We start from the raw sequence: 491,917 nt of genomic DNA on the forward strand, positions 1-491,917 counted from the left end.
AATGCAGGGTAGGGCACACCTCATCCTTCAAGTGGGTCACTTTCATACACACTGGAAACATAAAGTGGTAAAAAGTTTTCTCAAAGGTCGTTTGGGTAATAGGTATCAAAAGTCTTCCCAAAATGCATGCCATTTCCTAGTAATTCCATATATGGACAAAATCTAATTATGTGGAGAAGAGTAGCTTATAATATCTACTCTGGTTCTCAATCACTTGAAATACAGGGGCTAGGTTTTGTGATTTTCAAGGCCACAGCAAAGACATCATGGTCATAGAGACAGGATTCTATGCAGTTCAGTCAAGTAGCCGTGAGTGGGACAAGCAGAACAGATCTGAACTGAACCTGGCAGGATAAGCACATGACCTTTAACACATCAGTCATTCTCTCACTGCTCACCAGGCACTCAGCTCCATTTTCCAGTCAAGCCCCATATCTGTCTTCTCCTCTCTTTCCAAAGTTACTGATACTGCGTCACATTTGGGAAACCATGTTTTGGGGAATGAGAGCCTTTTTTCCTATATAAGCTTTTTCCAAAATGTGTTTAGCACAATGGTAGTAGGTGTTAATGGACATGAACAGGTACGACTGGAAAATGTTCCATAATCAATTACTTGTGGTGATGTAGTAGAACTTATCCAAGCATCTTGGCTGTAGAGCTTCTCAGAACTTTCATTATACATCAAGAAACTCCATGAGTGAGGCAATGCAGGCAGAAGAATGTTCCAGACTTATTTGACTATGGAGTTCTATTTTGTGCCTATTAACTTTCTACAAGTCAGGTGTGATAAGGAATGCAACCTTAGAAACTTCTACATTGGCCAGAATGCTAAGCCTTCCTAAGGTAGGACAACCTACTCCAGGTTAGCCTTTGTTACCATGACTTTAGGAGTGTGACCTCTGATCAGTGCCTTTCTCATCCACCCTGGTCAGAAACCACTCACTCACTGCTCAACGAAGAAACCAAACCTAGAATAAATCATGGCAGGACAAGGAACCATCAGCTCTGAAGAGCCATTGCCCTGAAGATCGTAGCCCCTTCTATAAACAACAAGTGTGCCCATGGCAAGAAGATCAGATGACAAGATTTCTGCACTAGTTGTCAGTCAAGAGAAGTCTGGGGAATTCTCAAGAGGATTTTTTTAAATGCCAGGCAGATGTGTGTCTGGAACACAATCCCACATCCCATTGTCACCCTGAATGTTGTCTTGAGGCAGAGGGCTACATATTTGAGAGGAAGGCAGGGTTCACCTTGTGCTGTCAACAGTAAATATGTCAATCACATTCAGAGAATACTTGACAACCTGTGATTCACATTTGCATCCAATCCAAAATAGCTGCCTTTGGCTGGGGGACGGTCGGTCTCAGGACCCGAGTGAGGGGCCTGTCACTACCACAGAGTCACTTCTCACTTCTCATCTAGAGGGTGGTGTGTTTTGCATCTACAACATTAAGACTTTAAACCTCAAGGTCTCTTCCCATGTCACAGTAGCACAGTGCAGGACACAGCACCCCAGCATGACAAGAAGGAAGAATAATAACATAAGTTGGCACAGCCTGTCCCTTCCCCAACTCTTAGCAAGCAAAGCTGCACAGACAGCTGACACAAAGATCACATGTCTATGCAGTGAGCGCCCATAGCCTCTCTGACTCACAGAAGCCAACTGAGTTGGATCTGAGTTTGTACAGTGACAGCAGTCTTTTAGGTGGACTGCAAAGTTGTATAAGAAGGTTCCTGTGGGTACCATTTCTGTCAAGGTAAGGTTTATAGGGAGTTAGAAAATAATGTTCCAGAGGAATATTGCTTGGATTTGAATCTTTGCTGCAACACCCGTGACCCTTGTCCCATGACTGTGTGTATTTCACCTGCTTGTGTCTCAGTTACCTCACCTGAAAGAAAAAAAAAGTGATAATCCTTAACCCTCATTTAGCTTTCTGTAAATTTTTTTTCTTGAGGAAAAAGATAAATATTTATTCATTTTCTGTGGGGTTTTTTTCTTTTATTTTTTTTATTGTGCTGGGTGGACGTACACTGTAGCATTTAAAAAGTTTCTTACAATGTATCAAATATATCATACTTCATTTTTTTTTTTTAGCAATACTGGGTTTCAAACTCAGGGCTTTGTGCTTATGTAGCAGGCATTGTTTGAGCCATGCATCCATCCCTCTTTCTTTGGGTAATTTCTCCCTTTTTTCCCTGACTGGCCTGGAACCCAATCTTATTTTATGGTCCCTGTCATAGCTGGGGTGACAGGTGCATGCTACCATACCAGCTTTTTTCCATTGAGATGGAGTCGTGCAAACATTTTTGTTCAGGCTGACCTAGAACTGAGATGCCCCCTACCTCACCCTCCCACATAGCTGGAATGACAGGCACATGCATTGTCCTTGGAGGAAAAATGTCCACTGAAGAGGCAAACTTTGTCCCAATTAGGACCTCAGAAAAGGTTGGAAAGAAAGTGCTACGATGTGGGATCAAGTGCTGCATTATAAGGAAGAACAGAAGAAATGAGTAGTCAAGTGGAATCGAAAGCAATAAGGCAATGCTGAGCGTGGAAGGAAACGCATGGGGTGGGAGGGGCATGGTTGCAGAGGTGCAGGCTCAGGGGAGGCCAGTGACAGATGAAGAAGGAAAGAGCACAGGAAAATGGAAAGTAGAAGTTCATTACAGGGAGAGGTACATCTGTGTATTGGGCAAATCCAGAGGGAGGTGAGAAGTCTCCTATACATACTTGAAGAGGAAAAAAAAGAAAAGAAACGCAAGGGCAAGAGGTCACAGGAGCTGGGCTGAAACCCTGTCCTAGAAAACAGTCTGCTTACAACCAGTAATTATGCTTAATTGTACTATTTGGTAATCTGGGCAATATTTACTTTATAGCACGTAATATATTATTTGAAAGAAATGATTTTTATTTACGAGTCACTTTTCAGTCCCTTTTGGAAATTTCCAGTTCAGAAACTGAAATAGGGCAAATGAATATGGGCCTTCCCCACCTGAGGAGCTGAAATGCCCACGTGGAGGAAAATGTTGCCTCTCTGTTCCGAGGCCTCTCTGGTGGGCAAAAGAGGAAGCTGGCAGTGACCCTGAAACAGGTGGATATACTTCCTGCCCAGTATTCTTTGGGTTATACAAGAAGATCAGCTGTTTTATCTCAGTTGTGAGGGAAAACTTGGGGCTCCTAGAGGAAAGGTAAAATCTAAGGATGTAGAAGGTGCTGAGAAAACCAAACTAGAATCCAGAGCTCTCAATCATTTTGTAAAAGGCCAATATTTAAATCGTGCCAATTTTAACAGCTAATTTCACAAACAAGTTGGGACTGGGAAATGAAAGGAACACCAGGTCTGAATGTGACTCTAATAGTACTTTTGACATCAGCAACTTCCCGGCTGTACTGAGGAGATGTTCAGTAACTGAAAACTTACACAAGGATGGTATGATACTAATAATAACATCTACCATTCATTGAGAACTTACCTCAGGCCAGGCATTGTTCTAAGCACTTTATATTAATCAATACAGTTAACACTCACAACGATGCTACAAAGCAGGTCTTATTATTATCTCCACTTTACAGTTCAATGTACACAGTCATCAAGAAGCTGGAGGTCACACAGTAATGAAGGTCAGAGCCAGCCAAAAACCTGATTGCAGAGCACATGGTCTTAACCATTATATTCTGCTGTGTGTTACATAAATACCGTTGCTTCCTTAAGCAGGATCTGAAAACTATAATAAATTCATTCACATTCAGAACCAAACCCTATAGTCTAAAACTCTTTGTATTTATGTGCCACTCATGCCATGTGGCCAAAACTTAGCCAATCCTCAAATAAAATAAAGACCCTGTGTTACTAAAAGATGGGGCACTTGAACTCCTTGTTTCTATGTGTTCACAGTCTGACAAAATGCCTGGCATAAAGCAGTTGCCCATTATTCGTCTGGCAAATGGATGAAATATATCTGTTGGTGAAAAACCAGACTACGCCATCAATAACTCTCATCTACCCAGGAAGATCCAGGTTCTACACTCAGCACAGTGAATTATAATTATTATCTGGAATGTTTTTCTCTCCTAGGAGGTATGCAAGCTCTATGAGTGCAGAGGCATTTTATTTTTTGTTTTATGCCAAGTGAAAGGGAAAGTACCCTGGGTATTGCTGCGTTCAATAATTTCAGGGGGATTAGTGAATTATGTTTGTAGAACCTCACACCTACCTGCAGAGAGAGCTAAATTCAATGCCACAGGTTACTAGATGAGTGTTGCTTGGGTCTCCAGGACACCGCTGTGATCTCATTCTGACTGTAGGGTGGGATTTGTTGTGTCAAGTCAACCAATACTCATTGAAATGACAAAAAGCTCCATTTTCTGAGCACTGGGCAATGCATGTGGCAGAAGAGGAGGGGTGACAAGAGCTGTTGAAATGGGAAGGATGCCCTGGGAGAAGGAGCTTAGACACTAATGAAACTACCAAGTGTTCATAGGGAAATTCTGCCCTGGGCATAGGTATATAGCTCAGAATGTTCACTGAATGTGCTGAGGAGTGGTGAAAATAAGTTGGAAAGAAACAGTGGGATCCTTTTATAGAAGCCATTAAACCAGGAAGATGTGGTGAATGATCAGGAGCCTTGGCTAAAAAAGAGGAGTAATGAAGGGAAGCAGCAGAATTTCAGGAAGAACTTTAGTAACAGAGAAGAGGTTATAGTAGTGACCCTTCTGTGTGGAGGTTTAGAATAGGATGGAATCTTTCAGACTAAAGGAATATTCAGCAGCAAAGTTAAGTAAAAAGGAATGTGATTTTGAACAAAGAAGGGCCTTCTCAGTGACATAAATCACATTTTTTCCTGGTAATAATGCCAACTCTAATATACAACTAAGATTTTAGAGATAGATTTGCCAGTTTTGCGTAAGGACTGAACGATTCATTCCCACAAGTACCAAAGCTATGGTATCAAACATAGATTATCGTAAGTGTATTCCTGAAAGCATTAATTGGCATTCTGAGAAAAATGGTTTAAAGGTCAAGTAAGATTAGGAATCATAGCTACAGTGGAAAGAACGCCAGTTGAGGAATCAGGAAATCTAAGTTCAAGTCCCTGCTTTGGCCATATGACCTTGAAAATTCACTTTGTCACTTTTAATTCTCAGTATTTGACATCTAAAGTACATAAATACGATTACTAATCAAATGAGATAATACATGTGAAAATCCGTTGGAAATATATAGTGAACTAAAGTCACATAAACCATGTAACAAGAATTCATTAGGAAACCTTAATTGCTTACCCTTGCTAGGGACAGAATTTTGCTACCCCCCTCAAATTTGTATGTTGAAGCTTCACTCATTGTGACTGTATTGTATGGACAGAAGGTTATAAAGAAATAATTAAAGTTAAATGAAGTCATAAGGGTGAAGTCCTAATCTAATGGGATTGGTGACCTTAAAAAAAGAAGAAAAAAGAGAAGTCTTTTGCTTTCTATGCACAGACTGAGGAAAGGCCATTTGAGGACATAGTAAGAAGGTGACTATCTGCAAGCAAGGAAGAGAAGACTTACCAGAACCTGACCACATGGGTTGGTTTTTTTTTTTTTTTTTTTTTTGCATAGTATGTGGTATGGATAGCTTTTGCTCTTTTTTAGCATATATTAATTGTATAAAATAATGGGTTTCATTGTGACATTTTCATACATGTATATAACTATTTTCTGTGCTTCTATTTATAGTTTTATAGTTGGTGTAAGGCATTCAAAAACAAAAGCTGGCATAAACATGAGAAGAAGCCCACTGTTGTTTCTTGTCAGAAAAAGTTCTCCATGGGAGAAAAACTGAATTTTTGAGACATAGGAAAGAAAATGAAATGCCTAGAATTTTAAAAAAGAAAAAAAAAACAGAAAAAGGCCATCAGTGACAGAGGTAACCCTGTGAGGAACTCAATGCAGGATTTCTGAAGTAAAAACTGAGGATGGAAAGAAGACAAGTGATTTCAGAAAGTCATTCAAAGAATGAGGTCCTTATTAATTAATTCCTAGTTCATTCATTCATTCATTTATTGGACAACTCATTGGTCCATTCATTGATTCATTTGTATGTTTTCAGCAAATACTTATTTACATTTATTTACTTATTATCATGTTATTATTGTACTGGGGGTACATTGTGACATTTACCAAAGTTCTTATATGATAGTTCAATTTACCTCCTCCATCATTCTCCTTTATCCCCTCCCCCCATTCCTGGAATAGTTTCAATATGGCTCATTTTTCCATTTTCATACATTAGTGCATAGTATTTCTACTACATTCACCCTTCTGCACCATTTTCTTATGTTTCACACACACACACACACACACACACACATCCCTAGTATCAGTCCCCAGACAGGACCTATTTTACCTTCCTGGTCCCTGTTTTTGAAAAAAAATATTTTGTTTGTTTAAGATAGCCATACAAGGAGTTTCATTGTGACATTTCCATGTATATATGTATTTTAACCCAAATTGGCTCAACCCCCTCTATTTTTCTCTTTTCTACCTTAGTCCCTTTCTCATGGGGATTTCAACAGTTTTAAAAATTCTATGTTAATTCTTGTATAGGAAGTATATCAACCATATTCACCTTCTTAACTTCCTTCTTTACCCTCCCATCCCATTATTGACCTACCCCCAGTATGAACTGTTTTCTATAATGTTGCTTGTATCAGCAAATAATTATCATTTGTACTAATACCAGGGAATTTCATGCAACTTATAATATAGAAAAGAAGGCTAAGAGTAAATAGATAATTTTAATACAATTATGATTATTATAACTGGAAGTCTAGGAAGGAAAAGGAGCAAGTACAGCCCCAGAAAGAGGCCTAGGTGTGTGTGATAAGACACAGGGAGATGACCAGGTGGTGAGAAGCCAGGAAAGACCAATGTGACCAAAGCATGAAGAGCAACAGGGAGCTTTGCCCAGAAGAAATGGGGTGCAGGAGACAAAGACCAGATGACCAAGACCTTGTGAATTTCCATGAGAAATGTATACTTTCAAGAATGGAAAGACTCCATTAGGTTAACATCTAAGGTTTAAGCTGGGAGCAGGATGATCATGAGGAAGGCTTTGTCTACTTCTTATAGCCTCTCTTGTCCTATCAAGGCTTTGTTCTTCAAAACAATCCAACCCTGGTTAAAGGGAAATGGAAAGTGCTATCTGGCTTTTGATGATGTCATTGTACTTGCCTAGCCATTTTTGGGAGTTTTGTTTTTTTCTAAACACAGTTAAATATTTAAAGCAGTGCTCTGGACAGCTATTGACTTTGACCAGAGATGAGTAATTAGTTAATGGCTGCAAAGTGTTTTGTGGGTGGAAAGTAAAGTGGAAAATAGTATTAAAATGAACTGCATGGGTAATGGCAGTGGAGAGAGCTTCAGGGCAGACTTTTTCTTCTGTTTTGTTGAGTCACATCAGGTCAGCTGGTCCTGCTGCCATAGATAATAAGCACAGTCTGTTCCCTGAGAGAGGAAATCTACAGCTGGACAAAGGCTTTGTTTGTTTCACTTTCATTTCAGATAAATGTTGTTGTCTTGAAGAGAGCTGTCAGAGTGGGCCTTGCTCCACTTCAACACACAGTCATTAGACACTGTGTAACTGGTTTGCCTTCTCATTTTCATTTCCTGGTCAGTAGAGGGTCCTGAGGGTTCTGAGACCACCACTAGCTAACTCTGTGAACTTAGAAATATGGCCTCAATGAATTTTTGTTAATTGCCCTTAATTAATTAAGCCAAGCTTTAGATGGCTCAAAGACAGATTGGTTCATTCATTCATTCATAGGTTCATTAAATAATTTGAAAACCATTTGCAGAAGGATAGACTAGACTTGGAGGCCTAGGAAGACTGAGTTCCTATCCTTAGGAGAGAGCTGCAAACTGTAGGGTAAGGTTCTGAAGAGGTAACAGCAGGTTCTGTAACAGCATATAAATAACTCTAATGCATTTAATATTGTAAACTTTTCATATGAAGTAATTGTAGACTCACAGGAAGTTTAAAAATAACCAGTATATCCTTGTCTCAACATCCCCCTAAGGGAATGTCTTATATAACTATGGTACAACGTGAAAGTCAGGACATTGATGTTGGTACAGAACTTATTCAGACTGAACTGAATTTTACATACGTGTGTGTGTGTGTATAATCTTATTTTATTGTATGTACAGATTCACCACCACATTCAAGATAAAGAATCATCCCAACAAAAAGGAAAATTCTCATACAATGTCTTTAGAATAATATAATTTTTAAAATATTTTATGTACATGTGTAGCAGATATTAAAGATGCTCAGAAAAAAAATTAAAGTTTTGCCATCAAGGAATTAGCCATGTGGTAATTTACATGACTGAGCACTTTTTGACTTTTTATTAGGTATATTGGGATTAAAGATGTTAATCCTGTCTCATCTGAGGCCATTATAGGAAAGGAAAGAGAGCTGGAATTTTGAAGATCCAGTGTGCACTAAGCCACTTGTTCCGAGCTTCACTCTGTTAACTTACATTATTCTAAAATCTCTCTTGATTCACCTCTTCAGTCCTGCCCATTGCTGGGTCTATGAATTGACTCAACCAGTTTTCAGCTAAAGGATTTTGTTCCCTATGCAATCACATTCTTAGTGAAGATCATGAAAATGCCAGTGAGTAGGGATGGGGCACTGAACTCTTTAACTGGAGAAGCAAGTTGTTGGGTCATTCCTAAGGACCACGTGATCTCAAACTTGCCCGTTACCGGTGGGAACTATTCCATGGATGTATTTATATTGTCAATGGCCAATAACCACCACATATCCCAACTGGGAAATGCCCGATATTCATTTGCTGTTCTCTCTGACCCTAGCAGTGATTGTCCGCTGGAACAGTAGAGTCAGTCTTTCACATTCAGTCACACACAGAGGGTCACATGAGATGGACCAATGAACTTTGCTGTGAATCTACTTTTCGCCAGGCAAGGCAGAGTCATTTCGTCACCTCATTGAATATATTATTATTTCTATTTTATTGAGGAAGGCATATTTGTGCAGAGAGATCAAAGAATCTATGCATCTGCTGAACAGCTTAGCTCCATTTGAACCCCAATGTCTGATAGCACAGCTCTATACTTCTATAGGGGAGCAATTCAGGGAAAAGAACACCTCCAACCCACTATTATTATCCAATGCCTAAACCTTAACACCTGAGATTCGATTCCTTTTGTTTCACACTATGAAAAGGCACAGTGAGACTCAATGCACTTTGACTTTATCTGTCATTTATACCCCCAAATAACTTACAAGCTTCTTTCATAAACACAGGTGAAAAACAGGTTGAAAAAAATAGAAAGCAGCTGAAAGATGGGTCCAAAATGGGCAAGCAGGATACTGAAGACCAGCTCCATCTGTGTCATAGGGTGGGTGGTCATTCTATAGAACCATCTCATGAGGGACTGACAGAACCGATTGTTCTTGCAAAGTCCTGATTTTGACCAGATCTTCATGGACCACTTAATCAATAAATTGTCCCTTAACCTAGAAATTTTATGCACAATTAGGTACGGTAAATGGATTGCAAAAATGTTTACAATTCTCCACCCCTTCCTAAACCCATGCTTTAAGCATGTGATTTTGAAGATTTTCCTATAACCAAAGTCTCAGTCACCCTCATGATTTGCTTCAGCCAATAGAATGTGGGAAAGGTAAAGACCTACTATTTCCATGCCTCAGCCTCCACAGCCCTTGAAGGCTGCACCTTGTTCTCTTAGACTCTGCCTCACCATGCAAGTGATCCTGGATTAGTTTGCTGGAGAATGAGAACCCTCATGGAGCAAAGCCAAGGCATTTGAGCTAAGGCCACCACAGACATGCAGCCCTTCAAGTACCTGACAGCTGACCACAGACACATGAGTGGGCCCAGATGAGGTCAGTCACACAGGACACACATTAGCAATGCTACCTCACCAGCCCATAGAAACACAAGCAAAACTAAACATTTATTCATATATGCCACTGAGGTTTGTGGTTGTTTTTTATGCAGAATGAACATGGCAATAGATAATTGATATAGCAAGAATCTCAATCCCTTTGCTATCTTGAGAATTTCATTTCCTCTGCCTAGATACAGGCTATCCAATCTGAATTATGCTGGATTTCTACCTTGTGAGAGCACGAAACACCCTCTGGTAGAAAGACAGTGATGTGTTTTGCTCCTGTGTACAATATAGTCCACAAATCTCTTGTAGGCTGCTCTCTGGCAGAGCTGGAGGCAGGCTTCTGGCATCATCCTTCAACCTGAAAGAAGTTAAATCGAACACTAGCTCCTGGGCCCAACAACTTCCCATCCAATCCCTGGCAAGAGTAAGAGCTGACTAGGGAACTTTGGGCTCTGGGTTTCTAGTTTGATAGACCAAGCCACAATATTTCCACATGCAGATATTTGTTACAAATATTTATAGGTCAGGGGGGATCACCTCACAGCATAGCCTGAACTGTGATATTCTCTATCGTCAGTAGATGTCATGTAACTCCATAGTTTCTCTGACCCTGATGGATTCTTTGTAAAAATGCTTCAAACAGAATATTGATCTTCCTAAATTTCTTTTCAAAGGCTGAAATTTTCTCCAATAGACAAGGAAAGAATGCATTATGATGATCTAATAACAAGTATTTTACCAATTAATTCTCATCCATTCTTTATGGCTAAATCTAGCAAGTCAACTAGCCCTGTGCACTCTAGTTACTGATTTCACATGCAAAGTCATCAAAGTTATTGATGACTTGCCTCCATTACCCAACCTCAAATAATCCAATAAAAAGCTTTCATTTCTAGGCAAGCCACAAATACAACACAACAACTCAATATTGCCATTGCTGCACATCAGCTGACTCAAGCTCGCCTTTAACTAATCAATATAAAGACCGAACTCTCTCCCGCCAATGAAAAACAGAGGCCAAAGACCCAGAAACAGCAAATCAGTCTGGGCTTGGATAAACCTAAGAATGCTTATTTGTCTGCTTGTCTCTTAAAAAAAAAAAAAATGAAAAGAAAACTAGCATTTTCCATGCTCAAAGTCAGACTATTTCAAGGCTCAAGTTTTTCTATGTGGGTTACACTTAATAAAAAATGCATGTCAATGAGATATTACTCTAGAGCTTGCAGACTAATAAGAACAGCTTCATCTATAAGGTGTCTGTAAGGTTACATAGACCCTTTCTAGGAATGGTCAATAGCCAATGACAGAATGATTCAAAAACACAAAAGTCTGGTCCCTTGCCTTAAGGTGAAGCAATTCTGTGGTGTCAGTCACCAGGGCTCCCTGTGTGGACAGGAGTAGAGCAGATCTTAGCAAAACTCTTGTCTGGACTTAACTTCTTCCCTGTACCCTCATTTCTTTATAGATTTCTCTGACAGCACTCTCTTAATAAATCCATTGCACAAGAATTGCCATCTTCAGCTCAAGTTGATAATGAAACCCCCTAAGATAATGAAAGGTGGATGAGTTAAAAAGTCCCTGGCATTTGTAACTGTGTACTTGCATCTTTCACCTAGAGTGAACTGGTTGTGGTGTAGGTAGAAGGGCGTGTACTGGCTTCTGTGTGGCATCACTGGCTTTTGAGAGCTATTGAGTGGTATTTGAGTTTGAGTGGTTATTATAAGGTTTTTAAATTGGGTTATTGCTTGTTAATGAGATCAAATGAAGATTTAGGTAAATTAATTGAGAGTTTAAAGTAAGATATGAATGTCAGAAAGCCTCTTCTGTGGTGCTTATAAAGAGCCCTCATTGCTGGACCCAGAGAGCCATAACCTAATTGCAAGAGCTGGAAAACTTTCAAGGGAAATGACCTCTTAGTTTTGACAAGACTCCTAGCCAAAAGTCAGATCACTGATAGGAAAAAGACTAGACCCTGATTCTGATAAAAAGCCTGAGAAAGGATCCTAGAGATGCTGTAAAGAGAGGTAAGCTAAAAAGCTAGATGAGAGATAATTTATTAATTCAGGATACCTCCCCTGACAAAGAGTTAACAACCTGGTAAAAGTGTGAAGACTGCTCCTGATATGCTGCTGGGATGCCTCTCAGTATCTTAAAGGAAGCAATGACAAAGATGGCAGAATTTCAGTAGCAGAGTATAGAGAAAAGATTCAAAAAACTCTGAAAAGTGAGTGCAATAATGGGCCTACTCTGTATAACCAAGAGCAATTTGTTTTTCCAAGTGTTGGTGATGGGACAGTAGAATCTTTGAGAAGATGATAGTGTTTATTCTCTATGGATCAGGAATTACATGAGGCAATAACGTTATAGAACTGGGCTCCCTGGTAGCAGGGTGGATGATGTGGAACCTGAATGGTAAAGGCCAGGTGGCAGCACTCAACCATCTAAAAGAAGGTGGGCGTGATTATCTTAATTGACACCCAGGCTGAAGTTGCTGCTATGTTGATTCCCCGAGGACTCCTATAGCAGCCGCTGTTTCCCTCTGTCTCAGCACTGACCCATCTGAACTGAAATGAGAGGCTTGTCTTTAGAAGTATTCCTACTACCCATGAAACTTAGACTCCATGCAACCTTGTATATTTCATGTAAACAAGGGTATGAAGTGACAAAAGGACATTTTAAGGAAAAACAATCCCTCACATGCTAAATATTATGACTAACTAGGCTACCACCAGATAACGTGAAAAGTGTACATTTTCATCAAACCAATACTTTGACATAACATATACACACATACTCAAATGAAAACAGGAGTTACTTGACAATGTCAGTGTGATGTGTCTCTTCACTCACTTAGGTTAAACTGTGTCTTGTTTATAAATACAACCTTGGGGGTGGGAGTCATCCTTCAGTTTGTTCCCATGGTTAAAGCAATGAGACCTGTCCTCAAAAGTCATCAGCTCTTTTGGAAAATACTTGATTTCAGACCTAGTCAGGGGAAGCTAAGCACTGTCATAAATATCTCCAAATCTTCACAGCCTATCAGGGTAACAATTTGTTTCTCATTCACATCACAGGCTAGTGAAGAACATGCATAGAAAAATTTCTATGGGTCAGATCAGGAAATGGCATCTTTTCCCCCTTTGTCTTTATTTTGTGGCTCAACCTAAATGCAAAGGTCTGGGAATATCATTTAGCTCTCTGGATAGGAAAAAAGGAAGAAACAAAAATATTGGTGAGTAACAGCTCTCTTTGCCAGTGTGAAATTTCCATTTTAGTGTTGTACTCTTTAGCATCCCCTGGGACATTCAAATAGGTTCTTCCAGAAAGGGCCTCTAAGGAAGTAGATGCTCCTTTCTTCTCTAAAAAACACAACTGTAAGCTTTTTGATAGTGGCAATGCTAAGCAGCTAGTTTACCACCCCTTCTTGAGACAAATAGATCTCAGCAGTAGGTATCTCTAATACACATTACTCTGGAAACTAAACACTACCTATTAACTGTTTAGGCACTCAAGTTTTCGTAGTACATCAGGTTTTTTATGCCACTAATCATAATAATTGTTTATGGGTTGATCAACTGATTTCCACTATGGAAAGTGTCTCTGTTGTACTAAACACTTATTTCAACACAGTGTACTACAAAACAAATTTCTATTGCTTGGGAACAGTCTATATAATTAGACTGTCATTTGGTTTTCTCTGCCTTTACATGTACCTGTCATGATCATGCTTGCTTCCTGATGTTTGTGCTCTCATTCCACACACCCCCACCTTGAGTGTTGGATAGGCTTTTGACTCACTTGTAGAGAAAAGAATATGGCAGAAATAATGGGATGTCAGCTCCAAGTTTAGATTCTAGAAAAGATTGTGGCTGCCATCGTGGGTGTATTCCTGAGTCGCTCACTAATTTTAAAAAAAGCCAGTTGCCATATTGTGAGCTGATTTATGGAAAAACCCGAGTGGCATCTGATGGAGATGTCCAGTCAACAACCAGTGAGGAACTGAGGTTCTCATTTCAATAACCCACAAGGAACTGAGCCCTGTTGGGAGTGAGCTGATAGATTATTCTCCAACTGTGCTTCCAGATGAGACCACAGCCCCCAGCTTCACTGAAAACTCATAAGAGACCCTGAACCAGAGGCAACTAACATTGTATATCTAATTTAATGGAGACTCTGAGCTCATAACTACTTTGCTTTGTTTTTATTTGCTTTTTACTTTGAAATATTTGTAGATTCACAGAAATAGCACAGGAAGTTTCAGGAACACTACAGAAATCTCATGTACACCTCACTTAATTTCTCCCAGTGGTTGCATCTTATAAAATGATAGTAAATGTCACTACCAAGAACATTTACTATTTATACTCTGTGTCATTTTACTAAGGGTGCACATTCATAGAATCAAGATGTAAAATTGTTCTGTCACAGTCAGATGTGGTGGTACATGCCACATGAATTGAATCATATAATATATGACCTTTCAAGACTTTTTCATTGAGAATAGTGCCCTTCATATCTACTTGTTTTTTGTTTTAAGCCTTCAATATTTGTAGAGATTTGTTATGAAGCAATAGATAACTAATACACCAATCTTGTGGGAAAAATTACTTGCTAATTAGAGTGTGAGTTGAAAACAGATTTATATTGGGCACAAAAGTATGAACATGGACTGAACACCTGGCATAATTGTCCAGATCCTAACATTCCTCCATCCACACAGTGGATGAATTAGAAATTACATGGAAATAAAGCAGCATTTCTTAAAATGTACCTTACCAAACAATAGTGCTATGACAGGTAGATCTTTGGAGACTACTCTCATCAGGTGAACATGGGGAATGAAGTCTCACGTCATACTTGATGGTTATGGTTGGTCCCTACATGAACATGAAAATTGCTTATATCCTTCAGCCTTACACCTAAGAATTTTGATTTTGATCCGTAGTCTAAAATTGGAAGACTTGGGAATCTTTTTCATTTTGAACGAGTTTGAGGATGATTCTGAGGTGTACATCCCAGCACCTTATTTGTAGTGCTTCCATTCTACAGCATTTTCCCTTTCCCTTGGATTTTTGCCAATCTTAAAGCACTTCTCCATTTTTTTAGCCTTGACAGCTTGGCTGCTCCATATGATTCTCCAGAGAACTTGCTCCTTCTTTATCAGCTGTTGGTGGCCTCATGCTCTGCCATTGTGTCGAGGACATTGATAACCAGAATGAATTTTGTTACTGCTCTTACTATTGTTGTTCATGCAACAGCTCAATGGCATGATGTTCCCCCCATATAAACACTTATTTGTGGGCCAACTGCCAATAAAAATAACCACAGGAAGAACTGAAAGGCTGATTTTGTTTTCTAATACATGTTTCCACTTTGTAAAAGACACTATTACTAAAACATTTTTAACAATTTCTGGACCCAGTTACCTCTTTACAAGAGTCTCTGGTTGGTAATGAAAGAATGAACATTAAATGCTTTTACATAAATGGCTGGGGGGGAATAGAAATAGTTGTATTAAGAACTGTTATTTAATTATGAACATTTTATGGTGCTGTTAAGGTATCAGAGCCCCACAACTTGCTTTGCTAACACTACATTTCTAAATCTATCTTGTGCCAGTTTCCTTCCATTTTCAACATTTTGCTTCTTGGGCAATTTGAAAACAGCAGGCCAGTTTGGGGATAAACATTAAAATATAAATACTTAAGCTCTAGCAATTTTGTAAAGCAGCCATACAAAGCACTTGCAGTTTTAAGCATATTTTTAAAAACACACATTTCTCGGGGGACTGCTGTGCCATAATATCTTACCCTGAATAGGTTGCTGATTCGTGGTGACACATTTAATGTCAGTGCTTTTATTACTTAACATAAAATTCAGGCAACAGGGCTGGTCCAGATTAAGAAGGAGGGAATGCTGACAAATTCATGTCTCATTGATGCATTGGTTCCCTTTATTGGAAAACCTGGGTTTGTAAAATACATTGGCCACTTCTGGAATCTTCCAAGGGAACTCCTTTTATGGAGTAAGTGCTATTTATATCATTATGGCTATTACTTTTCCAAATACAGTTATGACTAGGTATACTAATAAGCAGCTCTCATATAACACTTGCAGTTTACAAAGGGTTCTCGCTCATGTACTAGCTCAATTCTCAAAATAGCTCAGTGAGGTGAATATTACTACTTCCATCATCACATAGATGTGGAAGCTGAGGCTCAGGTGAGTGAAGCAACTTGTGCAGAGTTCCTAATTAGCAGACATTACCCTGCACTTTCATTATTTCAAAAGTAATTATAAAGTACTTTTGGGGGCTGAGGTGTGGTTCAGCGTAAGAGGCTTGGATTCAATCCCCAGTACCATAAAATAAAAAAGGAAGGAAGGAAGGAAGGAAAGGAGGACTTTTGTGCATGGAATTGGGCTAAGCATTGGAGACTTAGCAGAAGCAACATGGTCTTGGACTTCAGGAAGTTATTATCAAGTAAAGTGGGATAAGTATTAAACTGAAAATTTCTAAAAGTCTTGTCAAATTACAGTGATGCTAAAGTCTACAAAACATAGTTGGTAGCACGATCTAAACTATATAACCTGCATCCAGAGCCCACAGTCTTCGGCACTCTCCAAAAGTTTGCTTCTTCCTGGTTTGTCCAGTCTGGAGCCCACATGGCCTAGTAATATTCCATTTTCATGGTTTGCTACTGTATTTTACTGCTTAGTTTGAAAAAAAACTTTTCTATGGGTGTTCTACAAGACTCAGTGCATCCAAACATCATAACTTTATAGGGGTATTTATCTACTAAAAGAAGTTGCCATTGTCCTGACTCTATAGATGAAGAGACACCATGGGTTTATTTATTGTATTCCACCAGAACTGACCTATTACCATAATGGTAGACCTGCTGGCTGTTTGACTGAATAAGCTTCACAGCCAAACAGAGAGTTTCAATTAGTCAAGCAACTCCAAAGAAATCAGGACTATTCTCAGAGAGTTCAAATCTTCAACAAACCTTGATAACAACAAAGTATAATTGCCATTTTCTTTTCAGTTCTCTGGATTTTTTTTCCTCCATCATAAAGAAACCCTATGCAGACAGACTGGACTCTTTAGATTCAGCTTAGCTGCTCCCCACAGTGGTACATGTCTGCTCTCTAATGGACCCAGCCCATGGACATGGAAGAGTTTCACCTCTCCCCGACCAGGTCAGTGGTAGATTTTCCAAAATGAGAAACATAAAGACAAAAAAAATCTTTGGTTTGTACATTCATTCATTTCCTTGGAGGGCCATGGGTATTCACTCCTTCTAACATCATTTAAACTTTAACAGGCACCTTTCACTTTCACTTTATATACACACATACCAAGTCCATTTTCTTTTTCAGGTTGTTGCTCTATGTTGCTCAGATTTTCTCCTTGTAGGCTTTTCTTAGTTTCTTCTTTTCTCCTACTCAGCCTGCCATCCTTAGAGCATCTTGCTTCTCAAGCTATCGAGGCAGGCTAGAGTTAGGGAAAGTTTGGGACACATAGAAAATATATGACTTATATTGTATTTCAGATTGACTATGCCCTGGCTTGAAGACACTCAGACTGCACTCACCTGGCCAGGGAACCTCCCATGCCCCTTCCCACTCATTGATCATTGGTTGGGAATCACCAGGTTCTTCCCTTCCCATAGGTCAGCATAAGTTTTTTTTTCTTTTTATTTTTTTTTTTGTTTATTCGCATGTGCATACATTGTTTGGGTTATTTCTCCACCCTGCCCCCCTCCCCCACCCTTTCCCCCTCCCCTCCTCAGTTTCAGGCAGGTCCTGTTCTGCCATTATCACTGATTTTGTTGAAGAAAGTACATACGCATAATAAGAAAGACAAAGTGTTTTTGCTAGTTGAGTTAAAGTAGTTATACAGAAAGATTCCTATATTGCTTTCATATACCCATGTGTTACAACCCATGTTGATTCAACTCTAACTGATCTTTACCTTGGTCCCTGATCCCCTGATCATGATAACCTGTCGTTTAAGGTTTCTGTATTAGTTCCTCTGGAGTGGGGACATCAAACGCTTTCATGTTTTGGATTTTCTACCTATTCCTATATCTCCCGTATGTGCTCTCTCCTTTTCTTGTGACCCATGTCCAACCACATTACTGCATTTGCCCTAGATCTAAAATCCTCATATGAGGGAGAACATACGCGTTTTGGTCTTCTGAGCCTGGCTGATCTCGCTCAGAATGATGTTTTCCAGTTCTATCCATTTACCTGCAAATGATAAGATTTCATTCTTCTTCCTGGCTGAGTAAAATTCCATTGTGCACAAGTACCACATTTTCTTGATCCATTCATCAATAGTGGGGCATCTTGGCTGTTTCCATAACTTGGCTATTGTGAATAGTGCTGCAATAAACATGGGTGTGCAAGTGCCTCTGGAGTAACCTGAGTTGCATTCCTTTGGGTATATCCCCAGGAGTGGGATTGCTGGATCATATGGCAGTCTATGTTTAGATTTTTAAGAAGTCTCCAATTTTTTTTCCAGAGTAGTTGCACCAGCTTTTATTCCTACCAGCAATGGATTAAGGTTCCTTTCAGCATAAGTTTTAAAAGCACCTGGAGAAGAGAGGCACATTAACTTTGCTTCCAGCATCCACCTGGGCCCACTATGCTCCCTTTTGTAATTCCCTTCCCTAACTTTTAATAAACTCCATTAACACCCATGTGTCCTGCTATGGATTCTCCCAAGTGGCACAAAGAATTTGGAAGTCCTCTGATCACAGACTCCATTGCAGTTAACACTATAAATGCTGGGGAGTGCTGTGGCTTTCTTGTTAACGAGGTGGGGTTCTAGTCTGGGTTCTCCTCTGATTACTGAATGTAATCAGTCATACGATTACATTCATTCCCAAGCCCTCATCTTTTTCCAAGTATAAAATGGGGCCTGGGTAGTGACTTGATCATTGTAAAGTCCTTGCCAGTAGTAAATATTTTTTCTGCATCTATTTTTCTGGTTTTTGTAAAGTGCTTAATGTTATTTAAGGTAGAGTGAGTAGAAAAAGACCTGGGTATAAGGTGGCCAGGGGTTTCCTTATATCACTTAATCAAACTACACTAATATGTAGAGTGGAAGAAATTGTCATCCCCACTTCACAAAGGCATTGTTTAAGAAAGCACCCTTCCCTCTAAGATACCTTAAATGACAGAGCATTCAAGTGGCAAGGATAAACTGGAGCTTGACTTTTGCCATGACCACACTTGACCCTGTTGGTATGTCTTATCCAAATGGCTGTCGACCAAAAACAGGCAGGGGAAAAGTTATGTATGTGTCTGGATTTGGGTGGTTCTCCCTGATATTAATCACTTGTCAGCAGAATTGTCCCTGAGCCCAGAGCTGGCACTGTGCGTGGAATAAGAAACTAAAAGAACTGGTTTAGTTTATTTAATATTTCTAAAACTTTGCATATCTCCCTGCACAGTTATAACCCCTAAAGATCTGGAAGCAACCCTTTAGATACCCTTCCCCCCAGAAACTCCTAGGTTGTAATCTCTGACAGGCTTCCCAGTTCTTTCCATTTCTGACTGTCCAAAACATCCATCCTGTAGCTCAGGCAGAGACAGTGCATCACAAATAGACACTAATATCTCCACTTTTTGCTGCAGCCTTAGGCATCTGTTAGAGTAGCTGAAACTTCTCTTTCCAAGCCTTCCCAGTAATGTGAACTAGGAAAGACCATTTGGCCTTGGAGTTGACACCAAAGTTCAGACAAAATCCTCCAACAGCTAGTATATCCTCCCAATTAATACTCTTGACATGTCTTGAATAATACATTGTTGAAGTTTTAATTAAATATTAAAGAATTTTTGTGACACGACATGAGAGCCTGCTGCCAGATAATTTACACTATCATGTTACATTATTTTTTAAAGCATATCCTCTAGTATGCAAAATCCTTCAGACATGCCACCAACCAAAAGCACTAGGGTGTTCTATGAATTGAATTTTAAGAAAATATGCTTGTAAATTTGGTTAGTATTTCCCCTGCTAAAAGACTCCAGAGAAAAATATTTCCTTTGCACAGTTATTAATATTAAACAACTCAACATATTTTAGTCATTTTCTTCTTTATACAAACATTTATTGAGCAATTAAATGTTTTAATCCCCTATCTTATTTAGTCTTTATAAAAATCCTGTGGCATAATAGTTGCTTATTCCCCTCTAAGAAGTGAGAAAACTGAGGCCCAAGTAGCAGAATCGATGGTACCAGGTCACAAAGGAGAAATTGACGAAGCCAGGCTTCAAGCTGACTTCAACGCAGAATCTTTTCTCAACTTCTGGCCCCTGGCTTCTTCCTATTCAACCCATTAATACCTTTCTCTTCAGGTTTATGGGAATGACTGGTGACCCTCGCACATTTCTTCACAAATGAGGCTTTCTTTCTTCTTTCCATATTTATTGATCAACTATTTATTGTGTGCTATGTCAAGCACGCAAAGAAGAAGACACTACACCCATCTTGGAACACATTACAATGTGCCTTTCCACTTCTAAGATGGTCTATGTCATTTATCCAAGCATCCATTCATTCCTAGCTGAGATGTATTTATTGAGCACTTACTAATATATTACACTAAGCCCTGAGGATACAGCATATAATTCAAGCTTTGTTACTGAACTCATCCAGTTTATGCTCTGTGTCTCTACCTGGTTGTCTCTTCATTTTCTCTTTTCCTTTCATGTATTTATTCCACAAGGGCTTTGCTGATCAGGAGTTGTTGCCAAGCTCATGAGTTTATGGTGCACATTTTCAAGTAGGAACTGAGGTTTATGAGATGTCCTGTCAGCCACTCCTTTCTACTTATTTGATACTCAATTCTGGTCCTGAAAGATATTTCCATTTATTTTATTTCTTCTTGTCTTTATTTTATTTTTGTTTAACCTTTTATATATGTAGTTCACACCTCCTCCAACTTGTCTGTAAGCTCTTTGAGTCACTCCATGGAGACTCTACACCCAGTATAGACTATAAAAATATCCACTGAATAAATTCCAACTCCATTCCTCTGTCCCATGTTGTTGCTATGTGTCTATAAACATAGGTGGAAACTCTAAAGTCTTGTTATACCAGGCTGCCTGTAAATATGAATAAATAATACATACATCCCCAGCCCAGTCCCCATTCTAGGCAGCTGATACTACCAGTGGCTATAACTTCTTGAAAACTATAACAAGTGTTCTCCTAAAAGTTATACTCTCCTAAAAGCGAGATTCAGACTTTTCTATTCTTCTCAATAAAAATATTACAGAGCTTGATGGAATGGGAAGAGGCAGTAAAACCAAAGTTGTCACATTTGTGACATCTGTACCTTGGTTTCCTTATCTTGGATGTACTCACAAGAAAAGATACACTATCTATACCTCTATCATATGAAAGTGTTTTTAAAAGCAACAAGCATGTATTGATGTTGGATTTAAACCATGTATCATATTATAGACAAATTATAATTTTTATTCCTTCATTTCCCACTTCGTGCCTTTACTTTACCACTTTTGTGGTCAATTGCCTACTTTCTTAGTACAACCCAGCTCTGACAGCTAGTTGCACCAAAATATCAGTGATTGATAATGAGATCATTCTCATTATTAGCTCCCTCTAGACTATACTAATAAGGTGTGATCATTGGATATCATGACTTTCCCAAGAAGGGAAATGATAAAACAGAGAAAATTGTTTTATCACTATTCATCCTGAAACATATAGAGACATCCAATCTACTTGTCTTCTCAGAAGACAAACCTTGTTAGAAAATCTTACTTTGAAATACTGCAGAACATTTATGTGTGTTTGTAAGGGTTATTGTTTTTGTGCTTTTTAATACCTATGCCAAATACAATCCTAAATGTCTTACATGGGTGAATTAAATCTTCACTACAACCATGGGATGGAAACAATGTTATTCTTACTGTATAGATATGAAATTTATGCACAGAGAGGCCAGGTACAAACTGGCCAATGGTACTCTACTATCAAGAAGAAGAGAAAGGTTCCATCCCAGCAGTCTGACCTCTGAGTCCACTCAGTCAGTCACCCTGCCACACAGAACCACTGCAATGGTGGTGTAGAAGAGCAATTCCAAGTTTCACAACTCACAAAGAAAGTAAAGATCCCTACTATGAGTCTCAAGGTAACTGACAAGTCACACTCAGTTTCATTCTCCCCCCATCTCCATCTTTTCATGCCTTCTATGCCCTCTCATGACTTCATTTTTGTGCATTGTGTGCCTCTGTGTGGACTGCACTTTCATCTTTGACTGATACTTACCAATTTTCCAGACATTAGCTTATGATTCAGCACCTGCAGCAAATGTAAATAATTTCTGCTGAGTTCTCATTGCCCACCATGCATACTTTCATTGGTGCATTTATCTTCACATTCTGCAATCATCTGTTTACTTCCCTGTCCACTAGAGACTCTTTCTTTGAAAGTGAGATGAGCCTTTCCATCTCCATTTAACCAATATCAGGTATGCTGCCTGAGACAGGAAGCAAAATTTGTACAATTCCATCGTCTCTGAGTGGAACTTGAATAAAACTGATTTTATATTAATGAAAAACTACATTGAGAATTAGAATTCTGGAAAGCATTAAACATTTCTACTTTCTTTTGTGGTTTTCCAAATCAGGAAACTACCTTGAAAGGCATATTAAATGGTTTAAAAATTAAGTAATGAAATACTGAATTTCTATAATCATTTCTTATAATCAGGACTATGCCATGTATAACTGGAATAAGATTAGGAGTCTGTGTTTCCTGAATCCTTCCTTTCCACACTTTTCTACCTCCTTAAACAGAGTCTTTTCCAGCCAGTCATTAGAATATTGGACATAGAATTTGGAAAACGGTTGGAGAGAGGCAGGCCCAGAAAGAGAGTACAGGAGGAAGGATTAAACCAAACAACAAAATTAGTCCCCATGATAAAGAACAATGGTACAGGGATAAGGTGTAAGGCCAGAGAGAGGAAACTAAGCAGCCCATACTGGGGTGGATAATGTGGAAGGTTATGATGTTAACAGGTCTGGAAAAGTTGCATGAGAGGATTATGATGATTAATAGCAGCTGTAAGAAATAAGATAAGATGTGGATTCCTTCATTTTATAAGATGTTAGTTAAAAGTAATAATTTTTAAGCCATTTACAGTCAATCAACTGTAGTTCTTTACATATAACTGCTTTAAAAGCTGAGCCAGTTAGGTCTTCAGGATACTTAAGGCTATATGTATCACTTCATTACAGAATTTTTGCTATGACTGCATGGGTTGTTTATAAAAAAGTTTATGAAAATACTCAAAAGATGTATCAGTAATTTTTCAGTTTTTAATTTCACTTAAGGACAATGTCCTGCAGAGTGAGATGAATATACATTTTATCAACTCAGGACAATAATGTTTTGGTTTTCCTTACATAGAGCGCTCCAGGAAGCTGACTCTGCTTGGCCCTTTCCCTGGCTTTGGCTAAAGCTAGACATATCCTTGGTTTGGAGAGATCTAGGTCACTCACTATAGAATAGTATTTCCATAATTTTCTTTGTCTTTGATCCCTTTGATGCTCCAATGGAAAGTATGGCCATTCCTCAGAAAAATAAATGCACATAAAGAAAATACATATTGAATTTGCTTATGCTTTGAATAGACCCATGAATATCCTGAAATCTTTCCATGAACCTTGTAGACATTCATGTACCTAAATTATCAATCCTCACTGTTGTCAGATGGCTTCATTTGACTACTAAGTTCTACCATGTTGGAACATTTCATTTGATTTCTTCTCTCAAATAAGCAGACATTACCCTGGGAAATTTTGGACTTTTTCTTAATCTTGATATAATTCTAGTATCTAGAAGTTCCAAATTTAATCCTTTTACCTATAGCTGGAGGCCACAGAATTGCTCAGTCGGTTAACAAAGACAAATGTTGGTTTTTATCATTTCTGAGACAATTTAAAGTCACTGTCCTGCATTGAACATTCTTTAATAATTGTGACTAGTTTGTGATAAATAGCTGAAGTTTTTAGATGAGAAGGCTCACCTATGAAATAAGAGGTCAAAGATGACAGGTTTCTTCAAATGTCCTGGATCAAAGCCTTTGTGGGTACTCTGCTATTTTACAGGATAGTATCTGTAATTGATGAGTGGTTTTCAAAGCTGTCTCTAACTAAAGCATTTTGCAGTACTCCACTTACACCATATTTATTTGCTACCAATAAGTCCCATAATTCAGACTGCTACCTAAATCAGCCCTCAAGGAGCATAAGTAGAGACTTCTTCCTCTTCTCTACCTCCTTTCCCTCAATCATCTCTAGGGAAACAGCTGTCACTGCCAAAGGCCACTTATCCTCATCTCTAATCCAACTGTCAAGTGAAACATTAAAATTACCACTACCTCTGCGAAGAAACCTTCTATGATCAGGTGACATAACAATTCTAACCAAATGTCAAATACTTTTAGAGTACAATTTCTCATATCTTCTTCCTTCCACTAATCATTTTTTATGAGGAGAATTTATAAAAATAAAAATTATGTTCTTAAGAACTATATGATGCCTAGTAAGCATGAGGCCCTGATTTCAAACCTCAGTACCACCATAAATAAATAAATACTGTCATTTAGGGCTGGGCATGTGGCTTAGGTAGTAGAGCACTTGCTTAGCAAACAAAATGTCCTTAGTTCAAACCCCAATACCACCAAAAAAAAAGAACTATATGGCATTGCTGGTTTTTTCTTAACTAAGGTAGTGGGCTTCCTTTCCCAATAAGATATCAAGAGCACAAAAAATATTCTTAATGCTAAACTACAAACAACACCCACACTAGTGGGCCAGAATAAGACCTTGATATTATAGTCATAAATTTATTTATATTTTTATAGTAAAGTATGATTTGAATATGAAACAAAAGTAATGTACTAGAGCTGAGGGCTGGACTTTCTTCCTAACAGACATGAACTGAATATCTTCTGCAGCAAAAATGTCAATCAACCTTATGTAAAAAGAAATTTAAAAGGGGAAAAAAAATTTAAAGTGAGTGAAAGAGAACAGAGGAAACTATCAACATATCCAGAATAAGGGAATATTCAGTATAAAATCAATCCACCAAAAACCAAGGGTTCCCCTTTTCCATGTAATGTCAGAAGGTGATTAAACCACATTAAGGATAATTTCTTCCATATTAACTTCACTTTGAGTATATATGAGTATATATAGGTCCCAACATCTGTAAATAATTTATTGTTTTCAAGTTAAAGGAAACGCATTTTCTTCAGTCCTGTCTTCAGTGGAGCAATGGCCAGAGACCCACAGTATATTTTACATTGTAAGCACTGTCTGGCAAGAAACATTGTCATTCTTGTAAGACATGCAGTATGGGGAACCCATTTCACCTTGACAAAGCCCTATCTTTGTGGGCAATGCAGAACTCGTGTGTCACTGTAGAGACTGAAAACTACTCATACTCATTTATAAGCTTGCTATGAACCTAGGTGCAGACCCATGGCTTGGGCTCAATAAGTCTGATTCTTGCACTCTGGACTCTTAATTTAATGTGAAAAGCAGAGGTCCATGAGATCAGTGCCCAGAGTGGTGGTGGTTATAAAAAGATTACTCATCTGGAGCAATGACAGCACAGTACTGCAGATGATGGTGGGGACCAATGCCAGCCCAGCAGCGTAAACTATGATGTGCAGCTTGTCATGGAGGTCGTAGTGTTGCCCACAGTGGTCCATCTCCATGATGTGATTTGGAGTGTTTTTTCCTGTCCAGAAGTCTTTCAGCTTGGATCTCTTGCAATCTAGTCAGCTCTTAAGTTAGTTATTATCTTCCCCATCATCTTTGGAGATTAAAGCAAGTTGTTGGAACCAATGTAGCACTGCAATCCACCTTCTATCTCTTTGCATCATTAAACAATTTCTTTAAAATTTGAATGTAATTTAAACTTACACAAAAGTTTTGAGTAGTTCAAAGAATGCCTGGATATCCCTTCATCCAGATTCCTGTTGTTAATATTATTCTACACTACTTTCTCTTCCTTCTCCTCCTCCTCCTCCTTCCTCCCTCTCATGCCTCTCCCTCTTTCTCTCTCTCTCTCTCCCCTAAACTGTTTAATAGTAAATTGCAGACATGATGACTTTTCTCTAAAAGTCATTGTGTGTTTACTAAAAAGATTCTCTTACATAATCACAGCACCATTTTCATTATCATAAAATTAACATGATATAATACTATAGATACAACACTATTTGTTATCTGATCTATAGGCCTTACTTAGAATTTGCCAGTTGTTCCTATAATGTACTTTATATGAAAAAATATCAAAATCATTCTGAAGCTATTTAGAACATTTTTTTAAAAATGCTTTGTCTGTCAAAATCAGCCAGAGCCATTTTCTTTTGCTTGCAACCAATAACTCAAATCAAAGTTTAAAACAATGGGGCAGAAGTAGAGGGAAAAGAGGACTCCAGCGTGCTGGACTGGCAAGTTGTTGAACTGTTTCATGCTGAACCCTTGAGACCATCTATATGCCTAAGGAAGATATTCTATAAATGAAAATTGTAAGAATTGTTCAGGAGATTGGCAAATGCTATCAATTTCTTAAAGTCACCCATAGAATCCTGTAAGAAAGAGATGAAAAGAAAAATGACCATTCTTCCTCTGTAGACATAATCATATCTCAAGCTGATACCCTGCACTCTAAAAGCCATTTTGTAACCAGAAAGAGTAGAGTCTGAAGGCAAAGACAAGCCTTTGAGGAAAACATGGCATAGATGTAACAACAATGGAGCCTTCAGATCCAGATGGCTAGCATCCTGCCTCTGGACTTGTAGCTTTGTGAGATGTATTTTCTTATTATTTAAGTCGGTTTCTGCCATGATTTTCTGTTATACACAGCTAAACATACTCAGTTAAATGACTCCAGCTCTTGTGCTGATATTTTGTTTAATGGGTTACACATTCTCATATAAATCTAGAGGGGCTCAATATAGCTAGTTTCCTACATTCTCCTAACATTTCATCAGAAGTTGGATTAAAGTTTTTAAAACACTTAACAATATGCAAAATACCAATATGCAAATCAATATACAAAATCAACAATGAATAGGCCTCTTAAAATGAGCTTCCTATACAGTTAGATAGGGGAGAATATGGTGTCCAGTGACCCAGTTGAGTGAATACAACTAAGAGTAATGTATTATACATATCTGCAATTAGTTAAAAGGAAGGATATGGAGGACTGAGAGGTAGTGCAGTGATGGCACTGCAAAAAGGGAGAAGAAGTGGTGAAAAGGAGCAGGAAGAAGAGGAGAAGGAGGAGGAGGAAGAAAAGGTGGAAGGAGGAGGAAGCAGAGAAGATGGGACGTGAAGGGGAAGAGAAGAGGAAAAGAAGAAAGAGGAGGAGAAGAAAGAGAAGGAGGAGGAGGAGAAGAAGGAGAGAAGAAGAGTGAGAAGAAGAAGACTTTTGAATGTATTCACCATAAAGAAATGATGAAAGTTTGAGGTGATGGATATGCTAGTACTCAGAGTCAGACACAACCCAATATACACAGGAATCAAAACATCACACTGTGCCTTATAAATATGTACAAGTATTGGTATCAGTTAAAAAATGAAATATTATAAATACTTTTAACTGAGCTCTATGTCTTGCAACATTTATTAAGTTCCAGTCCTTTGTATAAATTAATTTATTAATCTACACAATATGCTATGCAGTGTGATTAGTCTCACTTTATAGATGATGAAACTGAGGTTAGAAAGATTAGGCAGTTTTTATCAATTTCGCAGACTTCGTAAATGAGGGAATCAAGATTCAAACTGAAGTAGTCTAGTTCTACTGGTTATGTACTACTTTTTTTTTCTTTTATTATTCATATGTGCATACAAGGCTTGGGTCATTTCTCCCCCCTGCCCCCACCCCCTCCCTTACCACCCACTCAGCCCCCTCCCTCTCCCCCCCACCCCCTCAATACCCAGCAGAAACTATTTTGCCCTTATTTCTAATTTTGTTGTAGAGAGAGTATAAGCAATAATAGGAAGGAACAAGGGTTTTTGCTGGTTGAGATAAGGATAGCTATACAGGGCATTGACTCACATTGATTTCCTGTGCGTGTGTGTTACTTCTAGGTTAATTCTTTTTGATCTAACCTTTTCTCTAGTTCCTGGTCCCCTTTTCCTATTGGCCTCAGTTGCTTTTAAGGTATCTGCTTTAGTTTCTCTGCGTTAAGGGCAACAAATGCTAGCTAGTTTTTTAGGTGTCTTACCTATCCTCACCCCTCCCTTGTGTGCTCTCGCTTTTATCATGTGCTCAAAGTCCAATCCCATTGTTGTGTTTGCCTTGATCTAATGTCCACATATGAGGGAGAAAATACGATTTTGGTCTTTTGGTCTTTTGGACCAGGCTAACCTCACTCTACTTTTGATAATTAGTCCAAACTAATAAATCCCCTTAAGGCAAAATTAATCTAAAGGGTCCATTTAAACTGAAGAGTGAGTATGTGTGTTGAGTGAGGCATATGGTGAGGATATCACTTCCAAACCTACATGTGCCTTTGAAGAGCCTGAGCCGTTAATTTGGAGGAACAGGATTAATACATTTTCCATCAGCAATGGAACCCAACCTAGAATAGTCACCTGACTTCCTATACAGTTGCAAGGAGGGACCGTAGGGGAATTGTAACATTTTCAAAAGAATTGTTATGTTTAACAAAAAAAACCTCTCAGAGAGCAGTAAGGCTAACAGCCTCATTTTCTGCAAAATGAATCTGAGACACTTTCTCAATTATATCCATGACCTACTCTCTTGTGCTTCAGAGGATAAGATAGCTTGTGAGCTGCCCAAAGGTGGAGAAATGCCTGCTTATTGTAACAGAGTTCATGACCCTCTCTCAGCTATACAGGGGCCCCTGTTTCCACCCTATCTGCTCACTGACAGCCGGATATTCCATTCTCAAAGACAAGCCTAGATAATTCTTCACCAGAAAGCACTGAAGCATGTTCCTATCACTTATGCCCTAAAACACTCCAGTTTCATAAATTCCAACTCTGAAAGAGATAAAACACTATATATGATTTGTAATGGTGTGTAGAGGCAACATTGAGGTATTTGTATGTTGAAAGCCTGTCTTCTATGTTACAGCAATGCTATGTGGACATTATCTATCCAACATACTTTCAAACAATCAACCAACTCATCTTTAGGTTTACTTGATAGTAATCCATTTTCAGAGTCATCCAATCAGAGTATAGGAAATAATAAAAGCCAACGTTTGTGATCTATTTACCTTTTGCCAGACAATGGCTTAGTGCTTTGATATGTTATTTTCTAATCCTCACAACAGACCAGTAATCTGAGTGTTGTCATCCCCAGATAACAAAGGGGGAAACAAAGGGTCTGAAAGATTAAGTAACCTTCCCACAATCTTGTAGCAATTGAGTGGTGGTGCTTTTCCTACTAGCAATGCCAGTGTTGAAGCACAGACCTAAGACCCTCCTGATTGATCAGATGTCACTTCTTTCAATTAATGTAACTAACTAAAAGAGAAAAATAATCAAATGACTACTGTTTTGCAACTTACCCTCCTTTCCAGTAGGATCAAATGCCAAGGAGAAAGGCATGGTATTATGGGAGTTTGGGTGAAATATAAGGCAGGAAATGGAATAAAACATAAATTAATTTAAGAATTTGACTTTCTTCTTGCAGAAATAGCTTCACTTGATTTTCAGAACTCTACTCAACCCTGATTTTCTTCAATCCTGATCTTGGCTCCTTCTTAGATTCCATTTCAGTTTCCTCCTCCTCTGCTAACCCTTAACTGTGTCCTCCACCCTCTTTTCAATCTAAATTCCTTCCCTAGGTGATCTCATTCCCTTCTACAGCTGAAAATAACATGTTTATACTGATGACTCATAAATCTCTTTCTCCAGCACTTAACACACCCCTGGGCTCTGGATTTATATAGCTAACTGCCTACTTGATCTCTCTTAGCTATCTAATAGACATCAAAAATTTAGTACGTCCAGAATAAAATTCTTGACTTACCCACAGCTGTATTCCTTATCTCAATTAATGGTATCACCACTACCACATTTCTTAGTAAAAAAGTAGAGTTGACCCTCATTTTCTCTCTTTCCCTAACATCTCTCACCAAGTCTATCTACACATATTGCCAACTCTTATTTTCAAAATATACTCAAGAGTCACCACTCATCTTCTCTGTTGCTACAATTCTAATCCAAGTGACTAGTACCTCACAACTGGGCTTCAGTGGGTTGTTTTCAGACCTCCCTTACCAGAGCTCCTTCTCCATCCAGCAGCCAGCCAAGGTGACCATTGTAAAGCATTAAACAGATTAAATCAATTAATTGTTTGAGACTTCAAGGGTTCATTGGATGTAGAGTAAAACAGAAACCCCTCAATATGGGGTATAACCACATACATCTCTCCCCAACCACTCTCCTGCTTCCCTGGTCCTCCTTCTATCCTTCCATCACACTGAGCTCATTTGTGTCCCTGACTTTGATCTGCTATTTTTCCTGCAAATAAAGCTCATTCCTTAGATTTTTATGATTGACCCCATTCCTCAGTTTCACTACGCACCATTATTCTGTTAAAAGCACTCACATTACTTTGTGTTCATTGCTTGTTACTTGTTTCTGTCCATAGAATGTAAGCTACAATAAAATAACCCTGTGTAAAAGAAAGTGTCCCCATCAACAAACAACTCAGTTCTATGGTGCCATAAGGGAGGTCAAGATTCTACAGAATGAATCATCCACCATGATGTCCACACACAATCAAGCAATGAATTAGCACTTGGTCATCAAGAAGCATTCAGAAGCAAACAAATATGGTGGTACACATCTATAATTGTACCAACCAAGAAGCAGTGGCAAGAAGATTAAGAATTCAAGTCCAGCCTGGGTTATATAGTGAGACACTGTTTCAAAGAAATTAATATACAAACAAAAAGAAGCATTCAGATTAAAATAATTAGCTTCTAAAATTCCTGGACTAGGGAATAAGTTACTGGCCAGGTGCAGTGCCTCACACCTGTAATCCCACCTACTTGAGAAGTAGAGTTCAAGATAATCACAATTGGAGACCACCCTGGGCAAAAAGTGAGACCCTATCTGAAAAAAAGTAATTAAAGGAAAAAAGACTGAGCACCCTTTTTGTGTAGAGCACTTGCATGGAGTTCAAACCCCAGTAACACCAAAAAAAAAAAAAAAGTACTAATATTCTAGTCACTTAAGTGTACTTTGAATTTTAAATTAAAAAAATAGCACTTTTATCTATAATGTTTTAGGAGTATGAATGTATATTCTAGTTGCCTAGGAGAAAATTATTTGCAACAGTCGAATTTCAGCAACCCATAAAACCAAAGACTAAATCTCATCTTGGTCAATACAAAAATAAGTACCTAGAATTGGAGTAACACAAAGTTTATGGTGGCATTAGCTCAGTGATCAGTGGCCAAGCAGCAAGGAATCTTTGGTTGTAACTGAAATACATGTTATGCATAAGTGATCTGTTTTGTAAAATTGTCACCTGTTAAAACTTAAAGGGAAGGTAATATATTTTATGAACTTACAGCTTTAAAGGAAATGATTGAAAAACAGAACTTTTCTAGCAAGTATTCATTGCTGTTGGCTGCATTTGACAAGCTTCTGCAATAAGAAAAGAGGTAATAGATTTGAAAGCAAGTATGGAAGCTGACAGACATGATCCAGAAAATGTGGAGACTTGCAAGTTTGGAAGAGGCTATTATTTCTTATTACCAATTGGTGAAAAATAGATTAGTACACAGCTTTGCACCAAGGAAGAAATCAAGAGTACAATTTTCACACCCATTGCTAAACTGCTAAATGAGTTCAGATGGAACCCAGTTAGCCTTTCAGTATAAAAAGACACAAAGAAAACAGTGACTGAACTTTTAGCTCTTCCACTGAAGCTCAATTGGCTTGAAATACCTACAGTTAATATGAAACAGAAAGAGGCATGTCTCAAAACACATGTGTACGTGGCTATTGGCACAAGGAGTTGACCAGAATCAAGCATCAAAAGAAGCTGAAAATTTTCTTGAGAAAGTTGTACAGCCAAAGAAATGATAAAGCTTTTAAAAATGTCTGCAATAATGTTGTAGTCAAAAGATAAAAACATCAATATTTGAGTTTATGAATTTCTGTAAAACTTGCCAGCAAAGAAAGATTCTCACGTCCGGCGGTGGGGGGTGCATTCTACAATCCATTCCTCAGATACAGCCAGGGCTAATAAAAGGAAAGGAAGGGCTTAGCAAAGTGGAATTAAAGCAGAACACCTGACTGAACAACTCCTTCCCAAGCTCCATAGCAGAACCTAAGAGGCTTTCCTTGCATCAGGGTATGGTGGCACATGCCTATAATCTTAGCACCGGGGAGATGAAGTCAGGAGGATCCTGAATTTCAGGTTAGTCTAGGCAATATAGAAAGTTCAAGGCTAGTCTGGGTCCACACAAGGAAAAAAGAAAAGAAGCGTCCATCACCCCCAGGGGATAGGAACTTGGAGAAAGATTTCAGAATTGATAGAATCTAGCTCTAGTTACTTCCCCTCTCCAAATGGAACCCCAATTCTATCATTCTGCACTAGATGAAGGGGTGAAGTGTTTGACATTGTCTCTCTAGTGACATGCTGAGGGAACAATTGCTAACCATTATGTAATATGCTTAGTGCTGCTCACACTAATTCTTTCCCAATTACATGGGAGGATTATAATTCCTTGCTCCTTTTGGGGTTTTTTGTTGTTGTTGTTGTTGTTTTTTATTTTGGTTTGTTTTTAGCTTTGTTTTAATTTTTTATTACTGTTGTGTTTGGGGTACATTGTGACATTTATAAAAGTTCTAACAATGTATCCTAGTTGAATTCACCCCCTCCATCATTCTCCTTAACACTCCCGCCCCCAATTCCTGGAATATTTTCAACAGGTCTCATTTTTCAATTGACATACACGCATACATAATATTTCCAGCATATTCACCCTCCTATAATCTCTTCCCACATCCTGCCCCACTCCCACTGGTACCAACCCCCTACCCAGACAGGACCTGTTCTGTCCTCTTCTCCATTTTTGTAAAAGAAAATGGCATTTTTGTTTGTTTAAGATAGCTATACAGAGTGTCTCATTGTGACATTTCTATGCATATTTGTATCATAACCTGAATTGGTTCATCCCCTCTATTTTTCTTCTTCTGACCTTAGTCCCTTTCTCATGGTGATTTCAGCAGGTTTAAAAATTCTGTATTCATTCTTGCATAAAAAGTGCATCAACCATATTCACCTTTTTAACTTCCTTCTTTTACCCTCTCTCTCTCATATGTGACCTCTCCTTAGCTTGACCTATTTTTCATAATATCCTTGCTCCCTTTTGGATGGATGAAACATGTCGCTAGATTGAACTCTTGAGTTCTGTGCGAAAGTTTGGCTTCCATGTTAAAGTATGTTCCAGTGTGAAACCTCCCAGAGCTCTTTTCCTTATGGCATGGTGACTGGCATTGGTTCTGATCAGCTTTTCATTCTGGGGTCCAGGTGAACTATACGGAGAGATCCTGTGACACCTCACAAGAGTCATACATGTAAGCCACTGAAGTTTCAGAGTTTTTCATTTGAATGTACCAGTGTATGAGCCTCTGGTGAACTCCTTTCTTTGACATCATTTTTAAAAATTCTTATTTTATTTTCTAATAATGAATTAATACACTATGCACTGTTTGTGACCTACTTCCTAAAACACCTCATGCATGTTTCCGTCATTTATGAATTTTCTGCAATGTCAGCACTCAGGGTTGCCTAATAATCCATTGTACAAATGTTATATAATTCTTACTCAATCACATATTGATAAATCTAAATGACCATTTCAAGCTTTTAGTATTGTGAATAATAATATAAGGTATGTTTTTACAGTTAATTATTCATAGTAGGTTTTTAATGATTACAATTTTTAGAACTTTTGCATCAAAGTATATGCAAAATTTTAAATATTTGGACATTTAGTCATTAACTCAGTTTGCATGCTAGACATTAGAGATAAAGTAGTAAACAAGATGTACTTCATGCCTTCATGAAGTGTTTTACCAGATTGCTTTCAAAGAGTCCCCCGATATCCTTTAGCACATCATACTACTGACAAAGCGTGAGTGCCTACTTCCACACTCTTAGCCACTTGCTTATGATACCATAAATGTCTTCCTCCCACCTATACCGTCATCTATCTGGAATGTCCAAGTCATATGTGAAGATGACCAGAGTGATAGTAACTCCATAAACTGCTTAATCCAAAATGCTTTTTATTTTCATAGGAGTGTACGTCACAAAGTAAGTAATTAACCTTCTCTATCAACTTTGTCAACGGGACAAATCTCAAATGTCCTTGGTGCTTTTTCAGTCCGCTTTATAGCACTTCTCCCATTGCAGAAGTTATTTTTGTCTCTTTTCCCCCATAGACTATCAAGTCCTTGAAAATGGACAAGGAAGAACGTTAAAAGAAGTGTTAAGATGGCAATTAGGAAAGGCAAACTGCAGGAGATAGGGCAGCACACATCCCTGCTTATACTGTCAGTTGCAGGAAACAATGAACGCCTAGGATTTCCCTCTGCTCATGTCATCCCCCTTCATTGAAATGCAAGTTAATTATGCAAATAAAGATAGGAATGGTCATGTAATTGGAAGAGTCTGGTCACAGTCTTGCAGACCAGTGAAAATGGAGTTGGAGATACAGTTGGAGATATAGTTTGGTATTGTTTATGTAGATAAAATATTCTACATATGATTATGCAGAAAAATCTAACATAATTGTATAGAAATAATTATAAGAAATAAGAAATAAAAGAAAGGAGAAGACTGTATTCTTTTTCCACACCAATTCCAAATTCTACACACACATGCACTGGAAATACCCAGTAGTGGGGGGAGAACAAAATTTGGTTCTCCAAATCCATGGAAGTTAAATATTCAAACCAAACACTCCTACTGGGAAAATTCACAGGCAAGTGTGCATGATGAGCCTTTAGGTGTGATTATTTTTTATGCTTCACCAGGGAGAATTTTGGAAAAAGCCTAAAAGGAATATGATTTCAATACCTTATAGGGAAAATGTTATTTTTCAATAAAATACAAAATATTTACTACCTGCCAGTTATGGTATTTTGAGTGATTTGTAGATACTACTGTGACAGTAAAGCACTTAAGGATGCATTTCACCCTACATTAGCAATAATTTGAGCTGTATATCAAAACCTTAAAATATCCAAACTCCAGTGGAATAAAAATGAACTATTTTTGAAAGTGAGTGCATGAATATTAATGTTATTAGTTCTTTGTTGGATTTTTCACAGATTCTCATTCAGATTTTCCCACCAAACTTGTAAATCTTGATCAAACATCAGAAAGTGGTGTGCAACAGAAACTTATGAAAAAGGAAGCATGATATACTTACTGCTATAATTTATTTAATCTTCCAGATGATTTTCTTTCTTTTGGAGCTCCTTTCTGGGTCCTTGAGGGATATTTTGTCTTTCTCTAGAGTACAGTGTATAAATCATCCCAAAATCTGGTCCACATTTAGTCTCTTAATAGAAAAAGATTTTTAGCAAGCATATAAGGTTCTTACACTAACTTCTCTCATCTCACTCATTCAACCTCACTCTTCCACCTACATAGACACCCTGCTCCCTCAGGAAATTCCCCACCACTTTTATAGCCCTTTTCTAACCTAATTGTCTCTCTTCTGTGTAATTTTCCTTCAAGTGAATTTTTTCTTTTGTTTGTCACACCCAGGAAGTCTTCTCCCTATCATGTATGATCCCAGGCTCTGTATTTCCTCTAAGTCCTGCTCCAGATGCACCTCTACCCTTAAACCTTCTTGCTCAGTGATGGGTATTCTTGGATGTCCCATAGGTCAGGCATATTCTATAATCCCAAACTTGCTTGTATGATGAATTTGATCATTCTGTAACTATTTAGGCAGATAAATCTGGTTTACCCAGTAAAGATCAATAATAATCTACTGGATTAGGAGGTAGTGCCCTGTGTTCCAATACAATTTTTGAATATTACCTTAAATAAATCACCTATCAACTCTTCCTTTATTTTGAACAGAGTATAGCATTACAAGGCCCTCATCTCTACAGTACCATCACATTTAGAGTTCTATGAGAATCTTCAAGGGTAAGAATTATCTTTTATTGCTCTAGTATCTGTTATGATGTCTGCTACAGAGATGAACAAATAGTTATATAATAAATGTAATAAATATAATAAGTGACTATTTGTAGATAGACAAGTGAGTGAATAGGTAGATAAGGAACAGATATAGCTCTGTGATATTATTGATTTTATAATCCCTCATTTCTTGGAACCAGTTTAAAATAAAATCCTCAAATATGTAATTTTTTTCTTTCCTATTGATCACATGTGTTACTAATAAATCTTATTCTTTTCTCTTGTTTGCTTCTCAAATCTGCTATAATAAAATTAAACTCTCTGCCTCCCTTCAGATAAAGCCTTTGGAATCTACCTGATCAAATCAGGATATCAAGTTGTTTTTGTGATTTTAATTACTAAGATGAAAAGATCTGACTCAATGCTGAGACATGTTATGATAAAAGAAAAGGCGAGTTCTTGTGAGATGAGATAGTGATGCATAATGGAGACTTGAAGTTTGGTTCTCATCTATGGTGAGATGAGGCTCTCTGGCTGCTTTAACATTATGAAATCATTTTCAATAACAATTTGACAAAGAAAAGCAAAAGAAAATGATCTTGTGTCTTCTAACAGCTGCAGATTTTTTGAGCAGAGAGTAAATGACAGGAGTATATTTGGATCAAAGTGTGAAGATGTACTTAATTCTCTTCCAACACTCATTCTCAGCTCCATTTTTAAGACAGAAGAATTAATTCTCATGTACACCAACCAGGTCCAGATTTCCATGTGAGTTCCTACTTTACATTTCCAGGAAAACATTTGCCTATAAAAAGCTTGGATGGAAAGAACCTAAAGGAAGTTATATCTCAGTATCCCTTTTGGAAAAGTGCATGCTATAAGAAGTAGAATATTGCTTTCTCAGGAGTCTCTTCTTGGCTGATCTTCTGTCTCCACCTCAATTCCTAGTTTTCAGATTCCATTCTATTCCATTTGAAAGCAACAGAACAGAGCTCCCTATCAGAAGGACTGCATGTAGGACAATGAAGATTTTATTCCAAATCCAAACCTGAGAGAATTCTCCTCCTCACTTATACAACACTCTATGCTGTCTCAGGCATAATTAAAATATCTTTCCTAGTCCAAAGTTAAGATATTCCATGGCAATGGCAGTGGGATCTACCCATTCTGGGGTCTTAAAGACAGGATCAACCTTAAATGGTGTGTATGAGTATTTATTATTCACGTATACAATGACTTGCCAAGTTGCATTTCAATTTTTTGTTTTGATCATATGTTCACCACAGCCCTAGGTTACAAACTAATTCTGATAATTCTGTGTTCATTCAACAAGCATAGGTTGGCAGTACCTTTATTCACCCATCAAATACCAGGTGCTTACTAGGGGTAAGGTACTGTGACATGATTTGGAAATAAAATGATGAATAAAAGACAAAATCAGTCTGGAAGTCAGCTAACTTTTCTACAAGGTGCCAAGTAGTATGTAGTTCAGGTTTTGGGGCCATATAATTTCATCCACACCTGTGCAGCTCTGCATTATATGGGTAAATCAACCATAGACATAAATGAATGAACCTTACTTGGCTACAATAAAATTTTATCTACCAAAACAATTGACAGGCCAGGTTTGGTGGCTAAATCCTGTAATCCTAGCTCCTTGAGAGGCAGAAATTGGGAAGATTATGGTCCAGGCCAGCCCAGGCAAAAAGTTCATGGGACCTTATCTCAACCAATGGCTGGGCTCGGTGGCAAGTGCTTATCATCCCAACTATGCAGGCAAGTGTAAATAGGAGGATTGCTGTATGAGCTGTCCCAAGCATAAAGTGAGACCCTCTCTCAAAAATAACTAATGCAAAAAAATGTAAAAAGGGCTGGGAGACTGGCTTAAGTGGCAGAGTGCCAGCCTAGCAAGCACGTGACCCTGAGTTCAACCCCAGTATTACAAAAGCTGGCCATAGTTGGGTGACGCTTGTTCTAGTCACTTAGGATCTAAGTTAGTATCATTCAACAAGAATATAATAAGACACACAAAGTTAAGCCATATATAAACTTTTAAATTTTCAAGCAGTCACATTTTAAAAAGTAAAAAGCAGTGAGCGAAGTTAATGGTAATATTTATTTGCCTTGATTTGTACAAAATTTATCATTCCAACATGCTTCAATGACTTAGGAAATATTTGACACTTTTTGTGCTAGGTCTACGCACATCATCTGAATCCATGCCTATGACATTGAAGGCACTTAGCAACTTCTGCCATGGTGAATGGCATTGTATGGAACAGAGCAAGTCCAGACAGATAAATGAACAGGAATTACTGGGGATAAGCCCAAGGTATTTAAAGAGAACTCACAGGAGGAAAAGTTAACCTTGTTTCCATGGTGACTGTGGTTGGTGGTCAGGGAGGCTTCATCAAAGAAGCATCCTGAGGGACGAACAGCATTTCCTGAATTGAGGACAGGGAGGAAGAGGGTTCCAGATGTATGGAGAGCTTGCATAATAACCTGGACAGAAGGAAAAGCACAGCTTCTTTAAGAGATGAAAAGCATCTCACCATGTGCAGAGTCAGAGTGGAGGTGCCATCCAAGAGCACAGGCAGCACCACCAGGAATGGAGCACCACCAGGATGGAATTTAGAAATTGACTGAACACAGAGAATGAGCAAGAAAGGAGAGGAAAGATGATGTGGGGGATTTGGCTCATACAGAATACAAGGTAGAGCTGTGATTTATCAGGAGGGGAGACTCATGAGCAGGGGCAGATTTGGAGAAAGATGAAGGGTTTAGCATGGAACACTTCTGAGGCATGGAGGAGGCATATGCAAAGATAAAGGGAGTTAAACAAGCAGTACAACTCACAGATAGACCTTCACAATGGAAAATCCTTTTATGTCAGCGTCTGCCTTAGTGTTGAGAGCAAAAGGTGCTTCCTTCCTCCCTCCGTTCAAACATTTTCCTAATGCTCTGCCACCTCATGGAGGGCACAATGCTAATTCTGCCTGCTTAGAATGCTTGCTTTTTGCCAGTTCTCCTTACCTGATTACCTCCTGTTCATTTTGGGGTGTCAATACTAACGTCAGTACTTGGAAAACCTTCCCAAATCCCCCCACATGAGGTCAGAGCCCCTTGCTGTACCCCAAGTGTCTTTCCTCAGTGACAATTTTCACCCTTGTAATTTCACATCTATTTGTGCAGCTATTTCATTAGTGACCTTCGACCTTGAAAATAATGATCCTTAACCAAGAACTGTCTATTCTTGCTTGACACTCTAAATGCTAGCCTCTGCCACCTACTTGGCACAGAGTAGAGGCTAAATAAATATTTGTTGAATGAATAAACAAAATATTATAAGTCTCTTTTAAACACAAAGTTTTCTGGAAAGGAGCATAAGCCTTAGTTTGAATCATGTAATGGATTCCAATATTCATTCACAAATGCAATCAGGCAGGAAGCATTAGCCTTCTTTATTTTTCTGAAGTTTAATTTAAATTTTATTTTCAATTCTTCATTCACAGCTGAGGTAGCAGAAATTTAGTCTCAGTTATTCTGTGTTTTTAATGTTGGCAGAGGCATTCCCTGCCGAGGATTCTATTTCCTACTGGGTTAGGGCAATAGGAAGACAGTCCTCACTTCTCACAAGTTGCATCTAAACTTGGGTTATGCCAGAGTCCTTTTCCTTACTTCAGTGGCATGGTCTTTTAGAAACCACAACAAGAGAGACCAACTCTATCCTCAGTTTGCTTCCCTATTGTATTCATTTTCTTAGGCAATGAATATTCTAATCTTCAGCTACATGGATGAAGGAAAAGAATGGATGGGGGTAACAATAGATAAATTCTGGGAGAACACTCAGTTAACAACTCTTTAAAATATGCTAATACATTAGCATATTTTAGAAAAGTAGAGATCACAGATGACTTTGAATGAATGGATTTCACATCAGAGAAACTTCAACTGCAGCAAGAAATATGTATAGCAGCGAGAAACATGAGGAAAAGAACTAGGCAAGGTATAGCTACTGGACAGAGCCACGACTTACTTTTAGGGTCCCTGGTCTGTAACATAGTTGAAGACAGAGTCAGTCCTCAGATCAAGGTTGCTCAATTGAACACCATCTTAAATTTCTCCTTCATGATTATGCATTCAGTGACCCTTGGGTTTCTGTCTCTACCTGTGAGTCATAAGATCCATGAAGGCAGGACACTCAATAACATTGTGCCCCTCTCTGCATTATCAGCCCTACCCCAATGCCTAGCACAAAATATTTATTAAATAAGTAAATGTGCAGAATAAGAAAAGGGTGGATGAGAATGTACAGAGCCCAAATCCCTCTATCCTTTGAGTCCCAAGTCAAGTTTTAAGCCATTCAGACAAAGTTTTCATTCCTGCTTCTCATCTCTCCTTCTGTTTATTCCTCTCTGAGCACTTTCTAAAGAACAGTATACGTAGCAGTTAAGGGTGCAAGTCCTGGAACCAGAATGCTTTGTTAAAATACCAGCTGAGAAATGGATGGAATTGGAGAACATCATTCTGAGTGAGGTTAGCCTGGCCCAAAAGACCAAAAATCATATGTTCTCCCTCATATGTGGACATTAGATTAGGGCAAACACAAGGGGATTGGACTATGAGCACATGATAAAAGCGAGAGCACACAAGGGAGGGGTAAGGATAGGTAAGACACCTAAAAACTTAGCTAGCATTTGTTGCCCTTAACACAGAGAAACTAAAGCAGATACCTTAAAAGCAACTGAGGCCAATAGGAAAAGGGGACCAGGAACTAGAGAAAAGGTTAGATCAAAAAGAATTAACCTAGAAGGTAACACCACACACAGGAAATCAATGTGAGTCAATGCCCTGTATAGCTATCCTTATCTCAACCAGCAAAAACCCTTGTTCCTTCCTATTATTGCTCATACTCTCTCTACAACAAAATTAGAAATAAGGGCAAAATAGTTTCTGCTGGGTATTGAGGGGGGGGAGCGGGAGGGGGCGGAGTGGGTGGTAAGGGAGGGGGTGGGGGCAGGGGGGAGAAATGAACCAAGCCTTGTATGCACATATGAATAATAAAAGAAAAAATAAAATAAAATAAAATAAAATAAAATACCAGCTGAGTATTTACAAGCTCTAGTACCTTGGGAAAATTAAGCTCCTGAGAACTGCTTCTTTATCTACAAAATGGAGACAATTGTAGGATCAATTTTATTAGGGATGGCAATGACAATTAAAGGAGGTAACAAATGAAAAACTTCTAATTTTATATATGTATTGATTAGACATTCCATCACTGTGACAAAATATCTGGCATAAACAAGAAAGGAATAGATTTATTTGGCTCATGGTTTCAGAGGTTTCAGTTCCACTAGGTGGGGAAGGCATGGCATAGTGGAGCAACTCACATTATGGTGGCCATGAAGGAGAGAGAGAGAGAGAGAGACAGAGAGAGAGACAGAGAGAGAGTAAATGCCTATGCTACATTCTCTTTTTATTCCATCTGGGCCCTCAGCCTATGGGCTGGGTGCTGGCCACATTCAGGGTGGATCTTACCCTCTTAGTTAATCTGCTCTAGAAACACACTCTTAAACACACCTAGAGATGTGCTTTACTAATCTAGACACTGTCCATCGAATCAAGTTCACAATCAAGATTAACCATCATAATTTCCAATGCTGTTAAGTACTCAAAAATTATCTATTTATCACTCTCCATTTTTATGATGAAAGTTTCAAGACTACTACATTTATTGAGCAAATACTTTATTTGGGGGACTGAGGAAAGCACTGTATGTGGATTTTAACAATGCAGCCATAGTTGATCCTCTGGGTTATTATTTTACCTCTCCACCATTATGAAACTGAGGATCAAGGGGTTACATAAATTGTCTGAGGTCTCATAAATAGTAATTAAATTTATTGTCATCTGAGCCCAGCTGATAATACAGCAGCCTTGTACACTGTCTCCAGAGACAAACACGTCTCATGTCTTGTACTAGGTTATAAATTCCATTCCAGGCAAGGATTTGATCTGATTTATCTTTGTATCCCCAAAGCATCTAGCTTAATGCCTTATATGCCAACTAAGAGTAAATATTTATTAAATGATTGAATACAGAGTGAAGAGACCCCAAAGTCAAACTCCATCAATGTCATAATTCTGTCCTGGAATTGACTCTGCTGAAGGTGCTCTCATGCATCATGAATGGAGGGAATCCTTTCCTTGTTTAAGCAGAACCCACACTGATACTCACATTGCAAAGGGTGGTATTCCCCTCACAGAAATGTCATGTAAATTGGTCCTTTGTGCCATCAAGTCTACCTGCATGCTGATTGGATTCACTTAGTACGTGGTATCTTCCAAGTTTTCATTTACATCATGTCAGCAGTAGGACAACACAACTCAGTGCAACCTGAACATCTGACAATTATAAAAATCACTTATGACTGATACAGTAATCTTTCTCAGAAAACACCATTATGCAGAAAAATGCATTGAGAATTTGTAGAGCTTCAAACATAGACAAGGAAGAGCTAGGCTGTGAGTTATGTGCTCAGAAGAGGAAAGGATTTAAATTAGAAAGAGTGTAAGAGTTCACAGGCCAGAAAAATCTAGAGAAGGGGCTGAGCATGGTGCGTGCCTGTAGTGTCAGCTACTTGGGAGATGGAGGTATCTCAATCTAAGGCCAACCCGAGCAAAAGCACAAGACCCTATCTGAAAAACAAACTTAAAGCCAAAGGACTGGAGGTGTAGTGTAAAACATTTGCCTAGCAAGTGAGGCCCTGAGTTCAATCCCAGAACTGCAAATAAAAGAAGTTAGAGCAGCAGCAATTACACTCTGGTCCCTGGACCATCAGCATCACCTGGGTGCTCAACAGTACTGTAAACTCTTGGGCTCCATCCTAACCTTCAGAATCAGGAGCTTTCACAGGAAGCTCAGTAATCTGTGTTTTAATAAGACCTCCTGGGTAATTCTATGAATTCTCAAGTTTGAGAACAATGAGTTAGAGTGTAGATCTTCACAATGCCAAGACATAGAACTAGTTAATGAAGACTAGAATTTCTATCTCCTGATTTTTTAGTAATAGAATTGAGAGAAGTAAAGGTAGATTAAAAAAGGACTTGGCATTCCTAGAGCCTAAGTCCCATTAATACCTAAGGATTATGAAAACATTTAGCTGCTGTTCCTGGTGGAAGATGGCAGGGACAGCTACTGACCATCACTGGATCCATGGATGGAAGAGCTGGAGTAAGCAGAGTTAAGCTAGTGCTCTTTACCACAGACATTTAGTATGATGACATAGAATACTAGCTTCGAGAGGATGACAGAAAGTGTAACAATTTCCAAACTCTTTTACCTCAAACTCTGTACAAGGAAATGTATTTTAGCAAGTAGGAATTCCCATGCCTCATGAGCAGTATACAGCTCAGCTTCTGCTTTTTAACTACAGAAGTTGCATTCTAAGGTAGCATGTGGAAAAACACAGGTAAGAAATTCTGTTCAACCCACAGAGTGGGAGAAAATATTTGCCAGCTACACATCAGACAAAGGACTGATAACCAAAATATATAGGGAACTTAAAAAACTAAATTCTCCCAAAACTAATGAACCAATAAAGAAATGGGCAAGTGAACTAAACAGAACTTTCTCAAAAGAAGAAATTCAAATGGCCAAAAGACACATGAAAAAATGCTCACCACCTCTAGCAATAAAGGAAATGCAAATTAAAACCACACTAAGATTCCACCTCACCCCTGTTAGAATAGCCATCATTAGCAACACCACAAACAACAGGTGTTGGCAAGGATGCGGGGGGGTGGGGGGGAAAGGAACCCTCTTACACTGTTGGTGGGAATGTAAACTGGTACAACCACTCTGGAAAAAAATTTGGAGGCTACTTAAAAAGCTAGACATTGATCTACCATTTGATCCAGCAATACCACTCTTGGGGATATACCCAAAAGACTGTGACACAGGTTACTCCAGAGGCACTTGCACACCCATGCTTATTGCGGCACTATTCACAATAGCCAAATTATGGAAACAGCCAAGATGCCCCACCACTGACGAATGGATTAAGAAAATGTGGTATCTATACACAATGGAATTTTATGCAGCCATGAAGAAGAATGAAATGTTATCATTCGCTGGTAGATGGATGGAATAGGAGAACATCATTCTGAGTGAGGTTAGCCTGGCCCAAAAGACAACAAAATCATATTTCTCCCTCATATGTGGACATTAGATCAAGGGCAAACACAACAATGGGATTGGATTTTGAGCACATAATAAAATCGAGAACACACAAGGGAGAGGTGAGGATAGGTAAGACACCTAAAAACTTAGCTAGCATTTGTTGCCCTTAACGCAGAGAAACTAAAGCAGATACCTTAAAAGCAACTGAGGCCAATAAGAAAAGGGGACCAGGAACTAGAGAAAAGGTTAGATCAAAAAGAATTAACCTGGAAGGTAACACCACACACAGGAAATCAATGTGAGTCAACTCCCTGTATAGCTATCCTTATCTCAACCAGCAAAACCCCTTGTTCCTTCCTATTATTGCTTATACTCTCTCTACAACAAAATTAGAAATAAGGGCAAAATAGTTTCTGCTGGGTATTGAGGGGGTATGGGGGAGAGGGAGGGGGTGGAGTGGGTGGTAAGGGAGGGGGTGGGGGTAGGGGGGAGAAATGACCCAAGCCTTGTATGCACATATGAATAATAAAAGAAAAAAAATTTCTTACTGTAAAAAAAAAAAAAAGAAATTCTGTTCAGCATTGTGCCACAATAGTAAGTGGTTTTTGTTATACCTGATTTATCCATTTTTTTAAAACTGCCAATTAATCAGTCTGAATCAAAGCTGCTAAACTTGTGGTACACAGGGTTCTACAGAGTCCCTGGTTCCCAGAAGCCTCGAAATCCCCTGAAATTACAACAGCATTTTAAGAGTATGTGTGAACTTGGTATTTGTCTGGAGGGTTTCTATGGATTTTTTTTTTTTTTAGTTTTCTAAGAGACCTATGGCTTAAGCAATGACTAGCTACTTTTGGCTCAGTGAGGGTGCAGCCAATGAAATCTAGGCAGTTCCTTGAGTTTTGACTGTCACAATTCCTTAGTTATGCCTCTAGAAAATTCTCCTGATTATTCATTCTACTTTCATTCCACTCTCTCTTCAGTCCATACTCTAATTTTTTTAAACTCCAAACCTGTTCATTCATATTTTAAAAGATGGCTCTACTATTGCTACAAATTCAGGTATGGATGTTTTAGACCTTCACAAGAAGTCTCTTATTACTTTGTCTTTTTTTTTTAATTCATATGTGCATACAATGTTTGGGTCATTTCTCCCCCCTTCTCTCCCCCTTCCCCCACCTGCCCCCTCCCTCTCCCCACCCCACTACGAGGCAGAAACTATTTTGCTCTTATCTCTAATTTTGTTGAAGAGAGAGTATAAGCAATAATAGGAAGTAACAAGGGTTTTTGCTAGTTGAGATAAGGATAGCTATACAGGGAGTTGATTCACATTGATTTCCTGTGCATGTGTGTCACCTTCTAAATTAATTCTTCTTGAACTAACCTTTTCTCTAATTCCTGGTTCCCTTCTCCTATTGGCCTCTGTCGCTTTAGAGTATCTGCATTAGTTTCTGTGCACTGAGGGCAACAAATGCTATCTAGTTTTTTGGGTGTCTTACCTATCCTCATACCTCCCAAGTGTGCTCTCACTTTATCATGTGAACGAAGTCCAATCCCCTTATTGTGTTTGCCCTTGATCTAATGTCTGCATATGAGGGAGAATACACGATTTTTGGTCTTTGAGCCAGGCTAATCTCACTCAGAATCATGTTCTCCAGTTCCATCCATTTACTTGTGAATGATAACATCTCATTCTTCTTCAGGGCTGCATAAAATTCCGTTGTGTATAGATACCACATTTTCTTAATCCAGTCATCAGTAGTGGGGCATCTTGGCTGTTTCCATAACTTGGCTATTGTGAATAGTGCTGCAATAAACATGGGTGTACAAGTGCCTCTGGAGTAACCTGTGTCACAGTCTTTTGTATCCCCAAGAATGGTATTGCTGGGTCATATGGTAGATCTATGTTTAGATTTTTAAGAAGCCTCCAAATTTTTTTCCAGAGTGGTTGTACTAGTTTACATTCCCACCAACAGTGTAAGAGGGTTCCTTTTTCCCCACATCCTCGCCAACACCTGCTGTTGGTGGTGTTGCTAATGATGGCTATTCTAACAGGGGTGAGGTGGATTCTTAGTGTGATTTTAATTTGCATTTCCTTTATTGCTAGAGATGGTGAGCATTTTTTCATGTGTTTTTTGACCATTTGAATTTCTTCTTTTGAGAAAGTTCTGTTTAGTTCACTTGCCCATTTCTTTATTGGTTCATTAGTTTTGGGAGAATTTAGTTTTTTGAGTTCCCTATATATTCTGGTTATCAGTCCTTTGTCTGATGTGTAGCTGGCATATATTTTCTGCCATTCTGTGGGTGGTCTCTTTATTTTAGAGATCATTTCATTTGTTGAGCAGAAGATTTTTAGTTTTATGAAGTCCCATTTATCTATGCTATCTCTTAGTTGCCGAGCTGCTGGGGTTCCATTGAGAAAGTCTTTGCCTATCCCTACTAACTCCAGAGTATTTCCTACTCTTTCCTGTACCAACTTTAGAGTTTGGGGTCTGATATTAAGATCCTTGATCCATTATCACTTTGTCTTAACTCTCTCTGTTTCATGTATCTGATAATCAAATAGTCAACTTGTTTTCTGGAAAGATATATTCACCTTTGCAACCCTATATATTTGAAACTACCTACCTCTACTTCCTTCTTTCAGCATTCTTTCACAACCTCCAGAAAAGCCTTCTCGCTCATGAAATCTTTTTGATTTCCCAAATACTCAGTATCTTCCTCTCCAGTTGTGTCCCACAAACATGTATATGTCAATCTCTTTCTGAAGCTAATCAGACTTGAGTCGATATAATCATTACTGATAGGCCAATCACCCCTGTGTGCTTGAATGCAGGAACTACTACTGCTTTTGTTTTTAATTTGTCACTGGATCCTATTGTCTCATCCCATTCAGGGCTGCCACCAAGTAAGCAATATTGACTTATCATGGCTTTTTCTGGAATACTCAAATTTTATTAGAAAGAAATTATTTTCCAGTTTGGAAACCAAGCTACAGAGAGCAATTTCTAAGCTTGGTTTCTCTCTAAGATGAAAGAGTATAATTAAGACAAATCAATAAAACAACAAAGATTTTCCCATTTCTCTTTGTTCTTTTTTGTGTGTGTTAAGGAGCCATCATACATATTTTCAGAAGTCATGAGCCAAAAAGAACCATTTTTAATATATTCATTGACATTCAGTATTCATTATTTCCTATTTCCACTGTCTTTTCTCCTTTAATAGAAATGCCTTTATTCAAAGAAAAAAAAGGAACAGGATAAAAACAAGGTGCAGGGCAAAAGAGGCCAAACAGACTTTTTTACATTGAGAGAAAATTCTAAAATATAAAATTCTGCCAAAGTTGAAGTTCCCCAGAAAGAAGTGCAGGAGCTTAGAGCACTCTTTGTAGGTTTTCTAGATTGACTCTCTTCACAGGGATTGGCAGACCCAGTCCGCAGAAAGAAACATACAAGTACCTCACTTGAACTCAGAGCCTGTATAATTCTGCTTCAGACAAACACAAGAGTAAAATCACAGTAGAGGTAGGGTTAGAATAGGGTAGTAGGCAACCATGACCACAGAAACAGCAGAGTTTGAAGTCAGTTCTGTTTATGCGAGGAGTACAGGGAGTTCCAGCTGGGAAGCTCAGATCCTCTGGTGTTCTAGAATCCCCTTATCTTTATTCCAGTCAGAAAAGCAGACTTAAAATAAGCCCATTGGCTCTGGGGCTGTTGACAAAACTAAAATGTTTTTTGAAATAAAACTTAGGCATAGAATTTTTAGTTTTTTACATTGAAAAAAATCTACCATATCCATCACTCTGCACATGTGTGAAAGATAATCTGGGTTCACTTTTTCCCTCTCCTGTCCCTCCTTCCTCTCACAGGCTAGACACTGATTGCCAAATGCAAACAAAATGATGGTGATGTAAATACAGGTGTTTAACTAGTAGTCCTCCAAGTGTTTATTCATAAGTACTCTAATTTCCATTCCAGATCCCAGGAATCAACTGTTCTTTCTCAATTCAGTTAATTTATTTCTGAAATACACTTCCCCAGCAAACTCAGCTTAGGTGTAAGTAAAAAGAGCAATCTACTAAAGATAACATCACTAGATCCTAATCTCTCATAATTTTCTCTCTGACACCAGGCAAATCTTTTCTTTACCTACCTGCCTTGGTTACTCTCTCTATAAAATGAAAGTAATTTCTTGTTTCCCTCATTAGGTCTTGTGTGTGCTCTAAGTTATGTGATGCTATAATTCAGTACATGTTAAATGATGCTTAAGTTTTGCATTGTATTCTTCAAAAACACCTTGAATGCTTAGGATGAATCCAATAAATAAACCAAAATAAATTTGATCCTTTGGAGAACAGCTTAATGGAAGAGCAACTGAGGAGCTACCAAGTTAATTATTACCATCTAGGGTGAGTGGGAGAGATGATTTGCTTTTTCCAACAGCAATTTGAGGGATTGGTTTTATGCCTTCTCAGGTCTGCTTCACTGTTGAAATTCTAAAAATAAATAAATAAATGAACAATCAAAGAAAAATGCACAATTGCAGAAGCCTGGGATACTGCTTCTTCCATCTTCCTATTTTTCCCCAAATTGGTGTTTTCATTGCAAACACCCTTCAAATTCTGTTATGATTCAAAATCTACATGCATCGCTTTCCTTTTCATAATACAAATGTGTGTGGGTAATGATACTCATTGTTGTGGCCTTTTACATGTGCTCTGCACTATCTGAAAACATTGGAAAATTCCATATTCAAATATTAAAATGAAAGATCTGCATGAAACATATACTTATTTTCATTTGAGCTTTTCTATTTAATAAGCCATTTGATCTAGGATCTTTTCATTACTATGTCTGAAATTTGACTCATTTGCTGCCTTAGGAACTGCTGTAAAGATTATGATATTATAAAAATCATATTTTATAAGTTTTATTTTATAATAATACAGGAAGTGTAGTCTGCACCACACAATGACTGAGTCGGTGATCTAGAATGATGCCTCATTTATCCAGGATGGCTGGGTAATGAGGTGACCTCAATTGTGATCTGTCCTGATAAACTGGGGCTTATTCCCTACACATGCCAAAAGGTTTTATTTGAACTGATTTTAATGGAAAGAGTTCTCCAATGTATTAGGCAGTTTCCAGCTTGATTAAATATATGCTGACGCTATTAACCTGTTCTTAATGATAAAGTTAGCACATGGCAGTCAGTCATTATATCAGGCCACATCATGGTCAGGGGTGCCTTGGGAAGGGAAAGTTCACCTGCCCTTTTGCTCAATGTTCCCAGCTTGTTCTGGTTTCTACATCATGAGTAAAGGTAGATGGGTACATAGATGATAGATAGATAGATAGATAGATAGATAGATAGATAGATAGATAGACAGATGGATAGATAGATAGATATGTGGAGGGGTTGCTGATTTTTGATATAGGTTCTCACTAAGTAGCCTAGACTTGCCTCACACTCAGGATTCTCCTAACTCTGCTTCCCAAGTGCTAAGATTGAAGGCATGTGCCACCACACCCAACCCTATAACAGTCTTTATATTTCCCTGCTCACTATTACTTGCTCTTTTATCAGTTTTCAATGCTCCTGATTCAAGTGATTTTTCATCCCTTTAAATTTGTTTTTAATTTGTAGAAAGTCCAATAACAAAGTCCTGTTATTACTCTATGGTAGACAGGAGCCATTCCAATTTTCACGTGAAAGCTCACAAGAGAGGCACAGTTAGGATTTAGTAAGAATGAAAGAATGTGCAGGGACATAGTCAGTGTTTAAACCACTCGGTTCTTCACCAGCACACAGAGAGCAAGGTAGCTGAGAAGCTTCCATCCAGCACATCCACTTCTTACTCTTCTTCTTTTTTTCTATCCCAGTGTTTCACTCTAATAGTGTGTCCATGACTAGATTATAAAGTCCTTGAGGACAGAAAACTTATCTTATTGTCCATTGATCTTGTTAAACTATTTAATACTCAGTGCTGAGTACATAAAATGTGTTTGTATGTTTTGGTATGCTATGCCGTCCAAGCCTATATTAACATTGAAGTATTAATAAACATGATACTTTAAATTTTTGTCATTTGACATTATTTGTACCAAACTTTTCTTGTAATAGACTTCACCAACTTGCCCCAGATATTGCAGTAAACAAATAAACAGATTTCTTATTTCAATTACAGAACTGAAACTGAAAACCATCTGGGTCAGTCTCTTTTCCAGATCCATAGTTCATTCATAGAGATTTTTCTCTAGTCTGTGTGAATTGTAAGCAGAATCTCCAACCTTATGCTGAAGCCTAATGGTAGCCATTATTTTTCTGACTTTTTCTAGTAACTTATCATATTTCCTAAGCTATGTGTCACATGTCAAACTTTTTTGAGCTATCAAATGACTTCTTTCCTTCTATCATGACAGTCAGTCTACAGAAATGAAATGCAAAGGTATGTTATATTGACTTAAATGACTCTGGTAGGTTTAACTATTTGTTCTGATTTCTCTTGTACTATCTTGTTATTGTGATTCTTCTCACCCTGCAAAACTGTCTTCAGATGATCTTCTTTCCTTTGACATTAATTTTTTTCAGCATCAGCTTCTTGATTTGCCCAGGGTGTGAAACTGCATGCTCTTCTGGCCACAATTCAAATATTTCCTTCCTCTATAATGCTTTGCTTTCTTTGGAAAACCTCCTCCAAATCTGTAATGTACACATGCCACTTGACTGTAGACACTTGGAAAATGGGGTCACCAATCTAAATACAGTGTGCTAACAGCAAGATTTGGTTAGCATTTTGCACCTATAGAGGGACTTACAGAATGGAACAACCTTAAATACATTACCAGAAGCCAAATCCTCCCAGGGACAGTAAGGTCTGTTCAGTGTTCAATGCTACTGCAATAATTCACTGGGTATCTCCTTTAACATGACCTTCTTTTCTCAAAGCTAACGTTAAAAAACACCATCTCATTTAGCTGTGAGAAAGCAGGTACAAAAGACATTCTGTGCTCATTGCAAACATTCATTTTTCTTTGTGACACTGTTGAAAATCCAGAATAACTACAGTCTATCCTTAAATTGTATTATCCATAAGAAGAACACAGGAAAATATGATATAGTCCCATAGCTGGATGAAAACATTTTATAGTAAAATACACGCATTAAGGAATGAGTCATATGCATGCATACATGTTCATCTTAGAAATAACAAAGTCCTCATGTACTTAAGAAAAATTAGAGACATTCAGCATTATGATCTCCTAGCACTTTTTTGGATCCCTTGCCAATCATGTTTGCCTTTTCCCTTCTAGATGTACTTATCCTGCACTTTTCTCTCTCTCTCTCTCTCTCTCTCTCTCTCTCTCTCTCTCTCTCTCTCTCTCTCTCTCCTTTCTGCCCCTCATTTTATGGTTTACCACCTTTGTATGATTTCTTAAGTAATGTTTTGCTTGAAACTTCCCTTTTAATTTGTACAAATGAAATGGCATGTGCAACTTTTGTGATAAGCTTGTTACATCCCATATTATAGTTATAAGATTCATCCATGTTGAATCAAACATCTATTTCGTTCTTTAGTATTCTAGTCTATGAATGTATCAAAACATGAATCCTTTCAACTATTCATAATTTGAGTAGTTTCCTGTTTTTGCTACCATGTACAATGCCACTGGAACAATCTTGTGTTTTCTGGTATACACAAACTAGAATTCCTCAGTAGTATATATCAAGGAGTAGAGTTATGGTTTAGGGAAGGTTTGTACACATTTCTACTGCATAAAGGCACACTGCTTTACGTTGTACTAGTTTATACTCTCACAGAAGACGAGAATTTCTATGTCACATATCCTTATCACACTTAATGTTAATCACCTTTTAATTTTTTTGGCAAGCTGGTAGGCATGAAATGATCTCATTGAGGTGTTAATTAACATTTTTCTGATTAATAATGAAGTTGAGTGTCTTGTCTCATGTTCGTGGATATATTTCAAGTTTTTCGTGGTGTTCGTCATTTTGTACACTATTTTAGTCTGCTTTCTGTTAGTATAATCAAATACCTGAGGTAGGGTAATTTATAAAGAATAGAAATATATTCAGTTCATAGTTATAGACACTGGGAAGTCCAAGAGTACATGTTTAGTTTCTGGTCATCATAACATGGTAGAGACAAAGCAAGTAGACAGGTTGGCCCTCTTTTCCTTTTCTAATAAAGCTTCCGACACCACCATATTGCCATCACCCTTATGACTTCATTTCATCTTAATCACCTTCAGCGACCCAACCTCACTAACATGAATTTGGGAATTTGGGAATGAAGTTTCCAACACATGAGCTTTTGGGGTACACATTTAAACCATATCAAGCACAAATTCATAGTTACTTATATGAATTGTAAATAACTTCTTTTAATGTAGGGCTTTCTTTTCACTCTCTGTATGGTGTTTTTATTCTATAGAGGCTTTAAATTTTAATGTCCATAAATATTGCCAGCAACTTTCTTTGGACTTTGTGTTTTGCTTAGGAAATAATTCTTCAAATCCATATGACTACTCTTCCAAAGATTATTCTAGAAGTTTTGAAATATTTTTGTTCACATTTATATCTTCCATCTTTTTGGAAGTAATAATAACTGTGGTGTAATGGATAGAACCAATTTTGGTGGTACTCAGGTTTGAACTCTGGGCCTCACACTTGCTAAGCAGGCTTTCTACCTTTTAAGCCAGTCCACTAGCTCACCGAACCAAGTTTTAAAACTTTTCCATTTGCATAACTAATTGTCCAACCACGATTTATCACCAAAAGCCCATCTTCTTCCTCACAGATTTGCAATGCTTGAACCACACAACTTAGGCTTCACATGTGTTGTGTGCTTGTTTCTGAAGTTTTGGCTTTTGTTCACTTAGTTTCTCTGTAGCAATAACACTGTCATAATTACAGTAGCTTCAAAATAAGATCAAATATAGTAGAGAAAGTCTCCTTCCTTATATGAAAGCATTCCTTTTTAGAAATGTTTGAACTAATTTTAAGTTGGCTTAATGATTGAGATTGTTCTTTTAGTGTGAAGTATTGATGGCTAAAATTTTCTTCTTATGTACTTCTATATCAAGAAAACAGTTAAGGTTTAAGGACATAAATTAGGTGAAAGTAAAATTATAGTTAAAGATTCACCATTAAACAGTAACCAAAAGAGAGATAGAGTAACTATAATACTATCAGACAAAACAGACTTTAAGACAAAAAGAATGCTACTATAAACAAAGGATATTTTATAATAATAAAATGAATCCACCAACAATATAAAACAATTATTAACATCTAGGCACTTTACAGAAGAGGCCAAGAAAACATGAAGCAAAAACTGAGAGAATTAAAGGGGAAAACAGATAATTCAACACTTTACTCACAATGCTGGATAGAACATCTAGACAGAAGACCAACAAGAAAACAGAAGACTTAAAAAGCACCATAAACTAACTGGAGATTTCCACTACCGATAGCACACTTCTGCAACAAGGAAAGAACAGCAGAATATATACTTCTGTTAAGTATGCACGGCATTCTCCAGTATAGATTATGCATCAGACCATAGAAAAAGCCTCAGAAAACATGACAACAGAAATCATATAAAGTATGCTTCTAGACCACTGTGAGATGAAATTAGAAATCAGTAACAGAAGGAAATTAGGACATTTATAAATATGTGGAAATTGAACAAACCAAAATGAAATGATTAGTGGTTCAAGGAAGAAATTAAAAAGGAAGTGAGAAAATACATACAGAATAATGAAAATGTTTTGGAAACTGGAGTTCTACATGCAAAAGAATGACGTTGGGCCCCTGAATTGTACCATGTATTAAAAAAATCCAAAATGATTGAAATACCTAAATTTAAAGGCCAAGACTATAGAACTTTTGGAAGAAAACAGGTACGAATATTTATGACTATGAATCAGGCAGTGGTTCTTAAATATGTCACCAAAAGCACAAGCAACTCAACAAAAAATACAGCAGTCCTCCTTTATGCATGAGGGATACATTCCAAGACCCTCAGTAGATGTCTGAAACCTCAGATATACTGAGCCCTTTAATTTAATACCTTTTGTATCTTAAGCATTCATACACTATGTCCATAATTTTTGCCACTATGTTAGCAAAACTAGTATGAATTTTTCCTTCATTTTACCATTTTTATTAGCATATATTCATTGTGCAAGGGGGATTTGTGATGATTTTGAATAGCCTTACCTTGTACATTGGTTAGATCACCCCCATGACCTCCCCCTCACAGACCCCTCCATATCCCACTTAAAGCAATTGCAAGAGGTTTCATTGTTCTATTTAATACAAGTATATGAAGTCTATCAACCATATTCCCTTCATCCCTACAGTCACCCTCCCCCTCCCACAAATAACCCCATACACGCTGTACCTAATTTATAGTCCTGTTCTTTTTTAATTTCACAGATAAAAGATTGATTCTTACTGTAGAGCCTAGCAAACTGCATATCTTTTTTGTTCTTTGGTAAGAAATTTTACCTTGAATATAGTACAAATACTGTGTACACATGAATGTAAATGGAACAATGATACCTGTTGAAACTATTCCAGGAATGGAGGAGGGGAGAGATAAAGGAGGATGGTGGAGGGAGTGAATTCAAGTATGATATATATTCGATATATTGTAAGAACTTTTGTAAATGCCACAATGTACCCCCCACCCAGCACAACAATAAAAAAATTCACCGTTACACTTTAGAAGCATTTTACAGCTTCTTTTTGCATATCTGAATTACCTGTGTTACTACTTTTGTACTGTGAGTCATTATTAAGAAAAATAAGGGTCACTTGAACACAAGCTCTCTGATACCAATCTGATAACCAAGAACACGACTAAGGGACTGGTGGGTGGATACTCGTCACAAAGGGAGATTCACTTCCCCAGGATTGCAGAACTAGGTGGCACAAGATCTCATCATACTACTCAAAGTCACATGCCATTTAAAATTTATGAATTGTTTATTTCTGGAATTTTCCATTTAATATTCTTGGACCACAGTTGACTGTGGGTAACTGAAACCATAGAAACTGAAAACACAGCTTAGGGAAGACTAATACAGATAGCTTAGAATTCATCACAATAAAAACTTTTATGCTGCCAATGATACCATCAATAACATAAAACAGAAGCCTGCAGAATGGGAGGAAATATTTGTAAATTATGTATTTCTTATAGGTCTAAATCCAGAATATATGAAGAAATCTTAAACCTCAATGATAGAAAAGACAACTGAATTTAAAAATGGACAAAAAAAATGAGGAGACATTTCCACAAAAGAAAGATGCAGAAAGGAAAAGATGCTCAACATAGTTCATCATTGGCAAAATGCAAAACTACAATGAGATACCACTTTACACCCACAAGGACGGCTGTAATAATATAAAAAAATCCAGAAAATACCAAGCATCAGTAAGGATGTGAAGAAAATAGAACTTTTATACAGTGCTGTGGGAGTGTAAAATGGTACAGCTGCTTTGGAAAAGTGGTTTGGCAGTTCCTCAAAAAGCTACACATACAATCACCATGAGACCCAGCAATTCTGCTTCTAGATATATACCCAAGGCAATTTAGTATATATAAGTACAGTATAAAGATATGCAAATGTCTATACCCATAATCACCCTTAGATAGAAGATGGATAGATAGATAGATACATAGATAGATAGATAGATGATAGAATCGTATGACCACACGAAACTTACATGTTAACTTTCACAAAAGCATTAATCTCAGTAGCCTAAAAGCTGGAACAATCAAATAACTATCAGTCAAGGATTGGGTGTATAAAAAGTGGTACATATGTACATGATGAATATTATTTGACCTTAAAAAAGAATGGAAGAAAAATAAATCTTGAAAATATTATGCTAAGAAGAGAAACCAGTTCTAAAGGCTACATATTGTGTAGTTCCATTTACAGGAAATTCCCAGAATAGGCAAACCCATAGAGACAGAAATGAGATTAGTAGTTTGCAGGAACAGAGGTAAAGGGGGATTGAGGCATGATTGTTAATAGGCACAGGGGTTTTTGGGGGGGAGATAAAATTTTTAAAAATTAAATAGGGATGATAACTGCAATATATTTGTGTAAATAGCAAAAGAACTAAATTATCCACTTTAAAATGGTGAATCTGTGGTACATAAATTATATATTTGAGTTTTAAAAAGTCAACTTTTGGATTATTGATCTTATAATATGTTTGTTATCTATTCATGAATTTATGCTGTGATCTTCATTCTGCCATTATTTTTCTAATTCCTTAAATTCAAAGTCTAATCCACTGTTTTTAAGTCCTCATTATTTTCTAGTGTTGACATTTAAGGTTATATGTTTTCCTGTAGATACTAAACCTATATACCTATACATCTTGGTAGTTAATATTTTACTTATCACACAACTATGTAAACACTCTAATTTTCTTCATTATTTATTCTTTCATCCATGAATGACTTAAAGTGAGTTTTTAAACTACCAAGCATATAGCTTTTCTCTCATTATTTATTCTTGATTTGTAACCTAATTGCAGGTTTGCCAGAGAATGAAGTTTGTGCAATATTGTTTTCATCAGCTATTTGGTATCATAAGCAGTGGCTTGTACTCGCAAAATGGTGTATTTAATACATGTGTATTTGCATACTTCCTGAGGGGCACTCCTCCAAGCAACAACTCAGGGATCCAAGAAACATCTATTTGGTAACTTTGTCCCATGGGGCCTCACAGAACACCCTGGCTTCAACCAGCTCATGTCAGATACTGTCAGAGACCATGCCTGAAGTGGCACATTCACTTTCATCTACCTACTTTCCTTTTACCAGAACTAATCCCATCTTCCCAACTCCATGCAAGGAAACTATACCATGCAGTTTGGCTGTGGAAAAAGAAAAGAAAGTACAATTTGGAAGTATGTAGCTAGTCATTGCCAGACAGCCATTCTTTGAAATCTGTTAAAACCAATTTTATAGCTTAGCCATGGGAAATTTCCATAAGTCTTTTATGTTTCTTTGAAACTTACATGTATTCTGCAACTGTTGAATACAGAAATCCATAAATGTCTATCAGATTCCATTTAAATCTTCAACACTCTTACTGTTTTCTGCATTTGATCCATCAACTGCAAGAAAAATGTTACAATCTCCTACTTTCATAGTGAAGTTGTCACATTCCCTTTGTGAACCTCTTGACTTTTGTTCTATTTATTTAATTCTAATAGGCACATACAAGTTTAGAATTATTATGTCTTCTTGGTAAATTCAACATTTTATCATTTAATGGTCATCTTTGTTAATAATAATATCTCTTTCTTTAAAGTCTATTATGTCAGATATTAACATATCATCTAGCTTAAATCATGTATATTTTCAACCCAAACTGTAAGCTTACTAAAGGATCCTTTTAAATTTGAGATACTAGTAGTTGATTACATTAATAACACAAATTTTGATAGTTTCATAAAGTACTTTTACATGTGGCCTTATTCTTCTTTCACTATGATATTTCAACTTCTCAGAATATTACTAGCATTGTGAGCAACTAGTCAACACGCAGTCATGTCTGTGTCATGAATTATGCCAAATGACATCAAAATACGTTAATTTAACATAATGCAAAGGATCTTCTTAAGTAATCAGCTGATATAATGAACAACTAAATTGCTTTAAAACTCAAGACTACATATTCATAAATCTAGGTTCAAATATTTTCCTTACTCTGTAACATGTAAAATGTGCCTTGACATAGACATCAAAATAAATCATCTGTTTTCAGATGATTTGCTCTAGACTTATATGTACTCTACACCATATAGGCTTTTTGTGTCAATAACATCAATCCACCCACTTATTTTTATCACTTTCTTCTTCATTGCCTGCTCTCATTGACCTGTGTTTCTTTTCCAATTTCAAGTACAGTGCATAACAACAATACCTTTCATCTCATATAGTTCTTTGAAGTAGGAAAAGTACTTATAGGCATACTAGTAGATGCTCAACAACTATCCATTGAATCGAATTATCCTGTTTAATGGAAGTTTAACAATGATGCAATCAAGAATTTGCTGTGTGTGGAATTGAATCCTCTGAAAGGTGAGTTTGTTTGGGGTTTTCAGTTCCATGCACTTGAAATGTCTGTTGTAATTTCCTTCTTTATTGTGTGCCAAAAATGCAGCCAAGAAAGACTGCTCACTTCTACGAGGTACAAAAAACAAAGCCAAGGACATTAAATTCTATCTTTACCATTGAATATAGATTCTAATGAAAAGGCCAATCCATTTTTAAAAGCTGAGTGAACGACCCTGAAAGTAATTTACAGTTGATTAATATTTAGGGACCTCCAAAAATCCAACACAAGATTATTTCCCAGATTTATTGAACATTACATTGATTGGGATTTTATAGGATTTTCATTTTTTTATTCATTCAGTTCTTACCTTTCTTGATTCTGAGCTAGTCAAAGGAGTGTCACTGGCCACGTAGAGCTCTGTAATTCTGCTACCCTTGTTGAAATGATCTATTTCTATGGCAAGACTTCCAGCTTGAGATAGTCTTTTGCCTGCTGAGCCATTCGTAGTGATGGATGATACAAGGAAAGTAACACTTTCCAATTTGGCTTCTTTTGGGCATTAACTGAGTCTTTTATTCCACATCTCTTCAGTCCTACCCTTATTTTTCTTTGAACTCATTGACTTCTAGACAACAAAACAGCACATTTCCTTAAGGAATCCCTCCCCACCACCAGCTAGGAGTTGGTACTATTTTTAAAGAACTTTTTAGAAAAGACAGAAATTATTCTTAAAAACCTGTTGTTCTTCCATTAGAAACAAGGGGGATATTTCATTAAAATATATAAACAAGGGTTTGTTTGCCTAATAATACAGTATATTATGTAGTAGGGAACACCTGAAGCTTAAACTAGTTCCTTTATGAAAATTAAGAGAGAATAATAGCTTACAACATTTACAGCAGTTTTAGATGTAAGCAATGATTATTACTGTTTGCCAATTTTTTTCCCTCCTTCTATGCATGACAGAAATGTACTCCTTGGCCCCCTAGTGAGTGGGCAATTGTAGGTAGCTTGTTTTACGCAAGGACTTGACTTAGGATATAAGTATATCACTTCTGAGTTCTATGACGCAATACATGATCCTCAAGAGTTGATAATTCCTTTGGCTGGCAATCGCCAAAGTTTGAGACAATGACTAACAGCAGTGGTTTGGATGAGTGTCCTTCAATGGTCCATGTGTTGAAGGATTGGCCTTCTTTAGGATGGCACTGTTGGGAGGTGGTAGAACCTTGAGAGGTGGGGTCACTGAGGGTCGGGACCTTAAAGGGGACTATGGGATCCCGGGTCTCAATCAATGCCTGCTTCCTGACTCAAGATGTTACCAGTTTGTTCCTCCACATGCAGTCATGATTTGCCACTCTTGCCAGAGGCCCAAAGTAGTCACCCAACCCAGTCTTAGGCTTGAATCTCCAGAACTATGAGCCAAGATAAAACTTCTATCTTCATAATTGCCTTGGTAGGTCATGAAGTTCACTAATCTAATCATCTCATCAATCTGAGTCTTATAGTAGACAGGAGGCATGAGCAAGAAATAATACTGTGTTACCTTAAACTTGGGGGTTATTTTGTTACTGCAGCGCAAGCTAGCATTATTTTAACAGCATGGTGGTACTTCCTATTGTCAATAGGTAAAAAGTTACAAATCATTTCAGGATACTATTTAGATAAATTTAGAGATGAACCATACATGACAGACTTTTATGAATTTTCTTTTACTTTTTGAGGTTTTTAAAAATAAGTTGTTTGAGTTTGAGGTTCTTGATAAGGACAAGCATATTTTCTTATAAAATTCTGCCTATTTTTGATAAACAGAATCATAAATTGGTCATTCCACATGTGAGTACCCTACTGATATTTATAACTTCTGAAAAGTAATGTAGTCAGAGATTGAAATTTAAAAACCATAGACTAAAGAACATTGATTATATTTCTGCCCACATTCTTCTTTTGCTCTTGCTGTCTAACATCTTAAAGCCTGTTTACTTATCTATAAATTAGAGGGGAGAATAATACTTCCCCTTGTGGTGGTTATGGGGAAATCACCAATGAGAACAGAATAACCAGGTTATGAAAGGGAGAAATGTTTGTTCCAGAACTGGACTCAGAGGAGGTACTCAATGTACCATGTCTTCTCTTCTATCATGAGGGAGAATGACACAGAGTTAGACCCCTTACCAATATTTTAGGGCCGTTACTCCACATTACCACCCACTTTTCCTCCCTTTTTGTTCTACTCAATTCTTTCTGTTTCTACTTCATTTTTCCCATGAGAAAAGTCAGCCTAGCTCACCATCATCCTATGGTATTTGAGCCATAAGCCATTGGTAAAAAGAGGATAGTGGTAATGACAGCCTTGTCTTGCATAGTGAGTACTCTTTTTGTGTACCTGGTGTTTTGCTCTAGACAATTTTCACACATTTTTCTCCTTATAATAGCCAAGTAAGGCAGACATTTTTACCCACATTTTGAAAATGAGATGGTTAAGGTTAGGTACATGTCTAAAGTTAAGAATCTATTAATTGATAATGCCAGAATTTGACCCAAGATTGTTTGAAGATTGAGCTCAAAATGAATGCATATATCTAGGTTTGCTTCAAACCATCTCTATGTCTTGGCATTCCATTTGTCCTAGTATATACTCAGATTTGTCATTTTTATGTGAAAAAGTAGTATTAGTAATAATCATACTAAAACATGCCAGGTTTATTAGGCTCCCACTTTTACCTGCAGTTTCTGCCACAGTTTTATCTAGGCTATGTGTGAAATGCATATGCCATAAACAGAATTCTCAGTTTAACACATGTTTATATTTGAAAAACATCGGAAATGGCCTTTCTTTCTTCTCTTAACCTGTACATTTTGAAATGTAACTAATGCCTCCTTTGGAGGAAATAAATTGATCTCACACACTAGGGGCTAGTAAAAGCTAGCTCATTCTGGTCCCTGGAGATGATGGTCATGGTGTAACTGTCCTACAGTGCACCCTGTAATGGTTTGAACATGAAGTATTCATATACCCCAAAAAAGCTCATGTGTTGAAGGCCTGGTCCCTACCTGGTGGTGCTACTGAGAAGTGTTTGGACCATGAAGGTGCCAACTTCATAGCTGAATGGGCTGTGAATGCAGGTGGGGCCTGGTTGGAGGAAGTAGATCACTGAAGTCATGACTTTGAAGGTTATACCTTACCCCCAGGCCCTCCCCGCCCTGCTCTCTCCTTTCCCCTTCTTAGCTGCCATGAATTAAACAGTTTTCCTCCACCACACCCTCTGCCATTTTTCTGCCTTGCCACAGGTCAAAAAGCAATGGAGCCAGGCAACCACAGATGGAAACTCTGAAAACCATGAGCCAAAATAAATCCTTCCTCCTTGAAATTGGTTTTCTTAGGAATTTTGCCACAATGATCACAGTGACAAAAAGCTAACACATACCCCTATCAAGAAAATAGCACCATGACCAGAGTTACAAGCTGCTAGAAGAATGAGGCCATCAAACAAGGAAGCCACACATTTTGAGGAATTTGGGAAGCTGAAGATTGTATGTATGTATAAAATGTGGGAGATTGTAAACTTGGAGTCCTTCCACAGAGCAGGTGGAGAATAGTTGCTAACACAATGATTTTATATTTTACTCTATGCTGTAAACCGACTACGTTTATTATGCTATTATTTGTTCACTTTCTTTAAAACTTCATGGTAACCCTTTTCAGAAGCAATGAATTCTAGAGGTATGGAAGAATAGGTTTAATAAAATTTTAAATATTGAATTTCTACTTCTTAAGAAAGATGGTGAACATGTGACTTGAACAAAATGTTTGCTGGTATTTGACATCCAACTTGTAGACCATAGAGATATTACTGCCATTTGAAAACACAGAGTGTAAGTCTGCTGAAGAAACATCAGCATCAATTTCAAAAGCTCATACCTACTTTGCACAGTTTTTCTTGAAAATAGTAACTTAATGTAACATTGCTAAACTTACAGTAATGCACCAAAGGAGGATGAGCCCTTGGGGAAAAGGTGCTGTGTACTATATTTAAATTTGAGTATCTCAACTTGTGATGCGACTTTGAAAAAACTCCTATATTAATCAGATAAATTTAAATTCTGCCCTGGAAGGGAGTGAAAATGAGAATGCCTATGACTTTGCAACATCTGAGTGTGGAAAAACAGTCACAAGAGTCAGAGACATTTAATTGAAATTTTTAATTAAAATGTGCAAAAGTAGATAAAAGAGTACATATGGAAATATTTGGGCTGACATATTTGGTCATTTTTACTTTAAAAATGGAGTTGAGGATGTTCTCCATGTAGCAGTGTTTTCTGTGGGTTTGCCAGTTATGTCAATATCTAAAGAGAGACTTTTTATTCAATTAAAAGTATCATATGTAGATAAGTTCAATTAAATATGCTAATAATTTATTAACCATAAATTACAGTTAGAGTAAGACTTCAGGCAATTTTATGACCAGAAAATTTAATAAGATCAGGTCGGAAAATATTTTTAAGAAAAAAAATCAGACAAATGGCATTAGAATAGATATGAGTATGAGATGCACTGGTGTGTGTGCAGTGTACTAAATGCAGTTACTCTGTGTTATTTTTAATGTTTCAGATAATCAGTGCAAGTAGTCACTATGAAGGTTTTTGTTTTGCTTAAATATAAATGGATATGTCTTATTTTTATGTTTAAAAAGAATTTTTATTTTTGAAAATGGATTTTCAATAGAACTATTTAATGTATACAACTGCACTTTATGAAAACAAATATGTTAACTGATAAATATTACAGGAAGCATAATTTTAATTTTTAAGTAACCCCTCTCCATTTAACATTATATGGCCACTCATCCCAGACATGAAACCCACATGACACCCAGAGAAGCAAAGCCCATGGGGTGTGGTGAGTGGTCCCTGTTTCTATTCCAACTCCCTGGACATGGTGGAGCAACTTGGTTGGACTATGGTATTGCAGTGAGTACTTTGTGCAGCGTTCAGTAACAATTGAACATAATCATCTTGCTGCCTCTCTTAATTTTAAAGGGAGATGTTTCTCTTCAGTTTTCTTTTTTATTTCACAGCATGAAAGATTCCAGGACACAGCAGTCACCTGAGCGTCGTGGCTGATGAATGTCTTCATTGCCTCAAAGAAATGTTCCAGGGCCATGGCACTCTCCAGCATTGCCTAAATTCCAAACGGAACTACATGCCTTTGTGACTTTGAAGATTAATCTCTGTCACTCACAGCTCGTTGGCTTCCCTTGCTCATTTCTGCTATGTCTGCAGATGGTGTGGAGTTCTGTGCCAGCGTTATTTATCCATGAGTTCCCTTCTCACATAGCTCCCTCTTTGAGCCATTCCAGAGAAAGTTAAATACTGAACAATTGCACAATCTTTTGTCAACCCGTATTTCTCACAACTCTGGTCCAAAACAACCTCCCTGCAATAATACCTGCTATTCCTGAAGGCTGTTGCTGATACCTCTCAAGGGAGGGCAACAAGGACACTACCTGCAAGAAGTCTCTCAAACCAAAGAGAAACATTTCCAAAGTACACATGAACAACAACCTTTTCATTTGTAGACGTTCCTTAGCACACTTACAATGCTGCCTGCTGCTTCATTGTATTTTTCTCTCAGAACCTGAGTTGTGGAATTCACCATCCTCTAGGTTTTTATGGATCTACAAGTAAGTAAACATTTTGGTGCTGAGGACCATAGCTTTTTAAAAAAGATATAAAGTAGAAAGGAAAGTTGTAAAGGAATAAGGAAAAACAGTAATTATAATAGGAAGGGTTTTTTTTACATCCATTATTAATTTTTCTATCAACACTATGAATGGCTTCATTACCTCATTTTACATATGAGGAAATTGAAACTCAAAGAGATTGAATAATTTACACAAAACCACATCCCTAATAATTGCAGAAATAGGATTTGAATCCGAGTGTTTGCATTTAAAATCTGCGATCATAATAGCCAAGCTATATCTCCTCAACACTTGGGAAAGTAGAAACAGAAGAAGAAAAAGGGAGGATAAGCAGGGGGAAAGAGGGGAAGACTAGTAGAAAGGAGAAAAATGAGAGATGGTAGTAAGAGGAACAAGGAAAGATAAAGGGGAAAACATTAAAAAGAAGAGAAAAAGAGGATAGTCCCACAACCATCTGGGGTTTATACCTTAGGTAATACACACCTTGAGAAATCTTGGGTAGATTTAACAATCCTTAAAATAGCTACCATCATTTTTCAACTCTTTTACCAACATTTTTTTCACACTGTAAGAGTCTTTTGCCACTGATTTGCTAGAGAAGCCCTTGAGCATCGGAAGAATACTGGTTTTCAAATCAGTGAGGTTCAATTTCCTTTTTGGGTATTGGGATTACATATCCAGCCACATCATATCCCATTATAAATAAATTCCATAGGCAAAGTCTTGCAAATTATGAATCAACTTCCTTTGATCCATCACTTTGATCATGGAACTAAGGTGCACAAGGGAAGAAATGGACAAAAGAAGAACAAAGTAGAAGAGGAAGAAATATTAACAAATAGCATTCACTGAGCACTTGTTATATGCCAAGGATTGTGTGTACTGCCATGATGCACACAGGAAGTTAAAGTTCTCTTCCTCTGTCCTCTCAAGAGAAAGCAAGCTCCAGCTGGTATATCTAGAACTAGAACTTCTAAACTATAGAAAAAGGGTGAACAGTGAGTAGAAGTTATAAGAGGCAACAACTGGCTTTAGTTGCTGCCTCATCATCAAGTTCACTATCCTTACTGGGCCCTAAGATACATTTTGTGCTTTTTGCTGAGCTCTGTGAACTGTTTTGCTTTTACCAGATCAATCACTGAGAGGCACAGGCTCTCTTCTCCAATTCCTCCCAGCCATCCAAGACATGGTTGGTTTGGGCAGAAAAGGACTCTCTCTTAAAGCCACAGCTCTTGTTAGAGAATCCTCTCACTCAGCAAGTTTTGGTGTTTCAGTATCACTGTGTCTATGTTTGGGAAAGAATTCCAATCATTGCTTATCTTGGAGGCTTAAGAGCTATCCCTTATTGGTTCCATTAATCCTGCCCTCATTTCTGTAAATAGTGCTTTTATTAAACTGTTTCATTTATCTTTTAGAATTTTCCATCTGTTTCCATCACAACTCTAACAAGTCTCACACAGACTCACACTATTTCTGTGATCTTAGACAAGTACCCTAACAACATAAGCCTCAGTTTCATCATCTATAAAATGGGGTGATATACTCAGAGGGAAGATACAAAGAGTGAAAGTTGCATGTGCTTTTATGCTTAACACCTCAGGCACATAAATGGTATATGTTATTACTGATAGCCTACTTAGGAAATGCAAATTCATGTAGGGTTGGATTTAAATGCAACTTTGTCCCTACACACACACACACACACACACACACACACACACACACACACACACACACACACACACTTCTTTTCCCCAGGAAGTTCCCTTAAGGATCCAAAATCTAAATGATTAACTCAGTTTCAAAGCCTCTGGTAGTTTCTGACTCATCCTACTTAAGGTGGGTCTAGAATCCTCAACATTTTCATTGAGTTTGCTAACTCAAAATATAAAAGAGGAAAGGAAATGGGTATATGCCAAATTAGGCTTCCTTCCTGGGACACTGAAGATTGGCCCTTTATACACTAGTTGAGGCCAGTCCAAGTTCTACTTTGTTCTTCCAGAACACAAGGATCCCCAAAGTCATTATTTTAATTGAAGGTATAAATCCCAACAGTATTTAATGGCCTTGTACCCAAAATTATCACATCTCTTAGATATACCAGATATAGGAACACTTCACCATTGCTCTGTCAGGGGGTTGCAATTAGGTTTCTTTTTTTGTTTGTTTGTTTTTGTTTTTTCTGAAAATGTATTTTATTTGATTCATGCAATTAAAAAAGTCTAAAATAATCTAAAACTTATCTGACCACATTAAAAAATAGAAAAAAAAGTCAATTTTTTAGCTTTTCCTTAAAAAAAAGAAAAAGACATTTTCTTGGTACTGGAGTTTGAACTCAGGACTTTTGCATTTGCTAGGCACCACATGAGCCACACCTCCAGCCCATTTTCTTTTCTTTTTTTTTTATTCATATGTGCATATAATGTTTGGGTCATTTCTTCCCTGTTCCCCCTCCCCTTCCCTTACCCCGCCCAGTCCCCTCTCTCTCCCCTCCACCCCCTCGATACCCGGCAGAAACTATTTTGCTCTTATCTCTAATTTTGTTGTAGAGAGAGTATAAGCAATAATAGGAAGGAACAAGGGTTTTTGCTGGTTGAGATAAGGATAGCTATACAGGGAGTTGATTCACATTAATTTCCTGTGTGCGTATGTTACCTTCTAGGTTAATTCTTTTGATCTAACCTTTTCTCTAGTTCCTGGTCCCCTACTCCTATTGGACTCAGTTTCTGTAAAGTATCTGCTTTAGTTTCTCTGTGTTAAGGGCAACAAATGCTATCTAGTTTTTAGGTATCTTACCTATCCTCATATCTCCCTGTGTGCTCTACTTTTAAAATGTGATCAAAGTCCAATCTCCTTGTTGTGTTTGCCCTTGATCTAATATCCACATATGAGGGAGAACATATACGATTTTTGATCTTTTGGGCCAGGCTAACCTCACTCAGAATGATGTTCTCCAATTCCATCCCCATTTACTAGTGAATGATAACATTTTGTTCTTCTTCATGGCTGCACAAAATTCCATTGTGTATAAATACCACATTTTCTTAATCCATTCGTCAATAGTGGGGCATCTTGGCTGTTTCCATAATTTGGCTATTGTGAATAGTGCTGCAATAAACATGGGTATGCAGGTGCCTCTCGAGTAACCTGTGTCACAGTCTTTTGGGTATATCCCCAAGAGTGGTATTGCTGGATCATATGGTAGATCAATGTTTAGCTTTTTTTTTTTTTTTCATTTTTCTTTTATTATTCATATGTGCATACAAGGCTTGGTTTATTTCTCCCCCCTGCCCCCACCCCCTCCCTTACCACCCACTCCACCCCCTCCCGCTCCCCCCCTCAATACCCAGCAGAAACTATTTTGCCCTTATCTCTAATTTTGTTGTAGAGAGAGTATAAGCAATAATAGGAAGGAACAAGGGGTTTTGCTGGTTGAGATAAGGATAGCTATACAGGGCATTGACTCACATTGATTTCCTGTGCGTGGGTGTTATCTTCTAGGTTAATTCTTTTTAATCTAACCTTTTCTCTAGTTCCTGGTCTCCTTTTCCTATTGGCCTCAGTTGCTTTAAGGTATCTGCTTTAGTTTCTCTGCATTAAGGGCAACAAATGCTAGCTAGTTTTTTAGGTGTCTTACCTATCCTCACCCCTCCCTTGTGTGCTCTCGCTTTTATCATGTGCTCATAGTCCAATCCCCTTGTTGTGTTTGCCCTTGATCTAATGTCCACATATGAGGGAGAACATACGATTTTTGGTCTTTTGAGCCAGGCTAACCTCACTCAGAATGATGTTCTCTAATTCCATCCATTTACCAGCGAATGGATAGCCTCCAAATTTTTTTCCAGAGTGGTTGTACTAGTTTACATTCCCACCAGCAGTGTAAGAGGGTTCCTTTTTCCCCACATCCTCGCCAACACCTGTTGTTCGTGGTGTTGCTGATGATGGCTATTCTAACAGGGGTGAGGTGGAATCTTAGTGTGGTTTTAATTTGCATTTCCTTTATTGCTAGAGATGGTGAGCATTTTTTCATGTGTTTTTTGGCCATTTGAATTTCTTCTTTTGAGAAAGTTCTGTTTAGTTCACTTGCCCATTTCTTTATTGGTTCATTAGTTTTGGGAGAATTTAGTTTTTTAAGTTCCCTATATATTCTGGTTATCAGTCCTTTGTCTGATGTGTAGCTGGCAAATACTTTCTCCCACTCTGTGGATGTTCTCTTCAGTTTAGAGACCATTTCTTTTGTTGAGCAGAAGCTTTTTAGTTTTATGAAGTCCCATTTATCTATGCTATCTCTTAGTTGCTGTGCTGCTGGGGTTCCATTGAGAATGTTCTTACCTATACCTACTAACTCCAGAGTATTTTCTACTCTTTCCTGTATCAACTTTAGAGTTTGGGGTCTGATGTTAAGATCCTTGATCCATTTTGAGTTAATATTGGTATAGGGTGATATACATGGATCTAGTTTCAGTTTTTTGCAGACTGCTAACCAGTTTTCCTAGCAGTTTTCTCTCGATTTGGGAAATTTTCTGCTATTATTTTGTTGAATATATTGCACATTCCCTTTGCTTGCACCTCTTCTCTTTCTTTGATGCCCATCATTCTCAAGTTTGGTCTTTTGATGGAGTCGGTGAGTTCTTGCATTTTCTTTTCACAGGTCTTGAGTTGTTTAATTAATAGTTCTTCGGTTTTTCCTTTAATTACCATTTCATTGTCAAGTTCTGAGGTTCTGTCTTCTGTTTGTTCTATTCTGCTGCATTGGCCTTCCGTTTTGTTTTGCAGTTCTGTTTCGTTCTTTTTTCTGAGGTTTTCCATATCCTCAGTCCCTTCCTCTTTAATGTTGTCTATTTTTGTCCTGAGTTCATTTATCTCTTTAGTAATCGTGTTCTTTGTTTCACTTTGGTGTGTATACATTGCTTCTATGGTTTCTTTTATTTCTTCTTGTGTTTTTTCAAATTCTCTATTTTTGTTGTCTTGGAATTTCTTGAGTGTCTCCTGTACATTTTGGTTGACCATATCCTGTATCATCTGCATAAAATTCTCATTGATTACTTGTAGTATTTCTTCTTTTAGATTATTTTTGTGGGCTCCATTGGGTTCTTTGGCATAGTTTATCTTCATTTTGTTGGAGTCTGGATCTGAGTATCTGTTTTCTTCATTTCCTCTGGTTCCTGTACTAATTTTTTGCTGTGGGGAAACTGGTTTCCCTGTTTTTTCTGTCTTCCCATCATTGCCCTTGGTGTTGTTATTGTACCTGTACTGTGTGCAATTAAGTATTTTCTAGCTTGTAATAATAACAATCGTGATGTTTAGAATGGAAGGGTGAGAGGAGATGGAAAGCAAAGAAGTTAAAGAAAAAGAGAAAAACAAATAAACAAAGAAGTAGAAAAAATAAAACAAACAACAAAAAAAGTTTCAAGGATATAAACAGGGAGAGATAGTGTACTAATCAACAGTAAGCTGAAGAGGCATTAGAGAGACAGAGAGAGGATTAAAACTAAAAAAAAAAATAAACTAATAACAATAAAAAATAAATAAAAATTAAAAATTAAAAAAATTAAAATTAAAAAATTAAAATTTCCAAGTTCAAATGCAATAAAGTTTCAGTCTTAATAATTTTGGTGTTCATCCCTCAGCCTCCAATCCTGGAGATGGTGTCTCAGAAGTGGTTCTGTCATTGTCTCATCAAAGGGGAAAAAAACTAAAACAAAACAGAACAACACAACACAAAACAAAAAAAAACCCCACAAAATGTCCCAAATTCAAATGCAATACAGTTTCAGTAAGTTTTTCAGCATGCAGGTGTAGTTTGGTTGTTGTCTCATCAAAGGTAGGAAGAAAAAAAAGAGTCTGGAGACAGTTCTGTGAATGGCTATCTGAGGCTGTGGCTCACTTGCCCATAGCTGTCAGCCTGCTGTTGATGGAGGCTTTATGAGGAGTGAGCTTAACACTCACCTGGCCCCACAGGCTTTGTTTACTTAGAGTTCACCTGGGCATGTCTGCCACTGCTGCAAGCTTTCCCTTTTCCAAGCACATTGGGGGAGGTGAAACTACACCTGCTTTCTCAGGCTGGCATGTTTATTTATAGTTCACATGGGAAGTGGGTCTTCCCCCCTCTCCTGTGGGGTTTTCCTCCCTCCACCACTTTTACAAGCTTTCCTGCTCCTTGTTGTTGGGCATGTGCCACTGCTCTTGCCTTTTCCAGCTAGCTGGCTTGTAAGGGATTTCCCCTCCTTCCTCTTTGGCACTCAGGGTGCCCTGCCCTCTTTGCTACATGTCTTTTTTGTTGTTATTTTTTATTATTCAGTTTCTTTTTTCTCTTTTTTCCCTGGGTGGAGGTCAGTCTGTCCAGGGGGCTATGCTGATCTGGCCCAGGATTGTCTGTGGGAGTACCACATACATCTTAGCTCACCTTGTGGTCTGCATCTTCCCAAGCTGTCTGGGCACTGTTGTCTCTAGGTTTCTTTTAAGGTATCAACTTGGATCGATTGGCAGTGGTTGCTTGCAGAAAAATTCTCAGGTCAAGTGCTGGCTCAGCAAGATAAGTAAAAGTTGTGATTGATTAGCAATCTGTGAAGGACTTGGGGATGGGGGACACTTCCACACTTGCTGCTTGCTTGATGACCAGACATTAAAATAGTAAGGGATTTTCTGGAAGACAGTAGGATAGTATGGTGGCCTTGTAATAACTTATACTGCTTCCTACCTAATGATACTCTCTCCTTTGCACCCTTCTCCAGTACAGCCTATTTCAAATAAAAGGTAATGACTGAGATTATAGACACATTTCCTCATTTACACCTCTCATTTTTGCGTGCATTTGCATTCAGCAATGAAATTATAACACATATTTGGTATCTGTTATAAGCATCTGGGAATGCTTTATATTATAAAGATTCAAGAAATAGAGCTCTCTACTGGACAGGGATTCAGCCAACAACATTCAGCATAGCTCACTGAGCTCATTGCATCAATGATATGTTCATGCAGCTAAAGGCAAATGTTTAAACATTTAGTTAATGTACCATATGTCTTAAATGTTTTAGTTCCATCTGACATTTAAAAAATCCATTTTGTGGAAACTCGCCAAGTAAATTTACTTCTCTGAAAAAAGATTATCCATTCATCCTAAACCCAATTCTCCTGGACCTCTCAGACACAATCAACTCTTTATTTGTAGTCTTCCAAGTCCAAACACAGTGCTGTCTTCATGTTCTTCCTCCTAAATATGGGGAAATGCCAGATTACAAAGCTCCATATGGTATAACATGTCCTGAGGGCCACACAGCTAGTTATAGGAACAGAAAGGTCCAGGAGGAACTGATCATCAACCCTGAGGCTCAGTGGAGCAAAGGGCAAAATGGAGAACCAATAAAACAAAAGGAATAAACAAGAGAAAATTGGAAAATCAGAAGAGGAAAAACCAATAACAGAGGACAAAGGCAAACAGAACACTTATAATATAATTCAGTTATAATTCTTGTTTTTATACCACATCCTCCTATGAATTAAAAGTAATACAGAAGGGGAGAATATTAATAATTTAACTATGATCTTCAGGGATAGTAGTTAGAAATACAAATTTTGATACCAAATAAGTTAAAATCTCAAGTCTTGAGTCTAGCAATTACTAACTGTGACCTTGGGCAAATAATTTCAACTCTCTGAACCTGGTTTCCTCACAGGTTGATTAAAATATTAAACATGTATAGTGGGTGAGTATAAAAACTGAAATTTATTTTTTTAAGTAAGTTAATTTTTTATAAGTGAATCTAACTTCCTGTATAAATTTCTCATCTTCCCATAGCAGATTATTTTATCACATTGTATTACACTCAATTTGTGTTCGGTGATTTTTATAATGCCAAATTAAAGTATCATTCTCTCAGTCAAATTGAAGACTTTTGTCTAAGAGTTTCTTATTTCTAAGGTTTACCCTACTAATTTCACCTTCTATGTAAGAGTAAAGAAGTTGGTGGAGAGGAGAGGAATCTTAGATAATATTCCACCTTTTAACTTTGTTACTTGAGGCATTTCATTCTTCTTGGCCTTTGGCCACTGGTCTCTGTCGGTACTCATCTGTCTGGTAAAGTTGCTCTCATTAAGCCTCGGGCATTCTGATATGGTTGCCATTCAGCTAAAGCTGGTTCTACCTAATCTTTGTGATGCCTGCTGGCACAACTAGCCAAAACTTCTAGTCAAAAGGCCTAGATTTCTACTACTTCTCTGTCCTGAAATCAAGCCTCTTCCTCTCCATCAGTCATTCTTTATTATTCTCTGGCTCCTCAAAAGTATGGAGAATGCTATACTACTTCATTCATGTGGTACTAGAGCACTTAAGACCCGGGGAGGTGACCTGCTGCTCAACATCCATGCCTGTCCCATCTCCTCGCCACTCTATTGGACATAGAATGAGGCAATAATGGAATTTCTCTGAGCAGACATCAATAAGAATTCTGGGATAATCACAAATCCTAGACTTGGCACTCCCCTATTGAGAAATGATGTACAGAGCCAACCAAGTGCAGAAAGAAAAGGATGGGAAGGAGAACCATCTTTGAAGTACATTTCTTATAATCTAAATCTGTGAAAGAACCAAAACCTTTTTTGGAAAAGGGAGGTCACTTGGACAGAATATGACAGTGAAGCATATGGAGGAGGAGAGCTGTGCACTTCACGGTGGACAGAAAGCAAAGAGTGAGACAGGAAGAGGCCAGGGTGTAAGATGCACCAAGGAGCTTCCCTTAATTACCTAATTCTTCAGCTAAGTCTCACCTCCTAAAGTTTCCAGAATCTCCCAAAATAGTGCAACCAGATGGAGACTAAGCATTCAAAACATGAACCAGTGGAAGTCATTACATATTCAAGCTATATGAGAATAAGGAAGAGAATACCAAGATGGATAGAGATGCACTGGGAGGAAGGGTTGGGAGAAAAGATTTCCTAAAGAAGAGTATAGCAAGAAGAATATCTTTGAAATAATTAATCAATCTGTTATCTTTTCTTTTAAACCCTTAATAATTATTTCTTATTTTCCTGTCACCCTTGACAGTGCTTGGGGCAGGATGGGTGGGGGCACTAGAACATCCTAGATCAAATAAATCATTACTTGTCTTTGAGTTGGAAAAAACAGATTTCTTGTTGGAGGTCCACAGACTAAAAACAAGAGCCTTTAGCTTTCATAATCCATGATTTTGATAAGGTATTTCCTTTTAATTCCTAATCAAGAACCAAGGCCAAAAACACTGGGACACAGTTTCTTTAATATACCTTGAGGTGGGGATTGGACTGAACAGCAGCTTTTTCACTGTACTTGGTATGGAAGACCCACAGATAGTGTCTGAGAAAGGCAAATGAAAAGACAGAGTACAGACAAGTGACTCTATTTTCCTGTCCCCTTAAGGTCAATGTTGGGGGAACAAGACATCTCTAGTTAGAGCAGGGGATGACAAAGCAGGATGCTTATCCCTTGCCTCATCAGAACTCACGCATGACAGATATGATGTAAGTCAGTATGACAGCAAGGCCAACATGGTATCTAGGTATTAGAGTAGAAGTGATCAAGAGAGGTGTTAGAGGGGAGAGAAATTTATTTTCCCTCAGCTCTTCAAAGTCAAGCTCAAGATGCTATAAAAGTTGGTTTCTGTACAATGTCTTCTTGCTATGTCCTTACCTGGCCTTTCCCTGTATTCACAGAAAGGGAGAAAGAGAGGGCTCTGGTGTCTCTTCCTCTTCTTGTAAAGACACCAGTCCTATTAGATTAAAGTCTGGCCTTTATGACCTAATTTAACCTTAATTACCTCCTTAAAGGGCTTATCTTCAAAAACCGAACAGTCACATTGTGGGTTAGGGTTTCAAAATGTTAATTTTGGGAGGACACAAATTCAGTACATAAGTAGATAAACTAAAAATGTAGCATAAAAATTGTTGTTGTATTGACTATGCAAAGTAAATACCTTAGTCCAGTATTTAAATTTAAGTGCTAAACAAGAAAAAACTATAATAACAATATTGCTATATTATATTAGTAAAACAAACTAATTTTTAATATGTGCCAGGAATTTTAAAGTGCTTTACATGTGCTGTTGTATTTTATATAACAATGATTTTATATACACCATCATTCTCTGACTTCACTCCTATCAGCTCTCCTGGAAAAATGATCCACACCACACTCAAATCTCAGTCCTACAGTTCTGATAATCCAGAGTGGGTGTCTTCCTTGGCGCTCTAGTCTAATCGGAGACCACAGTGTTCCAGCTCTCTTCCTCCCCAATTTTCCTGGCTTAGTAAGGTGATAAACTCTCAATATCAAAAATGTCAGTCTTACAATTGGTACCCATTGAATCCACCATGGCAAGTGCTTTTGTCTTGTGAAAACTCTGCTGCTGATGTTGCCACCACTGAGAATATAGAACAATAAGACCATTGGAGCAGCCACAAGTGTTGACCACAGCCATCCACATTTTGTCACTACCACTACCAATCTTATTTCTTATCTGAGCAATGCCATCTTGCTGTCTCCCAGGACAATGATCCTTTAGATCAGACCACTGCTAGGGATTCATTTACTGAGTATAACTGTGCTAGGCCATTATCACCTGTCATTTATAAACTTCTGCATCTTTTCTACCCTTGGATTTATCATCCTCAGTACTGATGTTGGCATTTCTGAATTTTATGAGTATGTTTTGGGCTCCACACAGTTAAGAAAGCAAATGGAGACATGGAAAATAGATTAAGAACAGTATCCAAAATGGATTAACAGTTAGTATTAAAACTAGAAGCACAAAACATAAAATGCAAAATAATTTAAAATAAATGATCTGCTATAGATGAAATCATCCAGGACCATGAATGCTTTTCTTGTAAGTTAATCCAATGTATATCATTGCTTTTGAACTCAGTAGTTGACTGGTAAGTGGTTAATACCTCTAGAGGTGTTCCCTGCCATTCTCACAGAAGATTTTCAAGAAAAATATACCTGAAATATTAAGTAAAAATGATCCTATGCACAAATTCTCTGACCTTTCTTTTTAGCCTGGTTTGATATGAAGCTGCCATTTTTTCTCTGAACATGCCAAAGCCCAGGGCTTAGAGAGAGAAATAAATCTGTAGCTCATCTTCCCACAGATGTTATTTTGGAACAACTCCATTTGATGCTTCCTAGATAAAGCAATCAACCTGGAGAGGAATGAGGAGCCCATATACTACAAAGTGACATATTATTACCACACCTATTAAGTGAATAAACCAGCCAGAGCCCAATTACATCGTTGCAACATACAATGAAATATCTCTTAAACAATTCCTCAACAAAGAAATAAACCTGTCAGGGAAGAAAAATTTGCTGTACATCAAGGCTATGTATCGAGGAAGTAATGTTGGTGTTAGGGTCGTGCTGGCTGTAACTCAATGTGCAATTAAAGAAAATTAGAAGCAGTCCTCATTACATACATTTTACACTTTGTTTATTGTGCTACAAATTCTGTAGTCGAACCACTGACTTGTAGCAACAATAGCTCATTTAATGGAAAATGAGAATGTTAACAAAGGATGTTTGATGGCTCAGGAGCACAGTACAGCAATTTACATTTTTGCCTTGTGTTCCTGTTCCAAAACTACATCTTTGGATTGAGTTGAGCATGAAGTAGCCATGGAAGAGCCAATATGACATAACTGAAATTCTACTTGTGAATCAGAAGACTAGAAAAGTAAATCGAAATAGGAAATAAAAGCATGTCAATGGCTTTAACTCAAAGAATAAATTTCAGTCATTTCGCAAAGAATCAGGATGAGAGCAAACTAAACTGGCTGAGACAGCCATGCTTGCTTCAAACTCATTAAAACAAAATGCTGGTCTATAAAAGATCATGTTTGAAATCTGCCAGTCCTCTCCAAGAATACTTACTGAAATTTTCCTAAATCTTGACATCAGTCTGAAAACTCCACTATTGCCCACAAAGCATTATTGACTTTCACCATTCAGTCACAGGCCAGAGGAGCTATGAAAGGATGAATTGCAGGGCAACAGTGTGCTATGCTGCGGTTGTCCTACCAAGAAACTTGGCTTTGGCGGGGCTGGAGGTGGTGGAAATTGGTCTCATGGAGTCACTATCAGGAAAGAATTCTAACCCAGTTCTTGAGTACTGGATCACTCTGTAAACCTCGGACCAAAAGTGAGTGTTAGATTTCCCAAGATAGAAATTATTCTCTTGTATTTTTATAATCTCACTGTGAGACTATAAGGGGAGCTCAGGGTTTGTGGCGGGAACAGCAACAGGACCAGCAGAGAAATGGAACCACATGGGCTTTGGAAAACCTCTTTCGAGAAATAAAGTCCATGACTATTTTTGATCAAAGATCAAAAGATCAAAATAAGAGATAGTACCCTGAGCTCCTGGAACAAACAAAGGTAGGCATCATGGCAGTCCCTGGAATAACAGCTTATCTAGGTCACAACACTAGGAAAGGAAGCCTGAGGTGAGGAAGAGATGGACTCCCAGTCAATCCTGATGTCATCCTTCACCTCCTTCCCTCTGCGTTCCACTGTTTTTCATTCATACTGCTTCTTTTAAGATCTTACAATCAGAATTTTCATAATCATTCTTTCAAAATGTTTTCTTTAAAAAGTATTCCAAGCATATCACTTTCGTCTTAATGTGCTTCGACTTGGAAACACAGTACCTTGTTGTTCTTCCCAAGTCCTTGTCCAGTGGACTGAAGTGAGGGAAGTCACAGGCACTACTGATTATTCCAGGTCCACTTCCACAGAGAGCACACAGCTAAGAGTAGATGCTCAGTGTTTGATGACTGAGTGCATGCTCAAGGCACAACTCTTTTCAAATTAATGTTGTCTTCCTGCCTCTACTCACCCAAGCCTCAATTTAGCCCAAAGCACTTCATAGAGGAAAGTACAAAAAGGAAGAGAGATTGTACTCTGCCAAGCCAGAATTTGGAGAATGCCCCTCTTTGGGATTATCTGTTGCTTCCAGGGAAGCCTTGGATAGTGCAGGGTGTAAGCAGTTGAGAACAGGGATCTGGTTGGGCCACAGCAGTCCTCTGGGAACTGCACTGCTGGAGCCCAGCTGTTGGCCAAAGAGCCAATTTCCTGACAGAGTGTGGACTGGGAGACCACTGTATTTCACAGCTGTACCCACCAGCTGTCCTTAGCCAGCTCTTTCCCTCTTGACAGGAAGCAGTTTGACTTCTGGTGGAAACGTGCAGACTTGATAAAGACAAGAGCTGGTCTGCTGTCTGTAACACATAAACAAAGCCTAGAGGATTCTTTGAGGTACATTTGCAAAGAGCTGAGACTGAATGATTAGTAGTAATTAGCCAGACTGAATAATTTGTGATAATTTACAGTATACCTAACAATCCTGAAATCCCCTCTCTCATTACCACTATTAACATGAAAAGGTTCTGATAACAAGGCAGCATTTGGACTGGAAGCATGGCTCAAGTGGTAGAGCACCTGCCTTGCAAGCTCAAAGCCCTCCATGCAAACTCCAGTCCCACCAAAAAAAAGAAGGCAGCATTTGTTCAGTACTATCCCTGTCTCTGTAGAAACAGCCTCGTCATTGCCCTGTATGCATTTGCATCATGCTCTTCATAAGATCCTCATGTTGATTAACAATCTGCAATTTACATAGTGGGAAAAAATGGAAGAATTTAATCAGTGTCCTTAATTTGTCCATTGTGAAGCCACGTGAGTTATAAGGGAGATGTTGGAGCCATGGAAGTATTGGCAAGAGCATATTCATTGTGTGTTCTTTCTGAAGTCTGGGGAGAGGTTAATGATACCATTTGTCTTGATCTACGTAGAAGCAGAACAGGTGCTTCTTATGTGATTGATCTAAAAGTAGAGTGACCAACCATCCGATTTGTCCAAGACGCTCCCCATATTAGCAATGAATGTCCCACATCGCAGGAAACCTCTGAGGCCCAGGCAATTCAAGACATTTGGTTATCTAAAAATCAGAAGACTCTCTCCACAGAAAAGGGTTCCCCCCCCCAGCTTGTTAATGGAAGAATCTAAGTTTCTGCCCTTTTCTATTGAAAGACAAAAATTCCTAAAAGGGAAAACATTACTATCTGAGTACTTATTACTTATCAAACCCGCACAATTTTATTCATCAATTCAACAAAGATTTACTGAGCATCTATTACTAGGGATAAGGTACTAGGATACGATATAAATAAGTTACCCTGCCAGACATTAAAGAACCTGCAGTTTAGTGGGAAAGACAAATGAACAGGCATAGAAGGCAGACCATGATAATAATCACACTCATGTTATATATACAATAATACTGAAGCACACACAGAAAGGCAGCCATCTGGCATTGGGGGACAGGGCAAGTGTCTGGATAGGAGGACATCAGAGACCTGAAAGCAGTCAGAAATTAATGAGGTGGAAAGCAGAGGTAAGGTAGAGATTAACCATGGAGATTGGATGGCAGGGACAACCACAGCCTCCAGTGGGGAAAAACAAGCATTGCTTTTCCATCCTAAGAACCATAAAGGAACAAGACTACAGGAAAGTCTGGTTTTCTTGGCCTGAGAAAAAATAAGAAAAGGACTAAGTGCTTTCCCACTTTGCCTTTCTGCTTATTTATTTTAAATTATAAAGATATTTTTTAATTTCCTTGAATTTGATTCCTTGCTTTTTCTCAGGGAAAAAGCCAATTCTGGAAGGGAAGAAGAGAGGGAGGAGAGAGTAAGCGAGGGAGGAAGGGATAGGAGAATGGAGGGAGAGAGAGAGAGAATGAACTTGCCACTCTGCCTTCCACCTTCCAATTTTTTTTTTTGTCCTGGTGACTAGAGAAGATGAACCCAAGCAGCAACTCCTCACCGCTACCCCTTCTCATGTTGACCTCCTTCCTCAGCATTTGGGAGCTGTTTCTGAGGTTAGGTCTCAAGTTGCATCTCTACTGAATGAATACAGGACTAATTTGTGTTTTGTTTTTCAAAGCTTTGGCATTTCTTAATTGATTTTTTCCAACCAGTACTCATAATTATGTTAAAAACATGATGATATAATAAAAATCAAAAATCAAAATTTTAACCAGTACTTAAAATTGAAAATACTAAAAATGAAACTTTTCTTAAGAGTGACCCATTTTGATGAAAAATTTAAGCAGAAAAGAATATTAATTAAATACTAAGTCTCTCTTCCCTGCATACCTTCATCCTCCAACCACTTCAGAGGTGCTCATTGTTGAAAGTTCTCTCTACATATTTTAAATATTTTCTGTACATCTAAAAGCAAAGATGGATGAATGGACAGCAGGTGGATTGATGGGTGAGGGACAGATGGATCAATAGTTTGACCATTGTTTGTTTTTTGTTTTGTTTTGAAACAAAGCCTCATCATGTAGCCCAGGCTAGCCTAGAACTCAATATGTAGCCCAGGTTGGCCTCCAACTAGCAATCCTCCTGCCTCAGTCTACTCAGTTCATCACCATGTTTGCCTTGAGAAATAGGTTTTTTTAATAACATCAACCATATCAATATTACTGTTACGTAACTTGCTTTATTCACCTTAGTATTCTCTCCTGACATTTTCTGTTTATGAAATGTATTTGTCAGGTTTGGCTGCAGTAATAGTATATAACAGGTAACCTCAAAATCTAAGTAGCTAGCCAGGTGTCAGTGGCTCACGCCTGTAATCCTAGCTATTAGGGAGGCAAAGATCAGGAGTATGGTAGTTCGAAGAGAGCCCTGTTTGTGAGACCTTATCTCAAAAATACCCTACACAAAAATGGGCAGGTGGAATGGCTCAAATAGCAGTGTCTGCCTGGCAAGCATGAGGCCCTGAGTTCAAATTCCAGTACCACCAAAAAAGAGTATTTTTTATTTATGTTATGTGAATGTTGCAGGACACATGTCATTCCACGATCTCGGTTTCATTGGGCTCATCCGTCTCTGCCTCAATAAGCTCTGTTCACTGTTTAACTCATTTTCTCATTTTGGAGCCCAAATGACATAAGGCTTATGGCTCACATGGTGTAAACGTAGACTAAAATGGTCCCCACCAAGTTAGGCAATCAAAATTTAGAATGTGCCAAATACCACACACGTTTTAAACTTCAAAAGCATCACTTATTATATAGTTAAGCATGAAGTCAGTAGGGCAGGGAAGCATAGGGAAAGAACTGAAAAATCATAAAGAAACAATGTCATCTTCCATCTTCGTATCTACCCCATTCTTCTGAATGCTTACATGGGATTCTATTGAGAGAGGCATAGATTGTGTCCTATATTATTTTTGCAATCAATGCTGTAATAGTTAATCTTGCAATACTTGTGGAAGTATACTTATAGTGGAATTACTGTAACTAATGGTATATACACTTAATTTGTTCAAACACTTCTACATTGTTCTCCAAAATGTTATCAATTTACTCTCTCCGAAGATATATATTTCCATAAATTTTCCTTGCTTTGTATTATCAAACTTTTAAAATACTGATGTCTTAAATTACATTTCTTTCATTAATGAAGCAGTATGTTTAAGCATCCTAAACTTGGAGATAATTCTATCATAGCCCCAGAATTCTGATCAGCCCACCTCTCCTGGAAAATACCTGAGCTATGTTAACAGTCAACCAGCTCACCCACACTTTATTTCTCTGTAACTTTGGTTTTATTCTCAAGGATAGCAGTGTAAGTCACCTTGTTCTAAACCAAGACTGGTAAGAGGTTTTCAACAGGAGAAGCGAGTCCTATAATTGAATTGTTGCTGTGTTTAGTGACATAGACTATGAAACTGAGAACAGGCCCAGCAGGGAAGAGTGATGTAATCCATTGGTGATGTCTGCCATGAAGTTGGGAATGGCAGGCAGCAACAGGTAGAATATTTTTTGCCTTCCCTACTGTTGAAGCTACTAGAAGATTCTCAGCATTTTAGCTTCTTCTGTACCATTTAATTCACATCAAGAACTAAAGGAAAGTATCAAGCAAATATTTAGTGAAATCATGATTTACACTCTGTCCCATGCCTGTCTTACCTCTCTGTATCACATGAAGCTTTTTTTAAAGGTCACAGCAAATGGTTTTAAAATGACACCCAGTAAATATTTTGATAATGTTCTGGTCTGGATTTTATTTCAGCTTCTTTATCTTTGCTGAGCTAAGTGGCTGAGGCTTTTAAAGATACTTTTACCATCAGAATAATATTGTTTTGATAACCCACTTCCTGGTGATGTTTGAGAGATGGTTAATTATTGTAGAGGATTTAAATACAGTGTCAAAGTAAATCATAACAGGATTCTTTGGTTGGGCTCAAGGTTAAAGGCATCCACGTTTCCCAACAACAGAGCAACATAATCTTTCATTTTCCCACAGATAACGATGGTCTTCCTGTCAGCCTACAGGAATCCTATCCCTTTCTCCCAGTGTACACTGACTCCTTGCCACAGCGAAGCGACACTTTCCTCCTTCACCTCACCACAGAATAATCAGTCATTGCTACACCAGGCCAGTCTCCAATGCTGCAGTAACCACAGAAACCACACAGAGCGTGGACCAAGCACGTGGTTGTGGACAGTCATCATTTTTAACCCAGAGAGATGAAGTCACTCAGTCTTTGCTCTGATGAAAATAAAATGTTGAAATGCAACATTAGAAACAAATGCTCTCTCAAAGGAGAAATAATATGTTGTAAAGACGAGACTCTATTCTAAGTCCCTAGATAAGGGAAGGGAAGCCCAATGACACAAGTTCTTAAGATCCCATTAAAAACTGGAGTGCTCCAGTCTCAGCCAAGGTAAGGGGGATGTGACACTACAGTGGTGAAGAACTTGTCATCCCCAGGAAAATGAGGCATGCTTTCCCAGAAGAGGAAAGATTGAGTAACCTCAGTTGCAAAAGTGTGGAACCCCAAAGAAAAAGAAATGGCAAACTTTAAAGCACCAAGAAATAACTAAGCACAGAGAATCTTGCCTTTAAAGTGGCTTTTTTTTTTTTCCTGGAGACTGAACAGTGATCTTCTAAGGAGAATAGCGAGAGACCCTACCAATAGACTTTTAAGCTTCAGCTGTAAAAAGACTATTCTTGGCTCACCAGCTCTGCAAATGTGTTCTCACCTTGAGGCAGCTCTGTAACCTTGGTTTCTACCTCAGCTTCCCAGTCAGCCAAGTGGGACATCCTACTTGCAATCTGCTTCATTTGCTAGGATGTCATGAAGATTAATTAACAACATTAATACACTAAGTGCTCTTTGGGATGGTTGGGGAGAAAGTGTGATTATGATCATTATTGCTATGGATTACTAAGTAGTTATTGTCAGAACTATTCAAAATGAAAAGGCTGCAGGAACTATATCTGGGAATAGAAAAACAAGCCAAATGGTGATCTTTGAATGATTTTAAGTTCCCCTGGCTCCAAAACACTTTTTTGGTATTCTTACCCAGGGTCTTACCATTTCCACAATTATGCTAATGTAGTAGAAAGTGAACACTCCATTCCATTCTATCTTTGCCAGTTAGCAGCTCTGTAATCTAGTGCAACCTATCAAATTTTCCTAGATATCAGCCTCTTCATCTAAAAAACAGACATGCATACCCTTCCCATGTCTATGTGCCTCTCAGTCCTACTAACAATCTAAATGAAATGTGAATATTTCTGGAAACAAAGCTGACTGTAAAAGACAAAACTTATCTTTAAGAAATAAAGCTTTAGCCATTGTAGACTATTTATCCCTTATTGCAGATTAGTTCATGAGACACAATCCATTAGCATAAATATATTTAAGAGAGAGACGCTGACTTTAGAAAGGGACTCTTTGACTTTAGAGAGAATCAGAAAGGGTGATGTGGAAGTACTGCACATAGTGGCACATGCTTGAAATTCCAGCTACTCTGGAGGCAGACGTATGAGGATGATGGTCTGAGGCCCACCCAGGCAAAGCATGAGTTTCTAGCTATAAAACAAACTGAGCATGGCTCAAGTAAGAGTACCTGCCTAGCAAGCATGAGGCCTTAAATTAAATCTCCAGTGTAAAAAGAAAAAGAGAGAGAGAGAGAGAGAGAAAGGAAGGGAGGAAGGAAAAAAGGAGAAAAGAAAAGGAATTGGTAATGTGGTTGTAAAACTCAGGGACTCAGTAACTAGGGATCTATTTGGAGTGCCTGGATGTCAGTGTGAAGTCAGGAAGACACTAAATACAAACTGTACCTTTTGCTCTTTCCTGACATGAGCCTTTCTCTACAGAGGGTGGAGAGAAAATTTGCAATGCTTTAAAGTCATTGTATCTTAAAATGTTAGGTCTGAAAAGGAAGTAGAGATCATTCTAGTTCAATTTATTTTATAGAATAGAAACTAAGCCCCAACATAACCCTGAATCCCCTTTCTTCCTGATGTTTAGACAAGGGTTATTTCCACTGTACACCATCTCCAGTATGCAACTGGTTATTAAGTGCTCCTAGTGCAGTTGTCCTGAGTTGTTACTCTTATACCATCCACTCCGGTCCCACAGTCCTGGTCCCGAGCCAAGTCCACCCTAACATTTAGGCATGGACTAGTACTACAGTCGCATATTCTACCTCCCTCTAATTTCTTTTCTGACCCCAATCTTCTCTGAATACTGCTATCAGATTAACCTTCTAAAAAAACATCCACTGAACAATGCTTTGTCTGTCCAACTACCCATTAATGGCCATCGTGTGCAGAAAAGTGACAGCAATGCCTGCCTACCCTACCTGAATTACACAGTACTCTCTATTACCCAGGGGGGTGATACTGTGTGCCTTCATCCCTAGTGCTCATGTTCTCGAAAGGGACTGACAAAAGTGATAAATGCACCACTTCCCTGGGTTTGCTGTTCATCTTAAAAAGAAATCCAATTACAGTTTGCAATTGCATTTTGGTGAGACATAATGAGCTCTCTTTGGAGTTGCTTTATTCAGATCAAATTACTTCTTGGTAATTTAAAGTACATTACATTTCCCAGATACCTTTCAATGCACCCACAGTGTTTGAGGTCCCATGTAACTATTAACAAACATTGGCCAGCCAACTCTGGATGAGTTCATAACCAAATGACCATTCAGTGGTTACCCACAAATAAGTCACTCTTCATTTCCCTCACACTGCAAGGTCAAAAGTCACTTAACTGCTTGAGAGCAAGTCATTGCTCAAGAAAATAAGAATTCAGGAATGTTTCCTTCCAAAAATCAACACTGCAAATAGGTCTAACCACTTCTGGATGAGTGATGAATATTATCAGTCAATAAAATATCCTGATCAATCATTCTCGAGTATTGTTATAAATTTCACAGAGCCACCTGATGACTACCAGAACTGACAAGCCTTCAGCTATCTACCACAACTGTCAAGGATAACATTTTTTAAAGCATTTTTAACTCCCTCCCCTTCTGGTGGAGGGTAGGGGGGAAGAATCAAGTTTAACAGTAACAGCAGAGTAGCAGAATTGAAACTACACTCGCATGTTATTCCCTGATTTCTCCAAGAAAGTTCAACACATAAAACATCAAGAGCTCTGACAATCATTAAAATTTTCTCCATTAATTCTGACAGGCAAGAAGGTCATCTAAGAGTTTTATAAGTGCAGCGTGACCTGATTTTTCTGCTACAGTATTGAGCCAAGAGTCTCACCAAAGTATGTTTATCCCCCATCTGTGCAATGAGAGCAAGAGCCCTCAAGATCTTTGTTCTTGACATTTTTATTTTCATTTATGAGTTTGTGTGCCATTGAACTGTATCAACACTTGCATTTATCTTTTGATTGTTCCTGTGCTACTTGTAAAGAAAGTCTAGAGTTTGGATTACTTTTGGAAAACAAAATTAACTTCCCCTCATCTGCTGGAATCAATACATACCATGACTAACAGATAACTGTTAGTGAAAACACTTTACTGTTAGTGAAAACACTTTACTGTTTTCAATGATGAGCTTCATCCATTGTTGTATAGTGATCTTTTAGACAAAAGATCCATTTGATTCCAAATTAAATGTATACTCTTTTCTGTCTTTGGGAAAGAAAGCAAACAAGTTAGCAGTATAAGAACTTGGAGAAGCATAATTAGGCTACTCTAAAAAACAGAAGAGTAGATTGCCTCTGAGAGTCAGAATGCAAAAGAAGAACTGTGGGTCAAAACACATATATAGAATTTCATGATGGAGACAGGATGGTTTCCAAGACAACAGAACTTTGCAGGAACCTATTTTAATATGTTGCCATATTTTTGAGATTATATCAGTCTTAGAATTGGAAGGGAGAAAGACAAAAAGTTGATCAATTATGAAAACACACAAACAATATGGTCACCAAGGCCAACATTACCAGTGCCCAGTCAAACACTGTCCAAGGAGAAGAAAGCTTTGGCTACTGCACTTAACATGTTCTCGTCTGTAGGGTAATGTAATTCCAATATAGTGCTAAATAGAAGATTTTAAGTGGATCTTGACTTCAATTTATTTATGATGAAATAGAGGACTACATTTAAAATAGCTTGATGACATGTGATATTTATGTTCCCTTGTTTCCTCAGCCAGGTCATCTCCATTTTACTATTGATTTTTTCACTCTCAGTTCTTCCCAACACACCTATTCTAGATTTCATAATTCTCCTATTCATTTACAAAACATCTTGCATTTCCTTTATACAACCCTTCTTATCCAGTATATCACTATCAATATTCAAATATCTCCTTAATGTCAAGGACCAGGTCTTTCTTTTGTCTCCTATAGCCTCAGAACCCAGCACAGTCCTAGCACATCATAGATACTCAATTTAAAAAACATTGAGCTGAAGTTTGACTGCAGAAAGAGAAAGGACTAGTCAGGCCAATGTTAATCATCTTGGCTGTGGGTTGCCTTACATTGCAGAGTGATTTAGTAGGTATAAGCCATTTTACTGGGCTTGGTCATCTCTTAGGCATTGACTAGAGTAAAACTCTTCTTGGCCTCTTAAGCAGAACTCATTCAACTGGCCTCTCCCTCAATGGCATCAATTTTACACATCTTATATTTTTTTTCTAATTTACTTTGTTGACTCCTGCATATATCAGAGACCCAACCTATATTTTCATCTGTCAGTTTTATCATTTCCATGATAAACAACTTGATTCTTCAGAATTGTGTTTGCAGGAATCATAGAGTGTCCTGGGAACCAGAGGAAAAAGGATAAGTGCTTGAAGCTAATAATTTAATTTGAACATCAAAATCATGACTATCAAAGAATTGGAAATTCGTGTTGAAGACATAACTGCATTTGCCATGTAATCTATTACAGAAGAAAGTGAATGAAAGCTGAAAAACATTCTCTCACCCTACCCTGTGGGAAGAATGATAGATTTTAAAGTGATATGATAGAGAGAATACAAACAGAGAGCAGAAGAAGAGTTTGTCCACTGGCAAGAAATAGAGAGATGAATGATGTCAATTAGGAGAGGAGCTGAATGGGATCCTGGAGGATAAATGAGGAAAGCACAACAGAGTTTCCTCTTGCAGGTGGATTTCAAACTTCCTGATGAAGGAGGACCACTGTAGACTGCTGCTAAGAAGAATTTACAAGTTCATACTTTTGGAAAACTGTTGGTACCTCAAAGAAGAGAAAGAAATTCACTGAGTTTCTTGTAAAGCTCTGGGGCTCAGACTTGACCAAGCAAAAGTGTAAGTTTGTGGCCTTAAAACATATATTCAAGATGTGACAGCCTAAGGAGGCTCAGCAAGCCCACGAATTGCTATTCACTTTTGATGATCAACTGTGGAAAAATGACAGTGTTGGGACAAAAAAAACTGAAATGGGCATCTAAAATTCTACAATTCTAGTTAAAAATCTAAAGGTGAGAATCTCCAGTGTTTTTGTCTCTCTTATCCTTCTGTTAAGGCTTAAATATAAAATGTCTCCCACAGACTCCTGTCAAATACTTGTTCCCATGCTGGTGGCACTATTTTGAGAGGTTTTGGAAATTTTAGGAGGTGAGGCCTAGCTACAGGAAGTAGGTCCTTTTAGGTGTGTCCTTACAGGATATATCTTATCTTAGGCTCTTCTCTCCTTTTCTCTGCCGCCAGGCCACAATGATGCAAACTGTTCTGCTTTGCTATAACCTCCCATCACGATAAACTGACAGCTCTGAAACCATGAACCAAAATAAATTTTTCCTCCTTTAAGTTGTTTTCTGAGGTATTTTGGTCACAGCTATGCAAAAGCAACTAACACACCCTCTGTATCTCTTCTTCCAGTTACTATTGTGATTGAAGAAAGAAAAGAAAACCTCAAAGTTTAGTCTACACAAGACAGCAACAATATCCATTTTTCTCATCGCTTTAACTCCTGAATCTGACATAGAACCTGGGAAATAAGTTCTCTGATCGAATTGATGTAGAAGGTGAAGGGATGGCTACATAGATTGTATTAAAGAAGGGTGAACTTATTTTCTGATATAAATATGGTTTAATTTTTTAATGTAGAAGGGTAAAATACACACAAGATAAAAATTACAAGTCAAGATATCAATGAATGCAGCTGGACACAGTGATACACACGTTTAATTCCTGCACTCGGGAGGCTAAGGCAGGAGGATCTTGATTTCAAAGCCTGGACTACATAGAAAGACTTCGTCTCACACAAAAAAAGATATCAATGAAGATGTAAGTTAAAAAGCACTTCATTTATTTAATGAGCTTTAATCAACAATGCAAAAGAAATTACCTTCCAGGATACTTAGGAAATTCACAGGTGCAATCCCGGAGATACTGCTGCTAATATTCAATGATCATGAAAAATGGGAAACTTCAAAAGTTTGCAGATCTGAAAACATTACTCAGAGTTTTATGAGGCAGGAAAGGTGGGTATTGAAAATGACAAACAGATTAACCTACTGCCAACTTATAACCAAATTAACCATTATCTCTGTTCTGTAGGCATTTAAAAAAAAGATGGTCTTACTCATGAGGAGCCATCAGGAAAGGTCTCCAAATAATTCTAAAGTTAACTTGAGAGAATATGAGTATCCCTATTAATAACTCTTCTTGATAAATGAACTATGAGAGAAAATTAAACTTGTGAACGCTATTCTAAAACTTATCAATAATGAAACCAGCATGGTAATATTTCAAATACAGAACAGTCAATCGATGAAACAGCAACTTAATACATGATTTTAAAATACTATAAAAATGGGAAAAGGAAACATCATATAATATACGGCATGACGATAATAATGTGAAGGAAAAACATCATAGATATGTTCCAGTTAAATCAAAGAAACTTATATGTAAATTTATAACATACCAAGTAAACACTTATACCATGATGGGGGAATCTGTCACTTTGGAGGATTTAAAGCACTCAAATGTATTGTATAAAATAAATATTACTAGCCATGGCAGACACTTTGTAGATACTGGGCGGTTAGTGGTAAACAGGACTGCCAGGTTCCATGCTGTCAACCCTACATATCAGAAAAGGAGATAGGCACCCAACAGATGAACAGATTAGGAAAGAAAATAATTCTGAGGAGAATTAACATGATAGAAAATCCATTATAAAATGAAAAAGAAATATATCTGAACAAGAAAATATTTGCATCAAAAATGACAGAAAAGAACAATTCCTTAGTGATCTCAGAATGTATAGATATATTTTTAGAAACTACCCTTAAGACTTCACTAGCCAAAAGATCAAGTCTCAAACTAACAAAATTTACACAGGAGAAAATACAAATAGGAAACAAATGTCTGGGAAAATGTTCAAACTAACTTGTAATCAAGAAATGCAAATTTAAGCAACTTTTTAACATCTGCTAAGTTGAAAAAATAAAAACCAGACTTGCAGGAAGGATGACAACATAAACATAGCCTCCACTCCCCTCCAGGAAAGTAACTGAAATTACCAAAGACGAGGGAGATGGAGTGGGGATGCAAACACCAGCAGTGAACCAGGGAATGGTGCCAACTACATATGAACCGCAAAGTGAAGGATTTCTGCCAGTTTGAGCACTAACTGTAGAAGAAATAACTACCTTTCCTCAATGGCCATTGCAGGAAGGAAGAATGGGAAATTATGACAAATCCCACAAGCAGGTCAAGAGCAGATGGAAGGTGGTCATACTTGGAGTCTGTTTCCTACAGCTCGGGACAATCCAAAACCCTCTTGGCAAGGGTGGAAGAGAAAGCATCAGGCCACTCCTAGTCATTTTCCTCATAGTTGGCAACTTGATGTAGCATTATGCAGTTTAACATGGACCTGGGGATGAGAGGGGCAGGGAATTTCTATAAGGTCTAAAAGCAGAGGCATCCTATGGGAGAGATGGGAATTAATGAAATATGAATAACAGAAGGAAAGGCAGGTGTTTGGGAGAATGTATTTACAGCCACATCAAACAGAAAGCCCACAGGCCAAATGGTTTTTCTCTTAAATGAATTATTTCTAACACAGTTCCTTTGCTCTAAGCCTGGGGCTTAGTGCAAAACTGTTAAGACCCTGCTCAAAGAACTGGATACTCCCCGAGGTCAGTAAAACCACCATTTCTGTAGTTAATTCAACAAGGAAAACTTATGCACAGCACCCAGGTCTTTAGTGCCCATGGCTCAAGGAGACTTTCTAACTTTTTTTTGGCTGAAAAAGACTTATTTGCTCCTATGATACTACTTCATTTAGCTCTCCGATTTCTTTCAATGGGAAGGAGTCCAATGTTTCCCAAATAACCATAGAAAGAAGCTTACCTGTTTGCATTACCTAGAGACAAGTAGTAAGTCTGGATAGAACTTTCCTCATTCAAACATGAGTAAGGAAAACAACCATAGTACGGATAAGACAGCAAAATAATGAAGGGATCATTTATTTGAGCTTATAGGCTCTAGTATCAGAATCCCAGCTCTACCATTTACTAGCTATGCAACCTTAGGCAAAGTAATTAACCTTTCTATGCCTCATTTATAAAAAGAGTATAATCCTTATGATGATTGAGATAAATATGTAAAGTACTTACCAAAATGTTCAACACATAATAAATGTTAGATATTGCTGTCACCATCCTTATTTTATTATCTTTAATCAAAAATTTTGTAGCAAATAAAAGACAAATAAACTTTGGTTACATAATTCATGCTTTTACCCAAGTGTTTCTGGCTGTTCTTTCAGACACATGTACTTTCCCACCACCTTTAGAGTTAAGCAGAATGGTGTGTGTGACATGCTTTGATCACTGAAATGTATAGAAGTCTTCTATATTGCTTCTGAGAGGCAACTTTAATGGTTAGTGTGTGAATTTGCTAAGCAATTTCTCCCTCAGTCACCGCTACCCTCCAAAGGGTTGTTACTTCATCTGCTTGAATCCTGGAATGTAGATAAGTTGAACTCACTGTTAGAGCATGACTGAGAAATAAAACCTGGTTTTACAGGTCACTAAGAAGTTCAGATTATTTGTTACTATAGTATAACATAGCCTATACTGACTAATTTAGAAGTGAAAGGAAAAGAGGAGAATGTTTCTGAAATCTATTTCCAAAAAAGAGTAATGAGTTTTAGATAAAAATTGCTTAATATGCCTAGAGAGAGTGAAGATAAAATAGAGCTAATAAACCAACAGTTAAAACATTGGATGCCAAGACATCCAAGTGAGATTAATAGTGTGGTAGCAAAGTCAAAGAAAGAAAACCAGGAAATAACTGTAGCTGAGCCAGAACTGAAAATGTCCTGTGCCCTTTGTGGTAGAGTTAAGCCCCACTGTGGAGTTTGAAAAGTAATCACAGATGTGCCCCAAGAATGCTACAAAATTGTTCATTGCAATATTATTTAGAATGTAAAACAGAAAAAAAAATAAGGAAAATCTAATATCCAAGAATATCAGATTTGTTCAATAAACCTGTGCAAACCTTTATAACTTTATAGTAGTGTCATCCGACAGACTTTCAACACTAACACAGTGTTCTGTGTATGTGTTGTACAGTACAGTAGCCTCTAGTCACAGGTAGCTATTGAGCATTTGAATGTGACTGATATGGCTAAGGAAACATAATTTTAATATTATTTAATTTGAATTAATTTAAATAGCCACATTGGCTAATAGCTTCTGAACTGGACAGTTCATATTTAAAGTGATGGTATAGACAGTACACCACTTTTTTTATTGTTTTATTATTCGTATGTGCACACAATGCTTGGGTCATTTCTCCCCCCTGCCCCCACCCCCTCCCTTACCACCCACTCCGCCCCCTCCCTCTTCCCCCCACCCCCTCAATACCCAGCAGAAACTATTTTGCCCTTATCTCTAATTTTGTTGTAGAGAGAGTATAAGCAATAATAGGACGGAACAAGGGTTTTTGCTGGTTGAGATAAGGATAGCTAAACAGGGAGTTGACTCACATTAATTTCCTGTGTGTGTGTGTGTTACCTTCTAGGTTAATTCTTTTTGATCTAACCTTTTCTCTAGTTCCTGGTCCCCTTTTCCTATTGCTTTTAAGGTATCTGTTTTAGTTTCTCTGCGTTAAGGGCAACAAGTGCTAGCTAATTCTTTAGGTGTCTTATCTATCCTCACACCTCCCAAGTGTGCTCTTCCTTTTATCATGTGCTCATAGTCCAATCCCATTGTTGTGTTTGCCCTTGATCTAATGTCCACATATGAGGGAGAACACATGATTTTTGGTCTTTTGGGCCAGGCTAACCTCACTCAGAATGATGTTCTCCAATTCCATCCATTTACCAGTGAATGATAACATTTCATTCTTCTTCATAGCTGCATAAAATTCCATTGTGTATAGATATCACATTTTCTTGATCCATTTGTCAGTAGTGGTGCATCTTGGCTGTTTCCATAACTTGGCTATTGCGAATAGTGCTGCAATAAACATGGGTGTGCAGGTGCCTCTGGAGTAACCTGTGTCACAGTCTTTTGGGTATATCCCCAAAAGTGGTATTGCTGGATCAAATGGTAGATCAATGTTTAGCTTTTTAAGTAGCCTCCAAATTTTTTTCCAGAGTGGTTGTACTAGTTTACATTCCCACCAGCAGTGTAAGAGGGTTCCTTTTTCCCCGCATCCTCGCCAACACCTGTTGGTGGTGGTGTTGCTAATGATGGCTATTCTAACAGGGGTGAGGTGGAATCTTAGGGTGGTTTTAATTTGCATTTCCTTTATCGCTAGAGATGGTGAGCATTTTTTCATGTGTTTTTTGGCCATTTGAATTTCTTCTTTTGAGAAAGTTCTGTTTAGTTCACTTGCCCATTTCTTTATTGGTTCATTAGTTTTGGGAGAATTTAGTTTTTTAAGTTCCCTATATATTGTGGTTATCAGTCCTTTGATGAGTACACCACTTTTTTAACATTAATAATATCCATAATTTAGCTGAGTGTAGTGGCACTGGCCTGCAATTGCAGTGCCTGAAACCTCAGCATTAGGCAGGAGGATAAAGAGTTCAAGGCCAACCTGGGCTACATAGTGAGATCCTGTTTCCCAATTACATATGTATATGTGTGTGTGCATATCCATTAATTTATCACCAAGGTAGTTTACATAGAGCATTTATAGTTAACTTCTTTGAGTGAGCACACACAAGTACGTGGACTTCATACCAAAATGTCATTATTGGGTCCTGGAGAGTGGCAATATGAATGAATTTTGCTTTCTTCTTTAAAACTTTGTGTGTTGTCTGAAGATTTCAAATGAGATTATGTATTTTTATAGACAGAAATGTAGAACTATATTTGTGTTAAAAAATAAAACTACTGCTTGTAATAGTGCAGGAAAACTGCTGACGGCATTTCAAATTGATATAACTATTTTGGAAAATATTAAATAGATTTATGCCTCAAGAGTGTATCCTAAAATATCTCTCAAAAGAAGGAAGAGTTATTCAAAAATTCTGTCTTGGGGGATAGATGCACATAAAATTCAAGGACTGACCCTTAAAACAGCTCTAATTGCACCTAACAGCCAGGAAAATCCTGGTGTGGCACAGCCAATAAGGTGTGTCTGTCCTGGGAAAAAGCCCCCTGGCCATTTCTCCCTTTTCTTTTTTTCTTCTTTTTTTTTCAAAAAAACAGAAGATAAGAGCATCAAATAGAATTAAACCCTGAAACATCCTGGACCCCTAGCCTATGGAAAGCTTACCTAAACCCTGCCACGCTGAACCCAGTCCCTGTGTCTAACTTGAGGAAAGCAGCACGTCATTTTTCTCCACCAGCCAGTTTTAAAGTTGCCTGCATGAATCTGCAGACCCAACAGGCAAGCAACATGCACCACATGTGAGCCTCCCCCTACACCAAAAAAACTGAACAGCATAAATAGTGAATTGACAGTGGGAGTTGGAAGGAATGCTGAACCAGCCTCAGAGAACAGGGGTGGGGCAAGGAGCTGAACTCTCAGAGAATGAAGGCAGGCAAGGAACCAAGGCTGAGAGTGGGGGTGGGGTGACAAGTCAGTCTCCCAAAGTGGGGGCACTGAGCTAGTCTGATGGGACTGAGGGTGGTAATCAAAACTGAATTACTCCACCTTGCTGGGGGAGGAGCTGACCAGACAGAGTTGCAGCAGTAGGACAACACAGCTGTTTCCTGGCGAAAACAACAACAGATTGGACCACCATGCACAAACTGGTGGTGAGTTACCTCAGATCCCATCTGCCTCCTGCCCAATGGCCAGAAGGAGCAAATACTGCTCACAAACCAGCTATCTGATGAGACTAGTTCAGAGTTCCCACTTGTAACAGACAGTCCATCAGACAAAAGAAAGCTGAAGACAAAGCTTTCCAGTTGTCTCCCTCCCCAAGCTGTCTGACAAGAGGGGCAGCACCCTTCCCCACAAAGCCCAGTACCAAGCACCAATACCAGATTTGGACACCAAAGGAGTAAGTCCAGAACTTTTGCTGAGCAAACTGAAATTTTGTTGTTGTTTTGCCTTTTCTTTTGTATTATTTACTTTACCATTGCTATTTTTTTTACCCATATTCTTACCTTCTTCACTTTCTCTCCTTTTCTTGTGCTACAATCAATTGTTCCACCCCCTCAACTATTCTTTCTGCCCCTTCTTGTCCACTCTCACCCCATCTTTTCCTCCCCCTCCTATTCTTTCTGAACCTGTCACCACATTACCCCCTCCCTCTTATGCATTCACAACCTGCTGGCTAGCCTACTATACCAACCATACATACCCCCAACCCCCTGAAATCCCTGACACAAGCACCCTCCACTACAACAGCACAAACAGACCCAAATACACACAAGGGCCACAAAACCCTGCAGCCCCCATACTTCTTCCCCCATGCTCCCCATCAGCACCCCATTTTAGGCACCACCTTTACTATCTAAACAACCATTAGCAACTCCAACTCCCACTATTTATAGATCTTATCACCTAGGGGTTTTCTATATAATATGTAAACAACTGGACTAACACTGAAGTTGTGAATTTGTTATTGCTAATATTTATACCCCCAGGCCAAGGACAAAACTGGCATATCAACCTAGCTAACAACTAAGCCAGTCACAACACAAAAATTAAATCAAAGGAAAGAAAACAAGTAATTAAAACTGCCAACTAGCCAGTCAAGAACTTAATTGCACAACACCAATTAGAACAATGGGAAGAGTAAGAAAGCAAGCAGAAGACATGCCTTAAAAAAAAAAAAAAAACTTCAATACAGGATTTAGTGGGAAATGAAGAAGTGAATACCCAGTTCCCGACCTTAAAAAACAATGGTAAATGAGCTCAGTAACACCCACAAAAAATCTCTCAAAGAGGAAATCATGGAAGATATCACTCAGAAATGCATGGAGAAGCTATAAGACATAATTAACCAGAAAGTACCAAGATGTACTCAAGAACTTTCAAGACACCACAAATAAAAAACTTGAGAAGACACAGAAACAACTAAATGAACTGAGAGAAGACTTCAACAAACACCAAAGTGAAACAAAGGAGACTATAAAAAAGAGATATGTGAAGTAGAAGACAACACAAGATATGAAAGAGGAATTGAACAAAGATATGGAAAACCTCAGAAAAGAATCAAACAGAAATCCTGGAAATAAAAAATCCCTTTAGTCAAACAAAAAACACACTGGAAAGCCAGTCCAGCAGACTAGAACAAGTGGAAGACAAAATCTCAGAGCACAAGGATAAAACAGATATTAAAGAAAAATCAGAAGAACTCTTAGTCAAACAAGTCAAGAGCTGTGAAAGGAATGTGCAAGAACTCAGCAACTTCATCAAAAGACCAAACCTGAGAATTATGGGCATTAAAGAAGGAGAAGAAGTGCAAGCCAAAGGGATACATAATATATTCAACAAAATAATAACAGAAAATTTCCCAAATCTTGAGAAAGAATTGCCCATTCAAGTACAGGAAGCCTCCAAGACACCAAATAGGCTTGACCAAAATAGAACCTCTCCATAGCCTATTATCATAAAACAATAAGCACAGAGAACAGGGAAACAATATTGAAACCTGTAAGAGATGAAAAAACAAGTAATGTATACAGGTAAACCCATCAAAATAACAGCATATTTCTCAACAGAATCTTTAAAAGCAATAAGGGCATGGAGTGAGGTATTTTGGTTGCTGAAAGAAAGTAATTTCATCTCTAGAATACTCTACCTAGCAAAACTAGCATTCAAAATTGATGGAGGAATAAATACCTTCCATGATAAACAGAAACTAAAACAGTATATGACCACCAAGCCACCACTAACAAAGATTCTATAAGGAATTCTGCACATTGAAGACAAAAGCAAACAAAACCACAAGAGGACAGGTAGGATTAAACTGCAGGAGAAGAAAAGACAAGGAATCAGAGACTAGCATTGATTTGGCTGCACAGACTCAAATCCTTAAACAAAAACAGCTAAATGACAAGAATCACCACATCGCTATCAATATTAACACTGAATGTCAATGGACTCAACTCTGCAATCAAAAGACAAGGTTTGGCAAACTGGATTAAAAAGGAAGATCTGACAATCTGTTGTTTACAAGAGACCCACCTTATTGACAGAAATAAACACTGACTTAGGGTGAAAGGTTGGAAGAAGGCTTATCAATCTAATAGCCCCTAAAAATAAGCAGGAGTAACAATACTTATATCAAACAAAGTAGACTTCAAACTTACATTAGTCAAATCAGACAAAGAAGTTCACTTCATACTAATAAAAGGGGCAAAACATCAAAAGTAAATAACAATTATCAACATAAATGCACCCAATGTCAGAGCTCCCAATTTCATCAAACATACACTAATGGACTTAAAAGCACATATAGACTCCAACACAGTGGTAGTGGGAGACTTTAATATCCCTCTATCATCAATAGATAGGTTATCCCAACAAAAAAAAAACAAAGAAATCCTAGAACTAAATGACACCATAGATCAAACGGACCTAACTGATGTCTACAGAATATTTCACATTGCAACAGCACACTATACATTCTTCTCAGCATCTCATGGAACATTCTCCAAAACAAACCATATCTTAGTGCACAAAGCAATCCTCAACAAATATAAGAAGATTGACATAACCCCCTGCAGAGAAACTAAAGCAGATACCTTAAAGCAACTGAGGCCAATAGGAAAAGGGGAACAGGTACTAGAGAAAAGGTTAGATCAAAAAGAATTAACCTAGAAGGTAACACCCACGCACAGGAAATCAATGTGAGTCAATGCCCTGTATAGCTATCCTTATCTCAACCAGCAAAAACCCTTGTTCCTTCCTATTATTGCTTATACTCTCTCTACAACAAAATTAGAAATAAGGGCAAAATAGTTTCTGCTGGGTATTGAGGGGGGTGGAGAGGGAGGGGGTGGAGTGGGTGGTAAGGGAGGGGGTGGGGGCAGGGGGGAGAAATGAACCAAGCCTTGTATGCACATATGAATAATAAAAGAAAAATGAAAAAAAAAAAAAACCCTGCATACTATCTGATCACAATGCAATAAAACTAGAACTCGTCAACAAAAGCAGCAGCAGAAAATATGCAAACAATTGGAGGTTGAACAACACATTGCTCAACCATCAGTAGGATATAAAAGAAATAAGGGAAGAAATACCAAAAAGTTCCTGGAACTTAACAAAAATGAAAACACAACCTATCAAACCTATGGGACACAGCAAAGGCAGGCTTAAGAGAAGAGTTTGTAGACATGAGTGCATATATTAAAAGGACAGAAAGACCTCAAATAAATGACCTAATGCTACATCTCAAACTCCTAGAAAAACAATAACAAGCTAAACCCAAAACAAGCAGGAAGAGAGAAATAATAAAAATAAGAAACTAGTGAACTAGAGACCAAAAAAAAAAAAAAAAAAAAAAAACTACTAAGAATCAATGAAACAAAAAGCTGGTTCTTTGAAAAAATAAACAAGATTGACAAGCTCCCAGAATTAACCTAGAAGGTAACACCCACGCACAGGAAATCAATGTGAGTCAATGCCCTGTATAGCTATCCTTATCTCAACCAGCAAAACCCCTTGTTCCTTCCTATTATTGCTTATACTCTCTCTACAACAAAACTAGAAATAAGGGCAAAATAGTTTCTGCTGGGTATTGAGTGGGGGGAGAAGAAGGGGGCGGAGTGGGTGGTAAGGGAGGGGGTGGGGGCAGGGGGGAGAAATGAACCAAGCCTTGTATGCACATATGAATAATAAAAGAAAAATGAAAAAAAATAAATAAATAAAGTGAAGAGGGAAAACACCCAAATTAGTAAAATCAGAAATGAGAAAGGGGAGATAACAACAAACACCAAGGAAATCCAGGGAATCATCAGAGACTACTTTGAGAACCTATATTCAAATAAGTTGAAAACTCTTGAAGAAATGAACAAATTTCTAGATACTTATGACCGCCCAAAACTGAATCAAAAGGATATTAACCACTTACACAGATCTATAATATGAAATGAAATTGAAGCAGCAATAGTCTCCCAAAATAGAAAAGTCTGGGATCTGACAGATTCTCCACTGAATTCTACCAGACCTTTAAAGAAGAACTAATATCAACACTCCTTAAACTTTTCCACAAAATAGAAAGAGAAGGAACACTGCCTAACTCATTTTATGAAGGCAGTATGACACTCATCTCAAAACCGACAAGGACACATCCAAAAAGGAGAACTACAGGCCAATCTCCTTAATGAACATTGATGCAAAAAAATACTCCATAAAATAATGGCAAGCCAAATTCAACAACATATCAGAATGATCTCATTCACCATGACCAAGTTGGCTTCATCCCAGGGATTCAGGTATGGTTCAACATACACAAATCATTAAATGTAATACAGCACATTAACAGAAGCAAAGACAAAAACCACTTGATCATCTCAATAGATGCATAAAAAGCCTTCAATAAGATTCAAAATCATTCTATGAAAAAGGACTGAGGAAACTAGGAATAGAAGGAATGAACCTCAACATTATAAAGGCTATGTATGACAAACCTATAGTCTATAGTCAACACCATACTTAATGGAGAAAAACTAAAATTATTTTCCCTAAAATCAGGAATGAGACAAGGGTGCCCACTCTTCCCATTCCTATTCAACATAGTCCTAGAGTTCCTAGCCAGAGCAATAAGGCAAGAAGAAGAAATAAAAGGAATACAAGTAGGTAAAGAAGTAGTCAAGCTATCCCTATTCACAGATGACATGATCTTGTACCATAAAGACACAAAAAACTCCATCCCAAAACTCCTAGACACCATAAACAGCTTCAGCAAAGTAGCAGGATACAAAATCAACTTACAAAAATCAGTAGCCCTTCTATACACCAACAATGAGCCTGAGAAAGAATACAGGAAAACAAGTACATTTAAAATAGCCTCAAAAAAATTGAAAACCTAGGATAAGCTTAACAAAATGTGTTAATGACCTCTACAAGGGAACTACAAACCATTGAAGAAAGAGATCCAAGAAGACTACAGGAGGAAAGACCACCCATGCTTATGGATCAGCAGAATCAACAGTGTAAAGGGCTATACTACCAAAAGCGATCTACATGTTCAACACAATTACCAGAAAATCCCCATAACATTCAACACAGAGATTGAAAAATCTACCCTAAACTTCATTTGGAAACACCAAAGACTGAGAATCGCCAAGGCAATACTGAGCAAAAAAAGCAACATTGGAGGAATCACAATACCTGACTTCAAACTACACTACAGAGATATAGCAATAAAAACAACGTGGTACTGGGGAAAAAAACAGACATGAAGACCAATGGAGCAGAAGAGAGGACCTAGATAGGATGCAGCTACACTCACCTAATTTTTTGACAAAGATGCCAAAAAAATGCAATAGAGAAAAGACAGTCTCTTCAATAAATATTGCTGAGAAGACTGGTTATCTGCCAACTCAATCCATGAATGTCACCCTGTACAAGTATCAACTCAAAGTGGATTAAGGACCTTAATATCAGACCTGAAACCTTGAAGGTAGTGCAGGAAAGAGCAGGAAATACACTGGAAGCAATAGGCATAGGCACAGACTTCCTCACTAGAATTCAAGTGGCTCAGCAACTAAGCGAAAGGATTGACAAATGGGACTGCATGAAATTAAAAGGCTTCTGCACAACAAATTGAAGAGACCACCCACAGAGTGTGAGAAAATCTTTTCTAGCTGTACATCAGATAAGGGATTGATAATCAGAATACACAGGGAGCTCAAAAAACTGAACTCCCCAAAAAGACACATTAAATAAATGGGCAACTGAATTAAACAGAACATTATTTTCAAAAGAAGTCCAAATGGCTAAAAAAAAAAAAATGAAATAATGCTCACCATCCCTGACCATAAAGGAAATGCAAATCAAAACCACACTAAGATTCCATCTCACCCCTGTTAGAATAGCCATCATCAAGAACAACACCAACAGCAAATGTTGGCGAGGATGTTGTTCTCACTGCTGGTGGGAATGTAAGCTAGTACAGTTACTATGGAAAACAATATGGAGGCTTTTTAAAAAGCTAAAAACACAACTGTTATACAATCCAGCAATACTAGTCCTAGGGATATACAGGAAGGAATGTGAGTCAGGTTACAATAAAGGCACCTGCACACCCATGTTTATTGCAGTACTATTCACAATAGCCAACCTATGGAAACAACCAAGGTGCCCCACAACCAACAAATGGATTAAGAAAATGTGGTATTTATACACAATGGAGTTTTATTCAGCAACAAAGAAGAATGAAATTTTGACATTCACGGGTAAATGGATGGAACTGGAGAAAATCGTCTATAGCAGAGTTAATGAGGCTCAGAAGGCCAAAAATCACATGTTCTCCCTCATATGCAGATTATACACCTAAAAATGCAGTAGTATTATTGGACACAGGTTACACACTAAGGGGAGACTGTGCACAGAAGGGATAAGGAAAGGGTAGGAAACCAAAAACTTAAATGTGCCAGGTGCCGGTGGTTCATGCCTGTAATCCTAGCTACTCAGGAGACAGAGATCAGGAGCATCATGGCTTGAAGCAACTCAGGGAAAATAGTTTGTGAGACCCTATCTCAAAAAAAAACCCATCACAAAAAAGAGCTGGTGAAGTGGCTTGAAGTGTAGGCCTTGAGTTCAAGCCTCTGTACCACACACACAAAAAAAAAATTGAATGTGTTCGGTATGCTCACTGTATAGGAACAAATACAGTAATCTTAAACTGGCAGGGGCCACTGTGGGAAAGGACTAGGAAGCAGTGAAGAAGTCTGGTAGAGATGAACCAGTCTGGATTGTAATACACCTATACATGGAAACAACACAAGGAATCTCCCTGTATACCTATCTTTATCTCAAACTAGCAAAAAATGCCATGTTTTTTCTTATCTTTTATGTTTTTTCTTCTACAAAATCAGAGAACAAGAGGATGGAACAAGTTTTGCCTGGAGGTAGGGGGACAGGGGATGTGGCCCAAATAATGTGTAACATATAAGTAAATGCAAAAACAATAAAATAAAATAGAAAATAACAATAAAAATTCTTTCTCTAGGGAATAGCTATTCCGAATTATTTTTCAACAAGCTGATTACAGCTCTTTTAAAATACATCTTTGGGAAGAGAAAAGAGGAAATATCGAAGGCTGATTTATAATAGTGGAATCCTATTTGTTTATTGCCTTTAATATTTTAATATTATTCACTCCATAAACAAATCTTTGTAGAAGAGCTAGTATATCAAAAGGATAAACAGCATTAACCATGAAAAATAATCCCCTGGTTCTTAGTGATTCAACACAAATTTTTTTTCCGTCATTCACATCACAATCTGATGCAGCTACCCTGGATGGCTGCCTTCTGAATGTAACTCTTCTCAGCTCTCATCCTCCACAGCCACCATGGAAGGTAGCAGAGAGAACAGAGGATAATCTGGGGAGTTTGGTGGCCAACTCTAGAATTGGCTTCTATAACCTGTGACCACACCCTATGGACCAGAATCCAGTCACATGGCCCAGAATTTCTGCAAGGAATGTTGGGAAATAAAATCTTCCTCTATGTACAAGAAGAACAGCATCAGGGAGCACCTAGCCAGGATCTGCTAAATTTTCCATGTCAAACCAAATTCATTTGCTTTCTTGATAAGTTTGTTAAGCAGGACAATGAAGTTGAAGGATGCTGCTATTGGAGTGTCTAATTCCATTATACAATGGAATTAGAAAAATATACAAATGGCCAATATGTTGTATTAAAGCATATTCAACAGCACTAATCATCAGGCATATGCATGTCAAAATCACAATGAAAGCTCATGTCACAGTTGTTAGGATAGCCATTAGTTAAAATAAAAGGTAACAAATGTTGGTGAGGGTTGGAGAAATTGGAACACTTCTACACAATTGGCAGAAATATAAAATGGTACATTTACAGTTACCATGTTATAGAGATTTCTCAGAAAATTAAAAATATAACTATAGTATGATCCAAATCTCACTTCTATTAAACTAAAAGAATTGAAATTAGGATCTCTAAGAGATATTTGCATTCTCAGGTTTGTTGCAGCACTATTCATAATACCCAAGGTGTGGCAACAAGCTAATTGTCCATCAAATGGATGAATGGCAAAAGAAAATGTGGTACATATGCACAACGACATGCTATTCATCCTCCAAGCAAAAGGAAATTTTGTCATTTGTGACAATATGGGTAAAACTTGAAGAGCTTATTCTAAGGAAAATAAGCTACTCACAGGACAAATACTACATAATTTTCACTTATATGAGATACCTAAAATAGTAAAAGTCATAGAAGCAGAAAGTAGAATGGCTGTTTCCAAGGACTTGAGAGAGAGAAACAAGGGGAGTTGGAGTCCAATGAGTATAAATTTTCAGTTGTACAAGATAAGTAAGTTCTAGAGATCTGCTGTACAAGATTGTGCTTATAATTAACAATATTGCATTTACACTCGAAAAATGGCTAGTAGAGTAGCTCTCATGTAGTTCTTACCACAATAAGAATGAAACTATATTTTTAAAAAATCCCCTCAGGGGTGGGGGCAGGGGGGAGAAATGAACCAAGCCTTGTATGCACATATGAATAATAAAAGAAAAATGAAAAAAAAAAATCCCCTCAGTTCATTCCTATTCAACATCATCTTAGAAGTCCCAGCTAGTACAATGAGACACTAAAAATACAGAAAATCACAAATGTGGTATAATAATTACTCATGTTTCTACCACCTAGAATTGACCATCTCTAACGTTTTATTAAATCGCATTGTTACAATATCATCTAGCACTGTACATGTATCAAACTGAACATTGTTTTTTCACCAATATGTTTTGAGAATAATCAGCATTCATAATTAGCATTCGAGTTCACTTCTTTTGACTGAGGTGATGAAGTTCATGGTATGAATAGACCACATGTTATTTATCTACTCACTTCTTAGTGGATATTGTGGTTAGTCTCATTTCTCTTTTAAAAAATACTATAAGGGGCATCCTTCAGCATGTCTCCTTATACAGATGTAACAAGATATATGCAAAAATGGGAAGTTACAAGATCAAAAAACACTCTGGTTTTTCCAGCATTTTAAACATGCATAACTTGTATACATGTATGAAGATATAAAATATATAAATATTAATTTTGCAGATGAAACAAACTCTGAAGGGTGAAATGATATGATCAGTGACAAAAATCAATGTTTAAACTGTTCATAAGTTAGAATACTGGGTCATAAACAAGATGAAATTTAAGAAAGATAAAAAATCTTTCATGCAGTTGCAAGTATTAAATGTCCATTGCAAAAAGGCAGAAATATAATTTGACAGCAATTTATTGGGAAAATATCTGGGATATTAATTAATCCCTACTTTTCTGTCAGCCAAGAAAGTGACAATATTTACACCCCAAATGTATATTTACATAGCTATATTCATGGAAGAAAACTGTTTTGGAGCCTACTAATCACTTTTTTGTACAAATTTGCAACCAAAAAAAAAAAAAAGAAAAAGAAAAAATAACATAACTCTACCAAGTTAGAAGTCTATGGCATTCAAAAAAAAATCAAGTTATATTAACATAAACAAAAAAGAGAAAGCAATGACTTTGCATACTAGATTGCAGAGAGAATGGTGTTGGATGGAGTAAGGCTAGGAGAATGAAAACCAGGGCTTCAAATGCTACTCAGACTCTTTCACTCTCTCCTCAATGCCTATCTTTGCCTGCTTGATTGATTCTTTAAGCTACCAACTGCACAAGGCTAGATATAGCCATAACCAGAACCAAAGTATCCTCATTTTCAGCTTCAATTTAAAAACTCACAGGGGAGGTCCTTGCTCAGTTCAACATGGGTCTTGTCTCCAGTCTTTGACAAATCAGGATGGGAGTCCTCTCTGGAATCAATGGTGGTAGCAGGAGAGGAACAACTCTATATACTCTTAGGAGGACTGTTGTTAACTAAGAAACCATCTCGGCTGGGTGCCAATAGCTCACGCCTGTAATCCAAGCTACTCAGGAGGCAGAGATCAGGAGGATCACAGTTTGAAGCCAGCCTGGGCAAATAGTTCACAAGACCCTGTCTCAAAAAAACCCATCACAAAAGATGGCTGGTGGAGTGGATCAAGGTGTAGGGCCTGATTTCAAGCCCCAGCACCACAAAAAAAAAAAAAAGAAAAGAAAAGAAACCTCCTCAATTTTTGTCTTCCAAAGTTATTGTCCTTCACTTTCTAGTCATTGGGCGTGTAGTTTTCTGCATACATGTTCATTTACTTTACTTACTTTCTTAGACTCCTCTCCTGATTCTGATGGTTTTACTTTGTTTGTGTGGTCAATGTCCCGTAAAGAGTGAATCCAGACATATAAGACACGTACACTAAAATATATGTATAGACTATTGTATAAACTATGTGATATTTTCCCCATTGGTTTTATATTTTTAAGATGCATAAAACTAGATTAGATACACATTCATCCTGGCAAGTATCAGGGAAATTCCTCACATCGGCTGAACGATGTAATGACTGCAGCAAGTATAGTCAGAATACTTGCTTGCACTATGTGTCTGGATCATTACCAGACTTGACATTTATTGAGTTCTCACTGTGTGCAACCCCAAAGGTGTGAGTCTACACTAAAGGACTTACAACTTCACAGGACCATCCAAACTAGGAACAACCAGGGAAAATTATCACACAGAAGAGAAAGACTTAATCAACTGCTGGTTTCTGAGCAGGGTCCTTATCGCCATCACATCTTGAGGGAATCTCAATAGACTCCAGACAAGAAAAAGGTATTTGGAAAAGTAAGATTTACAACAGAACATAAAGCAGTAAAAGCAATTTAGTTAAAGAGGGACAGATTGTCATTTATAATATTTTGCTGGGCAACTCTAACTTAAGGATGTAAAACCAAATCCAGAAGAAGAATCACCTAGAGACCCTAAAAAAAAGGGACCTGAGACACACCTTCAAATAGTCTCATCTAGTTCATCTGAGTAGAACTCGATGATTTATACTTTTAGTCATTTTTGTATCTGGTACTTTATAGCACCTACTATGTGGCAGACCTTCTCAGTATTTTCTGTATAATATAATCTCTCTAAATACTCATTTTAACCATATGAATTTGGAACTGTTATAAATTCTTAATGGTGAATCCCAGAGAGACCAAACATCTTGACCAAGGCCACACAGTGCTTGGGACTTGAACCCAAGCAATCAGACTTCAGAGTCATCTAATCATTTTGTTCTACAGATTCTCAAAAGAAGAAAATTAACTATGAAGCTCACTGGGTGATTCTGATGAGTTCAGTGTTGAACCAGCATTGAGAAACCACTGTACTGTAAATCACAAGAAAATTATCATGTACTGAGCATGACTTAGGGTGAAGTCGGCATTACTCAGTGCCCAGCACATAGCCAATAGAGGTTGTTGAATATATTCCAGGTGGTTCTTAGAAGAAGAGTTTACACAGGGAAATCTGCTGGGCCTGCTAGAGCAGGAAGAAAGTAGGGCAAACTGAATGACTCACCCGTTTCTTGTCCCCATTAAAGGAAAGTGCCAAGAATCAGAATGTCAGAGATGCCTCATTCTGACCATACTTTTCATGCCTACCTCACCCCTTAAATCTGTGGCTGTTTGACTAACTACTATCTGGTTTGGAGAAACGAGACTCTCAATTTTCCTCTTACAGTTCATCTTTTCTCTGGTTCTATTTCTTTTTTTAAAAACACTGTGGAAGATTGAGAGGGCGTAAAACTCTTTACAGGTGATTTCCCTGTTTGTTTACAGTGCACACACATTTTTTTGTATACAAGATATAGGTACTGGATGGATGGAAAAGTAGACAAAAGTAGATGCTTTATACTATACCACTTTTTTGTTTGTTTACTTGCTTCAGTGCTTCATAATCAATGGAGCACTTTGTAATTAGACAAAACGTAATTCTAGTCCTAGCTCCCATCTTTAATAATAGTTACATGGCTTTGGGCAAATTGCTAACAACTGTACACTGCAATTTCTTCATGTGTAAAGAGGTGCTGATGATGTTATCTTCTGCATCCACATGTTGGGATGATGAAATAAGGTCACGCATATAAATCAGTTGGTGTATGACCTGGCATGCAGTAAGCACTGAGTAAACCTTCTTATGGATATTATTTCCGTAATATTTCCTGTTCACTTCCTTAAAAGTGCACACAATACTCTTGGCACCAATACAAGCTTAGCATGATCTGTGGGTGGAGGGAGGATCCCAGGATTTTGCTGTGCTCAGAGAGTACCCAAAGCCCATCTGGCTGAACAAAGACATGATTTCATTCTTTTCTGCCAACTTAGTTTGTCACTTATTCCACACATTATGACTGGAATATTCTTTTATGTCTGTTTTACAAAATGCTGTTGGGCTTCCTTCCCTTCTGTCATACAAAAGTCCTTAAAACTTCCACCTTTCCCAGAAACCTTTGCCTCCAACTAACTGGAAGTGAAGAAAGATTCCCCTCCCTTCATCCAGCACTGATTTTTGACTTGTAATTCCATTTCAACAAAACCACTGGCACTAATGCTAATACACAATGTAAATAATTCATAAGAAATATGTATTTGTTTGATATTTATATACTTATAGAGTGTCTGCAAAGTCTTTTATATCAATCAAGGGAATAACAGGACTCTTTGTCACAGGAGTAGATGGAAAATTCCCTTCTTTAAATAGGTAAAAATTTTGGGAGCATGCAGATCAACCTTGGAAATACACAAATCTAATATAGCAGGGGACTTTAAAAATATTTTTTAAAACATTCTCAGTTTATAAACATGGAAAATAAGTCCCAGAGCCTTCTAACACAGTCACTGCAGGCCTTGCAGCATTGTGGAATTTAGAGCCTGGATGCTTAGAAGGAAAGAGAGTAGGAATGGCAAAGTCAGTGGCCAAAACCCAGGATATCATGTAGCGATCATTGTCATGATCACAACAGCAAAAACCAGTACTGTTACAACTTGTTAGCAATGGTTCTGGCACTGAGCAAAGGGCTTCACATCTATGTAGAAAGATAGCCAGAGATCAGACTGCATAGAACTAAATGACCCAGCCTTTGAGAATTACACCAGTGCCGGATGACTATATGATGTCTAGTCTGACCCTAGGTTATACCACACTGCTATGACAAAAGGTGGCATTTCTTCAGAAGAGAATGCATATTGCCACAACAGATCGTCCCAGGGGATGTTCTTCCTGGTCAAGAAATATCTAGACTTTAGTGACAAGTCCTAGACAAAGACATAGGGAAAGCTTCCTTTTCTTTTCTGGTGTCAAGAGCCATTTCATCAGTACTCAAACAATTGGAGATATCTAAATCTGTCCCATTGATTGTAGAAAGCTCCATTGGGCCATATGGTAGCAAAGCAGGAATAAGAATCATTTAGGAACTTCAAGTAGTAAAGTCATGTTCCATGTATAAGTTGTCCTCTCTATTTACTTCAGTTGCAGTGTCCTGGGCCTTCACAATGCCTACTTGTGATTGTTCCAGAGATAGCTAGGGAGGCACCTCTGCCCTTCCTTGGTAAGAAGCAACAAAGGCAGAGCATGCCTTTTATAACCCAAGGTTAGAGTGGAAGGAGCAAAATGTGCATTTCATAATGGAATGGCCAACTCAGGAGAGAACTTAAGTTTTATGATACCTGCTATTACTCTAAAACATTTATTATTTATAGGACTGCTCACACAAATGTCTTGTGCTCAGGGAAGTCTGAGAAAATGAAGCAAAAGAAGAGGAGATCCACTATAAAGTTGAGATAAAATACCAATCAAATAAGTAGAGAACTAGGTGGAATAGAACATTGGGCATACCAGGGAACTCAGGAAACATTTCTTATTTGCTGGCACTGGAGTTTGAACTCAGGACCTAGTGCTTGCTAGGCAAGTACCTTAGCACTTGAGACCTGCCAGTTCTCAGGGAATCCAAAGCAAGTAACAATCAGATATGTCTGTCCTATGAGCATTCCTGCAGGTAGAGGTGGCAAAAAAAAGTACTGAATTTCCCACCCTTCATGCAATAGTAAGTTGAGACCTTATCATTTGAACATTAAAAGACAGGGAGACTCCATAAATTTGAAAGATTTATGGCATATCATTGGACATTTGCAATACATGTGTGTTATCTCAACTAGTCCTTGCAATGACACTTGGTCTAGCAAGTATTTCCCTCATTAAAAATGAGGATGAAATTGAGATTTAGAGAACTTTCCCAAAGTTCATTGATTCTTCTTCCCTCTGAAGCTTGTGGCTTTTTGTTCAGATAAGGGTCTCAAATGTTTCTTAATACTCCACAAAGTCCTGGATAGTCCTTAAACAGTCAGAGCAAGTCACTTCATTGCCTTGTCCATCCTGACCAAGGATAAAACAAAAACTGGGAACTAGATATGAGAATTTCTTGATACTGGCGAGGAACTTGGTGGTGCATTCTCTAGTGAGTTTCTTCAGCAAGTTGGAATGCTGGTAGCATTGAGATCTGGGTTTCCCAGGCCCAGATCTCAAGCCCACGTCAGGTGTGACTGCACTTGGGGGTACAGTGTAAGTAATAGCATTATTACTCCATCATAATCTCAAAGCCTGGCCATTATATCAACCTCTAATTCTTGTAAATTTCTTGGAAATCCAGAAGAAAGTTCTATGTACATACCACAGTTTTTAGAGTATTTGCAGCCATACGGTGATCGAACTATAGTCCATGGGTGGAACACTGTAGAATGGAAGACGGAATGTCCTTATCCCTCTGGAAGAGGGATGCACAATATTTCCTGGGTCCAATAACTAAGGAAGTGTGATGTGAAAAGCCTAAGTTAGACAGTGCAGAGTGTCAATGGGTAAGTGGAGACTGTGGGGGAAAGGAAAGAAGAAAAATGAAAAGAAAGGAGACCCCCAGGTCTAAATGCCTTCATTGGAATGTCAGCAAACAAACAAAACCAAAGAAAGACATTTCAAGAAAAGGAAACTACAGAACAATAAGTATTTCCCTTGAAAATGAATACAAGAATTCTCAACAAAGTTTAGCAGCAAAAGTGTATGGTCCAACAGGGCTATTGATCCAAAAGGGACAGAGAATTAGGAAAGCCAAGTACAATGCAGCAAAATGGATATATAGAAAACTACAAAAGAACACTGGAAATAGATGATGTGTAGCATTGTGTGGAAGAATTTCCTGAGCATTTGATCCTAGTTGCCAGTGTTTTTCTAAAGGATCCCTGCAGCCATAGTTCATGAATATTTTTAGGTTGGGCTGCCTAGAAACAGAAGCTGAGACAAGAATTTTGGTGCACATGGTACGCTAAGGAGCAGAACTCCACGGAAAATAGGTAAGTGAGAGAGTGAGGAAAGAATGATAATAAAGATGCAGAAACATAGCAAAGATGCATTTCTCTATATACACTACCTTTGACCTGATCTACAGTGTGCAGTAGAGTATAAGTTGCACCACAAAACCTTGAGGCAAGGGTCTGATCATCATGCGTACTCTGCATCTTCCAGCCAATGGATGCCTCTGAAGAGTAAGAGGCATCAGCTCGTAGTATCCCTGGGTGAGATGGATCTCACAGGGAACTCTCTGCATAGGTCAGGGGTGTATTCGCCTGACTGTAGCACTTACTGCACATGGGGTAATGCGGACTTTATATGAGCACCACAGCATCTACAACAGAGGACTTCAGGCAGCCAAACCAACCCAGGATGGTTGAGGTCAGAAGTAAGCATGGTAGAGGAGGTAGTTATAGGAGGGATATGTTTAGGAACTATTTAGATGGTAGAATTGAGAGGACAACCAGCTAATTGGATATGGGAGGCAGGGTGCGTAAGACAGTTTGTTTCACACTGTTTCGTAGATTGAATTTCCATGTAAGATATTTTTTTAAGAAAAGAATTCTTATCTAGAAGAACAGAGCAGTCAATAGTCCTACAATCAAAAGTCCACAGCAGAAGACACTTTGAAAGAGTAGCTCTTGGCTCCTCTTATCTTACCTCCAATCCTCTAGGTAAAATTAATAATATACTCTGGGGACACCCTTCCCATTATCTAGTCTTGACAAAAAGGAACAATGGTAGAAGCAGGGTAATCTCTGCTATATCGATCTCCTGTGTGAGCTTCTCTGTGCCTCCAGGGAGCCCCCACCGCTCTCAATGCACATTAACCGCAGTGTCCCTTAACCTCCTGGTCAGCCCAGCAGTGTAAGTCCAGCAGAGGCTCCAGATCCAATTACTTTACCAGCACACAGCCTGGCTGGACTGGAGTTCACAGCTTCACATGCTAGAAATTGCAGTTTCCATCAGCACAGGGACAAGCAGAGAGTGGCAGTAAATAAAACCAAAGCTACAGTCCAGTGTGGCAAGGAAGTGGAAAGGACCCATACACGAATTAGCCAGTTGGCCGTGGCCATCAATCAACTGTGACCTGGGTGCTCAACATGTATGTCAAGCCTAGACCCTGCTACCAAAATCACACTGAAAATCTGTCCCCAGAGGAGGCATACAACAGCTGACCCTGCAAGTGGCAAAAGCTATCAGTCCATCAAAGTACTATAATCCCACAACCTAGAAAGGGAGGCCCGTACAACCAGCATGGCATTAAAAAATGTGCAGTACTTACTTACAGAAAATAGGTCTCTGCTTGCATTGGTATCTTGGAAACTTTTGGCAAAGATTTCTACCTTTCAAGTGACATTAGACTTGGAAATGACAATAAAGCATACTGATATTTATCACCTTTAGAAAAGGATAAGACAGAGATACCTTTCAATAGTTTAACATTTCTTTAGGCTGGCCTAACGCCCAAGGGGCCCTGTGATAATCTACCACTTGTTTGTGATTGGTAAATTTTTTACAATAGCAATTTAGCTCAGTCCTTATTGTATTCTTTGTATAGCAAGTAAGATCCTTGTTAGTTTGTGATTTGCTATTAACTTTCACCTTATCCACTGTTTCAGGTCCAGAAACACACTAAATATTGACTCTTCTGGACTTGTGTTTTAGCCATTCTACTGTGAATATTCATTAACTGTTCTGTGATATAATGCTTCAGAGCAGGATTTGGAGCCAAACTGCCTGGGTTTGTTTCCTGCTCTGCCATTTATTGACCATGTGACAGTGAGGACCTTAACCTCTCTGAGCCTCAGTCTTTATCATTTGTTAGATGAGGATAACATAGGATTTGTTGCAAGAGCAGTTAAAACCATGCTTGGCACAAGTATGAATTTTTATCTCTTCTTGCTGAGGCTGTTCTACATCTCAGCTCTTTTCTCCCATGAACTCTGGAGTTTAGAAGTATAGTTATAAAAGTGCTCTTGAATTCATTAAGACCTTGGAAGCTGTTCTATGAGTGGTTGTATACAGTAATTAGGTTATGTGTACAATGAAAAGAGTTAAGGTTTCTGGGATGCCAGAGGAAGATTAAGATATGCTTCAAAGTCCACAGATGTCCTCAGGGAAGGTGGCCCACAGCCCTCACCACACAATGCAGCAAATGAGCCCTTGATTCCAGAGGGAAGTAGTGTTAACAACAAAGGTAGCGAGCAAGACCATGGATCAGAGTTAGGAGGAACTCTGGCCAACTCAGACTACTCTTTGGAAACCAGTATTAGGTCTGGCAGTCACCTCAGTACCCAAGCTCTGCATGGTTCTCATTCTGCTTTTGCCAGATAGGATCACCCCAATTAGCCATGCTGCTCCTGGTCCTTATCACTGAGAAGGGCTTGGTGGAGCCCAGGATTTCTGCAGTCTGGGAAGAGAAGAGTCATTTCAGTGCTTAGACACATCCCCTTTCTTGACTCTGCATTTCCAGAAGAAAGTCTGATATTCACTCCTGAAAAGAGCTGATCATGTAAGGGAAATAATCACAGTCCAGCATGGACTAAGAAAATGCTTTAAAAAAGAATACTTGTAAGGTTCATAAAATGCAAAGGCACCTGTACGTTTTATGTTTGTTGGTTTGATTTTTCATATTTTGCCTAATGAGTGGTAGCAATTTTTATACTTTGGTAACCCAAAGTATAAAAATCACAAAACACAGGGCTGTTGAAGGTGAGTCTAGGCATCCTTGAGCTCCTGTGGAATCCTGAGACAACTCTGGGATGCCTTCAGGCCCAAGAAAACGCTATAGAGGAAAGGGGTTTTATGCATGGGGATGCACAGAAGATAAGGCTCGTGTCCTCAGGGGCCCTCTCTTGGACTGTTTCCCAGGGTTTCTATGGTGTCTCTCTTCTTTGACACCCTTATTTCATTCCATCTCCACTGGGGGAGAAGAAGAAAAGTCACAGCCACCACTAGAAACTGGGGCCAGAGGAAAAAGACTTAAAGGAAATTTGAGCCTGACTCCTAATATGGATTGAGGATGGACTAGGTGAAAAGAGGAAAGTATAGTGAAGAGGTGAAAAATAATACTGTTGGCAGAGAAATTACAAAATAACCAGATTAAGGCTGCCACAAGACTTTAAACACAGCAAGAGAACAGCACCTTGAAAAGGAAATTGACAAGGTAGCAGTAAACCTACTGTGCATGTGCCTAGGCAGCCTGGTGCTCAATAAGCTCAGGTTGCACTGCTAGAGCTCCCTGGTTATCCAGGCATGTGCTTCCCCATGCTCTTTTCAAACTAGTTATCCCCATCTTACTAGGCTACCAGATTCCTAGCAAAGACTGCTCCTTCTATTCTTGCTTCGGAGTTCTGCTGTTTCAGACACCTAATTACAGAGATGCAGAGTGTCCTGCCCCTGTCACAAAGAATCATGAGGCCTAGGAGAATATGATGCACAAAACCTGAGGAATCCAAAAACATGTCAGGGGACTCCTTCTCCATGACGTAAAAAAGCCTTTATAGTAGTTCACAGAATGTCTCCAACTGGAGGAAGAGATAAAAGTCATTATCAGGACTGACTTTGACAAACGCTGATGCCAGTGTGTACAACAAACTTTGTAAAGCGGAATGTCTGGAGTAAGAATCAAGAACCAATGTCCATGTACCACCAGGCTGCCACTCCCTGCTTTAGAAATTGTTAGAGGGATAGTATTTATTATATATACATGTGTGTGCATGCATGTACATTCACATATACACCCTCATAAAATGTGTATGTGTGGGTGTTTCTCTCTCTCTCTCTCTCTTTCTCTCTCTCTCTGTCTATACACCCACTCACACACACACACACACACACACACACACACACACACACACACTTTCTGGAGGGAAGAAGTGTAAGAGCTATAGAAAAGAAAATGCACCCACTATCCTTTTCGATGTCCTACAGCAACATCACTTCCCAGGCCCACTCAAATATTATTTAGTTACCTGGAGGAATATTCCTGTGTTTGACCTTTTCCTTGCTATCGATTAGAACTCAAACACCATTCCAAGTTAACCCATACATTTTTATGTGGTACACATGTAAATGATTTCTGTTCAGCAACAAAGAACACCCCTAAGTTTATGGTTATGTGGCCCTACAGGATATTATGCAGCTTTGTATCCTATCTAGCAATCTATTTCTAAGTTATCAATGTTAGTTTAACATTCTTTCTTTCATTGTCTATAAATACTTAGTTCTATTTTTCCTTGAATTATCTTTGCCATATTTTTGGTTCTCTCATTAATTAACTGAATACATTTTGACATGAATTCATTATATTTTCTATGAAAGTCTTTTTCTCTAACTTAATTTGAAAATTATACTTTGAAAGTAGGCAGACACTTACATACCCCTTAACTTGCTTCCAATGCCTGCTCTCCTCTACAAATGTTCATCAAATAGCTCTCCTGAAGCTGGAAGCTGCCATAATGGTAAGTGATTGCTGAGTTAAGTTTAAGTCTGCCATGTCATAACACCTTGGGTGAATGGTAAACCAGATGGCCCAGTCAGTCAACTCATCTGGGATCTATGAGAATAAGACTATGGAAGAGCATGTTTTAAAGAAGCAGCAGGACTCAAGAAAACTACACAATGTATGGGGAGAAAGGAAAAGGCAACCTCGGAAGAGCAAGGGAAAACATGATGGTCATAGCACATGAAGATGGAGGGGAGAAGCAGAAGGCTTCAACTGAAGAGGAAATAAGGGGAACATGAAAAATTAACTACCTACTTCACGATTTTAGCCCATAGTTAGCATAGCCTTAAGAAATATAGATGAATGAATGAAGGAGGGGATAGAATATATCGAAATGATTAGAGACTGGATCAAATAGGCTGTATCATCTTACCTAACCAACAAGAGTTGCATGACACATGGCTTCAGGAAAAATGCCTACAACCCTGTAGGTAAACCACTGATGTGCATGGACAAAACTGGACCCAAAGATCATTGACCCCATCTTTTCCATTGATCATGAGTTTATCAAGTCACATGTAGGCTGTTTCACAGGATCCATGACCTCTACTTGGAAATTCACCATCCTCTGACTACAGACCCTCTTAATTATTTCATGCTATAATTTACCATGGAAAGTCACCCTACTTTCTTCTTTATGATAAACAGCAGTCCTTCCTTCCTGTTACTAACTGAGCAAGCAAATTACAGGTTTGAAGTCAGGGATACATCCCACTCTCATCCCTGATGTGGGTCACATGCTAAACTAAAGTCAGCATTTTTCAGATAGTTCATCAGCAATACAATGAGACCTTCCCACCAAGGTCACTGCACCACTAAAGCAATCATGTGTGTGAGTGCCCCCAGTCAGACTGAGCTAATTTAACATGAAGTAATCAGAGATAAGAAAAAGCCACAGGAGTCATAAAAATATACACATCAGGGGTTCTATCCAGGAGGAAGGTGAAGTTTACTGGGCGGCAAAGGAAGTGTACAAAAATGATAAGAAAAGTGAAATAGAGAATGAAATGAAGATTTTATGAGAAGTTAAAATAAATAATAAAACAACCCTTTTTCTAGTATAAAAGGAAGGAGAAGTCAACTAAGGATTCAGCAGGGTTTTGCCAAGATAGGAAGGAAGGTCACTTGCTGGAGGAGTTCAACCTTACAAAAAAAATGGATGAATGTGTGTCTGTGATGTTCACTAGGGAGGAAACTACACTAGGAGCCAAGGCAGAAGTGCTTTCTTTAAGGAAGAAAATGCAGTTGCTGGGACAAGAGCATTGCCAGAAGGAAGGGAATCTAGAAGTCTATTTGGAAATAATCAAGATAGGAATTTCCAGCACTCTGGAGAAGCAAAGTATGACAAGCAGTTGTGAACAAGGGTCACTGAGAATATCTTCCATCTTCTCAGAGTCTCAGTTCTAGGAAGTTAAGGACCAGGTGCTGTCCTGAAAACAAACCCTCATCATATGAGGGTAGGACCCTGTTGATAGAGCTAAATGCCAGCACTGGATATAAATTCCCTCCTTATCACCAAGTTTCATCACTTCTTTCTCTATTACATGCTCATTCTGGGATTAAGTTTGGGTCAAACACTTGAGTTTGTGAAGAAGTTGGGAGTAAGAACTTTTGCCAAAAGTCTGAGTTCTCAACTTTTACACCAAACAGCAATTTCCTGTTTACTCTGACCCAATAAGGCCCCATATCACTATCTCAGTGATAGGTGTTGAGAAAACCCATTAGCCAGTGGGAAAAGATCATAGAGATGATGTTGATAATAGATAGATAGATGATAGATAGATGATAATAGATGATGATAGATAGATGATAGATAGATAGATAGATAGATAGATGATACCTAGTTACATAGATAGATACATACATAGATGATAGATCACATCATATAGAAAAACAATTTTCAGACACTATTAGAAGAAAATATGAGCAAAAATTGGAGGCCATTTTTTTCCCTGTGGGGTAAGTCTCAGAAAGAATGAAGCAAAAAGTCATGCTGCAGTTGCTGTGTGTGTGGTCCAAGTCCTTGGGATCATTTTTGTTCTTGGGAATGCAATATGCCATTTCTGCAGTTACTGCTTCATAGATCCTCTGGAAAATTGCCCTTTGACAGCTGAAGAATCCTGGGCTGGAAGTTCCTGTGATCTCCTCGTCTAGTCTCTTGAAGAGAGACTTCACACCCTACTTCTTCCCCCTCCACATCCCAATTCCCTTGCTTCACTTACAGTTTTCTCCAGACAGTATTTCCCAACAAGTCGCTTATACTCAAATCTCCAGGAAGCCTCTGTTTATATGAAACTCAACTATGCTACCCAACTTAACTAAATAAAAATGTAGTTATTATATGCAAGGAGAAAGACTTCAGTTGAAACCAGACCTTCTGGTACCTTGATCTTAGCCTTCTGGCCTCAAGAAGTGTGAGAAAATAAATTTCTGATGTTTAAGGTACCCAGTCTGTGTTTATTTTGTTATACCAGCCAAATTAATTATACATATACAATCTCTATATAAATAGATATCTTTATCTCTCCCTCATATACATATGAGAAAACATTTCAAAACAATCAAAATACACAAATAGCACCCGTAAGTCTTCAAGAAAAAAATGGAAACGTGGACAAGTGACTTAAAGTAGGTAAATCATAGAAGAATAAATCAAGTGCTAATAAATACATGCAATAAAGATGTTCAAGCCAGATGCCAGTGGCTCACCCCTGCAATCCTAGCTACTTGTGAGATCGAGATTTGAAATCAGGAGGAACATGGGGTGGGGAGTGGGGAGGTTGCAAGCAGGTTGTTGTGGCAGGTACCCATAATCCTAGCAATGGTGGGAAGCTTAAAATAGTAGAATTGCAGTAAAAGATAGCCTGGGCAAAAAAACACAAGACTGTATCTCCAAACTAACCAGAGCTAAAGGAGTTATAGGCATGGCTCAAACAGGAGAGAACCTGCCTTGCTAGTGCAGAGCCCTGAGATCAAACCCAGTCACCACCAAAAGTGTTCACCATTGTATCCCTTTTTGGGCTGCATTTGCTCCACTGACCACCCTCTCTTTCTTACCATCCTCTGTGTGGTATTGTCCATTCCAGTTCTCTCCAATCGCTCTGCCTACCAAGAGCATGGATAGTTCTGTGCATAAGGTAGACACTGAAGGTGAGCACTAACCATGTTCTGAGGTGGGCAGAAAACCATTTTTTAAGTGATTTAATTCATGATGTCATCATAATGGTTCTGAAAAATCACGAGAGGAAGAACAACTAGCTCTATGGAGTACAAGAGAAAACTATTCAACTCAAGTTAATGAAAGACATGCAAATTAAAAGGCAGATGTGGTTGCTAAGTTTTTGCAAGTTTGTATAACTTATCTCTTATAACTAGTACTTCTCCCCACCCTCCACCCCCACTGCAACACAACATATTCTAACTTTGCTGGTGGGGATTGTCAATTGGTAAGTATAATTTGGCAATACAGTAAGCCTGACTTATTCAAGGGTTTATTACACATAGTTTTGATGTAGCATGGTCAAAATAGTAAATAAAAAATCAAAAGAAATTGCCAAAACCAAAAATTTTTAATTCCCACACGTGCGCCACACAGCTCAGTTGATGCAGAGACCCTCAGTCATCCTACATAATTGTCAGCCATATTTAAATAATTGTGTGATCTCCTGAATACTTTCCTGCCCTTAATTTTGTGAAAGTCTGTCTCCCCCAAATCAAATGGTGTCCAAAACCAAGGTAAAAGTGAATGTACTTAATTGAAATGATAAAGTAAAAGTTTTAGATTTGTCAAAAGACAGCACGTCTTTTGTGGAATTTTGACAGCATGTTGGGAATAATGAATCAAGTATACTGTATGGTACTGAAACTCTAAGCATCCTGAGAATTTGTGGGTTTTCTTAAATGACAGTATCCTTGGAATCAAATACTAACAGTCTATTGTACATTCCTCGTCAAAAATCCTAAGGAATAAGTCCAAATATGGAAAACACAGTATAAAATTAGAAATACCTCTCCCATATAGCCAATGATAAAGGAATTGTCACATACATTTCAGAACATTTCAGGAGTCATATGCAGACACCAAAAATGCAGACACCAAAATATAAAAACCAACATAATATAAAAATTAACATAATGCACAAATTTGTGTATAAAAATTGCATAGGGATGGTAATTTTTGTTATGCAAGCACATGCAAATCCAGAAAGATTAGAAGAAATATATAAAAATTGTAACATTAGATTTTCTTTTCTTCCTTTTTCTGCATGTCAAACTCTCAAAATTTTTATGTTGTGTATTTCTTGAAAAACTAAAATTTTAGGGGGAAAACAAGACATTCCGAAGTATATAGACAAGTGAGGAACAGACAAGGCTACAATTCCAACATAGGAATCCCCAAATAAATGTGGCTTGAATATTAATAATGGCTGACAGACACCCTGAAGCCTTACCATGTACCCAATATTATGGTCAGTGCTTTGTAGGAGCTGTCCCATTTGGTCCTCCAACAGATCAGTGAGGTAGATATGATTATCTTCTTTAATTTATCATAAGAAAATAAGACATAGCAAGGTGAAGTAACCCATCCAAGGGCATGCAGTTGGCAAGTAGTTATCACAAAAATGGGCTAACTCCTCTCCCAAATACAAGCTTTCTCTCCCATAGTTCAGAATTATTTCTTGGAAGTAGTTACTAAGCCAGGGACATTTCCCAGCACAACTCTTCCTTTCTCCCCATCCTCCCTTTTGCATCCATCAGAAGCCATCTTACTAGAAAACAGCACAACCTCTGGTCTGTCTTCAGCAGAGCAAATGCTGGCCTATGGAAGAGAATCAGGTCTCTAAATTAACGACAATTCTGAAACTAAAGTGAGTTATTAATTTTATTCCTTTAGAAGATGGTGTTAAAAGATGGCAATACCATTCTTCATCCATTGACTACCAACATTTAAAAACTAATATATTAAACTTCCCAGAATTGAAGGGAGTGCCAGGAAATGGGAAATTTCCTATCCCTCTGGCAAAACGTAAATTGGTGCTACCTTTGTGTGGGACAATTTGTCCATGTGTATCAAGAGTTCAAAATTTTAGAATTCTGTAAAACTTTTTACCTGGCAATTCTTTTGAAAAGTTTCTTAATGAAATAATAAGGGATGTGAGTCAAGACGCATAGCAGTAGTAATAGATATGTACTAAAGATATACAGTATATGGGATATATAGATATATGTAGAGAGATTATACAATAGAGGATAATAGAAACCACTTAACTATCCACTAATGGGGAACTAGAAAAATTTTGTCTACACATAAGTTACTATGCAGCTATTTTAAATTATGCTGCAAAAGAATATTTAGCACTGTGGAATGATCATAATACATTATACAGTGTGATTTCACTCTCATTGTGTTTTAAAAAACACATCTATATCAGGCATGAATTTGCTCTTTCCATGCAGGTGCAAGAACTATCACATTTCTTCATTTTTCTAATTCAAATGAAATCTGGCTTAGAATCTCATCCTCTGTGGCTAAAAGGAAATGCCACATAAGGAACACTAACTCTTCCTATTCTCCACCCCCACCCCTGCACACATACACATCTTTATTTGTATCTTCCTCCTATCCCAGGGCTTATGTAGTCCTAAGAAAAGAAAGAGCTGTTTGTCTTTTGGCCATTAACTCCTTAAAATACAGCTTGATAATGACAAGAGTTGCAGTTCTGGAAGGAAGGTGGGAAGACAGGTGCCCCTCATAGCACTAGACTTATCGCAGACATGGTTCCTGGAGGCTTGTGACTGTTCTCACAGCAGTGGTGATTGGAGTTTTGTCCCTGGGTTTTTTTCACTCCTGGAGTGTTGCGGTGCTGGTCACAGGTCTTGACCCAAAGGGCACCTGCCATAATTTTCTCTTCTCATCCAAGAAAGTTTGCTCTTTTCTAGGGCCATGATAGCCTGTATATTTAAGATCCGGCTCATCTCTCTGCTCTCCTTGTAGGGAAATTTTGTTTTGATTCCATAATAAGCTTCACCTTCTAAATGAAATCCCGGGTGATTATTTATTTCATGACCCTGAAACAGAAATAAACTCTCAGTCTCCATTCCTCAAATGTAGTCCACATTTATGTATACACACAAAGATGCATGCCCCATACACAGATGAGCTTAAACCTAACAATTCAAAGACATGAGTGGCTTTTTGGTTTTTGGGGGTGAGGATTGTTTTGTTTTGTTTCACTTTGGTTTGGTTTTGGTTTTTCCAGAAAGATGTGTGCTTGTTGAAAGAGTAGAAATGGGAAAGGTATAATGAGAAAAGTAGAGGAATTATCTTTCACCTAAGCAGTAAGAACAAGTTATCAAACTTGCCATATATGTGTTCATTAAATAGCCTGAAAGATGTTACTAGTAGTTTTCTTTGAGTACTGGGTGATAGGAAATCTTATTTTCTTCTTTGTGTCTAAATTTTCTGCAAAAAAAAAAAAATGCATGTTTCTAAGATAACTTAAAAGAGTGAAGTTCTTAAAAAAAATTTTTTTTTCAGTACTTCAGCTGAACCCAGGGCTTCATGCATATTAGGTAGCACTGTACCACTGAGCTACCTCACCAACCCATGAGTAAAAATTGATGCTAAGAAATCAATTATATTTCTTCTTTTCTTTCTAATTTCCTTACTACATTTCTTAATATACAAACATATTTTTAAACAAAGAGTAATTAGAATGCAAATATAATTACTTTATTGAAGGGCATAGGCCATGACTGCAAAAGCATGTTGAAAAAAAAAATGAGAAAACCATTCCAAAAATACCATTTAAATGGTAGCTCTACAAGAATCAGTGTGAACTCTTTGATTGGTAACATTTGTTTGGGGCATAAGCACTTGAATTGCTTATCTTACTTGTCTTGATAATAATCTTTTTTCTCTTCTATACGTTTTCCAAACCTGGTGCTACTGTGAGACTGTGAATCCTTGTTCTGACTGAAGGCTTTATAATTAAAAGTAATGTTTAAGCATTTCTCTGACCTAAAACACAATCCTAACATTGGAACATGGGTTCATGGACTGTCCCAAACACAGAAGAAAAAAAAATTATTACCCAATATTTTCCTTCTTTCAGAATTAGAGTTTCTTGTGACAACTGTCAAGAACCCACCTAGCAACTAGTAATGGAGTTGATAATCATCCTGCAAAAAAGGCCAGCACCCCATGGAGTACTTGGAGTGATGAAACTCCCATGTGTGTTCCAGGTCACTTTCCTTTCTAGAGACATTCCGTTTCAATGCTCTCTCCCTCTTTTCATACTTTTTTTCCATCTGGGCACCCATCCAGACATTAAAATTCATATCTTACTTTAAGAAATCTCTATCGCAAAGCCATCATACTTGGCTCCAGCACTGATGTCTTAAATGTGTCATCAGAAGTTCCCTGGAGGAACAAGAGGTAGAGGGAAAACAAACAAGGGAATAAACAGAGGTATTCAGCAACATTTCCCCACATTAGGCTTATCTGATTCAGCAACGCCTTGTGCTCATTACCAACCCCAAGGATTATTTGACACAGATGTATCTAAGAGTTCTTGCCTTTTTCTCTGTTTCTCAAGTTGCCCTTAGTTACTCTGAAATCATGGCCAGGTTTTTTAGTAGAAAAAAGTCAACCCCTGCAGCAAGCTTGGCCAAGGAATGAGCTCATTTGGTAGTCAATGGCTCCAAGCTCAGGTCCTGCTACCTGCATGAGTTTTGCATATCCTTGATTTCAGAGCAGACTACTGACAGGACGCTCAGAGAAGGAGAATGTCTGTAAGTGCAAGCCATGGAGAGAGCAGAGCTGTGTCCGACAGTTCTTCCACACTCCACTACTTAAAGATAGGCTTGTGGCCAAGATAGCAAACAGTTTAGTCTTTCCCAAATTCACAATTCTGAACTGATTAACTGGGGTGTCCCTGAGGTCTAAATCTTTAATTAATTCAATATTTATTGAGTACTTCTAAATGCCAAGTATTATACTTATTTGTATTTGCAATAATAAAGGTCTTAGTCCAAATAAGCATATAATGAATCATCGTTTCAGTGGATGACTCATTCCCCAGCCTAGAATGTGAACCCTAAAAGGTCAGGAACTTGGGTCTAACAGATCCTAGGTGCTTAAAAACCTTTGTTAAAATTAAGTAATTAATTGGTGAGTCAATAAGGTGGTCAACTTACAACAAAAAAAGTTGTATGTCCCTGTGCCAGGAAGTAGTAAATTTGTACAATGGAGTTAGAACTGGATTCAAATTCATGCTTATCTTCCTATTTTTGATGTCCCATATATATAAAAGGAAATTAATGTTCATCTGATTGAGTCATAAGGATGTAATGAATTAATGAACATGAAATGCTTGGCATATTTAATGAATATAAAGTACCTGGCTCTTTTCTAAGGGGCTAAAAGTATTAACGTTTTACCTTTGTGTACTCTTTATAAATCTTAGTTCATTATTTCTATTGGTTCTGTTGTTTAATTGTTTAATTATGTCCTTCAAGTGTCCATGTGTTTGAGGCTTGGTTGTGAGGGTGGAGGCGTTGGGAGTGGCTGTACTTGTAAAAGATGGGGCTTAGTGGGAGGCCTTTAGGTCATTGGGGGTGTGCCCTCAAAGAGGAGTACAGAATGCTAATCTCTCCCTCTCTTTCTGTTCTGGTATGAGATATGAACATTCGCTCCTACACATACTCCTGCTGTGTGTGATATGCACTATTCACTGCTCTCGCCAGAGAGCAAGTCAATGGGGTCCCCTGCCTCCTATTGGACTTTGAACCTCCTAAACTGTGAGCTAACTCAACCATTCTTTAATTTATTAGGACCCTGTCTCAAGGATTTCACTTATTGACACGTAGCTGACTCATAAAAATGATCTTTAAAATGACAATAATACTGCTTATTTCATTATGGTGTTGTGAATGCACTTCTAGATTCTGCCTTTGTAGAGGAGGGGTGTGTATCCTCCTTTTATCTTTCCCAATCCCTGTGTCTGAGACTCAGTCATAGTGGCAAGCCCATTTTAGACAGCGTGGGCAAGGGCACTAACTTCTAGAAAGCAGACCACAATATAACAGTAGCTATCTCAGTCATTGCCACTGCTATAATAAAGCGCCTTACACTCAGTAATCTATAAGCAACAGAACTTTATTGCTCATGCTCTATATTGTAGAACGTGTAAGATCAAGGTGCTGCCTGGTGAATCCTCATTCTAGGATTCATAGATGGTGACTTCTTGTTGAAATCTCACATGGTGGGAGGGGTAGGGGAGCTCACTCCAGCCTTTTTATAAGGCTTTATGACCTAATCAATTCCCCAAATCCACACCAGTTATTACTATACACATTGGGTATTACATTCCAACATATGTTTGAGGGGACACCATCATTCACATCATAGCAAGTAACAAAATCCCTGAACCATGGAGAAACCTCTTCAATCCTGATTGCTTATATTCAGACACCTGAAAGAGAGTTAAATACCTCTCTTGCTTAAACTACAGATATTTTGAGTCTTCACTATTGCAGATAAAGGTAAATCTGATCAAATATATAAATATTAGTATATCTGTGCCTATCTAGGCTTCATTAATGACAAATTTTTACCTTAGGCATGTTTTCCAGGCTTTCCTGAATGACTCTCAGCTACCAGGAAAACAGAGCTGCTTGATTGGTGCTGCCTGCCCACTCTACTGGCTTGCCTTCCCACAGATTTTCAAGTTCCCAGGTGCATCACAGAGAACCAATCAGAATTCTATCTAGCCTGGAAAGCCCCATCCCAGGCCAATCTTGACTGTAAAGCCCTCCCTGCTGAAGTTCTCTGGGATATCTCCTTCATGTGAGGTCCATAGCATCTGACCATACCACCTGTCATTTGATTCCCATTTCACACTGTTTTCTAGTCCATGGGGTTTTCATTTGTTTTATGGCATGCTTCCCTTCTTATCTCAACAGCAAACTCATTAACAGCAAGAACCATGTTTTAGACATAGTTATCAGAGTTTTGTGCTTTAATCATTTTGGAAGTAATTTTGAAGTATCACGCTCCACACTCTGAAAACACTTCTGGTCTTTAATGGCTTGTTTATATCTTTTCCTAAATTATGATGTTCTTGAAGGCAAATGAGTGTGTCATAATAATTTCTGCATCCACAGCACCTGACTCCTGCATGTAACTTAGAAAATATTTATTGATAGATGGACAAGAGAGTCTTATTAGCACTCTAACATTAGAATAAGGACTCATACTTCATGCCCTAATGCCTCTAAACTAATGACTCAATGTGGGTATTGCTGGGAAGGGAATATTTTTGATCTCCGAGTTTGTCAATTATTTTCATTCAAAAACTTCGTTTTTGTAAACTTTATTAAATTTGTGATTCCGTCTTTTTAAGTGAAAATTTCAGTGAAATTCATTACATTCATAATTTTACACTACCATTACTACTATTTCTGAAAACAATTAGCATTCTAAATAGAAACTTGCCACTATGAATCTGCAACTCCAAATTTCCCTTTACTGAGTCTCTGGAAACCTCTAATGTACATTTTGTCTTGATGATTTTACAACTGGTGATATCTCATGCAATTGGAATCATAATATTTGTTTATTCATGTCTGAGTTATTTCAATTTCATAAGATCTCAGTTCTTCCATATTGTACTGTGTACAGAATTTCATTCTTTTGGAGTTTTTTTTTTTAATTGTAAGCTTGAAAAAACAGACTTATGTAAGCAAGTCTTAAGAAACAGGAAATTCTAGTGAGTGCATTAGCTATGGCTGGAAGCAGACATCCAAAAAGTCATCAGTGCTGTGTGTGTTTCTTTCTCCATGCCTTAGCCTATCTCCCTATGGTGTCTCTCTGGGAAAGCTTACCCAGGACTTATCCTATCAAAAGCAGCCTCCCAGCAAAGAACATATTCTCTGATGTCTATATCAAAAGGGATAGGGAGTATTTTGTCAATTAGTCCAGCCTGTACTTAAGTCCATATTTGAATCATTATGGCTAAAAGATTTGGGTATTTTAATGGACACATCTAAGTCACATTTCTACTCCTAAAGCTAAAGCTAGCTGCATTAGCTTTACATAAACCCCAGAAAAAGAAAGGGTTATATTCCAGAAGAGAAAAGATGTAAGATAGACCAAAATATGTCCATCACCCTCCTATAGCTAATAGTACCACCTAGATTCAGCCTGCTCAAAACTTTATTCCAGGAGCTACACCGTTATGCATTTCTTCTTTTCATATTCTTCCCAATGTGTTATCCTGTAGGCACCTTGAAGCCTTTGTTCAGCATTTCTCTTTGACTCAACCCCTCTCTGCACCAGTTAAGTGTAGTTGGTAGTCTACTAGACAGAAAGTGAATGAACATCCAGGATTTAGAGAGCAGTTTTACCTCCTTACCATCTCCAATCAAGGATGTGGGTACCTAGAATAAGTCCTAGAAGTTCCACATGGGAGGACTCTGTTTGGGGGCATGACTTTATGACAGAAAACAAGTTCATATTGACCTTATTGACTGGCCCATTCTGCCTGTCAAGAAAGCACTTGATAATTACTCAAACAATTTATTTTTTAATTGAGGTCAAGGTTATTTTCCAGATTTTCAAATGATACTCAACCATTGAAAAGATAGACTCCTTGAACAAATGGAAGAATTTTAAGGTTCCTGTGTTCTAGGTTTAATAAATTTTCCAGTACTTATTGAACTCTATTCGTTCCCAGTAAGAGACAAACTATTCATGATTGTCCATTGTGGGGTTCAAAACATGAATTCTGCTTGTTATTCAACCCTAGAATCACCTTACCCCATTTCCATGCACTTGTCTCCATCTACCAAACCACCCTCAAGACGTCTTAGAAATCTCAACTCAAGACAGACTTTGTGCAATGTTTCTTGGTGTACTCCGTCCTACCTGAGCACTCCCTGGCATCAGTGTCTTCTACTTTTCTCTCTAGCACTTTCTAGGATATCTTTAAAACTCCAAGGCTCTCACTGAGTTATTTACATGGCCTTAGAGCTTTATAGTTTGCAAATAATTTTCCCTAAACATCATCACGTGTCACAACAGCACTACCAGACAAATATAACCATTGTGCTCTAAGTGGTGACAAAACTGATATTCAAATAGGATTACGAAATAGCTCCGGATCACATGGCTACTAAGTGGCACAGCAGGTCTCAAATCCAAGTGCTCTCATTACAAATCTCTTGCTTTTCTTCCATAAGACACTGTCTTATTATATCCTGTGTTATGATCTTGATTCCTAGTATGTCTGCAATCTTGAGGATAAGAGGCAGGCCATTTAGTTTTTGGCTTGTACTTGCAGGAAGCCTAGCCCAGCTCTGTGGGATTGGTATGCCAAAATAATTTGTTGACTGAGGAAAAGGGCACTGGGTTGCTGTGCTCCTTATTAGCTGGGTGGTCTTGGGAATTCAGCCTTGCAGGCAGGGTCTTTTATTCATCTATAAGAAGCAGAGTATCTACATTCACTAGCATCTGGCAGCTGCAAAATGAACAAAACTTTATTTATTCATTAGAGTTGGACTTTTAATGCTTACAATCAAAGACAAGCAAACAAATAAAAACCTGAGAAACACAGGATAGTAACCTCTGGTTAGAGAAAAAGCCAAAATTAACCACCACCACCCTCAGAAACTAAACCCCAGAGTTGTGAACCTCTTAGTTCATTATTAGTCTTATAAAAAATAGAACAAATGGGCCACTGAAAATGTTCATCTGCCTCCAATCTCTCCATACTAACTTGAAGGGTCCTTTATATGCTGTGTTGGAATCCAGAGACAATCAGCCTAAGAATCTTAAGGCTGATTCTGTGATGGGTGATGGGATTAGTCTTAACCTTCAGAAACAACCGGTTAAATCTTGTGGCCAACTTTTTCTGAAGGATACCAGGTGTGCAATTTGCAAGCAAATGACAATCGACATGACTATTGATTGCTCCAACCAGCAATTATGAGCCTGTAATCCCCTGAGCACTGAGACTTCTCCCATATTGCCTGTACTGCAAGGCTCCCACAGGATCTCATTTGTTTGCCCTCAGATGATCTCCAGAGAGGACCTTCTCCTCTCAGCAGCCTTCCCTGTGTCCTTCTCCAGCCTGCTGGCCTCTCAATAGCTGTGTCACCAGATTTCAAAGGGGCTTTCAGCTTATTGCATAATCAGCTCTTCCTCTGAGACTGCCCCATTCCCATCATTACCTCAGCGTGTTGGAACCCTGCTGTGAGCTGCTGACAGATCATTAAAGATACCAGCTGTTTCTAGGCTGTAACAACCCCTTTCAACTGTGTCTCCTTCCAGGAACAGCTGCAAAAGCTCTAGAAAGGAAGGGAGGAGACACTTTTAGCATGATAACAAATCAGTGGGGAGTGGCCAGTTACCCAGAAAAGCTGTGATGCAGATGTATCTACCCAGAAACTGTACCCACCTCCCAGAAGAGAGGCAAATTTATGCTATCTCTGTGTGAGAATTCTTCATAACCAGTGGAAGAAATCAAGCATCATAGCCCCACCCTTGGTCCCAGAAGAGGAATCTGGAAAGACTTCTTGCTTTCTCCATAATGATTCACAAAAAGGCTGTCAGTGGTTAGAAAAAGATTATTATCTTGAACACACATGTGTAATATGTACATACTTATTTATTCAAAATTAACTATATGGAAGAAACACTAGTAGCTGATATCTGGTCACATGCAGGGCCCTGATAAAGTGTTCAATGTGTTATTTTTTAGGTATTCTTGCAGCAAGCTATGGATGGACGAGGAAACTAAAGCACAAAAAGGTTGAATAAATGTCCAAGTTTGCACAATTCAGAAGCAGTGGAGTTAAGATTTGAACTTTTCTGTCTCACTGGAGCCTCTACTCTAAGCTCTGACCCCATTCTGCTGCCTGCATGATAACCAATGTGAACTCTTCCAGAGCCCTACTTGGTGAGAGCCTGACATTAGTGGGCTTTCAACAGACGTGGGTTGAATGATATTTCTTTTTCATGAAGACCTATGCATACCACTATTCTTTTAAATGTATTGCCTTCTCTTCCTAAAATGCTCTTCATCCTAAACCGCATTACTCGGAAAACATCTAATGATTCTTCAAAATAATCAATCTAAAATAAACTGCTCAATATCCCAAATGAAAAACTCAATCGAAAGCTTGGTAAACAAAGTGGAGCAAGTTGAAAATAAAGTATCAGGAACAGAAAAACAAAGCAGAGGAATTAGATGAACAGTAAAATATCATGAAAAAATGTTAAGAAAATATGAATGGAACATGCAAGACATCTGGAATACCATGAAAAGACCAAACTTACAAATCATGGCTATAGAAGGAGAAGAGATTAAAAACTAAAGGCATTGACAACCTATTCAATAGAATAATAGCTGAAAACATCTCTAACCTCAAGAAAGAGAGTTATCCAGGTGCAGGAAGCAGACAGAACACCAAACCATCAGGACCAAAAAAGAAACACCCCAGACACATCATAATCAAAATACTCAGCACACATAGCAAAGCAAGAATACTGAAAGCTGCAAAAGAGAAAAGACAAGTCACATATAAAGGCAAACCCATTAGAATAACAACAGATTTCTCAACTCAAACTCTAAACACAAGAAGGTCATGGAAAGACATATTTCAGGCCCTGAAAGAAAACAACTGACAAACTAGACAAATCTATTCAACAAAACTATCCTTCCTAATTGAAGAAGTTAAAACCTTCCACAACAAGGAAAACTAATGGAATTCATGACTACCGAACCCAGCACTGCAGAAAATAGTGGAAGGACTCTTACACACAGAACAAGAAACTAGAGTGAGACAGGAAGATGCAAGAAAGAATAAGCCCATTTGACCATACAGACAAGCAAACAAGAAATAGGTAAAAAATAAGCAGCAGCAGAATAAAAATGGCTGGAAATCACTTCTCAATATTAATACTGAATATAAATATCCTCAATGCCCAAATCAAAAGACATAAAATAGCAAAGTGAGTTTAAAAAAAAAGAACCAAACATATGTTGCTTATAAGAAACTCATCTCACTGAAAAAAATAAATTATGGCTTAGAGTAAAAAAAAAGGTTTTCTAAGCAAATGGACTCCAAAAATAGGCAGGAGTAGTTATACTCATCTGAAAAAGTAGACTTTAGACTAAAATCAGTCAGAAGAGACAATGAAGGTCACTTTGTATTAAAGGGGCAATCTATCAAGAGGAGACATCTATTCTTAACATATATGCACTAAACATAGGGTCACCTTTCTACATTTAAAAAAAAAAAAAAAACCCTCTAATGGACCTAAGAGCATAGATAAACTCTAACAGTGATAGTGGGAAACCAGAACAATAGGTCATCCAGACAAAAGATCAACAAAGGAACTTCAGAGATTTTGATCATTATGACCAAATGGACATAATTGGCATCTACAGAGTATTTCACCCAACAACAAGGCAATGCACATTTTTTTCTGAACCTCATAGAACTGTCTCCAAATTAGATCATGTTTTAGGACACAAAGCAAGTCTCAACAAATTGAAGAAAATTGAAATAACCCCTGTATCATATCAGATCACAATGGAATAAAACTAGACTTCAACAACAAAAAGAAACCACAGATAATATTCAAACACATGGAGACTAAACAACACACCACTAAATGACCAATGGGTGACTGAAGAAATAAGGGAAGAAATCAAAAAGTTCCTAGATTCTAATGAAAATGAAAACACAATCCACCAGAATATGTGGGACACAGCAAAGATTCAGGGGAAAGTTTATCAGCATACGTGCCTACATTAAAAAAAACCAGAGACTTCTAAGTAAGCAACCTGAGGATGCACTGTAAGCTTCTAGTAAAACAAGAACAAACAAAACCCAAAATCAGCAGACAGAGAGAAATAATAAAGATCAGGATTGAGATCAATGAAATCAAAGCCAAAAAAAAAACTATACAAAGAATCAATGAAACAAAAGGTTGGTTCTTTGAAAAGATTAACATCATCAAACCCTTAGCCAACATGACAAAATAAAGGAGGGAAAAGACCCAAATTGATAAAATCAGAGATGAAAAAGGGTACATAACTACAAATACTAATGAAATCCAGAGGATCATTAGAATACTTTGAAGCCTTATATTCAAGTAAACTGGAAAATCTAGATGACATAGATAAATTTCTAGATGTAGATAACCAACCAAAATTGAACCAAGAAGATAATAACCACATAAATAGAACTATACAAGCAATGAAATTGAAATAGTAATAGAGTCTCTTTACAAAGAAGGGCCCAGGAACTGATGGATGTACAGCTGAGTTTTACCAAACCTTTAAACAAGAATTAATACCAAAACTCCTCAAACTTTTCCAGAAAATAGAAAGGAAAGAAACACAGTCAAAATCATTCTCTGAAACCAGTATTACACTTATTCCAAAACCAAAAAATGCAACCAAAAGAGAGAAACATAGACCAACACCTTTAATGAATATGATGCTAATAGTCTCAACAAAATACAGGCAAAGAGAATTCAGCCAAACATCAAAAAGATCATATACCATGATCAAGTTGGTTTCATTCCAGGGATGAAAGGATAGTTCAACATACATAAATCTAAAAATGTAATACAACATATAAACAGAAGCAAGGCCAAAAACCACATTATTCTCTCAATAGATGCAGAAAAATCCTTTGACAAAATTCAACACCCTTTCATGATAAAAGCTCTGAAAATAGGAATAGAAAATAAGGATAGAAGGAATGTTCCTCAACATAATAAAGGCTATATACAACAAACCTATAGCCAACATTATACTAAATGGAAAACAACTGAAACCATTCCCACTAATGTCAGGAATGAGACAGGGATGTCTGTATTCCCCATTTCTATTCAATATAGTTTAGGAATTCCTAGCCAGAGCAATAAGACAAGCCTAAGATATAAAAGGAATTCAAATGGGGAAGGAAGAAGTCAAACTATTCCTATTTGCAGATGACATGATCCTATACCTAAAAGACCCTAAAAATTCTACCAAAAACTACTAGAAATCATAAACTCTTCCAGAAAAGTAGCAGGATACAAAATTAACATAAAGAAATCAGTAGTCTTCCTATATACAAACAATGAACAGACTGAGAAAGAAATCAGGGAAACCATCCCATTTAAATAGTCTCAAAAACAACAAAGTACTATGGAATAAATTTAATTAAGGAAACCAAAGACCATTTCAGACCACCGAAAAAAGAAATCGAAGAAGATATCAGAAGATGGAATGATCTCCCATGTCTATGAACTAGTAGAATGAACATTGTGAAAATTACCATACTGCCAAAAACAATCAACATATTCAATGTAATCCCTATTAAAATTCCAATGACACTCTTCATGAAAATAGAAATATCAATCCTGAAATAGATATGGAAACACAAAAGATCTCAAATAGCCAAAGCAATTCTGAGCAAAAAGTCCAATGCTGGAGGTATCACAATACCCAACTTCAAACTATACTTCAGAGCCATATCAATAAAAACAGCATGGCATTGGCACAAAAACAGACAGGAAGACCAACAGATTAGAATAGAAAACCCAGACACATGCTCATGCATCTACAACCAACTGATATTCAACAAAGGAGCTGAAAACACACAATGAAGAAAAGACAAGTGAAACAGGAACACTTGTACACTGTTGATGGGAATGCGAATTAGTACAACTACATGGAAAGCAGTATGGGGATTCCTCAAAATGCTAAAGATAGAACAGTCATATGATCCAGTGATACTGCTCCTGACATCTACCCAAAGGAACGTAAGTCCAGATACAGTAGAAACACCTCTACACCGATGTTCATCACAGCACTATTCACAACAGCCAAGCTATGGAAACAACCTGAATGCCCTACAACTGACGAATGGATCAAAAAATTATGGTATATACACACAATGGAGTTTTACTCATCCATAAGAAATAATGACCTGTGGTTTCAAGGAAAATGGATACAATTGTAGGACATCATGCTAAGTGAAGTAAGCCAGGCTCAGAAAGACAAAAGTTGCATGTTTTCTCTCATATGTGGAAGAGAAATCCAAAAAGATAAACATATACACAAAACAAGCATGAACATATAGAAACTCATATGTAAAACATGCTTGTAACAGTGTAACTACTCTGTGGAACTTGGGGAAGGAGGGAAAGGAAAAGAGAATAATAGAATATCAGTAATACAGTAAAACACAACATCTGTGTAGGTAGAGTATAAGGATGTATATTGAAACTGCAGAAAAGGGAAAGAGGAGGTAAAGGGGAAAGAGAGAATAATGGAAGGGGTTGAATGGACCAAAATAAAGTACACCCTAGCAGAGATACATAGAGAAACCACTTTGAATATCAACTGAAATACTAGTAATGAAAGACAAGACTGTAAAATAGGTACAGTTTTTGAGGGGAGGAACTGGTGGGAGGGAGAAGAGTGAATGAAAGAGATGAAGGTGAGGGTATATGGTTTATGGACTTCACATACTTACATGAAACAAAACAAAGAAACCTCTTGCAAGTGCTGTAAGTGGGGCAGGGAGGGGATTGAGGGGGAGAGAAGATGGGGGTGATCTAACCAATGTACAATATAAGCCTAATTGGAATTGTAGCTATGAATCCCCCACATATAATGAATATATCCTAATAAAAATTTTTATAATAAAAAGTCAGATATGATTTTTAAAAATAAGATGATAAGCATAAAATTTATATCAGTAATTACATTAAATGTAAATTTTTTAAATCAAAATTAAAAGGCAAATATTGTCAGACTAGATTAAACAAAAATCACCTACATCCTTATTCAAGAGACAGAACTTGTGAAAAATGTTTTTCTAAAGAAAACTGACAGGGCTGGTGGAATAGTTCAAGTGGTAGAGTACCTGCCTAGAAAGTGTGAGGCTCTGAGTTCAAACCCCAGTACCATAAAAATGAAAACTGATATTGTAATACTTGTATCAGATAAAGTAAATTTTAATGCAAATGAAATGAATATCCTGATAATAAAAGGGGCAACTCAACAGAAATAACAGCAATCTGAAATGTATATGTAATTAACAAGCCAGCATCCAAATGTATAAAGTTGACAAAACTAAGAGAGAAATAAAAAAACATGAAATCAAAATCCAAGGTTCAAAGAAAAGTAAAAAAAAATTAAAAATTATTTCTTATTGAACTGAACAACAATAAGAATGCCACATATCAAAACTCATGATATAATGCAAAAACAATGTATATATTAGCAAAAGAATAAGAGGCTTCAAATCATTTTTCTAAGCTTTCATTTTAAGAAGTTAAAACATGAAAAAATTAAACTCAAAATTAGTAGAAAAAAGGAAATAATGATAAAAGTACACACTGAGAAATAAAAAACAGAAAGGCAATTGAGAAAAATCAATAAAAGCATAAAACTGTTTTGAATGCATCCACAAATTTAATAAACCCCAGACACTACTGATTAAGAGGGGAAAAGATAGAAAAAAAGAGCCACCACTACAGTTCCTAAAGAATTCAAAGGATAATGCACTATTTATATTCTGCAAAATTCATTTAGCAAGAATATATAAAGAAATCCTATTTAAAAAAAAAAACAGTTGCTGGTGGCTTATGTCTGAGGCCAGCCCAGCAAAAAACTTCAAGAGGACCCCCCTTCCCAACCATCTCAACAAATAGCCGGGAGCAGTGGCACACACTGTCATCTGAAGCTATGCAGGAGACTGAGATCAGAAGGATTTTGGTTTCAGGCCAGCCTAGGGGAAAAAAGGTTTGTAAGACCCTATCTCAACAGAAAAAAACTAGACTATTTTACCAGTGAAGGGCAGAAGCTTAAAACAGGAGGATCACAATTCAGGTCACCCAGGGATAAAGTAAGACCCTATTTCTAAAAAGCCAGAGCAAAAAAGTTAGGAGATAAGGCTCAAGTAGTAAGAATGCCTGCTTAGCACATGTGAAGGCCTGAGTTCAAATCCCAGTACCACCAGAAAAGGAAAAAAAGAAGCAAATAACCCAACTTTTAAAAAGCAAAAACCTTAATAGGCAGTTCACATAAGACAATATACAAATGTCAATAAAAAATTAAGTGCATTAGTCATTAAGAAATGCAATTAAAACCATAATAAGGTATTACTACACCTACATGAGGATGACAAAAATGTAAAGAACTAAAGAACAAAACCAAGTTTTGATGAGAATAGAGAACAGTTAAAATTCACAAACACAGCTGGAGTGAGTGTTTGTGAATTGATACTTTCTGAAGAGCTGTTTATTTAAGCCTACTAGAGAAAGCATACATGCTTGCTCGACACATCAATTCCAGTCCTGTGTATACAGCCCTTCAAAATGTGTGCTTATGGTCATCAAATGCATGTACAAGAATGTCAGTACAGCTCTGACTACCCCACAACTAGAGGTAACCAAATATCTAAAAGCAGGATGGGCAAATCTATAGCCACGCTCAGTGATATGAATGTCACAGATACTACTAGACAATAGAATCTATAGAGAGGGTCCTACTGTGTAAGTCCATTTTAATGAAATTCAAGAAACACAGAACAAAACTATAGTGTCAGAGCGGGCATGTTCTGGTTAATAGGAGGCATGCACAAGCCTCCTAGTGTACAGGAAATGCCCTGTGTCTTGATCTGAGTGATAATCTCATAGGTATATATGTGTATAAGAGCCTATTAGCACTCTACCTAAGAGCTGTGTGCTTCCTTGTGTGTGAAATATGGCATGGTTAAAAGGTAAAATGTAAGCATTCCTTAAATAAGCAAAAATAAGTTATCCATTAAGAACAAGTCACATAATAATAAATACTAGTACACCTATTTCTCTTCCACAAGCCTATACCCAGACCCAGCACAAAACTATAACATTTCATAATTATTCCCTTACTTCTTGGCACCTAATAGGTGTCCCATATGTAATTGTTGAGTTTACAGAACTATAATAATGGGAAGACATAATAGGGGCATGTTTCCCCTTTTAGAATGAATGCTCTTTCTGACTTGTCTGATGGCACACTCCAGATGGTAAATCTCTAGGAATCCATTGTTTCCAATGTGTTGGACCAATAAATCACACAAGCTACCACATGCAGATATTCAAGCTTCTGAAAGTAACAACCACAAATGAGCCCAGGAGTGGGCTGATACCTGCGGATGCTAAGATGTAAAAGAATGCTCAGTGATGTCAACTGACTTCAGTGAAGGCTTGGGGGATGCAAATTATAAACAGAATTCAAAACACAAGTGAAGTGACATTAAGAATAGTAATCTAAGAGAGTAAAACTACTAAAACCTATCTGTAAAAGATGACCCAAGCTATCTGTCAATGTTGACCAATTAATTCTTAAAGAATTTGGGGAAACACCCTAAATTCTAATCAAACTAATTAAGGAATAGCCTCAAGGAGACACAAGCTATAATAGGATATCTCAAACAGCATACACATAGCATCAACTTGGCATATAAGTGTAAGCCACCTTATCAGGAAAAAAAGAATTGATTGTTGGTGACTTGACCAAAGCTGACACCTCATCAACTTCTTTGAATCTTGTTTGAAGAAAAGATGTTCAAGCACACTAGGAGTGATGGGCAGGTCATGGATAAAAGGCTATCACCAAGAGGAGCAAATGTTAACCTTGCCCTTGTCTTGACTTTGAATCAGAAAGCAGAAGTATTGTGGTTAATAAAAAGGAATTTACTGGGGAGAGACAAGTGGAGTGTTCATGAGTTTTCTGTATTATTCTTGCCTCATTGAAATGGCTTTTTGGTTGAACCATCTCTCTCTTTGCTCTATTCCTTTACTCAGAAATAGTCTGAGAAGTATACAGAGGTCTTATTTTATTCCCCATGTGGAACCAGATACGGGGAGAGAAATACGGAGACATCAAGGTCTGACGTCTAATAATGGTTATTAACTAATGTTTGGTGATCATCCTGAGCAACAAGATACTGTGCAATATAACTCAGCATAGGCTAAAATTGCAGTTTCAGAAATGTAAGTCTCAGTGGCTTAACTCGATAAAGGTTTTGAAAAAACAACCCACAGTTGAGTGTGGGTCTTTGGTGGAAATGGGCAGGGAGGCTAAATACACTCATTCAGTCAAGAATGAGAGGCCTCATTGGCCTCTCTGTCATTGTCAGGTATGTGAGGGGAAGAGAAAGAACAAATATTGTATATGAGGAGAGAGGTGATTGGACATATCTGAACCTGACACACTTCTTTGTACTCACATTCCAGTGGCCAGAATGAGAAATTCTTCCAGAGTGATCAGAAAGGAGTGCCTAAAAGTTGTCATGCCCTAATAATCCCTGGCCTATGAACTAAGTGCTTTATATTAACTACATCATGTACTCCTTGTCCCATTTCTTAAAGGATCCTAATCTTAAAGGAGAAGAAACTATGCACAGCTGGGATATGTTACTTGCCCAAGAAAATTAACTGTGCATGAAACTGTCACAGTGAAACCCATTAATTTATTCAATTGATCTATGTTAATAATTATAATAAAAATATAGGCAACTATACCACAGAAAGGTTAGAACACATCTACAATATATAGTGATTGTATTTATTGTGGCAACTTGATAAATTGGTCTTCAGATTTACAAGTCTGTGAGTTCCAGCTTGTAAATGGAAGGCCAGATTCTAGAACATAGTGATCTACCAAGGCACTTCCTCCTATTAGGACAACTAAATCCTCAGGTGGCAGTACATCCTATCTGGACAAACTGAAGTAAAAGTAAAAGAGATATAGTTAATAGAAAATGTGCACTTGCTACCAACATAGACACTTTTTTAAGTGTCTTATATGAATTGAATTTTTTAAATCTCTGCAACGATTCTATGGACTAGGTACTATTCTGAAGATATTGCAACACAGAAATGTGAAGAATCTTGCCCAAGGCCACACATCCAGAAAGGACCAGAGGCATTTTTTTTTTAATCTAAGGCAGCTTTAGTTCTAGAATCCATGCTTTGAACCACTATGTTCAAGAACAATCCAACAAAAAATGGTACTAGCACTGTGGTTGATATATTCTTTCCAACCCATTGATTCTTGCAATCACCCATATAGAAAGAAAAGTCAATGTAACTCAGTTGTCACCTCCTCTTCCCAGAAAGACAGGGCACTTCCTCACTTAAATATATAGGAGATATTTACAAAGTTGAAATTATTTGAATTGTATTAAATTGAAGTTCCTAATATGTACCATTTTTCCACACTAACCTACACCCATAAAATAAATTTTGTATAAATGAAGCATTTATATAAATTATCTCACTTAATCTATATAAAAGTCTAGAAAAGATATAATTTTACTTCCATATAGAAGGTCATAACACCAAGTTTAAACACAAGGAAACAAAGTCTAATAATATCTAATATAGGTATGAGTTTAAACATCCTGGTAACCATTCCATAATGATTTCTGAATATCTCTATAAATGACAGGAAATATCCTACTCTAGCATTCCAAGAATATAGGCTGTTGAAAATTCAGGACTTTGCTTTCACAATTCTTTTTTACTTCCAGGGAAGTCATTTCTGTGAAGCATTGGTGTGAACAACAGTCATAAGTGGGAAGAGGAATGGGACATGAAGGAGGAGGAATGAAATGGTCCTATAATTTTAGAAAGAGTGAGAGAGGAAAAAACTTAGACTTCTACATTCTATTTCTGGCTCTGCATCTGTTTCAAGCCAGCATCCATCTCTCTACCTTTCTCTCCATTAATTACAAAAGGTGGAGAAGAATATAAAGTAGATGTGTACAAAGTACCTTGTGATGGTTGGATAAAAGATCTGGCATTATGGCAGGCACAAACCCAGAACTTGATCAAGTTTTAAAATCCACATTGGGTTGTAATATATTGGTTTCAAGTTCTGCAGGAATACTTTCATTTCAAATTGATAAGATCAGAGAAAGCAAAATTGCATTTGTAGGTAGGAACACCAAACATGAATGTTGCACATTGAAAACAAACACTGGTTTTAAGATAAGCAGCCCCAAAATAACTTGCAATGGTAGTGAAAATTGTATTCCATTCTACACTCTTTTCTTCCTGCATTCTTTCTTCCTCATTAACTGTCCCATCACCCGGAGTATTAGTTTTTATATATTATATCCTCAATATAAGTGACTTCATATGTCACCCCTCTCATGAGTATTTATTGTTAAAGGGGAAGGAATTCCAAGGAAGGAACAACTGTGTGCTGAGCACTGCAGCCCAGTAGATATCCCTCTATTCTGTTATTTACATGAACAATTTCCTGTTTGGGAAAGATGAAGAAAGTGCAGAGACAAAGCTTGTTGAGGTCCTTGTCAACACTGTGAGGTACTCTTAGTGGGTAGAGAATAGTTGTTGAAGTGTTTTCCCACCAATATCACTAGCAATCGTGAACCTAAATTGCACTGATTGCTTCAACCTGAAAACTCGGATTTCATGTAATACATCGAGAGCTTCCATGGAAGAAAGTGTGATGATAGTGACAGGCTTATTGTGAGCCCTGCTCTCTATTCTTGTTCTGAGGATGGAATCTTGACTATTGGCCAAGGTAGAGAATTCTGAGAATCTCAGATTTCTACTGAGCTCCTCCTTTTTCCAACTAAAACAAGTGGTCATGTCAATACTGAATAACACTGGGTTAATAAAATGTCTTTATGGATTTATGATGGCATCATAAGTAGAAAGATATTTCTTTATTGCAGTCTCTATCATACATTGTCCCACATTTTCCCCAAACAGGACTCAAGTCTCACAGGTAGAAATAGGTCCTCCATCTTCTTCCAGACCCCCTTCCTATCCCCACTCGGTGACAGCAGTATATATCTGTGGGTCTGGGTTCAGATACTCTGATATTCTCATGTTCCCCTGCTCTCTTCCCTTTCATGGACCCAACATCAATATCTTTTTTTAAGGAAGCCCTCTTGGCCAGGCATCAGTGTCTGAAGCTTCGAATCCTAGCTACTTGAGAAGCTGAGGTCAGGAGAGGAATGGTTTGATGGCAGTGCAGTCTAATAGTTTGTGAGATTCCATTTCCAAGATAACCAAAGCAAAACAGACTAAAGATGTAGCTCAAGTGGTAGAATACCTGCTTTGAAGTCCTGCATTAAAACCCCATTCCCACCAAAAAGTAAAATAAAATAATCCCTCTTAATATGAAGTAAATCACCCCAGAGAAGTCAATGGCTGAAGGCTATTGCCTTCTCCGCTTCATAGATAAACAGGGATATCCAGAATTTCTCTAAAGCTCATCTGATATTTTTGTTCTTCATCCTACATGCAAAAGTACTGATGCCTGGCTCACAAAGCCTGACAGCTTAGTGTCTTCCCAATGCTAAACTATTTATTTTCTAAAGTGTTATGATAAAGTAACAATCTGCAAAAAGTATCTAAGACTGAGATTCCTTTGTCGAGTGACTCAATATGTCTTCTCTTTCTCTTTCTTCTACATGTATGTGACTCTCATAACAGCCAAACTTCTATTAGAAATCTTTCTGCTGCAGTGTTTCATCTCAAGTCTGTTAATCATCTCCTGGTAACTTTAAATATCATGAAGAAAATATCCACAATTTTACTCCTACTTTAACATGTTTGGTCATGTCTTGGAAACTGACCCAGTTCCCTGATCATACAGCAAAGATACAACAAAGAGAAAAACATTGCTCTTAGTTTAAAACATATGTAGTTGTGTCAAATATCTGAATTCATCACTGGAGAGAAAGACACAGGCTTAAGCCCTGTGTCTTGTTAAGTAGTATAATAGTTCTTGGGCTAAATTAACTGTGTAACATCAAGTTCACACTGGTTCTATGATCTCATTATTTCTGAGTTTTCATTAAAAGCAGAGCACTAGTTATTATAAGTTTAATTGTCTCCCCATACTCTCACAGACCAAAACTTGGTTGAAAAAATAGAAAGCATAGTCTCAGACACAAATGAATTTAGTCACTTTGGTTCATTATTTGTAAATAAAAGAACAAGCCCCTGAGATTTTTTCATAAGTTTGAAAATTTATGTGAACTCTGCATGTATAGAATCATGATTGCCTGTTGTCTTTCCTTGGATGTTTTTGGGAGAAAAGAATATTGGCACATAGACACAGAGATTGATTAGGAAATTACAGTTTATAATGAACATGGACTAATTTTAAGATTCCAGAGGAGTAGGGAAATTACACAAATACTACGAAAGGCAAGGAGTCACCTTTAGCTCCTGACCATTTTTTCTTTTTCATACATATTCATTTAACAAACCTAGAGTATCTAAAATGTGTCAGATTCTCCATTGACCTGATGGTTATAACAATAAAATGTGGTTCCGCCAAAGCTAAAAACTGCTAGGAGACATTAATTCATAAAGAAATAATGACAGAAGAGGGAGGGTAAAAGAAGGAAGTTAAGAAGGTGAATATGGTTGATGTACTTTCTATACAAGAATGAGTATAGATTTTTTAAACCTGTTGAAATCACCATAAGAAGGTGGAAAAGAGAAAAATAAAGGAGATGAACCAATTCAGGTTACCATACATATATACATGGAAATGTCACAATGAAACTCCCTGTATATTAAACAAACAAAAATACCTTCTTTCAAAAACAGAGAACAGGAAGGTAAAACTTTCCAGAGGTTGGTACCAGTGGGAGAGGAAGAATATAAGGAAAGGGCATATGGGGGTAAATACAGTAGAAATACTATGCACTCATGTATGAAAATGGAAAAATGAGACCTGTTGAAACTATTCCAGGAATGGGGATAAAGGAGAATGATGGAAGGGGTGAATCCAACCATGATATATTGTAAGAACTTTTGTAAATGTCACAATGTACCCCCAATACAATAATAATATATTAATTAAAAAAGAAATAATGATCAAAAATGAAAGAATGTAGATGCAAAGTACAATAGGAAATCATTATAGTAATAGTTTAAAAGAGAAAATTATTAGGATCCCCTCCAAAGGTGCTAATCAGGCATGTAAAAGCATTCAATCATACAGACACAAGAAGAAAAACCTTATTTATTTCTTATTAACTGAGGACATATGACATATGAGTGAGAATGGACATATGAAAATGAGTACTTAGCTTGTTGTTCCAGCTGCAGGCTTACTGTCTCCCCAGCACAAGGGTAGTAGCCAGGCTAATTTATCAGTTGCTGTTATTTGAGGCCCTTCAAGGTGGCCTCTTGCTCCACTAGATAGGTATTTGGGCTCTTGGGCAAAGTGGGTTCTTCTTTCTTCTCTGCATAGGAAAGTCTCAACCACTATAAAGGATCTCTCTCTCTCTCTCTCTCTTTCTCCTCTCTCTCTCTCTCTCTCTCTCTCTCTCTCTCTCTCTCTCTCTCTCTCTCTCTCTCTTCCTCTCTCTCCCTCTCTTTCCCTTTCTCTTCCCCCCCACCATATCTCTTGCTTTCTCTGTCTCTCTCCAAATCTAATGTATTCCAGTGACTGAGTGTGAATAAAGTCCATGGTTCTGGGTGGTAAATCATTCATTCCAACAAATCACCAGGCGCTCTGAATTGTAGGAATATGGTACTCTTGCTCAGTAATATCGAGTAGATGCTTTGGCCCTATTTGGCAAGTAATTCTTGGATCTTTTCCCTATATTTTAGGAACCATAGAATAAAAAGGAAGAGTCTTAACTCTTCATCTCCAACCTTCCACACTGGCCCACCAAGCCAGTCTTCTCTTTTGAGCTTTCAAGCACACTTCAGTTCTCTTGCTACCTTTCACACTAGAAGTTAGCTATTATCAATAACATTCATTCGTTCACTTACTTGTTTATTCCATTAGTATTTGACCACTCAGTTTTTGTCCAGTTCTGTAACATGTCTTTAGGAATTCAGCACTCTATAAGGCAAATATTATCTCTGTCACAAAAAATACATAGCTTGGCCTGGGCAATACATCATAAATAATTACATGGATAATTGATAGCTATGCTTTTGATACATGCCTTGAAAAATGGGTGACTAATAGATTATGAATTGGACAATCTTAACCTGTGGGATAAAGGAAGGCTCCCTTAGGAAAAGTCACATTTAGAATGAAATATAAATTACTCATATTAGGCATGAAGAAAATAAAGACTTTTCATTAGAAAAGAATTTTAAGTGAGAAGCAAGGTGTAAACTGGAGAGTTACATCACAGAAGATCTTCTGGGTCTTTGAACTTGATCTTAAAAATAACACAAAATTACTGAAGGATTTTAAGAAGGGGATGGGGACAAGATTAGTTCTGTGTTTCCAAAGGTTCACCAAGGCTACGTTTTAATGGACAGATTGCAAAAAGACTGGTTCAGAGGCCTCTTCTCAGTCTATTGCGGGAACACTGTATGGAGAAATGAGGGTAGATTAGGAGATAGAATCAATAGCCCTAAAGAATTAAGGAGATGCAGAAGATAAGAGAAGTGCCTAATAAGATGATTTCCATGTTTCCAGCTTGAGCAACTGCGTGGATGGAGGTGCCCTTTTGAGAGATGGGAAACTCTGCAGAAGAAACACATCTGAGCCCCTGGAGAGTGATCAGGAGCTGCCTTCCAGATTTCAAGAGATATATACAGAAGCTGCTAGCAGTCTGTTGAATATCCAAGTCTGTGGCATGAAAAAAGATGACTGATATTATATAAATTTGGAATTTGTCAACTTATGGATGATATTTAAAGCCCAGTGAGTGGGGAGATCCCCTAGAGAGAATGAAAAGTTAGAAGAGAGAAGATTGAAGGAATAAAATTTGGTTACTGCTAGAATTAACTACAGTTAACTGTCGCTGGGGAAAGTTTGTCTTTGAGTCCATAAAGAATAATGGACAGATTTACTTTCAATTAAAATGATTTCAATTAGGATGCCAAGGAGGTTTTCTCTGACTTTTTTAGGCCACCCCAGTATTTGGCATCTCCTCCTTCTCCCAGGCCTGAAATTCATCTGCAAAAGTACAGCAGCACAGGACATAAGAGGTCTCATTAAGTGAGAATAGAGGAATACTGTCTTGAATGTGTGTTGTTTACTTCTGGGTGTTAGGATTTTTCCCCAAGACTACCATCTGCAAATTTGTAGTGTTAATGCTCTCACTAGCCCTGTTAACCAAGTGAAATCTCCATGTGAGAAGCCAGAAAGTAGCTATCAAATCCTGCCATTCAGACATTTTATGGAAATTCAGTGAGGAGATCATAAAAAGAACAGTCAAACAGCAGTCTGCATTCTTCCCATATCAGTTCCTAGTTGACATTTAGGCAACAGTCTGTGTCTTCATTTCAAAGACATCTGAGTCTACAAAGTTTCCTGAAAATTTTCAGAAATCTAGCCACGGTTACTTAAAACTGCCCATCAACAGTGGGTCTCTATCACTTGGCTTGTGTTTTGAGTGTGCCAACTTTAACATGCACCTCTTCCTGTTCTCTTTTTTTTTCTATTATTCTTATGAATGATGTCCAATGTACTACAGGGAGAAGCATAATGTCAAGCACAAGGAAAAGAGGTATCAAGTGTGAGAAGAAATATGTGATAGCTGGTGATGTAGGACCCCATCTAGGAAAGAAATAGACTAGGACCAATTTAAATTTTTCCTACAGTGTTTTGGAAAACATACCTTGTTAGACAAACTTGGATGTAATCATGGAAAGCACTTCATGTCACAGTATTATTATTTACCTACAAATACCAATGCAATTTATTCAAAGTTATAGTATAATAATCCATTTCTCATTTACTCTCCACTTTTATTTTTAATGACCCAAAGAAACAGGAACTGGGAGAAAATACACCCAAATTTTGCTCTCCATAGAGGCTAACACTAAAGTGTGCTCTATACCAGTGGTTCTAAAACTTTAAGATGTGTAAGAACTACCTGGGACATTTGTTAAAATAGTTTCAAGAGCCCCATCCTCAGAGATTCTGACTTAGCAGGTCAGAGTAAAGGGAATGGACATATATTTCTAACATGTCTACAGATGATGCAGATAATGCTGGTCCTACAACCATATTTTGAGAATTAGTTTTTACCCAGTTACTCAATCGTTCCCCACAGAATTAAGTCTCCATTGTAGAGAGTGATAATTTGCTCACTTCTCACTTCTTTCCCTTCCCATTTGATGTGATTTCTGGGATCATCTCATATGTACACTCAAATCTTAGGTTCATGAACTGCTTCTAGGATTAATTTAAAGCAAGATAAAGGCAGATTCAGGAACAGATTAGCAGAAAGGAAAGTGATCAGAAACATCTTGCCAAGATGATGACAGTGCTACTGGAGAGCCCTGGCAGTGACTCTGGGGAACAGACACACTTTGGCTGTGGATTACCTCTGCATGCCTCACTCTAGATTCGGTCTCAGGAGAGAGCATCACATGGTCCCAAGCCTGGTGCTCATGCCTCCTGTTTGGTTGCCTAAATGCCCAACTCCAAAATCTGGAAATAATCTTGAGTTCCTCACTCTCCATTTACCATTTGGTCATCATATCTCACCACTTCAGCCAACTCCCTTCAAAGATGTTTTGTTCATCCATATTGTCTACATCCAGTTCAGGTCTCATCCTTTTTACTTTAACAGAGGAGAGACAAGTGACTTATCTCTTTGGTTTCTGGGTTTTTTTTTTTTTAATCCTTTATGGTAAGCTTTGTAGAATGAAAACATGACCACTCCCTTAAAACCTTTTACCAGATTCTCGGACAAAGACCACAAGTCTTTCTATGATGGGGTACTTGCTTACATCTCCAGCATAGCCTCTCATTTCTTCAAAGCACAAACTCTACATTTAAGCTACATCAAATTACTTGCAATTCCCTAAACAGTTGCTCTTTCTCCTCCATGGTTCTTTCCACATGCTTGGAATTCATTTACTTAAAAACATTTATTGAACTCTAAGACTGTGCCAGACACTGCTTGAAAAACTACAAGGTATAAAGTTATAAACAAAACAGAGAAATTCTACCCTCATGGGACCTACCTGCCAAGGTAACATGTGCCAAGGAAAGAAACAAAGCAAGAAAGGGGATGGTGTGTGACAAAGCAAGAAGTTCAATTTTAAATTAATTTTGAATAGAGGACCTGGGAAAGTGGGGGACATTTGAGCAAAATCCTGCTGAAGAGAGGTAGTGAGTCATGCAGCTATCCAGGGAAGGTCACTCTTGCAAAGGGAACAGCAAGACCAACTAATCATCTTTGTCTCCCATGTTCTACTCAGCTTCACTTATCTAATTCATCCTTCAAGATTTTATTAGATCTCTCCTACTCCTCGAAGTCTTTCCTTGTCCCATTGTCTACTCTCTATTAAGAATTCAATCTCAATGCCCTTAGAGTTAACTGTACTCTTACAATAGAATTTAAAATATTGTGGACAATAAATCACAGTTAACTTGTTTAAAGTACTTACCGAATGCCAAATACTGTGTTGATGGATTACATGGATGATCTCATTTCAGTTCTTACCACCCGTGGAAGATGTATATTTTTATTATCTGATTTTAAAAAAGGAGAAATTGATACACAGAGAGGTTATATAACTTGTTCTGGTTATAGTGGATTCCAATTTTCATCCTGAGGACTAAGCTATTGGGTAACAGCAACTGTGTGGCTCTCAAATTGGTATGTTCCATAATGGTATAACAGGTCTCAAGCTCCATGTTTTAAAAATACTTTAACACATCCATATCATAAGATAGACCTGCTCTCTGCATGCATCTTACCAAACTGCAGAAATAGCCATGTGAGTTCATACATATTTGGTGATTATGTTTCTGATAGGCTGATTTAAAAGTGGAATTCATTTGGTGAGACTCTGGGATCACTTCACAAAGAAAGGTTGATAACTTTTAGAGAGGCTGATGTGGAAATTCAATATGAAGCTCATTTAGCTGCCAATTGAGAGAAACTCCACACACTGAGTGAAACAACAATAGTTTCAATTTTGAGTTCCAAATGGAAAGTCATTTGGTTAGATGTTCCGAATAACGTGTTGGTGTATCAACAAGTTGTTTCCCACATGATCAACTCTATGTTGCTCTCCAGGCAAATATTAAGTCCAAACATGAATAATTCTAAAGAGTTATTTATGTAATAATGGTCAATAATTCCCCCCAAGAAACCAAGCATCTCCATGTAAACCTATAAGTATCTAATTTTTTTAGCAGAGTGAGTGTTGAGATAGGATCTTGCTATGTAGCCCAGGCTGGCCTTGAATTCAAGACTCTCCTGCTTCAGCTTTTCAAGTCCTGGTATTATTGGTGTATACCACCATCCCTGGCTAAGTGTCTAATATTTTTCAAGTTCTACCAATACCCTTATTAATAGTTGGTTCAAAAAAAAATAGGCAGGAAGAACTGCCTATCTTTCTAGCCCAGCATTTCTCAAGTGTGTATGTGGGAGGGGGTAATTTTGTCTCTCAGAGGACATTGGAAATATCTGAAGCCATATTTTGGTGAAGGTAAAAGGGAGTGCCACAGAAATCTTGTGGGAAAAGGCCACAGATGCTACTAGATATCCTATAGTGCACAAGACAGTCTTACAACAGAGAATTATCCAGTCGAAATGTCAACAGGGACTTGATCCTGTTATGTTACCATGTATAAATCCTAGTATCTTTTTTATTCCCCTTCCAATGATATGTCAAAGGCATGTGTACCATCCTCTTTGATGTGGTTCATTAGGGAGAGTTCTTGTTGCATTACATAAACTTCCTGACTTCATATTGGGATGAATCATTACAGGATTCATCAATCAGGTTGATACTGGTTGCCTGGCATTAACAGGGAGAATACCCACTCCACTTCAAAGCCCAGAGGCATGGCTTTCAATAGCAAGACTCCTCTGACACCTTCAGGAAGAACTGGCTACTCCTTCCCTTGCACCCCAACTGTATTCTATGTACACTTCCGACATAGGAACCATATAACTTCATTACTATTATCGATTACATGCTGTCTCCTTTATGACTTCCCCATTAGCTCCTCATTAGCGCTCAGAAACCAAGTCTTGTTATCTTTAGCTTCCTGAGCACCTAGCACAGAACCTGGCCATTAGGAGGCATTTGAAGTGAATACATTCTCAAGCAGAAATCTGGTTCTAGCAGTTGTTCTATATTCAGCTACTCTAATTTTTACTGGAAAAATGACTCTTCCCTCTCCAGTTTTCAAACAGGACAGAAGCCAAGCAAACCACAGTGTCCATCCCTTTGCCCACACTACTGAGGTTCAAGTACACAGGCCATTCCTCCACTGCCCTCAAAACAATATGAACTCCTAGTAATGGTGGGAAAGGATGACAAAAATAGGCTGCCTAAAAACCAAGCACTTATGCACAGAAAAACAGCCGCTGGCACCTTCCTGTGAGTAACAGAAGTTTCTATTTTAAAAGAAAGGCAGTCAAATAAGAAGCAACTTTATCACAATGCTGCTTTCCCAGATTTCTTGGCCACAGCAGCATATCAGCCTGTACCAGGCTCTTGGTGTTCCATGATCAACCAGCTCCAGAAATGATTCATAGCAGACATGAGGAACAGGAACTTCCACACAAACTTGCCCCTTTAAAAAGAAAAATGAAGCCAGTGAAAGACCCAGCACTATCAATCATGCATGTAGCACTTGACTTCTTTCCCTGGCAAATAACAAGTTAAGTGATGAGCGTTGCCAAAGGCATAGCCTTTCAGAGGTTCTCCATCTTTCTGCTCTCAAGTAGCCAATGATGCACATTTCCTCTTTTGGCTCAGATGTTCAAATCTCCCCAAAGTTTCATGAACACAGTGGAGAAACTGTAGTTTTTCTTCCTCCTTAAACTTCCTTTAGTTTTGAGTGATCTATGTAGGTTTTGGGTGGCATTCAATCTAGCAATTTAAAAAAAATAAGTCTACTTACATCATTTTGACTTCCAGGTATTAAGTAGTTGGGATTTCTATGTTTGTTTATGTTTACATTCAGTTAAGGTTTCTGTCACCATCTGTTCATGATAGGCTCTGAGAAACAATGTGAACCACTTACAAATAAAACAGCACACAGTTCATCTGAAGGAAACAAAAAGGATGACTGTAGTTCGCAGTCTGAACTGAGTAGGTTATCATTCTTAACAAAATGTGGGCTTCAAGTTTTGCTGAGGCCATGCCAAAACAAGTACATGTACACAAAAGTCCACACAGAGGAACTGGAATGTTGAAGAGCGGGGAGACAGGTTTCAGCATCTCTCTGCTGAGAGCATTCATGAGCAGCAGAGAGCCTCCCACCCTGACAGTGTGAGCAGTCATGCCCTGCCAGCACAGAACCTCAAAATACCTATGAACTTTATGCAATTGATGTGATCAAGGGCACAGAGCCAAGAAAGAAGGTCTTGAATCCCCAAGCATATGACCATTGTGCTCTTTAGGTCTATTACACCTCACTTTTAATTTGTGGTCCATCATGGATTTCCTCAAATTCAGATAATTCCTTTATGTAGTGAAGCCCTAACATCCACAGGTGCTATTATCAACAACTTCATTTATTAAGCATTGCTTATAGGCCAGAAGCTTCACTTATTCAATCTTTAAAGTAACTCAGCAAGAAGAATAATGACATTTATTAAGAGCTTATGGGTACCAGACACTGCTCCATGCTACTTATATATTTTAGTGCATTAAATCCTCTCATCCATCCTATGGAGAAGATGCATGGTCTTAATTTTACTGTTAAGCAAATTGAATCACAGTGTTCCATAGTGGTGATACCAATACACAAATGCTGATAAGGAGAGTTCTGATGTGAACCCAGGCAAGAATTCTGCCTCCTAGGCCCTGTTGTTGTTTTGTTTTGTTTTTTACCAGCAGCATTACTTATTTATCTATCTATTTTTGTTAAGACAGGGTCTCACTATGAAACTCAGAAAGTTCTCAAATTTGCAATCCATCTGCTTCCACTTACTAAGTTCTGGGGTTTACAGGTCTGTGCTACCAAGGCCAGCTTAGTTGAGATGTAACAACAGTAGTTGAGATATAATTCATATACCATAAAATTCACCCTTTTAAAGTATATGACTCAATGATTCTTAGTATATTCAGAGTTGTGCAACCATCAGCATAATCAATTTTAGAACATCTGCATCACCTCAAAAATAGAACCCATATCCACTAGCAATCACTCACATACTCCACTCCATTTCCAGGTCTAGTCAACCATAATCTGCTTTCTGTCTCTATTGATTTGCCTTTTTATATAAACAAGACATTTGATATAAACAAGATTATACAATATCTGGTCTTTTATGACTGTCTTCTTTGGCTTAGCATAAGGCTTTCAAGGTTTACCCATGTTATAGCATACATTAGTAGTTCATTTTTTTGGTCAACTAAGTCACAGTCTCAACCACTGTACTGTACAAATTATCATCATTTTGTACATGAGAAAACTAAGTTTCTGCAAAATGAAGTAAATTTCCTAAGGTAACACACAGGTAGCCAAAGGCACATCCAGCATCTGCTGCTCTCAGAGTCCTAGTCTCAGAATTCTGCTTTCTTTCCTCCAACATCCATGGAAAATTAGCCTTGTGGGTCCTGATACCTTTCTTCCTTCTTGCATGAAAAGCAATAAAGTACTGGTTGAGAAAAATGGACTTAGAAGGCAAGCTCAGAACCAGCTGTGTGACTTTATAAAAGCTCTTCATCTCTCTAGGTCTTGGTTTCCTCACTTGTAACAGAAGTTGAAAGATACTATATGTAAACTGTGCATCCAGTCAGGCCACTGTAAGAGATCAATCAATAATACCATTCTGGGGCTGGGTGTGGTGAGCATGCCTATAAACCCAGCTATGCAGGACGCAGAGGTAGGAGGATTGTGGTCCAAGACAGGTCCTCAGCAAAAGTGGGACCCTAGCTAAAAAATAAACTAAAGCAAAAAGGACTGTCCAAAGGTGTGGGGAAGGAAGGGTGGCTCAAGTGGTAGAGCACTTGCCTAGCAAGCAGACCCTGAGTTCAAATCCCAGTACTATCAAAATAAGAATAATAATACCATTCTGTAGGTGAATATGTGTTGAGGCAGATCTAGAACAAAGAAAGATTTCAAGTGGAGAAAGAAAGGAGAAAGTAGAAATCAACAAGACTATTATGTCAGACTGCTGTGGTTGTTCGAATGCCTCTGTCTCTAGAAGGAATGAGCAACATGGAGAATTTGTAAGCACAGCTAATCAGCTGAAAGACATCTGGAGAGGACACCAATGGGAAACTGCTCCACCTTCCCTCCCTTCCACCTGCCTACGGGTGCCCTACATGTGGCCTCTGCATTTCCATCATGAAATCACTTGGTTTTGGTGGGTGTGGAGACTGAAGTGCATTCCCTGGGAGGCCTAAATAAGCTAAAACAGTAACCTCAGCACAGGTATGTCAATTACATATTCAACAAAATTTATTTCTGCATTCCCCTTCATGCAATTAGAGAAGATAAGTATTAGGTTTGGGATTCACAGTAGGTTTCTGTGCTTTGAAATGAAATCATTTATAATTAATTGAAAATTGTCTTTCTCAAAAGCAATGCAAGCCTATTTTTAAGATTTTACTAGTAGGCCATGTATCAATTTAGAAACTGCAGACATAAAACAGGAGATATGAAAAAGACAACAATTAAAACATCCTCATTTTAAAAGAAGAGAGAAAGGGTGAAGGTTAATTAATATTACAAGCTATAAAAGAGCAAGTTGTTTCAATCAGTAAGTGGATTTTTTTTCTTCTGCAAATAAAACCTTTTATTCATTTATTCAGGTAATATTCACCTATCAGTAAAATACAATGGTTCTGCTGCTGCTTTCAGACAATTCATTCCTCACCAATACATTTTTTTAAAAAGTTGTTCATGTAGAGGGAACAGAGGGAGAAAGCAGATCTAAAGACATTTTTAGATAGTTTAGCTCATACTCAAGAAAGCTGTACATATTAGACCTAGATCATTGATCCACCCAGCGTGGTCTTCTTGCACATTAATCTAAAACATTTGAGGGAAACAGCTCATTTGTAAAGGCCACTTGTCACCATCCAGAGCTATTTTAAAGACCATGTATGCATTGATTCAAAGAATAATTCATAAGCATCTATTATAATGAACACCAGAATCTGGTGGCCTGAGAATTTGTTCTAGTCTCACAGAATTCCAGTTGCAGTCAACTTCATTTTGGTGGCCATAAACAAACCATGCATGCTAGCATCCATGGCTTGTGTCATTCTCTACTTTGTCCCTTCCACTGATCTGGGCTTGACCATGGGATTACTTTTAGCCAACAGGACATTAGCTAGTATGATGTAAAGAGAGGCTTACATTCTTCCAATGCTTGCTTTAGGGACACACTCTCACAAAGCCCAGAAACCATGCTGTGAGAAGCCCAAATTAACTCAATGGTACAGAATTGAGGCCTTCACTGAGAGCCCCCTTGAGCTGTCTACCTATAGCCAACAGAAACTTGCCAACTTCAAGATCCTGCAGCCTCTGTTGAAACTTCCCTCATGAGCCACAACTAGCCAACACTACATGGAGTGGAGATGAGCCGACCTTGCTGAATCCTGTCCGAGTTGCAGAATAATGAATAAGTAAATAATGTTATTGCTTTAAGTGATTGGTTTGAGTAGTTTGTTTTGTAGCTTTAGATAACCAAAATAGTGATCCAAGTATAACACCAAGCATAACTGTGAAGTGAACCCTGTTTTTCAAGTCTAGCGTCTACTAGCGTCTACTTTTGTAAACCATCAAGAAGAAGGAAGCCTGCCTCTGACCCACACTGAGAGTTGGACTGGCCCATGCCCTGATAGTCCTAACAACGCTATCCTTTAATAATGACAGCAAAAGTGTCACTTATTCAGCTCTTTCTAAGTGCCAGTTCTTTCTCCTATGCTAAATGTTATATATGTATACATACACAGATTGTTATTCTGTCCATATAACGGTATTTTGAGTAAAGAAATACTGTACATTATAGAGAAGGAAAATGAGATCTAGAGAAGTTAAGTCTAGAGAAGGAAAATGAGATCTAGAGAAGTTAAGTCATTTGCACAGATTGTTCCAGTCAATGTTCCTGTAGAAGAGAGAGAGAGAGAGAGAGAGAAGGCAGGAAATGGTTTTAATTAAAAGGCTATTTTGGGAAGTCAGAGTCCAAGTCTACCAGCTCATCTTTGAGGTACAGACATGCACTTTAGTTTAAATACAGGAGGAATTGGGGCAGGAATAAGAGGTATGCATAACTAAGCAATCTTGGTCAGAGTGTGGTTTGGTTGATCATTATCTCAGTTCTGGTTCTACAGAGTAATCCCACAGAGTCCTTATCACTTGAAGGGATGGGACAATCCAGGTCCCATGAGATGAATGCTCCTGCTTTGGGGTGATCTCATCATGGGAAGATTTATCTGCAATACCCTGCTGCTCCAGGAATCCAAGTTGACTATAGGTTTAAGACAATGACTGGAGACTTTCAAGTGACTTTTGTGGGGGTCAGGTGGCTTTTGGGAGGTTTCTCCCTTTTGAAGAAGCCTGGTGCTCCTTAAGGTAGCTCTACCACCACTAGGGCATATCCTGCCCCTTTTTCTCTGGAGTTCGAATTCTGATCACTCCTCTCCTGCTAAAGCTGAATGCACTGTCCCCCACAAGGGAGGCACTGCTCGGCCTTCCACAGCCTGAGCTTTTCTTTTTTTTTTTTTTCTTTTATTATTCATATGTGTATACAAGGCTTGGTTCATTTCTCCCCACTGCCCCCACCCCCTCCCTTACAACCCACTCCACCCCCTCCTTCTCCCCCCCACCCCCTCAATACCCAGCAGAAACTATTTTGCCCTTATTTCTAATTTTGTTGTAGAGAGAGTATAAGCAATAACAGGAAGGAACAAGGGTTTTTGCTGGTTGAGATAAGGATAGCTATACAGGGTATTGACTCACATTGATTTCCTGTGCGTGGGTGTTACCTTCTAGGTTAATTCTTTTTGATCTAACCTTTTCTCTAGTACCTGTTCCCCTTTTCCTATTGGCCTCAGTTGCATTTAAGGTATCTGCTTTAGTTTCTCTGCGTTAAGGGCAACAAATGCTAGCTAGTTTTTTAGGTGTCTCACCTATCCTCACCCCTCCCCCGTGTGCTCTCGCTTTTATCATGTGCTCATAGTCCAATCCCATTGTTGTGTTTGCCCTTGATCTAATGTCCACATATGAGGGAGAACATACGATTTTTGGTCTTTTGGGCCAGGCTAACCTCACTCAGAATGATGTTCTCCAATTCCATCCATTTACCAGCGAATGATAACATTTCATTCTTCTTCATGGCTGCATAAAATTCCATTGTGTATAGATACCACATTTTCTTAATCCATTCGTCAATGGTGGGGCATCTTGGCTGTTTCTTATCTTTACCAACAGAGATAAAGGAGTTCTACTCATCTCACCACACTCTCCAGCTGTTGTCCTGTTGTGCGTGTGTGTGTGTGTGTGTGTGTGTGTGTGTAACATCAAGCAACTTCTGTCTTCTAGGAGGAAGGGGAATGAAATCCAGACTCTTCCATACTGCTACCTCACAGGAATTCTCAGGTACGGTTTATATCTAGCCACTGGCCACTTATCACAGCTCCATTAGAGAGCTTGAATCACTAATAAGACCGTCACAGTCTTACCCTTTGATGTTCTCTTGGGAGATATGCCTTTAGAGGACAGGGCCAAGAAAAAAGAGTGTTGTTAGTGGTTGAAGGTTGGTCCAGATGCCAACACTGCTTCTTGGTGAGCTGGTAGGTCACATGACACTTTAAGAACATGCCTTGATTATCAAAGCCTTTCATATCTCCTTTTCTCTTCTGCCCAATGTACTGGTACCTTGAAAGAAAAGAAATAATTCCAAGAAGAAGAGGCTGAAGGAAAGAGAAGCCCAGAGTGGGACTGGTCTTATTAGTTCACCAGGCTATAATGGCTTTTCAAGGTGGGAAAGCTTTGTACAGCAGTATCTATTTTTATTAAAATGTGTAATATGGTTTTTAAATGTTACTAATAATGATTATGAATGGACTAGAAAGGAAAAAACAGGAAGAAAAGGAGACTGGGGATTGGTTTCATGAAGGAGAAAGATAAGTTCTAGTGGTTCGGGTTCTCTCTTAACTCATTTTTTCAGCACTGCCCTCCTCCAGCTGATAATAACCATTCATTTGTAAGTCTGTCAGCCCTGCCAAATTGTCAGCTAACAAAAGCTATCCTGTCTTAGGTACATTTGCAACTCCATTTTATGCATGCTGACATGTACATTGTTTGAATGATTGAGAGTGAACGAGCAGTTTTCTTAATTTCTATGGTTCCTTACTTGCTGGCAACTTGGCCTTAGGTCCAAAACCCTTGTTCTACCTTTTCAGTTTCTGTGGGCCATAAATCATGATATGACAAGAGGGCACTAAGAAAATTGCTTTTGGCCAAGATACAAAATCCCAAATCCTTGAATTCTGCCCTCCCACAAACTCCCTTTTGAAGAAACTCAAGATGTATGCAGAAAAGTTCCATGAAACACAAACAAACATTTATTCATAAGAATTTTACTCCAACATCAGTCTCCATCTTTAGTCCCTAGTGAGCAAAGCTGGATGATGTGAAGGGCTCTGCCAGACTAACGGAGACTAAAATCAGCCACTCTTCTCCCTCTGGATCCACAGTCAAAATGAGGTAAATTGAGTCCACAAAAAATCATACCAAGCAAGTCAGACAGCATTGGTCTCTCTAGCTGGGCATTCCTAAAGCAGAGCAACTATCAAGCAGTGCCTTTTTCTGTACCTGTCATGGGAAAGAAAGAAAGGAAGAAAGAAAATCTTAGGAGTTGCTACAGGACTCTAGAGAAACTGCTGTTACCTGGGACCCAGGGTTAGTCCGTTTTCCTTGTTAGCAAAGTCGTTCTGACTTTTGGTATTGTGGCATTGTAAATAACAAGGACCTTAATCCCTTATCAGCATTTATCTTTCAAGATAAAATTTGGACCTAGGAGGATGAAAGGAGATTTCCCCAGAGGCCAGATGGCTCTGAAGCCATGGATACTGATGATCTGTTTGTCCTGAGACCAGCTACCTTTTTCTCATTTGTGACACTTTTGCTCTACTGCTTCCTGTTTTTCTGCCACATCTTTGGTCCCATCTGTCTTGATCTTGATACTTGGTACATATGCACCATCTCTCAACTCTGAGTGTTCTGTGGGTCTGGTCTTGTAAAAAGTGGACAGGACTTTTCTTCCAATCAATACTGGGATCTTCATATGCTATCTCTCTTTATCCTCCTGTTTTCTTTGCTAGAAGGTGGGAATCAATCAATCAATGCATATGTATATAAAAATATATATACATATATATAATATGTGTATATACCTGTAATATAATAATACATATACCGTATACTCACACAATCAAAACTCCACATATTCCTTTGCTTTCCATTGATGAATATGATTTTTTACACTCAAAGTACATTGCTCTCTTGGGCTTTACCTTTTCCTGATATTTTTTAAATCAATATAAAGTATCCTTTATATCACTTGAAAATTGTGACAGATTCAAGCCCTTAAGGAAAGATTCAGAGGGGCCTCCCCTATACTTCATGCTCCTCCCCATTTCAAGCACTTGAACAAAGATAGTCATCTAAAACCTTGCAATATAGTCTTCACTGTGAAGACATCCCACAAAGCTGCTTCAGTCTTCCACCTCCAGAGCACTGGCTGACAGCTCACAAGACTGAGCATGAGTTAATACCTAATGTTAAGCAAAGTCAAATCAAATACATCAATCGCTTAACTAAAAGCACACTTTAAAGGTGGACACAGCCAACTGAATAGCAACCTTTAGCAAAGCTTGCCCTGGCAGGTATCTGATGAAGATGCCTCTCTGTCATGCTTCCAAAGACCATCTAAGCAGACAGCTTGGCAGCCAGGGTCTCCACGGAGCAGTGCTGAAGAAGGGAAAAGTAGACCACACAGGCAATGACACTACTTCACACTTCCCTAAGGTCTCACAGCAGGATCTGCATCTTGGCTACAACTTTGCCAGAGCTGTATCAGGCTACCCAGGCCACAGCTGAGGAAACAGAAGCCCAGTTTCTGCGCAAGCTCAGTGGTTCAGTTAGGCCTGTGAACTCTCTCCCCTTGACCTCTAGGTCACCAGTGCACCCATGTCGCCACATCTAGGCATTGCTACCACTAGTCAATTAAGAGAAATTGCAGATCTTTGGGAAGGCAATGGAACTGTTGGACTTGCTAGGATTCCTTCCATCTAAACATCTGTATGTAGCATTTTATAGGCTGTGCTCTCACCAAATCTTCTGAAGGATGTCCTCATCCCAGGTTACCCAGGAACATCTGAGGCAGAGGGTAAATGAATGCTTTTCTGGAGGCCATGGGGCAAGCCCTTGGTGGTCCTGATTTGCTCCATCATTCCTAATTCTCAGATTGATGTTTGAATGAACAATTTGAGAAGTTGTAAAAGGCTCTCAAAAGAAAATGGTACCTTTTAAAAATAGTCCTTTGGAAAATATATACCTTTCACAAAAGGATATGCAAGTCTCCTACTTTTCACCAATTCCCACATATGAATTGGCTACAACTAGGAGGGTCACAACTATTAAATATGAAGTTCAATTCTTTTTTTTTTCTTCCCCTTTTATTTTATCATTTTTACATTTACTTACATGTGTATACATTTTGTGCCGCCTCCCCCCGCACCTCCCCTACTCTCCAACCCCTCTACCCCCCATTTCTAGGCAGATTTTGTTCTGCTTCTTTCTTCTTCAATTTTGTTAAAGAGAAGACACAAGAGATAATAAGAAAGACATATCATTTTTGCTAGTTTTGGATAGAGATAGCAATACAGAGAGTTTGCTAGCATTGCTTCCATTCAGTTGTATATTACAACCCAAATTGGTTCATTCTACCAGACTTCCTCACTACTTCCTGGTCCCCTTCCCATAGTGGCCTCTGCCAATTTAAGGTTAGTTTAGTCACTTCTTAAGAGGGAGCACTCCAGACACATTCACATTTAGATTCCTTTCCTTTCCCTATTTCTCCCTTGTGTGTTCTCCCCTTAGTGTGTGACCCATGTCCAATAATATTACTGCATTTATTTTAGGTCTATATTCCACATATGAGGGAGGACATGCAACTTTTGGCCTTCTCAGCCTAGCTAACTTCACTTAAGATGATGTTCTCTAGTTCCATACATTTACTTGCAAATGACAAATTTTCATTCTTTGTGGCTGAGTAAAATTCCGTTGTGTATAAATACCACATTTTCTTAATCCATTGGTCGGTAGTGGGGCATCTTGGCTGTTTCCATAGCATGGCTACTGTGAATAGTGCTGCAGTAAACATTGGTGTGCAGGTGCTTTTGTAATAATTTGAGTTGCATTCATTCAGGTGCATAGGAGTGGGATTGCTGGATCATATGGCAGATCTATGTTTAGATTTTTAAGGAGACTCCATAATGCTTTCCAAAGTGTTTGTAGTAGCTTACATTCCACAAGCAGTGTATGAGGGTTCCACATCCTCAACAACATTTGTTGTTGGTGGTGTTCTTGATGATAGCCACGCTAACAGGAGTTAGGTAGAATCTTTGTGTGGTTTTGATTTGCATTTCCTTTATGGCCAGGGATGGTGAGCATTTTTTCATGTGTTTTTTGGCCATTTGGATTTCTTCCTATAAAAAAGTTCTCTTTAGTTCAGTTATCCACTTTTTTATTGGTTCATTGATGTTGGGAGAGTTTAGTTTTTTGAGCTCCCTATATATTCTGGTTATCAGTCCTTTGTCTGATGTATAGATGGTAAATATTTTCTCCCACTCTGTGGGTGGTCTCTTCAATTTAGAGGCCATTTCTTTTGTTGTGCTGAAGCTTTTTAATTTCGTATAGTCCAATCTGTCCATCCTTTCTCTTAGTTGCTGGGCTGATGGAGTTCGATTGAGGAAGTTCTTGCCTATATCTATTGTTTCTAGGGTATTCCATGCTCTTTCATGTACTAACTGCAAGGTTTTGGGTCTGATATTAAGGTCCTTAATCCACTTTGAGTTGATACTAGTACAGGGTGACAGGCATGGATCCAGTTTCAGTTTTCTGCAGGCAGATAATCACTTTTCCCAGCAACCTTTGTTGAAGAGGCTGCCTTTTCTCCAGGGTATGTTTTTGGCACCTTTGTCAAAAATAAGGTAGGCATAGCTGTGTGGATTCATATTCAGGTCCTCTATTCTGTTCCACTGGTCTTCATATCTGTTTTTGTGCCAGTGACATGCTGTTTTTATTGCTATGGCTCTGTAGTATACTTTGAAGTTGGGTATTGTGATACCTCCAGCATTGCTCTTTTTATTCAGTATTGCCTTGGATATTCATGGTCTTTTGTGTTTCCAAATGAACTTTATGGTAGATTTTTCAATCTCTGCGATGAATGTCATTGAGATTTTGATGGGAATTGTGTTGAACATGTAGATTGCTTTTGGTAGTATAGCCATTTTTACTATGCTGATTCTACCAATCCATGAGCATGGGAGATCTTTCCATATTCTGTAGTCTTCCTTGATCTCTTTCTTCAGTTGTTTGTAGTTCTCCATGAAGAGGTCATTTATGTCCTTGGTTAAGTTTACTCCTAGGTATTTAATTTTTTTGAGGCTATTTTAAATGGAATTGCTTTCCTATATTCTTTCTCAATTTGTTCATTGTTGGTGTATAGAAAGGCTACTGATTTCTGTAAGTTGATTTTGTATCTGCTACATTGCTGAAGCTGTTTATGGTGTCTAGAAATTTTGGGGTGGAGATTTTTGGGTCTTTGAGGTATAGGATCATGTCATCTGCAAATACAGACATTTTGACTGTTTCTTTACCTATTCATATTCCTTTTTATTTCTTCTTCTTGCCTTATTGCTCTGGCTAGGAATTCCAGGATTATGTTGAAAAGGAGTGGGGAGAGTGGGCACTCTTGTCTTGTTCCTAAGTTTAGGGGAAATGGTTTCAGTTTTTCAGTTGGGTCCATTTGATTTATGGTGACATTTAGTTCTTTGTTGATTTTTTGTTTGGATGACCTATCTATTGGTAATAGAGGGGTATTAAAGTCTCCCACTATCACTATGTTGAAGTGTATATGTGCTTTTATGTTCTTTAGTATATGTTTGATGAAATTGGGTGCACTGACATTGGGTGCATATAGGTTGATAATTGTTTTTTCCTGTTGATGTATTCCACCTTTTATTAGTATGGAGTGTCCTTCTATATCTCATTTAGTCAATGTACATTGAAATCCACTTTGCTGCACCTGCCTTTTTGGGGGGCCATTGGCTTGCTAAATCCTCTTCCAGTATTTCACCCTAAGTCGGTATTTATTTCTGTCAATAAATGGGTCACTTGTAAACAACAGATTGCGGGATCTTCCCTTTTAATCCATTTGTCAAATGGTGTCTTTTGATGGGGAGTTGAGTCTGTTAACATTCAGTGATAATATTGATAGGTATGTGGTGATTCCTGCCATTTAGTTGGTTTTGTTTTTTAAGGACTTGATTGTGTGCAGTCAAATCAATGCTACCCTCTGATTACTTGTCTTTTCTTCTCCTGTGGTTTGATGCTTCCAGTCCTCTCATGGTTTTGTTTGCTTTCCTTTTCTGTGTGCAGAATTCCTTGTAGAATCTTCGGTAGTGGTGGCTTGGTGGTCACAGACTGTTTAACTTTCTGTTTATCATGGAAGATTTTTATTGCTCTGTCAAGTTTGAATGATAGTTTTGCTGGGTAGAGTATCCTAGGGCTGAAGTTATTTTCATTCAGTGCCTGAAATACCTCACTCCATGTCCTTCATGCTTTTAAGGTGTCCATTGAGAAATCTGCTGTTATTTTGATGGGTTTACCTTTATATTACAGCCTTCAGTATTCTTTCTCTGTTCTCTATGATTGTTGTTTGGATGATAACATGCCAAGGGAAGGTTCTATTTTGGTCAAGTCTATTTGCTGTCTTGGAGGCTTCCTGTACCTGAGTGGGCAAAACTTTCTCAGGATTTGGGAAATTTTCTATTATTATTTTATTGAATATGTTACATATTTCTTTGGTTTGCACTTCTTTGATGCCTGTGATTCTCAGGTTTGCTCTATTGATGGAGTCACTGAGTTCCTGCATGTTCTTTTCACAGCTCTTGAGTTGTCTGAATAAGATTTCTTCTGTTTTTTTCTTTAATTTCTGTTTTATCTTCAAGCTCTGAGATTCTGTCTTCAACTTGTTCTAGTCTTCTGGAATGGCCTTCTACTGTGTTTTTTGTTTTATAGGGACTTTTTATTTCCAGGATTTCTGTTTGATTCTTTCTTCTGAGGTTTTCCAAATCTTTGTTCAACTCTTCTTTTATATTTCATGTTGTTATCTTTAATTCATGTATCTCTCTTTTTATAATGTCCTTTGTTCCACTTGGTGTTTGTTGAAATCTTCTCTGAGATCCTTTATTTGTTTCTGTGTCATCTCATGTTCTTTATTTTTGGTGTCTTGAAATATCTTGAGTGCATCTTGTACATTCTGGTTAACCATGTCTAATATCTTCTTCATGAATTTCTCAGAGATTTCTTCCCAGATTTCTCCTTTGAGGTTTTTTTGTGGGCATTATTGAGTTCCTTAGTTACATTTATTGCTGTTTTGTTGAGGTCAGGAACTGAGTATCCATTTTCTTCATTTCCCACTACATTCTGTATTGAATTATTTTTTTGAGGACAGTGTTTTCCATCCCTTCTTCTTCTTCCCTTTGCTCCACTTGGTGCTGTGCCAGAATATTTTTGGTAGGCTAGTTGGTGGATTTGATTGCCTGACTTCTTTCCCTGATTTAATTTTTGTGTTGTGGCTGACTTGCTTGTTAGCTAGGTTGACCTGCTCCATCTGACCCTGGTCTGGGGTATAATTTAGCATTAACAAGTTCACAGGTTCAATGCCAGACCAGTTTTTAACATATTCTATATAAAACCCCTTGATAAGCAGTCAGAGTTGGGGAGGTAATGGTTTTTAGGCTAGCTCTATATTATGGAGAATTGGTAAAGGTGCCACTAAAAAAGGGAGGAGGTGGGAAAAGGAGTGCATGGGGGGGTTAAGAGTTATGGGGGTTGCTGGGTTTTGTCACCCTTGTGTGTGTTTGGGTGTATTTCTGTTGTTGTAGTGGGAGTGTTTGTGTCAGGGATTGCAGGGGGCTAGGGTTGTATAGTTGGTAGTGTAGGCTAGTCAGCAGGTGGTGAGTATGTTGAAGGGAGGGGTAGTATGGTAACAGGTTAGGGGAGGGTGAGAGGGGGAGGTGAAGGCAGGGGAAAGGGTGGATGAGAAGTGGCAGAAAGAGTAGTTTAGAGGGAGAACAGTGGATTGTAGTACAGGAGGAGGAGGGAGAGTGAAGAAGCTGAGAATAAGGATAAGAGAATATTGATGATGGAGTTAATAACATGGGATTGAAAAAAGAAAAAGAAAGAATAAAAAAGAAACACACACACACACACACACACACACACACACAAAACAGGTTCAGGAACATCAGAAAGTCCAGTCTATTAATACAAGTTCTGGAGTTATTCCTTAGGTGTCCAATCCTGGTATTGGTGTTCAAGCAGAAACTCTGATGTGGTCTCACCAGGTGACTGGCTTGTAAGTGATATTTAGACCTTCTGTCCACAAGGTTAGCTGGAGTTGTGAGGTGAGGTAAGATTGCCAGCTCATTCAGGGTGGTCAGAGCTGTCTTCAGCAGGCAGAAGATGTGTTGTTTTTCAGCTGCAGCTCTATTTAGTCGGGTCTTCCCCCAACAAGGTGGGGCAATTCAGTTTTGAATGCTGCCCTCTGTGCCAGAGATCAGCTCTGGGATCCACCTCCTGCCCTGCTTTGGGGGGTTAGTTTGTTGCTGTGCTCCCTCTCTCAGCCTTTATGCTTCTCCTGATCTCTGCTTGTTCCTGGTGGCTCTTCTAGGCCGCCTCTGCTCTCAGCCTTTGCTGCTTTGTAGCACATTACTGAGAGTTCACCACTGAGAGCTCAGTTCCTTGTCACCCCTCTGACCTTTCGGCAATGCTGAAAGAGATCAGCTCTTTGCCCCTCCCTCATTCTCCAGGTGGGATTGTTCTACTCCCAGCCCCCCTGCAATGTTGGTGTTAGATTACAGTTCTGTTTGTGGCTTTCAGTTTTGCTGGGGAGTTCTGTCCACCCAGGGGCTGCACTGATTATTTTCCTAGGGTGGGAGGACGGGTAGGGGAGCTGATGCTCACCTGTATCTTCTGCAGATTCATGCCGGCAGCTTTGGAGCCAGCTGTCAGGGAGAAACGGCATTGTTTTCAGTGTGGCAAGGCTTAGGGAGGCTTTCCACAGGCTAAGGTTCCATGATGTCACAGGGTTTGACTCTGATTAATGCTCAGTCTTCTGCTTTTTGGGAGAAGAAAGAAAGAAAAGAGAAGTGGCAGGGGGCTTTTTTCCCAGGGCTGGAGCTGGACACACTTTGCTGGCTGTGCAGGGCAGGATTTTCCCGGCTCTTAGGTGCAATTAAAGGCTGATTTAAGGGTCACTTTTTGAATCTTATCTGCATCTCATGTGCTGGTGTTTATTATTTTGACTAGGAGCAATCAGAATTAGTCAAGTGTGGCTCCAGCATCTCAAGGAGGTTTCTGAAGTCACGGAGCTTAAGAAATCTGATAACCTACCTTAACCACTATTTTTTTCCCATAAAACTCAATTCCTGGCAGCACTTTCTCTGTTCCAAACATAATACTGAATCCACCCAAGGGCCACTATCTTAGTCAAGTACAGTAAGGAAACAATCCTTTTCACAGAGGCCCACAGGATTGGCACCCATTGGCCAAGGACAAGTAGCAATGCAAACAGGCTGAGGAGGCCTCTTTGGGTAGAACCACTGCGTGAGCTCTGGGCAAGCCAGAGCTGCTCTGCCAGCCTTCTCAAAATGCCTCTCATAAATATAATTCCATAGACTTCAGGGACAGATGTTCCCCCAGCACTCAGAACTTCCAACTGTAGGATACACAATGGTCAGTATGCCAATCTCTATAAAATGCAGAATGATGACAACAGAGAAGAGACTTCTACAATCTTTATATAATCAGCAATGCTCACTCGGTATCTATTTTCCTATATTACTTACTCATCTTTTTCACATGCAATTATTCTTTTCCAAGGTAGAACATAAGTTGTATAAAGTCAGACACTATCTAGCTTTAGACAGCAACTTTAAGCCATTAACAGCAACCCCCTCAAAAACACATCATACTTCTTTTTGAAAATAAAAATTTTCAAAAAAATTTTTACATCATATTTCTTTTTGAAAATGCCTTAGTCCTAAATCGTTTCTCTAATTCATCTTATTTTTTTGCTTCCTGAATTATTTCCTGGATTTTAACCTTTTGGTCTGCCTTTTTTGCAGATAACCTCCCCTTGCTTTTTGCATTTAATCTTGAGCCCGAGACCTTCTTAAGTAGTTGGTAAAAGAAAATGTGTGAAATCAGTCTTCTTGAATCCAAAGTCTGGAATCATCATTTCTCAACAGTATAATCCCAGGCAAGTTATTTTAATTCTATCAACAATTTTCACAACCATAAATGGTGCTCGTAATATCACATACCTCCTTGAATTGTTGAGAAAATGAAATGGTTTATATGCAAAACAATCAGAGCAATGTCTGGCACTGTAGAATTGTTCAATAAATGGTACCAGTTGTGAGGCATTTTTCTGCCACCTCTTGGTCATGTGGATGGACACTTCAATCAACCTGGAAAAGTATCTAATCAACTCCTCTTCCAGGTACCCTGATAATCCATGCCAGGTTCATTTCAACAGGGGTGAATATATGTATTTCTATTACACAGACACATGTGCCTAACCCAGAGAAAGGTGCTATAGGAAGTGTTAAGATTTTCTTATCCAGTGATTGATTTCTTGTTGGTTCCAACTTCTTTAAATGGATATTCACTGTCTTAGTTAAATTAAATACAAAATGTTTTTCTTTCCCTTTTAAAATTGATTTCCTATCAAAGAAACACTTACCTTGATCTTCACTAGAGAATAAAACTCACAAATAACCCACTACGTGTCTTACGTGTCCATTTCTGGTCTCCACACTTAAGTGGGCAAGAAGAAAGCATTATTTATACAATCAACTCACATTTGTTTGCCATGAGCCTTGCCTTTTGGTAGTTATGTTCTGTTTATTAAGACAAGACAATACATAAAAAATTATCAAAAAACCAATAGAAAGTATATTAATAAGTGTTCAGCCAAGTAAATGGAGCTGATTATTAATACTATAGTTCTGAAATGATATATTAGGTAGAGGGTCATAGTAACGCACTTATTCACTCAACAAACAATTTTTGGGGAAGGGTATAACAGGCATGCATCATTACACCCAGCTATTGGTTGAAATGGAGTCTAGGAAACTTTTCCCTGGGCTGACATTGAACCACAATCCTCCCCGTCTCAGCCTCCTTATTGGCTAGGATTACAAGTGTGACCCACTAATACCTACCTAAAAAAACACTATTTGAGTACTAAATATGTGCCAGTTTCTGTGATATCTCAGAGATAAAAACAGTCTTCAAGGAAAAACTCCCAGACTGTGAGGGATGTAAGTGGAGAATATTGTGGTCTTTCTTCTCTGTTGTTCTCCATGGTATAACAACCAAGTAGCTAGGAAAACCCATTGATCAAAGTCAAGCTTGGTAATCTCATTCACCTTGCCAGTGATCAATTCTTAAATGATAATTGAGGTTGAGAAGAGTTGTTTGGGGCTTCTGGGAAAGTTCTGAGGCAGCCACCACAAGAAGACATGTCCCTTCTCTCTGGTGGTTGCCATGCATGGATGTGAACTTCATCACGACTGCTTACATTTTGCCACCAGCTTGAATACAGAAAAAATCAGAGCTTGCTTTACTTTAAGAAGTAAAGAAACAGAGAGAGTGTCATTAGATCTAGTCTTCCTTTCATAGTGTTCTACTTCCAGGCTTTCAGTGATGTAATCCAGTACATTGCCTACTGTTTACGTTAACTTGAGTTTTCTTTTGTCCTTTACAGGAAGCCCTATACAGTTTAACTCATAGAACTGATGAAGATGAATGAGATGTGAACATTCTCAGGGACTTCACATACTGGTATTAGCAAATGCAGAATGATATAGCATTGCAACTTATTAGTTAAGTATAATATAATAACATTCCAGGAATAAAAGCACATCAGGAAGAAGAAGAGACGGCAAAGATTTAAGGAAGCTTCATCAACTTCAATTAGTCCTGAAGGTCAGTAAGTGAATGATGGCAAAACAGTGAGTAATTTATAATGCCCTACTAAATCACTGCAGAAATTGACTTAATTCTGATTTCTTCATCAATTTCGTTGTTTTCCCCAAATCTTTAATAGAGGGATAAGAGCACACCTTCCTAGAATTAACAGCTAAAGTACTAAATGTGTTCCTTCATATTGATCCCTGTTGCTGGATACAGTCTGGGAGTTTTTCCTTGAAGACTGTTTTTATCTCTGAGATATCATAGAAATCTGTAGAATCATAGAAAATCAAAATGCAGTATCTACTATGCATAGGTCTTGGTAATTATGTGTACATAACAGAGAATCGTTTTCTGTTTGATTATCATAAGATGATTGAAACTACCCTTTCAGCTAACTTTATCTGCAGAAAGAGAACTTTTTCTTCCAGTTAAAAAAGCCAGATACCTATTAATTACAATTGTAATTATTTATTTTACATATGGTTTGGGCTCCATCATGTGACTCTGTCATTGGAAATTTCCAAGTGAGATTAGAAAACAACAGTAAAGTCTTTCTATGGTTGTGGTTGGGAAAAGCAATGGAATGGAAACTTTGCTTAGTTGAGGTAAAGATTCTCAAATTAATTTACAGACTTTTCCAGTTTTTATCAACAAAATCATTCCTTAGCAGCAATACTTTGGGGGGGCAGGGTTCTCTGATCAGTCAAGTCCCTAGAACTGTTTAGAGAGTTCCCTTTGTAGTATCTGATATGCTACAAATTTAATTTATAATCTTAAGAACCCAGATTTTAGAATTGCACTGACCTGGTTCAAATCCTGGTTCTGTAGATTGTTACTTTGTAACCTAAGATTGTTTGGAGGATTAAATGAAATAATATAGCCAAGATAAAACAGTGCCTGATATTCACTGACTTTCAACAAATTTATTCAACTGAAGACATAGACAAAACTACCTCCACAGAGCTTATATAATAAATAATAAATAACAGCCATTATTGTTTTTAATAATACCTGTTCCTCCCCCACCACACATCCATTCTCAAGTTCTCAGAGAGAAAAAACAAAGAATAATCCTAATTCCTATCCTGTCTCATGCTTCCCACCTCATATCCATCTCATCCTCAGTGCCATCTGGATCCACTGCCATGGTTTTAGGAAACATTTTCTCTAATTCTGCTCCTACCACAGCCCAGGCCACTATCATTATTTTCTTATGATCACCTTGGCCATCCATTCTCTTTACATCCATCCTACACATGTTGCTTGCTGATTTTCTTTCTTAAACATTTTTATTAGTGTATGCTAGTTATACAGGGGGTTTTGTTATGACATTTCTATATATATATACATGTATTGTACACTAGTTTGGTTCATCCCTTCCATAATTCTTCTTCCAGCACTCCCCCTTCTCAAAATGACTTTGACAGGTTTCAATGTTCCGTATTCATCATACATGTTTAGGAAGTACCTCAACCATATTCATCTCCCTTTACCTTGTTTATTTACTCTTTCCCTCCTGTTATTACCTTCCCCTTAAAGTGACCTGTTTTACATTCCTGTCCTTCATTGTTTAAGTAGCTATTCACACCAAAGCAATGGGTTTTGCCTTGGAATTTTGCCTGTAAATATATTGTACTTCAATCAGTCTAACTTCCTTCTTTACTCTTTCCCCCTATATTGTATTGTTCAATAGTTCTCAGTGCATGGTTGCTGATTTTCATACCATTAAAATCTGGTGTTATTTGTACAAACTCCTCAATTGACAAACCATGACACATAAAACTAAAATTAAAACTCTTCCCATTTCTTCATCTGGGCACTGCTTAGTTCTTCCAGCAATGTTCACTCTCCTTATCACTTCATGCTAGATACTCTGGTCTTTCTTCTGCTCCTTGTAAAGCAAAAAACTTTGGCTCTTGTCCTCTTTTTCATACATCTTCATATAGCTAATATCAGGTGATGATTCAAAAGTCAGCTCAAATAGACTTCCCCAGGCTGATTTGACTTCTATGATCTATCCCAAAATAATACTTAATTGTCTTCATAAAATAAAGAGTCCATCCACTTATTTGTCTTTCTATGGATTTTATTGCTTGGTGAGAGTGGGTACCTCATCTTCTCATTGGCTGCTGCCTCCTCTGTACCTTTAGAGAAGCACATTGCATGTAGTAAATTCATAACAACTATTTTTAGTAGTATATTACTAAGATTCCAAGTTTCCGAAGTCAATGTAATTCCTACTAGAGGGAAGTCTAGACCCTTATAGTCATGAGTTCAAGGAAAATATACCCATGGAAGCTATAAGCCTTTACAAAATTAGTGTCAGAGTCTAAGCAAGAACCCAGAGCTCCTAATGTCAAGACAAGTGCTCCTTACATGACCCCTGCCATAATATTTTCCTGCTGGCTCCATGTCTCCTCTTGCCTTCTAGATGAGCAAGAAGAAAGTGATGACATTTGAAATCACACCAACCATTTTCAGAGGAAGTAGACAGGGTCTGAGAAAGAGGTGAGAACTATGCTACTAAAGCAAATGAAATAAGGGACAATGGCAGAGGAAGCTCTTAAGTACAGAGTTTTCAAAAAGAATCACCTCTTCAATTACTGTGAGTGGGAGGGATCTCCGATTAGAAGCTACAAGTTGTTAAAATGGAAAAAATTTATTAAACTCTGTTCTGATTGACAGAATTATAGAACCTCAGCATGGGAAGATAGCTTCATGGTTTGTCAACATGTCCTTATATGTTTGACACCGTTCATGATCAGCCTTCCTAAAATCAGCCTTGATGTGGAAGTACTCATCAATAAATAAGGAGGCTCATTCTATCTTCCAACAATTCTTCCAAATACATTCTTTATTACACTGAACTAAGAGTCCCTCCTAGAAATTCTATTGATTATCAGTTTTGCTATTTTTGGGAATCTAAAGGCAGCTAGAAGGTCATCTTTGAGTTTTCCTTTTCCCAAGTCTTTCCCTTACTTTACATATGGAATGATCTTTCATGGACAAGAAGAGGACTTTCTTGCTGGTCTCTCCCTCTCCACATGGTTAAATATATCAACACTCCTCATAAAGTAGGACATTGGGAATAAAGTGAGCAGCTCAGAAGCCAGAACATTCCTTCATATGGAAATTATACTTACATAATGAAACTAAAGCTGCTTGTCCATATGAGTGCTCACAGCCACACCTACCCCTTCCCCAGTCAATTAAAAATAATCAATCCTGCTTTGATCATTCAGATCCTGCTCCTTCTCAAGCCTACTCAAAGGATGTCTGCTTATGGGAGAGCAGCTAATTTGACTTACAATAATAAAGTGATAGAAAGGTGGGGAGAAGGGAAGGAGAGATCATAAAACTTTGTAGCCTGGTTACAGAAACAGTAGTTTTGTAAACAGCTTAGGTTTATAAGTAACAGACACCAGAACAGCTGCAATGTGCAAGGGAATCTGAGAGAAAAGAGAGTTGATATTATAGAGTCACGTTGGCCAGTAATGGGATTCTCCTTGGTTTTCTCCAAGAAAGGTAAATAGAATGCTTCAATTGTTTTCAACTGTCTTTCATTGATTGACTATTACACACCACAGTTACTGGACCACATGAGTCACTGAATTTATAAGGTTACCCACATTAAAAACAAATCTTATAACAATTATAATGATTTATATTCATAGTGATTTTACTACGAACTAAGTGCTAAAGTTATAGTGATTAACTATACTAAGGATTTTACACTTATTTTCTCATTTAATTCTTATAGTAACCCTTACAAACTATTATAATCCTCATTTTTCAAATGAGGAGCCTGTAAAATAGATAAAAGAAACTTCTCACAGATACACAAATAACCAATGTCATGATTAGCTCTCACACCCTTGTCTGCCTAACTCTAAATCTCAAACCTCATGGTAGCCTCTGAGCAAAATGGACTCTATGGTTGATTATAAAGAAAAAGAGAGAAGCCAGAGCTATGAATCTGGAATCCAGGAAGTTTCTGATGCTCCAGGGAGATCACATTACCTGCAGCATGTCTCATGGGCTGACACCAAACACTAACACAACACTGAGATTAGAACCAAAGTCTAAGTGATAATTAAGATTTCTGGCACATTCCTTAAGAAGGGACTTAAACTTTCAAAAACTTCAATCCTCTATTCAGGAGGCAGTGGCAGGAGGATTACAAGTTCATGAGTAACAAGGGAAAAGTTAGTGAAACTTCATCTCAAAAAAAAAAAAAAAAAAAGAAAGAAAGAAAGAAGGAAAAAGCCGAGGAACAGAGCTCAAGTAGGAGAGCGCTTGCCTAGCAAGCTCGACCCTGGGTTCAACTCCTAGTACTGCTGAGTACTAAAAAAAAACTTCAATCTAATTCCCATACTGTCAGATTGCACAATTTTAGTGAATTTTTTTTCTCCCCTTGAAAAAGCACATCAATTTATAAATCTTAAAAAAAAAAACTGGATTCATGAAAATGTAATTGATAAAGCTAACTCTTTCCTAGCTGACTTTTTATGGTTTCAGCTAAAATGCAAGCTAAACTGAATTCCATAATGGACTATACTTCATAATAATTGTAGCCTATTTGTATGCAAATAGCAGAATGGCATCTCTCAATTTCAGACTCTGGCTGTAAACTCACATCATTTTGGGTTAGATTCTAATTATACATCTGATATAATAGGTATTGAATCAATGAGAAATTCCAACACCAGTTTTGAGAGTTAACACTCATTATTCACTACTTGAACCTTAGTTTGAATAGTATGTCTTTATGATAAAATGTGTTGGGTAGTACTATTATTTAGTAATTCTTTCAACTGACACAGTTATTTCATTTCTCTGAGGCACAGTGATGGAAAAAGAGAAAAAATGCAGACTCCTGATAGGATTATAGGATAATTAAATAACAAAATGCATACAAAGTACTCAGGAAAATATTTGTGGATCAAATTACAGTTTTTCCTATTCTCTGTTGCCAGATCACCCTGACAGTTATTTGGTACCACCAAGTAGCCAAATCTTGCTAGAGTGCCCTCCAAAAAAGGGATTCCTCCTTGATGCCATCCCAATCTTTAATGCAAAGACAAAGACAACATTTAAGAGAAAATGAGGAAGCAGGAATTAATTATATTTATAGGACAGGACCAAGTAGACACATACATAAAGCCTGCTCTGGGTCTACAACTTTCCCAACTAGATGGTCTCCTGGTGTGAATGATGCCATCCAGCCCTGCAATTCTGATGACAAGGGCCATGGAAGGAAGACAACATTCTTTATAGGAGATGTTTATTTTCCCATTAATAAAAGGAAATTACTCTGTTGGTTGGGAGCCCAGATTTTACAATTACTCCCATGGCTGTATCTAAAACCAATTCAATATTTTAAAACTCAAATTTGTTTGGTATAATAGACTTGAAGCTGTCAGATTTTGTGACATGGCCAGTCATAAAATGTTCCATGAGAACAGAATGGGGCATATTAGGGGGAGTGGGAAGAGGAAAATTATCATCTCTTACGTCCAGAGGGGCATAGAAAATGCCTGGGACAAACCCCGCTTCAGAAAACAGTAAATATTTCATCCAAATGAGTGGAGGATATTTATACTATTTGTTGACAGTATACTGTGATTAAAGGAAGCCAGTATTTGGATGTGGACAAACAGACTTTGGCTTAAATCAGGCTCTGTCCTTTGTTCTCTGGGTGACATTGTGTAAGCTACTGACTTTACTAAGCCCCAGTGTTTTCATCTGTGAAATAAGGGTCATGATATTAATTTCTTTATGGGAAGGAGAGTAATGTAAGTAAAGCACTTAGTTTGGTGCTTCATATACTATAAGTACATAGTAAATGATAGCTATTAGTGTTATTTTGTTGTTTTTGTCTGTGTATTAGCAGCTATTATATATTAGGTCATCTACTTATTTTGCCTCTTATCCTCCATAGTCTAATGGCCTACTGTGCTGTTATCAATGTACCTGTTTTATAAAGGAGATCCAAATGTCCAGTGCTGTATGAGAAAGCAAAGCTAAAATTAGAACCTACATCTGCTGATTTCAAAGTGCACATTATCTCCAATGCTAACACTACCACATGGAAGTGGAAAACTTCATATTCATTATTAAATAAGATGCAGGATTTAATCTAAGAAAACCCTTGTCAAGATGAGACTTCAGGACATCCTGACAAGTGAGTGTGCAGAATCCAGGAAAAAAAATCATTTCCCACATCTGGACAGCCAGGTCCATTGAGGAGCATCAACAAAGTCGATTCCAAACATCAATTTAAGAGCTCAAAGCAACAAGGTGAAACTCAGAGCAGAGTTGGCTTAGACACCAGGCTGGTGGTTCCAGGTTACCTAGAAGCCCACTGTGTTTATTAAAATCCCTGTTGACAGCAAGAAGAATTGCACTCAGCATATAGGGTAACACCAGCTGAGCTGCAGGTGGCACTCAAGTAGATTCAGATGTGGGGTGAAACAGAGGAGAAGCAGGAAATCAGGCAAGTCTCAACATAGCAACCAACTGATTGGCACTTTTTTTTTCTTAACTTTGCAGTTTCTCTGAAATTGTGCAGGTACAGTCTTAAGCTTGTCAATTCAAGAGATTCCAGATTTACACATGCAAACTGCACTGCCATTCTCCAAGTAAAAGACTACAAAATGCAATGCTTCTTTCTCTTTACAGGTATCCATTTTTCCTTGACCTTGACTTTAATGACATTTCTCTAGCTGTCCAAATGAGTAGGTAGAAGGTGTGTAACACTCTTTGGTCTATGATTTCATCTGTCACACATGACCTCACAGTTGATTACAGAGTCAATACATAGACAACAGGAGAAGTCACTACTGTAAACTTGTCCATGGAAGACATCACTAATCAATCACATCACTCTTTTTTAATGTGGCCTAGAAAATCCTAACTATCGTGCCTCTATGGTCACTATCAATGGATTAGATTTAGCACCTGATAAAACTTACTGAACAGTGATGCACAGTGGTTTACCTTCCAACAAGTCACTGGGCTAAAGATAAAACTAGTAATGACAATTTTAAATTGATCTCTCTGATTAATTGCATAAATAAATGCACAAAGTACATTGGAATCTTGTGACAGGATAAAAAAATGAACCAAAAAACCCTTCATCATGTAAGAAGGAACAGGAGCCATGGGTTCTCTTATTAGCAGTCTGATGAAATTCAGCTGTGAAAGTATCTACTATGGTTCATACTATATTCTGAGAACTTTACATATGTTATTCATTTCATGCAACAGACTAGATAGTTTAATCATTCCTTTTTACAGATGAAGAATGGAATATTAAAGAGGCAAAATAACTTTGTAAAGCTCATGCAAGGCATCAAAGACAGCAAAAAGATTAAAATACAGATCCACCTAATTTTACAAATAAAGCCCTTAATCTTTATGTTTTACACTACCTCAACTAGATATATGAAGACCAAAACAGAAAGAAAAGTTGGGAACCAATAGGTACGTTCTAAAACACACAGTCTCTGACCTAAGATGTTTTGATTTATAATATTTTGACATTATGTTGGTACAAATGCAATGCATATTCAACAGAAACCATACATTGAGTTTTGATCTTTTCTGAGGTTGGTTATATGTGGTCTGATCCTCTGTTGCAATGCTGGGCAGCAGATACAAGCTACAGCTCCCACAAGGATAAACAACCCATGCTCTGCTGTGAACTGAGTTGCTCAATTATGAAGTTCAGTAGGTTATATGTTTTCAATACATTTTTAACTTATGATACTTTCGAGCTATGATAGTTTTATGGGGATACACTCCAACATAAGTGGAGAAGCATCTGTATTCTTAAGGCAGGTGAGAGCTGCTAAGACTGTTTTTCAAAGACTTCACCTCAGACTACTCTCTTGGGGACCAAAGAATAAGAGCCATGACAATGCAGGACAATCACTCTCCACAAACCCATTGGGAGCAGGATAGCAGAAAATTTTCCCTTGGGAAATTTCCTGGGTAGGTCGGGGAGGAGGGGTGACTGCACAGTCAGGAGCTGAAGGACCCCACCACTGTTCAAAGAACTTAATTTCCTGAATCTTCTGCAGAGAGAAAATTGCCCCTTGCACAAACTTGCTCTTTTCCTCTCCATCTCTGTTTTTCTCTTTCAGTACCGCCTCTCCCTTTACTGTGCTCTCAGAGTAACAATCTCCCGGTTGACCAATATCTCTTCTGGGCACTTCCATGCATTTCTCCTGGGACACTACACCAGAATTATCTGCTCCCTGCCTAAAGAACATCAGGAGATAACTGAGGCAGTTACCATTTTCCTCTAGTATGAAAAACATTCCTTTCCTTGAGCCTGCTACTCTGCTCCTGCCTGATCGCCTTCTTTTCTCACCCAACCAACATTCTTGCAAGAGTCAAGTGTTCCCACCAACCTCGTCTTCATTACCACTGCTTAAACTGTAATGCCCTGAAATTTACCTAGGTCTAAGAGAAAATCACCATAACTGCACATGATATTTCTATCAGGTTGTATAATGAAGACTCCTGCATATCAGTTGACAGAGATGGATTCAAAAGGATAAGTGGGGATGGGAATCTCACCTTACTGATTCATACACTCAAACCTTGGGAAGAGCAAGAACAGACCTGACTAGAACTTAACCAGGGTGTTCTGTATGATTGCCCATCTATCTCTCATTTCTATAGTTGGAGGTCTGCAGAAAAAATGGGCCACAGACCATTCAGGCCTCATATTTTTCATTATGTCCACCAGTTTGTTGGAAAAATATAAAGGAGAAAATTGGCCTGCCTGAGTCATATGTCCAACTCTAGATCCATTTACTATAACCAGGGGAAAGTCATGCTGATTGGGTAGTATAATTCCTGGGTCTCTGAGACTCATTAGATGGGGTAGCATCTGGTACTAGAAGCAGCTGGGGAGCTACAAGCATGTACCACTATGCCCGGCTGCTGTTTTCTAAACATTATTATCCCCATCAACAGAAGGAAACAGTGAGACTGAGTAAGATGTGTGGAAGAAGGGTTCTGAATCAGTTCAACTGCATTTTACAGATGAGAACACTGAGACTCCAAAAGTTTAAAGAACCTGCCCAAGTTTGCACAGCCAGATGGTAGGAGGTTTAGACTTCTCACTCAGGTCTGGTATCCTGGCTCTGAAGTACTACACATGAGACAATTAACAAAAAGGAAAACTAAGGTTTCTTCACTCCCAGCCCAGTGCTCTTTCTACCAAGTCACCACCTTTCTTCTTTATGCCATAATGTTTAACAAAGCCTTTTTGCAAGAGTGATGTTCTTTTTTTTTTCTTTACCCCTTTAAGGGTGATTTCCCCCACTTAACACCTAAAGGGATGAAGGCACCAATGATAAACTTAGCTCAACCAGGATGTCACTGCACCCAGTAGGGCTGAACTCCTTGCAAATACCTGATTTTTGCTCTTAATTTTTAAGATTCCCCAATACAGCTAATCCTGGAATCTGTACTGGGTGAGTTAGTTTCAAGTAAATTCATCTCTCCTAGTTCTTTGCTTTAGTTCTTCCTGACTGTTTTATATTCTGAGCTTTCCCCTTATTTTCAGTCTCTCATAAAGAAAAGTTGTTTTAGTAGAATTGAGTGACTCTTTCTGCCTTGTTCCTCATCTCAGCTTGTGTTTTTACATTATCAAGTAAATTAAAAGCCATACATTATGGATGCGTGCATTATGGAAGCTCATTTAAAATTCTGTTTGGCACACATTTGTAGGGCTTTTGCTGATTCAATGTATGCCACATTTACCCATCAGGTGTAAATCAGCATTTTGCTGGGGGAATATTTAGTTTTTGTTGATCTGGTAGGGTCCAGTTTGCAATTTCTCATGTTTCAAGTTATCTCCAAGTTCCTTTATCTGAGCAAGTGAAAGCAATGCGATGTGCGGTCTGTGCCTGCGCAGTACATCACACCTCAAAGAGGAGAATAACAATGCGTCAGCATCTCTCACAGAACCACGACAGTAACAGTCATGCTATCTTGTTTGAGTTAGTTCTCTGCTGTTGCCAGCTAGAAATTCTTGAAAATGTTCTAACATGGGGCTCTCATTTTCATTTTATACCAGGCCCTGCACATAGCACAGACAGTTTTACCAATGTCAGCCATTTAGTGAACATTTTCTCCAAGTCAGACACTGGGCTTCTCTTATGTCATCTAATTTAATTTTTATAATTATTATCTTGAGTCACTCATTAAATTCCAGTCACTGTGCCAAGCCTGAAGGACATTAGAATAAACAAGACAGGCATATCTCCTGCCTTCATGGAACTTACATTCAAACTATGGACACAAGTAATTCCAAGATATAATAACTTGTCTCAAGAAAAAAAATAACAAAGAACTGAGGTAAATGGAATAGGAAGGATTCATTTGAAATAAAGTAGCCAGAAAGGGTCTTTATGTGGACCCAAGAGGTAAATTCTTATGACCATTTTAGAGAAAAACAAACTGACTCTCAGGTTCAGTGACTTAGCCTAAGTAACAGAGCCAGACAATGGCAGTGGTAAACTTTGAAGTCAACTCTGTGTAACTTGGTAGCCAGTATTTTAGAACAAAGCTTTTCAAACTTTAATAAACATAGGAATCATTGGGAGTTTGTTTTTAATATACTAGAGATTCTGGTACCACAAAACTGAGGTTGTGTTAATCCCACTGGATCCAGAACCCTCTAGGCTGGGAAACCTGGTTAGTGATGCCCAAGACAGAGCTCATGAGCTCTGAGCACTGGAGTGCTAACTCTGTCATCAGAAGTCTGTGCCAGTGGATGGGCCCAGAGGGACAGAGCAGGAGCTCAGGCTACAAGTCCTCAGGAATTTCACAAACCTGCATAGCCTTGGGGGAAGAATGCAAAGATCACTCACTATATCAATTGTGACCAAGAACTCAAGTGAAGAGAGTTGACCTTCAAGAGAAGAGTTTTTTCTGCTGCATAGACTCTTTCTCCATCCCTAAGCACAGGTTGATCACCTTGAGCTTGAGGATTGTGTCTTTCTTCTATACAACCACAATCTCTCTTACTATCCTGAAGCTCTTTTTAATTTTTTTTTTAACAAATGCTCCCTGGGATGGAGCATACACAGTTAACATTCCCTGTATTCAAGTTAGTTTCAAGTTCTCTCTTAGGTTCCTAAGTTCAAATCTAAACACCTCACTCCATTTTATTTTTGTCCTCATAGGAATATGAGAGTCATTTTTAAAACTCTCTATAATAGCCTTTTTGTGACACTTCTGGAGTTTTTATGAGCCAAATATAACATTATAAGATCTGACTAATTCACAGCAAAAATAACCCTTTCTCAGCCCTCTTACAACATATTCTTTTCTCCCCACAATGTATTAAACTTATGGTCAGCAATGAATGCCAGGTCTTTTTCCATTGCATGTATACTGTTGACTCTGTTCTCTATATCTACCATTTTTGTTCATTGCTGAAACCATGATTGTTAGCACACCACCTGGCATGTAGTAAATGATTGAAAACTACCTGTGGAAAGTGAATCTACATATGCTGAATTATACCTGCTTTTTTAAAGAGCATGCTTGTCTTTCAAATCATTAGCAAATCCCTAAACAGAAAGTGACCTCATTTAGAGTAAAAATGAGGCACCTAATAAGTATTTCTCATAAGTGGTGGTTGACCAAAGACAGTGCAGGATCTATAATTATCAGGATGCTGTGGGGAGAAGGACAGGGAAAGAGCACTGGACTTGAACTCAGGCAGCTAAACTTCTAGCCTTGGTCCCACCCCTGTTTAGCTAAGTGAGATTGGAGAAGTCATTAGACCTCCACAGGCTTCAGTTATCTTAGTCAAAAAATGGTAAGTGAACCAGGTGATCTCTAAGGTTCTCTTTAGCACTAATAATTTGTGGGTCCATATAAACACTTGGATTGGAGTTCTGAAAATACAAACCAGGTACCAAATGAGAAGTATTTTATAGAAATATATGCATCTGTCGGAGAGACTGCTCAATCCACAACAGCTCTGACTTTCTACTCTAGAACCACATTTCCTACCCATGGCCTTGAATGTACATCATTCCCTATATGACCCATCTTGTCCTTCAGCAATATCTACAGATGCACGGCCTCCTGTCACATATTTGGCCCAGCATCTGCCCATGTGTAGCTGTGGCTGAAAAGTTCACAGTTCTCCTAGTGGTACATTTGACCTGATCCCAAATCTCGCCTTGACCTTGTGCACTCCTGGTCCTATTTACAACTATCCATTACAAAAATAGATAACTAAACACTCTATGGATTTCAAATATATTCTCTAAAATGTAAGGGGTTTCCTGGTAGCTTTGCTCCTGAGTCCCTGGAGCACTCTGAGGGCTCTTTTTTTCACAGCCCATGGAAAAATGATTCCCTCTTCTCCTAAGCACAGTGACTTCTCTTTTCCCAGGGGCAGACTCTCTCATTCCCACAGGCATCCACTTCACTCACGTCAGGACCCTGTTTGGGATATTTCCAATGTCATCAGCTCCAGAAAGGCAGAACCACACTATCAGTCGGCTTCCACTTGCCTCTGTTCCTTACTGCTCACCCTCTGCCAAGGGTCCATTTTTGCCAGGAAATTTTGGTTTTGCCTATTTCTAATTTCATGCATAAGCTTCCCATGGGTACCTAATGTGCCATCTGCATTTCAGCAAATATTATTTTCTCATTCAGCCTGAATTTAGGGTTTTCTCTTAGCATCTGGAATTTGTAGATAATTGTGTTCATTATCAGAGCCTACATAAGTGGAAACCAAACAGCATCTGTGAAATGGGATAATATAGAGACAGAGGCCAAGGACCCAGTAATAAGCAAAGAGAAACTCCAGCTGTGTTTAAGTGCAAGAAAAGCAAACCAATAGATATGGTGTATTGAGGACTCACTATGTGACATAGAAGCAATGTTGCATTTTTTTTCATAGTGTGCTCTCAATAATTCTATGGAGTGTTAATTTCAATTTACAGATAGAAGAAATATGGCTAGGAGAGAAAAAATAATTTGCTCAAAGTCAAGCCCCAATTTAAGTCCAAGTCTCTTTAACTTCATAATTCTTGTTGTTTCCTTTTGTATGCAGCTGCTGTGGATGGAGAAGAAAGAATGAATGTGAAGAAAAGTGGAGAAGTATGGAAGAAGGTACAGGAAAGGAAAACTGAAGGAGTATGGGAGGAGGTACAGGAAAGGAGGTATGCAGTGCTGCCTCAAGTAGCACTCAGAGTGTGTCATCAAAACCAGAGACCAGGTGCTCCTCACTTGATGACTTGGTTCCAGGACAGCAGTGGTTAACATGTGTAAATCTCTTTGGAGACTTTCTTCATCCAGACTTCTCCCCTGGGCAGTTACCAAGTATGCACCATGTACATATTTTACCTGTGACCTATTTCACAGTCCATGTTTGTATGCAGACTACCCATTCTTGCATCTTCCAGTTTGGCTCTCCCATCTATAGGCCCCATTGCATATCGCTGTGCAAATAAGAATTCCAAAATGTAGCAGCTCACAACAGCAGCAATGTTTTATTATTTTCTCATGGTTTTGAGGAATAACTGGGCTCACACGGATGGTTCTTGCTTGGTGTTTCTAATGTGACTGTAGTCAGATAGGGTCTGGTATTGAAGGCATCTCCAAGGCTACTACCCTCCCATGTCTGGGAGTTGATGCTGTCATTTGATGCCAAAACTGGGTCTGCTTGAAGAAAAACTCCATATAGCCTCACCAAATGGCTAGAGTTTCCTTATAACCAGTACCTGGTTATAAGAGTTGTCTGAAGTAATGCTAGTGGAAGCTGCATTGACTTTTATGACCTGGCCTTGAAGTCTTATAGCATCACTTCTAATAGTTCTGCCCAGATTCAAAGGGAGATAATATAGACTTCACTTTTCAATGAAAGAGGGTGTCATTGTCACAATTCAGAAGGCGCTTATACAATGGAAAATATTATCATGGCTATCTTGAGGACTGTGTTCAGTCAGAGGTTGCCCACTGGCCACAGCTCACTGCTCTCCTATATGCAAAATGCACTCTTTTCTCCCAAGTATGCCAAATCACACCATTACAGAACCAGCTCAAAGCCAGGCTTTCTTCAACTAAGTAAGATTGGCTAGGGGTGAGGCTCTTTGGACACATGCTGTTCCTCCATCTTTAACTACAAAAACAAGTTATCTGTTCTCCACAAACATTATTTATTAAGCAGTCATTCTATATTAGGTCCTGCACCTACCCCTTAGATGAGTTATCTCATTTAATCCTCAACAGTCTTGGAAAATAAGTACTATTACTCTTAATTCAGAGGATGAAAATCAGGCCCAGAGAGGCAAAGTACTCAAGATCACAACAACCAAGTAGGGATCTTCAGCTCCTCAGTAAAGTTTATTGAGCACATATTCTGCAAGACAAATTACAAATACCTTTCCATAGTTAACATGAGCATAATTTATATTTAGCAGTAATTCTCAAAGTATCCACAAGACTTGAGGAGTCCCTGAGACATTTTTTTTAAATCCAAGAGGTCAAAACTATTGTCATAATAATAGTAAGACTTTACTTTCCCTTTTTACTTGAAATTTTTACTCATGGTATAAAAGAAATCAGAGCTAAATAGAATAAGGCTTTCTTGAAGAAGAAATGGCTGAGTTGGTGACTGGGGCAAGGTAAGTATGAGATGAGTTGGGAACAAATTATGCAAAAAAGTGAGAAAGTAAGAAAAGCTAAACACATGATTAAAGTATGTAAAAAAAAAAAAAAAACACCAGAAACAGCTTGGAGGGATCCCATTGGGCAGATCTGGGACAATTTTTAGCACCAAAATAATTAAGTGCAGGAATGTATTATGAACAATTAAAAAATAGAATTTCTTGCATTTATACCAGTAAAAGCTAGGTAGATAGGTAGATATAGATAGATAGATATAGATAGATAGATGGATAGATATGAAAGGTAGATGATAGATTGATTTCTGGGTGACAGGTGACTGATAGATGATAAAATAGACAGATCAAGGGGGGAGGAAAGAGGACTCTTTCTTGCATAGAGTAGAATGCTGAGGATAATTCTGAAGTGAACAAAGAGTGCTAGAGTGAGAGCATCATTATTTTCACATTATTTTTCAACCACCATATTAATGATTAGATCAAGTGAAATCAGAATGCTAAATCTAGGGGGACATCTGGGGATGAAAGGGAAGATATTTGCATGGTCTTAAATGATCTCCCTACAGATTATTCATTATGGTAGAAGATAAAAATAAAACAGTAATTATACAGTTGAGAACTTGAACCACACCTTGACTGGTGGTCACATTGGTAATGATAGACTTATGGTGATCATTTTCCTCCAGATATAGGTCCCAAAAAGGACACCTATGTAGTATTCTGGCCTAGAATGCATAATCTGGATCTAATCCCAACAAAACACAAGAAAATCACAAAATGAAGACTGTTCTGTTTTTCTAATGAAGGAGGGCAGCATCTATGCTTAGAAATGTCAATGTCATAAAATATTTAGAAAGGTTGTGGAAACAGTCTATATTAAAGGAAGCTTCAGAAACAAAAGAACTAAATTTAATACCTGACCCAACACTGGATTTTGGACTTATAAATGACCTCATTAGACTGACTGACAAAACTGGACTACAAAATATCATTATACTCACATCAGGGATGCTTCACAAAACCCCTTTAAACACTGACTTTGGAATTAACAATGAAAGACTGGAGGAGGGATCCAAAATGACAGCTAAGGTAGGGAATCAGAACTTCTAAGCTCCATAACACCAGAAACCTCCTTGAGACATTGGAGCTACACTTGGGTAATTCTGAGTGCTCTTAGCCAAAATAATAGCCAACATCACATTAGGTGCAGATAAAATTCAAAGACTGATCCTTAGGTCAGCCTTTAATTGTACCTAACAGCCATGAAAATCCCACCAGGCACAGCCAGCAAGGTGTGTCTGGCCTCCAACCCTGGGGAAAAAATTTCCCTGACACTTCTCTTTTTTTTTTTTCATCTTCCTTCCTTTCTTTCTTTCTTCCTTCCTTCCTTCCTTCCTTCCTCTCTCTCTCTCTCTCTCTCTCTCTCTCTCTCTCTCTCTCTCTCTCTCTCTCTCTCTCTCTCTCTCTCTCTTTCTTTCTTCTCCCAAAAAGCAGAAGACAGAGTATCAATCAGAATCAAACTCTACAACATCCTGGACACCTAGCCCTTGGAAAGCCTCCCTATACCACACCACACTGAAAACAAAGGTACTATTTCACCCTGCTAGCTAGTTCCAAAGCTGCCTGCATGAAATTGCAGAAGGAACAGGTAAGCATCATGCACCATGCATGGCAGCCCTATCCAACCCTTCAACCCCACATTGGGAAAATAACCCAGTGTAACCTCTAGGCAGACTGAACACCACCACCCCCCAGCAAAACTGAGAAACATAAACAGGGAACTGTAATCTAACACCAACATTGGAGGTGGAGGTGGAACACTGAACTGACCCTGGAGAACAGAGAGTGGAGCAAGGAGCCAAACTCTCAGCACCAAACTCTCAGTGATGCATGCATACAGCAGCAAAGGCTGACAGTTGGGATACGGCAACAAACCAACCACCCAGAGGAGCTACAGGCATCCAGCAGAGATCAGGAAAGACATAAAGGCTGAAAGAAGGAGTGGAGGACAAACCAATATCACAAAGGAGCTACCAGCCCTCAGCAGAGAACAGGAAAAACACAAAGGCTGAGAGTAGGGATGGGGCATCAGGCCAACCTCCCAGAGCAAGGCAGGAGGTAGATCCCAGAGTTGATCTCTGGGACTGAAGGCAGTATGCAAAACTGAATTGGCCCACCTTGCTGGGGAAGGAGCTGATCAAACAGAGCTGCAGCTGAAGGGCATCACAACTGCTGCCTGACAACCTTACATGAGCTGGCAGTCTTACCTCACCTCACAATTCCAACATATCTGTGGACAGAAGGACCAAATACCACTCACAAGCCAGTCACCTGTTGAGACCACATCAGAGCTTCCACTTGAATGCCAATACCAAGCTTGGACACCTAAGGAATAACTCCAGAAATTTTACCAAGAAACTGAACTTTTTGTGGTTCCTGAACCTGGTGTTTTGTTTCTTTTTTCTTACTTTTTCTTTTTTATTCCTGTATTATTAACTTCATCATCACTATTCTTTTACACTATTCTCACCCTCTTCACTTTCCCTCTTTCTACCACACTACAATCCATTGATCTCCATCCCAACTATTCTTTCTACCCCTTTTCATCTACTCTTTCTCCTCTCTTCACCTCTCCCTTCTCTCCCCTCAACCTGTCACCACACTACCCCCCCACACACACTCACTACCTGCTGACTAGCCTACTGTACCAACTGTACACAACCCAAGTGCCCCTGCAATCCCTGATACAAATACCCTCCACCACAAAAACAGAAATACATTCAAACACACAAAAGTGCTACAAAACCTAGCAGCCTGCACACCTCTTAACCCATCCACCCACTCCTTTTCCTGACTCCCCCTTTATGGTACCACCTTTATCAATTCCCCCTAATCTATAACTAATCTAATAACCATTACCCCACCACTCCCATGTTTATAAATATTATCATCAAGAGAATATGTACACAACTGGTCTGGCACTGAACCTCTGAATTTCTTATTGCTAAATTATACCTCAAGACCAGGGACAGAGAGAGCACATCAACATAGCTAACAACCAAGCCAGTCAAAACACAAAAATTAAATCAGGGAAAGAAATAAGGGAATCAAATCCACTAACTAGCCTACCAAAAACATAGTTTCACAGCACCAAGTGGAGTGATGGGAAGAAAAAGGGATGGAAACCACACACCTCAAAAAAAAAAATCAATGAAGTATTCAGTGGGAAATGAAGAAAATGAATACCAAGATCCTGACCTAAACAAACAATAATAAATGTCACCAAGGAACCCGGTGAAACCACAAAAAAAAAAAAAGGATACTACACATGATTAACCAGAATGTACAAGATGCACTCAAGATATTTCAAGACACCAAAAATAAAGAACATGAGATGACACAGAAACAAATAAAGGAACTCAGAGAGGACTTCAACAAACACCAAGTGGAACAAAGGACATTATAAAAAGAGAGATACATGAATTAAAGGTGACAACATGAAATATAAAAGAAGAGTTGAACAAAGATTTGGAAAACCTCAGAAGAATCAAACAGAAATCCTGGAAATAAAAAGTCCCTATAGTCAAACAAAAAACACAGTAGAAGGCCATTCCAGAAGACTAGAACAAGTTGAAGACAGAATCTCAGAGCTTGAAGATAAAATAGAAATTAAAGAAAAACAGAAGAATTCTTAGTCAGACAACTCAAGAGCTGTGAAAAGAATATGCAAGAACTCAGTGACTCCATCAGTAGAGCAAACCTGAGAATCACAAGCATCAAAGAAGAAGAAGTGCAAACCAAAGAAATATGTAGCGTATTCAATAAAATAATAATAGAAAATTTCCCAAATCCTGAGAAAGTTTTGCCCATTCAGGTACAGGAAGCCTCCAAGACAGCAAATAGGCTTGACCAAAATAGAACCTTCCCTTGGCATGTTATCATCCAAACAACAATCATAGAGAACAGAGAAAGAATACTGAAGGCTGTAATATAAAGGTAAACCCATCAAAATAACAGCAGATTTCTCAATGGACACCTTAAAAGCAAGAAGGACATGGAGTTTGGTATTTCAGGCACTGAATGAAAATAACTTCAGCCCTAGGATACTCCACCCAGCAAAACTATCATTCAAACTTGACAGAGCAATAAAAATCTTCCATGATAAACAGAAAGTAAAACAGTCTGTGACCACCAAGCCACCACTACCGAAGATTCTACAAGGAATTCTGCACACAGAAAAGGAAAGCAAACAAAACCATGAGAGGACTGGAAGCATCAAACCACAGGAGAAGAAAAGACAAGTAATCAGAGACTAGTATTGATTCAAATGCACATAACTAAATCCTTAAACAACTGCACCACCTAAATGGCAGGAATCACCACATACCTATCAATATTAACACTGAATGTAAACAGACTCAACTCCCCATCAAAAGACACCATTTGGCAAACTGGATTAAAAAGGAAGATCTGATAATCTGTTGTTTACAAAAGATCCATCTTATTGACAGAAATAAACACTGACTTAGGGCATAAGGAAGGAAGAAAATTAACAAAGCCAATGGCTCACCAAAACAGGCAGGAGTAGCAATATTATATCAGACAAAGTAGACTTCAAATTTACATGAGTCAAACAAGATAAAGAAGAACACTTCATACTAATAAAAGATGCAATACACCAAAAGGAAATACTAATTACCAACCTATGTGCATCCAATGTCAGTGCACCCAATATCATCAAACATACACTAAAGGACTTAAAAGCACATATAGAATCAAACACAGTAGTAGTGGGAGAATTTAATACCCCTCTATCACCAGTAGGTCATCCAAACAAAAAAACCAACAAAGAAATCCTAGAACTAAATGTCACCATAAATCAAGTTGACCTAACTAATGTCTACAGAATATTTCATACAATAACAACACAATGTACATTCTACTCAGCAGCCCATGGAACTTTCTCCAAAATAGATCATATCTTAGGACACAAAGCAAGCCTCAGCAAATATAAGAAAACAGAAATAACCCCCTGCATTCTATCTGATCACAATGCATTAAAAGTAGAACTCAACAACAAAAACAACAGAAAACATGCAAATAATTAGAGGCTGAATAACAAATTGCTCAATGATCAGTGGGTCATAGTAGAAATAAGAGAAGGAATCAAACATTTCCTGGAAACTAATGAAAATGAAAACATGACCTAACAGAATCTATGGGACATAGCAAAGGCAATCCTAAGAGGAACGTTTATAGCCATGAGTGCATATATTAAAAGGACAGAAAGATCTCAAATGAACAACCTAATGCTACATCTCAAAATCATAGAAAAACAAGCAAAAACAATACCCAAAATAAGCAGAAAGAGAGAAATAATAAAATTAAGTGCCCAAATTAATGAAACAGAGACCAAAAGAATCAACTAAACAAAAAGCTGGTTCTTTGAAAAAATAAACAAGATCAACCAGCCCCTGGCAAATCGAAAATGAGGAGGGAAAAGACCCAAATTAGTAAATCAGAAACAAAAAAGAGATAACAACAAACACCAAGGAAATCAAGGGAATCATCAGAGACTACTTTGAGAATCTATAGTCCAATAAATTGAAAACTATTAAAGAAAAGGACAAATTTCTAGATACTTATCACCATGAGAAAATGAATCAAGAGGCTATTAACCATCTAAACAGATCTATGACACATAATGAAATTGAAGCAGTAATAAAGAGTCTCCCAAAAGAGAAAAGTCCAGGACCTTACTGATTCTCAGCTACATTCTACCAGTCCTTCAACACTCCTTAAACTTTTCCATGAAATAAAAAGGGAAGGAGCACTGCCCAATTCATTCTATGAAGCCAGTATGGCACTCATCCCAAGACCAGACAAGGACTCTTCCAAAAAGGGGAACTACAGGCCAATCTCCTAATGAACACCAATGCAAAAATCCTTAATGAAATAATGGCAAACCAAAACCAACAACATATCAGAAAGATCATTCACCACGACCAAGTCAGCTTCATGCCAGGGATGCAAGGATGGTTCAACATACACAAATCAATAAATCAATCAATAAATGCAGTACATTAATAAAAGCAAAGACAAAACTCACATGATCATCTCAAAAGATGCAGAAAATGCATTTGATAAGATTCAACACCACTTAATGGTAAAAGCTGTAAGAAAACTAGGAATAGAAGGATTGTACCTCAACATTATAAAGGCTATATATGGCAAATCTATAGCCTACATCATACTTACTGGGGAAAACAGATACCATTCCCCCTAAACTCAGGTATCAGAAAAGGGTGCCCACTCTCGCCACTCTTATTCAACATGGTACTGGAATTACTAGCCAGAGCAATAAGGCAAGAAGAAGAAATAAAGGAGTACAAATAGTAAAGAAATACTCAAAATATCCCTTTTGCAGATTATATGATCCTATATCTCAAAGACCCAAAAAACTTCATGCAAAAATTCCTAGACACCGTAAATGGCTTCAGCAATGTAGCAGGATACAAAATCAACTTACAAAAATCAGTAGCCTTTCTATACACCAACAATGAACAAATTGAGAAAGAATATAGGAAAACAATTCCATTTAAAATAGCCTCAGAAAAAAAAATCAAATACCTAGGAGTAAACTTAACCAAGGACATAAATGACCTCTTCATGGAGAACTACAAACAACTAAAGAAAGAGATCAAGGAAGACTACAGAAGGTGGAAAGATCTCCCATGCTTTGGTAGAATCATCATAGTAAAAATGGTTATACTACCAAAAGCAATCTACATGTTCAACACAATTCCCATCAAAATCTCAATGACATTCATCACAGAGATTGAAAAATCTACCATAAAGTTCATTTGGAAACACAAAAGACCATGAATATCCAAGGCAATACTGAATAAAAAGAGCCATGCTGCAAGTATCACAATATCCAACTTCAAAGTATACTACAGAGCCATAGCAATAAAAACAGCATGTCACTGGCACAAAAACAGATATGAAGACCAGTGGAACAGAATAGAGGACCTGAATATGAATCCACACAGCTATGCCTACCTTATTTTTGACAAAGGTGCCAAAAACATACCCTGGAGAAAAGGCAGCCTCTTCAACAAAGGTTGCTGGGAAAAGTGGCTATCTGCCTGCAGAAAACTGAAACTGGATCCATGCCTGTCACCCTGTACTAGTATCAACTCAAAGTGGATTAAGGACCTTAATTTTAGACCTGAAACCTTGCAGTTAGTACATGAAAGAGCATGGAATTCCCTGGAAACAATAGGTATAGGCAAGGAGTTCCTCAATTGAACTCCATCAGCCCAGCAACTAAGAGAAAGGATGGACAAATGGGACTACATGAAATTAAAAAGCTTCAGCACAACAAAAGAAATGGTCTCTAAACTAAAGAGACCACCCACAGAGTGGGAGAAAATATTTGCTAGCTATACATCAGACAAAGGACTGATAACCAGAATATACAGGGACCTCAAAAAACTAAACTCCCCCAAAACCAATGAACCAATAAAGAAGTAGGCAACAGAACTAAACAGAACTTTTCAAAGGAAGAAATAAGTTCAAATGGCCAAAAAATACATGAAAAAATAATTACCATCCCTGGCCATAAAGGAAATGCAAATCAAACCACACTAAAATTCCACCTCACTCCTGTTAGAATGGCTATCATCAAGAACACTACCAACAACAAATGTTGGCTAGGATGTGGGGAAAAAGGAACCCTCATACACTGTTTGTGGAATGTAAGCTACTACAAACTCTTTCGAAAACACTATGTGGGCTTCTTTAAAAACTAAACATAGATCTGCCATATGATCCAGCAATCCCACTCCTAGGGATATACCTTAATGAATGTGACTCTGTTATTACAAAAGCACCTGCATGTCCATGTTTATTGCAGCACTATTTACAATAGTCAAGCTATGGAAACAGCCAATATGCCCCACTACCAACAAATAGATCAAGAAAATGTGGTATTCAATATTAACTCAAAATGGACCAAGGATCTAAATATCAGACCACAAACTCTAAAGTTGATACAGGAAAAAGCAGGAAAGACTCTGGAGTTAGTAGGTATAGGTAAGAACATTCTCAATGGAACCCCAGCAGCACAGCAACTAAGAGATAGCATAGATAAACGGCACCTCATAAAACTAAAAAGTTTCTGTTCGTCAAAAGAAATGGTCTCTAAACTGAAGAGAACACCCACAGAGTGGGAGAAAATATTTGCCAACTATACATCAGACAAAGGACTGATAACCAGAATATATAGGGAACTTAAAAAATTAAATTCTCCCAAAACTAATGAACCAATAAAGAAATGGGCAAGTGAACTAAACAGAACTTTCTCAAAAGAAGAAATTCAAATGGCCAAAAAACACATGAAAAAATGCTCACCATCTCTAGCAATAAAGGAAATGCAAATTAAAACCACACTAAGATTCCACCTCACCCCTGTTAGAATAGCTATCATCAGCAACACCACCAACAACAGGTGTTGGCGAGGATGCGGGAAAAAGGAACCCTCTTACACAGTTGGTGGGAATGTAAACTAGTACAACCACTCTGGAAAAAAATTTGGAGGCTACTCAAAAAGCTAGACATTGATCTACCATTTGATCCAGCAGTACCATTCTTGGGGATATACCCAAAAGACTGTGACACAGGTTACTCCAGAGGCACCTGCACACCCATGTTTACTGAGGCACTATTCACAATAGCCAAGTTATGGAAACAGCCAAGATGCCCCACCACTGACAAATGGATTAAGAAAATGTGGTATCTATACGCAATGGAATTTTATGCAGCCATGAAGAAGAACGAAATGTTATCATTCACTCGTAAATGGATGGAATTGGAGAACATTATTCTGAGTGAGGTTAGCCTGGCCCAAAAACCAAAAATCGTATGTTCTCCCTCATATGTGGACATTAGATCAAGGGCAAACACAGCAATGGGATTGGACTTTGAGCACATGATAAAAGTGAGAGCACACAAGGGAGGGGTGAGGATAGGTAAGACACCTAAAAAACTAGCTAGCATTTGTAGCCCTTAACGCAGAGAAACTAAAGCAGATACCTTAAAAGCAACTGAGGCCAATAGGAAAAGGGGACCAGGAACTAGAGAACAGGTTACATCAAAAAGAATTAACCTAGAAGGTAACACACATGCACCGGAAATTTATGTGAGTCAACTCCCTGTATAGCTATCCTTATCTCAACCAGCAAAAACCCTTGTTCCTTTCTATTATTGCTTATACTCTCTCTACAACAAAATTAGAAGTAAGGATAAAGTAGTTTCTGCTGGGTATTGAGGGGGTCGGGGGGAGAGGGAGGGGGCAGTGTGGGTGGTAAGGGAGGGGGTGGGGGCAGGGGGGAGAAATGACCCAAGCCTTGTATGCACATATGAATAATAAAATAAAATAAAATAAAATAAAAAGAAAATGTATTTATACACGATGGAATTTTATATCCACAAAGGACAAAATTTTATCATTTGCAAGTAAATGGATGGAACTACAGAACATCATCTTAAGTGAAGTTAGCCAGGTTCAGAAGGCCAAAAATCGCATGTTCTCCCTCATATGTGGATTATAGACCCAAAACAAATGCAGTAATATTATTGGACATGGGTCACACACTAAGGGGAGAACACACAAGGGAGAAATAGGGAAAGGAAAGGAAACCTAAAACTTGAAATTATTTGATGTACCCACTGTAGAGGAGCAAATAAGTAATCTTAAACTGGCAGAAGCCACTATGGGAAGGGGACCAAGAAGTAGCAAAGCAGTCTGATAGAGATGAACCAATGTGGGTTGCAATACACAACTGTATGGAAGCAACGCTAGGAATCTCTCTGTATAGTTATCTTTATTTCAAACTAGCAAAATGCTATGCATTTCTTATTATCTCCTATGTTTTCTATTCAACAAAATCGGAGAACAAGAGGGCAGAACAGGTTCTTCCCCTAAGTGGGTTGGGAGGGAGGAGCAGGGAGGAGGGGGCAAATAATGTACACACATATAAGTAAATTTACAAATGATAAAATAAAAGGAGTAAAGAAAAAAAGAAAAGGAACTTAGAATTGAAAAAAAAGAAAGACAGGACTATAAAATAGGTATAGTGTGGGGGAGTACTTGTGGGAGGGGGAGGGGGAATGGAAGAGATGAAGCTGAGGGAATATGGTTGATGAACTTCATAAACATATACATCAGAGAACAATGAAAGTTCTTGAAATTGCTTTAAGTGGGGCGGGGAGAGGTTTACAGGGGAGAGATGGTTGGAGCAATTTAAACAATGTACAATGTAAGGCTATTTGGAATTGTCACAGTAAATCCCTCCTGTACAATGAATATATCCTAATAAAATAGAAAAAAGAATATTATTTTAGAGGTAAGTTTATAAAGTTGCCCACTGTGGTTATTGAAGAGAAAAATCCATCTTCTTAGGAAATAACATTGAAATATTTAAGGGTAATTTACCGTAATGTATGTGACTTAATCTAAGGTGATTTAGAAAAAAGAACAAATGAAGTGGTGGGAGAGACAGCAATGATAAAGCAGATGGAGTAAGATGTTAAAACTGGTGAATCAAAATTAAGATTATTTAGGTAACTCTTTGTGCATTTTTGAAATTTCTTACAGTTTTAAATTTATTATCCAAATGACAAGTTAAAATTTAAATAGCAACGGTGGGTCAAATTCCTGCCACTTTTGCACCAATTGAAGCAATGTTACCAAGATACTAGTAGGCATTGTATTGCATGTCTCACCGCATTTAAAAATGTCATTGGTGAAACAATACAAATCATTAATTTGTATGCCACAGCTCTTGAGTACACATCATTTTAATAGTAGGACTGTTTTAATATTGGGGAATAGGAATTACCCAGAAAGCACTGTGAGTTACATTAGCTGTCTTTTTTTAATGAAATTCCATTCTGAAAGAATGACTGGGAGGAAGACTATGGTCATTCAAACTTGAGTATTGGTACTTCCTTCAAAAACAAAGGATGTGAGATCAGTTCAAGGAAAATAACTGACAATACTTTTTGCTAATAATAAAATTGGAGATTTCATGTAAAATGAGCTTGGTGCTTCCTAATGTTATATATGTTTCTGGTGAGTTTGGTGGTGATACTGATTATTAGGATTCTGTATATAATAAATGAAATGTGTCAATATTTGGAAGATCTGCAAGTTTTGCTATCTTTTGTGTGTGTGTGTGTGCGCGCTATGGATGAAATGTCACTCATGCAAGGAAAACTGTCTACTTCCAGCACTTACTGGACATTTTTTAAATGACCAAATGCATCATAGTACAAAATCATAGGTGAGACCAATTCAAAGTTTAAGAAACAGTAATGGAGTTTAATATAATTACTGTGAAATTCATTAACAAGTCTTCACTTTTTTTATATGTACTATCTACTGATTTGGGGTATAGTATCAAAAGAGAACTTCCAAAATCATCTGAAAAGCTATTAAAATACTTCTCTCTTTTTCTACTACACATCTGTGTGAGGTGAGCTTTTCTTCACATGTTTTAACCAAAATAAAATATCACAACAGAGTAAATGCAAAGGCAAATATTAGCATTTAGTTGTTTGCTATCAAACCAAATATTAAGAGGTTTACAGATGGTCACTGGTGGCTCGCCCTTGTAATCCTAGCTACTCAGGAGGTAGAGATTAGGAGGATTGTGGTTCAAATTCACCCCGGGCAAATAGTTCATGAGACCATATCTCGAAAAAATCCACCACCAAAAAACGAAAGGTTGGTGTAGTGGTTTAAGGTGTAGGCCCTGAATTCAAGCCCTAGTACTGCAAAAAGAGAGAGAAATTTATAAAAATATAAAACAACACCCCTCTTCTCATTAATGTTTTTGGTTGTAGCAAATACAATTATTTTTATTTTTTGAATATCATGTATGTCAATATGAAATGTGTTTATTGTTACTTTTAGATAAATTAATAATATTTTCAAAACCTTCCCGTTAGAAAATACCATTTCTAATATGGTATTTTTTTCTAATATAGTAGTTATACAAGAAAAAGCTTTTGGGGGTCCTATATCATCTTAAAGCATATAAAGGGCTCCTGTGATCATTTTGCACTCTTACCAGAAAGAGAGGCAAACTTAGGGCCTGCCCGCTCATGCAGGCAGTTGACACTCTTTTGGGAGGCTACCTGTACAGGAGCTTACACTAACCACATTGGATGGTCAAGGGTAAGCATATAACCCAAACTTGGCTTGGACTTTTCTCTTCTAGGATTTTAGTTCTTGAGTGAAATGAAACCGTTACGAGAGATATAGTTCATACTCATTCATTCCAGTTTTGAGACTGTCTGAAGTTTTCTGGTTACAATCTGTTCTAAACCCAGTTCCTTCAGCCTCCCTTCCTATGAAGTGCATTATAACGGAACAATGCATTTCCCCTTTGTCCTACCCCATATGTCCGCAGTTCAGCTGGCATCAGATTTTGTTGCTCTTTACCAGAAATCTTTTATTTTGCTTTGTTTTGGTGATGTGCTTTGCACATGCTAGGCAAGTGCTCTACCACTAAACTACATCCCCAGCCCAAGAAATCTTTTTTAAAAATTCACTTTTATTGGCATATATTAAATTATACATCATAAGGGGTTTTATCATGACACTTCTATACATGCCTACACTGTGCTTTGCTCACATTCACCCTCTCTATGACACTCTCTTATCCCTGTCCTCCCTCCCCGTTTCCCTTCCCCTTAAACCTCCCTAGTACTCCCTCCATATTCGTGACCTTGATTTTTGTGCTTTGTGCTTCCCTTGGCTCATTTGTGGAAACAAATGAGACAAAACATGCAATAATTTTCTCTGTGGGACTGGCTTATTTCATCAAGAAATACTGCTATATTAATGCCTTCCTTTACCCTGGCAATAGCTTCTCTGTGTTTCCTCCATACTGCAGTTCTGCTTTTTGTCCTAGTTCTGAAATCTTTGTCCTCTGCTTTGGGAGATGACCAAGAGTCACTCTTTCTGGTTAGTCTTAATGACTGGGTTCAGGCTAAAACCAGCCCACACTGCTGAGAAACGTGGCTTTTATGACACTTCCTGTGTCTCATGGTTCAATTCCTCTTTGCCTAGAGGAGTTTGAAACATACCCTGTTTAGCCACTTAAAGTCTACTGGTTTTTGTTCTTTTGTGTTTTTTGTTTGTTTGTTTCTTGTTTTTCCAATATAAGTATGTGAAAACATTTTGAGATATAAAAGACACTCTAAAATTAATTGTGTTTTTGTCATAATTATAATTGTACCATAAATGAAGAACCAAAGGGACCATGTAGGGATAGATTGAAGAATGTCAAATTTGGAAAGAGAGAACCAGAATTATAGTTCTAACTTTTAACTCACCTAACACATGTCATTGAGTGAGGACTCAATGATCTCATCAGTGCCTACCAGCTCTAGAGTTATATAACTAAATTTCAGTAAAACTTCAGCAACTACCACTTCCCACTCCTTGCCTTCTGGGCGAGAATTGATGCCTTCTTTTCCTAGCAATTCTGACAGTAGTTAATAGCACAGGCTCTGGACCCAAAAAGACAGGAGGCCAACCTGAGCTAAGTGATGTCAGTGTCTGACTGTTAATTTTCTTGCCTAAAAAACAGGAGTGATGAGATTAAGGTATTGTTTTGTGGATTAATGGGGTAATATACATGTATAACGCATTGAGCTTCAAGCCTGTAATAGGACAAATGCTTAATGAAGGCTAGCTGCAATGCTATTATAGCTACAACTAAACCTAATCTCCACAGATCATAGTCATCCTGCCACTGAATACATTTTTGCCGACAGCTTGCTGTTTCTTCTGTAATTCTAAATGTGTTTTACCTACAACTCAGAAAGAGTTAGGTTAAATTTATCACTTTGCATAGAATCAGCAAAAACAGTAATAGGAAGTACTGTCAGTGAGTAATGGCATAGATTTGCAAAGGATCAGGGTTTCCTGCAATGAAGGGGAGGATCCAGAGCCCCTCTAGTTCAGAACTTCACTAAGAGGTGGCTCAGGAAACAAAGCAAGAGACCAGTGCTATGGGTTAATAGCTCACATTCAAAGAAGCCACTGCTCAGGACTTGCTTTCCTTATGTCCTGATGTATCCCTATTATGGGCCAAATTGTGCTGACTCAAAGCCTATCCATCAACAGCCAGAAGTGGTGGTGCATGCCTATAATCTCTGAGCTCAGGAGGCTGAGAAGATGGTGAGGTTTTAGCCAGCCTGTGCTACACAGTGAGCCCCTATCCAAAAAAAAGAAAGAAAACCTGTATGTTGAAGTTCTAACTCCCAGTACCTCTGAGTGTAACTGTATTTGAAAAGATCTTTGAAAAGGTAATTAAGTTAAAACAAGACTTTTGGGGAAGTCCCTAATCCAATATGACTGGCATCCTTATAAGAAGAGGAAATTTGGACACAGACATGCTCAAAGGGAAGACCATATAAAGACACAGGGAGAAGCCACGGAGAGAGACCTCAGGATAAACCAACCCTTGGGAACACCTGATTTTGGACTTCCAACCTTCCAGAACTGAGATAAGACTTTTCTGTTGTTTAAGTCAACCAGTCTGTATTAATTTGTTATGAAGCACAAGCGAACTAATATAATCCCAAAGACCTAGGATAGTGTCTGGCATACTGTAAGTGATCAATGAATATTTGTTGAATGAATACAAAAATAATAAGGAACAGTTACAGGCACTCAGGTTTAAATGAAAGCAAATGTCAGGCTGCACCCAGGATACAAGTAGACACTTATTGACAGCCAGCAAAACAGTCACATAAGCATCGCAGCAAGCTCAGTGGATAGCCAGCTCTCTGTCCTTTTTGAAACACAAAAGAGGCTTTGTAGAAAACGTCACTGGTCCAAATGCAACACTATTCCCAGGAAAAGAATATGTCTGACATCCATTAGAGTCAGAACTAGGGTCACTTAGGAGTACATAACAAAAAAAGAAGCAAATGCTGATCAGTGATATAAAAGATGCAAGTTACGTGACTATGTCACTAAATCCTTCCCCACGTGGAAACTTCTCAACCCACTTAGAAGACACAGTCATCAGATGTGACCACACCAGCATAGGTGTGGTCAGCTTCGGTGATCTCCAACCACCATGACTCAACCTGAGATTTTCCAAAACTCTATTCCCTTTCATGGGTCGTAAGTATGAATGGTGAGGTTATTGTGCTGAAGTGATCTGCCTAAGATTCCAAATTAGTTAGTGGCTCTATCAATTAAGCTGCAAACAGAGGCAAGTAACAGCAGTCATGATTCAAACAGCTATAAATAATTAGGAAATTTACTGGCTCACATAGCTACAAATATAGACATGTACACAACCCAGATGTCTTTATCTAGAAGCCCCATCCAGCACTCAAAGTCTCTGACTCCTGCTGAATGTTCACATTTTCAGTATTGCCCTTAAGGATAATTTCTCCTTTGTGGATTCTTCTTTCACATTCTTTAGACAGAGTCTCTTTAAGATGTCCCAAAAGGGTGAGCAAGCATGTCCTCAGGATCCATGAGAGACCCTCCTCATTTCTCGGTGGCCCAATTTGGGTTCATATGCCAGCTCATGAGTTAATCATTTGTAAAGGAGAAGACGATTATTATCTTAAACCAAGCAAGTATTACTCCTGAGCCACCAAAATGCTGCTCTCTTTAAAAAGAAAGCAGGCAGATTGTGTGTGACATAGGCAATCAGCAGTGTCTACTATGATGGTCCAACTGAAGTATGAACCAGGTCTTTCCTGCTATCAGGCCATTTCTTTTTTTTTTTTTCATTTTTCTTTTATTATTCATATGTTCATACAAGGCTTGGTTCATTTCTCCCCCTCTGCCCCCACCCACTCCCTTACCACCCACTCCGCTCCCTCCTTCTCCCCCCAATACCCAGCAGAAACTATTTTACCCTTATTTCTAATTTTGTTGTAGAGAGAGTATAAGCAATAATAGGAAGGAACAAGAGTTTTTGCTGGTTGAGATAAGGATAGCTATACAGGGCATTGACTCACATTGATTTCCTGTGCGTTGGTGTTACCTTCTAGGTTAATTCTTTTTTATCTCACCTTTTCTCTAGTACCTGTTCCCCTTTTCCTATTGGCCTCAGTTGCTTTAAGGTATCTGCTTTAGTTTCTCTGCGTTAAGGGCAACAAATGTTAGCTAGTTTTTTAGGTGTCTTACCTATCCTCACCCCTCCCTTGTGTGCTCTCGCTTTTATCATGTGCTCATAGTCCAGTCCCATTGTTGTGTTTGCCCTTGATCTAATGTCCACATATGAGGGAGAAAATATGATTTTTGGTCTTTTGGGCCAGGCTAACCTCACTCAGAATGATGTTCTCCAATTCCATCCATTTACCAGCGAATGATAACATTTCGTTTTTCTTCATGGCTGCATAAAATTCCATTGTGTATAGATACCACATTTTCTTAATCCATTCATCAGTGCTGGGGCATCTTGGCTGTTTCCATAACTTGGCTATTGTGAATAGTGCCGCAATAAACATGGATATGCGGGTGCCTCTGGAGTAACAGTCTTTTGGGTATATCCCCAAGAGTGGTATTGCTGGATCAAATGGTAGATCGATGTCCAGCTTTTTAAGTAGCCTCCAAATTTTTTTCCAGAGTGGTTGTACTAGTCTAGATTCCCACCAACAGTGTAAGAGGGTTCCTTTTTCCCCGCATCCTCGCCAACACCTGTTGTTGGTGGTGTTGCTGATGATGGCTATTCTAACAGGGGTGAGGTGGAATCTTAGCGTGGTTTTAATTTGCATTTCCTTTATTGCTAGAGATGGTGAGCATTTTTTCATGTGTTTTCTGGCCATTTGAATTTCTTCTTTTGAGAAAGTTCTGTTTAGTTCACTTGCCCATTTCTTTATTGGTTCATTAGTTTTGGGAGAATTTAGTTTTTTAAGTTCCCTGTATATTCTGGTTATCAGTCCTTTGTCTGATGTATAGTTGGCAAATATTTTCTCCCACTCTGTGGGTGTTCTCTTCAGTTTAGAGACCATTTCTTTTGATGAACAGAAGCTTTTTAGTTTTATGAGGTCCCCATTTATCTATGCTCTTAGTTGCTGTGCAGCTGGGGTTTCGTTGAGAAAGTTCTTACCTATACCTACTAACTCCAGAGTATTTCCTACTCTTTCTTGTATCAACTTAAGAGTTTGGGGTCTGATATTAAGATCCTTGATCCATTTTGAGTTAATCTTGGTATAGGGTGATATACACGGATCTAGTTTCAGTTTTTTGCAGACTGCTAACCAGTTTTCCAAGCAGTTTTTGTTGAAGAGGCTGCTATTTCTCCATTGTATATTTTTAACTCCTTTGTCAAAGACAAGTTGGTTATAGTTGTGTGGCTTCATATCTGGGTCCTCTATTCTGTTCCACTGGTCTTCATGTCTGTTTTTGTACCAGTACCATGCTGTTTTTATTGTTATTGCTTTGTAATGTAGTTTGAAGTCAGGTATCGTGATACCTCCTGCATTGTTCTTTTGACTGAGTATTGCCTCAGGCCATTTCTTATCTGAAGAAACTTTAAAACTAACAAGGCAAATAAAGGAGAAAATGGTTAGTATCATTGTTAAGTAACTTTCTTTTATTACAAAAGAGCAACATAGTTTCTTTAAATGGTGAGCATCTCACTGATAACTAAAACAAGCCACAATACAGAAAGTTCTGGTCAGCCCATGACTTTCAAGAATAAGTCACTAACATCAGTTGAGATCTTTCTGTATGAAAACCATCCCCTGTCTTATTCCACCTTTCAACACATTAAATGTAATTGGGGCTACTTCAGGAACACTAAAAACCACTACTTTATTACAAACAGTATTTTTGCTGTTCATTAAAGTAGCTACATTACACTTAATGAAAGCTCAATAAGTTATCCACAAGCACTCTCAGGGGAAAACCATCATGACTGCCAACCTCACACTTTCAACTGACAGCATCCCCAGGGACCAGGCAGAGGAATGTCAGGAGGCTACAGGTCTTAACTTCAGAGGCCCTGGCACTGGAGGCTGCTTTGTTTGAATCTAGTCTTCCGGGCGATTGATCCTGGTCATTTGGCTCAGAGAATCATTCTCTTCTTTAGCTTTTGCAACAGAAGAGCAGTAAATCTAAGAGGAAGAAATTAAAACCATACTTTCAGTGATCCCAAGTTTTAGTCTCAGTCCAGAAAAGCCCTCTGGGAAAGTCCTATATACACCTTCCCCCCACCTAATATATCAGCTTACACTAGAAAGTGTAAGATTCTTTAAGGCACAATGATTTAGCCTAGGAAGGCGAAGGGGTGAAGTTTTCCCAGAAGATAAAGGGCACTATGAGTAATCCCAAATCCACTAAACCTAAATTCCTATGTGACCCTCAAAATGGGTTTTCTTTTCCTTGTTATTTTATTCTGTTAGTGTCTTCACTATTTGTCAGTCACTTAAGTTTGAAATCTTATAGTTACATCTGACTTTTCCCTCATCCCCCAATCCTAATCAGCTGTCAAGACCTGTCAGTGCTATCTCTTCCACTTCTTTCTGCCCCTGCCTCTCCATTCTATTTTCCATCACCCAAACTTAAACCTCATTAACTCTTTCTTGGAATACCAAAATGGTCTCATCACTGGCCTATCCATCTCTCTGCTGCCCAACTGCTCTACTGACTGTTGAATTGATTTTCATAAAGTGAAGATCTAGTTCTGTCATTTCTCTTCTTACTGAGAAATTTCAGTAGTTCACTTTTCATGCAAAAATAAATCCCAATCTCCAACTATATTTCAAGACCCTGAGTGTTCTGACATCCCAGCCTCCACTTCTAACTCTTCCCTGTGTGTACTACCCACACAGCTTTCTCAGCATTCCCTAAGCATACCTCACATTTCTCTTTCCAGCTCCTATCCAAGAAGCAATCCATACCTGGAATCTCTCAGCTATCTGTCTGCACCTGTCATCCATCCTCTTAGCTCTAACTCCAATGCCATGGTCTTGGAGGTTACACTCACCCTTGTGGTCGCTCTGTCTCCTGAAAATCCTTGTTCTACTGCATTGACATCTCTATTTTTCAAGGATTAGCCATAGCCTTTCCACCATATCCAAGTCATTGATTCATTAATTCAACAAATATTTATTGAGCAGAACACTATACTTGTTATATTCACTAGGGATGGAATAATAAATGCACAGGACAGATCAAAATGCCTAGTCTCTTAGAGTTTATTTTATTAAATGAGAAAAATAATAAGGTTAAGCCAGGCATAATGGTACATACCTGCAATCCCAGCACTTGAGAGACTGAGGCAGGAAGATGATGAGTTCAAGACCAGTCTGAGTTGCTTAGTGAATAACTGTGTCAAAAAAAAATAAAAAACCAAACAAAAGAAAAAAGGAAAAAGAAGATTAAGAAGAAAAATCTATAATATATTAGGGGAATATTAAAAAGAGAAGATAAAGCAGGGAGTGTTAGTACGAGTTGTCTTAACAATGTAGGAGTCATTAGAAAGGTGACTTGAGTGAAATTGTGAAACACATAATGGAGCCAACCCTGCAGACATCTGGCAGGAAGAGGCTCAAGGCAGAAGGAAGAGAAAATGCAATAGTCTCAAAGCAGAAACTTGGCTGGCATGTTCAAAGAACAGAACTGAATATTAATTGGAATAAAGAAAGGATGAGAAATAGAGTGTCCTGAATGCAAAGACTATCTTTGAAGACAAAGATGGACATAGAACCAAAGTCGCCAAAAGTAGAGATAAAACAGATAATACTGAATCATTGAATATTTTCCTTTATTTCTGCTTTTTCAAATTTACAAAGTTATAAATAGAATCAATTGTAAATTCAGAATTCTCATTACTTCTTTTCAGGTGGGCCTACTGAAAAATCAAGTGGCACGAATTTTTTTTTTTTGTCTAGAATTGTCTTTACTTTGTATTTGCCTTTGAAGAATATTTTTTCAGGGTGAAGCATTCCATGTTGGCATCATTTGTTTCAACAAATTTAAATATTCCTTCCAGCATCTTCTCATTTCCATGCTTCCTTTTAATAACATAGCCAACTCGCCAATTAAAACAAAATTTATAGCTTGATCATTTTTTTACTTTCACTGTTTTTCACATTTTCTTTTTCTTGGGTTTCAGCAGGTTTATTTCATAGTATTTTTTTTCTTTGTGTTTGTTCTTCTTGGGATTCATACAGATTTGTATCTAGGAGTTGATATTATTAATCAGTTTGGGGAATTTCTTGACCATTTTCTTTTCAGGTATTACTCTGTGCTTTTCTTGTAAGAATACAGTCATACACATGTTTAGTGGATTTGTTGCTGATCATATATTTTCACTACTATTATGTTTTTTATACTCTTTGTTTTTTTTCTCTCCATACTCAGATTGGATTTTTCTATTGACTTCGATTTTTCCAGTTTACTAAAAAGCACTTCACATGTGCTCAATCTGTTGCAGTGCCCATTTGATTCTTTTTTACAAATCACATTTTGGTTAAAGTCTCTTTCTTGAACATATTAATCATAGTTATTTTAAAGGTCATACCAGACTAATTCCAGTTTGGGATCACCTATAGTTCTGTTCATATTTTTTATTTTTGTCCTATTTTTGTTAGAACTTATAATGTTGGATATTATATATTAAAAGATGTAAGTACTTTGGATGATATTTTCTTCCATGGTGTACTCACCCAATCTCACGGCAGATAGCCAAAAAAGGACATGTTTCCATTAATTATTGCTGCCTAATGAAACCACCCAAAGTTAGTTACATTTAAAAAAAAAACACACAGAACAATTTATCTTGTTCATGATTCTGCAAGTCAGGATTTTAGGCAGGCCACAGCAGGCACACTCCATTTCTGCTCCATGCTGCCTAGTGTCACAGCTGTGGTGCTTCAAATACCTGGAGATGATTGTGACAATTAAACACAGCCATATGCCTAGGTCATCTATTCTTTTCCCCATGGTATCTGTTGGCTTCTTTACATATTTGTAACCTGAGTTGATATGGCAGGAACAGATGAGGCTGACTGGACTCAGTTTCCATACATTGCACATTGTGGTCTTAAGGCAGAATGATTTCTTTGTGCCAGCTGCTTTCCTACAGAACGGGCAGGTCAATAGAGAATATTTCAAAGGGCCTGGGTGGAAACTTGTGGACTTATTTTTATCTTAGCTTTAGAAATCTGAAGGCCACTTTCAGGGAATATTTATGGCACATGTGTATTGATGGAGATTCAAGGAAAGGAGAATGGCCATTGAAAGAAGGAGAGAACTGATGAAGTATATGTTATTCCAATAACCGATTCAAGGCTGGATTTCTGTTAGCTTCAGTCCTGGATTTTAGCCAAGGACTACCAATGAAGCATTTAGGGTACAAAACAGGGCCATTCTTCTTTCCTTGGTCCTTACTTACCCTTTGTGTTCTCTCAGTGTGAGAAGCTGAAAAAACTTCACTTGGTTTTTATCCTCTGACTTTTACTCAATTTCTTGGACATTTTCCCTTCTCTCCAGAATCTCCTGCCTGCCTTGAAAGCTCTCCTATTTCATCAAGCATACTTTTTGTACTTTTTTTAGTTGTGGTTACTGGTGGATTTGGTGTACTACAAGCTATAGTCAGAAGCAGAAGTCCAGAACCTTCGATTTGTATGATTTTTCTCTGGTTCACTTCTTACATCATCATATATTCTGTTCCTGATTATTTTATTTTCTTATCTTGTGACATATGTTCATTATTTGGAATATTCATGTCTTTTTACCCACTCTGTAGCTTTGACATGAATGATATCCCTATTCCACCAGGACCATGGTGTCCCTGTCTTTTCTGTGGATGCTGTCTATGCTTCTTTTGGCATCCTACAAATAAACACTCCATTAGAAGACATAGCTAGATTATAGCTCACTTTGGTTCAGAGAACAGGACCAGGATATTAGCCACCATAAGTGTCCTTGACATTATACTCATAACAACACTACAGTGAAACATGTCCTAGAGCTATCTAGAAGGCTGCTTTGTTTCTCATACTCTGATTCATAATTCATTGTATGAGTTTAAGATTTCTTATTTGCATACCAGTTATCATTTAGGGAAAAAACAAACCTCTCTAATAATGATTTAAAAATTAATGCTAATTTTTTCTTCTCCAGAGCATGGCAATTTTTGTTCCAGATTGCTAGATGTATCAATGGGTATACCCACCAACCATCTGGTGGTATGAAGAGAAAAGTAAATGTCAAAACAAAAGGTAAAACATCTCAGATCCCAGCTTCCCTTGTTAGTGTTCTGTCCTGAGTGCTGGGCTTACCAAGATTGAGGTCAGATGCAGCCTTTGAACTCTTCTGTGTTATCAGAAAGCATTAGTGCCTTAGATGAGAAGTCTCTTCAGTGATACCTCCTGAAGACAGATCCACTTCATCTACCTGTGCTGTGTGTGTGTGCTTGTGTGTGTACCAGTAATTGGGTAGCTGAAAAAGGACTTTATTGTATTGATACTTGTAGCTCACAGGATTTTTCTGGAAGATTAAGACATTTATTAGGTAGCAAGTATTTGACCTTGTTGATAGGCAAAAGTATTTGAATACATTGAATAAATGATATATGAATAACTGAATGACTAGTGGAACCATACATGTCTTCTTTAATGAGAACCAAAAGCAAAGCAAAATAAAATAAACAAAAGAAATCCAGCTCTCTTAAGACTAGCATGGAAAGGAGAACTTCCAGCTGGGAATATGAGAGGGCAGAGATGATTATTTTAACCTTCTGCTCTTGACTCCTCATAGCACAGAATAAACAAGAGCCAGTATGTTGTAGAAGGATTTTACTAATGTTGTGAGATAATCAACAAGAAACACAAGCAGCATGGAAGGAGATATTCCACTTAAGGAAAACACAGTTTCCCTTAGTGAAAGGAAAACTTCTCTAGGCTCAAAAGTTCAGTTCCACTAACACATGACCCTCAAGAAAAAGGGCTTCTAACAACTTTCTCTGTTTCCATGTTGGAAAGGGCATAGTTAACTGTCTTTACCTGAATGTGCCTTCCTAAGGCCTCTAAATTCTTCCAAGTTATTCATTCAACAAATATTCATTGAGTGCTTCCTATAGATTTGGCAGTGTCTAATCACTGGAACACAAAAGTGACTAAGATATTTTGTTCTCATCTAGCTCCCCAAGTTCTATCTAAACGAAGAACTCAAGTACAGTAGGACATATGATGTGAAGGCAGTGTGCACAGGATGCTCTAGGGGTAAGGTAAAGGGAAACTAACATACCCTGTGAAAGAAGTCAGGGAGAATGGGTCAAAAATTCTGGAGAAAGTATTGGCTGAGTTCACTCTTGAGAAATCAGTGAACAATGACCTGGAGTAAGTTGGGAAAAGAAGAGACAAGACTCCCAGAGGTAGGAACAGCATAAGCAAAAGAAGCTTAAAAGCGGGAAAATATATGCAGACAGTAAGTTCAGTGTTGCTGAGAAAATGAAGGTCGGAAGCACAACAAAAGGTATCAGTGGTAAGATCATGGGAGACTTAACCAACTGTGTAAAGGAGTTTGAATCCAGTCTTCTAAGCCAAGAAGAACCAGTGAGTGCTTCTCAGGAGCAGAGAGATGTGGTCAAGTCTGTTATTTAGATACACTATTCCATAGACTATATTCTATATGCATTTGATGTGGCCTGAATGTATGTGCCTTCCCCCAAATTTTTATGTTGAAACTGCATCTTCAATGTGACAGTATTAAGAGGTCTTGAGAAGTGGTTAGGTGATAGAGCTCTGCCTTACACTGGAGTTAGTGACCTTAAAATGGGTTGAGCAAGTCTGTTTGCTCCTACCAAGTGAGGCACTTGGAAAGCACTATCTATGAGGAATGGGATTTACTAGACACTGAATGAGCTGCCACCTTGATCTTGGACTGTCTAGCCTCCAGGTTATGAGCAAGAAATTTATGTTGCTTGCAAATTACCCAGTCTAAGGTATTTTGTTATTGCAGCATGAATTAGACCAAGAGAGCATTTATTTTATAAAAAAAATGACATAGCTTGAATTAGACTTGGAAAGGCATCCATGACCTAAAATGTCTAGACAATGATTCCAAAGACCATGTATCAGAAATGTCTGTCACAGTTTAAAATATGTGGATGTTAGGATATGCCTATGCCCAGGGAAGCATTTTTTGAATGTGGGCTTAGAAATCTATGTGGTTTTAAAGCTCTTCTCGTGCTGTTGTTGAGCATTCTAGTTCAAGGGCCATGGTCAAGACTGAGAGAGCAAGACCCTCACTCTTCTTACCCAGGATTTATACACATGGCTTCCATTTCTTTCTCATTTGCCTTATCTACATCACAAATTATTTTATCCCTCAAATGGGGTAATAACGTCACATAAGCCTGTGGTCTTACCTTTGAAGCTTACACTGGGATAATCATAACTGAATAAGGTAACCCCAGTTTTCATGCCAGAGCCCTGGCCCACCTAGAAAAATGTAGTCGGGTGATACTCTCAGGTATCTGTGACCATGCTATTTCAATGGGTACTTGGTTTTTGGGTGGTCAGCTTGTGCACCATTTTTAACCGCCATGTAGAATGACTAATAAAGGTATTCACCTAAATTACACAAGAACAGTTGTTTCTATAATTAGAGATTTAGTAATATACTGCAGAGTCATTGTCTTTAAACAGTTCGATGCTTTATTTTTATAGCACTATTAAGTTGATGGGTGAGGAAAAAAGGGGGCCTCAAAATAAAGTATTTAAGCAATGTTATATCAAAAATAGCTGAAGGAACTTGTTCTCGCCAATATCTACAAGCTATAAATAAGGAGTTAGGGTGTGAAAAGGAAGAAACTAACATGCAGTGCTTCTGGGATATGCTTGGATTCAAGTGATTTCTTTCTTCCAAAAAGTTGAAAACAGATTGCCTGTATATATGATATTTGGTGAAAAATGTGAATGTTCTCTTCCCTACCTGAGGAAGGGGTGGAATATCATTAATTGGAAAAACTAGGTCAGGTTACATGCATTCATAGATCCTCTATGCAGAGCTACACTAAGGGTTTTGACTCAACAAGAAAAACAAAACAGATTAATTGCTCATGTCATATAGATGACTTTCCACATCTGTCAGAAATGCGAAACGTCAACCACCCCATAGCCTTCACTTCCTCTTCCATGTTTGGAAGCATTTGTATATATTGTGGTCAAGGAGGCAATTGTTTTTAACAAATGGCTCAGAGGCATTAATTGTATTTTTGTCAACATCAACACACTGTTGTTGATATTTTGACTTAAGGTATCTTGGATTTACAAGTGAGTTCATTTTCTGACCAAGAATCCTTAGGCCAATGAATAAAATCTCCTTTAAAAACCACAAGCAATTGATAATTTTTTATGAATATTGGGCACTCACACAAGATTGGCTAGCAAAAAATAACAGAAAGTTTGGTGGGATTTGTCTTGCTATATTTAGTGAAAATGTCATATAAACTGGAGGATAAAATTTTCTTACAAAATTGAAATCCAGAATTTGGAGAGACTGCTTAAGAAATATAATTGTCTTATTTAATAAAAGCTAGGTTCTTACTTCTGTAATTTTCTGTGAGTTTAAGAAGTTTGGGATGCATTTCTTACCCTGCTACCAGTAGCAACCCGAGAGAACATGGAAAAACTTCAGGGAGTCCACTAAACCTTTTATGGTATATCAGTACTGTGTGTGTGTTCATGAGTAACCTGGGCCAGAAGCAAGAGTGCTGATTGGACCACAAAGGAGTCTAAGACCCAAAAAACTCAAAAAAAATTGCTTTATCATCCCATAATAGCATAATACCTACTTACCTAAGTTCAAAATGTGTCATCAGAGTGTATCCACTCTCCTTCTGTGTCTTCCCATTGATGAGAATTGGGGTCCCCATTATTCAAAGCAGGAATCTCTACATTTTATGTTAGCTATTTTTAAAATTGTATTCCTTTTCTTGATGGTGAATTTGCATATTCTGAGTACATTTTAAATTGAACGATAAAGACTATATAATAAAATGCATGAAGAAAAGCATACAATTCCTTATTTTTTTCAGTTATACACACTGCTGTAATGACTTCCCAAATCTCAAAACTTCATAAGAATATCATTACATTCCATACTAATAAAAGGGAAATAGACCAAAAGGAAATAATAATCATCAACCTGTATGCACCCAATGTCAACACACCCAATTTCATCAAACATACCCTGAAAGACCTAAAAGCATATATTAACTCCAACACAAACACCCCATTATCATCAATAGATGGGTCATCCAAACAAAAAATCAATAAAGAAATCCAAGATCTAAAATATACAATAGATCAAATGGGCCTACTTGATGTCGACAGAACATTTCATCCAACTTCTATACAATATACATTCTTCTCAGCAGCCCATGGAACCTTCTCCAAAAAACATCATATCCTAGGGCACAAAGCAAGCCTCAGCAAATATAAGAAAATAGAAATTATACCGTGCATACTATCTGACCACAATGCAGTAGAAGTAGAACTCAACAACAAAAGTAAAGACAAAAAACATGCAAACAGCTGAAAACTAAATAACTCATTACTTAATGAACAATGGATCATTGATGAAATAAAACAGGAAATTAAAAAGTTCCTGGAAGTCAATGAAAATGAAAACACAACCTACCAGAACCTATGGGACACAGCAAAGGCAGTCCTGAGAGGAAAGTTCATAGCCATGAGTGCATATATTAAAAAGACTGAAAGATCCCAAATCAATGACCTAATGATACATCTCAAACTCCTAGAAGAACAAGAACAAGCAAATCCCAAAATAAATAGAAGGAGAGAAATAATAAAAATAAGAGCTGAAATCAACAAAATAGAAACCAAAAAAACCATATAAACAATTAATGAAACAAAAAGTTGGTTCTTTGAAAAAATAAACAAGATCGATAGACCCCTGGCAAACATGACTAAAATGAGGAGAGACAAACCCAAATTAGTAGAATTAGGAATGCAAAAGGGGAGATAACAAGAAACACCATGGAAGTCCAGGAAATCATCAGAGACTACTTCGAGAACCTATATTCAAATAAATTTGAAAATCTAAAAGAAATGGATAGATTTCTAGATACATATGATCATCCAAAACTGAACCAAGAGGAAATTATATACAAAATGAAATTGAAGCAGCAATCAAGAGTCTCCCCAAAAAGAAAAGTCCAGGACCTGATGTTCTCTGCTGAATTCTATCAGACCTTTAAAGAAGAACTGATACCAACCCTCCTTAAATTATTCCACGAAATAGAAAGGGAAGGAAAACTGCCAAACACATTTTATGAAGCCAGTATTACACTTATCCCAAAACCAGGCAAAGACACCTCAAAAAAAGGAGAACTATAGGCTAATCTCCTTAATGAACATTGACGCAAAAATCCTCAACAAAATAATGGCAACCCGAATTCAACAACACATCAAAAAGATTATTCACCACGACCAAGTAGGCTTTATCCCAGGAATGCAGGGGTGGTTCAACATACGAAAATCAATAAATGTAATAAACCACATTAACAGAAGCAAAGACAAAAACCACTTGATCATCTCAATAGATGCAGAAAAAGCCTTTGATAAGATCCAACACCATTTCATGATAAAAGCTCTAAGAAAACTAGGAATAGAAGGAAAGTACCTCAACATTATAAAAGCTATATATGACAAACTTACAGCCAGCATTATACTTAATGGAGAAAAACTGAAACCCTTTCTTCTATCATCAGGAACCAGACAAGGATGCCTACTATCTTGACTCCTATTCAACATAGTACTGGAATTCCTAGCCAGAGCAATAGGCAAGAAGAAGGAATAAAAGGAATACAAACAGGTAAAGAAACTGTCAAAATATCCCTATTTGCAGATGACATGATCCTATACCTTAAAGACCCAAAAAACTCTACCCAGAAGCTTCTAGACATCATCAACAGCTACAGCAAGGTAGCAGGATATAAAATCAACATAGAAAAATCATTAGCATTTCTATACACTAATAATGAGCAAACTGAAAAAGAATACATGAAAATAATTCCATTTACAATAGCCTCAAAAAAAATCAAATACCTAGGTGTAAACCTAACAAAAGATGTGAATGACCTCTACAAAGAAAACTATAAACTTCTGAAGAAAGAGATTGAGGAAGATTATACAAAGTGGAGAGATCTCCCATGCTCATGGATTGGTAGAATCAACATAGTAAAAATTTCTATACTCCCAAAAGTAATCTACATGTTTAATGCAATTCCCATCAAAATTCCAATGACATTCATTAAAGAGATTGAAAAATCTACCATTAAATTTATATGGAAACACAAGAGGCCACGAATAGCCAAGGCAATACTCAGTCAAAAGAACAATGCAGGAGGTATCACGATACCTGACTTCAAACTATATTACAAAGCAATAACAATAAAAACAGCATGGTACTGGCACAAAAACAGACATGAAGACCAGTGGAACAGAATAGAGAACCCAGATATGAAGCCACACAACTATAACCAACTTGTCTTTGACAAAGGAGTTAAAAATATACAATGGAGAAATAGCAGCCTCTTCAACAAAAACTGCTGGGAAAACTGGTTAGCATTCTACAAAAACCTGAAACTGGATCCATGTATATCACCCTATACCAAGATTAACTCAAAATGGATCAAGGATCTTAATATCGGACCCCAAACTCTAAAGTTGATACAGGAAAGAGTAGAAAATACTCTGGAGTTAGTAGGTATAGGTAAGAACTTTCTCAACGAAACCCCAGCTGCACAGCAACTAAGAGCATAGATAAATGGGGACCTCATAAAACTAAAAAGCTTCTGTTCATCAAAAGAAATGGTCTCTAAACTGAAGAGAACACCCACAGAGTGGGAGAAAATATTTGCCAGCTACACATCAAAGGACTGATAACCAGAATATATAGGGAACTTAAAAAACTAAATTCTCCCAAAACTAATGAACCAATAAAGAAATGGGCATGTGAACTAAACAGAACTTTCTCAAAAGAAGAAATTCAAATGGCCAAAAAACACATGAAAAAATGCTCACCATCTCTAGCAATAAAGGAAATGCAAATTAAAACCACGCTAAGATTCCACCTCACCCCTGTTAGAATAGCCATCATTAGCAACACCACCACCAACAGGTGTTGGTGAGGATGCAGGGAAAAAGGAACCCTCTTACACTGCTGGTGGGAATGTAAACTAGTACAACCACTCTGGAAAAAAATTTGGAGGCTACTTAAAAAGCTAGACATCGATCTACCATTTGATCCAGCAATACCACTCTTGGGGATATACCCAAAAGACTGTGACACAGGTTATTCCAGAGGCACCTGCACACCCATGTTTATTGTGGCACTATTCACAATAGCCAAGTTATGGAAACAGCCAAGATGCCCCAGCACTGACGAATGGATTAACTGAGTGAGGTTAGCCTGGCCCAAAAGACCAAAAATCGTATGTTCTCCCTCATATGTGGACATTAGATCAAGGGCAAACACAACAAGGGGATTGGTCTTTGAGCACATAATAAAAGTGAGAGCACACAAGGAAGGGGTGAGGATAGGTAAGACACCTTAAGAATTAGCTAGCATTTGTTGCCCTTAATGCAGAGAAACTAAAGCAGATACCTTAAAAACAACTGAGGCCAATAGGAGAAGAGGACCAGAAACTACAGAAAAGGGTAGATCAAAAAGAATTAACCTAGAAGGTAAGTCACATGCACAGGAAATTAATGTGAGTCAACTCCCTGTATAGCTATCCTTATCTCAACCAGCAAAAACACTTGTTCCTTCCTATTATTGCTTATACTCTCTCTTCAACAAAATTAGAGATAAGGGCAAAATAGTTTCTGCTGGGTATTGAGGGGGTGGGGGGAAGAGGGAGGGGGCGGAGTGGGTGGTAAGGGAGGGGGTGGGGGCAGGGGGGAGAAATGACCCAAGCCATGTATGCACATATGAATAATAAAATAAATAAATAAATAAATAAAATAAAAGTTTGATAAAGCTAAAAAAAACAGAAGAATATCATTACAATATTGTCTTTTGATGAGCAGAAACTTTTCATCAAACTAACATTTTCATGTTTATTTTTTTAAATAAGTGTTCGTATTTGGGGTTTTTTTTTTTCAATACTTGCGTTTGAACTCAAGGCCTCATTCTTGCTAGGCAGGCACTAAAATAAGACTTCATTTTTGCTAGGCACATCTGTAATTCTAGCACTTGGGAAACTGAGGTGGGACAAACATGAGTTCAAAGCCAGTTTGAACTACACAGAAAGTTCCAGGCCTGGTTTAGCTTCATAGAGAGACTTTTTTAAAGTTAAGTTCTATTCCTGTTTTCAAATTTATTTTTGTCTTTATGGTTGAGGTTTTTTTTTTAATTGTTCTGAGAAATGTTTGTTTACTTTTAAGGTCTACAATCTTTTCTTAAATACCATGGATTCCATTAAGTTGACTTTGTATTCTTTCATTATTCACTTATTTCTCTTAGTTTCTTGTAGATTATTTGGGTTTTCTAAATACAGTTAAAACAGTTTTACTTCTTCCTCTTTCTATTTTTATGACTGAACTTTTGTTTCTTGTATTACTGCATTGACTGGGATCCTTATACAGTGATAAACAGAAGTGGTGAAAGTGGACATTGTGTTGTTTCTGATCTTAGAAGGAAAGTACTCATGATTCACCATGGAACATGATGTTAACTATAGAGATTACATAGATGTCCTTAATCAGGCTAAGGAAGTTTCTATCTGTTTCTATTTTACTGAGAACTTTTGTCATGAATGGTTATTGAATTTTATTGATGCTTTTCTGGATATATTGAGGTGGCCATATTCATTTTCTCTTTGTTATTAGTGTAACACTGATTTCCAATTTACAACCAACTCTGCATCCAAGGCAGAAACTACAATTGTGATAATGTGTTGTGTTAGTCAGCTTATAACAAAATATCAGAGATAATCAATTTATAAGAGAAAAAGGTTTTTTCTTTCCTTTTGGAAGTTCTAGTTCATAATCCATCGGCACCTTTACTTTGGGCCTGTGGTCAGGTAGCACACCATGGTGGGAGCATGCGGTGGGTCAGAACCTTTTTCCTTATGTCCAGTGAACAGAGAGAGAGAGAGAGAGCCCTTCAAGGGAGCATTCCAGTGACCTAAAGGCCCCCAGAAGGGCCCATCCCCCAAAGGTGGTGGGCCCTTCCAATAATGCTACCCAAGCCTTTAGCACATGGGCCTTTGGGGCACAGTCAAGATCCAAACTATAGCAAACTTTATGTTGCTGTATAAAAAGGTGAGGTGTTTAAAAGGGTTTTTTTTTTGTGTGTGAGTTTATTCTATAAGGGATATAGTATAAAATTTTCTTGACATATTTTTGTCATGTATTGTCAACTTTATGCTGACTTTATAGAATATATTAGAAAAGTTCTTATTTTCTGGAAGAGTTTGTATAACACTGATAATATCTTATTCTTGAATATTTGATGTTGTTCATTAAGGATGCTAATTTTGCCTTGATTCTTTAGGGTGGTATAGGGTTTGAACTCAGGGTTTTATATTTGCTAAGCAGGTGCTCTAACATTTGAGCTAAGCTTCTAGCCCTTTTTCATTTTAGGTTATTTTTTCTAGATAGGGTCGTGCTTTTTCCTCAGTACTGGTTTCAGACTACAATCCTCCTACCTATGTGTCTTGCATAGTATAGCTAGAATTGTAGACACAAACCACTATGCTCAGCTTATTTGTTGAGATGGGATGTCATGAACTTTCTCCCCAGGTTGACCTTGGGCCATGATCCTTCTGATCTCCACCTGCCAAGATGCTGGAATTACAGATGTGAGCCACCACATCTGGCCATATATTTTGAAATTTTTATAGAAAGGATATTTCTCACAAATTTGAATTTTTTACAAGTATCAGGTCATTCAAATTTTCTGTTTCTTTTTGTGCTAGTATTGGCAAATTGTATTTTTAAAGAAGTTATTGCACTTTAACTTGCTAAATTTTTTTGCCATAAATTTTTTCGTAATACTTTCTTTTTAACTCATAGTATCTGGAAAGTTGTAATAATCTCTCTTTTGTTGCTCATATTGATAATTTGGGGAGTTAAGATCTTCTGGAAATGGAATCTCTCAATTTTTTTTTCTGTTTGAAAATAACTTACTAACATTTTAAGGAATATTTTCACAGCATGCCCTAATTTACCTTTGGCTTTCAATACCTTGACAATTTTGTGCATGTGTATATTTTTCTCCATTTTAATCCTGTTTGGGGTTCATTGATTTCCTTGGATTTGTGTATCCATGTCTCCTATCTACTGGTGAATAGTTCTCATTATCTCTTCAAATAGTTTTTCTCCCCATTCATTATATTCTTTTCTTTTGGGACTCTAAGAAATTACATATTACATTGTTTGATGTTATCCTGTTCTTGAGGAAGCTTTGTCCATTTTTTAGAACATTTTTATTAGCATATATTAGTAGTACAAGGGAGATTCATATGTCACAATATACCCCAGTATAATAATAATTGAAAAAATTTAAAAAGGAGGGATTCATTGTGATATTTCTGTATATGCTTACAGTGTGCCTTAGGTTGACCCCACCATCTCTTTCCTTCATCCTCCTCCCTACTTGAATTAGTTACAGCAGGTTTCATTGTTGTATTCTATGTAAGTGTATAAAGTACATTGACCATGTCCACCTAAATTATTCTTTTCTTTTGTCCTTCAGACTGAATAATTTCTGTTGACATGCACTTAAGTTCACTGATTCTTTATTTAGTTATATTCTGGGAATTGTTAACCCTATCAACAAAATTCTTCACATTTGGCATTTTAATTTTCAGTTAGAATTTCCATTTAGTTTTTTCTTATAGTTTTCACAGCTCTACTAAAATTTTAAAAATGTAACTCACTAGATTGTTTGACAAATACAAGTAGATGTTATCTTAAAATATAATTTTCTTAAAGTCTTTCTCTGCTAATTCCAGCTTTCCAAGTTCCATGAAATTGCTGTAAGGGACTGAGAAATTCCCTTTGCTTTTCATCTCTGCTTCTAAGCTTCTTCACTTTGGGGTATCTATTGTCCTTAGGCTGTTTCACTGCCCCATGCCTATCAAGAGATGCCACATTGAACTAGAGGAGGGTCCTGTGCATTTTGGGGTATCAATTTCAGCACTCCTCCCCTGTCCCCAGCTCTGTCAGCTACTGCATTGAATTTGATGAAGGTTGTATGTATTCTTATTTTTTAACCCAACATTCCTGCTTATGTTGGTGAAGTTCTTGCAGGAAAATATTGGCAGATGGGTAAAGATCATTATGTGACTAGTTCAACTTAAAATTTTAATAACTTCATGCCTAGTTTCTCCTTACCGTTCCCTATGGTAGATTAATAGCCTGGAGATACTAGGGAAAAGGTAGTCATGGGATATTCCTAAGAATGGATGAGCTCCATCTCAGATTTAGTTCATTTAAGTTTCTTCACATTTCAGTTCTCTGCTCGGTTTGAAATGGTCATGATTCTGTAGCCTATTGAGCTTGGACTCATTGTACTCATTTTTAGGATAAGATTGATGACTTCTTGTAACTCACCACATTCTTACCAGAAATAGAAGTCAGTTCTTTCACTTCAAAAGTCTTCAGAGCCAGATGTTTCCTAAAGAATTGAAAAGAACATGTTTTCTTCTATCGTCTGCATACTTTCTCTGGTGGGTTCAGTAAAATCAGATGTGACTGCACTGAAGTCAGATCTGTCTTTGCACTAAACTTTTGCATTAGGAGGAAGGACAATGTGATTCAAGGGAACTACTACTACTATTATTACTTCATTCTTGCTCGGAGTACCTACTGTTGGCCAAGCAGTCATCCTGAACCAGGGCAAGCCAAACCTTTGTGTTATGTTGGTGTCTTTGACAGAGATGTATGTAGGTTTCCCATTTCACTCTGCTTCTATGGGAAGGTATTTGAGTTCACATCTCTTTGTAAGGAGAGTCCTTCCCACTCCTTTTTTCTAGTTACATTCCTAATTATTTCTTCAAGCTTAGTTAGGTGCATTTATTATATGACGTCTCCCAATATACACTAAATGCCTCTAAACTTCCTATGGCTTTGATATACTATTAGCATAATTCTTAACACTTGAATTCTACACGTGATGCTAGCGCAAAGATGGTAGTTCCCTTCTCAAAGTGCCAATAGGTGATCTAAAACTGAGCGTCACTCACTTGACAGGGACATCTCTTTCCTAGAGTCAGGATGAGAGCTGGGGTCAGCATCATCCAAATCAGAGGGCCTGAGAGGGAAAGAGAAGTGGATTTCCTGAGAAAAAAGAGGCTGCTGGTAGTAAAGAAAGGGCACTGGCTGCCATAAAAAAGATAGGATTTAAAATGGTCCTATTAAAACATGATAGCTCTAAGGAGGTAGCGGCAGGAGGATCACTAGTTCAAGGTCAGTCTGGGCATAGTTAGTAAGACCCTCTCTCAAAACAAAAACAAATTGCAAACAAAAAGACTGAGTTATGGCTCATGTGCTAGCATTTTTCCTAGTATGCTACAAACAAACAACAAAAAAACGCAAACTACTTACTAAGGGTATTACCAGAAGGAAAGGAAGCTTTATTTGTACTCCCTCTTTCAACCTGAAGACAAGATATAAAGGATATGTGCCTAGGAAGCATTTTTCAACATCCAATAAGATGGCTAATATTAATAAGGTAGACCCTGCAGGGGAATGGTATACATCCATTTTTTTTAAGATCACTGAGGACCACCTTTTGTTAATTTTCCATGTATGGACCCCAATTTTTTTTTTTTTGAAACACTTTTGGCCACTGAACTGCAATTATTGTGATATTTTCTATGTAGCCTTTTCACAAATTTCAAACCATTGACTCTTAGCAATTATAGCTTAAACATTATCTCTTTTTTTTTTAACTACTTGGTAGTTGGCCATTAGGCCAACTGAAAATAAATATTCTCATATCCTTATTCAAAACATATATAATTTTTATTAGGTTAATTTTTCAACCAGTAGACTTTACTGAAATATTTGTGAATATACAGCAAAAACATTTGGAATATTTATAACATTTGAAATGCCACCTTCATGTCTATGACTTATCGTAAGAGAATGGTCATGGATGTGAACAAATATTTATCTTCAGGAATATTTACCATGGTATTGATCTCACTGATTACTTATTAAATATTTAACCCCTAATGTTAAGAAATTATAAAAACACCTAAATTTCTAGTGGCCAGGAGCTGGGTGGAGTATTGTATAGTCATTTGAATTTGTATTAAGGTTTTAAAAGTAGATAATAAAATACGCATATATAGATTATTGGGCAACAGTTAAAATAGCCTCCAAGTTTCAAGTAGAAAAAACTTCCCAGCTTAAGTTTTTTTCTACTCTATTAAGATAGGATGATCTGATTAAAACCACACTTTAGGCCTGTTTTACAAATACATGTGGCCAAGGGAACCAGGTTATTTGCCATTCAGTTTGGAATAGAAACTCAAACTTGGCAAATAATTTATATGCTGGCAAGAATTTTGACATCTTTATATCATTTAAGCCACCAGGAAAAAAAAAAGCCAGTAAGGATTAGCGCCCAAACTTCAGTTTAGTCCTGAACTAATATATTCCATTGAATGAGAATGAAAAACAGGCCTTCCCTCAAAGAAGTTCACCCAGAAAGCAAAAAGGCAATTTAGCATAATTTCTGCTGATGGATGGCCTGTTCCTGAATGTTATGATGATTTTATGTTGGTAGGCATTAAAACATGTTTCTAATTGAAAACAGAGGTACCTGTGACAATAGAAAGATCACAGTTTACTTTGAGTCAGTGTTAAGATCCTAAGCCTTAAGCTAAAAATGTTTTCTCTTTAACAGGTTAAGGGAAAAACTTTTAAAATAAGACATTTTGGTAACATGTTAGTTACTACTTATAGGTCAAAATTACATACTGCTTATACCTGGTGCTATCTTAAGAACTTTACTCACTTTATCTTCATGAGGTTTAGACCTACTAACATGAGGAAACTGAGGCAAAAAATAATTTCTATAGGGTAACAGATCTACCAAGAGAAATCGTTAAGATTCAAACCCAAATGGTTGGACTCCAAAGACTGCTTTTAATTAGTATACATGGGCAGTTGATATGCACGAGGTTAAAAGCTAATAAAAGTCTTTCATCCACTGAAATGGGTGAATACCTCCACTATATCTTCCAAAGCATATTTGAGCAGCAGGCACATTGTCTAATTCTTTCTCCCAATATTTTGGGTTCCTACAAACCAGAGATTGCACAAAGTCAGAAAAGGCCAATATAGAATGACTTAGGTGTCTACAAATAACTTCTAGCTTTCTCTTCTCATGAGTGGACTGGAGGAAATGCTCAGGCCATGAGGTGGCAACATCTTTAATTTGTAAAGTAGCTTTGCTGCAGACCTACTTGTTATTTCTGCATGCCATAGCTCTCATCGGAACATCTGTGAGGTAGGCTGGGACCAAAGTTAAAAGTAGCTTCTCTAACCAGCCTTCTCATTTGTCCTCCAACTTGAAAATGATTCTATCATTAGTCATACCCTGGGGCTAGATTCTACAAGTAGCTCCATCACAGCAGTGTTCCAGTTTGGAACCTGAGACCTGGCACATTCCTTCCTGAGCCACCCCCATGACTTGCCTTGTCTAATTCATCCTAGGTTTACACAGTACTCAGTTTGCAGTAGTTGCTCTGAAAATATGTATAAGTAACTGAAATACATAACATAAACATGATAGACGACATAAATCAACACTCCCAAAAGCAATTTGGCACTTGCTTCCTTGCAAATATTCAAAGTTGGTGACTTATATCCTTTCTGTATGAATGTCCAAAGAAAGAGGGCAGAAGGGTAACCAAAGTGGGAAGGAGCTACCACAGGAGTGGAAGGGGGAAGGGAGGAAGAAAGGAAAGGAGGACAAAGGAGTATGGAGAGGAGGGTCATTACTGTCCTACAACCTTACTGTAGTGGTCCTGAATCATAAACTTGCAACACACCTGGAGCCATTTATAAATTATTTTGAGAAATACCATTCTAATAAATGCTTCACCAGCCAGTAATTCATGAGCTCCAGGCAGTAGTTTAAACCAAGGGGGGTAATGGCCACAGCTGTCAGGCACCAGATGCTCTGGGGCTCAGCTCTGCCACTTTGTCCCAGCGTTTGTGTGGAGGAACGCTGTGAACTGGGCACATCACCACCATTCACCCTGGCCGGCTTCCAACAGCACCAGCTGCATCTGGACTCGAAGATGGCTGGTGCTAGCAGCATCATGCTCCCTATGAGGCTGGGCACTGGGCTGCAGCCAGGCTGGGAGAGACGGACCTCCATCCAGCACACTCAGTCCAACCTCATCTGCCTAGCTCCCCCAGAACCTCCATCAAAGCTTTCCCGGCACACCAAAATCCTCCTAGGAACTGGCATCTTTCTGTAGTCAACAGAAAAGATGGAATGAAAGTCACGCAGAAGAAAAGTCACGTCATTTATTAATAATTTCTTTTTTTTCTGCTATAAATCGGAAGGAAAAAGTCTTTGGTGACACTCTATAAAACAATCTATCTTGGATGGCAAAACCCAGACATAAAGTTACACAGGTCAATGAAGGAAATCAAGATCTATGGCTTTGTAATTTCTTGCACACTCTCTCATACACATAGGGTCTATTTGCACTAAATCATTAATAATCTATAACAAATGGGGAAAACACTTCAGAAAAGACCTGTGATGACACTACAAAAACATTGGTAACATATTAGAAAACTCTGTCCCAAATGTACATTGTATACAAAATAAGGTATACTATTTTTTTTTTTTGCTTTACAATTTGCCACCTAAAATAGTTCCAATTTTTGATGTCTTTCTTTCTAACCCTCACCATATCCTATACACATTTTTCTCTCAAAATAAATATACAAGGTTCATTACATGGTAACAGGTCATTTGCATGACCCTAATTTTAATAAAAATTATAACCCAAAGGAGAGGAATATGTTCCTGTAGGAGAAGAACAGAAAAACTATTGCAGAAATCAAATGACCTTTGAGGCCTAAAAGGCAAATCATTACAAAAATAGAGTGACTGAAAGGCTAGCTCGACTTGATTTTAAACAAGGGTGAGATCATGCTATACCAATACTCATCTCGCTCAATTGTTGCCTCCCCACTGGGCCACGGAAGGCCCAATTTGGAGTATCTCCTCTAGGATCCTCATATAGAATATATTGGACTCTAGATTAGAGACAACTACAGTCCCAGCTAAGTAAAAGTCATGGAATAAAATCTGTTATTTTTGGAAAGGACAAAGAAAAGAGATGGTTTCCAGCCAGGAGTCACCTTCATTATCAAGACTATTCTGTAAATAGCAGGTTTTTTTATCCAGAGATTCTGAAAAGAATTACTGAATTAATGAGAGAGAACTTTCTTAGGATGTTCCAATCCTTCCCCACCACCCATCTTATAAAAAAAAGAGTCAAGGAATAATTTAATCTCTACATTCTGAATTTTGGATACTAAGCGAGATGAGTTTAGCACTTTCAATATTAACATTTACTCATTAAGAACTCAACTCAAACCAACTCTGTCCCCCTCAAGCATGCCTGAGAAAATGTGGCTGGCAGTAAAACGGCTTTCTTGGTTAAATCTGGCCAAGAATGACAAAAGAATCTGAAAGGCTCTTGTCATAGTTGCCTTAAATGGAAACTAGGTAAACAAATTCAGCATTTGTAGTCCTGATGTACTGCCCACATGTTGACTGTATTATTAGAAAGCAGGGACAATTTTACTTGAGAGTTCATGGCAATAACTAGTACCTTTAAAATTGGAGCTTTCAGACTCCAAGGAACATATGACACTCCAGGTTTGGGAAGTCTGTCCCAGTATTTGCATTTGTAATTCAGTCTTGCCTAGCAAGTCTCACTGACTCTAACTTGATGAGGCTTTCTGCCATTTCCCTGCCCTTTAAACAGGCTTGATTAAAATTTCATTAGTTCTTAAATAATGCGCCCTGTTTTTTTATTTTTTTTAACAGTATAGAGGTCTATTCATATCATTCTTCTCACCCCTGATTAAATTAAAGTTCAGCAACCTTTATGAAAGGCCACCAGCATAATATTCCTTCAAGTCACCAGGAATTTGAGAACCACCAAAGTAAAGGCTAACATAGCCTACTGTAATGAAAAACAAAAATCATTCCAAAAGGGAAATTGAAGGAAGCAACCAGGATTGATCCTTCTTTGAGCACCATTTGTAACATGAAGAAATTAAGGTGTAATGCACATAAGATTCCAGTCATCAGATTTTCCTTTCTTCTGAAGCATCCTATCTGGCAAGCGTGCTGATAGGCCCAGGTGTGCCCACCTAGCTATGTTATCTTTTGTGACACAACCTTAGAATTATTGCATGGATTTTTCTCTACAGTTTCAATTTTGAGGCATTTGCTATTTTCAACAAAGGTGATATGTTTAATGCATAATGTATACATAAGCTTTGATATGTATAAGCCTTTTCATATAAATACATAGCCAGCCTTAAATGTGGAGATGGGAAAAGATGTGTGGAAATCCTACGTGTCGTTTGTGTGTGTAATTCATTATGTGCTTGGCACTACACTCTGTGCACTGGGCGTCTTACCAATTCAGCACATCTCGGCTCACTTAGGGAACCCTGGTTATCATTAAATCTGGTGAGGAGATAACTCCTGACATCCTACAGCAATGGTTATGATTTGTCAACTTGCTGCAGTGCAATATACAACTCTTTCCTAAGAGAATTAAAATTACATCTCACTGTTGGGCCTCACTGATTTGCTTAGCATTGTTTAATTCCCAGTGGTAATATTCCAAATGAGAAAAGAACATGCTAGCTAGTATCCCAGAGAGATTTACTCAGAGAATGACATAAAATGAAACTTTAGAGATTTAAAGGACATGAGAAGTGTGTCAGATCTTGTTCTCATGTACAATTACCATCTTTCCCCCATACAACAGGTTGTTTTGGGGGACTATGTGTCTTGTGAGCTTTATGACAGGTAAATCTGGCACAAAAGGTCCTTGAATCCACGGACTGATAAAATTAGGGACACTGCTTTGAATGACAAAGATGACAATATAAGTTTCAAGTTGGCTTAGGGTTGTTGAACAAAACTTTGCATTTTTTTGTGGGTGTGAAGGAGAAAGATATAAGAATAATACTCTGATTCTGAAAAAAATTAAATGAATTTAAATACAATATTTGCAAAGGTCAGATGAGTAGGGATTAATTGCTAATCCTTAAAACACTTAGAAATGTAGTTTAAATGAAACCTATTTGGGCATTTTAATGAGAGACACAAGTGTAAGTAACTCCTAAGAGTTATTTTTGAGCAAATATTTAAGAAACATTGCACCTATTATCACCTATTTGAGAGTGGCTAATGATGGGTCAAACTGGGTGACAGGTGATTAGAGAGGGGTTGTGAATCACAAGACAATAGAGAAAAGCCTTCTTTAATTGAGCTTCATTGCATATGTACCATTCACAACACAGCATCTGGATATGTGGGCTCTAGTCCTTGCTCTGCTTCCAGGGAGCCAATGGAATCATCTCTCTAGACCCCTGCAAACACCTACTTTCATTTCTACTTACAGCGCCCTCTCCAGGATATCAAGGGAAATTACTTTCTCTTTCACATGTCTACAAAGAAAGGATGATAAACACTCCACTGGACCTGGGGTTTCTGATTTCCACTAGCCTCAGCCAATTGCCTGCAGTAATTGGAACACAATTCTGTAATGAACTTTTCTTCTAAAACAAAGCTAGAAATTAATGTTTGAAATGTAAAAGAGTTTAGGGAGAGAAAGAAACTAAAGTGTTTATTGTTCATTCTGCATAATAGGTAGCAGGACCTAATAATCTCTCTAGTCCCTGTTCTCATTTGCCTCTTCCAGGTAGAAGCCAGCGTTTGATATCAGAACTCTCCATGTTTTATAATGGAGCTAAGGGATATGGTTTGTGGGTTTTTTGTGTTTGTTCTTGAAGTTTTACAATAAGCATTAAGCTCAAGACAGCATTTGCAGGGATAGAAATATTCTTTTAAACAGAAGCACAACTAAATTTCTCTACACATTTAAAAATTAAAATGAAATAAAACAGATTCACACTTGTTTGTTTCTGATTATTTTGTTTGCCAGAATCTTGCTCAAAACATTGTTTGACCAAAAAATGGTATTAGGGTTCCCATGGCTAGGCAGAACCTCAGTTATTTCACACCAATTCTCTTGTTCGATGTGTGAACTTAAACATTATTACTTCTTTCTCAATAGAGAAACTTGCCAACTTCAAGGTCGTCAAAATATTAAAAAGCTCATTTTACAAATAATCTGATGCTCCCAGTACACCCATTTTTCTTTGGTTTTTAAACCAAAGCCTTTCCTTAGTTCTAATCAGATATATGTCAGTGCTTAAGTCTAGCCCACACCCCTGGAAAGCATTGGTATCTGTTGTGGGTCACCATTTCCATTTTAATAACATGCTGCTGTGTTGTATGGATGGCTCCTTGTGCAAACTGAACATTTCTTTATTATACTAGAATTTTCTTGCTATTAACTCCCCCCACCCCCAATGAAAAGAAGATTACCATACTTATATATCTCAAACATAAAGTTTTCAGTTACAACTGCCTACCTGGAAGTCATAATACTTTCTCTCATGCAGCAACATTTTGGTGATAAAAGCTTAAGTGGATTTAAAAATTCAAATTGGGAAACAATTTGCACGGATATAGTTGACTAATGAACTTGTTATATGTATGCCCAGTTATTTCTTGACACTGGGTCGAGTGACTTTGTTTCCCATGAAGTCTGAGCTTTCCCAACTACAGAAAACCCTGCATGACGGATGGCAAGATGTCTGTGGAAGAGGAGTAGCAGCTTTGAAATATTCACAACCAACACAATTTTGATTAAAGAAAGAACTCTGTTTTTTAATAGTTTTGATCATTAAAAAAGTTTAAACCTGCATAGCAATCATTTCAAAAATAATTATTTAATGTTCCATAATTAAACTGTACATAACCTAGTCTTGGGACACAGAAGCCAGTGAGGAGTGGAGCTGTCCAGTGCAGTCCCAGCAGCCAGGAGTTGAGTTCTCATTGGCCTTTTTTTTTGTCATTCCATTCATCTAAGTTTATTTGGATACTTGGCACAATCTGGCTCTGCTGACGAGTGGATGAATCTGCACAGGGAAGAGAGAGCAGCTGGACCCCCCTCGGTAGGATTCCTCAAAGTCGTTCAATGTCTCGGTATTTCTTCCTCAGAATAGAGACCTGGTCTTTAAAGAGGACGGGGTCAAGCCTCATCTGAGAGTGGATCAGCGGCATGTAGCCAAACCAGCTGGCAAACGTATTCATGCAGCTCTGTCGTTGGGCAAAGTGGTCAGGGTCAGCCCAACGGGAAGCCCGAGAAGTCTAGGGAGAAGGAGAGAAACCAGGACAGTGAGACAAGGGCAAGGTGAGGTGGGAACACTTTAGAAACTGAGTCAGGCAAGTGGCAATTAGAACTTGAACCTGGCCACCAAGCCTCACCATCCATGTGGGTGGCAAATAAGCAAGGCTCGTGGATGTTGGTTTTATTCTCACCAAAAGATGTTCCTAAGAGAGATGGACTTCACCACTGTTAAGTACACACCCAATCCTTTGAAGTCTTCTGAGATGACTAATACTCTGGTCAGTGAATGATGAACCTTACTAACTGAACCTCTGTGGTCACTAAATATAAGTCTTCTTTTTGCATTTGGGAACAAATACTATGACTAATAATGTATTCCTGCTTTCAAGGTTTTCTAAATCCTTCTTGCTCTCTTGGTTGATTTGGAGATATCAATAATCAACTGTCAGAAGTCCATCCTTTTGTCTCTTCATCCCTTTTTCCCTTCTATCTCTCTATCATTATAAAGTTCCCACTGAATCTTTCGTTTAAAAGTTACATGTACAGATGAAGAAAAACAAAACCCTTATACTTCATTCAAGGTTAGTATTATATAGCAGGTAAAAATCTGTTTTCCCTTCTATGGACATCTCCACTGAGATGACTCCATGAAGCGTAAAGAGGTGGATTCAGATTCAGTGACACATAGGGTCTACTGATATAAGATCTACTGATATAGTAAAATCTCAACAACCTAAGAAGTATTGCCTTTATTACTTCACTGAAATGCCCAAAGATTACTTTTTAAAGGGCAATTAGCCCTTTTATTCTATTCACCCAGACTAGAAAAGAGTAAAAGAGTTATTCTAGACAAGTAAAAAAGATAGCTACCATCTTTTTAGCTCTCTATGTTGCCCTTACGGTTATTTAAATATTTTTAGACCATGTAAATGATTGGCATTGATTTCAAAGAAAGCCTTAAGTGACTTGAGTGCTGAAAGGCAAATAAGCGTATTATCTTCAAAAACTATGTTTTTATGAAAAAAGGAAAAGATGGCTGCTCAATTATGCTACAAACCCATTTAGATAAATAAGCAACTGTTTAAGGTCTATGTGTGTGTGTACTCAGTTATTTGTAGCATCACACACTGTTAGAAATGTACTTTCATGGAAAGGCACAATTTCAGTGTGAGAACCACTCAGAGTCACTTTAAAACTGCTGAGTGTCAACATGCTTGAAAATAACATCAGAGATAAATACAAATGTCAAGTTACCTCTGAGCAGCAGAATAACAAAGCACATTTGTAAAGTGTTTTCATGAAGCTCATTTGAGCCTCCCAACAACTAGGTGAAGTATCTCCCCAAATCACAACATCCCCACTTCACAGACAAGCAGGCAGGTTTACAGAAGTTATAGTTGTTCGTTGAAGACTAGAAAGGGGCAGAACTCAGGCTTCATACTTTAGTGTTTGTAGTAGGAGAACTCTTCCTGGTAAATCAGAGATGGGTAACATATTAATCTGTCCAGTTGAGTTCATATCAGAAGAGATATGATACTAAGAGAAGTATCTTAGGTATCTGTTTTGTTCCTAATTGATGTGGGTTGTGGGACATTTCTGATTGGCCCACTCATTCCCAATGGGCTAGACCCCTCCAGGCAAAAGTGCCCATGTAGGCAAATGGAAATACTGTTGAAAGTTCCAGCTCATTGTTGTTGACCGCCCCCCGACCCCAAAAAAGTCAAGTGGAATCACTCAAGCATCATTTTTTTCTCTGGATTTTAATATTTATTTTGAGTAAAGGAACAAATACTAGAAAAGATGACTTTCCTGGACAATAAGAGCATAAGCTTAGAGCATGACATCCACTTGCCTTGCCAGTTACACAAACTAATGGATATGATGCAAGGAAAGGGCAAACTAATTATATTTAGTTAGTTAGACCCATGGGTTCAATTTAGATTTGTCCCTTCCAAGTGTGAGAAATTACTAGAATTATTGATTTGATAGAATTAGGAAAATTTATGAAAAGGCCACAAACAATCCATAAGAAATCATGTCTTACTGGAGTTGCACCTGTGATTAGTGTATAACTTCTGGAAATTCGAAGAATACTGTTAGCGAACAACATTAGAGAACTTCTGTCTGGGTATGTAGCGGATGATACATACTGCTTAAATTCGAATCATTCTTCTGGTCTTAAAGATTACAAATTCCTGCAAATCCTCTTGCCAGTTCGTTCAATAATTAGAGGGAAGTAATTATTTCCCTTTGATTACAAAGAACAGCTCTTATGTCATAACCGGTGCCTAGAGCAGTGCCTGATAATTATACATGCTCAGTAAATACTGGATGACTAAATTTTATAAATTTAAAATCTTGTCAATTTTTGCTCTTACTAAGTTTGAGGAATGAAAAAAACATCACTTAGGTTAACATGAGGGTAGCTGTGTTTTCCCTTGCAAAACCAGAATTTGCATGATTTATACCTGTTAGAACAAGGCAATGGAAACTCCCAAATAATTGAACTGATGCAATCATGTTAAAGAATGTTCACTGAGGTTGACTTCAATCCTGTGGGGTCCCCCATGATTTAACTTGGGTAGAATTAATGGTTTTACTTGTAGCTTTTGATTTCTTACACATGGTATTAGCGCTACTCAAGAGGAATAAGGTAGAACTTTGGTATATTCAAATGGGCCTGATACTAGGAGCCTGAGGTGTAGGAGAACAGCTGTGGAGTAGGCAGAGTATAGGATTCATCTCGTACTTCTGTCTCTAACCTCCTGAGTGACTCGTGATGAAGTACTTAAATTCTGTAGGTCTTAGTTTTCTAACTTGTAAATAGAGAAAAGTTGGATATTTCCTTGAAAGTATCTGGAATATTAAAATTTTATGGCCCAACAAAATATTTTAATTTACTTTTATAAAAGCTTTCATATATATTATCTCAACCCTGTGAGAATGATTTCACTATCTACAATTTAAAGATGTAGTGAATTTCAGAAGGTAACTGACTTGCCCACAGCTTACAAATGCTGGTTCTAGAATTGAAAACCCAGTATTGTGACTCCTGGTTTTTCACTATTCACCCAACTTAAGAGCAACCACCAAAAAGAAGGCTGTGTTGAAAAGAGTATTGTTTGCTAGTCATTAAATAAGGCACATATAATAAGCTCACACAAATTTGTTGTAGGTCTTTAACACTGCTATGGACTAAATGTTGATATACCCCAAAATTTACATTTTGAAGCTTAATTCCCAAAGTGATGATATGAAGGGTGAGGTGTAAGATCATGAGGGTGGAGTCCTCAAGAATGGTAGTAGAGCCCTTTAAATAGGGACCCCAGAGAGCTCTCCTGCCCTTCTTTTGACCACATGAGAATACAGCATGCGGATGGCTATCTACGAATCAGGAAGCAGGTCCTCACTAATACTAAATCTGCTGATGTCTTGATTTTTGAATCTCCAGCCTTGAGAAGTATGAGAAACCAATGTTTGTCATTTAAGCTACTCAGTCTATGGTGTTTTTGTTATCACAGTCCAATAGGAGTAAGAAAAACTCTGAGGAACTATCTTTCTTGTGTTACTTTATATGTTGCATGAGAGCTCTATATTCTTGGCAAAAATACACTCTTACTTGTATCTTCCTAATTACAGAGTGCCAATCATTCATTTCTTCAGAGGTTTCAGATGTGGTGCACTTCTGTGTCTCCTCATCAAACTCCTAGATAGAGTACCTGGAGGAACACAAGTCCTCAACACGGTGGGTGAACCAGCAGTGAGCGAAACGAGGAAATAACGTTCTCTTACTCTTACCTGTCCCATCATTGTCTCCTTGTACTGTTTTTTCTGGGTCACTTTGATTGGAGGCAATTTTGTCACAGCAGACACCAGGAAATTCATGAGAATGTCCTCACAATTGGCCAGTTGGTCCACCATGTTCTTCAGGCTGGCTGGCAGGTAATGGGAGTACAGGTAGTGATAATATCTGTAAAAAGCCAATGAGAGGTTTCACAGAGCACATCATTAAAAATGGCAAGTAGACTTTAAACATACAATCATTCTTTGAATCCCTACACGTGCCATTGATAGCACTGATAATAATAGTGATCACCTATATGGTATCTGCTATATGCAGATAATATTCTAAAGTATTTTACAAGAAATGACTCATCTAATAGTCACAAGGAATCCATGGGGCAGGTGATATTATTATTTCCATGTTACAGACAAGGTAACACAGTAAACAGATACACACAAATGCTGTTACTGCTTGCCTGTCTAAATTTAATATCCGGCTTGTCAGTTAGAAGGAGAATACTTAGATAGCAAGAGAAGTTACTTACAAATGATACAGATCATTTAAATGAATTAGATTCACCGTGTAGTGGTGGCAGGTGAAAGGGGAACGGAGAACTTTTAAGAGGTGAAATCTCGAGATTCATATTTAGTCAGCCTAAATAGTTATAATTGGGCATTTGCAACCCTATCCCTGAGATGGCAAGATTCTCTATTCTTCATTTAAAAAGATTTATTCATCCATCCATCCATTTATCTATCTAAGACTACTGGTGTGTTTGCTTTATAAAGACAAAGGACTCAATCATTAATGACTGAGTGGGGGACATTAGCTATCAACACTTACTGGTCTGGCTTTACATACCAACCATGCAAAAGTAAGTGTCCATTTTATATCTCCATCCGTGACTTTTTCAACATATCCTTTTGGATGTCTCCACATGTCCAAGACTGAACTCCTGTATTCTCTGTAATATCCATTCCATCTGTAGCACTTCCCATTTCTGTTGATGGCACTGCATCCTTCCATTTCTCACAACATTAAAAAACTTGGGAGTCATCAAACTTTACACCCAATCTGTTAGGATATCCTGCTGAAGCAGCTTCATTATGCCCAGAATCTGGTCACTACTTGCCATCTCCATTGTTCAGTTTTGTCCCAGGCTCTAGCATTCCTCACCCTGAAAATGTCAATCAGCTCCTGATAGGTTTCCCTGCTTCTCCCTTGGCCCTCTTATATCCTATTCTCAACACAGAACCCTGAGTGGGTGTGTGACTCATAATTCCAATGTCTTCTCTGTTCAAATCCCTGTACTGGCTCCCCAGGTCATTTAGAGGAAAGGTCAAGTCCTACTGCCTCTGGGCTCCCAGACCTCTCTGCCCTCCTCTTACCCACTCCACTCTAATCACCAGTCATGTTGTTCTTCTCCATGTTCTTCCAACATTCTGCCTCTGGGCTCTAATTCTTGCTATTCCCTACCATGCCAGAACACTCTTGGATAACTTTCTTTTACTCTCCAGTCTGCTCATATCCTACCCAATGAAAGATCACCCTTGGCCACTCTCCAACCTTTCCTATTTCTGCCACTCCTGATACTCTACTCTTTTCCATTCTGCCTTTTTGCTATATCACTTACTTCCTTAACTTCTTACTGTGTCTCTCCTTGTTAGAATATGAGCCCTGCACTTGCAAGGTAGTTTTTCTCTTTTACTCAATGGTGAACATAGCATTTAAGTGACTACAGCTGCTTGTTTATATTAATTGTTGTTATTCTCAATGTTCATTTGCCCAATACGTCCGAGTGTATCTTTATGCTTCAGCTTCACTGAAAATTCTACTTTACCTTAATTTCTGGAAATGCAATGAGCCAAGTTTTATTGCTTTAAAAACATACATTTGCCATATTGATGAAACTTAAGCAGGGATACAGACTAATTTTCATTAATGTTAACAAGATTTGGCCTAAGTTCCTATTTATACTGTTACCAGAAATTAATATAAGGAGCTCTATAAAATGTCTTAGAGCAATGGCTAAACTCCTTACTTGTGGTAAATAGCAGCTCCTGTCAACACCATGGAGTAGTCGTTTGTCCACTTGGATGTATACCCCCACCGCTCCTTGGAGTTATCCCAGAAATGGCTGCGTGCAGGATACCCCACAATCCTCTCGGGGAAACTCTGCCACACTGTAAAGGCAAAATCCACCTGCAAGGCAGAGCACAAGCCAAGTAAGCAATCAACATCGCTAACAAATGTCAACAAAACATTACCTTCCCCTGCTAATTTATAATATGGAATCCCGGGACTGTTTCAAAACATTAATTCCACATATTCATCAGCAAATTAAACTGACTACTTGACATTTGCCCCACAATTATGCATATTTTAACAAGCTCTCTTAAAGAAACTTTAGATTAGTGTGGAAATGAAAGAAAGAAAGAGATAAAGAAAAGAAAGTTTGCAGATATGTCCTTTATAAATTCAGTCTGTTCAAGCTAAAAACCAAGCCCAAAAAGCAGTTGCTACCCCCCCCACTCCCTGAAAGTGCGTGTGACTATTGTTTCATAGGAGGCACAATGACATCTGTTTTATAAAGGAAAGCAGATTTCCTGCGCACATCTAGAGAGTGAATATACAGGATACATCCTAACCAGCATATATCAAAGCCCAAGTGACTAACATTCAAGCATCCTCTCATGAGCAAAGAAAAGTTTTTTTTTTAAATTTTTTTTAAAGATCACAAGTATTATCAGGAAGACAGAGACGATATAACAAAGAAAATATAGTTCAGGCATCACTAAGCGGCAGAGATAAGATTTGAACCCAGGCAATCTGGTTTCAAGTTCAGTGTATATTGTTTCCTCTCTTGCTGCAGTGTTAAAAACAATTTATCTTAAATTCAAGTTATAATTAATCCTGTGACCTTTGCCTTATTTCTTCTTGATAAGCCATAAAAATGAAAATTTCATTTATTCTGCAAATATTTCAAGTCCCAGTACAGTGATAGTGCCGGGGGACTGAAGCTGCTGCTAAGTCAAGGACCTGTCAAAGGGCTTCAAAGAGCAAGTAAGTATTCACAATGCCTCAAAGGTGAAAACAACCCAAATTCCATCAACTGATGAATGTGACCATTCAACATAAGGACAAAATGGAGTGCTATCCAGCTACAAAAAGGAATGGAGTGCCTCAAAAATATTGTACTAAGTGAAAGATACCAGGTTAAAAAAAGGCTATATATCATGATGCCGTGCATATGGAATCTCCAGAAAGGGCAACTCCACAGACACAGAAAACAGACTGGTGGTTGTCAAAGGTGGGGACATACTGCTAATTGGGCTTAGGGCTTCCTTTGTGTGTAACAAAAATGTTTTGGAAGAAGACAGTGATGACTATACACGTTGTGAAAGAACTAATGCCACCGAGTTACACACTTTGATATGGCTAATTTTATATTATGTGAATCTTACCTCAATAAAATAAAAAGATGGAGCAGGTCTAGACCAATATTTCCCAAGACTTTTGTCCTAGTTCCACACTACATACTCAATTACTTAGGCCATATTTTTCTTTAAAATACTATTTTTTTTTTTGCATCAGTCTATTTCTAAGAAAAATGTCATTCGAAATCCTAGGTTTGATTACTGGCTATATTATTTTCTAGCAAACATGAAAGGAAAGCATAATTGTTAAAAGATACAATATGCTTACAATAATTCATTTCAAACTATTTTATGTACATAAAGCATCATTTTGAAAACACTGGCCCAGGTGAGTTTTTTAAAAATCCCACTATCTCCAAATTCTTCAGCCATAGTTAGAAGTCACTTGGCAATTCCATATATTAAATGAGAGAATTTTAGTAACTGGAAACAATGCAAGGAATTTTGCAGATTGTGTGAAATTCTTTAAAATAATCAAAACGGAATGAGTATATGGAGTCACTTCTTTATAAATAGCCATACACTGAAATTTATATGAAACTCCAATTTGGTACACATGATAGTTAATTTTGTGTGCCAACTTGACAGCACCAAGAGGTACCCAGATTAAAGATGATTTCTGGGTGTGTCTGTGAGGATATTTCTGCATGAAATTAATATTTGAATGGGTAGAATCAGTAAAGCAGATTCCCTCCCTAGGTGGGAGGGAATCATTCAATCCACTAAGCTCCAGAATAGAGCAAAAAAGAGTGGAGGAAAGAGGATTTGACTCCTTTTTAATTCCTGCCTTCAGGTTTGTACTGGGACATCTTCTTGTTCTACCCTTGTACTGGGACTTAACCATGGCTATTCTAGTTCCCAGGCTTTCCAACTCTGATAGGATTACACCACCAGCTTTTCTGTGTTCCCAGCTTGCAGGTGGCAGACTGTGGACTTTGTAGCCATTGTATCATATAAGTTAAGTCCTCATAATAAATCTCTACTGGCTCTGTTTCTCTGGAAATCCTAATACACTGTTATCTCCAGATAAGAAAGACTTAACAGAGCTTGTTCCCAGAAACTATTCTTTCTGGAGACAGTGAAAGAAATAGGGTGGAGAAGCAGAAAACTTGGTGGGGAAGGGAGCATCTCAAAGTTAAAAAGACAGTGGGGGTGGGCAGCATTTTTTTGAAAACTGAAATTAGGTCATAATAGCCTACACATCGTCATGAGCAGTCAATACCAGACGTGCCAACTGATGGGATGGTGCAGCCTGTTGTCAAAGAACTCAAGGGCTGTCTGCACTACTCCTTGGGGCTTTCCATTATTCTCTGAAAAGTATACACATGCACTGCCAACTACTATAGAACCCAATGGGGGTGTTTTCATCACATGAATTTCTTACCATCTCAAAGCTGTTTTAAGTCATTTCACAGAGACTCAAAAAGTAAATTTAGATAAAATTATGATTCTTGTGATAGCTCTACTTTCATGCAGATCATTAACACATCAAAGAAGGCAAAGGTCAGCATAAGGCCTTTTCTCTTAAAAACCAACATCTGTTTTCTTTTGAGGATTTGTAGCAACTCACATAAATATAAAAAACTATAAATCAACTATATCTAATACCCTTTATGGGAAGCTGTTTAAAAATCTATCCTTAATGCTGCAGAAAGACATTTACACAAGCTAAGACCCCTTAGAAAGGGAAAAAAAAAATTGAACCAACATTTAGTCACCTAAAAAAAGAGAACAGAGAAATTCTTGTCCATGACCATTTTAGGCAACACAACCACTCCACAGATCAGCAGGCAAAAGCAAACCAGACTGCCAGCCTCCTAAATTTACATATCATTTTCAACCCACGTTGACTTCTAATTACTTCACATACAACACATGTTCCTCCCAGCATGCCTTGAGCGGTTGGAATTGCTATTCTTTGAAAGGAAATTCACCAGCACAATGATGCATCATAGCAGCGGGACATGGGAAAACAAAGCCTAGAGTGAGACTAATTGCTTTGTGTCAAGGGAAGGTGTACGATGAGTCATAATCCAGGTCATAGGCTAATAATTTAAGTACATGCTGTGATTGTCCTGACCATTCTATTCCACCATGAGGATGTGTCGCTTTTGCTGCTTGCCCTCTGATATGCCCTGCTCTGTGCCCTGGGTTCCTGGAAACCTAGTGTGATGGTTAATCTTGATTGTCAACTTCATGGATTTGGAGATGCCTAGGAGATTAGTCTGGGTGTGTCTGTGAGGACATTTCCACAGAGTATTAAATGAGGGATGACCATCCCATAAATAAGGAAAGGATGAAGAAGCAAGTTAGCAGGCATCCATTTCCATTTTCATTCTCTCTCTGATCTCTCTGTCTGTCTGCCTGTCTTCCCCCCCCACCCCCGCCCCCGGCCTCCCTCTCTTCCTTTCCTCCTTGGTCTCCACATGAGCTGAAACCACTAAAACTCTGAGCCATCTTCTCTTCCTCAGGTTGTTTTGCTCAGAAATTTTGCCACAGCAATGATGAGATGCCTAACACACCTAGGGACAGCACCACTTGGTCTTCTTTGCTAGCCTCTTCCTCTGAGTTCCATGCCTCTGGAATTTGGAAGCACCATTCCTTCTCCTGCCCCCTCAAGCCCAGGGGTAGAAAAGGCTTCCTATTCTTGCTACTCACCAGGTGCCTCACCATCTCTTATAGACTCTGTCAACTTCATTCTTTCTCCCCAAGCAATCCCAAATCCTTTCATTTGAATCATCTCATCTGAATTCTGTTTGCTGCTAGGACTTTGAAAGATACAGGCAGGGACTATGTAACCCAAGCACTTGGCATAGAGACCAGAAGAAAGAAACCTCTTAATAAATACTTATTGAATGAATGTATTCCTGGGATGCCAGCTTCCCTTTACAGGAAGATGCAAACAGAGAAATGCAGGCTGGGGTGTTCTGTACTTTCTATTTCATAGCCATTTTTCCTTTGAATGTTAAGCATATCTTCAGCCTCACAATCCACCTTCCTGCTGATGCCTATGTGATACAATTGGCTTCGTGTTTATCCTTTAATCCACACAGCACTCATCCCCGCAACCATTCATTCAACAAGTATTTACAGAGCTTTGGCTACATAGAAAGAATTTGAACAAGGTGAGGCCAAGGACATTTTGTTTTGAGATTATTTAGGTTGCCCATGTATGTAATGTCTGTTCAACTTCATCTGATGGAAATGGAAGCAGCAGTGGAATTTCAAGAAAGAGACACTGAGCTGGCCAGTGTAGGTCAACACCAAGTTCACCATTAGAACCAGACTGGGGTCCAGGAGAGTGCCAGTATCTGAACTGAATAGAAAAAGTGATTTTAAATAACAGAAGGAAAAAGAATAGGAGGGGAAAGGATAATTAGTTAAGTCTCTGTGTCTTTTAGCAGTTACTATTAATAATGCATTTCTGTTATACTATGTTTTTTATATAGCTGTCTTTGGTCCCATCTATGGCTTAAAGTATGGTTTCAGAGATCAATACTCATTCAAGTTGTAAAAATTGGTTTTCTACCATATCTATCTTCCTTCTTCTCTCTCTTCTCCACACATATTCTTTGAGCAGTCTTATTTTTGGCACAAATATCTGAACTCCCAGTCTTAAAGTGAAACAGTTTGCTCTTACATGTGGGGAAAAAAAGAGAGCCATTTAGATCAAGACAGAAAAACTGCTTTTAGAACCCAAAATCATGTCCTCTAACCAATAAAACATACAGGACATAAACACTAGGATAACTGGGGAAGGATGGAAGAGGTTGCATTGAACAGAGATCATACTAAACAGGTCCTCAAGCCCCTTTGTGCTGCACACCTGCCCACAGCTGTGCTGGATAGAAACAAAAGGAAAGGGAAGACAGAAGGGGAGAGGTAAGGAACAGTTATGCAAATGAGGAGCCAATTAGCAGAGAAAACAAAGGGAAAAGTGCCCTCATCAGGGTGCTAGGTGGTGGCAAGGTGCTAACAGGAATTGGGCTAATTAAAACCTATTCTGCAGGAGGTTTTGAAAAATGTTTCCAATCCCACAAAGGCATGGGCCAAAGAAGCGTAACCACCTGGGAACTTGGGGCATCTACCTGAAGGGGTCCCACCCACTCCTCAGGTGTGGTTCTTACCTCTGTTGTTGAAAGCACAGTGTCTTCGTCAAGGCTGAGCACAGCATCTGTGATGATATTGTCATAGGGCAGAAACCGGCTGCTCATAACCTGGAGAGTAGGCATAAAGTAGGCAGGAGAGAGGGAATGGGAGGAAAGGAGATGTAACTTTAGAGTCTTGTTTCAGGAAGATTCACCCATCTCCCACGTCATAAAGAATGCTCCAGTTAGAAGAGACAATGAAGGTCACTTCATATTAATGAAAGGAACAGTTCATAAAGAGGAAATATCAATCCTTAACATATATGCACCAAACACAATGGTAATGGTACCCATCTACATTAAAAAATACTCTAATGGCCCTAAGACACAGATAGATGCCAACACAATGATAGTGGAAGACTTGACTACTCCACTGTCACCAATAGGTAGGTCATCAGACACAAGATTAGCAAAGAAACTTCAGACCTACTCCACCCATAAGAACAGAGTATTTCACCCAACAACTAGGCAATATACAATCTTTTCTGCAGCTCATGGAACTTACTCCAAAATGGATCCTATTTTAGGACACAAAGCAAATCTCAACAAATTCAAGAAAATCGAAATAAACCCTTGCATCACATGAAATCACACTGGAATAAAACTAAACCTCAAAAATGAAAGAAACCCCAGAAAATATTCAAACACATGGAGACTGAACAACATATTGCCGAAAAACCAATGGGTGACCAAAGTAATAAGGGAAGAAATCGAAAAGTTCCTAGAGTCCAATGAAAATGAAAATACAACCTACCAGAATCTGTGGGACAGAGCAAAGACTGTGCTAAAGGGAAAGTATATATCTGTAAGTGCCTACATTAAAAAAACAGAGACCTCTCAAATAAACAATATAATGAGGCACCTTAAGCTCCTAGAAAAACCAGAACAGACCAAACCAAAACCAGCAGATGGAGAGAAATAACAAAGATCAGGGCCGAGATCAATGAAATCAAAACCAAACAAACTATATACAGAAACAATGGAACAAAAAGTTGGTTCTTTGAGAAGATTAACAAAATTGATAAACCCTTAGTCAATCTGACAAAATGGAGGAGGGAGAAGACCCAAACTAATAAAATCAGAGATGAAAAAGGGACATAACCATAAATACCAACAAAATCCAAAGAATCATTAGAAAATACTTTGAAAACTTATATTCAGTAAACTGGAAAATCTAGATGAAATGCATAAATTCCTAGATGCATATGTCCAACCAAAATTGAACCAAGAAGATATTAACCACCTAAGTAGTCCTATTACATGAAATGAAATTGAAGCAGTAATAGTCTCCCTATAAAGAAGAGCCCAGGACTTGATGGATTCACAGCTGAATTTCACAAAACCTTTAAACAAGAACACCAATATTCCTCAAACTTTTCCAGGAAATAGAAAGGAAAGGAACACTGCCAAACTCATTCTATGAAGCCAGACATAAACCCACGCATCTATAGACAACTGATCTGTGACAAAGGAGCCCAAAACACACTATGGAGAAGAGACAGCCTCTTTCAACAAATGCTGCTGAGAAAGCTGGATATCCACATGTAGAAGCCTGAATCTAGATCCTTGTCTTTCATCCAGTACCAAAATCAACTTGAAGTGGATCAAAGACTTTAATATAAAGCCTGAAACTTTGAAACAACTCCAAGAAGCAGTAGGAAATACACTGGAACAGATAGGTATAGGGAACGACTTCCTAAACAGAACTCAAAAGGCTCAGCAACTAAGAGAAACAATGAACAAATGGGACTGCATCAAACTAAAAAGCTTCTGCATGGCAAAGGAAACAGCCACCAGACTCAAGAGACAGCCCACAGAATGGGAGAAAATCTTTGCCAGCTACTCATCTAATAAGGGACTAATACCCAGAACCCATAGGGAACTCAAAAAGCTCAGTTCCCAAAGAATCAACATCCCAGTGACGAAATGGGCACATGAATGAAACAGGGAATTCTCAAAGGAAGAGGTACAAATGGCTAGTAAATGCCTGAAGAACTGTTTCACCTTCCCTGGTTGTAAAAGAGATGCAAATCAAAGCAACACTTAGATTTCACCTCACCCCAGTTAAAATGGCCATAATCAAGTGTAATAACAACAAGAAATGCTGGCAAGGATGTGGTGAAAACAGGAATCTTTATACACTGCTGGTGGGAATACAAATTAGTTCAACCACTATGGAAAGCATTATAGAGATTCTTCAAAAGACTAGAGATAGAACTGCCATATAATCTAGTGATACTGCTCCCTGGGCATCTACTAAAAAATGTAAGACAGGATACAGTAGAAATACCTGTACACTGGTGTTCATTGCAGCACTATTCACAATGGCCAAGCTCTGCAAAGAACCCAGATGCCCTACAACTGATGAATGGATCAAGAAATTGTGGTATATATACACAATGGAGTTTTACTCAGCCACAGGGAATAATGACATTTGGTTTGAAGGAAAATGGATGCAACTGGAGGACATCATGTTAAGTGAAGTTAGCCAGGATGAGAAACACAAAAGCTGCATGTTTTCTCTCATATGTGGAAGACAGATCCAAAATATAAACATGTACACAAAAACAAGCATGATCATATATAAACTCAGAAGCAGAGCATGTTTGTAACAGTGGAAATACTCTATGGAGCACAGAGAAAGAGAGAAAGGAAGAGCGAATGATAGAGCATCAGTAATATTGTATAACATAAGATGTGAAGGTAGAGGATATAAGGACACGCACTGAAAGCTGTTGAAAAATGGGGGACAGGAGGTAAAGGGGTAAGGGAGAGCAACTGAAGGGATTAAACAGCCCAAAGTATAGCACACCCACAGTGGGCATACATTGAGACACCCCTTTGAACTTCAACTTAAAATATTAATAACGAAAACCAGGATTGTAAAATAGGCACAGTGTGTGCAGTCGGAGGTACTAGTGGAGGGGGGAGGGTGAAAGAAGGAGATTAAGGAGACAGTATATGGTTGATGGACTTCATATACCTATATGAAACAGAACTGAAAAACCTCTTGCAATTGCTTTGGGTCGATGGGGAGCGGACTGAGGGGGAGATGATGGGAGAAATATAAGTAATTAACAACATAAGTCCGATTGGAATTGTGACTCTGAATCTTCCCCATGTATATGAATATATCTTAATAAAAATTTTTATAGTAAAAAAAAAAAAGCAAATAAGAAAACGCACAGACACACACAGAAAAAAGAATGCTCCACTATCATGTCATCCCTCCACATAGAAAGATGTTCACTTCCTACCAGTAAAGACTCCTTTGATCAACAATTATTGGGCACCTTTGGTGTACCAGGCACTTTGCTGGTCAAAGGGAGGATGAATATAAATAAGATATACATTCGGTCTTTGAGGAACTCAAAGTGTGTAGAAACCAATAACCAGATGATTAGTTTTAACTCAAAGTGAAAAATGTCAGGAGACCAGGGGATGGCACAGCCAGCTGCCAGGAAGAAGATATGAAGGCTTCATAGAAGTAGTGACATTTCAGCAGAACATTAATAGGTAGGAATTCGCCAGGCACAAATACAAATGGCTGACAGGAACTAGCAAATGCAAAGAGACAAAAGAAAGAACCAGAGGGTAGGAAAGAGTGGGGCAATGATTCCAAGCCTGGAACACACCACTGGGAGGTCAGACTAACGTAGGAGTGTGCAAACATTTATAAATTTAAATACATATTTATTCTAGCATAGATTATAAAGAATACACATATACATATATATTATAGCTATACCCATAAGAGGTAGGAATAACAGTTTATAAATAATTTCACTAAAATGAAAAGTTTATTGAAAGAAAAATTTTCAATGAATAATACACATAGTCCACAGATTTAGAAAGTTGTGAAGGTGGAATATGAATCAATTCTGGACAATTTAAAAATGTGGTAAAATGTGTGTGGGGGGGGTTGTGGGTTGAGGGGATCAGTTGGAAAAATAGAGGCTGGAAAAGTCACCTCTTGATAGAACCAGCTTACTTTTGTGTTGAGTGTACCATATGTTAACTAATATTTTTTGAACATTTAGTATGGGCCAGGAAATGTTCCAAGTAGTTTTATGATTGTCTCATTCATCTTTACAATAATTTTATCTTATAGGGTAGGAAACTGGGATAAAGAAAGGTTACATATTTTGCCTAAGATGGAACTCTGACTTCTTCCCTGATGACTGAAGAGTCTTCTGACTGAAGAGCCTTTTAGCCACTGTGCTCCAACCATCTCAGGTTTGGAAAGAACCTCAAAGTGAATGTAGGGACAGATGTGACATATGTACCTTCACCACCTTCCTTGTTATGACAATGATCTGAACACACTTGTTGATCTGAGAGACAGGACACGCTTGCCATTGACTTTGAAGGCACAGAGGCCAAGAAATGAAGGGCTGAATGCTGGAGACAAAGGGAAAGGAGGAAAAAAGACACTTAACAGGCTGCCAAAAGAAGCCCAAGCTATGCTTATATCAAGAAGCCAACTTGTTCAAGGGCCTCTATTCAAATCTGGGCTACATGCTGGAAACTCCTGGAGATCTTCTGATGCTAGCACAATGCTTATCTGTGAGCTCCTGGGATGGACCTACAATATAAGTGACTGCAGGGTTGGCTCCCATACATCTGTCAACTGGATTAGGGTGTCTTTTTAGAAAATCTTCTCAGGCTTTCAAAATAAAATAAAATATAAAGCAATCAGCAACCCCATATACACAGCACTCAGAAATCTCAGACTGGAGCAATTCTCCTGCTACTGTTTACAAGTCCACTGAGTAACGCAGAAACCACCAGCTGGCAGCTTAGCAGCATACTGACCTTTCCCTCGTTCAGTCTGCAGGGGAAAATTGCAAAGACAAGAATTTTGTAGCTAAAGCAGCACACACATCAATTTTGAATTCAAGGCTAGACATGGAAGCCTTAAGATGGAGAATAGGGAAGACATGGGGCTTCTTAAGATGGAGAATAAGGAAGACATGGGGCTTCTACCTCATCATGGGCTCAACCTTTGGATCTAAAGGAATCTGCTTCCTTTTTCTGTTGAACCTACTTCATTTATAGGTTATGAGCCCATTATCCCACCACTTCCAAATTTTGGTGTAAAAAATAGACGGTTTCTTTCAAATCCATTCCCTCAGCTGCCCTCATGTAGAGGTCAATGCTGAGTGAATTGGGCTTGCCCTGCTAGTTCATTTAAAAAATATTTTGCTAACATGTGAGAGCCCAACTCCTTTGGTACTAACAAACATGACCGAGATTCAAGAAGTTTATTGTATAGTGGGGAAGATAAGAAATGTACATAAATAAAAACACAAAGCACACAATGTTTTTGAGCATCTGTGATGTAGTTATATTTCCCAGTACCTTTGTGGATATGATATCATTTGATTCTTTTAGGTATCTTATTTGTTGGTATTATTATTATTTCCTTGTATTTAAGGAGAGGTTGAAGCACAGATATTAAGTAACTCACCTTAAGTCATACAAAAGTAAGCCTGAGTCTAGAGCCCATAGCATAAATCATGAATGCAATGTTGCTTAGAAGAGCTGGCACTTATTGAAGCCTTGTTATATGCATAACAGGCACAGGGCTTAGCATCTGATGTGCAATATCTCACTTCATCCTCAAAGTGGGCCTATGTCTTAGCCCAGATTCCCTAGAATATAAAGCCTGAAGTGTAAATGCTTCACTAAGCAGTACAATCCCAGGGCACTGAGAATCAGGGAAAAGGCACAGAAACCACATGGCCCACTAGAATTGTTGGCCAGAGTGGAGGCTACGATTGAACAAATTGCCAGGAGCCCAGATGCAGATATAACTAGGAGAATTTGATAAAGCCAATGAGAATTTGATAAAGCCAATGAGACAGGTACAATTATTTTCATCACCAATTTTTTTGGGAGGTGATACTGGGGTTTCACCTCAGGGCTACATCCTTACTAGGCAGGCGCACTCTACCACTTGAGTCACTCTGCCAGCCCTCTTTTTTTTGTGTGTGTTGGGTGTTTTCGAGATAGGGTCTTGTGAGCTATTTGCCCAGGCAGGCTTTGAATTACAATCCTACTGATCTCTGCTTCCTAAGTAGCCAGGATTACAGGCATTGAGCCACCAGCACCCAGCTCATTATCATTTTATAAACAAGGCAATTGGACAACTGGGAGTGTCTTTTCATTGAGAGTGAAAATATAAAGTCAGTCAATGAGTCACATCATGGAAATGTAATGCTGCCTAAAGAAATCAAATGGTTCCCAATTAGGCAGACTGGATCCTGTCTAAATATCCTGATACATCCAAACAAAGGTGACCAGAGGAGATCTGGTCACCCAAATAAACACAAAACACTCAAGAATCCCAGAGTTCAAATTTGCCTGCATATATCTGAGCACTGTTCAGGGATGCGGACATTGTATGGCACATTATGGTTCTGTGGGAGGCTATTCTACTGAGGAGATGAACACAAGGGGTTGTAGGCAGGAGAGTTTTATAAGCCAGTCCTTTTTGTGAAACCATATATATGATGAGATGAATTCACAAGCATGAGAAAACTAACGTAAGGAAGCCTCTGGTTGTCCTAATGCCCATCTTTTCTTATTAAATGCTCACCAACCAGCTCTCTGACAACCACTGTGCTTGATTCCAGCCCCATGAATACTGTTACTATATTTGTCATGTTCCCTACTGACTTGCAAGTCTATTACACAGTGCAGCACACAGTAGGTATCATGAATGGGAATTCAATAGATAACGCACTGACCATCTTTTTCTCCACAGGACTATGAAATCCTCATCGCGTTATGTTGAAGCATATGAAATTGCCACTTTTGTTGAGTCAAATGATGATTTCAAATGGTTTTACCTAATAAATTGATATTTTTTGTCATTTTGGCTCAAGGATATTTTACTTAGTATGAGCCAATCTCTCATGACCTGACTCCTTGGGGGCTGGAAAAGGAAGTCTCTTAGATAATATGTATTCATCAATCTCAATTTTGTTTAGTGCTGGCTGATTTCTTCACAATGGGAAAGATCTACAAGAAAGCAACACTCAGCAGCTGAAGAAACACGTTCACTTTTGATGTCTGACTGCCAATGGTGGAAGAAATGTCAAGAAGGAGGTAGCAGAGGAGCTGAAAAGATACATATTTGCTTTAGGAGGGCAGCAAAGACTTAGGGCAAATGGCAAGACAGAAATTAGAGGTAGGGAAGGACACAAAGCAATCTGGGTAGTTGGGTACGGTGTCTGTAAAAGAAGACGATGACAGAGATGATTGGAAGGCTGGCCAGGGCCAGGTTACACATGGCTTCAAATGTCAAACTCAGACACTAGCAAATGGAACCCCTAAAAGGCCACAAGATGATCAGGCAGCTCTAGGCATAGTGGACTGGAGAATGGAAACAGGGGACGCCAGTGGGGCTGCTCTAGAGAGAGTCTAGAGCAGGCATCAAAGCAAAACTCAGGTGAATTATCCTTTAAAGAAAGCTATGAAGGAGAACTTATGTCCCAAAAGACATAACTCATTTGGATTAATCAGCTAAGCAAACCTCGTGCATCGTCCATCAACCTCATCTTTATCCACATCATTTATGGAAAGGGTAATGTTGCCAGGGCCTGAATTCATTTACTCTTCATAGCAACCCTGGGAGGTACGCATTATTATTTCCATTTTGTGAATGAGGCAACTGAGGGTCCAAGAACTTAAGTATATGCACAAAGTCCACAAAGTCAAAAGCTACTGAAGGATTAGTATGAAGACCCAGGTTGTGCTGATTCAGAAGCCGATGGCTGTCAAAACTAAGAAGGTTCTGAGTCAAGCGCAGTGTTAGTAAATACAATCCAGGCCTGGCCGCTCTTAGGGGTAGAAGGAAGTCTTGTAGCCAGCACCCAAAGTGCCCCAGGGAGAACTGAAACTTCCATGGTGGCTCCACATTTTGGTTCCCTTCCAGGCCTACCTTGCTCTCTCCTTCAATAACGATGACAGGCACAGCAGTGGCAGGCCAGCGGTGTTTGGCTGGTAAGGGCTTGTCACAATTCCATAGAACTATTATCTGAAAGACAGGGATCATAAGATGGATGGTTTAGGTGTGTTTATGTAGCCCTCCGACCCAAATTTTTGTTGTTGTTGTTTAGTTTTGTTTTTGGTAGTACTGGGGTTTGAATCTAGATCCTCATACTTGCTAGGCAGATGCTCTACCACTTGAGCCACTCCACCAGCCCAAAAGTTCTTCTTATAGACAGAGAAAGAGAAGGAGGGACCAGAGATCTCTGCAAGGCTGATATCAAAACTGAATTTTATTTCACTTTATTTTTAATTTTTTTATATTTTGCAAATTAGCTACTCCTTTTGTCCCACTTTTTTGTTTTCAGTACTGGGGTTTAAACTCAGGGTCTCACACTTGCAAGGAAGGCACTCTGTCACTTGAATCATTCCCCCAGGCTTGTTTTTGCTTTAATTTTTGGATAGGATTTAGTGTTTTTGCCTAGGATATGCCGCAGATCACAATTCTACCTATGCCTCTGTGTGGTGGATTATGGACCTCAGTCACCATGTCTGGTCAGTTTGTTGAGATGGGAGTCTCACTAGCTTTTTGCTCAAGCTGGCATCGAACTGTGATTCTCCCAGCATCTACCTCTCAAGTAGGTGGTATTATACACGTGAGCTGCCATGTCTAGCCCCATCCACATTTTTTATTCGTGAATATTAATTGTACACTATAGGGGTTACATTGTGATATTTCCATACATGCATATAAAATACTTGGATCATTTTCACCCCTATACTCTTTCTTGTCCCCCTTCATTCTCATACAATTTTCAGAACCACATCACTTCAACAACCAGAAAAAGAGGACAGAAAGAATAACCTAAAAGAACTATGCTCAGGGGCATAGGGAAAGCTGGAGGAAAAAGAAGTAATTTCAAGGTTGGCAGAGTTTAATGGAGTGGTTTCCTAAATTCCAATATCTAAAGACAATGAGTGAGATAGAGACTCTGGTCAAGTTAAATAAAAATATATACTAAACATGTGAACATCTGCTGTGAACTTGTGCTATACCAGGCAATGTAGGCTAAATAAAACAAGATAGAGTAGGCTGAGCTCATGCTTTGGATTCATCAGTAACGGTTGCTGATTTTATGTGACTTTATGATTTCCAATAAAGGCATTTAGTTAGCAAAATGCACACTTGAACATGATTTCATTCTTTCCTCATTTGATACACTAATTCACAAATCAGAAAAACCACTGCTCTAGTCTGGGAGTGACACTGATTTGGAAAATATTGCTACCATAGCTGTCATCTTCTACTTGACATTTTCTCATTAGTCATGATTACTGTGAAAGAAAAGTGGAGGTCTTCTGATGCCAACAAGTGTTTCTTCTATTGAAACTTAGTGTTCTGGCTTCTCTGATGCTATGCTGACATTTTGACATTTAAAAAAAATAAAGAAGAATGAAGGAGATTGATGGAAGGGATGAATACAACTATGGTATATATTTGGTAAATGTCACAATGTACCCCCAGTACAACAATAATAAAGAATGATGAAACCAAAATAATGTGCTTATATTCATTTCTGTATTTGTTTATTTAATGGGGATTGATCTCAGGGCTCGCACCTTGCACTTGTTAGGCAAGCACTCTACCACTTAAGCCAAACCCCCAGCTCCTTTGCTTTTAGTTTGTTTTATAGATGGGGTCTCTTTGCCTGGGCTGGAGTTAGCCTGAGAGCTGCCTGTGTCCTCCTTTGGAGTAGCTGGGATTACAGTATATGCCACAACACCTGACACCCTATACTTATGTATTCTTTAGACACAGAGTGAGTGTGTGTGTATGTATATGTGTGTGTGTGTGAGTGGGTGTGAACCTTATACCAGCGCAATGGCTTTCAGAAATCCACCTAAACCTGTGCCAGATTTCACTTCTGAGAACCTCCAAGTTGTTTGGGAGTGATGAGGCACCTCAAACGAAAGGATGATGCTCACTGAGTCCTGGGAAATCAAATGTAGAACAGGTAAGGAGCAAGGGTGCTCTGACCTACTGAGCTGAAGACAAGTGCACTCACCTGGGCACAGTACTGGGACTTGGCTGCAGCCATGAGAAGCTTCAACACTGGCTGGGACTGAGAGACCAGGGGGGTCACCGCGTGAATGACTGCAGTGAATTTGGAGGGGGGCTTTAAACCTGAAATGGAGAGGAGAGAAGAGCCTAATGGAGCACTGAAAAACAAGACTGAGAAAATTACTCCTTCTTGCTCTGTTGCTTCACCCTGGAGCTAATGTTCCTTTCTAGCATATTTTTCCTTTGCTTCTTATGTCCTGACAGAACAGAAACAAGGTGAAAAGCTGCTACTTAGCTACTGCCTCAATCTATAGACCTCAATAATTTACAGATCAATGTCCATTTCCAGGTCCTTGTACACCCTTTCCTGCCCTTGGTGATGTTGATTTGATCTCCCTTGGGCTTTTCAGCTACCTATTGTCTAAACACAGCATATGCAAACGTACCTCAAGAAAGTTCTGCTTGTGTATCTTAATATGGGTTTAAGTAAATGTGCTTGCTCCTCCCAGGGTATTTGCATGTACTGATTCTTAATTATGCAATTAAGGGGTTTTGCCTCATTAATAGTATTTCAAATCATAACTACTAAACAGGAAAGGCTAAAAAAAAAAAAACAACCAGCATCCAGAATCTGTCTAGGTTTGAATCTTAGTTCTACCGCTTAGTGGTGGTGACACTTCGGAAAATTACTCAACCCTCTGTTTCCACAGCTGTGAAACAGCTAGTAACAAAGCCAAGCTTATGGGGCTGCTGTGAGAATCAAGTCAATGAATGCATAAAAGCACTTAGAATAGGACTTAGCAAGTAATAAATATTCAATATGTGTTAGCTGTTATCACCATCCTGACCACCACCACCACCACCGTCATCGTAATCGTCATTATTTTGGAAAGGAAGCCTCTACTCCAAGAATCTCTTTTTTGTGTAGCAGTGACACAGCTGAGACAAAAAGTATGTGATACAGACTTCTGTCCACTGTGAGCTTTGAAGTCCTAGGTAGAAAAGTAGGATAAATATGCAAAACAACTGCACCAAAGAGAGAGAAATGAGGTGACTTCCCTTGACGAGTCACCCCACAAAAACTCACCAAGAAATTAGAAACAGGTTAAGAGCCTTTTAGAACTTCATTAGTTACACTCACCAATTTGGCGCTTAGCTTAGATGTGAACAAAAGAGTGCGGGGCATTTAAGTTAAACGTTGATATCAATAGGATAATGGCAAAATGATTGTGCAAATATTTGTAGGGAAAATTATATCATTCAAAAAGCACTTTAATTGTACATTAGAAAGAGGCTAATCTCCCCAACTAAATAAATACACATTAAAGTTAGAAGAATAAACACAATTGAGGAACTATCTTTGTAACAGTGGGAACAAGTCACTACTTTTAGGTTTTCATCTTTTAGTTCAAGAAGCATCGGTTAAACACTTCCTATGTGCTGTCTTCAAATAAAGACCACAATACTCTACAAGAAATATATAGACATTCTTAATCACTGCCTTCATTGGACAATTACTAAATTCTAAACACCCAACTACTAAATTGGGACTGTTCAATGAATTTGATATAGTCCCCAAAATGCTTGGTTCAGATTATACGGTTCTTTATAATTGGTGGATACTTCAGGCCATAAATTTCTCTCAGTTTCACCTTATGGGTTTTAAGCTAAATAGGTACAGCTTTAAAAAAAAAATGGTGCAATTGATTTGGAGAAAAATAGCATGGAGTGGAAAATCTGAGTCTTTTTGCCATATCAATTTGAAAAATGCTGTACTGTGAGGTGAAATATTCAAGATGATACAAACATGAGAGCAACTGGGGCTCTAACTACTCAAACGTCTAAGGCAATCATGGTAGCCTTTTAAGAGTTTCATTCCTCTGTCCATTTCCCTTTCCCACTGTGATTGGATTAAAAGCTGCTTGAAAGCAGAGATTGCCTCTTATTTGACCTTTTATTTCTTACCACCTGGCATCACGTTAGCACCTAAGAGGAACATAATAAATGGTGAAGGAGTGAATACATTTTCCCTTGTCACGTATTCTTAGCTACTTCCGCTTTCTCTCCTTATCAATTTGGGTTTTGCTTAGTATAGTACAGAAAAGTGGGATAGTGAAGAAAAGTTAGGTATAACTCTTCTCCATTTTATATATGATGAGACTTAAGTTTATAGCTAATCCATGTCATGCCCAAAATAATGCATACTTTAGGGAACCTATTTCTCAACAGGAAATAACTGTACTAAACATAAAGAGTAGCTGCTCAGGTAAGAAAGAGGTTTTATTTATTTATTTATTTTTCAACAGTCTGATGGATTTATTTTTTTGCAGTTAGGGCTTGAACTCAGGGACTTCACCTTGTGCTACTCTGCCAGCTCTTTTTTGTGATAGGTTTTTTTGAGATAGGGTCTTGAGAAACTATTTGCCCAGGCTAGCTTTGAACCATGATCCTCCCGAGCTTTGCCTCCTGAATAGCAAGGATTACAGATATGAGCCACCAGCGCCCAGCAGTCTGCTGGATTTATAATTCCTATTATTGATGTATCATTTTTATCAGGGCTTAGACGGCAATCTTCAAGACATCAGCAAGAAGTTGGGCTTTAGTTCTGGATGATAGCTTAGAGGTAAACAAAGGCAGTTATCTAGAAGGAATTCACTTACCTAAATTAGCATAGTAGTAAGGAAAATCTCCCAGATAAGATGAATACTGTGGCAGGACGAACAATCCTCCAGGATGTTTGTTCCATATTAAACTGTTACGTGATATGTGCTTGAATATTCTGTCCTGAATAATCTACAAAACAGAAACATGGCACATATTGAGACCCAAATTTAGGGATGATGGCATTCAAAGTACTAATTCTCCCCAGTCCTCCCCTAATTCTCCATTGGTAAAAATGTCTGCAAGACAAAGAGAAGTGACAGGCACTGGAAAACAGTAAGGCAAAAGAGATGAATTATGGCTAATGGAGTTTCCTAATTAAACTTCAGGTTAACCATGAATTCTATTTTGTCTTTCTACAATAATGAGTCCATGCTCATTTCCAAGTCGAGTGTGTGGAACAGTTAATCTGTCCTTCACGGCTGAGCATCTAACCATGGACCCAGATCCCTGTCAGTAGATCTGTTCTTGGTTCACACAGATACTGATTAGCCTAGGCCGCCTAGGGACTGAACTGAAAGCGCACTGAAGGCATGACACGTTCTCAATTGTTGCTGAGGTACTGATCTCTTTTAAGTCAGGATTTATATGCTTGTTGTATTTCATTTTCCTTTTATAGTCAATTGTGGGACTTCGGGGTTTTCTGTATTTCGGCCTCAAAATGTAGTGAGTGAATAATTGCTTAAAACACCCTACATAAGAGGACAAAAACCATGGCATATGAAGAATAATAACAGCAAGCTAGTTCATTAGTTTCTTTGGATTTGGGGACCTTGCAGATCATTAAATTCTACATTTAGAGTTCAACAGTCCCTCATTCTGAATCATTTGTCAGTTGAGTGTGATTAGCCCACTTCAGGGCTTTTTCTCTGTGACTTTCAAACTCTTGCAATTGTACCATCCTCTCATTAAGTTATGATTTGGCAAATAATTAACTTGATACAGAATTTCATGTTTCCAGCAAATTTTTTTGTACTTAAAAAAAAAAATCCTGGGGGCTGGGGATGTAGCACAGTAGTATAGTGTGTGTCTAGCACAGGTGAGGCCAAGTTCAATCCCCAGCACCAAATAAATAAAAATTTAAAAATCCAGAAACAAGTCTTAAGAGATTGAAGGTCTACATCATCATTTTCCAGGTCCTCACTTAATGCAGTGTGATTTTTAACTAGAAACCATTTTAAATGGAGTTTTATTATTTGCTAAGTTATTAACACATTCATCTTATTCCACATGGTGACTTGACAAGTAATAAGGTGAGCTACATGTACCTTTGCAAACTGTATGTTTATCTTCCTAAGGAGAGACAAGGAAGGAAGTAGGGAAGAAATTAAGAAGAATGCAAATATCTTACTTAGTTCAACAATTTCTGTATTTTGTCTTTTACTCAGAGCAAAATTGCTAATTTTATATGGCTAGGTAGAAGTTTCTGAAGAAGAAATCTGAAGATTTTAGGAATCCAGCCACAGTGCTGATGTTTACTCTCTGTGGTACAAGAGGAATGTGTTACAGTGCTGTCATCTAGGCTTTAATTATGAGAAAGTTGTCATGTTGTGGAGAGTTTCTACATGGCAAGCCATTCTACTTTGTACAACATTTATTCTAGTCTTTTATCATGTGTACTGTCCAGATCCACTGTCAATTTATTTCCCTTTATAGTTTCTCATTTAAATCCTTCCTCTTTTCTTGCTTTCCAGCATGTGGTCACTTAATAAGCTGGGCTAGCAACAGACAGCATGGTAAATCCAACCTACAAGCAAACGGCATGAAATTCAGATGCCACAAAGTGTGTCCTCACTCACTTCGGGTCTCTGAGTGGTATGCTTTACATTGTTATTAGTCTTATCTTTTTGATTTAGTACTACAACGTTGTTATCTTTTAAATTTCCAGGATAGGATATAAAGTTATGGTATTCTTTTTTTTTTTGGTGGTATTGGGGTTTGAACTCAGGGCCTCACACTTGCTAGGCAGGCACTCCTATGCTTGAGCCACTCGTCCAGCCCCCAATTGTATTCTTTTGAAATACTGGTCGGCATTTTAGACTCTTTCCAAATGGATCTTGACAAAATGCTATCAGTACAGATATGAGGGCAATAGCAAATGTTGAACTTAACCTTGGCCGAGCAATTTATCACATTTATGGCTCTCTTTCCTCATTTGTAATAAAACAAAGTACCACATTAATTATAACAACCTCTTAAAATTTAACACTAGCTGCCTAAGTTTTTATACTTAAGACTTGCTTTAAAAGAAATTCTCATTTCTGTGTTCATTTTCTAGGTATACACTTTTTCATTTTTACACAGCTATGATATAACATATCTTTATCTCTGTTAGATTTTCCCCACAGTATGTATGGTTTTCTTATCTTAAATGACCAGCAGTAGTACACTTTTTTCCATGCAGAGAAGTTAATATATTTAATGTGAATAAATTTTTTCCACATTTAGGATTAATACTTTAGGGCTTTGGCAAAAGGTTATGAACAGTCAAGGGTGTTCACATGCGTCTCCAAACATCATTCTAATAGGTTTATATCAACTTGCCTTGTCAAAAGTTTGAAAGAGTATAGATCTGATTTCAGCAAGTAGAAACATTACATCTTTTCTGTCTCCTAATGAATTCTCTCTATCGCTATACTGGACAGCTTCCAGAATCTTCTATTGGCAGTTAGTGTTCATGCTTCATTGTTGTGGAAGAAGACAGTATATATAGACCTCTGTTGAAGGTCTATACAGAAAATCCACAGATACACACACATATGAGAAGTTTTTTTTAAGGCCCCAAATGGTACCCTCAAAAAAATCACACTTATTAATGTGAATATAAAGGAAAAAATGAAAGATTCCTTATTTTTCTTTTTAATGTGACCTCTTCTTTTTCAGAATGGTGGATAATAGGTCATAGGTTACGTTCTATGTGGGCCTCACTTGGTCTTTCCACCAGAGCGATGTTGCCTAATATAAACAGTGTCACCACATGCTACCTTGCTCAAAGCCGAAGCAATCGTCTGTTTCCATTATCTCATTGATTTTTAAATAACATGATATAAAAGTATGGACAATACTGTGGTTTGAAATATGTGTAGTCAGATAACTGAGGGGAAAATGGGAGCACTTCATAAAACTCCTCCCAAAATAGCTGCTATTACCTGTTTTCATAAATCATTATAATCCAGTGTACTTCTCTTTGACTCACCTCAATTCTGAGTTCCTGTGGTTTAATTCTTCAGTGCCAGGTTATTGTGTAATAATGGAATCTGTCAAGGAACACCGTCTTTGCAGAATCTTACTGCTGTCCCCATCATTTCTTTTCAATTTGTACAAATATACCTAACTCCACAGAGTTTAGATCTGATTAAGTGTCTCCTTAATTCCAAGATGCAGCATTAGAAGTTTTCTCAGACTAGAAAAACTAACAGAATCCTAAGAATGACAGCGTTCTGCACAATGAAATGTACTAACAACTTCACCTTGGCTTTGGAGAGAAAGATGAAGGATCCTGTGTTCACTTGTGTCTAAGTACTTCCTACAATTCTAGGGCTCATATTCTTTAAACTCTCAGTAATCCTATCCTCATGGACTAAATACAGGAAATAAAGAAGAAGGACCCAGCACTCTAGAGTCTGAGCACAGGTGATCCTGAGCAAGAATTTCAAGTCTATGCAGTCTAAAGTTAACTTTGAATAATTCTCATACTTTAGGAGCTCCAGCACCCACTGAATGACTTATACTGCGTAAGTTCTAAGTTGAGTAGGCATTTTTGATATATTGTGCCTAAATTATTCTTTGGAACACTTTGTCTTTGTTTCTTTGTGCATGCGGATGGCATTTCCTGGAATTTTCCCTGCTTTTCTGTTTATGTTGCATTCTAAGGTAATCTGAGATCTGAATTAAGATAAAAAAGCAAATGGTATCTCTTATGCAATCTGGTTGGGAGGCCAAATTGTTACAATCCAATCTTGGAACAATATAAAGAGATTTGACAGCTGCTATAAATTTGAATGAAGTGTATGGTTTTCAGTGTTTTAAAAAGCAACTGTGCTGCTGAAGAACTGTATGGCTTAAGTCCAAGGGGAAGAAGACCTTTTTCCAGGCTCAGAGATGAAAGCAACTTGACCTAAGGACCTAATGTGATGAATATAACACAGCCGCCTGTTATTACAGGATAATGCAACACTGCTAACTTAATTGGCCAGAAACAGATCTATGAAATAAACCAAACACAAAAGAAATACAATTAATAAGATACTGTCTTCCATCTGTCAAATTAGCAAAGTTGCATATGTGTATGTTTTAATTATGATATTTAAGGCTAACAAGAGTGTAGCAAAAGAGGGTCTCGCCCAGATGGTCTGTGAGAGTCCGGGTTAATATGATTTGCAAACTCTTTGGCTCAAGAATCTTACTTCAGAGACTCTATCCTAAAGAAAAAGGCTGAACTGTATTCTAGCACACATGCAGAAAGTCATTGCTTGGTTAAGGACCTGTTTGCATTTCATAGTTATCTATGAAAAAACAATAACGAGAAACAACACTAGTGGGAAGAAACAGAAGACGGATCAGATAAACAAAGGGTTCCATAACATGCATGTTAAGGTGAAAAAAGTTAAAATGTGATCTGGGTATATCAGAAATGGATAGGAAAAGGACAGAATAAAAAGACCAGAAATACCCTGAAGATGCAAAAAAGCGGCCTGTGAAAATACTGCAGAAAGTGTAAATGCAATGCATTGGGACAACTAGACCACAATTTTTTTTTATAAAAAGAAGATTTAAAAAATAGGAAATAAGAAAAAGGTTCGATTTTCAATGCAGAACATATATAAAAGCAAATTGGATTAAATAGTTAAATTATTTGATATTAAAAAATCAACCATGAATGTACTAGAAAAATGTTATCTTGCATTTATATAGATATAAATAAAACTATGGGTCAAAATGTCCTTTCAAAAAATGTAGCAAATGGAGGGGTTACGGATGAAAAGATCACCTAATCATAAACAAAACAGAAAGGCATACATTAAGTTAAGGGGAAACACGTCAAACACAGGAGTTCAGGGGTTAACATTTTTAATTATAAAAAAATCTAAAAATTAATAAGAAGAAAATCAACAATATGTCAAGTTTTTCCTTTGTGATCTGCCTGAGCAAGAAATAAGTGAAAAATGTTGGTTTTAACCAATACTTTAAGAAGTAGAAATTAAGAAAGCAACTTGTTATTTTTAAAAATATAATGTCTAACATTAGCAAAAGTGGAAAAAATAATTGAAAATAATGAAAACAGGTTCTCTCTCATAAGCTGGAGGGAATATAAATTAGTTTAGTTCTATTGCAGGAAAACTGACAAATGACATCAGAAATTTCAGCATTTGTCATATTCTTTGAACCAGGACATTGCATTAAAGGGATTTATCCTAAGGAAGTAATCTTGAATCTGCACAACAATTTGGCTTTGAGGCTATTTGCTGTGATGATGTGGATAAATGAAAAAGCTGGAAACAATTATAATGAACCCAAATTGGGAATCAATTTTAAAAGTTAACTGGTACCATACCTGAAATACTATACAGCCATTAATATAACTTAGAAATGATTAAAATAACTATAAAATCTGAGGGCTGGGAATGTAGCTCAGTGGTAGCATGTGCAAGGTCCTGGGTTTAATCCCCAGCAGTACAAAAACAAACAACAACAAACAAACAAAGGGTGAAAACAAAAACGAAAACCAATAATCTAATAATATGCTAAAATATTAACAATAGCTATTTAAGCAGAAAAAAGATAATGTAAGTACAGACAGACAACTTAAATTAAAAATTACAATGAATTTTAAATTTGTATATTAAAAAAACGAACGTATACGGTTTATATGGATCTGTGGTATGTCAATAGTGGTTTTGTATGGGTAGATTATTTATGTTTTGTCTAAAATAAACATGTACTTTATTGATAAAAAACATTCTCCACTCCAAAGTGGGAAAAAAAATTAACAGTCAATTTTCTTTAGGAAGGATCTTAGAAAGACAACAGAATTGAAGAAAAGTGCAGAGTATAAAATACTTAAATCTGCTGTAATGAACAGAAGTGAAAATGGAATAGATTTTAATTGAGGACAATGCTTTTGGAGGAATAAGAAAGGCCCTGGAAGCCATTATGAGCCTGATGGTTTCATGGGGATAGTAAGGCTGGGTCCTAGGTAGTTCTGATCATCCATCTCCAGGATGAAGAAAACACACAGTGACCCTGACAGAACACTGACATTTGCCTCAGGGTGGGTACAGGAGCCCAGGCTAGGAAGAGGTATGATATGCCCAGCACTAATTCTGATATGACATTGGAAGAAGACCATCTTGTGGACCAACAGGGTGACTTCAGTTTCCTTGGTATTACTCACAGACCTGTGTATATGCTTCAAATTGTATTCATTTTTGGAGCAATTGTATTCATTTTCTCAAGAAAATATTCCAAAGTGTAGTGAGAAAGAGCCCCACCTCCTCTGTGAACACCTGAGCCACCTCTGTGCTGAATTTTACCAGAGAATCTCTGCTTGTTCTCCCTTCCTGCAGGCCTGTAACTCCTGAGTGTATAGTTTGCTAAGTCTTAGTTCTTTGCACTGTTTTGGTGTAGCCTCAGGGCACTGCTATCTGCTCTGCTTCCAAAGGCTTTAATCATCTTCATACTTCTCTTTCCTTTTTTCTTTCTGCCTTAAAAGGGGTGTCCATCTGTCTATGATGTTTTCTGTTTTTACAAAGTTTAACACTTTCTGCATCAGTTGGGTGTAATCCTGATTTCTCTCTTTATGTAATCCTGCATCAAAGATGCTGGTTGGATGGGCTGTATACACATCTTCAGAATTAATTTTGTGTTCCTTAATGTCATCAGACTATTGTGCTCACTAAACTGTTCATAGTTTTAGAGTAGTACAAGATTTTCCCTTACTTGTCATTATCTTTTTCTCTAAATGGGCTCTAAAATGTCTTCAAAAGATGTCATTGAATGTGAATGACAGGAAGACAGTCATTACCCACATATCCCCGAAATGATGTCAGACAAAGGCAGTCTCTGTGCTCACAAGCATAGTTTTTCTGCATGTCAGTTTTGCTCTTGGAGTTTGTCAGAAATAAGAGAATTTTCTTGGGCCTGGCAATGCAGATACAGGAACTAACTGATACATCCAAGTAAAGAAAATTTGGTTTTGCCCCATTTGACCAACCACACATCAGCAATAGCAAAACAGAGGTCATGTAAAGGAATAAAGGACCATTATTTAAGATTGTGAGCCAAATAGTTTTACTTACCTCTAGTGTAGTTAATACAATCTTCTCAACTGAAGAAAAATAAGCCTCCCACAAGAATTGTGTCTGCTGTCTAAGTGCTAGGATTTTATCCTGATGAATAGACCTGATTGTAGAAGGAATCTGTAACATAAGGTGAACACACAGGAATTACAACTGTAAAACAGAGAAATGTGATCAAACAACCCACTAGGTTATACTTGTATTCTCCATAGCACTCAGCTTCTAGCATACTGATTCACTAAAAATTCCCAACCCCCAAGTAGAAACGTCCCTAAGAAATGCCGGTACAAACTGCGCTTCCAGGGAGTAAGTCTCAAAAGCCTTTAATGCGTGAAAGTTAGCCATTAACTTAGTTCACTTCTAAAATTCAGTAGCAGCTTGTCTATTGCTTAAGGTGTTCCTGCAGTAACAATTGCTATTTCCTCCTTTCAGAGCCTTAGAAATCCTCAACCTTGCACAACCCAATTTTACAGAAAAGTAGCTACTGGCCTTGGGGAAAGGCCAAAAGTCTTTATTCTCCTAGCAGGTCTAAGATCTGCCACCCAAGGAACTATAAAATGTCTATAAAAGAGCTTTTTAAAGAATGTTGATAAGTTTCCTTATACAACCTGAAGTCATTTCTATGTACACATCCCTCTTCTCTCCCTCTTTGAGCCTTTGCACTCCATAGATTGCTCTTTCTGCCCTAAGCCCTTACCCCAATTTGACTGGATTTCTCAAACACTGTGAATGTTCAGCCACATACCACTCTAAACCAAGCTATACAATTCTGATGGAAGTCCTATGTCCTATTCATCCTCCTGTACATTTTAAGGCTAGAACGCTAGGACAGTAGCTTATATGTAGTAGTTATTCAAGAAATAAGAGTCGGAACAAATATGATTACCTGAAGCTACCACCACGATGAATTACTTTTAAAGCTTTATTTTTTGTATATTTTAATGAGTTTCTTCATGATATTTTATACATGTAAATAATGTATTTAGATAACATTCACCACCCCATTACTGAATCATGTCTCCCCTCCCATTGGGCTCCCTCCCTCTTTCCAAATAGTTCCCCTTCTAATTTCATATCCTTTAAAAAAAAAAATCTAGATTTGGCATACAAGGGAAAATATGCAATATCTGGCTTTCTGAGTCTAGCTTATTTCACTTCATAGGATAATCTCTGGTTCCACCCATTTTCCTGCAAATGACATAATTTTGTTCTTTTTCATGGCTAAATAAAACTCCATTGTGTATACAGACCGCATTTTGGGGGATATCACTATTTTCAATAGCAGTGTAGCTTAGAGGTTCAGCCTAGGGGCACAGGAGTCAGACAGACCAAAGTAGGATTCTTGGCTCTATCATCTGCGAGTTTTGCTTCCTTTGGCAAGTTAGTTGATCTCTCAAACACTCCATTTCCTCATTTATAAAATGGGTAAGCTAATATCATAAAGTTGTTATATAGATTATGTAAGTGCTTAATACCGTGCTAAGCCTAAAACATAGGAAGCTCAATTACTAGGGCTTATTATTACTACTCTTATCATTACTGACTAGTCAAAAGTGGATCAATGGATTCTGTTCAAAGGTAGTTCTCAGTCTGCCTAAGAACCTGCTCAGGTCCAGAGCTCTGAAATGTACTTCCTGGGATTCTGGTAAGTTTCCTGGGCTTGCTCCCTAATTTCACCTACAGTTCAAGGTCTATTTCATTTATGGAATCTATAATCTTAGGGGAGATTCCTTGTGATTAGCAACTGCCCTTTGGTGTTCACCTCTTTCTGCAAGCTTGCCTCCCTAATGCTGATTAATCAGTCAGGCATAGGAAAGCCTGGGCTGAAGGAGCAATGGTCTGTTAGCTGCATTAATAGGAAAGTTGCCCATGACATTTGACTAAGACTATATCTGAGTTTCCACTAGAGGGGAAGGAGATGGCAGTGCTTTGATTCAGACTTCTCTTGGGAGAAACAATGAAACTGCTTTACAATTAGAAATGAAGAAAAACTCACTTGCTTTGGCAATGTCCAAAATCAGACACTACTAAATCTGTGCCTAAAAAGTGTGTATCTGGATTTATAACACTAAAAAATAAAATATGGAGGCAGCAGGTAGAGAGGAAACACTGGTAGGCAAACTGCCTGAAATCAGAGTTCAAGATCAAGAGAAAATAAAATGTCTTTGGAGAACGTAAAGTAACCAGTTGTAGCATAAATCTTTGGTAAGTCAAAGAATATTTATTTTTATTTACTCACTGAGAAAATTACCCAGATTGCCAAAGGAAAACTAGAAAGAAATTATCCTGAGCAATTTTTATAATCATGTCCCCTTTTAAATGTCAATGACATTCTCTCAGAGTCATATAGGTTGACATCACAGTTTTATCATGGCCATGAGGAACCAATTCATTAGGAAAATGCCTAAAGCTATCTTTGTTATGTGGTCTCCAGAACATTGAATTTGTTTGGCTCTGAAAGGACAAGAGGAATATCATAAATTCATCTACTAACACAATCTTCTGTCTTACACAGCTGCATCTTGATCATGCTACCTTCTGTGCAGTGTGTTCTACCATAGGATACAAGTGTCTGACAGCACTCTGCAAAGTGCTCTGACGAGATCGGGCATGTTCAGGGTGGCATGGCCATAGACTGCAAAGTGCTCTGGAAGACAATTCCAATTGATTGAAAGGACAGATTTCCAAGTTTTAATGGTGTTTGGCTATTGGTTATTAATCTGCCTGTCGTAAGAGACAGGTATGGGAAGTGATTAATTCCTATTTGGCTGGATTGTTTTGGAAGTTGAAGAACTCAATGAAGTCTTAATAAAAGGTCATGTTTGGTAACAAAACTAATAGGATCTACCAAAATAGATATAAGAAAGCCACAGTACTCTCTCTCAGTGACAGGATGACAGGAATATATGCAAATAAAAGCATTGGTGCTGTTCTAAAACAGGAAATGAAAAATTGTAACAAAACAAAAACATTTCCCAGTGCACACATTCAGGCTCAGTGCCAACTCTTTAAAACCACTGTTAATGACAGTACAATCACTGTTCAATATGGAGGCAGCTGTGCAAAACAGACTGCAGATGAGAAGGAAAAATACCAGCAAGTTTGGGGTGGGAGGGGGTAAAAAACACAATCCTCAGTTAAGAAAAAAAGTTGCTTCAGAAGGTGAAACACCATCAACTTTGGTGAAATGGTAGACACTGGACAATCACAATCAAGTGTCCTAAAATGCTTCCCATCTCCAAGACAAATTCCCAACATGTTCATGTCAGATTCATGGGGGCCTTGGTACGTAAATGGGAAAAAAACCTGTTACTGACACATCCCATTTCTTTTACCTCCCAAATTTCCCTTAATGAGCATCTATTACTTTTTAAAACTGGAAAAGAACCACACATATCACTTTTATTTGGCCTTTCACAAGTGATTCAGGCATATACTATCTCTGTGTAGGGAGCGAGCCTCTCCTTGGTATGTCTGCACGGATGTGCTCAGGGAATTATCATGGGGAATGATGACCGTAATGTAACCCTTTCACAAAACCTCCAAAATGTTCCTCAGTGAACACCTAAGAAAGCAAGTTCTGTTTAGGGCAGAATGAGCTATCTGCAATGAATAGATTCTGCCACTTCCAGATCACCTATTTCTCTTTGGTTTTGTTCGTGAGGTCTCAGGGCTACCAAGACCACAGACCTGAAGTCCAGGCAAAAGGAATGTTTCAGAAGCTGAGGTCAGCTAGGCTTGCTTAACCCACTGCTCTTTCTGTTACAGGTATTTCATGTTACTTTGGGGAGAGGATGGCATTCCTTCACCAGTCCATTAGGAAACAGGATAGCAGCACAACATAGAATCAGTAACAGGGTCAGAAACTCAATTTTTTGGATATCAAAAAATTTTTAAAAGAATAAATATTTGTGATGGTTTAAAGATAAAGTCTACAATGCCATGAAAGAAAAAATTAAATATTCTATAATTTTCAGAGAAGAAGAATATGACAATTTATGGTGAACCTGAAACATTGCACAAAGAAGCTCTAGAAATCCTCACTGAAAATTTTTGCTCTTGGATTTCTCTGTGTGTATTGTATTCCCCCTCCCTTAAGCAGTTCAAATTTCGATAAGGGCCACTCTTCTAAATATTCATCGAAGAACAGCACTTACGTAGGCACCTTGACCGGATCATTCGAGTAATGACAGCACGAGCATAAGAACCATCCTAGAGAGTCTGCTTTCTGAAAATTAGTCTGAAGTGAATTTGGAAATAGGAAAGGAACCTGAAGAGGCCCTATGGCATTATTTCTAAAACTTTATGGTGCTGAAAGAGGTAGAGATCTTACCTCTTCTCACCATCAAAGCTCATGTTCTTTACCTGCAACTTTCACTTTTCAGAATATATTCAGTGGAGCTGGGCAGATTTTGTGTTGGAAAGTGAACAGTATCATATTAAATGACTTCATATTCACCATGACACAGGCAATTTTCTTCTGATAAAATTTCTTTTATAGAACTGACCTTTTGGATTCACCTTCTTTGAAATTTTGGATGGGGACAGCAATAATCTGCAGCTCTGTTGAAGGCCACAGCCCCTTCCTTACCTGTAATAACAATCTCTCATCGCCGATGACGGCAGCTTGGTTCCAATTAATCACTTCAGAGAATGGCAACTCCCATCCATTGCTGAGCATCACAGGAACACAGGCAGCCTGGGCAAAGAAAGGGACTTCGTGAGTGTAAGGAGAACGACAACAGGAGTCATTCCAATCAGGAGTGGAATCAGTACAAATTCGATTACTTGGGTCTCGGACTGCTCAGGCCAGAAAGAAACTAAGCTTTTAGGTATTCATCAAGACATATGAGATTGTATGCACCTAAACTAAGTTTTAAAATTTGCAAGTCTTGCCTTAGAATGCTAACACCCATTTCTATTCTAGTACATGGTTTGGGTGACCTTACTTCCATGGAGACAACTGCCCTTGTTGCAGAAGTTTTATTAATGTAACAAAAGCTTTCACCAACAAGATCCAAGCATAAAACCCACCTTGAATATAAATGGTTTTGACAAGGGAAGTGCCACAGGTCCACTTCCAAATTGGTTTACTCCAATGTCATGAACAATAAAAAGCAGAATTGAGCCCAGCCTTCCTATGTAGCACTTTGTGGACTGGACTTTTACAAGATGTCCACCTTTTCCTTGTTCTGCAAACACCTAACCCAGAACTTTGTTTTCTTTAGAGTGGAGTGATGCAAAGCACACTCATATGATTTGCCACCTGGATCTAATAGCCAATCCACACAAATAGGCTGATGAAAACATGTTAGTTCCAAATAATCCAGAATCCAAACTAGAGAAACATTTTCTCCATGCAACACCCCAGGAAGCTGCAAGAACTTAAGAGACAGCACGCTTCACAGCACACACATCCTGCCCTGGAAAAGACTTTCAGGAGAAGGAAGTTCTTCTGTCAGAGGACACGACAGAAGATTTGCAGCTAGAGTGACAGAGGCAGAAAGTGATAAAGTACTGCAGATTTAGAGAAGGTGTAGAGCTCAGAGGAGGAAGGGACACAGCAGGAAGATGATGGGGATGCAGGATGAGGGAGGTACAGTGCGCTTTCCTTGCAATCTAAGAAGGCTCTTGCTAATTCTAGGTAACATGGACAATGTCTCAGCAGGACGAGGCATTTTTGCAGTGAGGTTGATAAGCAGAGAGATTTCCATACAGGCTCCAGAGATGAAGCAGGACTTTTGAATTGCAGAGGTTTGGAATAAGGGGCCAAGTAAGTAGTGTCACCATCAGGGGAGGGACAACATTCTCAGAATATAGAGGAACCAAGTAACACAAGGCTAAGATGGAGATGAGAATTTGGGATTGGGGAATGCCAGCAATATACCATTTTTATTGCTCTTGAGATCAGCTTCCAGGGAAAGAGTAGGGTCCCTTTCAGGAGCCCAGCAGGCAAGATTGGTAATCAGACCTGCCTTCTATTTGCAATCATGTCCCTGATGGTGGCTACCTTCCCAGTGGCAAGACTATTTAACCTTCTCATGTCCAAAGGTGGTGGGTGAATCCTCCTCCAGCCCCTACCTAGTAAAAATGTTGCAAATTTTTTTGGGAAAAACTTCAGATCTTTCAGGGAAACTTTTCCTTCTGTTTAGCTATATCAGGAGAGGTACCACCCACTTTGACTTCAGTCCTCAGCCCTATTCTGGGAAGTTTCAAGTTCTCTTACCTGCAAAGCCTCCAGGAATCTGAAGGACCCAAGCCTGCGGCCACGAGGAACCAGACAGAAAGTGGCATTGTGCAGCATTTCTCGATAATCATACCTAGAAAGAGAGGAGGTGTAATCAATAAACAAAGACCCAGTAGGAAAGTGGGTAAGGTTGAGCACTGGGTATGTGAACACTTGCATAAATTTACCCAAAGCAACGCAGCAGGGTCCTGGGGAGGGAGGGCTCTTAAATTTCCCTTTTGGGGAAAGGGTTTTGTTGCATGAAGAGAACAAGTATGAACAGTTGTGTTGGACAAACAGTATATAAAAAAGACAAATCTGATAGTCCTAACAATTTGCCTTGCCTAGCCTTTGCTTCCAAAATCAGAGTTTTACATCTCATTAAAATAGGTTGCCCCATAGGTTTAAAAAAATCCCTGCTGTGTCATCTTCTCCTTCTCCTTTAAGGACAAGCCATTCAGTTAAACTGTTCTCTACCACCGAAACCATGCTATTAAAAACTGCTGGGGAAACCTCTATCATAAGGACAAAATGACATTTGTTTTGTTCTTCAGCTGGAGTTTCTACATTTAACCAAGAATATCCACTTACTCCAGTTAAATACTGATATATAAGAATAGCTGATAGGAATTCCAGTACAAAAAGGAGGTGAGAAAGAAGGAAGTTAGCTTGAAGAAGGGGGATAGAGGAATGATGAGAGAGGAAAAAAATAGTAAGGAGTAAGGGAAAGTAGAATGCAGAACAGATGATTATTTCTCTTACTCAAATACCACAGTGGTTTTGTATTTTGAAAAAATATAAAATATAATGTGTCACCTGCCTCTTTTTGTCAGTGAAGTTTAGGAAGGATAAAAAAAGCATTTAATTTTTTTAAGACTGTCACTTTAAAAGTGATTACCACAAACACATTCCTGAACACAAAGCTTCAAGTTCATTATGAGCTTAAGAAAACCTGGGAAACTAGAGATGGCTCATGTCCTATGAAGGCTCTGATTCTTACAGTCAAGGTAAAAATCACTCTCATTTTTTAAGAGCTTCCAATGCTGAGCAGACAGGTGTGACTTTGACAGTAGCATATGTCACCAGCATTTTTTGACTCTAATAGTCTAATTTAATCATAGCCTGAAGGCACTGGATTCTTCCTTCTTTTTTTGGGATACTGATATATACATTTATATTTTTAAAGTCCACATCTATTTTTATATTCTCATACAAACTAGGCATATGGGAGTAAGCCAATTTTCAATTATAAACCCGTCATTAAGAAGAGACGTCATGCAAGGACCATTTGCTTAAACAAGCATGCACACCTAATTTGCACAAGAAAAGGTCACTGTGAATAGATTAAGATTATCTCCAGTGAGAGTAAAATAAAAAACCCTTAGTGCTTTAATTAAACTGAAAAATAGACTTCAAAGTAGAAAAGATTTTTAAGAAGTCTCAAATTTAGCTAAATAAAAAATTTAATTATGATGGTAATGACTTCTCTTTTTTCACCAAACACAGAAAAATAGCTGACAAGTATCTTCAATTTCAAATGTTGATAATTTCTGAATCTTTAATAGATAGAAAAGAGGGAAGTGTGTATATATACACACATAAATTTATGTATAAAGTTTAAGTTGATTTTTTTTTAACACAGAAAGGTCGAATATACTTCAGACTACAGCAAGGTTTAATAGATGCCCAGAATAGAAACCCCTGAGGGACCAGCACAGAAAGTCCTACATCCTCATCATTAGGCTGCTAAAAATGTAAAACCCTAGTAGTGTTCTGGATTGTAACGAGTTTCAAAGTTGCCAGTTAAAGAATTTACTTTGGAGAATGGGTGGAAGTAGAAGGGCAGAAAACTTATAGGAAACATTCAGATGACATTTATAGGGTGCTGACTTTTAAATGGTAGTACAGAAGGGTTAGATGCTGATGTAGCAAATGAAGCAACACGATTGAAGCTCGTAGTCACTCACACAATGAGAGAGCCCTCTTGAGCGAGTTAGGAACCCGCTTGGTAGCTATGAGACTATGAGCAAACCATAGGCACTATCTTGGTCTCAGTTTCCTCATCTGCAAAAAAAGCCAGTTGGGCTAGATGACTAACAATCAAATGACTAACAATCAATGTTAACATTCCATTATTCTTCATGTCATCATTTTTAGGTAGGAAAGAGAAATTGAGATGATTCAACTTCTTGGAAGGTTCTGAGAACCACGATAAGTGTGCGTGTGTATGAATGCATGTCTACGCATATGTATATAATGTATCTCTAACATGTATGTATTCATGCAGACATAGAAGACATACAGAATGTACATGTAAAATTTAGAACAATGACTTTTGTTTAGATTTCTAAGCATGCTTACTTAGTTCGTGAACTTACCTCTCTTTTGGGTTCTACAGTCAGTGAGCCTATGACTCACTGGTGCATTCTAACTGAAGGGGAAATAATAGCCTCTAAGTGGGGTTGACCATGGTTCTATCTGAGCCATGTGCTAGGTACCTGCCCACTCAGTTGTTGTGAGGCTCTTTTCAATACCCAACTCATTCATTGATTCAGTCATTCTTTTAAGAAATACTTCAGATTACTGTCCCATTCCTATCAGATGCATCTCCAGTTGCTGGATCGACTAAAGAATCAATGGACAATTGATGAGATGAGGACTTAAGATGTAAAGTCTCCTAGTAGTATTTATGTCGCAAGAGGAAATCTTCTCTTATAGCCAGCCTTCCAGAACCTTACAGACACTCTTCCTCGGAAAACAATAATTTAACTAGTAAAAGTTAAAAAGAAAATTGATTTAAAGTCTTTCAAAACCGTCCTAAGGGTATAATGACAAAGAAAGAGGTGTTTATTCAAAAAAAAATCTGTGCAATCCTGGCAAGAACTATGTGGCACCTGATCTGTGACCTGCTCCATCCCACCCGTTACCAGTTCCACCCACAGTAGCTCGACTCTGGGCATCTCCATAACTCCTATCAAAAATGTGAAAAAGAAAACACACAAAAGAGATGAAAATATGTGCAAAATCAAATGTCTGATAAAGGACTTTCATTTATAATATGTAAAGAACTCTTCTGATTCAATGATAAAAATGATACCCTAATTTAAAAGTGGGCTAAGATTTCAGTTGACCTTTTTCCAAAGAAAACATATAAAATGCCAACAAAAAGCACATATAAAAGAAGCTCGACATAATTAGTCATTGAGGAAATGCAAATCAAAACCACAATGAGATGCCATTCTTCATCCACCAAGATAGCCATAATATGAAAGGATGATGAGAACAAGTGCTGACAGGAGGTGGAGAAATCAGAACTCAGTACATTTGCTCATTTGCAAACTAAAAGTGGACTTACCAAACGACCCAGCAATTATACTCTTGGGCATTTATCCCAAAGAACTGAAAATTACTTTCACATAGAAACTTGTCACAAATGTGCACAGCAGTGTAATCTGTAATAGTCCCAAACTAGAAACTGCCCAAATATTCTTCAATGCATGAATAATGCCATAAAAATTTGTGGTACACCCTTATCCTGGCATAGTTCTCAGGATAAAAAGGAAACAAACTATGGATGCACACACAGCCTTGAGAAAATCATGCTGAGTCAAAAAGCCAATTTCCAAAAGGGTACAGACTGCATTATTCCATTTACAAAACATTCATGAAATGACATAATTATAAGGATGGAGAACAGATTAGTGGTTACCATTGGTTAGGGGTTGGGAAGAAACACAGACTTGATAGGTCAAGTGGGAGGGTAAGCTTTTAAACTAGACCAATTCTCAATTACTTAAGCCTAGAAATGTAAATCTCATTATAATCATATGTTACTTAAAAGTAAGAGATAAACACATGCTATCTGAAGCAAGAAAGTTAAGTAGATGAGACAACTAATCTCAGAATTTTCAGCTTGAATTAATAAATGGTTTTGTTGCCCTTTTCAGATGGACATTTAACTCCCCCATCCTATAGGTAATGACACAGAAGGTAGAGTTTTCCTAAGTGACTGCAAAGAAAAGTGTAATAAAAATGGCATGACCCTGAATTTAACCTACAAACAAGTACTACTCAATGGCCATAATAATTTTTTCCCTAAAGTTGCATTGAATAATGTATGGGATATACCCCATTTAAAATGGGCTGCGCAATAATGCATAATTGAAGTCTTTTCCTTCCACACGAAGCACATTTTGCTGGCACCAACCCAGTGCAAGCTGGGAAAGGGGTCAGAGTGGCACAGTGTCCCAAAGTGTTCTCCCAGCTACTAACATCGTTTGCATCACCTAGAAACGTGGTAGAAAGGCAAATTCCCAGCCTCACCCAGGTCTGCTGACTCAGAAACTCCACAGAAAGGGCCCAGGATTCTGTGTTTTAACAAGCCCTCAGGTAATTATGATGCATCCTAAATTTTGAGAAGAACAAGCATGGCAGTTAAGAGCTGGGTAATTAAGAGCTTAGTGGTTAAGCAGCTTTAGACACAGCCAAACCTGGGTTCGAATTCCAGTTTTGCCATTTACAAGCTGGATGATCTAGGGAAGTTACTTAATTTGTTTAATCTTAGTCTCCTGGTTGGCAAAAGAGGGATAATGCTTCTATTGTGAGGATTAAATAATACATCTTAAGTAAAGCACAGGCACATTGTAAGCAATTCCATAACTGGCAGCTATAATCATTCCAGCTGCAATGAGGCAGCAGATCATAAAGGAAAACACAGGCAATTTAAAGTTAGGAAACCTGGCTTAAGGGACTGGGTTTTGAATCTACCACTTTCTGTGTGACCCCATGCAAATCACTTAACTTCTCTGAGCCCCAAAGTGGTGAAGATCAAACGATATTTTGCCCATGCAGTCTAATCAGTAAAGCACTATGCAATTGTAAGTGATTATGGTAAATTATATCAGAATGAGAGGAACAAACACTTTTTTCAAAAAACTATAACAATAAAAAAAAAAATAAAAACAGATTCCCAAAGCCAGAGCCAAGAGACAAACGTGGACCAGACCTTTTAAAGTAAAATAAAAACAGAAGCTGAGAATCACAATAGACCAGCAGCTTGTAATTGAAAGGATCTTGCCTTATTATCAAAAGCTACATCATCAAGGCCAGTGTACCACGCAGGTCCTCCTGTGGTTCCCACAGTCCCTTTGTAGCACGCATATTTGCCAAATGAGACTACTTTTTGCTAACCAAAGAGGACTGGGAGGAAGAAAGAGATCTGGCCTCTCATCTCAGTACTCACACAATTCTAGTCTCCCAGAGATGTTACAGTTTGTCTCAAGTATTTATTTATGAAGTAAGTTAACATAAACAGCCGATCTGTTCCCTCCAGCCCCCGTTCTCATAAGTAATTAATCTTTTCTGAGTACACCCAGGTTTGAATCACAACCCTTAAAAGAAAGATAAAAAATCTTATGACTGTTGGAGTTCCATACAGTGCATGAGGATGAGGAAAATAAAATTAATATCCTTGGAGCAGTATCTGTTTTTTTCATTCATTCAGCAAACATTAGGTGGATGCCTACCACATGTCAGGCACTATTCAAAGAACTTATGGCCCAGTGAAAAGATAGATACATGGTCAAATGGTTATGATTCAGTCAGTGACATGCTAGGATAGAGGCACGAAGTGGGGGTGATTCAGGGAAGAGAAGCAATGGCCACAGGTGGCTTTGGTTGGGCAAGTGAGATTAGGGAGGTTTGGTGGAGAAATGAGACTGAGTTAAGTACTAAGGTAGGAGGAGGAGCCAGCCTGGCAGAGGGGTACAAAAAGGCAATGGGCATTTGCATTTCAGGGGACAGAGATAGCACAGCAAGAACAAAGGCATGAAGGTGAGGGAGAGCTCCCAGACGGGGTGTGCAAGACGGGGATGATGAGGCTCTTGGTACAGGTGGGGTCCCACTGGGTTGGCCTTGTATGTCAGCTCCTGGAGCTCAGATATGATCCTGTGCAGGTAACTCTGAGTCACTGACAGACTCAAGCAGATGAATGGCAGGCACCAAAGGTATCCTCAGGACTTTAAAATAACCCAGTGTCAAAGGGAAGTAACTAAGTTCAGGCTGCTCGAGACCCTATCCACATAGGTCTCAGCTAGGATCAGGAGCATCACACAGGCTTCCTGAGTATAAGGACACTTTCTTTCCATTATGCCCTGCTGCCTCTGGTCAGTCCACACAATGTGCAGTGTCCAAAATTAAAACTTCTCATAAAGCCAAGTTCTAAGCAGTTCACCTAATTTCCTGTACTGGCAATAGGCTGCTACCAGTTAAAAGAGGCCTTTCCCTCCTACTCAAAACTCACCCCAGGTCACTACCCTGAGTGTGATCCATGAAGGCCCTCTGTCATTTACTAAGCATGTTGCTTGGCCTTTCTTTGGTCTTTCCAGATTTAACACAAAATTTTAATTACTTTTTGAGAAAATTTTCAAGTTGGTAGCACGGAATAAGATGGAACTGACTCGTGGCAAAGATCTGAACCGAGAAACATATGAGCAGGAGCTGCAAATGGGTCCAGCTGGCCACTGAGCTATCTCTATGAGTTGTCTTAAAAACATACAGCATGGGAAATTAAGGGCTCCTGAAGTCTCTGAGAACTCACCAGGCTTGCTGAGCCTTGATGTCTTTCTGACACCTGCTCATAGCATATAGCATGAGCTACTATATGTGCTGGGATCAGGTAAATGCAAAAGAGTTATTCAACTGTTTGGAGCTGGGCTCTGGGCATGGCTGACCACATTGGCTGCAGCTGTAGGGACACTCAGCATCCCAGGGTGAGGCACTTGTTACTTGGAGGTGGGAGTTCCCTGCACAAGCAATCCTGGCCTTGAGGATTGCCTGCTGCTTGAATTGCTGGGCACCCAGTCATGCCAAGGATTAGGAATCTGTTTCTTTGTGATGCTCCTTGGTGTGAGGCCGCTAGTCCCAAGATGTCTACGGCAGAGAGCAATGAGCAGCTAAAATCAGGGATAGTTAATTGTATTCATCGTTCCTCACTCCTTTCTATGTCTGCTTAAAATCCATTTCAGTATAGGGAAGGTGGGGAAGTAACTGTGGGGCTGAGCCTGGGGCGTGAGGCCCTGTGAGAGACACTTACTGTCACATACATTATCTCGTGTAAACCTCAGTCACACCTAAGGTGGATATAGTTTCACCTACCTTTCTCTGGAAGAAGGAGAGTCAGGAGGATCCTTGGAATCAAACATCTGATCTGAATCCACTGGATCATAATCAGTAGCTTTTCTAAAGTCCCCTACCCCTTCCTTGCCCTAAACATCTACTGACAATTTACAACCATAAAGTGAAGAGTAGGTGGTAATCACTACTTGTGTATATTAACGAACACTACGTGCACTGATTACACCTGTACTTCCAAAGGAGTAGAAGACCATTTTGGTTCCTGTTCATTAAACAGCAACTCTATAGCTAATATATAAAGACACGTGAAGTAATATGACAGCTATTAATGACATCAATTATAATAATAATAAATCCACTGATGAAGTCTTTCCTGTGGGTGAGACACTATGCCACACAATCTGTTCTATCTATTTGCATTTGGTCTTGTAACCACCATGTGAAACAGGTGCTATTGGCTCCATTTCACAGATGATGAAGTAGAGTGTGGAAGGTTTTGTGGGGTTTGTATAAAGGAGGGCAGGATCTACAAGGTGCTCCATTTGCTTTTAGAGCCCTTCCTAGGAGGACAGAATAACCCAAGCCAGAAAAGGTGAAAACAAGAGATTTGTACTATACTGTACCCCGTGACATTAATCTCAGGAAGCTTTTTGGAGGACTTGAGGTTTTGCAGCTCCACTCTTATACTCAGCAATGCCAAATTTCAAAACTATTCTGAGATAAATGCAGTTCCAAGACACGTGGATCTAAATTCTCTGGTTAGAAATAAAACATTTCTGACAATGCTAAATAAAGGGTTACCTGGGTACAGAGGGAAAGAGAAGGCATTAACAAGAAAAGAGCCAGCACCAACAATGGCTTCCGATGGATAAATTCCAGAAAAGGCATGTGAAGGCCAGACAATGATGGGGGAGCTCAAGGTCATTTTCTTACCATTAACTTTTCAGAAGGCGCTGTGCCACACAGAATGGCCAAGTGGCACGCAGCCAGGACGCATGGACCTAAGCACAAGAGGACCAGGACTGGGCAGGCAGCATAGAGTGTATATCCCTGGGTAGCAGGCTGAGAACCAGGGCGCCAGCTGTGGAATGGACACTTACGCCCATTCCCTCCTTGCTTAATTTCTATTCCCATGGCCTGGAGGAAGCCTCTGCTGATCCCACAAGGCCTGGCCCTGGTGCTGCCACTGTTGGACACTATGGGAAACTGTCCATTTTCTTCCCTTCTTTCCCTTGGGCTCCAGGAAGCAGGGCTTTGGTCCTTCTTGCTATTGGCCTTGTGCCTACCTACCCTGGGGCCTGCCCTAAGGTAGCCACTCAAAAAGAGCTGCTACATGGATGGAACGAGCTCAGTGTCCACCAATTTGCATTTAGCTGTACAGGGACTATGGGAGCAAGAAGAGATGCAAACTCTTTATTGTACCAATCTCTACTTTGACTATGCCAGGCCTGCCAAGTATAATGTTCACTCCTATGTTTATGTGGAACCCAACTTACTTAGACAATGGAAGAAAAACACTCTTTTTCTTGTTTTTTCTCTGGACTTCTTTTTTTGTGTGGTATTGGGGTTTGAACTCATGGTTTCACACTTGCTAGGCAGGTATAGCTTTACCACTTGAGCCACTCCACCAGCCCTGTTTTGTGTTGGGTATTTTCGAGATGGGGTCTTGTGAACTATTTGCCTGGGCTGGCTTCGAACATTGATCCTATTGATCATTGCCTCCCAAGTAGCTAGGATTACATGTGTGCACCTGGTACTCTTGGATATGTTAACTCCCTTCTCTGACTTATTTCTAAAGGCCTGGTAACTTGTTACAAAATTCTTCTTCTCTTTGCACAATGGTAAAAATGGGAAATTTGTGTTTTACTAGCCCTGAATAAATAGCATTATATGCAAATCAAGTTAAATGGACCAATAGCACTATTCACACCAAATCTTCTCCTGATTTCCCTCCATGTCTGGGCTAAAGAACACAATTGTAGAAGATCCTCATGGCTTCTCCAACAAAAAGCATTGCCTCTGTCCAAAGGTCATGACTTTCTGGCCACAGAAGAAAACTTAGATCAATCCAATTTTCTGAGCACGTCCCCCTTTTTTTTGGAAACATGGCCTTGCTATGCAGCCCAGACTGACTTTTAACTTGCTATGTAGCTCAGGCTGCCTTCTATGTCTTGATCCTCCTGCCTTTGAATCCCAAGTGCTGGGATTACAAGTATGTATTACCATGCCCAAGTGGACCATTTCCTTTCTTGATCCAGGGCATCCTTTCCTGTAAAGTCAGCCTTGATCAGCTGTTAGATAAAAAGGATGCTTGGAATTCCTGCTCAGCTCTTTGTGTAGGTGCTATGCAGGCAGAGGCTATCCTGTGCTTTGCATTCTTTATCAGTGCTTAATACTTCGTCTGGTCCCTACACTTAAGTGATTATAAAGTACATTGAGAATTCAATTACAGTTCATGAAATGGCACTGGTTTTGCTAACCTCACCTTCCCATCTCCTCTCCCTGTTGCCATTATCGGGTTTTACCTTGTGACTCTGACAATCAGGATGAGCTCACTCCTGGGCCTTTGCACGAAGACGCAAACAAGACTGCAGCATTGTGTAAGCTGAGATTATGAATCCTCAAGAAATTCTAGGACACACAGCATAATATGAAAGTTGAACAAAGCAAGTTGTCCATGAAAAGTTTAATTTTTCCAATCTGATACTTGAATGTATACAAGAACAGATGCAGGTGTATGACCAGAGAACATCAAAATTATGCTATGGAGAAAAATTAGATACTACATAATATTGATTTACCAGATCACTTGTTCATGAGAGTTAAGTTCTTAGGGATTGGGAAGGCCCAGAAGTCCAGATTCTGTCATTTCCTTTGGCAAATATACAACAGTATCCTGGGGGAAGACAGTCTGTGGAGCTGAGTCACTTCTCCTTCTTTCTCCAGCTGGCCATACCTCCCACAGTCCCCAGGAGAAGCAGCTAAAGAGCTAGTTGACTCCTCAGCGGCCTTATTCTAGAACAAGGCTGTAGGATAGATAGAAAAAGCATTTGACTGGGGAGAGTTAGACCAGATGGTCCTGAGATGCCTTTGTTCCGTGGTATCTGTTCAGTGGATGTTATGGTTTGAATATGAAATATTCTCCACAGGTTCATGTGTCAAATGCCTAGTTCCTCCTTGGTAACACTATTTTAGGAGGTGGTGGAAACTTTGGAAGGTAAAGTCTACCTGGAGTGAGCCACTGGGGGTGTACCTTTGAAGGGCACATCTTCACCTGGCCCTTTCCATCTCTCTTTGCTTTCTGTTGGTCATGTCAACAGCCTCCTATTCCACATATCCCTGCCACCATGATACTCTACCTCATGTGGACCCAGAATTAACAAAGCCAAGAACTATGGGCCAAAATCTCTGAAACTGAAAACTTAATTCCTCCTTTTAAATTGTTCTCTCAGATGTGCAAAAATAACTAATACACTGCACAAATAAGTATTGAGCAGCTCCCTTGTGCCAGGTAGTATTTTGAGCCCTGGGGAAGCAGGGATGAAAAGCCCCTCCTCCCTGCAGGAAACGCCTACTGGTGGTTTTTGTAATTTTATGGAAACCAGAGTCTCCTTCCCGCCCCCCTCCTTCCTGTATCTCCTCAATTCTACTCCTTCACATGGAGCATGAGCAGAGCAACAGGAAGCATACCCTGGTTTCTACTGTTTTTGAAATAGACTAGGCTCAATCTTATCCCTCTAAATCCATTTTCTATGAAGTAGCCAATAAACCTTCTCAAATGTCACACCCAGGATGAGAGCCTTCCAATGGTTCCTCCTGATGCTTGGAAAAATGTTCATATCCCTTGTCTTGGTGTCAGGGGCCATGCAAACTGGCCTCCTCCCACAGCTCCAACAGCCTCCTCCTTGCTTTACTGCAGTTGGTATGTCTTGCTCTCAGTTTCACAACACACTACACTTGCCTCTAGCTCCTGCACTTGTACCTGCTGTGCCTGTTGTTGGAAACATTGTTCTTCCAGACCTACTTCAAGAAGCCCATCAATGTGCAAACTGACCCTCCTCAGAGAGCAGCTCCCAGAGGAGCGTGTGCACCATGTATTTATCACTGCCTGAATTTGTGCACATCTGTTTTGCGGGCTTACTGTTTTTCTTCCCAAATATGATATATACTGTATAATAGCAGCAACTTTCCTGTTCTTAATCATCATTATGACCTAATAATCATTAAAGAAATTATTATTGAATGCATATCAGATCATTCTACCGTCCTCACATTTCTCAGGGGTCTAGAATGCTTATGAGGTCTTAAAGTGTCCAAACTGCTGGCAATGTTTGCAAGGAAAATTCATATGACAAGTTTGTAAAAGGATATAGAGAAGTTCTCTTTCATCTTTGTTTTATGCAATGTTAGTCTTATTTCTTTAGTTAATGTTAAGATTCGTCAACTTCTCTAAGTGCCATCTGCTTTGAAAGGAAGAGCCTATTAAAAATGTCCTCAGAAAAACACACAAAAAGAATGTCTTTGGATATGTTTATTTAGAGTGATTTAATGAAACGTGCACAAACCAATACCCACAATGTATAGGTTCTGCCTTGATTTTCTCATTAACTGATTTTAAGCAAGTGACTTTACTTTTGCAGTCCAGCCCATGCTCATTTAAAAGAAAATGGAATTATCATTCTGGCCTGTGTACCTGACAAGGTGTACTGAGGATCAAACAAGGTGGTTACCTGAAAGCACTGTGCAAACCAAAGTACTTATCACTGTCAGGAAGGACGAGGCTAAACTTTCCTTGCACTGGTTTTTGTACATATGAGGTATAATGCAGAAGACGTGAAAGGCCTGGTTTTGTTTATGTTTCCCTTTTCTCTTCTTTGAGTCCAAAATTGTTATGGCATATACCCAAAATCCATCCACTGCTTCAGAAGTACAGATCATTTTCCAAAAGAAGCATCTGGAAAAGCTAATTTGTTACCAAAGCTGATGATGAAACACACATGATTCTGTGAGGCTAAATGACCAGCTACAATTCCCAGTTTTCCACTGTATTAAGTTTCAGCTATTAACCAATCAGTCTGTTTTCAGAGTATGAATTTGTAATGAAGATGGCTCTGAACTGCTGGCTATGGTGTCCTTCAAGAGAGAGCAATTCTGTCACATGGAACATCTTGTTGCTTGGTTTCCATTAAGGTATCCTGGCTTTCAAATAAACTGTCAAGTAAAAATTGGCATCAAAAAGCAAAAGTGAGTATCTTCCTTTGTAGAGGAGCCGACAACTTTGCTGTGTGTCAGATAGATAGCTGCTGAGAGCCAGCTCCAAAGACGATGGCTGTTTGGAAGCATGCCTTTACTACAAACTGCCTTTCTCAGGATTAGGTGTAAGCAAATTTAAGGGATCATCTTTATGGAAAGTTAGCCCAGCAATGGCTGATCAACCATATCGCTCTCCATAAGTGTTGGTTTTGGAATTATAAAAGTTTTGGAGGTGCGAAAATATAATTGGAAAACTTTTTTTCCCTGCTTAAAGGGCTAATTGATTTCACAGGTGTTTAATTATCATTTGCTGTGAGATAATACCTTGTAGTGCCATAAAAAATGGATTTAATTTTCGAGTGCTTGCAAAACCATTGCCAAAGCCAAGTTAGAACTAAAGCTAGATAATTATTCTATAAATCAAATACACTGCCTCCTTTCTTTGAAATTTTTAATACTTTGGGATAATGATATCTGACAACCTTGAAACTAACATGAAAAGGATTTGCCTGCCAAATGCCAAAAGGCAACCATTGGAGCATTTCAGGCAGTTTGGTGCATTAATAGTGACTCAGACAGCCTCAAGGCTCTGCCGATGGTAAGAGCATTGGTGTGTGTCCAGACACAGTATTCTCCACTGACATCAAATGACCATATATCCAAGAAGAGCTACAGAAAAGCAGAAATAAAATAGAAAGTACCCTTATTGAAAAAAAAAAAAACAAAGAAAAGAGAAAAGAAAGAAAAAAAACATGTCTGGAAACAACTATAACTCTGTAAGCCCAAACCGAGTCCGAGAACAGGGAAAGTGGAGGTTTTCAACTTCATCAATGAATACGTCCCTGTCTTATGCTTAAGGCACAATGGTTGTGCTTTCTGTAACAACAAAGGAGGGAAATCATGAAGTCAAAAAAATGTTAGCAGCTGGAGGGCATCACAAAAACCATCTGGGTCCATCCACCCCAGATGCAAATAAGCAAAGCAGAAAGAAGTCAAGTCACCTGTGCAAGCTATCATCAGAACCAAGATGAAAAAGAGTATCTCTGAGTGAGCAAAGAAAGGAAGAGACAGCTAGAAAATAGATCTGGAGTCCCATTCTTACCCAAAATCTAATAATAAAAGGAGAAATTTTTTTAAAGAGAAAAGTGAAGCTTCTTTCCTAAGAGGAGTGGCTATTCTTCACGGAAGCCCAGTTTCCACAGAAGTGCTAAAGCTGCCTTAAATAACTACATGGGGAGTTTTGCTGGTGCCACATTTCAGATTTTCTTCCTCCAACTTTTATTCAGAAGCTGCTGAAGTCATAACTTAAGCTTCTATTAGGTGAAGAGTGTTTCAATGATTTCAGAAAGAGGTATCTGAATGGATGCATGCACACACACACACACACACACATACACAAACACTGTCAACACTATTAAATTTATTTCATGCCTGTGTACACAGCATACACCCCCCCAAACCAACTGAATAATGTGAATTGTTAGACAGTTCAAGTTGGCCTTTGCAGAGCTTGCTTAGATATGATAAGGCACGATGCAGTATAACTGATGCTATTCTTGGGCACTAAGTTTGTGTCCTGGTAGTAAAAGTTTGGCCAAAAGCTTGAGAACAGGCAGGGTAGGGGAAAACAAGGGCTCCATTATAGAATGAAAAGAGTAGGATGGAAAAGCATCCTTAGTGACTGGCTTGGGTTGCGACAGAAATCCTGCAATGAGTCAAAATGATGGTAATACAGGTAACATGTCACTATGTTATATGTCTATGTTACATGTAGTAACATACCCTCCACAAAAGCACTTTTGTGACCACTTTATGTCCATATGATCTTTCAAAACCCTAAAAGACAAGTAGCAATATAATGAGGATTATATCTCATTTGTCTGATTTCACTTAAGAAGGAGGCAGGTAAGATTTGAACTGAGAATTCTATTGACAGGGTCCAAATTATACACAATGCTCATGGCTTCCCTTCTTAATGCTTCTTGGGGATGCCCCACAGGCTAGCTAGTGAGCTGTATCTTGAAGGACACCATGAGAACCACTGTACAATCTATTAACTAATTTATGGTCTTCTAACAAGAGATGTGCCTGGCACTGGGCCAGAGCTTTCATATGGCTCTGAATCCGAGATGACAGTCTTGCTGAGGTCAGTCAATGTCTAACAGGTTACTCTCCAGTCCCGGGTAAATGACAGAACAATGCCAAACATTTGTTGTATTATATTTCAGAAAGGACTACCTTTGGAAGACTTCCAGGCCTCTTGAAGACTTTATGTGATTTTTAGTTTCCCAACACACACACACACACAACACACACACACACACTTTCTAGTTTCCCAGCAAACTTGTGTGAAGTCCCTACTGTGTGCATAGGTGCTTGAGGCCATGTGGACACACTAGAGAAGGGACCTAAAACAAAAACTGCATGAAACAAGGCCATTTCATTCATTCAATTGTCTGTCCATCCATCTACCAATCATTCTTTTAAGTCTACCAAGTACCAGGCATTCTATTCTATTGTTAGGAACAGAGAATACACTGATGAGCAAAGAAACAAAAATCATGTTCTTTTGCCTTTTAGAATTCACTGTCTTGTTTGGAGAGACACAGTAAATAGCTAAGCACATAATAAGACCAACACCTGTGGTGAGTGGCCCAAAGAGAGACTGCCAGCTCTGGGAGAGGACATGGGAGAGAAGTGTGGGCTCCTCAGGAGGTGGAGATTAAGCTGAGACTTCAAGGATAAGTGTCAAGCAGGGCTGGGAATGGGCTGCAGTGTTGACAGTAGTTCCAAAGTCCATTAAGAAATTTAAAATACATTTGGGAAAGCAAAATACATATGTCACAGCTAGTCACCTCGGCACGGCAAAATTATCTTGCTGTGACATAGACTTCAATCCATAGGATGTTATGCAAAACAAAGGCTGGAACTTCTTAGTACCTGGAAAAATGAGTGTGATTAAAGACTGGAGGTTGGGCAGGTAAGCACTTTCAGTTAACATGTTAATTGTATTAGAGCATTCCAGATTCCACACACCTACTGAGCAATAGCTGAGGGGCAGCTGGCATTAACCCATGTTACAGATAGGAAAGCTGGGGCAGAAGGTCCCTTACCAGCCTGATTAGAGTTAATCAATGATGATTATGACTATTCTAGTTCATGTTACCTGCTTGCCCCTCCACCAGGACCTGCCAACTCACCTATTTTAGCACTTAGCTCTGAGCCCCCTTTCCTGTTGCTGCAAAATTCTACAGGCTCTGTAGAGATGGTGCCACAGCCCTAAATAATCATATTTTCACGGTAATTAAAAGCCAAATTCCCCAACTCCCTAAATGCATGAGCGGCACAAATGCCTGTATTTTGCCCTAACATTGCACATCTCTCGGGTAAAGGGAAACCATGATAGGAAATACTGAAATGACTTAATTGCAGAGAGAAGCAGCTACACAATGAAGTAATGGTGGACTTGGAGGAGAAGGAAACTCAGCTTCTGCCAAGATGGCTCACTAGGAAAGGGAAGAGGAGCCCCAAGAACCCCAGGCTTCTGCCTTTGGCAAGTGCTGGCTGCTGTGGGTCCTGCTCTGGGGGTGAAGACTGGGAGAAGCCGGAAAGCACTGCTGTGGCAGTGATGAAGCCTTCCTGAGGGCTCTAATGATAAGGTGAGAGTGGTGGGTGAGGGAATTTCAGTGATTAAAGCATTAGGTTGGACTGGAGCCAAGAGCAAAAGAAAAGTCACAACAGGGCTTCACCCAGTAGGCATTATTTTCATCTCCTCCTAGACTAATTTAGGGATTACAGCACCTACCCAAGAACTTCCAACGATGAAAAATAAAGATCACACTGTGAGGTCAGACCAAGTCAAAGAACCCCAACCAGTGTGGCTACTAATCCCTTGGGAAAAAAACAGAAGAGTTGAAAAATATATACAGACAGACAGATCACAAAATTCAGTTTCCATTCTTTATAAGTCCTAGAATAAGAAAGCTCCAAAGAAAAGCTCATAAATAATGTAAGACATAGTAATAAAATAATAGCGCAACATGTGGAAATGATGTAACAGCCCTAGCAACTGATAGTGCACTCACATACTCAGTGTGTGCTGACTGCTTTATGACACTATCACATCTGAGTGTCACAGGAGGTTAATTCATACTACGACCCCCATTTCACAGCCCAACATTGAGGCTCACAGAGGTTCGCTAATTTGCCCAGAGTTAACCAGCCAGTGAAAGAGAATTAGAAAGCAAACATGGCTTCCTGAACTTGAAGTGCGAGATGCTGCAGCACTTCTATGGCATTTCATACTGGCAGCTTTGATGTCACAAGAGGAAATAGATATAAGTGAAATCATTCAAAGCAGGGAGCACGGAAAAGATTTTGGTGCCCATTCCAATGGGTAATTCAAATAAAGTACCACTAAACTTTAAATCACAGAACTTACATGCATGATGACATCAAGTGGTTTATTGCTAGGTTTTCTGGTGGCTGCATTCTGGATAAGTTAATGTGTTCCAAGTCTCTGTCTCTGTGTCTCTCTCTCTTCCTGCACCTACCTCATATCTAATAGGGTGCTAGGCACATGTCTAGTTGTCTGAGATTATCCTGAACCAAGAAAATCCAAACAAGGTGGCAGATGAATCCAAGTCATGTGCCCTATGAAATCCTTTGAGTGATGAAACACATAACCAATGGTTCAAAACCTTCCCCTTGGGAAGTCAAGTGGAGACTCTATGGAGACGCTGGAATAATGATGAGGAAGAAGTCAGCAATGCTCAATAATTTTTTTAAAAAGAGAATAAAATAATTGAGAGTGCTAGATGTGGTGGTACATGCTTGTCATCTCAGCATTTGGAAGGCTGAGGGAAGAAGATCATGAACTCCAGGCCAGTCTAGGCTACATAGAAAGATGCTGTCTTACAACATCAACAACAATAACCAAAGAAAATAAGCCAGAATCTTCCCCACCAGATTAAGACAGTTTCATGTTCTCACTACTTATGATGTAGAAACTCAAGAGGACAAAATAGTAGGAAGATTTTTCTTGAATTGGTATATTAGACCATTTCTTATAAAACAGCACAAGTTAATGATATAAAAATTCCCACCTGAATTCAGGTCCAGGGTTTATATGTATGTATTGCTTCCAGACCATTCTAATCGTCATAACCAAGAACCAGGAAGAAAAATATTCACCAATGAAATGAGTACAGTAACCTTATTCTTCTGCAAAGCTATGCCTATTTTATCACTTCTGAAATCTTTGGGTTTTATTGAACATATATTTGGCTATATACATATATTTTTAACATATTTTCAACACCAGACACCAATAACTCAAGGGTGTCCCTTGTAAATGAAAGAATGTATACATCACACAAATGAATCTTTGCCAGGGATTCTGTAGCTGAGGCCACAAACTAGACAGACTCACAAGCATTATCTTGCTGATGGATACATTCAGTTTCACCCATATGGAATCTAAATGTTTTTCTTAAGTTAACTGCCAGCATTTTTAAATCATGAGATATGGGAACATCCAGAAACTTGGGACCTGTATCCCTCATGGCGAACTGGTAGATAGATGGTGCTGAGCTGGGTCGCCCATTTGTGATGTCACTCCAGGGGCATTTGGGCTAGTAACCCCTGGTCTATAGATAAAGTGGCCCCAAGGTCAGAAATGAATCATCTCAGATGGAGGAAGACATGCTAGAAGCAGCTGTCTTTTCTAATCAGGACTAATGATTTGACTTTCACATGAACCATCTTATGTGGTCTATAAAATTATGGTACAAGACATACTGAGTTTCTTTTCCAAAATCCAGTCAAACCATTCCCTCTGCCAAGTCCTCATAGATACACACCTTGCAGCCCTGACCAGGAGATCCCAGCCATCTATGCCCTTGTCACCACAGCAGCCAAGCAGTGGCTGAAAGTCACAAGGGCTGCCCACTTTGTCCTCAGTTGACAGAAGATGCTAAGTCCTCTTATAAGCTAATTCATAATTTATACAAGGCATCCAGGCATGGAAGCTGTGGCATAAAACATTTATTGACAAAGGAAGCAGTCTGTCATTTAAAAATAATTACATTTCTGTAAGCAAACCGACAAATTCCATCTTCTTCAATTTATTTCTTGAGCCTTAATGGCAATTTAAGTCTTAATTTTTGGTGTGGGAAAGGAAAAATGATACTATGTGTTCCCTGAAATTTTTATCTTAGAACTCATGATTCCTAAGGGATGACTGAAAACCAGGTGTGGTACCAGATCTTCCTGAGTTATTCTGCAGAGAGGGTATTTGCTTGATGCTGTGAATCCGATGCACATAATGTATACAACTAAATGGAGAAAGCTGCTATTTAACTATAGATTTTAGCCCTTGGATACTAGTGTGAAACTTTGTAGCTTCAAACCTGTAAAGCCTGAGGATAGAATTTGTGTACCACTGATGAAAATATAGACACTGGAGATGCCAAAACGTGTGCTCTGCAAGCAAGCCATGCTTCAGGTTAATTTTGCTGCCAGTAGGATAACAAAGTATGATTCAAATCCTAGTGCAGTCTCAGCTGCTTTTAAAGAGATGGCATAGCCAGCCTTAAGCCACACAGGGCACTACAACCCATTGAGAATGTAGCCACCCCATTCAACCAGTAGATGGGGCACATCCACATGGCAAGTGTCCCCACAGAAGTGGCCTGGTGAGAAAGGAGGCTGGACCCTGCTTCCTCTTCCATAGGTGCCTACCAATCTAAAAGCTACCAAAAGGGGAGACAGTGATGTACCTTGTCTCTAAGAAGGCACTTGATGTTTCCCCGACTTCTCTTTCATTTCTTTGACACTGAACAATAGGAGTGGAGACTGATGGGATAAGGAAGATCAGGGTTGGCCAGTCAGAAGGCAAAAATACATTGCTCATACCACTTCGAATGTTGGGAGACACACATAATTCTGTCACTCAGTCAAATTCTTATTCTTACCCTGGGCTGTTGTGCTCTGAATGGCTTCCAACGTGACACAGTTGGACATGGGATACTGGATCGCCCATGGGGACTGAAACAGAAATGGGGTGTGCACTGTCTCCATGTGTACAGACATTGAAGATGTGCAAATGTGCATCACATGTAGGTGCAAATTGTGAAGAAAACTAAAGAACAGGCAGCTCTGGAATGACGAAGGGTGGGAGGTGGCATCTGAATGACAAGTGGGTGCTCAGTGAGGTCCACTCTGTGGAGGCAGGACTGAGGGTCTAAGGGCTGCAGAGAGGTCAGCTCATAAAAGGGGAAGCAGGAAGAACACTCCAAGAAGGAGGAGCCATGTGTGCTGAGGCCCAAGTTGGAATATTCTGGACACACTCAAGAAAAAACGGAAAAGGCCAGTCTGGGTAGAGAGGTGGAAAGTCTTTGAGGCCAGACATTTGTTTGACAGGACAGTGGGTGTCCCTAGCCTTGGTGCATACTCATGCACCCCAGAGGAAACACACGTGCCTGCACACCCCCCCCCATTATATAGTGCTTAATTTTGCAGGTGCTATTTGAAACTCTTTACCAAAAGAAACTTCATTTATTTCTCGAAATAACTCTACTAGGGAAAAATTCCTACATCATCTCCTTTTTACAGATAAGGAAACAAATGCGCAGAGAGGGTCAGTAACTTGCTCTTGGTCACATAGTTACTGTGTTCCACAGCCCAGATTAGAACCTCAGCAGTCTGACTCCAAAGTATGTGCATTTAACTTCTACATTCCCAGAAGTATCATTTTATTTCAATACTACTCTGTATATTTTGATGCAAGTATTCTAAGTCTAGGCTTTTTTTTCTTTCATTTTTATATTGTTTTGATTTTGGTGGCAGAGAGGGCCAATGTACCCAAATAAGACATTTAAAATTTGGCACTGAGTATGATTAAACATACTGCTAATGGGTCCCAATTGTGTAGTCCACTCTTGCCAGATGCCAGCTTCCTCATGAGTCTGGGTTATGTACCCAGGCTCCCCCAAGGACAGTAAATCAGCATTCTAGATATCTCTGCACAGTTTCACACAGATGCACATTCTCTGCTGACCTGCCTCAGGTTTCACATGGCTCCGTACATACGTAGCCTGGATCCTTTCCCTGGTAGGTACTGTGCATCTTACCGCCAGGCAGGCAGAGAAGCAAGGAGGAACAAAGCTGTGGTGATCCTTTAAGAAGCCCCACAAAGCCAGGCAGTATTTTACATGCATACAAGAAGCCCTAAGCCCACTCAGAAATCACTGCCAGCCTTCACTTACCTGCATCCAATTTCCCAAAAGGTGAAGTTGTTCCACATGTCACAGAAAGGGTCTCCACTGCCAGCTAACCTGACCTACTGTGATGGAGTACACCCTCTTCCCTAGGCAACAAGTTGCATGGAATTTTACCACACTCATTGACATTAGCAAGAAGATTCTATACCCACCCCACTGTCTCAGAAGGGAGAGAAACAATTAGGAGAAATGGGCTGCAGCAAGATGTTTGGGAAATCTTTAAAATGTGTGTTTTTAATTAACTGCAAAAACACAAAAATCTGAAATTTTTACAAAGACCTAATTATAAGTATGTTTGACCTTTCGGGTGATTCATGTACTTCGTAAGATGCCTCAGTGGACAGAAGAGGGCCAGTAAGTCCAGCACACTGTCTGCAGCACAGTCAATATTTCAAATGCTTCTTCCTCTTCTCTAAACACACATGGACTTTTAAAAAAGTAAAAGCTGTGATTTCTTTTATGGCGTTCACATCTTATACTCTTCTTAATAAAAGATGAATTACCATGACAGAAGCCCAAAGCTCTTGGGGCCAGAATGAATGTTTGAGATGAGCTGGCCAAGCCACACAAACAGTTGTTGACTTTGTTGGAATCCCTTGTAAATTTCACTTCCTATTTATTGGATTTTTCATGGAGGCCATGTGGCTCAGAACAAACCTCCTTTCCCTTAACCAGCCATAAACAGGCCTCTCTCTATCATCTATTTAGAGTTACCTAGACCTTGTGACTACACAGGGAGGAAAATCCACTGCTAGCTTCCTTAGAAATGGCTTCTTTTGTCTTGTATCTTGCTCTCTTTCCTTCACCCCTCTTGGACCCTGGGGGGCTGGAGTATTTCATATCTATTGTTTCTTATCTATCGATTTCTTCAGATAGGACAGTTAAGGGTAAGATTATTTATTTCCATCTGTTTTGACTCACAGCAAGGCTAACTTGCTTGTATTTTATATCAATCCTATTTGGATATGATGAGGCTAATCCTATAAATTGTTGTAAAAACCAGATGTCTGTGTACAGAATGTCTAGAAGTGCATTTGGACTGGACATACATTTATTCAGAGTTATATTGCTTTAATCTAGTCTCAATTGGGGGGAGGGGGATGGTTCATTATATTAATGAAAAAAGGCATCCCCTCCTTACATAAATCCTAAATGTATGAAAAGTTAAACCACAAACTTCTGAAAATCATTAAAAAGATGTTTTATAAATCATAAATACACTTTTCAAATAAGTACAGATCTCACCTCAAAGATAACAGATTAAAAACTAAGGCACAGAGAGGTAGTGGCTGCCCAAGGTAACATAGCTGGTGAAGAATAGGTGCTACAGTGTTGGATGCCTGTCCAGCAAGCCAAATGAAGGAAACACCATCCATCCAACCTGTCCCTTAGAACAGCTCACAGAACCAAACAAACTTGGACATGGCAGGGTTTGGTTCAGAAACAACTGGGCAGGTGGAAAGTGTAATTATTTATTCAGGAAGCAGCTATCAATTAAAGTTACTATAACCCAAACTCTTCCCTTTTTTGGGTATCTCCCACTAGTGCATAATTAGTTATTCTTGGAGAAGATTCTAAGACTTGGTAACTGAAACTATTTCTGAAACTATTTCTAGGATGAATGAGTCTTTGTCTAGGGGTCTTTCAGAAAATGAAGTGCACGTTCCTTGGTTTACAGTTTCCCTCCTTACTACCTTGGGCAAGGAAACCAACTCCAAAATTATACAGATCCTGAAAATGACCCAAGAACATTGGGTTTACTTTCTTTACCTCAATCTACTCCTTCCTTCATAAAGGAGGCTTCTGGAAATTCACAGCCCAGAAAGACAGGTGGGAAACCCAGATGCTATTTACTGCACAATCAATGTGGGAGGCAGAGTAGGAAGGGCAATCAGTGGTGGGAGTGGAAGTGGGGAGAACTGGAAGGAAGAGGTGTAGGAGGAAATACCCATCTCTGTGGGCAATCAATTTCTAGCCGCTCCATGGGGACAAACCAATTAGTGTGGATTGTCAAGGTGGTTTGTGTGAATTGGCTACCTGCCCATTCTGAATTGGACTGGGATTAACTAGCTCATTCCAAACACTCCACCAAACAGCAAATGGCCATATGAAAATGATTTTTAGTCACCAATAATATGGCTAGATTAAAACACTCAGGGGTAAAAGCAGTCCCACAATTCTTCAGAAAGCCTTAGATTCTTTTGGATCTACCTGCTGCCCCTAAACATCTCTCCCCAACTCTGCTTCCCCTTTACTTGAAGATTCCAAAGTCTCTTGGTAAACACATGACCACTTAATTTGCAAGATTCACTCAACCTACAGTTCTAGAACTGATCCACCTATAAAAAAGAAGCCCTGCGAAATTGGGCTGAATCCCAAAGGATTCAGCACATGTTCAATGTTGTTAGCCCTTTTAATTATTAGTTTCAACTAGAAACTAGACTTTTCTCTGGTTCCAGACTTCTAGTTCTTACTTTTCTATTCCAGGCTCAGAAACTACCACTAGCCAAGAGGAAGTTTACTCACTTTTCTCGAAGCAAATGCTCCACATGACAGGGTGAATGACCTCATGAAAAGGGCCCAAGGTGGATTGTAGCCATCTGTGGCATCCTGTGAGCTTCTGCAGTAGATAATTGCACCTTCCTTGCTGCATCCATTTCCCCTGGGAAGCCACCTGGTCCTTTTGGCTTAGGTGACACTGATCACCACTATCAGCCTTTGGGGCAGTATGTGTAAGCCACCATCACATTGTCACATTCCCTAGGTCATAGTTTTTCATGTATAGACCTGGGAATTGTGTAGACCAATATGGCTGATCTTGGGCCAAGTTTTTTCTTTAATGTTGGTAGTTTCTGCACTAGAGGTTAGGGAGAAGCCTCATTTATCCTTTCATACATTCATACTATCCACTGGTACATTACAATGAAACCATGTCTCAGAACAAATTTTGACATTCTGCCAAAATTTCACACCAGGAAGCAGGGTCTGCTACCCACTGACAGACAATGGCATTAGGTAGCCAAACCCACTCAATAGGCTGTCTCCTGGACTTCATCCACCCAACTGCCCCTGGGCCCTCAGGACCTCCCCAGAGCTATGTGGCTGCCAAAATCTCACTTTTTGGATAGCTCTGTGATCCCTGCTGTGTGTGTTCTGCCTGGAGGGTTGGACTTCTTGCCAGCTCCCACAGACCCCCACCCAATGTCTGCCCCCCCATCCAGTAGGCAAGGCTTCCCTACAGACCCAGGTTGCATGCTCTGTGGATCTGGATTGACTTGTACATGCCTGCCTCCACATCCACAGTGGAGGAGAATTTAATAAAAGAAAACCAATTTGTTAATCTAGTATTACAACAGAAAGTCCAATAGGCAAAGAAGCTTGACCTTGCCATAAAGAGCAGTTTGCTACTTCAGCCCACAGGATTAGAAGGACAAGCTTCAAACTCAGAGTCAGAGCTGGTGAAGGGTCTGGTGGGCAGGTCGAGTTCCTGAGCATAGGAGGCTTGAAAATGTTCTGGTCTCAAGTACACGATACAGAAGATTACCAGAAACTTCTGAAACCTCCAAAACCTTCTCATACTAAACCAGGCCTGGCCATTGAAATAAAACAAACTTGGTAAATTTCCTTTTTCTCCTAGCTCTTACTGAAGGATGGTCTAGCAAGAACAAAGCCCATATGCAATGTATCGTTTCATTTTATAGAATCCATATCTCAATGTCAAGCATAAAACCACTAGCATATAAAATTCCTGACTTAAAAAAAAATAATCCTATTTGATTAAGCTATGTTTTACAGGATTCTATTTGGGAAGAAAGGATGGGGTTTAAACCCTTTATCCATAAATATTTATTTTTCCCTCCTACATACATATGTATATACACGGGGCTTTCTGTTTTTTCACAGTGCAGGGAAGCACCCAGGGCCTCATGCATGTTAGGCAAACTCTCAGCTACTGAACCACACCCCCAGCCTTGCCTTTCTTTAGTTTTAACAGCATCCCTATAGCGTTTCCCAACATAATCAGGAGAGAATCCTGACAGCAACTTAATTTACTGTACAATTATTTGGAGAGTATGGCTCCTTCAGAGCAAAGTCCTCTAACATTGAACTCCAAGGCAGAAATGTATTGCACTGCTTTCTGGAATACTGGAATATACTAAAATACTCCAGCACCAACAATAGAATCAAGTGACAGAGCTCTTCCTTCAAGAAGCTCTGTAAGGAGGTCTTATCCCTTGCTCTGTGAGGGGCTTTTGCACACATCTGCTTCAGCTCAGTCCCCCAGAGATGTCTAAAATCTAATTAACCTATTAATTTGCAAATATATTCTAATTTATTCAAGGCAGATTTTCTTGGGTGTTAAATTATCTGACAGTGAAGCATATGCAGTACATAAGAGCAGCACCTCACTGAAATACTACAGGTTACCCTGATGCAAGAATGGTTACGCACGCTCAGATCCATGCATATTTCTATCCCCCAGGGAGAAAAAGAGTTGGCATTTCCTCCATCGTCATTAGGTTGTGTATGCTTTGGGGAAGCATTGCTGAATGCATTTGTGAGAGCACAGGGGGTGATCAAGCATGGCTCAGGTATGTTTCCTAAAAGTGCTTCTAAAGTATCCCTCCTATAGGGCTGTGGTGGGCATGGTTACTTGGGAGGAAGGAATTGGAGAAAAGGATAAAATAACAATGCATTTTGTCTTCATTTGTTGTCCTCTAGTGAAAGAAAGAAGTTTAAGTTATGGGAAAGTCTACTCTGTCATTCTGGGAATTATAAACTGCTGTTAATTTGCATGCAGAACTCTGTTCTATAACAAAGCAGCACAGCAGGTAACACTGTTTACTCAATCAAGTTGTAAATTACTGAACTTCTGGATTTAAAAAAAAAAAAAGATAGGATGTTCTTAATTGCTACATTGCAATATTTTATCCAGCTCAATGACTGCATAGCTGCAGATAAGAACAGAGAATAAGACTATCAAATATTAGAAGGATTAATTTGTAAAATGAAGAATATCTCAGTGCACACTGTGTTACCTAAAATTATGGAGCATGGAATTTAATGTTTTCCATGAATGTTTGGATAGCTACTAATTGTACAGTATTTAAAAGAAAAGCTGAATTTTTGTTAATTATATTTTGTTCAAGGCTAATTATTTTTATTATTTGTAAAATGGAAAAGAAACAAATGGCAATATTGTACACTGTGTTTTGGTATTTTATAATCATAAATTCTATTAATTTCTAAAATCTTCAGATACATATAAATCAAATATCAAGGCAAAGAAAAAACTAAAAGGAACTGAATGTCTAGTACAGGGTTGAGGGATCAAGATGGGATTTTAAGTGATAGATTCTGGACTTTCTGAAGGGAGAAGTTAAAAAGAGTTTTAGTTTTCTATTGTCTGAAGGTTTATGTCCCAGCAAAATTCATATATTAAAATCCTAATCCCAGGGGTGATAATATTTGGAGGTTGGGCTTTTGGGAGGTGATTTGGTCATGAGGGTGGAGCCCTCGCAGATAGGATTAGTGCCCCGGTAAGAGACCCCAGATGGATTCCTCCCCTTCTCAGCCACATGAAGATACAGTGAAAAGCTGGCAGTTTGTAACCTGGAAGAAGAGTTCCCTGAAGGCCAGCACTCTTACTCATGGGCCCGCTTAATATACAGGCAGTTCTCTACTGACAATATGAACTTCAAAAGGCTCTCATCCAAATGGATTCCAATACTGATGACAGCTGCAACTAATGAATACATTCCTTTTCCATCTTCATTTCTTGTCAAATCACAGGTACAGGTGGTTGCATTTAAAATGCTGCCCAGTTTTTAAGCATCATTTTACTTCCTGAATTCCTTCTTTCTAACCATCCACTAAGGGATCCTACAAGGGGAGTCAGCCAGCTACTCTCCTTTTTACGTATATATGGGGCAAAAGAAAAGACTTCGAACTGCAGGAAAAATACTAAGATGTTGGCCAGTTTTCCTATGGAGGAAGCTACCTAAAGCCTCTGTCAACAGAACTGGAGGTATTCTTCTCTGCGCTTTGATGTCACAGCTGGGAATCACCTGCCTGTGGTAAGCTACTAAAGGGAGGAGGATGGGGAAGGAAGAAGCCTTAGTGTCTGTCCTTCCCAGACTCTGGTTTCTAAAACAGCGGGTGTGACTCACAGCTCTGGCTGCTAATTCCACGTGTAAAAGTGTTTTAGGCAATGTAGGGCCACTCTTTTATTTGCTCTATTTCCATGACACTGAGCAAAATAGTTGTTAATCTCACCTTCGAGGGAAACTGAGTTAAGGGGAGGAGAAAGGACAGGGAAAACCATAACAAAAAATAAAGAGAACACATATCAGGACCCAAGATCCCAGCAGCAAGGTAGCAAGGCCCATTGGCCTTTCCTCTCATGCACACAGTGGGCAGTGGCTATGGTGGCCCTAAGTTCAAAAATTCCAGGTGGCGAAGTGGATAATGGGCTGGTGTACAGACAGATATGATACATGCTAAGCCTAAAAAAAGCCTTTTGTAGAAAATAAAAAAAAAAAAACAAGTAAATTCAAGCAACAAACATTCTGAGCACTTACTGGTTCCAAGAAACTACACAAGATGGCTACCATGCAGAGATGAGTAATATTCAGGCCGTGGCCTAGAAGCGCTAAGCGTTTAATCATCCAGCCATTGATCAAACAGCAACAATAAAGAGTGATAAATAGAAGGTGCTGGGAGTGTACTAGAGTGCATCAGGGTACACTGAGATAGAGAAGCATCTAATTCGGGAGGGGTATCCAGAGGAAATGACACCAGAAATGAATTTTAAAGAATGATAGGGTTTAGAGATGGGGAAGGAGGAGCCCATGTATGGGAAGAGAGATTTGCAAAAGAGTCCATGAAAATTGAGAACTTTGAAACAGAAACAGGCAAAAGCACAGAGCCATTTATTTCAGCAACAGTCAAATTTTAAACACTCAAATTTATTTTAAAGCACAGTGGACTCCAGACCTAGAGACTAGGGAGACAATCTTATAAAACTGCTTGTTAAAAATTCCCCACACATGTGGTCCAATGGGAGTTTGGAGAAATGTATTCCACTCCTTATCAGTAACATGGAGTTTGGGTTATTTGCTGTTTCTTTTTTTGTTTTGTTTTACACTGTTATCTTTAATGTTTTTAAAACTGAAGAAATAGGACCAAATGAGTTTTTACCTTTAAAACTGGTTACACAATAAAAGATGCATGTGGAAGAATAAGTAATAATACACTTCAATAACAGTATAAGAGAACGTATACGTGTACCACCAACAACATAATACATTTAAATGTTCTCAATGATTGGTATTTTGTATGGTTTATATGAGGCAGTATTTACTAATTTAGGTTCCAAATTTAGGAAGCCTTAAATATTTAGATAATAAATCAACAATAAATGGCAGCTGAATTTTACTTGCTGTTTCTCAGAAAGACTGTTCTACCTGCTAGAAGTAAAGACATAGGGTAAATAATAATAATGATGATGATGATGATGATGATGGGAGATGTAGGGCACTGTGTAGCATCCAATTGCAAAAGATCTTAACTTGGACTCTCCTCAATCTGTGTCTTTTTCCTAATAAGGTATAAAACCAACAGTTAAGTATTAAAAATGGACATGAAATCAATTAATTACTTGTCACTAGGGATTGGAGATTGTTCTGTTAGCCATCCATTCTTCATTCAACAAATACTTACTGGGCATGTATTAAGTCTTAAGCTTTTTTCTAAACTATTAAAACTAGAACAATGAGAAATAACAAAAACTTGTAAACTAAAGTCACAAGCAAACATGCATAGACATTTGAGGTCCTAGACTGTAGTAAAGCACATGACATTAAAATAAGAAAACTACATGGCCAGCTGGAACCTACTTTTCCATGTATAGAGTTCCTGGAGGCACCTACAAGCTAAACATAACTCTGAGGTTCAGTTTAAGCAGCCCTAATAACTGACTGTCTTAAAGACCTTGGATCCAAATTAAAGAGTCTCTTTTGCTCATGCTTTTCGTTTTAGTGGGCTCACTGTCCAGCACAGACTTTAGTATTTGCAACAACCAAAGCCATTATAGCTGGACCTGCCTGGCCTCCTGAAGGAAGGTCACTGAATGACTGAGGAACCAGATATAGGGCTACATAGCTAGACACACTGCACCAGGCAACGCTGGTGGACAGGAGGAAAGCAGCACTGACCAAGTCAACCCAGAGCCCCAGGGGCCACAGAAACCTCTGGCTGGTGATTCTGTAAACTGAGGCTTGTTGTTTCTCTTGGAGTGAAGCTGAGGTGGGAAAAAATAATTAGGTCCCAAATCTGCGTTAAAACATTTTTACAGGATTTTGTTCTTGAAGTGGAAAACTGTTCCCACGGGGTCTATTTTTAACCATTTTATTTTAAAGAGATCAGAAAACCTCTTTGTGTTGAAATTTCTCAGTGGGAAATTTTACAGTAATGCTACTTAAATCCAGACTAAAGATGACAAAGCAGGGGAAGTGAGTGGATGCGCCAAGACCGTGAAAATATAGTATCCCTACCCACTATGGCAGCGTGCAGGTCAGGCAGGCTGAGGACACAGAGGCACTCTGTGTTTCCTGCCTGATCCAATTCATTTATCAGACTACTGAAGTCAGGCAGACTCTCAAATTTGGGGAAAGTACTAGAACATAATCAACGTTTTCTGCTAAAATACAAGTTTTAATTCCCTTCCTTCAAAAGAGACAAATACATTTCAAGTAATTGATGACACCTCAGTTGTAATATACTGAGTCCTCTTGGTGATTTAACCTGTGGTATCAATTATCTTATTAAGAGAAATAAATATTCAACCTATTATCCAGAGTCTGATTTGTCTAGTAGCAACTTAGACACATTGTAAAGAAATGTGATTATCCTGACTATGTATCTCACTAAAATCAAGTCAATGGGAAATCCACTGTAAATAAATGACATAGCTCATTCATTCATCAAATATTTGGTGAGCATCTACTTTGTGCCAGGCACCTGAGAAACATCATCAAAAACAGTCCCTGCCTTCACAGAGCTTTATTCTAGTCTAACACTAATTATTCTCACCATTTTTGAGATAGTAGGTGTCCTAGTATAATCATCCAAGTCTCTTATAATTCACCTGAAAGTCTCTCAAACTGCTAACCTGAGGACAGTCAAGGAAAGGCAAAGAGGATTTTTAAAACAATCAATCACCCCCAGTCAGAAAAATCTATTGTTTTAAATGCAATTGGCTCAATGCCACAATCACACAAGTCCAGGCTTATAGTATTTTGGTGATTATATTCCAGAACCTGAGACTATGAACAGGCACAATGGTGTGGTAAGGGTGCTATGCCAGTCATCTTGGGCTAAGTTATGCTGTAGTAACAAATGACCCATTCACTTTGTCCAGTGGCTTTCAACATGTCTACGTTCACATCTTCACCATGGATGTAAGTTGTAGAGCATCTTGACTCTGGCAGAAGGAACAGAGAGAATGGTAAAGCCATTTAATGGTTCTTCAAGGTTTTCCTCCAAAGTGGGGCAGGTGACTGGTATTCACAAAGCGCTGGCCAGCACGTAGCACAGTGAGGGGTCAACAGTGCAAGAATATCTTACACCACAGGCAGGAGAGGCAAACAAAACAATCAATGATGGGGAGGTTGCAGCATTTATCAGAATGCAGTCAACTACCAAAAGAAGATACAGAAAACATTATACCAACCCTTTCATTTTCTCAGACTTGTGATCACTATTAAATTGTGACAAAATCTTCTGAAGGAAAATAACTCCCTTTTAGGGATAGTCATTCCTCAGAAGACCAGAAGTACATAGGATGTAGAATGAAACAAAAACAGAGCCCTGAGAAGTTTGAGGAGACTAATTTTTCCTTTTGTGGTTAGATGGCAAATAATTTCTTTTCCCCCTCAATCATTCCTTTCCACATGAAGGTAAAGGAACTCAAGAAATTACAGTATGGAAGACTACATTTTATTCTGCAGCTAGTAAATTCTTCCCAGATTCACACGGTACTTCATTGCTGGCAAGTGGAAGGAGGTAGGCCTGGTAACAGGAAGCCCTTGAAGTTTTGTTATGCAGCAATTAAGTGGAATTAGAGTACTAGCAAGACAGACCATAGCAATTCCAAAGGGCAACTTAGGTCCTGGCTTCTTAGCAACATGCTAAGAACCATACCAGTTCATATCCTGAGTGCAACTGCTGATGCTGATTTCAGTACTGTAAGGCTTAGCCAGAGTGATTCTATGACAGCAAAGAAACCTCACAGACATAACCCTGTCCCTTTAAAAAGGAAAAAAAGAAAAGGAACAAACTCTTTGAAAGTGAGAATGAGTAAGTTCAAGGGCACAATGAAGAGTAAAGAATATTTTAAAAGAGATTGTAGTGTATACTAATTATACAAAGTGAGGCGTTTCATTGTGATATTTCTGTATACACATATAATTTTTTTATCCTATTTACCTCCCTTTTACTCTAGAGTAAACAAATATTTTATGGGGTTGTCTGGTTTTTTTTTTTTTAATTGAACACAGGACCTCATACTTGCTAGGCAGGCTCTCTAACTACTTGAGCCACTCCACCAGCCCTGGGTTTTTCCAAAACACAAAAGGGCCAGGTGCAGTGGCATACAGCTGTAGCCTCAACTACTTAAGATGCTAAGGGAGGAGGATTACATAAGGCTGGAAGGAGTATGAGGCCAGTCTGAGCAACATAGGAACAGCCTGTCACGGACAGGAGAAGAAAAGAAGAAAGGAAAAGAGAGGAAGAAAAGGAAAGGGGAAGAAGAGAAGGAACACAAATCAGGACTAGAAACTGTTCAGTTTGATCTCTGGTCACTCATAAAAGCACAGAGTCCTAAAAGATCTAAGATCAGCCACTGTGGAAACAGTACCACTTAGACTTCAAAATTCATAAGCCATTGGGAAAATTCCAACTTTTCTGTAGGATTAAAATTTATGTTAATTTATAAATAAAAAGTTAGGGGAAAATTGTATGCAAGTCCAGAACTGAGTTAGTCTTGGAATCTGAGGATTCTCTATATACGATAATGAATGAAACTTCCATGTAGGAATTTTTATAAACTCTATAACCTAAGCAACTAATGCCATTCTGCTATTAAGTTTAGTCCCACGCATGCATTCAGCCATTCATCCAAAGAGCATTTTAAGTCACAACAGGTACCTACAAGTATGTTTATCAATTCTGGTTCATTTGCCAAAAGTCAACTTGCCAAGCCACCAAAGCACTGAATGGCTAACTCTAAAGGCAATGGGCTGAAGAACCAATATGCTGAATTGACCAAAGTTTATGAACCTAGTACAAATCAAGTGCGGGATGACAATGAATGCTTGACAGGGGCAAGCTCTGGTTTAATTCACAAGTTTCACATGAACACTGCTAACATTCATTTTTGTGAAAAAAATGGCAAAACTGAGTAGCTGTGTGAGCAATGATAAAGCTTACAAAGTCTAAAATACTTAATATCTGACACTTCAAGGAAAAAGTCTGACTCAGGATCCAGTTTACTGCTGTATCCACCACTGCTTTGGCTCATTTGGGAGCTACCTACACACCAGGTGGGTAAATGAATGAACTCAAGAATGATGCTTGGTTTTTAATGCAGGAACATCCAGCACTGACCGCTCATTTCAAAGCTCACTGCCTCACAATTTCACAGGGTGGTGCTGGGTGTTGGTTCTTCCTGGTGACACAGAAGTTAGGCAACTTGAGTCAACTGCTAGATCAAACCACTCATGGTTCCAGGACTGTGGCCAACTGTAAGGCAGACTATTGGTTTGCAGTAATGTGCGAATCAACCCACATTTCTGCAAAGGCTATATTGGGGAAGTCCAAACACAACTAATCTGGCCAGTTTCTAAACACCCAAGTCACTGTTTATCTCTAAAAAGAAAAGAAAAACGTAGGTTGGCCAATATGTCTTCCGCCTTCTGAAGGCCAGCAGTGATTTCGTGGTTGAAGAGCTACATTTAAAGAAAGAAGGCAACCACAAACTCCACGCCCATGTCTCCTGCCAAACTAGTTCCTTGTGCACATAACAAAATAAGCATCATCTTCAAGAGCAACCCCAGGCCTCTTCTGGCATCAAGTAGCTTCCACACACGTTATTCTGTGAGAAATGCTATTAAAAGTCAAGAGTGAAAAATCTAGAAGGAATTTTCTGGCATTTAACAATTACGTCAGGACCGAAGTCTATTAAGGAACTTGTGACCAGATAAAACCAAGTAAGCTGTGATTTTGTTGTGGTTTAGTTTAGTTTAATTGCAAGTGGCCAGGCTGTTTGCTGAGGGGCTTGTTTACTTAGACTGCTTTTTTTTTTTTCCCCAGTTCTGGGGCTTGAACTCAGGGCCTTCACCTTGAGCCACTCCACCATTCCTACTTTACTGAAGGGGTGTTTTTTTTTTTTGAGATAGGGTCTCATCAACTATTTGCCCAGGCTGGCTTTGAAACGTGATCCTCCTGATCTCTGCCTCCTGAGTAGCCAGCATTATAGGCATGAGCTACCTGCACCCGGCCAGTAGACTGCTTTAAGTTCCTATTGTTGGTTAATGACTTCTTCCCTTCCTCATATCCAGTTCTACAAATTCCCAGTTAGTCTTAGCAAAATTCCCAAGGCAAAATATGACACAGAAGATCTTTACTGTGAGCTTTAGAGTTGCCTGAAGTCAACTATTTCCTTTAAAGCAGGGTGGCTCAATCAGTTCTCAGTGCCTATCTCTGTTTTAGACGCCCTGGACATAAAAATAGGATAGATTATACTTCTACTCAAAGAGATTTTGCTGTCTAGGAGGAACAGAAGTCTTGAGCTCATGCAATATCAAGAACTAAAAAAAAGAAAGCATAAAAGAAAACAATTAAGACAGATTCTTAAGATTCAAAGAAGCATCATAACCCAGTGAACCCATCCTAGAAGTGTGAGTTTTGTCCTCCATCACCAGAAAACAAAGGGTCCACAGGTATGTTTGAAATTTTCTTTTAAGTACTGGAACTTTTTAAAGTAGTCCTTGCCACCCAGCATTTCCAGGGGGAAAATATAAATGTTTAAGGTTTCATTGTTTGGCACCAACTTCTGCTTCCTTTTAAAGCTTCTCTTTGGTGCCTATACTGCCTTTCTTGAGATTACAACACATTTCCAAGTAATTCTGAGAACCGTTCTTTACCAGACAATGCTTAGTTTTATTGCCCCAAAGGTCTGGCCAGTGAAAATAGCAGTAAGAGCCCATCAAAATTATCACAGCTATGAAACATCCATTGGCAATGCTCAAAGGCTGGGACTAAACCATGGGCCCATTCAGGCTCTCTCCTAAAGGTCCATTTATTGATAGCACTTCTCTTTCTGGCTGAGCAAACTACTAGGCCAAACTAGAGCTATCGACGACAATGTACACTAGCTAACACTGGTTACATGGCGTGCACCTCAAAAGGGACTTGGGGAGGTAAGGAGCTATGCAGGCAGCTTTGGGGGCCATCCCTGCAGAAACCACACATCAGCTGGACTGCAAGCCATACAAAACTCTAACAGCATTAGCAGGTAAACTGCAGTCAGACTTACTGTACATTTAAACATCTGAACTACATAAAGTAGTTCATCTGTAAGAAGACTTCAAAGTTTTCATGCCAGAAAAGTGCAAACTCGCTTTTGCCTTCACATCTGTGGCATTTCACTCTCTCAACCAGCTTATGAGTGGCATTTGGGGATTTAAAAAGGGTCAGGGGAGGAAGGAAATCATTTCTTTGTGTGTCTTCAAAGAGACTCAGAAGTTTCTGCTTATGTAAGTAGAGGTTAATAAGTAACTCTAGTTGAAAAATGACCATATACTTAAAATAACAAGATTCTGCTCTGAAGATTCCTCAACTCTGCTTGTGCATGAACAGAATAAAACTAAACATTATCATGTCTCCTTCTCCTTCCGCCACCCCATTCCTTGGCAGCTGCTGCTCCATACCGGAGAGGAGGAAGACAAGGAGGAATCTTAACTTCTTACAACGGCCAAAGGAAACTGAAGGTGGGAGGAAGGATGAGGAGATTGGCAAACATCCCCTTGGTATCAGCTACAAGTTGAGTCTGCTGACAGCCTGCCCAGCTGCTGGAACTGCCCTCACTTGGGGTGGAGATAGGTGAAGTTTATCTTAGATGCAATCATCAGACCAAATGTGCAACGTGGGCAGCCAGTTCTGGCCACCCAAGGCTGAGCAGCCACTGATTGGTTGTAAACACACACAACAAATGCACATCAAACACATCCCGCTTCAAATTCCAGTTGTGTCATTAATGGGCATAAGTCTGCATACTTTAACAGCATGCTGAAAACAGCCTTCCAACTCCCAAATTCTCATCTATTTTGTCCATTGCAGTGAAATGAAGCAACCTGAATCCCTGTAATACTTAAATGCTCATCTGCTGCCCTGCTTTATTAAACAACACTTAGGAGAGTGGTTTGTGCCATTTCATCCATTCTTCTCTCCTGCTCTCTATAAGAACAAGGAGTGACACCATGGCTCAATTTCCCCTGATTAGCACAAGAATTAGATTTGTTTTCCAAAAAGTGCTAATCAGCTTAGCTTAAATGGATTGAAATGCAACACAAAAGTGGCTTCTTAGTTAAATAGGTCTGCTGGTTTTCTTCCCCCTGAGTGCTACATTATAGACAAATCTAAAAACATTGCTACAACTGGTTGTTCATTTACCACACACTACAGAAATGTACAGAAAATGGTATCCACCCTTCAATATACTCTTCAGGATAAAAGGGGAGTTAATATAGTGATCCGCTTCTAACTCAATTCAGTATAAATGGCATTATGTACTCAAGAACGAAGCAAATAAATCAACACTCACCTTTTAAATGCATTCCTACCCAGGGCCATGGATATGTGTGAAAGCAAATATTTTAAGTAAATATTAAAAAATGGGTACTTGTCTAGAGATTTACATGTAAATTTAACAGCAAAGTCAAATTACTCTGTTAAGCCAATGTTTCTTAATATATAAGCAGTCTGAGATTATCCTGGCAATATTGACATTAGTATTAGTGGGGGAGGAGAAAGGAACCATAAATTAGACTTTTTTTTAACCTGAAAAGATACAGAAGTGAAGACAAACATCAGTGCCTACTACAGGTACAAAATGATAACATGCCAAAGAGGGAGAAGATACATTTCTTGGATCAAATGTGGTACTGGCTTTTCTTTCATTCTGGGGTTAGAACTCAGGCTTTTGGTTTTAGTTTGTCTTTTAGATAGGGTCTTGTGCTTTTACTTAGCCAGCCTCAGGATGTGATCGTCCTACCTCCTTCTTCCCAGTAGCTTGAATTACAGACATGCATTACCACACCTGGCTTATTTCTTTTTATTTCTTGAGATAGGATCTTGCCAACTTTTGCCTAGGCTGGCCTCTAATTGAGATCCTCCTATCTCTGCTTCCAAAGTAGCTGGTATTACAGGCATATGTCAACACACCTGGCCCAGTGCTAAAATTCTTAATGAGACTCTTACCACTTGGTCATATCAACACTTTGCTTCCTACCCTTTCTGTGTTTCTGATAGCCGTTCACAAATTCTGAGGAAATTCAGAACTTCTCTGTTAGTGGCTACTCTATGAAAATTCACTCATTTTTCCTTTGTCTTATACTTTAATCCAGGTGTATGCTTTGTGCCTTCCAACTCCACTGTCTCCCTGAAAGCCAGAACTTCTATGGTCTTCTCCAGTGGACATTTGGGTTTTGATCAATGTCTGATGGGAGGTGCTAGGGAACACTTGAATGAGCTTAGAATTTTGAGTCCACTGGACCTGGTTTTAAACCTGTTAAAAGTTGAGTGACTGTGTGCAAGTTCAACTGCATGACATCTCTCTGCATCCTCAGTGTTTATGTTTATATGCTAGATAAAATTCCAAGGGAAAGTTAGATCATAGAGACAGAAACTAGATACTTACCCAGTTGTCAGCCACCACTGGGCAAAACCCTGCAGGAACAGATCTTTGCCATTTCCCCCATCACCTCACTGTATGCTCAGGAGAACCATCTTGATTATGTTATCCCATTTATCTATTTCAGAAGGAGGGCTTCCTACCTGCTGTGGAGGGGTTCTTAAATGGGAAAAATTATTTAAGGCTTCAATCTTCCTAGATGAAAAACTCACATTATCGAAGTTAACATAAGGAAGGGAGGGAAGGAACAAGGGAGAAAGGAAGGAAAAGACTAGAATCGTAAGTCCAACTGCCACAGTTTGATCCCCAACTTTGTAACTCACTACCTGTGTGGATTTATGCAGTTAATCATTCCATGCCTCAATTATGCATCTATAAAATAGGAATACAATCACTCACAGGAGCAACTTTTGCTTAACACCTCAACCAAGAAGACTTTTTTCATGAAGAGTGACCGCCTTTGTCTTTCCTTTGCAATGTATAACAAACATTAGCTCATGCTCTAGGCTATAGAAGGTAACTGCTCCAGGTCTTAATTTTCTAAACCATCTACTTGACAATTATTCTATAGGTAGGTCTATCAGTTCATTCAGAACAATGTTATATAATGATGTGACATTTCTCCCTCTACTAAGAAAGAACATACCACATTCAATATTCCAAAAAAATATTGTTAAGGACAGAATATCAGGTAAAACATATTTTTAGGAACATTTCCAATCCCTTTCTTGCTCTTCTTGTTCAGTAGATTCTCTCTTTCCTATTTCTTATCTGATTCTCTTTTTGATCACATACTTACAACTTGAAGGACTGCTGAAGACTATACTATTTAAGTACGATTTGACTTCTCAGAATTATTATTTATAAGATTCCATTAAAAGCAAAAATTTGGCACACTTGCAGTACCTAAACAAACAAATGAAGTTAGTAGAGATATGTGTGAAGCCACCATCATGGAGGCTATATTTTATGCTGAAATGAACTATCTCAAGATTATGGTAATAATAAAAATAATAGATGATATAATGATAGATTAAATAATACAACTACATTCATATAGATTCATGGTCCTTGGAGACAGCATGAGTTTCAGGTCTTTAAAATTGGTTACTTAACTGCTTGGGAAATAGGCTGAATAAAGTAGAATGAGATTTTTCATAAATCTCAAAGACCTTTATCACATGCAGTCAAACTGTTACATACATATATACATACATATATGTACATATATACCTACATATACATATATATGTACACACATGCATGCATACATGTTTTAAGATACATCTGTTCTCCAACTTGTATCAATATTAGCACTGTGCTGATCTTCATAAACCTAACCACTCTCTGTTCTTGAATCTTAGCTAAAATTCCTTGAACCTTGGAGTCTAGGGGTGTTTCTCTTTACAGTTGGCTCTGTTTGGTTCTGTTTCTCTGCTTATCCAAGCTCCACCTTTCTATCAAGACCTATCCACCCCTCCTTTTCTTTCCTTGACTACCTCCAGGCCCTGATGCCACCCTGTTGTCGTTTGGTACTTACCTTTTGCTCTCTTAAGCAGTACAACCTCTATTCAAACCCTAGCCTGTCCAACCCCATGCTCTTTCTACTATTAATGATCTAATCTTTTTCTCAGAGGAAAATCCACTTCTGATGTTCACATGGTCAATCCAAACATATTCCTAGCTCTAATATTGGGTCACCAGCAGCTCCTGCAGCCATATGAAGGGTAGCAGAAAGTCCACAAAGGAAGGGGCCCTTCTCAATTCCTTTTCCATGATATGGAATGTAGTTGTGATAGCTAGAACTGGGGTGGAAATATTAGATTCCTAGACAGAAGGTACAGGTTTAATATGGGAGAGCAACAAAACAGAGGAGCCAGGGTACTGATAATCACGGAACCTTTTCACCATCCCTGAGCACCTAAGTTTAGGAGAGTAAGACATAAACTTCTGTCTTATTTGAGCCATTGTTTCTTAGAATTTTCTTTTACTCTTAACTACTTACCACTCATTAACACTATAACTAATTCAAGTTATTAAAGTACACACTGTGACTTATGTAAAACATATGTGTATCAGATTTGGTTCAGGGACTATCTATAACTTGTATTGGTATTGGCATTTTTTGTTATCTATAACCACTAGACCATAATTTCCTTAAACAGCTGTGTTATTTCTCATGTGATTTTACATCCCTGGTGACTTACATAGAGCTTGGTTCAGGGGAGCCCAATATGGAAGGCTGAATATGGAAGGACGTGTATTTTATCTTCACAATGATATGCAATTTCCTAAATGTTAGCAGTCACTTTTAATTCCCATGGCTATACATAGAAAAGGTGCTTCATATACCTGTTTTGATATTCCTAGCAGATTAGATGTGTTAACCTTCCTTTCCATCCTCCAAAAACAGAATCCAAAAATAACTTTGCATTGTAAGGTCCTATGTTATGAAAGACACTCAAGGTGTCAAGTTAAGATGTCAACATGAGCCTTAACTGCAGGAGAAAGGTCAACAGCCCATTGTTCTGCCTCATAGCATGTAACACCCATGCTATTTAATTACTCTGCTGACCTGGAAAAACCTAGAGCTGGACTCTGATATATAATTTTAGTTTTCCCATTAATAAAATAATTGTTTCCCTTACAAAATCACTTGAAATAACCTTAAAATATATATGACCCCCCCCACACACAATATACTAAGAAATGTAGGGTGTATCTTTTCTTTTCTTTCCTTTTTGGTACTGGAGATTGGACCAGGGCCTCACACATAGTAGGCAAGTACTATATCATTTGATCCACATCTCCTGCCCTTTTGTTTGTACTCTGTATTTGAGAGAGGTCTCAATAACTTTGCCAGACCTGGCCTCAAGCTCTCTATTCTCCTGCCTCTGCCTCTGGAGAAGCTGGGATTACAGGTATGTATGAACCATCAGCCCTAGCTTGGGATTTACTTTGTATAGCAATATGTACTATATGCTGTCCCAAAAGAATAAGAATAGTAAGTTATTTTAGTCTCTGCTATGATAGAAATTCACTAAATATTTTTGAAATATATATATCAAAAGTCTGTATATTTTTAAAAGTATATGAATAACATCAAAGATGATTGCCAGTGATGATGTAAAGTTTGAATCACTCAATAGTAGTGGTCCTCAAGCAGGCTGATTTTGCCTCTCAGGGGGCCTCTGGCAATGTCTAGAAACATTTTCAATTGCCATAATTGGGGGATGGATAGCGGCATCTAGTGGGTAGAGGCTACGGATGCTGTCAACATCCTACAATGCCCGGGACGTTCCTCACAACAAAGAATTTTCCGGCCCAATACGTCAATAGAATCAAGGTGAGAAGCTCTGATTTTACACTGGCCTGAGGTTAGGAGTGTTAAACTCATGAGATTAAACTCACAGAAAGCAGGGCCATGTTGACTTTCCAATTGACACAGCACCCTGAGAGCGCAACAGAAATGAACTGAGTCTGTAATTGCCCGTGATGGCCAAACAGCAAAGGGAAGCTTAGAGTAAACTGGGTATTCCCAGTTCAGGTCCTTTGATTATTCAGTTAATGACAAAGAGTTCCTCAGGTCCATGAGTAAAGCTGAAGGTATAAATAAATTCAAGGTAACAGGTCCTCTAATATCTTATCCCATCTCATAAGATTCAAAGATTCTAAGGACTCAACTTTTCTTTTCAGAGAGATCTCACTCCAATGCACTTAGCTTAAGGGCCATTAAGGGCAAGACGTAATGGAGGGCAGTTGTTTCTTCCTCTTATTTCAGCTCTCCTTACTCCCAGGTAGCACAGGCCACCGTGCCCTCAGGCCAGGAGCCCCTTCTACATCTATAGATTCCATCAAGTTTCCCAGGAAACATACAGGTACTTGGCTTTTATTTGCATGCAACTTATTTGCCTATGAGGGCCAACCCCAGTTTAAAAAATACTACTACTCAACCCACCACATCTTTCCTAAGCTTTGGACCTAGATGCACCAAAAACTCCACTTCTTTCTGAAAATCATCTGCTCCAGCTAATTAGTCAGTTTTACTAGTCAAAACTACTACAGGGCTTTATAGGCAACACTGAGGAAGCGAGCATTTGTGCGGGTCAGTAGGGGTTTTCCTAAACATTTTGATTACACTTTAAATGCTCTGAAAAACATGTAAAAGTCCTATCATTAAATTTAAACAGCATGATGATATGCTCAACAAGACTATGAGAACGGCAAATAAATTGCTGTAATCTGCCATACTGTCACTTACCCTGCTCTTGAGTCGCTGTAATTGACTAATAGGATAATAAGGTGGTGATTTACAAATCTGAAAGCTATACTCCTTTGTTGGAAATGCTCTTGAGGAAAAAAAGGTTTTGAGTCAAGAAGACAGAGTAGGTATGATCAAAAGTCATCACCCTGGATGTAACATATTTAAATATACTTCTCCCATGAAAAGAAGTGGCCCAATATTTTTGGAGGTAGGGGGCAGCACTAATTGTCACAGGATTTATTTAGTCTTATTTTTCTTAACATAGAAAATATTCATTTCAGAAGAGAGTCCCCTTCTTGAAGGTCCCCATAGTAAGAGTACCAGCCCATGAACAGCAGAGGCAACCCTGTGACAGTGGCTTGGTTCCACTCTAACCATCTCCCAACCATCTTTCTCAGGCTTTCAGTGCTTCTACCATGTTTTTCAGAGAATTTACCTTAAGTTGGTACTAATTTGCATGCAACTTATTTGCCTGTAGGACCAACCCATATAACAATTCCAGTCAGCCCCATCTTTCCTGAGACTTGTATGCAAGCTTTGTCTAATGACACCTAAAGGAAGATTCCAATCACTCCTGAAATACACAACCCCCAGCCAGGCAATGCTCCAGGACCTGTCTCAAATGCATCCATCAAGGAAAATGCTCAAAATAAATTATCTCAGAAGATACTTTTGAGGGGAGGATCTTTACCAGTAAAAAATCAGCTGAAATCTGCTAAGAAAATGACTTGTACTACTACAGAGTAAGTACCCCTGATTCAAAAATCCAAAATACTTCCAAAAGAGACATGTTTTTTTCAATAAGAATACTCAACTGGGAATGTCTATGCCAATATTTCAAAACCTGAAGAACTCCTAATTCTAAAACACTTCTGACCCCTCGTATTTCAGATAAGGGAATAATGAATGTATATGGCTACCGGTCAAAGAACATTTGTCAGATGAGAGACTAGAAAGGAAGAGGAGAACTGAGGGATGGCATCAAAGTACGAGACCTTGAAGGTCATGGTAAGGGGTGTGGATAGTACTGTGAGTGAGATGGACACACATCTGAGCACTTAGAGCAGAGGAGAGACCAGAACTGGTTTATTATCTTCTACAAGGATTGCTCTGGTGGCTGCTATGATGAGAAGAACTTGTAGGATGTGGAAGCAGGGAGGGCAGTAAGAAGGCTATTGCAGTGGTCAAGTGGGACGTAACCGTGGCTGGGACGTGGCAGGCAGCAGTGACAGTGATAAGAACAGGTTAGGTTCTGGTCATGTCCTAAAGCTTCAGCGAATAGGATCTGCTGATGAGGTGGGTGTGGGCTATGAGAGAAAGAAGGGAGTCAAGGGCAACACCAAGGTCCCTGGCCTGAGCAGCTAAGAGAAAGGACTTGTTTATTTAGTGACATGGGAAGAGCAGAAGAACACATTTTGGAGGGAGGGTGTAAAAAGAGAAATCAACAGCTTGGTTATAGCTACATTTTTATATATGTACATATAGTGCGTATATACACATGTACAAATATACATTTATATATGAATATGTGAGTGTACTGAAAGTGAGAGTGGACTGATGGACAGGTAGATGACATGCCCTTGTCTTCTTTCTTTGAACTGGCCATTTCTTTCAGAACAAAAAACATACCATCATAAACTTTCTGCTGAATGAATAACTGCATGAGTATAAGTACAATAAAGTCAAAGGAAACACATTAGCATTTTCCAATCTACCAACAGATGAGGCACAGAAAAGCCATTTGGACAGAAGCAAAGGTCTCCAAGACTAACTAAAGCCATGCTGTTAATGCCCCAGGGCTAGAGAAACCTGTTCCATGCCAAGGCCATATGGGAAGCTTAGAGGGAGAACGGCACGAAGAAACAAAAGGTCCTTGGAGTCCTCTGAGGATTGCTGAGTGAAAATGAAATTTGGGCAGTGAGGTAAGAAGTATCCTGGCTGACCTCGTGGAGCAGAGCAGCAGCCATTCAAAGGTGTTTGCACTGCAGCCAGTTGCTAAGCCCTTGCAGAGCCTCACATCTGAGCTTGCCCCTAATCCCTGCTGCCTTTGTTTTGCAACCTGGTATGAACCATGATTTGCAGGAGAGCATCATTTGCTGCTGTTGCTGTCCTTCTGGTTCAGATTATGGCCAATGACAAAACTTTGTCCTTGACTAAACTCTACTCAGGCTCCTTTAAACACTCTGTCTACCCTTGTTAGGTGTGCACCACTCACATTACCAAGAATCCCATTGAGTCAGTTAAGAAATAACATCCTCCTCCTCCCACATCTGCCCCATCTCTCACCATCCCCCAAGCATACCTCATCCTCTTGGCCTTACTTCAGCAAGACCTCTGCCAGGTCTGTTTGGCAAGCAGACAAACCCACCTCTGATGCTTTCTCTTAGGAATTTTCCACCTAGTGACCTGGTCATCCATGCTGAATTCAGAACCTGACCCAGGTCCAGGCTGAGGTCTCTTCACCTTACTGCAATAGTTCTGAATGAAATCTATTTCTATGGCTTTAGCAACTGTCCAGCTCTGGCTTTTCTTTCACACCAGCAGAGGAAACACCCCTTGGATAGTTCCCTCCCTGGTCCTTTGCTGTTATTCGTGAGGCTGGCAGGGAGGGAACTGACTATAGTGCACGGGCAGTCGCAGTCACAACACTGTAAATAGGATCAGTCCAGAGAGAAAACAACAAAGATGACAGCCTTACTGATGCTTACATTCATAATAATGCTGGCTCCTCCCACTGTTCCCCTGCATTTAATTCCTCTTTAAGTAATCCAGAAAAAAAAGTCCCCGTTGGGAATGACCTTAAGGTGATTACGAATTAGTTGTGTCACATTCTTCCCTCCATGACCAAGGCACTGTTTAAAAGCAGAAAATGGACAGTGTAGGTGCCTCTTCCCCAGACTGCCACTTCTGTCACCTATAGTTAAAGAGACCTTGGCTGATCCTGACTGCAGCAAATTAAATGTACTATAAGAAGCACACTTTAAATGATGCTGCTTCTTTTATCACAATGGTCCTCATTTGAGGAAGTGAGGGACAACAAAGGAAAATGACAGGAAGTGATAAAAGAACTAAAAATAAACATGCAAATGTGTAGATTGGAGAGTTTAACTGAATATAAATATAAATAGCATCTCTGTGGTGTTTACCTATGACCTGGGAAAAGCAATCTACAATTCAAAAAATCAGGAATTATCTATGGTCATCAACCAGTCCTAACCACAAGAGTAAACAAAAGGCTTCAATGTTTTGGTTAACAAACATTATAATAACTGCTAGCCATTTATTGGATGCCTATACTGGGCAGGCACTAGACACGAGCATAAAGAATAAAGATAATCCAACTGGTATGGTCAATGCAATTAGATTATAAAACATAGGAGGGCCAGCAGGCGTCCACTCACAGTCAGAACCCTACTTGGTTTCAAGCATTTAAAATCAAACAGTAAACAACTTCATGCAAGACCAAAAGGAAGTCATTAAGACCCATCCAGGTCTGAGTGTTATATGAAAATGTTAGTGTCGTTAATTACCTTCCACTAATAATGCAAATGACAGAAAATAATGAGAATGTTTACCCAGCAAGCTAATAGGGACTGGCATTTCAAAGTCTACCAGAATAACCTAGGCAACAAGAAGTGTTCTTATTCTCCCACATCTGGCTGCTTTGCTTTTCCTTCCTTTCCTGCTGACCCACTTCAAAGGTTTCATGCTGGAAACACTAATCATGTCCTCTTTCGCTGGAGTAAAGTCACATTCTTTTGCTCCCCCCAACCCCCAGTGCCTCCCATTCACATCTGGTTATGCTCATTACTGACCACTTAGACCTGCAGTAGCCCACATGTGCATCCCAACACACAGCCCAGACTTCCTTACAGGTCTACCTGTCGTACAGATCACGTGGCTTTCTGAAAGTCATGAATGGGCACTTGTGGAAAGCAGTAGTACTTTAAAGCATAAAGAGGGCTCTGGACTTATATTTTATCTTGAACGTCACAAGAATTGAAAACATACCGAACGTGGTGGCTCATGCCTGTAACTCCAGCACTCGGGAGGCTGAGGTAGGAGGATCATGAGAATTTGGGGCTAGTCTGGACAATACAGTGAGTTTGAGGCGCAGTCTTGGCTACACAGTGTGACCAGCTCTCAACAAACAAACAAAACAGAAGGAAATAAAAAGGGGGTGGGGAGAGGAGGGAGAGAAAGGAAGAAGGAACAAGGGAATGAGACAGGGAGAAGGGAGGAAGGGGAAAACAGAAAAAGGGAGAGGGAGGGAGAGCGAGAGAGAATTGATAACCTGTGTTGGATTTCATTTCTACTTACACAGAAAATACATATTCTGAGGGTTTAAACTTACCAAAAACTCATATACATACATGCACATATGTGCGCGCGCGCGCGCGCACACACACACACACACACACACACACACACACACACAAATTGAAAAAGAGCTTCTATTTAAGGAAAACTAGCACCTCAAACATCCCAGATTACTTTATGATACAAATGATCATCTCTTGCATTTTAATATAAAGTCTTCCTGCTCATATAATAACTTCCAAGCATCTTAAATGTCTGATCGTATACACACAACTCTCTCACATACATGCTACTCCGATGCTAAAATTCATACTCAGAGAAGGAGTTAAAACTTACTCAAGAAGAAAACAAAAAATAATGAGGATATGAGAGGGACTATATTTGGAGCAAGAGGAAGCCAGCTGGTTAGCTGGCCTTTTAAAAGGTATCTATCTGGGAACTAGGTACAAGGCCATTAATCCTGCACTTTTCACTCCTTTGCCAGATCTCAGGGCTTACATTACTGCACCATCATCCAGATTAAAAATGGGTTTGCATACGGGTTTCTGTTTCCCCAGGAACTCTCCTCTCTCCGTCCCCGCCTGCTGCCCTATCACACAGCAGCAAGTAAAATCCAAAAGAAAAATATTAAAATCAAATGAGGCTTTAGGGATTTGGGGAGATGGATGGAGCCCACGTTCTTATCTAGGCTTTAGCACAATGTTCCTTCTCCAAAGTCTTCTTAATTACATCTAGAGGAAGAACAGGGACAAACAGAATAGCTGCCTTGTAAATCCACTGCCCTCGGGTGAATGGTTCACATCTACCGGTTCCAGGCCTCTGGGAGAATGACGACTTTCCACACTCACCTTCTTTCTTTTATGGGGCCTGTTCCCAGTCCTGTCCACATCAGCCAGACTTATGCCCTTGTTTCACATCACCCCTATTTGTTTAGCATCTTCCCTGCTCTGAGGGTGCCCCCACTTGCTATTCTATCTACAGAATTTCCCTGCTGGGCAACTACATCATATTTTTCAACTGAAAAGAATGCAAAGCTAAGACAGTGACTACAGCGCGGAAGGAGCAGAGTTAAACAGTTAATACTTACTATATCAACAGTAGTCATTCTATACATACTCCGTGGCTTTTCCCCCTGTAATCTACAGCTTATCCGAACTCCCCATATTTGAGCGAGAATATTAAACTATACCCTGCCAGGCATAGGAACATGCACACAGCCTGCCTCCCATGGAGTGGTTTTAAAAGTGGCCAGTGGCCATGTAACAGTGGGTATGGGAAATTAAGGGCTGCACTTGACTGCTTTCTCAATAAATGGAAGCATCAAGCAAGGTGAGCTCATCTTCACTGCGGGTTGACTAAACACCAGACTTGTACTAGGGCCTTTTCTTATATTATTTCAACAAACACTTGTAAAAATCCCTAAGTTCTCATGAGCTAAGGACCTGAGCTCCAGATCCAAAACAGTCCTTCATTTCAATTCTGTGTCCACCTTTCCAAGAAGGTCTTCACGGCCAGTTACCTGACATTTTTCAGTCTCAAGTTCATTTCCTTTGAATACAAGAACCTACCTCATAAGGTTTTTGTGAGACTGTTACTGAAGACAGGGTTTGGCACAAAGGAAGTGCTTTCTAAGTAATTATTGTTGTTGTACCCATTTTAGAGACAAAAAGACAGTCATTTGACCAAGAAGCAAAGCCAAAAAATAGGCTCCCTAATTTATTTGACTCTATGTACACTCCCACCCCCACCATGTTTAGACAGGGTCTCACTGTATAGCCCAGATTAGCCTTGAATTCCAGATCATTCTACCTCAGCTTCCCCAGAGTTGAGATTATAGGGCATGGACCAGCACACCCTTTTAAAGACTAAAGCTTCAAATTAGTTAAGTACACCCTGGACTTCCATGATCTGTTCTTGAGTCTCTAGTCTGATTTCATCCTTCCCAGAAGTAATGTGTACAGCTAGGCAAGGTGGCATAAACCTGTAAACCCAACTGCTCAGGAGGCTGAGGTGAAGGGATTGTATGTTGGAAGCCAGCCTGAGATACAGAGGGAGACTTTGTGCCCCACTCCACTCCCCCTCCCCTCAAAAATCGGACATGCCAGTTGTGGGAGAAAGTATCTCTCTGAGGCATCTCAGTCAGCCCATCCCAGACAAGGCCTGCCTGGGGGTGTTCTGGGCACTTACTCTTTTTTCTTGTTTCAATCTTGCAAATCCAGTGGCTAGACAGGGTTGGAGGCTTTAAAGCCACAGAACTGTTGGATTAGATAGAGGCTCCTCAGAAATGCAGTCTGTTTAACAGAATTGGGGTACCACATATTGTGAAGGCTCTTTTTGATTTAGCTGCTAAGTACACTTCCAAGACAAGCTAAGTCTAATGTCCTCTTACCACTGCTGTTCCAGGATTTTAAAATGTGTGCTCAGCTACAGGCCACGTGAAGTAGGCCACCACTTTAAATTAAGATACAAAACCTGAAAAGCACAAGTGGCCTGGCCAAGCAGAGCTGGATGTGAGGGAAAAGCCCAAAGCCCAGGCAGAGGCAGGCAGGGCCTCCAGTTCTGCGTGTTATCTTGCAGCCATTTATTTATGGTAAATAGTTTCCACATTACCTGCTAAACCCAGTCTGCAGAAGAAAAATAAAACTGAATAAACATGGCTCTCCTAAACTAGGAAAATGATACCAATCAGGACAGTCAATAGCCAGGAAACTACAGTTTTGCCAATTCTTGATTTGTTTTGATTCAAAAAACTGGTCCCCAAATGCTTTCTTTTTCTGCCCTGTAAATCTAAAGCTGGGGGAAAATGAAGTGATTGATAATAAAGCTTTCACTATTATCCAAAAAAAGGGGGCGGGCAATTTGAATAAAAGGCCATTTACTCTCTTATTTTCTGAATACATTTATTCCATCCTGATAAGCACACATTTATACTGAAGAGAAGATGGTCTTCAGAATAGGCACTTACTAGGATTAAATTTACATTCTCTGTCCAAACACAGACACACACTTTAAACTGACAGCGTACAAGTTGAGGTCGGATTTGCAAACAGTGGAAAGGCAAGTTTTTCAAAGAACAGTTGTACATACAACTTTAGAAAATATAATTTTGTACTACTTGCTTTAAGATTTGGGAAAATATTAAGAGAAAAGTGACCTATTTTAATGGCAAAGCGTTCATAACATATCTTGCTGTACTTAAGAGCCAGCTCAGGCTCCACCCAGCACTGGGAGAGAAATGTGTGTATATAAATAATTAGGCAATCTTAAAATGAGTCTGCAGATGCTCAGAGATGAGCCTGCTGACAGAGTCACAATGACAGCTTGCTAACATGTTCACAAGATATCAATTTCTCCTAAGAGTTGCTATGGAAAGAATCAACTGGGTTCCTATTGGGTTAAAACACAAGCATTCCGAGGCAACAGCCCCAGAAATCTATCAATCCTATCTAGAGAGTAGGGAGACTGAAGGTTATGTCTCAAAGGTACTCCATGCTGGTGTTTCAAAGCAGCAGTGAAATAAATGCGACCCACATAAAAATCAAAGCTGACTTTAACGATGCTATCTTTTGGGGCTGGGGAGTCCGAAAAGTATGTTTGAGAAAAATGGCTCTTTATATATGGCAATTTGAACACGGAACACTCTACGTCAAAATACACGCTATGTTTGCTCGTAAGATCTCATCTAAATCCACCCTGAGTTACATGAGCAAAAGAGCCCCTGATGGATTGAGTTCCTACTCCATGCCAGGTGTGCACTAAGAGAAGGATTGCCAGATGATTTAGGAAGATCCCTGCCTTCAAAGAGCATGAGATTCAGTAGGGTAAGCCAGTGTGTAAACATTTCATTGTACTTAGAGGTAAGTGTTTTGTGGGAACACAGAGGAGGAGTCCCTGCCCAGAGGTGGGAGGAGGGTAGGGATGGTCAGACATGACACCTGGCCTCAGTGATAGTCTAAAAGTACCCAGGCTAAGCAGAGCAACGATGTTTGCTAAGACAACACAGACATTGTTTCTCCCCAAAGGCATGTGATTTTTATATATATTGTATGCCATTCACAAATAAAAGTCACACAAAGGTAGTGCCTCACATCATTTTTAAAAGCAAGTTCAAACAGTTTTATTGTATTATGGTTGTCTGGCAGACTATCTGGGTATGGTTGTTCAGTGAACTCATGAATGGTTAGGTACAGGACCAAAAATCAGGACTGATGTCATGAAATGCAAAATTCATTGTTAGAGGATGTGGTTCACCCCAGAAAATTCTGAGGGAAGAAATTCATTCTATCTTGCAATTCCTCTCCTCCCACCACTGACAAACAGGGAAAACTACAACATTTTGCCAAGATAACTGCTGCCAAGTTGAGTGAACTCAAATGCTATGGCTTGGAATTAGCAGATTTGTGGGAACACAGAGATCAAACTTCCATGTCACAGTCTGTTCTGTGTAAGCCCCTCATTTCACAAGCCTTGTGTGTCTGGCTGCTGGCAGTAATGGAATAGGGTGTAAGTAAATACAGAAGAATAGGGAAGGTTGACATCAGCAAATTACTAGCTACCTTTTATTGGTACCTACTATGTGTTTAATATTTGACATTCTTTTTCTCAAGTGATTGGCCTCTGTAAGGGTCAAGCTTGGGTCTAGCTGACCCAAAAGCCCACTCAGTCATTAAGAGCCTTGTCTGGCTCCTTTACACCTGTGCAAAGACTCAGGCCTATCTAAAGCAGAGAGTACCTATAAAAAGTCAAGTCTGAATTTTGTAAGAAATAAGATCTACAGTGTTGAATTCAGTATTTTCCAGGGAACCACTTAGTAAATCCAGAGCACTGACTTTAAAAATACTTGGCTGTGTATTGTTATAATTGCTTGCTCACCAGCACTTGTATGGCTTCCTAGGTGAAACAAGGTAAATGGCAAAACACATCAGGAAAACAACACAAAGACTAGTTACAGCCTCTAGTCACCCTGTGCAAAGAGGAGAGTGGAGCCAGTGGAAACCATGCATTAGGTATCTTCTTCCATTCTTTTTTTTTTTTTCCCTTCTCTATTACAGCTAAGGATCAGCTCAGGTTCTTGATTTAGCACACATACCTTTAAATAGAATCCCCATCACTATTGGATAAGGTGAGGGACGTTACAAATAAAGTCAACTAGTCAGAAATGAGGAATTTCTTTAGTCGCTTAGGTGTTTCTTGATTTCCCATCAAAACTCTAACGTTGCAAAGCTGGTTTTTTTTAATTTGACAAAGAAACATGATTCCAGGACTTTTGTATTACCACCAAGTTAAACAAGCTTCATTGTCATAAATCATTCATTCATCCCATCTGTATTTATTAAGTTCTTAATATGCATGCAATATTGAATTTATGTAGCTCTATACCCAGGAGCACAAAGGAGGCATGAGACTATGTGTATGACCTTTGAGCACTCACCTATTTGAAGACTGCTTTATTGTGTCCACTTATATTTGAAGGTTCAAACCAAGGAGAGGAGGGAAGAGAAAGCTGCCAAGGCAAAACCACAACACCCTTGTAGATGTTAAGGAAAAGACTAGGGAAGAGGGAGTTGATTCTAACACCAAGTTACCTCCATGAATTGCCCAGGCATTTGCAAAATGCACTCCTTTGGTGAATGTAACTCCCCAATGAATGTGCTCTTCTTTTGCACTTAAAAACTGCTTTTATTATTAATATAATAGGGCATTTTATAAATTTTCCAATGTATCAGATCACCCTTGAGTTAGAACTGACTCTTAAAATACACAAACATCAAATGATTTATCATGGGTTCAACTAAACATGAATCAAAATGGCATTCCTAAAAGCAGTCAGACAGTGTGAAAAATTTTCTATCTCCAGTGACCTATGCTTAAAACCCCATTTCCTCCTTTTGTTCAGTCTCTTGCTTGCCCATAAGAAATTAGCCTTATAACAACTAGACTGTCTTTACCAAAATATCAAATTCAGTGGTGCCTCTAATCGGAAATCCAAGGACAGGCTTGATTCCAGTATGTCTATATTCCTGAGTTCACAAAAGTATGAGAAGAAACTAAAAATAATAAAGGAGGCCTTCACCCCCAAAATTCACAATGTATTCAATTCAATTTGTTCTAATGACAGATGTTGGAAATAGTCAAATTCTTAGATATACTTCTCTTCAAGTCCATGTGTACCAGTTGAAAGGTCATGGAAAATATCTGCCAGAAACATTGGTCACTCAAGTAAGAGTAGCTGAGCTGAAGTTGTTAAAATCGGTTAATGAACTAGAACATGCAGAAAGCTGACTTATCTCTTAATTCTCTTTAGGATCTTCCGCTTCTGCTAAGAAACCAGTTGTGACAGTTTGGAGCTAACAGTGATAACTAAGCAAAACTCCAAGGACCAGTTCTCTAAAAGAGAACTGGAGACATGAGATTTGCTTCTCAAATGAGACTTTGTCCTATTTCCAGGACTGCAATTATCTGGAATCAGAGCTTTTAACTCTAAAAAAGAAAGGGAAGGAAAAAAGTTCTTCCTATTACAATCCTGGTGAGCCTATGTCCTTCTGGCTTAATTTAGCTTTATTTTTAAGCATGCAACTTATGTTTAGCAAATAATTACAGTAAAAGTGGTAGCTATGGTGTATTTTTTTTAATGAATAAATTCAAGGAAATCTACCATTGACTAGCTGCATGTGACTTTGAGTAAGTCACTTAAACCTCTTCGAATTTCAGCTTTTCTTTGTATGTGAAATGAGTACATTGTATGTGAAATGGGTATATTCTTTAAAATATCATGGAAGCTGCTCTAGTCTAGGTATGTAATAAATGTTTGTAAATTCAACTAAAATAGAATTAAATCAACACTTGTGATTTCTGTCACTTTCACATTTGCTTTCTATAACTCAAGGGATTCCCGTAAGAGGGATAAGTTCACAGTGCCTTACAACCACCAGTAGCACATGGCTTCATGGATGTCCTTGGGACAAAATTCTGTGCTCAACAACTTCAAGAAAATACTTCAGGCTGGAGATAATGAGGGGGGAAAGAAGAAGCAAGAGAGAGGGGAATACTGAAGAAAATGAAAGGAAGGAGGCAGAAAGAATGCATAAAAAATTATCCTGTGATTACCTTCCATTCATTTTGAGTGAAATGAAAGTCAGTTCCTCCAGTGAATAGTTATAAAATGTGTGGCCACCTTGTAAAAGGTAGTCAAACTGGACATACACAATTTGTAGACTGTTTGGTATGTGTGTTAGGCTTCAGTTAAAAAAGATTACTTTAAATATATCTTTCAGAAAAAAAAAGAACTAAATGAACACTCCATTTCTAGCTCTGTAACAAGAAATTAACTCAAAAAGGCCCACAGATAGAATACTTGATCAAAATGTACTTATCAGGAATGCCAATGAAAAGAAGGCAGAATTTGAGGTAGAAGAGATTCAGATTCGAATCAAGTTCTGCTGTCTGACCTTGGGCAAGTTAACACTTCTGAGCCTTGGGTTTTCTCCTCTGGATGACGGGAGTTAGCAGTGAGTTCCTCATTGAGGCATTAGGTATTAATGAGTATCATTTCTCTTCTTTATTCTCCAAGTCAGAATCTATACTAAGCCCTGTCACTTAATATGGTACCTGGCAAGCAGCTTAATAAACCCTGTTGAATGAAAGAAGGTGACTACAAACCAGTTTCTCACCTTCTAAGGACCTATTCTATAGAACACAGTAGCAAAGGTGACAACCACACATACATACACAGCAAATAAAAGACCACAACCACACACACACACACACACACACACACACACACACACAGAATAAAATCAATCATTTCCAAGGCCATCTCCCAGCTGATGGCTGCCATTTTTCTCCCAATCACAATCAATGTCTCCCAATAGGTTGTGATCCTCACGTTCCTTTGAAAAGGTAGTATGTGCTGGTATGGCTTTTGCTTACACAAAAACCAATCCCCTTTTTTCACTTTTTAGTGTTCCTGACTCAACCTGGTATTCTTTCCCTCCTAATTCTTACAGCAGTGTTGGTTGACCATTCCTCAATATTCAAGGTCTTTCCTAACATTACCATTTATCATTTCATATTCCTTTCCTTCATAGCATCTAACACAAAATAAGCATTTAACAAATATTTAATTTTGATTAATTTAGTTTAGATTTGATTTAATTCTTGGAATGCTGGTTCAGAAGCATTTAAATAGCAGCTTATATTATAGGCTCTGCTCGACTACTTTCGTGTAATGAGAGTGGATATACCAGGAATTGCAATAAAACAGAGACAAAACTGATGCCCGTGGCAGACATAAGTAATATATTTTCTACACATTGTATCCAGGACCACTCAGAATCTTTTCACAGTGCAGTCCAGGAAGTCAGCACTGATCAATCTGCACTGCCATCAGTTGTAATCTATTCATCATTCCCAGGAATGAATATCCTCCAATTGACAGCTCGCTAAGACCTACCTACCTCATAACCTTAAAGCATGTACCTAACACCTGTCCTAATACGTGCAGTTTTGTTAGTAATTCCTTAGCGCACAGGCCATTCATACAGTGTCTGTTAAACTTCTTACATACAACTGGCACATGTCAAAACCAAAAGATAACATATAGCTTGGGCACCTGAAAATATAATGAAAGAAAAATATCTTACAGGGAAAATATTTGTCTTCTTATGGAAGAACAGTGTATGGTTTACATCTGTTTTAAGTAGAATGATGGTGGTAACAAACAGGTGTTAGATCTGAGAGAGAAGACAGGTCCTTTCACAAGGTTTCTGCCTCACAAACCCCATTCTATGTGACTTGACTAATTCAAAATTTGGAGACTTGCAGTTCCAAGCATAGAAAGTAATTAAGAGATGTCAGATGGCTTGCTTTTGTAATTCTTCTTCAACCTTGGATGTTAAGACAGTCTAAACCATGCCTGACCCTGAGGATCCACCTATGAGCAGACCTGAGTTCTCTGTAGAGGGTTCAGCACTCCTCAAGAATTCCTTCTTTCTCCTCCCTACGCCCCAAACAATTCTCAGATCAGACAACAAATGTATTCATGTAAGCAAGTGTCCCTCATACCCAGAGAGTCACTCAAACATAAACTGTCGACAATGGTTCCATTGCCATTTTATTGGGCAATACAATCAGTCCACATGAGGGTATAGCAATTTTCCTTATCAACACTCACCACAATTTTTCTGAACGTTAGCATGATTGCTCTTGTAGAATGCTCACTATGGATATCTAGCACCAGAGTCCTGTGCACGTGGTTAGGGGAAACAACCACAAAGCCTCTGTCTGCCTGAGTCAGGATGATGCTCCTCTCTAACAGTGTGTCTCCTGGACATTCTTGGACTTTTACTCACAGAACATCACTACCTTAAAATAACATTCTGAACTCACATACTTACTACTGAGCACATTAGCCCTTTCAGTAGTAACACCTAAAAATGAAAAGCTCTATTAATTATTAATAATGGAAAATGAGATACTTTGAATTAGAAATAATCCCTCACTTTGCTGTTTTTAATAGCCACAAAGGCTGCAGTGTTATCTATGAATCTATGAAATATGCTGTGAATTTCATTGTCATATCACACTTAAAACTTGGTAAAAATCTATTCTAGGTCTTCTGATTGAATTCACATTTTAAAAACAATATAACTGGTAAGTATTTATTCACTATTAGGAAGCTCTCCCTTTTTACAACCCATAAAGTTGGTAATCAGCCTGTTAGTGAGTTCAGGTATTTATAAGTCTATAAAACACACCTGTCACATGTGGGTTCTTTCACACTTGAAAGTGAGATAGCATTGGCTCTAAACCATTTTGGAAGAAGGCAAATACCTAATTCCTCATCATTTGTAACATCAAAGAGCAATCTACTAACATGAATCACATTCAAATACGATCTAAACTTCAAAGAAATGGCTTCTTGGCTTACTGTAGCCAAACATTAAGTTTTGCTAATTTAGGAAACATTTGGTACCTCACAATGAGCCTAATTCCTGTGGGCAGGAAAAATAACTTTTTAAACAAAGATAGTAATCTATAATGTCGAATTAGAGGAATGAAAATTGTTTCCTTAGCAGAACAATTTTCCAAAACTTACAAAGAATAAATGAAACTAAAGACTGCTCTGTGTCTTCAATAGATTATATCTTAAAAATTCATTTTCATCTGTTTGGATGTATTTTGCATCCATATATGAAGATAGAAGAATAAAACCTCTCAAAAGCGCGGGGGGGGGCCCCACGGGGGGGGGGAGAAGGAGAATTGATGGAATGAGTAAATCTAACTACGATGTATTGTAAGCTCATATGTAACTATCAAAATGTATCTGCCTGTAGAACTATTATATGCTAATAAAATTTAAAATAACAAAAAATAAAATATAAAACAAAAAAATCATTTTATTATAGGGTCAGACAGTGAAAACTTAAAACAAGTTGGGTTAAGGAAATTGTGGCTTAAAGAGATAGTTACTGCCCCAATTAACAAACAGCTAAGTTGGTGAGAAAGAGAAGCAGGCAATACCCAGCCTTTCGAATCTCTACTAGGCCTTTCAACTGGGAACTCCAGCCCAGCCTGCTTATTTTGCAAATTTGAAATAAATATAAAACAAAATGGAGGCAAAAAATAGGTGCTTTTAGGATTTATTCATCATTCACACAAGCCACTAAATTTAACTAGTATGATGCATGGATGTCCACAAACAGGAACTGTATATTATGGTTTTTTTTTCGCCTACTACCTTTGATTCCTAGTGTTGGAACAAAAGGATTATAAAGATAACATGCAAGAAGTTATCTCAAATGATCTGTTATTAGTTATAAATGAAAGGGATAGTTTCATATTTCTGATTGCAGCTAACTGGCCTGATTTGGCATTTCTCAATGTCTTATTCTTGGCTTACAACAGGTCATAATTACCTATATTCATTCTTTCCTGGTTGTGTTCACAGATTTATCTACAGTAGCCTTTGTAAATCAAGCCAAATACGTTGGGTAAGTAATTCCGTTTATAAATGCATTTAATAGTGAAAGTAGGCCCAACTCTCACATATAAATGGGTGCTGTGCAGATCAAATGTTCATCTAAGCCAGGCTGCTATTGCTTCTGGCTGGCATATCCTCAGGAACCCTTCAACATTCCAAGTCTTTTGATCTGATGGTAAAGGTCTTTCCTCAATTGCTACTTCTATCACAATAGACTAATAATACAGCTGTCAAAAGTAACAGAGCTCTGTTTAAACCATGGCATTTTATCATTCTTTAAGTTCAACTACAAATAGTTGGGAAAGAGGTGATCCACTGTGATACCTTTAAGAGAAGGGAGGGAGATTTCTCAATGAAGCAGACATACTGAAGGTCTACTGGTAGAGCTGACATCAATTTAAATACCTCTGAAATGCTCATCTTTTTAAAATTTTTTGCCACCTGTCCTTTACACTATTCTACTTAAACAGAATAAAAGGTGGGGGGGAGGAGAGGGGAGTTCATCAAAGGCTATTTTGATGCCAGGGATCATGAAGACCCCCTCCAATAAATTCTTGTTGAGTATGTTATTCAGGGAAGATTTCTTCTCAAATGTTCCAGAAAATAAGCAAGGACAGCCTTCCTCTTTCTGGGATCATTTCTCTCAGAAAAATCTACCTAGTCAACAGCTACAATTCTGGGCCATAGGGATGCAATCACCAGCAAGAAGAGATTCCCACTCTTGGGGCTCACATTCTATGGGGTATAGAGACAAACAAGCATGAGGTAAGCAAGAGAATAAATCAGGGTTAAGTGATTTAATATTGGGGGTGCCAATATTAAAAATGATGATCTAGAAAGGCCTGTCTGAAGAGAACATCCTAGAACATTTTGAGGCGAAGATGGATAAAAATATGGAAGAAGACTGGTGGGATTAGGCAAAGAGTAATGTAGGTACAGGGGAAGAATAAGAGCCCTGCAATTGAGGCAGGAATGAGCAATGAGTTGGTGAGGAAGAAAAAAGCCAGTGTGGCTAGAAATAATAGTAAGAGAAAAAAAATATGTTGGAGGATAAAGTGGTAGAGGGAACATACTGAGGTCATGAGAAGTTAACGAGTTCAATTTCAAGTGTGATGGGGAAACTTTGGAGGTTTTAACAAAAGTTTTTAACCAAACTAGCCAAATGCTGAAATTTACTGCAAACAGAAACATTTCATCTAATGTAATACTAAGTGAGAAAATATGTAACTGTAATATGATAATGATGACTATAAAACAAAGATAAGGGCTATGTGGTTCATATTAAAAATTACCATCAATGTCATGAGAGATAAGGAAAGAGTGAGAACTATCAGAGGTCAGAGAACGAGGGACACCTAAGGACTAACTGCCAATGCAGGAGCCAGGACTGGGTCCTGGAAAATAAAGCACAATTGAGAAAAATATGATCAAATCCAAAGAAAGGCTGTAGCTTAATTAATAGCATTGCATCAATGATAATTCTTGGTTTGAATCATTGTACTATGGCTATGTAATATGCTGACTTTAGGGGAAATGGGTGGAGGGTATATGGGAACTCTGTACTGTTTTTGTAACATTTTGTAAGCATAATATTATTTTGAAATAAAAAGGAAAACAATGAAAAGCCTGGCTTGTAGTCATGTAATTGCTGGTTATTTATAGCTTTTAAAAACTTGTTTTCATTTCTTATGTTTTTAATTTATGTTATTAATTATTCACAAGAAAAAAATCACAATTGGATGCTATATGCATTTGTCATCATTCACTCATTGTCACCATTCACTGACAACAGTTATCAGACCATTTACCTGGAAATCTTGCAGGAGAGAAGTATAGTTCATGTTAGGCCAGTCTAGGGCCTACCACCTTCCCTATGATGAACACAATCTGCAGTCCCTTTGCCCTAACCAGGGTGTCTGAACAGTAGATGAAATTCCTCAGCCAGATGTATAACAGAGCCATCAGTTTCACAAGCCCCAGTTAGATCATACAAGTGAAGGCCCAGAAAGACAAGACAGACGGCTGACGAAGATAGAACCACTCCCAGAAGAAAGGGAAATCAGGACTATAGTGCTTTCCACTAGCCAGTCAACTCACAGATTGAGGGAGACATTTCTCTACTGGAAGCACATTCCAGCCTCTCCAGAACTCCAGAGAAGATGGTCTACCTGGTGTGGGATGGGAATACAGCTTATAAACACAACAAGTACACCCCCTGAGAGTTTGGGATTATGGGAACCACAGTCAGTCTACTTTCTTACTACTTGGAACTACAGCCTGGCAAGAGATACATTGAATTACTGTGACAACAAAAGAAAGTTTTGGAAGTACAATGAAGAAGTGTCAGTGGGAAAAAGGGAAAAGAAATTTAAGAGCCAGAGGATCAATTATGTGTGAGAGCCTGCCTCTGTTCCATAGGCTATCCAATTTTAACACTGTAACAAACATCAAGAGTCACTGTCATCATTTTACCAAAAGTTCATCGAGACTTAGAAAAGTAATTTGACCACATATTTTGATGCACATATTTTGAGGACTCTTTCCATAAGATCATGGCAGGCAGGATCCACAAGACCCTTGGACTGGTGAAATAATATAGTCAACAAGTGCCTTCTATGTATGTCTGAGAAAGAGCTTTGCTAGTTGGTGCTCTTTGTCCATGCAGTAGAACCATAAACAGGCCTGTGAAACCTAAGTCTTTAGGGCATTGTGCTCCAGGAATAGAGGACTTAGAAGGATCAAAACCAAGAGCTCAGGCATTAGAGACAAACTGCCCAAAGCTGATTTCTGACTCCAAGATTTTCTGTCTGACAGACCCCTGGCCATCACTGTGCTCTCCAAACTTCATCCTCCTGACTTCTAAATGGATGATCATAGCACTTACCTCATATATAACGAGGTGCTTTAGCCCAGGACCTGATCAAATCAAACTCTTTAGAATTACTATTAAGTACTTTCACGAATCAATTTCTCCAGCTATCAAAGAAAAGGATCGTAGATTAGATGAGTCCCAAATAAGCCATTAGTGCAGGCATAGCTCTGTGTCCCAGTCTACTGTGGGGCAGTATCCACTCACTATCCAAACAGATGCTGATAAGTGATTACTCTGACCATGAGAACCCAAGAGATGAACCTTTCTGGGCCTGAACAGTTTGTTCACATTTCATATCCAAAGAGTGACTGAGGTTCCATATCCAAAGAGTGATGGAGGCTAAATATCACAAATGAAGCACTTAAAGCGACCAAAGTCTGCACTGACCATCACAGCCTACTCAAGCTCAGAGAGTTGTTTTGGTCATCAACAAAATGCAAATCAAGAACCAAGAGCCAATGGGGAAAGCTTGGGTCCTTGAAGAAAAGGCAAACAGTGCATCCAAATTTTGAATTTCTCCTAAGCTTTTTCTGGGAGCTTACGAAAAGCATTCTCTTCAACAGCTGCTTCTTCTGAACACAGCAAAAAGTGCCAGCTCCCAGATATGCAGAGCTTTCTTTCATGCTTCACCTGGAATGGAGCTGTCCAGCCACAAATATGGTTTTAATACTATATTAGCATACCGTCCAGTACTCAGCTTGATGAGTACAGAGCAAAACCTCATAAACATTTGTTAATTTTTCAACAGTGGCTCACTCAGCATGAGTGAGACCCTAGGTTTCAACCCTAGCATCAAAACCAACAAACAAAACCCCCAAACACTAACACTTAATCTGAGATGCACAAGTATTAGTTATTTTTAGCATGCCCCTATAGAAATGCAATGTGAAAGGGAAGAAAAAAAGAAAGGAGGAAGAGAATAAGGAGGGGGATGAAGAGAGAAAAGAGAGGGCTGATTTTTAAACCCACGAAGAAGCAAACAACTATTGAAGACAAGGTGTTAAAAACAGAGGCACAACTGGCTTTGTGATCAACAGTGGGGTGACAAAGAGAAACAAAGACTACAATTAACATTCCTTTCTTATAAATGGCTTTGCCCTACAACAGAGCACATTACAGATAATGCTGAGAAAACTTATAGGGCTGTATGTTGACAGGATTAAGGATGACCTCAATAATTTTCTAGTCCTGAGACTTCCTCTTTAAAATTGTGTATTTTTGGATCTAAGCAATTGGCACAAGAGCTTTCACTTTCCACTTTATTCTTTTCTTTCTTATTTTACTTATTATTATTCATTCTTATTTTATTTTTCTTTCTTTTTTATTTATTACATGTACTAATTTTGTATGTAAAAATAACTATCTCCCTTCAGAGATGAGAGATCTAGCAAATAATTAATTTCAGTGGAATGATTTATCAGAGAGACAACTCTAATAAGAATTAAGGGAAGGATTAAAGGAGACTCATGTGGGACCAGGATGCAGGCCTCCCAATTTTGGGCCAGAGTTTTTCAGCTGCCTGTACCACACCAATACTCTGGGGCCACCAGGCTACAGACGCCAGGAACAAGCAGCAAGGGCTAATGGGTTTATTCTGCTAGACTGGATCCTGACCCTACAAGTGAGTCATCCATGATTATACAACATGACCACCAGAAGGCATATAAATTTAATGTCCCCAAGTCAAAACCAATCTGAAGAATTCCTTCCGGGAATTTATGAAAATGTCTGGAAACTAGTATCTCTCTTTCTAGCATTGGGCAGGCTATTATGTGAAAGTTATGAGATGGATACCAGATAATTACAGCTACAGCATAAGAACTAAGAATAATTGTAGGTGGTAGAACTGGTAATCAGACAATTGAGCATTTGTTAAAGCCTGACAAGCAGACCCAGGGATCTATAGCCCAAACAAGGGTCCTAGTCACCCTTGTTTGCCTGACCCCTTAGCAGAAATTAACACTAAAACACAGATAATATAGAAATTGCTTTAAAAACTGCAACTTGGGTTCTTCCCAGTCTCAAGACCCTTATGCATGAGTAATTTAGGGGAGTTTCTTTCTCTTACTCTCTCTCATTTTAGGGACTCTGGGCAAAATCTCCCCTTTTAAGCCAGTTACTATTAGTTGAGCAGAAAATCAAGAGCAAAGACTCCTTTCACTCAACACAGCCTCTTTTCAAGAGCGTGAGAAAGAGAGCCTAACCTAGTCTGGGTTCTCTATCCCATGATTCGTGTTATAATGTTCCCTCAGCAAAGACCGAATCTGGAGGTAGGCGTGCTACTCTCAGCTTTCTCTGGGAGGGAAATAGGCAGTGGGAAAGACAACACCTTGGTTTTACTTCATCAATGATTCTCAGGGGCAGTGTACTTTACACTTAAGAAAATAATGGCATAAACATTAGCTCATGTTGTTTACAATTTTGGAAGAATACACAACTTTCCAGTGTAGAATTTAAGATTCTAGGGTTAAATTAAACTGATGATAGGAAAGACTGGGTAACTTACCAGCCTTGTGACCTAAACCTTGGTCAGCAGGTTTTAATTCTAGTGTTCTATACCAAAGCCATGCCAGCATCAAAGCTGGGGCTGAAACCAGCTGGGGCAGCATCAAACCTAAGGACTCCCAGAAGAGCCCGCATCTCCTATTTATCTCTTGGGGGTGTGGGGGATAATGACTGCCTGTTTTGAACTATTATATATGATTTCTCCTGGAAATTCATAGACAAATAAAGGGATCTTCCGCTAAGAAACTCATAGGCAATTTTAACATGTCAACATGCTTTTCTTCTGCTGATTAATCATTAGAAGTTTCTCAGTTATGCAGCAGGAGAGTACAGCACAGCACTGGAGTGCTTGGCTGGTAGGCAGGAGACTTTCCTTCAATCTGCGGCATTGCGCTTATTGTTTTTGGTAGTACTGGGGATTGAATTCAGGGCCTTACACGGGCTAAGTGGGCACTCCACTGCTTGAGCCATGGTGCCAACCCTTTTTACACTGGTTATTTTTGAGGTACAGTCTAGCTTTATGCCTGGACTGTGATCCTCCTATTTGTGTTCCCCTAAAAAGCTGGGCTAATGAACATGTGCCACTGCTGCCAGCCACTGGTTGAGATAGGTCTCGTGAACTTTTTGCCCTGGGCTAGACTCAAACCAAGATCCTCCCAATCTCTGCCTTCCAAATTGCTCAATAGAGGCTTGAGCCACTGCACCTGGCCAAAAAAAAATTGTTTTAAAAGTTATCAGTCTTTTCTGCTGACGTTTTTTGAATGAAATAATTGTACACATAATGTCTAACCAACTGTTTTTGTAGCTTAATAAATGTTAAGACTGTTTCTATACACTTAAATGGAGAAACATTCATTCAGATATATCTTCACTCTTTAAAAGCTTTGCCTAGTATTCTATCACAGGTATTCCACCATGTTTTTAATCAATCACTTAATGATAGAAACAGGTTATTTCAAATTCTTCATTCTTACAATACTATCAAAATATCAAGTACCTTTGTAAAATCAAATAAACAACCAATATACCAAGTCACTATTGGAGAGAAAATCTGAAATATTCTCTTTGGCCAGAACATAAAAACTTAAAAGTATAAAGCTGAGATGATGTTGGCTAGGTAGACACCAGTTTTATAGTAGGAAACCATAGTCTTTGGATAGAAACCACAGGGTTTGGGCATTTTATTTTTTTCATGGAAAAGATGTTATTCTATAGGGACTGAATGATGTGATGTCTTGACACACAAAAGCTATTTATACATAAATTACAGCAGCTTTACCCATGTTAACAAGGCTGTCATCTTCTTGTGTGATTTACTACGCTCTTGTAATAGAAAAGCTTCATTTCCTTGGCACCTGGGTGGTAAGGGGACTGATAATTCCATGCTGCAAATGTTTTCCTCCTCTCTTCTGCTACAGGGCTGTTAAAATCTAGAGTGCATTTTTAGGTCATAGTTATTCTGATAGAAGGCTCCAGGGCACCAGTGCATTCATAAAACCACACACACACACACACACACACACACACACACACACACCCCAAGTCATATTCACTACTCAGGAAACCCAGTAAGCCTCCTCTTTCTTCAAGAGATTTATACTTCTCAGGATGGACACCTGCACTTGCAATGCAACTGAGTTTTGGGAATGACAGTGTATACATAATTAAAACAGTGTGACAGAGTTAGAAGGAAGTTAAAAATGACTAGGAATTTGAGCTAGAAATTAACACTTTAACAGAGCACTCAGATTTCAGTTTAAATTTTAACAATACTACTTAAGAAAAACTACTTCAGAATATAATGGATAAGAAGGAATGCAAATAATTTAAGAAAGCCTGTCAAAATCAATTCTTTCTCTCTGGACATTACTAAAATAGTAATATTGGTAATCATACCTATGGAAGGATACCAAGAGATGAGCTTTTCATAAGCTACCATATGTAAAGATTTTTTCATAAGTAGCTCCCTATAGCTATAACCTTTTTAATCTTCATTCTAATGCTCATAGAAAAAAAAATCTAAAAATCTGCTGGTGCTTCTTTAATATTTTCACTGTTAATATGCTTTCATAAAATTCTCACCAGAAATTTCTGGTCTAATGCTCATTTGACTGAGCTAATGGAATAGACTATAAGATGCAAAGCTCTGGCCAAACCTAGACTAGTTAGCACATTCATACCTTCTGATGTGCATATAATACTGATGCTTCTGTGTCTGTCAGCGTAATGGTCTTGGTGGTAAAGAAGGGAATACTGGAAATGAACAAGCGAACAGACAATCCATTCCAGAGGTATATGTTATGGTTGGAATGTGTCCCCTTCAAAAGCGGGTGTTGGAAACTTAATCCCCAGTGCAACAGTGTTGGGAGGTGAGACCTAATGGGAAGTGTTTAGATCACCAGGGTTCAACCTTCCAAGAATGGATTAATGCTAATTATAAAAAGACTAGAGGTTACAAGTTTGATCTCCTGCTCCTTCTTGCCATGTGATACCTTTTGCCATGTTATGATGTAGCAAAAAGGCCCTCACTAGAAGTGGCCTCTTGACTTTGAACTTTCCAGCCTCTATAACTGTGAAACAAACCTCCATTGTTCATAAATTATCTAGTCTGTGGTATTCTATTATAGCAGTACAAAATGGACAAAATCAGAATTGGATGGGAAGCACTGTTAGTACGTAGGACCTTCATTCCCTTCTGTCTTGTTACTCACCTGCCTACTTGCTCACAGTCACTCACTGATTTTGCATTTAGCTCTGTGTCCTATATGCTGAGTTTCAGAAATACACAAATGACCAAAGCATGGTCACTGTTGCTGGGCTTAAAATAAGGACACTTCCACAAAGAACACTAAGGCGGGGAGTCCTGTGCCCTTTCTAGGGATGCTACATAGGTCCTCAGTTAGCACTGCTATCTGCCAAATGACCTTTTTGAACTTTGAAGCCTCTGGTAATACAACTCTAACTAGCATGAAATGCTGTAACGAAAGAGACAGCACTATATTGAATGTGAAGTTGGTATTTCCTACTTTCCAGCAATGCTGCTCCTTAGGATTTACACTAGACTTTGTAAAATTTCACAGGATGTTCTTTCACTTAACAATAGTAAGCTTTTGTCCTATGCCCAGAATGGTGCCAGATTCTATGAGTATCATTAGTAATACTCTGAGTCCTGTCCCAAAGGAGCACTAAGGACCATCTGCACCTGGAGACTCAGCCCAGTGTAGGCAGTAATGACCATGCTGCACAGATGGAACATAGGTACTAGTCTCCAAAGATGGTCTCCATCAATCGCTCCCTTTCCTGAATGTATTTGCTCCTGCTGCTTCTAGAAGTATATGCCTTCCTCCTCTTAAATCTGGGTAGGCCTTATGACTTGCCTTGACCAGCAGAATAATGCCAATGTAGCATTGTATCTGGTTTGAGTATAGCCCTTAGATGCCCCCACATTTCTGCTTTGGTTCTCTAGAAATTTGCCTCTTGGGAGCTGGCTGCCATGTTGTAAGGAAGTCAGATGAGTGGATGCGACATGGAGGCAAGCCAAGGCAACCCAGCTGGATGCAGGCATGTGAGGGATCCCAGCTCACACCACCTGGGATGGAAGAACCATCCAGTTAATACACAGCATCCTGAGGAATCATAAATTGTTTCAATCCACTGCGTGCAGAGTATCTTATCACAGGCAAATAATCTTTAACACAATGCATGAGGCACACTGTAGTAGTACGATAATGAGATCAGTACCCACAGATCAGTCTGCCTAAGTGAACTTTCTAAAATTCTTAAGGCTAAAAGAAGTCACTGGTTTAACTAAATTCAAAATAGCTTATTTACACTGTGGAAGAGACCCTCATTTATTTATTTACTTATTTGTCTCTTTGTTTATTTATTTTTGTGGTACTGGGGCATGAACTCGGGGCCAACACCTTGAGTCACTGCACCACACCTTTTTGTGATAGTTTTTTTCAATATAAAGTCTCTCAAACTAGTTGCCTGGGCTGGCTTCAAACCTCCAGCCTCCTGATCTCTGTCTGCCTCCTGAGTAGTTAGGGTTACATGCATGAGTCACCTGCGCCCTGCAAGACCCTTATTTTTGTCTCACATCTCATGGAGTGCCAAGAATGCAACTTTATAGAAAACTAATAAAATAGCACAACTTCTCTACTTCTGGGCTCATTAAAGTGAGAATTGATCAAGAAGACATCCAAGCTTTTATGAGGTAATTATTTAGTACTTATTCCTCACTCAAATTAAATAAGTCGACCTATGTTATTTACAGGGTCAGAAAATGAATTTTACAAACATGAATGCAGGTTTTAAATATGTACATGTCAAGAAAAGCTTTAAATTCTGATTTCCTTTAGGGTAATATGAGACAAGATCACTCGTAATTTGATAGCTGATGGGGTGGGGGTGAATATGGGAGAAGAAGAAGAGAGAGTTGAAGTAAAAAAAGAGAGAAGGAAAGAGAGCGAACAGAAAGGGGAAAAATCACATTTTTATTTTTTATCAGACTCAGTAATGAGATTTTAACAGCAAAATCACTCACAAATTAGTAACACATCCCTAAATTCCAGTCTCCTGTGCTGTGCCCTTGCATTATCTATTAAGCATGGGCAGCAACGTTGTCACTGAACAAAGAAAATACCATGGAAAATAATTGTTATGCAAAATCTCCTGGGACACAGTAGGAGGGGCTCCTGCTTTTTTATTAGTGGCTGCAGTTAGGGTCTACAGCACACCTTTATACAACCAATATGCCGCACAATCTCTCAGTAGTAACTCTTGTCACGTGCCTGCAGAGGGATGTCAGCGTACCACCCAGGGTTACTTGAGACAGCAGAAACAGACCTACTAGAAAAGGAGCATCTTTCACTGCTGGCATGGGATAAAAGAGGGATAGCTCAAACAGTCCCAAGTGCTGCCAGCTTGCTCCTGCACTAAAACATGCATGACCCCATCTCCAGCACGGATCTACAAGCACTCCCCCATACCATCCCCAAACATACAAGAGAGAAATTGTGAAACAAGTATGTATCTTCCAATTAGTAAAACACATCGTCACCTAACAGGTCATCCTCTAACATTTTATTTCAAAAAGGTGATTCTTATTTTCCCTTTTGTATTCTAAAAATGTAACTGCAGCTTACAAAGTAAGATCCTGGTGGAGATGCATTTCCTGACTTAATACAGTCTTCCGCAAAGGTCACCTGCAACTCTTCTGGCCAGCTTCATTCATGTCAAGGACACAGACAATACATATCCGCAGGTGCTCCTTCTAGCTGAGCATTCTAGCACACCTTATAGATACTCCTCATTAAGTCTCATTTTGCCTCTCAGAGACAGACCTAATGAGACACATAAAGGGAAAATGTCATTCACCAAAGGGAGAAAACAGCAACAAGTTCATGTACTTGATAGCATAGCAACAATTTTACTAGAGGACATGATTTGAACATTAGCTAGAAATCTCTAATCTGGGTGCTTCTTTTGAGCATTGGCAAAATGAGAATAATAAGACCTATTCAGCCAATTTCATGGGGTTATAGTGAAGATCAAATGAAGCAGCAGGTGTAAAGGTACTGAGTAAACTCTTCTGTCCATATAAATAAAAGGCTTTATTTCTATTATCTAAACAAACCTAGATTTCAGGCAGAAAATGCCATTTCTAAACACTGTGTTCAATATAGGGAGCCTTTCCTCCAAACAGCTTGGGCATTATTTATACAGATGCAAATTATATTTCTACATCTGTGATCACATTCCTATAGGGTACAGGAAAAGATGAAGGCAGAGAAAGCAAAATGATAGTCAGAGCATACAAACACAACAATTATCCTTGATTGTAATGTTTGCATATCTTCAATATTCAAAATTTTTCATCTGCCTAGAAAACATTCATGAAAGAAGAAATAGAACGATACACTCAGTCGCCTCAAAGGTTTATCTTGTCTTATTCAGATTTGTCCTCTCTCTCTCTCTCTCCTTCAAAAAATGCAAATGTTCACTGGCCAACTGGACTTGCTGCTAAAGGAGATGATCCATTTTGGTTCAGAAGTGGCAACTTTTGGGAAGACCAATGTTTTCCTGAAATCGTCATGGGCTGGCTATCTGAACCAGACATTCCTTAGCACTTCCATCTCTAATTCCTAAAATTTCCAAAGGTCTCTTCCTAAAGGACAAATAGGGCACCTCCAACTATTTGAACAGGTCAATTAATTTTATCTCCCAAGACAAACTGGAACTCTGGAAATTTGCCTTAAAACATCATACTTTTTGAGGAGCTGACCATGTAGTGAGAAGTGATCAGAAGTCAGAACTGAAAAGAATACAGGGGAAATTTCTGTTTATAGAGTTGGTTGGTAGCCAATTTTAATTTCATACAGAGACTTCTACTGAGTAAACTTTTCATGAGCATGAATGTTTGGGGGGACATCTGTCATGTTTTTGGCCACCCAATAACTGATTCTCTTTCTTATCACTGAGGAATTTCCCCATTCTAAGAGTCTTTGAGAGAAGCAGAATTAGCTTCCCACTAGGGAAAGAAACAGGGTCCAGGGTCAGAGACAGAACTTCAAGTAGTTAATCAAGTGCAGAATTTCAAGATCTAATCATAGCATGACAAATATCCAGTGTATGGGGGACCCCTGAATGGGACTCAGGCAGTAGCTCTAGTCCAGTCCTAACCTTCCTGTCAATAACATGGACTATGCAATATTCCTCAAAACTTCTTTTTTTTTCTGGTTAATTTAGTCAGAGCACTGTGTGCTGTAAAGAGCACTCACAAGAATTAACACAGAATAAAGAGGCAATACTTTCTAATGCTAATGTCAGATGGGACCTGAACAATCCTCATAGACGGAAGAACCAGGAGGATGCAAGAAGAAAGTGATTGGCACAAAGTTCTTTAACAAGATCATGGCCCCAAATTGATACAAAAGGGGAAGAAAGGACAGTGGGAGCAGAGAGGGCCTGAGGAGACTGGTGGAAGATGGGGATCACTGGATTCTCAAGTTGTTTCACTGACTTAAGCAACTGGGGATGCAAGGAAGATCCCCTTTGCCACCCCTTCTCCACATTTAGACCAATTCTGAAGCTGCTTCTTGGCTCAGTGGGTGTGAATTCAGTCATTCAATCCTGTAAGAAAGAGATGGAAAAGACAGGGGCACATATTTGCCATCGGTATGTGTTGAAAAGAACTCCTGGACTAAGAATTAAAACAGGTGAGGTTCTGGCTCTACCTCTACCTAGCTAGAAGGAACTGACATCACAACCTGGGGACATGTTAGAAATGCAGAATTTTTAACATGATCTTAGTTCAACTTAATCACCATGTGAATTTCAAGAAAATAACTACATGATTCATATAAAGCCAACTTAAAATTGCCTGATTTGAGGGGAAAATTCTTTCCCAGTCTCCATTTTACTAGTCAAATATTTCTTGAACACTCACTCTGTGTTAAGCCCTACACTAAGGCTATGAGAATTCACAAGGAACTGACTAATCTAATCCAGAGTTCACACAAAAAGAGATTTACCTCACGTCATCAGCTGCCCTCCAGAGTGCTACTGGGCGGGGGGGGGGGGGGTATGTTGGTGGCTATAAAAGCCAATAGGAACCTTGCTAATTAGGGATCCCTTTGGGTTGCACTGCTAACAGAACCTACAAGGAAAGTATCTATTTACACCTTTGTGCTACATCTTTTGAAATCTACTGAGCACAAAGGTAATCTGCAGCTGCCAGTAATTACTGTGGCTTGTACATACTCTGACCTGTGTTAGGCCTCTGGTTACATCATGCACCTCAGGGAAAAACTCTTATCACTGCAGGCCAAAACAGGTAAAGAAGGAAACTCAGAGGAACCATGACTTCTATCCCATAGCAGACTTGGAAGCCGAAAGTGTAGGGGCAAAGGAGAAGTCTTAACCAGTGTGGTTTGGAAAGGCATAAGTCCTAGCACAAGTTTTATTAAACATTAAGCATTACAAGCATAACTTTGTTCCACATACTGGATTCTGCCTGTGCAAAAGGACTTTGTGTCATAGGTATGAGTTATTAAGACAATGTATAGGCAAATGGCTCTTGAACTATATAGAACTATATATTGTATATATAGTACAATTTTAATATGTCATGGATTCACTGTGGAATGCCTCAAACTTCATAGTCTATTACCCTGACAAACTAAAATTCACCAGTATGTGTTCTGTGAATTTTCACTCAAAAATGACTTTCATTATAAAGAAAGATACAGATTTCTTTCCATTGACGGAAAAAAATTCCAAAATACTGAAAGGTAATCTTTTGGGTAGGAAAGAATATGTTAATGCTACCCCAATACCACCGTGGGTGTCTCTAGACTGGGACGCTTTGGAAGTGGCTTCATAGGTACAATGTCACTCCCCCTCACTTACACGAGATTCTATGACTTTTCTCACGTGACAGTACGCAGTAGGGTCTGTGTTGTGTCTGTCTTACTCATTAGTATTTCCATAGCTGTTAGTATGGCCCTCTGCCCATAACTGTTAAAACAACAAATAGATCAATGAATGAAAAAAAAAAGACTTATAGTCATCACAGAGGAAACCTGTAGCCTATTCCCAGTCTGAAGCATAAACACGTGAAGAAAATTCTCTTCCTTTCAAAAGCCTTACAGAGAAGTGGTGTAATCCAGCAGTATTTCTAAGCTGCTGGAATCCAATTCTGGAATCCAGGCAAATGAATCCAGGTTTATGGGAATATATCTGAAGCAGTTGCAATTTTAAAAAAAGAAACTGTTTTCATCCCTAGTATCTTGCAAAAGCTAGTTCATATTTTGTCTCTTTTAGCTTCTTGATTTTAAATGTGAAGAAACAGAGACCTAAGGGTTAAGTGATTCACCTCTAGTCCAAGTCAAGCCCAAGAAAGAGACTGTAGCAGATCCAAGGTCTGTCAGATACTATGGCTCAATACAGTATGTGTCACTCCAGCATGGCTACACTGTACTTTAAGGAGGAAATGTGATCTTCTTCAAGAACATATAAAGCCCATAATTTCAGAAAAATTCCAATATAACTGTCATGACAAACTTGAATCTTGTTCTCCACATAATTTGAGTGATGGAACTTCTTTGCTTCTCCTCTTTCCTTCCCTTCCTCTGTATTCAAAATAATTTAGAACGATTCGCTGACCCCGAAATGGATGTAAGCTTTACAGCCTCTGAGCCTAGGGATTAGTTTTCAGGTGATTCCCCTTTTAAGATGGACCAGGGGAAACCTCCTGTAGGGTTTGCCTCCACAGATGTCTGTCTAACTGCTCCTTATACAAATACATCCTACTTCCTTTTATAAGTCATTTCATCTTTTAAGATGCAGGGAGTCATGGCAGGACACAGGGATTCTGTAGAGGTACCCAAGAATTCTGTTCACAAAAAAAATTAATTACCAAAATTTTCAAGAAAATTAAAAGGATCTCAATGCACTAGCTAACTCATAAGGACAATTTCTTCCTAGAAAACTGGGAGTAAAGAAGGATCAATGAAACCAAAGTCACAATATAAGATGACCCCAAGATAAGGAAAAGTAAGCAGGTAGATGGTTCAACTTTGTCATTTTAGAAAATCCATACCCAATAAAATGCTTATAGAGAAGTTTTTGCCTATAAACATCTTTATTTACTTTCTATTTAGATGGATTTCTAAATTTTCCAGAACAGTGCAGGTTATAGAAAATAACTGCACTGCTGACATATCTTGGTTAAGAGATCTGTCAAAAAATTCTAGAAGAAATCTAGCAACTAAAGCCCTGAATGTCAGAACATATTTCATCAATAGCACCTCAAGAGGCTTCACTAACACTCAAAAGCCCAACCATTACATATTACACGTTCAATTTATAACTCCTTCAATGCACCCTCTTTGGGTTCTCTGCCATGTGGGACATGCACAGTAATAACTAGGTCCTACATAACAACACCATTTATTTAAAATATCACACAGAATAAATACACAGTTACAAACACCAGTAGGGAGCCTATAAATTCTACTCACTGTCCTGTTCAGGTCTGCCTCAGATGGTTATCATCTTTCCCAAAATACCAACTAGCAACAAAAATAATTGTGTTTCATCAAAGAAGTTTTTAAAAAATCACTGTCTTGGGACTTTTCCTGTTTATGCTACATAAACCCAGTTCTATTTCAGAACCTCATCCAGTGGCCCATCTTGGTCCCCATGAGCATGTCATTAAATGGTACTCTGGCTTCTGTAAGATAAGATTTTTGCAACAGAAAAGTGGTCCCTCTGAGTAAAAAACAAACAAACAAACAAATTATCCTCATGACAAATAAATATTACATTCACTGCATTCAACAAACACATGACAGTTTTCTGACTGGGGGCTGGAGAGATTACAAATTAAATAAGCTGTGGTCCTGGTCTCAGGAAATTTTTACTCTTATGAGAGAAAATGGGCATGGAGGTACTGTCATTCAAAATGATAATCATAGCAAGAATAGTAAAAAATAATAACACACCGAGGAAGTCACTTGCCACTCAATCTGCTGTGAAACAAGAAGATCCTTCCATCTTTAATCAGACTTATTTGCAGGTAGGGCCAGTGTTCACGGGCACGTGTCCTGTGTGGTAACAAAGGAACCTTGTACTCTCAGAAGGGTCCTATGGCTGGCATGATGCTCTGCTATTTCCTGAAATTCTCAATAATATTTGGACAAGGGAATTCACATTTTCATTGTGTTGGATCCTGTGGATTACGTAATCAGTCCTGCTTGTGGGCTAAACCCTGGAAACCTCGGTCTCCCTGGCTTATGAACAGCTCTCTTTCATGTTAGTAGCTAGTGAGAGAATAGTGAGAACAGCCTGGAGTTGAGAAACCACTTCCTCCTAACTGATCAGGCCTATTGTGAATGACACCTTATCATGGAAAGGTACATCCATTATTAGAGTATCTTAGAACTTTGGAGTGGGTAGAGCACACCTAGAGCAATGGCCTCGCTTGGCAGGTGAAGATCCCGGATATTTGGATGACACATCAATGAATGAACAGCTAGTTCTTGGTAAAGAGGCTAAAACCAAGGCCAGGGCTCTTTCTAGGACTTTCAGTTTGTTGGATGAACCTGATGAACCAGAATAGGAGAGAGTCTATCTGTCTAGTTCATTACTTAAGTCAGCATTAGTGCCTGACATGTAATAAGTATTTAGCTGAATGCATGCATGCAAACAAATAAAAAGGCAATAAAACAATGAACTGCATCTCACTAGATAATCTAAAAATTCTCCTTTTTTTTTTTTGTTTACTTAACCTCAAACTTTCTCAAAAATCTTCAGGTTGTTTTTTTTTTTTAACCTTCTTGGAAAGACTAAAGAAGAAAAAATGTTTATCTGGAAAAATATGAACTAGGAATAGTAAAATAATGATGATGATAACAATAACATTTATTTATTTATTTAGAACACAAAGCAACTGAGGGACACTGAGAAATCTAGTTAGCACCTGACTCAGATCTCACAGCCAATAGAAATTAGCAATAACATATCTCCTATCCTTCCCTCATCTCCTCAACACATCCTCCCACCAAGCCCAGTAACCTTCTAACAGGTACAACCTCAGGCTGGAGTCTGACTGACCCTCAGACATGACTGGAGACTCGTGCTCAGGCAGGCATGGTCTCTTGACACAAGAATCAATATTTAAAAAAAAATACATTACAAAATAGAATGTTTCTATTTTTAGAGAAAACTAAGGCCATTTCCTTATAAGTACTTACGACATAAATGAAAACTGGCAAGAGAAGGCTAAGAACCTTAAGTATGCATCCATAAAAACAACCCAAAATGCCAAGGCTAAATAGAAAACTGAAATAATTGAGTCACAGGTTGATTAAATAGCATCCAGATGGGGAAACACTTGCATAAACTCTGAGGCCTTTCTGAACCTGAGTTTCCTCAGTTGAAGTGAATTCAATATCTGGTGAATAATTAATGGAAGATAAATAATGCCACCCCTCAAAAAACTTGAAAGTATTATAAGCAGGTTTTTCTGTAAGTCATCATGCCAAATTCCATATTACTGCTCTCACTAAAGTCATGGGGGATGATATTGAAACAGTGTTGCAAAAAATGAAGCTCTTCCCAGAAATTGCTAACTGTAAAGAATGCACACCCATATTAACATGTTTTGCTTAAGATGGAGATCGATCTATATATAGGTATATGTCTCAATATGAGAGTCTATCTATGTGTTTGATATTTGAGTAGAAGAGCTGGCCAAATGGATGATCTTGTCATTGATCAAGAAGTGCGAGACTATCTGTCACTCACTGTCAGCCCACAAGTGGCGCCAGCCATCTTTGTTGAGATGCTCATCCACTGAGAGGAAAAGATGAAGTACCAAATGAAATGTGGTGGTGGATGGGAAGTGGTGTATAATGAGTGACAGCCATCATTTTTCCCCAGGCTCTAAAGACAGAATGCAAATTAAGGCAACTGAATGCAAATTATCTCTTTTATTCATATATCCAAAAAGTTAGGACATTTATATACACAGTCAAGATGTCAAAGATCAGATAGGCTTCTTGAGTTTTAAAATTTGCAGACTTATCACTGAATATCCACATCTGATCAACTTGCATCCTCAAAAAATCATTTCCAAAAGTGGATCAGGGCTAGAATGATATGGGAGAAGAACAGTGAACGTGATGGCAAAATATCTATTGAGTGTTAAGTATGTATTTCTGTATTTGCATATGCAGCAAGACAAGCTGACAAAGTCTTCTCAACAGGTAGACAAACTGATAACTGAATACATTTCCTGTAACACACCCCCACACCCACTAACCCGGAAAAGCAGACATGATTAGGAACAAGGTAGATAACAGGAAATGATAAATATCTTTTTTCCCTCAATGCTGGGGATGGAACTCAGGGCCTTATGCATGTGACACAAACATGCTATCACTGAGCTACACCCTTAATGCTCTGAATCAATAAATCTTTAAAAATTACAAGCAACATTGATCTATATGGAAGTTTGTGTGTGTAAGAGAAAGAGAAGAATAAAAGGAGGGACAGAGAGGTGGTTATTGACTAGATACTGATGACTGTTTTACCAAAGTTGTCAGTCTTTCAGAGACTAAAATTAAGATGACATCAATAGGCTAAAAATACTTATTTTCAAAAAGAAGCTTCCAACAGGCTGGGGGAAAAATATAAATAAATAAATAAGCAAGCATTCGAGGATGACCAATGCCAGATATACCAGTGAAGAATATATTGCATGGTACAAAATCCCATTCTTGCATCATACCCACATCATATCAATATATCCTTTAGTTATTTTCCTTTATAGAGACATCTGGCAATAACTGTATTCACTCCTCAGTTTTTATTGCAGCTAAGGTGAGTTTTCTTTGAAAACTATAGCAGTGAATCTCAAATTTAAGTAATTAAGGATCCTATGTGCTGAAGAAAATGTCCACAAGGAAAATAAATGGTGTGAATACATTTGCCTAAATTATTTTTATTACACTGTCACTCATTATGTACAAATACAAAATTTTCAAAACAAATGGAATTTAAATTATTTTCATTTGGAGTCATGTGGTTATCCTAAAACTCAGTGATCCATATTGAGTTCTGCAGTAGAAAAATGGAGTCTTTGATCAAAGTCCTATTTAAGGCTTTTTGTACTTTAACTCCAAAATGTTGAGTGTCTAATTTACATAAGCATGCTGGACAGGAAAGTTATTAGTAACTTCAAAGCTTTGTTTGCAGGTTCAAGAGAATTAGACTTCAACTTGACCAACTGTCAGCCAGGGAACAATTCCTTCAGGCTGATTTTACAAATTTACTTGGCAAATGTGGAAGGTATTTTTGTTTTGCCCGAAGATAAGACTAGGTTTGAGGCACTACACTGGGGTGACACTGAATCCAGTTACTGAATCTGGGAGCAGGGGAAAAGGAAAGTTATAGCCCACACTGCTAAAACTACTTCCATCAAGAGTGGAAGAGATTCCCACTCTCAACATAAATGTGGTAATGACCGCTGGTCCAGGTTCTCGCGCATGGCATCTGTTCTTCACCCACCAGATGATTCACTTCCCACTCTCTTTTTTCTATTGAAACTATTGTGAAAACCTTCTTGACTGCCTGATCCTTCACTTTGGCCTACACCAGATATAAAACATACACACAGCTGAGAATCCACCGTTGTATTCAGTACTAGCAAGCATCATCAAGAAGACCTAGACAATGCATTTGTGGCTGTTCTTAACATCACAATCAGATGAAAACATAAAACGAAAGATGACTTGGATTCACAGCCAGGAACAGTCAAAGTCCAGGTTGTGAAGACGTGAGCTGACACCAGGGCACAGAGTCTGAGTAACTTGCTTAAGGATATCCAGCTGGGATGCAATCCTAACAGTCTTAACATTCTTCTTACTTAACTCAGCCATACTTGCCTTCTTGCTGCTCTTTGGATACTCAAGGTCTTGCCTGCCTCCGGATGTTTGTACTGATGACTTTTTCTACGGAATGTGCTTTCTCAACTACCATAAGACTTCCTCTCAAACAGGCCTCCTGGTCTCAGCAGACCCAGTAGTTCTCTAACATACATAAACCTACTTTTGTTCTCCGCCACAAACCATCCCTCTCAGGATTTTAATCTATGTATTTATTGGCTAGTTTACTTACACTCTATCTACTAGAATATTAGCCCCAGGAGTACCAGAACCTCTTTGGTCTTACCCACTGCTGTGTCCCATGTGTCCCAGGTCTGGTTCATTATAGGCAATCAAAAAACCCTCATTAAATGAACATATGAAGGAAGGAATAGAAAGGCGACACAATAATCCCTTGTATCCAACTCAGGAGTGATGGGTCCCATCATACTCCTCTTCTTGTTTGGTTTGCAAATGACAAGAGTTCAGAGTTCTGCTCTCATGGCTGGCCTTGCTGTTTGACGCTGCCCTCTTCAGTGGGATTTGGTGGGAACTGAACCCTCCACACATACATAGGGGTCTTCTCCCTCTGCCCAGTGATGCTTAGTAGTGATCCTGTGAAGTGAAAGAGGGCTGTCATGTGCCTACAGAAGGACAGAGATATGACTGACGGGTTTCATAAGAGGTAGGCAGGACAAATGATCCTACTTAGGTGTTCCAAGAGACCCCAGGGCTTCAGCAGAGACACACAGTGACTTCCTATTAGTGGTGTGGGCAAGTGACCACGGTGTGGGGCCAGGGGGATGTCCTTCATGGAACTGCCATACCACATTTCCCTTCATCTAGAAGGCCCTCTCTGAATACCTGTATCACTCTAAGGGCTCCTGCCCTCAGCTCTGAGTACAGATCAAAGTTGGAAGCCAGCAAATCCCCAGGCAGCCAGCCTGCTGGGCGCCCAAAGAACCCAGAGTTGTTCCCCTCCTTCGCCTCCTCCACAAGGTACACAAGGATCTAGTTCATCACGGTGGGATAGAAGCTCAGGGTGCACAACTTTTATCCTTTTCTTTTTATAAAGTGCAGAACCTTTCCCAGGCTAACAGTATATAGGAACCCAGGAATGGAATCCGCTAAGAGCAGTGGCTGGAAGTCTCAGTGCCGTTCCAGCCCTGCTCCGTGAAGTGGCCCAGGTCTACTTTGGTTGCAGAGAATCATCAGGAGTCAGAACTCAGCCAAAGAGGACCAGGAAAGAGCAGGAAGCAGGGAGCCTGGCCATTGAAACAGATGTGAGCTTAGAAACCACCCAAGTGCTTACTAATCTCTCTCTTTCTTTCTCTCTCTCTCTCTCTCTCTCTCTCTCTCTCTCTCTCCAACCCTCTTACCCAAATCCTTTTTTCTCCAGAAAACTGTCTAGTCACCCATCCTGTGACTACATCCAAAGTCGACTTTCTTAATACTCCACTGCAAACAGGTATTTCTGTAAATCTGTAAATCAAAGCTTTTTATTTTACTTACTTATTTTCGACATGTCTAATAGTCTCTTAATACAGACACTCATAGGTGAGAGAGAACTAGAGCTGTTACTGTAAACATTAGGGGCAGGAACAATATTTAATGAAAACCAAATTCTATCATACAAGCTCCCCATTCCAAGTTTACACAGGAAGAATGCCGGGCAGAGGAAAATGAATGAAGCTGTTTTTATAACAGTCGCCTTGGTTAGCAGAAAGGAGTAGGGTTGTTCCTTCTTCAATTGAGCCCATCACCCCACAAAACCTCTGTCTTTGGAAAACTGGTCAAGTTCCATATTTGCTCAAATAGAATTGTGGTCTGACTTGGTAACATATGTCCATTGAAACTTGTGCAAAGAAAATAAAATGGGCTGCGAGGAGGTGATATGGATAACCATGCTCTCTTCACAAATGAAACCTTGAGGACCAGAAGTCCCTGCCCCTCTTCTGGGATGGCGAGAGCCTGAGACTGTTTTCAGTCAATGTCCCCGATGGGGCATGGCTCTGGAACCCCCCCCAAATCCCACTGTTCCACTGTTCCAGATGCTACATGAATCTACATGGGACCTCTCTCATCCTAGGCACCCCATAAGTCACATAAACCTTCACTGGTCAAGAAATGTGGGTGCAGCTCTTATTGTTACTTCTCAATTAAATGCCACTAAAAAAAGGACCAAATTTAGAGAAAACTAAGAGAATGTAAGAGAAGTCATCCATCAGGCTGCTGATTTATAAAGAAAACAACAAGAACAACAACAAAACACTAAGTACACCTTTGGCACTATCTACTTCCTCTATTCGTTTTAGCCTAAAGAGTAACTTTTGCCTTTGTTTAAACTACAGAGTTGGGCCCTCTTCTACATGTAGTACAGAACACAGCATTCACCCATTCAGGAGATTAATAAACATTGCCAATCGCTGTAGCCATTACTATCTCCCTCCATCTCCTCACCCTCTCCCTCCCCCATTACAACCTCCCCCAGCATCCCCCACACACAAAATGTCCCACTTAGCTCATTCAAAAATCTTTTTTAGATTTATGCTTGTTTGGCATTTTTTCCCCAGAGTGGCTGTGTGTATTTAATATGATTAACAGCTTTAGTCATTAAACAGTGTTTCTTTAAGAGGATTGCACGAGATTACCCTTAGGGTCTTGGGCTGAAATGAGTGCGTATACAACACAGCCAAAGTAGGTAATGCAAGTTCATCATAATGTAACAACTTCACTCAGTACTTAATATAACTGATGACACAACTCATAAAAATATTCTTCCTAAACTAATCGAATCATTAAAATGTCAGCTTCCACACAGATACTCCATGGCATGCATGCTCCTGACCCAGATTCAAGTCAAATGGAATCTTGCTGAATTGGTCTGACTTGTGAATCCTGTGGTTCTTCGTCTTGCCCCTCCCATTGTTCAATTTGACTTGCCTGAAGACAGTCCATCCAAGAAGCAAACACACTGGCTGGAGGCCAGAAGCCAAGACACAGAGCGAGTGCTTGTCATTAGCTGTTCACACACAATAAAGGGTATAAGGTTTTCCCCTGTACTGAATGTTTCAGAGCACTTTCCCATTTGTAAGCTGAGGCTGGGATAAAAAAAAAAAAGTGTATGCGCTATATACTTGGGATGGTGAGAGAGACAGAGACAGACCTTGCAGTCTATAGTTTATTAGCAGAGCCTGGTCATCAGCCTGCATTTCTCAAGGCTCACCATTGGAGTACAGCATCCTCTAGTCACAGAGGATTGAACACTTTCCATAACAGTACTGAGCAAAACCAGCAGCTATTTTTGTGATCTTCCACTTCTGGACACTAGAAGCTTCCTTAGGAAGCACTTCCCTCACCAGCCAAGGATCTAAACTCAAGGTTTCCTGCCTGCCCGTTCCCTCTATGGATATCCAAAATAGTTTCTACACCACTGTGCTATCTAGCATGATATCTGAGTTTCCTGTGACTTCTATAATGTAAAATAATTAAACAAAATTGAAGCTTCAGTTTCTTCATCAAATTAAGGGCACTTTGAGTGGTCAGTAGCCAAATGTGGCTATTTCTGGTATACTGGATGGTACAGATATAGAATATTCTTAGCATCAAAGTAAGTTCCACTGGCTAGCTCTACAACCCAGAGCGTAACAGTATCTTCAAGTAGAAGCAAAAAAATGTCAGAAGAAAAGTAGTTATTTTTCTTTAGTATGGCCAAAAGGAATACATCAATTTCTACATATGTTAAAGAAGATATACACAATTATTTTGCAATAAGATGAATGTGGACCTAATGTCCACTGACATTTTTAAAGATAACTGAGTATTAACCCATAGACACACACATTAAAATAAAACCAAGGTCAACAGATCAAAAGAATTCAGGGAATGTTTATTGAGCACTCACTATCTGCAAGGTCTCTCCCATACTGTATCTATCTGAAGTTGAAACCATCAAGCATTTACCAGCTGGTCCAGACAATTTGCTACTTCCCAAATAAATGACACAACTTTATGTCACATCCCTCACCCACCCCCAAACTGTTTCCTACCATTAGATGTCTGCCTTGCCTGTGAAGAGTCAAAGCCCCACTGAAATGCTACTTATTCTAGAGACTGCTCCTCAGTCCTTTACAAGTCAGCCCATCCATAATAACATTCATCTTGTTATAATAGCTAAACTTTGTCAATTTGTGCCAGTTTGTATTTTACTTAATCTTCACAAACCACACTATGAGGTGGGTACTGTTGTTATTTCCATCTGCCATATGAAAAAGGAAACGCTGAGAAAATTAAATTACTTGCCCAAAGTCACACAACTGATAAATAATAAAAACAGAATTTGACCCAGGACTTCTAATTTCTGATACTAAATTCTTCATGTTTTAGGGTGCTGAGATTCAGCCCCGATCCTCATATACACTAAGCATGTACTCTACCACTGACTATCCACCCATGGATACTAAATTTTTAACCAACGCCCTACACACTTCCCTTCTTACGGTGTATATCGCGTTATTCCTTTGAGTTGTATATATATGTCTTAAATCTATCTCCTTCTCTTGAGTGTAAATTCCTTCAATGCAAAGACCATATCTTATTCATTTTGCCCTCACCCAGCAACCAATAAATAGAAAAGTAATAAAAGCTTGTTGAATAAATGAACAAATGAATAGATTCATTTGGCTATTAAATTGTGGCTGCAACTTACAGAATCTAGGTTAAGACCAAATCAGGAAGTGAAGCCCTTCTCAATCTCCTGGAAAGATTCTTAGGCCTCCTAAAGATGTCCCAGGTTTCCTCTGTTACCCAGCTAACTGGTGGTGAAGCAAGGTAACATCAAGGGGAGCTAGAGGAAGAAAATGTAAACAGAGCCCTCTGTAAAATCTCTATAGCTAAGGGATTCCCAGGAGAAAAGTGAAGCAGGCTAAGCTAGCATTCTTAAAGAGCGCCCCAGATGAGGAAGATTTGGGGGAAATAATCCCTAGAGTTCAAGCACTAGACAACCTGGCAGGATGTTATAGCTCATTTCACTACAAATGACCTTTACTAAATAGCTACACAGGGACAGCCCTGGAGTCTGGGGAATAGCTATTTAAAGGTGAATTAAAACATGCTGTGCTCTGAAGAAACTCATTATAAAGTTTAGCAGGGATGGAGACGTTATGCCAATCCATGGTGATACAAGGTATATCTTGACAAGGCCTATAAAAAGGCATAAAGAAGAAACAGAGATGATAACATCATTAATTCAGGATAAGGCTTTTTGGTTTAGGGCAACCATCACAAAGATGGAATCTGCCCAGGTCTTGAAGGTTCAATAGGAGTTTAAACATGCAGAAGCTGATGGTATTCTGCCTAGCTCACTTTTGCTAAACCAGTGCAATCATCCCCAAGCTGCTATGGATGTTGGCTGCTAACATCTCCTAGAAATTTCCCTTATAGCTGAGACCTTGCAGTGTCACCTTTAGGGACAACACCTGGGTGATTACCTTCTCCACAAGAGGCAGCCTATAGCCAATGATGGATTGATTTGGGAGTCTAAAGACCAGCCTTCCCAGTCTCAAGGAAGGACCACTTTGTGGGGCCACTGATACTACAGATTTCTCATAGGAATCTCATGGATCATATACTTGACCAGGTTCTTGCCCTGCCCTGGCTTACTTTCCCCATTCCTTTACTGGTTTCTATATAGAATATTCTCAATAAATCACTTGCACAAGTATCCTCAGCTGATCTCCAGGGACAGTGAGTAAGACAGTGGGTAAGATGGCATACAGCAACTGAGGTGGAGAGCCTACCATGTGCAAGGATCCAGACATGCGTAAGTGATGAATGCAGAGGTCTACCAGGTGTCAGTCTTAAAGCTTAGAGTTATGATGCAGACATGCAAAGACACTGAACAGTTTTTGAGGAGAAGAAGGAAATCAAAGTTTCTGAATTTGTAGCAATTTACTTACAGCAATTTACTGGCTATTATTACCTATGGTGGAGAGCACAGATCTTGGGGTAAGTCCATCATCTAGAAAGGTGGTAGTCTGAGAAAACTCTAGAAAGGCTGGATGTAGGTAGAGGAAGGAGAACACGAAAAGAAGGGCAGAAACAGCAACATGTCTGGCAAACTCATTGCTATGGCAGCAAACCAAGGCCTTTGGCTCACAAGCTATAGAAAAGGTTGATTGTGAATGAATCCTGAATAGCAAAGCCCCATACAGACCTCTTAAGAGGCCTGGCACAAAAGAGCTCTGTTCATATACCATCTATATTTCATCCTAAACCCTCAGTTATTTCAGAATGGGTCCTTCACAAAACTTCAAACTCAAAACTCACTGGGATTTTCACTAAAGACCACTCTTTTTTTTAAAGTGAAAACAGGGTCAAATGATAGATCAATGTGTAGCTTTTTAAGTAGCCTCCAAATTTTTTTCCAGAGTGGCTGTACTAGTTTACATTCCCACCAACAGTGTAAGAGGGTTCCTTTTTCCCCTACTTAAAAAGCTAAACATTGATCTACCATTTGATCCAGCAATACCACTCTTGGGGATATACCCAAAAGACTGTGACACAGGTTACTCCAGAGGCACCTGCACACCCGTGTTTATTGCGGCACTATTCACAATAGCCAAGTCATGGAAACAGCCAAGATGCCCCACCACTGACGAATGGTTTAAGAAAATGTGGTATCTATACACAATGGAATTCCATGCAGCCATGAAGAAGAACGAAATGTTATCATTCGCTGGTAAATGGATGGAATTGGAGAACATCATTCTGAGTGAGGTTAGCCTGGCCCAAAAGACCAAAAATCGTATGTTCTCCCTCATATGTGGACATTAGATCAAGGGCAAACACAACAAGGGGATTGGACTTTGATCATATAATAAAAACGAGAGCACACAAGGGAGGGGTGAGGATAGGTAAGATGCCTAAAAAATTAGCTAGCATTTGTTGCCCTTAACGCAGAGAAACTAAAGCAGATACCTTAAAAGCAACTGAGGCCAATAGGAGAAGGGGACCAGGAACTAGAGAAAAGGTTAGAGCAAAAAGAATTAACCTAGAAGGTAACACACACACACAGGAAATTAATGTGAGTCAACTCCCTGTTTGGCTATCCTTATCTCAACCAGCAAAAACCCTTGTTCCTTCCTATTATTGCTTATATTCTCTCTTCAACAAAATTAGAAATAAGGGCAAAATAGTGTCTGCTGGGTATTGGGGGGGGGAGTGGGTGGTAAGGGAGGGGGTGGGGGCATGGGGGAGAAATGACCCAAGCCTTGTATGCACATATGAATAATAAAACAATAAATAAATAAATAACAAAAAAAATAAAATAAATAAAGTGAAAACAGGGGCTAGAAACCACAGCTTCAAGCCTCATACCATCCAATTTATGACAGACATGTGAAAATTAACAACAGTTGGGCAGTAACCCCCCACATGTCGCTCTACACTGTTTATGCCCTCACTGCTGCTACCCACAACCTCTGCCTGACCTTCCGTTTGCCAGGCACTGTGCTAATCCCACAATCCTGGTGCTACAGAGTAGATACAGATTATCAACCTGTTTTCAGATGGATCACACAAGGTTCACTCACAGAAAGTAAACTATGTAAGGGGCCCAGGGTATGAGCCAGGCTACACAGTCCCAAACCCCACCATCGTTCCCTGCCTCAGGCTGCCCTCTTAGCTTCATTAATGTCCAAGCTCATTAATTTTATATGGAGAACAAATTCATATACTAAACCCAATTCCTTGCTTCTTTAAACTCAGCTCAAGATTCCCTTCTTCCATTTAGTCTGTACCTGGAATGATCACACATTTCTCGGCATCCACCCTGCACTGAATGAACAGACGGTAATTGCAGTGCTGCCACTGATTCTGCTGCTTCCAATGGCACAGGGCAAAGGCAGAATGGCCCTTGTCTTTATACCCTGAGAGCTTTCTACAGAGGCTGGTATGAGTAACTGATAGAAAGCTCCTACACTCAATTCACCAAGCAGTGCTAACTTTCTTATATAATAATATACTGATAAAAAGTCAAATGGCTGGGTTTTTACTCACAGCCCTTTGCCACAACAGTTTTGTGATCTGGGGGAAATACAGATGTCTCCTAGACCTATGTATTATTGGAACACATAGCCACTTATTTGAAACTCATAGAGAATTTTTTCCAACTCTTAGAGAGCTGCACTCCATCTTGTCTACTGTCTTAGGCAGGATTCCCTAGAGGTCAACTGATCAGGATTCTTGTGCAAATGTTTTATTGACAATGCTCTAAGTAGAACCCAGTGAAGAATGAGGGAAGCAGTCGAGGTCAGGGGAGAATTTGGTCAAGGATATGGGTTTAGTTGAAGACTGACCTGAGCCTGATTCCATGAGGAATTGCGGCATGGATGGCCCCACAGAGTGGGGCTGGAAAGCTAGCCTTTAGACTCTCATATCAACCTATCATTGGCCATAGGCTGCCTCTGGTGGAGAAAGTAATCACCCAGGCATTGTCCCTAGAGGCAACACTGCAAGGTTTCAGCTCTAAGGGAAATACCCTACAGATGATAGCAGCCAACAGCCACAAGTTTGAAGATGATTATACTGGCCTAGTAAAAGACATCCAGGCAGAATACCATCAGCTTTGGCTCTAGCCAATGATCAAACTCCCACTGAACCCTCGAGATCAATGCAGAATGAGTGTGCCTTATCCACAATGTTTGGCACCACATGTGGTTTAGATTGCAGATTTTTTTTTCAGATTTTGGAATATTTTCATACATATAATGATATATCTTGGGGATGAGGCACAAGTCTAAAAATATGATTCATTTGTGTTTCATACACATTGTGTACATATAATCTGAAGGTAATTTTATACAATATTTTTGATGTGCCTGCATTTTGACTATTACTTGTCATATGAGTTCAAGTGTGGTGTTTTCCCCTTGTGGCACCATATTCCCAATCAAAAAGTCCTGGATTTTGGAACACTTTGGATTCTAGGTTTTGAGTTAGAAAATCTTATCCAAACAATCTACATGTATCTGTAATATGCATGTTTACACTAAACCAAAATAGTCCATATCCAATTCTCTAGCAACTCATTTAAATGCGTACTTGTGAAAAATTTCATGTAGAAGCTACAAGCGGTTCAACCAGAAAGCCTAGCTACTTTCTTCTTTACAGAGTATATTCTAAGGAAGCATTTATTTAGGAAATTCCCAAAAATGGTTTTATTCAAATCTTTAATGTAAGCATTGCCAGATTTCAGTAGGAATGGGGGTTAACCAGTCACTTTTTATAAACTGCTGGTAAGAAAGTAAATTGGGAGGTTTTTTGTGGAAGGCAATTTGATAACTTTTGCTACAGAAATACCTATGTAGGCATGTAAAGAATGACTATGATTAAAATAATCATAGCACTGATTTTAACAGTGCATATTACAATCAACTAAATGGCTAACAATAAGTAATTTGATAAATTATAGTAGATGTACTATGTAAAGGAATATTACATAACCACATAGCCCCCCAAAAATGTGTTTATACAAGTGTATTTACTTGAATGGAGAACTTCCTACATGAGACTGCTAGGTGAAAGAAGTACGTTAGGAAATAGTGACGATATTCTTGCAAAAGACAGTACAAGTACGTGCGTTTGCAGGCGTGTGTGTAGTGTGTGTGCATGTACCTGCATATGTGCACACAGACCACAATCAATGGAAATACCTGAGAGATGGAATTATGAGTGACATTTCATTTTCCCACTGATATTTGTTACATGGGTAATGAGAGAGAGAGAGAGATTTCTAATTTGCAATGTGACGCGACTTCCTGACACCGGGCCAGCATCTGGGCAGCTAGGGTATGGTATTACCATCTCCTTTGACAATGAGTTGGTTCTTAGAGCCTATAGCCTAGTGTCATCCCTGTTCTGGTTGCAGTTTAACCTATGCCAGGGCCCCAGCAGGTACCCATGCAAGTCTTACCAAGCTGTGTGACTTCACCCCCACTGACTCTTCTGTAGGTGATTGCCTCCATTGCCTACTGACTGTTCAGATCCTAGTGCCCTTCTCAGAAACTCTCTCCACTTCTGTATGAAGGAGATCAGGAGGGTGTGGCCAGTTTGTCTATTGTTTTTCCATAGTTCTACCCTGAATGTCAAAAAGTGGAGCGGGATGTGTAATGCCCAGAGGCAGTAAGTACATTATCTCGGAACAGTGCTGCTTCGAACTGTTTTCTTCCTACTCTTGAGGTCTGTTGGTTTGGCATTTCATTCCCACTTGAATGAGAGAAAGTGAAAATTCATTAGCTATGAGTTTTGGCCACTCACCACACTGTGCAAATAAGAATGCTTTAAAATGACAAACCTAATAGATTTTTTAACACAGACCCATTTCATGACTTTGAAATTGGAAAAATTCAGATCAAGGCTGAAATGTTCAGTAAGGAAGAATACACGCATTAAAAGAACAGGCAATTTTATTACTGATACCATTTCTATTTGCAAGCTTATTCCCCAAATACAAAGTACAGCAATTTTTATTGACTTTTTATACCAACAACTAAAACAGCAATATTGCCATAACTTATTGGAGACCTCCACAGACCAGGGTTATGTGCTATAAAACAGATGATCCCATTTATTGCCCCCGCTTTATTAATGAGGAAACTGAGACTTGGGGAACTAAAGAACTAAAATCACCAGCAAGATAGCAAAGCTAGGTGCTGATGCCAGAGCTCCAAACCCCTGTGTTCAAGGTGTATTCCTTTAATACCCCAAGCCTTGCTGTCTGAGGCTCCACTGTGCCATGTAGAGATCTCAACAATTTTCTAGTCTCATTCTTCTCAAGCTGAACTTCATGGAACCCTCTTGATGGCCGTGTGGGCAAAGGAAATCAAGTTTAATAAACTGGGAGACCCCCCAACCTTCTTTTAATTGAGGTGCTCTGTGGTTATTGTACATGGTGAACTTTCTCATGAAATTCTACATCTACAGAATATTTTGGAAGTTATCAACAACGTACAAGATTTCTATGTTAGAGATGAGGAAAATAATAGCAAACATCTGGTTACAGTTTAGAAAGTATCTATTTTAATGCGGACTTGTTTGTGGAGGTATACTTGACTGTGTCTGACTCAGTTTCCCCCTTGGCATTAAAACCCTAGTAATGATTTTTTATTTGATGTCAATGTCCTGAGAGAGAACCAATGAAAAGGACTGCAAAACACTTTACAGCATGGTAAAATCCTACTAAAATAGTTTGTGGTGCTTAATTTCAGCACCTTCTGGGGCTGTTCCTGAAGCTGGTCCCAAAGAAGGAAGGAACAGGCAGGCCAGGGCCTGCAGAGACTCACCCTGGAGCTGAATGACCTACAGGAGCCAGCATGTAATGTGGGACAATAAGAAAAAAAGAGCCATCAATAAATGGAACTGATTCTTGCCATGAAGACTAGGCATTGATTGAGGGGAGGGTGGGAGGCCCACAGTTTCTGAAATTATTAACTTCTCCTGTCCCAGGTGGACTTCACCCTCAGCGCTGACTGTCACCTGGCATTGTGCTGAGGGATTTTCCACCATTCTCTTTGGGGAAAGTGAAGCGTGTATCAGAGAATAAAGAAACAATTCACTTCCGGCTGCTAGAGCACACTTTCTTGTTCTGCATTTGCTTCATCAGCATTTCATGGAAGAAAACTTGGATGACTTTGAGGCTCATTTCATGACATTTAAGGGGCTTATTTTTGAAAAGTATACGAACAATTCTGAGCCAAGAATTGTTACAAAGGAAACTCCTAAGCCTGAGGTAAAAACCTGTTCTGTCTTGTTAAAAAAGACCACAGTGAGTTATTAATTCCACCTAGGATTTGCGAGAAGGAGCAGACACAATTATACACAGATATGTGCAATAATCCACATAAACTGAAAATAACCCATACTTTGGGGCACATACATGTGCATCTCAGTTACAGGGGAGTATGTATTGCCAACTGTGGCCAAAGGATCTAGTGGTCAGTTCAGGGTCAAACATATAAAGTATACTTGGCATATATTCAAAGTAACCCTTCTCTTTCTTTCCATTAATTTCTGCTGAGATTATGTTTGTATGAAAAATACACAAAGTGCCTCCTATAATTTTTAGGGATCAGCAATTATGAATTAAATTGGATCACTTCTATTTATGAGGGGATGTATATCTTTTAAGTGCTCACACAGCAAATTCCCCTGGAAAAACACCCATCATCTCTAAGTTCTGGAGCTTTCCCAAAGTTAATGCTACTTTCATCACAAACAACCCCATGAGGCTTACTTTAGGTCTTTCACACTGAAGACAACAGTAGGGTTATAGATGTGAGAGTCAGAAGTTGCCTAACTTGCAACAATGGCAGATTAGTGTCTTGATCATTAACTTGAATCACATTCCTGCCTACTCTGGGGAAAACTGCACCCAGAGAACAAATGACAAACACAGGGGAATGGTAGCCTTTCTTCTTAAGAAGCTCAAAGTCTAATGGGGGAAACAAGATAAGCAACCACACTGAAAACCAAGTATAAGTAATTGTATCTGAGTAATTAGCCTAAAGTAGTACTAGGAAGGCAGAAATTATCTGAGTTTCGTTTTGGAGGTCAGCCAGAGTCCCCATTCCTCCCCTTCTGGGCCTCTCCTTTGCAGAGGACTTTCCCCGACTTCCATCAGCAAACCCAACACTTGGAGGCTATTTTTCTGCCCCCAGTGATGGTTGAGTTGGATACCCACACCCTTTCTCTATAATCTGTCCAACAGCACTTACAGTGTGTGAAGGCATGCATTTTCTTTATGTCTGACCTGCTCCCAAAAGAAGATTCAAGGTAGCTAATAGTAAACACTGACATGCCCTGGGCAATTTAAAATTTTAAAATACATATACGGTAATAGGAGCTAAAGGAAGACTCCCTAAACTTGGAACAGATTGGTCTAGCCAGAAAGTCTCTGAATTTGGGTGAAAGCATTCTGCTATCCACAGTGGAGAGATAGAACTTAAGCAAATAAAACAAAAGCCATTATATCTCACCTTAAAAAAAAAAAAAGAGCAATAACACTACGAGAAGACCAATTTGGTTCATCTTAAGTGACATAGAACAAAATTATCAAATGTTCACAATGCTTAAGCAGCAGGTTTGAATTCCTTACATTTTAGGATCCTAGGTGCTACAAAATCTCAGAAAAGTTCTGGACTCTTTCCCACATAAATTTACAAACATACAATTTTGCCCGTATGATCAAGGTTTTGACCCAGACAAAACACTGCTATGGGGGATTTCTGGGAAGTTTAAATTCACACAGGAAATTTTCCCTTATGCATTCTTCAGTGAAGGCAGAAAAGGCCACTCATGAATCCAGACATGTTGAAGTAACCCTGTGAGCATGGTTCCTTCCTCCTGCCACATACGGCCAACAATGGCTTCAAGCCATAAATCAGAAGCATTCCGCTTGAAAGGAGCTTTAGCAAAACTCTAGTGATTTGTCTTGATCTTGGTATTTTTCCTTCTTTACCATGGGACCTGCTTGAATTCTTATGCTGCGACATTTTTCCTGTTTATCTACTGCTGCGTTTGAATTGTTAGTTTTGAATTCTTGGCTTTCACATATTCTGCATTTTAAATTCTCCTAATTTACTGTGTAATTAAAACACCCATGCACATTTGTTCTCCATTAATAGAGACAAATTATTCCCCAGTGGAAGACAACTCTATTCCAAGTTGGAACTGGAAGGGTGGATAGGCCTGGATTTAAAATGCTGTCTAATTTAGACTCTAATACTCTTTTTGTTCAGTATGTCTAAGAGATAGGTTAATGTATCCTGGGAGACAAATATTCCAAGGTCTCCTTCTCACCCTCAGAACCAAAGGATGCCACAAATTCCCAGCTTTCTAATCTTTATTAATTATTAGAAATTTGCTTATAAGATCATCCTCAGAAGAAAGAAAAAATTAAACTGGATAAAAGAAAAGGCAGTTGAAACTGGTTAGATACCATTTAGACAGAATAACAAATGCCAGCTTGAAGTCAATAAATCCATCATAAGCCTACACATGTATGGCTTTAGAAATATTTGAGAATATGAGAAAAATCATAGTGGACCAAAGAGAGACAGCTGACATATTTATAACATTTAAGTTAACTCTCAGTACTCTCTGTGTGTGTGTGTGTGTGTGTGTGTGTGTGTGTGTGTATGTGAGAGAGAGAGAGAGAGAGAGAGAGAGAGAAAGTGATAAGTATCAAGTCAGAAAAATATGTAAACATTTGGAGGTCATTCATTTAGATTTGATTATGAGTCATTTGTGAAAAATCTGAAATAAATTAGAGTGCAACTATTTTATACATATGCGAGAATACGATATAAATCTCCGAACAGTATAAAACTTGGTGACAGTGATCCTTTTCTTATCAAGACTTTTTATTAGATATTTGGAAGAGGAAAGACAGAAGAAGAAACAGTTATTTTTATGGATTTGCTAATCTGGGAAACTGTGCTAAGTACTTTACTTCAAATACTTCTCTTAAGTCCCACATTAATCCCACATGGGAATTGAAATTATGGCCATTTGTAGGCAAGATAACTGGGGCTCAGAGACAGCAGATTAAATGACCTCTAAGTATCCTTCTAAAATTATTGACAGGAAAATTCCTAGTAGGCTTGCCATAAAAATCTACAACATGTCTTCCTAAAGGCCACAGACCTTCCAACCAGCAGGTATTTCATATAACTGACTGATCTAAACTGGCTCATTGTAAAGGCCAAATGGGGATTAACACTGAGTACTTTGTTTGGGGTTCAACATACTTTAATTATATCAGATAATACCTGCTGTTCCCATTTTTTCCTAGAAATGGGGTACGAGTCCAATTCCTATTTATTTAATCTCCTGCCACAATGAGCCTTTACTTTGTCAAAATATGACAACACAACAGCTTAACAAAAGGGGCCATAATAGGAAGAAAAGCTGTCCTGTGCTAGCTTTATGGTCAATTCTGAACTGTCCATTTGGGGTTTACACCAGCTTAATCTGATAGAACCAAGGATGAACACACTGGGGAAGAAATGGATTGAAAAGAAACCTAGGCATAGAAAGAGACTAAAATTTGGTACACTGGAACATTAATACAGATTGTGCACAGAGATATTACATGGTAAGTACACCTTGATTATTCCTGTGGGAGCCAGGTGCAGTTTTCTACAAGTAGACTGAGACTGGCCCCTTCTTGTATGCTTAATATGAGGATTTTAGTAGCTCTCCATACTGTATCCATGGAGAAATAAACATTAAAAAAGAAAAATTCTTTTTTTTTTTTTTTTGGTTATTTTGGGGATCAAACCCAGGGTCTAATGAATGTTAGGTAAGAACTCTTCCAGTGAAAAACATCACCAGCCTCCAAAATTTGGATTTCTATGCTTTTAAGCAATAGGATAATTTGTGTTTGAAAGGAGGAGCTTTATGAATTTTGGACCTCAACTGAGATAAGACTAAATTAAATCAGTATCCAAATAACAGTAATAAAACACATGAAAATAGGGCTTTTAGACTAAAACCCTAATCCTATTTGAGATGATTTTCATGCAGAAACATTTTCTGATGGTTAATCAATCTGTAAAAGCAGAAAAGTAGAAGAAGTAACATTTTAAAACATCATTAGGTCCAAACATATTAAGAGAAGAACCAAAATTCTTTAGCAAAGGGGAGTCACAGTAGAAAAAGAAGTCTTTCTGCAATGATATGTGAATTCCCCTACTTAAACAGTCCTTTTTTCATTCAGTTCTCTTCCAGATGTTATACAACACCTACTGATAAAGAAGAGGAAAACGATTTATAATCTTACAGCTAGACAATAGCAATGTGGTGAGACTCCTGTTTATGTGTTCATCTTTTGGAAATCCGTAACCACAAACACCAATTGTGACATGCAAATTTGCCTGACTTAATTGTTCATTTGCTGATACAAACTAGACCCTTAGGAATACCAGAAAAAACCACCATGACTTGGCCCTCTGAGAGGTTACCTCCTGCTTACAGAAAAAGACAAATAGCAAAAACCAAGGGAATTAGCACCATGACAGAAGTATGTGCAAAGGACTACATGGACTCCTTTCTTCTGCTTACTCCTGATTTGTTGTTGTTGCTGTTTTGTTAATCCTCTTTCTATAGAGCACTTCCTCAGGTAGTAGCACACTTAGTAGATGACTTTGTCTACCTGAGGTCTACAAACTATAGCCCATAGCCAAATCTCGCCTGCCACTTGTATTGGTATAGACTGCACACTAAGAATGATTTCTACATTTTTAAGTCATTTGGAAAAAAAAAAACAAAAGAAGAATAACATATATAATTCAATTTCAGTGTCATAAATAGTTTTATTGGAACAGAGCCATACTCATTCATTTATATGATATTTATGGTTCTTGTCAAGCTAACATGGCAGATTGAAGAGTTGTGACAGAGACCATATGGCTCACAAAACCAAAAATATTTACTATGTGGGCTATTAAAGAAAAAAGTTTGCTGACCTCTGCTCTACATGCTTAAGATTTTACCTAAGAATAAATTAAGTCAATGTTGCCAATTATTACTATGAGAACACATAAAAATGTCGCTCCTGATGGCATCCAATGGAGCATACATAGGACAGTGAACCACCACACCCAGTCATAAATACACCATCTTTCAATACACACCATCATTTTCTGCCTTTTAAAGTAACATACAGATTTGTTTTATAGATAATAAATTTTAAAACATTAAAATGTTATTTAAATACAAAATTAGTGTCATGGCACTTTTCAGATACAATTGGTTCACATGTTAAACACTTAAAAAGTGCCACAATTCCTTAAGGAATCTAAAATTTAGAAGAAAAATAAAATCAATGCTCAAAAAAAGTAGGTAAGGCATCTCCTAATAAACCCTCAATATTCTTCTCCTCACTTCAGTTCTGCATTGACTTAAATGAGGTCAGTCAGGAAGAAAAAATGATTGATGTATGGAACAAAGTTCATCAATTTTACAGAAATATAATGTTATTCCTTGACTGACATTATAAGCCATAGTTAGTAAATAACTGAAAAAAATAGTAAGAAAATGAAATACTGAATAGCTCTTAATATTGGCAAGGATATGTGTGTTAATTATCTTAATTAATTTGCCTTTCTTCTTTTCATCTACTTTCTTCACTCTGCCCCAAATAACAATTCCCTCTTTTGTTTCTCAAGTCTTCCAGGAATTTTATCTTTCTTTGAACTCTAATCCAGTTGGCTCCTCAGCTATCACACACACACACACACACGTATCTATCTATATATATATAGATATATATGCCACACTATACACACTGCTTTAATGATTCCTCATAAAACTATCCAGCTGGCATACTGTGCTGAGTTGTCTTTTCCTGCATTAAAACTGATCTTGGGTACTGATTGGGATTAGGCCCTAAAGATTGGGACCCCAGATTAAATGGCACTTTTCCATTATTCTGAACCCTAATGAACCACATGGCCTTACAATGTCCTGAGTGCGCGCTCAGCTTCTCCACTCTACCTATCGCATAGCTATCTGGCCAGATGCCTGGTGCTAGCACCACCTTGAGAGCCTCAAGTGCTTGTGGCTTAATGTGCCAAATGACCAGCCCCAAATTATCAGAACTGAACAACACCTTTGCTCCAGTTCCAACCAGAGTGTGCCCGTGAGCCACTCCCGCAATTGTTTAATCTCCTCTCCTGCTTTTAACATTTATTATAAAACCAATGAATATAAGGGTTTCAATGTCATAATAATGGCTATTATTTACTAAATGTTTATTATGGGCCTGGCACTGTCTTAGGGACTTTATACACAATTAACTCACTTAATTCTCACAATAATCTCATTAAATGCTATTAGAATTCCATTTGACAACTGAGGAAATAGGTGTAGTGACCACCTTGATTGTCACTCCAATGTCATTACTGACTTCCTCCCTCCTTTCTAGAAGAATCCAGGGGCTGTTCACTGCAGAGCCCAGTCTGATTCCCCACAGAGGATGACTCGCCATCTGCTCTCCAATGAAGGACTTAAGCAGAGAAGCTGAGAGGAAGTAGGCTAAGCATTTCCAGGAAGGTCTCCTTGCTTGTTTCTGGAGACTATTAGGAATTTTTTTTTTCTATTAGGAATTTATATTATCTTATTTTGAGCTCTAACCCAGTTTTCTCTAGGGTCTCACATAACCAACTATATGTATATTGTACAGTTGGACCCAAGGAGGCCTCTCTAGAAGTTGCCATGCCCTGATGTGACAACCACAGCTGCCCTGTCTTGCCCTCATGAGAAGAATCCATTGTGACTAATACTGGTGTGCTGAAATGGCAAAGTGGAAAGGCATAATGTGCCTGGAATTCCACGGATTTAACTTAACCATGGAATGAACCAACCCTGAAGCTCCCCTACCACACCACTCCGTTGTGATGAATGTATGTCTCTGATAAAGAATATAATGAATAAAGCTAAAGAATACAATGAATAAAGAATATAATGAATTAAGCCAGGCCTGTATTTGGAACCTTATTTTGAACCCCACTGTGCTCAGCAGGGTTATAATTCAAGACATCATTACTTTTCTGCACATTCTCTACAACTGTGAATTATTTAAAACAAATGCCACACCAGCAGCATGTCACCATCAACCTATAAGGAAACAACTGTTTCTTTACTCACAATGCTTCTGACACCAAATATGTGGGTCTTATACACATGTGTGTACATTTTCCCATAGTAACAACAAATTCCCCAACTACATAGGTGCCAGTGATGTCCAAAGATTTAATCCAATGCTGACATTAACCACCTAGAGGTCATGCAGACCCAACAATAGAGGGCTCAGTCTCAAAAACTGCCCTCCACCCCCCTTGCCAGTCACAAGGTTGGGCCTTCTGTACAGAAGTACTTCTACACCTCTAACATTCTGACAGATTGGCTGTAAATCACACGTTCCTGCCACCCACTGCACGGACTAAAGAATTTGTTAGAACAGGCCACAGTGCTCAAGGAAACAGTATACATACTTTTACTGTTTATTATGAAGGGTATTATGAAGGATGGAGATGAAGACCTAAGCAAGGAGGTACACAGGTTGAGGTCTAGAAGGGTCCCAAAGTGCCTCTGACCTCACAGCGTTGGGTTGCCCGCACCACACTCCCAGCACATAGATGTGTTCACTAACCCAGAAGATCTCCAAATTCCACAGATTAGGGATTTTCAGGGATCATGCCTTATCACACATACCCGATCAATTATTTATGCAATTTCTAGCCCCATGCCCTTCCCTGGAGCATGGGGTAATGGTGTAGAGGCTCTAACCCTCTAATCATGACTTGGTCTTTGTAGTGACCTGCACCCACCCTAAAGCTATCCAGAAGCCTACCTCGAGTGGTGTCATTAGAATAAGATACTCTTATCATCCAGGAAATTCCAAAAGATTTGGGAGCTCTGTATAAGACGCTCTTATCACTTCTATTATGCAGAAAATTACAAGGGTTTTAGAAGCTGTATCAGAAACTGAGGTCAAACCAAATACCAGAACAAAAGATGCTCCTACCATCCCTATCACCCAGGAAATTAAGAGTTTCAGTAGCTCTGTTTCAGGAACTGGGGACAGAAAGGAAATATGCATTTCATATTATGTCACATATCCCAACAGCATAGAACCCTCCAGTCCAGTGTCCCCCTATGACAGAGATCTACCAAGTATACCCCAGACATGACTAGTTCTTGTCTTATAACAAAAATACTCAAAAAAGTTGGAATCTTAATATAATAACAAAAGCAACATTTAAGAGATAATGATTTCAGAGTATGTATTTACATATAATCTATTGTAAGTGTGGTTATTAATAAATGATGATGAGAAAAAGGTCCCAAACTGGTAACTATGGATTAAAGACAGAAAGCAAAATGAGATGTAAAAGTGGAATTTCCTGACTACATCTGGAAGATGCCAGATACTATCCTATGAGCAGGCACGACTGATTGCATCATAAGACTAAAGTGTGAGGCAATGGATTTCCCAGCTAGGTTTCCTTACCCTTGGGCAGGAGGAGAAGAGGACCGAGTAGATGAGGATTGCCACGGAAATGATCAGGGTTGGCCCCAGATCCCAGCCTCAGTGGAGAAGGCACCACTGGGTGGGAGTGGAAAATGGCCTGCAGATTCAGTCCCATGACCATGATTAGGGCAATGTCTCTATCAGTAAAAGAAGTGACACATCAGAAACATGTGTCACTCTTCCCAGCCTGTAACAACACAGACCCCAAATTTCCTCTGTAACTTGAACCATCTGACAGTTCCGGAGAAGCGGTTCTTGGCATGTACTCTTTTTTCTGTGTCTCAGTGACAACAATGTTATAGTCACCAAGAATTCTATCACATCACAGGGAAGAGGCTTGAAAGTCAGAAAAATGACAGAAATATTAAAAGCAGAAAATCCTGTGTGTGTACTTTAAGACTGTTCTACATTACCTCATTATTGCTTTGCTTTTAAAAAGCTAAAACACAGAGACAAAAGCAAGTGAACAGGTTAACTCCATTACTTTTGAGTAAGTGGCAAAACAGTGCCCTAAATCAAACCATTTACAGGGAAACCAGGGCCTCTAATAAACAGCCACTAATTCCTTGAATTGAGCTCATGATGCCCTGCCCAGAACACAAGGGCTACTCTTTCCCAGGGAAGAATGTCCCTAGTAGACAGACACTGGAACAGTAAACAAGAAGCCTTTAGCACAGACTTGCTTTGCCTTGACGTGGTCACTTCCACCCACTGGGCCTCACTTTGCCTGCCTAGAAATCAAGAATGTGACATTCTTCCATTAATCCATGCCTCTACTATGTACACTATTACCATAGCTGTGGAGTGAGAAATCCAAACTTTTATTCAAATGATAAAAGGGGAAAGTCATAATAAGTACCCATGTGATGTTTTAATCAGAAGTGGGCACTACGTAAAACTATCTGCAAATAGATTCCTAATTTTATGTGAAAAGTGTCAGGGACTCTACTGAGGGTGTGTATGTGTGTGTGTGTGTGTGTGTGTGTGTGTGTGTGTGTGTGTGTGTGTGTGTGTGTGTGTGTGTACGGGCACCTGTGGGACTCTACTGAGGGTGTGTGTGTGTGTGTGTGTGTGTGTGTGTGTGTGTACGGGCACCTGTAAGGAATGGTTTACAAGCATGTGAACTTCTCCAGGTACCTGGGTATGTTTTTGAAACAACAAATGTTTGAGACATTTTAATGGTGCATACAGGTTTTTGAAGAATGTGAGAATATTTGTATTTTTAAAAAGTTTTGAATGGAAGGTTTGGGTGAAGGGAGTGAAAAAAGTTCATTCTTTTCTGCCTCTCTTTGCCCAGCTCCCAAAGAAGACAAAATTGCTGACTTCTGGCTCAAAGCTGAAAGCATAGCTGTGCTATTCAAGATACTTAACTCTATTTCTGTTGAAGTGGCCTTCCTTAGACACACACTTGACTCTGTCAGATAAAGTGAGTTTGGTAGATATCTACCGAACTACACAATCAGCTAATTCTAAAACTGGTATTTAAAAAAAAAAGACTACTTAAGATAGAACTTGATGTTTATTTTGAAAAGGAAGGAAGGAAATGGTCTTTGATGCCTTTAACAAACTGAACACCACCACGAGAGTTCCTGTTATCACTTCCTTTTTTAATAAGTACACTTTACTTCCAAAGATTTAGAGACTTTTTAAAATGGGAACTAAGAATCCAGATGTTGAAAGCAAACAGGAGAACAAGAGTTGAGAAAAAGAAAGTAAGAGCCAGAATTTGGGAGGCAGAGATCAGGAGGATCGTGGTTTGAAGCCAGCCCAGGCAAACAGTTCACAAGACCCTATCTTGAAAATACCTAACACAAAAAAAGGGCTGGTGAAGTAGCTCAAGGTGTAGGCCCTGAGTTGAAGCCCCAGTACCACAAACAAACAAACAAACAAACAAAAAAAAGTAAGGAAAAAAATGTAGAGACAGGGCCTAAAAATGTAATCTACAGAGATGTAGCATCATAGTTCTATACGTGATGCTGAACCTCCTAAAAGAACTTGACTTCCAAAAAGCACCAAACCTGTGTCATGTCTTACATTTGCATTAAACACAAGTCACCTCCCCACTTCAACACCAAAAACACTTAGGTAATGGAGGGAAAGTTGATGCTGAATCTACATATAAAACAAAGTCATCAAAAACACTCTCTGAATCAAATGCACACTTAACCTTTCCTTCAATTTAAACAATTCTAATATAATAATTGGGTTGCTTTCCAAGTTAAAGCAGTAATACTAATACTAATAATAATGAATTAGACCCCAACATATTAGAGGAACACGATTCTCAAAACATTAAATATTTATTGAGCACCTACTCTATATGCCCATAGACACCATTTTCAGTACCTATAAGTAGAACTTAGTCCTTTTTCCAGCTAGCCCAAGCAGAAGTATGTAATTTACTAAGGTTTAAATTATTTGGTTAGGGCTGAGGAAGTGGCCCAAGTTGTAGAGCACCTGCCTAGCAAGCACAAGATCCAGTAAATAAATAAATAAATAAATAGTAGTAAATAAATAGTTTGGTTAAAAATAGATTCAAAAATCTTCCTTTTTCCCTCAAATATAGTTTCCCTCCACAGGTTTTTGAACACATCTCTGGCTTGTCTATCAACATTCCCCTTTTCATAACAAACACAATTCTCTTTTCTGAAGTCACTGAGAACAAGCAATAGGATTTATTACCCTTTACCAAGCAGCCTAGCCCAAACTACAAGGGTTCCACATTTGAACTCTAAGGAGGTCTAACATTAAAGATTTCCTCCAATTAGTATCATTTTTAACTGGGGAATTGCAATAGGTTATGCATAGAGCCAGGGAGAGACAGCTTGAGATGCATGCATTAGAGAAATGCTGGGAAAGAACAGTGGCCATTCCTGTAGCAGATATGGAATCTCGTACCTGGCATACAAGGCCCACCCAGACTAGAACCAGCCTGCTTCCTTAGCCTAGCCCAGGCTCATTCCACTGTGCTCAGCCTCCCCAAAACAAAGCTGCTTCATTCTTTTGTGCCTTGACTAGTTGGTTCTCAGGCTGGAAGTTCCTTCAAGCTATAACCATGGGAGGCATACCACCTAGGCAGATGGTAATGCAACCCCAGGCAGTTATCAACACCATCCTCATGTCTTCCAACCTCAGTCATCCTCACCTCTGCCTTCATCATCACTGCTTAGTGTAGATGCTAACACCTTCCATTACCTTATTTAACTTCCTGATGTCACATATAAAAACCCTGGAGGTCATAAAGGAACAGGAAAAGAATTAGACTAGACCCATGCTGGTTTGATTTCAGGGCCCAATTTATAGTCAACGTGCTGCAATGTTTCTTCATAATACAGTGTTCAATCCATTGCATCAAACACATGAGCCTGGTGGAAGGGTCTAAGAGTCCTTGTTGAAGGAGGCTGGATGCTAAGTTCATGTTCCACTCCTGCCACTGAAGCCCAATTTTGCCCTGATCTTTCTCTAAGACATAGATACTTACACGCAAAGCCTCAATGTAACCACACATTACATTATGAACATTAGACAGAACAGTAAGTCTAGCACAGTGAGTACACAACCAACATCCAGTAAAATGTTATAAATTCATCTTTAAATTGACTAAGATTTGCACTTATCACAGGGAAAGTGTATAAATAATCTAAATTTATGCCTACCAAACAACATCCCTCACTATGACTTTGCCTTCTTTAAAACTTGGGGAAAATTCCAAGCCTAATAGACTCTTCCAGTTTTTACTCACCTAAACCAAACACAAACTGTTCACTACCACCATCACAGGTACTCAGCTGAGATTAGATAAAGAATGGAATCAACTAGATGAACAAATCTTAGGAGACAGTTGCACTTCTTTTGTACGTAATTGTAAGAGCCTGGATATATGTAGAGAGGAACATTCACCAGTACAACAAATGGAGAAACAATGTGACAGCAGGTGTGTAAAACTAAAATAGTTTAATTACAATTTGGTTGGGGAATGAAGAATTGCCTAAGGCGGCCATCTTGGGCAAATGCTAAGAACATCCTAGAAACGTATGCCAACAAAAATGTTAGAGCAGTGAAATGATACCTTTAATTTGAAACTGCTACTTATGAGAAGCCTAGGGCAAATTCTGTGAGTGTTAGTGCAGGAGAGGGATACAAGGAATCCTTTGTTTTCCAGATAATGGAGAATTCCTCAGCAGTGAAATATGCCTGGGATGTTCCAAGCTATACCCTTACCGTGGTAACTCCAGCAGCAACAAAGGGAAGTAAAGGTGGTACTGTATTAAGGGGTCCTCAGCTTTCTGGGGTAGAACACATGTGGGCGAAAGTAGTTATTTACTTTGGCATTGAGGAGACTTTAATTTGGCCAAATTTCTGAGCATTTACTTATCAAAAATTCTTCTTTGGTTTGGGGGCATGGTTCAAGTGGTAGAGCACCTGCCTTGCAAGTGTAAGGCCATGAGTTCAAGACCTAGAACTACTAAAAAAATTTAAAAAGGAAATATTTTTAAAGTATTTCCTGCTTTTGAAGCAGATATCGAGGAACAATGGAACTGAGGTGGGGGTGAGAGGAATTCCTAGCCTATAGGCCGGAGGGTAAGTAGTTATCTTTCACATTAATCACTGGCTTGAGTATGTTTTGCAATTAAGATTTATACTGAAATTAAGCAAACCTAGCACACAGAAGAATGGCTGTACCAAAAGGATTATTAGGCAATAAGTTGACATTTTATGAGTCTATACCTGTAAAGTCTCTAAAACAACTTTCAAAATAAGCTTTTCAAGTTGGTTGCTCTTTGCAGGCATGCAAGTTAGTTGTGCTTATTTCAAGAGCTCCCATACAAAGTGAGATTTAGCTGTCTCCTGTTGAGGACAAATATTGTTGCAGTAAATAATCATTGGTCTAACACCCTAAAGATAGATCTTCCTGAAGAGGACGTCTAAGAAAAACTGCAGGTACCTACCAGATACTCGGGGGACTGAGTTCTTCATAGCAGACAGCGGCTGCTACCTTGAAACATGGTGTGTAAATAACACCTTCTCTTGAGGGTGCTTTACACAGAACCACAGATCTCATAGATGAAAGGGGTTTCAGAAACTATCAACTTTAGCGGGTGCCAGAGGTTCATGACTATAATCCTAACTACTCACAAGACCCTATCTTGAAAATACCCAGCACAAAAAAGGATTGATGGAGTGGTTCAAGTGGTAGAACACCTGCCTAGCAAGCATAAGGCCCTGAGTTCAAGTTCCAGTACCACCAAAAAACCCATTATCAACTTCTGGCCTGAATTCTGAATGCCCCATTCACTATCTTGCTTACATTAGTAATGTAAAATCTGTTTTGATAAATGACACCTCAGAAGAATTATCACTGCCTAGAGAAAAAAGACTTGCAGAGCTATCCATTCATTCTTCTCAATGCTTCAAATTTTGTGCATTGCCACCATTTCTCAGTTTAAGCCTCTGGTTTCTTCCTCATTCAGTTACTGGGTAATCTGAAGGATCGCCGCCTCCTGGAAGAAGAACGTACTGCAGGCTACAAAGTGGCTATAGTCAACCACTAAATATTCTTCTTTCTAGAAATCTATGCTATGAGAAACCGCTTAAATTTCTTCCATAAAGAGTGACAAATCAAATTTAGCCACTGTTAACCACTTTGTCCCCAAGAATATGACGTTTGGCTGTTTAGCCCAAATAGTAATTGATTTATTACATGCAAATCATCTCTGCTCCCAGTGCCTTTGAATACAGTTTCGTTTGGTAAAAGTCTCAGTAGTTTTCACTAAATGGTTATGCTAATGAAAGCTAGAAAATATGGAATACTAATTTTAAGTACAAACCACTGTGCATTCTCAAAGAAACTGCTTTGGGGAATTACAGGAATTCTTACCATTTGTTTACTTATATACTTTAGCTATTTCCCTTCTAACCTTTGAATTTACATTATCTTTGAAGATAGCAATATAAAGCAAAGATAAGCTTTAGTCTAGACAACCCTCCCATCTGATCTGAGATCCAAAATTAGTAGAATTCCAATGAAGTGCTTATAATTCTTGTCTGCCAAGTTTTTATAAGGATTCCCTGGGGTCAACTATCACACAGACGTCTGGAATACCATACATACAGTAAATATTGACCTGTTTCCCTTTTTTTCCCTCCAACATGTGTGTAAGCACAGGTTTATCGATGGAGGTAGTGGAACAGTGAGGAGTGAGGATGGGAATAGTGGTCAATCACCACCACCAATCTTCCTTGCAAATAAAACCACAGGAAGCAAAAGGTACCTTTAAAAATCTCCAACAATCTCCACTTGGGAAGAATGTGAGTCCAGGTGCCTGGAAAATGTGTCCACACAGCAGGCATTCAATAAACAGCTGTAGGATAAATGATTGAAGCAAATAGGTAGAAATAAATGATTTTACAATAATTTACTCTCAATACCCTCTATGTTGGTCTTGAGGAACAAAGTGTTTTATTCTGTTTTTAGGAAGTTAACTTGACCATGAAAATATACAACCAGCATATTCTCTGGAATTTGAGGATAAAAATGAAACATGGCATAAAGTGTGTGTTGTTTTTCTTCAGTCTTAAGCACAGAACAATTTCATATTAGATTATCAAATGTCTGTGTCTGGGCATTAGTCAGCAGTGTTAGAATATTTTAAAGATTAGACGAGCTGATTGCTCCTGTTCAATTAGCAAGCTGGAGTGGGACCAGGGCTGCCAACTGGCAGACTCCTCACAGCAGAGCACTAGACATCTCCATTTTCGTTTTTCAATGGATACATGAAAAACAAGGGCAAAATAACCCCTAGAAATGATGCTGGCATTCTGAGGTCAAAATGCATCTTGGTTAAATATTTTCAAGATGCAGATGGATACCATGCCATCCAGAAGATCCTAGATAAAACTTGGAACAGAAAGAATAGTTTTCTAATAGGTACAGAATAAGAATCTTTTTTTTAAATTTCTTCCAGCAATTTTTTATTAAGTTAGAAAGAAACTACAAATGTACCAGCACTCTGGCAGCTATGTAACAGACCAATTACACAGCAATCAGTGAGTCTTCTTCTCTACCACTTGAAATGAAGCTACTTTCTTAGAATTGGAGGGCGGGAGAAGGATTCTGTAACTAGTTAATTTTCAACCATAAGTATATGCTAACTGTTCACATAGCTAGCTCAGATATATGGAATAACTAAAAAGCTCCCTCCCTATGAACAAAGGCAATGTCTAAATTTCCTATTGGAGGAAGAAAAAAACAAAAGAAATTTTCATCAAGACCAGGTCCATGGAGGAAAAAATCTTCATAGAAATCACCAATTTTGTTTTGACAGGGACCAAGTCACCAGGATCAGGTCTATTTCATAATTTAATTCCCTCCTCCCAAAGAAATTCAATGATCCAATGGCCAGCACAAAAAAATTTCCACACACTCTAAACGAACCATCAATACGGCAGTTAACTATTTCAGCTCCACAAAGCAGCACCCTGTTCCCAAAGTGAGGATTCTCACCTAGAATGGAATCTCCTTACCTTCTTCATAATTGTTCAGAATTCCAAAGTTTAAAACTTCCCGTTAGTTATTCAGGCTTTTAGTTAGTGTAGCCCCTTTGACAGGATGGTAGCAACACCTAGTATTAAGTTAGCACTATTCATGGGATAGAGTCTTGTGTTAAGTGTTTTACATATGTTGTCTCATTTTGCCTTCTCAACAAATTCTAAGTAAATATCCACCACAGGGGTAAAAGTCACAGAGGTTAGGTAACACGGAAAGATCACACAGTAAGGAAGCATAGGATCTAAGTTTTAACTTTGGGGTTTTTTTTGACTTTTGAAGCCAGCTTTTCAATTACTGTATACTAAGGCCAACATATATCTTTCTTTTCTTTCATGAGGGATTTATTCTTTTCTTCTTTCATCAAATCTGAAACATCAACTCTACTGCTGTCTAAATGCAAACAAATCATTCTCTGTTTTGATCAACGGAAAGGTTAAAATGATACTTTTTCTTTAAGACTGAGGATAATATCCACTGATAATTTTGATGATAAAATCTAGTTTTCTTTTTCATTTTTTAAACTAATATAGTTCACTATGTACCTTAAATAAGGTGTTCTACTGTTATTGAGAAACCAATTGTCTCTCAAAATTTTATTGTAATATGATCAGAAAACTGGCTACTTAAACAGCAGGTAATCTTTTATTTCATGCATAATTACCATGAACTATATTTTGATTTGATCCTAATGGCCCTAAGTACATTTTAAAGAAACCCTCAACCAGCCCATATAAAAAACATTTTGCTTCCTCTGTTGCACTTGTGTGGCGATGATAATTAACACATCTTGGGAAATTTGAGCTCTATCTGATTAAATCGTAACGCACCATAAAGGTCTTTACAAATAATTCTTTGAAGAATCCAGCTGAGAAAATCATGAAAAGAAGAATTATGAGAAGACAAGCTCGTTATGGTTTTGCGCCTGGCACTTAAAGGTGTCCCTACCAGGATGAGTGTTTTGAATTCATTTCACTTTCCCAGAATGTACCTGAATGCCTGGGCTTCGAAGGAAGGCTGTGGAGAAAATCAACTTTTCATTCACAAACTCCATGGATCTGTTCAGGTACCAGTACCTGTATTATGTCTTTTTTTTTTTCCTCTGGGGGCGGGGAGGGCAATGGCCAAGGAAACACTGCCTTTCCCTCCAACAAACAAACAACAATCCTCCCACACACACAGTAAAAAAAAAAAAAAAAAACAACCACAACAAAAAGAAGTACTCATTAAATTAAAAAGAAAAATAATTTCAGAAGAAGAGGTATCTTTAAACTTCCATGCTTAAAATTTCAGTTTGGGTTACCTTAGCAGAATGTGTTTAAGATGAAAACATGATAAAATATGGACATGAACTGAACAAACCAAACTTTTAAAAGAAATGTCAAACTCAGATATTAAGCCTCACTTCTTGCTTCCAAAGGCCAAAAGTCGAATGAGATGAGCACATGAGCTGGCCCAGGCATCCCTTCATCATTACTGTTGTTGAAAATAACAATAACCACTGCATTCACTCAGCACATACTCGTGGACGCTGCTAATCAATCTTTAGAACAAAAGGAACAATAAGAACAAAGTGGTAGAGATGTAGGAAGAAAGAATTTAGAGAGCTAATGTACCATATGGGGACTAGAGTTAATAATATCATACTGCAGTCTGGATTTTTTGCTGGATTTTACCTGTCTTTTATACACACATGAGGGTAACTATGTGACTTGTTTCTCTTTAATAACAGTCATACTGTCTATATGTATCATATAATATCATGTATAGCTTAAATATACAAGTTAAATTTCTTTTTTAAATGGGGAAATAAGAATCACAGCTGGGATTCAAACTCAGCTTTACCTCACCCCAAAGCCCATGCTCTAGTTAAACTCTGCCTTGTTTAAAGCTGTGAATATTTAACTACAAACTGTGTATTGTATCCAGTTCTGTTCAGAAACCTGGTGATAGACATTGATATGTGATATTAAGCATAGAAACCATTCAACAATATTGTGTGACTGGAAGAACCAATAACTATCTCTTCCTGATGCCCCAAACTATCTGTTAAGCAAAATTAAGTTCTCACCATGGCAGTATACAAAAGAAGGAAAATGCAAAAAGTATATCCAGTCCGATAAGAGTTTACCACCATTACTGGGAAAATAAGATTTCTACAAACGAAACAATTAAGGACAAAACAAAGTAACCACACTTACTACCAAAGGCCTTGGGGCAGGGCCCAAGTCTTTTATGAGATGTCCCATTATTTGCAATCCAAAAAAAGTAAAAGTATGGACAAGCAGAATTTGGGCCCACTCCTGTCACTACTCCATCTCCACTCTCACCCAAGAAGATGCTTTTGTGCTATCTTAAGGGACGTCATACATATTAAATGAATACATTATATTTAGGAACTTAACATGTCTTAACTGAACAGTTTTCCAGAGCAATTCCTTTTACCTTTGTTTCTATAGTAGTATACAGCAATTAGTTATTCAGCCCTACAAACTAAAAATGTCAACTGCAGTGAGACCCCTTTTTAGAAAGTGAAATAGCTCACATTAAAATAGGCATATCAACACCAAAGATGCAAATTCTCTTACTTTTGAGCCGCTATGAAACTCCAGCTTAATCTTCATGGAACTGTTTCAACATGTAGTTTAAGAAATCAAATCATTTCCAAATACGGAAAACACCATGAAAATCCAGCATAAATTATATGGGTTTTCCAGTCCCCTCCCACAGGTTGTGACAGATCTGGGCTGCTTGGGGGGGTGTGTGTGCGTGTGTGTGTGTGTGTGTGTGTGTGTGTGTGTGTGTGTGTGTGTTTGTGTGTGGTGTGAGATGGAAACCTTTTCAGCAAGTTTATTGAATCTTTCCACCTCCCACAGAGAACTCTGAAGAAATGCACCCTTTTTTTCAACATTCAAATGAGTGTGAATCAGAACAGTCTTTCTCACAGGACTCATCCTTTATGTTGTTGCAGGGTCACTGACAGGATTGAAATGGATCCAAGTCGCTTTGATTAGCTGATTTTTAAAAGGCTGGAGACTAGCTATGGTTAAGAAGAAGGAGAACCAGTTCTAGTCTCATTCCACCACAAATAAGCCAGAAGAATTTTTAAAAGTTACTAAAATTCTCCAAACCAGTTTCCTTTTGTATAAAATGAGAGGAAAACCAGATGCTCTTAAGGCAAAATTCACACACTGACAGCCTACAGAGAGATTTATTCAGCCATCTCTTTCCTTAAGACCATTTCTATATTAGAGCACTACACAGACGTTTTACTGCATGGCTCTCAATTTTCAATGCACGATAGAATCTTCCAGAACGCCTCCACCTGGGCCCTAACTCTAAGACTTCTGGCCTCGTTGGACAGAAGCCCAGGAATCTGCATTTTCAACTTGGCCCTTACGTGACTCCAAGGAACTTGGTCTATGGACCACTTTTTGAAAAATGACTTAGTTAAAATTCTTGACAATTTAGGTGCTTACATCATGAATTAGCAAATATGGATTTAATGCAGATAGACTCAAAAATCTAACTTAAATTAACTGAGAACGTGCACTAGAAAAAGTGCATGTAGTGCAGCATACATCGAGTAAGGGTCCAATTCTGCTTCATTCTGCTACATGCAATCCTGGGTATTCTCAGTTTGCTCATCTGACAAAAGGAAGGCAGTAAGGATGCTCAACCAGAATCCATGGAGGCATGTGTAACCTCAAGGCTTACCAAACATGGTTCTTAGGACAAAACAGGTCTTTAGGCCTTATGATGGTCCCTCCTGACCCATTTCCTGCAGAGGCACTGTACTGCCTGAAGCCAGTGGCTTTAGAGGCCAGGCCTGGTAGCCTGCCTCTCAGGTCCTCACCTGCACAGGCTCGCCCTTAGCTCCCCAGAAACACAAAATTATCTTCACTTCTCCTGTTTAGAAAGGGAGTAGCCTGCAGCCACCTGTACTGATTTCAAACCAGACCACTTTACTCACTATAAAAACTGGAAGGAAAAGGCATCCATTATGTCCTTCCCACAATGCTATTCAATCTCCTTGCCTCAAGCTCTGAGTAATTGGAGCAAATTCCTGAAGTAGAAATTACATGATAAACTTTGGCCAAGCCATAAAACATAGCAGGAGCTAAAATCACAAATAGTTACTGATGTATGTCTCCTGATCAAAATCACTCCAAGGCACTCCCTTCTAGGAGTTCAAGGGAACCATAGAAACCTGAAGAAAGGAAACAAAGAGAATAAACTAGAAAACAGCCTATTTATAATCAAATGACATTATTATTCTTTGAGTTTTACCTTTTAATGAGGATTAAACCTAAAGTTTATAAAGTCTTTCATGATCTGTAATAATTTAACTGCAAAGAAGTTTAAAAAAAACTATTCAAATTAATATTCCTAATAGAGAGTTAGAGAACATTCACCATCCCTCCTCTTCAGAAAAGAAAAAGGAGAAAAGAATCTATGGAATGAATTAATTGTGGTCTTATAAGTTACAGATGCTTAATGATCACCTGGGTTGAACTCTTATTGCAAATGGTACTCCCTTTCTTGGTTTTCCTTTCTCAAAAGTCTATGCCAGTGTGTTTAGGACCACCAAGAGGACCATGCATACCATATAACACGTTGAACAGTAGATGCAATGGAGTTGGACATCAGAAGCTCCCGGGTACCAGGGAGCATCTAAGAATCCATTGTGCAGAAATGAGTATTTTATAACCTCTGCACATGTATTTTTCAGTGCAATAAACATTACTGAAATCTATTTACTATTTTCTACTTGAAAAGCAAATGTGTGGCAAGGATCCTGGGCACAAATAAAATTAGTGAGTGACAGGTAGACACAGGAAAAGTCAAGTGCCAAAAGACAATAAATGAAATCACTCTCAATCAGATGGCAGAAGGGGAGGCAGTGTCAGGAAGGTGACTTCATTGTACTGCAAGTGCCTTTTTTCCATTCCAGGGTAACAAATGCTCGTGCTCACACAACATGCACACGCACACATATTACAGTGGCAAACATAATGTGTAACACCTTAGATAGATCTCACCACAAACCAAGGAGTGGTTCAGAAAATCAAGAACAAACCTGCATCGACCTTACCTTAAGGCTGAAGGATAGTTTTCAGACACTAACTACAGGCTGAGTATTCCATATTAGAAATAAGTTTCAGATTTTAAATTACTTGCATATTATTATTATATTATTTATATCAGGTATCCTGGGAATGGGGCCAATGCCTAAACATGAAATTCATTTATGTTTCACATATAAATTATCCACACAGCTTGGAGGGTAATTCTATAAAATTCTTAATAATTTGTGTATGAAACTATGTCATGGTGTACAATTTTTCACTTGTGGTGCCAAGTTGAAGCTCAAAAGAGATGCTTATGTAATGGTTCTAGAATCTTGATAAAACATTTGATTTTGTAAGAAATTAAGAGCTGGTATACCATGGCAAAGTACAAAATCTCCTCTCTAGATTCCCATTCCTTGATCCAATATGGGTATCATTATGAAACAATGAATGGAGCAGCACATGACACAAGATAAAATGATGAGAGTGGAAATTGCAAAAAGTCCCTCCCCTCCCATGGCATCTGCCATAGGAAGCCCTCTTGGTTCAGGGGGACTGGCAGATCAGCCCTGCCGTAGGATGTGCAATACATATAAGTGAATAGATTAAAACTTGCAACCTTCAGGATCTCCAGCCCCAAGGGTGTTGATGGCGAGGTGCAAATGAAAAGTTATTATGCTAATTAACATAGGGACTTTACAGGTTAGAAAAAGTCTAAAACTACATCTATAAGAAAGATACTAGCAAAAACTGACTTTAGAACTAGAAGTACTTGGTGTGTGTGCTTTTGCTCAAGTTAAGGTAAAGAAAATGCACATGAACTATTAGAAAAGCAGAAGCCAATTAATGACTCCACTGAATTATAAGTAAGTTTTTGGAATAGTGTAGACCAGCCTCAACTGTTTTGTTTCTCAATCAGTAAAGTCTATATCCCGGTGAAAAGTTTATCATTATTTCCATCCCCCTGGGTAATAAAACCATTCCTAGCCTCAAAGATAACTAGGATTGATTAATTAAACACAAAGGAAGTAACAGAAATGATCCACATTGGCAGCAGGGGGCTTTTGGGTTATCTGTTTACACATCACAGTATTTCATTAACTAAGAAGAGGTCAACTCAGAATATACAATTGGAGGCGAAACATAGAACTGATTGTGGTCTGAGCTGGGCCAGCTTCCTTCACTGCCTGTATTCTATCTGCTGACTTCCCCAGCCCTCCTCCTTGCCCAGTGTCCTTCCCTACCTTTTTCTATCTGCTTACTGCATGCTTTTCCTATTGTGCCTATCGGCTCAAAGCACATATATCCTTACTTCTGCTTTTCGTTGCTGTCTCTCATGTGACCTTTGTTTCCATGGTCTCCAAGCTGATTTAAACAAATTCAGGACTAGTTCAACATTTCAAAAACACAGTTTGTCCTCAAAAAGTATTTGGGCTTGGTTTAAAGAATATCCCACTCTTTCCCTACCTCTCCTGCCTCTATTCCTGCCACATAAAATGATCCAATTTTGACATCAAATCTCTAAAATAGAAATGTCATTGAAAGCCAAGCCTTTGGGAAACTGAACTCAACATGAGGAAGTTACAGACTTATTCCAATGATAAGTGCTTTTTGTGTACAACTGGCCTTTTGCAATTGATTTCCAAGTTCTGGGGCACATGTACACTTTTGAATGTTCTCAATAGCTGCAAAGCTTAAACCTTCTGAAGAGAGGTTGTATTTCTTTAGAATGAGCCAAAAGTGTTAAGGGACAAATCTGGTGAGTCTCCAGCTGGGGACTACCATTTGGGTCAAAGCTATGAAGTATTAAGAGTGATTTTCTGGTGTGGTTTGAAATTAGCTGTGAGAGTCATTCCAAAAGAGGCATTTCAGAAATGTATATAGCAATAACACCATTGATGGAATAAAAAATGTTTTATACCCTAAATTGATGACTAGATGGATAAAGTTATTTCATGGCCTCCATTTCCATAAATATACTATTTGATCATTTTGCCTTTAGTACAGGGCCTTTTCACCCCCAAATATCTGATTTTTTTTTCTCTTCCTTCATGAAGTCTTCTCTGAGTCCCCTCTTCTGGGCATTCTCATCCCCCCCCCAATCCCACCTCTGCCCTCCCCTTTAACACAAAATAACAGCCACTGGAAACTGCAAACAATAGTTTCGTTGTCTGTCCCCACTATCAACCTGCTGCTTCTTGCAAGTTACAGGTATGTTCTATGGTACTGTATACAGCAATAGCATTGTGTAATGCTCCATAAATATTTGCCACCCAAATAAACCAATTTGAAAAATGCACCTCCCTACTCTTTCATTTTACCTCACATGATTTGCAAACTTGTCATCTGCCATTCAATATCAATTCTGGAGTCATTTTTTAAGAAAGACTCTGAGAGTGGTGCCCCAAGACTCACACGTTGTTAATTTTTCAGCAATAATCTAAATACTAGAAGACAACGAAGGCTAATAGAGAAAAATCATGATATGAGCTAAAAAGAGGCCCACACACATGAATTAGTGCTCAAAAAGACATTGCGGATGTGGAGAAATAGTTATCTTGACTCATAACTGGCAAAAAATATATTCAGGCCCACATGGAGCTATTTCTCAATCCATGAAAAATATATCCCCAAACACTTATTATGACACATCCTTCTCAATATCAAATCCTCTTATTAGCATTAAAAGTTTGATGTAAACATCAGATTTGTGGCTACACAGTCAACAGAAACGAATGTTTGGTTCCATCAAGATATGAAATAGAATATGCACTGAAACATCATTCAGAAATGACCCCAAACTGGAGACAACTGGAATGCTCACCCATAGCTGAATGGGTGTTCACTACCGTAGAGTTACACAATAGGATGCTAATCAGCAACAGCAAAGAATGGACCACAGATACACACAACCTCTAGGAAGAATCTCACACATGCAATGCTGAGTTCCCAGAGTTAGACACAAAAGAATATACATACCACAGGACTCTATTTGTATGAAATCTAACAACATGCGAAAGAAATGATTGAGTATATGTACACGGAATATAATAAGGTACTAGAAATGTTCTGTATCTTAAACCTGGTGATACATTCAACAAGATTCATGAGGTTGTACATTTAAGAGTTGCTGTTCCAAAGAAATTTTAAATAAACAGAATTTGCTTAGAAATCTCAATTGGGAAATTTAGTGTTAAAATAGTACAGTAGGAGCAAAGAAGATAGAGATGCACAGATCGTCGATGAGTGATGCTGGTATGATTTAGAGGACAGGGATAGAGACCTTCTTGGATCCCTATCAGAGGATCAAAAAATGGGGGAGGGTGTGAAACAAAAAGGTCAGAGCACTAGTGTCCCAGGTCAGATCCCAGGAGAGAGTGGCCATGGATACTGACAGTCTACTCTTTGCATTCTAAGATACAGTGAGAAAACTGACTACTCAAGGAAACAGTTGCTTCATAATTATTTAAAGCTAAAGATGACTCTAAATTCTGAGATTTTTTTCATACAGACTACCAGGTATCCAAGTGCCTCTTAGTAGGAATGACAAGTGGCAGGCAAAAAAGCAAAAAGATGCTGGAATGAAGTGATGACATGGGGCTCATAGTAGACCACAAGCAACTTAAAAACATGCCAATCAAATACAAAGAACACACATTAAAAGGGGGAGAGGAGGAACACAGATGATAGAGGGCCATACTGATCCACACAAGGAAATACCAGTTGGTCTCTTACTTGAGTGTCTGGGTTCCCTCTCTCATTGCTTGGCCAGGTCATTGATCCATAGAGGACCAGACAGTATGCAATTCATGTAAATATCTCCTTACCCACTACTCAAGACCAGTGACCTAGGGCACCTAATGAAGGGTTTAAATTTGAAAACCCAAACACTGATTAGTCATTAGATTTTCCTCCTCCACCAAAGATGGAGAGCTCTCTTACAAGAGTTATGTATACGTAAGGTATTTAACAAATGAGTAAATGAGTAAACACAGGGTTACTCTGGGTTTCAATTCAAAGAAAATAATTCCTGGCCACATTAAAATTTCTAGGATCCTAAGAAGGAGAAAGTACCTCAAAAAAGGAGGAGGAATGGATGCCACTATCCCGTCCTCATGGCATATGTACAGGAGCCTCTGCTGATGAAGGTGTAGGCGAGTGGAAATGATCTTCCAATAAGTGGAACTATGATTGCGCACCTCAATTCATAGGTAGATTTTGTAAAGAAAAATATAGTACAACAGTGAAATGTGAATGTCTGGCAATCCTTTACTTACTGATTTCTGAACAATTCCATTCTGACTCTAACATCACATCATCAAACTTGTATTTCACACATATCCCTCCTCTAAGTGGTTATAAATAAAAATCAAGTAATGAGTTAATAACTTTTTTCCCATCCCTTGTTAGCTTCCTTTAGCCAGTACATCATACCTTTGGAATTTTAATGCAAACTCTGGGATACAGAAAGGAATCTAGAGGTCACATTCAACTATGTAAAAGTACTTCTTATCTAAAATTTTCTCGCTAAAAAAAGCCATAACTAATCTAATGAAAAAAAAAAGAAAGAAAGAAAGAGAGAGAGAGAGAGAGAGAGAGGGAGATGTGGGAGAGAGGATCAGGTCTTCCTCTGGAAGAGGAAAACAGGAACAGTAAACTACTATTCCCAGAAAACTTTATCTTCAAATGTGTGGCAGCTCCATGAGTCACACTTTTACTGTTGACCTACTGGGACTTGTTTCTGGCGATTATCACCAGAAAACAGAGACAGTTGCAGGTTGGGTTTGGTTTGGGGCATATCCAACCACATCCATTACTACTCCAGATACAACACTAGCCAGCAAAGATGGAAGGAGCAGCTGTGTGGTGATAGAGCATTTTGTGTGACAGAGGTAGAACAGGATTTCTTTCCATGCTACACATGAGAAGACAAAACACCAGAGTTATCCTGAGTTCCACAGCTAGAAAACAGCACACCCACGGAAATGACTCAAAGTGACATGCTTGCCCCACAGCATGTCCCACCCAGTCCACACTATAGTCACGGACATAGCCCCAAGAAGATATCACTGGTTGGGTAAAACTAAAAGGAGTCATTTGGTCTCTACTAGTCCTGTCCACTATTTCACTATTTGTATCTGTTCTCAGTATACTACAAGGACATATTTTGATGATAACTGGGGGTGGGGTTGGGGTGGGAAGAGGCAATCATAAGAGGCAGGTGGCAAACATCCTAGAACTGAATCAGATGCCCAACACAAAAATCAAATATCAAAAAAGAAAATTGCTGGGTGTAGAGGAACATGCTGTAATCCCAGCACTCAGGTGGCAGGGGCAGGAAGATGGAGAATTCAAGGCCAGCCTGGGCTACACAGTGAGACCCTGTTGAAAGAGGCATCGTCCTATTTCCACCTCTGTTCCCTGACTCTCCACTTCGGGAAGCAATCCATCCCCAAGTCCTGCTGAACGCTCTTCCAAAGGGCTGCTGCAATCACTCCAATCCATCCCCATTTGCAACCACTACTGTCACCTCTCAATGCATCATTGCCTTCGTAGACTATAGAAACAGCCCCCTAAGAGGAATGGGACTAGCAGGGGGAGGGGACAAAAGAGCCTAATAGGGATGAATATGATCAAAGTACATTATGTACACGTATGAAAATTTCATAATAAAGCCTATTATTTGTACGAGTAATATATGCTAATAATAAAATACATTTTTAAAAAAGAAATAGCCTTAGCTATTCCCTCCCTAGTTCCTGCCTCTCTTCAAACAATTCTCTGTAAGAGCAGGCAGAGAGATCTTTAAAACACAAGTGCATGGAACTCACCTGCTGTATAAACTTCAATGGTGCCCTGCATTCTGACACTAAAGAAACTTCCTGAAAGACCAGGTATAAGGAGACCCTGCTGACCTCTCCATCTCCACCTACCACCCTCCAGTGATCCAGTTCTTCAATGTGCTTCCCCTCCTATCTGGAATATTCTTCCCCCAGCTCTTCAAGAGGACTGGTTCATCCTGAATTTCTGTGTCTGCTTAGAAGCCACCTCCTCAAAAAGTTCTCTGATTGTCATATCTTATTGTCACAATGCCTCAGCACTGCCTGCTCCCTGCATATTTTGAGTCACTGCATCCTGTTTGTTTCTTCTGTGTTATGGCAAATTTTCTAATGAGAAGACTCTGGTATATAATTATTATATCTAAATTCCAATTTTCAATAATTGGTATTTTCTATCTCCTGCAGCAGAACACAAGCTCTGCAAACACAAAGATTGTGATATGTTTCTAGCAGTAACCCACTGAGAACACAGCCCAGTTCCTGGCACATGATAGATGCATGAGGGAACCCTGTACTCTGGAGTCACTGTGTTTGTTCGTAGACTTACATTACTAAGCAGAACTTCAGGAATACCCCTGGAGGATCCCCCAGATTTTAGCCATACCAAGCTGGCTGCTGAGCACCTACTTCACTTCTGGGGAGACTTTCACAGATGGAGATCCCTTATCCAACATACACAGTAAATGCCACTGTTCAGATCTCCAGTAAAAACTGTGCATATGGCCTTTCAGCCAGTTTCCTGTTTTCCATCCCGGGCGCTCTTCCAAACTTAATATATGGAAATCCCACTCAGAAAGTTTGCTAAAGAACAACTCTTCTCATTCTGTTTTTCCATCATCTGGGTTCTAACCCAGTGGTCTGCATTTTAACCCAGATGGTCTCTCATTAAGGGAGGTCTGTTTGTTCGGGTGGTTTTTTCCAGAGTGGGTTCTTAAGTGGAAACTTCACTCTGATTCTTCAACACTGTTTTCACAGCAGCTGGAGGACAGAGGCCACTGTCCTCTCTCTTGAAAACAAAAAGGACAAGCTGTGGTCCTGGGCTACCAGGATAAACACACACTCCTGCTGGGAGGGCAGCCCCATGCAGCATGTGCACGGAGGGGTGGTGGAGGCGGCTAAGGAAGCAGTTGTCTACTTCACTGCACTGTCATTGGTGCAAAAACCAGCCCTCAAATACATCCATACATCTGTGGCTTCCTTTCAAAAGGGCCATTTTCATGAGTTTATTCTGCACACATACAGCTTCTTCAGTAAAGAAGCTTTGCCTATGCCTCAAGAAAGACTTACTTACACATATGCATTTAAAATTTGGCCTGGGTAAGAAAACATCTATGGACATTATAACATTTGTAAAAGACTCTCTCTTTACAGGAAACCAGCAACACTAGGAATTTTAAGTGCTTTATTTACTGTTGTTTTTTTAAAAGGTTATTAATTCCCACTCTGCTAATAAGGAAACTACAGTAATTCAGACAGGAGGAGGGCTGTAACTAATCTTTGTGTTGTCTATGAGGAAAGGATTGCTAAGCAAATTATAATGCATGAATAAGGTTGTTCCAAGAATAGAAAAAACACTTGGCAGAAACTATTTTAGGTCCCCTCTAGTACTTAAGAGCTACCCATTAATTTATAAACAGTTGATCTACTAATTACAAAAACTTTTTAATCTATTCATTTAGCTGAGTCCCTAAGGAGCAATGCAAGCAACACTGAGTTTGATCCCATTGCCTTAAGGAGATTAGGTTTTTGTGCGGTGGGGGGGGGGGGGGCGGCGAGGGTGGGGGAGTCTTTTCAGGAAGAAAACTGCATTTTGCATTTCATTTTTTAAAGTTCAGATTTTTTTTTCAGATTGTAACTGAATGATATTCCCCCCTCCTTTATGAGTTTGCTAATCCTATGTTATAAATTACCACAAATGCAGCAGTTTAAAAGACCAGTATTTAGCTCACAGCTCTGCAGGTTATTAGTCGGGGCAGTGTGACTAGTTTCTCTGCTCGGGGTCTCAGAAGGTGTTGGCTGGGCTATGCTACTGTCTGAAGTCCTGAGTCGTTCTCAGAGCACACACTGTGCAGGAGAACGTGCTCCTGTGGTTGTAGGACTGATGCCTCTGCTTCTTTGCTGCCTGTCAGTCAGGGGCCACATTCAGCTACCAGAGGACACCTGTATTTCTTGCCATGTCCCTATCCCCACTCTTCAAAGTCAGACAAGAGCTCCTAACAGTATTAATCTTTTCCTGGAAGAAGTGTCTAGTCCCTTATAACGGCTCAGACTCATCAAATTAGGTCAGGTCTGCTCAAGATAATCTCCCTATCTTAAGGAAAACTACTTAATTACATCTGCCAAAATCTTTTCACATCAGTACCTGTATTACTGTTCAATGACATAATAAGATGTGTGGTTACTAAGGCGTGGAAGTTTTGCAAGCCATTTTAGAATTCCGCCTAGCATTTCTTCCCATTATTCAAACTTAGTATTTTTCACAAGATGAAAAACAAAGCTCAACTGCTCTTCAGCACCATTCTCCTGCTCTTGATTTAAACGTTCCTGACACTTGGACAAGGTCAATAACATAGTTTTATTCTAAGACCTCCATCCCCCTACATACGCAGTAAGTTTTATAGTGTTCTTGAAGGTAGCTAACAAGGCCTGTCCTCTTTTTCTATTCTCAACAGAGAATAACACCAACCAAGGATGGTCAGAAGCAGGAGGCCGCAACAGCAGCCTTAAATATTAGAAATGAAAACAGAGGAAAACCAAAATGTCAAAATACAAATTTAGTAGTAACAGCTTTGATGTCTCACGCATGCTCTTAACATCTTCCGTTCCTCTCACAAAACAAAGGCAGTTCCTACTATATAAAGATCAACATTACAGGCATTAAAAAGTTAAACACCATCTTAATGGGGCCTCTTCCAGGAACCTGATGAGTGTGTGTGTGCGTGCGCGTGCGCGTGTGCGTGTGTGCGTGTGTGTGTGTGTGTTTGCTGCAAAGGGCTACACAAACAAATGTAGTGGTTTCCACAGCTAACAATAACACGAGAGCAGAGGCATTGTTCCTGGTTCTGATTATACATTCTGCCTGGTCCTCCATTCTGAATTTATTCCTCTTGCTTTGTTTTGTTTATGGTCCCTCTCATCTCTGGCTCTCCTACCGAAATCTTTGGAGGGTATGTAAATGAGAAATAGAAAACTCACAAACCCACTCTTCACCATGGCAACAAATATTTACGGAGCCCTACTGTGTGCCAGGCATTATTCTGGGTGCCAAGGATAGGTGAAATAACAAAACAGAGCCCCAATCTGCTTTCGTAGCACCCATATGCTACAGGGTGGGGGGAAGACAAGCAATGTGCAGGTGGCCATAAGGAGAAAGAAGGCAGCACGGATGGTGGTATGAGATGTATTCTCTTGGGTGTGACAACTAAGGACTCTTCTTCCATGACTGACTTTGAAAAAAGGAAGAAGGTGTGAAGATGGAGCCACGTAGAGATTGTGGGAAGAGCCCTGAAGCCAGAGTATTGAGGAAGAGTAAAGGGAGAGTGCCTGAGGCCCTGGGTGGCTAAAGTAGGGTGGCAGGCAGCACAGCAAGCAGGAAAGCCTGGGTGGTGGCCTGAGCCACATCAAGTGGACAGGAAGCCACTGAGACAGGTTCTGAACAACTGAGTTCACAGTCTTACTTAACACACAAAAGAATGCTCTGAGGCTTGGTGGGAGCAGACTGGGGGAGGGCTGTAGGCTGGACAGGATCTGAAAGAGACTGGTATGGATCCGAAAGAGACACTGTTGATAACAGACAGCGGTTGGTGAAGCTCCTGCAATAGACAAACAACATACTTCTTTTCTTTTGCAGTACTTGGTCTTGAACTCAGACCTTGCACTTGCTAGGCAGCCACTTTGCCAGCCTTGTTTTAGTCATTTCTACCACCTTAAAATCTTAAAAATGATCAAGAACCAGAAAAATATAGGCCCATGCTGAAAGACACTATCAGAGAAGTTGTGACACAACTTCTGTCAGCTCTGTCCCCATGGAGTCCTGAGAAAAAGTCTTCCCGGTGGCTGGGTAAGAAGTGTTGCCCACCTTTCTGGCTCCCCAAGAATTATGCAGCAGCTTGGGATTCATTCTTTGGAACTTCTGAACATTTTGAACTGCTCACCAAAGGAAGTAATAAAGAGCTCATGCATGCTTAGTCAAATCTTTGGGAGAACAGAAAAGGGTCTGAGAATTTTAGATGACTAACCAAACCCATGCTTACCCTTGCTGCCAGCTATCCAGGGCTAAGCTGCAGATCTCTTCCTATAAGATCCCTTCTGCTCTGCACACAGCTGTCCTTTCAGTGTGGGATTTTTCCCCTGATGGTATCAGGGGAAAAGCCTGCAGCAGGCACTGATTTTGTCTGTTATCAACTTGTAGCTTGGTCCCTAAAGGAAGACTTTGCAGCACTTAGCACAGACATAGTACTACATCAGCAGGGGATCTCTAGACAGAGTCCATTGGGTACAGCCCAAAAACAGGTACATTACATTCTCACTCCCATTTCCAGGCTGCTCTAAGAGCAGAGAAGTTCTGTCTTGCTAATGGAATGAGGAACTGGGGTAAATTAAGAGATTAATTTAGAAGGAACATACTAGAAAGCTTTAGCTAAAAATCAAAGATCATAACTTCTCTTCAAATGAATTACTTTTTCTAACTTTGTACAAAGGTTGAAGTTATGGGGGTGGGGTAGCTGTGTTGATTTCGTGTGTTTCGTTTAAGTCAAAACTTGTGATAACTCAAAGTAGTATCAATTGTTTGCTCTATGGCTAATTGATCATCTTTGCGATTTAAGCAAACCTAAAATGTTCAAACTGATTCACAAATCATTTTTCTATAATACTGAACTAATCTGTATCCTATGTGCCTCACCCCCAGCCACCCACTATTCTTCAGCCTGCACAATAGAATTTGATGCTATATCCTTATTTCAGCAATTTCTGACTGCGGATTTCTTCTCTGACTTGAATTTACTACATTCTTGTCTTCCTGAAAAAGGAAAAAGGTGGCTTCAGAGTGTTAGGCTATTCCTTTAACAGAATTACTAAAAGATTCATCACTACATGCTACCCTAAAAATTCTGAGTGAAAACAAAAGGAACCAATGAATAGTCAAGACTCAAAAAATCCCACCAGCTACAGAGAAAGCATAGGTAGGAGCATCATGATCCAGTATGCCTCAGGCAACAATACAAGCCCCTACCTGAAAAAGAACTAAAGCAAAAAAGAGCTGGAGGCATGGCTCAAGTAGTAGAGCATCTGTCCAACAAACAAGTGTGAGGCCCTGAGTTCAAACCCCAGTGCTATCAGCAAAAAAAAAAGGAAAAAAAATCAATATTCCAGACCTGCTCCAGAAATAAAAGGGTATCCAGCTATTTCTTTCTGTGATGCCCAAGTGAATCCCACAACTACACATGCGCGCGCACGCACACACACACACACACACACACACACACACGCATATATGTGCAAATGGAAAGTTTACACAACACCTGCTCTTTCTGCTTGATTCAAAGCCTGGTGACTGACCTTTCTCTAGAGCAGTTCCTCTTTTCTGCATTGTTTCACTCGTTCCTGCTCTTTTCTGTATCTCCTGCATCTCACTTCTATCATATGAGGACACTGATGTCATTCCTCTGTATGCTTCTTCTACAGCATTCACAGGGACCCTGGCCACCTCAGTGGAGGCACTGGATGTAAGACCAATGACAGTCTCCACTGAGACTGATGACTCCAGCCAGAAATTACATTTGTTTCTATTTCACAAAAGTTGGCCTTTTGTGTGGGACCCACTGATTTCCTTAAAGTATGAAACTGAGAAACCTGTACTCCAGGATACACATAAGGTTGCTCAAGTGTGTCAGGATACTTGATCTTGACACCTTAAACATTCATGGTGGCCACCACTTTTCTCTGCACCCTCTTTACTGCCCAGTGTGTAGGGAACAAGAAGTTAGGAGGGGATCTGAAGTAACCAGAAAAGATAATTAACATTTGACCTTTCTCCCTTACTTGAGTACTTTTTTAAATATCTTGTATCTAAGCAGGAGGAACTAAGAAAACACCTATAATGACAACCATTGGAAATCTACTCTCTCTGATCCTGCTTGTCTGGTTGACCGTGGGATCCCAGGTCCCATTCAACACTCAGCATCTCAGGACACTAAAATAAACCTTCTAAATGGAATAATCAAAGCAAATTTTTAGCTAATAAAACACTGAATGTACAAATAGACAAGTGCCCATGATAGTTCCTCGAGGCAATTTTCCATAGAATTCATTTTGTAAAATTATGTCATTCTTCAGAGTTTATGTATCCAAAAAAAAATATTCACAGTGCTTGGTGTTGAGACTGGAATAGTCAGGCACTGAGACTTCTCTATCCGCTGCTGCTAATAAAATTTCAAATTGCTCCATGAAGGTACATAGCAAGAAATGCAAAACTTTGCTTCTTTGGCAAGATTTTCAAATGTCATGGTATCTCCATCCAACCTCTCAATTTCTTTTATGCAGAGTAACTTTAAGACTAAAAATAAGACCAAAACCCATTAATCCACAACAGTCTCTGCATGGCCATCTCTCCCGAGTAATTATGTTCAATACCCGGGTTTTCAATATGGGGAGAAAACTCAAATTAGCGGTGATATAAATAAATTCCAGAGAAAGCTGTACATTGATCATAGGTTCACTTTCTGAAATCTCGCCTGACAAGTCCATGGGTTCTTATTATTAACCTCTTGTAAAATGGATCCCAACCACATGGCAACATCTGGTGAATGGTTATGGGACAATTAGTCATAAATCTTGAGGTTGCCACAACCAAACCAAAACCGCCTTTGTTGAGTATGAAAGACCAGTACATTTTACAATTACTCTTTAGTAGACTAGGCTTTGGGGTTTCAAGGTGATCACAACTGTAGTGTAATTGAAGCAAAAAACTTCCTTCAGATAGGAAAATTTGAGCCATTTTGAGGAACAAGCAGTTTTTTTAAAGGCTTTGAACTTGAGAAATTTGGAGAAAATACAAGTGAAAATCCACCCACTCTACTTAAATAATATTCTCTGAGGCACCAATGTATCAAAACACTATCTCCAATCCACCTGAAGTTATTTGTGAGGTTGTTTCTTTAGCAAATTCCTTGTGGGAGTTGGTAGCACTAGGAACCTAAAGTAAAAATGTACTGTGAATGGAATGATTGATTTTTATCTTCAAACTTGCTTGGGCTGATCCTATTTCAATGGCCAACTTTTCTCAGACACTAAGCTGGAATCACTAAGAAGAAACAAAATTCTTTCAGCAACCTCCAGACATTGGGAAAACCCCCAGATTCTGTCTCTTTGCATAGCTTCCCAAGACACAGCTCACTGGCAAGGGTGGGTGCAAGCTGCACCATTCTACCTGTGCAGGTACTGGCCCACTGCAGGTAAGATGATCCAGATGTAGGCATAGGACACTGAAGGTATTCGACCAGACACAAAGGAGCGCAGTAGCAAAAAGTGTGTGAGAAAGCATAGCTGTACAGTGGGGTCCCAGTTAGCAGAGTGAGTGAACAAGAACATTCCTTAAAGTAACTTACTCACCGGAATACCCAAGTCAAAATCTGAGTCAAATCATGGGATTTTATGTAAATTAAAGTCTTTAAAAAATACTCTGTGTTTAACAGGTTACCTTTTACACAATAGGAAGTCACCTGTACTCAGTTTAACAAAGAAGACTCACTCATGGAATGTCACTATGCAAGGGAGGTTGGAGAGACTAGGAGAATAAGACTGGGGACTAGAACTCAGAGCCTGGCTCTTCTATCAGCAAAGAAGCGAATTATTTCAACACCCTCTGCCTCAGTATGCCTGATAGTAAAACAAGGATAATCTTAGTATCTATCTCATATGGAGAGTCTTACTGTATATAAAACTTTTTGGTATCACATAAATAACTTTCAGTAAAGACTAGCTGTTATTATTATAGAAGCAAAATCAAATTTTCTAAAGAAAAGATCTCAAAATTTGGAGAACACAAGGCTCAGTAAATTAGGGAGCTCATTGAAGGTACAGGTTCCTGAAATCTTAGAGAGTCTAATTCAGTAGGTCTGGGATAAAGCCAGTAGTCTGCGATTAAATAATTATCTCAGGTGATGCTGACGCATAGGAAGCTCAGACCTCATTCTGAGAACCACTGCCCTACAGAGTCATCAGAGCATCAGGGGTGATGGTGTTAACTTCTGGGAACTTAAGACAAGACAGGACACACCAGGTCAACACAGGAAAGCAGCCCAGACCTGCAGGTCCCACACCCTACCTTCAGCTGCTCCACTTGCAACATCCTCTATAGTCAGAAGCAGGCTCCACAAATTGAAGTGGGAGTCTCTTTCCACACTGCCTCAGGGGGTGTCTAAGGTAATACAAAAATGGGGGAGGCAGACGCAAGGAAAGCAGGTATCACCTTGTAATGGCAAGTGCCAAGGTGGCCCCTATGGGTTGATGAGCACAGATTCCTGCTGGCCCATCTCAGAGCCAGACAAGTGGCCCCACAGAGAGGACAATCAGCACTCTACAAACATAAGGTGCTCATTCCCCACACCACGTAAGCAACAACAGAGAACTAAGAAGTGACTTTTGTTTTAACCACAACTCTGTGAAGTTTCCACATATTTTCCTTTTACAGAGAAAAACAAATGGAGGTTTTTAAAGACAAGTGAAACACCATACTCAAGCCACAGCAAAGGCAAGGTCCTGTCGGTGAGACCTCCAGAACACAGAATGAATTTTTCCCTGGTGCTCCAGTTACCACCTAGTGTGCTTACTGTGGTCTGAAGTACATGGAAAGCCTGCTTAGTGTTCTCCCTGCTTCCACTTCACTGCCCTCTGCCAGGCTTATCTACTTATGTTCATTTTTGCCCCTGTGTGCCTGCACTAGATTATTCTCTCCTGAGAGCAATGAGCCTTAACAGTCCAGCTCATTCCATGTCCATTCTGTAAGTTAACTGTTTCTCACGTGTGGAAGTAGCATTTGGGGAAAGCCCTGCTGAGCATCACTTACAAAGTGCCAAGTCACAGACTGGTGTCTGAGAACAGTCATCCACCTAATCACGCAACAGAGAAACGCACAGAAGAGGAAGTCGACTTTCCACATCAACATGCATACTGAGGAGAATCAATCTGGCTGAGATGTGCCCAAGAATAGCCGGTTCCACTCCCCTCCATAAGACACCTGATGTTTTCTCACCTACACCACTCAGGTGACACAAGCTAGGCTACAAATCAGAAGCACTGGCTCATATGAAAGATGGAAAAAAGCAATGATCCTTCGGAAGCCAGGTTGTGTCTCCTTCCCTCTCTGTAGAGGAAGTTAACTTTATTGCACTGGAAGAAACAGTAACAATTAAGAAAGGGAGAGAAATTCTGTTTCAAGACTATAGATAAGAAACAACTGACTTCATTTTAAACAAATTCCAGAGAACTGAGACCACCCGCCAGCTGAGCATCACATCCATCTAATCAAACTAAAAAAAGTTGGTGAAGAAGGAAAGGCACATTCCTCAACTGAAGAACATCTTGACACATTCCAGCATGTTAGTAAGTGGGTATTTATACATATTCACCTGCATATGAATTTGTAAAATCCACAGAATTGCTTTCCCTGACGCAAATGCTCGATAACCATTTGTGCCTCTTCCAGAAGCTACTGTAACAATACTGAGCATTGGGTCTATAGGCCTGGTGCTGGGAGCTAGGGTCCCATTTGTGCCTATGTGGCCCACCACCTCATTTCCTAGAGGCCTTGGGCACATGCATATAATGCATCACCTTGCTTGTATTACACAGAATCTTTTTGTTTTCATCTCTTGCTTCTGGAGAAATGGAACCCTTGAGTACTTGCCCAGTTTGTGTGGTGCTGGACATCATACATGGAGAAAACACCGGAAATCATTATGGGCACTCTTTCTATCTGACCTGCCAAATGAAGGTGGCCTTTAGTGTTCAAAGGCTTTACAGGTGGTAACAGACATAATAACCAATGCACCAACACAAAACTCTACCCAAGTCCCATGGTGTGGGACTTGTGCCAACCATGTGCAAATGGTTGCTTTGCAGATGAGAAAAACAAGGCACTAAGTGGTTAAACAACCTTCTTCAGGGCTGTAGATGGGATAGAGGAAAGTTTCGAGACAAGATTTTTTAGATGCCTTTTCCGTCAATATAGACAGGTCCACAAAATATCACTTTATAAAGTTGGGCACGGTGGTTCATACCTGTAATCCCAGCTACTCTAGAGGTAGAAATTAGGAGGCTCTCAGTTTGAGGGCAGTTCAGTTCAAAAAAAGTTAGCAACACCCTACCTCAATCTGTAAACCAGGCATTATAGCAGTGGCATGTATCTGTAATCTCAGCTATGGGGAAGGCCGCAAAAGCTACCTGAATAGTAAATGAAGCAAGAAAAGGCTGGGGGCATGAATCAAGTGATAGAGCACCTAGTGAGCAAGTGTGAGACCCTAGGTTCAAACCCCAATACCAACAAATACATATATTTAGTAAAGTGGATTATTTATATTTATATATATACACACACACACACACACACACACACACACACACACACACACACACAGTCAGTACGCAGTGAACAAACTCAGTGGATGTATGTGTGTATCTATAAATATATGTAAATCCAGTAAACCTCGAAACTGAAAAGCAATGGGTTAGGCCTGTCACAGAGGAGAGAACTAGCCAGAAGAAGGCCACCATCAGGGTCAGCAGCCCAGCATAGTCTCTGTGACACTCACCACATGTATGTCAGGAGACAGTTGTAAGTACTGGCTTGCACGTTGTTCCTCAGCAGAAAGGAAAGTTTATGGCAGGCACAAAACTTTTGGCAAAGACAGCATCTCACCTATAAAACATGCTGTCAGCCGCTCACAGGGGCTCCTTCCTTCTAGAAGTTTTCCTCACTTCAGCCCTGTGCCAACAGTGGCTGAGGAAAATATGGCTCGGGTCTCTCAGGAAGGAAAGTTTTATGAAAGTGCAAAGAAGAATTATTGCCCCAACTTCGGAAGCCTCCCAAACACCAAACACATTATAAACTCTTCCTTATGCTATTGTAAATATTAAGGTTTGCATTAAACACCCAGGAGAGCTGATTTGGGTACATAATTAGGGAGAGCAAATATTTGTTCAAATAAGCCTCCATGGGACCTCCTCTTTTCAACAAGCTAGACAAACATTTTGGCAGATGGATATAGGGTACAAAGGCTTGGCCCCAAATCTTCCCCTAGCTCTCCTCAGAGAACTATGAATCTTTTTAACAAAGAAGAGGCTTCCAGGCCTCATCCATTAGTCCAGTGCTTTCTCCCCAGGACTTCTGAATTCCCAGCTCAGCTGGTCTGACATCTCACAGGCACCTATTTTGCAGAGCCTTTGTTTCCTGACAAGAAGGTCAGCAGAAGCCAGATAACCACTAGCAGGAGGAAGTGGAGATGGCTCTCTCTCCCTGGGAGTAGGACCAGGACAACAATGAGGCTAGGACAGGCACAGGAACAGACAACAGTAGGAAACACATCACCTACCCCCCCAGCTGTGTCTCTTCTTCCCAGAATCCTTTCTCATCCCACAATGGTGACACTGTCAAGCAGAAAAACACCACTTTTTTTGCTACATTACTGTCATCTCAGAAATATTGAGCAATATTTAAATATTGAGCAATATTTAAGCTTCACCAACAGCATCTTGCTGATTTTACTTCTGTTGTGTGGCAAAAACTCCTCCATCCAGCCAGAGGGGAACATGCGGAGTTCCGCAAATTACATTTATTCTTTGGGAGATGGATGTTTTCTGCAGGTAAATTATTGGACAATTTTGAGACAGAGTGAGAGGGAGGGAGGGAGGGAGGGAAGTGAGAGAGACAGAGAACAGAAGAAGGAGGGGGAGGAAGAGGGGAAAGGCGGAGGGGGAAGAGAAAGGTGAAGAGGAAGAAGAGAAAATATTTCTCTATTTTTGCATTTCCTTTCTCCTTTCATAACTTACTTGACTTGTGCTGACTAAGTTATTTAAAAAAAATAAGAGAAAGAAGTAGGAATACATTCATACACTCACATCCATGAGAATCAACTTTATTGAGAGACGGAGAGAGAAAAACGATGGATGGAGAGAAACACTAGCATTTCTTCAAGTCGAAGAACTGAACTCAAACCCTCAGAAAGTGAATAGCAAAGGCACAGTAATAGCGCATGTATGAAGTCTCACCCTTTCCTATAAGAAGCAAGGAAAAGCGACTCAGGTTTTTAGTGCTGGATGCCACAGCTCTGAGATAAAAGGGCTATAGTTGTACAAAAACACACTTGTGTCTCTGGCCTTACAGGATGTGTAATGTAGCCTGGCCAATCTGGATTTTTATGTACTTGAAGAGTTAATTAACAACACCACCACAGTGAAGGAATGATCAGTCAAACCATAAATACAGATTTTTATATCCCACAGAACTCCAGAAGAGGGATACATTAATAGGCCTTAAGTTTTTCATCTACTATGGCACAGAGTCTCATTGCTTAGACCAGTATTTCCCAAAGCATGTTTCATAGAATAACATGAGAAAGCAAAAACAGGTTCTGATCAGATGGAGTATCTGGCACTGACACAATGCGTGGCCTTATGTGTGACCCAACAATCCATATTGGTATATTTAAGGCTGAGACAAATTTCAGAAAGGAAACCTGCAGAATTGCAATTAATCTGGCCTTCCCTGAACTTTGGTGGTTATGGAGCCCACTAACATGTCCTGGTTATCCTGCAGACAGACAATGCTTTAGAAAACTGAAGGAAGAAGCAACAATGACATTTTAATGGCTGGGCTAGTAGTCTTTTCCAAATTCCTCATACCAGCTCTTAATCTCCCAGTGGCAGCCCCAGTCATTGCTTCTTTCTAAAGAGTGTTGCTGGGACAAAGAAATGAGTCCTGAGTTAAAATACTGCTAAGAATAAAGAGCTCAGGCTGGAGGAGCAGCTCAAGTGGTAGAGCATCTGCCTAGCAAGGGTGAAGCTCTGAGTTCATTACCACACCTCAGCAAACATCATCTCTAAAAGTAGACCCTACAACTGTGCTGTGGAATGGAGTAACCACTAGCCACATGTGGCTATTTAAATTAAATAAAGTTAAACCTGAGCTCCTGGTTTGCATAGCTACATTTCAGGGGCTCACTATCCACAGGTGGCTAATGATTACCATGCAACTTATTTCACCATCACAAAAAAAGTTCTCTTGTTCAGTGCTACTCTCCAAGGACAAACAAATCATAGGTTTAAAAGTAAAGGCAGATTTGGAAAGTTTCCATTTAAATGACTCTAGGTCAGACATCTGAAACCATCTATTTCAAAGAAATGAATGAAGCTAATCCAGCCTCATCCATGGAGTGAGAAGCTGTTTCAGTCGATCTCGATCTATGGAGCTAGCGAGTGTAGTTCACTAGAGAAAATGCTCCTTTTACAGAATCTTGTACATCTGGCAGAGATGAAAATGTTTCTAACTCAGTCGACAGTCAGACGAAATCAGATACAGCCGGAGCATCTTTCTACCAGCATTATTAAGAACACCCAGCAGACGGTTTGAATCCTAAATCTGAACACCACAGAACATCAGCTGTTTGGAATACATGATCAATTAAGTGGATTTTACAGAGCACTGAAAAACAGTCACAGGTCCAGAAAACTCTGTGTACGGTAGGAGACAGAGAAGAATGCTCCAAGACCTAGATACAGAGTAACAAAGGCTACCCAGGAAACCACCTTTACTCTCTCCGGTTCTCACCACATATTCAGCTCTTCCACCTGCTTAAATATTCCACCCTCATTTTTGAGATCTTAAAAATAGATGGAGCTTTCACTCTGGTCAATCAGCACAGTTCATGGTTTTCTACACCCCAGCACTTTTTGAAATCAGACTCTAACCCACTCTAGCTCAGCTCCCCAGTGGGGCCAATCAATATCTGTTTTCAATGCTGACCATGTGTTCAGGCATCTTTGTTTTGGAGCCAGATCTTCTTTAGAAAAGCCAGCATGGTATGAGGATTCTCTAATCCAATCCATGTTTCCTGCTGACAGGCAACTTGTCTGTAATTCATCAATGATATCCCTTTGGGCTATGGATTTTTCTGGATTGGTGACCTGCTGGGTTTGCGCCTGGTTCTCAGTATATATAGTGTGGGTGAGGACACACTTCAAATGAAGGATGTGGCTAGCAGGGTAGCTATACCATCTCTTTAACAGACGAGGACTGGGGGATTGAGGAGTCTCCAGAAAAAAGCTTAGCTTTTCATCTTTCCTCCTTTGTATGTGTTCACCTTTGTGCCTAAATGACCAGCCTCTCTCTGGAAAACTCCTCAGTCTATTCTGAATTTAAGGTACAGTTTTTATGTTCCTTCTTCAAAAAGATTCTGGGCTTCATGTGTCTTCTCTAGTTTGTCTATATCATCATGGAACCTATCATATTGTCTTGTAGCTACTTTTGCATCCTCCCAACCAACCACTCTACTTTAATGTAAGCTTCCTTACAGTCAACTGCCATCCTCTAAGAAATGTGATGCTGGGTACAGAGCAGGCATTTGATATCTGCTGAATGAACAAACGAATGAATGGACTGGATACCTGGTTACCTGGAAGAACTGGAACAGATTATTTTCAGATATAACAATAGTTCTAGTTCTAATGTTCATACAGAAACTTGGCTCTCCTCATCAAGAAACAGTCCATTGCTCCTGATGCTGAATGTGGACAAAAAAATATAATATGGTAGAAGCAGGGTTGCCTGCTCCAAGGCTATGTTCTTTTGCGCCTCTTAAGAATGCTTGGTCTTGGAATTCAGAGACAGTATGATGAGGAAGAGCAGGCCACAGAAAGAGGCAGAGCTCAAAGAGGTGCTCCAACAGAGAGCCCCAAATGAATATTCAACTGTTAGTCAGCCATCTACTAGGTATAAGTGAACAAGCCTTCAGGTTTGTGCTCTCCATCATGTTGGCAAGTGAAAACTTGGTTCTGTATCAGTACCACTCATATTTTGATTGATCAATAGTTGTTAGTGCAATAGCTAAGCTATGGAAACAGCCAAGAAGCCCCACTACTGATGAACTGATTAAGAAAATATGGTGTTCATATACAATGGAATTTTATTCAACTACAAAGAAGAATAAAATTTTGTTGTTTGCAGACAAATGGATAGAACTGGAAAACATCATCTTAAATGAAGTTAGCCAGGTTCAGAAGGCCAAATGCCAAATGTTTTCTCTCATATGTAGAATATAGAGCTAATACAAATATAGCAATATTATGAAAAACAGGTTATACTAAAGGGAGGTCACATATGAGAGAGGGAGGGTAAAAGAAGGAAGTTAAGAAGGTGAATATGGTTGATGCACTGTCTACACAAGAATGAATATAGAAATTTTAAACCTGGTGAAATCACCATAGGAAGGAGATTAAGAGAAAGAAGAAAAAAAGAGGAGATTTGGGTTATAATACATATATGCATGGAAATGTCATAAGGAAAGTCCCTGTATAGCTATCTTAAACAAACAAAAATGTCATTTTTTTTCTTTTACAAAATCGGAGAACAGGAGCAGGGAGGATGTAGGGAAAGGGTATAGGAGGGTGAATATGGTGCAAATACTGTGTACACATGTATGTAAATGGAAAAATGAGACCTGCTGATACCACTCCAGGGATGGGGAGAGAGGGGATAAAGGAGAATGGTAGATGGGGTGAATTCAAGTATGATATATTTGATATATTGTAAGAACTTTTACAAATGCCACAATATATCCCACCCAGCACAACAATTTTAAAAAGGGAAAAAAAATTGTTATGTGTGGCTAATGGCTGCTGTATTGTACAGTATAGATATACAATATTCCCCCTTACCCTCGGTTATCCACAGTCCAATGATTTAAAAATATTCAATGGAAATTTGCAAAAAGAAACAATTCATAAGTTTTAAATTGCATGCTATTCTAAGTAGCATAATGAAATTTCATGCCTGGTATATGAATCATCCCTTTGTCCACTGCATCCACATTGCATATGCTAACCCCCCATTCACCACTCACCCACATTATGGGATCAATTATTGAGATCTAAAGCTTATGTTCAAGTAACACTTCTGTACTAGCCTAAAGTTACATCACAGTGCTTCATCAGTCACCTCAACTCATCTCCTCATGCAGGCGCTGGGTCATCGCACATCATAACAAGAAGGATAAGTATAATATAAGATATTCTGAGAGAGAGATCACGATCATATAACTTTTATTATAGCACAATGCTATAATTGTTCTCTCTTATTATCATCTTACCATGCCTAAGTTACAAACTAAACTTTATTGTAGATATGTACGTACAGAATTATAATTTATATAAGGTTCAGTACTATCCAGTTTCAGGAATCCACTGAGGGTCTTGGGACATAGCTCCTTTGGATACGGGGAGACTACTGTAGGCTATTTTCAGCAGCAGGGAAAGTCTATTAGTACTGCTTCAGATAATTTAAGACCCAGTTTTTGAGCTTTTCAGTTACAGAACAAAATCATCTGTCCTGCCCTGTGTTAACATTTTGATCCTAGTAGAATCCATTAACTTAATAAACAGTTGTTTATACTAGTAAATTTTGGAGTAATTTGTGAGGTAATCCTTCATATTAGAACTTCCAAAATGCTTTGCTAAACTATATTATTCGTACATTTCTTAAAGCAAATTCGAAAGGGGAAGAGATGAACAACCAGCAAATAATTTCGAAATGGCTTATTGTAATGCGATTGAACATTCCTTCTCTGTCAGTTATCCTCCACCTAGCCTAGGCCAAGCAGTTAATATTTTGAGGGTGAAATAGCTAAAATTTCTACCAGTACCTTTTCTGAAAGTAGGCCAGCAGAGCACTACTTTTATTCCAGAAGACTTCTCTATGATCTTATCTTGCTCTTGAACACACTGAAAGACGGTGCTGAAATGCCCACTGGTGCCCATTTTCCATGTTACACCCACACTTCCTTTGGTTGTGGCATTGGTTAAAACAGGTGTTATTTGAAGGAAGTGGCACCCTATCAAAATCCTCAGCTGCAACAAGGTCACTCGTTGCAGAAGCAGGACAGTCCACTTCTGCTTGACTGTACAATTGAAGTGGTGATACCAGTTTGGCATTGATTAGCCCTTCCCTGTATGGTATGGTCATACTATGTCTGTTGTTTACAAATCTCTATTACACACTGGGAAGGAAGAGTCCCCAGGTTTCAGTATCACCGACTAGGATATGTAGATAGGTCATATATTTAGATTTCTTTCCCCACTGACTTTTGGGAAGGGTTTGTAATTGTTTACAGTAAATGCATAAATAGAGTAAAGACAAAATCATTAACATAGACCAGGGTCAACCAGCTTTTTCTGAAAGGGGTCAGATTTGGGCCACAAGTCATAGTTTGCCAACCTCTGAGATAGACGAAAGGACAAGTGGTTAATGCCATTAACTCAAAAAGAAATTGCTCTGAGAAAAAGATCAAGAAAAATAAAACTTAAACAGCTTATTCTGGCTTTGTCTAAAAGCATTAGTTCACCTCAGCTCATTCTGATTACTTTTTATAAGTTAATAAGTACAACTTCTGCTCCATTAATATCCAGTGCACATGAAACCACAAAATTATAAACCCTTTTCTCCTCATGTGTCAAGTATTTAAAAAGGCAAAGTTGCTTGGAGAGTATCTTTGTCTACTCAGGCTACTATAACAAAATACCATAGACAGGATAAGCTATAAATAACAGAAATTTATTGTTCACATTTCTGGAAGCTAAGAAATCCAAGATCAAGGCACCAGCAGACTTGGTGTCTAGGGAGGGCTCATTTTTCGCTTCGGCAGAAGGGGACCACAAATCTCTCTGGACCTCTTCTATAAAAAAACTAATCCCATCGACGAGGGTGGAGCCCTTGTGATCTAATCTCCTTTAGAAGGCTCTAACTATTAATATGACTGTATGATAATTAGGTGTCAACATGAGTTGGGGGTGGGTTACAACACTCAGACCAGCGTGGAATAAAAACCTCTGAAATCTTGAGCCAAAATAAACCTTCCCTCCTTTAAGTTATCTCTCACGGGTATTTCGTCACAGTGACAAAAGTCTGACTAGTACAATCAAACACAACTCAGGCTACAGCAAGAATGTTCAGCCCACAGTGCTCTGCTTGTCCAGTTCTTGCCCACGGTAAAGTGTATGTCCATAAATGACTCTGTTCTCAAATCTCCAGGTTTAAAGTCTTTTAAAAAATTAGTAACAGCAGTAACTGCTTCCCCCAAGGAACTACACAAAGACAGGCTATCAACCACAGGCACTCCCATGTTACACGGAGCCTCATCTCCTATCTCCATGTTCCTTATCGAGTCCTTCACTGGGCATCTTGCACACTTCCAAGTGATGCTCACTCGGAACGCTGGTCACATGATACACGTGCTGTAATCCTGTATGCATTTCTCAGTGAAGAGCACACTTCATTACTGTGCTTGGTGTCCTCAAACCCAGGAGATAATAAGCTATTCTTTTATCAAACTAATAATAAGCATATACAGACCAGGATGGTTCCTTCACTCCCTCTCTACTTTCCATCCCCTGCCCTGAACCCCTGTGGTTGAATTACAAAGCTGTGATTCATCTGAGCCCACCTCTGCTCCCCACAGACCCTCAGGATACCTCCTCTCCAGTGAAACGTATTTGCTGAGTAGCCCATCCCTGTAGCATCCTCTGTAATTGGCAGTTTTATGCTTTTGGAAAGGGTGTCTTTAGAGAGAGGAAACCTACTGCCATTCATGTGTGTAGGTAAAATCTGCATTTTTAAGGAAAAGAGATGGATTCACAATAACCAGAAAGAATAAATATGACAGTGTCCATGCCCGTCACACAAGTGTAGAAGAGCAGAATATGGGTGAAGGCCTCTGGACACTTGTTTCCAAGGGCAAACTCCTAATACTCCAAAGGATTCTGAATGGATCCATTTTGGTGAAACCGTGGCATAAAAACTCTGGGCCCAGAAGTCAGAACTGCATGCCAATTTGTAACTAAGTGGCTTTGCCCAGACGAGCTAATTTTCAGGTGAAAGGAGGGTAATGCCACTAACATGCCCAGGTTCCAAGAAAGGAGAGAACATAGGTCATGTACAATGCCAGGAACCCAGCAGGCCTACAGCAAATATTAAGTCACTTCTCTTCCTTTCAGAAACTCTGAATGAAAGGCTGGCACAAAGAAAACTAGCTAGGTTTTAAAAGGGAATGTGAAAAACCAGTAGCAAGTAAAAAGTACCATCATTTGTAAAGCTGATTGTTTTGATTAAGTGTTTCACAGAATTATTTCAAATAAGGATCTCCCTAACTTTAGGGCTCAAACAACCCAATTTTGGTAAAACTTCTCCCATCAACTAAACCAATGAAAATGTTATCAAATAATGTCCGACCAACAAACAAATCAATATTTGATTCCAATTTCAAAGGAGGATGATTCTGACATATAGAGATGAGGGTTGCACAAAGACTGCACACCCCCCACACCTTAACTCAGACACGTGCAATTTATTACCTTTGAAGATTCATTACGTGAGTTTAAGCAATACAATCCCAAAGACATCGTGCTTAACTTTCAGATGCTCTTTTGAACTGCTGGTGCCATTCTAATCAATGCCCACAAAACACATCCTCTAGCAGGCTAAAAAGTTCCACTGAAAGGCAAGGGTTAGAAAAACACATGAGTTTTGAATTAATCCTCAATGCTATTTCAATTCCAGGAACCAAAATGAAAGGACTATTTCTGGGGGGGGATGGAGGAGGGAGAGAAAAACACTAGTTTTTAATCTGTAGGGCCCTTTAGCCTGGATTCCTATTGTTTTCCCTTCCCCCTGCCTCTCCTTCCATATTCAATAGTATACAAAGCAGTACTGTTAAACCCACAGAGAAAACAGAGTAGAATACAGATGGTGTGAATTTGATCAAAGTACATTATATGCATGTATACAAATGTCACAATGAAAACTCTTTATACAACTAACTTATGATAATAGAAAAATTTAAAAGAAAACAGCATAGAAGTATTCCTTTAAAACTTCAGAAAAGGCCAGACACTGTTGTTTGTGCCTGTCATCTGAGCTACTCAGGAAGGGGAGATTGGGAGGATCATGTTTTGAGGCCAGCCCAGGCAAAAAAGTAAGGAAGACCCCATCTCAACAAATAAGCCATGTGTATTGACATGCGCCTGTCACAGAATCTGAGACTGGATCCAGGCAAAAATGCAAACCCCTAACTGAAGCAAAAAGGGCTGAGGCTGGGGGAGTGGCTCAAGTGGTAGTGCGCCTGCCTGACTAGCAAGCATGAGGCCCTGAATTCAAACTCTAGTGCCCCCCCCTAAAAAAAAAATAGAAAAACATTTATTTTTTACAGTCAGAACATAAACTTAAAGGTGAGCTTCAAAACATAAAATACAAAATAAGCTACAAAATTTTTCACTGTACATTTCTGTGTGTGTTCATTCCTGAATAACGCACCTTTGGGATTCATCTAAGCACATGAAACATCATGTGCTTGTATTTCATTAACAGTTACCAAAATTTCTCCTGTCCTACCCTCATCTAATGTTAAACATGCTTTCAAAAAAAAAAAAGAAAAGAATAAATATATTTGTGTGTATAAAGATAGACGGGAGGGAGCTAAGAGGTGGATCAAGTGGTAGAGTGCCTGCCTAGCAAGCACAAGGCCCTGAGTTCAAACCCCAGTACCAGTACCCCCTCCCCCACACCACACACAAAAATATACATAGATGGGAGGGAGGGAGGGAAGAAGGGAGGGCTAGCATATCGCACTAAGACAAAACACTGTAGTGAACTTGGGTATGCTTACAGAGGTTTCAAAATGAACAATCCCTGTCTTCCTTAAGGGACTAAAGGATGTAGCTCTATGTAAGGGAGAGCACTGGTCTAGCACATGCAATGTTCTGGGTTTAATCCCCAGTACTGGAAAACAAAAAATTCATGGCATTATATACACATCTCAAAGTATTCTAACCACTCTCAATGAGCTAAAATTCTGACAGACACACAGGATGTGTAGAGCTGCAAGCCTTGGTTCCATTTTACACACCTACCCATAAAAGGAAGTTCCCTGAGGTGATCTCTTGCCTTCCTGCCTAAGAGCCAATGTCTTGGCAGTGCAGCTAGGTACTATTTAACTTCTTATTGGTCAATAACATGCCCCAGCAAGCAATAAATATGCCCTGACCCTGCAGCTGCCCTTTAGCACTACATGCATCATTGATCTTATGGGTCCTTGGAAAACAGCCAATCTGAATAAAGCTAAGCAGAGGCCAAGTGCGGTTTCCCAATGCACCCTTGCAATTTCTTAGTAACCGTAACCAGGAATAGAGCACTTGGCAATCTTCACATCAGGATGTCAGCATTAGATTATTACCTCCAAGACAGAGGGCGGAGGAGGGAAGGAAAGAAGGAAGAGAGAGAAAGAGAAAGAGCAGAGGGATGGGGAAGACTAACACTCTATACACATAAATAAAATGTTATGACCCCTAATACAGCAAAATCTGCCAGCCTACACAATTAAAACTGAGAGTCCAACATACCATAGAAAGGACAGGAGAAAGGAGGAAGAAATCACCCATATCATCCTGCATATTCTTCACTTGACAATAAAAATGGGTTTCATTCATAAAATACCTACAATAAAACATGCAATGAGCCAGTTCTGGGAAGTCCCTGTCGCACCAGATAGCTGAGTGTGTGATTAGCCCTTTGGCATGGACAGAACGTCATCTCACATGATTTTCTAATTTCCCTACTCTACACCCACCCGATCATGGGGCCTCTTTATGCTATTCTATTTTTAAGTAAATAAACATAGTCTATACTGGCAATATAGTATATTATACTACATCACACATAAAAATAAGAGTAAGATTAAGAAACAATAATACTTTAAGTAATTTTATCTTATTTATTAACAGAAAAAATTAATGAAAGCAACAGCAAATGATAGGGCAAACTTCATTATTTTCAAGCTCAGTTTACACTTTATAAGCCATGACACACAGGTCAGGTTTAAAATTGAGGGGCTTTTCTCCCCAATATTTGGCATTGATGAGGCTTAGAGCTTCATGTGAAAGCTAACAAAGATTGGGGAATCCAAATAGTAGAAGTGCATTTGAAAACCATGACTGAGCTTCTAAATCCCACCCAGAAGAAAATTTCAGGAGGAAAGGTTTTTACTCAAATTCACTAATATATTGCAGCTTTCCTAATATCTGTCATTTTTTTTTCTTGCAAACTTATCAGAGGAAACCAATTTTCTTACTTTTAACAAGTAAATTTTTAAATGAAAATTACCGTGATTCCAATCAGAAGATATTTACACAAAATAAAAAGGGTAATTTTTTTTCGATGTTGCTTTAAAGTGAGGGTGCTGTATCCGCAGCATGCACTATTTTTTAGCAACAGAATCTAACAATAGAAATATTCCAAGTAAACGATTTTCAAAATTATTTTACCTAGGATAAATTCCTTTCCAAAAAAAGGGACATTTTTAATGCGTTAACTGTCATCTTCACACTGCAGGAGTTAAAAATGTGTTTGCCTGACTCCACTAATGACAGAGCTCATTCCCAGACACCACTCGAACTTTTTACACAATGTTTACAGGAATCTAAGTCAACATGCAAAATGAAAGAAAAAAAAAAGGGTTAAAAACATCTCTTTAAAAAAAGCCAGCTAGACATAAGCAAGCGCACAGATTTTAACAATTGTACAAAAAACTTCACAGACTTTTTAAAAATATTGCCAACAAGTTGTATTTGCCCCATAATCAGAGGTACATGTTCTGGTTGAAATATACATTTTCTCCACTTTGGTTTCAATTTAAATACTGCTCAATATAAAACATACCAACCCATTATTTATTATGTTTTTTAAAGAAAAATTGCACAGAAAAACAGAATTTATTTGAAATTGATCTCCAGCATAGCTAAATAACATCCTTCATTTTCATATTTATTTACTTCCAACAAGGCATGCTTTCCTGATTTTGTACTTATCTACACTTTTGCTTTTAGCACAAAGAACAGAAAAGCAGTGTCACCCTCGACATTCCAATATGCTGACAGAACTTTTAATACACTGTAGATTATACCTTAGTACTTGAAACCTCCCAGTACTGAAAAAACAGGGCCCCATAAGAGCCAGTCTGAAGACAGTTTGAAGTAATTTGTAAAATTTAAGCAATGAGACTAGAAGTCCCTCAAAGAATAGAAATACAATGAGTACACAGACTCACAAATAGCAGAGGCAGGAAATGATGTGGGAGAACCTACAATAATTCTGAACAGAACACACTACATATTGTACTTATTTTAAGTTTTTTTTCTATCTTCCTCAGCTAAATGTAAACTCTGCAAAAAAGAGGGATTCACATGCACGCGTGCATCCATATATGTATGTATGTTTGCACAGGTATATAGGCGTGCATTTGTATGTATGCATGCACGCACACGTGTGATTTACTAATGCATCTCTGAGAGCTGACGTGTTTAGGCCCTAGATAAATATCCAAGAGCTAGATAAATATTTATTGGAGGAATGGTCAAGTGCAGGAAGAGAGAGTGCACAGAGTACAGAGAAAATGAGAACAGGTTTTGGCTGGGGAGGAAGGAACACTGAAGCATCGAGCCTTTCGCCAGTGAAGAGAGCAAAGTGAACAGTGAGCACAGGGTAGATAAAAGTCCAACTAAGCTCAGTCCCGTTGATGAATTCTACCAGCACTTGTAATCACTGTTCTCTGTCCTTGCATCTGAAGCTCTGCGTCCTTGGACCTGGGCCTCCCTTACATCACAAACCCAGGAAATTCCTTTTGATTTAATCTCAAACCAGTCACCCCCTGCCTGGATTCAATTAGCTTACCCACATTTTCCAAGTGAAACTTAACCTACATTATTAGTCTTCAAATTTTCTGGTGACTTGAGGCAACAATGCCCCCTGAGGAGTTAGGGTGCAGTCTTTCTATCTATGGGATGTAAGGCCAAAATTTTTCATTCATAATAATACCAAGAGCTACAACCACTTATAAACACTTACGGAGCCACCATCCTCTGTAGTGAATTTACCTAACACGATCTATTTGCTCCCTCTACTTAAAAGAAGATAATATTATTCCATTTTTACATGGAGGTAGGAGATACAAAGCCTTGACTCAAAAGTGACTTTCAGGAGATCACAGAGCTAGCGTGGTATTCAGGACTCAAGTTCCCCAGTTCACGTTTCTCTCAGTCACCTGACTTGACAATTAGATGTCTCTAAGAAAGTGGGTGGCCCAGGTCACAGACCACCATGTGCTTAATTATGTTATTGCATGCTGTGTTTGAAGGGTATCCCAGGCTCGTTTGCAGTTAGACAGATGATTGGGGATTAGTATGGAGACTTCACTCCACATCTTAGGGAAGGGATATGCAAAGAAAACTCATTTTTAGCAACTATATCTGGGTTCCCGCCAGTTTCGAGCTCTGGGTACCAAGTAATATTTGCTATAGCACAGCAACTCAGGAAGAGGCATCTGAACAACAACAACAAAAAAAAAAAGTAGCAGCAGCAGCTAACAGCAACACACTATTTAGTGTGTGTCAAGCCCTGTCCTCAGTATTTTCCACACAGAATTCATTGGTTTTCACAACGGTTCTCTGAGATACGAAATTTTTATCTCCTCCATTTTATAGAGGAGAAAACTGAGGGCAGTCAACTAAGGTCACTATCCAAGGTCATACAAAGGGGTAAGTTATAGGGCCAGGATTTAAACCTGGCAGGCTGTTTTTTTCACCACTACACAAATTGTCTTTTGAAGTAATGGGCCTTCTTTGTAATTCTTCTACATAATGTGTAAGTGAAGTCATTACAAGATGACTTCAAACACTTCAACAGGGAATGGATCAGCCAGGAAAATAGAGCACTCTTAAGTTTCTTCATTCATGACAGAGAACCTTCTTCCTTTTACACATCTGGTCACCAATACGTAGCACTAATTAATATGCTCCAACTATTCCTACATAAGTGCTTAAAGCAGATCTCCAAGACTAACTAAGCAGCCATCACTAACTCATATCACATAACAGAACATCCCTTTTGCTTTACAAGTAAGAGCACTGTTAAAATAATGTTAACATGCATTTGTTGAGGTATAGCTTTTATAAAGGTGTTAAATCCTCTCAGGTATATTTTCGAGGTTTCCTGTGAAAGTTTATAGTGCTCTGGAAAGCAATTTGTTATCCCTCTTAACATCTCCCCCTCTTTGCAGCCCAGGCTCTAAGAGGGGGAGCTCCCAGGTCAGTTAGTGCCTTTTAGGAAGTGGGTCTCCGAGTCTCTGACCCAGGAACTTTCCACCCATTGTGAGACAACATCAACAGTTGTGGCCCCTCCACCTTTCCTGACTCTGTCTGAAGTGAGATGTGTTAGAATCATTAGTATCTTGACTGTAAAACCTCAGAAGTCATAAGAGACTCTCAAGTTTCTGCGTACAACTAAAAGGGTACAGTGTTTGCAGTCTGAAATCCTGGGACCAGATGCCAACTTGGCCCTTTGGGCACAGCACCTTCCCTTTTCAGAGCACTAAGTTTCGGCTTGTTCATCTGTGAAATGGATATGACACTTTACCTGTCCCAAGTAATGCCGTGAGGGACAAATAGTCTAATACTGGGAGACAACTGAGGTTCACTGGAAAGAATACTAGAATAAAGCAAGTGAGCAGGTCTCTTCCCTATTTATCTGTGGGATAAATTCCAAGTGATGGAATAACCAGGGGATTTGAAAGGAAATGGGGAAGCCGGTCCCTGAAGATGTGGGAAACCAGCATATGAAATGAAGTGGCATTAGCTTAGGGGGACACAGAGCCCAAAAGTGCCCAGAAGCCACACCCAAAAGTGACTTTAGAAGTTTGCACATCCTTCCAAGTGAAAGTACCTGTGAGCTGACTTGGGAAAGCAAACACACTTCCAAGATCCTAACACTCTTCCTTGCTATTCTAACAAACCGCCAATACATTCTGGAAATGCCAAATTCTTGGCAGTCAAACTATATTTCCCAGATTACCTCAGTCCTGGAAGAAGTCATAAAAACACTGCCAAATCACATGTCTCCATTTTCAGTACTGGAAAATGAAGCCATAGAAGATTCAGGACTCTGGTCACAGAGGGAAAGAATATAGAGAAAGAATGAGTCAAAGCAAGTAAGTGCCAGACATCAGCCAACGTTTTCAGCCTCCAAAATAGCAAGCAGCATTCGCTTGTACCAATGCTGTATCTACCTGAAACTAGACAATACTAAGTGCAAAACGAGGGTTCTGGGAAGAGGATGTTGAAGGAACCAAGTTCTAGAAAGTGGCCAAGAATTACAGGTAGGCTTAAATTAATGGAGTGAAATCCACAGCTCAGCTGTAAAGTTAGAACAATCTTTGTTCATCTGTGTTTTCATTTACCTATTGAAAGATGAATATCAGGACTTGGTGTTGGCAGATTAAATGCATATTTTCTGATTTTGTGGGGGAGGGGCTATATCCCTCACACCTCTATTTCACAATTCCCCAAATCTCATGAGAACATGCAAAAACAGCAATTTGACCACCAGCCGGGAGGAATTCCAACTGCATCTATTTATAAAGAAAATCAACATAAATTTCACTTGAACATGTCACACTGACCTCCCAAAATCCACTCCACCTATTTAAAAGCAGAAGCTTTAGAGCAGTGACTCTGGAATTAGGATCCAGGTTCTTACGTGGTGTGTTCACCTGCCACATCACACTTGCTGGAAGCTCCCATTACCCTGGCTGAAGGCATCTGTTCTCATTTGCAATACAGCGTGATCACAAGCATCATGGAGCCTCATGAAATGTTTAAGGCCTTTCTCAGCTCACATCTCACTCCTTCTCTCCCTGCCCCATCTCAGGCTTCAGTTTCTCCTTTTGCTCTAGAAGATACTTCTGTGGCAGGCTCTCCCAGTGCCAAGATTTACAGTAACACCCCAATGGAGGAGCAAGATTACTGGCATCTATGGGAGGGTAACTCAACTCTGTTTGGTAACAGGACACCTGGAGCTCAACTGGAGAGTGAGGAAAAGAAGAGGCATAAAGAAATGTGAGAGCCAAAAGGATGCACATGAGAAAATTTGTAGGCCATGTGGGCGTCACCTTCTTAGAGAGGCCTTACCAGCTGCCATAACCAAATCGTGTCCTGTTCCCTGCCTGGGTGTTCTTCCATGTGACACCTGATATTAACATTGTACTCCCTCTGTTGCTTTGTCGATTAACCATGACTATGTCCAGAATGGGAGGTGTTGGTATGCAGCATTCTGCCTGCCTGGTTTATACTCTACCCCCAGCGGCTTTGATGTGGCTGGTACAGAGTAGGCACCTTCTAAATCATTCTGTAATGAAAGGTAACCAGTGAATAGCTAGAATTATGTGATTGCTATCTTTTCATTTTAAAGTATGCCTATAAAACCAGGTTTCTGTGAATCAAAATCTGTCTCCCACTACTAAACTGGGATGTGGCAAGATGGAAAAATATGAAGTCAATACTGGGTCTGAATCACCATGTCTAGCTTTTTTGGTGGTGCTGAGGATCGAACTCAGGGCTTCACACATGTGAGGCAAGGACTCTTACCAATGAACTATACCCCAACCCCATAACAAGCATTTTATATACAGTATTTTGCTTAGTTCTCAAGACTCTCCAAGGTCAGCATTATTAACACAATTTTACATTAGGAAAACTGGAGTTCAGAGAGACAAAGTCAACTTACCCAGTCACACATGTGGAAGGTGGTCATGTCTAGATTATCTGACTACAAAGCTCCCCCCATCTTTCATTTCCCCTGCCAATCCTCCAGGCAAGGTCTGGTTACTAAAGACTCTCGTTTGAGTTTCCTAAGGATCAGGTTCCCCTGACATGCCTCCACGCCATACAGTTAATGTTCACTTAAAGACAAACTCAAACTGTATCTTTGAACTCACTGTTTCAAGGAACCCTTTTATTCACTTAGAGATGGGAACAGACTGTTTTCATAAATCGATCTAGAAGGGAGGCTGTTTGTGGTTGTCAGAGACCCATAGAAAGAACCATGAGAGGCAGTTGGCTCCTGGTATACAGAGAGATACTCAAGCAGGCAGCTCTAAGAGACCCAGGAATCCAGGAAGGTGCTTCCTTTCCTTTACATAGCAAGAATGACCACCACTGTATATCTCCTTTCTTTAAAGTGCTTCATTATCATTTACTAATAAAGGAAAATTCATAGAAGCTGTCCCTCTTAGACCCTGGCCCAAAGTAGGGAGCTACCATGTAAGTGCACACCAAATGACTGTCTTGAGTCCAAAGTGATTCTGTGATCATCAAGAGGTAAGAGGCTGCTGAAAGCCTGTGCTGCACACAGAAGACATGGGACAGTGTTTCTTTTCCTGGACCAAGGTCTAACTCCAGAAGTCACTGCAGCTTCCTACAGTGCCACAGGCATCAAAAACCACTCCTAGAGTGTTTTTTCCTGGGAAGCAACCATTCCTAAGACTAAGCAGAATAAGCTATTGGTGTGCCTGTAGTATAGTCATGATTTCTTCACTAGCACTGGGATGGAGCTTGCAAAATCCTTCAGGATATTATATCTGGAAGATATTCACAAGGTCATCTAAAAAAGCAGTCTGCAGGGGAGAGACCATGCTCAGAAGAAGTCTTCAGCATTGCTGAAGTACCGGGTAATAAGAACAGAACCCTGAGGAGAGACACCTGGTGAAATTGCACCTGTTATTCACTTCTCTAACAGCTTCCACATCTTTACAATGGGAGTAATAATAATGACTACCTCACTTAAGAATGATGTACGTAAATTAGATGGCACATAATGGCTATTCAATCAAACACTGAACAAAAGATACTTATTATTTTTCTCATAAACACTTTACTCCAGTAGTTTTGCTGTTGTGCTGTTTTCAAACTCAACTTTGTGCTCTGATTCTACTCATATCCAAAATAAAAACCTTTTCCTCAATTTATTACAGAGAGTGGTAGCTTGGATCTTTTGAGCTCTAGGAAGGTACCTGACCAGCTCACACTCTTACCTCTAAATTTAATAAAGGGAAACTTCTGTGGGTGAATAAGTGTGAGTTAATTCTATGTACACTAATTTGAGACAGACCCTATTCTTACCTTAGCAATGTTGTATCTGCCTAAACAGCTAGAGTAGAGAAGCTATTAATTCTAGCCCCCAAAAAGGCTGGGGAGACACAATAAGAGAGAGCAGAAGGGGGTTTAGAAAGGAAGGATGGACTTGGAGTCAGAAGTCAGAAGGGTATGATCCAACAACCTAAAAACCCACCATCCATACAGAAAGTTTCTTGACTTAGCAAATGAAAATACAGGATGCCCAGTAAGACTTGAATGTCAGCCAATGGATGTTTTAGTATAAGTGAAGTCTACCAATTTTTTTTTTTTAGTGTAAGTGTGTTCAAATATATCATGGGATATACTTTAGACTAAAGATATACATTGCGTATGTGAAATTCAGATTTAACTGAGAATGCTATATTTAATATGGAAACCTTAGTCAGGCAAATATCTGAAATCTGCCTGATGTAGTAAAAAGACCATGGATTCTGAAGCTAAATGCACCTGTGTTTGAATCTTGGCTCTATCACAAACTAAATGTGTAACTCCCACAAGTTACCAGAAATGCCTCTTACTTTACATATCTGTAAATGGCAAAGATAACCCCTCACAAGGTTGTTCTGTAGGTCAAATGAAACAAAAGTAATGATAATGCCATAATAATAACTACTATAATTGACACAGTTTCATTTATTATGTGTTCAATCAATGTCATTATTCTTTGCTCTTTGCACCAGAAATATTTCCAATCTATAAAATGAGGTTAAAGGTATTGGTAATAAAATTCAAATATATTCTCTGATAAGCATAAGGATACTTCAGTTTTCCTTTCATAGATTTCAAAAGGAAATATCAAGAACTCAGGTTTTTTTCAGTTGATAAAATGCCCCCTCTTAAACACTCAAAAAAGTCATTTGGGTCCAGAAGTTGTGATAAATGTATTTTATGGACAATAGCCTCGAATTTCCTTTCAGCATTTCACATACTCTCCTCCCCACATTCTTGCAGACTCTAAACCAGTATTTCTCTAAAATCTAGTCTAAGGATGTCAATATTGGAACCAGCTATGGGGCCAAAGGACTTCCCTAAGCCCAACCATGGAACTACCAAATCAGTTTCTGGGATGGGACCCAGAGTCTTCCCTGAAGTTTGGACACAGTCACCCTAAAACCTCTCCCCACACCCAAGAGGCACACTGGCAGGCTCACCTTTGCCAAAGCAAATAGTCCTCAAGGAAAATAAACAGACTCTGGATATTCGGCAAGGGAGGGGAATAGCAAATCTGGAGAGATCAGGCCAATGCGCACTTCAAAGCTTTTATATGAGGGACAGACCAGCTCATCCAACACTCAGTTTTGGAACATTTTTGTCAAATTGACATTCCAATTTCAAGACCGTACATAAAACCCCATTCAATTATTTAGCACTATACAGATTTTACATAACTTTGAAGTTACTGACTCAATTCGTTTTCCTCCGTACTACAAGACAGATTAATCTAAAATGAATTAAGACAGGCAACCAGAAGTAATGTTAGCACGGCCAGTAAACAGTCTTCAAACTGCTGGATCAGTAAGCTGCTTACGATCCTCCCGAGCACAGCCACCACATCTGCTCAACAATTGTATGTTCACAGGTCAAGGATTTAGAGACCATGTTTATCCACGGCCACACAAAAACTCCAGGGAGGGGATGGACAGTGCTTAACCTGGGCCTTTTTTTTTTTTTTTGACCAGTAAGTATCATTCCTTCCCCCCAAAAGGAATATGTTGACAACTTAAGTACAAATAGTTCAAGATACATTAAAATTCAAAAATGTCTCCACATTTCTATAATTGAAGGCTTCCAATAATTTGAAAACAATATCTTTAGGGCTCAGTGGTAGAGCATTTGCATAGCATGCATAAGGCCCTGGATTTGATCCCCACCACCATAAAAAAAAAAAATCAGATTATGTACCCTGAATTTCCGCTGACATCAAATTGCTTAGAGTCCAGCAGGGAATAAAAGCAAATCAATAATTATAAGAGATGCTAGTTAGTATACAATGAAGGGAGCTTCAGCAAAGCCAAATGCTAGAGGAAGGAACATCACAGAAGCTATCCCAGAAAAGGAGACATCTAAAACAATTGGAACAGCAGATATTATGAGCCAACTATGTATCCCAAAAGGATATGATAAAATCCTAACTGCTAGGACCTCTGCAGGTGACCTTACTGGGAAAGAATTATTGTGGCTATAACTCCATCTTGGAGTTGGATGGGTCCTTAGTCCAGTCTGACTGGTGTCCTTGTAAAAAGAGGGAAGAAACACGGAATGCATAATTCTAAGCAGAGACAGAGAGACACCCAGACACTGAGGGAAGACAGCCATATGAACACAGAGGCAGAGACTGGAGTTAGGCTGCCAAAAACCAAGGACTGCTTGTGACCACCAGAAACTGCAAAAGGCAAGAAAGGAAGCCTAGAGGTTTCGGAGGAACTCTGCCCTGCCAACACCACAACTGTGGGTTTCGTACCTTTTGTTTAAAGCCACACAGTTTGCAGGACTTTGCATAGCAGCCCTAAAAAGCTAGCAGGGTAGGAAGGAGTTAAAGGGACAGAAGAGTGTGAGACAGCCATCAACTGGAGGACAGCTGTGTCATACCAGCCAGAAGACTCAACAATTAGGAGCTAACCTGACTTGTCACAGAATGAAAAAGAAGCAAACACCCTCCCAGTAAAAATTAACCTACAATTTCAAAACCACCGGTTTCTCAAAATCTTCAATATTTAATGTTGGTAGAAATAAAGCCAAGTTTCCAATGCCATCACAAAATTTTGAATTAGTGTCAAGAAGGGATATAAGCAGCCTTTCGGGATCCTAGTGACATCGTGTTTCTTGATCTCTGTGCTGGTTATAGAGCTGTGATCACATTGTGCAAAAAATTGTCAAGATGAATTCTTGTGACTTGTGCACTTCCTAGGAAGAATGGGACATTCGTAAAAGTTCTTATGAATTGCCAGTGAGAGGGAATATGCATCACTTAGCATTCTTCCTTCTTTACTCCCCCATGGACAAGTGGGATCACCTAGAACAGAAAATACTGCTCTCCATTTGTCTGCATGGATCCAAATCTGACAAATGTAGGATAGCTTTTAAGCCTTCAAGACATCACTAAGTAAAATTTACCTCATTCATCTTAAACATTATCCTCTCTTTTGTAGGCTAATTAAAAAGCTTGTCTCAGCTGGCCTGGCTTAATAATAGAACACTTACTTCATATTTAAACAACAGATCTAGTTTTGAGAGGTTTTGTCTCTTGTAAAACCTCGGGTTTTATATGAAACGGAAGAGTTCCGTGGTGCATGTTTTGACCTGAGTTGCTAAAGTAAACAGTAACAAAACCCCAAACAGATCCATATGAAATTTAGAGTTAGGGCAAAAGATTCGGGGTTTTGCTTGTTTCTCTCCTCACCTAGCTGGCATATAAACACTCTTGCCGTGGGTTTAAAAAGCAGATGAGAAGTATTTCAAATGGGCCTGAAGTCTCATGAACAAAGCAGGTATTGAATAGAAAACCTCCTAAATGGAAGATGACATTTTTAGTTATAATCCAAAAACGGCTTTTGCAAATTATCAAAGCAACTCAAATCTACACAATCTTAATTTACAGCAACATAATACAAGACTGCAAGAAACCTAATTGCTGGCTAAGCAACTGTTTCCAATCATAATTGGCTTCGCACAACCCTGCACACAATCGTGCACGCACATGCTCAAACCACCTGACGAAGGCATCTGGACTGGGCCCAGTGGCTGCCAAAGAATCTTTGGAAAAATGCAACTAAAGAAATGAGCTCTCAAACAGGATTTTCCATGCATCGGCTCAAAGCAATTTCACTTTTCAGAAAAGTGAATTTTTCCCTGAAAAGTCAAGAAGGAAATTAGTGCTGTTGCATTGCACAAGGATTTGGTTTATTCCTATGATCAATTTCCACACTTCTGAGCAACAACCTATAGCAGAACACTGTGATAGCTACATATACCAATAAAGGTAAATCTATAGGTGTGCTAGGGGTTAAACAGTGTCCCCACCCCAAATCCGTATGTTCAAACCCCAACCCCCAGAATCTCTGAATGTGATTTTATTTGAAAACAGGGTCATTGCCAATGTAATTAGTTACATTGGGATGAAGTCATAATGGAGTAGGGTAGGCCCCAAAGCCAACATGACTGATCTCCCTGTAAAGAGAAGAAATTGGATATGGATGCTCACACATTAATATACCAGGAGAAAAAGGTGAGAAGGTAAAGGCAGAGATCAGAGTGGCACTTGTATAAATCAAGAATGCCAAAGATTGCCAGAGAACCACTAGAAGATGGGAGACAGACATGGAAGACGGTCAGTAATAGTCTATAAAAGGAAGCAACCCTGCCAACACCTTGATCATGGACTTCTAGCCTCCAGAACTGTGAGGCTTGTGTGGTTGCAGCCTCTAAGTTTATGGATATTGTTATAGTGGCCCTGGAAGCTAATACAGTGTATAGACAAAAATTTTTGATCCTAAAGCTTTGTGTGTCACTGTCCTACTTGTACGTGCATGCATAGAGAGAATCACCTACCAGTGAATAACCTTAGTTATTACCAACCCCTGGGTTGGTTGATTTGTAATACTTGTGGCTCTATGAGGTTAATCACAGGCCTGGGGAAACTCTGACTCACAATCCCAAAAGACTGAAGTTCCAAATTCTGTCATGCAGCCTTGAATTCACTCCAGCTCTGAGAAACGTGAAATCCCAAAGCGAACACAATCTGGTTTTCTTTCTCTTCCTTCCAGTACAGATGCAGGTATAATTTAATAATAGTGTCCTGCTTCCCAAGTGCAATTAAAAATGGCCTTCATTACTCCTCTGAATGAGTATGTTTTATAATGCTGCAATCTACAGTTCAATAAAAAAGCAACTACTGCACCCATCATGGCAGAGCTGTAAAAAGTGATCAATGTGTATTTGGTAGCGTCAGAGGCCAAGGAGGGGAAAAAACATTTAAAGAAATAAGTATAAAATAACTTGGTATAATGTGAATGTGTTAGAAATCTATATGCTTTCATTTCTGAAATCTTGGCTTTCCTAACTTTAATTGGTTGCTTTTCCCTATTCATTTAGGAAGTAGTACAGGTGTGGCTGGAAGGGAAAAAAAGAAGTGGAAATAGGAAAAACAGAATCAAACTTCATACAGAGGAAGACTGATTCTTGAGCACTTTTATCTCTAAGCAATACTTCAAACTACTATATTTGTGTGTGTGTGTGTGTGTGTGTGTGTGAGAGAGAGAGAGAGAGAGAGAGAGAGAGAGAGAGAACATGATCCACAGACATGTTTGTGAGAAGAGGAATGACATTATGTGTAACCTAGCATTAATCTGTTAGAAGAACCACAAGGTAAGTGGTAGGTACAAATCCTATTGCAGAAAAGATTCATTTCCTATGACTGTTCATCACTTATCTTCTGGACCCAGAAGAGAAATCCTTCAACCCTGTCAGAATGATCTACCAAGCTTTAACAACTGCAAGACCTTGGGAGTCTTCCAACTAGAATTAGAAAGGAACATCTCGTGGTCGTTTCTCTACAAACCATTGCTTTTAGCTTTTGCACATTTCAATCTAGTCCTAGTTGCCATTGTGTATGTCCAAGGTAGAGGTGGCTTTAAAAGCATCAAGTCAAATCAGAACTATTTAATTGTGTTATCTAAAATATATTGCAAATACATTATCTGATCAAATACAGAGCTTTTCAAATATTCCACTACCCAAACTTGGACAAAGGAACCGGTATAGTTAAGCCTGTTGTTACAGTCTTCTTTGATTAAAATACAGCACATGCCCTTCAGCATTAAGCACTGTCTGAGGTTATTTCAGGACTTGCCTGATCAAATAGTTTTATATTATGGGTTAGCACGGCTGAAGGGAAAGAGATGTAAATTTGTGAGTCGTAGCGTCTGTGCAGTTCTGCAGCTTCACCTTGCTGCCTCGGTGACCTTCCCTGAAGTTCCTTAGCCTCTCTTCACCACAGCTTCTTAGGCTACAGAACCAGGATGCTAATACTCTTCCTTCTGATTTCACAGATCAAATAAATCACTACAAGTAAAAAGTACTTTACAAATTGTTGTGTATCATACAAAGTTATTACTGGACCATGTGGGGAAGATGGAATTAAATGAAATCTACATCCTCTAATGTAGCCTAACTTTTCAATAATAAAACTGCTTCCAGTGTATTTTGTATGTTACAACAATATTTACGAGTTCATTTCAAAGCTTTCTAATTTCAGCTAGTCAATGGGGATCATACGCATTAAAATTTTTCCATAAACCATTTATTGTATAAATGTGAACTTTTATTAAAAAGTAAAAAAAGAAGGGAGGCTTTAATTGGTAAAGATTGCCTAGATATATGCTTTGGGTTGCTTCTATCAATATATTTTTCTTATGGTCAGCAGTTGATAATTTATTAAAAAAAGTTTTTGTTCTGGCCACTAATATATTAAATCTTCAGGTTTCTCCCAAGTCTTATGAACATACTTGCAACTTGAAAATTCTCTTTGGGTAAAGTCATTTTGTAGCTAAGTTCTAAGATATATGTATTTAATCTCTCTTTCGGGCTAAACATTTAGCTAATAATTGTCAGGAAGGTTTTGACATTAAAAATTTATGACTCAAATAAAACTTCTCTGCAGAAGTTCAGGTACCAAGATATAAGCACTATAAAATGGACACTTCTGGAAGATCGCCAATTTCAAAAACATAAAAATTGTTGCTGTGGGTCAGACCAGAAGTTCAGTTGCCACCAGACTTTATGTCTGACAGTGGCATCGTAAGATAATCTGTACAATGGAATCACTTGCCTTTGTGATGAAATATGCAAGTGTTAGAGACATTGTCTGGATGGGTCTAACTTATCCTGAGAAGCCATCATCAGGCTCTCATTCTCTCATTCTTGAACTTACATCCTTCCAGACTGCAGAGGACTTGGAAGGAGAAGGGGTATTTGTTCATTATCCTCTTGACAAAGACATTCTATTTCCTTTTACTTAAACTACAAGTACATCCTTCTACTTTAAAGAGGTGCCCTTTGTCACAGCAGTCTGGAGTTCAGTGAGCTAGTCCAAGATCCCTCTAACTATACCCTCCACATCTCCCTTCACCCTTCAATTCTCAAGTTCTAATCGTTTTGCTCTTTTCTTTATCTGAATCCACACCATCCTCCTTGTCATTTTATTTGCACTGATCAACCTATTGTAGTGAATACATACAGAGAGAGCTGGATCATACATAGGGTTTTCTATCTGAATTAAAATAGAAATGTTGGCTGAAATTCAAGGATTTCAGTAAGCGTCCAGACTCATAAAATTCCAGGCAAGCCAATCATCAATGAAATCTAAGTCACTGCCTTTATATTAGGTACAAATTATGTTAGCTATGAATAATCTATTTAGTATCTGTATAGTTGATATGAACATATAATTGAGAAGCAAGAGGAATGAATAATGTTGGGAATGAGAATATGTATTTAAAAATCATACATTCTTAATTTCCCTTGAATTAGCTATGGACTCACAAGTTTAACCCAACGATGTCCATAGTTGTTGCTCATTACTTTCTTAATCTCAAAGATTTATTATTTTCTACAATGCAACTGGACAGATTGAAAGAAATAATTACTTTTCATGACAACAAGAAAGTATGTCCTATAAAATTTATGGAGGTAAACATCTGAGGAAGGCAAGGAGGGTCAAACATTTTCAACCCTGAACATTTACAGTGAAAGACTTAGCACCCAGGCAAAAGTCAAATGAATGAAAGATAGGAAGAGAAAGTCAGGTGGTTGAAGGATTTAAGCTTCAACAGAAGCCGATAGCTTCTGTCTGGTATCATAAACCAAGTTACAAACCACACAAAATCTCAAGGCAAGGTCCCATTTTTTCCTGGGAAATAACCAACTGTCATGTATGTATTCAAACTGCATTTCATAAATGCACAAAATAGTTTCATTACTTACAGTGACTGAGAGTAAAGATTACTCTTGCATGATATAAGGATAAAGAAAGCTTGCTAAGAAAAAGGTAAACAAGGAGAAATTTATTTAGGAAAGACTAAGCTATTTTCAAGCACTTCAAAAACAATATTACTGGTGCACAAACAAAGAGCTAATTATAAATAACCCAAGAATTCTTATTACACAGTAATATTCCTGATCATTAGCAATTAAATATGGTGTTACCTCGTTCAACACAGAAGGAATAACAACAAACACTCCTTCTTCCCTCGCTTCGCTCAGAAAAAAGTGTGGTTAGCAGAAAGAGGAACTTCAAAATAGGAATGGCTCACCTCCCTGTGCCATTTCAGACACAAGTGGACTGATGGAAATATAAACTGACTCTCAAGTTACAAGGAAAACGTGGGGATCAGAAACTAAGTCTTCAGACTTCAAAAAGTGATTGAGGAAGGGCTCGAAACATGGCTCAAGTGGTACAGTGCTAAGGCCATGAGTTCAAGCCCTAGTACCAGCAGCGGGGGGGGGGGGGGAAGAAATGAGGACAGTATGTAGATGCAGAGCTATAACTAAAAATTAATCTTTCTGCCTCTGCTTCAGATCCTCTTTATTTTTCTTTACTCTTAGAGAGAAATATTAACACTGACGGTGATCTTGGAGGTGCGTGCCTATAATCCCAGCACTCAGGAGGCTGAGACAGAAGGATCATGATTTTGAGGACAGCCTGGGTTATAGAGTATGAATCTAAACAAAAAAAACTTTTAAAAAATGAATTAATATTCATTCTTAATGAATATTCATTAATATTGAAGAAGTAGATGAAACAACTGCAAAGGAAAAAAGTGATAATGAATTTGAAATAAATAGTGGCTACAGTACCAAGAAATACATATTTCTTATTAGGAATAAGACTTGAACAAAGCAACAGATACGTTTGTTAATGACAATGTTAGTGCCAGAATTGCCAGGACCATTTCTTCCCTTCTTCCTTTATATTTCATCTTAATATTTCAACGTCACACTGCATACAAAATGCATACCTTGCTCCAGGTTTTAGGAACACAAAGATGTCAAACATCAATCTTGCTGCCAGTGGATGTGAAGCCTAGAGTGCACTAACTAGTCACTAAATTTCCCCTTCCTCTCTTTCTCCCATCCACCCCTTAATGTCTTCCACATTCCTCATAGAGAGATGACAATGTTAGAGAAATTTCAAAATAAACATAGGGAATCTTTATGCTTCAAAAAGTAAGTCACAGTAGAAACAAAACAGATAAGAAAGGGTGAGAAAGTGTAAATTCTATAAACTGCCAAGAGTTTTTTTTGTTTGTTTGTTTTATTGGGGATTGAATTCAGAGCCTCACACTTGGTAGGCCAATCCTCTACCACTTGGGCCACACCTCCAGTTCTTTTGCTTTTTAATTTGTTTTCACATAGGGTCTCACACTAACAGAGCTGGCCTCACACCATGGTCATTCTACCTCTGCCTCCTGAGTAGCTGAGATTACAGTCATGCTCCACCATACCTGGCTCAAAGACTTTTCTTGACAGTGCTTGATGACCAACTTTCCTAGGTTGGGTGACTTCTTAGGAACTGCTAGAAATAGCAAAGAGAAAATGCCAAGGTTCTATAGATAGAAAATGTTTTGAGGTGGCTAGAGATGAAGCTCAGTGGTAGAGTGCCTGTCTAGCATGCATGAGACCTGCAGATCAATACCAAGCATGAAGAAAGGAGGGGGAGGAAAAAAAGGAGAGGAGAGGAAAATAAGAAAATATGTTTGTGTATTAAAGCACACTTGTTTCCAAGAGGTAGTATTTCCTCCATACCCAAAGGATGCTTCTACATCATACATTTATTCATCCAGCCATTTGCTTTTCATTCATTCAACTATTATCTCCAGATGCACTGTTATATTGCCTGCAATGCACAGACTCTATGGTTAAAGTGTTCTTAAAAATAAACAATGAATCAAATAAAAGCAGCAAGGTATCTGTCTTGGAACATGCAGTGTAATAGAGGGTGAAAGATGCTATTTAAATGACCACATAAACATAGAATTTACAAACTGATGTGGACTATCAATGACCAATCCAGGCCAGTGTGCAGCACAAAGCAGGGTGACTGCTCCAGCAGGAGGGACCAGGGAAAGATAAGCTTGAAAAGTGACGGAGGAGCAGTGAGGGCCTGAGGGCTGAGGAAGAGGGGAGAGCGGGGCTACAGGAGCCAGGGAGTCATAGGGAAGTCTGTCTGATCATAAGAGGCCTGGTCCTTGCAAGGCAGACAGGGAGGCTGTCCTTGTTGTAAACAGCAGGGAAGAGTGGGTATGTATGTGCTTTTTAAACAACAGAGTGAAAGTCCAGGTTGATGAGTTCAAAGTATATGTGGATGTCAGTGTGTCTGTGTACACCTTTCTATGGATGCGTGTGAGTGCATCCTACATCTGCATCAAAAACCTAGAAAGACACACTAGGGCCCACTAATACAGGGTTCCTGAGAGCTACAAATTGAGAGAAAAGAGACTATAGTCTCTGTGCTGTGGGCAGAGTAGAACAGGAAGGGAGTTGGTTACTCTTAAAAAAAAATTCTCTGTGAGTTAGAAACATGGGCAGGAAGGTGGATGGGTGAGGGAAGAAAAAAAGACAAAAAAGAAAAAACCTTCCAGTATGAAGGGACCAGATATTCCTGGCTAATTTCTGTGGGCTTCACCATGAAGACAGCTTTGAAATGCAAGGACAGAGTTCTGGGTTGCAAAAGCAGCCAAAGACCTAGTGAGCCAACATTTCAGCCAAAGACTCTTGGCTCGTGGAATAAAAGCAAACCCTACCACGTTTTTAAGATAAGGGAAAAAGCTTGATACCATCTCTTTGCACCCCACTCCACCCCATGGGATGGATCTTGAAAGACTGCTGAAGGGAGAACTTAGAAAATTTCTCCACACCTTCTTCCAACAGCTTTTACCATCTGGGCTAGAAAAGACCCAAACAAGCAAAATACAAGGCCCAGAAAATGCAGGCACAGGACTGTGAAAGAGGCATGAGGGGACAGTTTGCCAGGTCAGCAGGTTGCAGAGAGGCGAAATGACAAGACTGTGAACCAGGCAAAGCAGTTTTGGGCACAGGGGGAAAAATAAGTGAAGGAGCCTTGGTTTTTTTTTTTTTTTCTCTCTAATAATTTTTTTTCAGAAATACCACTTCAATCAAAGTTTTGACAATTATGAAACATGCCAGCTGAGAGTGAGAATTCATCAAATGTGCTGCAAGTGACAAGAAACAAGAACCCAAATCCTGAAATTGGATGGGTTTCAAAAGTCCCTGACAATCACTACCATAAATCATTCGGGCACATCAATCTCTGGCCAAAAGAGGTTCTGCAGACGGCAGAAATGCGAGACAAAGTTCCCACAGAGAAACAGGGCCCCTCTCCAGATGGAAAAAGACAGCACTCCATTATCAGGATGGTTTCTTAAGTTACAGAGGTTGGGGCCAGTGATGCAGCAGTTATGATAAGTGATGCCACCCACTACTGTCACCAAAGTGAAGACACACATGCTTCAGCCTGCAAGACAAGAGATGCCGGGGCCAATGTCATGACCTACAGTCTTCATGAGAGCCACATTCGTGCTGGTAAGAGAGTTCTAGCCATTGGGCTCACAGATAATGCCCACACTCCTGTTCACGATTCATTAAAGTCACAAGATAAGGGCTTAAGTTATTATTTTTTATTTATGCAGAGTTAGTGGCATACTATTTCTTGATAAAGTTTAAAAATGTAACAATCTCTAGGCTACTTTTCAATTTCTATAGTTTTTGGGTTTTTTGTCTTTTAAGCAAGCAAACATAACAAATCTGTCCCTGCGATGCAGCTATTTAATATAAACTCTTAAATTTTCAAAGGGGCAAAACAAACTTTTGAGACCTCCCTTTAAGATAGTAATCAGTATATTAATCACCATCTTCTTCTCCATCACGCTAAGCCACTAGGGATAAAATCCTTGAAAAGTTGTAATAAGATGACTTTCATTTGATTCCTGGCTCTGCTGTGGATGCTGTTATAATCAGAGTGATCTACTCAATTCTTTTTTGGTTCTTTCACCTTTCCAAAAGGAAAAAAATGGTGTTAGCCACTATAGACAAGTCAGTCACTGGTTTGCAGTCTGTTTGGGTCCTGTCCAGCAACTTCCATAATCCATTAGCCACACATTCTGACTTTTCTAAGCCCTACATGGTTCATTTGGACACAGAAAGCATGGCCTTCTCTCAGTCACAGGGATTTGGGTTACCAAGAAGGTACTGCCAGTCCAAGAGAATGGGTCACAAACTGACTGCCTAAACATAGTTTTAAGGAAGAAAGTGCAAGCACTACTCAGGTTCAGTGTTTTGAAAGAACCTCAAGTATATAAACTAGTTCTGCAATGATGTACCTCCTGAGGACATGTGTCTCATCAGAAAACTACAAAAGAGCAGGTATCCAGGTTCCTCACGGTTATAAAGAGCATCCGAGTTTACAAAGCCATTTTGTACATATACTTTATGTCACTCAGTGCTCAACAGCTCTACAGGAATTGCTGTACTCTGCAGTTGTGGGGGAAACTGTAGAACAGATAGGACTTTCACTAATGGGCAGAGTCAGAGTCAGCTCAAGCCCAGGTCGTCTGAAGACCTTCATCTGTCACCCTGCAGGTGCTTGTTCTGAGTATCTACTTACATAAAATGTGGACCCACAGGCAAACAGTTCTTTCTGACCTCACAACGACTGTACTGAGCTACAACTGTCTTAGAAATACTTGTTGCTGAGCTCTGAGTTCCTGGCAATTTTCTGTAGAAGCCATCTGCCCCATGATCACATGCTATGTTCCCCTATTGACACAAAACATTCACTCTCCAATCACTCCTATTTAGTTCAAAAATATTCCCAAGGTATGATCAGCACTCAGATCATTTTCTCCCAATTTTAACATCATTGGCCAACAAACAAAATGACAGGGATTGAATCTGTAGTTGTTCCCCAGTCCCCTTCTTGGTTGTCTTGGGAATTATTACTTTTTTTTTGTTAATGCAATCTCAGAGTTTACAGTTATCAACAATATGCAATTCTCAACATGTATTAGCCATGCTGCTTGATACTGAAACTCACTTTTCCATTATTAGAAATGCTGGCTTCTAAATAAATTATAGTGGGAATTAATGGCTGCCAAAATGAGTTTTCACCTATAAGTGAAAGTTTCACAACAAATTATGCAGCTGTAATGGGAGAATAGGAAGGAGAGTTTTGGCCCCGAACCCCCAAAGGTCCTTGTGGTGAGGGCAATATCTAAAACAATGAAAACCTACAATACTGGACGGATAGTGAAGGGACCAATGGCTGGGTCTCCACAGCAGCCACTCTCTTCCATAGCTACCAACACTCTACTGGTGCCCCAGGGCCATGTCAGAGAAAGGGCAGGGACACTTCTGGCCTTAAGGAAAAATAAATTCTTCATAAATGTACACTTCCAGGTTAACTGGAAGAACACCAAATATCTCCAGAAAATTGACATATGAGACAATTCTCAATGGAAATTCTAACATGCTCCATTTACCAGATGCTATGTCTTTTTATAGAATATAGGAATCTGCCTACTTTACTTAGGTGGGTGTCTAAAAACCTGGTGTTTTCTAATTTGACTGGTGGGTAGATCAACTACAAGAAGAGGCATGGGAGAAGGAAGAGGAAAAGGAAGCCATAATGCACTGTTATAAACTAAGATGTGTTCATCATAAATATATGTCAATATAAATTAAAGATCAAATTATATTATTATTGCCTAGGTGGATAGACAGTATATGCTAGGCAACAGACAAAGAATGGTGTGCCCTCTATTCAGGAGTTTAAAATAAGAAACCTCCAGCTATACATTTCTAGATTCAAGACTAATAAAGATAAAAACAAAAACTTAAAATTAATCCTCTATTAAGGCCGTAACATGTACAGATAATATGTGATTCAAAATGTGGAGTCCAGGAAGAGCAGGACCCAAATCCTGGGTGCTCTATCTTAGCTATCAGACCACACACAGTAACTGCTTCACTGAGTCAGTTTCCACCTCACAAGTGAAGATCTTGACAGTGCTAAAGCCTTGTGCTGTGCTATGTGGCACAAAGTACATGCCTAATACATCACAGTGATTATTCAGCTGCAAATGACTTGATCTGAGCATCATAAGCCGAGCAACCAACAGCAGTGTTCCTTAAGCGAGCCAGTGAGCCAACCAAGAGGCAACACATTACCTCCCAACCCACTTAGTTGTCTTCTACTTGCTCGTGACAAATGCCACTTGGCACTAACTTCAGATGCAAACTGTCACCTCAGAGCACAAGCTGCTTACTTGCATTTTCCTTATTGATTTTCAACACAAATGTTTTCCCACGAGGACTTGCTGTCTCCCTGGTTAAATTACAACTCCACCAAAACTCTTGAAACACATCTGAACTTCATGGGACAGCTCATGCTCCATGCGTATGGGTGGCCTAAATTCTGCATACTACCCAAACTTAAGAACAACATTTATCCAGAAAATTCTCAGACACATTTCCTCATGGAGGTTACAGAGGTATTTATTTCTCAATCTGATGATGATTAGATTTAAACCCATTCTTTTTTCTCTGAGACTCTTCAAACATCTCCCTCCTTCCACCCTATCAAATAAAACCACAGAGTGGCTGAGCCAGGTGGTTTTGTGAGCAAGGTTTTCTTCTACTCTGTATTTTCCCATACCAAGAAAAAGCTAAGGATACAAAAGCCAAGCTGGGCAGGGCAGGGGAGACACAAGACACTGAGAGAAGAGAAAATGGAAGAAGCACTGGAGTGACAAATAAATAATAGGATTCTGAAAAGAAAAGTATGTGTGACACATAAACAGTAATTAAACCACCTAGGAGCACATACTCTCTTTATCAGGAAATCCACAGCTAGATCCCAGATCTGCAGTTTAGACAGAGAAATTAGAGGCATTTTGGGTCTTGGCTTCTGCTTCAGGGAGTGTTAATTCCTCTTCCTCCCAAAGTAAAGGGGAGAGCAGATGGAAACAGTAAAGAAGGAAGAGAAGGGTTCCCTGACTCACCTTCACTCAAGTCTTTCAGAATTCTTCAGGGTTACTGAATGTACCCCCCACATGCACCCACACACACAAACATGCAGCCAGGGAGGAGGGTGCAGCCTCCTCATGCACAACCTTGAGTGATGCAGAAATCACGACAGCAGGTACCAGGCAATGACGAGTGTGAGTGAACAAAGTGGAGTTGGTGATGAAGTAGAACTGGCCAGCCTGTCCAAAGGGGACGAGCAAGCAGCTGCTCCTTGGCTCCTACTGGTCTTAAGAATCTGGGCTGGAGTTGCTGCCACTTATTTTTCATTCAATGAAAGATGAAATTTCATATATCTTTTAAAAAGTCTTTTTTTTAATTCATTTATTCACATGTGCGTATATTGTTTGGGTCATTTCTTCCCCCTGCCCCCCTCCCCCAGCTTCTCCCCCTCTCCCCCCTCACTTCCAGGCAGAAGGCTTTTGAAGCAATAAAATCCCTCTAGGAACAGCCATCATGCCCACTTCTTCTAGATTACACCTCTATGCCTCCCCACACCCAGGCTTCAACAAGGGTTTATTTTTCATCCCCTTCCAAACCTGACCCTTAAAGAGATGGTAAGAAGGCTGGTTGTGGTGGCTTATGCCTGTCAACCCAGCTACCTGGAAGACAATAGCGGGGACTGAGGTTTGTGACCAACCCTAGGAAAAAACAGTTAGTGAGACCCTATCTCAAAAAACAAGCTGGGCATGGTACATGCCTGTAATTCTGGCTATTTATGAGACAGAGGTAAGAGGATCACAGGCCAAGGCTGGCCCTGGGCAAAAGTAGGAAAACTATCTGAAAAATAAACTAAAGCAAAAAGGGCTGGAGATGTGAGTCAAGTGGTAGAGCACTTGCCTACTGAGCAGAAGGCCCTGAGTTCAAACCCCAGTACCATCAAATAACAGATAGATAAATAGACAGACAAACAATAAAGAGATGGTAAGGGTCTATCTCAGCTAAGGTTCAATTTCAGGTTCTTTCCTTAGGAATGATTTAGTGGTGTCCTGAAGGTGACTGTTCAATTTTAAAGACTTTTACAAGCTAGTTGATAATTATGCATAGCTCTAAAGTAGCAACACTACAAATCAGGGTTTCCCCCAACCCTGAAGCCACATGTTCAGCATGTACCCGCACATCCCTGATTAGAAGGGATTAGTTAACAATATGCTACCACACCTTGGAACGACTAGTGGAGCATCTAGGTTGAGAATAAAGCAAACACATAAACTGAAACATAGCTCCTGCATTAAATGAAGCAAAAGCCCTAACTACACCCTTAATGCAGCGATCCTTAGTAAATAGTCCCTGATAGCAGCAGCAATAATGCCTGGAAACTAACACGCAAATTCTCAAGGGACCCCCACCACCACCCAACACCATCCTCCGCTAGTCCTAAGGAGTGAAAACTTTTGGAGTGAGCCCAGGAACCTGTGATCTACAAAGCACTCCAGGAGATTCTGATGCATGCTACTATTTGACAATCACTGCTTCTGGATAATAAAAATTTATTTTCTGGTCTGTGCTAACTCTCATGACTAATAATCCCATCAAAGCTTCACAGTGCCTTTCAGAGAGCAAGAATTTAACTTTTAACTAAACTGAAATTTTATCCCAAGGTGTGTAATTTAATTAATAGATAACCAGGCAGCAGGTGTAAAATCTGCTCTCAAGTGGAAATTCTATGAACACTTCTTCCCACTTGAACCTCTTTAATTATGAAGTGTATCACTTAGAAAAATGTAGCACAATGTCAGTTTACAGATTGGAATAAAGTCTAAGAAAGAGGTTGCTACCTATCTGGCTGTCAAGAGGCCTTCCAGAAGTTAAGTAATTCTAGGTATTTGTGCCTACTGCAATTCACCAAATACCTGCCCTCTCCATGTTCTCTTATACCAGGCCCATCCACGTATTTGTAAAGTCTGTCTGGCCCTGGAGCACATGAGGCTGAGTCCTCTGCATTCAGAGGACTGTCCTGATTCTTTATTGTTTATGAGTGGTGGATTTCGTTCCTGTTGTCAGGTGCCCAGAAGATCTTTGTAAAATAAAGCAATGTTAAGATGGTGTTGGTAATAATATCAAGACCTGTAACAACTAAAATGAACACATTCAGATTCACACCGTGACTTCTGCCTCTAAGTACTCATCACGATTTATTTGGTTTCTCATGTATTGAATGAAAACTGTGGATGGAGGGTATAGCTCAGTGGAAGGAGTTCACAAATAGCATGTGTAAGGCCCTAGGTTCAATCCCCAACACCATTTTCAAAAACAAGAAAAAAAGCCTGCATATGATTATCTTCTAGGTTCTATAATACTACACGTGACAGATATATTAGCAAAATCTATGGCTAAGGTATGGGTAGTTGTTGAGTAAAAATATCACTATATAATTTTAATAACTATTATAAAAGGGGTGAAGAGAAACTAAAGTTTAATTGGAAATTGGAAAGATAATACAAATTATAAGGCAAGAGCAGAAGAAAGCTAAATCCAGGTAGGATTTATGAAACATCCATTTTAAGCAAGGCTCGGCTTACTCAGGTGGTGCCATATTGCATCCACAGTGCACTGGGCTTCTCCTCTAAACTCTGCATTTTTACAAAGGCAATTCTTCATGTGTTCTGTTAACTCTTAATATGGTTTCTGGAAGTGACCCGGTATAACTTCACAAACCTCTGGAATCTTGCAGTGGGGGATTCTGAGACAATCCCAGAAAGACAACATCATTTTTTAAAAGGAAGCTTTGTATCAAGGGACATTGTTTCCTTGGCTACCCGAATCACAAGCACATGTGCCATTTCAAACATCTTTCCAGCTCTCTCGAGCCAGTGTTTGTAGAAGCTGAAGCTGTGTGAGTCCACATCTCAAAGAGAGAGCTGATAAAGGCCATGTGGGCTGCTTTTTTGGAGGCGACGGTTTCAGACACAGAAACAACTGCAGCCCTGACAATGAGAAAGCACATTGGCACGCGATCACAAAGACAAGGATGGGACAGTGGTTCCACCTCACCTCCACACCTGAAGTCACAGGATCTCAGAAAAAAGTGGCTCATGACAGACTCCCCTAGCCGTGTTGCTGTGACAGTCATGATGAGAACAATCCAAAAAGAGGACACAGGCTAGGGACCTCTCTGGTCCAATGGTCAAAGCATGGAAGCCAAGGCGTTCTTCTTTGCACACAGGGAGGTAAACTTGTCACTGGCAGAACAGAGATTCAGTGGTTACCAGAAAAGCAAAAGTAGAAATCAATCCTGATAAGTATTAGGGTTAATTCGATAAGTTTTAGGGTGCATTTTTAACTAAAAAGCGACATTAGAATTTATAAACTTTAACATGCAATAAGGAACATGGTTTCTGACAATATATTAAGTATAATATCAAAACATGTGTCAACAGAAACAGAGCACTAAGCTTCTTGGAAAAGAGAGAGAAGAAAGAAAATGGAGACATTTTGAATACCCAACCTGGGCTGTTTAGAGCTCCTTTTGGGATATTCATCCAATGTGTAACTAATCTTCAAACTATCCTGCAGTGATACATTGGTATCCTCACTTGCAAATGTGAACCTGAAGCTGAAACATCCCAAGTCACTCCCCAGAATGAGGGAGTGACAGAGCAGAGATACAAAGTGGGTTTGGCTTAAGCATGGTGCTGTGTACCTGTAATCCCTGCTACTCAGGAAACTGAGGCAGGTATATGGCTTGAGCCCAGGAGTTTGAGACCAGACTGAGCAACAAAGCAAAACCTTGTTTTATTAAAAGCAACAACAACACAACAAAAAGGTCTGAAGCTGCCAGAAGTCAGTATACTTTCAAAAACCACACTATTAAAACTCACCACAAGTCTACTTACAAACAGCACAGTTATTTTAAGTCTTAAAAATAAATTTACCCGCTTTAAGCTCAAATTTTAAAGCCAGGATGAAAAGTTAGGTGTGGTGGTGCACACCTGCAATCTCAGGTGGGAGGCAAAAGACAGGAGGGTCACGAGTTCTAGGCCAACCTGGCTACATAGAGAAATTCTATCTTTAAAAAAAAAAATCTTAGGATCTCACCCTTATCATTTCTTTTTAATCTAGAATGTTTAAAGGAATAAATAGAAAAAAATAAAAACATATTTCAAAAACAAAACTTCCCTGAATGATTTTAGTTTTAACTTCTACAAATTCAATCCAAACATAAGAAACATCGAATATCACATCTTTAAAACATAAAAGTCATGGTTTTTCAGTGATACTTCCTCAGAAGCATGGTTTCTTTTACTATGTAGTTATGGGAAAGACCACACTTGAAATATAAACTGAACATTTCTTTAATCCATAAATAATCTGTATTTGGACTTTTTCCAAGTTTAAAAAAAAAAAAAGCTGAAGCTGACATACTGACTCCTTTAGGCATTTCCAAGTTTTCAAGATGAGAAGTTAGATTTGATTAATTAATCTGAGAACACACTCTGTCACCTCTTTGACCTGTGGAGGCATTTTGCTCATTTTTCTTCCACCATTGCAATCTGAGTTCTGGGCCCTTGTCTCAATAAATGTTACAAACAAAAACACTCCAGGGCTGGGGGTGTAGCTCAATGGTAGAGTGCTTGTCCAGCAGGTACACACACGAGACCCTGAGTTCAATTCCCAGCACCACAAAATTAGATTAATAAGTTAAACAAATAAATAAAATAACAAAAACACTCCAGCAGTAATGACCCACTTTCCCATGGTATCTCTTGCCTCTCTTTCACACAGATTCATGTTAAGATATTAAATTATTTATGTATGTTCTCACAAATAAACACACACATCAACAAGACGAATGTGGGCCTCTTCAGGACCATGATTTTAAATTTTGAAGTTCACTCCACTGCCTTCCACCACTGGGAACATCCAGCTCTTTAAATACTTGTAAGACCTATAGACAGGGGCAAAAAAATAAGTCCTTTCTTGTATGAGTCCTTTCTTCAGTATGAGCTTGGATACATATAAGTAGAATATTATACAAAATACATTAAGTATTTGTAGAGATGATAATCTCAAGTTTTTTAATACAACTCTGGACAGTGGAAGTACATTTCTTTAAAAATGTATATAGAGCTAGATAAGCACAGATCATTTGTCTGCCAATTTCCTTCTTTTATTTCAACATGAAGAATCAGAATGTACAACAAAAAGAGTGCCAACTGGTAAAAGGCCAGGAAAAAATGAAAATTTTTAAGGAAAATGCTGGTGAATTATTTTAACTGAACACCCAAGCAGCACCAATAATTCACGTAAATGACGAGTGGAAGCGAAAGGGTTTAAACTCCCTTCCAGTTGATCTGGTAAGATGGACGACTGACTGATGGTTTCTTTCAAAAATAAACAAATAAACATGCACACAAAGGAAACAAAACCACCAAGGTAGAAAGGCAGATAACAGCACTTTGACTAAGGTCATATAAGCATTTTCATCTTGAATTCTATTCTGAAGTGCAGCTATATTTCAAAAATTCTGTGAAAGCACAAAAACATACAGTCCTGTGAAGATAAAACTGTTATTTAATGGGAAATCTGTCTAGATCATAAAAATCTCAAATGAGAAATAGACCAATTGATTGACCTCTGGAACTTTTCTTCTCATTATGGTGAGAAACCTGATTTTGGTGTATTTTTTTACTTATTATTTTTAACAAATTACTTTTTAGTTCAATAAAAACCCACTCACCAGCCTAATTATCAGTCCTGAAACCACAGAACTGGTAACCCCTATTTCAACTCTCTTCCTACCTATGCCTTTGCTCCTCAAAAATAGAAATCCCAAAAGCATTTAAAGCAATGGACGGTTGTAGGAAATTATCCTTGTGTAACTATTTGGGTTACCTTGTAAGGTAAGAGTGGAAGGAAATTCTAGGCATAACCATTCAGGTTTTTGTTTTGTGGGGTGCTGGGGATTGAACCCAGGGTCATGTGCACGTTCGGTGCATACTCCACCACTGAGCGACTGGGTTCTTGATCATTCTAAACAATTTTCCCTTTGTTGCCTTCTTCCCTCTGTCTGCTTTTTCCTTGCTTCAACAAACTGGATAGCATATCTACTGAACCACTGTCATGTTCAACCAATTTAAGTTTCTCTTGTGCTTCCTTCAAGAACACTATATTAAAACATGAGTAAAGTAGAAAACAGTGGTGTCTGCAAGAAACCCACCCAATGTTCATCTCTTCCCTCCTCTGAGTGCCTCTGTGCCTACTAAGGTACTTCCCACATTCTGCCCTGCCTCTACAGCTTACATTCTGCTCTGCCTCTACAGCTGTACCTCCTCCATCAGAATATAAGCTCCCCGGGCAAAAACTGTCTTACTTCCTCCATGGTATGGGGCTCAAAGGCCTAAGAAAATGTCCGTGAAGGGAATGAACAATCCCCACTTACTAAGCAGCAGCAGCAAATGTTCACGTGAGTTCTATCAACTAAGCCACTAAATTTCCAACTCTAGGATCAGTTTAGACTCAGGCCTGGTCCCCTCCCAATCTCTCAGTTTTTGTGGTCGCATTACTGTAGAGTATCCATTCTCATGCAAACCAAGTATTGCCAGTGGAAGGAATTAAGAAGAGGTATATAGGCACATTGCTGCAAATGTTTGAAATAAAGTCACTTTTGAACATTACCTAATTTATTGCAAAATTTTTATCTACAACAAATTAGAGAACAGCCCAAAGTATCTTTATAAGGCATCCTGAAATGTGATCATTAAAGCAGAGTTCTCAAGGATGGGTGTGTGTAAAAGACTGGGACTTCAGCTAGGCACCAGGAAACAGACAAGAATAGGGTTTAGAGTCCATACTTTGAAATCATACAGCCTGGTCTCCAACTCCTCATACAATCAGTATGACTTAGTCAAATAATGTCTGCACCCTACACTTGATTCATCTGTTCAAATCCTGGCACCTGATAGGTACAAGGTACTTTTATAGGTATGGGAGATAGAGCAGGGAACAAATCAGATAATCTCCTTGCCGCATCTCATCTCATAGGTGTATTGTAAGAATTCTGTGCCAAGTGTTATAGATGAAGCCCTTCGTACAGTATCTGCCACATCAATAAATAGTAGGTTTTATTCAAAGCAGGGAATGTCGATTCATACAAGCCAGGGAAAGCATTCTGGATTTAATTTTATTTATTTATTTATTTTTATACTTTATTTTTATTATTGTTGTACTGAGGGAACATTGTGACAGTTACAAAATTTCTTACAATATATCATAGTTGAATTCACCCCCTCCATCATTCTCCATTATCCTCCCTCCCCCCATTTCTGGAATAGTTTCAACAGGTCTCATTTTTCCATTTACATACATCTGTACACAATATACCCCACCCTATTCACCCTCTAATCCCCTCTCCTTGTATCTTCCCCCCTCCCACTGGTAGGTACTCTCTCCCTAGACGTGACTGTTTTGCCTTTCTATTGTCTATTTTTATTTTTTAAAAAATGACATTTTGTTTGTTTAAGATAGCTATACAGGGTGTTTCATTGTGACATTTTCATGTATATATGTACATGAACATAAATTGGTTCATCCCCTCTATTTTTCTTTCTACCTTGGTTCCCTTCTTATGGTCATTTCAATAGGCTTAAAAATTCTATATTCATACTTGTGTGGATCCCAGTTTTAAAAAGTGGGGAGGAAGAAAACATTGGGTGAATATTATACCTATCACCTCAGTAAACCTAGCACTCTGACCAGCTGCGTGGATGAGGCTGATCCTCTCTGCTCTTTCTCCAGGGTTTGTACTGGTGAAGAGGTTAGCTTCCCCATCAAGGCTGGAGAGGACCAGATGCTCTTTGACAGGGCACAAGGAGGAATTCCAAAATATCTAATAGTAGGTCCTGCCTCAAAGGATATCAAAAAGTCAGCAGCCAGCAAAGGAGCTCAATCACAGAAGGCTTACCCAATTTACCCTATTATTTGATTCCAGAGCACCTTTTCCCTGCTATTCCTCTTGCCCGCACATCCTGACATATGTAAACCCACTCATCCTTAAAGACCAAGTTTATGTAACACCACGTCTGAGGCCTTCTAAACTCCGAAATGAACATCTGGTCTCTCTGACTTCTTCCCCCATCCACTGAATTATTCTCACTTGTTATATGCCAATTCTCTCACCTACCATGCTTGTATGCCCAACACTAAATTTGGGGCAGTAGGCATACCGCAAATATTTCTCTCACTCTTTACTCAAAATCTACTGAGCTGGACTATGGCATATCCTACTGTAGTGTGCTGGGTATGCAGCAAGAAACTCGGTAGCCCCGGTGCTGCTCTTGGGAACATGCATCCTAATGGGGAATTTCTCCTCACCTCTTTCCCCACAGCTATTCTCACCAGGTCTGTCTAATAGCCCACAACAGGATTCCCGGCTCGGCTCAAGAAGCAGGGTGTAGGGCATGTTTTCATGAATAATTAAATCACACTCACTTTTCAGTTCTTTGAAGTGTGAAGCAAAACCAAATGCCTAAAGTCATTATGGTCACCACAAGGTTCTGCTTCCTATGTCCCTGGCTTGGCTAAGTCCATGCCCTGTCTTTAAAACAAGGAAACACACTATCCACCAAGAATCAAGCTAAATGCCTGAGGGGAAGGGAGCAGAATTATTTTCTAGGAAAGAGATCTACCAAGCCAAAATAAAGTACACTCACAAAGCCCCTATCCAGATCTTTCTCCATGATGCTTCCATGCACGGATACCATTTGATACGACTGTTTTCTCCTACTGATTTCCTTCAGCATCTTTATACAGCCCCGAGAATCATGACTCCCTGTTTATTTGTATCCTGCCTTAGCACCGTGCCTTGCTACTGCATGTATACATATTCCTCTTCCAATTGGATTGCAAGCCCAACGATTACTGAAACTTTTCCTTCTGCAGTTGCAACACCTCAGAAATGTGAGCACAGAGCAGGCACTCAATAAGTGCCCCTTACATTTCATTTCTAGGAAAAACTTTTCTCCTTACACTTCAGCTGTTGGGGGGAGAAGAGCCCAAACCTATGCCAAAAAGTACTTAAAAATTTCACTCATATCAGAAAGTGAATGAGACAAAATCCCCAAGAAGAAAACCCTTCCAAAGAACAAACTAGATTGGCTATGTGGAGCTTTTCATGCTTTTGGATTTTTTTTTTCTAGACTGTAAAAAGTCAATATATATCGTGTTTACATTTGCATGTTGTGTAGCGTTGTGATCCTAAATAGCCCTTCAAATATTTTGCTTTGCTGGTTTCTCCTTCTTACCTTTAAATGATTGCAATTAATCACCTGGGTTACTATATAACACAATGAAATGAGTTTTTCTTCCTCTTTAAGAAACATTTTCTGTAACCTTAATATGTTCCAGTCACTTTGCAAAACTACTTGTGCTATCTTATTTAATACCAAAATAGCCCAATGAAGTTGGTTCCCTATTAATTCCATTTTAACAGCTGCTAAAATGGAGACTCAGAGAGAGTAAGTCATATGGCCTAAACCCAGTCAAAAAGCTATGCCCTGTAGGTTATTCCCAGCCTACTGCATGTAAACAAAGTTTTATTGCAACATAGCAAAGTTCATTTGTTTATATACTGTCTATGGCTGCTTTGCTGTTATTACAGCAGAGTTGAATAGTTGCAACAGAGATCCTAGTAAAAGCTTAAAATATTTACTAGCTGGCACTTCCCAGCAAAGTTTGTCAACCCCTAATCCATGCTATCCTTATACTGGCAAAATAAAGTTTAAGTGTTAGCTAGCAACTTTCTCAAAGGCTCAAGCTTATCATAGTCAAAGTACAGAGCTTGCGACAGGACAAAAGTATTCGACTTTTCTTAAAAACCTAGAGTGAGAACAATCCTTGAGAGTCATCTACCTTCTGTTTCTGAATTATAAATTGGGCCTGGCATTGGTAATCCCTCATTACCCTAACTCCCATTTAGAAATAAATACAGTCAGAATATTCAAGTATCTAATGCTTGCAGAACTGTCTGGTAAATGGTCACCAAGGTTGAAAACCTCAGTCATCCTCTCACCTCCAACCATCACATGTAATATACACTGGAGTCCATGCTCCAATTGCCCTCGTGTCTTTCTCTTTCTGCAGCTTTCACATGATGACACCCTTTTCAATCTAGCTTAGAGGTCTTTTTTCCCCCTAACTAAAGTCTTAGGGTCCATAACTTCCCACTCCATTTCCTACTGGGCCACAGGTCAGCTTCTGAGACTGTGTCTGATTTCCCATTCACACTCCCTTGGCTCCACACTGGTTACCAAATTTAGGGAATTTCAGGAGCAACAGATAAAGCTTAAACTACTATTCATGGTTTAGACCCATCAACATACATGAAGGCCCACTAGACAGCTTCAAGCTATGCAGAGAACACGGCTGCTGTGCTGATGAGCCTTCACCCTGGACCAGGGTAACTGTGCACAGCATAGTCATTATGTCTCCCATCAAAGAACTGTTCATCCACTGTGCCAACGAGGTTATGGAGCCAGGACAGCTCAGGAACTGACCAGGGTGCTGCAGGGACTATGAACTGGGCAGGAACCAAGCCAGGGTAGGACTGCAGAGGCAGTCCACACCACTTCCCCTCTGCCTCTGCCAACTCAGAAGTCCTTAATCCTCTGTATTCTTCAGAAGTGACTTTTAGAAAATTAAACCTAAAATTACATTTATATACTTCCCTTCCAAAATTGAAAACTCCTGGAGGGTAGTGGTCTAGTTTTATTAATCTGTAAACCTCCTCAAATACCCAGCCTGGTACCCAGCTGGAACTAAATGAAGAACAAAGGGATATTCCCTCCTCCAGGAAGTGTGAAGGGGAATGAAAAAGAAAAGATCGCTCAGAAAATCCATCAGCAGATACCCCCAAGAGGTCTTTCTTTGTGGTTTGTTTATACCCCAACATATATCCACCAGGACTTTCTGAAAATAATTTTGAAGAAACAAAGACCATGAAAAATTAGCTGCCAGATTTGGAATGGTGTATTTTCTGTGGAGGAGGGGTAGGAACTAAAGGAATGGCCACATACAGCGACCAGAATTCCTAAGAAGAGCAATTCATTTCACTCCAAACATGGGGGAAAACAAAAGACCTCACCCTGGCTACACAACAGAAAAAAATCTCCATGCCCAGCCCAATCTCAGACCAACTAAATCCACCTCTCTGAGGGTGTGCCCAGGCACCTGTGTCTTTAAAGCTGCTCAGGTGGTTCCAATGTGCAGGGAAGGTAAGAACACCTGGAAGAAAGGGGCCCCATTGAAAGCCTGGCTCTCCCAATGACTCAGGGGACCTTGCACAAGTATTTCTATTATTCAACTCCAAACAATCCCTTGCTAGCTGTATAACCTCATTCAGTTTCCCTTCCTGTAAAATGGGAATCACAATGGTACTTTACCCTCATTGGGTTATTTATGTTAAGCATTAAAGTCCTCAGAACAGTGCTCAGCACATAGACTCAATAAACGTTAGCTACTTTCATTATCAAAGGTACAATGGTTGATGAGTACCTCACAAACTGAGGATTAAATAACCTAGAAAGTACTCAGTAAATGGCAGTCTCTTTTCCTAGTTGTACAGTTATTTTCCCATTCACAATAATCTCTGAGTACCTGACCTAACCTGAGGGCCCTAAGGATAGGGAACCTTAGCTCCCCAACATGCACCAAACTGTCATATGAAATAAAGGGCAAACCTAATATTAAAACATTATCAGCTATTTATCTGAAATTCAAATTTACCTGGGTAACTTGGATTTCTCTTTGCTAAATCTGGCAGCCCTACCTCACCCATTATTTGGGGTAAAGTTGATAAAAGCAGACTCTAGTCCATAGAAGTGACAAACATTAAAAAAAAAAAAATCAAAGTCAGTACCTGAGACCTTGAACATTTCATTTCTTGGAAGACAAAAGACATCTTACTACAACACACAAGCAACCAGCCAGTTCCCCCTACAAAGGGCAAGCCAATGTATTGTTCGGATGAACAAAACTTGGGAGGAAATTATTCAAAGGTAGAAAGCAAGAGGGGTGACAGCTTTTCTAAACTGAACTCTCCATTTCTGTACTTGTCAGATACATAAATCAAGTGAGTGGCAGATTTGAACAGAAAATCTTCCCTCCTGGTGGAACTAACTCCAACCATCCCACAAGGCAAAAGCTCAGTCGTAAATTATTTACCCCTATAAATGATGCAATGCCAAAATCCAAAGCCAAGTTACATACTTTGAGACTCCCATGCCATACAGGTCTCTAAGGTGTCCCTGTTTCTTTTGCTTTTTGTTTTAACCCTCCCTTTATTTTACCCTTTCCAAGCATTTTTTTTCCCATTAGAAGGCAGGAAAAAAAAAATAAAAAGAAAGAAAAACCAGATCAATCAGAAAAACAACTTTCTTGAAATCCATTTCACAAGGTATTTACTTTGAATTCCAAGAACAAGATCCCTGGGGAAATATTAAATTCAGAACTACGTCTACTATAATATTGGTGTATGTGTAAGAAACTGAAGACTAAAAACACTACCAAAGATGTTAAGAAGCATTAAGAGCCAGTGAGTCAGCTAGCTCTGTAAGAGTTGAATTAAATCAGCCACTAGATTGTTCATTGATTATCACAAACAGCAAAAGCTCTCCTACAAAGGCATGTTTTCCAGTTCACTTGGCTAATCCCTTCTGAACAAGGATCCAAGGAATGAATATTATTTATCCAGTGGCAAGCTGCACAAATTAATCACACCCCAGCACCACGCTGGCAGCCAAACACCATCTATAAAATAATTCCAGACTATCATCAGAAGCCAATAACAAGAACGAAAGTTCTGTTCTCCACTTTACCCCCAAAAAAGAAATCCCAAATAATGAAAGGCTTGAAATGACCCCTCCATCATTTATAGCCAATCAACCCAGAGTGGTAGTCATAGGAAAATATTTTTAAAGGAAGAGAAAGATAACAAAGTAGAAGATAATTTTTAACAGTAGGAAAAAGGCCAAGTGCACATACCATTCATCAATTTGTGCAAATGTCACAATAAAATCTAAATTATAATGGCCGCATAGCATCAGCATAACCCAGTTTACCTAGGTGAGCATACCCTAGTGACTTTTAGTGGGTTTGATACAATCCAATTATTTTTCTTTTCTACTAACTCATTCAACTGCAAAGGCTGTAGATTCAGACAGCAATCCACAAGGCCCAGAAGCAAACTGTTGGCAAAGTTCCAGCTTTGCAAGGTGGCTAATAATACATGGAAAGAGACAACACAAAAGGAAAAGGGCCAGGAGGACAAGAAATGCCCCATTCATGATGCTCTGCATCCTCAGTACAGTCCATTTGAATGGTGCTCTTATGAGGCTGCCAGCTCTGAAAGTAAAGGAGAGTGGGGGAAAAATATGTGTAACTTAAGCTGGAAAGAAGGGAGGTCTCTGTTTGCTGTTCCTGGTAAGAGACAGAAGGAAGACCTTGCCAATGAACCTTCATCTTCACGTGGGGAAGCTTTTTATTTCTTTCTGGCCAGTGGCTATGCAGTTTAGCAAGCAAACCCATAAGCTTGACAAGAAGCGTGTTAAAGGGGAAACACACAGCTCTGGAGGTGGAGGCGTCCATGTGACTGCAGATGGCTCCCTTGGAGGCATGGGTTGCAAATAGCACGTGTGAATGGTGCACAAGTCAGTGCTCCATGCTACTCTCACAGAGCCATCTCTCAAGTTTAGCAGATTGGTTGTTGCCCACTGTGCTTTTCTTTTGTTCAAGGTCAAGACAAATACTACATACCCATTCACCTCAAAATATAATGACATTTTGCAGCCTCAGGTGCTGAATTTGCCAATTTTGTGAAAGAAAGGAACTAAATAAGGAAAGAGGAAGGGGAGAGTAAGACAAGAGTGTCTACCTCATCTTTCCCAAGCCGACTGCCAGGCTTAGGAAAGGTATTTTTGGCCTCAGTTCTGTTTGAACAGGTGACCTAAAGCTAGAAAAAAAATGTGAAACTCTGGTAATGTGAAAAGGCAAGACACAAGCACTCCCTCTAAGGTAGCTGGCAGCACACTGTGTGTATGCTTTATGTTTGTTATACCATTTTATCCCCACCAAAACCTTCAGCAGAGGAACGATCTGAATGTGTTTAATCTTTAAGGAAATTGAGGCATGACATGGACTTCCTACTGACTAACTCTAAAGGCCATGTACTTTGTTACTCATGGTTCTCAATTCCCAATCTGCCTCCACACTGGGCGATAACAAACTTTTCTGGAAAGAGCCAAAGAGTAAACAGGCTTTAGGAGCCATATGGTCTCTTTTGCAACTACCAACTCTGCCATTGTAGCCTGAGAGTTGCCAAAGACAATACGTAAATGAATGAGTATGGCTGGGTTCCAATAAAACTTTATTTATGGACACTGACATTTGAATTTCATACAATTTTCATGTGACAGAATATTATTCTTCTTTTGATTTTTTTCAAGCCCCTAAAAATGTAATAGCCATTCTTAGTCCTCAAAACAAAAACATGGTGGCCCAGAATTCAGTTTATGTCCCAGCTCTACACCAATCATCAGTAATAGCGATTAATTTTCAGAGTGGGTAAAGAAGAAGGGAGATTATACTGTCCTAAGTATGAGATGAGAGGATGAAGGGTGTCATGGAAGGAGAAGTGTCCTGTATCCTTTAATGTTGTTTAAAATCTCATTCTCATTCCACTATAAGATGGCTGTTTTCTCTATCACATCACACAGAAAAAAATTTAAAAGGATCCTTGCAATTAACAGTGGCAGATAAAGGATAATGAATACATAAGGACATATGGGTATCTTAGTTAAAATGAAATCAATTCACATATTAGCATACAACTTGAAATTCATTTTTTTAAATCTCCAAAACATCCTATAAACTCATTTTATCACCTGGGCACAACTGCCTCGCAGTTATTTCGGATGGAAATGAAAACTAAATAAAGACAGTTTTTTAAAAAACCGCAAAAGTAGGAGAAGACTTGATTGGGCAGGGAAAACACAAAGTAAAGAATAGGCAACCCTGTCCAGGGATCGGTGACATTTATGACTTTATGAACATCTTTCCACGTTAGCAGTGACAGGCTGATTTCCTAATTTTAGAGTGTAAAGTTAACTTACCCAACTAATCAATGTATTTTCTCCCATGATTTTTCCTAAACACAGAATGCTGCTCAGTTGCTGTGGGTAAACCCAGCCAGCTATAAACGCTACACTAACAACATCAGTAAGATCAATCATGCACTAAATTGCTCCTGAAAATATACTGTCTCTTCTGGCTTTATTTCTCCACACGGCTGGCCTACTATTTTCTGCTAAACATTGCCAGCATAAAGCATAGCCACACTATGAGGTCACACATGGCCCGTGGAGAGGGAGCTAGCATAGTGAGCACTTCTGGAAAAGTACCGCGATGCAAGGGTGTGGAAGCCTTTCTAAATGCCCATGACAGCTTTGAAGATAACAGGTGAACTAGACTCAGAAGCTGGGGTCTTTGGTCTTTGCCTTCTTGGTATCTTTCTATATTAGAGTCATATGGGAATCTTATCAGCTAACACTATTTTTCTACATTTAATTATGGGCAGGGGAGTTGTATGCAAGTATGATTAAGACCATTTCTTAGAACTCAAGGGTTAAGGAACCATAAAACATTAGACAGTAGGCAATATGAGCCATTTTACCCTTCGTCAATTAGCTTGAAATATTTAGGAAACACTGTTCAAGAAAATCCTCCTTATAATCCATACAGTCTGGTGTTTTTTTTAATCTTTGCACTTTTTTCAGGCATTAGGTCAAAATGACAAGATATGAATAAACATTGTGCTTTTATTTCAGTGTCTGGTATCCTTGCTGTTGTTGTTTTTTAGTTACCTGTATTTTTGTCATTGTCTCATTTTAGCCCTAATCCTAACAAATTTAGCAAGAATGTCAAATGGACCTAAATTGCTGGGAAGATTTTACATACTTTTAAGACAACTAGGTTAATGTTGGCATCATCAGGGTCATAAAAGTTCCAAGTCTTAGAGGTAAAATGATCTTTTTAACATCCTTATTAAAACCTTGTTTAATGCTCACTTCTCCAGAAGAAGTTGTGAACCAAATGATTCTTGTTTTGTTTTAGATTCATTAGATTAGGTAAGTAAAGAAAGTTAATGGTAACACACAAATGTTATTAAATAGCCTCTGTTTGGGATTCAGAAGGTCCATCTGTCTATAGTGAAGTCAGCACAAGAGTTTAAAAATAATTTGCCTTACCCAGGGTAGGATGGATCCAGGAGTAGGGTACCTCTTTTGTATGTTTGGAATTCAAGAAGTTTTGAAGACAATTCTGGACTGCCGTAGTGTTGGGAGATCCTTCAATTGGGGACACAATGGGTCCAGCTGCCACTCTTGACCTTGATATGCCTATGCATCCATCACTCTGCCAATCTACCCTGGTCCACCCTTGTTGCAGTAGTGGTAAACAGATTCTAATTTATTGAAACCTTACACATCCCTAACGGCATTTCCCATTGTTTGCTTCTAAAGCAAGTGTGTTGTAAAAGCAACAGAAGGTTTGGGCTGGAAAATGGACCTCCTGTGAGGTCTCAAAGTGTCACTGAGAAGTCCTGTTGGAATGGGGGCATTTTCTGAGCTCTTCTGTGGACTGCTTTTGTGTCTGGGATGGTCTCTGCTCTGTGTTCAGTGCTGAGCAGAGGGAGATTTCCCTCAAGTCACTGTCACTCTCAGGAGTTCCTTTGCCACACACTGCTAGTCACTTCACAAACTGCCACTTCATGCCCTCCATATCATTTTCTGCTCTGCGCAAGGACACTTCGCTCTTACATAATAACATAAGGAGTTTTTTGTGGGCCCAGGGAAGAAGAATCAGCTCAGGGGCAAAGTACCATTTTCCATTTATCTTTCAATATCCTCATTTCAGAATAATTTTTTAACAGGTCTTTTCAAGAGATAGCCACTTTAAAAATCAAGTCGAGAGAGCTGGAGGCAGAAAGACTCCATTTTCTTCCATAGGTTGCCTTCAAAGTCTCTTAAATAAAGACGAGCACAGCAATTTTCTTCAAGCAAACACTCAGCAGTTTCAGGTATAGTTTAACTTATTTATTCCTCACAGCAACCCAGGTAGGTACAATTATTGCCCCCATTTTACAGATAAGGGAACTGGAGTACAAATAGATAGCTGGTCAAAGGCCTTATACCATATTTAAGTGGCCTCCTGGTCAATGCTCTGAACTCTAAACCTACACAATTAAAACAGTTTATTGTATTATTGTAAAGGAGCTCTGCTCACTTCTCCCTTCAACAAAGGAAAGAGTTCTTGTCTTCACTGATGCTTCCTCTAATTGTTAGCCCAGTGATCCTCAGTGGCCCCAGAGGACATCTGGTAGTCAGAAGCTATTTTCAGTTGTCATATGGATGCAAGTGGGGGATGCTATTAGCATCTAGTGGGCAAAGACCAGGGATGCTGCTAAACAGCCTACAATATACAAGGCAGGTCTGGACAACAGTCATCCAGACCAAAATGTCAATAATGTCAGATAGTGACCATGACATGGGTCTTCTTCCTCCCTTACCTTTTCTTTGCTCCCACTGTTGCACTGAAGTCTGTTGACTATACCTTGAACTATATCAAGGAAGCCCTTTTCTCTAGTAAGTAGACTTTCTTGCCCTTCTCTTACCTGTTCCCCCACCTCCCAAAAGACCTACTTATGTGGTGCATTTCTGTGATTGGACTTGGGTTGTTCCAAGTCATCTAATACCAGCACAATCTTCAAAACTTTCTTCAAATACAGTTTTGCAAAGAAGGCCAACCAGCAGCTCCAACCTCCCCCTAAAACAGGCACCTCAGGTTCAAAGTAAAAACGCACAAGGCCAAAACATGGACATTGATGCCTCCACATTCTTACCAGCTGCCCACACTTAGGCCAAGGGTTTACTATATATTGCTGCTATTCTTTAAAACAGCTCCGAAATAATGATATTGTCATCTTTGTTTTCCCCACAACAAAACTGAAGCTAAAAAAAGTGAGGTGCTTTCACCTAAGGAGTGGGAAACCAGGATTCGAATCCCCATCAGACCAGTTTAGCTCTTTCCAAATGGGTCCATTGCCAAGCACAAGTAAGTTTGTGTCTTACACACATCTCCACTTCTATGAAAGTACCTGCTGATGGACTGATCAGATAATAATATTTCTGAAGTTCAGAGGCAGCTCTGATAACAAGACTTCCACTGTACAAATTTCTCTTTTTATGACCTTTACATAGAAACACAGCACTCCATTTGCCTTCTCTTATTGCATATATATTTTATCAGTTTTTATGGAGGCATAATTGATATACAGTAAACTGCACATCATCACATTGTACACTTTGAAAAGTCTGACATACATATATACTCATGCAACCATCTCCAAAATGAAGTTAATGAAATCTCCAACCACCTTCAAGTTTTTTCATGTTCCTATCCCTACCACACCACCACACCCCAGTCATCCCTAGACAACCACAAATTGACTTTCAGTCACTGTCAATTAATTCCGATCTCTTACAATTTTACACAAATAGTGCCATATAGCATGTATACTCTTTTTTTTTTCCTCTGAATTCCTTTACTCAGCATAGTATTTTGAGATTCATCCATGTATCAAAGATCACCCCCTTTTATTGTTGACTATTATTCCAGATGATGCTACAGTGTATTCATCCATTCACTTATTGGTGAACATTTGTGTTGTTTCCAGTTTGGTGTTATTACACAAAAAACTGCTATATACATTTATGGACAAGTCACCATTCCCTTTCAATTCAGAGTGATCCCTTTGGATCATACCAGATCATAAAATTGTGTTCAATTTTGGGCCCTTTTCTAGCATTAAGAAATAAAGATAAGAAAGAGAAAAAAAAAACAAAAAAAACCTCCTTGTTGGATGTACTTCAGAGCATGGCCTTGCAGGACAGATTGCCTGCCTTCTCATTTGAATTCATCCCTTCATAATAAATTGATGTAATTTCATTTTCTTTATGTATAAAATCAATATGGTAGCACCTCCTTAGTCAGCCTGGTACGAAGATGACAATTATCCACACCAAATCTCAACCCTGTGACCAATGTGAGTATCCATAAATATGGGCACCATTACCATTAATATTAATATTTATCATGCAAAATGACTAAGCCTCATTATACCTTCAAACAGAAATTCCTAGTATTCCACCAAATTTCCCTATTCTGATTTTATCTTACATGACCACTGGTATGGCTTGAATATGAAATGTCTCCCACAAGTACATCATTAAAATGTTGGTCTACAAATGGTAGTGCTATTTGGGGAAATGGAAGAAATTTTTGGAGGTGGGACCTAGGTGCAGGAAGGCAGCTCCCTTGGGATATCTTGTCCCTAGCCACTTTCTTTCTCTCTCTCTCTCTCTCTCTCTCTCTCTCTCTCTCTCTCTCTCTCTCTCTCTCTCTCCTTCCTATCTGCCATGAGGTAAGAAACTCCTCCACAAACGCTCCCACCCACCATGATGCTCTGCCCAAGCACACTGGGCCAAAGAACCATTGACTGAACCCTGTAAAACCATAAGCAAAATAAATCCTTCCTCATCTAAATTGTTTATGTATGGTATTTTATCACAGTGACAAGAAATCTAACTAACAAAGCCACTCTACTATTTTGAGATCATATAGCAAACCAAAGATAGAATAACATGGTGCTTCTCAAACCTTTTTTTTCTGTAATCATGCTTCCTTTGAGGAAGCAACACTCAGGTCTTGGTTGAATGGACATATTATGCCTAAAAACACATCCAATACCAGCTTTCCCCTCAGGTATAGTAGAAGTGAACGAGTGAGAACTTGTTGCAACCTTCTAACTAGCAGCTCACTGAGTCACTAGATTATTCATTCATCAGAGAGAAGGAAATGAATGAACTCATGAAACCCAACTAGTTTCCAGGAAGACCTGAGCAAATATTTCTCACACACCCATATATCAGCCTCACCTCCCCATCTATCAATCGCCTGGTCTCTGCCCCTTGTCCTTTCACATGTGCAGGCAAGTCTGAAAAAGGAGCGTTCAGGAAGGAAGTCATTGGCCCTGAGTGAGGAAGAAACAGGCTCTGTCGTTCAGCCTGGGTGACCATCTGAAGAAAGCCAAGAAGAGATCGTAAGCAGGGCAGTCTGATGCAGACAGTCAGCAGGCTTCCCACAGAGATGGCAGGCATGATAACTAAACATTGATATAATCTTAAGATCCGTTTGTCAAGGAGGGAAGAGGGCCCGGAGGGAAACCTTGTGTGAGCTTCCAACCTTGGCTGGGAGTATAGAGCCTGGTGGGCTTGGCAGGCAGAGTATGAGAGCTCAGAAGGACAAGAGCTCAGCCCCAAGGAGAACAGCTCAAGAGGGAGAGCCAACTATGCTCTGTTACCAAACAGCCATGGAGGTATGACTTAGTTTCCTACAAATAAGGTTCCAGATGCAAAGCAGGAACATCCTCATGGATGCTCTTCTTTCTGATTACAGTAGGTAGAGGGCTGCAGGGGAGTTTAGTACAGACATGAAAGACAGGACAACTCTTCTTCCAGCGTATCTCCATCAAAATGCCTCTCTTATCAAACAACCATTTTTAACCCCCATTACTGGGTCCCCGGTTCTTGCTCCCACTGCTCCGTCCCTACAGAACACTTACGATAATGTGTAAACTTACTCATATGCTCTTTTGATTATTGTCTGTTCCCTAGCTATACTGTAAATTCTAACAGGCCTGCCCATTTGCTCAGCCTGGATCCTCAGCACCCAGCCTAATGCCCAAGGCACATAATAGGTTCTCAGCAAATAAGAACAGTGTTAATGAATGTGATAGGTTGAATTCATAAGTGTTTAATTCCCATTTTTTTTTATTGTTGTACTGGAGGTACACTGTGGTATTTACTGAAGTTCTTACAATATATCATAGTTGGGTCCATCCCTTCAATTCCCATTTTTCTGTTCTGCACCTAGGCCATGGGTAGTTTCCTAAGGGCCTTGAAAAGGCAGTCCTCTCATTGAGCACCTAAGACAGTGACGCACCCAGCAGATGAGGGGTTCAATAAATACAAATGTCTCCTGCTCTCTTAAAAAAAAAAATCTAAAATGATCTGTACCTACATGAGCCAGTATTTCTACCCAGAATGTGTAGGTGATTCAGGAGAATATTCTCTGATGACAATACATCTCCCAACACTTCTATACCATACAACCTCCCTACCACCCAGCCACAGACAGACACAAATACATACCGCAAACATACAACATTAAGGAGGAAAAATACTAATCATCTGTACGGCGAGGAAAACTTACTAAAAAGTATCTGCTAAATTGGGAGTAGGTAATAAAGCGTTCAGTTTCAGCTGTAGGAAATGAGGAGGAAAAACCTGTCTCTGTGCTCTAGGACTTTCAAATTAATGTTCTAAGGTTTGCAAGCAATTTACTTTATCTTGCTCAGCAGCCACAAACCTCCCAGTCAAGAAGTAGAAGTAGCCAATATTTCAATAAAAAGTTGAAGTATCACCTAAAAGCAGCTCCGGCTTTTGCAAGAATTGCCAGCTCCAACCAAAAGCCTACAAATGTGTTTCCCTTCGCTGCACAGATTTAACTCTCTAACAACTCTGTAGTCAGGTAATGGGGTAGCAAATTAGGTAGCAAGAGCTCTTATTTACCCTAGTATCTCCTCATATAGAGGGAAACTAACATTCAATAAATGCTTGAAAAGAAGCAACATCTAAGACTGTGTTCAGTTTACTTTGTATTTGAAAGCTTAGACATAGCTTTCAAAATTGAGAACTTCTAGAGTGAGAATTTCTTTCAAAAAAGGATTACTAATCTATCTGATAAAGATGGTCAAAAACCCATAAATGTTTCCATTGAAAAGATTATGTATGTGTGTATAGCATGATATGTAGTGACAGATTAGATAAACATGCCAAATAAATTGAGATAAATATATGAATAGGTACATAAGTAAACATATAAGGAAATATATATATGGAGATATATATGTGATTGATGGATGGATGAACTGATTGACTGACAGGCAGGCAGACAAAATTATGAAGCAGAGGATTCACATGCCCAAGGTAGAATTGAACTCAACTTCCCTCATCCCACCCTCCAGAGTTTCTCTTTCTTCCTCTTTACTGCTTCATATGATGGTCCCAAGTGGCCCACTTTCTTTCAATCCACAAGACCAAAATTTTCCAGGGAAGAAAAGTCAGATAAAATAATTAACCTTCATGTGTGTGTAAATGCTGGGAGGAAATGCTGGAAAAAAATCCTATACAGAAAAACACCTACTTTGGCCTGACCAGTGCAGGAGGTGGAAATCTGTTATTTCAGTGCCATGCTTCTCAGTGGGTAGAAGTCCTTAGGCAGGGTCAGAAGAAAGTGCAACAGTTCTCAGGAGTAACCATACTTATTCACTGATTATGCTGCGTTGTATTGCGTCTACTTGGTTAGCTGGGAACTCCCATTTAACAGAACTTTTCCCTTTATGGCCCCAGATTATAACTGGCCATACAAGGACCTTGTGAGACATACTGAAAGTGAAAGTGAGGCTGAGAGCACTTCTTACAGAAGATGCATGATGGGCAGATGGAAGTGCTGGTGGATCCCAGCTTATTTTCCCTTCTTCTGCTCATTCTGTAGCTTCCCGGCTAAGGCCTGCAATTCAGCAGTGGTTGAGCCCACCGCACACCCCACCTAGCCGTTGACCACAGGACTGGGAACTACTCAGACATGGGCAACAGCTTTTAGAAACATCACATGTGCTCCTCCCTTGCGCCTTTCCAATGGTGTCTGGTTCTGACTTGTCCACCCGTATAGTGGGACTTCAGGTAGAACTTTCTGTAATCTTCTTACTCCCCTGCAGGATCTAGCTTCACTTCCCTGAACTACTCTCTTATTTGAGATAAAGCCAATTTCTGTTATAATTCCTTTAATCCCATTTCTGTTTCTTTGGCATCAGGTTGAAAAAAATAGGATAACAGAGAAAAGACCTCAATCCACAGGCCCTGTGCATCCTACCAACTAATCCATTTATGAAATAATTTGCAATCTCATGCAAAAGCATGCAGGGACTAAAAACTCTTCAGTAAAGACACGTTTCTACAGCCCCACACGTACACACACTAGAACTACACAGAACCCTTGCAGATCTTCCCAGCTAATGTCACCATCACTGCAAATGTGTCTCTACCATCCAGTGTTCAATGACTGCAAACTTTCCAGCATTTTCCAAGATGAACAAACACCTCTTGATTAATAATGAATAAATGACTTTCTTGTGAGTTATATTTTTACCCAAGAGATAAAATAAACTTTCCTAGATTTCATTTTGTCAAGTACCATTAGGTCCATGTATCAACATCTCAGATACCAGTGGCCACAAACTAGGTTCCTACAAGCTGACTCTGGCCCACAGATGTACTCAGTTTGGCCCTTAGACTTATTTAAATGCTCCAGTTGTTCCCAACTTTTGAAAACTGGGAAATTCTTTCCATAAAATTCCACATTTCCTGCTTTCTGAAAGACCTGTCTAGCCCCCCTACACACACACCTCTATACAACAACTAATTCAATTACCACTCTGCACTCCACTGGCAATATTTTCTTGGACCCTAAAAAATTCAAGATGGCAACCACCAAATTGTACTCTTACAAAGCCAGTACCCAAAACAAAGGCACAGAAGAATAAAGAGAAGGCAGTATATGCAAAAATGTTTGCTTAATAACAATTCAATTTTACTTATTACATATTGATTATATAAAGATATTATCTACATATGATCCCTAATGTGTTTCCTCTGCACTTCAGTTCCTCATTGTTTATAGTTTAGAAATACTGATACAGTTTCCCTCTTAATAAAATGTTACCAAAAAAGAAAAACCAAAGCCAGTACCCAGGGGCCTCAGAAGCTTGGTGGGGTGGCCTTCTTCTATAACAGTTGAGTTTCCTCAACTGGAACTTTTGAATGGTTTTCATTGTCTCCAGAGGTAAAGTCCATTTATATTTTGTGTTGCTTTAAAAGCCTCCATTTTCCAGGTTGTACTGTAGCACAGCTCTTTTGTTAAAGGAGAGATGATTAAGAAGAGGCGCATACTTTTAGCAATTAAGGGCTGTATCAACATGTCCGAACCAAGCTGTAACTCCACCCAGCACAGCTGCTCCATGTAAGAATCACATCACCAGAGCCTCTGGAGCATAACTGTTATTCTTTACCAAGGAAAGCAGTTTGAAGAACATATCTCTGCTTTCCATTGTAAAAGAAGTTCCTGTTTAGTGTCATTTTCTTTCTTTATATCATGAGAAAGTGAAAGAAAAAACAGAAATGGATGTTCTCAGTGAAAGTGATTTTCAAGCAAGATGTCTGACCCTGAACTGAGGAAGCATCAGACACAGAAAATCTCTAGGAAAAAATCCCTTTCTGCACATTCTGACAGAGAGACTTGGGGGAAGGTCAATTCCCTCCACACTGCCCTGGTTTCTCACCTAAAATCAGTCATTATAAAAGCACCGTAGTCAGAGTGTACTAAATACTGCATGCAAAGCATTTGGCACACTGGCTAGCACGCATATTCAATAAAGGCTCAGGTTACGGTTACTGTTACTATTTCACTATTATCAACAGAGAGATCACACAATATTAAAAACATATTCAACCAAAACAGGGAGAGTACTTTGGCAAGCACTCCTGTCAAAGAAAGACTTGTAAATCACGAGTTTCCAAGTTGATCATTGTGCATGCTCTATCTAGAGATTGTGTGCAGTTCAGTTCAAGAGGAACCAGTAAGTACACCCCACAGAAATGTGCTAATAAAATTGTTTTTCTGTGTAGAATCATGGTGCAGCTCATTATACTCCTAAAACCGTTTGATAATCCACAAAGTTCAACTCTCAAGCTTTTACCCAAATGTACAAATGTAAGAAGGTCAATTAACCTTAACATAAAAAGGTAAATCCCTCATGCCCCCATGATTTCCCCAGGACACCCTGTAAGAGTGGGTTGGTCCTGGTGTGATTTTTAAAGCACTTTATGCTGGGCGCCAGTGACTCACGCCTATAATGCTAGCTACTCGGGAGGCAGAGATCAAGAGGATCATAGTTTGAAGCCAGCCCAGGCAAACTGTTTGTGAGACCCTATGTCAAATACACCCATCACAAAAAAAAGGCTGGTGGAGTGGCTCAAGGTGTAGGCCCTGAGTTCAAACCCCAGTAACACAAAAAAGAAAAAGAAAGAAAAGAAAAGCACTTTATTCAACTTGAACCTCAAGATTCAGCTGCAAATTATTTCTTAGACCATGCTAAGCAAAATACTTGTTTACCTGGTCAGCCAAGTAACATTCTAAGATTTAACAGCACGAGCTAGTTTCTAGGTCTATGTTTCTAATAAACATGGTTGTTTATCTTTACAAAGAATTTGTAGATCAAATAATACCCCCATTCTGTCTCCTTTTAGATATACTAACAGCAAGAACATCATTTCCATTTTACAGGTTAAAAAACTGAGTAACTAGGCAAAATGATAAAATGTTTTGATTGGTTTTTTCCCTGAACTCCCAAGTATAATTCCCTTAAGAAGAAGAGAAATTCTACTAAAAACTTCTAGAGAAGAAATGGCATGTCATGGTAGAGCTTCATTAAATTAAAGAGAAGAAAGACACTAAGTATCAGGTAGCATTCGTTCGTTTCTAGAGACTAACTGAAGACACACGTTCGATGACTTTTTATCAGGCTTCCTGGGTCTCTGCCTCTCAACAATCCTTCCCCAGCTAATACAAATCCCATGAAAAGATCACTTGTTGAATGTTCCAACTATGGGGACAGTTCATTCATTGATTTGCTCAATAAATAGTTGGTGGACAAGCCTACTAAATGTCAAGCTCTGGTTAGCCTAGAGGCCCACAGAAGAATAAGCTATATCCTAGTGAAGCAACAGACAGGCAGACACTACTTCCCATTGAAGGGAACTTTGTGTTGAAAGGAAGACCATGTGAGGGGGAGGGAAGCAGAGGAAGAGCTAGCCTTTCAGGGGTCCTTATTCCAAGACTCCCCAAAGTGAGGGTATCTGACTTAAGACTACACAAATGAACAAAAGGTCACCAACTGGTAGAAAGATGAAGGGGATTTCCAGGGCATTCTAACAGAAGGAACAGCACCTAGAAATGTGAGACATTCATAAGTAAGGGAAGAATGATTAGGGCCAATTTAGGAAGAACTTGTGTGTGCCTCAAAGCTGGGGATTTTTCTTACAGCAAAGGGGCAGATAAGACAAGATTTTAAACAGGAAGCAGACCTAAATGGATCAGGTTTTAGAAAAAGTAGTTCTACATACAGATTGAAGGAAGCATGCTAACCTATTTTCCAAAAATAAAAATACATAATTTATTCTGCTTAACATGCATCTGTAACACATCTTTTTCCTCCTTCCTCACAAACACCTCCTAACAATGACTAGGTCAGTACAAATTCATAAACTCCAAGTAATGCAAATGTCCACCTTTCTGGAACATTAAAGGTGCGAATCTAAAGCAAAAGTAGAAAATACCAAGTATCTACCTGAGAGGAAAAACTACATGCAACCTGTTTGACAGATCATGGTTTAAGTTTCCATCACTGGCAAGCATACATTAGATAGAAAATCTTTTAAAAATAAAATAATTTTTTAAAAAAAGATGAAAAGCAGTAGAGATTAAGCGACTAGCAGTTACGGTTAAAAAAATCAAGTTTCTTTTTAAAACAAAGATGTGGGTATCTGCTCAGTAACTATAGTGCTAATCAAAGCAATCACACATCATTCAAAGCTATCACAAACTGGTATTTTCCACCATAGTTCATCGAAGAGCTTTTGTATGAAAGGTGGACACTTTAACAAGCCTTGCAATGTTCACTGAAAACAGCTACTTATTTTTCTATCTCCCACAAAAGCACAGGAGACTTTTTCATAAGCTTTACTTTAGTTCTGACTGCTCATCAGAATCACGGTTTAGGCAGAGTTGAACCATGGCAACTGATGTGACCACCAACTTTACAACACTGGCTGATGTTCTTGCCAAATGTAAGAAATTTCTCTCTTCCTGGTCCTTAAAATTACTTCCCCATAGGAAATCTAAGAGTTGTGTTTAACTGTGACAAACTAAAAGTCCTGTTACAAACAACGTTGCAGTATTAGCCACAAAGTGTGGCCATCAGTTTACAACTTGAACTTGCCTATGAGATCAGCCAAATTCAGGAGAGTGTTTTGCTGTAGGTTGGACTGGAAACAGTGCCTTCTCAGATTTCACATTACTGTTCTTACATGAAGACAATCATTATATACTTATTAAGGCCAGAGCTCTCGACTTTTAAATGTGCTTCCAAATGAAGTCTTTGAAAAGACTGTCAATTCCCCAGAAGCCACAGATAACATTCCCGAGACTCTAAAGTGAATAGAAGGACACAGCAAGTAAAAAACTAAGCCGTAATAACAAACAGATCAGAAAAATAAAGGAACACCAAGATTTTAAAGTTGTGTCAAAAAATTTGTCAATTTTCTAATTTTTCCTCTGGCTTCAGATCAGAAACTTTAACAGTTTTAATTCAGAGTATTCACCAAAATGAATCTAAGGACCTAGTATGTGTTGTCACACTGCATATTGTGTTAAAGCATTCACAGGAAAAAAAAAATCTCTACATTTTAACTTAAAAACTGAGAATTTGCTGGAGTGGTTTTAGTCCTTCACATTCCAAACAAAACACAACCAAAGAACAAGTTTTGAAGAATTTGCACATATTTGTGCAGAGAAAGAATTGGGAAGATTAAATTTAGTGGGTGGATATTTTTTAATACTCCACTTGACCCAAATCTACCAACTGGAAAGTGGAAGCTGCAGAAGTGGACTGGACCTCACTGTGGCACTAACATCTGCTGACCTGGGACATGAGACTGGAATCTTTCTGACTGTGGCTGCCAGATCTAGAGAGAAAGACAGACCATGAGAAGGAGTTCAGAAGAAACCTGACTCCTCAAGACCTTTCCAGTCCTAATCATGTTACATTCCTGAACTGTCTTAAACATTTTTCTCCTTTGGCTACGATACCTGTTTGGAAATTAGGTAATATTACAGACACGTTAGGTTATCAACTACTTGTAGATAAAGTTAACCCTTCAGAAGAAAATGGGGTTTTTTTTTTAAGTTAGGGGGAAAAAAAGCTAATACTGTAGGTATTTTGCCACTCTGTGCTTGACAATTGACTGCGCCAAACAGTGAAGCAATGGGGAAGACAGTCTCCATCTCTAAGTTTTTGGTGGATTGTTTGCAACATGGCCATAATAATTCTCTCCCTAGAAGGATACTGTTGAGTAGTCCCCTCTCTCATTGACTCTGGGTTTAGCCAGGTAGCTTGCTTTGGTCAAAAGAATGTAGTAGATATGACTACATTCAGACTCTCAAGTCTGAACTTCAAGGAACCTTGAAGTTTCCCACTACTGCCTTCTTGGGACACTGCTATCACATGAGCAAGTCCAAGCTGAACTGCTAGGACTACCTACACCCTCTTCTGACAGTGCTGATAGCAAGTGCTCATTAAATGGCAGTTTTAGACAGACATAGCCTACACTAGTGACAAAGAAAAATGAGAGAGGCAGGATGAAAGAAAGATCTACAGTGTTCATTGGCTGACTGACAGTTTTGACAGAGAGACCCACTGCTCTGTTTCTGAATGAATGAACTCTCTAGGGCAGGCAAAGCACACAACAGAGGCTTGCTTCATACTGGACTGAGGAAAGTGGACCAAGACAAAGGGGTCCGTCTTAGACCAAAGCTATGGCCAGGGTGATAATAATTGGAAACAATGGCCATTATCCTCCCCCAGTTACCAATACTGCAAAGCAACCATGCAGAGATTTTACCTCAGCAAGAATAGGTCAGTTAAATGCTGGTTAGTTTTCAGAAACTGCACGTTAAATCAGAGACACAGGTTACTTCTGCTAATTCTCTTAGCTGAATGACATTTATGTTGATCCGTGATTCATAAACTCCATGCTGCAAGCTTTTCAGGGCTCAATCAGCCAAATGGTAACTATTAAAAGAAAGTAGCCAGGCCAAGTGGCTTACACCTCTAATCCCAGCTATTCAGGAGGCTAAGATCAGGAAGATCGTGGTTTGAAGCCAGCCTTGGCAAAAAGTTAGGGAGACCCCCATCTCACCAAAATAAGCCAAGGAGGCTGTAGGTAGGAGGAACACAGTGTGAGGCCATTCCCTAAGGGGATGGGAGGGGGAAGAAGCAAGACCCTATCTGAAAAATAACTTGAAGCAAAATGAACTAGAGATGTGGTTCAAGGTACACTGACAGCCTTACCAAGCCCAAGACCCTGAGTTCAAACCCCAGTACCACAAGAAAAAAAGAAAAAACAAATAAATCCCTTATTTCCAGGGAATGGAAGGTGAGCTTCAGTTGCCATTATAAGACCTAGTCATGGTGGCATGTTTGGGACCTTTTGCTGTAACAGTAACTATCCCTTTCTGACTTCCTGAGATGAGCCCCACTCTCCATCTGAAGCCACAGAAACACACTCTTGCTTTCTCTTCACAGCATCTTTTAATGGGTGCTGAGTTCAGGCTAGAATTCAAGTCTGGCTAACTCCAGAATCTACATCCTTAATGAAGCATGTGGTCAAGTCAATTCTTGGCACCTAGAAAGGAACTCAAAACTACAGAGACAAAGGCTAGAGGCGTGGCTCCAGCTCCTGCTTAGCAAGTGAGTAGCCCTGGGTTAAACTCCAGTACCATAAAAAAGAAAAGAGCTGGCGTGACTCAAGTGACAGATCACCTGCCTAGCCCTGAGTTCAAACCCCAGTACTGCCAAAAACCAAAAAGTAGATACACACATATAATCTTGTCTTAAGGAAAATCACATCCAGTTTTTATCTACATGTTAAATAGTTTGGCTAATATAGTAACACTCAAGATATACAGAAACCAGAATGACAAACTTACAAAACACCTGAATCTAGATAAATGCGACCTCTTTTCAGGTGGTGGAATGTACCACAAAAAAAAGTGTTGTTTCTGATAAACAATACTACAAACAATTTCTAAATAATGTTTAATGGTAAATATATATTTTGGGGGGGTGTACTAGGGTTTGAACTCAGGGCCTACACCTTGACCCACTCCACCAGCCATTTTTTTTGTGTGTGATGAGTTTTTTTTGAGAAATAGAATCTAGCAAACTAGTCACCCAGACTGGCTTTGAACCACGATCCTCCTGATCTCTGCCCCCTAAACAGCTAGGGTTACAGGCATGAGTCACCTGCATCTGGCTAATGGTAAATATTTTTGATATTCAATTGAATAGAGACTTGTCTCCTTTCCTAGTAGCTGTCTTCATTATTATTACTATAATTGTTTGTTTGTTTCTGTTATTATTTGTTCACTCCAAACCTAAGCTGCACTACTAAGCTTCCACTTGTTGGCCTGAGACAACGCAGCCATGTAAGCAAATTCAAGCTCAGGAGGTAGAATGGCCTTCTCCCTTGAGTAGCTATAGCCCCCTCTAGCATGGGGCTTATACAAGTGTTAACAAACAACTGTTCTTTCTTGCATGCACATAGCTTGGACTAGCTAAAAGAAGCAAGTGGTGTGAAGTAACCAGAGAGACTGAGAAAGGACATACTAGTGTAACTAAAGTCACTTAGCCCTTTGCACTTGCCCATGACTTCTCTTGATCAGCATTAAAGAGCAGAGGGCAATGACCTGTCATTTATAGCTTAAAATTTCTTCAAATAGAACCAAAGGGCAGTCTTCTACCTGGCACTCTTAAGATGTTAATCAATAATTTTTTGTTATTTGCATTCATTTGGTCTTCCGTATTCTGATGATCTCAGAATTCCTGATGAAGACAAATCCTGCAAACCTAACACCCTCTGCCACCTATAAATCACAAAAATTCATAAAAATCTCCCATAGAGCGATAAAGGAACAAATAGTATACTCTGGCAAAGAGTAAATGGCAGGGGGTATATGTGAAGGACTATAGAGACAGACAGGAAAGGAGAGGGTACAAGAACCAAATGGATACTAAGAAAGGTTATCTGAAAGGCAAACTTCAAAGTCAGAAATAACTTCACACCAAGAGCTAAAAAGCACCTATAGCAATGTCACAAGAAGGTGTTTTGTTTTGTTTTTTAATCTACTACTGTGCACCAGGCCCAGTAGTATACTCTGATTCATGAAAGACACAGAATGAAAGCCCACCTCTAGTACCAATGTAGTTTACAAGGATCCTTTTGTAAAGATTAGTGGTGATCCAGGCCACTACAAAAATATTCCACAACAATCCTGCAACCCAGGTAATCCCCTCACATCCCATTTTACTCATAAGAATGAGGCTTTGAGTCAAAAATGTAACCATTTTTATATTGTCACTGGTGCCAATAGCAATGTATGAGTATGTCCAAGTTTAAAGTAATCATAAAAACTCTGGATTGTTTGTAAATTTCAGTAAATTTGACTTTTTTTACAGAAAGACAACCTTGATGGTACACTTTTAGATAATCCCAAGCTTCTTAAAGAACATTATTAATTCCTACATATGTGTATGTGCATATGTGTGCATACCATGTGTACACACATAGCCCATGAGCAAGTGTTATGACTAAAAAAAAAAAAACAAACTCCCAAATACTGCAAGTTCTTTATCTCTCTTATGATTTGTTTCGATCTCAAGATAACTAATGTTTGGCATAAGAATTTTTTAAGTTAATGTAAGTTAACTTAGTTTTGGAAATATCAGAAGATGAAATTAATGGTGGCTTACTCAAGAGCTTAAAAACCAAAACTAAAAAATAACTGATTTAAGAAAAATTGAAACGGATCTCTAATGAAAGCCATCACATTTGGGAAAAGATTCTATTTCTGGGCTGTGGTATCAAGGCAAATATCAATAATAAATCTTAGGAGTTAAGACTAAAATAAGCGCAAATTAATAGGAACTGTGTTTTATAGTACACAAATAAAATATCCGACTCAAGAATGGCACCCAGGTGCTGGTGCTATGGCTCAAGTGACAGAATACCTGCTTAACAAGCACAAGTCCCTAAGCTCGAAAAACCCCAATACAAGGAAAAAAAAAAAAGAAGAAGGAATAAAATAATTAATATTAAAAAAAAAAGGAACCTATAAATACAATTAAGTAGATAAAAAACTAAAGCAAGAACCTTCTGGAAATCTCCCTTGATATAAACTAGGTTGGAACTGCTTACTATCAACAGAATCTACCTGTTACTATTCTCTTCAACCCAACTAGAAAAAGGATTTAAGAGGCCCAAGCACTAAAAAGAGAAAAAGAGACTTTACATAAAATGCCCAATCTAAATATAAAACCATAAAATATTAAGAATGCATTATGAATGTTCCTGTTCTCAAATCTCCATTTGTGATCTGACCCTTTCAGAATAAACACTAATTTATTTGTTTTGAAGTAGCTTTTATGAACAAAACAGCCTCTCATTTCAATCACATAAGTGGGTGTAGGAAATATAGTTAAGCTGTGAAAGTGAGAATTTAAATAAATAAAAACAGTGTCAATAAAAAGCTACTTCAGTCAGCAAATGATTCCGTCATTCAATTTCCATAAATTGGTAGGTAGACATTTCCCAGTGTCCGTCAGCGTTCTCATCGTTGGGACTGAATAAATAATTGAAGAATAAACAATCGTGCCAATGCTTGGTCTCAGGGGCCATTTTTATAGAGTGCTATCTAATGATAGCACCTTCTGTGCAACACTGTATTAACATGGGATAAAATTACATAGTTCTTTGTTTGGACTGACACTGTGATGTTACAGTGTCCTTTAATATTGTCTGGAATACAAGGCAAGGGTAATGATGCGGTGACATTTTACTGCTAAAATCTCCACAACAGGAAGAGACAGCTTGGTTTGTGTTCTCCAAAGAAAATAAGTCAGACACTGACCATTACCCTCACAAAAATGATGGGGAATAAGACTAAGAAAAGGATTGTTTCAAATAACAAAGGATAGGTAAGACTAAGAATAGCTCAATTACAAAATGATACTGCTTCACCTTTGATCCTCCTCTAGTCCACACTTCCATCCATCCATCCTGCAAATATCCCACAAAGGACTGATAATGCTCTTTGTCCCGGGCTTCAAAGCCTTACCAAGACAGAAATGTACCCTTCTACACCACTCCAACACATTTCTTCGGGTGGAGAATGCGACAACAATATTCTTATTATTTTCAATAAACCACAGCTCCCACTCATCGAACACCCATTGCACAGAAAGCATTTAACTTCTTAAAACCTGTTCCATTTTACAACTGAGAAACTCTGAAATGTTAAGCAATTTGACCAGTCTTAGCTACCTCAGAAAGCAGGTAAAAAGAAGCCAGGACAAAAAAATCTTAAGTTTTCGTCCCAGAATGCAACACAGCCCCCCCTTGTCCACTCTCATTACAGATAAGACAGAACAAAAAGAGGAAGGAATTAATCAGAGCTCACTTTGGGCTGGTATCAGCCTCCCTGACTTGGTTTGCTCATCTGTATAATGGAGAAAAGGAGAATATCCACCTGATAGATACATGTGAGGATTAACTTAGTTGATACATATAAAGTTCTGAGACCACCAGTCTCCTGGCACAGATGAGATAATTAACAAAACAGTAGCTCTAATCATTGCTTCAGGAAAGCAGAAAAGGCTCTGTGACAGTGAACAGCCTTGGAGCAGAGAAGAGAACTGTATGAACATGTAATTCATTCAAGACATGAGAACTGCTGTAAAAGTCGCTTCCTTATTCTGCAGAACATAGAGCACATAACCTACTCTACAGAATTTAGCACTTATAATATACTTACACTGCTACCTAATTGTCTGACCCAACTAGACACCAGCTGACTCTAAGGGAGGGACCCTTTCTGCTTCTCTCCCTCCTTCCAGGACCCCTGTGACCAGACCTCAGTACCTGTTGACCTAACATCAATTAATATTTGCAGTAAAAGCCTTATTTATAGATAACATAATGGAATGAAACCAAAAGCAATGTGGAAATTGGTTTATTCTAGAGATAGTTGTGGCTGTACATTTTTTTCTGTTCATCCGGCCCAATCATTCCAACACCTGTTCACAAGTGTGCTGAGGCACTGAACAAAATTTTTCAACACAGCTTCATAACATAATAAAGAGCAAGAGAAGAAAACACTGATAGTGGGAACTCTCATCAAAAGGGACTTGCTAGTTAATGGGGCTATGCCAACAAAGCAGGTAGGTCTAAACAGATGAACCAAAAGCTCTCAAAAACACAGGTAGCAAGGACTGAAGGCTTTAAGGGGCAGAGTGCCTGCAAACTCCTGCACTGCAGGGGAGGAATTGGGGGCACTCACCAATCTGAGGAAAGCCTGAAGGTGAGTGTGACTGACCTGTTACTAGACCTCAAGGGCAGAATCCAATAGTATCTCATCAGGCTAGAATTTGAGACCAAATCTATTGAAAAGAATTTTCACATAAAAATACATAAAAGGTGTGGTTAAGACCACCAAGCAGGATAGAGGAGGATGCATTCAATTAGTAACCCCTGTAGGATTTTAATTGATTATAACTATGTTACGAATTGATGAAAGTAGATTACACACAAGCTAACTAATTCAATTTTATGTTACCTGAAGAGGAATAAAATATACCTCTATCAATTAATATACTGTGTGAGACATTCATCCAAAATAGGTGAGCACTTAAGAAATTTCCAGTAAAAAAAACCAAAAGGCTGACATGTTTTTCTAGCGTTTGCAGGTAAATAAGCTCTCAGAGAATAAATCTTCCCTTTGTTCCCATTCTTTCACAACTGTGTGCATGTATATGGCTGGCGCCTGACCCTCACCAGGCAACAGTTACCACTGAATCTTCACTGACAAGCAAACAGAAGCATCCTCTAGGAGCCTATGGCCTGACCAACACAGGCTCCTATAGAATCTGTTTGGTGACTTTATCTAAACCTGCAGAATATTTTAACACTTCTCTATAAAAAAATAACTGATATTTCAAAAGAAATGTGACTTCTACACGTCTGGTTCTATCACCAAATTTAAAACAATAAGTTTCACCAGGAAGATTAAAACAAAAGTGGTAACAGCAATAAAAAGGTAGGAGAGATAAGAGTTTTAACCTGGCCTAACGGGAAGATGGGGAGGGGAGGTATGGAGATCAAAGGAGGTGGATCATGGAGAAATTCGACTTTTGAGGTTTAACAAAATGTGCTTAGTGGTAAAATCACATCAACTGGAACTAAGCATAAATTCTGACCCAGGATTCAGGGAGAAAATGAAAAGATAAGAAATGAAAGGGAAATTCAAGTTCATAATCCTTAGCTTTGTGTTTAAATAATGCATAAAGAAACCTGTATTTGTACATGTGAAGAGAAACAGAATCTTGCTCATAGCTCCACCATTACTCCAGTCTACAATTAACTAAACAGGAGAGGTTTTGAAAAAACAATACATGAATTTGGGACCATACCGAAGAATTTCAGAAAAAATGAGTAAAAATGTATAATAATAGCGTATGGCTAGTATACTACACTTGTACCTTCCTTCTCAATGAACCCTCTAGGCTTTCCAGGCCCCCTCCCCCAGTCTGGCCTTTTTCACTCAGGAGTAGACAAAAAATAAAGGAAAAAAGAAATCCAGAAGGGGGCTGGGTGGGGAAGAGGGTGAGAAAGTGGGGAAATTCCATAACTAAATGTTGGGATGAGAGGAAAGAGGGAAGAAGGGCTAAGCTACCAACGGGAAAACTGCATTTTTCTAAGGTAACAACCACAAAAGGTCAGAGGTCGCTCTAGACACGTAAATCTTTGAGTGTCTTCGAAAGTCATTTTCTGTCCCAGACATTCACCCTCTTTCCTGTTACAAAGAGAAAGGAGGCAGCGACCCGTGAAGTGTCAGGAATGCATCCGAGGGAGCCCCAGCTAAGTAGCAGGGAAGCTATTGTGCTGCCCTGAAGTTCAAAGGAAAAGACCTTGGGGCGGAGCGCCTGGGGGACCCTGGAGAGACTAAGCCATGTGTACAGGGTCCACACCACCACTCCAGCAGCAGGGAGAGGGGACTGGAAGAGAGGGAGGAAAGGGACACAGGCTGGAGGGAGGGGAGAAAGCCGCCCCCCAAGACAGGGTCAGAACTTAGAGAACTGAGGGAGCCCAACACTGTTCTGGGATCTGGCCAGAGGGTGAGGGGCCAAGATAGTTACATTTCTCCAAGCAGGTTGGGAAGGGGGAGCGAGGTAGGGCAGGGCTGGGAAAGAAAGTAAAAGAAAACAAACTGTGCTTACCATTAAATATTCATGACAGCAGCTTTGGTAAAGCTAAGGGAAAGCACATAAATCCCTTTACAACTTTGTTAAATGCAAAAACAAACAAAGAAAGAGATGGATGAGGGTCACAGCATGGTCTGGGTCACAGCAGGAGGAATATGAAAATCCACAGGATGCTGGAAGCTGGGAAGCCACTGTGGGTTTTCATCGGTGCATGGAGTAGGTGTGGATGTGGGTGCCATTCATCTCTCATCACTTCAATAAATGCCACTGGAAAGTGAGTTTTCAATTATCCTGTACTCCTGTACGTCATTTTGTTCCTTAAAAGTTTTATTCCCACCAAAACAGTGCCATGGCTCCATTTGATAGAGGTTACTGTTTCAAATCTTCCTAAAACTCAGGTGTGAGTTCTTAGAACATACTCTCTTGACCAAGAAATTGGAGATTCAATAATCTTTGATCAGAGACATCTCCATGGGAATCTTCAGAAAGCACTCAAATTCTTGGGCCTGAGGGACCAGGCTGAGTACAGAGGTTTTATCCAAAGGACAAAGCCAAGGGATTTTTGTTTGTTTGTTTGTTTGTATGAGAAAATGTCTTGTTACATAACCCAAACTGGCCTACAATTCATGATCCTACAGCCTCGGCCTCCTGAACACTGGGATTACAGGTATGCACCACCAAGTCGGGCTTGAAAGCCAAAAAATTCTAATGTCAGGGCCTGACTCACTCAGGCCTCCCTCCTTTCAGGACCTTGAGTTCGCACTGTCTGCACTTCTCATACTCCAGCTGTACACAAGACCTGCGGGTTTCCTAAGGACACTGAATGTTACTACCTACTCCAATTCCTCACTGCTTAAGCAGAGGCATAAACTGTCTAGGAGTTACTTGTACGGCAGGGGTAATTATTCTGGAGTTTTGGTGGTTTTGGGTTTTTTTTACATTTTTACACTGCGTATGGGCAAGAGAAAAACAAGAACATAAAAGACTATGCTTCAGACTGAGGACAGACGTACATATCCCCACCTCTGCAACTCAGGGGAAAGGGAAACAGAGCCCTGCAGTAAACATAAAACAATTCCAGAAGGTCCAGGCAGAAAATTCAGAAGTTGTTAGTAAAGAGCTCCGTGACCTCAAAGGTCACAGTACACAAACTGTGCTATTTTGAAGGTAAATGTAAGTGATAGTGGTAACACAGGCCTGCAGTTGCAAGGTCCAGGCAAGCCTGGGCCACACAGAGGAGACCCTGTCTCAAAAAAAAACAAAACAAGCAAACAAGAAAAGTAAATGTGAAGTATCATCTTTGCTGAGTTTTAAGACAACAAATTTCAGCTTCTGCACTGGACTATGTCCACTAAGGTGTTTGAACATCACCTTGTAACCATTTTGTGGTTTTATTTCAGGGAATATAGATTTTTTGGTGCTTTGGAGAGACTTTTTTTTTTTTCTCATTTTGGATGAATTGTAACAACAAATGTGGACATCAGAAACTTTTCAGCGGGCCACTCCATCCGTCTCCCCTAAGTCTTTGCAGACATTTTCATTATCACTCAGTAATCTTTCCTCCAGGAAGCATGACTGTCTCAGGCCCTCTTCCCCACCCTGCGCCCTCCATGGCCAAGAACAGCCCTGCCCAGTAACAATCTGTGCACCCTGTGGTCCCCAGCAAGCCCAGGACCTGCTACAACGTGTAAGTGCTCAAGCAGCAGTACCCAAGCAGTAAGTGAGCTACTAGTCTACAGATGTGTCTGCTATCTGATGGAACTTTCAGGGGATAAAAGCACCTTTCGGAGATCAATCTTTTGTTTAAATTACTCTTTATCTTATACAACTGACTGTACAAGGGTACTTTTTGTTTGATTTCCTATAAACAGAAATTCAAGATTTATTCATGTAAAAAATAGGTATAGAGTAATAATAATAATACAAGATTTCATATAGATTTTCCTGTTTAGGTTTAAAAATATAAATAAACAAACACTTGGAAAGCAATGTTCCAATTTCTTCCCTTTCAAAACAAGAGCTTAGTCTCCAGGCAGAAATTCTCATCTAAAGAAACAGCACACAGAAAAGTCCAAACTGTTGTAGTTAAGTAAATAGGTTCATTTTTCTTCCAGAAAGTACATTTTAGATTTTTTTTAAACAAAATAACATAAACAAATGATTCCTACAAAGTCCAGAAATCCTAGGAGGCAGTAAACTGTCCTTTCAAGGTAGTATGCAAGGAACATCAGGGGCTCAGCTATAAGTGGAAAAGGTCACCAAAGAGCAATGAGCTTGCAGCTTCAGGGATTCTCATGCTTTCCACCACCCAGCAGGATTCAGCTCCCAGGCGTTCCCTGGTAAGACATCCATAGACCAACACCCATCTGAGACCACACGCCAAACTCCCACCAAAGAGGTACTAAATGCATACTTGAACCAAAGCAGAAGAAAAGCTACATTCCCTGGTAATTGCACCATAAATAGCACTGCATAAACTATAGGCAAAAACTATAGTAAAAATAATGACTCCTTGCTGGTGTACCACAACCTATCTTGGGAGAACCTTTACAGCAGGGTTACCTTGTTGTATTTTTCATCATAGCCTCTGCACAAGGCTTAGGAGAGTGAAATGTGCTCAACAGCACTTGGGGCATGAATGAAAAAGGCAAAGGGAGTAACAAAATCAAGCAGATTCAGCAGAAGACTTAGTTGCTAACAATTCCGAACAGCAACAGAAACAGAATTAACACAGGGACTCTAGTAATAAATATCAAATACAGTGAGAATAAATTTACTTCATAATTTAAGAAAAAAAAATTCAGAGTCACTGTGTTCCCAGCTAAATCCACATTGCAGAAAATGTTCTTGATATTTTTATTAACAGGACTTTCACTTAGCTATAATTAAACCTAAAATACTTATGTAATATTGATTTCAACTGTAGGTTCTTTAGAAATTAGAGAATACCTGTGTCACAATTTGAGCATTCATTCTATGTACTAATGGCAACATATTCAAACCTTTTAAAGCTAGTCACGTTTTGCATTTCTTTATAGTTTTATCATTCAAGTATGCACTATGACTTAGTCTTGCCCACTTTTAAAACTAAAATATGTTATATGCTTTGGACCATTCTGAATCTGCAGGTTCCTCTTCCAACCTTTCTTTGAACAACTCATTGGTTATCTGCTGAGGAGCAAGGGACATTTGACCAGATTTTTCATTTTTAAATTTTATTAAGGACTTCCTAGGTCAAGACCATTTTAGAAAAATTAAATTCAACCCAAAAGGTCATTATGGAAGACATTTTAGATTACAAATATGTAAGTCAACTTTCTAGAAATGAAGGGCAAATAAAGAAACATAAGTGAATAAGTAGCCAACTCATGATACATGTCATCTAACACCAGGTTAGAAAGAGCTAAATCACTCTTACTCATACGTAAGGAAATGTTGAGTGATGGATGTATTCAGTTTTAAAAGAAAATAAAAAATAGGAAAATCTGGCATGATACATGTGCACAGAAAAAAACAAGTCAAGTAAGGACAAACTGAAACACTTGGAGAACACAAAGGATAAACTGGATTAGATTCACACTAAGAACCTACAATACACAAAAAAATGGCTCCAAAAACATGAGCTAAGATTCAAGTTCCATTAAAAGAGAAGTTTTGCTAAAAAGATATACTGATTCATGTTTTTGCTATACCAGTTGTACTATACTACAAAAATGATATTAAAAACATGCCCCTTATAGTCGAGATTTTTCAGGAATGAAAGTAACTGAGTTAGGTCTATTGGTGAATCAAGGGAATACTCAAATGATCTAAAAATATTTAATCAAAATCAATTTTGGTTAAGAAAAAGTAATTTGGGGGGCATAAAATGTTACAGACTAAACTATTAGGGAAATTTTACCTTCCAATCTTAAAACTAAATTAACTACAGTCCAAATAAACCAAACAAATGAGAATACACTCATTTTCACCACAACTACAAATTTGACAATAATTTCACTTGGTCCCTTAAAAGTATTAACTACCTGAATATAATTTTTTTTTTGGTAAAGCACACAATTCTTTTTGATGTCAAGAACACAGAAAGTTCAAAAGTCAGATGCCACTCAACATTACAGCAAGTCCAAAACCTGAACAGGAAACCATGAAACTTACTCATAGGAGGTATTGCAATCTTAAAGCTAGAGCAGCCAGGCATTGTTTAGCCTGCTGGTGTTTTTGTACTTTGCTTAGGATTTATTCACAAGGCTGACAATGCCTACCTCATCACCAAGGAGAAACATTCTTTTGGATACAAAGAATCCCAGCCATTTCTTCCAACACAGCCCCCCAGCTGACCCACTAATTACTTTCTCAACATTCTGGAAGACTAAAAGAGTCTAGTGGAGTTGAATAGCCCTGGGTTTAGACCACATTATAGTCTGTCTTGTACTTTACACCCCTTCAAATTTTTAAAAGAAAAACATTAGTCATATTGAGTATAGGGTGCATAGGGCAGGCAAAACAAGATTTCATGGAAATAAAAAATAACTTTGGTAGAGACAAAGAACAAAACTGGGTATCATGTAAAAACGGTTTCTCTTACACAAGGTTATGGGACATAAAAACTCAAGGAAGGAAGTTTAGGAGGAAAGTGAGTCATTCATTTATTCAATGAAAATTCACTTACGCCTCCAGGCACCCTGCTATGTGCTGGATGAAAGGACAAAAGCAGTCCCCGTCCTGAAAGAGCTCACAGTATGACAGGAATGACAGGCCACTAGACAACAGTTGTGATACAATTACAATACTGCACTATATGAGCTGGGAGAAAAAGCACAAGTAGGTACTAGGGAACCCAGAGAGGGGGCTCTAACCAGACAGGAGAAATAAGAGGGCCCTTTAATGAGGCGATGCTATGCTATAGTTAAGCCTTAAATAAATAAAGGTGAGCAATTAGGTGGGGGTGAAGCTAATGGTAGATGATGCACCCAGCCACAGAAGCAGCAAATGCTGTGATATGAATAGAAAAATGAATACCCATATCTGTTTGGTGGAAACCTCAGACAGTCACAAAAGCAATGCAGAAAACAGCAGGCAGGATGCCTCCGCTACCTCCAATCACCAGTGCTTCCTGAGATGTTCAGTTAGATAAATGCCACATGCCCATTATTAGTGAGATCTCTGAACCATCCTGAAATCTGATCTTGTAACTGTATGCTTGAAGTACAAGAGATGTCATATATTTTTTAAGCACTTGGACTTCTCAACTCTCTCATCATTCTGTACTTTCAGTATATCCAGTTTAGGAGCTAACAGATGAATTAAATAAAGTATTGCCTTTTCTTTTACCTCCCCATAAATTGGCTGCAGCTATCAGCAAAACACTGAAGTTTCCTTGAAGAAGTTCTGGTGGAGACTACAAGTCTTTAAAAGAGATTGGTTTTAATCAAATATCTGCCCTTTACTTGCAGTTTAAATGGCATTCTGCAGGCCTCAGGCATAATCAAAACCTATGCATTTTTCTCTGGGGGTAGATCTTTTCAAACTCAGCCAATGAAAATGCCTTTGAAAGTGCAGGGATTTTGCCACCAAAAGAACTTCAGCAATGAAGAACTTGAAACTACATTCCTAAATACGTATTTAAAAAACTCGTCATTCACCTATGATAACAAGAGATAAGGAGATGTTGGTGCTTTCAATGCAGAACAGTTCCATGCTAGAAAAGGTACCATAATCCAGCTGAGGTAATTAAGATGTGAATTCTAACTCCTGCTCTTACTCTCTGGGTCTCAGCCTCCTCAGAACCCTACCCTTCAGCAGACAGGTAAGTGTAATAAATTGGGGTTTTTTTGGCAGGGGGAGGTTCTAAAATCAAATCAATAGTAATACTAATGTTTACGGGTATTTCTGAGACACTGTGTTAAATGCTTTCCATTCAGTATCTCATTCAATTTCATAAAGCAACAGTAATAACTTAGATCTTAGAATCCCATTTTACTGATAAGGAAATGGGGATGACTCAAAATAAGATGACATTAAGTGCTCAAGCATTGTTCTCACCGGGTTGTGCAGATAATCAGATTCCAATTGATTTTTCTTAATATATGGTATTCCAAAAAGAGAAACATTTTTAAAGTTGTTTATACAAGATTCCCAAATGTGAATTCAGTATACTATTGGATACAAAGGTTCCCATCCAAAATTTTTCACAAAACTCACTGTTTTATCTCCAAGCAGGTTTACTCTGCATAGGCACCTACTTAAAAGCCAAAGCATCTGAGACCCCTCCTTGTTGTTTGTGATGTCTACAAACAAGAATGGGTATTTTGGGTTCTTTCCTTCCATAAACCTTGTCATCAGAGGACCAGTCCCCAAAGAAGTAGGTGAGGAAGCAGACATCTGAATAACTGTGCCTCTCCTTAGCCATCTTCCTGCTTTGCACAGCTGTCTTTCAACCCTGCACATATTGAGTCCCAAGAGGAGAAAGAGGAAAGGGACTTACAAAGAAATCGCCACTGTCATTTAATGAATTGAGCTGGCATGCTATTAATAGCCCCATTTAATTGCACCATAGTATTTTAGCAGAAGCCCTCCTACCACTAATGTATTAACAGTCTCTTACTCTGCACCCCTGGGAATTACAAATGCTCCATTTTCAATTCTTTCAACCCAGTCCCTACACTCTTTGCCTTCCTCTCAACACTGTCATAAATGCTGAGAATAAAACAAAAGATTACAGGATTTTAGTCAAGTATTACTTAGGTGGATTAAATTATGGCATTTAACTTTTGGAGGGGAGGGGAGACACAGAGGGAGCAAATTATAAAAGAGGAGTATGATTAATAGTGTAAAAATAATAGAGATCTGCAGCCACAATCATGGGCACCAGAAATGTTAATTTTCAGTTATTTTAAAACCATAACATCATCAGGTCCATTATAGAGAACTGATGGCTATATATGACCTCACACTAAGGAAAGAGGATGGCTTTTCTCACCCAAAGATAACATGTCAGCCCAACATAGCCAAATGCACTAAAAATAGTAGAACCCTTAACTGAAGCCTGTTGTATCCAGAGGTGTGTTTATTTCTAAACCTTCATGTCATATACCAAAACACAATGCAAAAAGGACAATTTGTGTGTGCTCACTATTGTCCTATTGTCCTAAAAAGCATTGTTCTTCGCACCTGGATAAGTGCTTCTAAAACCAGACACCATGAAGGGACGTCTTAAGATTACAGCTTGAAACCGTTTGACTTTATTATTTGGAAAATTCTAAATTTATTTTTCCTATCTTACCAATGTGAATAAAAGTCCCCAGAAATAAAACCATTATAAAGTCACAGTAACATTGAACACCCTAAAAAAAGGATATTTTAGCAGATGTGTAGTTTCTTTCAGCAAGAATCAATGGGCAATTATGAATATGTAAGGTAGCAATGTTCTCTGCCCCCCAGAAAAGTTCCAATCTTACAGATAATAAAACCCAAAACACTAGATCAGACTAACCATAATTATATACTAAGCAGACCACATTTTTTTAAAATACAACTTCGAATCGTTTTCTCCTAAGTAAGTCACTCCTATCCACGTGTCCAGTGAAATCTTGACTGGTCTTCCCAACTTCATTTTTATTTCCCTCACTCGGTCTAAAGTTCTTCTGAAACTGAAAACAAAGAAGAAAGAATTAAGTTTGTGGTAAGGAAACGAAACCTGAAATCTTAGACTATTGAGGCAAGTGCCAGTCATTAAACTTCTCTTCCAATCAGTTTCATAATCCTTGTCACCAGGATACAGTGTGGAGTATGTACTTACATGACCCAAGAAATTCTGATAGCTCTTACAGCTGATTCACAAGACCAATCAACAGTAGAAGTGGAGGGATGGAGAGACAGACTTTTCCTCTTTTTTTAAACATATAACTAGATAAAAATTCCTTCTTAAGATATGTCATTTTTCTTAGCTAAATTCTGAACTTGAGGAATCTAAGAACTGATTTTGAAAATTCAGACATATGAATGAGCCTGGCACACAAAAAGCATACAATAAATGTATATTCAATGCATGAATGACTAAATCCACAGAACAGAACTCTGCACAATTAAAGAACATTTATAGAGAACACTGTACTATTTAATGCTCTTCATCCAGTCCCCACTACTCCAATTAGCTGTTATGAATATATCTTCTTATTATGTGGCCAATCACCCACCAGTCACCATAAGTGTTTAATGATTCAGGTTGTCAAGGCCAGCCTGGCCCTGATCCATGTATGACTATAAAGAATGCAAGAACTAAGCCATTAGACAGAGTTTCTGTCTACGTCCTAGTTGATACCTCAACACTTGTCCTCCTAACCTAGTTTAATTGCTCAGCACACAGTAAGAAGGCTCCAGTAGAGATTTCTAAACCCAAGAATCAAGCACTAGTTTTTGGCCAATGGGCCTCAACAAGAATGAGGAAACACTCCGGGGGGTGGTGGCTCACATCTGTAATCCTAGCTACTTGGAAGGCTGAGGTCAGGGGCATTGCATTTCAAGGCCAGCCTGGGCAAAAAGTTTGCAAGAACCCACCACAAGGGAAAACAGTTGGGCATGGTGGGGCACACCTGTCATCCCAACTATGGCTACAAGTATGAAACAAAAGGATCACAGTCAAGGTTGACATGAGCAAAAAGTGAGACCCTGTCTCAAAAATAACCAGAGGGAAAAAAGGGCCAGAAGCATGGCTCAAGCAGAAGAGCACCTGCCTAGCAAGAGTGAAGCCCTAAGTCCAAACTCCAATATTGCCAAAAAAAAGGCAAAAAGAAAATCAAAGCACACCACCAACCAGTCTGAACAGTTCTCACTGAGGCCTTTCCTGTGACCATCAGTCACCCGAGGTGGACCCTGAAGAACATAACCATTTGTTCAGAAGAAACTGACAAAATCTCCAAACTGTCACAAATTGAATGGCTGAGAGTCAAAATTCCCCACTGGAATCTTCACGAGAATCTAGACCAAGACTTTCTAATTATAGGGTTTACAGACTCAAGATATAAGGAACACTTCTGAGCTAGAATAAGACTGCCAAAGTGACTATGTCCCAGATAATACCTCCTCCTGATCCACTGGGTGCCCCATCGCCATAATTAGTACAGAGTGCAAGTCTATACTAGCACGGTACTTGTCATGACACACCTCACCCTGCCTGGTTTGTGTACTTCTGTCTCCCTCACTGGATTACAGGTAGGAGATCTTCACCCGGCACCCAGCAGTTCAACTGAGCAAGTAACTAAGCTGCACATGTTACATAACTCAGTCACTCTCAAGTGTGTTCAGTAGAACACCGGATCATTCATGAAACCTTCAGAAACCAGATGCCCAGAGCCCAACTCCTCGGGATGTTGGGTCCATGCACATTATGGTTTTGAAATAACTGCAGCTGACACCCAGGGTGTGGCAGTAGGTAAATGTTCAGGTTCCAGACCCCAACATGAGCTACATTCAGATCCTAACACTGCCTCTTATTCTTTGAGTGGCTTTGGGCAAGTTATTGCACAAACCTATGTCTCACTTTCCTCATCTATAAAATGGAGATCAACCTAATGTATACCTCATGGGGCTTTTGCAAGGATTAAAGGAAACAGAATGTATTAAGTGTAGTATCCTCCCAGTACATAAGTACCAAATACATAACAGATATTTTCTACGGGACCCCAAAGGACTATGCCTTATTCAATCCATATTGCGTCATAATAGTCATTGAAAGGAACTAAGGTAAGCCTTTTTTTGCTCACAAGAAGTTTCCACTGTTAAGCATTATATGTCATCAGCTAGTCCTCTTCCTCCAAAGATACTGTAACAACTGATAAAAGGTTAGGAGAAAATATAAGGAAGTGCTGAGTCAACTCAACTTTCCTATTTATACTGAAAAAACACTTGGATAGCAAGCTGATAGGATCCAAAGACAAGGATGTCAGAGTTATTACAACAACCTCTTGTGGGACTGGGAGCAAGGCTCAAGTTGTAGAGTACTTGCCTAGCAAGCACAAGGCCATGGGTTCAACCTTCAGTACCACAAAAAAAAAAAAAAAAGTAATATAAATAGGAAAATAACCTATTTGTGGGGTTGGGGGTGGAGCTTGGTGGTAGAGCATTATGTAATGCTCTGGATTCAATCCTGAGCACCAAAATAATCATAATCAAAATAAAATAACCCACTTGCTAAAGCTTTGGTGATGGATCTCTCTCCTATGGGAACAATGAGAAGGGTGAAGAGAAAGAATAACAACCTTCAGGGTGATGATATGATTGTATTTTGCTTATTTAAGGTCAAACATATCATATGTTAAGTATGGGGGAATATGGCATGCCATCCGAAGCTTCATCAGAAAGTCAGCATTTCCTTTAGATTTATAGGAAAGGGTTTTGTTATTTGTTTGCTTTTTTTTTTTTAGGAGATTTTTTTTATTTTCTTATGTGGGAACATATTACATTCCCAGCCTAGTTGAAGACAATGCCATTTTTAAAGAAATCACTGGGGAAAAATAATTCACTTACCAGACATGCTCTTTCCTGCATACTTTAATGAAATGAATCTATTATACAATTGGGAAAAACAGCCACATGTTTACATACACTTATCTACCCTATGGTAATTGTGTGTGTGTGTGTGTGTGTGTGTGTGTGTGTGTGTGTGTGAGAGAGAGAGAGAGAGAGAGAGACAAAGAGAGAGACTTAGCCACGAAAGCGGTGTTTACACTGAAATAAAATGGCCCTGTTTTGTTGCTGAGCATTAAAAAAGAGAAGCTTTATCCACTCTGCATTTTCATAAGCAACAAATTTTGTGTCCTTATGTATCCTCCTGGATAATCTATTTTAAAAGGAACATTTCGAGCACCAGAAAAATAAAAGAATAATATCCCTTAGGTGAATCTGACTTGTAAATAAGGAAAGCTATTAAGCGCTTAGTGTTTTTGCTCTCTTTATCATAAACACTATAAATAATCTCAGAATATACAGCTCATCTGGTTCCACTTAATGAGGTTTCATTTTTTAGTGAGGAATAGCACAGTAGCACTGGCAAATTCTCTGGTACCCAACCCTCATCTCTTAATAAAAAATAATTAAAGGTGGAAGGAGAATGTCAACTAGATCAAAACAGTGAGAGCCCCAGAAACTTGAACAACTCTTACACAAGGTTATGTATTTATTGCCTATCAGTTACATGGCTAGATATAGTTATCGATTTTATGAAACAACAGCTTCAAAATTTCCTCACACCACCAATATTTTTCTGGAGTTGGGAGCCTCTTTAGGTAAACCATTTTAGGAGCAAGAATACAGAATAATCCATCCTGCAAATGCCTTCTATTCTAAGCACCTGGCCTGAGGCTATTATGTCCAGTGATTTCATATTATGGCCTTCCACACATAAAGGAAACGCTCTGAATCCTAAGGACTAATTGCATATCCACAGACTTCCTCTTTCCACAGAGCTTCCTAATTGGGTACTTTAAGTTGCCAAGTATGTTCAAAATGATATTTCGAATAAGTACACAAAGTGACTGCTGATCTAGAATTGGAATATTCAGCTTCCCTTTGGATGAGGAACGGATGCGCTTATTTTAAGCTATTCATTCTCCAGAAGACAGCAACATGAAGGGAGAGACCAAGTGGCTACTTCATTCAGCTCGCATTCTCAACACTGTGAATGATGCCCCATCACTGCAAGGCAAAAACTTAATGTGAATAAAGGTTAGAAATCTAAAATTACAAACCCCTACTCAACCAGGACATAAATATTACATATATGGACTTTTACTTCCTGTAAGCAATTAATTTTGTAGTAGACAGAGTGAAATTATACATGGGGACTTAATTTTGCAAAAAATGTGGATATTTCTGAAGCCTCCCTCCTCTAGTGAAACTCTGTGCTTTGATTCAAAAGAAAAGGGTCGATATCACATACAAGACTCTGCAACATTACCAGACCACATAAAACTGTCACCATGAAATACATCGATGCACGATTCTACTGCTGCTCCTTTTATTCTTGCAGCAATGGACACACAATCTCAGAGGATGAATTCACCACTTCAAGGTTCATGCCTAGTGCTGGAGAGAAACAATGAAAACCGTCTTGGGAACAGGAGCCCCTAGGGATGTGGGCACTGCCATCCAATCTGACAGCACACCCACCTTTGAATTAATAATTCTTAGACTTCCCACACTCTGCATTTTTTCCCAGCTAAGAGTATTCCTCCATTCCTAGAAAGGATCCCAATCCTAAAATTAACTCCAATAGTACAAAAACACTGAATGAATTTCTTTCGGCAGACATTCATATACTAAAGCTAAAACCTTACCATCAGCTTCTAAGTAGAGTTTTCAAAATCATGATCAGACAATGTTAGAGGTCATTAATCAAAGATCAGAAGACCTACAAACCCTGTAAAACCATATGTAAAAGTTTGATGTGCAATGTACAAGAGCAGGTTTGGGAATCCACAAAGTGGTCTCTGGCCTAAAAAATTCAACAAGCAACTACAAATTGCTTTTTTAATTGTACTGAGGGAAATAAAGCTATACGGATTGAACAGAACAGGAAATAAACATTTTCCTTCAATCTAATGTATTTACATATGTAATGACAACCTTTTACCATGTACACCTTAAAAGAAAAAAAGAAACATTTGTTTAGTAAAAGTTGGATCCCTCCATGTAACTGCAAAGCATTTGTTGCCATTGTTGTTATGTATTAATATACAAAGAGATTCTCTATCCCATGAGAATTTTAAAACCTGATAGAAACAAGCCCATTCTCAGGCTTATAAAACAAGCCTTTACTGATAATTATGTTTTATTACTCTTCATTTTATGGGGATTGTGTTATACAAAACAAATACCAGATGCCTATTTGTTTTATTCATTTCAAGGGAAAAAAAATTGTACAAGTGCCTCTGCGAATAGAACTGCTTTTAATTAAACACAATGCACAATGAGCACATAAAAATTAATACTGTTTGAAGCCAGCAGGTAGAAAGTAAGGTATCAAACAGCGACTGCTGAATACCCTCTTCTCAGGCTGGCACGGAGAAGGGAACATTCCCAAGCTTATTACTTGGGAACTGAAATCAGCAAGGGATACTCGAACAAGCTCATTCATAGACTGCTTTGGGGGAAATTAAGGCCAGTGTTCATGGAAATATAAAACCTGGAGGTGAGAAGAAAAACAAAGTCAATGTGTCTTAAAGGCAGCCGCATTAAACCAGACCCTGCCGAGACCTCCTTTACAAAATCAGGCAGGTCCCTTCTGAGCCTTTGGGGAAAGCAGCTGGGAGCAAATGAACCAGGTCCATTTCTGCTACACCAGAAAAATGCTAAGTGATTTCTGGCATGGTTCAGACTTAATCTGCAAATGCCACAGAAGGATGTGTCAAAGAGTGGCTGCTATTTGATTAATACAGCCATGCTTTTAAAAAAAAGTGAGTGGGGGAGGGAGGCAGAGGGTAGGAGGAGACCCAAAAACTAGAAGGATCAACCTAAAACTTGACAGTACTTCCTGACCACAAAGAAAGAAATGCTGTCTGTTCAACTGTCAGTTCTGATCAGAAAGTGAAAATTCAACATGCAGCATTTTAGCCCCACAATGAGAAAAATGTGGTTCCTTGTCTTACCTTTTTTTTCGCCTCTGCTTTTGTTTCCTTGTTTGCTTTCCATCATGGCAAGACCCACTCACCTCCCTAGTCCTAGATTTGGATATCATCTGCTCAGTTAGGATTTGTAGTCCTAGTACCACGACAGGAATAAACAGACAGTTTGAAAGTGCTTTGTGAAGTAATATGAAAGAGCCAGGAATTGTACCTGGCAACCCACATTCTGCCAATCTGACCGAAGTATCATTTCATCACAGGTATTTAGGAAAAATCCCTCCACTTCCACTGCAGAGTAACACTGATTCAAGAACAGCTTTTATTTCTCCTTCTACAGGAGACTGATGGTGTTTGGTCAGTTGACTTTAGTCTTTTGGCTTAATGGCAGAAATAAACTGCATCTTTTTTTTGGTGGGACAGAGGTTTGAACTCAGGGCTTCACACTCACAAAACAGGCACCCTATCGCTTGAGCCCCACCTCAAGTGCATTTTGCTCTGGTTATTTTTGAGATGGGGTCTCTCAAACTATTTGCCGGAGCTGACCTCAAACCGCAATTCTCCAATCTCAGCCTCCCAAGTAGCTAGGATTACAAACATGAGCCACTGGCACCTGGCTGCATTTTTTTTTTCTTGCAGTACTGGGGCCTGAACTCAGGGCCTTCACCTTGAGCCACTCCACCAGCCTTATTTTTGTGAAGGGTTTCTTCAAGTAAAACAAATATACACCAACCCTGTTCTCATGGAGCTAAATGGCATTTGAGAGTATAATCACTAACATACGACTTACCATTCTGAGCCCAAATAGAGTAAAAAGTGTGAAACATCCAAGTAACTTTGTGAGTAAAATATATTTGAAGGCAAATGGTGGAAAGAAAAACCCTCTGAGGTCATTCTCCATCATGAACAAGATGCTATATGCTTTGAATTTAATTTTTTCGTCTACCCTCCCCAAGTCAATATTTGAAAACAGACCTAGACTTAAAGAAAAAAATTTTAAATAGATGAAGAAAGTCCAGAATATGACACACTCTTGCCTTTAGTACTGGGTCTAGAATTTCTACACTAAAGAAAGGACTAAGAGGGGCTAATCAAGTGTAGTAACCTTTATGAAGCAAACTACTGAACACTAGGATCCAGAGGAAAATGAGCCAGCCTTACCCCTAAAGGGATATAAATCTAGGGAGATAAAAACTAAGTAATTATAATGCAAGGTAGACCAATCCAAGGCCCCAAAAGAGAGTCAAGGGCTACCACCCCTTGCCCACAGCCCTCAACCTAAATTCCATTAATTTACTGGGCCCTGAAGAACATAAGGAAGACCCTTAAATCCTGTATAACTGACCACTAAAATTACCCAGGGTGAGAGAGCAGAAGAGGGAGAAGAGCATTAGAGTCCCTCCACCGGTGGTGGAACCAAATTTGGACTAGCATCTCACCTGCTCTGTGAGGACAGAGAAAAGCTTAATAGAAGCTCGGCAGATGTGGCTGGTGATTAACACAGAATGCCCTGGGCAGAAGAGGAGGCCAAATGGCCTGCTGATTTGTGCTCTGTTATCTGAAAAATCACTAGACCATTTTTATACCCCCAAGGGGGACTAAAATGACAGACTTCAAATAATAGTTCTTATGCCATGTCCTGAAGAGGCATACGCTGAGAAGGCTTGCATGCCAACATGCCTAGGAGTTCCAAAAGTGAGAGTTCTCCTTTCAGAGACACGTCCTAAAATGCAATTAATGCATCTCATCTAATTAAATGAGTTCACTGGAAATACAATATGATATTTTTATCACACTGCTACTAGCTGAATCTATGTCAGCAGACTGATATTAAGAACAACATCTTTTTTATTTTATGGGAAAGAAATAAGGGACAATGGGAAAAGGGTGATCCTTCTCAAAAAAGGGGTATTTTTTTAAAAAGCCTCCTTGATTCCTGATTCTTAGCATAAATCAATATCCAACAGTGGCCCCAGGAATATTCTCAGAGAAAAAAAAAGAAGACATTTGCCTTTCCTGAATACCTACAAATAAAGACCTACAATCAACACTGTGCATAAAATACACACATGCTTCTTTTCTGGAGACAGGAATATCAATTCTGGGATGAGAGCAAGAAGACACACGTTACTTATACTCACCAGAGTCCCTTTTTAAAATGTGTGTAGACTCAATATGAGTATCTTGTTTTCTCTGTTGTTGTTTTGCTTTGGGTTTTTTGGTTTTTTGTTTGTTTATTTTTGACATGGTATGGTTCCAAGGGATACAGCTGACCCAATGACAGCAAAGCCTCCTATAATGTGGAACTCAACAGGAATCAGATCACATCTGGATCTGATGGCAAAACGGTATTAGAGAAAAGCTCTTACAATGCGTTGGTTTGTAACTGCAGCAGTATCTCCTGGGAGAGAATGAAATTGAAGCTGTGATGTGTCTGAATGCTTCTGGATCTTCAAAACAAAGGCTAGAATTCCCTTCCTAACTTTCATGTTTGCTGCTGTTCTAAGTTTGCCATCAAAGACAGGTGCCACTGCTTAAACCTAACATGCAGAAACAGCCCAAGGTCTATCATGCCATTCTAAAGGAAATGTCCTCAGTCCTTAATAACCATGCAAATTTTGAAAGTACACAGTTTTTCCCTGTTATTGCTTCCTGATTTTCTAAGCGACCTTATATGATGCGATCTCTCACTCAGACTGCTAGAGAAAAAAATAAGTAGTTTTACTTTCTCAATCTCACACACATTTATCTCTGAAGTCATTTTGGGTGACCACACAGCCATATCTGCCATGCATTCTTATGTTTTATCAAGAGGCAGGGATAAGACCTATTGCTTAGCATCACCAAACTGGTAGGAAACATAACACTTCTGTAAAGCTAAAGAGAATGTTTCTGAAGACACAAAGTTCCATTATGATTTGCGCTCTTGGTTGAGCCACATCTAGAAAATGAAAATCTACTGTATTTGGCAACAGTTCCAACAGGTGGTTGGAATTCTGAGTACTTGCCAAACCACCAGAGCTTCTCTGTGACTGGCAAGCTACCGTATCATATTGCATACTACAATTATAATGAGCTGTAAACAGACAGGTCAAATGAAAGAAATGAAATTAAAACAATGATAAACACATACAAATGGTATAAGTCTAAAATTATAGGAGTCTAATGAGGTTTAATGGGACCGACAGATTAATAATGACGGTAACAGTTCTTGACTGAGTGTTTACTGTGTACCAAGCACTGTTCTAAGCCTGTGATGTGTATTATTACCCACTTAGTCCTCAGAATAACAACCCTATGAAGTGGGAGTCGTTCCTATTTCCATTTTACGACTGAAAACACAGAAACAAAGAAGTTGCCCAAGTTCTCACAGCCAGTGACAAAGTCACCACTGGAATCCAAAACCCATATGCATAGCTTCCATGCACCCCTCAGCTGGAAATGCAAAGATATCAGTGCCATTTCCAATTCTGTCACAAATAGCTACATGACCTGGATCTCTTTTTCCCTTATCTACACCAAGAAAGAATCACACAAAATATTAAGATCACTTCCATGTCTTTTTTTTTTGAGACTGGATCTTGCTATGTAGATCAAGATCTTCCTGACTCACCTACCTAGTGCTGGGATTATGGGTCAGCACCACATACCTGGCCATTTCCACAGTCTTACTGCTCTTCTCTCCAAGGAAACTATCTGATCCCAAGTATTTAAGGTGAGCTGAACAGCAAACTTCTTTCTCCGAGCACAAATACAACATACAGACACTGTATATACAAACCTGATCACTCCAGTCAGCAATGAGCTCTAAAATCTCTATGCAGGAACACCAAAGAAGGAAAACTGAGGCCCAAAGAAGTTCCAACCCTCGCCAACACTCCCAAGATCATCAATTCATTATTTTCATTTAAGGGTACTCATTTCTTAGCTTAATTTTATAGACACCTAAAATGTATTTTGGCATTTAATCCTTTTTTTGTACTCTTTAATCCCTACCTGAGTTATTCCTTAAACATGGCAAAGTCTAAAATAACTACAGGAAAATACTACTCATATCTTTTAAGTGTACTAAACATTGAGGTACTTAAATTTTATCTTAACATAAAATACTGTACATTTTTTTAAAACATGCAATATAAGTCTACTATCCAAATACAAAAAATATTACACATTTCCACACTTTGAATCAATAAAAGATGACTGCCCTACATTTACAGGCTTGCAACATTACACTTGCATACTTAAAAATGCAGTCATCATAAAAAACACTGCTTAAAGGTAGCTTTTTTCATGCAATGTGAATTTTAAAAGAGCACACAACATGTAAGAAATACTCTTTTCGGAAAAAATTTATCCTCTGCCTCTAAGAAAGCAAAAGCATTTCAGGGTCAGATTCCCTTTGATTGGATTTGCAGATTGCTTCAGATATACAGACCTAGCAATAATTTTGGAAAATAGTCTTACCAATGTTTGGAACAACATAAAACATGATTCATACTTAATCAAGTGTTGCCAAATCTGAATCAACTTTGAAGACCTACTATGAAGTCAAATAATTTCAATAAAGTGCATCATCCATTTTTAACTATACACCTAGAGGAATTTAATATGATATCCTGAATGACTTCCCAAGTCATGGCCCAGCGAGGAGATTTTAAATTTAGGAAATCCAGACCAGTGTGAAAAACAATTGCACACCTTCCTTTTGTTTTTTTCTTCCCTTTTTTAATTAAATGATAAATCTCAATATGAATTCATTAGAAGCCTTATGGCTCTATTAAGCAATATGTTACTATATGCTCTGAGGCAAAGCTTCAGGCTCAGTTAACAGAGTTTGGATGTAACTTGAGCAAAGGAAGAAAAAATGTAAGCCAAAAATTCTATTCAACCTTTGGGGAGAAAAAAAAAAGTAATTATAAAATACATTTTATAATAATAAAAAATTTATTAAAACTAAATGACAACAGAGCTTTTCCTGTAGTAAAAAACACTTTGTGTTTGCACTATGCAGCAAACCCACTCAGCTCATTTTAAGTGGGTTTCACTGATGCTCTTACCAACAAAATATTTTTAAAAAGAAGAAAAGGAAGAAGGTGCCTTAAAAAAATAAAAAGACTTATTGGAAGAAATTTCCCATTTGAAAATGCAAAGAAACTCTGGGTGAATTAGCAAACATACAAAATAAACTTGGAAGAGAGACAAGAAGGCCTATCTGATAAACCAAGGAGAGTGACATTTACACAGCTCATATTTTCATCTGTGGTCAACAGTGGTAACATTCCCAGCAGTTAAATAAATGTAACTTTCTTTTCCATTAATGTAACAAAAACTGAGTCCCCACTATGAGTCAGTCCAGCCCACTGCTGGGGCTCTGAAGGGACAATGGTGAGAGACCTCCAGGCCACATTCCCAGGGAGGCCTTTCTTACCTCCATATTTAAAACAACAAAACCCTCCCTTATCCCTCCTCTGGCTAGGCATCCAAAACACCTGGTGAGCTTTTCAGAAACCTGGAACCTGGAGCTTCATCCTTACAATCACATCGCTGAGGCCAGGACCTACTCCCAGAAGCCACCCCCAAGATCCTGACATATAGCCAGGGTTGAGATCCCTGCCTGAACCCCTTTCCATATGTTGCTTTTCCTCATAGCATCTAGCACCTTCTAACGTATGTCCTGTAGACCAGGGGCATCTTCAGAACAGGATTTGTGTATCATTTGTTCACTACTGAATACCCAGTGCTGCAAGTGGCAGATACTCAATAAGTATCTATAGAGTACATTAATTAAAAAAAAAAACCCCAAAACATGAATCCTCCCATCAAGGCCTGTATAATCTACCACAGAGAAAACAAACAGTTAAATGAATGGAAATCCACAGCGGGGATGAGTGTGAAATGTTCTCAGGGAGTACAGACCAAAGGAATTTGGCCTGGTCACAAAAGTGACTCTAGAAGACACTGAGATGGAGCTGTGAGGCAGCTTTCCAGAAAGAGGGCAAACAGTATCATATACTAGGAGTTAAAGGACCGACACATGTCACACAAACCAGGAGACCCTGTCCCTCTGGCACCCCAAGAACATGCTATGGCTTGCAGACAAGTTCTCTAATGCAGAGTTTATTCTTAAGAGCATCGACATACTTTTATACACCCATATGGTTAAAGAAGTCGTAAGACGGATTACTTTTCTACTTTCTTAAATAAAGGACAGTGAGTACAAATGATGCCCCAAGGTCAACAGTAAACCATGCTGAAGCTCATCAAATATTTACCAAAGCTCTGCCTAGGTGTCACAAGCGCCTATTGGTCCAATTGAGTAAGAGACAGTACTCAGGAGACTCTTATTCCAGAGAACAGGGTTTTTATTCAAACAAATTCACATGGCACATTCCTATGGATCCTAACACCTGTCTCTGCTACCCTAGCCAGCCAGGAGTTACTCAGACCTTCCCCCAAGTCTCGCTCACCTTTCGATGTCTTCTCAGCCGATGAGGAGGTGTATCTGCGCCCCAGGGGATCCTCACAACCACCTTCAGTGCAGGTCCAGTTCACAGTTCACCGGTAACACCCCGTGGTTGTCGGGAGAAGGGGCGCGCTCTCAAGCAGTGGCTGCCTCCACGTCAGGGCCTCGGGGGGACTCCTGACAACGTGGTCTCCGATGGGCAAGGAGGTGAGCGAGGTTTTGGGTTCTGGCCTGAGTTTATATGCCCTGTGGTGACCTCACCACTTCTGTTATCCGCACTGTCACCTTAGGGTTGACTTATTAGCATATCAGCCTGTCACACTCCGGCTGGTTTCTAAGTCTGGTTTCTAAGTCCTAACACACACTAGCTAATACTTATTTCAACAATTTTTCATACTTTAACACAATACAATCCATCAATACAACAACAATCTTACATGTGTTCACCACACTGGGTAAAAGACACTGGGTGCTACAACTCAGAGGCACACTCACTCCCAACTCTTAGGCACTGGGCCAACTGTTCTTAAACTGCCCTTTTTCTTTACTTCTGAGTTTTACAAGTTAAAACTTCCTGGCCAACTTCCTGCATTTGGGTTGCCAGCTGTTCCTTCTTCCCAGATTTGTCTGTAAGAACCATGCCCTCATCTTTAAAGTTATTGCCTCTAATCTACTATAGGCTGGAAACCAGATTACCAAACTGGTGAGAATAATCAAGTAAGCTTGATTAAATAAATTCTAGGTGAGAAACCCAAGCAATGTCTTGTTGATATCAAGGCCGGCTGTTCAAAAGCAGTGGGTGGTACTGTGGCTAAGAACATAGGCTTGGAAGTCAGATGGTCTCTGCTGATATCCTAAGTGCTTTTAGGCAGGCTGCTTTTAAAGAGTCTTTGACTGGGTTTCTTTATCTATAAAATGGGTATCTTCCTGATAGATGGACATGAAGATTAAAGAAGATACTGCCCATTACTTGACACTTGGTACATCATTAATAAATAAATATTAGTTGCTGTTATCATCATCATCATAGTTTGGGTTCAAATATGTAAATGCCAACAGGATATGGCTTCAACAGCGCCTGCCACAGCCAACTTGCCCTAACCACAGTCCTCTGTTCCAGGAAGCAACTCTAGGCTGTTCTTTGCAAAAAGGATGTCCACCCATTAAATCAAGAGCAGCAATATGACAGGGAAGTCCTTCTACTTATCAGGTCCCCAGCACACTTCTAATGTGAATGGCTCTTCCCAGCAGAAGCAATGATCACTGGAAAAGTCAATCAGACTTGTTTCCTCCAGGGCCTGGACAAGAGAATTCTGGAAAGATTTGCTGGCACACAGAAGGGCAAAGTATTGTGCTGGGTCTTGAGAAGTTACTGAAACAGTTTTGGCTCAGTTTCTTCAGTCCAATGTCCACTTATAATAAATCCTGTGACTTAAGGTGGTCTGTTTTTCTTTCTCAGCAGGCCCTTGGGCCAGCTCAAGGAGGCTACAAGTAGCTCAGTTCCATTTATGCAAGATGTCCCTCCAAATGTCACTGTCAGTGAGTAAGGGTATAAAAGTCAACTGCAAAAAGGATAATCTGCTATTCTTAGAGCCATCAGCCAAGGAACATTGGGGATCTGGAGTCAAGGAAGTGCTGGCTGCCACAAAAGTCTGTGCTTATAGGTGCTGGCACCTACAAATTCCAGCTTGGAGACCCCTTTCCACAGACCACAAAGCAATGAGTGGACATTGGGATACCTACCACAACTGCCTGAAGATTAAGTTTCAAGGAAGACATAAGTAGAGTTATTTCTGGAGCTTAGTTAAAAAAGAGTCATGTCATAAAACTAAGGGAACCACTATGATTGATTTGAAAATGGCAGGAAGATAGTCTTAATAACTACACTCTGTAGAGCATATTAGCATTTACAAGGTACATTCACACACACTCCACTGCTTTTGATCCTATTAATGACCCTGTGAGGCCAGTATCATAATCTCCAATTCCGGATGTGGAAACTGAGGCTGAAAGGTTAAACACCTAGCCCAGGAATCTTTGAGTCAGTTACTTCCTGGGTCCACAGTCCCTGGATCTCCCTTGTGAAGGCTTCACAGAAGACAAGTGGGTACACAAAAGGGGAATGTGTATGCCTGCACATCTCTTGGTGCTTTTAAAAGCAATTAGAAGGGGAAAAAAAAATCCTGAAAATAACTAAGCATAAGCCACAGGTTTGCTCTGTTTTCTGCCTAGTTTTAAGTCACTTAGAATAGTGCACTTGCACCTACCACCCCTCATTTGGACAAGTGAAAGGGCCTACCTAAATTCATTTCCTACGGACCAGGGAGCCAATAACCAAAGAGAAAATAGGAACAACGACCTTGGTTAACTCATACAAGCAGCTAGAAGAATGGCCCCTCCCCCGCTTTCAGGTAAGGCCGGCAGACTCTCAAATCCCAGCAAAGGAAGCACAAAGCTTGGAGAAAAAAGGATGGGGCTGTGGCTCAGTGAGAGACCAGAGAGGTTTCTGGCTGCAGCAAAAACAAAACTTCAAAGGGAACAGAGCAGTGGAGCTTCAAAGACCCCCTGCAGGACCAATTAACACCTACAAATGTTTATCTAAGCAGTTATTTAATGATGGCCACTTCCTTAAATGGGTGCTCAGCCTCACCTTAAAAACAGCTATTGCCCCAATGGGATTGGGATGGGGGAGGAGGGGAGTGGAGGAAGTTCTTTGTTGCTGTTGTTGTCAGGTTTTTTAAGTGAAAAAGAAAGATAGGTAAATACTTAATATGGTAAAATTTGTCATACTTATTTGTAGTGGAAAAAAAAAAAAGATAGGAAACAAGTATCTAAGAAAATGTAAATGGCTAAACTATAGTGCAGCTAGGAGTTAGAAAAAAATTTTAAATTCCTATTTTCAAAGACTATTTGGTCTTACATTACAATGGGATTAGAAATGAAATTTAGTTGCATATCTCTAGTTTCCTTATTTCCTCAATTTCCCACAAAGGCAGTGTACAACGTTTATAACTTTTTAAGCACAGTTTTACTTTTGTGTGTGTGTGTGTGTGTGTGGTGGGAATTGAACTGGGGGTGGGGCTGGGCCTCACACAGGCAATGCCCAAATTCTAGCCCTGAGCTAAACAGCCAGCCATCATCACTGCTTTTCTTTGAGGAGCCTGAGGCCCTGGGAGAAATGGGTGTCCTGAACTGCAGAAAGGGAATCTTCCAGTTGATCTTCCGATACTAGTCATACTATGTCATTAGATCATACTGTCCATCTCAGGCAATGGTCACTCCAGTCCACTCTCCTGAGTCTACTAGAGGGAAAGCTTGCAGGAGGCTCTCAGGCTGGGCAAAGGTCACTTAGAAGAGCTCTAGGAGAGAAATGAAAGCAGAATCCATGCAGATGCAGTTGCAATGTTTCTTGAATGGAAGAGTTCAAGGAGTTCAGAGCTTAAATGTCAGAATTAGAAACCATCTTTAGCACATCTCCAAGTCAAATTCTTTCCTTAGAATACATGGCTATAAAGTAAGGCAATTAAAAAAAAACAGATCTGATACACAGACACTCAATTCATACTGGTTTAAACTCATAAGCATGTAAACCAGTAGAAATTTTTGATTGTTTATTTGGGGTGGGACTGGGGTTTGAATTCAGGGCTTTGCACTTGCAAAGCAGGCACTCTACCACTTGAGCCACATCTCTGAAATTTTGATTCTTTAAAGGGGTAGCTCCTGGAAAGAAGAAGAATGGACTTTGGAATCTTAGATCCCTGGTTAAGGTATGATTTGCTCACCAGAAGTGATGCTGAGCTAAATGTTTTACCCTCTGAAGTTTATACTGGAATCTGTAAAATGGATACAATACATCCCATGCTGTTGTTGAAAGGTCTAAATGAGCTAAAAAACAAACAAACAAAAAAGGTGAATTCAAGTAACTGGCCCTTGGCAAATCTTTCAGTATGAGTCTGCAAGTCGGTCTAGACGGAAGAGCTCCTAATGACAATCATTCATTAAGCTCAAGGAATCAGAAGCCTCCATTTTACATTTGAAGTCTGCAGAATTCAGTGGCCACTTCTCTTACCAGGTTCCCTCTGAACACACTGTGCTGAAAAGTGAGTGCAATGAAGCAGCAGCAGCCTCAGTGAAAAGACCCAGAACTGGGAGCCAGAGAAGCTGGAGCCCAAGTTCAGTCACTTAGAATCAGGGCAGCCTTAGACAAACAACCTCACCACTGTTGGCTTGGTAAAAATGACCTGACAAGACACTTTACAAGGCGGTTGTGTGCAAAGCAGCCAGGCCTTATCAAGCACAACCTTTGGTGTGACACTGACAAACTCAAGGTTTTTATTGGCAAGGGTCATCTGACTCTGACCTCAAGAACAAGAACCACCTGCAGATAAGCCATCTCCCCTTTGGCCAAGTCTGTGCTATCCAGCTGCTGTCACAGTCAACATGAACCAACGTGAACTACTGGCAGCACTTGCCCAAGTCTTCGATGCAAGCCATTATTTGTAGGATAAAATCTTTCAGGCCCCTAGCTCCAGTCACAGACTCCATTGTAACCCCTAAAATGTCCCTAAAAGTAGCACTCACACCTCAACTTTTCTTGGGGGTTCCTTGTGAATGAGGCTCTCAAGTGCTCTCCAGAAAGCAGGTTTGGAAAGAGATGAGAAAGGGAGAGCAGGCAGAAGAGGAACCTCGGGGTCTGAAATCACGCTGGCCAACTTCATAATTTTGCACAGGGCAGGCTCTACCTTTATTCTGAATCTGTGCTCATGCAGTTTATTTTAGAAATGCTTTTGTGCTATCATACAACTGGTGAGGGGGCGGGGCAAGAAGCACTAACATTTTACTTTTGAAATCTGTGAATCACAATCTTCACTTTTCATTTTGGATGAGGAAAACATTCAGCAAAGGTTCACTACTGATCACGAACTTCCTTGAAGTGTGGACAAAAAGTCATTTCACATTATGACTTGTCTTGGACACATTCTTAGGCATCTGAATTTCACTTATTGTTTGGTCAATTCATAGTCCATTCTCTGAACACCTTAAAGCCAAACTCAAGGTTTAAAAATCTCTTAGTCATTTGAACCCACCCATCCTAGTTAGTGATAGAAGGAAAATGTAAGCCCCACAGGCAAGAGGCGTGAGAGTCTGAGAATGATTTTAGCAGGGGGTGCCACAGCCTTTAAAACTGACAAATTATGTATGTGCTTTCTTTCAAAGTTTGTCCAAGTATTCATCAAGTTCCCAAAGAATTCCAAGAGAAATCTCTTAAGAGGCACCACCCATTCGGATCTGGCTAGAAAGCTTTCAAGGATGTCTGTTATTAGAAATGAAGACTGCAGATTAAGGAAAAATCCAGAAGGCCTGCTGCTCCTGACATCAGATTCCTGACTGTACCCTTATCTATTCCATTCATCAGTTCCTACACCTGTGAAATGAGGCTGCTGGAACCTGAATAATCACCTGCCTTAGAGATACCACGACTATGGGGTACAGCTTTCACAAACACAGGAAAAGGGAGATGTCCAAAAGTCCTGCACAGAATCTTGACTGTTCCCACAGAGCTACTCAAAAATAATTGTCACTGCTTTCCCTGGAGGGGTCAAAGATAGAAGCCACCTCTCATTTCCTTCTCTTCTTCTATGTCATATAGCCAAACTTGAAGTTTCATAATAATGGCCTTTGAAGGGATTTGAACTATGAAGTTCATGCAAACACAGTGATTCTGTAAGGATGAATAAGAAGCTCAAAGGATGTAAAATAGAAAGAATTTCTCTAAGGCCTTACTACAAATCATTTAATCAGTGCAGTGACTTATTTTAGCTGGTGTCATCTATATCTGTTAAAATATGTAACTGATGAAAATTAATTATGGGTGTAATAAAAATGGATGTTTTAATATAATCCTGAAAGTCTGGGTCAAAAATTACAGGAGAAATTTACTGTTTCTCTAATACAAGAGAAAGGTACTTTAAATTCATCCCAAATAGCTCTTCTCTATCTTTCTACTCATGTCTAACTTTCACAAAAGTGAAAAAAGCCATACAGAAATCCTTGACTATTTAGCATCACATAAGGTTGTATATCACCAATAGCAACTATTTTTTAGTTAATAAATTTGTGTATACTCTATAGTATCCTGATTTGGCTATGCTGCCATAAATTTCAATCTAATTATCAGATCCCATAAGTCCAAAGCAAACTTATATGTGATTGCTTGTGGAAGCAAATTAAATTGAAGCCTTTTCATGGGCACTTGTTAATAAAGAACAGAAGTAGAAGAATATTGATTGTGTTTTTACAAGCCATTACCAAATGAATGCTTAGAGCACTCTGGAAGCAACCTAAAATCCATTCCACAGAAGGATAAACCAATGCTCAAGGTGCAAATCAACTCACAGATGAACCCACATAAACCAACCTTACACAGACCACTTCCCTAGACCTGACTTCAGTATCCTCAATTCTTTAAAGCCAGGAGAAATTAGCAGTGTTGCTAAGGAGTTCTACATCTCTCACATGTGACACTTCTAGAAAGCATAAGTATTACAGTAATTGCTCTTACTCCAGAGCGCATTACGCATTTGTTTGCTATGCTAGTGCGTTACTTGCACATTTCAGAGTTCTTGTTTCCTCTTCATGCGTTCCAAAATCAATAGCAAAAAGCAATCATGTTTGCAAACACCACTTTTCAAGAAGAAAAATTAGGGTAATTCAATGAGGGTATGAGTTAAAACTCCAGATATTCCAGACTGGTGAATGCAAACATTCTGCAGCACCATCCTGTCCAATTAAGCCAGGTTAGTACTGGAAGGTGTGGAAAGGGGGAACATAAAGAAAATCCAGAGGCAACCCTGCTCAAGAAACCCCACTCAGGAGAACCACCTGCTTTTCCTTCTAAATTCCCCTTTCCACAGACACACAATCCTGAGGTCCTGACCACTAATGATCTTTAAACCTGCATCAAAACAAGGGTTGTTGATGTCAGATTTCTTGGCCCAACAAGAAGTCAAAAATTAGTTAAATTTAATTGGCAAAATTAAAGTTGCAAGGAAGCCAACCCTGCCTGTCTTCATGGCTAATCTTTAGAAAGCTAAAGCTTCCATTCAGCAGAAAATGTTGAGATTTAATATTTACTTTGGAATAAGAGGGTACGGAAGATTCAATTGGTTCATTGGATTGAGGGTGTTTCCCAGATAAATATACAATTCAAGTTTCCTAAGGAAATCTCAGCTCCTGTTCTTTCAAAAGAATGAAGAACACCATGATCCTTCTATAAAATGTGATGAGTTTGCTTGATAAGACACTAAAAGGTAAGGCTTCATCATAAGGTACTCCACCATACACCAGACAAAGAAATTCCTTAAAGGCTATAAAGTATTTTATTCTTCCAGCACCCACAGGAATCAGTAAATGCAAACATCAAACACCATATAACAAAGCAGTTCATTACTGATCATTGTTCAAGTTTGTTTGTGAGAAAATTTTAATCCATTGCAACTGCACCCAGCATTCACTCGTAACCCCTGAATAAGAGTAAAATACAGATTCTGAATTGATCCTGGCCTCAGGCTTTTCTTATGCTTGAAAAGCAAAAGGTGTTGGGGGTTGCAGGGCAGAATACCCATATTTGATACTTCTTCCTTTGCTCTCCGTGATCAATTCTAGGAGGACTTTAATTTCCCTTCTCACCCCTCCCACAGAGGCCCATGTGTCTGAAGAAATCCACAGACAACAATCAAACCTTTCATTTCAGGGCCACTTTCCCACCATACCCCTTCCTGTTCCAATCAGGTTTGCGAAGCATTTCCCCTATTCTTCATGAATCAACTGCAAAATCTGCCAACCTCTGCCAGTTCCTCTTGTACTCAGCTGAGAGGTTCCCCTTCCTTCCCTGGGTAGCACAAGGCTGCTCTGGTTTTAACTGGCGTAACGTGGAAATGCACTGTAGGAACTCACTAACTCTTTCACAGCCAGATACGAGAGAGAGAGTCTGGGGCACCAACTCCATCTGTTAGGAAACTGACCCTCCAAGCTCAAGGTAAGGCAGATTTGTGGATTCTAGCTTCTACTCCCAAATCCAATGTGTCAGTAACAGTCACTGAGAAGGAAAAGGAAGAGTGAATGGGGCTACAAAGTAACTAACTCAGTTACTTAGCAACTGGACAAAACTTGCCTGACTACACAGGCTAAGGAGGCATCTCATGGCATTCAAAGAATAACAGTCTCCGATTTATATGCAAATAGGTAAAGACAAAGAGGAAAGGAAAACCTAAATTAGCAAGGGTAGTTTATAGCAGTGGGCCTGCGGCCCAGATTTTAAAGTTTTTCCAAGGGAAGAGTCGGACATACACACACGAGTGAATTAATGAATGAATGCATGATTGCCAGCAAGCAAGCTAGGCCACAGGCCCTAACAAGTTTACAATCTCCCTTCATACAAGTCAATGGAGGAAGGAGGAGAAAAGCGCACAAGTTTAGTATGGTTATAATTAAAACACTCCTCCAGCTAACATGAATTTGAGGCTTACAAGAAGATGAAAATTTGAGGCTAGGAAACTCCAGGGAGAACAGGTACCCATGCTCATGAGATAAGCAAATTCTAGTACAGGGAGCTCTGCCAACTGGGATAGAACTGAGTCTCTCTGGATCTCCAGACACCCTCAGAAACAGACTCCCAAACGCCTGGCTGAAGGGAAGTTTGCATTATTTAGATCAGAACCCCAAGCCTCCCAGAAGACACAACACCCTGGAGGTTTTCCAAGCAAGAGGGAGACACTGTCACCTACTTGGCTCAGGAAACTGCTCCAAGCTTTTCACCTCACCTGAGGTGGTCAAACTCTGGCCCCAGCTTCTAGCCACACTTGAACCAGGTTGCTCAGTTCCAAGAGCAGAACAGGAAGGAAAAGAGCTGAGAGTTTCTCTGTCCCCACCCACATCCTCCAACCTCACACCTGGACCTAAACAGCAGGATCCAGGGCTGACAGCGAAGCCCAGCCACTTACTTCTCATACTCGTTGTTGTCTCTGTCACAGCGAGAATCCTTGTGCTTTTGCCAGTCTTTGCCATGCTTGCAGGTGGTGAGGAGCAAGACGTCCTCCCCATTATGGACGTGATATAAGGCATTCCTGGTGTCTGACCCTATCCCTGTCAGGTACCTCTTCCCCTTGAATACCAGCATGTACTTCCTGAGAGGAGGGATGGTGTTAAACTTCAAAAACCCCCTCTCCCCTCCTGTCCTGGGATGATCCTTAGAAAAGAGGGGAATAGAAACATCAAAGTTGGGTCGGAAGTTTTCAGTACTGATGCTGGCTTTGGCCAGCATCGCCTGGCCGATGTCAAACCCTACGTCCTCGGTGTAGTCAGGCCAAGTGCCGGAATATAAATTAAAAATTAAATGATTCCTACCATTGTTCCACAAGTGGAGACTCTGCACTTTGGATCTCAAATTGTGCACATACTGAGGTGACAACTGGTCTCTGTCTAAAGTATCCAGACTCAGGACAAAGAGGCACGCCTGGCTGGGGTCCGAGGTGTAGAACCTGGAGCCCTCGATGGCCGCTAGAATGTTTTGGTAACTTTCGGCGATTTTCTCCCCTTTCTGCTGCGGGTAGACGTAGACTTTAAAGCCGTTTTTCTTGCAAAGGGTGAAATCGAAGCAGGACTCCATGCGGCACTTCTTGCCTTTGTAGATGCTCGAGTTGGCATCTCGCTTCTGCCGGGGGGAAATGTGCACGCTGGAATCCTCGTTTTCCAATTGATCCCAAGGAAAGAAGGGGCGCAGAGCGTCCGGGAAGCGGGGCCAGAAATGATCCGAACTGGGCTGGTGCAAGCCATTGCGACCGCTGTGCTCTTCTCTCCGGCTGTGGCTCCTCGAAGCCCTAAACTGCAAGCCTCCGAAATAAAACAAAAGGGCGAGACACGAGCCAGCTGAGAGCAGGATGAAATAGCGTTTTTTGGCCTGCATGTGTCCTGCCTGGGTCAAGAGGATTGTAAATAAACACAAGAATCACCCAAGTTTCCCAATCAACACTTTCAGCTCCAGTCCGCCATCTTCCCGCCTGTAAAGACTTCAAACTCTCCGCTCCCACCTTCTCTGGATGCCTTTCCCCAAGCCGTGGACTGATCCAGCGCATGTGGGCGATTTCTTTAACTTTCTCCCCTTCGGTCTTTCATCTTTGGGTTGCACAATGCACGGAAGAGAGCGGGGCTGAATATTTCGCACCCAGGGCGGGCGAGCAGCGGACTGTAATTTTCTTGCATGCAACAAGACGGAGGAAAAGAAAGAGAGGGGGGAAGAAAAAGCTCCCGATACCCAATCAATGGCAAGACGAAGTGACTGCCTTGCCTCTCGGATTCCTTTCGGCAGCGTGGAAAATGAGCCCCGGGAAAGCAACTTCAACTCATCCACACTCCCGTGCAGAGCGCTCTGGTTCCAACAAGTCAGCCGATCCCGGGTTCCGCCGGCTAGTGCATCTTGCAGCTGGGGCGCCGTAACCTCACAAATCCCTGCATCTCTCTTTATTCCCTTCTGCAGCGGCTCCGACTCCGGCGGTGTTTACTGTGCGCTCGCGGGGCGGCCCCCGGGGCGCGCGGCGGCCCGGCTGGCGGCGGCGGCGGCGGCGGCGGCGGCGGTGGCGCTGGGCGGCGGCGCGTCCTCCCCGCGGGCAGTGCCGGCCCCGAGCGGCGCTCCGCAGGCCCCGCGCGAACGCTGCCGACCGCCGCGTTCGGTCGCCGAATGTTACCCGGTTCTGAATGTTACACTTACACATTCCATTCCCGACACGACAGCGCTGACCTCATCCATCCACGCAGCCCGCGCTGCCATTGGCCGAGCGTCACGTCCGGGGGGGGCGGTGCTTCCGCTGCGCCCATTCATAACCCCCGGCCGCGGGCAGCGGCGCCGGCGCGGCGCGGCGCGGGGGGCGCGGGGACCCGGGAGTTCCTCGGCAGTGGCTGGCGGGCGGACGGGCGGGCGGACGGAGCGCGGGGTGGTCCGGAGCGAGCCCCGCGGCTCCTCGGCTCCTCGGCATGCGGGGTCCGGAATCCGGCCTGGGCTGTGCCGGGAACCAGCGCCGCCCAGAGGCGGCAGCTGGGGAAGCGGGGACCGCCCGGGTCGGGATGCCTCCGGCGCCCTAGAGAATCCGGTCTCCTCGGCTGCCGGCCGGGAACGCCTCCGAGCGGGAGGCTGAGAAGGTGCCGGTTCCAGGAGAAGGATGCTTGCAAGTGGAGAAGTGGGGACAGCCCGAGGGAGAGCGGTGGGGACTTCATGGAAAGCGACCACCGATCTGAAAGGTGCCTGTCGCAACCCACCGAGGCCCAATATTTTTTATTTCCTATTACGCATTTAAAGAGTCCCCATTATTCCCCTATAACGCCCATCCATTTTTCTTTCTTCCCCACCGAGATACCCTAATCCCCAAGAATAAAGAGGAATTATCATAATCGAGGAACTGTTACCATTTTCACTATTGTCTCCGCGTGCCTTAGAGACACCTATTCGAAATCCTCATTATCTACACATCCTTTCCTCTGTTTTCCCGATCCTCTCCATCTACTGTATTAAGTAACGTTAGGGGGGAAATTCTGATGCCTGAAGAGAAGTCAGTTAAGTTTGTCCCAGTCTTGGGCAATGTTACTCTCTTTTGTGGTGGTAGTTAATTTTAAGATGTCTCTTAGGAATGGGTGACTGGTAGACTGCTAGCTGCCCCAGCAGTAGAAGGGAACCTTGAAGCAGAAAATGACCTTATTTACAATTAGTGTGAGATAATTGGCCTTTCCTTCAGTTCACTCCCCAGCCCCAAGCTTCTGCTACCCCTGGTGGACTTCATTGGATAACTCAGATAAAGGAGTCCCTCTAAAGATCTCCAGGACCACAAACATGTGCTAAGCTCCCAAACAGTACTGTAGCTGCAAAATCAAGTTCCCTGGCTAGTTTAGAGAGAACACCTCCCACCCGAAGTCTCAGAGACTGGCCAGCTGGACAAGCAGTTGCCTAGGGCAGCAAGCTATTTAGTGATTGTTTATTATGGGAGTGACTGAGAACTGGGAGCAGACACTTCCCAGATTCCCTCAGGCTGCAAAAAACCCCAGTGGGGTGTGGACAAAGGGCACAGTTATAACAAGGCAGGGTGAAATAATAAAGCGGAAAGTTTTAGACCTTTGTTGGTTCAGATTTGTTTTAATAATGGAGAAAAGGGGCGCGGGTGGGATGTTACTGAAAATTGCTGAAGCATCTCCCTATTTCTGACCGGCCAGCGATGATGAGGTAGCTTTCCCAGATTTTATCTGGACCCATTGCACAATACAGAGTGGTCTGGGACACCAGTAAGAATTTAGTCATCTTCCAAATACCATGACAACGATGCAGATAAATGCAATAACTGAAATCACATGTGACCCAGGGCTCCCCTAGGCTGGGTTGCTAAGATCAGTGGTTCAAGGCAGAGGTCCTAGTCAGATCAGGATGCAGATGATCTCCACCCTGCAGAAGTTGGGACTGTAGGGATGGCAGCCTCTGTATATCCTACCAACTGTCCTGCAAGACCTTACGGGGAGCTAGCTGCCACCCTTGCTCTTGCGTTCTCTTCCTGTGTTGGCAGGAATTCCTTGCTTTTCTTGCCTAACCATAGCTGATTCCCTCATCCCATGCCCCATTGCTACCCTCACATTCCATAGTGTGTATATTATGAGAAAAACTCTGGTACTGAAATTACAGAACACTTGGACTCAGACCCCGGTTCTGCCATTTACTGGGTTGATCTCCCTGAACTTCAGCTTCCTCATTTAAAAACTCAAAGTAATACCATTTTGCTAGCCTGTCTCAACCTGTTAATTGTACATTGCTCTACAAGTATAGCATCACGAGCTGCATTTCCAAGGTAACTGGAATCTAAAGCAATCTCCACAATGGGATCATGGTTGCAGCTCCCTGTTTTATGTTCTTCCTGGGCCTTTACAGTAGCTTAAATCTTTCCTTTGTTCATTACTGTCTCTATCACTATAAGGAGCACTGTCTTCTTACTTCTGAATCAGTAGTGCCTAGCTTGGTGCTTATTGTGGAGCTCACCATGGATCTGAATGAATGACAATTAATGAAAGTGTAAAATTTGACTTTACTTGAACAAGCTTGGAAAGAAAGGTCCCATGAGTACAGACCACAAAAGCAAAAATAAACAAGTGAACAACATCAAACTAAAATCTTCTATACAGCAAAGGAAACAATCAACAAGATGAGAAGGGAACCTGTGGAAGGAGAAAATATTTGCAAACTGTATACAAAATAGGGATTAATAACCAAAATATATAGAGCATCTACAGCTAAGTAGCAAAATGGGCAAAGCATTAACTAAATATTTTACAAAGAATACATGCAAATAACCCCAATAGCTACACAAAAAGGTGTTCAACATTACTAATCATCAGGGAAATGCAAATTAAAACCACAATGGCATGTTACGTCATTCCTCTTTGTATACCTATATGTATGTATGTTACATCAAAAAGACAAGCGGTGACCAGTGTTGGAAAAGGTATGGCACAAAGGGAACCTGTATACTTTGTTTATGAGACTGTAAGCTAATACAGCTAGGATGAAAAGTAGAATGGAGGCTCCTTTAAAAATTAAAAACAGAACTACCATATGATATGATCCAGCAATCCCACTACTGGGTATGTTTCCAAAGAAAACGAAATCAGTTTTATCAAAGAGATGTCTGCCCTCCCATATTAGCATTATTCACAATAGCTAATATATGGAAACACAACCTAAGTGTCTGTTCAGTGATGAATGGATTAAGAAAATAGGCTGTATATGTAAAATGGAGTATTATCCAACCATAAAGACAAGGAAATTTTTCCACTTGAGACAATGTGGATGAACCTAGACGACACTATGCTAAGTGAAGTTAGCCAGACACAGAAAGACAAATACTGCAGATCTGACTTAAACATGGAGTCTAAGGAAAGTCAAACCAGAGTGGGGTTAGCGGGCTTGCCTAGCATGCTCAAGACCCTGGGTTCTGTTTCCTGTGCCTGCAAAAAAAAAAAGTTCAAAAGTTGAATCCACAGAAGCAGAGAGTAGAACAGTGGTTACCAGGGGCTGAGGGGAAAAGGGGCGGGGGGATGTTGGACAAAGGTACAAACTTTCAGTTATAAGATGAATAAGTTCTTGGTCTCTAATGTATAGCACAGTTGACAATGTTGTGTTGTACATGGGTGTTCCTCTACTTAAGACAGGGTTAAGTCCCAATATACTCATCATACATTGAAAGTAATCTAAGTTGAGAATTTGTTCGATTCCCATAACTTACTGAACATCACATCTTATCACAGAGCATGCTGTAGAATGTTGGTTGTTCACACTGTGATCACGAGGCTGTGAGCTGCGGTTTGCTGCTGTTGCCCTGAGACTCAAGATCATATCATGTCCATACCATAGCTCAGAAAAAGACCAACATTCCAAATTCAAAGTACATATGCTATATTCAGTGGATATTGCTTTTGCATCATAATAAAGTCAAAATATCATTAAATGGAACCAGTGCAAGTAGAGTACTGTGGTGTTTTCACTACATGCAAGAGAAAGGTAGATGTGAGCTGATGGTATATTAATTAGCTTGATTATGGTAATCATTACACAATGTATATGTGTATCAAGTCATTGTGTTGTATACCTTAAATGTATATACTTTTAATTTCTCAAGTATACCCCAGTAAGACTATGGCATACAAGTCAAAAAGAAAGATCTAAAGATAGTGCTTCAAATAAAACTAAGCTTCTCATATTTCTAGTTAGGACTTCACAGAACTCAAATTAGTTTGTTGTAAATTCTTCAACAATGTATGTCAAATTCTGTCTCTCCCAGATGAAGACCCAAACTCTTACAGTGGCCTCCAAAGTCCTGCATGATCTTTCCTATCTGCCCTCACCTCTCCTCAGCAGAGCCCTCTCACCTCATTTCCTGTCCATAACTCTCCCCTTCCATGCCTATGCATGCACTCTTCTCCAGCAAGCCTGGGTCCACTGCTGTTTCTCATACCCAAACATGTCCCTTCCTCGTGGCCTTAGCAAATGCTCGTCTCTGCCATTCTGCCCTGCATCCACGTGGAACACTCCTTCCCTTCCTCAAACCTCTTCTTAGATGCCACCTCACTATCCAGATCTTCTTTGACCAGGCTGAATAAAATAGCAGCACCTACTCTTTTTTCCTATCTCCTCATCCTGCTTTATTTTTCGCTTTCATACTAGTCAACATCTGACATACTATATATTGACTTGCTATTTTATTATTTATCTGTAACATCTAAAAGGTGAGCTCCATGGGGCAAAGACTTTTGTTATTCACTGCTATATCACCAGCAACTACAATAGTGCTTGTTACTAAATAAATATTTATTGGACTAATTAATTCATTTGATTGCTTTGTCCATAAGGCAAAGAAGAGAATAGTCAGTGCTGGAGTTCTATTATAACACACATGTACACACACACACCTAATCATGCAAATCTGCACACATACAAAAAGCTAAAGCATCTTAACTATTCAAGCCTTGCTTAATTTCCTTCTCTAGGAGTAATTCTTTCCCACAGTTGACTAAAGTCCAGAGAACAGCATGGCACACAAGAACCCTGAAAATGTGCTTTCTTGTCTTGACTCTGCCACAGACTCTATAGCCTGGAGTGAGTCACCTCAGCTCCCTAAGCATCAGCTCTCATTGGTAAACTCAGGAGTAGCAATGGTATATATCATGCTTAGCTCACAGAGTTGCTGTGAGCATCAAATGAGAACAAATGGACAATGTATAAGAAGGCCTTTTGCAGTCCACAATGTACATAGCAAGTGTAAAATCTGATCATCACACTTTTGGCTAAATATGGCCACAAGCACGTGAGCTCATTTGCAAGGCCACAGTGTTAAAAACATGAAGCATCACCCACCCAACACACAACATTTTTCAGATTCCTTACAGACTCTACAATGGTCATTGGCTAGTATAAGTAAACAGGAAAAGGAGAGATGGAGTCTCAACAGTGGAAGAAGGCAAAGAAGGCTTTTCTTTGTAATGTATAGAACACCACAGGCACAAATACCCTTCAAGGATCTACCACTATATTTGCTATAGGAAAAAGTGGCTCTGAAACATGAAAACAAACTAAAATGCAAAAATTAACAAATGTTTAAAGGCTCTAAAATGTAACCAATTTTCATAAAGTTACACCAATGTTTTATTTGACCTGGGCATATTTTAATGTCGTGGTGATGTGTGATGGAGTCTCTAACAGTGGGTATTTCTGGCTCTTAGGAAGGCCAGGAAGCTGAGTCTACACTGAGTGGTTTTAGAAGCTGGGGAAAGACCAGCAACTTAGGGAATACTGGGGCATCTCAGACAATTGGAAAGATTCTCAGCCAGGAAACAGGAGCCCAGTTTCCAATTCCTTCTCTGCTAGGATAGTGGGGCAACGTGGCACAGACTGTTTCTGAATGCCAGGCCTTAAGGGCGTCATCCAAAAGATACAAAGCTAAACTTGCTGCTTTCATTCCAGCTGAAAGTCAAGGATTGCCCTGTGTAGACTACATAAGTAGATCAGGGAGGAGTTTAGGAGGAA

At 39.1% G+C, this 491,917-nt stretch overlaps 1 protein-coding gene across 1 annotated transcript; it reads right to left on the reverse strand.

Annotated features, from left to right (window-relative positions):
* Positions 1–221,864: 221,864 nt before the first annotated feature.
* Ext1 (exostosin glycosyltransferase 1) lies at positions 221,865–485,913 on the reverse strand. Its single transcript, XM_074069097.1, has 11 exons — positions 484,314–485,913; positions 259,966–260,059; positions 258,331–258,438; positions 253,740–253,859; positions 246,441–246,573; positions 243,785–243,903; positions 241,672–241,767; positions 233,703–233,792; positions 228,180–228,340; positions 226,153–226,324; positions 221,865–222,374 (listed from the first exon to the last, which is right to left on the reverse strand). Exons 1-11 carry the CDS (start codon positions 485,273–485,275, stop codon positions 222,189–222,191), a joined length of 2,241 nt encoding a protein of 746 aa, XP_073925198.1. The 5' UTR covers positions 485,276–485,913; the 3' UTR covers positions 221,865–222,188.
* Positions 485,914–491,917: the final 6,004 nt, after the last annotated feature.

The sequence above is a fragment of the Castor canadensis genome, chromosome 3, assembly GCF_047511655.1.
Source record: "Castor canadensis chromosome 3, mCasCan1.hap1v2, whole genome shotgun sequence".
NCBI lineage: Eukaryota > Metazoa > Chordata > Mammalia > Rodentia > Castoridae > Castor > Castor canadensis.

Excerpts from the sequence above, each read along its gene's own strand:
- Ext1 (XM_074069097.1), bottom strand. The coding sequence starts at position 485,275 with ATGCAGGCCAAAAAACGCTATTTCATCCTGCTCTCAGCTGGCTCGTGT. Across the intron at positions 253,860-258,330 it reads ATGAGAGATTGTTATTACAG|ATTCCTTCTACAATCAGGTC; the intron begins GTAAGGAAGGGG and ends CTTATGTTACAG. Across the intron at positions 228,341-233,702 it reads CTGTGCTTTCAACAACAGAG|GTGGATTTTGCCTTTACAGT; the intron begins GTAAGAACCACA and ends TCTGCCTTGCAG.